The sequence below is a fragment of the Crinia signifera genome, chromosome 4, assembly GCF_055691185.1.
Source record: "Crinia signifera chromosome 4, ASM5569118v1, whole genome shotgun sequence".
NCBI classification, from domain to species: domain Eukaryota; kingdom Metazoa; phylum Chordata; class Amphibia; order Anura; family Myobatrachidae; genus Crinia; species Crinia signifera.
Window position 1 is genome coordinate 83,696,116 of NC_139220.1, and position 537,350 is coordinate 84,233,465.

General features: G+C 43.0%; 1 protein-coding gene and 1 pseudogene across 1 annotated transcript; one reads left to right on the forward strand and one right to left on the reverse strand.

The window, feature by feature from the left end:
* Window positions 1-192,392: 192,392 nt before the first annotated feature.
* On the reverse strand, window positions 192,393-486,921 carry KCTD16 (potassium channel tetramerization domain containing 16). The gene is made up of 3 exons (XM_083181915.1): window positions 486,407-486,921; window positions 484,958-486,064; window positions 192,393-193,733 (listed from the first exon to the last, which is right to left on the reverse strand). The coding sequence occupies exons 2-3, from the start codon at window positions 485,787-485,789 to the stop codon at window positions 193,282-193,284; spliced, it is 1,284 nt and encodes a 427-aa protein (XP_083038041.1). The 5' UTR covers window positions 485,790-486,064; window positions 486,407-486,921; the 3' UTR covers window positions 192,393-193,281.
* On the forward strand, window positions 324,989-325,108 carry LOC146077118 (5S ribosomal RNA; annotated as a pseudogene).
* Window positions 486,922-537,350: the final 50,429 nt, after the last annotated feature.

The window sequence follows — 537,350 nt, forward strand, 5'->3', positions numbered from 1 at the left end:
TTCTCTGCTTGAAACACTTAAACCAAGAGAGCACAGGTTCTGCTGATTATACAAGTTTGTTGCTGCTACTGCTCCATAACCTGTTCTGGTTCCTTCACATTACTCTCATGTGGAGAGATGCTCTCTGTGCCACAGAGCGTTCCACAGGTTTTGTAGTTCAGGGCACACTATCTAATATTTGTGAAAGCAGTAACTGATTTTGGTAAAGGAACATTGATTTAGATATATTTTCATTTATTTTAGGAATCTTTATTCTAGGTCACCCAACAGGTACACAGGTGCACTCATTACTCACTGACACATTTTAAAAGATCCACAGGTGGAGCTAATTATTTCACTTGTGATTCTGTGTGAAGACCTGGAAAACATGCACTGCTGGGGGTACTTGAGGACTGAGGTTGAGAACCACTGCAATAGAAGATATTGTGAAAGATATCACTTTGAAAGTGCCTTCTGAGCGATATCTTTCACAATACCATATAATGTGTACACTCAATATCATCAACACTACACCGTCCTACACTTCGTTATGAGCCTAATTGTCTTCTGAACATGCAAGTCAATTTGGCTATATAACCAATAGTCTGCATCTTCAGCAGCTCCCGCTAATATCACAGAATAATATTGTTTACCAATATCGTTCAGTGTGTATTCAGTGTGTATTCCCAATATTAGCAATAATTAACTATGTCGGCTAAGGCCAGCATGATTCTCTGACAATTCTGTACTTTGCTGAATTGCCACTATTGCTATTTGTGTGCCCAGGTCATTGATTAATTATAACAAGTGTATTCCAAAGTATCCAGGCAGCATGCTCCAATGAAACCTGTCCAGTGTGGCCACCCACACAGTTTGTGTCCTAATTAGAAGCATTTCCAGAAAATTGATTATCAGGATGAATGACTAGATAGCATGTTATCCATACGTTTCCTCTATAATAGATCTCCCATTGTGACACAAGGTGATTATCATCTCTAATTAGCTTAATATCTGTGATGCAATTGGATCTTTAAACAATGTAATAGATAGTTAAAAAGCACTAAAGCAGTTAATCAATGATGTATCTGTGCAGACCTAGAGAGGAAGTCTGTGCACAGACAGGAATTCCGCATCAGTAAACATAGAATTCTGCATAACCTTACAGACATGAAGGAATATTATATAAATGTCAAATGTAATATTTCTTCTGCAGCTCTTCCATGTTGTATCTTATTACAGCGTATAAATCATATAACAGAAAATGCCACAATTATTTTTCAAAACAACCCGGATTTTGATATTTCTGAATTGTGGTTTAAATAGATCACATAATAAATCGGGTTTTGAAGATTTCCTATCAAATATACAGTCTTGCCTTTACTTTGAATTGTGTACGCTCTCAAGTCACATCTTTGTAATGTTATTTACACAATATTATTAGATCTAAGGGTGGTTCTACCCTTGGAAGGAATATTTACTGTGGGAAAAAACAATGACATATTTATATGTGTGCTAAAACCCAAAGCAACCAATCAAACTGGAGATATGATCATCACACTTGCACTAAATTGATCAAAGCTGATTAGCTGATATAGGTTACATCAAATTTGCATTTGTTAGTAATTAAGCCCTAATGATTTGTGTTTCATTAATGAATGTCCAAGGGAGTATACCACAGACAATGACTGTCATTATTATTTGTTCCATTAGTTTTGAGTAGTTGTTATAAGCTTTGATCTCTCCATTACAAAACTCAAAAGTCAGCACTGAGCAACTAAAGTTTGCTCTACCCCACTAAAGCCCTAATGAGTTACATTAAGGGACCATCCATTTATTCACAAGCGTATCGTAAGATTGTTTTTACCATTAAGCTGGTGAATACTGACAAACTAAATATTTAAACATCATGGAACTACTTTATATTATATTTAGATATAAAATCAATATTCACTGATTAACAAAATAAACAAATGAAAGGATTATTGCATTAAACCCAGAATTTTTACATTATCTGCATGACAAAGCAATAGGAAGGAAGGTTTCTTATTCTCAGTAACAATCAATTTGGAAACCGAGCTCCTTGCTACTCCACACTGCCAGAGCTTACAGAGCTGCATGTTAAGAGCACCTGAAAGCAAAACCCAGCGGGCATGCAGTCAAATAATAATCAATTGCCTGTCTGCTCTTGCTTGCATGAATGGTCTTCCTTTTGGTCTGCCTCAAGGTTTTTATAGCACCGTAAATCTAGGACTATTATTACACCATGGATCTTTCTCTTAGAAAAGCATTTCAATATTACAAGCACATGCACATCTGTAATGTAATCGCAATAGTCCTGTTGGGAACAAAACCATTGTAGGACATTACAAAATAAAGTCTATTAAATCTGAAACATTTATGAAACTGCACTGGTTTTTTCTTAGCATGCATTCCCTTATTTCATTTAAATGTCTACTTTAAAGAATTCTCGAGCAAAAGGAAATTGGCAGAACCCAATGGTGACTGTAATGATACTCTATATATATAATGTCTATAGAAAAACTTTTATTTAATTATGGAATGATACGTCACAAAGTAAACTTGCCTGCATAGTCTTCTACACCGATCTGACTGCCGCAAAAACCCAGGTATTTGCCAGGTCAAGCAGTAATTTCCCGTGTCCTGTCACAGTGTGAAAGGTCTTTGTGAAATTCCCGGGTGTTATGCCCTGGGAATTAGATACAGGTTTGTTGCAGGGTTTTTCCTGGGTAATACACGGGTGTATGGCAGTGTGAACAGCACAGACCCGGGTTTTTCTCACAAAATGCAAAAAAGCAAGCTCATTGGGGGATGTAATCATGTGATATGTGACAGCCAGCCAATAAAAGCTGTTTTTTAAACAGCCAATCACAGCAATTTGTACAAATTTCTCAACACCCAATCAAATTCCACACACTTGTTGTAAGGCAGACCATGGAAAGCAGTGTGAAAGGGGCAGACACAGGAAATTACCGGGTCTGAGGTGCAGTATGAAGGGGGTCTGTTGAGCTGAGAAGCTCTGTGCCCCGCCAAAAATCCTGCAAGAAAAACCTGGGATTTTGTAGGGGCAGCAATGAGAACGCAACATTACATGTGCTAAACCAGGGGTCCTCAAACTATTTTGCTGTGGGACCCGATCAGACACTAAAAATAATCCATCAGACAATAAAAATAATTACAGGACCCCAGCCAGTTACTGCCTTAGGTCATCACATCACATGTGTAGTCAGCAGCACATGCATGGCAGCATTGAGGAGCCACAAAATGATGGGCGGAGTCTAAAATAACAGACCATTCAACAGATTTTTTAGTCTCCATGAATCACTGACTAAGATAGAAAAGTCATCAGCCTCATGGTCAGCAACATGGAGTCGCTGCCCCATGCTGAGGTTGGGATCCACTTTGGGGTCAGGACCCACAGTTTGAGAACCACTGTGCTAAAACAATAATGTTAAGAGAGATTTATTTACTCTGGTTGTAAAACCCAGCTTATCCTATTGTGCAGAATTTAAAATGGTAATACTAGACTTATCTACATTTATGGTCTCCTCTCTGGGAGAAACTCAGAGAGGATACACTGCAGGACACTTTGTAGGGTGGGTCCATGCATTCATGTTGCTATGCCCAGCACCCATCATGACAAAATGCAATGCTTTGTGGGTACACAGGGATGGGTTCAAATATGGAAATTTGTGTCATTTAGTTCCACCCCCTCTATGGCCCTCCAGCTGTAGTGAAACTGAAAGTCCCATCATGCCTTGCCACAGTTTTGCTACTAGGGAATGCTAAAACTATGGCAAGGCATGCTGGGATGTGTACTTTAACAACAGCTTGAGGGCCACAGTTTTGACATGCCTGGTATGTAAATATATGAGATTGCTCTCTATAACATGTATGTACTGTAATTAAGAGAAAAATAATAGAATGTGTTTACATACAGCAATATGTGTGTAATTTCTATTTGCTATTGGTAAACTTTCAGAATGTTAGAATGATTGTATTGGAACAGTCTTTTTATTGAATTATCTGCAATGAAGAACCCTGGGCAAGCACAAGGAGACTGTGCTGATTGCTGTGATATATGACATGTACCCCTTTCACACCACAGCTATAACACGGTATATTGACGATTTTTAAGTGTGACAACGCTGTTCAAGGTGCAGTGTGAAAGCTCCAAAGTCAAAATACTGTGTAAAAAAAACCCAGTAATTCAAACCGTGTTAAAAGAAGGACCCTACATGGTTCAAGGTGATAGGTTGTCTCCCTGCCTATGACACAATCCTGAATCAGGAAACAAGAGAAATAGCATTTGAATTAGTGGAGAAGCATTGCTGGCATATCTACACTACAGAGCATACAATTCTGGCAAAACGGACTGATGAGGAGGTGGGGGAGTTGCTTACAATAAGAGGGTGAGCAGACGTTGCCAGGCAAATTACTGGCACTGTAAATTCTCTAATATATATATATATATATATATATATATATATATATATATATATATATATATATACAGAAGGTAGGGCGGCACTCCGAGTTTTGCACAAGTCCCGTCAGGGAGAGGTTGGAAGCCGGCGGTGCCCTCCGTAGCGAAGCTCCGGTGAGGGAGCAGGCAAATGTAGTGTGGGGGGTGCGGTGGCACTCGCAGTAGAAAGAAATACACAAGGCAGGAATATATATTCCTGCCTTGTGTATTTCTTTCTACTGCGAGTGCCACCGCACCCCCCACGCTATATATATATATATATATATATATATACACAAATGGGGTTATCGGAGTGCGCTTTAACAAGTACCACCTAGCCAATTTGCACAGTTAGTCCATTCCACTGATACAGTGATCAGGTTTCCAGAAAAAAGTACTTTTGTCCGCTCTTCAAAATAAGTGTGAGACGCCAATCAAATGAATGATCCTTTATTCATAAAACCCAATGTTTTTCGTCACATAGGACTTCATCAGGGGTATGGCGTAGAAGTTTTTAATCTCCCAACAAGATTTGTATAGAAAAATCTCTTCAAACAATTAAATCCATCAATCCTTTCTCTTGTTCAGAGGATTATGGCTTTATCTAATAGACCTCATTGCAATTCAATAGAGATGGTTCTTCCAACAAAGAGGGTATATAAGTGGCCATGATCTTAGTAGTAACAAGGGTAAGCTCCACCCACTTGAACAGTCTTTTTATAAAACCGGTCCAATAGTACCTTCACCTCAAAGGGTAGTATACCATGATAACAAATGAGCTCCTGAAAAATTCTGCTAGCAGCTAAGATATGCTGGTGGTAAACCCCAATCAAAACATCCAGTCACTCCTGCTAGCCTTAACTTCACCTGGTTTTAAATACTGTAGACATTTATAAAGTGTATCGAGCCTGAAGTGTGGCGAGCGGACACGGAAAACGAGCCCACAGCGAGCCCTGCAAGGGGACGCGGATTACTTGACGTGTATTCCGTGTCCACTCGCCACGCTTCGGGCTCGTTTTCAGCGTCCCATTGCCACGCTTTGGAGATTATTCTGGTTGGTGCTTAAATTTCCGAATTCTTTCGGAGCGGACCGCACGCCACGCTGTGCGGACATCGTACGAAGAAACGCCCACCGGTCCTCCGCATTCGGACGGACTCACTCTTTAAGAAGAGGGCGCGTTTACGGACGACATCCAAACCTTGCGTGTGCGGTGGACACACACATATTCTGCACAGTCTTACAGCGTCTGCACGGTCTTACGGCTTCAGAACGGACGGGAACCTGCCCATACGCACCGATGCGGTGTATTTCCGCAAAACATACTACTATCATCGGAACTCATAGATCACACACACATGACACACTTATGCAATTAGGCTACCTCATTAAAAAGGGATTGTTTTTAATGGTCATCTATTATTTTTCGAATTGATCATTAAACACATTACTCCCACTTTAGATTAACCCTTACATCATGCAAACGTCCAAACATTCTTTCTTACCCCTTTACGCCCATGTGTTATGTATGCATGTATCATAAATTATTCTTCAAATGCAAACACACACATACACACCAACACACTATGTACATCTTTACATTACCCTACACTTTCAAGCACTTGTATGCAATAAACCCATCTATATACTGTATATACCTTTTGCAACTTACATAAATATACAACACTATTTATACCTATACTGTAAAATGATACAAAAACACACAGACCACTTCTAACTTTCATATAAACATTTATTGAACTACAAAACAAATAATAAAACATTTATAGCAGCAGGTCACAGAGGTCCTGCACATCCGCTGCCAGGAGGAGCAGGTGCTGGCGCATCCTTTGGAGGGCCCCTCGCACACCCTCGCCTTCTTCCCTCTGGTCATCTGTGGGAATTTTAAAGGGGGTTCAACATTAAAGTATGCTATTCAGGTTGACATTGCACATTGTGATACCTACATTCAATCCTAACTACCTACAGCATGATAAATACATATCCACAATTAAATAGCCAATAGTGTTTCAAATTCAAATAAATACTATGATGGTGACACACACACAGTGGCTTACACTACACAATATGTTACTTATAACATTGCCAATTTATGTTTCAAAAGCACAACAACACTTGAGACTCACTCACACTTGTCCTGCCTTAACACTCATCAATGTACTAGAAAGCAACATCCACTAGAACTTGTCACATTTTGCCATACATATAAACCTGCATGTCACTGCTCAATGCTAAACTGCAGGATAGATAGATAGATAGATATATAGATAGATAGATAGATAGATAGATAGATAGATTACATACATACCACATGAAAAGGCTGGGCTAGTCCCTCTACCCCTTACTCCATGAATCATTGTCACATTGTCAGATAGGTGAAGGTGCACCACTAATCCTCTCCCATGCACCAAACATTTCCTAAGTAAAATCCATCCTACATAATTGGTTTCAAAAATACATGGCAACAACACGGGCCCACTGGCTAGAGGGGGGCCCAGGGGCACTGCCCACTTGTGACTCCATTATAAATCAGGCCTGGCCATACTCCATTTATGTATTATTTGTTCTTGTATAGAAAGACCCTTCATAAATAATCAATAATCACCTACATGAGCCTCCAGATTCTACGTTTGCAGCAGGGCCCTATAACCCCAAAGTGTGTCTGTTGCTAACCACTTGGTTTTACTAGTCTTTACTATAGTAAAGCAAAATGTAATCAGCTGTGCAACATAATAAACTGTACCTAAATAAGTAAGTAATGAGGCATTACGTCTACTTACCACTGCCTGCCAGCTCCACACCCATTTCAGCCTCCACGTTGCTGGATGGTGGGTAGTTGGGTAGGGGTAGGGGTGGGTCATCATGACCAGGGTAGATGGGTGGGGAAGGAAGGGAGAATGAGGAGGTTGGTGAGTAGCTAGGGGGAGGGGTGTGTGTGGGGGGAGTGGAGTGGAAGTGTTCCGCCTCCTGGCGGCCCTCCTCCTCCTCCACCACCTCCTCCTGGATCTCCTCCTGGGCCTCCTCACGGGCCTCCTCCTGGGCCTCCTCCTGGGCCTCCTCACGGGCCTCCTCCTGGGCCTCCTCACGGGCCTGTCTGGCTCTCTCCCGCGCTGTGGGAAAAATTGACAAAATGGATGAGTGTCATTTTACAGTCAAATTTCTATTACAATTACATATGATATCCCCATTACTGCATGTGAAAGAGGAAGTATCACACATATATTGTATATGCCATTTCTCAATCATCAACACCCACTTTACCTCATGTTAATAAATTTGTTACTATTGTGAAAATGAAAGGATTCACTGTTAATCATGTATGAATAGCGAAAAAACTTACACCGTTCAATACGGCGCCTCAAACGCTGGAGGAGCTCTGGCTGGCGCCTCTGCAGGTCGGACCATCGCCTCTCCAGCTGGGCGACGGTCCTCCTCACGTGTGTGCGGGCGAGTATCCTGCGCCAGGCAGCAACGTACGCCCGGCGGTTGTCTCGATTAGGGATATATGGGCCCGCACGCCCCAGCCTCTGCTCCATTACGGCAACTAGGGCCAGCAGCTCCGCGGTGGAGAAAGGTGCTGCCCGTCCGTAAGAAGCCATTTTAACTATGGCGCTTGATAAATACTCATGTCCTGTGATTGGTTGTGAAGTGTACTATTTGGTATAAACTTTATTATTCATATTGACATGAACATTGGGCATGCGCCCAACATTCGGCAAAAACATTGCCTCGCCAAGCAACCCTTGCCATAGGTTGGCATCGCTGACCTTGCCTTCGCCACACATACAAAGCAGACAGGGTGAAAGAAGTAGGAGATCCAAAATACTCACCAACCATGGGTGAAAAAAACAGGTTAAATAGTGTGCCACAATATACAGTTGCACATATATATGTACAAGGTACTAAATTAGACAGCCTTATTGGTCTGAAAGCAATACACCACTAACATACAAAATAGTGCTATACCTTTTCCCATTAATAGGCCATGGTGCCATTTATACACTTACCTTATACCGGCCCACACTATAGATGTGGTTTTGAATGTACCTAGCAGCAAGCCAATATTTATAGGCCTATCACGTGATTGGGATGCAATCAGTGATTACTAATGCATGAGTTGTGAACTGAATTAACATATGGAATGGGTTAGTGTCATTTGTTGTACATACCAAACAAGTGCACAGTACAAAAGAACTTTCACAGATCTAATTTATGTCTGGCTAAAGGGGCAGTTGTTCATTGAGATTAAAATCTGGCATTGAGTTCAAAACCAGACTTAGAATGTACGCCTGGTTTTGTACATTTGATTTTCCTCTGGTATTGGCGTGGCCTATGCGCAGCACAAACACCACGGTGTACGTCGCCGTACGGTACGCTCCCACACAGAACGCAGGGTGTGGCTGATGTACGCCTATTACAATCAATTTGTATATATACGTGTGCACAAAATACAACTTTGTGCTGCCTGGACTCTATCACCTCCAATGTGGCCCTCACCAGAGACCAGCCATTGGGAGGTGAGCAGGCAGCTGGCCCATCTACAGCTGGCCAATCTACAGCTGCCCAACCTACAGCTGGGCCATCTTCTGCCTCAGCAGAATCATTGGGAACACAGCAGGTGGCTTCACAAGAGAGTAGCCTGGCCAGCACTTCAAGTACAGCGACTGGTAGCCGTGGCCGAAAGAGGCCAACAGAGGAACCAAGCACCAGGAACATGGCATTTGAAGCGCAGGAGCTTGCCATACTGGTACCCCGTGCACGGGATTGGATAGAGTTGACACAGGACAGGTTGACACACACAAGGAGATGGAAGATTTGGGAGGACATAACTGTGGAGAATAATGCGGTAGCTGCACAAGTTCGTGAGACGGAGCACGTGAAAAAGAGGCAAGTTCAAGTGTGTTACATTTGAGCAGAACAACACCATTAATGTTTTTATTAGATGTTAGATGGATTTGGTAAATGGTCGGTCACGTTGCTAGGAGCAACAGACATGATTGCCATGTCACTTATTCTATATTTATTGTCGGGTGAGTGTGAATGTTTCTTCAAAGTGTTGGTTTTATAGTTTAACATAATGTAAGTTATGTTGAATGAAGCACACGTTGAAATCTGTAGCAGATTTCAATGCATGCTACATCAACCGTCAGGGGTGACATTTAATAATATTTAAACTTTGGTTGCAGGTGGCATGACTTCAAAACCAACCTCAAGAAGAAAATGACCGCACGTTGGACCCACAGCCACACCTCTGGGGCTGGCCCCATGCCAGGCCACCTGAAGCTCACCCCCCTGGAGGAGTTGGCTATGCCATGCATTGCTATTGAGGAGGTCTGGGGGGTGAGCAACATGGATAGTGAGGCCCCAGTGGAAGTGTTTGCGGCTGATTTAGAAGGTAATTTGTTTGCATGGCATAAGTAGTTTGTACTAATTTTATAGGAATGTGTTGTAATTGTAAGTTTCTCTTTCAGCATCATCTCCAACGTGCGGTAGTGATACTCTTGAGGAGGCGGAGGAGTCAGTGCCACCTGCCACGCGTGCCAGCCATGTGCAGCAGCAGAAGCCAACGGCCACACAGGATTTGGACAGGTGGGTGCAGATGCTTGGGCAGATTCGCCAGCATGGAGACTTAGCATCAGAGCGGCTGCGTAGGACCGAGGAGGTCATGCAGGGTATTGCCAGCACCCAGCAGACCATCGCTGCCACCCAGCAGGCCATGGCTGCCACCCAGCAGTCCATAGCTGGCAGCCTGCAGGTGTTGGCAGAGCAAGCCCTGCACCAAAATGACCTCCTCCTCTGCCATAACGAGCTTGTGGCGGAGCTACTTACCACCAATAGGGCACTATTGTCAGACGTTTCTGGTGCATCCCCTACACCAGCACTCCCTGCTGGCAGAAGGGGAATACCATCCCCCCCTTCCACATCATCTGCTCCACCTGCCCCACCATCCCAACGTGGCCATGGCCGAGGAGCTTCTGCACGTGGCAAGGACCCTACCAGGGCCAAACGGTCCCGAAAATGAACTTGACTCCGCATTAATCTCCACCCTTATGTCTTCCCAAATCTTTCATTTTGCTGTGTGTGTCAGCTTCATGTGTGCAACCCAATCCCGTGCACAGGGTACCCACATTTGCCCTCGTTTCAAATGTTTTGTTTGGTTCCCCTGTTGCCCTCTTTCTGCTACCATTACTGTCTGCTGTACATGAAGTGTTGGTGGTATACTTTTCTTCTGAAGCCACCTGATGTGTTCCTAATGATTATGCTGAGGCTATGTATGAAAATAATACATTTGTTTACATTTTTGTTTGTTTTGTACACTCCTGTTATGGTCCCTTTATTTTTTGGCATGTGCCACATAACATGCATTATATATGTGTGTGTGTGTGTGTGTGTGTGTGTGTGTGTGTGTGTGTGTGTGTGTGTGTGTGTGTTAGTGCCACAAGTAGAATGGGACAGTACTGTATGCAATGTTTGTGTTTTCTAATATGTATTTTTAGAATGCACCTGCAGCTAAATAATTTTTAGAACACATTATAACACATAATCCCAGAAGGCATAAAATCAATGTGAATGTCATCTGTCTTTTTGGCCAGCAACCTTCACCTCCTCTTCAAAGGGCACATACTTCTAATTGTGTTATGAAAAGGTGCACAAAGCAATATGGTTGCATACAAATACATATATACTGTGCTCAAAGTGGGCCGGTATACACAGTTATGGCATACCGGCACTTTCTGATTTTTTTCTTATTAACAGCAAGCAGAACCTGGCTCCCCTGCTTACACACTAGGGAGAGCTGTTTACCCTCAACCACTCAGCACCGCAGCACCATTATGCCATGTCCCACTGTCTCCACAGTGGGAGCTTTCTCCGTTGCCCCCTGTCATCAGGGACGGACATGGGGCGATTACATTTATGCGGGAAGCGGGCTTTTACCCAACTCTGCCCTGTCACCATAGTCTCATAGCGCTGCTCACCCCCTGGCATTGCCCCCTCCCCATGCAGGCAGTGGGACTCTGTGTCCAGGACCAGAGGAGGCTGCTGTGTCAGTAGCGAGTGTGACTCTCCCCTCCCAGAACCGACCTGCCGTGGTATGTGCTGCGCTATATATAGCCCAGCTGCTTCCAGCCAGACACACAGCAGGGGAGCGGGGACTGGGAGGCTCGTCTGGTTTATGGGGACCAGAGGGCGGTGGAGATGGGGAAGAAGGCAGCAGCTGCAGGAGGTGGGCGGGGGCCAGGGTTAGAACCCAGCAGCTGTTATGGGGAACTTGGGGGGCCCATAGCAGAAAAACTGCAAAACTGTCTTTATGTGTAACTGTGCTGGCAGCACTGCAGTGGTTAACCCTCTCTGCTTCATTTCAAATCTCTAGTACAACACAAAGTCACTCCTGTCCCCTAAGCCCTATATCCCTGTCCTGGGGTCTTTACCTTTGTCCTCTCCTTGTCATTTCTGTTCCTCCTGTTTTGTACTTGTCCCTCTGTCTCTCCCTGTCAATCCTGACCCCTCTGTTCTGTCCCTGTCTCATTGACCTGTGGCCAGAGGCGGAACAAGCGAGCTGTGGGCCCAGGTGCAAAAATATGGTTTGGGCCCCCCAAACACACACACACACAAAAAAAACTGCAATGTCTTTTTGTTTTGTTTACTTTTAAATTTTAAATTAAAGCCCATTACACATTATGTCACACACTGTATTGCTCATTACACATTATGCTGCACACTATAATTCCCATTAAACATTAGGCCGCACACCGTAATGCCCATTACACTTTGGCCCTTATTTTAGTTGACTCGCTTGGATGTGAATTTGCATCCTTGCAAGTCACTCTAACACCGCCTTGCGAATGGTTAGCCAGCGTAATGCAAAAGACGCATTATACCACACACCATAATGCCCACGACATATTATGCCTCACACCGTAATGTCCATTACACATTATGCTGCACACAGTATTGCCCATTACATATTATGCTGCAAACCCTATTGCCCATTACATATTATGCTGCACACCGTATTGCTGATTACATATTATGCCGACACACCGTAATGCCCATTACACATTATGCTGCACACCGTATTGCCCATTACATGTTATACCGCACACTTAATGCCCATTATACATTATGATGCACACTGTATTGCCCATTACATATTATGCCGCACACCTTAATGCCCATTATACATTATGCTGCACCCCGTAATTCCTATCTTAAAATGTTTCTACACACACACACACACACACACACACTCAAGCACCTTATCTCCCTGCATGAGGGAAATAACTAAACCAGAACACAGGATAAAGTGAAAAAAACTTTGTATTGGTAGATTTACAGCATAATTACCACATACGAAGTACATATATACACACACACAGAAAATATATATATATATATATATATATATATATATATATATATATATATATATATATATATATACTGTGTATACATAGAGTGTACATTATTAATACGTGTCATATTAATTTACTTACTTTAGAAAAAGTTCCCCTAGCTCTGGGCTGCGCCTGCACCTCTGTCCATCCCTAAACTTTTGTCTGTATGGGACGGGAGGAGGAGGGTGTTGGCTCAATTCCTTGAGTCAGACTGACTCCGCAAAGGCCCATGGGAGGAGGAGCTGCTGCGGCTGGGCATGCACATCAGCCCTCCTCCCGGCAAGCGGCCATTTTACTTAGGGGCAGACAAACAGCCCTACAGTCTGGGGTGCGGTGCCGCATTCAAACTATATTTAGCAATCACCCGATACGGTGCTACCGTCGACGGGTGACTCAGTGGCAGCGGCGCCGCTGCACATTAAAAAAAACAACAGGTATTTCATTGTCATGCCGGGCGGGCAGTGGCACCGGGCCCCTTCAACCTCTTGGGCCCCGGTGCACTGCCCCGCCTGCACCGGTGGTTGTTCCGCCTCTGCCTGGGGCTATTACATCTGTCTTATTTTGTTACTCCTGTCTGCAAAGCCTCTGTTCTGTCCCTCTGTCCTGAGGCCATCAACACTGTCCTCTCACTTTATCGGCAGGTCCTAACACTATTGCTCAAAATGGTTACAATACACATAGCTATCACATTAATGTTTGATTCCAGGCATGCTATATGACCAGATAGCATGCCTGAAATCAAACATTAATGAGATAGCTATGTGTATTGTAACCATTTTGAGCAATAGTGTTAGGGCTGCCAAAAAGTGGGGTCCCGTGAAGGGGGCTTAAATGCTTAAATGCATTGATCAATTCATGAACTAAATCTCCACTATTTATTAATATCAGTTAATTTAGTGAGTGCAGAGCTCCTACAATTTCTATATATATATAAATAAATATATATCTGTACAAACTTCATTCTGGTGCCGGGATATATTTTTTGGATCTATTATTCGATTTTATGTAAAGTTTTATTATTTAATTGAAATTCTATGGGCAGTATTCAATGAGAATACTGACGACGTGCAGCAAATCCTGTTTAGGATTCGCTGCACATTCGCCACTGCTCGCTGCGTTCCGGAGCCTCGCCGGCTCCAGTATTCAAAGAGTCAGGGACTCACTGCCCCTGACTGGCGAATTTTAACTCCTGCGGCGATGCCGCAGGGAGCCCGAGGACGGCGGCAGGCAGGGAGATGGAAGTCTCCCTGCCTGCCCCAGAACGTTTGTGGGGGAGAGGTGGGCTCCCCGGGTGCCAGGCAGCACAGGCTGCCCCCCGGGGGTGCCAGCAGGGGACCGGGTATATTCACTACACCCGATCATGCATATGTAATGATCGGGTGCAGTGAATATATGAATATCTAATGAGCGGCTCGGCTCCGGCCCCCTGCTGGCTGGTCTGTGTAAAAAAAATATATATATATTTACAGCACATGAATAAAAATAGCATGCCCCTAGTCAGAATAAAATTCCTGATTTTTTTACACCAAATGTAAAAAACAAAAACACTTTATTTTAAAAGTTCACTTTCCACTTCACCATAAAAAGATAGCGATTGCTACTCGGTGAATCATGGCGAAAAAAACCTTGAAATGTATTCGCCATCTGGTCATTGAATAGGGTGATTCACCGTTTTAGTCAAAAATTCACCTTACAGCACAAAATCGCCATAAAAACATGGCGAATCAGCCTCATTGAATCCCGCCCTATGTATTAATAACTAATAAATACAGATTTTTAACAGTGTGTAATTTCTGTGGAGGGAGAAATTATATTGGGCGCACTCATATTCTCTTTTCTTGTTTCAATTTGTATCTGTTGTGCCTTTATTAGCAGCAGGGCACTATAGAAGTGCTGCCCCAACATTAGCGCAGAAAAAAGGTCACACCCCCTTGTTTTATATATATATATATATATATATATATATATATACAGTTCCAATAGATAGAGGCACATGGACACAGTCAAAAACTTTTGCAAATAGTGTATTGAAATGGGCATTACATAGCACTATCTAGCGCTTTCGGGGTTAACACCCCATCTTCAGGATAGCAGCCCTTAAAGTTCAAGTGATCAAACAGCAAGTGACCCAAATCACCTGTCCCAGCGTTGGGTACACAGGCATTGTTCATCGTTCATCTGTTTATATATCTAGTTATAATGACTAGACTACTGCATGGTTGATGTGGCCTTGTAATAATTGTATTTGTTTATAATTTCTGTGTATACTGTATGTATGTTTATGTGTAATTGTTGGTATCCTTGTCCGTGTGCAGGGTTACTACGGCAACCGGTCCCCCAGCACTGGCTGGACGCAGCTTCAGACTTCCTGTGGAATGCGGAAGGACATGTGTGGAGCGCACACAGTGCCTTACAGCTACAGCTTCCGGTGTTGCGGAGGAAGTGGTGTGAGCGGCAGTCCGCAGCTGGGAGAGGCGATGCCTGTGTACCCGTGCCGGGACAGGTGAGTAATCAAATGTCTTTTATTAATTTAGGTGGGGATTTGGGTCACTTGCTGTTTGATCACTTGAACGTTAAGGGCTGCTATCCTGAAGACGGGGTGTTAACCCCGATAGCGCTAGATAGTGCTATGTAATGCCCATTTGAATACACTATTTACTAAAGTTTTTGACCGTGTCCATGTGCTTCTATCCATTGGAACTGTGTTGATAACTACTGGAGTGCACCAGATCATGCTGTTTGGGTGTGCCGGCATACCCAGAGTATATATATATATATATATATATATATATATATATATATATATATATATATATATATATAAGCAGGGGGAGGCCAATCGTCCAAATACTTGCTGGGGTAGCCTTCCAATAGTGCAATAGGCTCATCTTGACGAAAAATTATTTTGTTTTAGATGGGAGGTTTTTCTTGCAAATATCGGGGTGCGCTATGGGGTCCCCAGTGGCCCCAGTATACGCAAATATATTCATGCACCAGGTAGAACAACGTTTATTTTATCACCATGGATCAATGAAAACTGAGATCATCCTTTACCATCGTTAAATCGATGATCTCTTGTTATTATGGTGTGGTGAGCCCCAGCAGCTTATGGAATTATTGAATGTACATAATTCATCTTCTGATGTGGTCAAGTTCACTATGCACATTGATGTAAGAGAGGTACAGTTTCTTGACGTGAATATCTGTGTCAATGATGGTCATATACAAACATCTCTTTACAGGAAAATAACTGACCGCAATACAGTATTACGTAATGAGAGCTTTCACCCAAGTCCCACTCGTAGGGGGTTACCCTACTCCCAAATGTTGAGAGTGCGGAGAATAACATCAGATGAGTCCAAAATAGAATTAGCTCTCGATGATATGATTTACCGTTTTCTGGAAAGAGGGTACCCACTAACGGATCTCATCAAGACCAAAGCCAGAGTAATGCAATTGTCTCGTGCTCAGTTATTACATAGCCAACGCCTGCCCATTGATAACTCTAAGGTGCGAATACCGTGGGTTAACAGATACAACACCAGGAGTAATAAGAACACATCCATGGCCAAAAGATTCTGGCCAATCCTGTCCACTGACAAAGACCTGCCACAATTAGCGAATACTACACTTCTGCCCAGCTACACTCGCGGCAAAAATATTCGCGATCATGTAGTTAAATTGGACATTAGTGGGTGGGACAAACCCAAGGGTAGAAAATTCCTGGGAAGGAAGAATGAATGTTTCCGGTGCCTAGGATGCCTCACTTGCCGCTCTATGTCTGTGGGCACTACATTCAATCACCCACATTCAGGCAGGAAAATTCGGATAAACCATCCAGTATCTTGCCACTCCACCCACGTAGTATACACCCTTACGTGCCCGTGTGGTCTGACCTATGTTGGGAAGACACAGTGTTCTTTTAAAGAGCGCATTGCCCAACATAGGTCAGCCATACACCAGGGCCTCACAAGTGGAAACAGTGACCAACTGGCTGCACGACTCGGTATCAACCAGGGACATAACGTGGCCAGCATGAGGTCAATGATTATCGACCAAGTGCCTTTATCTTTGAAGGGTGGTAACCGCAATAAAAAATTGTTACAGCTTGAGTGTAGGTGGATCTTTAGATTAAACACAATATCCCCTAGGGTTTAAATGAGACATTGGGGCTCCAATGTTTCCTTTGAATCTAGTTTCCATCACCTCTCCTCAGCTTCCATCACCACTCCCCAGCTTTCTTAATTAAACCGGGCTATGATCCTTTTCAATGACATTATGGGGTGGCATTCATCCTGCACTGTATGGTTTGTTCTAAACATGTATTTGTAAATGATGTTAGTGTTCATGATATTATAGATCTATACCACCGATTCAATATTAATTGATAGACTGAACATCATTCTGCCAGATATATGGTGCCGGATAAATAATGTATTTTCAATCTATATACAAGTGTCGACAGTGTGTCGACATCTCTCCTTTATTGTTGATTGATTATTGTTTATTGTTTTTTGAGTGTATGGCACTATATAACCATCTCCCCTGCATGTACTATGCAAATGTATGTACATATTTCTTTATCCAGATATTTTAATCATGTTTTGTATTTGTATTTTTATTTTCCAGGAACCATGTTGGTTACCTGGATACGGCGTCTTGACTACCCACCACTTGACTACTGATGACGCAGACACCCAGCAAAGAGAGCTGGCGCCGGTACACGGCGCGTCTGTTATGCATGGGGAAACCCTCAGGTTGAAAATCTTTTATGCCGGTCGGAGACCGCTGCGGTGCGCTGCGGGTGGTGAGTCCATCTGCTTTTTTTAATTGCAGGGGGCGGGGGTCAGGGGAGGGATCTGTTGTTTTAAAAAGTGTGTTTGTTCATTTGCTTATTGTATGTCCTTGAGAACGGGGAAACCCGAAACGCCGTTGGATAAAATAAAGGCTTTTTTATACATTGATCAAGTCTGGTGAGTGCCGCCACTTCAATCTATCTATCTATCTATCTATCTATCTATCTATCTATCTATCTATCTATCTATCTATATATATAAATAAATATATATATATATATATATATATATATTTATATATATATATATATATATATATATATATATATATATTGTGGCAGAATCAGCATTCCCCCATACCTCCCAACATGACCCATACCAGGAGGGACAAACTACTTTGCTTCTGGACTTTCCTCTTAATGTATGATTGCTATCACCTGCATTGAACAGGTTTACTAATAAGAAAGGTGTTTCCACACAGGTGATGGCAATCTAACAGTAAGAGGGAAGTGTAGGAGCAGAGCAAAGTGTCCCTCCTGGAGAGGGTCATGTTGGGAGGTATGTTCCCCCACATGAAAGTAATGTGGAGAATCCAGGCCAGGTTTTGTGGGCTGTAGCAGAATTCCAAGGGTAATCAGCAGCACCTGGCATGTTCTGATTTAAAGCTTTCCATGGCATTGTCTGCTTGCTCTTGATGGTGGACTATCTGCCTGAGTGATAGACTGGGGGTATGGATTAGATTAGGGACCATTGGAGCCTGTCATGTGATACACATTGCATATGAATGTCACCTGCTATGCTGTACCTGCTGATGAGAATAAACTCTTGTCAGTGATTTAAGGTAACAGCTCTACCCCCTTTTTTGACATTGTAAAATATTTAAATTTTCTGATGTTCTTTCCTAAGTTGAGTACATACGGGGCGATTTTTGCTAATATCGCGGGCAATGTGGTCACTGAGTGACCATATTGCCGGCTATGGGAGTGTGCACTGGCGGTATATCACCGGGTGCGCCCTCCTGGATTTTCCCCCATAGTGATCGCTGGTCGCAGGAACATGCTCCTGCGACCAGCTGATTTCCACTGCCGGGCTCCTGCAACAGTTTCTTTTTCATCAGCGACCATCTCTGGTCGCAGATGCAAACAGGATACTGAGCGATATATCATCGACCGATATATCGCTGCCGTGTGTACGACCTACAAGATCTACACATTTAGTACATGTTGTAGTACGATCATAACTGGAAGCAGTCATAGCACTAGTACTTGGTTGCTGCTACTGATCCATATCTAATCAATGCTTACTGTAAATGTATGTAAACACAATGGGGTGTGCTGCCTGAAAATTCAACGGATCAGTGAAATAGGTAAAACGGTACTTGTGTATTATCTGGGCACCCATCGCATCGCATCGCATACCACTAATTAAGGTTTGCGATGGGACCCGTTTTCCGGGTGCACAGACCCGCACTGTGCGATAAAAAATCGCATCGCATGCCATTACAAATGGCATACGATGCGATATTAAATTGTACAGGCACCCTGATTGGTGATTACTATGTTAAATGCACCCCCATTGTTAACGCCACCCCACTATCAACCCTCACCCGAAGCGTGGTGAGCGGCGGCTGTACGGGACCTTTTCATACCCCCACTATCCACGTCGGCGTGGAGTTGATTGTAGAAAGTGTGGCAATCGCAGCGAGCCACCGAGCCCGAAGCGTGGCGAGCGGACGCGGATTATTTCACATGTAGTCCGCGTTCCCTCGCGGGGCTCGCCACGCTTCGGGCTCGGTGGCAGTTTTTTGAGCAGACATGTGCCGACAGGCGGTATTTCATGCCTGACCATCCATTAGGGTGTGGTTGGATAGAAAAAACAGGAATAGTCTCACTTGCGCTATGAGTAAAGTCCCAATTGAAATTTTCATCCAGGTGTTAAACACCTGGATGAAAATTTCAATTGGGACTTTACTCATAGCGCAAGTGAGACTATTCCTGTTTTTCTATTTGTCTTTTGGTGGTCCGGTGACCACATTTATAGTCTTATTGCTGCTTGAGTCATTTGCAGCGCCAAAGGTGAAAAATATCTTCTTTGCTAGGGTGTGGTTGGAGAATAAAATAATGTGCCGAGCACGGCGAGTGCAGCGGTGCACTTAAAACTGCGTCCATGTCGACTGTGTCAACATTTGGGTAAAAAAAGGTGAAAAACCCAATGCCGACTTTTTAACTTACCTTATGCTTGTGTTGACCTAATGATCTGTAAACCTTATCCCATGTGGACCTAGACCCCTGTCTACCTTGCAGTATGTCAACTTAGTGGTGTCGACCTAATGACTGTCGACCATACAATCCATACCCGATTCAAAAAAGTGTGGGAACCACTGCATTAAGCGGACTGGAATGGACACTGAGATAGGTCAGCTCAGCAGCTGCAGTGGAGGATGGACAGATAGCTCAGCTCAGCATAATTAGAATGGATGGACAGATACACTAAGTTAGCTTTCTCTGGAGTGAACAGAGCACACAGCTCTCTCTGGCACCTATGTGACCGCTGCAGGCACATATATAGAATGGTGGTGAGATGGTGGTGATTGACCTCATTTTTTAATCTGAGCCTGGCAGGAAATCTTGAGCCGGGGCTCGTATTCCCTCAGATCCCTGAAGTCAGAGTGGCCTTTTTTTTTTTTAATTCTGCCCGCTCACCTCTATAAACATAGTTTGGAAAAAGTAACTGCTGTCTACAAAAAGTAAATGAAATACACTTTAGAATAAACAAAATCTATGAAAGTGGTTTGTGGCCACTATATAGAAATATATAGTTTGATTGATTGCTTTGAAAAAGGATGTACAATATATTAAAAATGATTTTCCAAATGTTAGATGACTTGGGAGTAGTAGTAGTAGTAGTAGTAGTAGTAGCAAGAAAACAAATTATGTAAGGGGGTTGGTGCAGTGTTGTTTGGTGCTGCTGCAGTCCAGGTGTAGTTTGACCTGGTGCTGCACACTCTCACCTTCAGGCCATGGTGAATCACGATCCTGGTAAGTCTCTGGCACTCAGACACGATCACCTAGCAGGAAGGAGAGGAGGTGATCATAGGCGAATCTAGAAATATGGTAATGGGTGGTCCCAGTTTAATCTACCAACAGAGAATGGATCTGCGCGCACGCCAAAAAGTGTGTGTGGCCTCGCTTGAAGGAGAAGTGGCTTAACAGGGGCAAGCCACTCCCCCATGCTTATAGCATGGGACTAATAGTGGAAAGTCCTGATTGGAATTTATAATTGGCCACAAATGTATATATGTATATGTATACATACAGTACTCGGATACGGCATTCCATTCACTTAAAATCGTAGTTTATTAATTGTTATAACAAACTACGATTTTAAGTGGATGGAGTGCCGTATCCAAGTACTGTACCGTATCTATCTATCTATCTATCTATCTATCTATCTATCTATCTATCTATCTATCTATCTATCTATCATGGCAAATAAAGCAGACCACGCTGTGGGTAGGTAACCAACGTTTCCGAGCCTACTGGCTCCTTTATCAAGGTGCAGGAAAGACACGAGCAACATAACAAAATGAGTTTAAATACCTTAAGGTATTTAAACAAATTTTGGCTTGGAAATGTTGGTTACCTACCCACAGCATGGTCTGCTTTATTTCTGAGTGCCGCCACATCTCTCTCTCTCTCTCTCTCTCTCTCTCTCTCTCTCTCTCTCTCTCTCTCTCCATACATGCATACATACATACATAGGGCCATATATATACTGTCTATACCTATATACCCAGGGCGAGAAGGGGGCAGACTGCCGGCAATTGACTTCAATAGTTTTTTTTTTATAGAGAGAGAGAGTAAAGGCAGAGCAGGGGGGAGACACTGACAAAGACACTTTGTTTTAACACTTACATTTTGTATTATAATAGCACAGGCGCCGGCACCTCAGAGTGTTCGGCTGGCAGCCTGCTAATCCCCAGCGCACGTCGCACGGACACTGCTGCGCGCTCGCCGCTGCTTGTTTAATATTGGTGGGCGGAGGGAGCTGTCACTCAAAGGACCATGGGAGGAGCTGCGTGTAGCAGCCCTCCTGTGGCCATTTTTTTTCTGGCAAAATGCCATGACAGGGTCCGCGGCTCTGGAACTGCAAGTGCAGCAAGTGGGGTGAGGCTGGCAGCCGGGTCCAGCCAAAATCTGAATACTGATCCCAGGTAAACGCGCAGATCGGCGGTCTAATGGGTGGTCCGGTGCACCCCCGGATTACCCCTTAGATACGCCTATGGAGGTGACTACTTTCCTTCCTAGACAATGGCCCTCTGTCCCATGAAAAAGGAGCTTCAGGCCTACGTAAAGGTTATCCTTGGCACTCTTGGCCTCAGAGCCCGAACTAACACCTATTGGCCCTTGTGTACCTTAGGTGAAAATGTGTCCTTAGACTGGGTTGCAAGGTTTACGATCCTCTCAGAGGATAGAAAAGAGACAAAGGCACAAAAAACAGATGGACAGGGATGATGCCCTCAATCTTGTACTTCCTCTGCTTCTCCATTTACAGGTGGGGCCAAAGGCAACATCGTCGCAAGAACTAACACTGCCTAGTGTGACATGCAATGACTATAGCTACAACACAGAGCCATTAGACAGTGAGTGTGGCGTAGCACAAACACCAACAATTCTAAAACAACCTATACCCAGGGCTATTTTTCAGAAGGCTCCAGCAGGAACTAAGGCCCTTATTCTAGTTCACTCTTTCTGACAAAATATTTCTTAGATGGGCAAAACCATGTGCACTGCAGGTGAGGCAGGTGTTACTTGTGCAGAGATAAATAGATTTGGGTGGGGTTTTACACCAGCCTCACCTGCAGTGCACATGGTTTTGTCCATCTAAGAAATATTTTGTCAGAAAGAGTGTACTAGAATAAAGGCTTCAGTTCCTGCTGGAGCCTACTGAAAAATAGCCCTGCCTATACTCTACACAGAAAACATACTCCAGATAATGGGGCATATGTATTAAGCCTTAACAAGAGATAAATGCAAGGGTGATAAGGAGAGATAAATGTCCAGCCAACAGCTCCTTACTTTTTTCAAACACAAGCTGTAACATGGCAGTTAGCAGGTGATTGGCTGGACGTTTATCTCTCTTTATCAATCTTGGATTTATCTCTTGTTAAAGCTTTATACATCTGCCCCAGTGGGCCTTTTTCTAGTTCACTCTTAAAGGCAAATTCATTCTCCGATGGACAAAACCATGTGCACTGCAGGGGGGCAGATGTAACAGGTGCAGATAGAATTAGATTTGGGTGAGTTATTTTGTTTTTTGTGCAGGGAAAATACTGATTGCTTTATTTTTACACTGCAATATAGATCTCACTTTGAAGAAAAACACCACCCAAATCTAATTTTCTCTGCACAAGTAACATCTGCCCCACCTGCAGTGCACATGGTTTTGTCCATTTGAGAAGGAATTTGCCTCTAAGAGTGAACTAGAGTAAGGCCCAATATCACAGTACAATTGTCTCTTTAAGTGCCTGCCTATCTACTCGGCTAAAGCTGGCCAGCTCTCACACACCCCTGAATATTCCCACTAAACCTACTTGGGGACCGGAGTGGTGAAAGCTGCACAGCCTGTCCACCTCTTAACCCCAGCCACCCATGGGATACTACACACTCTTCCTCTGCTGGTTATACCTGGAAAGGTGGCAGCCAGACAGCCTGTCCACCTTTCAACCAATACTCCCAGGGAACTCATTCACTGAGCACTCTGCTAGGCATAGTGCCCCTAATCGCCAACAGGCCTGGGACCTGAATCGCAGCCTCGGGCCTAGTGCCTGCCTATCATTGCCTAAATGACTTTGGTCTAGTACCCTCATGTGGACCCTGAACTCCTAACTACTGGTCAGGCCTAGTGCCTGTCAATGCCAACAGGTCTAGTACCTGTACAAATAGTTTATGGCCCTAGGGCATTTGGCCCTAATTGTCAGTCTAAAGGGGCAAGAAAATTAGGGCAACATACCTGCAGGGCCAGAATATAACGGACATGGGCTGGGAGGGACCCAATAATAATGCCTACGAGACAAAGGGGGCCTGACTACTGTTCCCAGAGGCCAAGAGGGACTGACTATGCCCGCAGGCTTAATGCCCGAACACCCAGAGGCCTAGGGAGGGGGTACAGGAAGGTAGCCCCTGGTTGCCTACCTGTAGTTGGGAAAGGGGAAAGCTTTGTCAGCTTTAATGCTTTCCACCCCCTCAGGCCTATCCAGATGCCATCTTACGTCTTTTGATGGTGGCCCATCCTGGTCCAGCATCGGGTGTTTTCCTTGTTGAGCCCGGCATATTTTATTTATTTATTAACAGTTATTTATATGGCGCTCACAGAATATTTGAACATTAACATCAGTCCCTGCCCCAAACTATATTCCCTACCACATATACATGCACACAGTCATTCTAGGATTACTTTTATTGAAAGCCAATTACCCTACCAGTATATTTTTGGATTGTGGGAGGAAACCGGAGTACCCGGAGAAAACCCAAGCAAGCATTAGGGTGAATATACAAACTCGGCACAGTTAGGGCCATGGTGGGAATTGAGCCCATGACCTTAGTGCTCTGAGTCAGTAATGCTAACCATTACACCATCTGTGCTGCCTTTTCTGCTGCCGCCGGAGCTCTGTTCGTGGGTCGCGTCACCCTCTGGAGCTGCTTCTGACTCCGCTGGCATTCTTCTGGTTCTCCAATGTTAGGAGCAGGGGAGCTGCACCATGGCACCACTACACAATGGCACTTGGAGATATTAGTAGCAACAGGGACACAGCTGATAGCTGGGGTTAGTAGCAGTAATGATGTAGATAACAGCTAGTGGTAGTAGTAGCAGGTAGTAGTAGCAAGGACACCTATTACAGGTGGGGTAATAGTACTAGCAGGATCAGGGCAGGCAACAGTGGGGTCAAATGGAGCACTCATACCGGGCCTCGACCTTGTGAGAGGCCCCAGGGCTCTGAGGGGACAGGGGCTGTAAGCAAGGCTGCATCAGTGCAGCCCTAGAAATGGGTTAAAATTGCATCAGCTGTCTACCCGCACACCTGGATACCTAGAAGGGAACTTCGAACCCAATCTAGTTACCAACCTCGGTCTGCTCACCTGTCCGGCCACCCATACATATGAGTTTAAATGCAAAATACTGTGCCCTCCCCTATTAAATTGCATAGTGAATATTAATACATTGAATATGCCACATAATTAAAATCAGTGTTTGAGATATCAGTGTACCGGGCCCCATGATTTCTGTTTCCAGCCCTGAGCAGGATACACATGACAGCTGAAGTAGTGGAAGTAACAGACATGACAATGGATGGTGGTGGTAGTATTTTTAGGTATTGGGTGGAGATACTGTAGCTACTGTATTATCTGGGGGAATCACATGTAGTGGGAGGCAGCCAATAAGGGTGTGGTATATGGTCCCGACAGTCGTGATCCTGATAGTCATTAACCCAACGTCGGGATCTCGACTGGCCGGCTCAGACAGCGGGGCAAGCACAACAAAGCCCATTGCGGGCTCGCCCCGCTACGGGCACGGTGGCTTGCTACGCTCGCCACCTAGTCTATTCTCCCTCTATGGGAGTCGTGGACCCCCATGAGGGAGAATAGCCGGGGGCCATCGGGAGCCCGAGTGTCAAGGTTTTGACTGTCAGGATTGCGACGTTGTGGTAATAACTGCTGGGATCCCGACTGTCGGGAAACTGTCCGGCACCCGCCAGTATCTGCAGTTCTGGATGAAGAGATGTTCTGTCCTCCATCAGGCTATATGAGCTCCATCTATTTTTGGTCTGCTGTAGGATGTTAGCCCACTTCACAGCCTTTTTTCACCCTAAACCACCTCACTTCCTGAATGGGAGTTCCACTCCAACCAAGTCTCAGTCTCCTCACCAGTATGTCATACTATAAGTCCTATAAGCCACAAAAACTGAATATTGCTGATCCTTCTATTCACTAAAATATGTGCTTGCTAGTCTGCGTATATTCTCTTCCTGGAGAGCAGGTCAACACTGCCCTGACAAATGCACGCTCCCTCCCTGCTGGCCAAATCCGCATTACATGGTACGAGTGGATGTGTAGACTGACATATCTGCTTGCATGCGCCTGCACAGAGAAGATATCATGTGATGGTTAATCACCATCAAATTATTTCTCATCTCCTCAGAGATAAAAGTAATGCTGCCCATACACTTGTGAGATATTGTGAACAATCATTCGATTTCAACCACATCTGGCTGATAAATCGAATGATTGTATGCATTTTTAAGGGACATTTCGATGCGATGTGTGGCCACGCTACCGCATGTCGCATTAATAGATCTTATGTGCTGCACATAATATCTATCAAATTGTAGGAGCAATCGCATGTGGTTTTTAACCACATGAAATCGCTCGAATACAATCTGTGGGTGGGGAACAGAGGGGACGCATTCAGCGGCATGGGGTTTGGGGAGAGGGGGCCAGAAGGACCGCTGGTGCCCTCTTCCAACACCTAATGTGCCATCAGAAGATGGCATGCGACATCCGGTGCTGAAGTTTTGCACCCAAAAATGCGAACGGATTCGATGGACATCGTACTTCGATGTCGCATGGAATCCCATCGTATAAGTGTATGGGCAGCATAAGCCTGGACTTGTGCGAGGTGAGCATTGATGCCATCTGCCCATCCGAAGCAGGCAGGGGCAAGCCTGCATTCTCACTTGTCCACCCAGCATTTCCATTGGCACACCTACCGTTTCTGTGGGGACACCCATGAAACACCGGCTGATCCCCAGCGACCACCCCCTACCTGTCAATCATTTTGCGAACGCCCCAGCGAGTGACTATAGAAAATTGAAAAAGGTACTCTTTACCTAGCACGGCGCCCATCGCGGCCATCGCATGCACTAAAAAACGTGTGCGACGCGATGGCCGCGATGCCCACGATTTCCCATAGGGAACAATGTTAAAAGTGTGATTGGACGCGATTTGAGTGTTCAATGCCTGCGATTTTTCCATAGGAAACAATGTTAAATGGGCCACAGAGCCCAAATAGTCCCCCTGAAGTCTGAAATGGCCCCCACAATTGTTAACTCCACCCCACGATCAACGCAAACCCGAAGCGTGGCGAGCGCAGGGGCGGCGGTACGCGTCCTCCGACCTTTTCATACCCCCACTATCCACGTCGGCGTGGAGTTGAGAATAGAATAGTGTGGCGAGCGCAGCGAGCCACCGAGCCCGAAGCGTGGCGAGCGCAGGCGGATACCTTCACAGGTAAACGCGGCCCTACGCGGGCTTCACAGGTATCCGCGTCCGCTCGCCACGCTTCGGACTCGGTGGCTCGCTGCGCTCGCCACACTATTCTATTCTCAACTCCACGCCGACGTGGATAGTGGGGGTATAAAAAGGTCGGAGGACGCGTACCGCCGCCCCTCGCGGGCTCGCTGTGCTCGCCACGCTTCGGGTTCACGTTGATTGTGGGGTGGCGTTAACAATTGTGGTGGCCATTTCAGACTATTAGGGCTCTGTGGCCCATTTAACATTGTTTCCTATGGAAAAATCGCGGGCATTGAGGCATTGAACACTCAAATCGCGTCCAATCACACTTTTAACATTGATCCCTATGGGAAATCGCGGGCATCGCGTCGCACCCGTTTTTTTAGTGCATGCGATGGCCGCGATTTTTTACCCCCGATGACCGCGATGGACATCGTGGGCGCCGTTCTAGGTAAAGAGTACCTAGAAAAATTCTGCGAATGATTACTAATAAATAATACTTGTGATATTTTAAAATCAAAAAATAGGACAGGACTGTACAATGTTAGATTAAATCTTAAAATTAACAGAAGTACGTATTTAAAAAAAATGCATCTGATAAATATTTACAAATTTAAAAAATGAGTATTATACTTTATAAGTTAAAAACTGCTTTATTGCTGGTAGTGAGCTTGTCATAGTCTTTAAAGAAAAGATGACATTTCTAAGGGAGGTAGCAGGTAATCTGCTTACAGAGGAACATTTATACATAATTGCAGCATAATGTGTTCTTTGTTAGACATACTAATCATTGTAAACAAGATTAAGAACATTGCCATACCTCTACACAATGTTTGTTTTCTATGAAAAGGTGTAGGTGCTCACCTAATGTTACAAACTGAGACAAGATTTATAGGGGTAAATTTACTAAATATGAGTTTTTAGAAGTGACGTTGCCCATAGCAACCAATTAGATTATATTTATGTATCTAGCCCCTTTTTGAAAATAATGGAATCTGATTGGTAGCTATAGAATACTTGCCTAATTATTATCACTTCTCTCCGGAAGTGTCGGGGGCAGGATGAGGCTGAGTATCTTATTTTTGTCACTTTGACAATGATTTCACTGAGTTCTTCCTGATTCTTTAAAAAATAGAGTTAAAAAATAGACCCCCTCTCCCCTTGAAATAAATAATGACAGCACTGTATACCCCGAGTTACACCACATAAGGTCCTGTCTCTACAGAACCACTGTCTGACTGCAAACTCTCACAAAGCAGGATTGGTGCAATCATGTCTGGAAGTGATTCTGCAAACATGCAACAAAAGTGATGAGGTAATGGCACCATTTATTATATTGCTATTCATTGTGGTGTATTTATACCTGTTCTGTCGTAGCTGCTACAAAAGATATATACAGTAAAGGAGGTAAATGCACATAACTGCTGCTAGGCAACAGCTGCATTTGCATGAAAGTGCTCAGAGCAAATTCACTGTATTTCTGCTATGCAACCTGATGTGCTCAACCTGATGTGCCCCTGTATAAGTCCCATTGTATGATATTTATACCATGATCTCCAATGTATAATGCAGCCTCCAATGCAGACACTTTAAGAGTAAAGGAAAGCAGTAACCATTAGAACAACAAATGCACATACCTCCCAACAGCCCCGATTTTAGCGGGACAGTCCCGATTATCAGGACCTGTCCCGCTGTCCCTCCCGCGGCCGGCAGTGTCCCGCGGTGAGGGGGGGGGGCTGTTGGGAGTCCCCCCTGTCGGCTGCTAAACAGCGGGGAATAAACGCTGTGCGCATGTGCACAGCGTCTATTCCCGGGGCCAGGGGGCTGGGGGCATGGCTAGAGGCTCACAGAGCCTCTGGGTCATGCCCCCATAGCGGCAAAATGGGGGCGTGGCCTCGCAGAAAGCTCATAGTATAGGCCACGCCCCCGTAATTAGGCCACGCCCCCAAAAATTTCAGTGTCCCGCATCCTACTCGGGCAAAGTTGGGAGGTATAATTGCATACTTACCTACTCTCCTAAAAGTGATGGGGGGCTCTTGATTTTTGGGGTATTCACCAGCATTTGTGTGTCCATGGGGAGGGGCAAACATGTCCTGAATTGTCATTTTATCCCTACCCCTTCCCATAGACCAGCAAATCATAGCAATTTCCTGAGGTGGGGGCTGGGCTTGATGATGTCAGAGCCCATCACCTGAAGTTTGCTGCAGTATCGCCTCTTAAATAGTAGTACTGTATGATCAAATGTGTGCTTTCCAAAAGTTAAGCATAGGTTTACAGTTGACATTACCCAGAATCCCTCCATGTGATTTGTGAAATTGTTGAGTTTTTGTTTTTTTTTATATCAGAAATAGACACATGCTCTGTGTACATTGCATCTTGCAGCTGTAAAAAATACTTTCTCAGTAGAATGCTGGGTTATGGGCAAAAAATACTACCGTATCTTCTTAACAGACTGGTTAACATCCAGCTTGGGTGCATGCAAATAATGTTGATCCCTCATAACAAGTGTACTGCTATTCCAGATGACACCAAGATTGCTATGGGCAGGGCTGCCATCAGAAATTGTGGGGTCCAGGAATGGCAAAATAGGTATGGCCGCCTTATCAAAATCCTCCGGTGTGCCTGGTGAAACCTCCAATGTCCGCAGCACTTTCCGCACTACTCAACCTCTACATTGTTATTATTTATTATGTCAAATTATACTTAACAGACTCCAGTCCTGGGCCCCTATTCTGTCTGGGCCCTGGACTGGAGTCACGGCAATTCTGCCTGATAGCTACACTTGCTGTGGGCCAATGGGCCATCTTAACAAATACTCTCCCTGTCTGATGAGTTCCGCTAGTGTGACCAGAATTACCACTAATGAGAGTTGATTCTGAGTTGCAAGCCAAGTACAAAAGAACAAATATAACTGCACAGTGACTAAACCATGCTGCACTGCAGGTGCAAACACAGGATTTTCATGGCGGCGGGGTTTCTGTATACAGTATGTACTGGTTGTGTGTAAATGTATATATTTACACACATGCATACATACTTTTGTATGTATACATACATAGATACACACAACATTCCTAATATACATACACAAACAGCATACTTACAAAAACATCATACATACTACAGACTCTCTCACACACACAGCATATACACACACACATAGCATGCAAATAATGAACATAAATGTATTTGCAACACTTCCACATAGAAATGTATGTGTTTTTGTTTTTTACTTTGCTCCCAACTTAGGGGTAAATTTGTTAAAGAATATAACTTCTAAACATGAAAAGAGGCGATGTTGCAGATTCTTTCTAGGCACCAAGACATTATTTCAGCTAACAGGGCAATCAGGGATGTGAATAGCCTGGTATAATCCCAGACACTGAAGATGAAGAGAAAGCATTGGGATAGGGAGTGGCAAAAGGATAATCGGTACTCTTTACCTAGAAGGGCGCCCGTCGCGGGCATCGCGGGTACATTTATGTATGGCCGCGACGCGATGCCCGCGATTTCCCATTGAAACCAATGTTAAACATGGAAATCGTGTCGGTCGCGTCGCGGCCGGCCATAAATGTACCCGCGATGCCCGCGACGCGATGCTCCCGATTTCCCATAGGAATCAATGTTAAAAGGCGCGATGGACCCGATTTTACTGTTAAATGGCTCAATCCACCCGATTTGGCCATAGGAATCAATGTTAAATGGGCCACAGAGCCCATTAACCCTTAAATGTCCCCCCAAATTTTTAACGCCACCCCACGATCCACGCCAACCCGAAGCGTGGCGAGCGCAGCGAGCCCGCGAGGGGCGGCGGTACGCGTCCTCCGACCTTTTCATGCCCTACTATCCACTAGGGCGTGGTGTGAGAATATAATAGTGTGGCGAGCGCAGCGAGCCACCGAGCCTGAAGCGTGGCGAGCGCACGCGGATACCTTCACAGTTATGCGCGTCCCCTCGCGGGCTTCACAGGTGTCCGTGGCGAGGCGGACACCTGTGAAGCCCGCGAGGGGACGCGTCTACCTGTGAAGGTATCCGCGTCCCCTCGCGGGGCTCGCTGCGCTCGCCGCGCTTCGGGCTCGGTGGCTCGCTGCGCTCGCCACACTATTATATTCTCACACCACGCCCTAGTGGATAGTAGGGCATGAAAAGGTCGGAGGACGCGTACCGCCGCCCCTCGCGGGCTCGCTGCGCTCGCCACGCTTCGGGTTGGCGTGGATCGTGGGGTGGCGTTAAACATTTGGGGGGACATTTAAGGGTTAATTTGGCCTATTTGGCCCCAAATCGGGTCCATTGAGGCATTTAACAGTAAAATCGCGGTCAATCTGCCGTTTTAACATTGTTCCCTATGGGAAAATCGCGGTCATCGCGGGCATCGCGGCCATCCCGATTTACCCGCGATGCCCGCGGTTTTTACCCCCGACGACCGCGATTTCAATCGCTGGCGCCCTTCTAGGTAAAGAGTACCGGATAATCTATGTGATACCTAATACTAGCTATTGGGGGTTGTAGAAATAAATTGGTTGCTTGTCAGTTTGAAACTGCACAATGGAATCACTTCTGCTGATGCCCCATAGCAACCTGTTGGTGTCCTATAGGTTACCCAAGGTGAGATGTACGCAGAGGCGTAACTAGATATTCGTAGGCCCCATAGCAAAAGTTTGTAAGGGCCCCCTATGTAGCAACTGATGGTGATAATGTATGCAAAACATGGGCCCCCTTCAGCTCTGGGCCCCATAGCAGCTGCACCCCTTGCACCTATGGTAGTTCCACCCGTGGATGTACGGTGGCTGAAGAGAAGATATAAAAAGGAAAATCTGGGGGGGCGTGGCCTAACACTGCAGGAGAGTGGACGCAGTTTTACGGAGCTCCGGCCTAGATCCACTAAAAACTGCCCCAACACCTGCCTTGAACCCCCTGCTGCTGGGAGGCACACCCAACTACCTGCAGAGGACCCCCCGAGCAGGGACAGAGAGCGCTGCGGAGCCGGGGGTAGGAATAAGCCTACCCTGCGGGTTGCGGCCTACGCCAGCACTAAAGCAGGGGACTCCAGTAGTTCCAGTACCCGGCGGCCGAGCTCCGGGACGCGATCGCGGGGAAAACGGGGCTCTGAGAGGTGCCGCTCGGCACTGTGAGGTGAGCAGTGTCCCCCCCTCCCTGCCCCAGTGACACCCCCCTGACCTGGAGCCCGTGGAGGGCTATAAGGAGTGAGGAGCTCCAGGCGCTTCTCCCTCATAGCTGCAGCGGCGGCCATCTTGGATCCGGCCAGCAGCACACAGGAGCTTTAGCCCACCTCACTATAAGGAGGCACAGAGCCCTATGCACTGGGCACAACAGATCTAGGTGGGAGACCACAGACCCACCCTGTTACCAACCTACCCCCAGCTTATACAGTGCATGAGCGGTGCAGAGCCAGGGAGGTGCCCAAGCAGACAGCTGGGACAGACAGGCTGTGAGACCCCTTCTGCTGCCCACAGCTACACCTAACCCCAAAACCCGCGCAACACCACCAGTATCCCCCACAGAGTACATACGACCCCACGCCTTTCCCACCAGTGTAACAGGCAGCATTTACTGGTTGGGCAGCGCCGCAGGTCGGGCTGCCACCCAGCAGAAGTTCAGGCTGATGAATAAGCCTTTGTTGCTGATGGCTCTCTGATCCACCTGCCTAAATGGGTCTCACACCATAACCAACGCCACGTATTCCATGAGCGGCTAATCTCCGACTTCTCTCCGGGTCCTCTATAACACTTCGGTTTCGCCGGCAGACCCCAGACCCCTCCCCTTCTGGGACCCACACCTCTACGATTTACCATAGCTCCATTATAATGCCATCAAAAAGAGGAAACAGGGCCTCTAAAATACCAGCGCTTATACAAGTCCCCAAAATCCCGACCCCGAATCGAAATACCTCCTCGAGTGCTCCAGCACCCCCCCCCACTCCTACAACTATGCATACATCCTCGACCTCCGCCCCATCAGCGGATATGGACGTGGATATTGACCCACAAGCTCCTCTAACGACCCACACGATGCTTAAACTGTTTTCAGCCTTCCGTACAGATATCCTTTCAGGCTTGGACTCCTCCGTCCAGTCCCTCAGAGCCGATATAGTGAGCATCACAAGTCGCACTGAAAACCTGGAGGACAAAATGCAGGAGTTGGTTACTTCCCACAATGAACTCCTTTCATCGCACTCAGAGACCCAAAGTGAAGTAGCCTCTCTACGTGAAAAGATAGCGGATATCGAGGACAGGTCAAGGAGGAACAACCTCAAGATAAGAGGAGTCCCGGACTCAGTGGCACCCTCAGAACTGAGAGGCTATGTCACCAAACTCTTCCAGAAGCTCCTCCCCTCGGCGTCCTCGCAAGATCTAATCATAGATCGTGTCCACCGCCTACCCAAACCCCGGAGTGGCTACTCTACCTCCTTTCCCCGAGACGTTCTCCTAAGAGTCCACTTTTTTCACGTGAAAGAAGATATCCTCAAGGCAGCTAGAAGTATGGATACCTCCGACACCTTGGGAGGTATACAAATATACCCCGACTTCTCTCAATACACCCTGGATAAGAGACGCTCATATCGTCCAATTACCACCGCTCTAAGGGACAATGATATCCAGTATAGGTGGGGATTCCCGGTGAAATTGATTGTTCGTTATGACTCTTCAACATTCGTAATCACTTCATTTGAGGCCGGAGTGAAACTTCTTGAAGAATGGGACATCCAGATCGCACAAACCAAAGCCACAGCTCCAGCTCAAGTGTCACCGACCTGAACGTAAGACCGTGGTAGCACCGATCACATACTAGATGTACCGGTGGTAATTGTCCCTTTATGTCGTTTGTATGTTCCTTACTGGGACCGGCTGCCTTCCCCCCGGCTAGGCAGTTTTTTGCGCCTGGGGGTGGGAGCCGCCCACCAGGACCGTTAACCGTTATACCTTTTGCAAGTTGGTTTATGTTACTGCTGTTTTTTCATAGTTAGCTGAAGTATGTTTGTGTGTACTGGAGCTTTACCATTAAACGAGGCTCCCATAGATCCACAAACTACTCCCGCTCGTTAATCACAGTTGATATATATCTATATCTGCCATTCTTGTGTATTAAGTTGTGTGAGACCCATTGGAGGTCACCCCCCCAATGGTCTTTGTTTTGTCACCACCCTTTCCTTGTGACAAACAATGTGGCCCTGGGCCCAGGGCTTATTCTTTCCTCTCCTTCTTTCTCTGTCTTTTTGTTCCCCTGCCCTCCCCCTGTATTACCCCTACCCCATGCCCCCTCCCCAGTATGGGGTACAAGCTCCTCTCACCCACCTTTAGGTCAAGACTTAGCTGGTTTCTCCTTCCCAATGGTTAAATTTCTTTCTTTAAACGTAAACGGCCTAAACTCCCCAAATAAAAGACGACAAGCCCTAGAAACCTTCCATGCTGAACAGGCCAAAATAATAGCCCTTCAGGAAACTCATTTCCTGGCCTCTGCCCCTCCCAAGTTTCACAACACTCGCTATCCCACAGGTTATTTCTCAAATGGTCCCGCTAAGCGAAACGGTGTTGCACTCCTCTTTCATAACTCTGTTCAGTTCGTAGTAGAGTCCCAACATTCAGATAAAGATGGAAGATATCTGATCCTAGTGGGGAAATTGGATGACGTGGAGATTACCCTGGTCTCACTCTATGCCCCTAATTCTAATCAAATTACCTTCCTACGAAAACTTTTTGAGACAATCCATCGAGCCCGGAAGGGCCGGGTAGTTGTTATGGGTGATTTTAACCTGGTGTTAGATGAAAAACTTGATAAATCCCAAGCCTCGTCCAGACCCCCCCCGGGTGTTCGTACATCTCTCACTTTCAGTCGCCTACTAAATGAGTTCGACCTTTATGATGTTTGGCGTACACAATCCCCCTCAACTAAGGACTACACCTTTTTCTCACATGTTCATAACACGTACTCACGTATTGACCTAATACTAGCGGATAAATGGGCACTACAACACACTGTAAAATCGCATATAGTGCCAATTACATGGTCTGACCATGCTGCAGTTTCCTGGACATGGAACCCCAACCCTGCCCAATTTTTTCCTAAACCGTGGAGACTCCCAGATTATATTTTAGACTCCCCCGAGGCCCTGGCAACTATCTCAAAAACTCTCTCCTCATATCTAGAATTTAACTCCACATCTGACACCTCAATCCCCACCCACTGGTGCGCACTAAAAGCAGTCCTTAGAGGGGTTATCATTCAAACAGGAGCCAGGTTAAAGAAACAACGATTAGAAAACCAAGAGGAGTTAGAGATGAAACTACTTCAGGCTGAGTCCCTTAACAGATCCCTCCCATCTAGGGCCTTGAAACGAGAAATAGTGTCTATCCGAAATCAACTTCAAAAACTGTTTCTACTTCGCATGAAGTATGCGTATTCCAGACTCCAACAGAAATTCTACTCCTTAGGTAACAAATCAGGCAAATTTTTAGCTCATAAACTCAGACTCCGCCAAACTAGAAACAGAATTAAATTTATCAAAACACAAGAAGGAAGGAAACTTTTAAACCCCTCTGATATTGCAGCAGCATTCGCTAAATTTTATAACAACCTATACAACCTCAACTCAGACCCTGATACTCCCCAACCCACCCCAAATCTAATATCCTCATTCCTAGAAGATCTAAATTTTCCCAAAGTCACTCCAGAAGAATTGGCAACCCTTAACGCAAAATGGTCAGAGGAAGAAATTATAAAAGTAGTCAAATCCCTCCCCCGGGCGAAGGCCCCTGGCCCAGATGGCTTTTCCAACACATTTTATAAAAAATATATTAATGAGCTTGTCCCATCCCTTTCCACCTTGTTTAACTATGCTACAGACACTGGTTCCCTCCCAGATGAAATGCTACAAGCCCGTATTATCACAATACATAAACAGGGAAAAGACCCCTCACTCTGCCAAAATTATAGACCAATAGCCTTACTTAACACTGATTTAAAAATTTTCTCTAAATTAATCGCAAACAGAATGGCCCCCCTGGTACCCAAATTGATCCATCAGGACCAAGTAGGTTTTGTTAAAGGCCGCCAGGCTACCGATAATACTAGAAGGGTTTTTGACCTAGCGGAATATGTATCTCACAAAGGAGAGGAAGCGATTTTCCTATCATTAGATGCCGAGAAGGCCTTTGACAGGCTACACTGGGGCTTTCTCACTGAGTCCTTGACAAGGTTTGGCCTTCATGGACCGATCCTCTCCTCTATATTAGCTCTATATAGTTCGCCAAATGCGGTTGTGCACAGTAACAGCTTCACATCGTCCCCCTTCAAGATCTCCAATGGAACAAGACAAGGCTGCCCCCTGTCCCCTATCATGTATGTCTTAGCAATTGAACCGCTCGCAATGAAGATCCGCCAATCCCTAGACTTCCCCGGCATAAAAGTGGGCTCCTCCAGCCATAAGATAAGTTTATTTGCAGATGACATTCTTCTGTTAGCAACAAAACCGGAAACCTCCCTACCCGCCCTCCATGACATAATTGATCGCTTTAGCTCAGCATCATATTATAAACTTAATACGACCAAAACCGAGGCCCTACCATTCAATTTGAGTGCTGATAAACTCTCCAAATTTAAACAGAATCACAAATATAATTGGAAGAAAGATTACATCGTATACCTAGGAATTAACATCCCCAACTCCTTAGCCACCACTACAGAAATCAACTATTCCCCCTTAATATCCCAGATAGATACATTATTAAAAGCTTGGTATAGCTTGGAGATATCATGGCTCGGCAGGATTGCGGCTTTTAAGATGTCGGTACTGCCAAGACTAATGTATCTCTTCCGTGCGATTCCATATCAAGTCCCCCAGAAAACCATTAATCAAATTCACTCAATAATCTTGAAATATATTTGGAAGAAAAAACCCCCCCGCATAGCATACAAGAGCTTAACTAGACCGCGCAGACAAGGGGGACTGGAAGTCCCGGATTTAAGGAAATACCAACAAGCCTGCCTTGTGGCCCAAATAAATGACTGGTCCCTCCCCACAGGCAAAAAACAATGGGTGGACCTGGAGAGCCAGATGTTCTCCCAAATATCACTAATGGACTTACTATGGACTCCCTCCCAACTAAGACCCCCCTTAATTACTAAAGTACGATCTATCTCCGATTCTCTCTCCGCATGGGACACATTAGTGATATCCCCAAAACATATCTCCCTCCCTCCCCGCACTCTTTCCCTACAGGCCCTATCGAAATTAATGTCTAATATAAACCTATCCAATTGGATTCACTGCGGCATTGACTCTATCGCTACATTGGTGGACGGTGTCTCCATAACCCCATTTAGATCGCTCCAAACTCAATTTAACATCCCGGACAGGGAACTATTCTCTTATAATCGAATTGTACATTGGATTAAGAGCGTTATAAGACTTTCAGGGCCGATATTACTCCCCCCCCCAAATATCCTAACAAAACTAGCTATGGGTAACTCCAAGGGTTCAATAAGCTTTTGGTATTCTGGGCTGCAAGTCGATACCCCTGAGGTTAAATCCTCTATACAAACAAAATGGGAAGAGAGCCTGGCGCTCTCGCTCTCCCACCAACAGTGGGAAAAAATCTATCTTACATCACATAAGATATCTAAATGCAGCAACCACATAGAAATGCATTTTAAACTCTTACATAACCTTTACTTTACCCCTGCTAAATTGCACAGAATTTGGCCATCAATCTCAAATCTATGTTGGAGAGAATGTAACAACATAGGAGACACTTTCCACATTTTCTGGGCCTGCCCGAAAATAAGATCACTCTGGAGGGGAGTCTTCGACCTTGCCTCAAAAATCCTTGGGGTCCTGGTCCAGGAGTCCCCTCTCCCGGCGCTACTTCATGTCTATACATCAGATATTCCCCACCTCAAATGTTATGTATTGGGCCACCTCTTCATAGCCACACGGGCGGCGATAGCCCAGGATTGGAAAAAACCGGAACCCCCCCCAATCTGTAAAATTGTCAGGAAAGTTCACCATTCATTCCAAATGGAAACAATGGGCCTACCCTCCTCCGCTAAACCCTCTTCTAAAATGAGGGCATGGTCTTGTTGGCAGGATTATATATCCTCAACTGAAGGGGCAAGTCTATTATTTGATATGGCCTAACCTACTGGAGAATCATTATAGTATACGTATACATATTAGAAAATGTATCATATTATTGTTATTATTTCCATTGCCGTTCCATACAATATTATTGTTCCTTATAACATTCAGTGTTGTTGTTTTTTTTCTTATATATGTCAATGTACCTTGGATTGTACCCCCCCCCCTCCCCCCATCTTTATTCTGTACCCCCCTCCCCTTCCGTTCTTAACGGAACAAAACCTTTAATAAAAACTATTTTGGAAAAAAAAAAAAAAAAGGAAAATCTGGAAGGAAAAAAGGCGTCGGCAGCCATGTGGGTTGTGCTGATGCCGAGGTGTGTTTGGTGTGTGAGGAGCCATTGTCAGGCAGCAGAGAGGTAGTGGCATGAGGCATGATTGTGTATTTTTGCGATTCTTGAGATCTGTGAAGACTAATAAGAACCCAGTCTATGAGTAGTAGCTGTTTTTCAAGTCATGCTCATATTGAACTGAGGTCAGAGTGTTTACTAGAGTACTACAGAGCCTAACAAATGTGTATGGATCAAAGGTTTACACAACTAAGGTTAACATACATTGGGTCAACCACTGAAGGTCGAGATGTGCTTAGGTCGAAATCTCAGAAGGTTGAAATGAGGTTAGATTGACATTGTCATTAGGTCAACAGTCAAAAGGTTGACAAGGATTTTCATGTTTTTTGTCCTGAATGTCTTGACATGGACACTGTATCGGTGCGCTGCTGTGCTCGCCATGCTTCGGACACACTATTTTATTCTTCCTCCACACCCTAGAGGATGGTAGGAAATGAAATACCTCCTGACAGCACACGTTGGCTCAAAAAAATGTGAAAATTCCATGTCGACCTTTTGATTGTTGACCTCGCCCATGTTGACATAATGCTTGCGTCGACGAATGAGCCTGTTGACCTAACCCCATATTGACCTTCTGATGTGTCGACCTTAGCCCACATCGACCTTCAGGGGTCGATTTAATGCAAGTTGACCTTAGGTGTGTCAACCTAATGACCGTATACCTATCCAATGTCCCAGAACAATTTTCAATGAGCTTTATTGAAAACAAGTTGCAAAAGACAAGTATTGCCGAGGGCCTGTTTTGCCACTAAGTTCCACTTTATGCCACTTTAGGTGGTTATATAGAAATTAGGAAATATCGTTAATTAAGTAAGGTACATATAATAGTCATAAATACATCATGTTATAATGAATATTTTAAATGAAATAAGCTCAATCAAGTGCTTAGTCTTACCTGTAATATATTAGATATATAAGTGACACAGGAAATAATATAGTATTTTAATTAGAAGTAGCATGATATAAATTAGTAAACTGGTAAAATGTGCAATTACTGTCACATTACTAGCCATTCCTGTGTATTATTGATATTTTATGTCAAATCCAATCTAATTTGCGCTAAAAAATCATTAGCTTTCATGGTGAAGCCCTAGTAATGAATTATGCTTTTTGACATAACTTCTGTACTGATTACTGTCTGTATCTGTAGTAGAAACCCTTACCTTTCCACTGTGGTGTGGAAAGAGGAAGTACTGTAGAGGACAGCAGAAAAAAAAAATTGGGGCAAGAGCCACTCCTTCCAGATGAAACAGAAGGTAACATAAAGGCTTGTGATAAACCACAAAATCATAAAAATTATATATTATTTGGGGTATTGTACTGGTACAAAAAGCATCCATAATCTTCCGATTACACACACACACACACACCACACACAGGATATGCAGTTAGAGATAAATCAAAGTTCTATACTTACATACTTGTTCTCTTGATCAATGATAGGACAATTAAAGTATAGTTTAAAAACAATATTAACCACATAAACATCTTTCTTGGTGGAAACTTAAACTTTACCAACCATACGCCAGTTTATTCATATGATGCATCTGGCCCCTTGAGTCTACACCAGATACTGGCTAATAGAGCTAATGATAATCTTAGATATACTATGACCAAATATTGTCTTGCAATCTTAGAAACCCTACTATTGTTCCGAAGTCTGATGGAGCCGCTATTGTCTGCTCAATGGTGCTTATTTGTGCTCATTATGATAGATTAGTGCTGCAGTCAGGGGCATTGCATTATTTAGTCCAGAATTTGAATTTTGAATTTTCCAGTAGTGCTGAGAAGAATCACAGCTATTACTGTCCAGTTCTGAATCACCCTCAATAAACCTGACATAAACCTTACATAAACCTGCATGAACAATTGGATAGTGTTAGGCCATCTTACTGTGCGGTGCACCAAAGATCTTCAGTGTAACACAAAATAAACCAATAATAAAATACTAACACACTTCTCTGTAGTTTGTAATAAATCTGCTGCTACAAACTATGCCCCTGGTAACAGTTCTAACCGAGACTACACACATTTTAATTCCATCCAAATCACATACTGTATAACTTATAAAACTTAATATTTATGAATTAATTTTTACTGTTACTAAGTATTTCATACTCCATTGTACATGTATCCATTTATTTAGCCTTTGGATTATATGTTTAATAATGTAGCTTGATTTTAAATTGAATCCTTACCCCTGTGCCGCCTTGCTAATATATATTTTGTAACTTTTTTTTTTCATATGTTCAGAATGTAACTTTATGCCTGCTGTGAATATTTATGTAACCCAGGGTTATAGTGTTTGTTGACTACTGGAAATTTTAGCAAATATAATCTAAGATATATTTTGGGTTGACATGCATCCAAAGCAATCACAAACTTATGCATTAGAGAAATACTGTAACCAGAAAAGGGAAAAGTAAATAATTCAAACAGTAATAAATAACTCAACCCATTTATGTCTAAGACAGGTTTATTGGAACACACACACACCTACAACATATATATATATATGTCTGATGAAAACCGTTTATTTCGGTTGAAACAGCTGTCAGGTGTACAGCTATCGTTGTGTGCAATCATGTTTGTACAATAAATCAACTTTTCTTCACCATCCACCCGTGTGCCGGTTCCTATCCTTCTACAACCAAGGGGGGTAAGTGCTTTTTATATATATATATATATATATATATATATTATAGTAAGTCCAGAAGACCGGCATGACACACTGCACATACGCTGGTATAACTCTGCTGGGTGCACACACTGGAAAATTCAGACAATCAAGGTTTGGTGGTTCGGCACTCCCCGCATATTAACAAGTCAGGAATCGGGTTTAAAGGCAACGTTTCAATGTCTTTAATGAGACATTTTCATCAGGCCTGATGAAAATGTCTCATTAAAGACATTGAAACAGCTTAGCCGGGACGCCATCCTCAGCCACCGTGCTGATCAATGTAGCGGGGGAACAAGGACAGTTTTAGTACAAACTCTTATAGCTATTACAAGTGTAAACATATGAAATAGACTGCGGTCTAACTGACACACAGTAAGTAACAATCAGAATGTTACTAAAACATTGCTAATAATTAGGATGTTGCTGGCAACCATCAAAAAGGTGTCATGCACAGTGATGTTAACAGGCCTACATGGTATATATATCAATACTAAATATTATTATATATTACAGGCCCATATCTCATAAAATGGCACCGGTATATGTAGGCATGCCAACAATATGCTACAAATGATCTAGATGACAGCTGGCTCACATTGGGAAATTACATTGCCCTATTGCAGTAACTAGAAGAATACATTACAGCTAAAATGTTCATTGAGTCCATTCGGTCTAGTAGTTTGTAGCCGGTAAATCCATTTGGACTCTAATTTGAGAAGAAGACCGTCTTTATCACCTCCCAGACGCATAGCCGCTACATGATCTATTAGGATGAATCTCAAGTCTGTAACTGAATGATTAGCCTCAAGAAAGTGCCGTGTCACTGGCTGGTCTGCTTTCTTGGTGCGGATGGCCAGGTTAATCTATGCAGGGCCACTCTCTCTCTGATGGTTCGCACAGTCTTCCCAACATAATGAAGATGGCACAGACAAAATAGCAGGTATATGACATGTGTTATGAGATACGTTAAGACTTGTTTGATCAATATCTCGTTGTTGATAGGATGCTTAAACGAACGGCATACCCCCAAACTTTTGCACGTGGTACATTTCAGACATCTGTAGCACCCAGGCGGTTTTTGTAAGAATGTAGATGGTTGTTCTTCATTATCAAAACCAGTAATGTCTGTGTGCATAACATAATCTTTCAAATTACGTCCCCTAGTATAACCGAGTTGAAATAAGGAAGGGATTAATCAGACTTTACTATTGGCCATAATGCTTTTGTGGCTCTTTGGACCACCAGGCTAGAAGTCGTGAATTGTTGCTTCCACGGTAAGATGTCAGTTTTGTTACGTACTGTTGGAGTTAGTAGTTGTTGGCGCGGTATTGCCAATACCTATGCTTGCGGGTTTTTTAGAGCCTGATGGTCATACCCCCGTTGACAAACCTTTGTACCACTTCCTTTGTGCTGGTAATCGCTGCTTGACTACTGCTTGAGATTAGTGCCACTCTCATAAGTTGTGATTTAGGGAGCCCTCGTTTGATATAGTGGCAGAGTCAGCATTCCCCCAATATGAAAGTAATGTGGAGGATCCAGAAAAGAATTTGTTAGCAGTAGTCGAATCCCAGGTGTAATCAGCAGCACCTGGGTGTCCAGATTTAAGGCTTCCCATGGCATTGTCTGTTTGCTCTCGATGGTGGACTATCTACCTGAGTAATAAGCTGGGGTTGTGGGTTAGACTAGGGACCAGTGTTAGGAGTCTGCTATGCCTGTATGAGGGGGGCGTTTCTAGAGGCGGACAAGCCGTGCAGCAGCCCGGGGCACCGCATGGCTTGTCCGCCTTTGTTAAACAGCCGGGGTGCCCGGCAGCTCCCCCCAATGCCGCTGCCTCCCTTCCTCCTCCTCTCCCCATCCACACAGGCAGTGGGCACAGCTGATTTCTCAGGGGAGGGGAGGGGAACGCATTGCGCATCTCTCCCTCCTCTCGCTCACTATGTCACTGGGCTGTCAGCCAATCGGAGCTCGCCGACCGGCAGCCAATCAGGAGCCAGCCCATGAGAAATGAATAGCTGACAGCTCAGGTACACAGTGAAGGGAAAGGAGAGATGGGCTCCCCTCCCCAAGGAAGCAGCAGCAGAGGCGATGGCAGCAGGGGGAGACCCAAAGACAGTGAGTTGTGCTGCTTCTGGCACTTTGGGGTCATCTGTGTGACACTGTGGGGCATATTTGGCACTGTGGGGGCATAGCTGTCACTGTGAGAGCATATATGTGTGGTGCTGTGGGGGCATATCTGGCACTGTGGGGGCATATATGTGTGGCACTGTGGGGGCATATCTGTGGAACTGGGGGCATATTTGGCACTGTGGGGGCATATGTGTGGCACTGTGGGGGCATATATGTGTGGCACTGTGGGGGCATATATGTGTGGCGCTGTGGGGGCATATCTGGCACTGTAGGGGCATATATGTGTGGCACTGGGGGGCATATATGTGTGGCACTGTGGGGGCATATCTGGCACTGTGGGGGCATATTAGTAAACGGCATCAGTTGTGCGGCAGTGGACTGTGGGGCATAATGTGTAATGGGCATTACGGTGTGGGGAGTATTGTGTAATTGGCATCACAGTGTGGGGTCTAATGGGCATCATGGTGTGCAACATAATGTGTAATTGTCATCACTGTGTGCAACATTAGGTGTAATTGTCATGATGGTGTGCGGTGTAATATGTCATTGTCATCACAGTGTGCGGCGTCATGTGTAATTGTCATCACGGATAAACATTGTATAATGATTTAAGTAGCCTGTCATTGTTTGGCCTTGATCTGTGAGACGTACTAGGTCACTGTGTGGCCTTCAGCCCACCAACTTAAGTGCGGGAGGACAATGACAATTCATGCGGTAACCAATGTCTGGTTATGCAGGTTGCAAAAGTGTGATGTAAGGTAATTGTTTACCTGCTAGACCACGCCCTTATATTAAGCCACACCCGTTTTAAAATTAAGCCACACCCCCTATTGCACCTGTGATACCAACTGTATATGTATTTCACCTGCTATGCTGTACCTGCTGTTAAAAATAAACTACAAAATTACCATCTGAGACCCTGTTTGTGATCATTGTCACAATTGGTGGAGAATGAGAGCAAGGATCCATCTCAGCAGGATACAGTGCAGCATGAGCCTGGGTGAGATATCAGTGTAAACTGCAAGTTGTTTCCTCTGGTTATGTATTGTTCTTGTAGCCTTAAAGGGCCATCGCATTATAAACAGACTGTTGCTGGTGTGTGTTAAGTAGCCAGCAAAGCACGAAGGTGTCTGCTGGGTCTGTTTGATAAATCTGGCACATTATATAAAACCATTAAGGTTTGCCCTTAAAGCATACCTCCAAACAGTCCCGATTACCACGGGAATGTCCCGGTCTTCGTGGACATTCCTGCCTCCCTCCCCTTGCCGGCAGTGTCCCACGGCGAGGGGGGCTGATGGGAGTCAGCTGCTGAGCAGCGGGGAATAAACATTGTGCTCATGCATATAGCGTCTATACCTGCAGCCAGGGGGCTGGGGGTATGGCTAGAGGCTCACAGAGCCTCTGGGTCATGCCCCCATAGCGTCAAAATGGGGCGTGGCCTTGCGGGGGGAACTGTGAGTATAGGACATGCCCCTTTAATTAGGCCATGCCCCCGAAATTTTAGACACGCCTCCAGTGCTCATCTCTGTGTCCCTCCTTCGTCTCCCTACAAGTTGGGAGGTATGCTTAAAGGGGAAGTGCATGGCGATATGGAGGAATAACTAAAACAGTTTGCTGAACTTGTAGCAGGGCAGCAGAAGATGGCTGCTGCACAACAAACCCAGGTTCAGATGATATGTGAGGGGCAGCAGAAGTTGGCTGCCAGTCAGCAGCATCTGGTGGAAAGACAGCAAGCCCAGATGCAGAGCAAGCAGACTCAAATACAAATATTGTGTGATGAGTTAAAAGCGCTTAAAAAGAGTGAGCTAGAGCGGGAAAGGCTACTGAAGCTCACCCCAGCTGATGATATAGAGGCATTCTTTTGCACATTTGATTACACGAGCACGCTGTTGGGATGGCCTGTGGAGGAATGGTCTGACAGGCTAGCCCCCTGTTTAACAGGGGGAAGCACAGAGAGCATATGTTGATATGACTGTGGCGGAGGCCTGCTCCTGTCCTAGCCTAAACAAGGCTATACTGAACAGGATTGGAGTTACGGAGCCCAGCAAGGCCCAAGGAGTTCCATGAAGGGCTCTGAACCTCCCAGAATTCAGCTGGCCAAACTAGCCCAGCTGAAAAGGGCCTGGTTGCAGCTGGATCAAAACTCTGCAGTGAGGATTGTGGAGATAGTTGCATTGGACCAGGCTATGTAGGTGTTAGACCGCTCGGTGCAGCAGTGGGACCGTCAGGTGGACCCCCAGACATTTGAGGAGTTAGTGGAGGTGAATGAGTGGCACCTGACACTGGGAAAGCTAAATAAAGCCAGGTTAGGATACATGCAAATACCAAAGCCCAGAACTCAGGTCAGTGGTTAAACCAATGGCTCCTCCTCCCTTAGCGTGCTTTGAGTGTGGAAAGCCAAGTCATGTATGGCAGGACTGCCCAAAACAAGAAGATCCAATGCATTGTAAGGTGGGGAAAATGGCTTGGCCATTGATCAGCATGTGTATCCCAAGCAGAGTCCTCCCTGTTCTGGGTGCTTGTGCAGTTGGAAGGCAGAGAGAGCTGGGCCTGTTAGATACCGGCAGTGAACTCACCATTATTGTGGCCAACGTAGTTCCTCAAGCGGCTGACAAGGTCCAGCCTCCTGTCAGGGTGCTGTGCATCCATGGAGATGTGGAGGAATGTCCATGTGTCTGCCTACCTCTGACCGTTCAAGGTCAGTCATTAAAGATGATAGTGGCAGTGACCTCCAGACCACCTTACCCATTGATCCTGGGCTGTGACTTTCCATTATTGCCAGAGCTGATTACATGGCATGACACCAACAAACCGTCAGCCACTAATGCAACTCAGAGGCCAGAGACCAGAGACTACCAGAGTTTGGCATCTGGGAGAGATGCTGCCAGTCCTGAACCACCCCAAGAGACCCAGGTTCTCTTGGGGTGGGTCCATTGGGCCTCAGAGAGACTGAGGCCCAATGGAACCTAGTTGGAAAAATAATATCACTACAGCACTTTGGGAGAAATCAATATGATTATTGCAATTTGATACACGCACTAGTAATGAGACTGTTAAAGTGGTTAATGGCAGGGTAATTGATGTTTTACCATCAGAGGGTGCACCCTACTTTGTTTTGAAAAATGATTTGCTATATCATACAAGGGAAAAGGGTAGATCAGCTCTTAGTTCCCTGAAAACTGGAGCGGTTGGTATTAGAAGCAAAACATACGCATTTGTGGGGTGGCCATCTGGGGGAGGAGGATAACACTCCAACGCATCCAGCTAAGGTTCTTTGGGCCTGGCATCTATGTTTCCGTTAAGAGGTATTGTCAGGAATGCCCAGTGTGCCAGAGGACAGCCCCACGGTCAGAGTTTAGGGCTCCACTGGTACCCGTCCCTATCATTTCCGTGTCTTTTGAGCAGATTGGTATCTGATAGGGCCATTGGAAAAATCTGCTCAAAGGCACCAATACATATTGGTGGCAGTTGAGTATGCCACCAGGTACCCAGTGGCTATACCCCTGTGCAATATGGGGTCAACCTGTACTATTTATATACAGTATGTATATATATATATATATATATATATATATATATATATATATATATATATATATATTAAAAGGGGGTGAAACATGACACTCTCACAGACTTAAACTCAGAACACGGAGACAGTAAGAATGTCATCGTTACAGATTTGACTCCTTTATCAAGACAGCAACAAAGCAGTTCAGCACATACACTGACTTAAATATCCAGTCACTGATCTCTTCTTCCAATGCCTCCCTCACAGCGGGCGTGCCTTGGTCCTCCCTACACTTCCGGGTTCGCCCTAAACTACCAGGCATACGTCACAGCATCCTGCCATCAGATGTCCTGTCCGTAGTTTCTGGATGTTGCCAATCAACAGCCCCTGGGGATGCTAAAGGGAGAGAGAGTGTACGAATAGTGAAAAACCCAAAGCACAATAAACGCGTCAACGTCACTTCCTCATCACGCCTGCTGTATCCGTGTCTCCACATCCTTTTCCTACCAGCTAAAGCAAGCAGCAGCTGTCCCGACATATGACAACTGGCAGAGCCCAGTAGAAACAGCTATGTGTATATATATATATACAGTATATATAGATATAGTTAGATTAATACAGATGGAGCCGGCCTCGCTCTTGCAGGGGATGGCGGAAGATTCGCCATCCCCAGCCAACCGCCATCTGATCTGCAAAAGGGGACGCGCGCACACGAGATGCGTGCACGTCCCCTTCCGACGGCGCTTCCCCCGAGTCCCCGCCGGCTTGCCGGCGGTCAACCGGTGTCCCCACCGCCTCCCCGCTTGCCCGCCCAACCCTGTTAACTCTATCCTTCTCCCTGAAGCGGAGACGGACAGGGTTCCCGTCGCCCGGAAACTGAGACGCGCGTGCATGTGAGATGCACGCGCGTCTCAGTCAGACGGAGCGCCTCGCCAGCGGAGACAATCTGGCGATTCGCCAGCAAAAGGGAGGCCGGCTCCATCTGTAGATAGATAGATAGATAGATATGATACCTACACTGCTCTCCCTAATCATAACTCATAACCCTAAAGCCTTAAACCACGCTGGTAAATCAACAGTAATATCCTAACTGTGCAGAGTTTGTACATTTTCCTTGTGCTTGCATGGGTTTCCTCCGGGTGCTCCGTTTCCCCCCCACAATCAAAACATATACATGCACGTTAATTAGTTCCCAAATAAACCATAGAATAAATGTGTGTACGTGTACATGTGGCAGGGTATTTCACTGAAGGTTGTAAGCTCCACTGGTGCAGGGACTGATGTGAATCTTCAAATATTCTCTGTAAAGCGTTGCAGAATATGTGTGCGCTATATAAATAACAATAAAAAAAATTATGAAAAAAATAAATTTTAACAGATGTACCCAAATTAATTTGTTGCAGAAAGAGGTAAAACTGGAGAATGCATTTTACCTTCGGTCTTTCTATATTAAGTTATGATATAACATGTACTGTATATAACTGTATTTTAATTGTATATTAATTTGAAGATACTGTCCCTTTTGTACAAAATTACACAATTTGAATATCCTGGGGCAGGGATGGGGACCCTTCCCCACTCCAGTTGTTCTTGAACTAAATATCCCAGCATGCCCTGCTGCAGTTTTGCAATCAAGCCATGCTACAACTGTTGTTGTTATTATTATTATTATCCTTTATTTATATGGCGCCACAAGGGTACCGCAGCGCCCAATTACAGAGTACACATAATCAAAACAGGAAAACAGTAACTTAGACTTGAAGACAATGCAGGACAAATACAGGGTAAATGATTATAGGAACATGAGCCGATTGCTGCAACATAAGTATCAAGGTGGCAGCAAACAGCGTGCTTTGGTGCAGTCAAAGACTACTGAAGTAAGAAAGGATAAGTACATGAGCTAAGAGGTCCCTGCTCCCGAGAGCTTACATTCTAAAGAAGAGGGGCAGACAGACAAGGGTGACAAAGGAGGGGTAGATAGGGTGAGGAACAGAAGGTAAGGAGGACAGTTTGCTGGGTTTGGTGAAGAAGTGGGTCTTAAGAGCCCTTTTGAAATTCTGTATAGAAGTGGAGAGTCTGAGGGGGAGAGGTAGAATATTCCAGAGTAAGGGAGCAGCACGTGAAACATTTTGGAGGTAGGAGTGGGAGGAGGTAATAAGTCAGCAGAAGAGCCGACGGGTGTTAGCAGAGCGAAGGGGACGAGTGGGAGTGTAAAGGGATATAAGGTCTATGTTATATAATATAACTGTTGCGGGGCATGCTGGGATATGTAGTGCAACAACAGTTGGATCAGGAGTTTTTGAGATAACAGAATATTATATAGCTGTCATCATGTTCTATCTAAAAAAAAAAAATCAGAATATAATATTTCACTGTCTAGTTCAGCATTTATGGATTCACAAATGTATTGCAGTTTATGTCCAAAACAACATACAGTGGTTGTATGTTTTATAATGCACTGGATCATATATAATTTTACATAACTGTTCATGTTCTTTTTTTTTTTTTCAAAATTCAATGTTGAGTCTTTATTATTCATATCAATCTGTCTTTCAGATCATCTTCCGCAGATACTCCAGATTAAATTCCCTTCATTATCGTCAGAGAACTAGATGAATAAGTGGCACATCTGTTCATGAAGTGGTTTATTATCTGTTCTGATGAGGTTCTGGATGAATAGAAAAAGAACTTAAATATGGAGATACAAAATGCACACAGGTTTATGCATAATCCGAGATTTATAAACAGTTGATCTAACTAACAAATCTGATTGTGCACTGAAGGGCCAATTAAAAGATGTAGCTTTGAGCCAACACATGTCTGTGCACAGAGAAGTATCAGACAAACTGGGATAAAAAAAATTGGGATCTGTTCAGATGTGGGATAAAGATGTTTTATGTTCTACTATGTGTCACAGCATTTTAGAACATCAAAAATAAGATCTGTAATGGACTTTGTAAATAACTTTGTAGGGGATTTAAGAAGGAATGTTTAATGTAGATTTAAAGGGAATGGTAATGATTCACATTTCTGCATTTGTACTGCACAAATTAATACTAGTTAAATAAGACTTAAATTCTAATTATCCATGCATCATACTTTTTTAATCCATCAAAGCTTGCATATTGATTTTATTTCACTTATATGAAAAATACCAAATATGCTGACATTACTGAGTCCCACAATCTTTCATGGCAGACAGGAAATAAAACCACAGTAAACTTTCATCTACTAATTACATCAGATATGCCATAAACAACTCTCAGGATGAGAAATGATTGCTGAAGCCTGGCGGTTAATATTTACAGAAACTTTTCTTTCAGGCTGGGAATCAAATTGCTTTTTTAGTGCTCGCCATTAGCAGTATTTTCTAAAAATTCATATTATGACAATAGATGGATAAATAAACTTACTAACACATCACCATAAATGTGAATGTTTTCTTGAGCAATGTGCATTATACAGTATTTGGGTGGATGATACAACAAACAGTACATACTGAAACTGATCTACTGCAAGCTGGAAGCAGCTTGACATGCTCTGCATGTTTTCTGAGATAACAAGCACACTTTCCAGAAATACTCAAGCATACATAGAGTACATATTGGTAAGCACCTCTGGACATACAGTGGACAATATGAACACAGTGATGTTACACACTGAGAATATATGGCCTGGGTAGTACACTTTTAGCTGCATGTCAAAATGCAAAACATGGGATAGAAATGCACCTAAAATAGAATGGTTCCAAAATCATGGCACCCTTAAGTAAAAGTTTTTTGGTAATTTAGTACACTAGCCAGCTCCCCCACCACCCCCCGCTCAGTAATCCAGTTGGTTACCACACCCCCATTCCCTCCCGCCACTGCTCTGTACACCAGCCGGCTACCGTACCCCCCCAACCCTTTCATCCCTCAGTACTCGGGCCAACTCCCACACCCCCTGCCCCCACCACTTAATAAATCGTCTGGCTCCTGCACCCTCCACCACTCAGTACACTCCATCAGAAATAGTTCAACTCACTGTAAGGCATGCCTCACTGCTTCTGAACCAGTCTCCCCACTCACCATGTGTCACGTGAAGGAGGACAGAGGGTGTGCACTGGTGCAGGCTCCCTCTAGCAGTTGTCCAATCAACATGCATTAACAGCCTGCAGGGGCTTGGCCAGCACAGTTATGAACTTTCCAGCTCTGCTCTATCCCCAGCAGCGTTTACAGCCTGGCCCCCTGGGACTCAATGGGCCCTAAGCACCTGTCTGGTTTGCATCTGAGTAGCATTGGTTTTTCATATCATTTTGATAATAAATTATTTGATTTGGTCCTTGACCATATACCGGAAGCATACTTGCAAGAGCCTCATGGCACTCACGGTGCCTAGGCATCCAGTTTGGGAACCACTGGCATAGCACAATGTATGTGTGCCCTCTACCCCTTTATTGTAAAATTAAAAGCCTGCCTATAAATTGAAATCTCATTTTGGCATTGCTGTAGGTGTAATGGTTATCAGGAAAAAACACTGAAATGTGCATCATAAAAAATTGCTGTGCTCCACAATTCAAGGTGCATGGCAATGACAAGGAAGATATTGTGCCTTCAAAAACATATATACCAATAACCAACACATTCTCTACAGGTGCACTGCCCATACACTAGTCTGGTTGGAGTGGATTTCACCTGATCCCGACAGACCGGGCTGAGAAATCAGCTGAAATTGGATATGTTTGACATCCTCCTGTGTTTGACATTTGTCTGATGCGTGGTCCCGTGCACATCGGACAGGAGCCAGAGGTCGGACTGCTGTCTGCCTGACCTTTGACTCTTTCCCCCTCTCATCAGAGGGGAACAGGTTCACATGCAATACATCATATGTGAAAGAACTGCATGCAAAGTATCACATTGTTTTGATTGTTTTTATATTTACCCCTATGTTTGTAACATTGTATCACTTAATATTTTACAGAATAAAATAAAGATATGGTGTCGGAAACATTCATGTGTGTTTTTGCTTGTCTTGTAGCTATTTCTTTATAATAATGCCACTACAAGCTCCTCTCAGGGGTAAAGCCATGTGTCTGAATGTACATCTATAGATTTTGGTGTCTCTGTAGGAGCAACATTGGAATGCACCATGTAATCCTGCACCAGCCGCGTGCAAGATGCAGAATCAGAGCATGACCTCCATTGTACGTGATTCTGCAACAACTTCAGCGAAACACCTGCAAAACTGCCATTACATGTTCATAAGATGGACCTTCTCTGTGTGTCAGAACAGCCACCATCCAGGAATGTTCATTTTCATACATTCAGAGTCTGTCGGGTGAATATACTAAGATGGTAAATCTATTGAAGATGGTATGATGTCCACAGCAACCAATCAGATTCTATTTATTATTTATTTAGCACCTTCTAGAAGATTAGATAGATAATCTGATTGGTTGCTATGGGCAACATTCCATCTTCAATAGAACTCCCATTTTAGCAAAATGACCCCGTGTGTCTCAGTTGATGCTGTAACTTGCTACGCATGCTCTGCTTGATGCATGCTCTGTGTGACTTTTTCATTAGTTTGATGAGTTTGATGCATGTGCAGTTCAAAAACATTAATTTACGTGAATAGTCATTGGAATCAGAATCAAGACCAATATTGCCATTTGCTTTGCTTATACACAGTAAGCCAATGGAATTGTTTACTTGTGCAGTATTCATTCTGAATTCCCCACTATTCCAAAAAACTTGCACAACTCACACCACTAGCGCTGATTACATCATAGAATGGGCCAGATGTACTAAGCTTTGAAAATTGAGTGATAAAATCAGCTCCTGTCGTTTTTCAATCCCAGCCTGTAACATGGTGGACAGGTGCTGACTGGTTGGTTGTTTATCACTCTCCTCTCTATCACTTTTCAAGGCTAAAGTTCAGTACATCTTGCCCTAAATGTGTTCACATAAGCCACACATAAAACACACTCACATAAAACTACAATTATTGCAGATAATTGACTTGGTCCTGGACTGGATGCTTACTTTTAATATATTTAAAGATATGTTTGAAACAATAATGACATTTTCAGCATTCACAGTTGTTAATATTTTAAAATAAACAGTTTTTAAAAGATACAAATTTTCAATACTCCCCAGCTACTCCAGCATCATCCTATGGTGCCAGGCGACATTTGGCTGGAGCTTTCTTTCTGGCTGATGCGGTTGTTGACAATTAAATCATTACAAAAAATTGCAGTCACTTATGTACAGTAACTATTGTTTCCATTTACAACATCAAACAATCAAATAAATTGCAATTACACTACACTGGCTACATTTGTTTTGTTCAAATATCTTTCAAAAATTGTTTTGATTATTTAGAGAGAAAAATAAAATTTGATCACGGTATATATTTTAAAAATGTATCTACCCCAAAAACAAATGTGTTTTATTCAATGCTGGAACTGAAAGGGTGGAAAACCTGTGCTGTCATTGTTCATGCCCAAGAACAGTAAAGGAGGACAACTGGTTCATCTCCTATGGGCAACATCACCTCTTTTCATTTTTAGAAGCTTTAGAAAATGTACCCCTTAGTAGTACAGTATATGATACATTCCGAAATTCCTTTGTCCAACACTACCTATTCAGTCAGCGGGCAAATCCGAATGTCGAATTTGGCCGCTGCTGCTCACCTGGCCGATGTCGGGACTGAGTGAGCGAAGAGGAGAGTACTGGAGGCAGGCAGGAAGACAGCGCCGGGTGAGCTGCTGTTGCTCACCTGGCACCGTCCTCCCTGCCTCGTTCCGTCATTTTTTCAAGTCAGAGTGAGATTGCTAGAAATGGGGCCTGTCGGATTTTGGCGCGTTTCTGACAAAAGCAGGTGGATTGGCGGCTATTCCGCCAATCCACCTGGTTTCTGAACATTCCAACCTGTCAGAAAAAAACAGACCTTATTGAATAGGTCAGAACTCTAACCAATTCAAGTCAGAAACTGACGTATTCCCGACAAGACGGCAGTTCCGACATGAATTGTATATACCACTACTGTATGTTTTGCGAGATTCACACTACTCACAGACGTCCTCAGTTTTAACATCATCCTCCTAAACACTCTGCTCCACTAACTCAGGGGATACTGCTATGACTTCACCCTCATAATCATATCCCTTACAACTAGGTAATACAGGTTTCCACAATAATAACATCACACTAATAGCCCAGTGTGGTGGTGGTAGTGTTGTAATGTGGGGCTGCTTTGATGCTTCAGGGCCTTGGCTACTTGCGAGAATTGCCAAATAAATAAATTCTGCTCTGTACCAGTATATTCCAAGGGAGAATGTCTATTCATCATGTGAAGCACAGCCACCTCTGAATGGATATAAATAACCAAAATTAAGGCTTTAGCGCAGGGGTCGCCAAACCGGTCCTCGAGATCTACCAACAGCCCACGTTTTCCAGGTTGCCTAGCTGGTGCACAGCTGTAGTCATTACTAACTGTCACATTCCCCAGATCACCTAGCTGGTGCACAGCTTTAGTCATTACTAACTGTCACATTTTAAAACCTGCTGCATTCATTCCTACTATAGATCCACAGGTTGCCTGGAAAACATGCACCGTTGGTAGATCTTGAGGACAGGTTTGGCCACCCCTGCTTTAGCGTGTCCCAATGAAGGTTCTGTCTTGAACCCAATTGTGAGGCATAGCAGAACGTAAATGGACAGTTAATGCTCAAAAGTCTTCAAATGTGCCTACATTCAAATAGAGGAGTGAGTCTAAATTCCTCCACAATGATCTGAGAGACTGATGTTCAGTTAACAGAAGTGTTTGGTTTCAGGAGTTTTGCTAAAAACAGCACAATAAGTTATTAAGTTCTAGGGGGGACAATTCATTCTTCACATGGATTATATAAGTCAGTGGTTCCCCCAGCAGTGCACATTTTCCAGGTCTTCTCACCAAATCACAAGTGAAATTGGTTGCGATAGGCCACTTCTCTTCTGGTTCACTTTTCCTCTCTTTTCACTGCTTCATAATCTATGCCTAAAGCTCTTGGTCCTAATATTATATTGGCTTTGTATTTGGTTACTTAATTTAGAAATTTTGTAGCAACATCAATTAATGACAGCTGGTGTTAAGACCCAGGGTGAGAACTCAACAGCACTGAGCTCTGTATAGAGAGATCCTACCCTCACTCTGTTGTGTCTCCCAAGGTACAACCAGATCCTGCGGTGCTAAGGCTTCACCTTTAAACCATGTTTGATGGGGCGAATAAGGTATCCAACTCCAGTGCCACCAGGTCTTACATGATACAAGTATCTGGAAGTCCCAGGATGCAGGCAAGAGGAGTTTTAACTAAGGAAGCTACAAACTGGAATGTTAACTAAACAAACAGTGACCTTGTTGCCAAAACAGAAAATCCTGCGACCTTGTCACAAACCAAAAGATACTGCGCCCTCGTCGCAAACCAGAAAATACCATGATCTTGTCGCAAACACAATAATAGCGAGCTTTTCACAAACCTGAGATCGTGTACCTGTTAGCAAAGTAACCTGAGCGCAGCTGACACTCCGGTTTGGTTTTTGCTGTTGCAGTGGTGACAGGCAGTGTGTTCACAGCAGGGAATCCGGCACTGGTTTTGTGCTCACAGTCTGTGATGTCTGAGTAGGGTGTGGCAGCACCTGCTATATAAACCTTCTTCTCAGGCTAGGCAGGTGCTGCAGAATCATAGTGAGATAGCCAGTGAGCCTTGTCCTGTGCCTAGTTAGTTCTAGCAATTGTATGTTGATTACAGTAATATAGGTCTTGGAGTTTGCATCTTTGCGCCTTGATCCAGACCTTGCCGTAAACAGGACTTGTGACTGTAACTGCAGGGTCCCTGTACCACCTTGTGGATCCAGCTAGGTTGCTGTTACACTCTATTTCCTGTGTTACCTCTCTCACTGTGCAGCACTCACTGGTGTCAGCTTGGTGGCAGCTAGCTGAATCTGTGTGCTGCATGTGAGCTCAGGTCCTGATATCTTACCCTTTCCCTCGGTGCAGAGCCCCTGGGTGTCAGCTTGGTGGCAGCTAGCTGAACCCGTGTACTGCAAGCGAGGGGTACGGGTTTAGGATATTTTCCTATGGTCTTCTTCATCTCTGACCTAGGAATCTATAGGCCTCCCTCTGTAGTATCCTGTTGGGACAGGGGTTGCCTATAGCAACAAGTACATTCACGTGTCGAAGCATTAAACCAAGCTCCACTATAGGTATCTCTCCTGTTACCGGAGAGATACTTATTCTCTGATACTGGGAGACGCTCTGTCCGTTGTGCTCTTATCCTCCCAGCCCCTACCTGTGCCTGTGAGTTCCCCCAGTATCCTATCTGTGTATTATTTGTATGCTCCCAGTCTGTTTTAGTGTTAGTACTTGTTCACTACTGACATTTGCACTGTTCCTATGTCTCTGTGAGTCGGCCTGTGAGTCTGCCTACCACTGCCCCTGTGTCTCCGTCCGTGGTCCGTGGTCTCCACGGTATCTAGTTTGTGCACTCCCAGCTGCATTCATACTGCCAAGTGGCATAACAATACCATACAATCTCAAGGGGGTCCTGGCCCCTAAGTACACAATGCAATACACCACGCTAAAACACAAAATTGCACCACGCAAAACATACTATATAATATGCCACACAATAATGGACGGTGATAACTCCAGGAAGAGTAGGTAGTAGAAGACGTCTGCAGGTGGCTAATTGTAGCATCCTGGCTGCTTAGTAACAACAGGATGCTAGTCTGGCCACCCGGCATCTTCCAGTTGCTAGGCAACTGGCCCGGAGGAAGATAGGCAGCGGAAGTGATACGCCTGGCCGGTTGCCTAGCAACCAGTGGGACCCAGCGCAATGCCTCAGCCACCAGAGACTGCCCACTACCACCATCCCCATACCATTCGGTACTGGACGCCATGGAACCCTAGTGGCAGTTGGACTTGCACCAGTCCGTGTAGCCACAGGTCCCCAGGTCCTGACAGTTGGTATGCTCTTCTTATGCACCTTCTGGGTGACCTGGAACATGTGCCTGCTGGGTGGTCTGGAAACTATGTAAGTTATTTGCAGACACCAAAAGGAAGGGATTTTCTGAATACTAAAAAGGGCTAAAATGTTCTGTCCAGCAAACCATTGCCCTATTAATATGGGGACATCAGCTAGTTATTTTTTAAAAAAACTTGTTTCCTAGCACGGCTCCAGTGATAAAAATTGTATCCATCGGGTCCTAAGAAATCGCGTCGATCGCATCGCATGCAACCAAATCGCACGCTTGGGGCTCGGTGGCTCGCTGCGCTCGCCACACTATATGAAATGTACTCCACGCCGACGTGGATAGTGGGGGTATGAAAAGGTCGGAGGACGCGTACCGCCACCCCTCATGGGCTCACTGCGCTCGCCACGTTTCGGGTTGGCGTTCATCGTGGGGTGGCATTAAAAATGGGGGGCATTTCACATACAAATTACCCATCAGGGTGGGTATACAATCAAAAATCGGGTCCATTGGGCCATTTAACATTGTTCCCTATGTAAAATCGAGTCCATCGCATCGGTCGCATTGTATGCCATTATAATGGCATACAATGGACCCGATTTTACATAGGAATTTAACATTGAATACAATGCATTCAATGTTAAATCGCATCAGTTGCGTCGGTCGCATCGCATACCTTAAGTTAAGGCATGCGATGGACGCGATGGACACGATTTTTTAATTGTCAGGAAAAAGGCTAAAAATAGCCCAAAAATCGCGTCGGTCGCGTCCATTGCATACCTTAACTGAAGGTATTCGATGACCCAAGACGGGCACCGTGCTAGGAAACAAGCACCTTTTTTTTTATTGTTAAAAGCCCTTTAAACAGAAGTTTCAATAAATGTATTTTCTGTAGTAGCATCCTTAAAAATATACTGCAATCTAATGTTAAAGATGTTATCAATAGATAGCAAACCAGATAAGATATTTTCATAATGACATACTGTAACTTGACACATCTCTAATCACAGGGTTGATTAAGAAATATGAATTGAATCTGGACTGCGCTTGAAGAAAGTTTAAGTACAAAATCTATTTAATGCGGATCATCTGAGAAACATTATTTATGTGTTCTGTCATAATAGCCAATATTGTATTGAACATTCTTAGCTTATTTTAAAAGAGAATATCAATCTCCTTAGTTCATGACAAGTTCTTATGGGGATACAATTACCATGCAAACAAAAGGAATTTTGAAAACAAAGTTTTGCACATTTTATACTTTGAGAATATTTGAAACTCCAAGCTACAGTACATTAGCATGTTCACCACAATGTGACTCTTGACTGCATGGGAACATACTGTATGTTCCATACAGGTTATCTAGTCACATTCATTGTTGGAGAAACCTCTTTTTCCCGTTTTATATAATGAGACTGGGGATTTTGTAACTCTGCCAAATGTAATTTGTATGCCACCAAAAAATGTGCATACATCCTGAGACAATAAAGCTGATTTGGCGTGCTGTTTTATGTGGTTGGCTGATTATAATTTGCAAAAAATGAACACCCCCGGAAACTGTAGGAGCAGTAGTGCTTGCTGGGATTGCCTCGTTGACCCAGGGAAAAGGAGGTCCCCTGAGAACTGCAGCTGGCTTCACCACCAAGGCTTGGATTGATGCCACTACAGCCGTTGCCAGCACTGCTAGGGCGGTAAGTGGCAATATGAATGGTGCTGAGGCCCAAGCCTGTTCCAGATTCTTAGCTGAATGTGAACAAAAAAAATGGTGGGGGGGAAGTGGTGGTGGTGGGGGCATCTGTGTTAGCCTAGGGTGGCTGTAACACTTATGTAGGCCATTAGCAAGTTCAAAATTCAAATAGGGAAGAAACACCAACTGCCATTGGGTCAGTCTGGAATGACAGTTGGTTGCAGTGGCCATGGCTCCCCTATTTGAATTTTGAGCTGTTCTGCAGCCGCCATCATTGGGTGTACTAGCCAAATGGCTTCTGTATCATCATTACCCATATGGGAGGGTCACCAAATTAGAAGGTTATATTAACTCTTTGTAAATATTGTTATGTGTTGCTTTATACCCTTAATGGTATCTGCATATAAATTGTGTTGTGTTTGTCATTTGCCACTCTAATTTGTTCATCACTAGACGGATAACCAGTATATCTTAAAATGCTTAAACCTGGCAAAAGGAAAATATACAAATAAAAAACTAGTAAACAGTATGTACAGTAGTTCTGTCATCAAATGCATTATTTCAAGACCAGCATTCATGTCGGAAGTCTAACTACTATATTGGGCAATAACTCATGTGCTATCTAGAGTCAGATGAGTTATACAGAGGTGTCCACATACATCTTATAGTGTGTACACACGGTCGACAGGCTGCCATGCGATGCAAGTCCCGATGCATTGGGACTCGCATCGCACGGCATGAAGGAGAGGACACCTGTCATCAAGTGCCGGGCAGGGACACAGATAGCAGCGTGAAGAGGAGAGGACAGTACAGCGTGAAGAGGACAGTACAGCGTGAAGAGGAGAGGACAGTACCTGCCACCAAGTGCCGGGCAGGGGCACAGATGGCAGCGTGCTGCGACACCCCACAGCAACAGCTTCCCCCCACCGTGCAGACATCAGAGGCCACACCCCCGACCTCCTCTTTAGGCGGACTTCCGGGTCATCAGCCCTGCAGTGCAGCCCCAGGAGAAGCCCCTCTGGCCGCCAGAGCTACAGATGGGGCGCCTCTCATTTTTGCTGGCGATGAGGCGCCCCATCTGACCGTCTTACACGCACGCGCGTCTCAGTTTCCCGTCGGTGGGGGGACGGGAACCCTGTCCGTCTCTGCTTCAGGGAGACGGACATGGTTAGGGGGGGGGTGCGGCGAGGTGGCGGGGACCCAGGGCGACCGACGGCGAGGTGGCGGGGGGAGCCCCGTTGTAAGGCATCTCGTGCGCGCACGTCCCCTTACGGCGGCTGGCGGGGGATGGCAGATGGCGAATCTTCCGCCATCCTCTGCAAGAGCGAGACCCGCTCTATCTGTATAGTGAGTATTAGGCACAAAAACTTTATAGATCTGCACTATATAGTCTTGCCTGCCCTAACTATGTCGCTGCCGATTTGCGCTCACTCAGGAGCACGCATCGGCAGCGCATCGGGCTCGCAAGCCCTGAAAAGTACACAATCGGTATGCGATATGGCTTCCGATGTGCACTATATCGGCAACATCGGAAGCCATATCGCCCCTGTGTGTACACACCATTTTTCTCAATTTGTCACAACATGTAAAACACGGCTTATAGCTGTTTTTCCAAATATAGAAAGTAGATGGATTCTAAAAAAAAAATTGCAGCAGTAGAATTTGTATAAAGTAATAGATTAGAGAAGCAAATTTTTTGAAAAAAAAAAAAAGAGTCCAAGGTGTTACATAATCATCAGCCCTGTACCCACAGCCATGGGGTACCGGGGACAGCCCCAGGCTTCAGTCTGGGCAGGTAAATTCTGGACCGGTCAGGGGGTAAATGCTTTGGCCGTGGGTCCTTATATAATAAGTGTCCCCCGGCTGTGGCATTACCCTGCTGGCTGGTTGGGCCTGGTGCTGGTTCTTAAAATACGGGGGACCCCTACTCATTTTGTCCTCATATTTTGGAAACCAGGACTGGCTCTTGGGCCCGGTGCTGGTTTAAAAAAATACAGGGAACCCCAACTTGTTTGGTTACCTGATTTTTTAAAACCAGGATTGGCTCTTTGAGCCTGGGGCTGGTTATGGCCCCAGGCTCAACACGTTACACTGCAGCCTGCATGGATCTGACTGATCCATTCAGGCTAAAGCCAAATATGCCTGGAAAATGAAGTGTATATTCCAGGCGTATTTTACCTGCTTAGTAAATTAGGAATCACCATTGGTGATTCCTATTTGTATTCTGTCGATGGCGTATGTAGGGCATAAAGTGGTATGGCAGAGGTTGGTAACTCATTTCTCTATGCCCCTTAATTACACCCCCGAATAGGCACAGACAGGGCCAGTGGTAGGGTTTTTGGCATCCCTTGCAAACTCAAATGTTTTCTTGTAAGAATGACTGTTCTGGACCAATGTGGAGGTTACAATGTTCCATCTAACCTTTAGAGGTGGTGAAACTCAGTTCCACCCCGTTCCCCCCTCACTTTATGCCCCTGGGCGTATGCATTCGTATTTGTAAAGACAAATAAGAATGTGCCATGAATACAACTGGGAATTGTTATTTCGGCATAGTAAATGCCCAAAATACAAATACGCTTAATATATTTGTATTTTCTAATACAAATACAATTTTTAGGCATATTTGCCTTAGTAAATTTCCCCCAAATTGTGCTTTTGGTCATTTATAATTCTTCTACGGATGAATCACCTTATTCATACAGTATTCCAGAAAACTTTATAGTGTTCAACTAATGCTTCTGTATTGCTGTACCATGTTATTAGTAAAAAATAAAATTGAAATGGCAAGTATTAGAATTAAAAGCCTTACATTACTTCAAGTAATAAAATTCTAATTTCCTTAATGCATTTTAAATTTTCTTCCTTTATTAAACCCATTTGTGTAGGACTGGATTGTTCAAGGTAAAGTATTAGATATTGCCCATTTTGTTCACGTAAATATGCACTTAATTCTATGAAATGTGTTTTTGAATAGTCCTATTTAATTTTGCTTATGTTTAAGCAACTGTCATAAAAGAAATTAGATATAATTGGCATCTGGAAGAAAAATAAGCTAGGCATCTCTGTTTACAGCTGGAGCTGGTGCATTTATCAAAATGTTATTATGCTACTTTTTTTGTTAATAATTTTTTCAATCATAATCCAAAAGCCTGTGAAATACATATGCAGAGTAAATGGTGTACAGAATAATCTCTAATTGGTGTTAAACAGCATATCAACATAAAATATTTACCACAATTTAGAATATTGTTGTTTTGAAGAACTCGAATCAGACACATCATAGCCAAATCTAAAAACTGTTCAATGCAAACTGAGAACAAATGTATTTCTCAGCTGTAATATACAATACAGAGAGCATTCCAGTCAATCGTTTTCAATGTGGTAAGCATCTATGGGGATACTCTGCAGACGGGTCAGGGGTACTTGAAAATGTTACTGGTAATGGCAGAGTAAGAACGTAAGAAGCACTGCAATGGCAACAGAAGAACCTTGCAGTTCCTTCGGCATCTCCTCAGTTTCTCCCGCATCTCCTTGCGTGCCAAACTACCCGTGCTGCCCTCGGATTCAGACAGAAAAACCGTGCTGTCCTCAGTGACAGCACTCATCTACCCTGTGCTGAAACAGGGCATTAATCCTACAGGTGTTAGCCTGTGTGGAAACTCCGGATATTGTACACAGCCAATAGCCAGGCCAGACTGCACACTACTCCACACACAGTTCTAAGGAATAGGGGATATTTATGACAGAAGGGGGTACTCATAAATGAAAAGCCTAATCAAGGGTTTGGGAGAGAAAGAAGGTTGGAAACCACTGATCTATCTGGTCAGTATACAACACATATTAGGTCATATTGTATGGGGTTACGATCGTATTGTCGACCCGACTTAGGTCGACAGGCAACAAGGTCGACAGAGTTTTAGGTCGACAGGTGTCTAGGTCGACATTTGACAATGTCGACATGGTTTTAAGTCGACAAATGCGTTAGGTCGACAGGTTGCGAGGTCGACATGGGTTTTTTCACTATTTTTTGAGCCGACATGTGCCGACAGGTGGTATTTCATGCCCTACCATCCACTAGGGCATAGTGGCCGAAGCACCACGAGCGAAGCGAGCGATGTGAGGGGCTGCGATTGACTTCCAACTGTGTCCATGTCAACTGTGTCGACATTCGGGTTAAAAAAAAACAGTGAAAAAACCCGTCGACCCCACAACCTGTCGACCTAACCCATGTCGCCTAACACATTTGTCGACCTAAACCCATGTGGACATTGTCCCGTGTCGACCTAGACACCTGTCGACTTTCACCCATGTCGACCTAGAACCCTGTCGACCTTGCTGCCTGTCGACCCAACGATGTCGACCTAATGATTGTACAGACACAATGTAAATGATTAAATACGGTTGTATTCTAGTTATCACTACATAATATATAGCATCTGAGAGACCAATATACAATACATCTTTGTTATACATTATATAGAGTCATTTCATTATACCCTAACTATACAATATAACATTACATAGTATCTAAGTGGCCATTATAAAACAGTATAGAAAATATACTGTGGTAAACATCTATGTCATTCAATACAAAGACCACCCTAGTGACTAATTCAATGACCATTATACAAACACAAACCATACTAGTGACCATTATACAAACACAAACCATACTAGTGACCATTATACAAACACAAACCATACTAGTGACCACTATAAAGTGCTGTCATTTTTCTGGTTGCCACTTTATAATTCAGATCCCTAAATTTCTGTTGACTTTACAATACAAATGTACATTCATTTTCACAAAACCTTAATTTTAAGGTAAAACACATGATTGTCACTTATTATATGAGGACAGAGAATTTAAAGACCTCCATATATACCATATAAAATAAATAGTCTATGGCATTTTTCTTACAAGGATTGGACTAGCATTTAAATATGCCTAACAGAGTTTAAAGAGTTTGTCAAACCATCCTTGTAATTTTAGTCAGGCCTACCACACTCATTCCCATTAAAGGGGCATGGGATCAGGGGGAATGGGTTTGTGGGAATATCAGTAAATGTGAGTACACACCCAATTTTGCCACTGTGGGGGATAGCCAGTGCTCTGAGAGACCTCTGCCTCCTGTGAATAGATGCAACAGACTACAAAATTGTGACTGCTCCTCCAGTTAGGAAGTATGCAGCTAAATATAATGTATTATTCAAATGCTCAGTCCAGAACCTGATTGCTAGAGGAGACAGAGTAGGGCCCACCAGAAGCTCCTCTCTGGGTCAGTCTGTCCCTACCACTAACCCAGGTGGGATTTTTGTGTGTCATTGGGCCTTATTCTAGTTCACTCTGACAAAAATCCTTCTTAGATGGACAAAACCATGTGCACTGCAGGTGGGTCAGATGTAAAATGTGCAGAGAGAATTAGATTTGGGTGAGTTATTTTGTTTCTGTGCAGAGAAAATAATGGCTGCTTTATTTTTACACTGCCATATAGATCTCACTTTGAAGTAAAACCCCACCCAAATCTAATTCTCTCTGCACAAGTAACATCTGCCCCACCTGCAGTGCACATGGTTTTGTCCATCTAAGAAGGATTTTGTCAGAAAGAGTGAACTAGAATAAGGCCCATTGAGAGGACAATTTAGACGTCTTAAGCTGTTGACAATGGCCTGAAAGTTTGCCCCATCTAGTGGATTCCATGCAATGGACTAATAATTGGCCCCATTTTAAGTCGGTTTGCTTGAGCAGATGGTGTTGCTGCATTGTAAAGCTGTACTGTCTATTAGAGATGTGCGCTGGACCATTTTTGCAGGTGTTGGCTCTAGAGATTAATTCAGGGTTAGTCACAGTATTGCTGAAAAAGGCAAAACTGTGACTGCTTTCTCCCGCATACTGACTGCCACCCAGCACAAGGGTAGGCTGTCCAGCATGCAGAGTCTCTCCCTGTGATGCTAATGCAATTGAATTGCAATAGCATCTTAGAAATGCAATGCATTCACATTAATATGGTGCAACCAAATTCTGTCTCACAGTGGCTATGCATGATGTCACTGCAATCTGCCCCGAAAAATGGTCCGGACAATCCTGCATTGTCCAGACCGCTCCCATTGAATGCTGTGTCACTTCTCAATTACCACGTTCCACCGTCACTCACACTGCGATCTCATGTTTTAGGGATTCAACTGTAGTTTTAGTACTGTGCAGTTGTTTGGCAATCTTTGCATAACTATGTTGAGTACTGAATTATGCCCTTGATTCATTGTTGGATTTTTTTTTTACCAAAGCTGCCTCACTGATTTTAGTTTTGTATTTTTTTTTCAGAAATTGAATAAAAAAGCTAAAATCAAAGATTTTTGGACCTTTTTTGTTCATACAGTAATTAAACCTCAATAAAGTTCACATACAGTCAGGGCATAAAGTGGTCATGCAGAGGTGGGGGAACTCATTTCTCTATGCCACCTAATTACACCCCCTCCCTCCCCCCATTAGGCAGAGACAGGGCCAGTGGTAGAGTTTTTGGCATCCCCCTGCGCACTAGAATGCTGTTCTGTGAAAATAACTGTGCAGGGCCAATGTGGAGGTTAAAATGTTCCACCTCACCATTAGAGGTGGTGGAACTCAGTTCCACCCCGTTCCCCCTCACTTTAACCCCTGCGCACAGTTACAGCTCACAATTTCATGTTCACCGACATTGGCCAAAGGCTGGCTAAACAAAGCAACAAAGCACAAACACACATATAGCAAATCTATAGTAGTGTACATTATTCACACTACACTGTACAGTAGTGTACATTATTCACAATGCACCACACAGTATTTGCCGTTATTCATATTACACAGCACAGTAGTGCCAATTATTCATAATGCAACACAAGTTAATGCCCATTATTCACATTAACTGCACTGTAGTAGTATCCATTATTCTCATTACTCTGGGCAGTAGTGTCTGTTATTTACATTACATCACACAGTAGTGCTCACTATTCACATCACAGCACACAGTAGGGTCTATTATTCAAATGACACTGCAAAGTGGTGTCCATTGTTCACAACACACTGCACATTAGTGTCTGTTATTACATTACTCTGCACAGTAGTGTTCATTGTACTTATTATAATGTTTCATATTTACCACTTATATATGTTATCCCACACATCAAAGCCTCTTATACATTTTACTCCAGAAAGCATTGCCCTGTATACAAGTTATGCCAAACAAAAGTACACCATATACAGGTTATGCCACACAGTAGTGCCCATGATACACATTTTGAGCTTTAAATCATGGCAGGTGGTGCATATATTTAAATATATGAAAAATCTAAAGGGGTTAGAATGGAGACACAGAGGGGATAATGGTGCAAAATGGGAAGGGGGGGGGGGGGAGTGGTGGATATATAGGATCACACAGAGGGGGATTTATAGCATGAGGATCAAACAGGAGGATACATTCAAAATGAGGATTGTACAGAGATAGAGGCCTAATGCAGTAAAGCCTTGCATTACCTCAGCCCAGATCAATGAGACGCTGTGTCCGGTGTGTGGTGAGTAGGATGATTTTCCCCAGCTCATTCTCAGATCTTCTTTGGACCCATAAGTTTGGGTGCATTTATTTTTTGTGAATACCAAATCACTCATCTCTACATTCTATGCCACCATATCGTCCCCTTTTTGAATAATAATAATAATAATAATAATAATAATAATAATAATAAACGCTTTCGATTAATGACATGTCCTTCAGAAACCAAGCAGAAATACAATGATGTAAAGATGATTTTTAGTTATTTTGACAACTGACAAGTAGGCACATGATTTGTCCCAAAGGGAAAACTTTATTAAAGCAAAGGTTATTATTATGTTTTAGTTGTTAGGCATTTTTTATGTCAAAGTTGAAATCAAAGCAACAGATTCAACTAAGGATTATGTAAACTGTGTGAGGTAATGTACAGTATTATAGAATATTGTAGTGGAAGTAATGTACTGTAAAGGACAACCAAGAGGCATCAAAACATTCAGTCCAGACATTCTGGACCCACATTATAAACTAAATGTACTAAAGGAAAAATGTGGTAAATTTTTCCAAGGTTTTACCACATTTATCATATGTTCTAAACCCAGGAATGGTGAGCTTCAGTGTGCTTATTGCTGAAGTTATCCTATAGAAGCTTATGGGCTTCTATCCACATTGTGCTATCAGAGAGATCCGATCGGATCCCTCCCAGGACCACCCACGGCTGCTGTGTCACTTTACACATACAGTATATAGATGAACTCATGGGTCATAAATCGCGAAGTCCAGTGTCCGCCACTGATTGCAAAGGGCAGCTATGTTAGTACATTGCGATTACCATTAGTGCCATGTGTGGTGGAATGTAACGCAAGACGTTGGTACAATCCCACCGATATCTTGTTGGTTGATCATTCAATGGGGGAAATTTACTAAAGGAAATTTGTAAAAAATAGGTGTATTTGTATCCAGAAATACACTTATTTTTGACATTTACTATCCTGAAAATACGTCAATTCGTATTCGTATTGATAGCACGTCAATACGACTATGAATTGCCGTATTTTCGGGATAGTAAATGTCAAAAATAAGTGTATTTCTGGATACAAATACACCTATTTTTTTTACAAATTTCCTTTAGTAAATTTCCCCCAATGTCTCTGTTGAACACCTAAATCACTAATAATTGGTCAATTTCCAAAATGGATTTTTCACATATGTATAGAGGCTACAAAAGTATAAAATAGGGTAAAAAGGAAACTCTGGTGGGGGCACATTTATGTTCAATGATAAACTTAACTTTTAATATGCCATTAAATAAAAATAGAGTAGCATTTACTGTATAATATCACAAAACAATTAGGCAATTGATATATATCAAACCAAAAGACATCTAATAACTTTAACTTTGAGGTGTATACATATGCCTATAGGTGACTCAGATGGTGTAATCCTGCATTGTAAAATGTACTATGCAGATATATAAAATAGTTGAACATACACAACATTCTAACTGCAACCAAAGTAGCAAATACATAAACATTCTAACAGCAGATGTGTGACCTCTAGCATGTATAGCATACCAGTTTAATCATCTTATCACAACTAAACCTGAAAAAACGGCTCAGAGACATAGGTTTGGCAGAAATTGTTAGCTGAATTTATTTGAAACATTTTAAGCTAATTTATTGATTATTAATTAATTAATGGTGGGCGAGAAAGAATGGCTATTTAACTAAGCTCCACCCCAAAACTAGCATACATAATCCAGCCTAATTTAACAAGCGGTATCCACTCCACCTACTGCATTGACTACCCACCCATCCATCCAGCGAAGGCCTAAGTCAATGAGAGGTGAGTGCCCCCGAAAACAAACCAAATACGCTGCAAACATAACTTAATGAAGGCTTAAAATCTATCAACTTGCCGTTCCTTCCCGCCAAAGCGAGGACTCTGGTCCCAGAGACCCCGCCCTGCCACCAGACTGAAGCACCGAAGCTACCACCCTAAACAGATCCTCCACAAACAGAAACAAACCTTCCTTGACTATATGAACTCCATCAGGCTGGAAAAGATGATGGCACCTAAACCTAATTCGCTCATGCAGGACCACTGCACCACCGGCAGCTAGAACCCAACATGTCACAGCCAAATTAAGCTTTTTCCTGGCCTCATCAATAGCTCGACAATCCCTCGCCCCTCTTCAGCACAAGCGGGGAACCACAAATGACCAAATCAAGGTGAACCCAGGCCACGCTGCCCTGATAGAGGCCAGATCATTTAAGATCAAGGCCCACAGCTCCAACTGGGACATTTTCCCAAGATCGTTGCCACCTAAATGAAGCACCAAGACCTCGGGCAACCCGTATTTTCGTACCTTAATCAAGAGGAAAGCCCTAAGCTGACACCAGGACATCCCCCTAACACCTAGCCAATGCACCAGGCTACAAAAGTCAAACATGGGTCCATCTCCAGAAGCCACTAGCCTAGCCGCCCAATGGACAAAGGAGTGATCCACTATCCACACCCTGAGCCTATCGGTACCCACACCTATAAAGGGAAATAAATGCTTAAAGGGAGATTAGTATGATTTTATAAGGAACAGGTATGTTGCACATATTAGGAGGATCTGCCAAAAATTATTTTTTTTGGATGGAGCACAAATTTGGTGCAGTAGAACTGCTTCAATACCAATTGAAGCCTCTCCTAGACACAAAAGGGGAGAAGACAAATGAGGGGAGGGGAATGGAGGGGAGTTCAGGGGAAAAAAGGGGATTACTCAGCCGGAGAAAAACATCTGGACCTGCTGAGGGACTTTTAATTGGAGCCGAATAAGCCAGATTGATTGTGCTGTATTCAGTCCGTCAGGTCAGTTAAGAAAGCTTGAAAACTCTGGATGCTGGTCTAACAAAAGCAGACCTATACAAGGAAACCATCCTCAATCAAAGTGCAAATACATTTTCAGACCAATAGGATAAAAGAGATGCATCACATTTAATTCAAGGTTTGAGAGTCCCTACAAAGATTGCATTTCTTGCATAAGTACATACTTTACTGTACAGTCATCGTTAAACATGGAAGGAAATGTCTGAAATATAAATTTACCTATACTTTAATTGGTGTGGATTATCGATCATCCGTGTTCAAGTGATTTATCTTTGCATTTATAAATGACTGCTATGATGAGGGTTGATGGTGCTGGGAAAGGGGAGCAGGGTCAGAGGCAGAACTAGTGGCGGTGCTAGGGGGAACCAGCCAAAATCTTGCCTAGGGTGTCGTTTAGGCTGGGGCCGGCTCTGTAACAGCAGAGCGTAGATAATCCCAGAGTAGGAAGACAATTAGGGTGGGGTTAACACTGGAATACAACCAATAAACAGGAAACCACACATGCACAGACCATCAGGGCAGGAGATATGCATGAATATACTTCTTATAGCTCGCAGAGTGCCACCTCCTCAGAGCTGTGATATCCCCGGCAGGCCAGCCCACCCCCGAAGCAGACATGGCCGCGCCTATGTGAAAGGAATGGATGCCAAAATCCCTGGGTGAAAGGCCCAACCCGACCAAACAACGGCGCAACATCCAACCAAACTGATATTTAGTCATAGGTGATCCGTCATAATGCAGCAGTCAAGATCCATCTGCCGCCGGCCTGACCTGTGCATAGTGGTTTGCTAAGGCCACCAGGCAAATAGATACTGGCACCACGGGACCCATTGGCACCCATTTTCCCTTGGCCGTCTGATCTGTTTTGGAATGCCTAATCCTGCACCAAAGCGTCCTGTCGTCTATACGAACATCCGAGGTCAGCAACATCACCTCTTGCCCATGCTTTGAAGGAGCTACCAGCTCCAGAACCCTCAATGTCCTGTGAAAAGCCAAGGAGAAAGCCAAGCTGAACAGTAGCTTCTCAAATGCGGACACTGCATAACGGTCAACCATATCTATAAGAGAAGTGAGCAGGGAAGCATCTATGGGGCGCCTACTATCGGGAGCAACGGGAAATGCCCATCACCATCCTTTCATAGCCTTCCGAACTAGAAACCCCTTAGTGAAATAAGGGTGTCCCTTGAGCTGTGCAAAAAAAGGCTATGCCCGCTAAATAACGCGCTGCTACCGCCCTGGATTTGCCTGTGTTGTACAGTTCCCAAAGAAAAGACAGCAGGAGCTTTTGTCTTCGCCTACCTGGCTGCACAGACCCTTGAGAACAACGCTCCCTTTCCGACCAAGCTTGACGATATGTAGCAATCGCCACCGACAACTCCACTAGCCCCTCCAGTCTGGCCCGATCACCTGCCAAACATAATGGGGGCATAAGACCTCGACACCATCAGCACCAGGAGCCAATTGCTGGAAGCGCTCCCATTGAAAGCGAGAAAGTGCATCAGCCACCTCGTTCTGCACGCCAGGGACATGCTGAGCCTTAAACAGGATGTTAAAGCGTAAGCACTGCAAGGATAGCTGAGTTAAAACTCGCAGCACCAGGCAGGACTTAGCCTTCTGGTTATTAATTGCTTGCACCGCGCTAAAATTGTCGCAGCAGAAGAGCAAGCTTCTGTTTGCCAGGCGGGAACCCCAAATTTCCATGGCGACCATGATAGGGAACAGCTCAAGGAGCAACATGTTCAGGCCCTCCCTGACTCAGCTCGCAGGCCAAGCCTGGGCACACCAGCTGCCCTCCAAGAAACAACCAAACCCGGTAGAGCCAGTCTCATCTGTGTAAAGCTGCAACCTAGAGTTGTCCACCACCGGAGCCAGCCAAATACGCACGCCATTGAAATCCTCCAAAAAGGAGGACCATACCAACAAGTCCCGCCTAATTTCGACAGACAGGCGCACTAAGTAATGTGACCTGGTGACCGTGGCAGTGGCGTGCTCCAGCTTGTGACAGAAAAGCCTGCCCATAGGGATCAGGATTGGAAACTACCTAGGTAGCTAGAGTAGGCGCCACCATGGGTGGATCCCCAGAAATGACAGGCAGGTCACGGGCCCCTCAGTTTTCTCCTCCGAATCGGCCCCAATAGAGAATGGACGGAGTCCGCCGGCCCAACACAGAGGAAATCATCAAGGTAATGAGCGATTCCACCCCCCCCCACCCCCACCCCCCGATGACCTCTCCACATAACAATGCAAAAAGGTGCTGAACTTATCGAAAAATGCACAAGATACCGCACACCCCATTTGCAGACATTTGTCAATTAAATATTCTTCTCCTATGTGGAAGCCCATGAACCTGAATGCATCGGGGTGCAGACTCCACGTCAATCTTAGCCATAAGGGCCCGGCGCCAAACGACCGAACCATTGCCAAGGTGTTATCAAATAACTGATATGTCACCAAACAGCACTTCATAGGAATGTCCTTGACAGAGAACCCTGCAGGATAGGACAGGTGCTGAATTAACCTGTACTTCCCCGGGACCTTTTTCTGAACCTCCACAGGCGAAATTACCAGGTTCCCCAGGGCAGGGTCCGAAAAAGACCCCCCGTACGGCCCAACTTGACCTCTTTCTCAACTTTTTTCCCTCAAAACTGATGGGAGGGAGCGAGCTGACTGCAAATTCCTAAAGGAGTCCCCCCCATACATCGCCCTGAATGGGCAGCCGAAACCCTTCACTAAAATCCCTGAACAGGAAATTGGCCAATTCCCTGTCCGGATACCGCCAGAGCCAAGATGTCATGGCCCCAACACGTACCGGGGTGTCGGCTCTAGCAAGTGAGGCCTGTGGAGGAGGACTTGAGGGCCATTGTAGCACCTGCACTGCTAGAGGGGCGGCTACCCCAAAAGAAATTCAAGGCCGGGTGATTGCCTGAGCAATAGATGCATACTGTATGTGCTTGAAGCGGCATCGCTGCCCGGGCTGGCAGGAGGAATTGTTAAATGCATAACACTTCCCATTTGCCAAGCCTGGGGTGAACAACCTACCCCCAGGTGGGAAACGCTTAGGAGTACCAACCTCTGCCCCGGGATGCTGTGGTGGATAAGCCGGAGGAGGGCGAGCACCTTCGACTACCTCCAAATGCACCCTATCCACCTCTATCCATACTTCCACATCCTTGCAGCCAAAGTCCATGATGTGCAAGCAGTCCTGCTTACGCCGGAACTGCTCATCATAAGTCCTCCATGCAACACCCCCATATTTTCTGTACATATCATGAACCATTGCGGGAGCTGCCTGGCCACTCGGTCCTGCATTCGATGGTCTGCGACCATCGAATGATGGGGGAGGTTCCCTGAGATGGAGGAGGTGTATTCATGAGAAATACACGTGCGGTCCGTTCGGACAGCTTCTTACCGCGTACGGACGGAGTTTGCGATACGTATGGAAGGCGGGGTTTAGAATGCACGGTGCTGGCCGCATATTTGGATCCGACCGCACCGATCAGAATAAGGGCCCTTGATTCAAACCAACACAGCCTTGAGTGCAGGGTAACTATTTTTAGAAAGTGCCAAAACGTTTGTACTTGTTGACCTTTTTTAGCAAACTACTGTCGTGCAAACCACTATTCAAGGTACATAAGTGTTTTCCATTATCTGCTATGCACATGTTTTCTTGGTCTGTAACTGAAAAGAAAGTTGTTTTTTTGGTTGGCATTCTCTTTGAGTGGAGATTGCTAATCATTTGAAAGGGGCAGTCAATACTAACCATAAGCAGTACATAGAAATGCTTATGACCTCTTATAACCAATCTTTTTTTCACAAACAGCAGCATTTTAATTGTCATCTCAATTGACTAAAAATGAAAAAAAAAGAAAAAGGTTTTGTCAAGAACTTGGGTTAAGACTCCGATGTCGTGATGTTTCTCTTTGTTCATACACAAGGTAAAAATGGAAGGAGAGACATTTGCAGTGTATTATAATAACAGTTATTATTGATTCTGCCATCTAAACATGTGGGAGATGAGGCATTCTTTTGTACCGTGAAAAGCACAGTAAAAGTCATTTATTCCTCTTTTTCCAATCAATCTATACCCCCAGGTCTTCGCCGGTGTTCTTATCTTTTATTGTTTATTTTCTAGCATCTTTATTTTAATCATAAAGCAGAAACAAAAAGCAGAAATGTCTTATGGTTCCAATTATTTTTCTTCCACTTTTAACTGGTACATATATCCAGATTGTTATAAACATACTGAAGCAATTACCAGCAAACCGTTTTCCTTCACACAAAGTAAAAACACTGTTAAATTAAATCATATCAAATCAATATGCCGAGTTGAAGACTAAAATTGTTGTGTTGGTGGTCTGGTTGTGGGTATGGGGGGCCAGATGCACTAAGCAAAAGTGATACAATGGAGAGTGATAAACAACCAGCCAATCAGCTCGTACCTGCTATGTCACAGACTGTGTGGGTTATTCTGGTTCACTCGCAAAGGCAAATTCCTTCTCAAATGGACAAAACCATGTGCACTGTAGGGGGGCAGATGTAACTTGTGCAGAGAGATTTAGAGTTTTACTTCAAAGTGAGATCTATATTGCAGTATAAAAATAAAGCAATCAGTATTTTCCCTGCACAGAAACAAAATAACTCACCCAATTCTAAATCTCTCTGCACATGTTACATCTGCAGTGCACATGGTTTTGTTCATTTGAGAAGGAATTTGCTTTGCGAGTGAACCAGAATAAGGGCCTGTGTTTGAAAAATGTCAAGCAGGAGCTTATTGGCTGGTTGTTTATCAATCTCCATTTTATCAGTTTTGAAGCTTACTGCATCTGGCCCAGGTAAACATACATACTAACTGTAGGACCAGGAAAATTTCACCTCCAAAAAGGACTGCACTTCTTTTGGGAGATTCCATCATTAGAGGAGTTAATCTGGGAAATGCTACTCAAGTAGAGAAACAAGTAAGGTGCTTACCTGGAGCCACAGCTCCAAGAGATAAAGAACGCATGCTAAGAATTGTAAAGGCAGCTAGAAAAGATGGGGAGGTGGATGTCATCGTCCACCTAGGCACAAATGACCTGGTTAATGCTGAAGTCATGGCCGTAAAAGATGAATTTAGAAAGTTAGGAACTGCTCTAAAACAGGTGGCAACCACTGTAACTTTTTCAGAAGTATTGCCAGAACACCAAGGGGAAGATAGAACTCTGAGAATCAGAAACTTCAATGTTTGGCTAAGGAATTGGTGCAATGAGGAGAGATTTGGATATTTAGGTCAAAGTCAAGCTACCTGGCAAGACAGAGCCTTATATAAAAGTGATGGCCTGCACCCATCTTCAAGGGGAACGAGAATATTAAGTGAGAAGTTTGGAAGCTTCATAAGCAACTATTTAAACTAGCAGAGGGGGGCAGTGAACCAAATGAAGAAATCTGCTCCCCCAACCTAGAGGTATTGTCTCAGCAGGAAAATGGAACAGGAAGCCTATCCACGGCAACAAAAGATAATACCAATCAAAACCGAATAGATATAGGCAGAAAGATGAACATAGCTAGCAGCAGGAGAAGCACAAACACAACTTTAAGAGCTATGTGTGCAAATGCTAGAAGCTTAGGAAATAAAATCCCAGAACTAATTGCAATAATGACAAGGGATGAACTGGATATTGTGGCTATTACAGAGACATTGTGCAATGAAAATCATGACTGGGACATAGCTATACCAGGATATACTTTATTTAGGAAGGACAGAATGGGAAGAATTGGGGGAGGGGTTGCAATATATGTGAAAAAAAGTATACAGACTGCCTTAATATAAAGTATTGAAGAAAAAACTGAGGCCCTTTGGGTGACCATAGAAACAGGGGAGAAGGCGATTTTTCATATAGGGGTGATCTACAGACCACCAGGTCAGGAAGAGGAACTTGACAAGAGCCTATTGCAGGACATCAATAAAATGGCATTAAAAGGAGAGGTGATAATCATGGGAGACTTTAATCTACCTGATGTAAACTGGGAGCTGCCTGTTGCAAGTTCCACCAGAAGTAGGGACATGCTGAATTCCTTGCAAGGAGCATCCCTCCAGCAATTGGTGAGGGAGCCCACTCGTAAGGACGCAATATTAGACTTAATACTTACAAATGGTGACAGAATATCTGACATAAATGTGGGTGAAAACCTGAGATCCAGTGACCATCAAGCAGTATGGTTCAAAATAAAGACAGAGACTGACTCATCGCACACAAAAACAAAGGTGTTAGATTTTAGAAAGGATGATCTTGTAGAGATGGGAAACTCTGTAAGGGATTCTTTGGCAGAGTGGAGGAACTTGGAAGGAGTGCAGGATAAGTGGGAAAAATTAAAAAGTGCAATTCTAAAAGCAACAGAACTTTGTGTCAAAAGAGTTAGGAAAAACACAAGAAAAAGGAAGCCATTGTGGTTTGCAAAAGAAGTAGCAAGTATTGTGAAAGCAAAAAAGTTGGTCTTTAAGAAATTTAAGCAGACGCAGAAGAATGAGGACAAAGAGGTGTATCTTGTTAGACAGAAGGAGGCTAAGAAGGTAATCAGATGTGCAAAAGCACAGGCTGAAGAGAAAATGGCCCAATCAGTGGGTAAAGGGGGGAAAACTTTTTATAGGTATATAAGTGAAAGGAGAAAAACAAAAAGTGGAATAATAAGACTAAAGACAGAGAGTGGAAGTTTTCTTGAGGGGGACAATGTAATAGCAGATAATATTAATAATTATTTCTGCTCAGTATTCACTGCTGAAATAGAGGGGAAGGGGCCACAATTAAGTTGCAAGTATAGTCAGAAAACTGAGGGAGAAACAAGTACATTTACAGAGGAGAAAGTCCTCACAGAACTCTCAAAACTGAAAGTGGATAAATCAATGGGGCCAGATGGGATACATCCAAGGATACTAAAAGAGCTCAAAGGGGAGCTGGTAAAACCAATAACAGAATTATTCAACCAGTCACTAGCTACTGGAGTAATCCCAGAGGACTGAAAAACAGCGAATGTAGTCCCACTGCACAAAAGTGGAAGCAAAGAAGAAGTAAGCAACTATCGACCAGTGAGCCTTACATCAGTAGTAGGGAAATTGATGGAAACACTCTTAAAAGAAAGAGTTGTAGAATATCTCAAAACCAGCAATTTACAGGATCCAAAACAGCATGGGTTTACTGGGGGAAGATCATGTCAAACAAATCTTATTGACTTTTTTGACTGGGTGACTAAAGTAATAGATCAAGGTGGGGCTGTAGATGTAGCTTTTCTAGACTTTAGTAAGGCTTTTGACACTGTCCCACATCGCAGACTGTTAAATAAACTTGAAAGCTTGGGATTGGATTCTAAGATAGTTGAATGTATAAGAGCATGGTTGCAGGACAGAAAACAGAGAGTTGTAGTAAACGGAGTACAGTCAAAGGAGGGAAAGGTTACAAGTGGAGTACCCCAGGGATCTGTACTTGGACCAGTGCTTTTTAATATCTTTATTGGTGATATTGCAAATGGAATTGAGGGTAAAATGTGCCTTTTTGCAGATGACACAAAGGTATGCAACAGGGTAGACACACCAGGAGGGGTAAAACAAATGATTGATGATCTAGGTAGATTAGAGGAATGGTCAAGAGCATGGCAACTACAGTTTAATGCCAAAAAATGCAAAATCATGCACTTGGGTTGCAAAAATCCAAAGACTAAATATAGTATAAATGGCACTATAATGGAAACTACTGAGAAAGAGAGGGATCTAGGTGTCACTATTTCAGGGGACTTAAAGGCAGGTAGGCAATGTAACAAAGCAATGAAGAAGGCAAGTCAGATGCTTGGTTGCATAGGGAGAGGTATCAGCAGTAGAAAGAAAGAAGTAATAATGCCACTGTATAGGTCATTGGTACGACCTCATCTAGAGTATTGTGTTCAGTTCTGGAGGCCATATCTCCAGAAGGATATAAATACATTAGAGACTGTACAAAGAAGGACAACTAAAATGGTGCATGGCCTACATCACAAAACGTACCAGGAAAGACTAAAAGATCTTAATATGTATACTTTAGAGCAGAGAAGGGAAAGGGGGGACATGATAGAAACTTTCAAATATATCAAGGGTTTTAACAAGGTACAGGTGGGAGACATTCTTCACAGGAAGAGGAGCAGCAGAACACGAGGACATGCACTGAAACTAGAGGGAGGAAGATTCAGGGGAAATTTGAGGAAGAATTACTTCACAGAAAGAGTAGTAGATAAGTGGAATAGCCTCCCATCAGAGGTGGTAGAGGCAAATACAGTAGTACAATTTAAACATGCTTGGGATAGGCATATTGATATCCTTACAAAAAAATAAGGATCAAATATGGTTTGAGGTAACATGTTTAAAAAAGGGGCAGACTAGATGGGCCAAGTGGTTCTTATCTGCCGTCAAATTCTATGTTTCTATAAAGAGAACAAAAAATATGCGAACTGTAGTGATGTGTAGGGTGTTATGGTATCCGGGTGTGAACCCACAGCCGGGACTGCTGTTTAGGACAGCCTTACGCTGACTCTGTTGACCCCCGAAGTAAGGTTGCTGATCCCTGCAGATGCTAGGCTTCGCCTGTAGTCGCCACATTTGAAGTTGCGAGTTAGGCCTTCTACAGCAACGGTGCAACAGTGCCAGTGACCTAGTTGCCAACCACCAGCGACCGCGTCGCATACATAAGAGAAAATACACCACACCAAAGGCACACCACAAACTGGACACACTAGACAATAAACACTAAGTATTCCGCCGCTGGGTAGCACCCAGGCAGCGACAAATACAGATTCAGCGTAACGCTGGAAAAGCCCCTAATATAAAAGGAGGGAAGGCAAATAAGGCGAATGGCCAGGAGGGCAACCAGAAATAATAAAGAACCAGGTCCCCTAATAGGGAAACTTATGGAACCAGGACAGACTGCTATGGAGGCAGTGACCACAGAGATGGACTTGCAGAAGCTGACAGGCACTGGGACAGAAGGATCAGGCAGGTGAATAGCGCTAGCACAGAAGCTATAACCGGCGGGGCTCAGCTGGGATGACTTCCTTAAAAAGGAAGTGTGCCCAATCACAATGAAGCCCCAGCCTAGCCTAATTGCTCCCAGCTGGGGAAGCGCACGCAAAACAGCATCCTGCATGCTGCCCAGCAATACCAAAGCAGGGAAGAGTACTTCCGGCGCGTGCTCCTACCGGCGTCCCCTGTTGCCGGGCAACCCAGCAGCTTCCACCAGAGGCTGTGTCCGGCCACGTCGTCCCCGGTTGCTGAGCAACCGTACCTTATGCCGGCGGAGACAGGGACGCAAGCGGCCGGGCAGCCCTTCCCACAAGACCACGCTTCATGCATGCAACATAGGGGGGATTTACTACTTGCCTGGGATTGTTAAATGGGGCCACCAGGGGCTTCGATTTGCCTGCCCTCACCAATCAGTTAAAAGAATGTTAAAATAACGCACACACACAGAAAAGTAAAACTTTATTACATACACACATCCACACACCTCACTTTTACACCGCTATACACACGGGTCCAGGATCCAGCGCTGGTCTCTCTGCAGCAGAGCCGGTCAGCCCGCACTATCAGCGGGCTGAACCGGCTGTCTCCGATGCAGCTAACAGCTCTTGCTGTCCCAGCGCGACACAGGCTGAGAGCGTGATTGGGCGATGCGTCTCCATGGAGACACATAAGCCAGAGACGCTATCAGCCTGTGTCGCGCTGGGACAGCGCGACAGAAGCTGTTAGCTGCATCGGAGACAGCCGGTTGTCCCCGCTGATAGTACGGGCTGACCAGCTCTGCAGCAGAAGGGAGACCAGCGCTGGATCCTGGATCGGTATGTATAGCGTTGTAAAAGTCAGGTGTGTGGATGTGTGTATGTAATAAAGTTTTACTTTTCTGTGTGTGTGTGCTTTATTTTAACATTCTTTTTACAGGTGGACTACAAGCCCCAGTGGGCCCATTAATGCCCCGCATGCTGGGACTTGTGGTTCTCCAAGTCCCAGCATGCGGGGGAGGTCTGCTGGCACTTGTATTTCTCCTGTATTAAGCAATGTTAGGAATGTGAATTTAACCCTATCAGGCCGGCGTCCAATGGCCAGGGACGCCGGTGACAGCCCCGGGCTTCAGCCCTGGACAGGTGAAGCCTGGGGGGGGACCCCTTTATTGGGGGGTCCCCACTCCTCCAGGAACCCCGTCCAAGGCTGACCAGCCACGGTGCTCATGGTACGGCCGGGGGACCTTGTGTAAAAAGTGTCCCCCGGCTGTGGCATGACACTGCGGGCTGTTGGAGCCCGGTGCTGGTTTCAAAATACGGGGGACCCCCAGATTTTTTGTCCCCCGTATTTTTGGAACCAGGACCGGTCCAAGAGTCCGGGGCTGGTTTCAGAAATACGGGGGACCCCTACGCTTTTTGTCCCCCGTATTTTTGGAACCAGGTCCGGCTCAATGAGCCCGGGGCTGGTTATGTACAGGAGGGGGGACCTCACGCCAATTTTTTATTTATTTTTTTTAATCACAAAAATCGCACATTTTAACAAAATCGCACCTTTTCATGACTAAAAAAATCGCACTTTTCATCCCGAAAATCGCCCTACATCGCACTTTTCATGCCGGAATACACACCTCATTAAATATGCGATTTCTGGGAAAAAATGTGATTTAAAAAAATGGCGATACAGGGCGATTTGAGCAAAAATCGCATTTTCGGAAAAACGGTCAACACAATAAATCTCGCCCATGGTGTCACGACCACCATCTCTGCCACCCATGCCTCCCACACTGAGGCACCATGATGCTGTGAACTCTGCCTGGGCCTTGCTGGACACGCTGCCTGGAGTGTACTGCACACACTTCCTGGTTCTGAAACCTGTCGCCTTCCCTGGCGGCGGCCATCTTGTTGGTTTCTCCAACCAGGCTGCACTACCAATTACCTTCAGCCAATTACAGTGCAGCTCTCCTTTTAAATACTGACCAGCTGGGCCAAACAGTCAGTCAGTACAATGATGTCCTTTCCCTAGGCATCTGACTCCCACTCCTGCTGAAAGCGCTGCTGCCTGTCAGCTATCTCCAGACTGAATCCACTCCTGCTCGCCTGCTGTGAAGACCATCCACCTGCAGAACCCGGCTGCCGCCTCTACGGTCTGGACAACGTTAGCCCCCCAAAGGAGATCACCCTTTCCTCACCTGACGGTTACTTCCACTGCAACTCTCCCTGGTCACAGCTACTCAGGCCTGCTGCACTACTTCCCGGATTCATTCTAAAAACCATCCAATCTTCCAACCATCCAATCTTCCAACCATCCAATCGTTCAACCATTTAATCATCCAATCTTTTATTCAATCATTCAATCTTCAATCAATCATCTCTTCAAGTAAATCCTTCAAATCAACTATTCAAGTTTACGTTTATTCTTCAAATCTACACTTCAAGTCATCTTCAGTTTTCAACCTCGTTGTCGATCCACTACGAACTTTACAATAAGTTTTATATATCATTGACAAACTATACCTGCTTTGGACTGGTCCAGCTGCTTCACAATGTAGTTTTGAGCGCCTACAACTTTGCATAGACTCCTCTTGCGAATACTTTGTTTACTGTACAGATGAAGCGCCTCTCAGCCAGCGCTGGAATTCGCCAGATTCCTCTAGATGGCGCAGGTTGGCGGAGAGGTGCTCCATCTGATGAGGATGTGCAATTGTCTCACATGAATATGCGTCCCCGTCAACACGGCAGCGGGGAGCACTTTTCCTGTCTGTCTCCACTTCAGGGAGATGGGCAGGGATTGGGGGATCTGATGGCAGCTGGAGGGTGGGGGCTGCAGAGGGCACCGTCAGAACAAGGTGCGTGAGTGTCTCGTGCGCATGCTCCCTTTTTGGCAGATGGTGGCGGCTGGTGGATGTCAATTCTATCACCAGGAGCAGCTCCGATTTGGAAGCTGTGCCATTTTTATATTTTACTTTTTTTGCATCTGGAAACTTAATACACACCACTTGTACAAGTATATACAGTTAGATAGGGAAATATGATTATTGTTTTTTAAGTCTAAGTCATTTACAACATCTGCAGTACAAGGACACATGTGGATAAAAGGAGGTCGAGATATTGATACCGGCATCCCGATTAATGGAATCCTAACAGCGATCAGGTAAGTATAGTTATCCTAAACCTCACAGGCATGTGCACCTGCAGTCCAAAGAGATTACATTATCTGAAGGCAGGTGTGTCTAGTCGCTTCTGCACTGTGTTCTCGTGTGTACGCATTGCGGCAAAGATGAAGAAGGGTATGTATTAGAGATCTTATTGGCTATCAGCTGTCCCATGTTTTGTGTCACGGTCGGTACTGGGGCGCGCCGCTCATCTGTTCATCTCCTAGCTGTCTGTCCGGGTTCAGGGTGGGGAGCGCGGCTTCCAGTTCTCGCGTCCGCAACCATCTTCCTGGGGTCTCCTGTGCGCTCCCGGCAGGGGAATTAGCAGTAGGTGTTTGTCTCCAGCCCGGGCGCCGATATGTTGTTGTAGCCGGCCAATAGCGCCGGTCCTCATTTCAGCCCCACCAATCAGGATCTGCACAGGGGGATAAAGCTGAGCTCTCTGGGGCATACAGACGCCAGTGCTTTGTTGTCAATCCCTTGGGAGAAAGCTTCAACCTGTGCTCCAGCTTATGCTCTTTGGTGTTCCTGTTTCCCAGCGTTTGTTACTTGGAATCCTGCACCTGAATCCTGCATTCATTACCTGCTAATTCTGCACCTGTTACCTGGAAACCTGCACTTGTATCCTGCATTCATTACCTGCTAATTCTGCACCTGTTACCCAGCACCTGTTACCTGGAATCCAGCACTTGTATTCCAAGTGCATCACAGCATTCATTACTTGACAGCCATCTGTACCTGCTGTCAGCCATCTGTACCCGCTGAGTGAAAGAACTTATCCCTGAACTTGGAAGGATTCTTTAGCCACAACCTGTCAATTGGATGCTTGTGTACATGTTTTGTCTCCCCTCCCCCTTGTATGTGTATACCGGTATTAGCCATTTTTAGATAACCTGTTTGATTTTAGCACTATTAGTGTTTACCTATATGTTATTCCTATGCCCGGTAAACAGAACCTATAGGCTCAGGATTATTAATAAAAGTTTTCCTATTTTCAATCAATCTCCAGAGTCTGAGTTTCTATATACTCCATACTATACCCTTTAGTGACTGTGAGCGCAGAGTGACACCCCTAGGGTGTACCCCCATTTATTTTACTGTCTCTAGGTATTTATAGTGTACCTATACACTCCGCAGCCCAGAACACATTTGGAGTCCACAGCGTGGCACTCTAAACTACCCCCCTCCCCATCTGTACCCGCTGCAAGCCATCAGTTCCTGCTGACAGTCATCTGCATCTGCGGCCAACCATCAGTTGCTGCAGCCAGTCCTCTGTGCCTGCCAACAGTCATCTGGTAAAGGTTCCCGGACAAGTCTTCTTCACGATCCAGCCCAGTTACCTGGTAAAGATTCCTGGACTAATCATCCTCATTGTCTATGAACTCTACCCCAATTGCCCAGTTGTCCTGCTGGGTTCCCTGCTCCGCAGCTTCCTTAGTTGGCCTTATCTTCCGGTGCTTCTTCTATGAGAAAGACTTATAACAAACCTATTCTTCAGTCTCCTCCAGACCGTGACACCCTACTCTCCAGGCCTCAGGCAGATCCACAAGGTACCCCTAGCGTGACATTTTGGCTCTAAAAGATGTGACAGCTGGATAGCCAATAAGACCCTTTATTGAGATCTGGGTAAATATAACACATCTCTAGTCTGTATGCAGTTGGTAAATGGAGCCCTTAGTGGTTGATAATGACTAGTTTGCTTTAGTTTTGAAAAGGACAATATATTTGGACATTGGCCCTGATTCTGGTTGGCTTACAATAGTGGTAGTTGGCTGCTTTGCAAGCCATGTAATGCTGCCCGCTGGGTGTGTGGATGCCAGCTCTCTGCTACACTTTGAATATCCTGCAGTGCTGGGAGGCCTGAAATCATTTGATGGTCACCCACCATTGAATGATTTCTGTAGCGCTTGCTAATCTACTGTTAGTCATTCTCTGGTGATTTAGATTAGCAGCTTTCTGGTCCAAGAACAGGGCGGACAGCTAACATCCTGTTACGTCAGCTGCTCACCCCTGGAAGGCAGGTGGCCGCCCCTATTGGCAACTGGAAGCCCAGCATTTTCCTGGGTGCACCCTGCGTTTTTGTGGGTACGCCCATGAAATGCAGGGCATTTGCGTGGAAACGCCTCCTGCCAGACTCCTGCACGCTCCCTCTTTGTGAGCACCTGGGATGCAAACCAGAATCACCTCCTTGCTGTATTAAAACATAAATACAACAGTAGCATATACATTTTTATGAGTCTTCTTAATGTGTACAAATGATGATGTTAGGGCTGGGCAGTATTTTTGTAAGTATTGAGTGTCCCTTCATGACAGCCTCTGGCATAACATATGTAGTATGAAGAACAGCTGGGACAGATGCGTTTAGAAGTGTTAACACTTTGATAAACATTCATAAATAAAAAATGCAGCTTGATAATCACAAAGACGGATTGATGCTGTAAATCAATAATAACTGTCATCGCTGATTCGATCCTTGTCTGATATGCATCTAACACGTTTACATCAAGCACCTCTAGCCTCCAAGGAGTTTGTTAAAGAGCAGTGTTATTAATTGGTGTTTGCTTGAAACATTCAGCTTTAGTTTTTCTTCCAAGATAATCTTTATCTGCTATTTATTTTGACACCATATTATTATAAAAAGATGTGATAACCATTTATAGCAAAGTATTTTTCTCAGTTGTTAATTATGTATTTGACTGTAAACTGTAACAGTTTGCTGCTGTCACAGCCTATATTAATCTCAATGTCACACAGGGTGTTGCTGACACAAACCCACACTATGTTTAAATATGTCCTTATTTCAATGAATACTGTATGTTGCATTAAAGGCCACTCTATTGTTATTTAAAATAGTAGAACATTTTGAACTTTTCTTACACATTTATGTTACATATAAAGATGGGAGGCATACCATTTGGTTCCAATTTGTTGGTTTTGCATAAACATTGTTATCCGCAGTGCACTGCAGTGCACTGTGTTAACACAAATGTACTGTATGTCTTCACCTTTAAATCCAGTCCTCCCGTCATCCTGTCCAACCACAGCATGCTGTAATTGGATCCAGCATCTGCGGCCCCTGCTGCCATTGTGGAGAGCAGAGTTGTGACTCTTTTTGCAGTGTATTGAATGCTCCTCATTTAGTGCCTGATTCAGTCCTGCTAGGCTGCGAACAGGTCAGCATCGCCCTTCCGAACGCCAACAGAGCAGCAGCCAACATTTTCATATGTAGGGTGAGGCATGGCCAAATGCCTATCCCTAAAAAATAATAATGAAAAACACTATGGAATTATTACAACATCGCTCAGTGGCGTAGCTCCAATTTTTGCGTCCTCCACCGAAAAATATTTGCGCCCCCCCCCTAAATTTAACTCTGCCTCTTACCCTGCCTCCCCCGCCACGTCTGTCTTCGTCCGGGAGTCGGGACCGCAGATCTACTAATCTGCATCCCGGCGCCTGGCTCCTTATGAGTCAAATGTCCATCACAATATGGCCGTCCCCCTTTTAGCAGACCGTTTGTAAGGATGCTAGAGGAGGCCGCCGCTGCCTCCTCTAACATCTTAAAAAACTGTCTGCTCTAAGCGAGCGACCATTTTGTGATGGACATTTGACTCATAAGGAGCCAGGCACCGGGACGCAGATTAGTAGATCTGTGGTCCCGACTCCCGGCCGAATACAGACGCGGCGGGATAAGGCAGGTAGAAGAAGCGTAACAATTGACCCCGGAGCCCACACTTACTTGGTGCCTCCCCGCCACCGTGGGGTTTTCAGCGCTATTGTTACACCACTGACATCGCTCACATTTGTTATATAAAAAATAAATGTTGTATAAAAAAGATTATGTTTCCTAAATAAGGTAAACATTACAGGTCATTATGATCAGGGGTTAAAGTGAAAGGGAACGGTGTGGAACTGAGTTCCAATACCTCTAATGGTAGGGGGAACCAGGGGTGTAGGGAGTCCAGAGCTGTGCAGCCATCTCCCCACCTGCTCCCTGCTCTGCCCGGCTGAGCTCAGCTGCCCTGTCTGCCACTATTAAGTCTCCCGCTGGACTGCTAGCCAATAGGCGCTTGCAGTCCAGTGGCCAATCAGAAGCAGCATTGATGGCTGCTGGACTGCAAGCGCCTATTGGCTAGCGGTCCAGTGGGAGACTTAATTGAAAATATCTGCTGACAGGGGCAGCTCAGGTGGATAGAGCAGGGAGCGGGTGCCCCCAGGGGAAAGGAGCAATTTTAGTCCCCCTTGGCAACGAGCAATTTTAGTCCCCCTTGGCAATGAGCAATATTACTCCCCCTTGGCAACAAGCTATTCAGTCCCCCTTGGCAACAAGCTATTTCAATCCCCCTGGCATCGAGCATGAAGCCACTTGGCATCAAGCAGGAAGCCTCTGGCATCGAGCAGGAAGTTCCTAGCAATGAGCATGTAGGTAAGTGGCACTTATGTATCAGATGTGTAATGGGCATGATGGTTTGTTATGGATTCGGTATGAAATCCCGATGGCCAAAATCCCGACAGGGTCAAAATACCGAATGGGTCATAATACCGACAAGGACAAAATTCCGACATTTAAAATCCCGACAAGGTCAAAATACCGACATATAGAATGTACAGGTGAAACAGTTAACATGACTGTCCGTCGACAGGTCGCGAGGTCGACATGGGTTTTTTCACTGTTTTTTTACCTGATTGTCGACACAGTCGACATGGACACCGTTGGAAGTGAACCGCAGCCCCTCGCATCGCTCGCTTCACTCGCAATGCTTCGGGCATGGTGCCTCGCTGCGCTCGGCACACTATTTTATTCTCCCAGCATGCCCTAGTGGATGGTAGGGCATGAAATACCGCTTGTCGGGACACATGTCGGGTCAAAAAACAGTGGAAAAACCATGTCAACCCTGCGACCTGTCGACGGACTGTCATGTTGACTGTTTCACCTGTACATTCTATATGTCCCCTGTTGGGATTTTGTCCTTGTCGGTATTATGACCCATTCGGGATTTTGACCCCGACGGAATTTTGACCGTCGTGATTTTGACTGCATCCCTTTTTTATATAGCATGTAATGGGCATCATGTGTGTACTTATGTGTAATTGGCATTGTTAGGTGAAAGGAGTTCCACCACCTCTCCAGGACCATTTTAAGCCCTATTTTGACAAAATCAATTGCACCCAAAGAGTTCTATTTAACTCCACTAGTGCAGTACTATGACAAAGAACAGGAATCCAATAAATAAGAAGAAATGTTATCAGAATTACATAATATAATAATTTCTAGCAAGGAATCAATCCTTTGATTTAAATACTCGTAGGATTACTTTTTAACATCTCATTTAACTTTCATTCCAGACAGAAAATCTCTTGTGTTATATAAAAAACGGATTAATTTCCAACAACAATATAATTATAAATCAATTCAACCCCCCCAAGAGAGAAACAAGTCCTCCTACTAGATGTACACGAAATATGAGCCTTCAACAAGTTCTGTAGTCGCTATGCCTTGAGTTTTACTTGGAGGTAGCTGGAAACAGGCATGCCATGTATTCTAGATATGGATTGATAAGGGTTTACACTCCTATTAATGCATTTCATCATTTAAAGTGTCATATTTTTTTTAACTGTGTATGTCATAAGTTACAGGTCACAGTAGAAGTGCCAGGGCAATCTACTCCAAATTATTGGGGGAGGGGGTCATGTGATTTTTTTTTGAAGGCATGCCACCCAGCTTCCTGGGCAAACCAGCCCTAGTTACAACTTGACTGGCATTGGTTAGAAGCATGATCCAGTGACCCTTCTATTGTGAGTATCCCATCTATGGCCCAGACTGACAAAACCTACCATGGTTACTCAAAAACAAGGGAGGTGGGGGCACTTTTTAATTTTTGCGAGTTGGTTGGTCCTACGAAAATGTTGGATAATATTTTGAGCCAGAAAAGCCTTTTTCTTTCTCCTTTTTTTTGTCTAGCCAAGGACACCATATTACCTGTGACCACCCCTCCCCTTCTGTCTCTCTTTCTTGTCTACCATCTTTTTTTGGGCACCTTTCTGCTTGATCCAGAGGCCGGATACTAAGGTGTAGCGGCCAGCATGGCATGGACTCTGGTAGGATTTTGTGCATTCATGCAACTGGGTTAGGTCTGGAGAGAGAAAGCTGAATTTGTTGGCTCATCTCTATTAGCTGTGGCAACTGAGTCAAAGTCCAAGACAATAAGGCCTAGCTGCCATCTATGGTGGGGCACTTCTAGGTGTCCATAAGTGGAACTGGAACTAGCGGATGCTGCGAGTCTCTGAGCTAGCACTTTCTGGTTCTGGTTGGAGTAGCTGTATGCTCTGCTGGTGTGTTGGCTAATGGGATAACCAGCCTGCCTGCAGTTGATGCATTTTTAGTGTTGTGGCACTGCAAGCATCCATGGGGAGAGTTTAGATCCAACAAGTGCCATGTGGTCATAGTGCCTGCATCTGCAACCCTCCTTGTCAAATTTAGAAGGAAGTGTTGAATATCCAATTTCTTGATGTTTTGAGCACCTTAGGTGGCCTCCACTTTCAGTGCTTATTTGCCATGAGTAGGTATAGACTGTATGATTGTGCTCTGTTCTGCCTGTCTTTCTTTGTCATCATAGGTGATTTAACTTTACTTAAATATAAATTACTACTTTAATGCTAAATCACTGTGGCATGTCTTTATTGTAGCATTAATTTTATTTATAGTATTACTGTGTGGCTCTAGCAGGTGGCATCCTTCAGCCAATAGGACGTTTAGACCACAAAGGTGATGGCTGGCGTTATTGCCATTTGCATAGTTTTAGCCAATAGGTGATTAGGGGGTGTGTTTTCATAGCCTTTTATTTTATGCCTGTGTTAGACCTAGACATCTTTTTCTGATTATCTTCCCTGCCCACTTTTCCATGTTTGCTTCATTGGTGGTTGTTTTGTTGGCCACTGCATTTGGTGGCAAAGCACAATAGAACATTAGACTGTGTGTAAGTTTAAAGTCTGCATTTATATATTTGTCTGGTTGCACTCAGGCTGAAATACATGTTTAGCAGAGGGGTAAGGATATATATGAAAAATCGCATATAGCCAGAGAGCGTCACACAATCGATTGTATTCGTAATAAAATTAATTTATTAATAAACAATTGTATATAGTATAAAACTATACCAACAATATAGACTTAAAAAAAAAAATTTAAAGAAAAGGTAACATACAGTACACATACATACACTCCTTTGAAATAATTTCAATTTACAGTTGTCCTGGTAACCAATAGTTCCAAGGTCTGGGGAACACTCCTTGCAATAAATTAAGGTGTTTTTAGAATTGAGTGTTCCTTAAGTGAAATTATATAGCTGTAGAAAGCTTTTGAAAACAGATGGAGAAAGTGGCCGATGCTGGAAGTCCACACTGTCCGCAGACAGCTCCAGCTACCCCGCCAGCGGTCACCGCCTAATGATGACATGCTGATGTCACAATCAGCAGTGAGCGAGCCGTCCGCCTTTGGCAATCAGCTGAGTTGGAATACGCTGAACTGCCGGAAGATGCTGAAGCTTGTAGGCAGTGTGTACTGACTCACCCAGGCTGTTGGTTCTTTTGTTGTTCAGCCGGAACTGGCAAGTACTGTGAGCAGAATGCTTGCAGACACTGGGGAGACTCTTGTTAGTAGGCAGCACACATAAAAGGCAAATTAATTTCAGGCAAATGCGGATGGTTACACTGGCACAACCAGGGATAATTGTAGATTGGTGTATATGGAGACTCTGCCCCTTGACGCGTTTCTCCGCTTTGGCAGTGTACAGCGGTTTCTTCATGAAATACATGTTTGTGCACAGTGCCAATGTTGAGGCAAGTTTGTGATTATAAGCAGACTGTGCATGTGGGGAGATCACATTGCACACACACTCAGTCGCCTAGTGTGTACTGGCCTTAAGGCACTGCTGAGATGCTGTTCACAGCGATAATTTCATTGCAAAATAATTGACAGGAAGTCACAGTCTAGGATTGGCAACAGGAAGTGGCAGCAACAATGCAGATGGAATGTTTTGGGGTGTGTATCTGCCAGCAGCTGCAATCATGTACAAACTCCTGCATCACTACTACTGTGTTCTGTCTGCATAGCCATAGGACTACCCTAGCAGTCAATATTCCTTCTTATTGCATATAAGCTGCATATGTGTATAAAGCTGCACATGAGTTTTATGATGGGCATCTTTCTTCTTTTCTGGCTGGCAGCTTCTTTTGTGATCATTAGCAATTTTGTAGCCTACAAATTGGCAGCAGCGTAGGCAAATACTTACATACATGAATTACGCCCACGGTTCTTACAGCAGCTGCATCTTTAGGATGCTGTACACTAAAATGCAAAAGCAGCAAGAGGCGCTTTGGGGGTTATTCTTATTCATTCGGTCCTCCGTGCGACCGATGTTGCACATCTGCGCATGTGCAGGCACGTTTCTGGGCATGTGCAGATGTAGGGTGTGTGCACCTACGGCTAACTTTCGGTTCACCGGGTGCACGCACCCTAGACAGCATGCGGGGGGTGGAAAAGTGCGGGGGCGCCGGGCTGCCCCATTACCATATGAGAAAGCCCAGCATTCCACGGGCGTTCCCATGAGAATGATGGGCGTTCTCATGGTAATGACGTGGTGACGCGGGTGCTGGGGGGCGGCGGCAGCTGACATCACTGGATGGTCGGCGACCATCGAAAGATGTGGGTGGTTACCCGCGGTATTCGAAGGAATGTTTATGCTAAACATCCATTTATAGCCTGTGCAGGTGAACCTGTGCTGCGAAGGGGGGTGGGTGGGCGGACATTCAGCGGGTGGGGTTTGGTGGAATAACCAGAATAACCCCCTTTGTACAAAGAGATGCCTCCTGCAGGCTTATGTGATCACTGTTGCATCCGAAGACACAGCATCATATTACTGTGTGACCATTTGAATAATGCTCAATACAATCCATTAAAACTAAGTGTCTCTTATTTTACTAGAACAAAGACTAATATAACATCATTTTTGGTGTCCCATCCATTACTAGTATAGCTAGCCCCTTTTCCTTGGGCCACAGAAATTGCAATTTACTCAATGGTGGAACTTGGTTGGCCCAGGTGTAATAATATAATTGGGCCCCCTCCTCCACTCCAAACCAAGTTCACAGTATGCCACACAGCAGTGGGCCCTTTAGTCTTCAGGGCCCCGGTGCAATGCACCTGCTGCACCAATGGTAGTCCCGCCTCTGAATATACTGTATGGTCCTAAGATGGTCCTGCATGACTATATGATGAACTTACAATGCATGGTGGAAAATTCAACGTAAAGAGTTAATATGGGTTTTTTCTCTGTTTTTTTAATACTTATGAAATAGTTGCCTTGTGTGGCAGACATAAAGCTGAGGATGATAAATGTTCCCCTGTGAGCCTGTTGTAAATGGCATATTTATATACTTTGATTACTCTTTGAGCTACATCTAACTTTCTTCACTTTTATTTTTTGCAAAGCATTTGATTTCTTTCTAGACTGCTGTCAGTTACAAAAACAAAACAACTTTTTTTATCTCTTATATAAGCCATATTGAGACACCATATGGTGGCACCGTGATTAATGTACAATAAATAAAATCTAGTTAATTACCTACCTTATGATTAATAAGTTGAAATCTTTTTCTGTCTTCTTTCTATAGTTAGAGTTAAATGCTACTTTAAATACAGTAAGAGAAGAGCATCCATGATCAATGCAATGGCAAAATCAATACAAAAAGAGACACCTGTGCACTACAGAGACTTCAGGAATATAAAATTAGACTTGTAATGTTGAAAAGGATAACAGGTAACAAAAACATTGATAAAAAGGCCGTGAGCCAATGATGACAAGTGTACAGTATGTAAGGAGACGGCTTTTTAACCCCTTCCCGACATTTGACGTACATTTACGTCATGGTCGGGAAGCACTTCCCGACACATGGCGTAAATGTACGTCATGGATTTAAACTGTCACCGCGTCTATAGACGCGGTGACAGTTTCAACATGTCTGCTGTCCCTGACAGCAGACATGTCCGTGCATGCCCCGGGGGGGCTGCGATGCCGCCCCCCCGTCGGCGATCGCTGTGATTGGCTGTTCAGTGTGAACAGCCATTCACAGCGTTTTCCTGTGTCACCGGCGAATAACGTTCGCCGGTGACACGGGATCAGAGGTGATTGGTGCTGTAAAGTACAGCACCAATCACCGCGGGGTGTAAGGGTGACACTGGTGTCACCCCACCTCACCCCGCCCGCCCCCAAAGGCCGTGATTGGTCCGTCGGACCGACGGACCAATCACAGCCAAGGAGGGAGATTTAAACTAACGGTGACTGCACTGCAGACGCCATTCCGGTCTGGAAAGCGTGCAGTGCGGTCACCGTACCCCCCTGCCGCCATACTGACCAGAAATACTTGCTGCAATACTTACCTGATCGCTGCTGATTGCTTCCTGGATCCTGTGCAATAATTGTGCCATACTGTGATATTGTGCTGCTGCACTGTATTAGTATTAGCTAGATAGATAGAGAGATAGATAGAGATAGATAGAGAGAGATAGATAGAGATAGATAGAGAGAGATAGAGAGAGATAGAGAGAGAGAGATAGAGAGAGATAGAGAGAGATAGAGAGAGAGATAGTGTCAGAGAGTGCTATATTTTGTGCTGCTGCAGTGTGATATAGTTATAGATAGAGAGAGAGAGATAGAGAGAGAGATAGAGAGAGAGGCCTACTGACAGAGTGCTATATTTTGTGCTGCTGCAGTGTGATAGTTATAGAGAGATAGAGAGAGATAGAGAGAGAGAGATAGAGAGAGATAGAGAGAGATAGTGACAGATTGTGCTACTATTTTTTATATAACTGACTGCTGCCCCCTCCTTTTGTGCTGATCAGTATAAATTAACTGATCAGTAACTTTTTGGGGGCGCAGGTTTTTTTTTATATATAGATATACCTGTGAGTGCTGCTGCTGCAGTGTCATAGAGTGTTAGATAGTGTTAGATAGTGAGAGATAGAGAGATAGAGAGAGATAGTGATAGAGAGTGCTAAATTTTGTGTCTGCTGTCCCCGCCTTTTGTGCTGATCACTATATCTGAGGTGATCAGCAACTTTTTTGGGGGTACAGAGGTTTTTTTTTTTATATATACCTGTCAGTTGCACCAAAGGTTGTGCACCTGCTGCACCTCACTGGTAATCAGTGTCGCATCACTGATCACCTTTTTTTTTTGTGTGTGTGCTGTGGGGTATTTTTTTAATTTTTTTTTTTACACACACTGTGATTTTGTGGGTGTCCTGTGGCCGCTGTGCGCTGATCAGTGACGTACATCACTGATCATCTCTTTCGGCACAGGGTCGATCTATTTTTTTTTTTTTTTGATCAAATTCCTGTTGCCTTTGAGCGCTGTTCAGTGACAGACGTTACTGACCAACATCTGTGCTCAATTTTTGGCGCAGGACCTTTTTTTTTTTTAACCCCTTCCTTTTTTTTTTTTTAACCCCTTCATTTTTTTTTTTTTTTAACCCCTTCATTTTTTTTTTTTTTATTGGTATAAAGCATTTTTTTTTTTTTCTGCACCACATACACACTACACACTACATACCCCCCGGATTGAAATAAAGTTTGTGCCCCCCCCTACACTATACACGTGTTGAAACATTTCACTACCGGTAACACAAAAATAAAAATGGCATCCCAAATGTCCTCCCAAATGTCCTCCCAAATGTCCTCCCAATCATCCAGGAGAATGTATTCAGTGGAGGAGGCATATGCCATGCTTGCTTCTGACTCTGACACAGGCAGTGATGCAAGCGGGGAATTTGAAGGATTTGCCTTAAGCTCCTCTTCCTCCTCTGCTGATGAGGGACCCCCTCAAAGACGCCCCCGTAGATCAGCTGAGATTCCCCCCCCAATAATTGATCTAGTATGGACCCCACCACCAGACAATTTTGAGCCCCAGGTTCCTGAGTTTTTGGGCATGCCAGGAATCCAATTTGATTCCACAGGTCTCAGAGAAATTGACTTTTTCAAATTATTTTTCTCTGATGATTTTATAAATTTAATGGTGGACCAAACTAATTTATATGCCCAGCAGTTTATTGCTCAAAACCCCACGTCATCATTTGCTAGGTGGACCCCTGTAGATGCAGTAGAGATGATGACGTTTTGGGGTCTGGTGTTTCATATGGGCATAGTAAAAAAGCCAGAAATTAGGCAATATTGGAGTACAGATGTTCTGTACAGTACTCCATTTTACCGTATGGCCATGCCCCGGACTCGATTTGAGACAATTCTTAAATTCATACATTACACCGATAATGCACAGTGCCCACCCAGAGATGATCCCACCTTTGACCGGCTATTCAAAGTCAGGCCGGTCATTGATCATTTCAGTGCCAAATTTGAAGAGGTGTACATCCCTGAAAAATTTATTTGTATCGACGAGTCCCTTATACATTTTAAAGGAAGGGTTAAATTCCGCCAGTACCTTCCCAGTAAGAGGGCAAGGTATGGCATAAAAATGTATAAGCTGTGTGAAAGCACCTCAGGGTACACCCACAGGTTTAGGGTTTATGAAGGGAAGGATTCAAGAATTCAACCGCCAGAATGCCCCCCCTCCCTCGTAGGTGTTAGTGGGAAAATTGTCTGGGATTTAGTGCACCCCTTCCTGGATAAAGGTTATCACCTCTATGTGGATAACTTTTACACTAGCATCCCCCTGTTTAAGGCCCTTGGTTCAAGAGGTACAGCAGCTTGCGGTACTGTGCGCAAGAACCAAAGAGGCCTCCCAAAAACGCACATTGCCCAAGTAATGAGAAGGGGTGAAAGCAGGGGAATATGCACCGAAAATATGTTGTTGGTCAAATATAAGGACAAGAGGGATGTCCTTATACTGACAACAATTCACGGAGACAGTACCACCTCCGTCCCTGTACGAGGTACCAGTACCCACACCTCAAAACCTAATTGTATCCTGGATTACAATAGGTACATGGGCGGAGTGGATCTTTCAGATCAGGTACTGAAGCCGTACAGTGCCCTGCGGAAAACAAAAATCTGGTACAAGAAGGTGGCCGTGTATATCATCCAGATGGCACTGTATAACGCTTACGTGCTATTCCGTTCTACCGGCCAGAGGGGGACATTTATGCACTTTCAAGAGGAAGTCATAAAGGGCCTAATATTTGGGAACCAGCAGGCAGAGGGCCCCAGTACTTCTAGTACTGGCCCCCGTATTGTACCAGGGCAGCATTTTCCTGATGAAATCCCCTCCACTGGAAAAAAGGGCAGGACACAAAAAAGGTGCAAAGTTTGCTATAAAAAGGGAATAAGAAAGCAAACTATTTTCCAGTGTGACACTTGCCCCGACAAACCCGGCCTATGTATAAAGGAGTGTTTTAAATTATACCACACATCTATGGAATATTAGGTTCATAATTTCACCGTGCTTCGGGGGTCTTGCTAATGCCACATAGCACCCACCATTCATTCCACCAGAATCTGAGCCGCAAAATCCAAAAATCACTCCTTCCCTTCTGAGTCCTGCCATGCACCCAACTGGTATTTTTTGGTCACATGTGAGGCATTGCCGTACTCGGGAGATATTGGGGCACAGATTTTGGGGTGCTTTTTCTCCTTCATACCTTCTGAAAATGAAAAATTTTGAGCCAGAACTGCATTTTTGTGTAAAAAATGTAATTTTTCTTTTTCACTGCCCACTTGTATCAAAATTGGTGAAACCCCTGGGGGTTTTAAATGTACACTATACCCCTAGATGAATTCCCTGAGGGGTGTAGTTTTCAAAATGGGGTGACTTGTGGGGGGGTTCCACTGTATTGGTGCTTGGGGGGTCTTGCTAATGCGACATAGCACCCACCAAAATTCCACCAGAATTTGTGCTGCAAACTCCAAATATCACTCCTTCCCTTCTGAGTCCTGCCACTTTTTGGTCACACATGAGGCATTGCCGTACTCGGGAGAAATTGGGGCACAGATTTTGGGGTGCTTTGTCTCCTTCATTCCTTGTGAAAATGAAATATTTTGAGCCAGAACTGCATTTTTGTGTAAAAAAATGTAATTTTTCATTTTCACTGCCCACTTGTATCAAAATTGGTGAAACCCCTGGGGGTTTGAAATGTACACTATACCCCTAGATGAATTCCCTGAGGGGTGTAGTTTGCAAAATGGGGTGACTTGTGGGGGGGTTCCACTGTATTGGTGCAACATAGCACCCACCATTCATTCCACCAGAATCTGTGCTGCAAAATCCAAAAATCACTCCTTCCCTTCTGAGTCCTGCCATGCACCCAACTGGTATTTTTTGGTCACATGTGAGGCATTGCCGTACTCGGGAGAAATTGGGGCACAGATTTTGGGGTGCTTTTTCTCCTTCATACCTTCTGAAAATGAAAAATTTTGAGCCAGAACTGCATTTTTGTGTAAAAAATGTAATTTTTCTTTTTCACTGCCCACTTGTATCAAAATTGGTGAAACCCCTGGGGGTTTTAAATGTACACTATACCCCTAGATGAATTCCCTGAGGGGTGTAGTTTGCAAAATGGGGTCACTTGTGGGGGGGTTCTACTGTATTGGTGCTTGGGGGGTCTTGCTAATGCGACATAGCACCCACCAAAATTCCACCAGAATCTGAGCTGCAAAATCCAAAAATCACTCCTTCCCTTTTGAGTCCTGCCATGCACCCAACTGGTATTTTTTGGTCACATGTGAGGCATTGCCGTACTCGGGAGAAATTGGGGCACAGATTTTGGGGTGCTTTTTCTCCTTCATATCTTCTGAAAATGAAAAATTTTGAGCCAGAACTGCATTTTTGTGTAAAAAATGTAATTTTTCATGTTCACTGCCCACTTGTATCAAAATTGGTGAAACCCCTGGGGGTTTGAAATGTACACTATACCCCTAGATGAATTCCCTGAGGGGTGTAGTTTGCAAAATGGGGTGACTTGTGGGGGGGTTCCACTGTATTGGTGCTTGGGGGGTCTTGCTAATGCGACATAGCACCCACCAAAATTCCACCAGAATCTGAGCCACAAAATCCAAAAATCACTCCTTCCGTTCTGAGTCCTGCCATGCACCCAACTGGTATTTTTTGGTCACATGTGAGGCATTGCCGTACTCGGAAGAAATTGGGGCACATATTTTGGGGTGCTTTTTCTCCTTCATACCTTCTGAAAATGAAAAATTGTGAGCCAGAACTGCATTTTTGTGTAAAAAAATGTAATTTTTCATTTTCACTGCCCACTTGTATCAAAATTGGTGAAACCCCTGGGGGTTTGAAATGTACACTATACCCCTAGATGAATTCCCTGAGGGGTGTACTTTGCAAAATGGGGTGACTTGTGGGGGGGTTCCACTGTATTGGTGCAACATAGCACCCACCATTCATTCCACCAGAATGTGTGCTGCAAAATCCAAAAATCACTCCTTCCGTTCTGAGTCCTGCCATGCACCCAACTGGTATTTTTTGGTCACATGTGAGGCATTGCCGTACTCGGGAGATATTGGGGCACAGATTTTGGGGTGCTTTTTCTCCTTCATACCTTCTGAAAATGAAAAATTTTGAGCCAGAACTGCATTTTTGTGTAAAAAAATGTAATTTTTCATTTTCACTGCCCACTTGTATCAAAATTGGTGAAACCCCTGGGGGTTTGAAATGTACACTATACCCCTAGATGAATTCCCTGAGGGGTGTAGTTTTCAAAATGGGGTGACTTGTGGGGGGGTTCCACTGTATTGGTGCTTGGGGGGTCTTGCTAATGCGACATAGCACCCACCAAAATTCCACCAGAATCTGAGCTGCAAAATCCAAAAATCACTCCTTCCCTTCTGAGTCCTGCCATGCACCCAACTGGTATTTTTTGGTCACATGTGAGGCATTGCCGTACTCGGGAGAAATTGGGGCACAGATTTTGGGGTGCTTTTTCTCCTTCATACCTTCTGAAAATGAAAAATTTTGAGCCAGAACTGCATTTTTGTGTAAAAAATGTAATTTTTCTTTTTCACTGCCCACTTGTATCAAAATTGGTGAAACCCCTGGGGGTTTTAAATGTACACTATACCCCTAGATGAATTCCCTGAGGGGTGTAGTTTTCAAAATGGGGTGACTTGTGGGGGGGTTCCACTGTATTGGTGCTTGGGGGGTCTTGCTAATGCGACATAGCACCCACCAAAATTCCACCAGAATCTGAGCCGCAAAATCCAAAAATCACTCCTTCCGTTCTGAGTCCTGCCATGCACCCAACTGGTATTTTTTGGTCACATGTGAGGCATTGCCGTACTCGGAAGAAATTGGGGCACATATTTTGGGGTGCTTTTTCTCCTTCATACCTTCTGAAAATGAAAAATTGTGAGCCAGAACTGCATTTTTGTGTAAAAAAATGTAATTTTTCATTTTCACTGCCCACTTGTATCAAAATTGGTGAAACCCCTGGGGGTTTGAAATGTACACTATACCCCTAGATGAATTCCCTGAGGGGTGTACTTTGCAAAATGGGGTGACTTGTGGGGGGGTTCCACTGTATTGGTGCAACATAGCACCCACCATTCATTCCACCAGAATCTGAGCTGCAAAATCCAAAAATCACTCCTTCCCTTCTGAGTCCTGCCATGCACCCAACTGGTATTTTTTGGTCACATGTGAGGCATTGCCGTACTCGGGAGAAATTGGGGCACAGATTTTGGGGTGCTTTTTCTCCTTCATACCTTCTGAAAATGAAAAATTTTGAGCCAGAACTGCATTTTTGTGTAAAAAAATGTAATTTTTCATTTTCACTGCCCACTTGTATCAAAATTGGTGAAACCCCTGGGGGTTTGAAATGTACACTATACCCCTAGATGAATTCCCTGAGGGGTGTAGTTTGCAAAATGGGGTGACTTGTGGGGGGGTTCCACTGTATTGGTGCTTGGGGGGTCTTGCTAATGCGACATAGCACCCACCAAAATTCCACCAGAATCTGAGCTGCAAAATCCAAAAATCACTCCTTCCCTTTTGAGTCCTGCCATGCACCCAACTGGTATTTTTTGGTCACATGTGAGGCATTGCTGTACTCGGGAGAAATTGGGGCACAGATTTTGGGGTGCTTTTTCTCCTTCATACCTTCTGAAAATGACAAATTTGGAGCCAGAACTGCATTTTTGTGTAAAAAAAATAATTTTTCATTTTCACTGCCCAGTTGTACCACAATTGGTGAAACCCCTGCGGGTTTGAAATGTACACTATACCCCTAGCTGAATTCCCTGAGGGGTGTAGTTTGCAAAATGGGGTCACTTGTGGGGGGGTTCCTAACTTTTAGCATGTTATGGTGCCTAGAAACCTACATGGTGCCTAAAAAATAATCTCATAAAAAGGAGGCTCCAAAATCAAGTAGGTGCTCCTTCTATTATGAAGCCTGTGGTTTGGTCACCGTGCACACTAGGGCCACATATAGGATATTTATGAAAACAAAAGAATTGGGGGAATCAATTTTTAGTCACATTTCTCTAGTAAAATGTACTGTGTTCCTTAGAAAAATGTATTAAAATTGCAAATCTGCAAAAAAAAAGAAATTTTGAAATTTCACCTACACTTTGTTTTAATTCCTGTGAAACACCTAAAGGGTTAACAAACTTCCAAAATGCTGTTTTGAATACTGTGAGGGGTGCAGTTTTTGAAATGGCATCATTTATGGGGGTGTCTCACATACAAGTCCCTCAAAGTCACATCAGAACTGAACTGGTCCCTAAAAAAATCAGTGTTTGAAATTTTCTTGAAAATTTGAGAATTTGCTATTCATATTGTAAGCCTCCTAGTGTCCCAAAAAATTAAAAGGAAGTTGAAATAATGATGTCAACATAAAGTAGACATATGGTCTATGTTAGTTATTCACTATTTTGAGTGGTAAGATTATTTGTCTCACAAGCAGAAAATTTAACATTTTGCAAATCGCTAAATTTTCCATTTTTTCACGATATTTTGGTATTTTTCACAAAAAAACACAGACTGTATCGACGAAAATTTACCACTAACTTGAAGTACAATGTGTCACGAAAAAACAATCTCAAAATCACTGGGATAAGTAAAAGCAAAAAAAAGTTATCCCCACTTAAGTGAGACATGTCAGAATTGAAAAAAAGGGCTCTGTCAGGAAGGCAAAAACAGGCTCTGTCAGGAAGGGGTTAATGGAAACAGATGAATCAAAATATTTTGCTTATATTAACAAATGGCATGTAATACACACCTCCTAACTATATGATAATGAGGATACTTACAACACAAAGACAGGACTGTTAGGCATCACCCCATAGTAAGACAATATGTTATCAAAAAAGCAAGACCATGTTGAAGATGAAGGAAAATACAGTTTGAACACCGATGATGCGGATAACCAAATTTGCTAGATTATCGGTGGTACCTTCTGTATGCAGAAATCCCCCTCAGCATGACCTCCACAGTACCAATTGCCCCTTTTTCACTCCCCAGGCAGCTTGTCCCGGGCTCACAGAATATCCAAGCTCCCACAGCATGTCACGGGCTAGATTTATTAAGCTCGGGGAAGTGATAAAGTATCTGTTTTTTTTTATCACTGGCCAATCAGCTCTACCTGTCATTTTTCAAATCAAGCCTGTAACTTCACAGTAAGGAGCTGGATTGGCCGGTGATAAAAACCAGACACTTTATCACTTCACCGAGCTTAATAAATCTGCCCCTAAGTCCCTGCAGTGCGACCCCCACCCAGGCAATGGCACCTGATGTATCTGGCTTAAATCTGACTGACCAATTAACATCATCTAGATGCAATCAACTAATGATTAATATCTGGATGCAACTGATGGGACGCCACAGTCTGCACCAGAAACTAACCCCCGCCCTTTACTTACTGTAAGTAATTGCTTTGATGGACACATAAACTTTTAAAATGTTATACTTTTTAAAGAGTAAGACGAATAGATGCTCATGATCAATGCTAACGAGCCGCTACCTACATGTTTGAACAGTAGCCTTTTTCACAAATCCTCAACTCTTTATATATATTTTTATTGATTTAGTTTTATAATTGAGTTCTAATTTTGCCTCAATACTGTTTAATATGTTTTATTGCATTGCATTGTATATGTGTTTACGTGTACTGTTTTTAGATACAGACCATTTTTTAAACAAGTAAATATTCTTTCAACCAGCCATCAATCTGTAGCGCTGAACATTTATCATCCCCTCCTAATCACAACAACTAGGACCTTTCACATACGGGCAACATTCATGGAATGTAACAATACACTGTTTCATTCTGAAAGTTATAGAAATAAGTAAGATAGGGTATTGATCGCTGTTTCCCACAACAGACCCTTTGTATTTAACAGATAAGGGAGAACAACCCTGAGAAACCAGCAGCACTACCCGAAGCATATATAGAAACATAATAACACACTCAGTGCGCAGGTTATACCCAAATTTCCTCTGTATCTGGATTAAAGGAGGTTTCAGACCATCAGGTGCCGGATAATCGGTGGTCGACCTGTGTATACTGTAATACAGTAGTCTGCAATGTGCAGGATGTTCTGGTTTTTCTGTGATTCTGCTCAAATTTTTTAAAGCACCAATCATTTACAAGGCAAAATCAGGTCGGTTTTGCCTTGTCCCGTATAGTATCAGGCCAGGAGCTTTCTTTTGAGTCTCACCACATCTCAGTAAACCTCCAAAATCTTGTTATGTTAGCTAATACCACGGTCGGAATTGATGGGCTGATAACTCGGTCAGGATCCTGTCTAAGCATTCCTTTGTGGCTGTAGGGCACACAGAGAGACAGGGGCTGTGCAGTTGTCTCCTGGTGCTCTGCTCTATCTCTGTATCTTCCCAGGATACAGAGATAGAGGCTGGCCTCCTAGCATATAGAGACACAGTGCATGCCCCGAGGCCTGGTCCCTGGGACTTGCAGGTAACACTCATCCCATTGTCAAGAACATGCGCATAGTAGATGGTCATGACTGATTTATAGCTCCGCAGCAGGATGTAATACAGTCCGAGATCACCGGAGGTGCAGCATGCATGCCAAACCCTATCATCTTTTTAAAGCAGCCATCATTAACAAGGCAAACCATACCTTGTAAATGATTGCCACTTTGAAAAAAACATCCGAGTTTGATTGGCATTCCGCACCTCCAGTGAGACTGGACTGTACAGTAAAACATTCTGCTGCCAGGCTCTAAATCCACCCGGGTTCTCTAGTCTGCCCATGTTCTGGACAATGGGGCATTGTCACATCTTAAAGGGGGGTGCCACGAGCCACAGGAGCCTGGCATTCTGGTTGATAATCTGCAATTATGACCACAATCTGCTCTCTTTCACCCTCTCATCCTCCCCTCTCCCCTCATTGCCCAGACCCACAGTCACCAGACGTAACCTCGGGTCTCTTGACCCCACTGTCCTGTCTTCCCTGGAGACTTTCCTCTCTCCTCTCTCAACCATGACTTGCCCCAACCAGGCTGCCTCTTTCTATTACTCTTCTCTCACCTCTGCTCTCGACTCTGTAGCCCCCCTCCACACTGTTCCCCTTCGACGCTCTAAACCACAACCCTGGCACAACAAAATAACTCGTTTCTTGCAAAAATGTGCACGCTCTGCTGAACGCCTCTGGAGGAAATCTCACTCTCTGGAAGACTTCCTCCATTTCAAGTTTATTCTCTCCTCCTACAGCGCTGCTCTCTCCTATACCAAACAATCTTTCTTCAAATCTCTCATCTCTTCCCATTCCTCCAATCCCCGACGTCTCTTTGAAACTTTCAACACTCTACTTCGCCCTGCACCACCCCTCCTCCCTTCATCCCTCACTGCCACTGACTTTGCCTCCTTCTTCCTCTCTAAAATTGAGGTAATCCGACATGATATCTCCTTCCATACCCCCTCTGCTGCCCACCCACCCCAATCATCTTCCCCTACCAACTACCCCACTCTGTCATCCTTCTGCCCTACTACAGCTGAGGAAGTCCGCTCCCTCATCTCATCCTCTCCCCCCTCTACCTGTCCCTTGGACCCTCTCCCCTCCCGTCTCCTCAGTTCCCTCTCCCCCACTGGCTGCTCCCACCTTGCTCACCTCTTTAACCTATCTCTTTCTACTGGCATCTTTCCCTCACCCTTCAAACACGCTCTGGTCTCGCCTATTCTTAAAAAACCTAACCTGGACCCTTTTTCTCCCACAAGCTACCGCCCTATCTCTCTTCTCCCATTTGCCTCTAAAATACTAGAACGGCTGGTTTACAGGCGTTTCACCAGCTACCTGTCTGACCACTCCATCCTAGATCCCCTTCAATCTGGCTTTCGCCCACTTCATTCCACTGAGACTGCCCTAGTGAAAGTCACCAATGACCTGCTGTCAGCCAAATCCAAGGGTCACTTCTCCCTGCTTATCCTTTTGGACCTATCTGCTGCCTTTGACACTGTGGATCACCCTCTCCTCCTCCACACACTCCAAAACATTGGCCTCTCTGGCACAGTCTTCAACTGGTTTTCCTCTTACCTCTTCAACCGTTCCTTCTCAGTCTCTGCCTCTGGCTCTACCTCACCACCTTCTATCCTTCCTGTCGGGGTCCCTCAGGGTTCCGTCCTTGGCCCCATTCTGTTCTCTCTGTACACCTCCTCTCTGGGTGCACTCATTAACTCCTTTGGCTTCCAATATCACCTCTATGCAGATGACACCCAAATCTACCTCTCCTCTCCTGATCTGTCCCCCACTGTTTTCTCTCAAGTTTCCAACTGCCTCGCTGCCATCTCTACCTGGATGTCTGAGCGATTTCTGAAGCTGAATATGGACAAAACCGAACTTATTATCTTTCCCCCACCCAGAGCTATGCCCCCTACTAATATCTCTATCACTGTTAACAACACCATCATCTCCCCTGTTCCCCAACTCCGCTGCCTGGGTGTCACTCTTGACTCCTCCCTCTCCTTTGCACCCCACATCCAAACGCTGGCCCATTCTTGCCGGTTCCAGTTACGCAACATTGCTCGCATCAGGCCCTTTCTCTCACAGAGTGCAACTAAGCTGATCATCCACTCATTGGTCATCTCACGGCTTGACTACTGTAATGCTCTTCTCACCGGCCTTGCTCAATCCCAACTAGCTCCTCTCCAATCTGTCCTCAATGCTGCAGCCAGGCTTATCTTCCTCTCCCGCCGCTCTAATTCTGCTACTCCCCTTCAACAAAATCTGCACTGGCTTCCATTCCCCTACAGAATCCTCTTCAAACACCTCACACTCACATACAGGGCCATCTCTAATTCCATTGCTCCATATATCTCTAACCTCATCTCCATTCATACACCCTCCCGCCCTCTACGGTCAGCTGACGACTGTCGTCTCTCCTCCACCCTGATCACTGCTTCCCATGCTAGAGTACAGGACTTTGCCCGTGCTGCACCCCTTCAGTGGAACGCACTCCCTCGCTCCATTAGACTCTCCCCGACCTTGCAAAGCTTCAAACGGGCACTGAAAACTCACCTATTCATCAAAGCGTACCCTTCCACTGCATAAACCAGCTGGTTCTCCGACCCCTTGCCTGTTTCCTGTTTACATCCTGCTATCTAACCACCACCCCCTCGCTTGCACCTCTTGTAATCTGTCTGTCTCCCCTTCCTACTAGATTGTAAGCTCCTCCGAGTAGGGCCCTCTTCCCTCCTGTTGTCAAAGCCCACTTCTCTTCACATTTCCCTCACAGCTCTCCTTTACTCCAACACTCAATGACCATCTTCATCTGCATACTCCTCTCCATCATTGGCCTCAAGCCTCTAGTTGTATGTTGATTGAGTCCTCACTACTTATATCCAAGCTGTAATGTGTATTGATCTGTGGCGCTCTTTATTTGTACTGTATTTTTGTTATTTATTCAATGTTATGCCAAGTTTTGTTTCCCTGTATTGTTCCTTTGTACGGCGCTGCGAAACACTTGTGGCGCCTTATAAATAAAATTATAATAATAATAATAATAATAATAAGAGTGATAGGCCTATTAATTTTATTATATTAATCCAATGACAAAACCTCTACCATTTTAGAGTATTTTACAGTAAAATGAGACACTCTGCCTTCATTGCACTAAACAAAGACTAATGTATACATGACCTAATGACCTAATGACTAATGTATACATGACCTAATGACCTAATGATATCATGGCCTAATGATATCAAGCAATAAAGTGGTATAGTACAATACCAGACAATTAAATCATTAACATGTTTGAGGTCCTGGGTTTGATTCCCACCATGGCCCTAACTGTGCAGAGTTTGTATATTATCCCGTACTTGCGTGGGTTTACTCCGGGTACTCCGGTTTCCTCCCACAATCCAAAAATATAGGTTAATTTTCTCCCAATAAAAATTAACCCTAGAATGAATGTGTGTGCGTGTATTAGGGAATATACTGGGGCCGGGCTGATGTGATATTGGGTGACATTCTATGCTCTGCGATTTTCTGTTTTTGGCGTTATTTAGACCACAAAATGGCGATATCGCATTTTTCAGTGAAATCGCCAATTTAACGTGATGCGTTAAGGGACCGAAATCGCATATTTTGTGCGTAAAGGTATGCGGAACAAAAGTGCGAGATTAATTCGCACTTTTATCGCATCCAGATGTTTTCCAATGCAAAACTATACAAACCGCTTATTTAATGCTATGCGCATTAGCAAATCGCACTTTTGCGGTGTCTATTTATCGCACTTTTTTCAGACCTGGTTCTGTTTGGCGCATTTGCACACACCTCATTTTGGTCAAGTGCGCACATGGTTAATTTCAACACAGGTGCCTTCATTATCAATCCCAAACCCCCCTACCTTAACCCCAACATTAGTAAGGACACCTGTGAGGGTTTCATTCATGTAGATTTGTATGACTATTTTAAAATTGCTTATCTGTGATGTGTCCCAATTGGAGGGCAAACGCATTAGGGAGGAAGGTGGGCAAAAGCTGCTGGTTGCCCCCCCACTACTGGGTACCCCACGTATGTATGGTGCTCACCTGTACCTGGACTACCTGTCGGACCATCAGGTTGTGGGTATGGTTACGCTGAACCCCATTACCCTGTCGGAGTTATATGAGCAGGTGAGAGATGCTTGTGCCCATTTTGTGGGTGCCAACTATGTAGTGTCTGTCCAGCACTAATTAATGTGTGCCCTCTACTATTTGTCCACAGCCTCCACTCAGTCTGTGACCTCATGGGCCTTGGTGCTATCACAGGCCACTTTGTCTAAGATTTGTACTGTACTGTTACTTGCTATAAAGAAGTTGTTGCAGACATACATCAGCAGGCGTAGCTTTTCTGGTAAGCACATGTGGCCTGTACTCCAAAATGTACCAGTGTTGGAAGTGTACTCATTATCAAATTAATGACCAGTACCACCGCTTTCCACCCATATTTAACCTAACACCAGTCCACAACAGATGCACATGGTGGTGCTGACCTATCCCTTGCTGATATCTACCTTCTAAGTACTCTTGGTACATGTAACAATTAAGTTTTCTGTGAAACATGGCTCACTGGTGTTGTGGAACTACATGTTCCAGCATGCCCAGACACACTACAACCATTACAGCCCAAACCATGAGTGTCAGAGCCTGCTGGAAAATGTACATCCATAACCTTTGCCAGCCAAGGAGTTATACCACACTACTTTACTGCAATCCCATAGTCATATACCATTACAATATGTTATAAATCACACATTAATTTATAGAGAGAAAAAGACACAAACACAATGGAATGCGTTTTGCAAATTTTACTTGTTTTGATGTAAACCATTCTGCAATGTAACATGTGCAAAATACAAACTGTGGGGCCATGTAGACAGATAGTTGGGCTTTTGGAATGTAGAAACACTGATGTAGCAGCTACCTTCGGCCAGCATCAGGCAGCCCTACACCACTTTTAGAGGCGGAACTAAGCCCACCACGGGTCCTCACACTACGACGGGGTGGGGAAGTGGGGGAGACACTTATTGGGGTGCTGGAGACACTGCTGAGGGTTGAGGTAGTGCCACCTCCCACATTACCTTCCTGCTGCTGCTGTATTTGTGCCTGCATAGCTAGGAGGGCATTGGTCTGTGCATGTGTGGGCTAGGGCTGTAAGAGTTTGTGCCAGGCTCCCAATATGGCTATTCTGCTCACGTATTGCAGAAGTTAGTTCTGCAAAACGGCTGTCAAGACTGTTGGCAATGCGCACTTGAGTGCCTACAGCTACCCTTACACTATGGGCCATTTTGCGCAACTGCAGGAAGGTGTCACGCATGTACCCCTGTATATTTCCCATTTGGAGGCTTTGGGAGGCCATGAATTCAAGCTGCTTGTCCTTGAAATTCACCAAGGAGTTAGCTACTTGGGAAGCAGTAGCTGGTGTATGGGGTTGCTGGGTGGTTGGGGGTGGGTTGGGAGGCACCCCACTTGGGGGAAGATCACTCTGGGACGAGCCCGGCATTTCTTCCTCTGCCGCAAAAGTGTCGACCGGATCAAGAATGATGTCCATTTCGTCTAGCACCAGTATTGAAGAATCTGTTTGGTTTGACCCTAGTTGTATAGCACCTGTGGATACAGAGAAGAGGTAAGTACTCATGCATATATAGGCCACACTGTCCTCTATACTGTTTTACGTAGGCCTATAGATGGCTGACGCCCATACCTAGGGGTGTTATGCACTTACACATGTACCCCGATACTGCATGCAACAATGACATTATTAATATGTCACATGCCTAGCTCAGATTACACTCATTTCCTTTGCAATGTAGCAGCAGGAGCAGAATGTAGTGTGAGATATTGTTGTTGTGACATGGGTGTGTGTACTGTATGTGTAATGGTGTGTTGTGTAGTCATTTACCTGCTTCCGCAGATTCGGCAGCAACGGGCCTTCTTCTCTTAGATGCTGCAGCACTTCGGGACGGACAATCTGTACAAGGAAAGATGGCCAGGCATTATGGACCTTGCAATGGATATGCATTTTCAGAAAACATGCAGTGAATTCACAATAATGGACAATACCCAATAGAAAAGGGCAGCATTATATCTGGACCACCCTTTGTTTAGTTTTCAGGCAAATCTTTCATTTCAGACTTAGTAGTAAACTAGTGTACACATGACAACTATAGGATATTCGGTGGTACAGATGGGTCTTGTCCCATCCTTGCTGGGGATGGCGCTGGCGTCGCCAGCCGCCATCCCCCGCCAGCGCCATGGCGATGGTGAGAAGGGGACGCGCGCGCACGAGCGGCGCGCGCGTCCCCTTCCGACGGCGCTTGGATCCGTTCCCCCGGGTCCCCGCCGGCTTGCCGGCGGTAACCCGGGGTCCCCGCCGCCTGCCCGCACCCCCCCCTAACCCCCCCTAACCCTGTCCGTCTCCCTGAGGCGGAGACGGACAGGGTTTCCGTCGCGCTGGAGACGGAGACGCGCGTGCGCGTGAGACGCACGCGCGTCTCAGTCTCCTCGCTGGCGAGGCTGCTGGCGGGTCGCCAGCGCGTACGTTCTGGCGACCCGCCAGCAAGGATGGGACAAGACCCATCTGTATGTAGGCATGGCAGCTAAACCTCCATTACACCACAGGGTTTTTGTACACATAGATGGTAGTCTGCTGCAAAGAATGGTACACTCATAATCAATCAGATTAGTTGTGGAACTACAAGGGCCAGCATTATCAGCAATTTCACAGCAGGAGCAGCCATTTTCTTGTGCATGACCTTGCTGGGCTATGTAGTTCCACAGCAGCACTTTACAAAGCATAACAATACAAGTGCACATTACAGGTATAATACATTGGCATGTATGTTACAGTTTGCATGGGGTCACACTTACCAGCTCGCGGTGGCGTTTGGGCCCTGTCGGTATCCGCCACATGCATCCCAGGCAGGACCTCAGGGGGGATGATGCGCTTCAGCTTCACCTCATATGCATTGTAGCTGACAGTGGTGGGGCTTCCTCCTCCAGTCCTGGTGGCCTCCTCCATCTCCAGGGCCATTTTATGCTTCAACTGGCGTTTGATATCGTTGAAGCGCTTCTTCACATTGCGCACCAGGCGCTTGTGATTACTCACAGCGTTCACCGCCTGGGTGATGTCCTTCCATATAGCGCGCTTGCGCTGGGCAGTGGTCTTGTAGTTGCTTTTGCCAAGCAGCCTCTCGTACACTGGCATGATAGCCCTCACAAGTGCCACATTTTCCTCATAGGAAAACCTGACCATGCGGCCACTTTTGGTGCGACCAGCTACCACCTCCTCCTCCTCATCATCATTTTCTGCACCAGCCATGTCACTCTCCTCCTCCTCCATGGCAGTGTCTTCCTCCTCCTCACCAGCATCTTCCTCCACCTCTGACATGTGGCCCTCCTGCAGCTGGTGTGGGGTATGGTCTAGGGCTTGGCTGTAGGATGGGGATGCCAGCGGATCCTCCACCTCCTCCTGCTGGGGCTGGACGGCCAGGGTCTGAGCTGAGGCTGGCCTTGCTGTGGCCATGCTGCCTGCCACACTGCTGCCTCTCCCACTTGTCTGGCTGCTGCCAGTGCTCCCTCTGCCAGTGCTCCCTCTGCCAGTGCTCCCTCTGCCACTGGTTCCTCTGCCAGTGCTCCCTCTGCCAGTGCTCCCTCTGCCACTGGTTCCTCTGCCACCAACTCCTCTTCCTGCACAAACGCTTCCACTGCTCCTCTCCATGCTCCTTACTTCATATCAAAGAGTGAAATGGCGCCAATGGCCCTTTATATAGGGGGTGTGATGCATAATGGAGGGGACATAGGTGGGCCAATAGGTTTGGAGGTTCTTAGTCATGCGGAGACAGGTTTGTAAATCGCACTCCGGTTGGTCCAAAACTCGCACATGACCAGCGGAAGAAATGGCGCATTTTTCGGACTAAAAATCGCACTTTTTACATACTAAAAATCGCACTTTTTTAAGACTAAAATTCGCCGCAAATCGCAACTCTTCGCACTTTTCAGCCTCAAATGCGCATCACATTAAATAATCGAATTTGGACTGAAAAGTGCGAGTTAGAAAAATGCGATTTGCGGCGATATAGTGTGCGAATTAAACATGCGCATTTAGCGCAGAGCATAGAATGTCACCCATTATCTCTAAAGTGCTGCGTAATGTGTGTGCTACGTATATAAGAAACTTAGAAAATATAATGAATTGCAACAGGAGTAAGGTATTACAGTTAGAGATGTGCGGCGGCTACTTTTTCGGGTTTTGGTTTTGGATCTGGATCTCCCTTCGTGTTTTGGATCTGGATTGGTTTTGGCAAAACCACCCTTGTGGGTTTTGGTTTTGGTTTTGGATCTGGATTTTTATGAAAAAATGCTAAAAATGGCTAAAATAACAGAATTTGGGCCTGTTTTTGCCCCTAAAGTATTATTAACCTTAATAACATTAGTTTCCACCCATTTCTAGTCAATTTTGATCACTTCACAGCTCACAAAATTGTTTTCATTTACTGTAGTTGGGCCAAAAGGGTATTCCGAGGTAGCTGGATGACTAAGCTAAGCGACAGCAGTGGGCATCACATACATGTGGACCTTACACTTCCAATATGGCACATCTTGGAAGCAGAGCGGCACTACAGGGGCAGACAGGGTGGCAGTTTAATAAACTATCCCAAAAAAAGAGAAATGGTCCAAAGAGCAAAAAATACAAAGAGGTATCGACCTTGTCATGACTGGTGGTAGCAGCTTCAGCACTTCTATCAGGTTGCTGATCTCCCACTACAGATGGGTCAGGTCCCATCCTGGCTGGCGGGTCGGCAGAACGTCCGCCTTGGCGACCCGCCAGCAGCCGCGCCAGCGAATACACTGAGACGCGCGTGCGTCGCACGCGCGTCTCAGTCTCCGTCGCCAGCGCGACGGAAACCCTGTCCGTCTCCGCCTCAGGGAGACGGACAGGGTTAGGGGGGGATGCGGGCAGGCGGCGGGGACCCCGGTTTACCGCCGGCAAGCCGGCGGGGACCCGGGGGAACGGATGGAAGCGCCGTCGGAAGGGGACGCGCGCGCCTCTCGTGCGCGCGCGTCCCCTTCTCACCATCGCCATGGCGCTGGCGGGTGATGGCGGCTGGCGACGCCAGCGCCATCCCCTGCCAAGATGGGACCAGACCCATCTGTATTTCCTCCTCCATCATCCTCCAAAAATGTGTTTTTATTTTATTTATTACTTTTATTTATTTTTCTTACTTTACACTGGACACAGTCTGTCACACTGGACACAGCCCTTGGACACTGGACACTGCCCCTGGACAGAGCCTCTGGACACTGCCCCTGGACACTGGACACAGCCCCGGGACAATGGACACAGCCTCTTGACACAGCTCCTGTACACTGGACACAGCCGTCACACTGGACACAGCCCCTGGACAATGGACACAGCCTCTGGACACAGCTCCTGTACACTGGACACAGCCGTCACACTGGACACTGCCCCTGGACACTGGACACAACCCCTGTACACAGCCCCTGTACACTGGACACAACCCTTGTACACAGCCCCTGTATACTGGACACAGCCCCTGTCACACTGGACACAGGCCCTGTCACACTGGACACAACCCCTGTACACAGCCCCTGTACACTGGACACTGCCCCTGGACACAGCCCCTGGACACTGGACACAGCTCCTGTACACTGGACACAACCCCTGTACACTGGACACAGCCCCTGTACACAGCCCCTGTACACTGGGCACAGCCCCTGTACACTGGACACAACCCCTGTACACTGGACACAACCCCTGTACACTGGACACAACCCCTGTACACTGGACACAAACCCTGTACACTGGACACAAACCCTGTACACTAGACACAGACCCTGTCACACTGTACACAGGCCCTGTCACACTGGACACTAGCCCTGTCACACTGAACACAGCCCCTGTACAGCCCCTGGTACACTGGCCACTGCAGCCCCTGTACACTGGACTTGTGTACAGCAGCCCCTGCAGACCCTAATCGAGTGAGCAGCAGCAAAATAATATATTATTATTATAGCACAGCACAGAGCACAACCACCCTCTTCCCTCTCCTATGCTGGAGTAAAGATGGCGGGGCGCGCACGCGATTTATATAGAATCCAGATCCCGCGAGAATCCGACAGCGCGATGATGGCGTTTTGCCTCGTTTTCGGTCCGGAATTTAGGCGGGAAGTCCCGAGCCGGCACGGATCCAGACTCGGATCGCGATATTCGGATCTGACGGATCCCGGAGATCCGGACCCGCTCATCTCTAATTACAGTATTGGTATATTTACCTTACTCCAATACCTTTATGTATAGGCGATAGGGGTTACATGCCTCTCCTTTAGATCTGACTACAGCTAAATAGAGTCAGTGGAACTGATACATTCATTGTCCATGAGAAAAGGAGGAACTGTATCCACTGGGAAAATCAGGAGTTTCTTTTCTTGTTATACTGTGGACAATTTTCCCATATTGAGCTGATTATACAGTAGTTCCTTATACTTTCACGTTCTGCTTTTATTGATCTCACTGTGCTTTTTGCAAACATCTATATGGATTTGCATTATACTTTTGTCTTATTATTATATTAATCACCAACCTCATCTAAGTTCATGATAGAAGCTTTGAGACGCTTTTAAAATTGAAATTGCTTATGTAAAGATGTACATTTTTGCTGGATTTGGATTTGGGTTTCTGTCATCCAGTTTAGGATTTACTTGCCAAACTACTGTGACTGGATTTGGAATTTGTTTTCAAAAATTGTAAAGATAAAAAAGCTAAAATCAGATAATTAGTAATAATGTAGTTTTCACCAATGTTGGTCAAGGTGGCAGGTTACTAAGCGACAGAGCAGTGGCAGAACACATGACAGCATTTATAGCATACAGTATCTATGAAACAATACAACAGCGTACTGGGATACAGTGCACAGAACAGTACAAACTATATATTATGTTCTATTTTGAACTCGCAGCTCAGTTCAAAAAGAGTATAGTCACATGGCTTGGAACAAAAGGCATTGGGGAAAAGTGCACCAAACAAGAAAGAACGAGGGCTGCATAGGCTCGAGTGAATTTAAGAGCCTGTGAATTTGATGGTTGTAAATAAAGATATAGAAGTGATTGCAAAGTGCCTAGGGGAAATAGGAGGTTGAGTGGCAGTTAGATCTGCCAATCAGGTAGCATAGAGAGGGGTATATTAGATAATGCTGGTAGGAAGTACTTCCTCTTTTGAGTCTGGATCCCCACCCTCCCTATCCCTTTTCATCTGTGCTACCTGGCCTCAGGGCCATTCACCAAATTGGCTTCTATATCTTCAATTATAAATCGTCGAGAAAGCGCTCTCGACCAGCCTTTGCCAGGACGGCGGGCGAGTCCCGGCTCAAATGGCGGGACGTTGGATACTTCATGGCAGTGTCCTCGCCAGGCCATAGAAGGGGTGGTATGTACGTCACAAGAAGGGGTGTTGTCAGATTGGGGTGCTTCAGTCGCTACCTTGAGCAACACCCGAGATGACTGGTGCTGGTCTCAAGTACTTTCTTTGCCATCCCTTAGAAAAATAGGGGTCATACCATTACAATAAATATTCATGACCTATTTAAACTTACGCAGTGGTTGTCTGTGTTGTTATTTATAGATTAAGGCATTTGTGTGATTTAATTCTAGGCATAAGAGTTAAGTAAGGTATAGGCCAAGCAGCATAATTCATTTGGCGTCTTATAGAACTATACAAATATTTTTTAGTTTTTCTGATTTTGAACTACTAGCTCTGTACAAACTGCATTGAGTCACAGAGCTTATAGATGCACAAACAAAGCTTATAGATGAATAAAGGGCCTGATTCATTACCACTCGCTATACAGCATTGTTCGCTTAGCAAGTGGCGTAAGGCCGCCCCATCGAATGTCCGCTGACCAGCAATTGATTTCTCTCACCTTTGGAAATAAAAGTCACTCTAAACTGATTTTTATTTCCATCGGATTTCACTAAAGAGGTGGGCGGGCGCTGATGTCATGTGGGAAGGCATCGCCCACCTAAGCTCCCAGCGTTTTCATGGGGACACGCATAAAATGCTGGGCATTCCCTGCTTCAGGTCTGTTTCCACCCCAGGCCCTCCCTCCCCACAAGCAATGTCCCAGTGAGTGTGTAACTCACCGAAGCCATTCGGTGCTGGGGTTTGCATATGTGCAGAAATGCACTTGCACAAACCCGATCATCGGGAATGGGACCGAATTCGGATCGCTACAAATAATCCTGAATTGGCCCAAAGTGCACTAGGGAAAGTATAGCAAACAGTACAAACAATACAATATTTTATTACTATATTACTGGGGGGTTTACGTTCAGCTCTGTGAAAATTACATGGGTCACAGGGTGTATGTTTTCAAAGCGCACCAAAAGCTTGTATAAGGGTAAGATGTTGTATGCTGTGCTGTACTATGCTATATTGGCTATGCTGTGTCCAGAGACTCCAGACTCACAAGTGGCTGTGTTCTGTATAGTAGCTAGAGCACAGCCACTTGTGAGTCTGGAGTCTCTAGACACAGAATAGCCAATACAGCAGAGTACAGTGCAGCACATAAAAACGTGCAGCATGCTAGAGCGAACACAGACACTTATGAGTCCAGAATCCACAGAGGGTTCAGTAGCATGCTATAAGTCAAATGGTGCCAAGTCCCGGCCATGGTGCCGAATATAGACTCCAAGTCTGGCGAGAATCCACCAGCAGGCGGATTTTGTTCAGCTTTGAAGTAGGATCCGAGTCACGAGGCTCAGATGGACTCAACTTCCCGGTGTTTGGAGAGGTTAGGATTCCTTGTAATCTGGACTGCTCATATCTACTTCAAAGATCAATTTTTTCTGATTTACAAATACAAATATATTCTAACCGTTCCTAATAATGTATATTTTACTGCACATACTCTAATATTATAGCAAATAAACTTAGTAAAACATTCATCTGTTTTCTCTAGATAAAATTCAATAAAGAGCCAAGCATTGCACATGTTACTTTAGAAAATGCCATGATCATTTAAAACTAGGTCAAACTGCACATCTCCGATAATTACAATAATAAACATCCCTTTTAGCTCACAGCGAAGCAACATGTATTGACACAAAGCAGTATGGAGCAGCACTTACCCTACACATGAAGACAGCACAATTATCCAACAGTTATATTCTGCTCCAATATCATTTAATTTTACTCCACAATTTATTAACCATGTTTTTGCTGGTTGTCCAAAGTGCAAGCTCTGTGGTGGAGTTGCTAATATAATTTAGTTTGCTCGAGGGCCTTGAATTAGTTTTCAATCCAAATTCTAGCTCCTTCCTATCTGACTTATATGGCCGGCCTTATCCAATTTGATGCCCTAGGCAAGATTTTTGTTGGCGCCCCCAGCAGATGATACCACCACCAAATGTTCAACTGACGGCGAGTGGGGCCATGAAAACTGCGAGGCACGCTACTATATGCAGTGGGCTCGCTGCATTTTCAATGAGCCTCGCCGTTCTGGGTAATCCTCGCCGCACCTCTGACGGCGGAAGTTACAGCAGCGGCTGCAGTGCCAGGGCCCAAGGCATAGGCAAATCTAGAAATATGGTAATGAATGGTCCCAGATCTAAATACTCAAGCAGGTTGGAACCTTGCGTGGCAAAAAGGGGGCGTGGTATTACACATTAGATCACACACCATAATGCATATTACACATAATATCACACACTGTAATGCCCATTACACATTATACTAAACACTGTAATGCCCATTATACATAATGACACACACCGTAATGCTTATTACATATTATGCCACACGCTGTAATGCCCATTACATATTATGCCACACACTGTAATGCCTATTACACATAATATCACACACTGTAATGCCCATTACACGTTATACCAAACACTGTAATGCCCATTATACATAATGACACACACCGTAATGCTTATTACATATTATGCTACACGCTGTAATGCCCATTACATATTATGCCACACACTGTAATGCCTATTGCACATAATATCACACACTGTAATGCCCATTACACATTTTACCAAACACTGTAATGCCCATTATACATAATGACACACACTGTAATGCTTATTACAAATTACGCCACACACCGTAATGTCCATTACACATAATATCACACACCGTAAGGCCTATGACACATAATATCACACGCCGTAATGCCCATTACAAATTATGCCACACACCGTAATGCCCATTACAAGTTATACCACACTCTGTAATGCCCATTACACATTTTTATTTGGGTACAAGGTGTCTCACACACACACACACACATAAGGGTAATAGGGGACACAGGGAAATTGGGGAAGATGGGTCACAGACACAGAGAAAAGGGGTAGCAGGGGACAAGGTTAATGAGGGTACAGGGGGGTCAAACACCAGAAATTAGGGGGGTTACACACAGGGAAAGCAGTGTACAGAAGTTCAAAGGTCAAAAGAAGGGGGGTCACACACAGAAGAGTTGATGGGTATAGCGATCCCTGGGCACTCACCAATCTGTGTGGTGGGGGGGGGCTTCAGGGTGTCATGGTGACCAGTGGATCCAGGGACAGGGTGAAGGGGAGGTCTGCTGCAGGAGGAATCCAGAGATGCTCTGGCTTGAGAAACGATTCCAGTTCCTCCATGGTGCGGCTCTGGGGGCAGGGAGGTGTTGCTTCCCCCATGGTGCCGCTGATGGGCGAAGAGACAGGGCAGGTCCTTGCTTACAGCGCTCCAGGGAGAGAGATGACAAGCTGCCTCTGCAGTTGTTGCTCTCCTCAGCTCAGCACACGGCACTGAGCAGCATGTGCTAAGTTGGGGGAGAAGCTTTGCTGTGGCGTCAGCCTTTAATCTCTCTTCACACTGCTTGGCTCAGTGTGGGTGGGAGTGTCAGGCTCATAGTTTGCCTAGTGTGCTAGGAATCCTTGCACCAGCCCTGCCCCCCCCTCCCCCCAAACTTCTGGGCCTCATAGCAGCTGCATCCCCTGCACCCTCTATAGTTATGCCACTACTACTATAGATCCACAGGTTGCCTGAAAAACATAAACTGATGGTATATAGATCTTGAGGACAGGTTTGGCCACACCTGCTCTATAGCGACGTTTAGAAAATAAAGTGACACAATGAATAGTTCTCACACATACCTACCTGTGATCCACCACTTGTCTCCTGAATCCATAGAGCACCACAAAGAACTGGTAAAGTTACTGAATATTCCTATGGGATACTGTACCTAGTCCAATCCTTAAGCACACCTGTAAGAGTGGTTCCCCATCAGGATATCTTGAGCTCTTGAAAATATAGAGCATCCACTGTACCCATCAGTGGATCATCATAGGAATGGTAATATCATTCTTTGCCCAGTAGGAAAAATTTTTTGACTTTTTAAAAACCTATTTTATTAAGAAAAATATACCACAATTTAAGCTATATATGTGATATATAATTTTTTATAAATTTTTTATAAATTATTATCATTTATATTAGGGATGTGTGCCGGGCACTTTTCGTGTTCCGTGAAACATGTGTTGGGTATGTATCTCGGGCAGTGTTTTGATCCGGATCTGTTCCAAAACAACACCATTTTTCTGTTTCGTGTTTTGGGTTCTGATTTAAAAAAAAAAAGCATAAAAACTGCTTAAATTGTAGAATTTGAGGGTTTTCTTTTTGCTCATACTCTATTATTAACCTCAATATCATTAATTTCCACTAATTTCCAGTCTATTCTGAACACGTCACACTTCAAAATATTGTTTTTAGGGCAAAAGGTTGCACCGAGGTAGCTGGATAACTATGCTAAGCCACACAAGTGGGCGGCACAAACACGTGGCTCATCTAGGAGTGGCACTGCAGCAGCAGTGTGATCGTCATGTGAAGCTGGACCACTAGTCAAGGGCATAACTACCATAGGTGCAAGGGGTGCAACTGCTATGGGGCCCAGAGCTGAAGGGGGCCCATTTTTGCTGTGTAAGTAATGTTTTACATACATTTATCACCATCAGTTGCTAAATAGGGGGCCCTTACAAACTTTTGCTATGGGGCCCACGAATGTCTAGTTACGCCTCTGCCACTAGTCATGAACATAGGCCAGGCCTTTAGCCATTCCTTGCCACTACATGTGGTAAATGGCAAGCTTACATTTCTCCTCCAAGGATTTACATATTTAATTTTTTTCTTAAACGTACTCAACTTTGCCTTTTTGGATTTCACAAGTCCTCAACAATGACATTGGGCATCGGCATTGGCAGAAGACATTGATGGCATCTCATCATCATGTTCTATGTCTTGACTAGTGGCAGCAGCTTCAGCACTTGGAGGAAGTGGTACGGCCTGCACAGGTGAGGTGAGACTTGTAGTACCCTCTCCCTGCTTACACACACACAGCAGCAGACACAGAAATTTTTTAAAGGATTATTAATAAGTCAGTATTAACCCCTTTATTGTAAAATAAAAATGATATTTTGCAATTTGCACCGACGTGTGGCCTTCACAGGTGAGGTGAGACTTGTAGTACCTTGTTCCAGCTTAGTCACACAGCAGCAGACACAGAAAAATTTAAAAGGATTATTATTAGAGACAGGATTATATGCAACATAAAAAGCTTGAAATATGCATGCAAATATGCATGAAAAATACGTAAAATATGCATGAAAAGTGTTAAAATATGCTACATTAAATAATAAAAAAAAATATTTTTTACTTATTTGTTTAAAATTCAGCATACAATTAGTTGCAAATAAACCTAAAAAATAGGCTCACAGCATCCACAGAGGTCTAGTGCCGTACACAGGATTTTTTTTCTTCCTGGCTGCTACAGCATACTGCAGCGTCCAAAGCTCTTCTTGCATCAACTACACCGACCCTCATCTCCAGCACCGATAGATCAAATGTCAGCATAGCGTGTGAGGGCGTCACAGTGGAAGGCTTCCTCCCTGCGCTGCATACTCACTGTGACATGGCATTTCCTCCGCAACACTTGATGTCACAACCCTTCAGCCCGCCTCCTCTGCTGCAGAAGTCTGTCTCTTGGTGTAAAGTCCCAGACCAGGGGCAGGCAAAGGTTCAGGAGCTTCGTAATGGCATCCGCCCGACTGACTTTTATCAACATGGATTGGCAGCCTAGAGCAGTGTCAGACATATCGTACAACCAAGGTTCCTCACACTGCGCACATATTGCCCCAGCCTGCACACTCTACCACTACCTGGCCAGCAGCAGCAGGGCAAAGCAGTGCTGTGACTCGCGGGTGGAAAGGGAGCAGAGCCTAAAATATGCACCATCACTAGATTTCAGGTGAAATATGCAATAACCAGTGAGAATGGGCAAAATATGCAAATGCATATGCAAATATGCAAATGCATATAATCATGTCTCTAATTATTATTAAGGAACTTGGTAGTAGCGACTGGAGGACAGGTACTGTAAATCAATTTATATGAGGCACAGGCACAGACTACATGGATAAATATATAATATACAGCACACATTCTGTCAGTGTACCACCACATTACACTACACTAACACAGTCAGACTCAGCAGGTTGTCACTATCAGCAGTGTAGTAGTTAAAACTACTACACCATGCAGGTTGCACAGCGCGGTGGGAGAGTGAGCACACGAGCGCCAGGGAAGACTGCCAGATACATGCACACTGTTCAATCTCCTAGACTGGAGTGAACACGGCGTCTGCCTGGCCGTCCTTATATACATATAGTGACATTGTCCAGATCTTGCGAGATCTGACAGCATGATCTCGCGAGTCTTGGTGGGAAAACCCGAACAGGCTCGTGAACGTGGGGGGAGGAAGGGTGTTCAGGGGTGTCCGGATTCCCGGAATCCAGACGCGCTCATCTCCAATTTATATTATTATTGATTTTTATATTTATCTTATTTCGGGTTATTAAAGTTTTTTCATTGTGAACCATCTTGTGTACATCATTCAGCCAGCGCTGGCATCGTTCTTTTCTAGTTGTTACACATAATTGTATACATTTAGCTAAAACTGTTATATATGCATAATATTTGTACAGACATTCTATTCTCACCACACATACATAACGAAATGTATAGGTTCACCCTATTTTTGTCCACATTCCCTACCAAATACTGTTACGGATAATTATCTGTATGAGCTAAAAGTAAAGACAACAAAGCTGAAGTCAATCAGTTCATGAGAAATGCTGTCATGCATGGCATAGCCACCTGGCACACAGATGCATTAAATGTGCTGCTGAGCTTGACCTCTGATATCGATATATCCCCATGTAAAAAATGCATCTGCTGTATTAAATCTAAAGCTACAAAAGGGCCACTATCCAGTCAAGGCAGATCAAGTCTTCATTACTGCTGATCTATAGTGATATATTCAAGGCAAACATAACATAAATCCCAGCTGGAAAGTATTTTGTGACTTTCAGAGATGATTGCTACAGGTGCAGGTAAGCATCTAGAAGCATGGATATAGAATTACAGTGAGCACAAAGCAGCGTAATTTGTCTCATTTCAGTGCAATTCTGCACTATATATAGAAGGGATAATAATTACTGATAATACTGGGAGCAGCTAATTATCGAAGAGACTATGAGCTGATGTCGATTTGGGGAGTACCAGATAACCCATCAGTTACATCGTGGACACAGAATTTTGTACAAAGATTTCTCTAGCCCACTAGATACAGTCTTTCTTCTCACTACCCAACCATCAAAACTTATATCTCTCTTTTATTCCATCATTCCTACCCCTTTATTTAAAAAAATTAAATTCAGGTATTATCACCTGGCTATCACACTTCCCACATTTAAAACATTTAGATATGTTAATACAGTATCTCTATCATACTCCCTATATACTATGCCCAACACTTCCTATAGGTAAATGACTTATACATTGTATTATCGTACTTATATCTTACCTTCTCGTGCTAGTAGAATTGGTATAACTGCCTCAGCTTCATGCCTCAAATGATATCACTCAACTGCCACACTTTTACACTGTCTTTGGGAATGTCCATTGATTCAACATTTCTGGTCCCAAATGCATAACTTCGTAAAATCATTTACTAACTTTCCATTTTAAATGTCCCCAGAATAGGCTACGCTGGGGACAATGAGCTCCCACTAGCATCTCCCAACAAAAGACAAACATTTTATGCTTATTGTGGCAGGTGTGGCCAGAGAAAGCATAAAATGACTTGGATTGAAGCCTCTTTGCAAAAATCTATTCAGACCCAACCTTTTTTCTGTATATGGGAAAAATACATCCAATCCCAACCTTATTATAAAACTCGCCAAATACATCTATACTTCTCCCGTCCATGAATAAGCCAATTTCCTTTTGCATTATATTGAATTGCGTTATCCACCCTTCCATCCTCCTTCACTGCCTTCTCTCACTCCAATTTCAGTATAAGGGTTTGTGGTTCTTCTCCCAGAGCCCTGCGCAAACCTGTATTCTTACGCTCCACTGCATTAGACCCCCCTTTCTACTCTTTTCTACGCCCTAACCCCTTCGCCTTTTTCCCTTCCTTTACTTCTTTCATGTTTTTATCATTTTCCTTATACAATTTATATCAATGTACACTTATTCAAATCATTACGCTGTACACACAATAATTAGAAATGTCTTACAGTATGCTTTGTTTATAAGCTACTCCCTCTCCCTAGGTAAAGATGCTGATTAATAACTCCTTACTCTATCTTTCTGTTTGTTTGTTTTTGGGAAGGCCAAGGGAGACACAAATTACACTTTTCATCTTGCCCTGGGTGCCTAAACCCCTAGTTATGACTTTGTGTACCAACCAGGTCTCAGTTATAGGATTATAATTTAATATGGGGTTAACACTCGATAGGTTCCTATACATATCAGAATATTTACTGTTGTTTGTTACTTACGATAAAATGCAAGTTGATTTGTTTTACTCTATTAGTCATGTGTATTATTACTCACTTGGATCAGAAGACCCACAGTAAACACCTTTGTTCACGGAGACTGATCCCATGTTGCGTCTTTGGATGCAAACACAAAGTATTAACATATTTTTGCATAAAGAAGCTGCTGCTGTGCTGACTGTACCCACCTCTAAATTGCGCCGATAGTTTTTATTTAATTCTAATGGCTTCTATTTAATATGAAGTTGTGGTCATCTAGCCAGGTTACTTTAGACTGTAGATGGTAAAATAATTGCCATTTTGATTTTTAAAGGCGAGCGCAACTAATTTTTAGTTTCATTTCTATGCTGTATTTCTGTTTTAGTTATACTTTTTATGGTAAATCCAACTTTCACATTTATTAAGAAAAGTCATGATACTAATCGTACTTGTGTATATGACAATTTACTACATTATTATTTTGTGCTCAATAAAGTATCATGTAACCTTTAAATTTACAAAAAAATTTGAGCATCATCTGAATGCTCATTTTCTCTAAACTTTTATGTATACACACTTATTAGCCCATGTATAAACCTTGGCTATATGCTAAGTAGTCAGGGGGTGAGAAAAAGCAAGTCTGCACTCTTTATGATTAATTTAGTCCCATATATTTGGTTATGTTCCACCTTATTGTTTGTATGGTGGGAGTGCTATCACGACAACCATTTAGAATACAATAGAGCAAGAGAAAGGAAGCGGTTGCAGGATTGGATGCACACCTATGATATGATTCATGTGTATTTTTAATACATTTTTATTAAAAATGACTCTTGTGTTTTTCTTTTATTGCACTGAAACTCGGGGCCATATTACATACAGTATGTTAGACAAGACGAAAATGAGAGGTTAAAATCACATATACTTATAACAAAACGACATATAATGTGTATGGGGGTAAAGTAAGAAAAAATCATGCGAGAAATAGCATTTAAAAATACAGAGTCTTTGTCATGCCGTTTATTCTTCTCACCTGAGGATTAAAGCACTGGTTATACAATGTATGTAGCTATGTTGCTAATATATAACTCTGGTTTTGGCACAGAGTCCAGGCTTTTGTTTATCTAGGATGTGACACTGTTGCAAATTTTAGTATTTCTATTGCCTTAATTGCAATATAATATGTTGCGATTTCACAGAGACCTGGTCTACTGAAAAGTCTGTGTTTATTGGTAGAAGTGATTATAGGTGTCTTATTTTCAGTGCGTACTTTATCACAATACCAATCCACTTATATCCAATGCCTTTCTTTCCAGGCTTATTAATAGTTAATTACTGTTCCAGGAAAACCACAAGACCTACACAGAGAACATACTAATGTATCAACGATTCATAGATGATATACTAATCCTGTGGGAGGGCAGTAGAAAAGATCTGGATAGGTTTATATCCCTACTAAACATCAATGATCTGAACCTCAAATTGACATATGAGGCAAATCAAACACGAATTAACTTTCTGGATTTGACAATCAGAATCCAAGAAGAAGGGAACATAACCACATACATCTACCGCAAAAGTACGGCAACGAACCATATTCTACATTCAACTAGTGCACACCAACCAGCAACCATAAAGGCCATACCGAAGGGAGAACTGATACGTGCGAAACGAAACTGTTCAGACCAAGATACATACCAAAGTCGAGAACTGAAGAAAAGATTGGCAGATCGTGGATACAGCAATAGACTTATAAAAAGATCTATAAGAAGTGTTGATCAAATACCACTGGAGACCCTACTGAAACCGAAGATACGAATGAAAAAGGAGGAACCAGTCAGGTTTATAGGCACATTCAACAAAGACTGGGAAGCAATAAAAGAAATCCTACAAAAACACTGGCCTATTTTCAACACGGTAGAGGATCTAAGGAAAATGCTACCCGAGAAAGTACAAACAAGCTGGAGAAGAGCGAAAAAAAAACATTAAAGGCCACCTAGTTCAGAGCCACTTTGCTCCACCACCTACAATTACCACTAGGCAGGGATTCACTAAATGTGAAAGATGCAAAGCATGCCAGTAAACAACTCAATTCTTTACTGACAGATATGAGAAAAAGTGGATGAATAAGGAACATATCACCTGCACAACGATCGGAGTGATATACCATCTTGAATGTCCATATAAGAAAGCACACATTGGGACAACCATCAGACCCCTAAAAGTACAAATTCTTGAACACATAGGCAGTATAACAAATGCACAAAAGGACAGAGACAAATTCAAGACATTAACTCCAATCACCAAACACTTTCTGAAATATCATGCATGCAATCCAGAAACACAGAGCATATGGTATGAAACATGTACAACTCGGTATTAGAGGGGGTGATCTTGACAAAGAATTGCTGAAAGTGGAAAATAAAATTGATTTTCCTCATGAATAGTCTACAGCCCCATGGACTAAACGAGAACTGAAAATGAAAGATTGATGAAATAGGAACACCAATTTACAAACATCAGGAGCCTCCCTTAAGAGTAGGTCCATTACAACTGCAGGAAGGAAAGTGAACAGTTCTCTCCCCTTCTCTTGACCCAGTGACAGTGGCTCCAAGAGATGGATGAGAGAAACTTAATACTCTATACTAAAAATCTAAATAATATTAACAATATACATACCCACTTACCTATGGACAAATATGGAAAACATCCCCTAAAGAAACAGGAGGGGAAGAAGAGACAAATCCAAATTAGACTTCCTATAAGAGAATATTATTGATCCCACAAAAGGATGATACTTACTCACCTGACAGATTGACAAACATAGGAAGGACCAATAGAGACCAAACAGGACATACATAAAGGCTGATAATAAATGCACAGTAAACAATCAATACACAATATTGATTAATAACTGTTTAAAGGAATACATGACAATGATACCTTATTTAACCATCACAGGATCACCCATCACAACCAAATATTCGCACTAATATCCCCCTTTCTTTATTAAAGCACCATTCTCTCACTGATCAAATCATATCTGGAATAGATACGGCCCTTAATTTATTATTCTCCAAAATCATATTTATTTTGGTTTAACATCCCCAGTTGCACCATCACTAAAAATTGGACACGAGATTGAGATTTGTTGTTTCACTTGTTATAACTCAATTTTTACCCATCACTCTTCACCGCCCCTCCCATTCATAATCCCTAATATCACAATTTTCCCGTATATACTGTAGTATTCCTTTTTTGTATGTACATCAACCCATTCATATTTAACTATTATAAGTTCATAAACATCCAATCTCAATACAATAAATTCTATAATCATTATACCCTATGAAATCATAATAGGTAACCTCAATATAATGCTCATCTGAATACACCAGCATGAGGATAAGTCAATCTGAAACTCCATTAAAAATACTTTCAGTAACCAGGACAGTACTAATTTAGTACCCTATATAAGTAGCCTCCAACAATGTAAATACTAAGCCCCGATGAAATGATTAAAGTATTAGTATACTAACCAAATAAAAATTAAAAAGTGACTGATCTCTATACACAGGTTCCGGGACCCTCCCCGAACGGGTTTAATTAATAACTAAAACCAATTTTATGGAATCTTAAGAACGCCCATCGACCCACCAATGAAGGACACAAATCACTAACAAGCGCATGATAAAAGTATTTAATATACAGCGAATGAATACTAATTAATAAACATTCTTGAGTCCTTTTTAGAGTATAGGCATACAATATACATGATACAGGGCGATTCAGTACCCTGAACAAACCGAAGAGCCTTCCGGACTTCAGTGATAACTAGCGCTGATTGGCTGGATAGAAGCACGGGGTATGCGTCTGCCGTCAGACGCAACCCACGTGACAAGAGACGCCGGACTAAGGGCAGAAGGAACCTCATAATGAGGGGAACCAGTAATGGCACCTGATAGGCACGAAAAGCACCCATGACCACCAGGAAACTACTAATTGGACCACATACAGAATAAATATGACAACATAGAAGCAGTTGGTGGAGCCTTGATAAAGCCTGCTTAGACAGGGGAAACACATGTCGGACCATTCAGAGCCAGCGTTAAATGTCTGTAAATTCAAATTATGCTTTAACATGATTAACTAATGTTTGATCTAGGATGCTATCGGAGACCTGTTAGAATTACCTGATTGAGAATGCAGATAAAGAATTCCCAATTAGGTTCCCACTCTGGGTTAAATCTAGGATACGCTTTGTCTCTGATCTAGCATACCAATACGCATGGCTCTCCCTGGCAGAAATAAATGACAAATTTCCCTCGCTGGCACCCCCTTTGTTTGAATTCTTTCAAATCCGACATTTCCTCTCATCACTTCCACAAACGGAGACACTACGTGACATGAGAGACTATGCGCAGCGAACCCTCTCTCTAAGGGCATGATATCTCAGATTTATAACCTATTAATCGACACAACTGCCCCTACACTTATCTGCTACTAATCAGAATGGGAAAGGGACCTGGGCGTCCCACCTGATGGGAAGTGTTGGGAGGACATCCGCGAGAGTATTGCAAAAAGCTTGATATCTACACATATCAAGGAGACCACATATAAACTGTATTATAGATGGTACCTTACCCCAGAAAAACTATCCAAAGTGTTCCCCATGGCCACACCGAATTGCTGGCGCAAATGCGGACAAAGAGGTTCTCTCCTCCATATATGGTGGACCTGTCCGCACTCTTATGAACTCTTTATCAGGCCTCGCCCTTCCCCTAGACCCATGGTCCTTCTTACTAGCCCGCCTTTCCAAGACATGGACCCTCCCTTGAATAAATTACTCTCGCATATCCTAGCTGCAGCAAAACTGGTCATTGCCAGACAATGGAAGTCCCCCGATACCCCCCACTGACAGTACTTATTAATTTGTATGGTACATAGCCCACATGGAGAAGCCTGTTTCCTCCACGATTGTCCCCATAAGTTTGACGTGGTTTGGAATCCTTGGACATCTATAATGTCCTCCCCTTTCACAAACATCCCTACGAATGACAACTAGGCCCCACACAATTGACCTCCCACTATAGCTCACGACGCTCTAACCCCCCCCCCCCCCCTGCCCCTCCTGTAGTTCATCTATTTCTTTTTCTTTCTTTTTCTCGCCGCATTCTCTCAAACACCCCCCCCCCCCTACTCCCCCCTCTCTTGTTCTCTCACCATTCTCCCCATCCCTCCCCTCCCTCTTTAACGGAAATCAATCTACTGTTTGATATGCATTTCTACAGTGTTTAAACTCAAAAATCTGTGAAAGCACCTTTATATCTGATTCATGTATGTTCAATCATTCGTATTGTGTACTTTCACTATGTTCAAAATAAAAAGTTAAAAAAAAAAAGAATTCCCAATTAGGGATATAAAATTTACTGCATAGGTTAATTAACTATCCATAAGCCTGGAAAGAAAGGCATTGTATATACAGTAAGTGAATTGGTATTGTGATAAAGTACGCACTGGAAATAAGACACCTATGATCACCTCTACCAATAAACACAGACTTTTCACTAGACCAGGTCTCTGTGAAATCGCAACATATTATATTGCAATTAAGGCAATAGAAATACTCAAATTTGCAACAGTGTCACATCCTAGATAAACAAAAGCCTGGGCTCTGTGCCAAAAACAGAGTTATATATTAGCAACATAGCTACATACATTGTATGACCAGTGCTTTAATCCTCAGGTGAGAAGAATACACGGCATGACAAAGGCTCTGTATTTTTAAATACTATTTCTCACACAATTTTTTCTTACTTTACCCCCATACACATTATATGTTGTTTTGTTATAAGTATATGTGATTTTATCCTCTCATTTTCGTCTTGTCTAACATATGTCATATGGCCCTGAGTTTCAGCGCAATAAAAGAAAAACACAAGGGTCATTTTTAATAAAAATGTATTAAAAATACACATGAATCATATCATAGGTGTGCATCCAATCCTTCAACCGCTTCCTTTCTCTTGCTCTATTGTATATGCTAGGTATAAATATCTAGATGCATGTTTGGATTAATATATGTATGTAAATGTGTTTTTCACACATGCCCTTTTGCTACTTATATTTCGGGACACAGATACGTCAACCTTTACATCAGCCCTTACAACTCATGCGAAAGCATTTCTACTATAATCTACATTTTTTTCTATTCTCTTAGGAGAAACAAATATCAATCGTTACCAATGATGGTTTATGGTTTTCCACCACTGACAAAGATTCAATGATTTTCTGCCATTGATGTTTATAAGGTGGTTGTAGTTTTGTTGCTCAGCCCTGTCCCCAACAACCTACTAAACCCCGCCCCTTTCTTCCGTTTCCCACAACAGTGATGTCCATTGATGTACACAAACTATTGCTGGTTCCCTAGCAATGACCAAAACTCATAGCCTTTGACTGATCTATGTTGTACTGGATGATCAACATGCTGTGGAGTTCAAGTACCTTGATTCCAAGCTATTCTACTGAGAACCTACTATACTGTAGTCGACCCTAGTTGGCCATTACAAATACTGTAACTATACAAAAGGCTAGAGCATCATCTGTAAGAAGCACAAACTGCAGCTTTTCCATTCTCACTGGGAGCCTCAAGTTAATGTAAGAATGGTTAAATAAACCTTTTCACAGTGCATAATTTACCTCTTATCAACAATTTCCAGTTTTAACACATACTTTAGTTAATAAATTCCCACCATAGAAAAACTACCGCACTAGCACAAAAAGCCCCTGGGCATAAACCCTGTTCTAGTTCATCATCAAGCTGCCACGTAGCTGAACAGCTCTTTTTACCGTTGGAGGATTGAAAATGCAACGCAAGGAAATGTCATAGATAAACCAATGCTTCAGATATGAGGAATGGTCAAAATAATCTAGCGCTTGGCACAATAAGCCGTTTACTAGGACAGCTTTATATCTAGACAGTAAAATCATTTTATTGTGTCATTTTTTAAAGGGAGGACATTTTGATTTCCAAAATTCTCTGAGTTGTGTAGAGATATTAGGAAGACTGTCTACATGACAAATTAGCCTCCGTTTGTAAGACTACACATAATCTTATATGATACATTTATTTAAAAGGCAAAGTGGCTTCTTGTTTTTTTTTTTTTTTTTTACATTTTTCTCCAAATGACATTGGTGGAATGTCACAATATTATAGTTGGGTAAATGTATTTTTATTATGATTATTATTATTATTATTATTATTATTATTATTATTATAATTTTGCTTTACAAAGATGACACAATGGAGCCACAATGACAGTGGCTACATTTATATAAAGGGTGTGCTTTATATGGCATCACTGATGCTAAGAATGTACTGTAGTATTTATAACATATTTTGTAACTGGAAGCAATTTTTACATATAAGTAAGTACTGTAGGTATTTGTGGCACACATTTTGCAGCAACGCACAAAAGCTAGTTACAGTACTATGGATTTGGAGAAAGGGGCTTATTCTTCCCCGTCCCTGATGGTGTGGGTCTGCCCACGCACATAGGCGCTATTGCTCATGTGAAAACCCCCACAGCGAGCGCCTTCGTCAAATTTTTCATTCGCTGGGGCGCTCACTTCCTGATTCAGAGGCAGGAGGCACTCCAGGGTGGACAACCGGTGGCATTACATGGGTGTGCCCACAAAAAGGATGGATGCGCTTATATTGGGAGAAGACCATTCAACTGAAAAGTGTGCCCTGGCTTAATTTCAGCAGCGAACAGAGGAAAAATGTCATTTAATGGTGAGTAAGCATCAAATGATTTTTCCTATGTGCATACGAGCAAATGTGTAAGCGTACACATCCGCCCACAGTGTAGTGAGGTGATCGTGCCAGCGGGGGGAGCGTGCGTTCACCGGGGCGGGGGAGTGGCATTGATCTGCTCTTTAGGCTCCAAATATACGCAGCTTAGCGAGCAGCTCTGAATCAGGCCCAAACTGTGTCGCAAAGCAAGGGGTGCAATCAAATTTTAACATGTAGGAAAAATACTAGCTGCTTTTGCATGTAGTCAACAGTTACTGGACAGCTCTATTTTAAATGGAATATGATAGGCCCGATTCAGGTTTACTTGCACAGGCTATGAATTTGCAGCCGATAATCGAACAACTGAGCAGGGAGAAATTAATTTGAAGGTGAATGATTTCCCCCCTGTATAAATGGCTGCAAATGCATTTGCAGTCATATACAGGGATGGGGGCGGGGATTTTGTGGGGGAGACGGGGCAGCATTTATCTGCTCGCTGGGCCCTGAAAACTCACAACCCAGTGAGCTGGTCTGAATCAGGCCTATAGAGTTGTGTTTTCTGTCCTCATTGTTTAGTAATGATGAATACGTTCCCTTTAATGAGGAGAAAGGGCAAATTAAATCACAAATTCTTTATGAAATATTTAGTTTTGTCATATTTTCCTTTTTTGCATATTTCTGAATTTATAAATGCAAAGATAAATCACTTGAACACGGATGATCGATAATCCACACCAATTAAAGTATAGGTAAATTTACATTTCAGACATTTCCTTCCATGTTTAACGATGACTGTACAGTACAGTATGTACTTATGCAAGAAATTCAATCTTTGTAGGGACTCTCAAACCTTGTATTAAATGTGATGCATCTCTTTTATCCTATTGGTCTGAAAATGTATTTGCAATTTGATTGAGGATGGTTTCCTTGTATAGGTCTGCTTTTCCCAGAGCCGGCCATAGCCTAAATGACACCCTAGGCAAGATTTTGGCTGGTGCCCCCTAGCACCACCACTAGTTCTGCCTCTGACCCTGCTCCCCTTTCCCAGCACCATCAACCCTCATCATAGCAGTCATCATTTTGGTGCTCCTACCCGCAATATTTTAAATAGAAACAGTGCATACATTTGGTGCGCAGCCCAAACAGGGGTGTGTTCTTGCTGGGAAGGGGCATGGCCACACAATAGTACCCCCAATTCAAATGATGCCACACAGTAGTGCCACTTTATTCACATTATATCATGCAATGGTGTCCCTTATTCACGTTACATCACACAGTAGTACCACTTTACCTTATGTACATTACTCCTCACATTATTCACATTATACCCTTAGAAAAAAATCCTGAAATAATTTTGTATTTTAAGCACCTCCATGGCCAGACTGCAACCCAGCACAAAGCAGTGTGTGCTGGGCAGAGGAGTAGAGCTGCAGCTGCTGCTGTCACTTAAGGGGAGGGGGCCCGGGGCCCATACTGGGCCCTTCCATCAGACTTTGGCATGGGTAATTTGTACCCCCTACCCCTTTCTCTTGGCACCCCTGATAATACCACACAGTAATGCCCCTTATACATGACACACATTATTAATGTCCTTATAACCATAATGCCCCTTACACATTATGCCAAACTTTATTAATGCCCTTCATACACATAATGACACACATAATGCTCATTACACATATGTTGCACATTATTAATGCCCTTATACACATGACACACATAATGCCTGTTACACATATGTCGGCCATTATTAATGCATTTATACATGACACACATAATGCCCCTTACACATATGCCGAACACTATTGCACAATCAACCCACCTGCAGATAGCACTCGCACAGCCGCTAACACTGTGACCTCTGCCTCTGCTTGGATACAGATGTTTGCCCATACATCTTGACTCAATAGGCCATGCAGCTCCTGGCCAGTTCTGCTAACGTTGGGTGCCTTTTTTGCTGAAAATTCGTCTTATTTGCATTGTTATGACCATCACACACATGGAGCTTCCGATGATTAAAATGATATGTGGCATACCTATATTCTGTGAGCGACTGTGGCTGTACCAGCATACGGAATGCTATGTTACAGTGATTTCCATGAATACACTATTTCATATGCAGATACAGCCTAACTCACACACAGAATATAGGCATGCTGCATATCATTTTAATCAGCAGAAGCTGCTGATGCCCCTATGCATTCCAAATGCCCTAGGCAATTGCCTAGTTTGCCTATGCCTAAGGCCGGCTCTGGCTTTTCCACATTCTCATTAGAGCTATAGATATCCATAAGAGTATTTGCCATACACTTTTTCAAATAGAAAATACTCAGTAGTTTTAGCAATACTCTCAGCATGACCACTTCCATTGTGTACAATATACTGTACTCCTGGGCTCCATCATCTGTGTTGAACTAGGTCACAAGTTCTCAAAGTCGGTCCTCAGGACCTCACACAGCGCATGTTTTGCAGGTCTCCACACAAAAAGTGAATTAATTAGCTCCACCGATTGATCTTTTAAAATATGTCAGTCAGTAATGAGTGCACCTGTCATGTGACCTGGAAAACGTGAACAGTGTGGGGACCGAGTTTGTAAAACAGGACTGGGTTTTCAATAGTTGTGCATCCAGTTGAGCATGGCGCATAGACAGGGCCTGATTTTAGATTTAATCACAAAAAGTTGTTTGCTCTGGGAAGAAAACACTGTGCAATGCAAGGCTGGCTGTACCATTAGGCAGCTGCCTAGGGGCTGCAGAATCTGTCTGGGTGCCTCTGAGTCTGACAATCAAAAAATTTAAGGATGACTCAGGGATGAATACTTCTTTAACGTAATGCAAACAGCAGGTGCTAAGACGCCACCCCCCACACTATCATCTGAGGTTCTGGTGAGCAGGTGTTGGTGTGTGTGTGTGTGTGTGTGTGTCTGTGTGTGTGTGTGTGTGTGTGTGGTGGGAGCAGTAAGGTGAAGTTTTGCCCAGGGTGCCAGAATACCATGCACTGGCACTGCTGCAAATGGTTTAAATGCAGTCAATGATTTGCGGATTTAGCATGTTGCAAACAAAAACTCTGTATTCTTACTTTCACACTTTTGGATAAAGCTAGGACCCATTTTTTCGGCCAACTTTAAATCTCTAAGAACACTGTATTATGTAGTAGTATTATTATCCAGCGAGAGAACTACATTGTTTCATTAAGATCCAAAGTGGTTATGGCAGAGGAATTTTAAGACATCGCCCCCCACCCTCTCCCTTCCCTTGCTGTGTGCGCTACCTGACCTGCACAGACTGAAACCTTTCATAGGTCAGCAACGAGACCAACACAGGCAGGTAGACGGTTTGGCAATCAGCCCAAAATACAGACTAGAACAAGAGGGATGACCTCCCTGCCGAACCCATTTGTTATTCCTAGGTAATAGGTCCAGAATCTTCACATGGAAAATGCATCTCCCTGGAATGTACCGTAATACATTTATAGTTTGAGAACCTTACACTCATATATTGTATTTCCCATTTCATATATTCTGACAATTAGATTATAGGTTATTGTTATTGTTTACTGAAACTTGCAATAGAGTAGACAGTACTTAGTGGCAGAGGAACCAAAATGTTATTTACAGTTCTGCTAAAAAAAAATGAAGATTCACAATGCATTTACTGTATTATATGATATTAATCATGATTTCCTAACATATCTTGAATATTTAAGAATAATATACATTTAAGAATTCTGATCTACACCGAAAAAAAACAACATTTGTCATTGCTGCTGAGAAAGGTTATTTCTGACATAAATAAAATCCTGCATTTCAATGTAATTCCATAAAGGAACAGTGGCTGAAAGATGCAATTATTTTTCTAAAATTGAAGCTTGGATATTAAATGAGCATTTGTATGCAGATCCCAATGAAGAAGAATGAAAAGTGTCAGAATAAAATGTTTTGGGTTTTTTTTGTTCACGAGTTAACAGTTTTAGTTGAATGCCTTGAGTGCCTTGCATGGGAAACTCTTTGGGGAAAATTTACTAAAACTTCCAAAAATGGAAAGAGGTGATGTTGCCGATATTCTCTGCAAAGCGCTGCGGAATATGTGTGCGCTATATAAGAAACTGTTAATAAATAAATATTATGTTTTTAAAATGTAATTTCTCTATACGCTGCATTAATTAATGAAGTTACCTCGTTTATGGGGTGTCATCTCACACACCTTACGGAGGTATTTGTCAAAACTTTCAGAGAGATAACATAGAGAGAGACAAAGTGCTAACCAATCATCCTCTAACTGAGAAAATAATCTCAGCTTGGAACGTCTAAATGTCACTACCCCTGTGTTATGCCTCATAACAAAACAAACACCTGGCCCTGGGGCATTGTGCCCTCAGTTACTATTATCTACTGCCCAATATAGCCTACATCTCAATCCCAAACACCTATCCAATACCCTACAGACTGAGGGGGTAATTCAGACCAGCTCACTAGGCATTGTTTCTTTAGGAGCCTAGTGAGCATGTTAACGCACGCCCCCCACCGCCCTAATTCTCTCACTAATCTGCGAGCAGATGTGTACACATACACATCCGGTCGCAAGCACCCGCACATAAGAAAAGTCCTACGATGGTCACTCACCATCAAATAACTTTCTCCTCTGCACGCAGCCAAAGGGTAGCCCGGGACTTACTTTTCGGATGGACCGTTTTATTCGAAGTGGTGGCAGGCGCTGACAACATGTGATGTCATATGCTCACCCTGAGCAAGGGTCCGCCCAGCATTTCTATGGGTGCACACACTGTCTTTACGGGCATGGCCATGAAACGGTGGGTGTTCTCCCCCGGGATGCCCCCTGCATGTCAATCTCTGTGCAATTCCCCCCATTTAAAATTTAATCAAAGGCATTCTCAGCGGGGTCTGCACATAAATATTAACGCTTATGTGCATGCGCAGACCCCCACCATTGACAGAGAGGCCCGAATTAGCTGCTCCGTTAAACAGGTATGAATCGGCCCTGGAGACCAAGGTGAAAGTTCTAGGGATAATCAGATGGAGGGGGACAGCATGCGGCAATGTGATCTAAGCTGTCACACCACCATGTCTCCAACAGTAGAATGTGCCCATGAAACTTTAACACGGCCCTCCCATCCTTCCCTAATTCAGCTGCACCCCTTGCACCCACAGTGGCTGCATCACTAGGTACAGCTGTAAGAGCCCTAAACATTCCTGCATGTATGTATGTAAGGATAACATATAAACACAATATACAGATGGAGCAGCTCTCAATGGAGCTGCTACTGGCGATAGAATCATTAATCACCGCCCGCGCCAACCGTCACCCTCCAACAGAAGGGGGCATGCATACAAGACACTCATGTGCCCCATTCTGTCTGAGCTCTCTGCTACCCTCTGCCAGTCTCCAGCAGCTCCCCCACAGCCCCCCGAAACTCCCACAATCTGCCCCACTCCCTGCCTGTCTCCCAGAAGCAGAGACGGGCAGGGAAGCTGCTACCCACCGCCTTGCTGACGGGGATGCACGAGTGTGTGAGACGCTCGCGTGTCCCCGTCAGATGGAGATGCTGTCCACCAGCCTGCACTAGGTCAGGAGATCTGGTGATCCTGCAAGCTGGCTGACAGGTGCTCCATCTGTACTTAATATCGATATTTTTCTGAATTTCTCAATAGGAAACTTGTGAAGGGTGCAATGCTGGTAACCAATCTTGCACCTTTCGTGGGATGGTTTCAGCCTAGGTTTGCACAAATTTCATTTGAGCCATATGGGGCAGTGCAGTGGTGGAACTGTGCGTGGTGAGCCCTGGTGCAAAGATATCATTTGGGCCCCCTCCTCCGCCCAAACCCAAGTTCACAATATTCCACATAGCAATGGGTGGCAGGGAGAGAGAGTGAAATGAGGGGGAGGCAGAGTGTGGCATTTATTAAAGGTCGATCAGGGGAATATGCGCTATCCCCGTGCGTTATTGCAGGCGATGGCGCTTCCCCTGATTTATGAGACCCGCTGAGCGTGTGTCTAGCATGTGGCGGTGTGGAGCAGGAGGCATAGCGCAGCTACAATATTTCGTACTGCGCGCCTGCCTCCTGCCTAATTTATGAAGGTCAGCATCGTTGAGCGTTCCATCACCTGCAGCTATCGACTTTGACAGCTGCAGGTGGCGATGCTCTATGCCCACAGCAGGGACAGCGCTGTCCCTGCTGCTGGCTCTGAGCTGCGCTGGGGATCTCGCGAGAGTAGCGAGATCCTGTGCATGCGCAGTGAGCCGGCCGGGGGGAAGGAGACAGCGCATCAGTATTAACTGATGCACTGTCTCCAGGACGGTACATCGCCGGAGGGGGGAGTTTGTGCTCATCTGCTTTGACGGACAAGATGTTGATACAGCTTGTCGGTCTCCCCTCCTGCTTCGCCTCACTAATGAGGTGAAGCAGGAACTGTTAAGGAACGCGTTAAGTGCCCCTATAATAAATCTACCCCACAGTGCTGTCATACTTGGTCCCAATTACAAAGAACTTGGCAGCACCTTTGGACTGATATGGTAGACTTAGCAGCACATTTGTATTGATACGGCAGACTTAGCAGCACCCCTGGCGTGATACAGCAGACTTAGCATCACCCCTGGAATGACATGGCAGACTTAGGCAGCTCCCCTAGAATGATACAGCACACAGAGCAGCACCCCTGGAATGACATTGCAGACTTATCAGCAACCCTGAATGATACGGCAGACTAAGCAGCACCTCTGGGATGATATGGCACACAGAGAAGAACCCCTGGAATGATAGGGCACACAGAGCAGCACCCCTGGAATGATAAGGCAGACTTAGCAGCACACCTGAAATGATATAGCACACAGAGCAGCACCACTGGACTGATACCGCAGACAGGATAGCACCCCGGGATTGATACGGCAGACTTACCAGCACCCCTGGAATGATATTCCACACAGAACATCACCCCTGTAATGATACAGCAACCTTGGAATGATATGGCAGACTTGGCAGCACCCCTGGACTGATATGGCAGACTTAGCAGCACCCCTCAAATGATATGGCACACAGAGCAACACCCCTGGCGTGATGCTGCAGACTTAGCAGCACCATTGGATTGCTACGGCAGACTTAGCAGCATCCCTGGAATGATAAGGCAGACTTAGCAGCACCCCTGGACTGATACAGCAAACAGGGCAGCACCCCTGGAATGATATGGCACACAGAGCAGCTTCCCTGGATTGATATGGCAGACTTAGCAGAACCCCTGGAATGATACGGCAGACTTAGCAGCACCCCAGGACTGATACAGCACAAAGGGCAACACCCCTGGAATGATATGGCAGACTAAACAGCCCCCCAGGACTGATATGGCAGACTTAGCAGCACCCCTGGACTGAAATGGCACACAGGGCAGCACCCATGGAATTATATGGCAGACATACCACCCCTGCAATTATACGGTAGACAGGGCAACCCTGTACTGATAGAGCAGACAGGGCACACCTGGACAGCAGACACAGTAGCAACCCCACGATGCCGCCACCTAGACAGAGAGAGGTCCATCTTCCACACTCTCCTATGCTGGAGTGAAGATGGTGCAGAGCAGTGGGAACTTAAATAAAATCCAAAACCCAGGAGAATCCAACAGCGGGATGATGATGTTTTGCCTCTATGTGGGATCCGAGTCTGGTGGGAAAAACCGAACCGGACTCGGATCCCAAGTCGATTTTCAAAGTTTGGGGGGAATTTGAGATCTGTTTACCTCTAAAACAAATAAATGTATATATAAGTTTTAGCATGAATATAAAATGACACACACACACACACACACACACACACATACACAATTAGTGATTGGGCACTGAAACATTGCCTTTAATGAAGCCACTGTATGCTAGTTATTTCTCAAGTACTTTGGAGTGCAATTCTATCTGGAGAGAGGGTGCAGCCCGAAGAAAGTTCTGTGCCAGACAGGCTTGATTTACATATGATTTAATTTATAATTGGCTCACTTGTTTCACATATCAAGTATCATGTTTTAGAAATGTATCAGATCCTGACTAATAAAAAATATAAATGAGAATGATTTTTACAACAATTTTCATTTCATCTAATGGATATCCAACAAATCAAATTTAGATGACTTCCTTTGCTTATTACCAGACTTCACACTTATTGCGGGATGTATCAAACAAAGAATGCAGTAAAAACCTCCATTTTGGGGTCTTTACTGCATCTTTGAATGTATCAATCATCGGCTGCTGCTTTTTTCCATGGAGGGTAACAGCAGATTTTTCTGCCGTTACCCTATGGAAGCCTATGGGTTTCTTTTTTCACGTCCCATTGCAACAGTCTACTCACACCGGTCACGCAGTCCGCACCATTCACAGCAGCCCATCTTACCTGCGGTCCAGACCCAGTGACCTTTTTTCTCCCTAGCAACCCTGACTAATTTTCCAGGTACAGCATGGAGGAGGGGGAGCCCGGGAGTCCCTGCAGTAGGGATGGTCATCAAATATTGATGTTCCCAAAAAATTGATGGTTGGGACCTAGTTCTCGATGTTTTGGGCATCGATAGTGGAGGGTTGATTAGTTTTATGCCGTCGATGGATGGCTTATGATGGTATAGCTTGGGGTGCATGGGGACTGCGTGCACAGTGTTGATGCATTCAGCGTTTTTTTGGCGGGAGGCGTGCCCATGCACAGAAGAAACTTAAACTGGATGGATTGCTTGTTAAAAATTCTTCTGCGCATGCACTCACATCCTGGTTGGGCAGGCCACCTGCCACCACCCTTTCCTTTGCCCTTGCATGCGCGGTGAAGCGATATCAGTAACCATCGATGGTAGGTGGTAGAATATTTTATAGCCATCGATGGTTCCTTCTTTAAAAGCAAGCAATGGCAATCATCGATGGGGTATGTGCCGATGGCCATCCCTACACTGCAGCTGTCTGCAGCAGAAGGCTCCCAAGCGCCGGAGGTAAGAGAGACACCTGCAAGGACTCTCTCAGCAGGCACCGGACACTTTGCAAAGGGCATATGCGATTTGTGTGATTACGATAAAATTGTGAAGCAATTTTGCAATGATCATAAATCCCAGCCTAAGGACTTTAGGTCCTTTTATAACAGTAAACCTATATATAGAAAAATATTTTTCAAGAATGGTGCTAAAGAACATATTTTTGGTCACAATGTAACATATTTGGGTTATACTTTAAAACATTACTGAAAAACCAGCTGAAGATTAAAGAACATGAAAAACAAAGCAAATAAAAGTAATGAGAATCAGGTAGAAAACCAACCCAAGGCATCACATCTATAGTCATGTTAATTGTCACAGATACACCCAATGCCGTAACCATAGTCATAGCCACAGCAGCTGGCATAGCCATAACCATAGCAGTAACCATAGCAAGAGCCAGGGCACTGAAAACACATTAGATCGAGGAGTAACAAAAATGAAACCTAGAGCATAAATGAACAGGATAATGGCATTACGTATTATACAAACATAAAGACACTCCTATAGTTCAAACACATTGCTGAATAATCCAGAAGCTATTTAAACAATAAATATCTGTGTGTTTTAAAAATACATTTGATGTAAAATAAGAGCATCCTTGAAAGCTGATTAGTACTGAAAGTCCAGCCAGTGCAACCAAGTGACTCTTAAAATCTCATATTTGCCATCAACAGATGTCAGTATTTCATCCATGCCCATGGAAAATCTATTTTAGAAAACCAGTCTGATACAGTCGGGTGAGAGGAAGAATGCCAGTGGGCTGGAAAAACTGACTTGGATGAGCATTATTGAAATGGCACAATAAGGATTTCTTGTATTTCAAAATAGTGATGACAAGTGAAAGCCAAAATGCAGGAACTACCTACCCAAGAGTCTTAGCAGGGAGTTGTATCACTTCACTGTTGTAAGATCTATTGACTTGACTGGACTCTGCCACCATATGTAGTAGAATGAGATAGCAGGAACATTGAAGCATCTCCAACAAATACTGGAAACACTATTATGAGATTATAAATTGTGATATCAGAAATATGCAGGGCCGGCTCTCCCATTAGGCAGCTGCCTAGGGTGCCTCCAAGTCTGCCTATCAAAAATCAAGGATGTCTGAGGATCTTTGTTGTATCTGCTGTGGAACTTCGAAGACATCACCTCCATATTTTCCCTTGAGGCATACTTCCCTACTTTGTTGCCCCCTCCCACTTGTACTCTTGCTTGCCCACTTTCACAGGGGGCTGGGTGGACCACCCCATTTTTGTGAGCCTCCCTGCCATTGCGGAATGTTAGGCAAGTATGCCTAAAGGCAGGGGTTGCCAAAGATTTTGAATCACGGCACCCTTAGACTAAAGGTTTATCATTGAGAAAGTCAGAAAACAATATTAAGTTAAATAAATTGTGTTTAGATATCATCCTTAGGTTCAGTTAGGTCATGTGTCTTCAAACTGTGGCCCTCCAGATGTTGTGGAACTACATGTCCCAGCATGCCCTGACAGTTTTGGCATGTTCTTATAGGAAAAAATGTGGCAATGCATGCTGGAACATGTAGTTTCACAACATCTGGAGGGCCACAGTTTGAAGACCCATGAGTTAGGTGGTAATGGACAGGATTTCCTTCTGTTTGTCTACAATTTCACTATTATAATGGACATAAAAATCTTGAATTGGTCCTGGACCACCAACTCAGGGCACCCCTGCAAGTCCCCCAAGGCACCCAGTTTGGGAAGCACTGCCTTAAGGGGTATTGGAGGCAGTATGGGGGGGGGGGGGGAAGTAGGTTGAAGGTGAAGTATTGCCTAGGGTGCTGAGAGGCCTTACACCGGCCCTGGATATTGGTTATATATTTCAGTGACTGCAACTGGAGAAAGGTTTTTAATAATTGTCTTACAGTATTTGAGCATATAGCAAGTCTTATTGTTACTGAATCTGAGGTGGTTCCATTTGCTATTAACCCCTTCAGTGGCAATCCCGAGAATTTTCCGGGCTGTGCCTCAGTGCCCAGTCTGGCAAGCCTGGAAAATTCTCGGGATTGCCACTGTTTACAGCCGGGCAGCGCTGCTGAGTTCAATCACTGAACTTTGCACTGCCCGGCTCCCTCCCCTTATTGAAGTCCCCGGCGCCGGTTTATGACAAGCCTGCTGCCAGGGACAGGGACACGGCGTGGGAGGTGCAGGTCCGGGCAGCCGCTGATTGACAGTGCAGAGGCGCTGCCAGGACCCAGGGAGGTAGTGGTGTTTTTTTTTTTTTTTGAGGGAGCGCTCTCCATAAAAAACTCACCCAGTGGGGAGCGCTCTCCCCCCCCAAAAAAACACCACTGTTACATGTTGAAGTGTAAAAAGATATGCTTCCAATGTGTTTGAGGGCTGTGTGTGGCTTGCAGGTAGTGAAATCAGGGTATTCACTTAATACAGAAAAAGAAAGAGAAATACACGCGCTAGAAACAATATATAACATATACATTGATTCTAGCGCGTGTATTTCTCTTTCTCTTTCTTTTTCTGTGTTTCACATTGGGAATTGGCAAATTTCCCCCGACGCGCTGCCTGAACCACATACACACGTGAGACATATTCTCTGAACAATTGAGTATTATTCTGTCTCCGTATGTATTCTGGTATACAATAAATTGGCCAATCAAAAGCACAAAAATAGAACATCTTGGGCAAACAGTACGAAGCGCCATTCCTCACCATATAGTATCTTTTCACTTAATAGCCTGCAGCATTGCTTATTACATTCAGGTGTAGTAATCAGCGTTAATTAGCAGACCCAGTCGTCCGCTCTCATACGGTATCTCTAGGGGTGGTCTGGAGCTTTCTTTGGCGTCCACCTGTTTTTGGTCCAAAATGCACGGCACGTTCGCCGATCGAGGCGGTTGTAGCACCGTACATTTTGTGTGCACACCCCCGTGTACGCCCATGTTTATGCCCAGTCTTCCGAATTATTCCGGCCGCTCCCCTGTGATGGAAAAAAAAAACGATCCGCCTGTATACGGTCCCACCGTACCAACCAGAATAACCCACTAAGACCCGGAGTGACGCCTGTTACTTCTCAGTATATATGTACATATGTGTATTTCGTCTATATATACATATGTATATATGTAATGAATATGATTATAATTTGAAACACTGCATCCTAATCAGGTGGAGGATTCTATCAGCACTCTCTATATCTTGGTGTATATATATATATATATATATATATATATATATATATATTTATTTTTTATTCTCCCCAAATTCTATTCTTTCCTTTTGTGTTCTGTTTGTGCAGCCCACAAACCCGCACTAAAGATCTACTGTATAAATGTTACAATATCAATTTTAAACTGAAAGTCTGTTACATTTATTCAATTATTAAAATGTTATTGAAATTATTATCTATTGATATATATATTTATGAAAATATTATAATAAAATGGTACTTATGTAGTATCTGGGCGTCCGATTTAGAAATCGGATCGGATCGCATCGCATCGTATCGCATCGCATGCGACCAAATCGTATGCGTGCGATGGTCAAGATTTTTCCATAGGATTCAATGTTAAAATGGTCTGAGTCCATTTTAACATAGAATTCAATGGGAAAAAGGGGTCCTTTTCCTTTCCCCACTATCCAAGTGGGCATGGAGTTGGATATAAACCTGTGGCGAGCGCAGCGAGCCACCGAGCCCGAAGCGTGGCGAGCGTAGCGAGCCCCGCGAGGGGACACAGAATACTTTTTAAGAAATATGCGTCCCCTCGCGGGGCTCGCTTCGCTCGCCACGCTTCGAGCTCGGTGGCTCGCTACGCTCGCCACGCTATATAAAATCAACTCTATGCCCACTTGGATAGTGGGGAAATGAACAGGACCTTCTTAACATTGAATCCTATGCAAAATCGCATCGAATCGCATCGCATCGCATCTAATTGTATGCCTTAAGGTAAGGCATACAATCACAAAATCGGCAGCCCAGATACTACATAAGTACCAATAAAATAATATAATTTGTTTAGAATTATTATTACAGATTTCTCCATGAGAACAGATGCAGTTATTTTAATTTAGTTATTTTTAGTTTGCTTTATGTTACACTTTTTTATTGTCACATATATGATTAATGTGTTTTGTATAAATAGAGTTTTTTTTTTTTTTAAGGTAAAAAATTATAACAAAATTCATTGCTAATATTTAATTAATTTGCTAAGGAATTAATATGTGTTCGTACTTCTGATGGAATGGTAAACAGGTGAAGAAATGCATACAGCATTTTTTTTTTACAAACATTTACAATCAGTGCTCTTAAAAAAAAGCTTGGATCAGGAAACTGGGAAGCAGCAAACAAAAAAATGATTACAGCTTTTAACTACATTACATAAAAAAAATAATTAGCAACACTTCTAGATTCTTGTAAATATAATGGTTAATAATACTAGCGGTCTGTATATAAAACATTTTAAAATTCTGTTATATACGGTAACAATCATATACTCCAGATTCACCGGTTTTTTTTTTTCAGCGAATCGGGCAGTTTTCACTCCTTGCGGTGAATGTTTTTCACTGAAAATATGATTCACCCTATTCAATGTTCACTGTTTGCCGAAAGCGAACAGTGAATGCCTGCCAGTTCTCCGTTTCATGCTCGCTGCAATTCGCTGGTGTATTTCAATGGGGTTTTCACTTGGATTCGCTGAGAGTGTATTCAATGCTAGGATGGAGAATTGCTTTCTCCCTGATTTTTGCCATGATTCACCATTTTGCATTCAACATCTTTTTCAGGTGAACTGAAAAGTGATCTTTAACCCCTTCCTGACGCAGCCAGTTTTTGCCTTCCTGACAGAGCCATTTTTTTCAAATCTGACATGTATCACTTAAGTGGGTATAACTTTTTTTTGCTTTTACTTATCCCAGTGATTTTGAGATTGTTTTCCCGTGACACATTGTACTTTAAATTAGTGGTGAAATTTGGTCGATACAGTTTTTTTTTGGGGGGGAAAAATACCAAAGTGTCGTGAAAAAATTGAACATCTTGCTATTTGCAAAATGTTCCATTTTCTGCTTGTGAGACAAATAATCATATCACTCAAAATAGTTAATAACTAACAAAGACCATATCTATTCTTTATTTTTAAATCATTATTTAAACCGCCTTTATTTTTTTTTGGACGCTAGGGGGCAGCAGAGTCTAAATTTTACACTACATGCATTTCAACGCTACTTTTGGCTATTCACTTTTTAACAGCCAATAGCAGCGATCGCCCAAGACGGGAGGCATCGCTGCCCCCCCTGGGCAATGAGGGAGGATGTCTGCTGTCAGGGACAGCAGACATTGTCCCTCTGCCACCTCGTCTCGAGACGGGGTGGCAATTTAAAGTCATGACGTATATACGTCATGTGTCGGGAAGTACTTCCCGGCCATGACGTATATATACGTCAAATGTCGGGAAGGGGTTAAAAATAAAGTTTTTTTTTGTTTTTTTTTGGTGTCAAAAAATCAGATTTTGTTCTGTGAAGGAGCATGCTATTTTTATTCATGTGCTTGAAGCACATTAATATATATATTTAATTTTTTTTTTTTTTATTTCCACTTTCACCAGCAGGGTGACTGGAGCCGAGAGCCGCTCATTAGATATTCATATATTCACTTCACTCTGGTCCTGGCTTGTTACGTGCGGGACCAGAGGAGCGGCTCCCTACCCCCCTGTCCCGTGCCAGCATTCCCAGGGGGCAGCCTCTGCTGCCTGTGCCCCGGGAGCCCTCCTTCACAAATTCTGGGGCAGGCAGGGAGGCTTACATCTCCCTGCCTGCCTCCGTCCCCAGGCATTCGCCGCAGGGGTTTAAATTCGCCAGCAGGGGCAGCGAGCCCCTGCTGCATTGAATAGGGTGATAGGGAGGGCTGGCAGAGAATGCTGCAGCCCTCCTGAACCCTGGGAATGTGCAGCGAATCCTAAACAGGATCCGCTGCACATGGGGATTAAAAACATTAAATACACCCCAAAGAGTTATCTATCTCAAAAAGTTCTAAAGCTTCCATTCAATCATCCACTAGATTTCAATCTGTAAAATCCCCTATTTTATATAATTGTTTATTGCAAGGATATAAAAGAGTGGATTACTAACACAGCTATGTTGAGATGAAACTGTTATACATGAATAAAGCAATATAGACAAGGAAATATATATGTATTACAAAGAGTTTTATATGGTCCAAAAGAGTTCTTGAAATATTGAGATGAGATGAGAAAGCTTAAAGCAAAATTTCTAAAAAATGCTGAGAGGGTGGAGAACGGGAGCAAGGTGCAAAAGAACACATACAGTACCAGTAGCACTAGGATCTGTGTTTCAGTGTAATCCACTGTACACTTTTTTCAGAAGGAATACAATAAAAAAAAACTAGCTCTGAGGTTGATGTAAATTACACTGAAACGCATTAAGTACATATCTGACTTATTCTTATCCTATTACCTTGGATAAGGTACCTGCTGCATCAAATAAACCAGTTTTACATGCTTTTTTTGTCAATGCTGACGCCTAAGCACTTTGATGTTAGTTTATTAGAATGCTTAATATTTGTAGACACTCCCTTACTAATATGTGTAAGCCTGAATCTTCGGTGATGGTCAATAGGACCAGGGGAATGCTGGGAAGTGGGTGTTGCTGAGGCAGTGGGAGAAAATTACTAAGAATACGAATACAAAAAATTGTATTCGTATTCTTGCTACGAATGAATACGACTGCATACCTCGTATGCAAAGTCGTGTTCTGGAGGGAAATTTACAAAGCAGTCAAATACGACTGCTTTGTAACCCTCCGATGTCATATTAATTCATGTTAGCTGGCCGTATATACGGCCGCTAATACGAATTAGTGGAGGCAGTCTGCACGGATCAGTCAGATCCGTGCAGGCTGCAGAGTGTAAAAAAAAATAGAAATAAATAAATAAATTAAAAACCGGCGTGGGGTCTCCCCCCACAGCCGTAACCAGCACCAGGCTGAAAGAGCCGGGGCCGGTAATAAAAAATCAGGAAACCCGACAAATAGGGGTTCCCCGATTTTTTTACAACCAGCCCCAGGTTCCGGGTCCGGGGCTGGTTCCCAAAATACGGGGGACAAAATGACTAGGGGTCCCCCGTATTTTAAGAACCAGCCCCAGGCCAAACCAGCCAGCAGGGTAATGTCACAGCCGGGGGACAGTTATTAGATAAGGTCCCGTGGCCAAAACATTCACCCTACCGACCAGTCAGCCTGGCCAGGGGCCCTGGGGGAGTGGGGACCCCCCAATAAAGGGGTCCCCCCCCTCCAGGACTTTCCTGACCAGGCTGAAGCCTGGTGCTGTCCCCGGTGGCCCTGAAACGGTGGCCACCGGGCTGATTTCAGTGTAAAAAATAGAATAAAAAACTACTGTTTTTAACTGTGGAACTATAAGTCCCAGCAAGCCTCCCCTGCAAGCTGGGACTTGGAGAACCACAAGTCCCAGCCTGCGGGGCATTAAAGGGCCCGCTGGCACTTGTAGTTCCACAGTAAAAAAAAATAGTTAAATAAACACACACTGACAACACAGAAAAATAAAACTTTAATACATACATTACACACACATACTGATACTTACCTATCTTACCTATCTTGAGCCCGTAGGTAGGTCCCGGGGCTCCAGGGCTGCTGAGTCGGGGGTCCGGGGTTCCAGGGCTTCAGAGTCCGGGGCTCCAGGGCTTCAGGATCTGATGAAATCCATTTCCTGTGGAAGGAAATCCTACTCACCAGGTCCTGTGGCGAAGATCCCGTCATCTTCTTTGTCTCCGCCGTAGTCCACTGCATCAGCCGCCGGTACCCGCTCATGGACTGAGAGGCGCAGAGATCTTTCATCCTCCACGCCTCTCCACTGAATGATTCTACTCATTTTGTCCCCCGTATTTTGGGAACCAGCCCCGGACCTGGAGCCTGGGGCTGGTTGTTAAAAATCGGGGAACCCCTATTTGTCGGGCTCCCTGATTTTTCATTACCGGCCTGGCTCTTTCAGCCTGGTGCTGGTTACAGTCAAAAGGTCAACAGTCAAAAAGTCGACAAGGTCAAAAGGTCGAAATTCAAAAGATCAACATGGTCAGTAGAATGAAAGCCAAAAGGTCAACATGGAAAAGGTCAACATGGAAAATGTTAACATGATTTTTCATGTTTTTGTTGTATATGTCGACATAGATCAACGTGGACACTGTCTAAGTGTACCGCGCCCCCTTGCTTGGCTCGCTGTGCTCGCCATGCTTCGGGCTCAGTGCCTCGCTGCGCTCAGCACACTATTTTATTCTCCCTCCACTCCGTAGTGGATGGTAGGGCATGGAATACCGCCTGTTGGCACATTTTGACTCAACATTTTGTAAAAAAACACATTTCGACCTTTTACCCATGTCGACCTTTTAGCTGTTGACCTATTGACCCTGTCGACCTATTGTCTGTTGACCTTTAAACCCTGTTGACCTTTTCACCCTATCGACCTTTTGACAGTCGACCTTTGGACCCTGCTGACCTTTTGATTGTCGACCTTTGGACCCTGTACAATACAGTACTGTACATAGAAGTTTGTGTGGAAGTTGTTGGGCTACTCTATGACGACTATTCTTCCAGCCACCAGACTGTTAAGCTGTGTGCTTTCACATTGGTAATCCAGATATCTAATTTTGGCAATATTGGCAATACCAAGGCAATACAGTAACTAGAGGTGTGAGAGCAGTACACCACACAAGGCGCAGTACATTGTACTACACTGTTATTGCCCCACAATATCTGCTGCCGGCTAGCAGGGTGCATGAAGTCTGTGGAGTTCCACCAGAGCATCCTGAGGACACCCCGGGCCTTGCTGCACTTATCAGCACTGGTGTACTACCTATCCTCTTTGTGATGCTATTGTTCAGATGACATAGGGCTCTGAGAATTTCTGTTATAGCTCTGGTAATACAGCTGATTTTTCAAGTTTAGTGTTTAGCCACATTGATTTAAATGTAGTGCTCTTGCCTATATTCCCCATGGAAATGAACTAAGTAGGCTCATTGTCCCTAAGGCAGATTCCAATTTTAGTGGCTGGTAAGCATCGTAGGCCTTAATTGTGTAGGCTGGTATACAACTAGGGCTAAATACTATGGTAGGTAGTTTACAATGCATATACCAATTTTTAATATACAATTTAAGCTAATTCCAGTGAATGGTATAAATGTAATACTGTATTTTCTGTGTACTCAACACCACGACCTGGATTTGGGCTTATCACTAGTAGTAGAGCGAACAGATGTCAATTAAAACTGAACTGGTGTCACCTAATTCTCTAATAGGCTAAGACTTCAATATTCTTGTGGTATACAACCAGCAGTGTTGCACTATTATTAGTCCATTCCCAGACATGTCTACAACACCTCCTCAGAAAAAGTGGGTCATCGGCTGTCATTACAGAACAGTGGGAAGAAAACATATGACAGCACTTTCAGTTTAAAATGTGTGGCAGGAATAAAATAGCCCTGAAATAAAATTGTCATAACTTAATGAAATAAGTAGAAGGTATAGTTATATTTACACTCTGAAAGAAATACAAAAAATATTCTAAATAAAGAGCCCACTGAATTGTTGTACATACAATCAGTGAAAGTAGACAGAGGTCTAAAAGTAAGAATTCATTGACCAAATATTATGTGTATTACATTTATGGTGCAAGACGCATTGGCGCGATGCACGCACCACACCATGGAAAGTGAGTTTTGAACTTTTACATTGTCTTTTTCACAACACAGCCACAAGCATACGGTCGGATTCAATTGGCAGTGGTAATTAACTATGCAAAATGGTGGTAGCCTCCGGCTTTCACTATAAGGCTGTTCAATGACAGTGTGGTAGGAGGATGTCTAAGGCCAGTGAAGGGCAGTTGGAAAGTGAGGAGGAGGAGGCAACATGTCTGGCTCACAATGAGGGTAAGTGTAGAGCAGACATTCTCAACCACGGTCCTCAAGGCACACCAACAGTGCAGGTTTTGTAGATATCCAGCTTGAGCACAGGTGACTTAATTAGTTTCTGAGGGATTCTGATTAAACTATCTGTGCTGAAGCCTGGATATCACTAAAACCTGCACTGTTGGTGTGCCTTGAGGACCGTGGTTGGGAATGCCTGGTGTAGAGCATCCAAGACAAAAATGGAAAACTAAGACTGGCAGGAATGTGAAGTTTTCCTCTTTGCAAATATGGCACTATAAGATGATGTTTGGTCAGCAGGCTGCCCATGTTTTCTCACACAGAAAGAATACAATATTGGATGATGTTGTTGTTGTCATCAGTTGCAGAGGGGCACAGTTGGAGACCTGCAAGAAGAGGTTTTCAAACATGGGGTGGGATGTGCACTATTAAAGATATATTGTGGCAAAACACCTGAAAACTGCCATTTTGGGGCTTTAGCTGCATTTCCCATACTGTATGTACTGAGTACCAAAATGTAATGCATGCAGTGGGTAACTCCATTTCTGCTGGCATTGCTCTATAAAAGCCTATGGTCTTCTTTGTACAATTTTCTCTGAGAGGAACCAATTTGTTTTCTCAAAGCAAACCAGCCCTGTCACCACTGAAACCCATTGCAAATGACAGCTCTGAAGGGGAGAGTTGTCCTTTGCATTACTAATTGTATATGTACTGTACATATGTGATTAGTATCTAAGCAGTAAGTGACGGGATGTACTGTACCACATCACAGAAATGATGCTTTGTACATCCCACCCACGGTGGGTCAAGGTCCGTATGGCCAAAGAAGCAGCATGACGATGGAGTCAGACTCCCCATATGAAGCAGTGTACCTGGACAATGAAGAGCCATTGAAAATCCAGATATATGCAGAGGATGTCAGGCAGATCCATGCCCAGAACATGGATAAAACCAGTCACGCTGGTGAAGTATTTTCTTTATCATATTATTCTTTTATGTGTTGTATAAGATATGCTTTTACTTAATTTAAAATGAATTATGTTTAAATATATATCACTTGATTGCACTTGAATTTAATGGTTGCTATTCTATATATGTATTAGATTGCTTTTTTAATTATTAAGTATTCAATATTTTAGACTGTGTAATAATTATTATTGTATAAAACTTCCTGGTATACTGTAGTTAAGCACCACCTGGCTTGTGTTTTTTTGTTTAGTGCATCTTGGAGGCTGGCACAACTCCTTCCAGGCGGCTGCTGATATAAATACTGTTTAGCTCATTTCCCACTTTAGACATTATTACATATTAAAAGTCCAATTTTATAAACCTACAGGTGGTATAAAAATAATCACAAATACATATAGGCCCTCATTCTGGTTTGATCGCTCCCCGGCGAGCAGGGCTGCCGATAGGGGGCTGCTGTGGGTACAGCTGTCCTGGGCCCCGGCCTCTGGAAGGGCCTGGGCAGCTCATTTTTCCCATCGCACCCCCCCCCCCCCGACTGCCTTCGCTGTGCTGCCTGTGCTGCGCTCGAACGAAGCACAGGCTTCTTCAATGCAGGATTCTGGTGTTCAATTAAAATGCTGCATCGGCTTTGAGCCACTCAGAGCACATGTAACGTTAGCCAATCAGAGCGGCTGCCGATACACAAGCTCTGAATGACTCACCAGCCGATGCTGCATTGTACTTGGCCGCAGGCATCCTGCATTGAAGAGGGGATGAGGGAGCAGGAGTCGGGCCGTAAGTGAATAAGTGAAGGGAGGGGCGGAAGACTGGGGGGGGGGGGGTGGGCTGGACTGGAAATCAGTCCTGGGCCCCAAAATTCCTAGTGGCAGCCCTGCCTGCTAGTTCACACAGGAGAGTGAGGTTTAGTGACTGCACATGTGCAGCGGGCATTGATTATTCACCGGCCACTCACACACAGCAGTGAGGGTGGGGTATGTGGTGCAGAGGGCTGTGGTCACACAGCATTCCTGGGCACTCCCATGTTACTTCACTAATGATGCAGCTGTGGGGGTGGGCAGTATGTGGGGCAGTTATGCAAAACATCCATTCGCATGCAGCTTTGCGAGTCAACCAGAATAACCCCCATAGTACATATGTAAAATACTTCTCATATAATTAGTAATATACAGTATGTATCTTTAAAATTAGGAACAGTACATATGCAGGCTTGATGATTCTAAATATTTAGCCAGTATAATCACTGTGCGAATAGAAGTTAAAAAAAGACACCCAGGTAGAACATAGTCGGCTTTGCTCATTCGTATGGTGTTAGCATGGAGCAAAATGCCCAGAATTAAAAGGATCACCACTATTTACAGCTAAGTTGATGGTGTCCAGGCGAGAGTTCTCCATACACTAGGGACAATGTAGCTGCTGGAAATAGATGTTTAAACAACCGACCAGCAGCGAACAACAGGATGCACATAACACAGCCATGAGCTCCTGTCTTAGTGCTCCCAGAGCTGGATAATGTAAAATAGCCACATAATGTAAAATAGCCACAAGCTGTGTTCTGGCAATCTACAGTAGTTGCTTCCAGAGCGTGCTGTGGTAAATGTACTGGGAAAAAAACGGAATAATTGATATGTGATGGATGATCCAAAATGCTCAGTAATACCCCTTTCACACATGCAAAAATATCCCGGGTTTTTGCACATGAACGTGCATCAACCCAGGATTTAGCTCAGTGTGAAAGGGTCTTGAAAGAGTATCCCGGGATGAATATCCCGGGATTGCTACCCAGGTCCTGACCTGGGTAGATTGCGGAATCGAGCCGGGATGCGGTCAGTATCAATGGTCCCATACCCAGGATTGGGTACACGGGACTTTAAAAAAGCTGCTGATTGGAGCTTTCTTTTCTGATTGGTGGAGCTCATCACATGTTTCTCAGGCCCATGGAGGACAGCAGCAACAGCGGCCTCATCATTGGAGGGTTTTTAATCAGAGGCAGCGCCAAGGCTGTGAGGTCTCCTACAGAGTAAGGCACAGAAGGACCCCCTCCTGCAGTTACCCATTGAACAAGTATATAATGCCATTAATCTGTGTTTTGACAGTGTAATATTCTCCCGTGCAGTTTGCGGCTAGTAATGACAAATGGGTAGGGGCACCCTTTCTAAAATGACCCGGGCCCTCTGAAGGCTTAATCTGTCCTTGCTCCAATGTAACCAAAAAAACAATATTTCATTAATGTGTGCGTGGTTAAGAAATCCTGCTCTACAAAGTACAAGGATGGTCTGCTCCAGTTTTCGATGTTGTCTATATTTATTGATTCTTCTAGTGCAATACATTATTTTGATAGATATTTTAATTACACTAGGTATTTATTTAGCTTTACTTTGTTTAAAAGTATATACATATTTTTTTCCATAAACATTAACAGAGATAAGTGGTACAGAAGAAAACAGGGGAAATGAAAGGTACTTATGTAGTATCTGGACGCCCGATTATCGCATCGCATCCGAACAAATCGCGTGCGATGCGATGGACCTGATTTTCCATAGGATTCTATGGGAAAAAGGGTCCTTTTCATTTTCCCACTATCCAACTACGCATGGAGTTGTATATAAACCTGTGGCGAGCGTAGTGAACCACCGAGCCCGAAGCGTGGTGAGGGGACGCGGATTTGTTAAAAAGTATTCCGCATCCCTTCGCAGGGCACGCTGCGCTCGCCACGCTTCGGGCTCGGTGGCACGCTACGCTCGCCACAGGTTTATATCCGACTCCATGCGTAGTTGGATAGTGGGGAAATGAAAAGGACCCTTTTCCCATAGAATCCTATGTTAAAATGGACTCAGTCCATTTTAACATTGAATCCTATGGAAAAATCGGGTCCATCGCATCGCATGCAATTTGGGCGCATGCGATGGACCCGATTTTTTAATCGTCCAGATACTACATAAGTACCAAATGAAAAAATGGAGTGCTATAAATCTTGAGTAAAACTGTATTACATCACAAACCAAATGGATAAGCATAAATTATGATATATTTTGATGACATTCATAAACTTAAAACTTATAATGTTGACATTCACTATATCGACATGTCTAGTGGTGACATACCTGGTACGGCAGCTCCCATGGTATTTCCAGAGTCTGTGTTATCCAATTGACCTGGTAGTGACTATTGCCTAACCTTCTCTTCCCATAACTTAACACGAAAGGTGCATACACAAGGAGATTTTGGCTGTGTATAATTTTGGCTATGTGATTCCCCTTGAATCCCACAGACATACAATCTTGACTATTTTACTCGATATTTTGACTATGACTGATATTGACTATACCATACATTCCAATTATCCAGATTTTACCCCAAAAATAAAAAATGTAACTGACCCACATCCCTCTTGTGGCCGGCAGAGTCCCATCGTGGGGGGTGGGGGACAGCTGGGAGTGTTGTCAGATGTTCAGATGACAGGGGCGATCGTTAATGACCTGCAGGAGCATGCATTGGTAGCGATTATAGTTGGTACACACTAAATGATATGCAAGATAATATCATCAAGGATATACTGTAGTTATCGTGCATATCATTTTCTAAATTTGCTTAGTGTTACTATAGATTAGGTGGGGTGTGTTCAAACTGCAATCTAAATTGCAGTATAAAAATAAAGCTGTCTAAAATTGGTGGATACATGTAATCAGCCAATATTTACCCTGCACAGAAAAAACTATAAATGTATTTGCTTCCCTCCAACATGGTCTGTTTTTTTTTTACCTTTACTTACAAATCTGAAGCAGGTACTTTGGGGGTTATTTTAGTTCACTCTTTCTGACAAATTATTTCTTAGATGGACAAAACCATGTGCACTGCAGGTGGGGCAGATGTAACTTGTGCAGAGAGAATTAGATTTGGGTGGGGTTTTACTTCAAAGTGAGATCTATATTGCAGTGGAAAATAATGCCGCCAGTATTTTCCCTGCACAGAAACATAATAACTCACCAAATCTAATTCTCTCTGCACAAGTTACATCTGCCCCACCCGCAGTGCACTTGGTTTTGTCCATCTAAGAAGGAATTTGTCACAAAGAGTGAACCAAAATAACCCCCTTTGTCCTTTGTCTACACCAAATGATTTTATCAATCTGCCTATAGCACTAATGAAAGGAAATCCCTGCATAGGTTTTCCATATTACGAGGCCCATCAAATATTTATTTCAAACTTGAGAAGTCATTCAGGTTGGCTCGCAAAGCACATTTGGTTTGCTGGGGAGATGTAACATATGCAGAGTTAGATTTGGAACAAGAAAAAAGAAAATTGCTAGTGGAGCGCTTAAATTTAAAAGAAAAATAAGTTATGACCAATTGGGTATTACATATAATAAACAATTTTAATATATCATTAACACATTAGTACAATATAAAATCACAACATACATATATAATAAAATATATGGTTTGCATGCAATAAGGATCAATAAAATAGCACACCAATCTCAGACCCTACTATAATTCCCTGAATATAAGATAATGGAATTAATGTGTTAATATCATTATCTTCAAATTTGCTGGTTCAATGGGAATTTTAGACTTTATTTCATTTTTTTTTTTTGCCATACATTTGCTATGAAAATAACTAGGTTTATTAGTAGGGGACGCAATATCCTACAATGGCATAACAAAATTGATAGTTATACCCATGAAGTGATAATAAGTACCAAAGAAAAAGGGGTGATATAAACTTTCTATGAAAGACAAAACCAAATCATCATGTTACCAGCAATTATAGCTGCAGAAGACCTTTTAACCGTAATTTACGTACATTTCATTTCTATCTTATTTTTCAAAAATAGATAATCAATGATAAGTAGCATTATTGTGCATTTTCTAGCTTATATAGGTTTACATAGAGATAGAACATAAAGGCAACATGCAGCTAGCAAAGGAAAATAGCAGGGCCTGATGAATCTCTAAATCATACTCATTTATTGCATTCAATGAATGAATAGAGGCATTTACATGTCTAACAAAATGTTTTAATTTCTTGTATTTAATTTCACTTAAATTTTTGAGACTGCACTTTTTTATGAATGAATATTGTGTAGCTGTATTTGTGTGATGAATGCTCTGTAATGGAGCATGTGAATGCACCCAAAATACAGAAGCTTTTGTAATTTGTGTCATATTAATTGTTTGCAGAGAATATATATATATATATATATATATATATGTATATAGTATGGATGGTGACCGGCACTCAATCCCTCTGTAATGTACAATGCCCAGGTGCCTTCCAAATAATTCCAGCAATGGAGTTATTAGATAGAGTATTGAAGAGGCGGCACTCAAAAGACTTGGTAATGTAACAATTAGGTGTACAAAACCATAAAGTTATCAACATTTCATTTTTATTTCCTGACAAAAGTTTGAAATAAAACTGAAATGTTGATAACTTTATGGTGTTGTACGCCTAATTGTTACATTACCAAATCCTTTGAGTGCCGCCTCATCAACACTCTCTTTCTCTATATATATAAATAACTTTGATACTTATGTAATATCTGGGCTCCCGTTTTTTTTCTTATGAGACCGCGGGGCTCGCTGCGCTCGCCATGCTTCGGGCACGGTGGCTCGCTGCGCTCGCCACACTATATAAAATCAACTCCATGCGTAGTTGGATATTAGGTGTATGAAAAAATGGGGTGCATTTAACATGGGAGCCCAGATAATACATAAGTACCGTAACTTTATTTTTCACTTTACCCCTAGGCTAAAAATTTCTTGTTGAGAAATTGGGTTTATATGTCATCCTGGGTGTCAGGACCCCAAAGGTCAGTATACCGACATCAGAATCCGGAATGACGGGCTATTCTCGCTATAGGGAGAGAGGTAAAGAGAGGGGCTATAGAGGTAAAATAGAGCCTGTGGCACACCCTGTCAGAGTATCTGCAGTCGGGATTTCGATGTCTGTTTACTGACCATTGGAATTCCAACTGTTGGGAAGTCATTCCACACCCGTCATCCTCAGGTTCAATTATGTGGATTTGATTCTGCTTGTCCACATATTTTATGAGTGGCAGCCACCAGCTCTGGTTTTGCCTATTGCATTGCCCATAATTAATATGAATTGATCCTGGACCACCAATCAATGGCACTAAAAAAAATATCTGTCCAATCTTTTGTTAGAAACAAAAATCTGGTAATAAATGAGAGCAAATGACAATTGACCATTTTCTCACACACAGATAAAACAGAAAACAAAAAAAAGGAGTTAAATCTATCTGATTTCGCAGACTTGTTTGAACATTTTAAGGTGCAAAATGGCTGATTGCTATTTGCTCCCATACATTGCTCCATTTTCTTTCTAACCCATCAGATTTGACAGATAATCTTTTAGTGTGTGAATGCAGCTTGAGTTGAAATTCTTTAACACACATTATTATAATAATCAGCAGCATTGGCAGAACTTGTGGGCTGTGGGCCCAGGTGTTCTAATATAATTTGGGCCCCCTTCTCCACCTCAACCCAATTTCACAATATGCAACACTGCACTGGGTGACAAGGAGAGGAAGAGGGTGACAGGGAGAGGCAGAGTGTGACAGGGAAAAACAGTGTGTGACAGGAAGAGGATGACAGGGGCTGCACTGGACCCCTTAGTCCTCAAGGTCCCCGGTGCACTGCACCTGCAGCACCAATGGTAGTTCAGCAGCCAATTACCTACAAATGCGTTGTTAAAGTGTGAGAGTACACCAGAGTGCAAGGAGAAAATCTACACAAACACCTGGAAAACATAAGACCTCTGTACAAATAGCCAGAAATTGGAATGATGAGCTGAGTTATGTGAGTCAGCAATGCTAAACAATGTGTCCCGTGCTGTCAGATATGTCAGTGTAAGATTTAGCATAGATTGTATTTTCTGTATGTCACTCACTCACTGCTACTTGCTGCCCCCCACTTCTTTGCAGCCAAATTGATGACTCAAACTGAATTAAATGTAATTGCAGTGTCAGGTCCCAACATACCTCCCATTTAACTGCACCATTTCGGAGGTGAGCTCCGATGCAACGACAGCATTTTCTACGGTAGCAAGTACAGATATAATATTACACTTACACAATCCCTTTTATTCTCCATTTCACTGATTTCTTCTAGGACGGGATACGGTCTTAATGTCGACATCATTGGGTTGACCACTGAAGGTAGACAGGCCTTAAGTCGACACAGACAAAAGGTCAACATGTCCAAGGTCGACAGGGTCAAAAGTTTGGCACAAGCATTATGTTGACATTGGGAGTTTGACAGTCAAAAGGCCAACAGGGGTTTTTCACAGGTTTTTTTAGCTGACGTGCCGACAGGTGGTATTTCTTGCCCTACCATCCACTATGGACTATGTCGGCATTCGGGACAAAAAAACCTGAAAACCCCATGTCGACCTTCCCAATGTCGTCATCATGCTCATGTCAACCTTTTGACCCTATGGACCTTAGGCATGTTGACCTTTTGACTGTGTCAGCTCATTGTATGTTGACTGTAAGTTGGTCGACCCAATGACTCCTACCCTCCAGGACAGATCAAAAAACATCCACTAATTTATTACTTCCATTCTAAAGTTTGTTTATTTGGTGAAAATAAAAAATACATGACATATCAAACATAAGCACATGGGTCTCTAGAGCTCCTTAGGAACCAAATTCCATTATTCTCCATGAAATGTTTCTACTTCTAATCTTGTGTTCCGCAAGATCAAGGGCGAAATGTAATAGGGTGTGATTTTTGGACGAGTTCCAAACTCGCCAGAAATCGCACCTTTAAAAATCGCGTTTTTTGCCGCGAATTCGCATATGTAATGAGATGCGAATTAGCGGCAAAAAATGCGATTTGCCGCGATTTCGGGCGATTTTTAGTCATGAAAATGTGCGCATTTTCAGTCATGAAAATGTGCGCATTTTCATAAATGCGATTTTGTGCAAAAAAAAAAAAGTTTAAAAAAAAACGGCGTGGGGTCCCCCCTCCTAAGCATAACCAGCCCTGGGCTCATTGAGCCGGACCTGGTTCCAAAAATACGGGGGGACAAAAAGCATAGGGGTCCCCCGTATTTCTGAAACCAGCCCCGGACCCTTGGACCGGTCCTGGTTCCAAAAATACGGGGGACAAAAAATCTGGGGGTCCCCCGTATTTTGAAACCAGCACCGGGCTCCAACAGCCCACGGTGTCATGCCACAGCCAGGGGACACTTTTTATACAAGGTCCCCCGGCCAAAACATGAGCACCGTGGCTGGTCAGCCTTGGACGGGGTACCTGGAGGAGTGGGGACCCCCCCAATAAAGGGGTCCCCCCCCCCAGGCTTCACCCGTCCAGGGCTGAAGCCCGGGGCTGTCACCGGCGTCCGTGGCCAGTGGACGCCGGCCTGATAGGGTTAAATCGATCATGCATATCATTACATTGCTTTATACCGGAGAACTACAAGTGCCAGCAGACCTCCCCCGCATGCTGGGACTTGGAGAACCACAAGTCCCAGCATGCGGGGCATTAATGGGCCCGCTGGGACTTGTAGTCCACCTGTAAAAAGAATGTTTATAAAAAACACACACACAGAGAAGTAAAAGTTTATTACACACACACACCTCACTTTTACACCAGCGTTACTTACCATTCCTGGATCCAGCGCTGGTCTGGCTGCTTTACAGCCGGCTCCCCCCGCACTGACAGGCAGCGGAGAGAACCGGCTTTCTCTGTTGCCTCTAACAGCTTCTGTAGCGCTGTCCGAGTGCTACAGAGGCTGAGAGCGCGATTGGCTGAGCTATGCGTCTCCATGGAGACGCATAGCTCAGCCAATCAGGACTGAGCTATGCGTCTCCATGGAGACGTATCGGCCAATCGCGCTCTCAGCCTCTGTAGCGCTGGAACAGCGCTACAGAAGCTGTTAGAGGCAACGGAGAAAGCCGGTTCTCCCCGCTGCCTGTCAGTGCGGGGGGAGCCGGCTGTGAAGCAGCCAGACCAGCGCTGGATCCAGGAATGGTAAGTAACGCTGGTGTAAAAGTGAGGTGTGTGTGTAATAAACTTTTACTTCTCTCTGTGTGTGTTTTTTATAAACATTCTTTTTACAGGTGGACTACAAGTCCCAGCGGGCCCATTAATGCCCCGCATGCTGGGACTTGTGGTTCTCCAAGTCCCAGCATGCGGGGGAGGTCTGCTGGCACTTGTAGTTCTCCGGTATAAAGCAATGTAATGATATGTATGATCGATTTAACCCTATCAGGCCGGCGTCCACTGGCCACGGACGCCGGTGACAGCCCCGGGCTTCAGCCCTGGACGGGTGAAGCCTGGGAGGGGGGGACCCCTTTATTGGGGGGGTCCCCACTCCTCCAGGTATCCCGTCCAAGGCTGACCAGCCACGGTGCTCATGTTTTGGCCGGGGGACCTTGTATAAAAAGTGTCCCCCGGCTGTGGCATGACACCGTGGGCTGTTGGAGCCCGGTGCTGGTTTCAAAATACGGGGGACCCCCAGATTTTTTGTCCCCCGTATTTTTGGAACCAGGACCGGTCCAAGAGTCCGGGGCTGGTTTCAGAAATACGGGGGACCCCTATGCTTTTTGTCCCCCCGTATTTTTGGAACCAGGTCCGGCTCAATGAGCCCGGGGCTGGTTATGCTTAGGAGGGGGGACCCTACGCCGTTTTTTTTTTTTATAAAAACACTTTTACACATTTTTATTAACAGGACCATGCACAGATCTCAATGATCTGTGCATGGTTCTGTCAAATTCGCCTGTCAGAACCTGGTCTATTTTTTTTGCGATTTTTGGTAACATTTACCAAAAATCACACCCTATTACATTTGCGAGTTGTATACTTTATAATGGGAAAACATCTGGATGCGAATTGAAATGTGACTAAAAATCGCACTTCTAAAAGTGCGATTTCGCGGTAAAAAGTGCGATTTTTTACCGCGATTTTCAACCTATTAAATGTGCGATTTTCGGAAAATGTGCGATTTCGGACGTTTTTGACCCAAAATCGCACATGTCCAAAAATCACACCCTATTACATTTCGCCCCAAGTGTCTCTTGTGATGTATCAGGAATATAGACACAACATTCCTTCCCAATTAGGGCATGTGTGCCACCTCTCTGGCCAGTCTATTGCCACTCTCTACTGCAGGATCACAGTTCTAATAGCAGATATTTCCCCAGTGATCTTTTGCTATGCGCTTGCAGTTTCTTTGCTAATCTTTTCTAGGACTCTGGATAATAATATAACATTCTTGATAGTCCCACTGAATCTATACATTTGATGATCGCAAAATACTTGTCAGTTTCACCAATTTCCCTTCTAACATTATAATCCCTTTAGGAAGAGAATTGACATATGCAACTGCAGGAAGTATATATGCTGCATAGCAGCTTCCTGGGATCTTATTATAAAACGTAGCTCTCATTACAGGTAAGTTACTCTAAGGGGTTTATTTACTAAGATGGGAGTTATATTTCACATGGAATGTTGTTATAGGCAACTAATCAAAATCTACTTCGGAATTATTTAGCACCTTCTAGAAGATAATAGAGAGTATCTGATTGGTTGCCCATAGCAACAACCCATCTGAAATAGAACTCCTATCTTAGTAAATAAACCCCTAACTATTTTACAATGTGAATAATTTCTACATTTCTACTTGATGAAATCCATTGTCTACAAAGTCAGTTAAGGCAGAAATGGTATTTGTTGGTTTTTGGACCTTTTCTGGCCCATGGTCACCTGCTGTTTCCCACAAGCCTAAGTAGTTGGATCACTTCTTCTAGAAGAGTACTGGCAACAATCTGTCAAGCGAGGTACTCAGGCATAATTGGTGCACCTCACTTACAAAGGTAAAGGCTCTTCAAGGGCCTTATTAAAGGTTCCAGTTGCCCTAGGCTAGTACACATGTAGATCCACTTGTATTTCTGCTAAACATACATGTATGGGCTCAGGGACTACTGCCAGTCATACTGTTCCTGTGCATGTAGCAAACGTTATACAACTGACATGTACGGTAGGATCTAATGCTTGTGGCGTGTGAAGGAGACTTTGGCATTAGGCTGCCTAGATTGCGCTGTAGCAATGTATATAAAGTAATGTTTCTATCAGTACATTACATTGGGGCAACCATCTGGCAGTCACTTTATGAACTTTACACCCTACAGTACATTGGGACAGGTGATAGCTAACACGCATGGAATAAATTAGGCCTTTGTTTTTTTCAGCCTTTTTGCATTCAGTTCATACATGCCTACTTTAAAACTCTCCTCTCCGGGAGAAGCCCGGAGAGAAGACTGACAGCATCACTTCTGGGGGCGTGGCCAGATGAAGACGTCATCAAGCCCCCCCCCCATTTGCGGGACCTCGAGGAGGAGGTGGGGCTAAATAGCACTATTTGCATATTTAGCCCCGTCCTCTCCTCGCGAAAAGGCTGCGAATCGCGTTAATTCAACAAGGCGGCCGGGCAGCTGCCAGGGATATGTGGAGAGTGTGACAGAATCCTGGAGGAGTGCCCACCTTTCCAGGGGGAACGGGAGGGGGACCCGATTTCCAGGACCCTCCCGGCCAATCCAGGAGGGTAGGCAACCCTGATTCAGTTACACTGCCAGCAGATGGGAACTCACTACCTGAGCCCCATGGGTGGCTTCCATATCTTACCACTGATGCTGGGAGGAGACTTGGCTGTATTGAGCCTGCTTGGACATTCGTGGACCATGGCCAGACTTTCCTTCCAGCATCAGCGACGTCGGAGTATTGACTGTCGGAATCCTGACTGTCGGGGAGCAGTCCGGCACCTGGTCAGGACAGGAGTTGTGTCACTCTGCAGCAGTACACTGCTAAGAAATGAAAAGTCACACATAAGGATCGGGAGGTGAGTGCTACCACCGTGCTATGAGTAGTGCACAGCAGGGGTCATGGACAACTTGCCATGGGGCACTCATAAATATAGCTACTCCCCATGTTTAAATGTTTCTGTGTGTGTTTGTGTGTGTGCAAAGAGATAAATAATTGAACAGCAGAACAGCAGAAGGTACTAGCAATGCATATCTGAATTGAGGACTGCATTGGGTAGGTTTTTGGTTTGTATTTCACCATAATAATTATGTACAGTACTACGCAAACTTAGTACCTCTGATCATTGTAATGGCTTGATTACAAGTTGGGTTAATTCTGGAAATAAGTAATTTGCAAAGGAATATTCTGTGTACAGTAAAGGCATATTTCTGAATCTACAGCTAGGTCACGGTGCAAGCCCCATCTCCACATACTGCATACTGTACCTCCTAATAGGTGCATCATTTGCAGCTCTTAAAGGCCTTATGTAAAAATAGGTTCTTTGTTTAGGAAAAATACTTGTTACCACAAAGTTATCAAAATAGAGTACCCTACCAAGAAATAATAACCAGCACCAAGCTAAGCCAGGTGCGGTAGATTCAGAGCCGGTGCAAGGTTTACTTGCACCCTAGGCAGTGGATTGAGGCTGACTGGCACCCGGCTGCCGCCGAAGTTTCCCGCTGGCTGCTGCAGCTCATGACCGGGCGGCAGCCAGGAATGGGGACTGAGTCTGACTTTCTGTCAGGGACAGCGGCAGGCAGCAAGGTACACGGGCGGGCTCCGTTGGGGGGGGGTACAGTATTAAGTATTGCAGTAATAACTCACCCAATACCTGCTTGTTGTTGCTGCAGACAGTCGATCACTGCAGCTTCTAGTTCAAAGTTCCTCTGCTCCTAGCTCTCCTCTGCGGTAGTGTAGCTTCCTGCTGCTGCTTCTTCCTCCTGCGGCTCACTACCGCCCTCCAGTGGCCGGCACCCTAGGCAAATGCCTAGACTTGCCTAGTGGTTGTTCCGGCCCTGGGTAGATTACACTATAGTAAGCAGCTCACAGTGTAGATCTAGTCTTAGCCCAAAAATAACTCCATCACTGACTTCTCCTCAAGAAAATACACCCCATTTCTCAATAGCCAATAGTACAGCGGTTCTCAAACTGTGGGTCCTGACCCCAAAGTTGGTCCCGACCTTCTCAGCATAATAGACCTGTTGAATTGTCTGTTATTTTAGACTCCTCCCATCATTCTTTGCCTCCACAATGCTGCCATGTATGTGCCATCTGCTGACTACACATGTTATGTGATGGCCTTCTGCATTCACTTGCTGGGGTCCCGTAATTATATTTATTGTCTAATGGGGTCCCGGAGCAAAATAGTTTGAATACCCCTGCAATAGTCAATTTGGATCTTTCTAACACCTATTGTATTGAACAGCGGGTGCTAGTGTGGTGACCTTTGGCAGATAATACATTTCAGGCATACACATCATCATGCACATGGTTCCACAAAAGTACCCAATACTAAAGAAACATACAATAGAAAGGTTAAGACTCATTGAGTTAAATCCCTGTTTTTATTCTACATTTTAAATAAAACAAAAACCTTAATAGGACAACAATGAAGAAATAGCCAATAGTATCTATTTTAGTTATTTGTGTTTCCATCATTGCCAGTTAAATTGTGACTGTTTTATTGATTAATTTAATCTATTTTTAAAACCGTTATTATCGTTTACAGTTGAACTCATTTGCACTGAACATGTAGCAGTAAATTAGTGGAGCGAAATGATCCAGCTGCGTGATAATTATGAGTTGCACCTATCTTATGATAATTGTGACTTGGCAAATTATATTAAATGTGTCTGCTGCATAAGGTGAGATGAAAGAATATGATACACTTTAAGCACGTCATGATGCAACAGAGATGCTGTTGTTATCATCATCATCATCATCATCATCAACAACTTAAATATGATTATGTATGGGATGCATTCGATAGGGCAAACATTATTAGACAGTCTATTCGTCCAGTACTATTGGTCGACAGGCAAAAGGTCGACCAAGTCGATATGCATTAGGTCAATAGGTCAATACAAAAAATTGGTTAGCACAGAAATGGTCGACATGAGTTTTTCTTTTTTTTTTTAGGTGGTTTTTCATGCTTATACCCCTTTCACACCAAGAAGCAAATTACTGGGTTAAAGCTTTTGGTACTTGTGTAGTTTCACAGCGGCAGGCTACATTTTCAGCGTAGGCTAAGCTACGTTGTCAGCGTAGCCCAACGGCTGCCTACCGTAGGCAGCATAGTGACTCTGCGGCAGCCCTGCTTAGTCTAGAAGCGCACATTGCACCGCAAAATAAACACGGTGTGATGTGAATTATAGGTGATGCATTTTGAACTAAAAAGTTTAAAACGCATCCGAGAATCACCATTACCCCACATTTGCTCTCTTGCATTATTTATTATTTTATTTATTTATTAAAAGTTTTTTTATATAGCGCAAACATATTCCGCAGCGCTTTACAGAGTATAGTTGCTCATTCACATCAGTCCCTGCCCCAGTGGAGTTACAATCTATATTCCCCATCACATGTACACACACACACACACACACACACACACACAGACATTCTAGGGTTAATATTTGTTGGAAGCCAATTGACCTACATTTATATTTTTGGATTGTGGGAGGAAATCGGAGTACCCGGAGTAAACCCATGCAAACACGGGGAGAATATACAAACTCTGCACAGTTAGAGCCATAGTGGGGATTGAACCCATGACCTCAGCGCTGTGAGGCAGTAATGCTAACCATTACACCATCCGTGCAACAGTAACAAAGGAATGAAGGCCCTGCTCACAAGCTTGCAAGCTACAGTATAGAGAACAGCGGCATTGATACATAAGGATAGGTGCTGTCTAATGCATAGAGTAGTTGACCACTGGATTGCAAGGGTTCTAGGTGAGCTTGATATTACATTACAGCAATGATGGAAAAGTGTCAAAAGGAAGTAAAAGTGAAGAAAGAGAACATACAGTATGTGTAGGAGATGTGTGGACTGTACAGTGGGGATATAATTGGATAGGAAAGCTTCCAAAATGGTTGAGTGAGAGGTTCTGGAATGTGATAAGCGAACCTGAAGAGATGATTTTTCAGGGAACGCTTGAAGGTTTGGAAACATCTCTCCTTATCCCTCCTAAACCCTCTAAGGCTTCAACAAACTTATTTTTCTTCATTTGTTTCCTATCATGAACTTGGCTATTGCCTACTTACACCTCCTATACAGATACCTTTTCCCATAAACACTCTTTTTCTCCGGTCCTCAGAACAGCCTGGACTCCTCTAACAGGAGGAAGAGTCCAGGCTGTTCTGAGGACCGGAGAAAAAGAGTGGTGTGAGATCAGTGACAGGAAACTACTCAGGTTCCATCTGTTCCTTCTCTGTATTATCCCCTTATTTTACATCTGGTACGAGTTCAGCCTGTTTGTTTTTATACATTCTATATGTTTCCATGTCACATTCAATTTTAATAATACACCATCGGAGCATTTCATTTATTTTATATGTGACTGGGAGAAAGTGAAAAAGCAAAGATACCCAGATGTGCTTATAATTCATCTTTTTCAAGTAAGCCAAGTGTGAGCAACATTTTATTGGATGCATGTGGATTCACACTGGTGATGGTTATCCATAAAAAAGAAACCTTGATGAGTTTCCACACAGCCTTTTACGTGTCAGACCTACGCAAGCACCTTTCTATGGTTGACACAGAGGGGTGGAAGTTGAATAATAATATATATGACTGTATATATATATATATATATATATATATATATATATATAATGTCAGTGGTAGCTGGCACTCGTTCCTAAGACAGGAATGGCCCGGTGCCTTCACAGAGAGAGCTGCTAGCGCAGGGCTTCAATGGGTACGAGAAGATATATCTTCTCGTATATATATATATATATATTTTATTTTTTTTATATATACCCAAATTGGATACCATGTTGGAGGATCTGTGAGAAGAATTTTTAAGACATCATTTTGGGATACCATTTGGATGCACGTATGATATTGTATGCGATATTGTATGCGCGAGGTTCTGTCTACCTTTCTTTTGTATCAGAGTTAGACTTTTACTTGAGTCTTTTGTGCTGATTGGATGTTGATATGTATTTAATAATTAAGTACAGTGGGATCACTATTTGGGTGTGGACCACACTGAGTGGCAACATCCAATGAGGTGCAAAAAAATGCTGGCTTCTCTGCAGTGACCAGGATACGGGTGCTGCACTGTGACACAGTGCAGGATAGTCTCTGGGGCACCTACACTTCTCTTCTAGTACTGGGTATAACTTCAGAGTGATGCCTTGAGACCATGCCTCTTCTCAGAAAGGCCACATCACATTTCAGACACGCTGGGTGCAACTTACTTTGGGGATACCGCTTATCCAATATCCATACAGAAATGTTTAAACTAGTAAACATTCACCACATAAGGAGCAGGACATTCTCCTTAGCTGGCGTTTATAGCTTTGACCAATGCAAAGGTTACACACTGTAACATCGGCAAGTGTGTATGGGGCTTTAGCCATCCTTATTACTGAGGAGTTTTCTATGGGTTCAATAAAATCTCAATCTCTTTGTTAACTACCGTACATGATTTCTTGAGGAACAAGTACAGATTTATCCTCACAGATATTCCACTTTACAATCTTCTTCTAGGATCCGTTTACTAGTCACAAATAAAAATCACATTGAATCATGAAGGCCTGGGTCATATTAATCATTGTCCGGCTCAGGAATGAGTTTTGCAGTTGTCTGACAAGCCTTTAAGCCCAGTAAAAGTATTTTATTCACATTTCATTGGTTGCATTATTTACAGGTTCCTGTAATGCTGTAAGGTTTTTATGTCGTTAGCTGGTTTGAATGGATTTAAAGTACATGATTGCTGTGCTACACAATATTAAAAAATGAATTATTAACTTCAAGTAATAACTGCACATAACTAGAAATCTCAGCACCAAATATGTTATGCAATTTGCCACACACTATACTTCATTGACAGTTGACTGTTGTACAATTTAAGATAATCGCTGTCCATTTTTTGAGATAATTGCAATTGCTCTGGGCATTTTCAAAAAAACACTTTAGGGTTTGCTATAATTAGTTCCTAGTTTTCTTGGACAAAAGGAACAAAATTCTCTCACATTTCCCAACAGCAGAATGTTTTTTTTTTCATGTTAATCAGAGCTCGGAGCAATTGTACTGGTTCTGGAAACAGAGATTTAACATTGAGTAGAAACATGTAAACAGTTTACAGTATGTGTCCAGCATAAAAAAAAAGAATTGTTTTATTTCGATTGGAAAAAAAAATGATTTGCATTTAACATTTTGCTTCAATGTATTATATGAGACATTTTGTTACAATAATACCGTTTATGACTACGTATATCAATAGGGAAAAGGATATTGAAGGAATATTAATAAAATATTGGGACATTTTACAAACCTGTAATAATTTATAAGAGCACTACTTTCTCTCTCTGTCTCTCTGTCTCTCTCTCTCTCTCTCTCTCTCTCTCTCTCTCTCTCTCTCCCTCTCTCTCTCTCTCTCCCGCTCTCTCTCTCTCTCGCCCTCTCCCTCTCTCGCCCTCTCCCTCTCTCTCCCTCTCCCTCTCTCTCTCCCTCCCTCCCAACCTTGAACTTTGTTTCTGACCCGAAAGGCTATTTTCCTTGTATGCATTGTAAAAGGTGCCAGCAGGGAGAAAAGAAAACTAAATTATAAAATAAAGAGAAGGTTCAGCTGTGCTACTCCTTTATTAAGTTATATGATTGAGTGTAGTAAAAAATATTGTATATAGGAAAAAATCAAACAACCACTATAGTAACAGTTTCTAGGAACATACAAGGAATACGCAGCGCAGCAGGTCTCCATTTTTCAATATACGAAACGGTACTGCCATTTATAGACATTACTCCAGAACTGGCCCAAGATTGATGCCGCCATCTACTCTTGCTGCATTTATAGATCAGCTCAGCTGATTATGGTAGGAGAAAAAGTAATGTACAACCTGCAACAAAACAAGGGAAGAAGTCATATGATGCTGCATATTAAAAACTGACAGTACCTGGCCGTTGAATATGTACAAATGCAAAATAAAAGGGGCTGGGAACTACTTTTAAGGGTACACCTACATTTGTTAGGGTGTATTTTATGGTGAAGGTTTAAGTTAATTCTTTATTACTACACTAGGAGGCGCCGTTCTCATCCTATTTTCCAGTAACATAAAAGGAATATTCACAACAATGTCCTTAATCGCAGGGGTTTATTTTCTAAGATGGGCGTTCTCTTGAAGATGGGATGTTGCTATGGGCAACCAAGCTTCCATATTAGAAGGTGCTAAATATATACAGTAATAAGTAGATTCTGATTGGTTGCTATGGGCAACATCCCATCTTAAATAGAACTCCCAACTTAGTAAATAAACCCCATAGTGTCCTTAGACACTTTTTTGGAGTATCAAAACGCTTGTCTGTTTTGGTTTTACTTTTAAGGGGATTGAACAAGTGTCTTTAGATGAGAGAGGTTGAGACTAGAAATTTAACTATAAGCGAGACTCTCGGGATATACACCCTAAATACCATGATGCCACGAAGGGTATGATATTATCCCCTTCCTGTTAGCTTGAGTCCTCCGAATACATTTTAGTTAGAAATTTATAATAGCGCTAGGTTACGTCCTTTATTATATTTATTCTGAAATGCTTATATATAGGTAGGAAATATTAATAAAAAATATGTACTTGTTGGAAGAAATGTTGGGAAAACAGAACGGCAATTTCGCGAACGAATGGCCATGCATAGGTCCTCAATAAAATCCGCCCTTATAAAAGGCACCAGTGAACAGCCTGTGGCCAGGCACTTTGCCGCAGCCGGCCACAATGTCTCGACCATCAGACACCGCATAATTGACCATGTCCCACCCTCCAATAGGGGTGGAGACAGAAGAAAAAAATTGCTACAAAAAGAGAGTGCCTGGATACATAGGTTGGGCACCCTGGCACCCAGGGGCCTGAACGAGTATTTGGGACTCAGTTGTTTCTTATGAAGAAAGTTTATTCATAAAACAGCACACACTGGCAGTCAGGTATCTACCTCAGTGGAATACGCCACAGTATACTTATGCCCCAATACACCCACCTCTCTTAATTCAGGAGAAAATTGTGGATAAGTTTAGTAGACCCACGAGAGAATCTACCTATATACCATAAGTCGAGGGTCACAAGTAAGGGATGTTTGGGATCACGTGACTAGATTAGCTACAAACTATTACAACCAACACAGCTAACCAGCCAATGAGGAGTGATCTTATCCAGGGCCTTTAGGAAACTGAGGCAAACTTTTGGGAGATATATTTTAGGGGGAAACATCAGGGGTATTTTTATACACAAAAAATTTTTTTACACTAAGTATCACTGTATATCACAATGTAACGAGATTCGCAGAAACAGCGAGGGAACAAATAGCGACACGTTTTTTTATGCTTGAGTACTTTTGCACAACATGGACGCTGGTCGTCCTCTTAACAGTTATTGTATGTAGTTTTGTATATGCACAATTATTTGTTATTGCAGATTCTGTAATCACGTTACCCTGTACTGTTGTTTACACAGGTTGCCAGGGAAATCGTGCGTAGCGTTGTGACGTCACTTCCGGGTGACTGAGGCTGACGCCGGGGAGGCGGAAGTTGGAGGTCCAGCGGCTCCTGCACGGCCCTGAGCGCCCATAAATATGGTGAGTGTACACTGTTATAATTGTTCTTGATAAAAGCGCTACACGCGCTGAAACGTTGCACACTGCTACTGCCGTTTGTGTGATTATTTATGTCCGAGTGCCGCCATCACCGTATATGTATAATCGTGACCGCTGCAGACTGCAGGGAGCCACAAGGGAAGGCACCGGTTCAAGTATACGTCTATCGTGAGTGCCGGGGACCAACCAGAAACACTGTATACAGGTGGATCCAGCTGACACGGGTTTGTGAGAGCTGGCCATCTGTTTTACCCAAGGCACCAGGAATTTTCCATGTTTGATATTGCCGGCTCATCCAAGGACGCCAGGCATCTTTCCAGCAACCCCTTATAACAACAGTTGGGGAGTTAACATCTACTAGACCGCAACCGGGATCACCCGGGGATAGTGGTCCGGCACATACACGGAGGTGTATAGTGCGCTACAAACTACCTTGACTGTGACCATGACATCATCAGATACTACCGGCATTATCCACCAGAGAGTGGTACTGACTCCTGGAAAAGTTTTCCTATTCTCTGAATCAGAAGCGGAGAACATTCTTTTCACTGATATACCCGGTTCCCAAGGGTTACCAGAGAGTACCCAGGACATCTACAGGGACTTGCTCAAATTAAAAAAACGGGAACAAGATTTTTTCTTCCATGGCCTCACGCTCTCTAATTATTACCGTGACAAAAAATTGCCAAGAGGATTTAGAATTAAAAACACGCCGACCATCGGGCGAAATAACACAGAGTTTTGTGTAAAATGGACATCGATCCTAAACCGCTGCTCCCTTGATTTACTACTATTAGTAATCGAGGAGGCTAAGAGAGAAATGGACCTTACCAAGGTTAAAATCCAGGAACTAGAGTCGCTACACACAAGTACTTTACAAGCTGATAAAGAAGCTGAATGGCTCACTAAATTAACCAAAGAGGTAGAAGCTTACAAACAGGAACTCATCCGCTTCAAGAAAGAAAAACGACGAAAAGTCGATGATGACTATGAGCACCAGAGGGTGTACAGCTGGCTTACGGGCGCGTACAGCCAGGATGACAGACGCCCACTATTCCGAAGGAGACTCCGCCCACCACGCAATTTGAACTCTGACTCCCAGACCACCGGAAGTGAAAGTGACCAGTATGATACCAACAGAGGCCGCGGTTCTACCCCTTTAGGAGTTCGAACCAGGGCCCAAATTGCAGCCCCAAAAGACACCGCACCAGGAGGGGGGGCCAGAGGACGAGGGAGGCCAAGAGGCTCGCAAAAAAAGCCGCCAGTGAGGCGCTAAGTCCCATCTTCAATTTGTCAGCCAGGACACTGACCCAGGAGGAGGAAAGGGTCCTAGCATGTGGATTATCGTTTGTGCCCTCTGCCCCTTTTAGTTCTTTTCAATGGACTGTAGATACATATCGGCTTAATCGCAGTCTAAAGTTAAAAGAGCACTTTAAAGATAAAGACCAAGTGAGATCCACAGCAAATACGATTCCACCGCATTTATTAAGTTTTAAAAAGAAATCTTCATTTGAACCATCCAGCAACAATCCAGCTATTGAAGTATTTACCAATATGCTAAAAAATGATATTCCCACTGGTAGGGAAAACATCAACCCCCAACAGTGGAATCTTACTAAGAGCGAGCGAACAGCATTAAGAAACCTTGAATCGTATCAGGACATTATTATTAGACAGTCTGATAAAGGCGGGTCAATAGTCGTACAGAATCTGTCAGACTATAGAGAGGAGACTTACAGACACCTCCATGACCAAGAGACCTACCGTCTTCTACCCAATGACCCCACTTTTGTCTATAAAAAGGAAGTGGACAGCTTCTTAAAGTATCTTGTGACAAATGAATATATCACAGAAGCATGCCAGGCATGCTTGACGGTGGAACACCCCATAAGACCTCTCTTATACACAATCCCAAAGGTTCATAAGAACCCCACGAGACCGCCGGGAAGGCCCATTATATCGGCCAGGGGGTCAATCTACCAACCTATTGCAGTGTTCCTGGATGGTTACCTACAACCGGTGGTCCAAGCCAAACCCACCTACCTGAAGGATACTTCTTCTTTACTCCGGTTATTAGAAAAGATTGTGGACATTCCTGAACATGCACTGCTGATATCTTTGGATGTCAGCAACCTGTATACCTGTATTCCCCATACCATGGGTCTACAGGCGGTCAGACGTGCACTGGTGAACAATAGACATTACATAGGCCCGGACATTGATGTGTTCATGCAGTTGTTGGAAATGGTGTTATCCAACAACTATTTCTTTTGTGATGGCAAGTTTTATCTGCAGGTCAGGGGCGTGGCCATGGGGTCCAATGTGGCTCCGTCGGTGGCCAATTTGTTTATGTGTGATGTGGAACAGGATATATTTTTTGGCAGTAGGGAGATAGCAGAGAATATACTGGCATACCACCGATTTATTGATGATGCCCTTCTGATATGGGCAGGCACCAGTACAGCATTTGAAGAGCTTATCTCATCCCACAATGCCACTAACCATCCAGTGAAGTTCACGTTTTCACTGGACAAGGACAGTGTGAACTTCCTGGATGTGAACATCACCAAGGCGGAGGGAAAATTGATCACTAAGGTCTATTCCAAACCAACAGACAGAAATAATCTGCTGTTGGCAACAAGTGCACACCCCCAGGCCACTAAAATGTCATTACCATACAGCCAATTCCTACGTGCCTTGAGAATTACCAGCAACAGGGAGGAGGCCCTTGTACAAGTTGATATAATGCTTAAGAAATTTCTAGAGAGGGGCTATGACCTAACGTCCCTTGAGACCATTAAAAACAAGGCTCTCAAAATGTCCCGTGACCAGTTATTAAGCATAAAACAACACCAGAATAAGTCCAACAAATCCATCATTATGTGGCCCAACACGTTTACACATATGTCCTCTAAAATCAAACAGACGGCGAAGAAGTATTGGCCGGTGATACAGGCTGATACGTCGCTAAAATTACAAAATACCAAGCTTATGCCATGCTATCGCAAAGGAAGTAGTTTGCGAGACCGTCTAGTACACACGGACATTACAGGGAGAGGAGCCATTAAAGCCCATACATTCATCCCTGCAGGCAGAAATGGGTGTTATAAATGCCCGAACTGTGTAACATGTGGATATATGCAAACTGGGCCTAGTTTTAATCACCCGTTTTCTGGCAGGAAATACAACATTAACTTTAGATTGACATGCACCAGCAGTTATGTAATATATGTCATTTCCTGTCCATGTTCGCTACAATATGTTGGGAAAACAGAACGGCAATTTCGCGAACGAATGGCCATGCATAGGTCCTCAATAAAATCCGCCCTTATAAAAGGCACCAGTGAACAGCCTGTGGCCAGGCACTTTGCCGCAGCCGGCCACAATGTCTCGACCATCAGACACCGCATAATTGACCATGTCCCACCCTCCAATAGGGGTGGAGACAGAAGAAAAAAATTGCTACAAAAAGAGAGTGCCTGGATACATAGGTTGGGCACCCTGGCACCCAGGGGCCTGAACGAGTATTTGGGACTCAGTTGTTTCTTATGAAGAAAGTTTATTCATAAAACAGCACACACTGGCAGTCAGGTATCTACCTCAGTGGAATACGCCACAGTATACTTATGCCCCAATACACCCACCTCTCTTAATTCAGGAGAAAATTGTGGATAAGTTTAGTAGACCCACGAGAGAATCTACCTATATACCATAAGTCGAGGGTCACAAGTAAGGGATGTTTGGGATCACGTGACTAGATTAGCTACAAACTATTACAACCAACACAGCTAACCAGCCAATGAGGAGTGATCTTATCCAGGGCCTTTAGGAAACTGAGGCAAACTTTTGGGAGATATATTTTAGGGGGAAACATCAGGGGTATTTTTATACACAAAAAATTTTTTTACACTAAGTATCACTGTATATCACAATGTAACGAGATTCGCAGAAACAGCGAGGGAACAAATAGCGACACGTTTTTTTATGCTTGAGTACTTTTGCACAACATGGACGCTGGTCGTCCTCTTAACAGTTATTGTATGTAGTTTTGTATATGCACAATTATTTGTTATTGCAGATTCTGTAATCACGTTACCCTGTACTGTTGTTTACACAGGTTGCCAGGGAAATCGTGCGTAGCGTTGTGACGTCACTTCCGGGTGACTGAGGCTGACGCCGGGGAGGCGGAAGTTGGAGGTCCAGCGGCTCCTGCACGGTCCTGAGCGCCCATAAATATGGTGAGTGTACACTGTTATAATTGTTCTTGATAAAAGCGCTACACGCGCTGAAACGTTGCACACTGCTACTGCCGTTTGTGTGATTATTTATGTCCGAGTGCCGCCATCACCGTATATGTATATTCGTGACCGCTGCAGACTGCAGGGAGCCACAAGGGAAGGCACCGGTTCAAGTATACGTCTATCGTGAGTGCCGGGGACCAACCAGAAACACTTGTTGGAAGAAAGAAATACTGTGTCTCCTTTTTGCCGGTCTGAATTGTAGTTTTTTATTTTATATGTTTTATAGGTTTATTGTTAACTGTTGTAATATATAAAAAATGTGCTGTAATATGTAAATGCATTGGTATTATCTTTGTATATAAAAGCCAGAAGCCAGGTTCATGAGAGGGACTCTTCGGGGACAGTGCTCTCTTCACTACCAACGTTGACCTTCAGAGATGCCAGTGGCTGATGTGTACATGCCAGACACTTATTGCAGTTAGTAACTGACCAGTCTTGTGCACAGAGAATATATAAAATACGTATTTTACGAGAAAATGCCATCTGATGGAGATTCCAAACTTAGACATGCTCAAAAATTTAGCTTGAAGGTTGATGAAGACAAAATTGAAATGTGTACTCAATGGAAACCGTGAAAGCAATAGAAAAGTCTGAAAAAAAAAAAGGTCCCCCTATATTCATGAACCAGCACCGGGTGGTATGAGTGGTGGTGGTCCACCATATTATAGGGACCAGCATCAGGCTCTTGAGCCATTCCTGGTACCCAAAATACAGGGTACGAAATGAGTAGGGGTCCCCCTATTTTGTGGACCATCACCAGGCTCCACTAGCCATGTAATGCCATAGCCAGGGGACATGCTTGACGTGGTCCCATGGCCAAAGCATTACCCACCCTAACTAGTCAGCCAAGGCTGGGAGTTTTGGTTGGAGGTGGGGACCCCCCAAATAAAGCCCCCCACACACACACACACACACTCTCCAGGGCACCCCTGGCCTGGGCTGAAGCCCGGGGCTATCCCCTGGTTTTAACAGTAATATTGTCCTTTACAGTAGGACTACAGGTTCCAGCAGGCCTGCCTACATGCTGGTACTTGGTGGAACCACAGGTGCCAGCATGTGACGCATTAAAGGCCTGCCAGTACCTATAGCCCCCCAGTGTAGGAAATATTAAAATAGAAACACAAACACAGGTGTTAAAATACACATTATTACACTGCAACTTCTCTCTTCACCCCCCCCCCCTTCCCTGCTGGGCTTCAGCAGCAATTTCACCTGGGGGGGGGGGGCTTTTAAGCTCTTTTGCATGGCCGCCGCCTCCCAGGGCTTCTGTCTCTTCATCTTTGTTCTTCACCTGGAGCAATAGCCCTTTCAGCTCTTTTGCATAGCCACCGCCTCTCACGGCTTGTTCTTCAGGAGTTCTTCTCTGCTCCTCCTCTGCTCCTCCTCCACTGTCGGACTGCCTGCCCCCTGTCTCAAGCTGGCTAATATAGCCAGCTCTTGGGGCAGGATTGGCTGTCCTTGGCCATTTTGACTTTTATTTTTCTCCGCTGCTTCTGCTGCCGATGGATGACAGCAGGACCAGACAGCTGCCCCTGGGAACCCGGACTGCTGCCACTGCAGAGAGGGTGATGGGGTCAGGGGTGCCATGGGTGGGGGGGTCGGAGGTACCATGGGTGGGTACGAGGGGAAGTCAGAGGTGATGCAGGTGGGGGAGGGGTTGTAGGTGCCGCTGGTGGGGGAGAGGGGTCGGAGATTATGTGGATGGGGGAGGGGGTGCCGGATCGTCCGCTCAGAAGCCCCTGTTCACACATGCGGGAGATGTGCAGGACCTTCTGAGCGACTGTACTTAATCATCCGACGAGGCCTTTCTGAATCGTGGGCAGATTCAGAACGGAGGGGCCACACATTTAAATAGTTGCGTGGGCTACACACACAGCGATTTAAATGAGTTTTCAGACATTTTCTGGAGGATTATTTCAGTGTTATGTCCCTGATGAAATGATGCAATGTTTATATAGCATGTACTATAAAGTTATTGTTTTCCTATTTGGCTTAATATTGTACTTTGCAAGGCCCTTGTGGTGACAAATACATTAATGTAGAAAGCTACAAAGAAAGCTTTTCATTTGTAATGAGGTGCAATGTTTAGCATTACTGCCTCACAGCGCTGAGGTCATGGGTTCGATCCCCACCATGGCTCTAACTCTGAGGAGTTTGTATATTCTCCCCATGCTTGCGTGGGTTTACTCTGTGTATTCCGGTTTCCTCCCACAATCCAAAAATATACTGGTAGGTCAATTGGCTTCCAACAAAAATTAACCCTCGAATGTCTGTGTGTATGTGTACATGTGGTAGGGAATATAGATTGTAAGCTCCACTGTGGCAGGGACTGATGTGAATTTTCAACTATACTCTATACTATACTCTATACTATACAAGTGCTGCGGAATATGTGTGCGCTATATAAGAAACTGTTAGTAAATAAATAAATAAATAAATATTAAATACATTATCACATATCTCCCACTATTTAAAAATGCACAGTAACCACATCCCATGATCTACCCAAAATGTGCCCATGTCTGTTCAAACCACTGCAAGTTCATCTTGATTCATATATATCTGTGAATCAGCACTGCCCCTAAATACAGAAGCATTTTAATGTAAGATAAACCAGTTTAACAATTCATTGTGACTTCTGCCCTATCATCTATTGCAATTTTGGTAGAACATGCGATTAGCAATTTATCCAGTAAAAATGTTTTTTTTGTCTATCAACTTGTTGCATTTGCTGTTTATAATGTGCCCCATGACATAGAATGCTGTTCACATGTGTAAGGGAAACCAAAATAAAACTGTGCAGCACATAATAGACCATAAGACGCATACTGCAAGTCTTTTTCTGATCACAGATGTGCTGGCCCTTATTTCATTCGCAGTTGACTCAGTGCCTGATTAACCAATAGGCTAAGCAGGCAGCAGCCTAGGGCCCAGGACTGGATGGAGTTTCACCTTGCAAATGACAGCCAAGGAATAAAGTGAAGGCCTAATTTATTTCATGCTTGTTAGCTATCACATGTCCCGATCTACTGTGGCGGTAAAGTTTTTAAGGTGGCTGCCAGATGAAACTTACTGATGGAACCATTACTATATGTACATTGTGCTACAGTGCCAGCTGGGCAGCCTAAAGCCAAAGCCATACCCATGCCACAAGCATTAGATCCTGCATGCCAGTAGTATAACCTTTGCTACTTGCACATGGGCAGTTTGACTGATGAGTCCCTGAGGGGATTGATATGAAATCCCAGCAGTCGGAATCCCGGCGTTCAAAATCCCGACACCGGAATCCCGACCTCCGAAATCCCGACAAGGGGGGACGTGGATGCCCCCCCCCCCCCTGGGGGCTCGCTGCGCTCGCCACGCAGCAGGCACACTAATTTATTCTCCCTCTATGGGTGTCATGGACATCCACGGAGGGAGAAAGTGTCTGGATTTCGGCGGTCGGGATTTTGAACGCCGGAATTCCGACCCTCGGGATTTGAACTGCATCCCTCCCTGAGGGCTCATACACATGTGTTTATTAGCATTACAAGGGGGGTTTCATATGTCTAAATGTAATGGTGTGCCCCGGTGCTGGGACAGCTCCCCTGCTCCCAGCACCGGAGCAGCAGCAGCAGGGACGAGGAGAGGGAGGGCTGGGTCCCCCACGGGACGCCACCTCCCCCGGCGCAGGGATCAGCTGTCTGATCCCTGTGCCAATAGGGCAGACAGCGGCGGACAGGAACAGCGCTGGGATCAATGCACCGATCCCAGCGCTGACAGTGCGGGCGGCGAAGCGCCGCTCGTGTCAGTTTGAATCTCCCACCGTTCGGGAGCCAATCATGGCTCCCGAATCGGCGGCCAATGGCAGACGGCCGCGGCGAGCCAATCAGCGCTCGCCGCGCCGTCCTAAAGGCCGCCCCCGGCGTCTGACGTCAGACGCCGCCGGGAGGCGAAGAAGGAGAAAGGTCCCACGCCGGCGGAGCGCAGGAGCGCCCCGGCTGAAGAGAGAAGACGCCGCAGAGAACAGCAGACAGCGGCGGCGGCGGAGACCAGAGTTCCGGCGGCCGCTGAAGAGGCCAGAAGACGCCGGGATCAAGAAGGGAGATCTCCGGCGGCTCCTGGAAGAACAGAAGAAGCAGCGCCGCCGCTGGCCAGGACAGGCCAGTGGCAGAAGAAAGAAGATGGCGGCCGGATCAGGAGAGGCCAGCAAGGGTGGGAAGCAAAAGAGCTGACGAAGCTCCCCCCTGCGGCCTCTCCCAACCCCAGGTAGGCGGCCCCAGGCCACCTACCCCTACCCTTGACCACCGGGAGTCGGGCACTAGGCTCGTGGGTATTTTCAGGCCCTTTCGGCCTGTGGGAATTGAAGTCGGGCCCTCTTGGCCCGTGGCCACTTGATTGTTGGGCCCTCCTGGCCCTTTTGGATTGTGCTGGGCCTCCTCCCCGTGGCCCCTGTCCAGATAGCCGGGCATTAGGCCCGTTGCACAGTAGCTGGGCGTAAGGCCCGAGGCCCCCATAGTTCATGGGGGCTAATTGAATCAGACCCCTAGGCCTGTCCCCCAGTCAGGCACTAGGCCTGTGGACCCAGACAGGCACTAGGCCTGAGCCGTCAGTTAGGAGCGATTGTGGTAGCGAACTAGTACTGTTTTGAGTGAGCATACGCTGGCCAGCTCTAGCCAGGAAGGGAGTACATCTGAATACAGGCAGAGGTTAAAAGGAGCAGTTGGTTGGTAAGGTCTTGTACTGTATTGTATGTTGTCCGTGCAGAGCAAAGTTGTTTAGATTTTCGTAGTTGTGTTGCACCACACACACTTAGTCAGTTCTAGGGCTTTGTGTTGTAGTTATGTAGTCGTGCCACGTTTAGGTTTGTTAGGCTCTGCACGGGTCTGGTGTTTGTCTCCTTACAGGGACCTGTGAGGAGAACCGTGGGTTAGAGTACAAGAGTGCGGACGCAGTACAAGAGTAAGGACGGTGAGTGTCGTCTTGTTTGTTTGTGTGTTCCTGCCTATCTCCCTTCCTTCCTCCATCCAGGGCGTACGCGGACCTTGTACCCCGTGCAAGGTCAAGGCCTCACCTAGGTGCGCAAGTGCCAATAGGTGACACTCCGGGCTCTGAGGCAGTGCGCCGATGATGATGTTTCCCGGAGCCCGGAGGGTGCCTCTGTAGAGACGTCGCGGGAAGGAGGGCGCATCGGTCTTCATCCAGGAGGAACAGCTCTCACCTACTCTCCTTCCTCCTAGGTGTTCGTGTCCCGGTGCCGGAGAATTCCAGGACCGTGATTTGGCACGGCCTGAAGGTGAGAGGGTGCGGCGCCAGGTAAGTGGTCCGACGACACCTGCACGGCAGCAGGCACCACACCGCACCGCCCCTACACCCATCTCACATTTGGCGTAGTCGGCAGGATACGCACCGCGGACACGATGTGGAACGTCCCCAGGAAGACCCCCCAGCGGATTGCGTCGGAACCGATCCACGCCCCTGTGGTCGACGACGACGGATGGGCGACTGTGACAGGAGAAGAATTTAGGATGATGGTGGAACGGTCGATACAGAGAGCCAAAGAAGAGTGCCGGGAGAAGGGGCACAAGAAGGCTGCCGTCACCCCCTGTAGGACGCGTTCCAACAGGTCGGACACTTCGTCAGTGATTGTCCCTGGAGTGAAACTGCGATAGAAGGAGCCCGCCGGACGCCTCCAAGGAAGACGACCCAGATGGTCCAGGATGTCATTCCAAGGCGTCGACAGAAGGTTCCGGTGAAGAAACAGCCCCGTTGTAAGCTCTGTGGGGAGTATGGACACAAGGAATATAGCTGCCCATGGGAGGAGCCGTATAGTGAAGACGACATTGGCCGGTGTGAGTTATGTGAAGATCCGAGACATCTGCGACCGGACTGTCCTTTTGGGGACTGGCCGCCGAAGACCAAGTGGACAGAGAGGCCACAAACTAAACCACGACGGAAATACGGGGACTCAGACCTGATGGCTGAAGAGTGGATGATCCCCGATGGCGGGGTCCAGAAACGGCAAGAAGAAGCCAGAGAAATGGAGCGGAAGAGCCTGCTTGAAGTGAGTTCGCAGGTGCCCATTTTGTCTGTGCCAGCGCCGAGCAAGAGATACCCATGTGTGGAAGAGGTGGCCGCTGTGATTCCGGAGAAGACCGCGTCAATGCCCCCCTGTTGGAAATGTCGGCGACAGGGACATTTGGCCCACGAGTGTCCCTGGGAAGACGCCATGGCAATGTTGTGCCCAGAAAAAGAGACCTCTGGAAAAGATTCTTTCCCGTTGAAGGCCGACGTGAATGACCGGGAGGTGAAGCAACCACGCATTGAGGAAGAGCGTGAAGGCCCAGTGGCAAAGAAGCCCAGAAGTTCCCGAGGTTGGCAGAGTCCTCAACCTAGACGGTTGGAACAGGAGTGCCCTGGGTATCGTGAAGTGCCAGCGGAAAAGAGGGAGTACGCTGAGGAAGAAAGTCGGCACCTGGCGCCGGAGTCTGTGGAGAAGAATCCAGACTCTGAAGTGTTAGCCATGCCTGAAGAACCAGATTTGCAGGATGTGGAGCAGTGTTCGCAGTCGATCGCCCTCGGGGAAGAGGAAGAGAAGATCCTGGCGCAAGACCCCCTGCTGAAAGGATGGACTTCGATGGAGTAAGGGGAAGGAGAGGATGGTGATGCCATGGGAGGGACCGTTCCCAGAGATATGGAACCGTTGGAAGTGCCCCATTAAGAAGCTTGTCCGATGGTGACGATTGCCCGGGAGGAAAGAGATGCCCCGGAGGAATTTGCCATAGGTTGGTGGTCAGCTCCACCCCATGGAGCCCGCGATGACAACCCAGACCAGGTGGAGGAAGAAGCATGGGTGAACGCTGCACCCATTGAAGAGGATTCTCCCTGGTGGCCTATGGTGAATGGCCATAACAAGCAGCCACTTCCCCAGAGGATCCGGAGAGTAGTGTCAGGAGGGACGGAGATTAGTCCGGAGCCAGTGGAAGAAAGTGGGGCCACAGTCGGTCCAGACTGGGCTCCCGAAGACTACTTCCCTGAGAGGACCTCAGAATGCCCTGACCCCCGGATATTGGTGAGTGAGGACTTTGTAGGGACTACAAAGGAAAAAGGGGGGGAAATGTAATGGTGTGCCCCGGTGCTGGGACAGCTCCCCTGCTCCCAGCACCGGAGCAGCAGCAGCAGGGACGAGGAGAGGGAGGGCTGGGTCCCCCACGGGACGCCACCTCCCCCGGCGCAGGGATCAGCTGTCTGATCCCTGTGCCAATAGGGCAGACAGCGGCGGACAGGAACAGCGCTGGGATCAATGCACCAATCCCAGCGCTGACAGTGCGGGCGGCGAAGCGCCGCTCGCGTCAGTTTGAATCTCCCGCCGTTCGGGAGCCAATCATGGCTCCCGAATCGGCGGCCAATGGCAGACGGCCGCGGCGAGCCAATCAGCGCTCGCCGCGCCGTCCTAAAGGCCGCCCCCGGCGTCTGACGTCAGACGCCGCCGGGAGGCGAAGAAGGAGAAAGGTCCCACGCCGGCGGAGCGCAGGAGCGCCCCGGCTGAAGAGAGAAGACGCCGCAGAGAACAGCAGACAGCGGCGGCGGCGGAGACCAGCGTTCCGGCGGCCGCTGAAGAGGCCAGAAGACGCCGGGATCAAGAAGGGAGATCTCCGGCGGCTCCTGGAAGAACAGAAGAAGCAGCGCCGCCGCTGGCCAGGACAGGCCAGTGGCAGAAGAAAGAAGATGGCGGCCGGATCAGGAGAGGCCAGCAAGGGTGGGAAGCAAAAGAGCTGACGAAGCTCCCCCCTGCGGCCTCTCCCAACCCCAGGTAGGCGGCCCCAGGCCACCTACCCCTACCCTTGACCACCGGGAGTCGGGCACTAGGCTCGTGGGTATTTTCAGGCCCTTCCGGCCTGTGGGAATTGAAGTCGGGCCCTCTTGGCCCGTGGCCACTTGATTGTTGGGCCCTCCTGGCCCTTTTGGATTGTGCTGGGCCTCCTCCCCGTGGCCCCTGTCCAGATAGCCGGGCATTAGGCCCGTTGCACAGTAGCCGGGCGTAAGGCCCGAGGCCCCCATAGTTCAGGGGGGCTAATTGAATCAGACCCCTAGGCCTGTCCCCCAGTCAGGCACTAGGCCTGTGGACCCAGACAGGCACTAGGCCTGAGCCATCAGTTAGGAGCGATTGTGGTAGCGAACTAGTACTGTTTTGAGTGAGCATACGCTGGCCAGCTCTAGCCAGGAAGGGAGTACATCTGAATACAGGCAGAGGTTAAAAGGAGCAGTTGGTTGGTAAGGTCTTGTACTGTATTGTATGTTGTCCGTGCAGAGCAAAGTTGTTTAGATTTTCGTAGTTGTGTTGCACCACACACACTTAGTCAGTTCTAGGGCTTTGTGTTGTAGTTATGTAGTCGTGCCACGTTTAGGTTTGTTAGGCTCTGCACGGGTCTGGTGTTTGTCTCCTTACAGGGACCTGTGAGGAGAACCGTGGGTTAGAGTACAAGAGTGCGGACGCAGTACAAGAGTAAGGACGGTGAGTGTCGTCTTGTTTGTTTGTGTGTTCCTGCCTATCTCCCTTCCTTCCTCCATCCAGGGCGTACGCGGACCTTGTACCCCGTGCAAGGTCAAGGCCTCACCTAGGTGCGCAAGTGCCAATAGGTGACACTCCGGGCTCTGAGGCAGTGCGCCGATGATGATGTTTCCCGGAGCCCGGAGGGTGCCTCTGTAGAGACGTCGCGGGACGGAGGGCGCATCGGTCTTCATCCAGGAGGAACAGCTCTCACCTACTCTCCTTCCTCCTAGGTGTTCGTGTCCCGGTGCCGGAGAATTCCAGGACCGTGATTTGGCACGGCCTGAAGGTGAGAGGGTGCGGCGCCAGGTAAGTGGTCCGACGACACCTGCACGGCAGCAGGCACCACACCGCACCACCCCTACACCCATCTCACATAAGCAATAGCATAGATCACCTGGAACGTTTAATTAGTCCCTGAGTGGATTTAAGAAATATGCTAATAGCTCAGTCACTGTCTTGTGAGCAGAGATGTTCACTGCTGGTGTCTCACTACCACCACTTACGCACAACAGGGGGAACATCAGATGCGCTTCAGTTGCCCCATTGAACGTCTGAGCAGCCTTACACTGTCTCAGAATGAGCATTTCACCTAATGTGTTGGGGATTCTGCTGTTGCATACACATTCTCAGTGGCTGATTAGGGTAAGTACACAAAATGGTCCATCTTCTTGAAGGTATCTGATAATACATTTTAAATATTTTACAAGAATCGCAGATTATTATATTATTCCGTGTTTGTTCATTTTGCTGCAGCTGGAATGAAAGAAGGACAAAGCAAAAACTCTTCCAAATCTTATTGTACATGTGAATAGTGAGCAAAAACCACATTATCAGGAATTCAATAAAGTTTGTGTTTTTCCCAAATTACTAATTTTCCTGTTCCTTTTAGCAGTGGCCACCCCTTTGGTTGGGATACAAATGAGTGCTCTTTGCTAAATCAGACATGGATGCTAATGCAAATGCAAGTGTGATTTTCTCCACGACTAAACTGCAGATATCAGCAATTTAAGCCGTCACCCAGAAATGGATAGAGATGCCCACTGGAGAAATTGTAGCTCCTCTGCAATTGTGATCACATTCACGGACTATACGCCACAACGTGGAACATCAGGCTTAATAGTAAACATATGTCCCTGACTAGACATGACATGAGCGAGGCAGGTGCGTGTTTTTCTATGTGTATGTTCACAGCTGACATCAGATACACTCCATAAAAAATAGCCATGGCATGCCTGCATTACTAACACCACTCCATGTCACCTCCTCCAAATGGGTCCTTCCTGTCAATCACATTGTGATTCAATCCTGATTGTGTACAGGATCACAGAACACATTCAGTCTGCCAATATTCACTCAGTAGCACTGAAGACTAGCATTGCATAGTTCTCTGAACCAGAAACATGGGGCCTTATTCTAGTTCACTCGTTCTGACAAAATCCTTCTTAGATGGGCAAAACCATGTGCACTGCAGGTGGGGCAGATATAACATGTGCAGAGAGAGTTAGATTTGGGTGGGGTTTTACTTCAAAGTGAGATCTTTATTGCAGTGTAAAAATAAAGCAGCCAGTATTTACCCTGCACGGAAACAAAATAACTCACCCAAATCTAATTCTCACTGCACATTTTACATCTGCCCCCCTGCAGTGCACATGGTTTTGTCCATCTAAGAAGGATTTTGTCAGAAAGAGTGAACTAAAATAAGGCCCATAGTCACCTACAAACAGGATTGTTGTCATTCCTTTAAAATAGCTTATTCAGCTATTACAACTATACCTACTGCATGTCTAAGGGGGGTATTCAATCTTTTTCGTGAACCCGCAGCCATCTCCCGACGGGGAGATGGCTGCAGGGCCCTATTCAATGCTGTCTTCCCCGATTGCACTGAACAGGGGTTTTGCGCAGAACGAGCCCGACATCACAAGCTGTCGGGCTCGTTCTGCCGAGAAAAGCCGGAAATAGGCGAGCTCCTCGCCGGAGCTCGTCTATTTTCGTCATCAACTCGCGGCCACGCCCCCTTCTCGCCGCTCGGCGGCCGGGACATTGAATCCCGACTGCCGAGCTCCAGACGAGCAAAACGAGACGTTCCCCTGACATTGAATACCCCCCTAAATGTCTTAAAAATACAGAAATGATGCCTTAGCTGTTATATCTACTGTATCACCTCGGCCAGGCTACACAAAATGTTGCGGGCCTAATCTCAATTTTGTTGGCACAGGTCACAGTTGGTGACATCATGTATAGTTTTTGTTTGTAGGTAACAGTTGGTGACATCATGTATAGTTTTTGAGGTATTGCCTACATGCAGCCACTTTGGGTGGAGTTGTTCAATGTTCTTTACACGGTTCTGAATCTTAACCTAACCTGCCACATCATTGACACCACAGTATCTACTGTATCCCCGGTCAGGGGCGTAACTAGATCTTTGAGGGCCCCATAGCAAAATTTTAAAAGCCCCCCCCCCAACCTTTATCACTAAAAGAAAAAGAGAGCAAGAGGAGCGAGTAAGGGAGTGTAAAAGAGAGTGTCTTCATGAAAAAAGATGGAATGAGAGAACAAGAGAAAAATACAGGAGCAAGAGAGGGAGAAAGAGCGAGCAGGGGGTAGAGGCATAGATGGACAGATAGATGAGGGAGGCATGGACAGGCATATGGATGGACAGAGTACCATATGGAGGCATAGACAGACAGACAAAAAAAGGCAGGCATAGACAGACGGACTGATGAAAGGATCATACATAGACAGATGGGAGGGGGCATGGACGGACGGATGGAAGGAGCATAGACGGATGGATGGGAGGGAGCACAGATGACCAGATTAGAGGGGGCATAGATGGACAGAAGGAGCATAGAAAGGTGGACTGGGCAAAGACGTAGGAACAGGAGGGGGACTGATGAAAGAACAATAGACAGATAGGCAGACCGGAGAGGGCATAGAAAGACAGACAGATGGAAGGAGCATGGATGGATGGGAGAGGCATAGATGGGTAGGTGGGTGGATGGGAGGGGCGTAGATGGGTGGGGACATAGATAGATGGAATGCAGGATAGGGAACAGAAAGACAGATAAATAGATAGAGCACTATAGTTTACACAGCAATTCACCATTTGGCTATAATGTGGAGCTGCTGGAGGATCCAGCAGATACTTATTATTTCAGCCTCACCAGCAGCCCTCGGCACTCCTACAGGTCGGACACCCTCCCTTCCTCCAGACTGGCCCACCTTGCTTCTGCCCCTCTCCTTCTTCTTTGGCTCCACCGGCAGCAGCATCTCTCCATTCCCCCTGCAGCGCAGTTGCCTCTCCCCCGCAGCCGCAGGAGCTTCTCTCATCTGCGCTCCTCTGGATTCCTCATGGAGCAGCCTCTATATCTCCCCTAATGCTTCACCAACAGCTTCCTCCAGGCACCTGCTGTAACGGTGCAAGTTGGGTATGCAGCTGACAAACCAGTGACATACCAGTCAGCCGCACACCGCCGACGCCACTTCCGGTTTTGGATTGTAAATCCGTCCTGTGCTTTCGGTAGTGTCTAGATCCCCTTTAGTTTCCTCCACCCTTCTCATCCGGCGTGGGGTAGCATAAATAAGTTTATAGAAATGTAATAAAACAATGTAGAGGGTGCAGGGGATTGCCTTGGGCCCCACAAGCTGCCGGGCCCCATAGCAACTGCATCCCCTGCACCCTCTATAGTTACGCCACTGTCCCCCGTCCTAGTAACAGACATCTACCATGTCAGATATTGATTGGTGCATTTAGCAGTTTACAACGCTCCACTTTACCACTTTTTGAAGCCCGAAATGACAAATATCTGTTAAATTCTTTTAAAAAAAATGAATTCAGCATAAAGAAGATATTAACAATGAGATTTATAAGATGGGTTTGTGTGTTCCTCATGCTGTTACGTTTTATATTTAGTATAAGCAAGTGTCCACTATGCATGCCCCATCTCCACCTTTACAGTTACACAAATGTGTTCCGTATAAGGTACATTATATCAGCTTCTGTGCCTATTACTATCATTGAGCCACACAACCTGCTGAAAGTCTTCTTACCATTCACCATCTCTACAGTACTGTATGTGTGAGGACCTCAAATGACTGTACCTACAAAACGAGAGCCTATTATCTGATTCTCTACATAGTATTTTATAACAATTGTATAAATGGATAAAGATAAATGGATAATGGATGCACATTACTGGTAAATCATAATTTTGTTTTTACAAATCACAATCCAAGAATGACAGAAATATTTATTCTCTGCACTCAGTAAATATTACACGAAGGTGTCTATTTTAATATGATTGTAAATCACTTTATTGCATTGACATCATTGTTCCAGCTTCTGTGTGACTCAAATAATGGATTACTGATTTTTAAAGGCTCTGTTTCATTTTTGCTACAGCGGGCTCTCCCTCAGGGTCACATGCAACCTTTATGGCCAGTAACCAAACAATGTCTATAAATCACATCTGTAATATACTGTACCATGTTGGTCACAGTCTCATAAATAGCCTACTTATTATGGAGTCATTTACAGCTTTGTACAGATTAAGTATAAGTTTGTATTTGTAAACAAATAATGTAAAAATAGTAATTAGCTAATAGCATACAAAAGTTTTGCAAAAGATGATTTTACGTACCTTGCATAGTTGGCAATCAATACTGTATCCTGATCCATGGGTTAATAATCTCAAGGTCTAATACAGGGCACACATGGGGGTTATTTTGGTTTACTCTTTCTGACAAATTCCTTCTTAGATGGACAAAACCATGTTCACTGCAGGTGGGGCAGATGTTACTTGTGCAGAGAGAATTAGATCTGGGTGGGTTTTACTTCAAAGTGAGATCTATATTGCAGTGTAGAAATAAAGCAGTCAGTATTTACCCTGCACAGAAACAAAATAAGTCACCCAAATCTAATTCTCTCTGCACATTTTACATCTGCCTCCCTACAGTGCACATGGTTTTGTCCATCTAAGAAGGATTTTGTCAGAAAGAGTGAACTAGAATAAGGCCCATTGTGAGATATGCATTATTATTCTAAATGTGAATACACATTTGAATGCACATTCGATCCCAATTCGCACTCCCGTGAAGTGTAAATAGAAGATAGAAAAATAGTCTTGTCAGGTAAGACTATATAGTACAGTTCTGTACTATATAGTCAAATTTAATGTATTTTGCGTACCATTCGATTAGACCCTGATTTGATCCCAATCGAAAAATTGCAAATTCGCATTGTGTATACCACCTATTACAATAGTTATTGGACAAGGACGGCTATTTTGAGCAATAAAATAATGCTGAAATATTTCCCTGCATTTGCGTTAAACCAAGTTAATATATATTCAATGAAGATACAGTATGTAGTACTTAAAAACAATGTGACTGTCTGCTTGCGATGAGGTTGTACTTTTGTGGGCAAATGTAATACATTTCTGTTAAATAATATGGTGCATTCAATGTCATTTTCACAGAGATAAAAAAAATAAGATATTTCTTATTAACAGAGTACACAATAATAGTTTTACATCGTTATGACTATTTTGCTCATTTTCCTTTGCACCAATTTGTAATTTTACTAAGGGATGATTCAGACCTGATGCAGGTAAACCCCACCCCACCGACACCAGACCCCTCCCTACGCGCCAAGTATTTGCATGTGAGTGGATGTGTACACAAGCGGCTATACGAAAGATGGCCGAAAATGGGGAGGCTCGGTGATGAAGCAGGCATCGACATGCCTGCATCTGCAGGGGTATGCCAAGCGTTTTTATGGGCACGCCTATAAAATGCTTGATGTTCTCTCTCTATCTCCCCATGCCCTCCGCCTTCCCACCCACCATTCAGTGAACGGCCCAGCAAGCGTAAAACTCACCAAAGCCGTTTGCTCCCGGGGTTTGCACATGTGGGATGGGGCCAAATACGGCACCCGCGAGCATGTCTGAATCGGCCACTAAGTCTGATATAGAATACAATTGTAAAGAAAGGCATATACAGCGCGTGGTGAAATGTCACAACAATGAACTACTGTAGACTGTTCCTGTAGAATGTAGAGTTGAGTTCTGTATAGTAATAGAATAATGTTTGTATTTCCTCTTCAAGGATAAACTATAAAAGCATTTGTCATGATTTTGTATTATGTAGCAGTCAAAAGGTTGATCTCTGCATTGTATGTTGGTCACTAGGGTGCTCTTTGTATTGTAGAACAATAGCATGTTAAACAATAGAATACTGCCTATAAATGATGTCGTCCCACACACATGAGGCCACTTTTATAATTGTTTAACCAAGGCTTTTTAACGTTCTCAATTCACCTTGAAACAAAAACCAGTTTGTCATGTTCTGCATTTATTTTATAATCAAAATTGCAGAATTAATTAAAAGTTACTGGTCCACAAGGCAGGGCACAATGAAACAAAATTTTACAATGTAATTAATGCTGTGTCCACTCCATCTGTGCGCCTTCCGTCATCACCATATGCTGTTACTGACCTTTATACTTACAGTGCCCACTGTCCGGCATCCTTGCTGTTGTTGTCAGCTGCACCAGTCACACTGTATGACAGGTAGCGGCCCATAATATATAAATCCCACTGCTACTGCATGCATCATGTATACTACTGTGGGCATTATGTGTAAATGGTGTTACTACTTGGGCATTATGGGCCTTATTCTAGTTCACTCTTTCTGACAAAATCCTTCTTAGATGGACAAAACCATGTGCACTGCAGGGGAGGGGGGGCAGATTTAACTTGTGCAGAGAGAATTAGATTTGGGTGAGTTATTTTGTTTCTGTGCAGGGTAATTACTGGCTGCTTATTTTTTACACTGCAATATAGATCTCACTTTGAAGTAAAACCCCACCCAGATCTAATTCTCTCTGCACAAGTTACATCTGCCCCACCTACAGTGCACATGGTTTTGTCCATCTAAGAAGAATTTTGTGAGAAAGAGTGAACTAGAATAAGGTCCTATGTGTATAAGCTGCACTGCTATTGCAGCCATTATGCGTATAAGAGGTCCTGCTACTGTGGGCATTATGTGTATGTGTCACTACTACTTCAGGCATTATGTGTATAAGCAACACTACTATTGTAATTTTTTCCCACTTATTAAACACTATTGCACCAGGAAGCACCATTGACACATTTTTTTTTTTTTTATTTCTTGGATATTTAATGTTTCCATTTCCCTCATGCCATCTTAATTTACTGTAATTTATATGCCTAATTCATGTTATATTCCTAATTTGCTAATCTCAATGCCCATGCAGGAAATAAAACAATTTATCCTCATTTTATGTGGCAAATATAAAATGAGGTTAATATTGTTTTATTTCCAAAACTAATCTTTTAAATCAGCTAACTTTGGAGTTGATTAAGACAAACTCCTAAAGTATTTCGGATTAATATTTTTTCTGACCTAATAATTAAGAAATGTAGGAATACGTAGAAGTAATACGTGTTGTAAAAGCAAAAAAAGATGGCTTTTAGGAAATAAACAGATGCAGACAAAGAGATGTATTGTATCTTGTTAGACAGAAGGAGACCTAGAAAGTAATCAGATCTGCAAAGGCACAAGCTGAAGAGAAAATGGCCCAATCAGTGAGTAACAGAGGCAAAACTATTTTTAGGTGTACAGTATAAGTGAAAACCAAAAGGCAAAATAAAAAGCCTGGATATCTTGTTGAGGGAGACAACAGGACCAGCTCTACCATAAGGCAGCTTTAGGCAGCTGCCTAGGGGTTCCAGAATCTGGGGGCACCCCTGAGTCTATCCTTATATTAAGGATAACTCTGAGAGAGGCATCCTTGATGAACTGATTGCAAATGGCAGGTGTTTAACTTCTAAGACGCCACTTCCACACTTTTACTTCAGGTTCTGTAAAGTTGGTATTGTTGTGTGGGTGGTGGTGAGAGCAGTAAGCTGAAGTTTTGCCTATGGTGCCGAAAAAGCTTGCATTGGCCCTGGGAGACAATGTAATAGCAGTTCATATTAATTAATTCCCTACTGTAAAAGAGGAGTTAAGTTAAGTTGCAGGAATATGAAATAAACACATTTACAGAGGAGAAGGTCCTAACAGAACTCTCAAATCTAAAAGTGAATAAATCAATGGGGCCAATAAATATACCAATAACCTCGATTATTGCTCAATATTAGATAGCAGAGCTTCATTTTTGGGACTGTGCACTACCTGTCATACCTGGAAACAGGAGCTTATGTTGCTCATCCACATTCCGGTAGGAAGGTACATTTTAACATGCACAAGTACATTTGTGAATTGCATTAATTGCCCATGTGGTTTGGCATTAACTGTATCTGCAAAACATCATGTACCTTCAAGACGCATGCAAAACAACATAGGTCTAAAAGCATGGCTCGTGCTGGAAAACACACAGATAAGCTGGAAGCCAGGTATTCAAGAATGCACATATTCCTTTGGCTACATTACAATATAAGCTGGTGGACCATGTCCCCCACTGAACTTACTGTAGGTGGTGATAACAATAAATGAATAAATTGATGTTACTGGTTCCTTTTTGTTTACTTCAGTATTGTGGCAACTTATGGTCTGAATGAGAATCTTTCTTTGCGAATATATTTCCAGAATATATTATTGATGTGTTTAAGTTTTGATAGGCTTGATTATTTTAGGTTTGATTATGCTGCATGTTTCTATACAGTATACTGTACATGTAGGAAGATTTCCTTACCAGCGCACTGAATTTGTTCTGGCTAGCTGCTGCACTCACGGATGACTGTCTCCGTTCAATTTGCAGAAATCTATTTTTGATAGTGCTGCGCTCTGCCTATTTGTGGTGGTATACGTTGCGTGCTTGTGTAGAGACAAATCAATTTTCCCAATAATTGTATTGGCAGTGTCTTTTAGTAAAGTACTGTGTGTTATAACCTAAGTCTAATACATGAGCAACAGTTCTTTAAAAACTATTTTACTTTACTTTTTGGTTATTGTTGGTTCAATTGATTTGTGGTTAAGTGCACGCAGAGCCCCGTTATCAATTGCAGAAGGTATTTGCATAAGACATTATTGTGCCACTACTGTATACAGTGAAACAACCAAAAAGTAATGTAAAAGTGTTTTTAAAGATGTATTCAATTTAAGTTATAACACACCAATAGGGGGCGCTGTCGGTTCAGCTGTCCTGGGCCCCGGCCTCTGGAATGGTCCCGGAAGCTCATTTTGCCCACAGCAACCCCCCAACTGCCTTCTCTGCGCTGCTCTCAGTGTGCTGAACAAAGCAGGCCCCAGAGCGCAGGCTTATTCAACCCGGGGGCCAATTAAAATGCTGTACTGGATTTTGAGCAATCAGAGTGGCTGCCGGTACGTGAGCTCTAATTGGCTCACCAGCCGGTGCTGCATTTTAACTAGCCGCCGACATCCTGAGTTGAAGAAGCCTGCGCTCCGGGACCTCCGTGCTGCAGCTCAGCAGAAGAGTAGATGGGGGAGCAGGATGCGGGTTACGGTAAGTCAAGTGAGGAGGGGGGGGGGGGGGGGCAGGGCCCAGACTGGAAATTAGTCACGGGCCCCAAAATTCCCGATGGCAGCATTGCACACAGTACTTTACTGAAAGACACTGCAAATACAATTATTGGGAAAATTGATTTGTCTCTACACAAAGGTGCAACGTAAATCCCCCACAAATACGCAGAGCGCAGCACTATCAAAAAATGTATTTCTATATGTACATGACTAATGTCAAGAATGAGTTATTGTCCACATGTACAGTATGTGATCATATTAATCCACTGTTCTGGTATTGCTTTATCTACTATATATTTTGCTGATATTTTTCATTAATATATGCTATATTGATATTGCTTTTAATTATTTATTTCTTTACAGATATGTTTTTGTATACCTTTGTGCTCATTGATGCATGTGGTTATGGTTACTAGCAATACTCTCTTCTGGTGACCGGATGCATGTGACATCATTGAGCACGCACTTGAAATTAACTTTGGACTGATCACTGAGAAGTTTGCACTTGGTGTAATGTTGGTGTAATGTTATATATTATAATCTAAGATTGTTTATTGTTATTTTATCTCTGACTAAAATTGTAATAATTTGTAATATTGTCCAGTGTTTATAGTCCATATCAATAACAATGCTTGCTCCCATGGTTCATTGATGATGTCATCTGTCATCTGTACATGTAGCTCAATTTTGACTTCATCATGAATGGTTGCATATATGGAGCAGGGACCTGATGACATCACTGAACGATAGTCTTCAACATGTACATATGCACTCTATGGTTCCCCCTGGAGAAATCATTGATGATATCATTTGTAAATTAAATCTTCTTGTGTGTATGAAGCTATAGGTTGCAATATTTATAATTCTGAATAGTGATGCCTCCACTCCATGGTATTGAGGAAAGCTATGTGGAGGACATCCAGGTGAAGGGCTCCTGCGCCGATGTTTGACAAAAGCCATAGCTCTTGGGTCAGACTCATGCCATTCAGCCATCTGCAGCATAAATCTGTGTTCCTCAATGGATCCCATCTCCTAGTCCAGCAACAGCAGCAGGTGCACCCATTGCTTGTTGTATCACAGGCTGAGTGTTACCAGATAGAAGATGTCCTGTCCCCTATTGCAGGTGTTAGCTGGGCTCCAGAGATAAAGCCACTTAGATAGGCAAAAGCAGTTGGAGCACCACAGAGCGATGTGAACCACACAGCTACCCCTTCAGGGATTGGAACCCAGAGGCAGGAGACTGCATTGCCTCTAGGAGTTACTCCCCTGGATGTGTCAACATTCATTGAGAGCCACTGTGTTTCAAATGTGGTTGCTATGCTGCAATTTATTACAAAGCAAAGTTCTAACTGGACAAATCTGTACATGTGCTCTACATAGATCTAAACAATTAAGTGTGTGCCCCACATAAAGATAAACAATACAGCAAACTGGGCCAGATGCACCAAACTTCCAAAAGTGAAGGGTGATAAGCAACCAGTCAATCGGTTCCTAGCTGTCATGTTTTTCATATTTTAACATGACAGTAAGGAGCTGATTGGCTGGTTGTTTATCACTCTCCACTTTATAACTTTTTGAAACCTGGTGCATCTGGCCCAGTATGCTGGTGAAATTAGGAATTTTCTTCAGTGGGTGTTTAACTTGTTTACACAGCTGTTCAAACTAATTAGCATATGTCTAATGTCACTACACTGGCACAATTACAACTAATATAAAAATGAGAATGATTAATTTGAGAGGAGTGTCATGGATTTTAAATCCCAACTAATATTTACATCATTAATATTTACATCATTGTATGAGTACCACAATTTCTCATTTCCAGGAAATGACTTGATCCATAAAACTACAGTATAACACCACATGCGTGTCTAAAATAGGGCAACAATCCAACAGTTAGTGCGTGAATGCACTTAAGACTTTATTAAGCACTTGCACATCAATTCATTTTTACACATTATTTGTCATCACAAAAGCCCTGTGCTTTGCAAACATTGTTCATAAAATATTTGCTAACAAGGCTGAGTGTCCATTTGAATAGGAATGTTCCCCTACTTGGAGTCCACACAGATGATAGATGTTTGTAGACTAAAATAAGGGTAGGGTTTTAATTTCTCAGTGGTAAACACCATCCACACAGCTCAGAATCCTACAAAAATAGAGATTATGAAGCAGCCACAGATTATATGACCACACAAAGCAGCCATCTAACTTGAAAGAATGAGCAGAGTAACAGATATAACAAGACCAATAATTTATGCAGTAATATATTCACTAAATTTTAAATCATGATACAGATTTACTTTTTTAAGTCATGTGACCTCCACCCTCCAGTAAGGAAACATGCATGTTGAAGTGACACTCTTCCAAAGACTTTCTTAACAAACACACTGACATTGAATTTGGAAAACTAAAAATTAAATAGAAAAAAATAAATAAAAAAGCCCCGAAGCAGTTTTTTTACCATATCTATTATGATTGTGCTATTGGTGTTTGCAGAAACCATCTTGCTTAGATGTCAACAGAACATAATACATTGTGCTTCCATGGAGGGAAAAACTTAATACCCTGTAACTATCAATGTTAACACCTTTGCTGTAGATAAGAATCAGTCAGGAATAGTGTAGATGGTGCAATACTGTACATCCATCCAGTAGGGGTTAAGGTGATTTATGTATATAGGCAGTAGTTTAAGTGGACATGGCAATCTACCATATGAACAATAGGTATCATGTACCATAGAATTGTGTTTTATCCCCCCATCCTACCCCTCCTCTTTCCTATAAGTGATACTTTCGCAAAAGGTCTGATTGCCATGAATATTTCCTCTCCGGAAACCTTTCTGGAATTTTTATCTTCATGAAATCCTGAATACACTTTTCAAGCTCTTCCTCAATGGAGAGCTTTTCCTTTACCACTTTTTTTTTAGTTATGTTGGACTCTCTGGATCCCGTTGTTAAAGTTCGTAAAAGGTCACTTTTCCGTCGGATTTCAGACTGCTGGAGAATCTGCACTGGTCCTTTCTTGGCTGGTCGATCTAGAGTTTGTATGTTGGGTTGGCGGGTCACAGGCCCACAGATGACTGTCTCTTGAGGAGAGCTGGCTTCAGACTGACTGTCACAGCTGGATGTAGAGAGTTCATTGCAAGATGTCCCACTTTCACCCTCCTTGTCCCCTTTTGTGTTTTTACAGCAGCAGTCACAATGAGATGATGGCCATCTGGACGGCCCCCCTGCAAATAATCAGAAAACAATGTAAATATCTTCTTATGTATCAATCTCCAACTTAACAGCACAACAAAAAAAACTTCAATGTTAAACAATTTAAGGGAGATTTACACTACGTAAAAAAGACACCCTTTCCCTTAGCTACAGTCGTGGAACTAAGGGGTCTCCAGTCTGTTATCTCAAAAGGGACCAAAACTAATTCCGAATCATACTAGGACAAAAGCTCCGTACACAGAGTTCGATTTTTTTTCTAACTTTCTATTTGATTTTGCTTCTACCAAAAAAGAATCGAAATTGATTCAAACTGTTTTCAGCCGTATTCGATCCCTATTTTAGCCCAATTGAATCTAAATTAAATAGAAAAATAGACTGTGCAGGCAAGACTATATAGTACAGATCTGTACTATATAGTCTACATCGAATGTGTACACTGCACCGTGCGATACAATCTCAATCAAATTAGGATTGAATAGAAAACTCATCGCACAGTGTGTACAGGGCTTTAAGGTGTCCATACACTGTACAATTGCTGGGTGCGAAGAGATGATCGCTCCCATGTACATCCCATCACACAGCTCACAAAGTATGTGCTGCTTTTGTACTCATTACTTCTCATTGCATTGCAAAACTGATGCGATGTGATCTAGTCCAAATTGCATACAATAATTGTGCCGTGTATGGGCACCTTAAGATAGGGTTTTGATTAAAGCTAATTGGAGATCTGAAGTAGTGTGTCTGACTGAGACCAGAATGAATTCAAATTCTAATGCTGATAGAATACTTGGAGTGCAGGCACCAAGTACAGGTGTATATATAATTTAAGACACAACCCCATTGCATAACCTGATGCCAAAGTCACATATTTTTTATATTATTTTAAAATACTATAAAAAAATCACAACCTCATAGGCTAAAATATTTATTTCCTAAAGGTTACACAATCACATCATAGGAAAACAGACAGTTGTAAACAGGCTGGGCTAACACCGTGGGCTCACTATTAACGTTAAGGAATTGACCGTTTCTCCACAAATAAGCGCAAAGTTCTGGAGTGTCTGACATGCATTATACTGTATCTCATTTTAAAAAATCATCTATACACTTTTCAAAGCCAGCCACTGTACCATTCTGAACCTCAGTGGTTCATTTAACAAGTGACTAATGCCAAGTAATTAGTCACTTAAATGGATAATATAAAACCAAATGTAGTAAAGTGTTATGAATGGAATTCACTGATTGACTGCTTCATTGATAAGTTGATTCAGAAGTGGATCAATGTAGTGTTCAATCACCAGTCCAGCAAGTAAAGCCAGTTAATCAGTATATGTAGCAACTCTGCAGCTCTGAAGCCTTGCTGGCAGACGAATCAGAACGTGAGTGAATGTAGCATGCTAATACCGCAAATTATTAATTAATTATAATCAACTTCATTAAATCACTTGGTCCATGATATTGTATTCATAATCTGCATATATGGACAATAGCACTTCTCATTATGATTTAGCAATAGAGCAGTATAGCTACTCACAGAGGGACAGATGTAAAAAGCTTGAAATGTAATAAAGTGGAAAGTGAAAAACAACCCGCCAACTAGGCCCTAATTGGCATGTTACAGTCTGTGTTTGAAAAATGACAGTTCAGAGCTGATTGGCTTTTGGTTTATCACTCTCCATTTTACAATTTTTCCAAGCTTAGTCCATCTCGCCGATAATACCCCTTTATTCACTTGTGCGTTCATCATCACATACTAAAGGCTTACATAGTTGGTACTGACAGTAACTACAAATGTCGTTATAGTTTACTGATTGTATAACTCTGGCAGCATTCTGACCAAGCAAGAGCAATATGTCTTTCCACTAGTAAATCATACATAAAAACTATTGTATTATATTTCACCATAAATAAAGGTTCATAAGGGCAGACAGGTAGTTTGACAATTGTACCATAGTGCTATAACACAAAATTACACAGCTGAGATTACACAATGGTTACACAATGGTCACTGGGCACTTATTTATGAACAGAAACCCATTGTGAATCCAATTAGCAATCTTGGATCCCCTGTATCCAAGATTCTATAACTCCTATATGGTGAAAACCAGCTTTCAGGGGACATGCTGTTTGTCCCATACCAATTCTAGGTCTGGTCCAGCAACTTATACTCCAACCATGACCTCTCTCCTGGCTGTACTGGGGTGTTTAAAAACATTTCCATTAGTGTTAGACAAGATCCCAAATATGTTGCAAGCACACATGACCAATCCTACAATTATCACCCAATTTTAAAATCATGGTCAATCCATCGATGATCATACAATTTTGTGACAGATGCAATTATGTTAGTACAACATCATCTGAGCCCCCTGGAGACGCAATCATGTAATGAAATGTCACCTTACGGAGTAGGGAGCCTACCAGTCTGCATACACTCAAGCCAGGAACATTTATAGACCCAATCTTACACTTGTTCTAAAAACAGACCTGAAAAATCAATATTGGTTAAATTGAAAGTTATTTAATTCTTGCCTTAGGAAAAACTATTGAGTGACACTTTGTAAAACCGGCTGTGTGAATTTGCAACAAACGTATACACGTAGAGTATTGATTTCTGCTTGCATTGGCTAGTTTCTGAAATGCTTGCCCTTTTCATGTGATTTCTGCCTGTTTACGTTTCTTATCAAATAAAAGAAACCTATTGCAGTATCTTGGTTAAAAGAGAATCTCTGCCACTTGGATAGACACATTTTATGATTTGAGATTTGCAAACACTTCAGAAGAAAGTGTTTTATCTCTAGAACAGTTCACTTAGAGTAAATGTCATTATAAGCTTGGACACTACAAGGAGTAATCAGACTATTTATTCTTAACATCCTTGTTTCAAAAAAGTTGCCTTTGGCACAATGATCTTCCTTTATCACTGGAAATAAAACTTAGTATCACACAACATATCACTATGTGTTATCAAGGACCTTGCTTCTAAAGGCCCATACATACTGGGCGACTTTGAGCTGAAAGCAACTCAGTTTACTGATTTCAGCTGCTTTCACCTTGAAAGTCGCCCAGTGTGTACGAAGCAGCGTTGAGCGTTGATGCGTGCTCCTGCATCATCGCTGGCCTCCGAGGTAATGGGTTGGATGGCTTTCCATAGTGTCCTGCTATGGATAGTAGACCACCTTTGGAAAAATTGTTTAAATGGCCGAAATACATGCTGTGTGCATGCACACGCCGGGAAAAACTGTGTGAATTGACCTTTACACTATTCAGACTGGGTCTAACCCACATTCCATTCTCAACACTGTCAATTATAGACCTCAGATAATCACAAGAGATGAAGGGGGAAATTTACTAAGAATACAAAAATTTGTGTTCATATTCTTAATACGCCTGAATACGAATGCATACGGCTGTTATAGCTGTATGCAAATTCGTATTCCGGAGGAAAATCTACTAATTAGTCGTATTTGACTGATTCGGATTTTCCGATGGCGTATGGATACGTATTTTTTAGCCGATACGAATTCGTATTTTAACTAATTTGTCTCTGACAAAAACCAGCATGCTAGAGTCCTCACATGATATTAGCAGAAAAATGCAATACTTGATACATCCTGTCCTATGTGGGAGTGCATACAGTACCACCCTAATTTTGGTGGGACTATCCTGCATTTTGGGGGGAAGAAGTGCAGAGTTAACTCTCTCATCTGCTTAGCAAGGTCAGGTAAGTGACTTACACACCTGCAGTGTTATGTGAAATAGGTATGTGATGTGTGGCCATGACACCCTTTTGATGTGTGCACCAAAGGTTTGCCCACAAGAACCTGACCTCGTCTCCCAAATGATGTTGTTTAGGGCACCCCAAAGCCTTAATCCAGCTCTGTGTGCATCTTGGGTGGTATCCGCCTACAATACATGTTGTTGGTATTTATTGTGCATTATAGATTGTGGTGCCACCATACGTTCCCTTAAATATATAGAAATAATTTTTCCAGCTTTGTTTATATAGTATTATTATTATTATTATTATTATTATTATTATTATTATTATGCTTATACTTCTTCTTAGTTGTATTTGTATTGTATTGTGTTAATAATTATTTTGCATAAATAACACATCTCAGCCAATAGAAGGTTTTAATCCGGAGCATGGGAACGCCCAACGTTTTATGGGCGTCACCATGAAACCGCTGGGCAGATGCCTGCCGGGGTGGTCGGCTGATGTCACAGGATGTCAGCACCCGCACCCTTTTTCAGCAGACAGCAACATAAAGTCAGTTTTGATGACCATCAAATGACTTCTCTCCCCGTTGGCCGAACATGAGGGGATGTGTTCATGTACATCCCCTCCCATGATGCCAAGGTGCATTTCGGTTGCGGGGGGGGGGGACTTTCAACCAGGTGGCCATTCAGGGCTCGCCAAGCAGCAAATGACCGCTGCTTAGCAAGCCTTGATGAATCAGGCCCTCAGTACAGAGAAAATCCTAAACATTTCAGACAATAAAATTTCAGACAAAATTACATAGTAGAGATCCCCTGCTAGAAAATGACAAAACTTATTTTAAAACATTTTAAAGGAAAAACTTAGATGGAAAATGGAATAAAATGTGTAAACATTGCCAATGCTTTTGACACATTAAAAAGGTGTGAGAACGCACTAGGAAAACCGTCATGATTAAGTCTCCAGGTGGTAGCAAATTTCTCTTAAGTAACTTTTACCATTCTAAGAACCCAAGCAGCGTGAAAACTGAATCCCCTCAGCATCATCATTATAAAGGCTACATCTTGCCAGCTTGATGAGTCCATTAGGGAGGCTTCCGCACACCAAGAGCATACAAAGCAATAAGCAAGGAAAACTAAATTGCCTTTAACTTTTAACAGGTATGGAAAAAAAAGAAATAATAAGTTTCTATCAAACCATTATAAGAAAGACAGTAGAAAATAAAAGGCAGATCTGTATTCCAGTAAGTGCATGTTTGGTCCACAAATACCCTTAAATTGATTGATTGACTGTCTAAATCTTTCCATTTCACACATGCAAAATACATAAACATCTACTGTGTCCGACATTCTACTTTTTAAAACTTTAAAATAACTTTACACCAAAGATAAATCTACCATGCATCAATATGGTTAATTACAATAAATAAAATGCAGACTAAATCAAAACTCCCAGTTTAGAAAAAAATTACCTAAAAGACTAAATTCATGTTTTAAAACCAATTTGTGAAAGGGAACTGCTTAAATTTTACATAACAGACATTGTGGTCAGGGCTCGTTCTACCCTTGGGCAACTGCTTAGGTGCCAGGATCTGAGGGGGCGCCACTGAGTGTGCCTATAACAAAATTAAGGTGGTCTATTAGGAAGAGATGGTCGTTGATAAAAATGAGACACTGTCAGGAGAAAAGGCAGGGGAAGTCCCTGTCGGAGGAGCATGATCCTCCGACCAGCGACCATTAGGGGTCTGAAAACGGGAGCACTCACCCGGCAATTTATCGCTGGCACGCGCACTCCAATCACTGGCAATATGGTTGCTCAGTGACCATATTGCCAGCAATTTTTGCCCGTGTGTACACAGCTTTAGATGCTACCTTCACACTTTCACTTAAGGGTCTGGAAAGAGTATATTATGTGGGGTAGGGCAGATGTTTTGACTAGGGTACCGAGAAGCCTTATGCTGGTCCTAATTGTGGTTGTGGTACACTCTTAGACACAATCCAACTGAAAAGCTGAAAATCAGGTTTACTTCTTGTTATATCATACAGTACAATGGACTAGTATTTTGGATCCATCATTTTCCAGGTTGATAGTTATTGTGTTCCCCAAATGTGTGTCCTCCTATTCCTCCCATGTGTGTCCCCATATTTTTCCATGTGTTACCCCCTATTCCTCAAATACGCATTTTCCTATTTCTTTATATTATCTCTCTGACACAGACATAGTAAGCTTTGAAGAATGATAAAGTAAGGAGTACCAACCAATCAACTGCCATCATTTTCCAAATACAGCTTGTAACAGGACCTCATTGGCTGGAACTTTCTCTCTCTCTCATGCTAACTACATATTCTCTTTTTTAATCTCTGGTTGACTGGATTTGACTGTCAGTAGAGTTGACTCATCTACAATCATGCAGGTACGGAGCACAATGGCCACTGTAAACAGCTTCCTAATTCTGTCATGGAGATGCAGAAAATCATGGTAGCTGACTACATCTATGTCGTTTATGTCATAGGGTTGGGGGCAGGATGAGGATAATCTATATTCTTATTTATGTTGCTCTGGATCCATAATACCAGTGAGAGTAGTTAAGGGCTGCACATATTGTAGATGCATGCCCTACCTCCCACTGAGCATGATGGAGACCAGACAAAATGCACAGTTATATTATAACAATATTTCCGCAATATTACAAGATATTTTGACAGGGGTGGAGAAACACAAACTCTAACACGATGATAGGAAAACATCAACAAAAAATAGAAATAAAGGGCACTTGGTAATTTTACAGAGGTGTCATATGGACTTCACCCACCTGTCATTCAGTAATCAAGAATGAACAATGAGTGACCACTGCTGACTGAATGCATCATGAATAATACAATCACATTGCCTTTCCATATCATGTATTCTCTTGTTGACTGAATCCCACCTTCCCTGACAGCCACACCAAGCCAAAAGTTGCTTAAGAAAATTGTAAATGATGTAGGCAGCATGTGTGTATGCGTTGGGGGTATTATTGGATTTGGGTGGAGAAGGATGGAGGACACCAGAGGAATCCCTGTGATGCCATTTAAATAAACATTTTTTTAGCCCTAGCACTGGTTTATATTAAACTATTTTAAGATCCAGCTCCAAAATCCATTTTTATTTTAATGCTGCTATACAGTTGCTATGGTATGCAAGCTCCTGGTCCGGCTGTCTCTGGAGTGCGCTGGTTCCAGGTCTCAGAGCTGCATCTGAACAACAGAGACAAGTCAATCAGGATCAACTTCTATTTAGCACCTTCTAGAATATACCTGAATGGTTGCCTAAAGCAACATCCCATGTGAAATAGAACTCTCATTCTTAGTAAATTTCCCCCAGCACCTCATATACCCTTTGTCAGAACCAGATTAAGAGAGGGCCGGCAAGGGCGGTCGTCCTGGGGCCCCCCACACACAGGTTAATCTAACCCTGTTATTGGGACAGCGGCTGACCACCCTCCACCAGACTGTGCTAGCCTGGTATCACTTGCCGTGGTTTCTGGCCCGGCAATTGGAACAGCAGCTATCAATGCTCACTCTGCATACAGTGCAGCATAGCTCCCAAATCCCCTCATCAGCAGCACATGACACAACCCATCCATGCCGCTGATGAAGGTACCTGAGGGCCTCACTGCGCTGCCCTGTATCGGCAGCCGCTGTTCCAATTTCCGGGCCAGAAACCACAACAGTCGGTAGTAAAAATAATGCAGCCAGTATTTACCCTGCACAGAAACAAATAACTCACACAAATCTAACTCTCTCTGCACATGTTACATCTGCCCCACCTGCAGTGCACATGGGGCCTTATTTTGGTTCATTCTTTCTGACAAAATCCTTCTTAGATGGGCAAAACCATGTGCACTGCAGGTGGGGCAGATGTAACATGAGCAGAGAGAATTAGATTTGGGTGGGGTTTTACTTCAAAGTAAGATCTATATTGCAGTGTAAAAATAAAGCAGTCAGTATTTTCCCTGCACAGAAACAAATTTACTCACCCAAATCTAATTATCTCTGCAAAGTAACACCTGCCTCACCTGCAGTGCTCATGGTTTTGTCCATCTAAGAAGGATTTTGTCAGAAAGAATGAACCAAAATAAGGCCCATGGTTTTGCCCATTTTTACAACAAATTTGTACTGCGATCAGATCTGAATAAGGGCAAAGTCCACAAGTAGGAGGAAGTTCTCAAAAGGTGAGCCACTGTGATTTTGGTTTCAAACATTACTGGACATTGCCCATGTAGGATTAAGGATACAGTGATCTGCAGACAGATGTCATGGTATCCGGATATCCGCATTTCCAAACGGGTAGCAAAGGCATAACTACCATAGGTGCAAGGGGTGCAGCTGCTATGGGGTCCAGAGCTGAAGGGGGCCCATCTCTACTGTCTAAGTAATATGTTTTACATACATTTATCACCTTAAGATGCTAAATAGGGGCCCTTTCAAACTTTTGCTATGGGGCCTAAAGTATCTAGTTACGCCCCTGACGGGTAGTGTTCTTACTGCCGCTATATAAATAAATGTTTGATAACATATAAATTATGCATAGTAAACCAAACACAGACTTTTTGCGTGGGTATAAAAGAAAACTTAAATTCCATTTTTATTTTAAATTATTGTTGAAGCATTGCCTCATACAGTAACACTTTTTCTTCCTGTAAAATGAATATACATTTTTTTTTATTGAATAGAAAACAAAATTCACATCTCTTTTAGAAGCACAATACAAGAACAAGTACAAATAAGAAGCTGTATTTGTTCCATCCATTAGCATTCATCTTCTACCTCACATCACCCACAGAGATTATCGTTAGAATAACTATATTAGTCTGTCTGAAAGCAGTGCTTCACTGATTTTATTAAGCCCTGCTCTGTGCATGCAGGCACCTGGAGTATTATTTAACAAAACTTCATTTATTTAAAAGTTTGCTGATTACTATGCTAAATGCACATTTCTCTTAATTGGAGGAGTCCTCAGCATTTCTCTTCCTTTAATATGTACTCATGTTTTCCTTTGGCAGCAATAGAAAATAAGTCAGTTAATAAAAATGCACTTCTCCGTTCACTGCAAATTGCTCTACTGTGGTTTATAGGGAACAGTAATGAGCTGCCATCTGTGTATAAATAATAATGTACAACCAATAGATATTACTGATAATGTGTTTGGAGGAAACAGGAAAGTTGAACTTTTTTGTTAAGCAACTTGACCGATGTTCTTTGCATCTCTTCCAAATATTAAAGAGACTCACTAGTAGGTATGCCAGAAGTCATATATAATGTAAGGATCCAGTATGTAACAAGGCACAAGACAAGCAGCCAAGGGTGTGCCAGCTCTATGTTCTGTAAAGGACTGGTGACTTTTGCTAGAGTGTAAAGCAGTAAATAACTCTTCAGTAGACTGTCTACCTTCATCTATGTGCTGAGAAGCACTAAAATATTCTCCATTCGGATTTAATGAGTGCTAGATGCCCTAGTTTATTAGTACAAGGTCAGAGTAGAGTTTACTGTATAACAAGGTACAGCTCCTCCAAGATCATACTTTACATAAACAACTTATACCATAAAACCCCAAAAATTGGTTGTTAAAACTTGAGCACAGCAGGGTGCTTTTATAATTGCCTGTGTTTGGAAATCTGAAGTGTAACTTTGATCATTAGACTTAAGGATGGATCTGTCTTCATAACCAAACTGCACTTACTACATCCAAATGTTTTATTTTCATTACTCTTGTTTTATGTTAACATTTCTACAATGTCTCAATGTCACAGTTCCAGTTCTCAAGTTCCCAGTGAACCATACCTCTCATAACCCTGTTTCTATTAAAAGTCCTGATTTAAAATGGACATGATAAATAGGCACATATTGGAATGGGTATCTGAAAAATGGCCCACACCAGCCAATAAGCTTCTGTCATTTATCTAGCACCGTTTTTGAAATGACAGAAGCTGATTGGTTGCTTTGAACAATTAGTCCATTTATTTGTCCCAATGCTTGATACAACCTGCCCATAGACACGTCCTCAATGCTGCAGCTCAACCCCACCACAATTGTGAATACCCAAATGTTGGGAGATAAGTTTTATACAATTTTCCAATCGAATGTTAATTTGCAGAATTAGATAAGGGAAAATGTAATAACTATAGTAGTTTTTTGTAATTGTGCAAATATTTCCAAATAAATGTCAGGTATATTCAAGCTCTTAAATGGAAGGCCTATTAGTACAAATAATGGGACATCATTATAATACTAATGAGAGTTATGTCTCACATTTTAAGGGAACTCTTTGCAAAGTGATTTGCCTATGTGCAACCCCCTCCATCTGCTGTGCATGTTATTTGCAAACAACGAGAATTATTTGCAGCTGCAGCTAAACACTGTAAGGTGAGAGGAGCAGAAAGACTGTGTAAGTCTTTTACTCCTGATAAAGACATCTGCTGTTTCCAATGTTTAGACAAAATATATAAAACTACAAGCGGATTTGGCTTTGTTTCTAAATATGGAATTTGTTTACATGACAGATAACTCAATACAAGAAGTTCTGCATGAAAAGCAAAATGGAAATCAGGAGGAAAAAAAAAAAGCCTGATGGAAATTTTGTTGGAAGCAGAACATTCATTTGCATTATTGTTTATAAATAACTATCTCAAAAGTAAAACTGCTGCAAGGTTATAGGGGATGTCTCTACTCCCTCGTTGATTGGGGAATGGACAGATGGGAATGGTTTGCCTTTATTCTTGCTTGTACTGAAGAGTGCTGTAATCTAGCTTATCGGGAGACATGACTGACATCCGCTATCTCTAGGAGAGATGCCTAACTAGAACCAATCAACAAAGAGAAACCCTTACTGCCTCCTCCCCCTGACCACTGCCATAAATGACTTACCCATACCATCCCCCCCCCCCCCCCCCTTTTTGGTTGTAATTCTCAATGGGATAAATTTACTAAAATGGGAGTTCTATTGAAGATGAGATGTTGCCATAGCAACCATTCAGATTCTATTGATTATCTTCTAGAACAGGGTGGCCAAACCGGTCCTCGAGATCTACCAACGGTCCACGTTTTCCAGGTTACCTAGCTGGTGCACAGCTGCAGTCATTAATAACTGTCACATTTTAAAACCTGCTGCATTAATTCCTACTATAGATCCACAGGTTGCCTGGAAAACATGCACCGTTGGTCGATCTTGAGGACAGGTTTGGCCACCCCTGTTCTTGAAGGTGCTAAATAAATAAGTATAATCTGATTGGTTGTTATGGGCAACATCCCATCTTCAGTAGAACTTCCATCTTAGAAAATGTACCCCAATGTGGCAATAATGTGTCCTACTCATGTGCTTACATTTAAAGGAACAACAGGCATAGCTCATTCTGCATCAGTGCCCAACACTACATGTGTACAAGAGGATAAGCAGTATAGGAAGGAGAGCAGCAGTGAAGACCATTCATAATAATATAAATTCAGATATTTGGCAAATCTGGTGTTAAGGTTCTATTTGAGTCAAATCTCTGGAGTATACTGGAGTATGACAGGTGAGTCTCTGCCTAAGCCGAGCGCACATCACTAGTGAACAGCAATAGAAGCATATAGTAAGTTTTAGAAGTAGGATTTTAGTACTGCAAAAAGGGCAATGCTTCTTTATCTAAAGGTACACCTACTGGTCTTTTTGGTGCATCCCATGGTGTCTCTGCACCTGGGAAATAAAACTGTGCTTAAGCTTTGTGCATTCACAGACCAAATATTACCATCAGGTACAAAATGCTCTGCTCCAGGTACAAAATTCTCTGCTCCTGGACATCTCTTATAATGTATAATTGCAGTCACCTGTGTTGAACTAGATGTCTCAATACTAGAGGCAGTAATCATACATTAAAAGGAAGTCTGGGTACAGAGCACTTTGTACCTGATGGAAGGGATCGGGTTAATGGGTTTACATGCACCTGAACATAGGGGGTTATTCTGGTTAACTCAATCAGATGTGAATTTGCACCCTTGCGAGTCAACCAGATCCGGCCCTGTGAATGGTGGTTTGCTCGTCCTGGTTCGCGCACCCAGCATGCAAATGGATGTTTTACATAAACATCCTTTCGCAGGCCAGGGGGAACCTTCCATATGTTTTGATGGTCACCCAGATATGCGTGCACATTTGTGAGGAAATGGGCGGGCAAATGAAATTCGTGATGTCAGGTGCCCACCCCAGCGCCCACGGCAATTATCATGGGAATGCCAAGCATCGGTCCCTGTGCGATCGAACGGCCGCTGCAAATGGACCAGAATAAGGTCCATTGGCATAGTACAGAGTATATACACATATCAAGAAACCTTGGTTTATGTATTGATAAGTTAATCATCACAGTGACATGATATTGAGGACTTTTGTTATTGCATGTGTTAGTGAGTGTTTATGTAAAAGCTTTTATTGCACGGGTTGAACTGGAAGGTCAATTTGTGGATATTTGTGTCTCCATATTTTTATTGTCTCACATTGGTCTGCACTATTTATTTACTTAGCTTTTTTCATACTGGGGAATTACAGTACAGAATACCTGGTCCACAAAGGAAAATCTGTACAAACAAGCACAAGAAAACTACTGTATCCCACTTATAAAATGTAGTTCACTTACTGTATATAGTCACAAAACTGATATTCTGTAAACAGTATACAGTACACTGAGTTTCACTTTCCATCTCTGGCTTTGTTGTACTTTGATAGGGGTTGGTGCCAGCAGTTAGTATCTTGGCAGTTCAAATCCTGACATCACAATCCTGGCAGTCACCATGTCTATGGATCTCCGTGAGTATTCTAACCCTAACCCATCCTTCCTGCAGCCTAACCGTAACCATCCCATTCAGCAGCCTATTCCTAATCATCCCTTCCTACAGCCTAATAGTCCCCATAGTGTCTAAACATAACCCTAAAACTAACACTCACCATCATGATCCATCAGCATTGTGACCTTCAGGGGACTGTAACCTTTGGGATCCTGACCAAATCCCTTATGGCAGTAGGGGATAGTATCATGTGTCACTGTTACTCTTTCTTCAATTTCTAGCTCTCCAGGGTTTCATAAATCTGCCCTCTACCAACCAATCAGCTCCTTTCATTTTTCAAACAGATCCTGTAGAAATGACAGATAGAAACTGACTGGATAGAAACTAAGGGGCAGATTTATTAAGCTCGGTGAAGTGATAAAGTGTCTGGTTTTTATCACCAGCCAATTAGCTCCTACCTGTCATTTTTCAAACCAAGCCAGTAACTTCACAGTTGGCCAGTGGTAAAAACCAGACATTTTATCACTTCACCGAGCTTAATACATCTGCCCCTAAATCTCTCTCCACTTTATGTCTCTGCAAGTTTTGATCAATCTACCCCTTATAAGTTTAAATTAAATAGGTTACTTTGCAAATTAAGCATTTATGCAATTATTATCTCTCGATAAATGAACCTAGACTGAATACCAAAAGTAGTTGCCAAATCCTATGTAATATAACATACTTGAAGTAAGATGAGTGTTTTCTCATGCATGTCAGCACTGAATACTTACTTATATCATGACACATGCTTCCTAAATAGGCTAGTACTTCAATCATCTGAATCCCTCGTTCCCGGCCTCATACTCTAATGGCCAATCTGATTCGCTAATGTCAAATTTTCTGACAATCACCAAAATCCAACATATTAGAAACCCCTGAGTTACAGGTTATGACCCCAAATTTTTCAGGATCAAGGATTTTCCAGGCAAAGCCAATGCTCCACACAATGGGACTGATTCAGAACTGATCTCCATGCAGAGGCCTGCATGGAGATCAGAAAAGCAGCACTGTGCAAGTCTACAAACGACTTACACAAATACAGTATTGCCGATTGCCAGCCAGCTGCAGATCAATACGCAACTCACTCACCATCTAATGATTTTCCTCAGTCTGTGCAAGTGTCCGGAACACTGACCCTTCCACAACTCTGTGACAGAAACAGGATGATCGAGGCCGGAGCTGACATCACACACCCTCCCTGAAAATGCTTGGGTGTTACCACCCCCAAATGTCAGCTTCCTGTCAATCAAGTTGTGGGGGGATTTAAAAAAAAAAATAATCAATGATTTTTGTCACTGTTTGGCCTCGTGCATGCGCAAGTTTAAATTCACACAGCTGCGGTCAGTTCTGAATATTCCCTATAGTCAAGAAGAGATCAGATTACATGAATCAATATGAAGCTATTGATTTGTTAAATTACTTTTCCCAACATTCAAAGTAGAACAAGTACTGTAGGGTCATGAGTGGTACCTTATAAGCTAATTGGAAGCTGGTCCCCCAAGAGATCATGCAGGGGCGGATCCAGGATAAAATGACAGGGGGGGCACCATGATAAAAAAGGGTTTGGGTGGGGGAGGGGCGGTGTTAGTGGTGCCAGTGTACATGCTAAGAGAGCGGCAGGAGAGGGTGGGAATGGAATTAAAAATAGGCCCTGGCATTTAAAGTACGCAGGCCCACCATGGCAACAAAAGTGAAGGATGTAGTTGTGCGCGCGCCAAAGGCGCGCTCCGGAAAAGGGTGTGTGGCCACTCAACAGGGGGCGTGTCAACACCATATACAACTTCTACACATTATGCAACAAACTACTAGACCCCATTATACTTGCCCCTTACACATGATGCCAAATGGAATGAGCCAAAATTGACATAATGCCACATGGATTGAGCCAAATTCAAATAATGCCACATGGATTGTGTCAAAATTCACATAATGCCACATGGATTGAGCCAAAATTTACATAATAACACACGCGGATTGAGCCAAAATTCACATAATGCCAAATGGATTGTGTCAAAATTCACATAATGCCACACGGATTGGGAAAAAATTCACATAATGCCACACGGATTGAGCCAAAATTCCCATAATGCCACATGGATTGAGCCAAAATTCACATAATGCCACATGGATTGAGCCAAAATTCACATAATGCCACACGGATTGGGAAAAAATTCACATAATGCCACATGGATTGAGCCAAAATTCACATAATGCCACACGGATTGGGAAAAAATTCACATAATGCCACATGGATTGAGCCAAAATTCACATAATGCCACACGGATTGAGACAAAATTCACATAATGCCACATGGATTGAGCCAGAATTCACATAATGCCACACAGATTAAGCCAAAATTCACAATACACTTCATAAACAGTGACATTGTCCACCAAAGGCTTGCATTAAACATTTACACCATAATGTCCATTACACGTTAAGTTACACGCCATTATGTCCATTATGTGTTATGCCAAACACCATAATGCCTATTAAAAATTATGCTACATAAGTGCTGCTTCTCTACATGCTCATTGCCAAGGGTTCCATGCTCATTGCCAGAGGTTCCATGCTCATTGCCATGTGGGATTACATGCTCATTGCCAAGGGGGAATACATGCTCAAGGTAAATGGGGGACAGCCGCCGCCAGGCAGAAGTGATAGCCACTGACAGTGGCAGAGCCTGGCTGTATTCAGAGCACTGCAGGTCCCGGCTATTTGAAATAATACCCCTTTCACATCAGAAAATGCATTCCCAGGTTGGCCCCTTTTACACCAGCCTAGTCCCTGCATTTTCTGGTGTGAGGGGAAGAGAAAACCACCCCCCCCCCTTAACCAGTTATCTCATTTAACCGGCTATATCTTCGGAACCAACTGACCCATTTACATGAGAGAAGTATTATATTGAATAACTTTTGAGTGGGCTTTGAATTATTTTGGTCCAGTGAAACTGGAACGTTTGGTTCCAGAGTAATCTGCCCTCAAAGAACATGAACAGCCAAAATAAAAAATCGGTTTACACGCAATATCTCTGGAACCGATTGACCGATTTGGACCATCCTGGTATCATATTGAAGGCCCAGCTTCTGTGATGCCAGGGCGGGAACTGACAGCTGTCGGAACCGGGTGGGGGGCGGAATTGACAGGTCCCATATTATCCTATGGGGAAAAACCGTTACAGGTTTGCCAGGCGATATCTCCGGTTCCCGGGGGGCTAGAGACACAGGGCTGGGCTCGTTGGAAAGCCCTGGTCCTCAGCTACAAAATAAATGACAGGGGGGGCACATGCCCGGGTGCCCCCCCCCTGAATCCGCCACTGAGATCATGCATGCCGAAAGAGCACAATTATTGGTAGTATAGGTTGACTGCACTATGTTCAAGGCATTCTACTTTTAAATGGATAACATAACAAACCAAAACAAAAAAGGCACGTATATTGTGTACACACGGTACAATCCAGCATGAGATTTTGACTGTATAGTCAAAATCGCATGCAGACCGCAAGCAGATCGTATGCAGATCGCACAGGTTTTTTTACCTTGCGATCCCGATGCGCGCTCCCGTGACAGCACAAATCGAAACCCAGATAGACAGGGCAGCAGGGGATGCAGTTAAGATCCCGGCGGTCGGGATCCCGGCGTTCAGAATCCTGACGCCGGAATCCCGACCGCCGAAATGCCGACACTTTCTCCCTCCTGGGGTGTCCACGACACCCCTGGAGGGAGAATAAAATAGCGTGGCGAGCGTAGCGAGGCACCGGGCCCGCTGCGTGGCGAGCGCAGCAAGCCCGCAAGGGGGGGCGATCCACGTCCCCCCCTTGTCGGCATTTCGGCTGTCGGGATTCCGGCGTCGGGATTCTGAACGCCGGGATCCCGACCGCCGGGATTCAATACTGAATCCGGCAGCAATGACTATATAGTGCAAACTGAATGTAGATAGCAAGAATTGTATGTAAAAAGTACAGAGTTAGCAAAGATTGTATAGCAGTCGAATAGCAAGGGAATCTCACCGTGTGTACACACCAAGTGTGTGCTTTATGATAAATAAGTTATGTTTACCTCCGTTGGCATGATGAAACACATCTGTTTTTCAGCTCTGAGAATCAGCCGGTGAACATTACAGTGATTTGTGTTTGCCCTGTAATTGTGAGGCCATTGATGGATTTTTGTCATAAGTCTTTGTCAACCTCATGACACTCATCCACCAATCAGCATGTAAGAGTGGCTATCAATCGGTTTAAAAGCCCATAATGGTTAATTTGGTTTTTGGCATTTAAATTATAACTAAATAATGTATCTGGGCCTTACAGAAGCATGCATGTCTTTTCCGATAGCAGAAAATATGAACTGCATGGACAACAGGTGAGTAATTTCATTACACAGCCTTAGATCATTTGATTGTCTGTCACATTGTATAGAAGCAATTAGCTGCCACTGTACCGGAAAGAACTTTGATGATTAACAGAGTTTAATGCTGCATTATAACGATTGTTAAAGTATTTTCTTCTGAAGTTACACAATAAAAAGAATGATTCAGCCCTCTCAGTTAATCCATTGTTAAAAATTTAATTTCACATAGCATATAGCAACATTTTTATTTTATTATACAGCACAGAGGATAATCAAGCTGCTTAGGTGCTATAAATATTGCAAAATACATAAAGAAAATAATATACCATATAGAACAAACTATTGATATATGATATGGGCTATTATTAAACGATTCTGTATCCGTATCAGCTGTATCCATATCAGCTGATTACTATTAATGCTGTCCAATCCGTGCTTGCCGACACATGCCCCACATTTAGAAACTGACCATGCATAATTCATTCCTTATATTATGTGCTTGGGGTTTTAAACAGGTCCAGTAGTTAGTGATGTAATAGGCCTCATAATAACTATGTTCAAGTTTATTGGCCACTGCCTCTTTGTTTCTATAAACTCACACCTGGCACCACCAACACATTACATAGGATAGTACCACAGCAGTAAGAATTAATTTAACATTATTCAGAATCTCTTCCACCTCCTAAGGCAGGCATGTCCAAACTGTGGCCCTCCAGATGTTGTGAAACTACACATCCCAGCATGCTTTGCCACAGTTTTACTATTAGGGAATGCTAAAACTATGGCAAGGCATGCTGGGATGTGCAGTTTCATAACAGCTGGAGGGCCATAGTTTGGACATGCCTGTCCTAAGGTAAATCCACCATCCATAGGGTTTGCAAATGCACACGTTGGGAACCACTAATATATCCTAATCCAGTGGTTCTCAAACTCGGTCCACAGGACCACACACAGTTCACATTTTCCATGTCACCCAATAGGTGCACTCATTACTGACTAACACATTTTAAAAGATCCAAAGGTGGAGTTAATTATTTCACTTGTTTCTGTGAGGAGACCTGCAAAACATGCACTGTGTGGGTTACTGAGGACTGAGGACCGACTTTGAGAACCTGTATCCTAATCCTTGTCAGATATAACAGTAATTACATAATCAATGTCCCCATTAAAAAAAGAATAGCAGCGGTGGAGGCGACCGACTGCCCGGAGTGTGGGACACCCTCTCTAGGAGAGAAAAGACAGGCTGCTGCTGCAACTGATTCTCTCTCCGACTCAGCACAAGGCACTGAGCAGCATGTGCTGAGCTGGGGAGAGAGGCTGTCCTGCAGCAGCAGCCTGTCCTCTACTCCCACTGCCCAGATCCCAGCAGCGGGGGAGGGGTTCACGGGATCCAGGACCCTCCATCAGATCCCAGGCAAAAAGTAACCACCCCCCTCTCGATGGTCCTGCATACAGAAAGATGCCCAGAAAGAAAAACAAAAAGGTTTCCGCATCACACTAAATGATATCAGTAACCAGAGCTTTCTGGCAATTACTGATTAATTGGGGTGCTGCACCCTTAACCTTGATATAGCAATAAGGACTCCCAATACTAGAGAACTCTTGAAATATGGCTTTTACATGTATTTTCATATGTATATGCATACCTCCCAACTGTCACGATTTTAGAGGGACAGTCCCGATTTTCGGGTACTGTCCCGCTGTCCCACCCGCGGCAGGCATTGTCCCGCTGCGGGGGGTGACAGTTGGGAGACCCCCCAAACTAGTAGAATAGACGCTGTGCGCATGCGCACAGCGTCTATTCTCGTATGAAAATGAGGTCGCGGCTAATTAGCATAAGCCGCGCCCTCATTTGCATACGCCCCACCCCTTTTTCGGGCGCTCGCACGGCTTCGCCGCGCGAGTGTCCCTATTTCGAGAGATCAAAAGTTGGGAGGTATGATATGTAACCAAGATCACTGTACCATGTGGTTTTAAAATCTAGTTACTGGTTACTGATATCATTCAGTGTGCTGGGGAAACAATTTGTTTTTATCTTCCTCAGTATTACCCCTCCCTTTCATGCTTCTGAGTGATATCACTAAATTGATTGAGCATCTGCCAGTATGTATTAATATTGTGAGAGGCATAGTGGCAGTGTCGGAACTTACGAGTGGTTGGCCCAGGTGCAAAACTACATTTTTGGGCCCTCCTATTCCACTCCAACCCAAGTTCACAATATGCCACACAGCAGTGGGTGGAAGAAGTGGGCCCCTTAGTCTTCAGGGGCCCTGGTGCACTGCACCTGCTGCACCAATGGTAGTTCCGCCTCTGCATAGTGGAGCCAGCATTAGGAGGAGGTGCTGGTCCTGCTATACTAAATTGTAGTAGAAATGAATAGGTAAAACATCACAATGCAAAAAAATTAAAAACCCTCACACATAAATAAAATCAGTGATGATTGCTTTATATAAAAAAAAATGCATTTACTGTAATGTAACATAATACAAGAAAAACAAATATCAGATACATCCATATCAAAACATTTTTAAATAAAATGTTGAATCGGAAGAGAATAATGTGTCAATCTCAAGGGGATGACAATTGCAATGAAATTGTGAGCAATTATTAATGTAATTTTTTCCCAAAATTCTGAGAATCTATGGGAGGTATCCAACTAGCTGTGGTAAATAGACTTAGCTAATGGATCGCCCCTAGGGCTATTCAATTAGCATGATAAACTGACACGTATTGGGGATTCTGCCTCATGTGCCTCAGGCATGCAAAGCAGAATCCCAATAAACAGCCCGTGAAACCCTTTTTTTCGGCCAATAACACATGGATATGAGAACTTATCCCAGGTCCCATGTGTGATCACCCAATAACAGGATATTTACCTCATTGAAAACACAGGCTGTAATTTGAAAGCCCAATAGCACTATCAGGGTAAAAGCCTGTTATCACAGTGCAGTACATTACAATATATTATAGGATACTCCCAGTGGCATATTTGGAAGGGGGCACTCACCGTCACCCACCAGACCTATCCCCACACACTCACTGTCATCCACCAGTCCTGTCTCTGCACACTCACCGTCATCCACCAGCCATGTCCCTGCACACTCACTGTCACCTATCATCCCTGTAACCACACACACTCCGCATCATCCACCAGCCCTGCTCCTGCACACACCATCACCCACCATCACTGTCCCTGCATACTCACCGACAGCCCTCTCCCTCCACACTCACTGTCACCCATCAGATCTCTCCCTGCATACTCACCATTATCCACCAGCCTATTCTCCACACACTCACTGTCATCTACCATCCCTGCCCTTGAACATTCACTGTCACCCACCAGCCTTGTCCCCGCACACGCACACTCACCGACATCCACCAGCCTTGTCCCCGCACACTCACCATCACCCACCAGAGCTTTCCCTGCACACTTACCGCCATCCACCAGATCTGTCCCCAAACACTCACCATCACGCAACGGCACCCCCTTCATTTATTGTGGTGCCCCCCATGTGATTTTTTTCTGGATCCGCCACCTGGATACACCCCTATGACTTCAAGTATTTAAATAAAAAAATAAAAAAATTATCAGAGATAGATGTGCATATGTACACATGTCCAATCTGTATAGTGAATTAACCATTGAAAAAACTATGAAAAACCAATCTGAGCAACTATGGGCTAATATAATAGAGCAGATATTACAGGCACTGAATATTTATGCAAATAGCATTTTTCTGTTTTTAATTTTAATTTTTGTTTTAAAAAACTGGAGACATTTTGAGGTAGAAAACATTTTTCCAGGACTATAATATTCATAAAGAGCACTCTAAATAACATTGATTAAGAACACTGAAAAACAGCAGGTAGATACTGTATACTGTATGGCTGGATTTTGTGCAAGCTAAAGATAAAAATGAAAAACGAATTCATATTTAGCTTTAAATATATGTTAATGTATAAGGCTCCACGATGTCAAACAGTACAAAGTACATAAACGAAATCAATTTAAAACTTAAAACTTGCTTAGTACAAAAGTGAAGAATGAGAACTTAAGCTGAAACAGTGTGATTCACAGAAAGTACATTAGATGAACTGGTGCAAATCATATTAATTTATCTTGGTATTCTAAACCCAGTGTATAAATTACTGTCAGCAAAATGTTATTTCAGTTGTAAAACAAAATGGTACATTCAGATATTATTTAAACATTGACTAATAATAATAATACTTAAATTTCTCCTGTGGTTTCCTATACAGGGCCAGATGTATGAAGCTTCAAAAAGTGATAAAATGGAGAGTGATACATAGCCAGCCAATCAGCTCCTACCTGCCAAGTTTCAGGCTGGGTTTGAATAATGACAGGTAGGAGCTGATTGGCTGGCTGTCACTCTCCACCGTATCACTTTTTAAAGATTGATACATCTTGCACACAGTATGGCAACAGGAAAAAAATATGCCAATTGTGTGCCAACCCACTCTCATGCTACTGACACCACCCTTATTTGAATTAAAATGAAATTTAAATTGCAGTTAGGACAGGGACAGATTAACAGAGAACAGAGAAGGGGGTCCGTGCACAGTCTCTGTATGGGGTCCCTCCTCTCTATGGTGCCATAGACTCTAGCATAATGGCAGAGTCTACTGAGCATGTCTCTGGAAACATGGTACCCAACTGCACATGCGCGGTGGCCATTTTTTCATGTAATTTTTGTTGCAACTCCAGCAATGGGACAGTTCTGCAGAAAGGTAAGTATTAAAAAACATGTGCTGGACCAATGGGCCCGTTTCCATTGCACACACTGCACCCATTATAGAACCATCCATGACTTGGGAGCTATTTAAAGACGGATTAAGTGGTATTTCCACATATATGGCAGATCAAGTAAGCACCACCATAGGTGCATATTCAGTATATAACCTAATACACCCATAGGTAAATTGATATGCAACTACTGAATCAATTCAGTATAGCTTTGGTGTGGGAGCAGCCACACTCATCTATCCTGTTGATCCGCCTTCCTGGCTCCGCTATTGGCCATGAGAAATGTCCCATGATGGCGCACAAGGCGTAATATGGCAAAGCATGTAATTGCACTGCTTCGCAGCTGGGTGGCGTTTGTTCCACTAATAAATAGTACAGTACAGTACTACAGATATATATATATTGTCCAGTATGTAAAGCACCATCGCCTTCTTCCGCTCAGTCCTATATCGGTACTGCGAACACGCTGGTCCCGGTGCCTGTCATTTATATAGAACGGGCCCCTGGGACCAAGATTGCTTCTATGGGCTGTTGCCCAAGCAGCCCATAGAAGCTGGCCGCATGCGCAGTACACATGTTTGTACTGCGCATGCACCAGTCCTGGTGCCTGTCATCACAGCACAGGCACCGGGGACGGGAGAGGAGGTAGCAGTGTCGGCAGCAACAGGGGGAGGGGGTGCCTGAATCTTGGCACCCCCCCGCTTGCGGCCAGTGGCATCCCCCATCCCCCAATAAGGTATGAGCCACCACTGAATAATTGGAGGTTTCTTCACCACTTTACAGTACATTTAGCTAGCAAGCTAGCTAGCAATTTAGCATCCAATCTGACCCAAGCAAAGCATAAAGTTTGAAGTCTGGGGGCAGGAGAACAGCTACAGTATGAAAAGTGAGTACACATAATTTACAGTAGAATGCACTCTGTCAGAAAATGACCATGCATCTTTTTTTCACAACACAGTATATGCAGAAGAAAATAATAACTATTAATGCATTTGAATTAAAAGTAAAAATGTACACTGGAATAAAAACAAAAAAAGAATTGTGCTCCTGGCGGGATCTGAAATCTAGGTATAGAAAGCAGTAGCCTTAACCACTAGGCCATTAGAGATAGTGTGCCTCTTGCTTTTCAGCTCATGCACACCCGTGGCATACATTTCCCACCAAGACCCAGGGGCTGCATGTGCGACTACATACAGTATGCAGCAGGGCCCTCTAACCCCCAAATCTGTCTGTTGTTACCCAGTTTGTTTTATCACCGTCTACTATTGTAAAGCGCAACAGAATCTGCTGCGCTATATAAGAAACTGTAAATAAATAAATAATAATAATAGTATGTACAAAATGGTGGCGGACAGAGAAACAATCAAACATTCCAAAACAGGAGTTGATCCTGAGTGGGATCTGAACCTACAGTAGGCAGGCACAGTACATAGAAAGCTGTGCCCTTACAGCTTATGTACCTCTCTTGTTTTAGCGTGCCCCCAAACAAAGGAGAGTACTTTTTCTCTTTTCCCCAATTCTGTACTTTTTTGCTCTCAGGGGTGCACCTCCACAAGAGTGATTCACTTAACTATATAAGAACACTTTTTTGTTATTGTGAAATATATATTACTGTATATTACATTATAAACGTTATAGTTGATTCTGTTAACATACGGGTGCAACTTGTGCAGAGGTCTTCCAAACTTCCCCATACCCCATTCCCGTACCTCTGGACTGTCAGCTCATTCACATCTGATGCAGGAACCCTGAAATCTTTACGTAATTACTATTTTAGATGAAGGTAAATTCCACTGGTGCTCGGGGTTTTGCCACAATGTACACAAATATATTGTATAAAAATAAAACAAAATATGTAAATGCTGCTGTAAGTCTGGTAGTACTGTTGTGCCGTTGCCATATCTAATTGCACATTCAGCGCCGGGGACACTGAGGGGAAATGTAGGCCAAGCTTCACTCTGTAAGGATGGGCTTCTTCGTGGCACATAGTCTCTGCCAACCACAATTATGTTAATATGCTACTTGGTCGCAAATTCAGACCTCGGGAATACAGCATGGAGATATAATGTAAGCTGAGCTTAGACCACCCTTACAGAACTAAGCTCAGCATACTGTACTGTACATTTTAGAGTTACCACCTATGGGTGGGTCAAGTGGCCCGTCCCTTGACCCACCCATAGCCCACCCATTGACCTTCCCCCAGTCTCACCTTCAAAAAAAATGTTAACCTTTGCTTCAATTCTAGTCTTGATTTTGCATACCATAATGCCACTTACAGATTATGCCACACACCGTAATGCCCATTACACATTATGTGACACCGTGATGCCCATTACATGTTACGCCACACACTGTGATGCCCATTGCATGTTATGCCACACATGGTGACGCTATTTGTGCATTACGCCACACACGGTGATGCCTATTACACATTACGCCACACACTGTGATAGCCATTACAGATTATGCCACACCGTGGTACCCATTGCATGCTATGCCACACACCATGATGCCCATTGCATGCTATGCCACACACCGTGATGCCCATTAAATGTTATGCCACACCGTGATGCTCATTGCACGTTATGCCAGGGCTCAACAATTTATTTTTAAAATCGAGAAGCCAGGATGAAAGTGTAGGAGCCAGACAAAATAAAAATAGGGACACTGCTGTGGAGGCCGTTACGCACAGGCAGAGCACACCCGGGCCGGCTCCAGGCGGCTGCGTGTCGCCGATCTCACGTGGTGTCACTGTTTATCAGAACCACCACTTGGGGGCTGGGAGAACTGCCTGCCCTTGCTGGACTTCAGTGAGAGTGCCCAGTTCCCGGATATTTAATAGTCTGGGAACAACACCCGTTTGGACTCCGGATACCTGGCTTAATTACCGGACTGTCCAGAGTAATCCCGGATGGGTGGTAACCCTACATGATCTATTTTCAGCGATATTGTAGCCCAGTGCTCATCTGTAAATCATACTGTACTTTACTGTATTTAACATCCAGTAAAGTAGAAAGTGGACTATATTTTTTACTGCATTTGACTGGAGACCTCACACATGCGCAATGCTACTTACACTCATCTGCAACGCCAAGCACCACACTAGCAAAGTTGTGCAACACCACAAAACACTGCAGTGCAGATCGAATTGCAATCAGACCTCCATAGGTAGGCTAGATGAGCGTGGCTATATCTGTACTGTGAATTAGCAGCGAATGTCGACACTGTCGGATTTTGCTGCACATGCATGAGATCACACATAGTGGTAGATGAATAAAACAATGAAAAGAGTGGAAAAGTTGTCCATCACAATCATCAGCTTTGAAGTAACAATTATCCCTCCAATTCTATAAAACTATACTGTAGACAGCTAATTGGTTGCAATAGGCCACTTCTCCTCTTGCTAATTTCTCTCATAACTGCTCCATATAAATACCCCATAGTCACAGAAGGGACAAGAAGAAGCAGAGAGACCCTAATGGGTCTCTCTTGTAAACACATACCTCCTTCCCATAGGATGGTTCAGGGCTCCAGAATCTAAGACTATCTTAATAGCATCAGTTCCCATGGTCAAACTGATCATTTTCAGTTTTTCAGAGTTTGATGAACATCAGGCAGCCATATCCAGCCACTAATGGTGAATGGAAATTTATTTTAAACTAGAGACAGGCGGTTCCGTTTTGACTCATTGGCTATCTGGAACTTGAGAGCCAATATGATTTCAGATCCAAATGTAACCAATTCCTTTCTGTCAGGATACACAAGCACATGTGCTGGGTAGCAGATCAGTACCAGCTACTCAGTATACGCACATACAGATGTTGGGATGAGGAGCCAAGTGCACTTGCAAAGATAACACAATGGAAGTCTCTGAATGTGCATGATTGAACAGAAGTACAGTCTGTAGCTGCTGCAACATGGGAGACAACAAAGCACTGGCAATTGGCAAGTGTTCCATGAGCTTCCTACTGTATATATGCCTGTCTGAACAGGGATAGACTAGGAGTATGTGACCTTAAACTGAGTCCTGACTGGCTACTGACTGGATGGCTGATTCATACTGTCATGGCATGACCAGTTTTGGAGGGAACTCCAGTGTTCTTGGTACTGGGGGGGGGGGGGGGGTAGATGTATGAAGCAGTGATGAGGGAGAAGTGAACCCGAGGAGAAGTGGCCCATGGCAACCAATCAGCTGCTCTGTATAATGTTATTGTATGCAAATTCTAGATGTTACAGAACTTCAGTGGTGATTGGTTGCCATAGGACACTTCTTCACTGGCTCATTTCCCATCCCTTATAACTGCTTCATAGATCAACCCCTGAGAGACCACAGAAAACACTGGTGAGAGAAGTCCACTGCTGCTGCAGGTTTGGATTGCAGAACATATGCCACTCTTAGCTCTGTTACTATGGTTACCTAAAATCGTCAAGACAGTGACACAGCGCTCTTCTGGGATAACCTTGATGCCTTTAACTGTGGGACAATATCTACTTATAACATGCTGATACTGGTGTGTCTATTTGTGTAATAGGCTACTTTAGCCTAATGAATAATATCCAATGTATGTGCATTGCAGTGTGTTTAGCACACATCACCAAGTGCGCTGCTTTTTATTGCTTTCACTGGAATATGGAATCAAAATGAATCTAGCCTTGAATATTAAGCAATTTTTCAGATAGCGTTTGATGCTTAAGAGATAGGTCACAAAAGGGCAGAGTCATTAACAGCGTTGTGTTTTCCCCCCTGGATCATTATCATTACTTTCCATGGGGATTCTATTGTCATTTAAATCAATGGAGTCATCACATGATATGATAAAGCTATTATAATTTTCTGAGTACTTACATTAGAGCTTAATCATAAATACACATTTGGGGTTAAACCCAGGACAAGGTTTCTATTTAACTAGTTCAATGGCAACTCTTACCACAAAAAATCAACAATTGTCACAGTATGCTGACAGGAAGAAGTTACACGCCAAGACTGGGTGCTGTAGTACAACCTTCTATTACTCCAGTAAATTGAATATTTCTGCTTATAAATTAGTTTAAGTAAAAATGTAATATTTTCAGTGCTTCATTGCAAATACTGACCATGGGGGGGGGGTTGTTCAATCATTGCCATTTTTTTCAACAGGCGAAAATACCTGTTGAATACAGTACATCACATGTGCCATTAGTGTTTTTTTATTTTTTGGTGGTGGGGGGGTGTCGAATCAGCATGGTCGTCAAAAATGGACACAAATTTGACGATGCACTAATTTGCAGAGATTGAATAGGGCGACTCTAATTTGCCATAAAAACAGGTGAAAATTTCAGTTTTTTTGCCTAGCAAAAATTCTAGCTTGGATTGAATACCCCTATATTGTAACTTTAATTCATAACCTGGTTCTACCTTCCTCCGCACGGCTGCACAAGACCCTCTCCCTAATCTACAGAGCGATCTCCATGATCAGCACTTCCTGTCACTGTCACGGCAGTGAGAACTATTATCTACTGAGCTCAAAGCTGCACACCATCAGTGACATGAATATTAATATAATAACTACTGTAAATGGACAGTTAATTCTTATGTGACCTATTATGACCAGCATTGGTGTTTAATTGATGATCATTGGGTTTTTAGACACTTATAGATGTCTCCTTATACATCTAGCCACAATATGCCATACAGCAGGAGATCCTGGCATGAATCAGCTGACAGGTCCCATGCAACTTCTCTAGCGTCTAGCCTTTTTTTTATATATGTGCAACTGAATTTGTATAGGAAGCACAGAAGAGTTTAATGTAGTAAAAAAGTCATGGCCACTGCATAGTAGCACTTTGCATGCAGATTCAGGAACTCAGCCTCTCCACTCTCAGACTCGCAATGGTACAAATTCATGCCCGAACAAGTCAACCAGAATAAGGGCCTATATGCTGTGCACTTCATACTATAATGAACAGCTAAACATACCATTTGCTTCAGCAACGCTACCATATTTACAAAAGCAAGTTGACAGTGCTCACATCTGACATAATGTTCCAAGAGATAAACCAATTACAAAATGTAGTATATTGTATGTGTGCAAATCTACTGTCTCTATCAGTAAAGCTTTGTTTTCTATTCAGAAATAACTACGTATGCTGTAACTCGGTGCCTTATGGGTTAATTGTATTACAGAATCTTCAAACCTTTCCCTGCAATCCGGTCTGGAGTAAGCTGGCTCTGAGCATTGTATTATTTATATAAAATTAATGGAATTTTGTGTAGCAAAGATGAAATCTGTAACATTTCATTTTAACAGTATAGCACATCTAAATATGCTTGAAACTCCTTAATGGTCTAATATAAATAGGTTTTTAAGTCAAATACAGTCTCTGCTGTTTATCAGCAGCCAAGCACAAGAAAACAATTAACACTGTGGGGTAAATAAGATCCAAATTGAGGTTTGTGATTTCATCCAAGAACGGACAGTTTTTTGAAGCAACAATCATTTACAAGGCAAAACCAACCTGAATTTGCCCTGTAATTATTGCCACCTTAAAAATACAACCATTCTCAGGCGAATACCTGAACCTACGGCAATTCGGCCTCTACAGTATTACATTTACTGCACCATGTTTCAGTAGATCTTACATACATACAGTACAGTTGGGACAGAATAAAGCTGAAATCAGGAACAATTTGCTATGCCTACATCCACGGAGCTTTCCATGGACCTGCAAGTGAGCCTGCCTTATTGTTTCTGACAGCCTCTGTTACTACTGTAAAGAGATAGCCAAATTAAGGCTCCCTAGTTGCAAATAGTTCCTGGAATGCAAGTGCACTTTAAGGATACGGTATATGGATTCGTTGAAATCCTGTATACATCATCAGCAAATAAAAAAAAAAAAAAGCATTAGGATATTACTGATCATTAAAAAAAAAAAAAATTGTAGTTTTGTAGTCTGAGGATTGCTTGATCTACTGTAGTAAGTTCCATTGTTTTCTATCCGTAATGGAAAACAAGAGATATTTTCACTAAGCATTGTGATGACTATGATAGTTCTGTCAAGGATATTGATGTGTTTTTATGTTTTAAATATATTAAATTCAGTAAATGATAAAGCAATATTACATTATTCTTCATCTATCTATAACCCTGTCTGGATTGTACTAGCATGATACTAGTTGAGTTTGCAGCTTACTGAGTTCCAAGGTGACGCTGCCATGTCCCCTCACAACCATGCAAGGGGATGTATTATGAAAACCTCCCCTCGCATGTCCCACAGCAGGAGAAATCAGTCAATGGTCGGCTGACTTGTTTGCAGGCTCTGGACCGAAAACTGGATGGACGTATGAGGTCATGTGATGTTAGCTGCCCGCCCCCGGCACAACATGTCATGGCTGAATTCACATGGGATTGTCCAATGTGTGCATGGGGACACCTATGTAACCATGGGTGTTCTCATGTCGGAGCGCCGCCACCAGCCCCGTCCCGCCCCTCCCTGTGTGAGCACCTCGCCAACAATGCAGGTAGGGGAGGTCGATCGCACAGAAGCTCGGCACATGCGCATAACCCATGTGAACACGTGGGAAATCAATGTAATTAGTAATATATTAGGCTTGACTCTAAAGCCCATACACACTATGTGATAAAGGTAGACAATATGCACAATAATATCGTTAATGATAATATCGTTCAGTGTTTATGAATGATAAAGATAACGATGCGCGCTTCCGTTATCTACCCTCTTTATATTCTTTAATTGCAGTCAAATTTTGCCTATGTCTATGAATAAGGGCCTAATTCAGAAGACGCAGGACAAATTTGTTTTCAAAACGCCAAAACCACGTGCGCTGCAAGTGGGGCCAATGTAACATGTGCAGAGAGAGTTAGATGTTAGTTATTTTGTTTCTGTGCAGCGTAACTACTGGCTGATTTATTTTTACACTGAAATTTTGATTTCAGTTTGAACAAACCCCACCCAACTCTAACTCTATCTGCACGTTTGCCCCACCTGCAGTGCACATAGTTTTGCCCATTTTGAGAAAATATTTGCCCTGCGATCAGGTCTGAAATATGCCCTACAGTAGGTGCATATTGTTCATTGTATATGGACAATAAAGATGATCAGTGGAAAAGCAAACTCTTTTATCTTTCTCTTTAACTTTTGAAATTGTTCCACGTGTTTGCACTAAAGCCTCCTTCTGTAGCTCTGGGGAGTTGAAAGGAAATAGTTAATGAAATAGTTACTGTAGCTGGATTCAGTATGAAATCCCGGCGGTCGGGATCCCGGCGTTCAAAATCCCGACGCTGGAATCCCGACCGCCGAAATCCCGACAAGGGGGGGAGGTGGATCGCCCCCCCTTGCGGGCTCGCTGCGCTCACCACGCAGCGGGCCCGGTGCCTCGCTACGCTCGGCATGCTAATTTATTTATGGACACCCACGGAGGGAGAAAGTGTCGAGATTTCGTCGGTCGGGATTCCGGCGTCGGGATTCTGAACGCCGGGATCCCGACCGCCGGGATTTTAACTGCATCCCAGTTAGCTGCCTTTATCACATAGTGTGTATGGGGCAGTAAGATCTGTAAACACAGTATAATATCAGCGGGGATCCAGCATTGCCAAGTAAAACACACTTGCTGATGATGGCGACGGTGGTGGAGGGGGGAGAAGGAGCCATGCTGTATTTTGCATGACCCTCAATAACAATCCACTGCCTCGTCTGTACGTGTACAGATAACAGAGGGGTCGTTAAGGAATCTTGGGAGCACATATTGGCTGTCAGGCAGGACAAACACACTGGGCGATATAATGAGCGATATCACTCAGATGGGTTAAATAGGGATTTACCTAGTGATGTCTTTGAATCCTGTCCTGCCCACCTGTTTATAAACTACTGTAATGTACAGATGTAGTGCCTCTCATTATTGCCACCAGCTCACCGTGGCGAAGGCTTTGGCTTTCTACTTTTCTTCTTGCGCTCCCATCCGCCAAGGGGCGTGGACGCACACCATGCAATAAAAACCACCACCGCTGCTCCATCAATCTAGCGTTGGAATGATATACTATACTGATGGAACTGCCCCATTCGCCGAGCGGCACACGCTTACAATACAGTATACTGTACTGAAGTATGAGACGCTTGTGCAATATGAGAGGCTCGTGCGCTATGAGATGCCCGTGAACCTCGATGCGAGCAAATGGGCTGTGTAGTGTCACGATCCTATAGGCAAACATTTACCTTCACATTCAAGTAGCCGATGCTGAATACTACACTAATACCCTCACACTGGGGTATTAGTGTAGTAAAAAAACAGAACAACCAGAGGAGGCTGGCATAATTTTCTCAGAAGCTCCCGCGATTCGAGTTCCTCCAACAGCGCTACGGTAAATAAATAATGTGACAGGATATGAGTAGGGGAAGGCAGGGCTAGTTGTTACAGAGGCAAGTTGTAAAGGCAGCTCATGTGTCTACACATGCAGGTGTGATATCAGTAAACTGGGTGTTATGCAAATGCAGCAGGTGTAGCAATGTTCAGTTTCTCTCAGAAAAACATTAGGTATCAGTTCACTTTGAATGTTAAAATAAATTATAACAGCTTATTTGTTTACAGAACAATTACATTGCTGAATAACATATCTCAACACATTAATCATTTCACAGTGTGGTCTCACTATTTACATGGTAGTAGTAACTCATTATCACATTAGTACTCTGTAGATTAAAACACTTGAATGAAGAGCAGAACATAGTTCATATAGTTCTTTTACATAGCTTTCCCAGTGCAATTCTCACACCTGCGTCTACAGATGTAGCCACATTTGTCTTTGCTGTGATGCTGCGTTCTGTGTGGCACCCTGGGTTGTGACTATACACAGCCAGAGACTTCTCCATTAATTCAAGTATGCCACATCAAAGCAAAGATGAACATGGCTACATCTATTTTGTAGTTAGAGGCGAGATAAAAATCTGTTCTAAATAAATGAAGAGCTTCTCTGAGCAAATATTCTTAATATGTGATACAGATGCTTATCATCTTGATCTTGGTCTTATCTTTCTTGAGATCTCTGTCATTCACCTGACTTTCCCATGTATATTTTCTCAGTTCTAATTGTCTCACAGGCTTGTTTGTATCCTTGCTTCTGCATCACATTCCTGACTGATTGTACACCTGTGGGAATTCCTGACTGCTAAAGAATCACAGACTGTTTGAGCGTCTTTCAGCTCAAAGCCGCCCAGTGTGTATGCCCCAACAATGAGCGGTGAGCGATGCTGCGCGCTCCCACATCATCGCCGGCAAAGTCGCTCATCTGCTGGTTATACCTGGTTATACCTCTGCGCTATGCAAAGCTGCCCCCCCCCCCCCCTCCGTCGGCGCCGGGCAGGGGGAAAGCCACTCAGTGTGTATGCACTGAGCGGCTTTCCCCGCAGCGATGATTGACATCATCGATGTCCATACATGCTGGGCATAGTCTCCCAGTGTGTATGGACCTTAACTTCTGGTTGTCTTCTTGTCTGCAACGGGGTGCCTCCATATTGAAGACCATGAGCTGCCTACGACAACCATTTTTCAGTGTATCTTCTCACTCCAGCACAGGTCATGTGTTCACGGTGAATCCAGATAGTTCCACTTCCTGGTTCTGACATTATTGCTGCCAGCAGCCAATCACCAGCTACTTTGAGGCTCCCAGAATCATCTAATACCTTAAACCATTGTTTGTTTCCTGAGTTATCTCCTGAGACTGTTTCTAGTCTCTAGGCGCACATGCCAAGCTTTCCCTGAAAATCAGATATACAGCTCTACTTCTTAAGACACATTTTAATCACTACTTATAACAATGTTAATAAATAGGAAATAATGCTGATCTGAGCACAAAGAAAATCACTTTGTGAACTAGTAAATGGACCCAGCATATTCCGAGTCACCTCAGTGTCTTCACCCCCACCCTTCTTCCCTGTGTGTGCCCCTGCTTCCACTGTGAATGCATGTATGAAACCAAATGGATCACAGCAAATTATTATGTAGCATCTTATCAGTTTGAAACTTTGGGATCATTTTTCATATTTTCATAAAGATAGTGTGATAATAATAGTAAGGGGGGTAGTTCAAAGGTTTTTGACACACAAAAGCCAGTGCTAGGGTGTTTGACCCCATTGCAGATGATACAATGTTGGAAATGTAGGTTTGCTATGGACACGATGGTCCAGTACATTGACCAATGATGTTTCAACTGATTTTTAGAACAAAAAATTGTGAAAAAGTGAGTTAAACCTTCTTTAATCCTAAATTCTGGCCAGCTTTTGGGAAATATTTCAGTGGATAATTGTGACATAGACAATTACATGTCTATCACAATTGCATTGGAGCTACAAACAACAGATCTGCAATATATCAAGATAAGACATTTATTTCTTGTATGTCAATAATTGTGATTTGATCTTTGTTTAATAACATTTGTAAAACATACCACACTTAAAGGATATTTTTACCTTTTTATGAGTTCCATTATTCAGTATGGTCATCAGGTCTTAGAAACTCTGAAGGGATGAACAAAATGGCCTAATGGCAGCTTATTTTTATCTACCTTCTGGTATGCTGAACAAATTATGCAGGTGATTCTTCGTCTGCCGAAGTTGTAGTGACATCTGTGTCTTTATGGTAATTATCCTACTGAGATGCCTATAAAACACCCATTATACACCCATAAAGCAGTGCACCTCTGTGCTCCTGAATAGCCACCTCCAGTCCCCGCCCAATATACAGTATTTCCAATGCAACTCTGAGTCATCATCATCACTTGTACCATACTACACCACCCGATTCCCATAGACCTACTCTTTTTAGTGAAACCTTCACTGAAGAATGCCTAAAAGTCCACTTTTCACCCAGAGAAGTGAATATCTATGTCACTGCCAGTTTTGATTGTCTGTTATTATGACCTGATTTGGGAATATATTTATTATTTATTCCCAGTTATTTATATAGTGCATACATATTCTGCAGTGTTTTACAGAGAATATTTGAATATTCACATCGGTCCCTGCCCCAGTGGAGCTTACAATCTATATTCCCTACCGCATGTACACGCACACACAGACATTCTAGGGTTACTTTTGTTGGAAGCCAGCTAACCTACCAGTATATTTTTGGATTGTGGGAGGAAACCGGAGTACCGGGAGGAAACCCACACAACCAAGGGGAGAGTATACAAACTCTGCACAGTAAGGGCCATGGTGGGAATCAAACCCATGACCTCTGTGCTGTAACACAGTAATGTCAAGTTACAGGCTTTGAAAAATTGACAGGAGATGCCTGACTGCTGCATATCAACAGCTACTTTATCACTTCACCAAGCTTGATACATGAGGATGCGCAAGTACAGTAACTGTGCACCAATCTAAAAACATGCTGCGCTGCAGGTGGGGCAGATTTAAAATGTGCAGAGAGATTTACATTGGAGAAGGGCATGTTTTCTAACCTGTTATCTAAATTGCAGTGCAAACATAAAGCTGTCCATCAGACTATGGGTCATAGGGACAAAAAGTTGAAGGTCAACCACTAAAGGTCGACATGCATCATGCTCGACACACCTGAAGGTTGACATGGTTTTAGGTCGACAGGGTAAATAGGTCGACACATGCATTAGGTCGACATAGGTTAGATCGACAGTCAAAAGGTCGACATGGGGTTTTTCAATTTTTCATCCCAAATGTCGACACCGTCAACATGGACAATAGAAAAGTGCACTGCGTCCCTTCACATGGATTGCTGTGCTCGCCATGCTTTGGGTTACGCTCGGCACACCACGCCCTAGTGGATGGTAGGGCATACAGTATTGGCACATGTCGACCTTTTGACTTCTAGAAGATGCTAGCTAAACAAATAAGTAGATGCTGATTGGTTGCCCATTGCAACATCACATGTGAAACAGAATATCCATCTTAGTAAATTTCCATATTTGTATTTTATATATATATATATATATATATATATGTTGCAAATTATTCTTAATGTTTTTCATGGAAATAGAAGTGTTATCATAGTGAGAAGTGCCATTTGATTAGGGCAAGGTCTGAAATGCAAATAATGTTTACATTTTCTGAGAGATATTGCAAATAATCTATGTTTTCCTTATGTGTTCCGCAGTCACTCACCACAGGCAGTGGATTCCTAATGGATAAGCAATTCCTTGAACACTGATACATTGCTACTGGGGTTTTCCTCTCTGGTGCATTCTAAACACTGTCATCACTCTGCTTGCCTGGAGGCAGGATAATGTCATTGATGCTAAATATTCCCAGTTCATGTAACCTCATTTTTCTCCTGCAGTGGAGAATACACCAGGTTATACAGTGTTATTATACTAACCCTTATCGTCTATATTTGTTGATCTAGTATGCAGAACTGTAGAACGCTTCTATAGCGCCATTTGTCCAGGCCCAATCCATATACCATAAGTACAGTCCTATTGACTTTGTTGCATGTTACTGTTCAAAGCAATTAGACATAATGAGGAAGGCAATTGAGAATAGTTTAACTGCAGATGAAGATTGTCTATAAAGGTACCAGAGGACTGTGGGAGCCAAAGCTGTCCTATATGATAACGAGGTATACATCAATTTTATCACAGCTTGCTTAAGTGGACAAGGGCAGGAGGAGTATAATGTATAACTGTCTGATATATGTATACGATGAACTATAACACTAACTTTCTATATCAAAGTACATAGGCCACGTGTCTCCATTTCAAAGATCAGCTTCATTGACTTTCCATAACCTGTCCAATTATACCCTGTACTGTGAAACAGTGGACACCTTTTCTATTATGCAGGAATTGTTATTACCTCCTATTGTAATGCACAACGGAATATGCTGTGCTATATAAGAAACCGTTACTAAATAAATAAATGATCTACGCATGGAAAACTGTGCTATCTCTATACTTATCCTGTATGCTAGATGTAAATGGCATAATGATGGATGTTAAATAACAACAAAAGGTGACTTACAAACACAAGTACACATCTGCAGAGTCTCTTTAGGAGCAAGAGTGCATCACCTACACCACTTACTATATTTCAATGTCAAGTCTACTGTACTCTTCATGAAACAACGCTTAGTACAATGAATCTATTCCTACAATTACAAGTGGCTAAGGGCCAGGTGTATTAAGCTTTAAAAAGCGATAAAATGCAGAGTGATAAACAACCAACCAATCAGCTCCTACCTATCCTATTAAATGCTGGGTTTAAATAGTAACAGTTAGTAACTGATTGGCTGGTTGTTTATCAGTCTTTATCACTTTTTACATACATCTGGCCCTAAATGTTAAACTGCACATACTGACAATGGTAACTATGGCTGATAAGCAGCATGCATGCCTAATCTTCCCTAGCATTCAGAAAGAGTAGGCAATTATACAGATGGAGACATTCTCATTGTACCCGCTTGTGCACCAGTGCCTTGGATGCTGGCATGGCCTTTGCCAGGAATGGGGCGCACGAGCGCCAGAGATGCGTGCGTGCCAGAATCCCTGGCTCTCCATGGCGATTGGCACGCCGGCTGTGGGTACAATAACAATGGGTCCATCTGTACTTCAAAATGCAGCCTAGTATCACTTAGATAACCCCATTCATGAAAAGGATGGCGATCCATTGGTCCTCCAGCTGTTGTTGCACTACACATCCCAGCATGCCCTGCTACAGGTTTGCTACTTGGCCATGCTTAAACGGTTGAAGGCTTGCTGGGATGCAGTTTTCTCTTAGAATTGCCCAGGAGAGCTGCATTTATGTCAAATATAATGATACAGTAGGAGTCAGCAAGATATTTGAGTCTGTATTAAAAGTTCCTGTGTCACACTGTCTCATCTGCAGGCAGCAGTGCCACATGGTGGAGGGTAGTTGGGAGTCCCTCTGTCACTTGCTGCTCTGTTTAAAAGGTGCACAGCATCTATACATACTCACAGAGTGACTGGGGAGGCATGCCAGCAGCTCCCAGAGCCCTGGGCATGACCCACAGTGATGGCTAATGGGGGTGTGGCTCAAGATCACAGTATTGTTGTGAAACTGTGCCCACTTTTGCTGAGGACATGCCCCCTTTTTGGTAGCATGTTAGCCCTAATGACATTATTTAAAAAATTGTGAGGAATGGTTTAGCTATAGTAACTAAATAGTGGTCCTAGAAATGCATTTTGTTATAGAATTTCAAAATGTATTCCATCATAAGACCTGATTCTACAGGTTCTGGGAAATCTAAGTCCTTTTACTAGGAGTAAAAACCTGTGACACTTCCCCAAAGCATTAAAACAAACCCTTTCTGCTAAATAAATAAATGTTGTTTCTGCATCTGAGACTCTTCCATCAGCTCGCAGAAACTCTTATTCCCCTGCAATAGCTTCCATGTTGACCTGATAATCTGTAATGTTTATCCGCTGAAGTTTTCCACTTCTGCAGCTACTAAATGATTCTTAAAGTGTATGAGGCTGATACATACCTACCAACTTTCTATGATGCTGAAGAGGGACTTTGTTTGCCTGAAATTTGGGGGCGTGGCCTTGCGGTGAGGGGGCGTGGCCTTCAAATTGTGTCACTCAGAGAATATGTAGTTAATTACATAAGTCTCTGCCCTAGTAGAACTTACAATGTACAGGGTGATTCAACAACATTATGTTTCAAAAACTGTGCAGGAATTGGGAAAACGTTATTACTCCAGTAAGGTATAGGTGAGGTGGGCGAGCTGCTGGGATTTTCTTTTACTATTCTACATTATTCTGCTTGCATAGAACGGGCCTTGCTTTGTTGCACATAGGGCCTAATACAGACCCCATTGAACAGGCTGAATTTGGCAGTGTTTCCGATGGTGGAGGTCTGCACTTGCGCAAATATTGGCATGTGTAGACCCCCTCTGTGAACGCCTATAACACTCGCCAAGTCGTTTGCATGGGCAGGGGAGGGAAGGGGGTGGGCAGGGGCTAGCAGCAGGGAATGTCCAGCATTTTATGGGTGTCCCCACGAAAACACTGGGCATTCTTACTGGGAAAATATGTGGGTCAATGCCTGTTTGGGATGGGCAGCTGAAGTCACATGACATCACCATACGTCACTGTATTAGGTCATCCCCGGCGCCAATAAAAGTCAATTCAGGTGGACTTTTATTACCAAATGGGAGAACAATCATTCGATGGTCAGCGGCTGTCAAATGATTTCTCTCTTCTAGGGTGACCAACTTTCCAATGGCCCAACCCGGGACAGGTCTGGGCGGGCTCGACACCCCCCCGCGCGCGCGCGCACCAACCGCCGCGCCCCGCCCGGAATGTCGGGTAAGACACTGTAACGGAAGCTGTTGCGCTATATATAAGACGCTGTAACGGGATATGCTGCACACTATATAAGACACTGTACCAGAATCTGCTGCTCTATATATACATTTACAGGTCACAAATAGAATTAGGCCCCAACATGTCTTTGAACAAATGAAGGTGCATTAGCCACAAGTACAAACCTAGTAGGCCCCAACATGTCTTTGAACAAATGAAGGTGCAATAGTCACAAGTACAAACCTAGTAGGCCCCAACATGTCTTTGAACAAATGAAGGTGCAATAGTCACAAGTACAAACCTAGTAGGCACCAACATGTCTTTGAACAAATTACTGGAACGTCCTCCTCGAGGCGGCCAGGCCTACTAGACTACTCTCTGACTCTCACTCTCACTGTGAGTGTGAGAGTCTCACACACAGGCTCAGGCTGAGGCGAGCCGCTCAGCACAGCAGCAGCACACTGACAGGAAGCACGACTCACGAGCGAGCAGCGAGCGAGGGTAGGCCGCAGTAGGCCAGAGTCTACTCACTCACAGTCTCCTCCGCAGCTCCGCTCCTCCTCGCTCTCCCTCCAGGAGTCCACGCACTGCACTGCGCTGTCTCATGCGGTGGACGGTGCGAGTGGTGACCCGCTGCCGCGTCTCTCCTCGGCTCGTGGCGTGGCCCGGGCGGTGGTGGTGACGGACGGTAGTCTACGCGCCGTGGTCCATCTCCGTCTTCTTGCGCGCCTGCCCCACCCCAGCATGCGCAGCACAGCTTTATATGGGGAGTGTGTGGGAGGTGTCCGGCCGGGTCACGGGTGGCTAAATAACCAATAACAAGGAAGCGGGAGGCCGGAGGGTGGGCGTAAGAGTTCCCTCCCCTCCCCCTGACCCCCTCACACTCATTTTTATGCTGCGCGGCTGCGCCGGTAATTGTTTGCACGCGGAGGGATCAAAACCCGGGACTTTCTGCGTCCCGGCATGGGTTCCCCCGGGACGCGGGATTTCACTATTGAAAACCAGGACAGTCCTGGCAAAAACGGGACGGTTGGTCACCCTACTTCTTCGGTCGCATGCGAGGGGATGCTAGGAAGGGGATGTGGGCGGCGCTGGCATTCGGCGGGCATATGCAGCTTAGCAAACAGGTCTCAATCAGGCCTATTGTAACCCTCTCCCACTGCCTGATTGACAGGCAGCAGCGTTAAGGGGTTGGGGAGAGGACAGAGGGATTCCTGGAATGGGGATGTGTAGCCAAGGGCCGTTGCATATACGGAACATGAACATTGCTGCTGTTAAATGAATGCAAATTCTATGTGTGTTTTGTAAGCACAACCCAACTCAGTATTTGATCCATGGTTTTAAACTACACATCTTTATTTGACTTTAACCGTAAGTTTCTTCTTTTACGTTTAATGAAAGATTACACCTGACTTATTTACATGCTTATTTTTTTTTTGATTTCCTTTAGCATCCAGCTATAACATCTCTGATCCCTCCAAATCCTGTGTTCAGAAATGGGACAGCAGGCGAAAAGTAGCTCTGTGTATCCGCTGATGAACCAAGAACGACATTTATGATATCAAATGCAGCCAACCGGTACCCTCTCTCTCTGGGATATGGAGAATATCTCCACGGCAACGCAACTAGCAGCTGATGACCTGATCTATGGAAACCTGAGACTGTTTTACAGGCACACATGCTCCAACCGATAAAGCTCATTGCTTTCACTGCTGGACTCCAGCTTTTCATTTTAATATTCATTTGCTGGATTTTACCTCACCTGATGACAGTTTAGCTGGTGCTAACAAGATTGAAAAAGCTAGATGTAAATAATAACATAAAATATTTATATATATATATATATATATATATATATATATATATATATATATGTATATATTTGTTTATCTATAAAGACTAACCCCAGCGTGGCCGTTTTATTTCCATCATCTAGTGCTGCCTTGATTTTCCTACAGTATTTGTGTTTCTTGAACATTTTACTTTACTTTTATGTTATAAAAAAACATATACATGAATGACACAAATTACTGCATTTCTTATCTATTTTTAGTTGTGCTATGCTTCCCCTATCTGTAGTATGGTCATTAGCTCCTGGAGCCTGGAACAGAGGCATCACCGACTAACAGGCAAATATACTATTCAGCACTTTTCAAATACTTGTTTGGGACACTAACAGTGGCAAACGCAGGATTTTCAGAAGGGGGTTTCCAGAGGGGCGGAGCAAAGCACGGAGATGGACACTTAGGTGACCCAGTATATGTCGGGTCAGTTAAAGTATTATAGATAGACCAAAAAAATAGATAGAATAAAATATATATATATATATATATATATATATATATATATATATATATATACATACATACATACATACAAACAGGGGCATCAACAGCAGTGTAGACCCCTGGGCATAGCAATGTATTGGGGCACTTACCGATCCTCCAGCGGTAGGGGTGGGGGAAGGGCCCTGATACATAACTTCCAGGGTGGTAGAGGAAGTTTAATATACAGGGATGCAGTTAATATCCCGGCGGTCGGGATCCCGACGCCGGAATCCCGACCGCCGAAATGCCGACACATTCTCCCTCCTGGGGTGTCCACGACACACCTGGAGGGAGAATAAATTAGTGTGCCGAGCGTAGCGAGGCACCGGGCCCGCTGCGTGGCGAGCGCAGCGAGCCCGCAAGGGGGGGCGATCCACGTCCAACCCTTGTCGGCATTTCGGCTGTCGGGATTCTGTACGCCGGGATCCCGACCGCCGGGATTCAATACTGAATCCAATATACAGAGGAGGGGTGTATAGTGGAGTGGGCTTATTATTCATAATTTTCTGGTGGTAAGACAGCTTGCTTGACTGCAGATATCTCCAGTTCCCAGAAATAGATTTCTTAGATTTTAATGGAATTAAAAACTAGAGAATCCCACCTACCAAATTTTATTGGGGACTAGGGGATGAGAGTTCAGGAGGCAGAGCAATCTGCCAACGAGAATATAAAACTACATACCAGGTGTGTGGAGCTGGAGCAGTAACCAGCTGCTGGAAGGCTGATATCTTTGATTTTGGGAACAGTAGAGACAAGCTACTAGTGTCCATCAAAGGGGGAGAGTCCCATCTTTTGGAATATACCCTCAAAAAAACTCTGTCAGACAGAACCTGAAATATCTGACTGGGAAGAGCAATTAATAGGCTTGGATGGGAACCACTGCTTTGAAGTCAGATATCTCCGGTTCCCAAGGGCCGATTTTTAAAATTCTTATACCCATGGAAAGAGGGGACCCTCAGCTTTCAGCCTAGGGCCTTTAGACTCCTGGGGGGGTTTCTGGGTACTCAGAAACCCCCCCTGCGTGCGCTACTGACTAATAATCCACCTCAGAACTAATGCATCACAACTATATTCTGCCTTCTTTCTCCCTATCTAGTCCCTACATTTCGGGCCTTATTTCCTCACAGTTATCCAGGTGACTGACAGAAAGGGGTGCATTTACTAAGATGGAAGTTCTATTGAAGCTGGGGTGTTGCCCACAGATTCTTATTTTTATTTATTTAGCATCTTCTAGAAAATAATAGATAGAATCTAATTGGTTGCTATTGGCAACCAATCAGAATCAGCTTTGCTGGCCAGGTATACTTTCGTATACTAGGAGTTTGTTTTCCGTTTGCTGTTCAGCAACCAGGACAGAAACAAGTAAACAGCATACAGTATAAACAATATAACCAGGTGGGGGAACATGTACAGCCATACAGAAAGTTATTCCGAGGGGACACCATGTTAGATTATGCGCAAAGGGTTATGGCGCGACTGGACAGTGAGGTGTTTATAAGTTCACATGTCAACAGGTGAACCGCTTGAGGTAAGAAACTTTTTAGGCATCTGGTGGACCTGGTGGGAATAGCCCTGTAGCGTCTGCCTGATGGCAGCAGATTAAACAAGCCATGGCCAGGATGTAGTTGGTCCTTGACTATCTTCGTTGCTCGCTTTTTTGCTCTGGACAGGTATAGGTCCTGGACAGAGGGAAGGTCTGTCCCGATTATCTTCTCAGCAGTTCTGACTACCTTTTGGAGTCTGCTTTTGTCTCTCTCACTGGCGGAGTCGTACCAGACTAGTATAGAGGAGCACAGTAGAGACTCCACAATCATGGAGTAGAAGAGGAGCAAAAGCTTCTGTGGGATGTTGAACTTTCTCAGTTGCCTAAGGAAGAATAGCCTCTGCTGCCTTTTTCAACAATAGTATCAGTGTTTGAGGGCCACTGCTGTGAGGTACCAGCCAAGCAGCTCCTAATTAGCTGATCAGTTCCTTTTTTATCTCTCCACTTTATTGGTCTCCAAGCTTTGATAAATCTGGGCAATACTCCCGTACTCCCACTGTCTGTACTCTATTGCTGATTGCTACCCATCATACACCCTTATTACATCTTCATAATTTATCCAGATAAACAATGAAGCATTTGGAACTAAAGCCCAACGGCCTCCACATACAAACAGGCCTGTAACAACACGACAGTATGAAGATTACCAACCGTGCAGTTGGTCACCTTTCTGGACATAAGAAAAATCTTAAATCCTTAAATAGTATTTCTGCTTTCCTCCTTTGAGGCATATAATGGAGGTCATCCTGTGGACGGAACCCTGTGGACCTTTACTACTATACTACATTGTCTCCCCATCACTGTGATAGCAATCACCTGGTTGAACTGTCTGAGAGTGCAGGGGTTGACAACTTTGGGCTAAGACTGATGCTCTGTACTGCCTGGGTTTGCAGTATACCAGTTGGTTAGGGTGGCAGTCATTAAGAATTTTCTTTGAGATGCATGTGGAACTATGGGTGCCAGCTATATTGTACTTATTAGTGAAGTGTCTCCTTTGCGGCTATCAGCCAGTTAACAGAGTCCAGAGCATGAGCTCCAGAGAACCACCTTCCAGTTCCCACGCTGTGCACAGAGGGTCTGTAAATACATTTTGATGTCTCTCCAACATATTGAGGATCAGTGGGAGCCTGAAGTAGTAGCAGATAGCGGGAGCGAGTTAGTGGTGATTGTCAGTGAGTCATACATTGGGGGAAAGGATGTACTCAATGATTACACACAAATAAAAACCCCTTCAGTTAGATCAGGCTTAGGCAATGTGGGAAGATGGGAGGGAATGGATGGAAAATATATACACACAAAGATGGAGTACTAATGGGCTTAGTCAGTGAAGGGTTAATCAGCCATCTTGTCTTAATGTACTTCTAAGTTTCGTTTCTCCTGTACATTCTTAATGTGTTTCTGAGTTTCGTTTCTCCTACACACTCTGTAAGTTTCTTTTCCTGCATGTCACGTGTTGCTACTTCCCCATTCTGTTTCAGTTTACTCTGTGTGGTGTATTTTCCAGATAACTGTATGTTTTGTGATTTGTTCGAAACTGCTGTATTCTACACTATGGCCCTATATGGTAACTTGTACTCACCCCTCCCTAGACACTGTACCCACCTACCTATATGCCAGCCTATTAGCTTGTCGAGCTTACATCCTATGTAATGTTATAAATATGTTGTACGCCCCCATTAAAAGCAGAGCTGTACCCTGCATTACTTGGTCTCCGATTATTGATCATCTCTATACAGGGTCCCTCTCTCACGGAATTCTAAGGAGTCATCACATTGAGGTCTATCAGGTAAAGGAGAGATAACAATATATCTCCCAACAGCTGGGGGCTCTGAGTTCGGGATTCTGGGTCTGTCCCTAGACTGACAGAGAACTAATCTTTTTGTCATTTTGGGATTGCAGACAGTCAGAATTTGAACCCGTGTATCTCTGTTCCGGGAACAGAAGAACACTTTTACGAAGTCTGGGACTTCTGAAGTCAGGGACTTCACTTCAATGTGCGCACACAGATCTGGGATCTGAACATTGACATTTGTGTCTGGGACACATAGACAGGACCTGGGGTCCGATTTAATGACCTCAATTTGATCACTCGTCTCCTTATGGCCATTCTTTTCTGTCTTCATTTATTGTATGTTTAAAACTGTCTGTTCTATTGAATATCCTTTGTGTGGTTGGTAAGTGAACACACAATTGATATCTGTATAACCATTGTAAGTGCGGTTGGTAAGTTCACGCACAATAACATCAGGAAAATATTGTTTACTGTATGCCAACAGACTAGCGGCCTTGATGCTTCCTTACCTCTAAGGATAACGCTACGTGAGGCTTCATATACAGTATTCACATAACAACAAGACTCTGTCCACCGTCACGTAGACGGTCTGTTGTTTCACTAACATTTTGTACTTTTATATTAATGGGATGTACTTAGAGGAAATATAGTTCATATAATATTCAGATAAAGACCAACCCTCACAGTCTGCTGCCACAGGTCCCGACCTGCCTGACTGAGACGGCGCCCCTGGTCTGAGTATTAAGAACTTTCCACGCTCCCATTCACAGTCAGAAATATTGATACACAATCATACCCCGACATGGGTGGAAATAATAGTAAGAATAAAACAGTCTATCCACCCCCATTACCTAGTGAAACATGTAAGGAATATGTAGCCCGTAATTCACCCACAGATTATTTTTTAATCAATCCTTGGGTAGATAATTTATCAGGTTGGACAGAAGCAGTAAGTCCAAACCCCTTCCCACGTGATGGCTCGAATTACCCTTTCTTCATGGATATGGTCAAAGGTCTTTGTCTAGAGGATAAAGAAGCCTGGCCATATTATACAGGAGATCCCAAATGGGATATGAAATATATGCGTGCAGGAGGAGAACAATGGCTTACTATTGCTCCCTTCTGGCATGACACAAACCTGTCTAAGAAACAAAGGAAAATTAAAGCCGTCACCACTAAACTCCACAATATTGAAGAAGTTAGATATAACAAATCACTAAAAATCCTGTCACCTCCACCTTACAGTCCAGTATATCCTTCCCTCACGGATGCAGAACTGATGGCCGTGGGTCACCATGTTCTACATCCTACCGCACCTCCACCCAAACCAGATCTTAGTTTAAAGGATAAAAAGGAAACTAATACGGAGGATATGCCTCTATTAGAAGGAGAAGAGAAAGAACCTTTAACAAAAGGCACCAGAGTACATGCAGACAAATCACTAGTTACTACACAACTTGGCCCGAAGACAACAAAATCTGGTGCCACCTATGATGGCACAACAACTCAATACTGTCCCTTCATGAAAATTGGTGACCAATTACTTGTTAAACCAATTGACATAGAAGACCTAAATAGGATCATTAAACACTGCCCAAAACCCTCTGTAACCGCGGCAGGAACCATTGCCTATCTGAAGAAAGCATGTGTAGGCAGAAATTACACCCATGATGACATAAAACTGATTGTTGATAATGTAATCGACCATCACCATGCATGGGATTGGAATAAGATCAAAAGTTTCGAAAACATTACAACCACGGTAGGAACAGCAAACTACCCCTTAAATAATTCAGAAGGAATAGCCACAATGTGGAAAGAAATAGAAGCAGGAATGACCAAGGTCTTCAAAATGAGGTCCTCATTGCCTGTCGCAGTGGCGTGCAAACAAAAACCCACTGAATCAGTCACTGAATTTTGGAAGAGATTTAAAAGATGCTGGACTGAGGAAGCGGGACTATTTCTTGAAATATTCCCTTTACTCATTTCCACCTTTATCAATAACCTACACCCCTCCATTTCCACGCCAGTTAAACAAAGTGTCTCTTCCTGGACTTCAGACACCCTCCAGGAATTTGAGACCCATTTGTATGAAAAGGAGGCAGCTGGATGTTTTGACATGAAAAAGACAATTGTCACAACACACAGTTATCAACAAGACAACAGGGGCCCACCAAATAGACAGAGTAGGGCACCCCAATATGGTCAAAGGAAACCCTTCAGACCATCACAAGGCCCACCACACCAACATCATCGGGCCCCTCCTTACAACAGAGATAATAACACTGGCGCAATAGCAAAACAAACAACATGTTACAATTGTGGCCAAGATACACACTGGGCTAGGGAATGCCCATTCCCACCCCAAAGACCACAACAACCATATCGACCTCCACAAGGCCCACACAGGTCCCAACAACCACCTTTCACACAAGGGCCACCCAGACCATCCCGTGGCCCCACACCGGTCCAAGACCATGTACGTTTTAGGGTTGACTGGTCCGACCCCACCCTGTGACGGGGCCCGGAGGAGGGTATCCTATCTTTTGTCCAATTTACCACCCACTGGGAAGATGCACCCCTTGTCACATTATATGTGAATGGGAAGAAACTACCTTTTCTGGTAGATAGCGGTGCCACAACCAGTGTCCTGTGTTCCTTACACTATGATGGTGAATTACAAAAGACTACTCCTTCAATGGGAATCAACGGGATACCCACTGACACTTACCTGACTGACGAACTGACCATACAATCTGTAAACGGACGTTATTTAGGTGAACATCAATTCAGGGTCATCGCAGAATGCCCTGTCAACTTATTGGGAAGGGACCTTTTCAATAAATTCCGCATCTCCATCACACCTTCACCCAAGGGAAGTGGACTTCACGTCACTTCACCACACTTCTTAATGTCCCAAGACTCACTTAACACTTCAATTTACAAAATCAATGCAGGAATCTGGGCCAACGGTCCCTATGACACAGGCTTCATACCCTGTACGCCATACAAAGCCAAACTCAAACCAGATTCAAGTCACGTGTACAGTAAACAGTACCCATTATCACCAGAGAAGATTGAAGGTCTTAGACCAATGATACAGGAGTTCTTAGAACAAGGCATACTGAGATATGTGATCTCACCATACTGCACACCCATCAACCCGGTCGCTAAGGCTGATGGAAGCATTAGATTCGTACAGGACTTGAGGAAAGTAAATGACCTCATAGTACCAATTGCACCAATAGTGCCAGACATTAACACACTCATTTCAGCCATCCCTGCAGACGCAGTATATTTTACAGTGGTGGATCTGAAGAACGCATTTTTCAGTATCCCGATTGACGCAGAGACCCAATTACTCTTTGCTTTTTCTTTTGAAGGTAAACAACTCACCTGGTGTCGTTTACCACAAGGCTATATTGACTCACCTGTAGTCTATAGCATAGTCCTCCAAGCCACATTGGCTCCATGGCACCCCCCCCATAGTTCTGTCCTGCTACAGTATGCAGACGATCTGCTACTCTGTAGTCCAACTGAGGAGGCCAGCCGGGAGGATGGTATATCACTGTTAAACTGGTTATGTGAATGTGGACACAAGGTGTCCAAAACAAAAATGCAATGGTGTCAAAAGCATGTCAATTACTTGGGTTTTGTGCTCTCTGAGGAAGAAAGGAAAATCAGCCCACAACGCATACAGTCTGTACTGGGCCTGGTCACCCCAGCTACCCAGAAGGATATGCTGTCTTTCTTGGGTATGGTAAATTACTGCAGACAGTGGATTTCTGATTGTTCCTATTACGATAATATCTTGAGACAATGCACACTCAAAGACAAACCCAAAGTCATACAATGGTCAAATGAAATGTTTTCTGCATATGAAAAGCTCAAAGCAATGTTAGTTAAAAGCCCCGCGCTTGGTCTCCCCAACTATGTTTTGCCATTTCACCTGTTTGCAAGGGACACCTGTAAAACTATGGCGGGTGTGCTCACCCAAGTTCATGGAGGCAAAATGCGACCCGTCGCATTCTTTTCAAAGGTAATGCCGGTCACTGTACAAGGAATGCCTGCTTGTCTTCGAGCACTGGCTGCCTGTGCAATGGTTGTTGAAATGGCTGCCGCACTCACTTTAGGACACAGTACCGTTCTTCATACTACACATAACGTACTGTCCATCCTCAAAGGCTTACATACACAACACATGTCAGCCCAAAGACTCAGTGGTTACGAGGTACTCCTACTAGGTAACCCATCACTCATTATCAAGTACGCAACAAATTCAGAGGGACCGGTGCCCATACTCAATGCCCTTTTAGGCTTAAAAGGACCTGACGACGAGGCACCTCCTCCACATGACTGTTCTCTGACAATTGACTCAGAAACTTCACCCAGAAGTGACATGTCGACTGTGCCCATACCTGACGCCGACATAATTTTTGTTGACGGATCTTGCAGTCGACCAAATGACAACACGTACCATTCAGGCTATGCAGTAGTTAAACTTCCTCAAACTGTTCTTGAAGCAAAAGCAGTTCCTCTACAATCAGCACAAGCTGCTGAACTAATTGCTCTCACAAGAGCATGCCACCTATACACTGCAAAGCCTGTCACTATTTACACAGACTCCAAATATGCCTATGGCGTTGTCCACGACCATGGTATGATTTGGCAGCGTCGAGGCTTCACAGGCGCTGATGGAAAAGGCATATCACATGCCCAATTAATCACTGATCTCCTACATGCAATCACACTGCCTTCACACATTGCCATCCTCCACTGCAAAGCACACACCGGAGGAAAGGACGATATTTCGCGGGGCAATGCCCTTGCTGACACTGCTGCAAAACAGGCTGCTACCACATCCACATACAATCTCACACTGGCCGTAATCTCGCCACCGTCATTAGATGACACATACTTACTTACGGAATTACAGGCGGCTGCCTCTAACTCTGATTTATCAGATTGGACATATCCAATTCTGCAGAAGAATCCACGGACTGGATTAATCTGCAAAGAGGGGAAACCGTGTATCCCCCAAACAAGTGCTTCACTGTTCATAGCACACTACCACGGAGTAGGTCACCACAGTAAAGTCACGACAACACTGCTCCTCACCAATGATTTTTACATCACAAATGCAAAAGAACTTGTAAACCAATATGTTAGCAGATGTATTGTGTGTCTTAGAAACAACCCAAACAACCCCAACAAAGCAAGACACCAGCATCTTGAATACCCAACCACCCCGTTTACTCACCTGCAGATAGATTTTACCCATATACCAGGTACAGGAAAACAAGAATACGCTTTGGTCATAGTTGATATGTTCTCGCGATGGCCAGAAGCATTTCCAACAAAGTCCGAAGACGCAAAAACAGTTGCCCGCATTCTCACGCAGGAGATCATTCCGCGATGGGGATGCCCACTACAAATCAATAGCGATAAAGGATCAGCCTTTACTGCAAAAGTCACTGAAGCTTTAGTTAAAGCCTTGCAAATCCAATGGAAATTCCACATTCCCTACCATCCCCAGAGCTCAGGTATCGTGGAACGAATGAATAGGACTTTAAAGGATAAATTGAGAAAAGCAACAGGCGGCACCTTCAGCAAATGGAAGGCAGTCCTTCCCATCATACTGGCTGAAATTAGAATGACGCCACAAAAGACTCTAGGTTACTCCCCCTTCGAAGTGCTAATGGGCAGACCCTTCCCCACGCCCTGGGCGAAGAAACCATTAGTCATAGCGGAAGGGGACTTAGAAGTAATAAGAGAAGAATACATAAGATCCCTAATACAGAAACTAGATGAGATTGAACAAAATGTTATCTTTAAAAATCCTTCTCATCCACAGATACCCACTCACCCATTCAGGGTTGGAGACAAGGTCGTTGTGAAGATCCTGCCAAGGAACAAGAACCCCGGAGACTTCGCATACGGACCAGAGACAGAAGTGGTCGCTGTCACAAGAACGGCTGTTCTTACAGACGAGGGACCAACGTGGATCCACGCATCCAGAGTAAAGAAAATCCCAACTTCAGCTGCTATCGACACAGAGGTCGACACCGATCCAGAGATTGACACAGGCCGGACCAGCGAGGTACTAACGAGGGTAGACAACCCTGACCTCCACCCTGGAGAAGAACTGCCGGTTGGAGACACCGAGGACGAGGATTTACAAACTCCTGAAGCCGAGGGGGACTTTGAGAGAAATGATTCCCCCCACTTTAGCCCTAGTGACTTTGCTAGGTCTTGCAGTATATATACCCCTTAAAGCTGAAGTAAATATAACTCGAGATGACGAACTGTTAACCCTATGGTATAATTCATCTAATACCCATGTTGCCGCATTTGTGCTTGACTATTTCCAATTCCCAAAACTAGCTAGAAAAAGAGCAAAAATCGATCTAGCCATGCGATTCGATCAAGTACCAAAGTCCAACTTAAGGCCCGAAGTTATTTATATCTGTGTAACAAGTGATTACTGGGGACACAACTGCGATTATTGGGGGGCGGCAGCTTGGAATTCAGGGAACAAGTGGAACTACCGCCCCACCGAGGCCCTGAACAGGAAAGACAAACATAACAGGGCCCTCATAGACAGAATGACTATCTCTAGGCCCACCACCAGCTGCACCTCCTCTAACGCAGACCGACCCCGCGGGTACTGGAAACCTAAGACCCTCAAGCCCTGCCAGTTTACGATAAATATAGAAAACCCCAGCCCCCAAGACAGCGGCCTGTACGTATTTGGACTTCACTTCCCCCGAGGCCTAGTCCCTAGCCCCCGGCAAACCTTCTACCTAAAGGATATGTATAATGATAAAAACTATGTCCCCAGTGCACAGAGGGGAAGGGATGACACAGGTAAGCCTCTTATGCCACACATAGTTAAGTTCAAAGACATGTTAGCTATCAACAACCCCACTTATGAAGATACTATAGCTATGGAAACTGGATTCTCAGATGTTAATTTTTGGTTAGAATGGATGAAATATAATGCCCATAAAAGTAATAATACTGATTGTTATGTATGTGCTAAATCCAGACCTCATCTAGGTACTGTCCCCCTGAATATACCAGAATCAGAGGATAAATGCTTTTTTACCTTGTACACTGATAATAAGACATTAGATAATGAATGTGAGTCATGGAAAAGGAATTATCCCATTTTGTCTAAACACACCAACCCAGATAACGCTATCACCATCTACCCAGGTAATTACACTTGTTATTACTCAAATATCACCAATGGAGCTGATTTGAAAGTATTTCCTGAAGGATTCTGTGCCACTCGCAGATTCTTCGCCCTACCCATTATGAAAAAGTCCCTTGGTGATATTTATTTTATCTGTGGTGATATGAAAATTAGAACCAGACTCGAAAACACATGGAAAGGAGAATGTGCCCTGGCTAAAGTAATTATGCCTATCCACATTCTGCCCTCCAGCATTGAAATACCCACACCTGCACCCACAACAAAACCACTAGACATTATTAGAAGTAAAAGAGAAACACCTAAGGAAAGTTTTGATCCTCATGTATACATAGATACTATTGGTGTCCCAAGAGGGGTCCCAGATGAGTTCAAAGCACGAAACGAAGTTGCTGCCGGCTTTGAATCACTGATACCCATTGTGACAATCAATAAAAATGTAGCATGGATAAATTATATGTATTATAATCAGCAGAGATTTGTTAATGATACCCGAGATGCTTTGAAAGGTATAGCTGAACAATTAGAGGCCACCTCCCAGATGACATTCCAAAATCGAATGGCTTTAGATATGATTCTTGCTGAAAAAGGAGGAACTTGTGTGTATATTAATAAAGTAACAGGATGCTGTACGTACATACCTGACAACACAGGTCCCAACGGTAAAATCACTTTAGCTATTAAAAAGTTAGAAGATCTATCCATCGAACTCAAGAAGAACTCAGGTGTCACCGACCCCTGGAGTGCTTGGTTTGGATGGATGAACAATTGGAAACATGCCTTAGCTCAGCTAGGCATTTTCCTACTTGTAGTACTGATATTATTTATGATTATTGCTTATTGTGTTTTCCCCCTGTGCAAGAAGATTGGGGCAAAATACCTAGACAATGCTACACCTGTTATGTATACTGATTTGTCTGCCAAGACCCCTTCCCCAGAAGATTACGCTGCTTATGTCACACAGCAACGCCAGAAGAGGGAAGCCGTTTATAAGAATCAGATAGTCTGAGAGACTATGATTCTAAGAGGGGATTGAAGGGTTAATCAGCCATCTTGTCTTAATGTACTTCTAAGTTTCGTTTCTCCTGTACATTCTTAATGTGTTTCTGAGTTTCGTTTCTCCTACACACTCTGTAAGTTTCTTTTCCTGCATGTCACGTGTTGCTACTTCCCCATTCTGTTTCAGTTTACTCTGTGTGGTGTATTTTCCAGATAACTGTATGTTTTGTGATTTGTTCGAAACTGCTGTATTCTACACTATGGCCCTATATGGTAACTTGTACTCACCCCTCCCTAGACACTGTACCCACCTACCTATATGCCAGCCTATTAGCTTGTCGAGCTTACATCCTATGTAATGTTATAAATATGTTGTACGCCCCCATTAAAAGCAGAGCTGTACCCTGCATTACTTGGTCTCCGATTATTGATCATCTCTATACAGGGTCCCTCTCTCACGGAATTCTAAGGAGTCATCACATTGAGGTCTATCAGGTAAAGGAGAGATAACAATATATCTCCCAACAGTCAGACAGAGCCAGCAACCGATATGTAGAAGTTCCTTATTGTTTCTATCTGACCAAGGGGGTAATTGAAAGCATACTCGCACAGTCGCAAAATCTCACGATGGCTGATTATCGATAGACTGCGTATGTGTATAGCCGTCCTGCGATTAAAGTCTGCTACTTCTTTATGATCACTGCCCTTACACAAGGTGAATGACAGGAAGTAGGTGTCTGTGGGTGGTTAGGAAAGCACTAGCTGTGCCAGAAAAAATACTGGGAGTGACAGATTAAATACAGGAGTACCCAAGTGTTTTAGGGGAGGGTGTGTGATGCCTGTATTCATTGTAGCAGCCAAGTACAGTAAGTCTCTGGCTACTCTGAGCCTGTGATGACTGGTGCCCAGTGTAAAAACCATTAGATTTGCAGACATACACATCTGTTCGCATAGCGGCCACATTAATTCGCATGGTGGGATTTCACTCTGGTGGCGTGGCATCTACCTGAATGCTGGCCGTTGTGAATTTGCAGCGTTGCGATCAGATCTGAATTACCCCTAGGTCCATGAGTGCCACATGCCACCTTTTGTATTCATCTTTCTTGTAGGGCACACAGCAAAGGGTTGCATTACTGAGTTTATTTGTCTGCCAAGCATTCGTCATAGATAAACGCTCAAAAAATTAGTGCAGGGCTGGGCAACACCGGCCCTCCAGATGTTGATGAACTACACATCCCAGCATGCTTTGCATCAGTTTCAGCATGGCAACATAGCAAAACTAATGCAAAGCATCCTGGGATGTGTAAGTCATTAACATCTGGAGGGCCGGTGTTGCCCAGCCCTGCATTAGTGGCTGCCCCCTGGCTCTGCCGCCTAGCTGCCAAAATGCAAGCCAACATGCTTGTGGTCCCAGCAGGCTCTGCTACGGTCCTCCCCAAGTGTTGTCCGGACCGCTTCCACAAAACTTTGTCGCCACCCAGCCAACAATGAATCTGTGATCTCATATGATAGCAGTTTCGGGGTGTGTGTGTGTGTGTGTGGGGGGGGGGGCAAACCCAAACCCAGAAGTCTGTAAATCGCCTACTATTAGGGAAATGTGCTATTATGCCTGCCAATATTTGGATGTCTTAATTAGCATTCTGCAGTTTGGGGACATACCAAAACCATACATAATAGTACAATTTGGTATGCTCTGCACTTTTTGTCAGCATATAATGTCAATTAAGTATTTCATTATTACTGTAACATGTCCTGCATGATGTACTGGGGGCATATCTTCATAAGATCGTACAACACTCACTATTTTACACTTCTCTCTGCTAAGTCAAGTGTAAAACATGTAATCCTACTCGGACAATATACTGTACTTCATCTTTTGAATGATCATTTATATCTGTAGTATAAAATATGTCAGACATCAGCTGGATACAAATGCCATCATGTGGCCATTTTGCAAATACATTTTTGAATTTTGTGGATATTTACTAAACAGAGTTATACTTCAGCTAACAGAAAGTGAGACAGTACATGCGATATATAGAAGTATGCATTTACATGGGGGTCGATTCAGAGAAGTTTACTTCATAGAAGAAATTAAGTGTAGAAAAACAAATATATTAAATAGATTTATTGACCCACTACAAATATAATTCACCAAAATGAAGCACAAGTGTATAGTAAGCAACAGGAGTTTATGCAAACAGAAGTGTTGGAAGCTATGGGAGAGCCTTAATGTGTAACAGTATAACGGTAGGTAAGTAATAATTGCCTGATATATTATACTTGTAAATCAGCATTTACAACTTTCAGTGCTCCATCACAAGTTAAAAAAAATGTGTTGACCATTTATTTATCAACTAGTAACACAGCAAAACAGTAATGTTACCACTGGCGTCTGTATGCGCTGAATGGAGCAACATTTGAGTAACTCTGTTGTGCTCCCTCTAGTGGCTGCCAGCGAGAAAAATACTTGAATTCCCTCATAGAGGTGAGGAGTAGCGCTATCCTTTTATGATATAGGATTTACATAATGTGTTAAGATAATTCCATCTTGGCTATTCTACCCCCTTACTGGATTCCACATTTGTAATATATTAGGCATACTTGCTTACTTTTGAAAACTAGTTTCTGGGAGATTATAGTTGCCAGTAGAAGTTTTCAGAGCGCCCCAATGAGGGGCCATGTCATGCCCACCCAAAGGGCGTGTCTAGTTCCATATATGGAGAGATTGTGAAAAGAGATTGTGAATGTGGCACCTAGAAGCGTGGGTGTGTACTGCTACAGCTGAGTGGAATCTTTTAAAATTACATACAGTATCCAAATTTAGAGGAGCCCCAGAGCAGTTAATAAGAGTTACTGTACTTGGTAAAGTGCTGGAAAATGGTGCTGATGATTCAATGTAAATGTTTCTGTCTCGCATTCCTTTTTTCCCAAAAAAATGTAACAGTGTAATGTGGGCTAGGTGAAATGAGGGAGATTGCTGAATTAATGAGGGAGAGAGGGAGATTGCTGCTATTTCAGGGAGTCTCCTGCAGAATGCAGGAGGGTAGGCAACTATGATATTATATTTTATATATTTTCTGATACGTTGGTATAATATACCGTAGATAAATGTGTCTGTTTTAAACCAAGTAATATAATAAATAATAATAAAATTACAGTAGTTAAGGAATGTGGTTACATAACACTCTGGTTCATGCGGAATGTATGTCCATAAATATAAGAAAAAACATCGACAACTTTCCTTTTTCCATCCTTTACCTTTATGTTGTATTAACACCAATAGAAAATCTCATGCAAGTCCAATGTTATTGTTTGTCTCATATGCCCTTTTCCCGGCCAAAATTGAGTTTATTTTAAAGGGTGTGGTATAGGGTTCTGACAGTCGGGATCCCGACATCGGGATCCCGACTGGCCGGACCCAGACAGCATGGTGAGCGCAACAAAGCTCCTTGTGGGCTCCCTGCGCTCACCACGCTGCGGGCACGTGGGCTTGCTACGCTCGCCACCTATTCTATTCTCCCTCTATGGGGGTCGTGGACCCCCACGAGGGAGAATAGCCGGTGGCCGTCAGGCCCCCGTGTGTCGGGGTTTTGACTGTCGGGATCCCGACGTCAGGTAAATGACTGTCAGTACCCCGTCCGGCACCTATTTTAAAGGGGTAATTATTTACACAGCATGGATTTTCCCTTTAAGTGATTCCCCTTTAAAAAAGTATGCATCCGGCATGGCCTCCGAACTTAGCCGTCATTGTATCCTGCCTTATATCTATACTGTCTAAGATAAATACAGATGAAGCATTGGGAAACATTGACAAAACCTGGTTCATAACATTGGAGGAACATGTTCAATGACGCTGATTTTTGTCTTTGTGTGAATAGGACCTAACTCAGAGGTGGACATTGATCACACAGGTGCTGCGTCTTTGCATATAGCGGCTCTGCAATATTATTTAAAAGCTGCCAGAGATGTCTTTGGTAAAAAAAATACCCATAGAAACATAGAATTTGACGGCAGATAAGAACCATTTGGCCCATCTAGTCTGCCCCTTTTTTGTCCTTCAGGTAATCTCAACCCTTTTTAATCCTTATTTCTTTGTAAGGATATTCATATGCCTATCCCAAGCATGTTTAAATTGTTCTACTGTCTTAGCCTCTACCACCTCTGATGGGAGGCTATTCCACTTATCCACTACCCTTTCTGTGAAGTACTTTTTTCTAACATTTCCCCTGAACCTACCTCCCTCCAGTCACAGTGCATGTCCTCGTGTTCTATTACTTATTTTCCTTTGAAGAAAATTTTCCTCCTGTACTATGTTAAAACACTTGATATATTTGAAGATTTCTATCATGACCCCCATTTCCCTTCTCTGCACCAAACTATACATGTTAAGATCTTTTAGTCTTTCCAGGTAAGTTTTGTGATGTATGCCATGCACAATATTAGCTTTTAGGCTATATTGAGCCTTTGGGTTTTTGAGTCCCAAGTGCATCATTTTGCATTTTTTAGCATTAAACTGTAGTTGCCATGCTCTTGACCAATTCGCAAGTTTACTTAGATCATCAGTCATTTCATTTACCCCTCCTGCTGTGTCTACTCTGTTGCATATCTTTGTGTCATCTGCAAAAAGGCATACTTTCCCTTCAATACCATTTGCAATGTCACTAACAAAGATATTAAAGAGCACTGGTCCAAGTACAGACCCCAGGGGTACTCCACTGGTAACATGTCCCTCCATAGAATGCACTCCATTTACTACAACTGTCTGTTTCCTATCCTGCAACCAGGTTCTTATCCATTTAATTGTTTTAGAATCCAATCCCATCCTTTCAAGTTTATGTAGCAGCCTGCGATATGTGGGACAGTGTCAAATGCCTTACTAAAGTCTAGATATGCCACATCTACAGCCCCCCCCCCCCTTTCATCTAGTATTTTGGTCAAAAAAGTAAATACGATTTGTTTGGCATGATCTCCCTGCAGTAAAACCATGCTGTTTTGGATCCTGTAAATTGTTTAATTTAAGATATTCCACTATTCTTTCTTTTAATAGTGTTTCCATTAATTCCCCTACTACTGATGTAAGGCTCACTGGTGTGTAGTTACTTGCTTCTTCTTTGCTTCCGCTTTTGTGCAGTGGAACTATGTTTTCTGTTCTCCAGTCCTCTGGAACTGTACCTGTATCTAGTGACTGGTTGAATAAATCTGTTAATGGCACTACCAACACATCTTTTAGTTCTTTAAGTATCCGTGGATGCACTCCATCTGGCCCCATTGATTTATGTACTTTCAGTCTTGAAAGTTCTGTTAGGACTTTCTCCCTAGTAAATGTACTTCCATCTATCTTATTTTTATGACTGTCCTTGCAACTTAACTGTGATCCCTTCCCTTCTCCTTCTATAGTGAATAAGGAGCAAAAGTAATTATTTAGATGATCTGCATCTGCTGCTGTATCCAAATAAGCAGATTACCATCAGGAAGGCAGCAACCATCTGAGTAACCCAAAATTTACACAGAATGGTCACCACAACTCCACAGCAGGGGCCACTAATTATGCATTGGAATTGCTCCAGCATCCACGTCTGCATCAGCCACAAAGAAAGAATAAGAAGATGAAAGAAACTAGAAGACATTTGCAGTTAAGTCCTGTTCACTGCAATGGGGCAAATATGGCGCAATAAGGAAACTTTATTAAACTGTCCTATTAAAACAGTTTACATTTAATACATTCAACAAACAAAACACACGAAACGGTACTTGTGTAGCTGGCGCCGTGCATCTGAGACCCCTTACGGGGCTCGCTTTGCTCGCACATGCTATCTAACATCAACTCCATCCCAACGTGGATAGTGGGGGTATGAACTACCCACGTTGGCATGGAGTTAAGTTACTTTATTTTAGATAGTTTGCCGAACGTAGAACACGGAGATAGCACGGCACCACAAGTACCCACACAACTGTCCAACCACCCACTTATTACAATAAGTTACACAGAAACATCTACAGACAGAAATAAGCATAACAGTAAACAAATGATTGACATTATTTTGTTAATTCGAATGTTAATTCAATCAAATCAACAGTATTTATACATTACATACAGATGGGACTTACTATAAATGTAGAAGCTTTAATGTAACAATGTTACACCTCATATTTTTTGCTTTTTATTTTAATTGTTTTAATTGACATATAACAGATGCACTTAGATACTGTATATTACAGTATGTTGCATTTTATGTGCATATGCTTTTTACATAGCTTGGAATTTTTATCTACACTTGCCAATCAGCGGAATATATAACATCATCAGAAATCATCATAATATTATATCTGCCTAACCAGGTTCTATCATTGAAGAACACTTTTGATCTCTGCCCAATAGAGGCATTCAATTTGTGAGTTAAACCGGTATTAAAGACCATGGTTACTGAGAAGGGCAGGGCCGGCGACAGGGGGGGTCAAGGGGGACATGTGTGACGGGCCCCGGCAATCTGAAGGGCCCCAGAGCCCGGCCGGGGCCCGTCTGTGTGTTATCCCCATTGGTGGCGTGGGTGTTTGTGCAGGTCTGTGCGCCGCTGCGCCGGCTGGGTCTCTCCCTGTCAGGCAGGCGGGCAGCCGGCGCAGCGGTGATTGACACTCACAGTGTCTCCGTTGCTCTGCGCCCTCCGCCTCAGCCAGCTCCGTCCCCGGGTCTCTCTCCGTCTCCGGCTGTGAAGTCGCCCGACTCGCCTGCGCCGGTGATTGACACTTTGTGTGTGTCTGCGGCGCCGTCCACGTCACAGACAGACGCTCAGTGCTCGGAGGCTGAGCCCGAGTCGGCTGTCTCCAGGCTGCACTGCGCAAGTAAGGATCTTACTGTGCATGTGCCTTATCTGTGTTCCGCATTGGCATTGTGGCTGCCTTTGGAGTCGTCTGGTGCCTGCTGACTGTCTGTGCCTGTGTGAACTTCCACAGTTGGAGAAGACTAAAGTGTAAAAGTCTGCCCACCTCCCCGGATCTTCAATGGTATACAGTAGGTAAGGACTGGGAGGGAAGGATTTTCTCTCTTTTTGCTATGTGGAACGGCAAGTCTCAGCAAATTAGCACCTTTTGTCGGTTTGGGATTATTACGTGGGGGTGGGGGTGGGGTGTTGAAGGGCAGGGGGCCCCGGAAATATCAATGTACAGGGCCCCGAGATTTCTGTTGCCAGCCCTGGAGAAGGGACCATGACGGGAGATATCCAGACCCAGGATTGTTTGGGGACAATGTAAGCTATGGATGCAGAGCAAGGTCACCCCCTTCCACAAGTGCCGCCAATTGACAGTGTTGCACAATATTGTCCTTGAATGGTGGTTATGGACACACACCTGCATTTATAATGTTTGCCTCTAGTACCAGGGCCGGGAGAGTGTCACAGCAGCCCTGCCTATAATACTACTATAGAAGAAACGTGTCATGAATTTAGGTCACAGCCAATGAATAATGAAGTCCCTCTGGGATGTCACTGCAACTTCAATGTTTATCCTACAAAATGAATTGTGATAACAGCCGATAGAGTAGAAACATCATGGAGATATGTAATTAAATGTGTCTCTCTCTAGTGATATTGTAAGGCAATTATTTACACTATAAATATATGTGTCTATATATATATATATATATTTATTTATTTATTAACAGTTTCTTATATAGCGCACACATATTACGCAGCGCTTTACAGAGAATATTTGAACATTCACATCAGTCCCTGCCCCAGTGGAGCTTACAATCTATATTCCCTACCACATATACACACACAGACATTCTAGGGTTAATTTTTTTGGAAGCCAATTAACCTATCTGTATATTTTTGGATTGTGGGAGGAAACCGGAGTACCCGGAGGAAACCCACACAAACACGGGGAGAATATACAAACTCCGCACAGTTAGAGCCATGGGTGGGGATCGAACCCATGACCTCAGTGCTGTGAGGCAGTAATGCTAACCATTACACCATCCGTGCTGCCATAATATATATATATATATATATATATATATATATATATATATATATATATATATATATATATATATATATATATATATATATATATATATATATAGACACAAGTACTGTATGGTATCCATAATGTTCTCTTAACAACCAAAAAGCAGCACCTCTAATATGACCCTCCTGCTAGTGAGGGACAGGGGAAAGTACAGAAGAAAAATATTAGTGTGAACTAAACCTGCACCTATAGATGTAATGCCATCCAGTGATTCTAATAACACAATAAAATATTTAAAACAATCACACTATAAGTCACTTTTCATGTGTCTGATGTCAGCATATATTCAAGTAAGATGCAGGATCCATTGTAGGATATAGCTATTTATTTAGAAAAATACCCAACGCTTTTAGTGTAGCGACTTCATCAGGGTGTGGCAATATGGATCTTAACTAGATCAGTATGTCAAAGGATATCCTTTATCATACAGACAGTGACAAATTCATGAAATGAAAATATACCAGCAAGACAAAAAATGGAACCAGATCAATAATGGCCACAGGGAGATCCCCCTTCTTTCAAAAGGGGCTCTCAGTTTGTGGATGAGAAAGTTACATCTCATTGTTACTGTGATTTATCCATTGTGATTGTTGCCCCATTTGAAATAAGGGGGATCTCCCAGTGACCACTATTGATTTGGTCCCGGTTGTTGCCTGATTGAAAACCGTTTAAAGTTTGAAGACGATTAGTGAAAGGGTTCGAGAGTTATCGTAGAACACACACACACACACACACACACACACACACACAAACATCATACAATTATAGTTATGTAGACAAGTGTAAATCTAAAGCATTGAACAACACAACACTACTGGTCTTTATAGATGGAATATATATTTTAAAGTTTTGTCGCTAGATGTGCTCCATCTTCAGAAAAGTGTGACAATGTCTTCACGATTGCCTTATTGTTAATAATAACCTGTTGTTTGTGACTAGAACAGGAGAAATATCATGGGCATACAGTACCTGTAAATCAGTAAACCAGTTTACTTAACACTGGTGGTTCATCATTTTTATATACAGTAAACTGCAGGAGAGTTTTATCCTAACAAACATGTCATTAGACTCTGACAAGTATAGATTAATTTCCTTTCACTAAGGCATGGGGCATATCCACCAGAGTGACAATAAGGTTTAGATCAATCACGCAGCACACAGTCATTTTTTGCAAATGAATTAATGTCCTTATGACTGATGAGTTCTCATTAACGCTTCTTTTAATACCGCTTGACAAGCAGATCTAGCTCACTTGATTGGCAGAAAATGATCTATTCTTAATGGGTACACCGCAAAACAAGTTGTATGCAAGTATTAAAGTATTTAATGCAAAAAAAAAGCCTGACTGTCATCTATAATACAAATGACTGTGATTTTGATGTGTGCTTGATCTCCATAGCCGAGTACATGTAGTCAGTAGAATCAGATAAATCGTTCAGTTTATTTAAAATTCCACTAATGATAACATATCTTCTTGGAGATTATAGGCAATATGTAATGAAGTCTGAGTACTGTGGCAATGCGGTATGCTGGCATGGTTTTGCCTTGTAAATGACTGCCCCTTTCCGAGTTCAGCGGCATCCCACACGGCCGCCAAACTCAGACTTCTGGCTAGGAATATTATACCTGTGGTATTGGGTGGTCATAGATATTATCTCCCCTGAAGTTCCACTTTGGCTGGTGCAGCAGACATAAATCACAGAGATAATGGTGTGACTGACATCTTCATGGAGATCCGCACACATGCAGTAGAGAAGTCTCTGGAATCATAGGAGTAAATTTACTAAGAAGGGAATTCTAGTGAAGATGGGATGTTGCCATAGCAACCAATCAGATTCCATCTATAATCTTCTAGAAGGTTCTAAATAAAAATAAAAAGTAGATCCTGAATGGTTGCCATGGGCAACATCCCATCTTCAATAGAACTCCCATCTTAGTATATTTACCCCATGGTTTCCATGATCATGGAGACACTAGGCAGGATGCACTATCATCCGAAGCCCATTACCCCCCCCCCCTCCGCCAGCTACTGCAATGATACTAATCGCATATGCTCTAACATATGTGATTAGTGTCGCAAAGGGCAACTTTTGCAATAAGAGCTGCACTTTGCGTAGCAGCCAGCGAGAGGTGAGCAGGTCCCAAGCGGCACTCCCATCCTGCTGTCCACGTATGCCGCTGTGGGGCTCCGCCTCCTCCTCCCTGCACCCAGAAGGAGCTAGGGAAAAGGGGGTCACCGTTCCAGGCAGCACAGCAGGAATCAGGGGTTTGTGTAGGGCTTTGGGGGTTGCAGTAAGAAGCCCATAGCTTTTGCTGGTGATACCCCCCCCCCCCCCCCCCATTGCGGTAACCTGGTGTGCGGGGTTTACTGCATTCGAAAATGCAGTAAAAACCCTAATAACATGTTTTTTTACGCATTCTTGCTTTAGTGCATTCTGCCCTCTGACATAAAGCCATATTGTCCTGAGATGCCAGAGATTAGGGCGCCCACCCGGAGCTCTGTATGGGTCCTCTCCTGCCCATAATGTTCCTGTTTGAAGAGAATGAGGATGAAACTACAGCTGTAACCACTCTCATCGTTGCCGTGCTACAATGCCCCGTTCAACTACCATGGCGATTGGCGCAATCCCATCATTCCTGCGGCTCATAGAAACGTGGGTGCTAATTTGGCACAACAAACAAGCATGAGCGGCCGGATCATCGCAACGGTGGGCATGGCTACATTTGTACATATTCAAATGAATTATGAACTTTCAGTCCCAAAGCTGATAGCCACAAGGAATGCCAAAATAGATCAGTCAATAAGTTAATTAAAAATGAATATTTACTCATTCATTTGTAGGGGACCATTACTGTTATATCGGCATGGTGTAAATACCAATGGTTAATATCCCAACACATACATAATACTGACTGTTGAAATGCATCCAGTCCATATACAGACATGATGATAATGCCGAACATGCTAAAATAGTGACCTAGTTATAATGTCAACATGGAGTGTAGCACATGCCCTTGCATGAAGCACTATTACTTTCTCCCTCCTTGCCCACTGGTATTTGGTATTTTTGTGTCATTATTTTGACTGTCAATAATTTACATGTCGGTATTTTGATGTTGTCAGTATTTCGATTGTCGGTGGTGTGTATACAGATGGAGCCACTGTCATCAGAGTGTATCCCGTGCGACTACGCCATTAGCTGTCCACCAGAATGTGGTTCGCCCACACCGAGACGCGCGCGCACCCCATTCTCGGCAATGGGCGTACAAAATGTCCTGTCCCCATCCACTGGATCGCCGTCCGCCAGAGAACTGCGCATGGTAGTGTGGCGGAAACAATGAGAGTGGCCCCATCTGTATGTCGGGATATTGTCCATAGGCGTTTGACTGTGGGGATTCTGTCAATCGGTATTCCATCCATTGGCAACTTACTGTAAGTACATACCGACTGAAAACCTAGTATAATGTATTTTGTGTTAGTGGACTCAAAAAATGCCACAATTGAAATTTTCTGGGTTTTTTTCTATATTGTTTTATATTGTTAAAAAATAGTGTCAATTTTAAAAAAACAGAAGAATTTCCTATTAATAATAGTTTTTCACATAGTCCGTATTCCTTACCGCAAAGGTGGTGCTAGAGGGAGGAAACATTTGTTTTATGTTTTGTTGTCACAATAAAAATCTTATAGATTTTTTATAAAAAATGTATAAAACTGGTGGCAGACAAATTGCATGCAATAAAAGGACAATAAAAAAATAATTTTGGAAGTTAAATATTTAATTGTTATGGTAATAAATCTGATAATCTTCTACCCAGGTTATCACATGTAACCAATAAAAGAACACCATCAGTATGGAGAGAAGTGCAGATATAAAAGTCTACTCTACATATCAGTATTAAATACTATACATATGTATAAGGTAGTCCAGAACATTTTGAGTTATGAAGCAGTATATGTTCCCCAATTGTCCCACACAGCTGAAATTCATCAGTATGGAAATGTGATGATTAAATATGGGGGAGACATACTAAGCCGTGGAGAGTGATAAACTGGAGTGCAATAAATTACCAGTCAATCAGCTCCTAACTGCCATCACTTTTTCAAACAGTTTTTCTTCTATAAACTGTATTGGAAAAATGTAACTGACTTTTTATAGCAAATGTATTATCTAACCACTGCTACTTTTATTTATATCTATCCTCGTGTGTACACTTATGTAGTTATTAATCTTATATTACATAAAGCACACTAATAAATGTTTATAGCAAGTGCTAAAAACAAATCCCTCATTTACCCATGTCAGACAGAAGTGGGAACTACTGTATGTGTTATGATTTGCACACTCCCAGCTGTCTTCAAAACTCCTGTTTGCTTCACCTACAGTATTATTGAACAATGTACTCTAAGATACTGCTAATCAGTCTGACCTTGCAAATTATAACATGAGAATTGTCATTTGTATGCGCAACTGATGCAACGTATGTATGTCATGTCATCCCTCTTGTATCATGCTTGAAGCTGCACTGTATCCACACAAAATACAAGCCCAATGAAGTGATTGTGATAACAGACACTTTTCCTGAGGGGATTAGGTCCACCAATTACCAGATTGCCGCCAGGTTTTAATGAGGGACAAAGTGGCTATTGGAGGCTGGCCAATGGCATATCGGTAAACAAGCTATAATAACCAGATTTACCTTTAACGGTGTACAGGGTCTAGTTCTCTGCAACCAATACTAAATGCAACAATGGATTGGGTGTTGTACAAAATAATCACACACTATATACAGGCGGATGCAACAATGCACAGAATAGTGTACTAAATAGTCACACAATATATACAGATGCATAGGGTGGTGTACTATATGATCACACACTATGGACCTTATTCTGGTTCACTCGCAAAGGTAAATTCCTTCTCAAATGGACAAAACCATATGCACTACAGGTGGTGCAGATATAACTTCTGCAGAAAGAATTACATTTGGGTGAGTTATTTTGTTTCTGTGCAGAGAAAATACTGACTGCTTTCTTTTTAAACTGCAATATAGAGCTCACTTTGCAGTAAAACCTCACCCAAATCTAATTCTCTCTGCAAAAGTTACATCTGCCCCCCCCCCCCCTACCCCCTGCAGTGCACTTGGTTTTGACCATTTGAGAAGAAAATTGCCTTTGCGAGTGAACCAGATAAAGGGCCTATATGAAGGTGGTCGCAACAATGCACAGGATGGTAAATATCAATAAAGCAGAAATATAATTCCCAGCTACTTAGTTGATGCTGGGTGCCAGGAACACAGGACAGGACTCCAACTAAGGAACCAGGACACAGTAGGAGCACAGGAACCCAGACTACTGACATAGTCCAGCAACAGGCTGCAGTACCTGGAAACATCGTAAGCGGAGAGTCAGGGATGCAGAGAAACAATACAGGCAAAGGGGCTGAAGACTCCCACGGAAGCACAGAAAACCAGAACAACAGCCCAGACCAGGACCAGGTAACAAGACTCTACTGAATAACCGGCATTGAGTCCAGAGTAGGCTGTGTAATATAGGGAGCAACTCCCAATAAGAACAACCAGAAAGGACAAGCCACCTAATCACTGCAGCTGGGCTGCCAGACACACATGTGCGGCCACACATGAGGGGGTGTAAGTGTACACATCCCCTTGCATGCAGGGATTCACGTGGTGGGGAGTGTTTAATCGGGCAGAGTTTTTCTGTTTGCTAGGCTGCAAACATACACTGCCTAGCACAAGTCTGAATCAAGCCCTACTGTATGTCTTTTTCAACAACAATTCCTTTCCTTTTGCCTCTATTTCTATTATTTATTATTAACAGGCTCTTTTTTAGCGCAGCAAATTCCACTGCATTTTAGCAGGTAATATTGATGGTAATCTTGGCCCTGCAATACTTAAGATTTCAGAACTGTACTCAGTACCCATTTCACACTACCAAAAGTACTGTTTGCTGTCCATCTGCAGTGCCTGATTAACAAATAGGCTGATTAAGCTGCAGCCTAGGGCACCAGGACGGGGGGAGGGGGGGGAGGGGGGGGGGAGGGGGGCGCTTGGAAGTGACAGCTGAAGAATGAAGAAACGGACTCATTTATTGCATGTTTGTTAGCTATCACTCACCCCGATGTACTGTGGGGGGTTAAGTTCTTAATGGTAACTGCAAGATATATGTGCCAATGTACAGATGGAACGCAGCTCATGCTTTCGGGCGATGGCGATAAAAGATAGAATTGCCAGCCGCCAGGCCCCACCAGCCTCCGGAAGGGGCACGGGGACACGAGACGCTCGATCACCCCATTCTGACGGAGCTCCCCGTTGCTGTCCGCCACCTCCCCAGTAACCATCACCGATGGCTGTCCCATCCCTGAAGCGGAGATGGGCATGGTCACGCCGCCCAGCCACCTAGTGGCTAGGACAGTCTCCACCAGTGCTCACCAGGAACATTTTGGTGAGCACTGGCCGCGAATGGGTAGTTGAAAAGCAGATACCAATCATTTGTGAATAAAACATTCTTTATAAAGCTATTACCATGCACCAATTGCATTTCAGAAGCACAGTTTCACCCGTTTCACATCCTACTAGGTACAGATAAAGACACACTCATCATGGTTCCGTTGAGTGGGTGCAATAGATATCTCACAGATATACCACATTGCGCACATATATCGGCTTGCGTGTGTGTTGTAGCTGCATCTGCGCCACATGAGGAAAGCCAGTCTGGCTAGGCACAGGAAATGGGCACTAGCGAATTCTATGTAGCCAAGTTGAGTGTAGCTAAATCTGCACATTTATCATCATACACCTAGAGAGTGATTCACAAACTTTTTGGAAACACAGCACCAGAGAGTATCAGAATATTTTTTTAGTGCACACCAAGGCCAATAGTTTCGGGACCAGGAGAATTTTGGATAACGGATTATTCCGTATTTTGGAATATTTTAATATTTCATTGACGTATTTTGAGGTATCTTGCATTTATATTGTATAAACACAGCAAACACATGAAATACACATAAATATATTTTATTTGTGCATAAAACAAGGTTTCAAAACATGAAATAAAGTTTGTGTACAGGCATTGACTTTGAATGCCAATCAATCATTTTCTTGCACATATAATGCCAGTTACTGTACATATGTCCACAGTAGTGCCAGTTACATATCATGTCCTCAGTAGTGCCAGTTACATATCATGTCCGCTGTAGTGCCAGTTACATATCATGTCCTCTGTAGTGCCTGCTACATATCATGTCCTCAGTAGTGCCAGTTACATAGCATGTCCTCAGTAGTGCCAGTTACATATCATGTCCTCTGTAGTGCTGTTACAAATGTCCCCAGTAGGTTTTTAGCAAAAAAAATATTTTTTTTTTCACTTTCTGGAATGTATGGCTTTTGGAATAATTCTGATAATGGATATTCGGATAAGGGATACTCAACCTGTATTACTAGATTTATCCAGCATGCAGGATCTTTATCACCCAGCAATAGCGATGCTCAGGCCGGGCATTGCTATTGCAATGGCCCTACACACGGAGCGATATATCGGTTATTTTCTAAGCGATCTAATCACATTGTTTAGAAAATGGGCTGAAATTGCTAGTATGTAGGCCCCATTACATTCAGTAATGTGGAAATGGACAAGAATTGGCTGCCACCCTTTTTGGATTTGCTTATTAAATTGACCATAAATAATTGGAATTGGTTCCGGATCACCAATTCAAGGCACCCCAGGGTGCTACAGCACACAGTTTTGGAACCACTGACCTAGACATAAAGCACAAGAAAGACACCTGGAATGACTGAGTGGTTACAAGACATGTAGCATTGCATCTTATTCACATTGCTGGTACAGGGAAATAACAGTAATAGGAGGTTATTCTGGTTGACCCGCAAAGCTGCAAAATTCGCAGCTTTGCTCGTCATCTAAATGCTGCCCGGCGCCTGCTAGACCATCCACCCCTCCTCTCGCGCCAACCTTCAAATGATTTCTACAGCGCTCGTAGATCTAAGACACGTCTCTCATGTCTTATATCTGCGGGTCCCTGTACGAGAAGCGGGAGTCAGCTGCCCACCCGCACACCGGCGATTTTCCTTGGGAACGTCCAGCGTTTTCATGGGAACGACCATGGCCCCCCGATCATGGGCATGACCACAGCCTGCTTGCACATGTGGCTGCACATGCACATAAATGTTTATGCACGCGCAGGGGAGCTATCAAACTAGAATAACCTCCATAGTTTACTAAATGTGCTGGGATGTGACTTTAAAAGCATACTGTATAATTTAAAACACATACAGTACAAAGTCACAAATGAGTGACAACAGAATTTGTCATAAGATAAATCCGTGACACCAGCAAAGTTGGTGCCAATTTTTTGTTAGATGAAAAATCAGCACTATTCACAGTTTTTAGGGAAAATTTTGATTTGTCCCGTTCAATAAAGAGGTGCCCCCCCAAAAAAAAAATAAAAATAAAAAAAAACAAAAGGTGCAGGTGAAACATAACTAAAAAACAGGCGGAAAGCCCACAATTTAGTACAATTGGGCAGTTGTATTAAGCCTTAACAAGTGATAAGGAGAGATAAACGTCCAGCCAATCAGCTCCTTACTGACTTTTTTCAAACACAGCCTGTAACATGGCAGTTAGCAGGTGATTGGCTGGACGTTTATCTCTCCTTATCACCCTTGCATTTATCTCTTGTTAAAGCATAAAACATCTGCCCCACTATCGGCAAAATAGTACAGATCTTCCACCAGAACTAATGAAATACACCTATTTGCACACAGCCGTACAAAATGTTGCCAATCAAATTGAACAGTGCAGGCTAAGAAAACATTCATAGTTATGTTGCTCCCAGTGAATACAGCGCACATTTTGAACGAGACAGACATATGGCATGGTTGAGTTGCCCAGGACTATTTGTGCAGGGATAGGCTGTTGCTTTGACTGAAACCATAGTGTATGAGGCAACATCTGTACATAGAAGGAAATTGTAAGTTATAAAAAGCTACAATAAGTGCAAATTATAATTTGGTACCATTTGGCTGCATGTTCTCCATCACTTACACCCTTAAGATAGGTACACATTGCACAATGGGGGTGATTCTAATTGCATCGCTCCCCTGCACATTCGCACATGGCAGTGATGTTTACAGACTGTACATGCGCATAAGTATTTATGTGCATGTGCGGCCTCTGTGTATGAGCGGGCACAGTGAATTGATTATTCACCGGCCACTTGCACACAGCAGTGCGGGTGAGGGGTGTGGGACGGCAGACTGTCATCGCGCCCATGGGAACTCCCAGCGTTTCATGGGCGTTCCCATGGAAATTCGCCAGTGACGTGGGTGCGGGGGAGGGCAGCTGATGTCATCGGATGACAGCTGCCCGCCCTCTTTCCGCACAGGGCTCTTGCAGATGTAAGTGTCTTACATTTGGGAGCTCTTGCAAAATCATTTAAAGGTCGGCGACCATCAAATGCTTTTTCCCCGGCACGCAAGGCTGCGAATGGATGCTTTTACTAAACATCCAAAAGCATGCAGGGAAATCAGCATGCAAGGGGGGACAGGCGTTCGTGTGGGTGCCGGATGGCTTTTAGAGGACCCGCAAAGCAGTACAGTACAAGTACCAAGGCTGTCACCATAGAAAGCCAAAAATGTCAATGTGGATGTGTTTGGATATATGTGGAAATTTGTGTGATGTAGATACAATGGTCAAATGCCTGGTGTAGTATGTGCACATGGGGCAGCCAGTGACACCAGTAATCAAAGTTAAAAAGACATCCCTGATCTAACTCATGGAAAAGCATGATATATTCCTTTGGGGAAAAAAGCATGTGAGACTTGACAAAACAAAAAAATAAAATGAACAAGTTAATTGTACATTTACCTTATACGCAAACTCATGTCCCTGTGATGACAAGAGTGATAATGATGCATTGCACATGTTGATTGTTGTGGGACAGAAACTGCACCTGTTGAGAATTGGGATGTTTGTAATAATTCCACTGGAAAATTACAAAGCAGACATGGCAATGGCTGCCAGCCATCACAGCTGGAAGTATTGGACAGCGGAAGAATGCACAGGAGCATGTGTCCTTGAGAATTCTAAATGTCAGATGAAGTCCTGGAGGGGACAGGGACTTTACTAGTAGGTACACACTAGTAGATATATTTACAGACGGATCCGGCAGCGTCTTCTCCATACACACTTCCCGATCCGTCGGGACTGACATCCCAAATGGACAGGCCCATTTGCATGCGCCTGCCCACTGAGTGGTCAATCACTGTAGTAAATAGTAAGAAGACTGTAGTATGTAGTAAATTCTGATTAGTTGCCCAACAGCAACATGGCCTGTAAAATGTAATACCCATCCATTGTGGTGGACCCTATGCTATGCTACATGTTAGTAGGACCCTAAGATCTCATTTCGGAAATGCTGAAATATGAACCAGAGTAGGGGCCACCAGAACAGGTACACCTTCATGGGCAGGATGTACTAAAGAAAAAATGTAGTAAAAACCCAGTTATCTGGGTTTTTACCACATTTTTAAATGTACTAAGCCCCTTCTGACTGGACTCCGCTATGCAGGGCTATGCCAGCTCTAGCTGTCATAACCCTATAGAAGCCGATGCTTCCTCTCAGCAATGCAGCTGTATGAAAGACCCAACACATATCCCTCCCAGCATGCCCCATGACCACCAGCATCACAAACCCCGAAGTCCAGGCAGTGGCGGGGATCACAAAGAGCAGCTCTTATAGGGAGAGTTGCACGTTGCTCATTATGGGCGGGATTCTCTAAAATCCGCAGCCCAGTATCGCCGGCATTCGCATTTCTAATGACCGCATATTTTCTAAAATCTGCGGTCATTAACGCAAGGGACAGCTCTTGTGTCCTCAGTAGTGCTGTTACATATGTCCCCAGTGAGTTAAAACAATTTTTTTTTCCACTTTCTGGAAAGTATGGTTTTCGGAATAATTCGGATAACGGATATTCGGATACGGGATACTCAACCTGTAATATATTGCATGCGATCCTGGCAAGTGCTACCAGAGGGCTGTCCAATCTGACAGATCTTACATACAGTACAACACTTGAGATCTAGGGGCTCCAACCCAATGTGCATGGGACCACGCATAGAATTACAGTGGTTTAAAAACACAAGTGATTTGCCCCGTTTTCCCAGCCTGGTGTGTCAAAATCAGGTAATATCATGCAAAATATCATTAGTGTACGACCAGCATTAGACCCAGAGTAAGGGCCACTTGAACAGATACACGGTCCTATGTGCTATGCTACATTTTATTGACAGAGACAGCTTCCTGTGTGTTATGCTACATGATAGTAGGACCCTAAGATCTCAATTTAGAAATGCAGATCCAGAGAAGGGGCCAACAAAACAGGGACACGTTACTTGGCCTTGTGGCTCACCACTTGCAAAATATATGTAACTGAAAACTCTGCATTTCTATTATGGGTAGTATTCAATGAAAATTTTCACTATGGGCCTTATTCTGCTTGGTGCATTCCGTTCCGAATTTTTCCGGAGGGCGCATTTTAGCTATCTGCACATGTGTAGGCAACTCAATGCGCATGTGCAACGTACTGTCTGCGCACTCGTTTTAACCAATACCGTCTAGAAATGTGCACCGAACTTCCTTGGGAAATATGGGCGTAACATGGGCGTCATGTGGGCGTACACAAGGGCGCGGTTTCCAAGTGGGCAAAACTGGGCGAAAATCTGGGCGTACACGTGGGAGTGCACGAACAGTGGTAGGTGTGCATTCAGACCGGACACCGAGTGCAAGCGAACCAACACGCCTGAAATCTGCGGAGTCCATAAGCAAGTTTCAGTTCTCGGAGAGAACTGGTTCATGCGCTAGGTATTCGGATCGCCCAATTAGTACGGCCGCACCTTAAACACTCGCAGCTGACCACAATACAATCCACTCCTCTGCTCATTAGTGATTAATTATTCTCTTTTCACATGTTCAATTGGAAGCATTGCTGGCTAAATGGTGCAAACACGACTGGATTGTTGCTATCTGACCCACATTTACACTGCAAGCAATGGACATAAGACAATAGCAGCAATAAATGCTGCAAACACGACTGGATTGTTGCTATCTGACCCACATTTACACTGCAAGCAATGGACATAAGACAATAGCAGTAAGACCGTGCAGAATCTTTGTGTTCCCACCGCACACGCACGTTTGGATGCAGTCCGAAGACACTCCCTCTTCTTAGCGAGTCCATACGAAGGGATGCGGACGACCTGTGGGCGTGTGTTCTTAGAATGTCCGCCGTGCGCGGCATTCGGTCATTTCCGAAAGAAGTCGGAACGGACCTCAGTAACTAGAATAAGGCCCTATGTGCAGGGAGTCGGGTATATGGCAGGGAGATGGAAGCCTCCCTGCCTGCGCCGGATGCTGCACACAGCAGCAGGGGGGAGAAGGAGGGCTGGCGGGGACACAGGCAGCAGAAGCTGCGGCCCTGAGGAGACAGGGCAGGCGTGAAGGTGTAGGGAGCGCTGCACTGGTCCCGCTTGTGCATATGTAATGAGCGGGACCCAGTGCAGTGAATATTAATGAGCGGCTCCCCGCCCCCCTGCTGACGTCATGTAAACAATTTTTTTAAATATATAGTCATGTGCTGCAAGTACATGAATCTAAATAGCAAGACCCTTCACATATTAAAATTAATGATTTTTTGACACACAAAAAAAAAGAGAACTTTTTTTTTTAAAAGAACACATTCCAGTTCACCGTAAAAAGATGTCGAATGCATAACGGTGAAACACGGAGAAAATCACGCTGAAAGCAGTTCTCCATCCTAGCATTGAATACAATCACGGCGAATTAGAGTCAAACCCCCATTGAAATACACCAGCGAATTGCATTGAGCATGAAAAGGAGAACTGACCGGCATTCACTGTACACCTTCGGCGAACAGTAATCATTGAATAGGGTGAATCAGATTTTCAGTGAAAAGATTCACTGCAGAGCGTGAAAACAGCCCGATTCGCTGAAAAAAAAACGGTGAATCCAGAGCATTGAATACTGGCCTATGAGGTAAGCTGTCCTTTACTGGGGAAAAAGGTGTTTGTTTTTGTCCAGATTAATTGCTCCTTTTCTTGTACCTGTAATGGATTTATAAATTGATTTCAGCAAATTCCATTGTTTTTATCACTGTTTTGTTACAAGCACGTGGTAAATTAATACAGTGCAATAATGTTTCAATTGGCACATAACATAAATAAAAATCTCTATAGCTCCTGTACAATCACCAAAGGTCTGATTTTATGAAATAATCAGAGAATTACACACTACATTGCCTAAAACAAGACTGTTTTAATAATCATATACATTAGTTAGTTAAAAGTCATATTGTGAGTTGCCAAGCAGCAGCACCATCAAATGTAATACTGTGAATAAATGTGTAGACATAATACATTCATATATAACAAAGATGATATCAAACTGCTACACTTTAAACCTAATTCCACCAATCGACAAGGTTTGATGCTAGGACAAACATGTCAGGAAATGTCAATTCTGAACCACACATTTCTATCACCATTAATGTATGGGTGTACACTGTTGGAAATTAAATTCTCCCATGTACAGTACAGTAGAAATACAAAAGCCTCAGGCACACATTTCCTACATGACTCCACTACTTCCCTTCCGTGCTAAAATCAGTCATGTCTGCTACAGTGTCATAAATCATACAGACACCCTGCCATGTGATAGATCAATGCAGTGTGAAATCCCTTTTGACATTAGTAAAGTGAAGTTAAGGAACACAAGTGTTTACATGTAATTGGTAGAGTTACGGTAATTTGGCTTCACAACAAGACCAGTTTTGCATACAAGTCATCAACCAGAATTAATTCTTACTAGATACATCTTAAAAAGTTAAATAAATAGTAAAATCTGTCATATATTGTTTTCTATAAATTATTTTTTTACAGCAATAACAGTGAATATAAATATAAACTGTAACAGATAATACCAAAGGATTATGGTCCTCATCATTGCTTAGAGTGAGTTCGAAGGACATCATTTTAGTGTTCATTAAGAAAACATGTGTAGTATGCTGTGAATACTTATAGAAATTAGAAGCAGCCTTAGACATATTTGACCTGTATAAGAGTATGTTGCCTACGGCTTTGCATGTTTAATGGTCACATACTTCCTAGATGACTTCTTAATTATAATGTAGAATAATCATATTTATAATCTACAAAAGTGGTTCACAAATGTTCCTGAATCACTGCACCCTAAAGTATCAGCATTGTTGTCATGGCACCCACAGGGCCATCTTTATATCAGTGCAGGGGCCTGAGCAAAAGCAGTATGCAGGAATCGTTGTATTGTGCTATTATTAGCATGTCATAAACAGGGAGGGTGTGTGTGTGTGGGGGGGGGGGTATGTGCATGTGTGCTATCCGACGTTGTGGCTATCATGTCCACGTGTCAGGGGATGCTATCTGATGCAGCACTTATAATATCCAGCATATAATGTCTTGTCAGACTCTTGTGTGATTGTTTGTGTTTATATGGGGGGGGTCACTATCTGACGCGAGGGCTGGAGGGAAGGGTTGGGAAGAAAGGGAGAGGGGGTTATCATGGTTTTCAGTGGCTGTGTTGTCTGGAGGGGGTGTGGGTGCTGTAATCAGATGTCCAGCAGATGGGTGGTGGGGGGGTACAGTATATCGGTCTTGGGCTCCCCCAACCATGTGGCACATGGGCAACTGCCTATGAAGCCCAATGGAAGAAACAGCCATGGGAACCTCCTAGGCCAAAAGATACTCACCAAAGATTGATACATAAAGTACCTGTTATCTGTATGATCAGCTATGGGGTTGTAGACATGGTTCTGCTTCTGTTTGTTAACCTATTTATTGCAGTCACCTGCACTGGAATTGACTATCACACTGACCAACAATAATTTCATTTGGACTATTAACCAATATGTGCCCTGCAGCACCCAATTTGGGATCCTTTGGTTTAGATCAGGCATGGCCAAACTATGGCCCTCCAGATGTTGTGAAACTACTGAACAAGTCCCATCATGCCTTGCCACAGTTTTGCTATTAGGGAATGCTAAAACTATGGCAAGGCATGCTGGGATGTGTAGTTTCACAACAGCTGGAGGGCGATAGTTTGGCCATGCCTGGTCTAGATAATGCCATGTATTATACATAATGTAGTTCATCGCTTGTGACTAACATCAGATCATTAACTGAAGGTGTGAAATTGAACTGTGCAGTTGTGAATGAGTTAATGTTACACTACAGGAAAATATATTTTCTTACATTGCAAAGCAATATTATACAAATTCATTTCCTGGTTAATTAAACAAACATTTACCATCTGTGCTAGCTGTGTATATCCCTGGGGCAGACAGCCATGCATGGGTCAGGCCTGGATACCACATTGACAGGTTACTGACTGATTGCAGGGTTTTAGCTAAAGAGCTGCGAATGGACAGTTACAGTAATGTATGGTAGTGTACAACTAGCTGGATGTATACCAGTGATGGCTAACCTTGACACTGCAGCTGTGGTTGAACTACACATCCCAGCATGCTCTGCTACAGTTTTGCTATTTGGCCATGCTAAAACATGTAATTGAGTTCAAAGACTAACTGAGGTATTCAGACATGCAGATCCCTGAACATGAAATCAGACATGCAGATCCCTCAACATGAAATCAGACATGCAGATCTCTGAACATGAAATCAGACATGCAGATCCCTCAACATGAAATCAGACATGCAGATCCCTTAAATGTACTGTTCTTAATCAGAGTTTTATGTGGGTAAATAAGTCATTGACAGTGTATCGCTATATATTTAACATGGGTTGGTAATTGGTATTGGGATCAGAGCTAGTAACTGTCAGCATATTTATTGAAAATACAGAGAATGGTGTACCAGCGCAGGCTGAAAAAAATTGTGGTGAGAACGGTATCCTTTACAAAATATTTTATTATGTTAAATAGCTGTAATTATGGAATTCCATAAAGCATTAAATAAATATTAAAATAGAAAATTAATAATGGGCATTCAATATAAAACAATGCAGCGAAACATCCCAATACAATTGTTTATTCAAAAATGGTCTACAGTGAATGTTGAATGATGTTAATATTTGAAAGTGGCTCATCAATGGATTTGCTACTAGCCCTAGGGCTGTTGAGCCTGTCTAGACGTTGGACTTGAAAGGGTTAAGAAATATTAATAGATTTGATTAAATGTGTTCTGTTATTTAACTTAAAATGTTGGAAGATATGCAAATGTTGTACAGAAACTAAACATTCTGACACTCATTAGAGGAGGTTGTGTTTTATACAATTAAAACAATGCTAACAAAAAGTAATAACAGCAATATTTCAATATCAACCTAAGGCGTGCTAATGTGAACACATACAGTATACTCACCTATGGGCCTAATTCAGACCTGTCCGCAAGGCAAATGTGTTCTAATAATGGGCAAAGCCAACTGCACTGCAGGTGGGGCAGATGTAACATGTGCAGGGAGATAGAATAACAAAAAAAACAACAACATTTCTTTCTATGGGAAAGATGTACTGTGGCTAAATGAATTCCCCCCTTTAAATCGGAACTCAGAGAATGAGTAATGGTGAAAGCAGCCATTGCTGATGAGACAGGCTGATGAAAGCATGCTGGTAAAATTTAGACTGCAAGCTAAGTTGCCCACACACTAGGAAGCTCAGTGATCTTAAGATGTGCGCATAAATTTGCCTGAAATCTTTTGTCCGTCCTGGACAAAAGATTTCAGGCAAGCGCACATTTTTACCAAAGATTTATCTTAAGATCCGATGTGCGTTCCTATTAATCTTTTGCTAAATATTCCGATCTTTTGTGCAGCATGTAACATTAGATGATTTAGTAAAAGATCCACGGGAGCGCGCATCTGAGCGAGATCGGACGATTTACGACCGATATGCAGTAAAATAAAATCAGTAAAATCGGCCGATCTGTCAAAAATAGACCGATCGGCAAATAAATCGTTTTAATGTGGACAAATATGATAGATTACACAGAGTCTCTGTAAGTACTGCATCATTTGCATTCACTATATAAAGCTTAATAATAATTTGTGCTAAAATTCCTAGTCCTCAATCAGGGATTATAACAGTACAGTAGATCCATTTGTTATAAATGTCAGATTGGCCATGCAGCACCAAGTAATCCATTATCTGGACAGTTCCTACATTAGACAAAATCTTATTTATTTAGGATTTCCACATAATTCATAATGATACATCTAACAGGCTTAAATGTTACGCTACCTTCTATCTTTAGAAGTATAATAACACTTTCAAAGCTATACTCATGAATTTCATGCCAAGGAATTGATTTCACCTTAACACATTATTGTTACAAATATGTAATTTTATATAATCAATTTTAAAACAGTGTTTGTAAATGTCTTATGTTTAAGAGGATTTCACAGAAATGAAACACAAACAGACCGATTTGAAAACAATTTTTCATTTAAATTACAGAGATCTTTATAATTGGATTTGTTACCAGGTATACTACAGTACTGTATATTTGCTAAGCGTGTCTGTACTCTATTGTCTAATTTATCATTCAAAAAGTAATCTACTGTAAATAATCTATTTGTACAGCATAAACTACAGAATTCAAAAACCAACAGATCTTATCTAGAAAATCTCCAGTGCAGAGAGACCGAAGAACTGGCAGCTCTTCGTGTAACAGGTGTTTTCTTGATGATACCAGCGTGATGCATTTTGTTATTATGAAATTACCTGAAGCATGGACTCCACATCTGGAGTAATATGTAATGGTTTGGGAAAGCAAAAATGATAGCGGCGGACAATATACTGCAAGTGGTTTGCTAAATAAAAGCATCTTGGCAGGTCAAATAATGAACTGTTGAAGGTAACCTTCTCCAGATGTTGTAGTAGCACACCTCCCAGGTCATTCTATCTAAATGACACTAAATGAAAGCTGCAATGGGTTAAGGAAGATGGATAATCTCAGATAAATTCCATTATTTGGCCTTTTCCTGACCAAGGAGAACATCTATACACATCATAATGTACCTCAATCAGTTACCGTAAGGAACATGAGAACTGTGGATTTTATTGTAAAACACATCTAGTTCATACACATTGGACCTTATTCTGGTCCACACGAAACCACTGCGAATTCAAAGCATTGCGTGTGGACGAAGGGATGCCCAAAGTGCCGGACGTCTGATGTCAGCTTCCGGCCCCCTGCACCCGCATCATCTGGGAATTTCCATGGGATTGCTCAGCATTTTCACAGGAACGTTGGTTGTTCCCATGGTCCGCTGCATCATGCCCACCCCCCCTCTGGACTTCTGTGCGTGAGCGCTGTCGAGCGAGCACACAGCGGCTGCACATGCGCAGTCGCTAAAAATCATTCCTCCGTGTCAAATTTCGGGAGACCGATTCAATCAGAATCATCCCCATTGTACAGCTTTATTAACTTCAGTATTTTCATTTTAAAATGTTACTGAAGAAAAAGTTTATATAAAAGACGCTCTGATGCTGAAACAGTGACGCCCTTCATTTCCCCAAATGTGGCTGTGTCACCACCACTGCATGGAAGATTTGCCATGCTGCAATGGCTGGCTTGTGTGGCCCCATGGATCAAGAAAGTGGTAGATAGTATATTCGATGATCAGAAAAAGTGTCCTGTCAATGGATTTGCAGCAAATCGTCATTCTGCAATTTTTTCGCAAGCCTTTCAAAGCCTTGGACAGGGCAGGATGTCACCCTGCTGGGGTGGCAGCATGGTCGTGCAGTCAGGGGAGGCAGTGCTTCCCTTGTAATTTTGTTTAAAATAATACAAAGAATATACCTATGACACATATTCTGTAATTTGTGACATTTAAACTAGTTTGGGAGGCACAGATAAGCAGTGTTTCCCACTGACAAATGAAGGTGATGAAGCGCCGGGGGGCGGGGCTAAACTGTGAGCTTAAAAAGCACATTTAAAACAAATTGTAAAAGTGGCACTTCTAGAAGTGCTTCATTGACAGGGGCTGCTGTGATTGGACAGCAGATCCAGCTGTTTTGATAAGCCACTATATAACACTGCTACTTGAGCAGTGACAGTCTTCTGTGCATAAGTGACCTGAGCGCAGGGTTGCTCACGGGCTTTCAGTGGCTACACAGGGGGTGGCTATGCACAGTGCCTGTACACAGCCACCACTGCACATCACTGGGTGGCAGCTATCTTATTGCAGGGCTCTGAAGATTAGCAGAGAAGCACTCAGGTCTGGATAACCACCTACACTTTGTCCATGTACTATTATATGTAATCTGTGAGTGATAGAATATAATACATATCATAGAAATGAAGATTGCATCTCCAAAGGATCCCCACGGAGTGCCAACTGTATGAAACACTTGGGGCTAAATATACTATACAGTTCTTTTAAAGCAGCTGCATCTTATGGACAGTGGATTTTAATGGGCAATTATTTTCAATTCAAAACAAGCCTGGTCTTGAACTGAATATAATGGTGCTTTTCAATCCATTGGCTGAAGCAGCTAAATTCATAGCAGCTTTGAAATGCGTGTATATTAAATGTAGCCTATGTCTGTTTGTTCTAAAAGAATTGTTCGATAGACAAAGCTCTAGAGATCCAACACACACACACACACTATAGTCTCCTGTCATTGTATTCCTACTACAGTCTATGGGCAATACAGGATGTCCCGGTGAATTTCCTAATAAGTATAATGAACTCAGGTTGCAATATAGATGTGACAAGGTTATATTCAAGGTTATATTCAGAACACTTTAAATAAGATTTAAAAATAAGGAAAATGGTCAGAAAATGTATCTGTATTTATATAAATGTTGTTACCCAAGGTGTGGCAAAGCTAAATCAGTCTGTTTTTGGATATTTACCTCTGTGAGGTAAAATATTTGCAAATATAAACTGTACCAATGTGTTCTTGTTAAGAGGCTTAATTATCACCAGGGGTGAGTTGCAAGAGGAGATACTTAATTACTTGAGCAATTCAGTATCTTGTGCAGGGAGAGCCGCTATGTAACACTGCTACTTGTCCGATTACATTCTTCTGCGCATAAGTGATCTGAGCTCCGGGTTGCTCACTCGGGAGGGGTTGCCAAGCAGCTATAGGACACACATGAGGCCTGATTCAGATCCTTTCGCACATTTGAGAAAAAGGCTATTCCACTTTCACACTTGTGCACATGCGCATTCACACTTGTGCGCATGTGCGGGTCCTGAACTGCGATCATAGCTGAATGCAGTTTCAGAGCTGGTGGGGAGTGGTATGGGGTGGCGATACAGCATTGCTGGGGTGGGACACGGCATTTTGTAGGAGTGGTCAGGACACATCAGGGGGAGGGCAGCAACCACCTTATGTCATCACACTCAGCTGCCTCATCCCAGGACAAACCTGGCATGCACCTGGCTTCACAACTAGGCTATGTAGCGAAGCACTCACACTTTAGTGATGTGCCCACAAATTTTTGCAGGCATATTGCGGGCCCGGTGTGTGTGGCAGACTTGCCCTGTTCTATGTGCCACCCACAGCCTAATGTCGCCAGTTGCTATTTTGTAGTTCTGAATCAGGCCCATGGTTCAGTGTATTCTTACAGCGCATTTGTCTAAGCCAAAGCGCATACACAGCAATTTGTAATTGCACCAAGGAATTAGTCACAAAGTGAGCGTCAGAAATATGTTTGTGTGTGGTGAAGGTACATGATCCCACAAACGCAGGAGTGTCATAACCCAATTTGTAACAATGGTATTGATATTTCCACAATTATTTGCTGTTGGATGATGCATTAGCAGTGGACATGCTCGGATTAGCTTCTACATGTCATATGAGTTTATAATCGCAATTGCATACACCAAAAGATAGCAAGAACAACCGCAACTGAATTAGGCCCTCAGTGTGGAGGTGCCAGAGGAGGGATCTGCTGGGATCTCTCTTCCCTATCCTACCCATAGGAAGGAGTGAGCCGATGGAAATAAATACCATCAGTTTCAGGGATGAGCTATACTGTCTAGCCGCACCATTATATTTTTCTTGCTTCATAACTTTGACATTTATATTCAAGGATATCTACAGACAAATGTTGCCAGATCAACTGTGCCCATCTATGAAAGCACAAGCATCAATCGTATCATGGTGAGCTGCTGACGAATAACAGATCTGTTCACATTTATCTCATGGAGAGCTGTAATGTAGCAAACCACAAGAGTTATTCTTTCCTGCCGGAAACAGCGGTGAAGAAGACAACAGTGGTGTATGCAGAAGAAGGATCATTTACATTGCATATTAAAACCACTTCATAATATATTCTTATGTGAAACAAAAGATCTACTCTCTGGTATAGAGACGTCATACTTCAGTGCTATACTGTCTGATGCAGGTGCATCGTGCTGTGAAAACGCCGACTTTTATTGCCGTTCCCCAGACTGACTCCACAGGATTAACAACAGTTGTTTCAAGCATTTCAGAAAACAAGGGAAACAAATATTCACTTTCCTCACATCATTTGCAACAAACACTTCATAATCCATCTGAAAAGACACAAGCATGCTGCTCTTCTTCTAATCCAGCACAAGACATTAATGCTGGCACAAGGAACACACCTTATGGTCTGCATTATCCTGAGTACTCTCTATAAATAAAGCTAATCAAGAGGGTTCGGGAAAACATGAGAACAGAGTTGCTGCTTTATTGCATCTGATTAAGAAGAAATGGATTGCTAACAGACACAAGCAGAATTATGAATGCCATTCACTTATGAAAATGATGGGCTACATTTACAAAGCCTGTGCTTCTCAGCAGGTTTGAGATGAGGATTTAAAGAGACACAAGCATTAAGTGCACAACTCCTTACTCTTTGGGGGTTATTCTGGTTCATTCGCTCGGATCCTTGCGAGTGATCCAGATCCTGCCTTGCGAATGGTGGGGCTGATGTAACATGTGCAGAGAGAATTACATTTGGGTGGGGGGGGGGGGGGGGGTGTACTTTAAACTGATATCTTTATTGCGGTGTAAAAATAAAGCAACCAGTATTTACCCTGCACAGAAACAAAATAACACCCAAATCTAACTCTCTACACATGTTGCATCAGCCCCACCTGCAGTGCTTATGGTTTTGTCCATCTGAGAGTGAATTTGCCTATGTGAGTGAAGCAGAATAACCCCCTGTGTGTATACCCATGATCCAAAGGATCGCTTGACTTCATATGCCCTTGTAAATGCAGGTACAACTAGTTGCAATACGGACGCAGGTGTGGCTCATTAGTAGGAAACACGAGGGGCCACATCTGTAGATCATTACTATGTGTGGTAGATATCAATAACAGCTCCAGCGCACTATATTTTATTGGTGGCAGGATGATCTGTATAGATTGTTTATTGGCACTTTGGATAGATGTAAATTACATGTCCATGTCTGCTGTGTCAAGGGCAGCGTATATCATGGGGGGATGTTGGGTGTGTCAATGATCATTTGAATAAAGATCTAAACTATACTCAACATACAAAATCTCTGGTTTCAACAATATTCATTAAGCTGGAGCTCTGCATTATCGAATTCACCAGATTTCTGAGATATGATTGATGGTTTGTTGCATGCACTGCATCTAACCGGTAGATGTCAGCTCTGCACAACTTGCAGTCAGCATTTTCATTAACCCTCATAACAGGCTTGGCTTTGTGTATCAATTGGCTGTTCACCATCCATTACGTAGAGTACACAGCTAAATAAGGCCCATAGTAATCTGGGCACTTCATTGCCCTGCTTACTATGTCTTCAGGGTGTCTTTTTCTGATTACAAAGGCACCTTACTCAGATGTTGCTCGCAGTCCGGCAGCCAATCAGGAGCCACCACTGCTGCCTGACCGCTAGCTCCTATTGGCTCACAAGCCAACGTGAGATTTCAAATTGTCGAGGACCTGCTCTGAATACAGCCAGGCAGACCACTACTCTCTTCACTGCTGTCACTTCTGCCAATTCTGCCCATCTGGCACCTGTTCTCATTACCGTGAGTGGTAGAATTTCACTCCCGCTTAGCAAGGAGCATTTCACTCCCCATTAGCAATGAGCATTTCAATCCCCCTTGACAATGAGCATTTCACTCCCCTTTGACAACTGGCATGAAATCCCGCTTGGCAACAAGCATTTAACTCCCTCGTGGCAATGATCATTAAACTCCCCTGTGGCAACGGGCATATAATCCAACTTGGCAACAAGCATACAAACCCTCTTGGCAAGAAGCATGAAACCCCCTTGACTACGAGCATGTACTCCCCCTTAGCAACTAGCATGAAACCGCCTTGTCAATGAGTATAAAGCCCCTGGCATCGAGCATGTACAGTAGATAAGCAACACTTAGGTGGCATAATATGGACATTACGGTGTGTGGCACAATGTGAAATAGTGCAGTGTGTCTAAGGAGTCTAGCTGGCACAGTGTGTCTAAGGGTCTCTAGCTAGCACATTGTGTCTAAGGGGCTCTAGCTGGTGCAGTGCGTCTAAGGGGCACTACTGTGTAGTGCAGGCATGTCCAAACTATGGCCCTCCAGCTGTTGTAAAACTACACATCCCAGCATGCCTTGCAATAGTTTTAGCACTCCCTAATGGCAAAACAGCTGGAGGGCCATAGTTTGGACATGCCTTGTGTGTTGGTCCTAATATGTGGCCATGCCTTACATTTTTGCTGCTTGCCGGAGGTGTGCACTGTCCCTTTTTTACTTAGCATTTGATACGCCACCCACATTGTAGCTCCACCCACAATATCCAAAGTGAGGGGCCCTAAAATTTATATTTGCTTACCAAAAAAATTAGGCTTGGACTGGCCCTGGATGGGGCCCTATGTAAATGCAAAATATTTTATATATTGTTTTACGTAAAATATTCTTTATCCTAGGTCTAAAGAATTGAATACGGTATGCTAAGCAACCCCATCAACTACACTTTAGTGTCTTAATTTTATTATACTAATAAAATTGTAGCGATAATAGGAGTAAGATGAGACACTTACTGTAAAATGATGCGCACAATTAGTCTGTAACAGCTTCTATTCTGATAAAGAAGTCTTATTGGCTATTTCTGCAATCAGTGTAGCTACAGTCTGCTTACAGCAATAACAGAATCACATTTATAATAGTAATGTCACTAATATTTCAATATATACAGTAAGTGTACTGAAAGGAGAATAGGCTAGAATAATAGGGAAACTATAAACGAAAGATCCATGTAATTTGAGAGTAAAATATTGCATCATTTATTATAAAAGGAATAGTGAAAAGTCCAATAATTTGTGGCATTTCATTGCATTGATTTATTTATGTTCCTAGCTAACCAAGCCATTTAAATGCAAGTTAATTGCCAAAATGTAATTTGTAGTCTATACAAAGGCAGTATAGATAGGGAGCAGAATTTATATGTTTGACATTTATGTCATAAGTCTGTATTCATATTACTGTATTTGTATGTTGTGCATCATATCATAAATAAAAATAATGTTGTAATCCTGACCACAAAAATGTCATATTTTATCTGTTGGTAAACAAATTAGTCCTAGTAAATCATGCAGAGATTTGTTCATTACCAATGATTGCCGAGTCATGGGACAGATACAAGCAGATGTTCGTCAGTCACACCTGGGTTTTCCAGTCTGTCCAGTTAATTCCCATATATTTAGATCATTTGCATGGAAGATGATTTCAGCATGATGACAGTCTTCATGTCAACAAAATAAGCATGATTATGTCAGTAGAACTATGGCAACAAGGTAAATGCCACTTAAAGCATACCTTTTATATATTTTATATATTTAATTCGGCATGCTTTTTCACTTACACTGCTGACACCATTAAAATACTCTACTGCACAGGTTCTCAAACGCGGTCCTCAGGACCCCACACCGTATGTGTTTTGCAGTTCTCCTCACAGAATCACAAGTGAAATAATTAGCTCCACCTGTGGATCTTTAAAAATGTGTCTGTGAGTAATGAGTGCACCTGTTGGGTGACCTGGAAACATGAACTGTGCTGGGTCCTGAGGATCGAGTTTGAGAACTCCAGTCCTCGGGAGCTACCAACAGTTAACATTTTCCATGTCTCCTCACAGAAGTAATTAGCTCCCCCTGTGGCTCTTTTAAAATGTGTTAGTCTGTAATGAGTGCATCTGTGTAACTGTGAGGTGAGCTGGAAAACGTAAACTGTTGGTAGCTCCCAAGGACTGGAGTTGGCTACCCCTGCTTTAGATGGTCAACGTGATAATTGTTGAAATAACATATGTATTCTTGCATGCTGTCAGATTTCCCATATACAGTTGACCTCAGACAAATTTGATTAAAACTTGCTGAGAACATCTACACATGTATTATCAGCTTGACAAGCCTTCTCCTCTTTATCACAATCAATCAGTCAATCAGTCAATTAATCAATCAATAACTTCATCTGTAGACATTTGTGATTGTTATGGCATACTAATTCAACTTTTGCAAAAATCCTACTCTTTCCTTTGTGAAGATTCAATTACCTGAATCAAGGCTGTGACTGGTCAATAAATGGAAGTTGCTGATTCACTCCTCATTATAACAGATTTTGGTTTCTTAAAATAAAATAAATAGCATTGAATAGTGAATCAATTGTGGAATTAAAAAAAGCAGACAATTCCAGAGTACATCAGCTTAATACAGAAGCCACTGCTAACTATGCATTCCTCCTAATAAATTCCTCAAAGGTACTGTGTATAACTATAAAACAAGAAAAGGGAAAAAACTGCCATGTCAAACTATCTATTCTAAGTCAATTAGCAAAATGTGCTTTTATTTTGAACATACAATATTCTAATTTCATATGGCAGTGGAGGGGAGGTTGATAAGAGGACCAATCAGATCTGGTTTTGGCTGTGGCTGAAGGAGGAACAGAGCAGTCCCAGGTTTTATATATATGACGACGAATGACAAAATTAAAAATTTTGAAACGTTGACCATATATTTGGCCCACTCGTGATTCCTGAGTTGCAGTTGTGAGTGCCGCACCTCCGCTAAAGAATTTGTATTGCTACTATGCTGTGAAGGCACCAACGCAGTTTCACTCGTATCTGGGAGTGCCGGACCCTTGCTTCTGTATATATATATATATATATATATATATATATATGTCGACAAGTTGGTGTCACTCCGGTCTTTGATACCGGGTTTCTGCTAAACCCGTTATCAAAGACAGGAGTGACGCCGACTTGTCGACTTTGATTACAGCACGCTCCTCGTGCTGATTTCGGAGGGCACCCGGCACATACAGCACATTCCAGGAAGGACATAATGCTCTGTTCCTGGACTTAACTTTTAATGTATGATTACCATCACCTGTCATGAAAGAGCTTTATTATCAATTAACTAGTTTAACACAGGTGTTGGTAATTACAAAGCAAGAGAAATGTCCGGGAACATGGGATGGGTCATGTTGGGAGGTATGTTATAACAAAGTGCAGCTTTACACAGTTCTGTTAAACAGTAAGTTATAATCTACAGCACTTCAGAGTATTACAGCCAGGATAAAAATTCAATAAAAATGTATTGTAATGATATAGGTAATAATAAAATAAATGGAACAAAACACTGTAGAATAAATTAAAACTACAGGGTTTTGGGACAATAGTGCATTTTTGGGATGTTCGGTAAATAGCATATCATTGCGGAAGGAACAGAAAAAAATGGTGGGTTTCATTTTCCCTTTATTTATACAATACGTTCTTAATCAAAAACATGAAAATGTAAATGTCATTTTGCTTTCAGTCTGGAATGTAACAAGCATTTCACCCACTTGCTGTTGAAAGTGAATATATCCAGTTCAGTTATGATGAGTAAATTTTTTGTGAACACTACAAAGACCTCGGAGGTCAGGCTTCATTCTACATCTCTTGAAACATGAGCATGAAATGACTTTCCATCCCGAAGCTGCCTCAGGCTGCTGCTTGAAAGAGTATACAGGAGAAAAACAATAGTAGACAGCTTTAGATATGTTTTTACAATTGTGTATTTCTTGTTTGCTTTGCAAGCAGTTTTTTTGCTGGTCAAATGTGAGTGAACTAGTCTCAGTTTTATTACAGATACCTCTTGAGATGGAAAATTCAATGCAACGTAATATTATTTAATCAATCTCAATGCTATTGCAAAAACATGGGGGGGGGGGGGATTTAATACCATGTAAGATTCAGAAAGTGAAAGATTATTTCAAGAAATCTCCAGGGTTTTTTAAAGCGGTAATCATTTATACAGGTCGAGTATCCCGTATCCGAATATCCGTTATCCGAATTATTCCGAAATACGGACATTCCAGAAAGTGAAAAAAAAATTTTTTTTTGCTAAAAACTCACTGGGGACATATGTAACAGCATCACTGGGGACATGATATGTAACTGGCACTATATATGTGCAAGACAATGATTGCTTGGCATTCAAATTCAGTGCTGAGATAGTACACACATTTTGTTTCACGTTTTGAAACCTTGTTTTTTGAACAATTAAAATATGTTTGTGTGTATTTTATGCGGTAATAAAATATATTTGTGTGTATATTATGTGTTTATACAGCATAAATGCAAGATACTTCAAAATACATCATTGAAATATTAAAATATTCCGAAATACGGAATAATCCGTTATCCAAAATTCTCCTGGTCCCGAGCATTTTGGATACGGGATACTCAACCTGTACTGCAAAACCAGTTTGATTTTGAAGTGTAAATGATTGCCGCTTTAAAAAACCTTACCAAATCTCTCACTTTCTCACTCTCTCATCCCATTACATTTCACCCATAATGCGCAGTATCCAGGCAAATAAGTTCTGAAAAAAAAATGCAAAATAACAGTTATAGCATTGGGCCTGATTCGGGTATCTGCATTAATGCAATTGCAGATATGAGTGGGTTCGCAAAAAATGTGCAAATCAGAATTTGTACATCTGCTCCCAATGCATTCACATCCAATGCATTCATTTGTATGCAGCCCCAGGGTCTGCATACAAAGATGCAGCACCAGTCGCAGATCAGATGTCAAACATCTATGGTTGCACACTATGGCCACAGGAAGTAGGATGTCATCGCAATTAATTTAGTTCTGTGGGGTCCTATCTTGTTGCCACCCCATTGGGGGTTATTCATATTCATTTGCATGGTGAGCATCTGCGCATGCACAGACGCGTTTCTGCACATGTGCAGAAGCATGGTGCGTACACCCATGGCAAACAGTCTTTTCGTCTGGTGCACACATCCAGGACAGCGGGCGGGGGGGCAGAGAGGTGTGTGGGGCACCGGGTAGCCCCTTTAGCATTTCATGGGCATGCTGGGTGTTCTCATGCCAATGAGGCAGTGATGCGGGTGCAGGGGACAGGCAGCTGACATCACCAGATGTCAGCTGCCCCCCCCCCCCATTTCCGTCCCAGCATGCATAAGTAAGTGACTTGAAAGTCACTTTTTTATGAGTGCACCTTCCACATCTTTCGATGGTTGGCAACCATCGAAAGATGTGGGTGTTCCCCGCAGCATGTGAATGGATGTTTATGTTAAACACCCATCCGCACCCTTTCCTTGGAAAACTGATGAGACAGTCTTTCTTTTATCCTCTCCTCGGATACCATCTGCTCCTCACCTTCCATCTCCTCGGATACCATCTGCTCCTCACTTTCCTTGCTATTTCCTATCTCTTGAGACCTGTTCCCTTGCCCCCCTCCCATGTCATCTTTTCCCTTCTTCTGTGTTACCATCTCCTAACAGTAATTCCAATCACCCGGCACCATGTATTCTCTTCTTATATCCCACCAGGCAACTTGCAATCAAAATAATATTTTGTCAAGTACTATTAATTGAATTTAGACTTTTGCTCATTATTTTTGTAGCAATGATTTAACCTATTTGCAGTAACTTTTTATCGTCATCCAGTTCTTCTGGGGGAAATTCTGTCTCTGGCTCAGCACATAGTACTTCTCTGAAGAGTTCTAAGAACCACTGAGGAATATGCACTGGAGAACAAAATGTCACAATAGAAGAAATAAGCAAAGACAATTCATCTACACATAATGCACAGCTACAATTACAGCAACAAAGGCTAATGCCGCTGCTGGATAAGAGAACATGAACTATCTAATGTGAAGGCACCAGAGACACAAACACATATTTGGCAAATGCCCCTTGCTGTCACTATTATACTATTAAGTTTATATTTATAAATAAAAAGCAGCATAGAAAAAGTAGCCCTTCCTTGTTTTCCTTTTAAATCCATCTTTCCACATTTATGGTGTGGCTGGGCAGATCTAGTCGGTAAAAGTCTATGAGGACGATAAATACATGAGCCCACTGCCCAGCGGTGTAACTATAGCATGTGGGGGCGCCAGGGGCTGCGGTGCTATAGTTATACCCCCCCCCCCCCCCCAATCCCCCGCAGACTTACCTATCTTGCTGGTCCCGGCGGCTCCGTTCTTCTGCTGAGGACCACCACAAAATGGCCGCCCCCATATAGCACACAGTTCTCTGAAACTGTCTGCTGTATGGGGGCGGCCATTTTGTGGTGGTCCTCAGCAGAAGAAGAACGGAGCTGCCAGGACCAGCGCGATAGGTAAGGCTGCAGGGGATTGGGGGGGGGGGGTTTGCAGGGGATTGAGGGGTGGGGGGTTTGCATGGGCGGCGGGGGATTGGGGGTGCTTGGCGGGGCGGCAGCGGGGGGGGCCCTAACGGCGGGGGGGCGCCCAAAACTTAGTTACACCACTGCCACTGCCACCTTTTGCAAAAGTAGGTGTGTGCCCTGTGTAAAAGCATGCCACATTTGCAAAGCAGTATGGGAATAGCAGAAAGAGACCTCTCACTTCCTGCTTATTTCCCTCGAGGATGTACATAATGCCATTCAAAGATGATGTTATGTGTGAGGGCCAAATGTACTAAACTAGAAAAATAATAAAATGGAGAGTGATAAACCACCAGCCAATCAGCTCATAACTGTCATGTTAGAGGTTGTGTTTGAAAAATGGCAGATGGGAGCTGATTGGCTGGTGGTTTATCACTCTCATGTATCACTCAAGGCTTAGTACATCTGGCCCTTAGAGAGAAAATTCACTTTTTTTATTTTGTTAAATTCAGTTTTTTTTTTTTTTTTCTAAATAGCTAGGTCTGACTAGATGGGACAAATGGCTATTATCTGCCGTCAAACTCCAGGTTTCTAAATGTAATTCTTTCCTCAGGAACAATGATGGAGAATAGCTTTTATTTCATTAAGCAAATAGACCCCTTCATCAGAATGGTGAAAATTATTTTCCTTCTTGGGTTAGTCATTGTCAGGCAGACGATGTCGCTGAGGAATTATTGTCATTTGCAGGTAGCTAAATGTGCTATATGAAAATAATGTGCGCAAAATTTATGGCACTAACAGATTTCTATGTTAATTGAATCTTTGCCACTAGCTAATCACTATTGATGAGATCCTAAAATGCATGGGTATCCTGCTGTGACCATTTTACCTCTTATTCCAGACAAAGCCAACAGCTGGGTGCTGCATGCTGCAGATAAGGAAGGCCCTGAAAGCAGTAATGTTGAGTTTATTGCTGTATTTCTACAATGAGTGCATGATAAATTTTCTACATAATGGGCTGATGTGGTTTTCATCACCAGTGACTGGAAGTTACATGACAAATTGTTGCAAAGGCCGTAGTGCTATAATCAAACATAAAGGTATTACTTTGCAATGTGCTTGCCTTGGTGGAGGCATATTCATTAACAATTAAAGAAAGATAAAAGTGGAGATTTTTGAAGTACCAACTAATCAGCTCCTGTTATTTCTCAAACCAAGCATGTAACATGACAGTTAGGAGCTGATTGGCTGGTAATTTTTCTCTCTTCACTTTACTTGTCCCCAAGCCTTGATGTACAGCACACACCTCATGGTGTTCTAAAATTTTCAGATAATATTCCAGAATATTGTTATTTTCCTCTTGAAATACTCTGTGCCAGGGCTTAAAGTAGTCCTGGTGAGGTGGTGGAACTCATTACCTCTCACAGCACATATGCCGTGCTGGAAAAGGAAGCCGCTTCAATAGTAAAGTATGAAAAAAAAGGTGTTTTTTTATAATTTACTATACAAGTGGGCATAGAGTGAGAATATTATAGTGTGCCGAGTGCAGCAAGGGACTGAGACACCATACCCGAAGCTGAGAGGGGATGTGGTACACTTATACAGAGGTACATGTCAACACAGGTCAACAGACACAAAAAATTTGAAAAAACTCATGTCGGCCTTATTCATGCTGACCATGTAAATGTCGACCTAAAGCTTGTGTTGACATTCTGTCAATGTCAACCTAGGGTATGTTGACCATTCTTATGTGTCGACCAAGTCACTGTCGACTATTAGTGGTTGACCTAGTGACTGTAGATCTATCATCTATACCCTAACCCGGTAATAATACCAGTTATTACCCAACTAAGCTGCTTCACCTTTTTGGATCGTGTGAATGTCTTGCTAGCAGTGTAGAATCTGCTCACTGTTTCTTTATTAAATGAGGATGTTATCAGAAATCAATGTGAATGTCTGACACCACATATTAGTAGTGAAGTTAAGTGTAGGAGAGATGCATCAACCTGAAAGAGGGAGATAAAGTTTACAACAGACTATGAAATGACAGTTAAGGGGCCCATGCAATTAACCCCTTCCCGACATTTGACGTACATGTACGTCATGGTCGGGAAGGACTTCCCGACATTTGACGTACATGTACGTCATGACTTCTAACTGTCACTGCGTCTAGAGACGCAGTGACAGTTAGGTGATGTCTGCTGTCCCTGACAGCAGACATCCCCCTCGCCGCCCAGGGGGGGCAGGGGTGCCCCCCCCGGTCGGCGATCGCTGTGATTGGCTGTTCAAATCTGAACAGCCATTCACAGCGTTTCCTGTGTTACCGGCGGCTAAGCCGCTCGGTAACACAGGGATCGGTGGTGATCGGTGCTGTCAAGTACAGCACCGATCACCTCCGATGTGCAGCCCCCCCTCCAACCCGCCGGGCACTCACCCGGCAGCAGCAGCAGCTCCCCCGGCTCCCCCGGAGCATCTGAAGCGCACGCAGCGCTGACCTCCTCCCCCCTCCCCCCCGCAGCAGCAGCAGCAGCATCAAGCTGCAGAAAAAGTAAAAAAAAAAAATATATGCACTGAAAAACTATATATATATATATATATATATATATATATATATATATACACACACATATATATATATATACTGTATATATATATATATGTGTGTGTATATATATGTATATATATATATATATATACACACATATATATATATATATGTGTGTGTGTGTGTGTATACCGCACCGATCGCCAGCCCCCCCCCCCCCCTCCCACCCGGCAGCCCCCCTCCCTCCCACCCACCCGGCTGCCGCAGCACCAGCACCCCTCCCACCCCCCCGCCAGCCGCAGCGCCAGCCCCCCTCCCAAAGCTGGTGACTAAAATGGGGTCACTTGTGGGGGGGTTCCACTGTATTGGTGCTTCGGGGGTCTTGCTAATGCGACATAGCACCCACCATTCATTCCACCACCAAAAATCACTCCTTCCCTTCTGAGTCCTGCCATGCACCCAACTGGTATTTTTTGGTCACACGTGAGGCATTGCCGTACTCAGGAGAAATTGGGGCACAGATTTTGGGGTGCTTTGTGTCCTTCATTCCTTGTGAAAATAAAAAAATTTTGAGCCAGAACTGCATTTTTCTGTAAAAAATTACATTTTTTTACACAAAAATGCAGATCTGGCTCAAAATTTTTCATTTTCACAAGGAATGAAGGAGACAAAGCACCCCAAAATCTGTGCCCCAATTTCTCCCGAGTACGGCAATGCCTCATGTGTGACCAAAAAATACCAGTTGGGTGCATGGCAGGACTCAGAAGGGAAGGAGTGATTTTTGGATTTTGCAGCACAGATTCTGGTTGAATGACCCCCGAAACACCCATACAGTGGAACCCCCCCACAAGTGACCCCATTTTGCAAACTACACCCTTCAGGGAATTCATCAAGGGGTATAGTGTACATTTCAAACCCCCCGGGGTTTCACCAATTTTGATACAACTGAGCTGTGAAAATGAAAAATTAATTTTTTTCATTTTCACTGCCCAGTTGTACCACAATTGGTGAAACCCCTGGGGGTTTGAAATGTACACTATACCCCTAGATGAATTCCCTGAAGGGTGTAGTTTGCAAAATGGGGTCACTTGTGGGGGGGTACCTAACTTTTAGCATCTTATGGTGCCTAGAAACCTACATTGTGCCTAAAAAATAATCTCATAAAAAGGAGGCTCCAAAATCAAGTAGGTGCTCCTTCTATTATGAAGCCTGTGGTTTGGTCACCGTGCACACTAGGGCCACATATAGGATATTTATGAAAACCAAAGAATTGGGGGAATCAATTTTTAGTCACATTTCTCTAGTAAAATCTACTGTGTTCCTTAGAAAAATGTATTAAAATTGCAAATCTGCAAAAAAAATGAAATTTTGAAATTTCACCTACACTTTCTTTTAATTCCTGTGAAACACCTAAAGGGTTAACAAACTTCCAAAATGCTGTTTTGAATACTGTGAGGGGTGCAGTTTTTGAAATGGCATCATTTATGGGGGTGTCTCACATACAAGTCACTCAAAGTCACATCATAACTGGTCCCTAAAAAAATCAGAGTTTGAAATTTTCTTGAAAATTTGAGAATTTGCTATTCATATTTGAAGCCTCCTAGTGTCCAAAAAAATGAAAAGGAGGTTGAAATAATGATTGCAACATAAAGTAGACATATGGTCTTTGTTAGTTATTAACTATTTTGAGTGGTATGTTTATTTGTCTCACAAGCAGAAAATGTGACATTTTGCAAATTGCAAAATTTTCCATTTTTTCACGACATTTTGGTATTTTTCACAAAAAAACACAGACTGTATCGACCCAAATTTACCACTAACTTGAAGTACAATGTGTCACGAGAAAACAATCTCAAAATCACTGGGATAAGTTAAAGCAAAAAAAAGTTATCCCCACTTAAGTGAAACATGTCAGATTTGAAAAAAATGGCTCTGTCAGGAACGCAAAAACTGGCTCTGTCAGGAAGGGGTTAAATGTTCTCCTGATGCCCAGACTTAGAGATATGGGAAATGCAACATGTTGGAAATCCTTGATTTGCCTATTCAATGTTTCTCCCCTATTCCCAGATAGATTGCTGCATTGGTATTTTTGATTGTGATTTGGATTTGCAATGGTAAATCACCTACATTGGTATGGCATGCACAGGGCCTGATTAAAGGCTTCAGGGGGCCCTAGGATAAACACACACATGTAGTGATGGGGTTCCCCAGTATTTCAGAAACCAGCACCAGGCTCTTGTACCGGTCCTGGTTCCAAAAATACGGGGGGACAAAAAGAGTGCTTTAGAACCAGAGCCAGGCTCCAACAGCCATTGGTGTCATGCCACAGCCGGGAGACACTTTTTAAACAAAGTTCCCCGCCCAAAACAAGAACACAATGGCTGGTCAGCCATGGATGGGTTACCTAGGGGAGTGTGGATCACCCCAATAAATACACACTGACACTCATAAAAATACAGCTTTATTAACATACATGCACATACCCATTAACGCCGCAAACATACATATTCTTACTTCCCCCCTCGCTTCCCTGCAGGTCTGTCCTCTTCTCCTGTAGGGCTCTAGGGGTTTAAAAAAAATTCAAACACTCGATCCCCGAACTGGGGAAGTTGCTGTGTGTATACTCACAGATGGCTCTGCCCTGCTGCTGAGAGGGAATCCCAGTGATGCCAGTCACTGAGTATACCCTCAATCAAGCAGGGCTGATCCCAGCCTTTTTTGCATGCAGGGGATGCTTTTTTATTTTGGGGTTCAGGTTTTTGCATTTTCTTAACCCCCCTGAAGCCCTGCTGGATGTGCATATGTTTGCATGTGTAAATGGGTGTGCGTATGTAAGTTAAGTCTATGTGTAAAGTAGCGATAACCTGAAGTGGTCCAGCCAGACAAGCCCAAGGGGGCCCAGCACCCAGACAATTACCCCAAGAAAACTGACATTTATCAAATATTAGGACTTACTTGAAATTATGCCTTGATCACAGTTGTGCAGTCATTGCTAGTCCCTGCTTAACCCCTTCATGACAGAGCCAGTTTGTGCCTTCATGACAGAGCCCTTTTTTTCAAATCTGACATGTCTCACTTAAGTGGGGATAACTTTTTTTTGCTTTTACTTATCCCAGTGATTTTGAGATTGTTTTCTCGTGACACATTGTACTTCAAGTTAGTGGTAAATTTGGGTCGATACAGTCTGTGTTTTTTTGTGAAAAATACCAAAATATCGTGAAAAAATGGAAAATTTAGCAATTTGCAAAATGTTAAATTTTCTGCTTGTGAGACAAATAATCATACCACTCAAAATAGTTAATAACTAACATAGACCATATGTCTACTTTATGTTTCCATCATTATTTCAACTTCCTTTTAATTTTTTTGGACACTAGGAGGCTTACAATATGAATAGCAAATTCTCAAATTTTCAAGAAAATTTCAAACACTGATTTTTTTAGGGATCAGTTCAGTTCTGATGTGACTTTGAGGGACTTGTATGTGAGACACCCCCATAAATGATGCCATTTCAAAAACTGCACCCCTCACAGTATTCAAAACAGCATTTTGGAAGTTTGTTAACCCTTTAGGTGTTTCACAGGAATTAAAACAAAGTGTAGGTGAAATTTCAAAATTTCTTTTTTTTGCAGAGTTTCAATTTTAATACATTTTTCTAACGAATACAGTAGATTTTACTAGAGAAATGTGACTAAAAATTGATTCCCCCAATTCTTTTGTTTTCAAAAATATCCTATATGTGGCCCTAGTGTGCACTTTGACCAAACCACAGGCTTCATAATAGAAGGAGCACCTACTTGATTTTGGAGCCTCCTTTTTATGAGATTTTTTTTTAGGCACCATGTAGGTTTCTAGGCACCATAAGTGCTAAAAGTTAGGAACCTCCCCCACAAGTCACCCCATTTTGCAATCTACACCCCTCAGGGAATTCATCTAGGGGTAGAGTGTACATTTCAAACCCCCAGGGGTTTCACCAATTTTGGTACAACTGGGATGTGAAAATGGAAAATTACATTTTTTTACACAAACATGCAGTTCTGGCTCAAAATTTTTCATTTTCACAAGGTATGAAAAAGAAAAAGCACCCCAAAATCTGTGCCCCAATTTCTCCCGAGTACGGCAATGCCTCACATGTGACCAAAAAATACCAGTTGGGTGCATGGCAGGACTCAGAAGGGAAGGAGTGTTTTTTGGATTTTGCAGCACAGATTTTGGTGGAATGAATGGTGGGTGCTATGTTGCACCAATACAGTGGAACCCCCCCACAAGTCACCCCATTTAGCAAAGTACACCCCTCAGGGAATTCATCTAGGGGTATAGTGTACATTTCAAACCCCCAGGGGTTTCACCAATTTTGGTACAACTGGGCTGTGAAAATGAAAAATTACATTTTTTTACACAAAAATGCAGTTCTGGCTCAAAATTTTTCATTTTCAGAAGGTATGAAGGAGAAAAAGCACCCCAAAATCTGTGCCCCAATTTCTCCCGAGTACGGCAATGCCTCACATGTGACCAAAAAATACCAGTTGGGTACATGGCAGGACTCAGAAGGGAAGGAGTGTTTTTTGGATTTTGCAGCACAGATTTTGGTGGAATGAATGGTGGGTGCTATGTCGCATTAGCAAGACCCCCCAAGCACCAATACAGTGGAACCCCCCCACAAGTCACCCCATTTTGCAAAGTACACCCCTCAGGGAATTCATCTAGGGGTATAGTGTACATTTCAAACCCCCAGGGGTTTCACCAATTTTGATACAAGTGGGCAGTGAAAATGAAAAATTACATTTTTTTACACAAAAATGCAGTTCTGGCTCAAAATTTTTCATTTTCAGAAGGTATGAAGGAGAAAAAGCACCCCAAAATCTGTGCCCCAATTTCTCCCGAGTACGGCAATGCCTCACATGTGACCAAAAAATACCAGTTGGGTGCATGGCAGGACTCAGAAGGGAAGGAGTGATTTTTGGATTTTGCAGCTCAGATTCTGGTGGAATTTTGGTGGGTGCTATGTCGCATTAGCAAGACCCCCCAAGCACCAATACAGTGGAACCCCCCCACAAGTCACCCCATTTTGCAAAGTACACCCCTCAGGGAATTCATCTAGGGGTATAGTGTACATTTCAAACCCCCAGGGGTTTCACCAATTTTGATACAAGTGGGCAGTGAAAATGAAAAATTACATTTTTTTACACAAAAATGCAGTTCTGGCTCAAAATTTTTCATTTTCAGAAGGTATGAAGGAGAAAAAGCACCCCAAAATCTGTGCCCCAATTTCTCCCGAGTACGGCAATGCCTCACATGTGACCAAAAAATACCAGTTGGGTGCATGGCAGGACTCAGAAGGGAAGGAGTGATTTTTGGATTTTGCAGCTCAGATTCTGGTGGAATTTTGGTGGGTGCTATGTCGCATTAGCAAGACCCCCCAAGCACCAATACAGTGGAACCCCCCCACAAGTCACCCCATTTTGCAAAGTACACCCCTCAGGGAATTCATCTAGGGGTATAGTGTACATTTCAAACCCCCAGGGGTTTCACCAATTTTGATACAAGTGGGCAGTGAAAATGAAAAATTACATTTTTTTACACAAAAATGCAGTTCTGGCTCAAAATTTTTCATTTTCAGAAGGTATGAAGGAGAAAAAGCGGTACTTCTTGACTTTCACGGCGCCACTCTAGATAGGACAGATAGGATACTAGATAGGATACGATTTGTATGCGATTTGACATAAGATATCGCATAAGATATAGGATAGGTCAGATAGGACAGATAGGACAGATAGGATAGATAGGATACTAGATAGGATACGATCTGTATGCGATTTGACATAAGATATCGCATAAGATATAGGATAGGATTTACTATCCATTTCATTACCCCACTATCCACTAGGGCGTGGAGTTGATTTTATATAGCGTGGCGAGCGCAGCGAGCCACCGAGCCCGAAGCGTGGCGAGCGCAGCGAGCCCGCGAGGGGCGGCGGTACGCGTCCTCCGACCTTTTCATGCCCTACTATCCACGTCGGCGTGGAGTTGAGAATAGAATAGTGTGGCGAGCGCAGCGAGCCACCGAGGCCCGAAGCGTGGCGAGCGCAGCGAGCCCCGCGAGGGGACGCGGATACCTTCACAGTTATACGCGTCCCCTCGCGGGGCTCGCTGCGCTCGCCACGCTTCGGGCCTCGGTGGCTCGCTGCGCTCGCCACACTATTCTATTCTCAACTCCACGCCGACGTGGATAGTAGGGCATGAAAAGGTCGGAGGACGCGTACCGCCGCCCCTCGCGGGCTCGCTGCGCTCGCCACGCTTCGGGCTCGGTGGCTCGCTGCGCTCGCCACGCTATATAAAATCAACTCCACGCCCTAGTGGATAGTGGGGTAATGAAATGGATAGTAAATCTTATCCTATATCTTATGCGATATCTTATGTCAAATCGCATACAAATCGGATCCTATCTAGTATCCTATCTGTCCTATCTGTCCTATCTGTCCTATCTGTCCGATCTGTCCGATCTGTCCGATCTGTCCGATCTGTCCTATCTGTCCTATCTTCCTATCTGTCCTATCTAGTGGCGCCGTGAAAGTAAAGAAGTACCGAAAAAGCACCCCAAAATCTGTGCCCCAATTTCTCCCGAGTACGGCAATGCCTCACATGTGACCAAAAAATACCAGTTGGGTGCATGGCAGGACTCAGAAGGGAAGGAGTGTTTTTTGGATTTTGCAGCACAGATTTTGGTGGAATGAATGGTGGGTGCTATGTTGCACCAATACAGTGGAACCCCCCCACAAGTCACCCCATTTAGCAAAGTACACCCCTCAGGGAATTCATCTAGGGGTATAGTGTACATTTCAAACCCCCAGGGGTTTCACCAATTTTGGTACAACTGGGCTGTGAAAATGAAAAATTACATTTTTTTACACAAAAATGTACTTCTGGCTCAAAATTTTTCATTTTCACAAGAAATGAAGGAGACAAAGCACCCCAAAATCTGTGCCCCAATTTCTCCCGAGTACGGCAATGCCTCACATGTGACCAAAAAATACCAGTTGGGTGCATGGCAGGACTCAGAAGGGAAGGAGTGTTTTTTGGATTTTGCAGCACAGATTTTGGTGGAATGAATGGTGGGTGCTATGTCGCATTAGCAAGACCCCCCAAGCACCAATACAGTGGAACCCCCCCACAAGTCACCCCATTTTGCAAAGTACACCCCTCAGGGAATTCATCTAGGGGTATAGTGTACATTTCAAACCCCCAGGGGTTTCACCAATTTTGATACAAGTGGGCAGTGAAAATGAAAAATTACATTTTTTTACACAAAAATGCAGTTCTGGCTCAAAATTTTTCATTTTCAGAAGGTATGAAGGAGAAAAAGCACCCCAAAATCTGTGCCCCAATTTCTCCCGAGGACGGCAATGCCTCACATGTGACCAAAAAATACCAGTTGGGTGCATGGCAGGACTCAGAAGGGAAGGAGTGATTTTTGGATTTTGCAGCTCAGATTCTGGTGGAATTTTGGTGGGTGCTATGTCGCATTAGCAAGACCCCCCAAGCACCAATACAGTGGAACCCCCCCACAAGTCACCCCATTTTGCAAAGTACACCCCTCAGGGAATTCATCTAGGGGTATAGTGTACATTTCAAACCCCCAGGGGTTTCACCAATTTTGATACAAGTGGGCAGTGAAAATGAAAAATTACATTTTTTTACACAAAAATGCAGTTCTGGCTCAAAATTTTTCATTTTCACAAGGAATGAAGGAGACAAAGCACCCCAAAGTCTGTGCCCCAATTTCTCCCGAGTACGGCAATGCCTCACATGTGACCAAAAAATACCAGTTGGGCGCATGGCAGGACTCAGAAGGGAAGGAGTGATTTTTGGATTTGGCAGCACAGATTTTGGTGGAATGAATGGTGGGTGCTATGTTGCATTACCAATACAGTGGAACCCCCCCACAAGTCACCCCATTTTGCAAACTACACCCCTCAGGGAATTCATCTAGGGGTATAGTGTACATTTCAAACCCCCAGGGGTTTCACCAATTTTGATACAAGTTGGCAGTGAAAATGAAAAATTACATTTTTTTACACAAAAATGCAGTTCTGGCTCAAAATTTTTCATTTTCACAAGGAATGAAGGAGACAAAGCACCCCAAAATATGTGCCCCAATTTCTCCCGAGGACGGCAATGCCTCACATGTGACCAAAAAATACCAGTTGGGCGCATGGCAGGACTCAGAAGGGAAGGAGTGATTTTTGGATTTGGCAGCACAGATTTTGGTGGAATGAATGGTGGGTGCTATGTTGCATTACCAATACAGTGGAACCCCCCCACAAGTCACCCCATTTTGCAAACTACACCCCTCAGGGAATTCATCTAGGGGTATAGTGTACATTTCAAACCCCCAGGGGTTTCACCAATTTTGGTACAACTGGGCTGTGAAAATGAAAAATTACATTTTTTTACACAAAAATGTACTTCTGGCTCAAAATTTTTCATTTTCACAAGGAATGAAGGAGACAAAGCACCCCAAAATCTGTGCCCCCATTTCTCCAGAGTACGGCAATGCCTCACATGTGACCAAAAAATACCAGTTGGGTGCATGGCAGGACTCAGAAGGGAAGGAGTGATTTTTGGATTTTGCAGCTCAGATTCTGGTGGAATGAATGGTGGGTGCTATGTGGCATTAGCAAGACCCCCGATGCACGGTGAAATGATGAACCTAATAATCCATCGATGTGTGGTATATTTTGAAACACTCCTTTATACATAGGCCGGGTTTGTCGGGGCAAGTTTCACAGTGGAAAATAGTTTCCTTTCTTATTCCCTTTTTATAGCAAACTTTGCACCTTTTTTGTGTCCTGCCCTTTCTTGCAGTGGAGGGGATTTCGTTGGGAAAATGCTGCCCTGGTACAATACGGGGCCCAGTACTAGAAGTACTGGGGCCCTCTGCCTGCTGGTTCCCAAATATTAGGCCCTTTATGACTTCCTCTTGAAAGTGCATAAATGTCCCCCTCTGGCCGGTAGAACGGAATAGCACGTAAGCGTTATACAGTGCCATCTGGATGATATACACGGCCAGCTTCTTGTACCAGATATTTGTTTTCCGCAGGGCACTGTACGGCTTCAGTACCTGATCTGAAAGATCCACTCCGCCCATGTACTTATTGTAATCTAGGATACAATTTGGTTTTGAGGTGTGGGTACTGGTACCTCGTACAGGGATGGAGGTGGTACTGTCTCCATGAATTGTTGTCAGTATAAGGACATCCCTCTTGTCCTTATATTTGACCAACAACATATTTTCGGTGCATATTCCCCTGCTTTCACCCCTTCTCATTACTTGGGCAATGTGCGTTTTGGGGAGGCCTCTTTGGTTCTTGCGCACAGTACCGCAAGCTGCTGTACCTCTTGAACCAAGGGCCTTAAACAGGGGGATGCTGGTGTAAAAGTTATCCACATAGAGGTGATAACCCTTATCCAGGAAGGGGTGCATTAAATCCCAGACAATTTTGCCACTAACACCTACGAGGGAGGGGGGGCATTCTGGCGGTTCAATTCTTGAATCCTTCCCTTCATATACCCTAAACTTGTGGGTGTACCCTGTGGTGCTTTCACACAGCTTATACATTTTTATGCCATACCTTGCCCTCTTACTGGGAAGGTACTGGCGGAATTTAACCCTTCCTTTAAAATGTATAAGGGACTCGTCAATACAAATAAATTTTTCAGGGATGTATAGCTCTGCAAATTTGGCACTGAAATGATCAATGACCGGCCTGACTTTGAATAGCCGGTCAAAGGTGGGATCATCTCTGGGTGGGCACTGTGCATTATCGGTGTAATGTATAAATTTATGGATTGCCTCAAAACGAGTCCGAGTCATGGCCATACGGTAAAATGGGGTGCTGTACAGAACATCTGTACTCCAATATTGCCTAATTTGTGGCTTTTTTACTATGCCCATATGAAACACCAGACCCCAAAACGTCATCATCTCTATTGCATCTACAGGGGTCCACCTAGCAAATGATGACGTGGGGTTTTGAGCAATAAACTGCTGGGCATATAAATTAGTTTGGTCCACCATTAAATTTATAAAATCATCAGAGAAAAATAATTTGAAAAAGTCAATTTCTCTGAGACCTGTGGAATCAAATTGGATTCCTGGCATGGCCAAAAACTCAGGAACCTGGGGCTCAAAATTGTCTGGTGGTGGGGTCCATACGAGATCAATTATTGGGGGGGGGGTCTCAGCTGCTCTACGGGGGCGTCTTTGAGGGGGTCCCTCATCACCAGAGGAGGAAGAGGAGCTTAAGACGAATCCTTCAAATTCCCCGCTTGCCTCACTGGCTGTGTCAGAATCAGAGGCAAGCATGGCATATGCCTCCTCCACTGAATACATTCTTCTGGATGACTGGGATGACATTTGGGAGGACATTTGGGAGGACATTTGGGATGCCATTTTTATTTTTGTGTTACTGGTAGTGAAATGTTTCAACACGTGTATAGTGTAGGGGGGGGTACAAACTTTATTTCAACCCGGGGGGTATGTAGTGTGTATGTAGTGCAGAACAAAAAAAATACTTTATACAAAAAAAAAAAATGAAGGGGTTAAAAAAAAAAAAAATTGAAGGGGTTAAAAAAAAAAAAAATGAAGGGGTTAAAAAAAAAAAAAAAGGTCCTGCACCAAAAATTGAGCACAGATGTTGGTCAGTAACGTCTGTCACTGAACAGCGCTCAAAGGCAACAGGAATCTGATCAAAAAAAAAAAAAAAAATTGATCAACCCTGTGCCGAAAAAGCTGATCAGTGATGTACGTCACTGATCGGCGCACAGTGGCCACAGGACACCCACAAAATCAGTGTGTGTAAAAAAAAAATTAAAAAAAGACCCCACAGCACTCACAAAAAAAAAAAAAGGTGATCAGTGATGCGACACTGATTACCAGTGAGGGACAGCAGGTGCACAACCTTTGGTGCAACTGACAGTGCAACTGGCAGCAACTGACAGGTATAATATATAAAAAAAAAAACTCTGCGCCCCCAAAAAGTTGCTGATCAGCACAGATATACTGATCAGCACAAAAGGGGGGGTAGCAGACACAAAATATACACTCTCTATCACTCTCTGTCACTATCTCTCTCTATCTCTCTATCTCTCACTATCTCTCACTATCTATCACTCTAGGACACTGCAGCAGCAGCACTGACAGTTATATGTATAAAAAAAAACTGCACCCCCAAAAAGGGGGGGTAGCAGACACAAAATATACACTCTCTATCACTCTCTGTCACTATCTCTCTCTATCTCTCTATCTCTCACTATCTATCACTATCTATCACTCTATGACACTGCAGCAGCAGCACTGACAGTTATATATATAAAATAAAACCCCTTCACCCCCAAAAAGGGGGGGTAGCAGACACAAATCTCTCTATCTCTCACTATCTATTACTATCTATCACTATCTCTCACTATCTATCACTATCTATCACTATGACACTGCAGCAGCAGCGACAGTTATTTATATATAAAAAACCCCTGCACCCCCAAAAAGGGGGGGTAGCAGACACAAAATATAGCTCTCTCTGTCACTATCTCTCTATCTCTCTCTATCTCTCTCTCTATCTCTCTATCTCTCTATCACACTGCAGCAGCAGCAGGAAGTCTCAGGAAGTCAGATCCAGGAAGCGTCCAGCACGCTACAAGCAGTGAGCAGGTGATCAGGTAAGGTATTTGCAAGGATCAGGTAAGTATTAGCAAGGATCAGGTCGGTATTCACGGCAGACAGGCACGGTGACCGTTCTGCACGCTATTCCAGACCGGAATGGCGTCTGCAGCGCAGTCACCGTTAGTTTAAATGTCGCGCCTTGGCTGTGATTGGTCCGTGGGTCCCACGGACCAATCACAGCCTTGGGGGCAGGTGGGGTGAGGGTGGGGTGAGGTGTCATCGTCACCGATGACCCCCTCATGCCCCCTGATGCCCGGCGGTGATTGACACCTGTGTTACCAAGCGTCTGATTCGCTGGTAACACAGGAAAACGCTGTGAATGGCTGTTCACACTGAACAGCCAATCACAGCGATCGCCGACGGGGGGGCGACATCGCAGCCCCCCCTGGGCATGCAGGGACATGTCTGCTGTCAGGGACAGCAGACATCGTCCCTCTGTCACTGCGTCTCGAGACGCAGTGACAGTTTAAAGTCATGACGTATATATACGTCATGTGTCGGGAAGTACTTCCCGGCCATGACGTATATATACGTCAAATGTCGTGAAGGGGTTAAAAACATTTGAGGGTGGTGGGGAAGGGGTGCTAATCTAGGAAGAAGCAATCTCAGGCTTTAGGTGTGTATGGATATACAATATAGACTATATGGGAAGAGCAGGGGTCCTAGACTGCACCCCTTGTAATGAGAGGTGCTAGCTTGCTGAGATTTTTAGCTATATGCAACACAGAGGGGGATTGCAGGTGCACTATGCAGTATGCACTCATTACTGCTAAAATATATTCCTTTTATATTTCATTTATGAGGTTGTTAGCATACATTTGGCCAAATATTGTGTAATGAGTGCATAGTGCACCTGCAAACCCCCTCTGTGTTAGCCTATAGCTAAGAATCTCAGCAAGGTAGCCCTCTCATTGCAGGGTGTGCAGTCTAGGGCCCCCCTCTTCCTATGAGGTCTTGGTAGCCCTGACCTGCAAAACAGTTCTATCACTACTAAGGTATATTACTGCAAATGTCCTGACTAAAAATACATTTTACAACACAAAAACAAAAAAACTGACATTTTAATTTTACTGTTAATTTATTTAGAAATTAATTTTGGCTATGTAAATCCCAGTATAATTTTGAACGTCTCTACAGCTAAAGCATTGTGCTTTGTAGTCTTTTAACATTTCTGTGAGTCTATCCTGAGATTTCCATGATGAACATGAAAGAATTCTTGTAATGCCATCTCCCTAGAAATATTATGTTTCTTAAGTGAAGTTAGACTAAACTAATACAATTGTAAAAAGCTAAAACCGCTGCACATTGATGTTTCCCCATCAGCTGCAGTCTGTCACAACATGACATGCATGGAAATGGATAAGATCAAAACACTAGTTCAGAAAGGAGATTTCCATAAAATAGTTGTCTTTCAGCAGTCTGACAAACAATTTATCAATTTCATGTAAATTTTAACACTTAAATGTTAGTACATTGCACTAATGGCCCATTAGCTGTTGCTGTAGACTTTACTGAGATCAGCTTTGATTCTAGGCTAATTCAGTACATTATAATTCCATCCAGTAAGTATACTAATTGGCAGAAATAGTTACAACAACAAAGGCAATCGTTGGCTTTCAAATATGAACATGAAAAGTTTTTTCTAATTATTTTGGTTACTGTTTTAGATACCACAGGAGACATCGGAGGGTATATAACGCCAAAGGTGGGAGAGGGGGGTGTGTGTGACTGTCTGGGTCTTCCCCCATACACAGAAAGCGTTAAACCACTTGAAGAAAGCTTAAGTAGGTCCATACAGGTGTCCAAATAGAGACTATTGTCTACTTAGTATCTCCTGAATTAAAGCTTTGATATATATATATATAAATGTTCTGCATGGTTTTCAGAATTAAACAGAAATGACCCACTTGGCAAATGCCCCAGGAATGGGAGCATGATGTGAGGACACACCTCCTGATCATGTGCACACCAAAGGCTTACACGAAATGATATGATTCTTGAGTCCCAAATATTCTTATTAGTGGTCGACTGATCTTTAGTGCCCGCGTTACCCCACATTTATATCCAGCTCCGGCCAGACGTCAGCTGTGCCGGACTGGGGCCTGAAGGGCTCTTTGGTTGAATGCAGTGGTAGTGGCCTATGCTTAGGGGTTGTGGTCAGCCACCAGAATGGTGTGTCTATCCACCACAGATGATTGGCTAACCATTAGCAAGTACGTGGTCTAGTTGCCTGGATATTTTGTTCATGATAAAGTACCAGATTTATAACAACAAAGCACTTTAGAGAATACAACATAAGCCTGATTCAGACCTGCTTGCTGGGCTGCAAGTGTTTGGTAGCTGCCACCCTGCCAATCGCACTCCCCTGCTGAGAACGGTTTTGCATCTGTGCACACAGGGGGAAGCACTGAGTGGGCAAGAACTCACTTGGTGCTGGAAAGGCCTTGGTGAGAAGGAGGCTGCCAATGAAGTCAGCGGACCTCCCTCCCAACGGCCGGGAAACGCCTGTGAGCTGTGCAATACAATGTATAATTCAAGTGCATATTGATCCCTAGAGGAGGGGGTGTGCCCTAAGTCGGGGGGGGGGGTGCCCATATGTACCAATCCAACTCTGTCTCTGTCTGTCATCAGCCCTAGCTAATCTCACAAACTTGGGGAACAGTAAGGAACATCAGTACTCCAACATTAAAAATAGAAGGCAATTGGATCAATACAAAATAAAAGCAGCTGTCTTCAGTGTTTGAGCTGGAAAATTATTGCAACTGGGCTTGTTAGCCCAGGCCAGAAGGATAAGACCACCTGTTCCAACAGCCCACAGGCTTAGCAGTAAGCAATGGAGCACAGAAGTCATGCTTTCAGAAGCCCAGAAGGACCAAACAGAATAATCATACTTTGTTCTAGGTATGCACTAATTATACACAAATCATATAGTTATAAATGTATCAGGTGATATATAATCATATTGGAAGATATATTAATTAACAATGCAGGTTTTTTGTGGCCAAATACATAATTGTATGAGGCAGTGGCGTAAGTTTATCCCAGTTGCCCGGAGGCAAGATAAATATTGGTGCCCCCCCAAATACTGTAGCTCAATCAGTAAGGTGTCTGTCTCTAGTAAGACAGGTAATGGGTTCTAATACAGGGTGTGACACAGAAGCAATATGGATGACGGCATTCAAATAACTGAAACTCGGAAGAGAGGTGGAGAGGTGCCTCCTTGGGAGCAGGAGCCCGGCGGCAGATGACTCCATTGTCTCCCAGAGTTACGCCTCTGGTATGAGGGGAAAAATATAAGAATTGCAATGTGTTTACATTACATTTCCAGTACAATAACACAATTTCTATCTACTTTAATGGTATGTAAAATGGTTTCATATGTTATCCAAGTTGTATCTACAATTGAAACCAATGGGTTGAAGGTCTTATTCTTTACAATTGAAAGGAACAGGTTATTTAAAGATTTCCTGACATTGCACTGAGTTTCCATGGTTCATGAGTGACAGAAAATGGATATAAGATTTCCAACTGGAGAGGTGATGCACCTAATGCTTGACTGTGTGAAATGACAGTTAGCAATAACAGCCAGAAGTCCCATTACTAAATAAGTGTCTTTCATGCTTAACATCTGTACAGCAGTGGAAGCTTTCAATCATTGTTTTCAGGGAGGAAAAAAATATATTTTTTATCTTTTAGCCTACATGCAAATACTGTTCCTGTGCATTAAAAAGCAGCAGGAAAAAGAAATCTAGCAGCCTGTGAGGGAGTATTAAACAAATGTAGGTCTCAGGAACAAGCTGTCAACAATTGGCAAGGAAAAAGGCATAAAAATGAATGTAAAATGAACGATGCATTTTATCAATAACATTCGCCAGACTGTTAACTCTCAGCTAGGATTCAGAACTGCCACGGTGTACCCAATTCTCAAGGCAGTAAGACTGCAGATATATTGCACAAACAGCTATGGAAGTAATTTTTAATCAAGTGACTGTGAGATATTCTCATTGTGTATTTATCTAAGAATTAAATAAACTAAATTCCATAATATAAGTGTTGTATTGTTTAAAAATATACTGCACTGTAAATCTAAGCAATTATATTGCCATCGGGGATATTAAAGTGTGTGTGTTGCTGCAGTCTTTGACAATATCTTTTTATCTCAATCAAAGAAGCAAAGAGGTAGCTTACATCATACTTGCCAATGCTTCCTGAATGCCGACTTGGAAGGTGCCTCTCCAGGAGAAGCCCGGAGAGGAGATCCAAATCTGCACTTTGGGGGAATGCACCTTACACCATTATATAACTGGTACAGTATATACTTGAATTATAAATAATACATTCAAATTCGATCAATTCTCTGCATTGGTTTAAAGCACAATATGGTAGATGTATTTCCAGGCACATATTGTGCTGGTATTCCTCTTCCTGTTCCACCTCTATATCAAGGTGAAGTAGAAAGCAAGAGCTACAAGATATATGAACATCGTATTAGCTGGGAATGAAAACTGGATTAGCTCTAGGGAACCCTGCCAGATTCCCCACCACCACGTATCAGCCTAGTGCTGGCTGGCTAACTGGACATGTACTGTATGTGATCTTGGTACTTTCATGAGATTTCCATTGCTGCTGTGCCTCACAGCTGCCACAACCAGGGACAGAGCTGTTCCTGCTTTAGGAGGTTATTCTGATCGGAGCGGCCAAACGTGCGTACGTTCACAATTACCGCACGCTAGCCATACGCGGTCGTTAGGGTTAAGTCCACCCACAAATCAGCCGCTTACGTACGGGCAGAAATACCGTAGAAGGGGAGTGCCGTACAAATGAGCGTACGGCAACGTACGCGGACGGGCCAGCCCTTGCACTCCGACAACAGGCGTACAACTGAGCGTACGGCGCCGTCTACGGCCGTCTTTCCTCCGTCTCCCCACCGCCTTCTTGCGGCGATCTGAGCGTACGCCAGTTTGCACGGACGGGTCCCTATTGTTTTCAATGGAAAACTCAGCTTATGTCACCGCTCGTGAGAGTGAGCGTACGTCCGTGCACGCTGGCATACCCTTCACATATATGGACCTGCAAATCTTGCCTCTCAACTACTAATCTGACAATTGATTAATTAATCTATTTGTTATTCAATTATTGTTTTCTATTAACTCAATTGTCTACCTTAATAAAGACCTAATAAAACTACATTTTAAACCACATTACATGTATATTTGTTATGTTCTAATGTGGCATTTTAATCACTATCTATGTGTCCCCATATTGCTGTTACTTTTAAATCAAGTTATGTTGGTGTTTCTGTATATGTACTAAATTATGTACGTAATTACTTTGTCCAAAATGTGTAACATGTATACCTACCCTGATGTTATGTGTGATGTTTTAATCGAACAACATTAAACATTCATGCATTTTCACTATGTGTTATTTTACTCAAAAGCACACACATTCACACATCAATCATTACCCCTCACCTCAAATTACAAGTATAACGTACAGTACACATCTGTATGTACCTACCCTTACAAGCCCTCTAACATATTTATTAGTAAAAACACAGGCAATTTATAACAGAATCGAAACTTTTATTTGTAACAAACATAATAAGGGGGGGGGGGGGGATAAAAATAAATTAAATGAGGGCCTCCAGTTGGCCAAAAAGAATACATGAATAGAGGAGGGTCAGGAACATTTCCCTCATAATTCTGGCGACCTCCTCCTGGTGCTGTTCAGTGTCTGTAGTGAAGGGATAAAAAAAATAAAATAATATATAACATACACAAATGTTTGTTGTATTTGTACATAATAAAAAGTTCAGAGTTATGTGTGAAGGCCACATACATTTAGAAACTACATTGAAGATGGGTCTGCTGTAAACACAGTACTACAAAATAATATGTTAACACGCACATACTGTACATAGTAAATAACATTAATTCAATAACTCCTTCATCAATGAATGTATGCTGTATCCCAATTGGTACTTTGTTTTTGGGGGACTGTCCTCTAACCTCACAATTAGCCTGTGCTATTTAAGGGTTATGACATTGTTGTGGCTTAAGCACTCCTTACTATTTTAAATTTAGGACATTGCTGTACAAATTATAGGCCTACAGCTATGTTTGTAAAGCATGCATCCGCATGGCCTCACACACTATTACCAAAACAATCTCTACATTTAAGTTGCACCAGTGGCAGATTAAGCCTTTGGGGGGCCCGGGGTACTTTAGAGCGGGGGGCCCCCTTGCACTTGTCATTACTGGCCGCACACTGCATGGGCGAATATTATACTGTCAAAACATAGAGTAAAGGCAGAATAAACTTGGTCAATGGTTACCTGCAGGGGATATATATATATATATATATATATATATATATATATATATAGACAGGGGGTTGGCGGCACTCGGAATAATAATAGACACCATATATATATATATACACACACCACATGAAAAGCCTGTGTTTGTCCCTCTGCCCCTTACTCTGGAGGAGACCTCACAGTCCTAGTGCTGCCTCTGATTAAAAACCCTCCTATGACTAAGCTGCTGCTGCTGTTCTCCATGGACCTGAGAAGTATGTAATGAGCTCCACCAATCAGAGCTCAGCACAAACTTCTCAGCCTCTGTCCTCTGGTGCAAAGTGTCATGGGACTTAGTCAACTCCCAGAAATGCACTGCACACTTGTGCAATCAGTGTGCCTTGCCTCCCGATGCTCAGCACCATAAATCATTGTCACATTGGCAGATAGGTGAAGCTGCAGCACTACCCCACCCATGCACAAAACATTTAGCTAAAAAAAAAAAAATAACTTAAACATTGTCTTTTTAAAAAAAAAAATGACAACCACAGGGGGCCCCTAGCTAGAGGGGGTCCCAGGGGCACTGACCCCTTGCGCCTCCATTATAATCTGGCCCTGTGTTGCACATCATGCTGGGAACTGGAGTTACCCAACACCTGGAGCCACATAACTACCACACCACTAATGTCGGATATCTCATTGGATGTACTGTTATGTCAATTATTCAAGGGGTGAGGCATGGCCACACTCAAAAAAACCACCAAGGGGACCCTTGTTCCTGGAGAAGGACAGGACACACCTCATGGTCGCCCTGCAGTGATATGTTGCAACTAATGTTGATGTTGGATACACATATGTGGTTGTTGTGATTGTTTATGTGTAGAAATGTGTAGGTCAACATTAGACACATTATTTACTTACGGCTACTTGAGCCATCCTGGGCGCCGCTGGTTGGCTGTGGAGTGGTTAGGGAAGGCAGGAGCAAGAAGGATGGTCCTGGTGTTTGGACCGAGGTACTGGGTGTTACTGGGGAGTGGAGAGGTTTGGGGGTGGGTGGTGGAGAGGTGTAGGGGGGTTGGAAATGGGGTGGGGAGGGGGGGGGTGGGGGTTGTGGAGGGGGTGGGGGTTGTGGAGGGGAAGGGGGTTGTGGAGGGGGGGGGGGTTGTGGAGGGGGTGGGGGTTGTGGAGGGGGTGGGGGATGGGGAAATTGTGTGGGTGAAAACTGCACCCTGGGTCTCCTCTTCTTCCTCCTCCTCTTCTTCCTCCTCCTCTTCTTCCTCCTCCTCCTCTTCCTCCTCCTCCTCTTCCTCCTCCTCTTTCTTCTCCTCCTCCTCCTCCTCCTCTTCCTCCTCCTCCTCTTCCTCTTCCTCTTCTTCCTCCTCCTCTTCCTCCTCCTCCTCGGCTGCCTGGTCCCGGGCTGCCTGCTCCCGGGCTTCAATGCGTGCCCTTGCCCGTGCTGAAATGTTCATGTTGATGGCATAGAAATCGAAGATTGGGTTTCATAAAAAAGGGGGAAAGAAAAATTCACATTAGTCATGCTCATAACCTTCAAAATTATCATTGCTGTGAAATTTCAGACATTTATCATGCAAACTATTTGATATCCTACACCCAAAAACTGATCAACTACTTAAACCCCCCCTATACACCCCCATATACACCCCCTATACACCCCCTATACACCCATATACACCCCCATATACACCCATATACACCCCCATATACACCCCCTATACACCCATATACACCCATATACACCCCCATATACACCCATATACACCCCCTATACACCCATATACACCCCCATATACACCCATATACACCCCCATATACACCCATATACACCCCCATATACACCCATATACACCCCCTATACACCCATATACACCCCCATATACACCCATATACACCCCCTATACACCCCTATACACCCCCATATACACCCATATACACCCCCATATACACCCATATACACCCCCTATACACCCCTATACACCCCCATATACACCCATATACACCCCCATATACACCCATATACACCCCCTATACACCCATATACACCCCCATATACACCCATATACACCCCCATTTACACCCATATACACCCCCATATACACCCACATACTCAGGGACACATTTATAAAAAGTACAGAAAACATTTGCAAAATAACGCAGGCATACTAGTAAATAAAAACTTACATCGGGCAATATGGCGGCGAAGTGTGCTGAGCAACACTGGCTGCCGCCGGCGCAGGTCCGACCAGCGCCGCTCCAGTTGAGCCAGGCTCCTGTCCACGCCGGTCCTGGCGAAAATTAGCCGGCGGGCAGCATTGTATGCCCGCCGCTTTTCCAGATTGGATACATAAGGGCCCCTGGGCCCCAGGCGGCGGTCCATGACCTCAACCAAGGCCAATAGCTCCTGGGTAGAAAACGCCCTAGCCCTGGTTGAAGTCATAGTGGCAATGGCGCAGTTATTAATTGCAGGTACATATATCACTTTTGGTGCTTGCTGATTGGTGTAAAAAATTGTTTGTTTGGTATTAACTTTATTAATCCTTCTTACATTAACAAACTGGATGCGAATAGAAACTTACGCGGACCGTTCCGATATACACACACCACAACCAACAGCATGCATTCAATGAAGAGAGAAGTACTGTATTTACAGTGTGCGGAAAATAATACACGCACCCCGTCTACTCCTAACTACGCTGCTTAAAGGGGGCTCAATACACCGATTGCCATGAAGAGAAGTACTGTATATATAGTATGCGGAAATTAATACACGCAACCGTCTACTTATAACTACGCTGCTTAAAGGGGGCACGATACAGCGATATGCATGGGGAGGAGTACTGTATATACAGTAGGCGGAAAATAATACACGCAACCCTCTACTTATAACTACGCTGCCTAAAGGGCCACAATGCAACATGTTGCTGTATGACAATTTCATACACATTACATATGTAAGGAAAGCATTATAACGTGATGTTTTGAAATGTGACTCACAAAGCATACACGAACTCCAACAGATACCAGCTGACAACACTCATCATTGGAATGACAGGTGCACACATTTCACGATGTAGCCCACAATGCTCCACAACCTGTGTATATACATATACGGGTGATTGATCAGGTGCATTGAGACCTGCGTAATTTAAGCGGCAATTATCGGCGGGAAATATCGGCGTAAATTTGCATCTACCTTGCGGGGAAAAATATACGCCCCCTTGTTCGTGGCGGGAGATTAACATATAAATATTCAGTCAGATGCAGCCCACAATTGCTGCAAACATGTCTGACTCTGACGATTCAGCAGCAGAGGACGCTCTGCAGAGAGCACAAGCCGAATCCCTGCTTCAAGCATTACAGAAGAGGGAAGAGGAGCGGAGAAGGAGGGCCCAAGAGAGGAGTCGCCTGCAAGATCAAGCGGGCCCCTCAGTAACAGGCCCTGGTGAACCTCCACCAGCTCCACAAGGGCCAAGCAACCAGCCAGAACAAAAGGTTGCATCTCTCCAAACAGGTGTGACCCAGCAGGTGCATGGTGAGAGAGCTGGGGCCACCAGAAAACGTGCTGCAACATCTAGGGTGATGACTGAGCAGGATACCACCACCAGAAGGAGAAACCCTGCATTTGTAGAGGCCGAAATGCGAATTCTCGTGCCCAGGGCACGCGAATGGATTGAATTGGCAACCAGGAAGCCAGGTGCCAGTGCAAGGAGAAACCTTTGGGACAAGATCACAGAGGAAGTGAACCAGGTGTCACCAGTGGTCAGAACTTGGGACGCGGTGAAGAAAAGGTTAGTGTGTTTGTCAGGGCAATTTTTCAGCAGTCTCCAGCAGGAACTGAGGCCCTTATTCTAGTTCACTCTTTCTGGCCAAATATTTCTTAGATGGACAAAACCATGTGCACTGCAGGTGAGGCAGGTGTTACTTGTGCAGAGATAATCAGATTTGGGTGGGGTTTTACACCTGCCTCACCTGCAGTGCACATGGTTTTGTCCATCAAAGAATTATTTGGCCACACATGGCAAAAAAACATAAGATCACCCACACTAGGAAATGTCACGTAGCTAGGAGTACCACCTAGTCCCTTTAATTCCGGACACATATTAATTACACAGGTTCTGTGGCTGGCTGACTTCAAGACTCCACTTCACCTAATTTTAAACTGCCACAGAACCTGTGTAAGTAACATGTGTCCGGAATTAAAGGGACTAGGTGGTAACCCTACACGTAGCACAGTGGTGCACATATCTCATGGTGATATTTGTATTTTTAAACTTGTAGGTGGACTGACTTCAAAAGTGCCCTGAAGAGGAAGATGACTGACCGGTACAACCACAGCATGTCCACCGGGAGCGGTCCTATGCCTGACCATTTGGAGTTTACCCCCCTGGAGCTGGACTCCTGTGATGTCATCGATGTGGGGGAGATCAGGGGGATCTCCAATATGGACAGTGAGCTCCCGGCGGAGGTCTTTGCTGCTGCTTTTGATGGTAAGTCACAGTAATGCATTGTATTTAGAAAGATATTTTTTATTGCGTATGTGATGGTGACATTGTTTTCAATTCTTATCCTAGCAGAAGCAGAAAGTCAGGATGTACCGGCAGCATCTTCCTCTGCAGAGCCACAGGTGGAGCAGGTGGTCCAGCCTCCACCAAGACGTCGCCCCCAGCCCCAGCCACAGGAGACATGGAGTGAGAGCCTGTTGGTGACGCTGGACAGGATCGAGCAGCAAGGGGTGGATGCTGCGATCCGTCAGCAGCAGGTGGGGGATTTTCTGGCGGAGTGGAAGGCCACAAACCAGCTGCAGGTTGATGCGTTGAACCGCATTAATGACACTCTGGCGGCTGGCATGCTAAGCATTGCCCAACACCTCAGCCGCCAGAATGAACTTATTGCGGAGCAGCTGTCCACCGCCAGGTCCCTAAGGGACAATCCCCCATCTGCTGCCCCACCCCAAGCTGCTCCCCAACCTTCCACCTCGGCTGACCCTCCTGTGTCGACTAGGGGAAGACGCCGAAAGCCAGCTGAGCCAAAGGCCCCTGTCCCCAAGGCCCCATCTAAAAGGGGCAAAAAAGGGCCCAAATGAGACCTGGTTCACTTCCTCTGTGATTGGAGGCCAAAGGTTTAAATTGCACTGGACATCCGCTTCCTGAGTTGCCCATGGATCCATTTGCGTGCCATGGGCATGAAAGTTCGTATTTTGACCTCTACAAATGCAGGATATTTTTTTTTGGTGGTGTGTATCTTGCTTAGTATTCACCCTGGTTGTTGCAGTACGTATTCTGGTGTCCAGATTTCTTTCACCATTGCATTTGCAGGGTAACACATGTTTGGAGATATGCAACCTCTTGTTCTGGCTGTTTTATTATTTGTGTGTCTATTTTATTTGTTTATTTGATTTCTCACATTAAAGTGTCAAGCTGTGATGCTGAACAGCAAATAAATTTATTTTACAAATTAAAACAAAATTGTGGTATGTGTAATTTCTTGTGTGAAACAAATACTAGATTTATGTGTACTTACTGACCAGGGTATTTTTGAACATTTGTGGAAGTGTGGTGGAAGTTTCCCATGTGTAACCCTCTCCATGGCCATTCCCATGTTCCTATCCAACTTTTCCCTGCTAATTAGTTTGTGTCAGCACATGTGCAGAGCAACTTAATAGGTGAGAAAGCAGTTTGTGTGCAGGTGAGGTAGCTCCTACAGTAGTAGGTAAAAGCAGGTCCAGAACAATGCTTTCCTCATGGAGTGGGTGAGGCAGACAAACAAGGGTGAAAAGGTACATTTGTGTAGGAATGCATATGTGTCCTCCCTAAAAAAAGATGTGTGAATGGGCCAAACATGATAAATTAGCTTGTGAACAAACATGCATAACTTTTAAAATATATATGATTTGACAGTGTCATAAGCAGATGTAGGAATCCTTTGTTAGAGAGATGAGAGTGCAATAATGTGATTGGTGGCATCTTACATCCAGAGTGTAGTGAAATCCAAATCATAGCAGATGAGATAGTGGTACAGGTCATAATTTTGGGTACTATACAAAGATTGTGTGGAAAATAGTGGTCATGGGCTTCAAACATTGCAGAAACATCCTTTGTAGGTGTTAGATGTGGTTTATGTTATTGTATCCTAAATACAAAACCTATGTTAGTATTAGAGTGAACACGTTGACACATGTCGACTTGTGTAGATTGAGTGTGCTACTGCGTAAAGTCTATGAAAGCAGGTAGTGAATGTGTCTGTTTATCAAATACCTACCTTAGCGTATAAAAAGATTCTTACCTTAAATTAAACAAACCTTTAAATGTGGAGAAGTATAGAAACATAAGCTTCCAATGTGTTTGCGTGCTGCATGTGTGGCTTGCAGGCAGTGAAATCATGGTTTTGGAGTTAATAGACTGCAGCATTGCTTATTACATTCAGGTGTATGTGTTTGAGTACTAATCAGCGTTAATTAGCCAACTCAGGCGCACGCTGGCAAGCGGTATCTGTAGGGGTGGTTTTAGCTGGCGGTTGGCGGCCGCCTGTTTGGTGTCCGAAACGAACGGTGCCTTAGTCGATCGTGCGGTAGTAGCACCGCTCATTTCTGGTGCACACCCCCGTGTACGCCCATATTTACGCCCATTTTCCCTCATTATTTCGGCCGCTCCCATCAACACGCCCCTATGCCGCCCCATTACCCGTACGCTCGCGTACAGGTTTTTTCGCACGTTGAGACACCGGCCGTAAGCGTTGTGGAGTGTTCGCGCCAGCGCATTAGCGTATTTGCACATGCGCAGATCGTGAAAAACCCCGGGACGTAGGCGTACGGCCCGGCCGCTCCAACCAGAATAAGGCCCTTAGTGTATGGGCAGCAATAACTGGAACTGTCCAAAATGAATAGTTACAGGTGTCAGAGCAATCAGTGCCACTTCCCATTCATACATTGCCCCCACATATTGGCATGTTATCTTTCAGATTGTAGCCCTCATATAGACAGGTGCTCATGTCATACAGTGCACACCTCCTTCTTACATGTGGTAGAAGAAGTTTCAGTGCGCGTGTGCTATGGAACCCTGACAATGTGAAGATACAGCAGCTAAAGCCACCTGCAGATGACTTTAGCTGCTAAGGCTTGGTAAATCCTCCAGCCTAGCAGCCATCATAGAAACTTATGGGAGCTGCTTATAGGGTTGGAAATTCAGGGACTGTAGTGGATCTGCTACAGACCCTTCTTGTTGCTCTCAGGGGATCCTTAATATACTATATGTGGGAACCCAGGGGTGTTTTCAGGGATAACTTGCAAATATTCTTTGACAAGTAGGGTTTTAAAGATAATAATTTAAGGGGAATGTATTGCTTATTTTGGTTTCTAATAACAAAGGAGATTCTTGGAAAATTAGCAGAATATTGTAGGAAATTAATCATGGCCATAGCAAGGGACATGCGACCAGTGCGATTGTAGTAATATACAATGGGGGTCATAGCAAGGGATGTGTGACTAGTGCTTCTACCTAGAGTGCAAGGCCAAGGGGAACGAATAATTGCCACCCCCATTGCACCTATTGGTATCTGGCAACACCCTTAGCACCTGTTTGCTCATATAATGCTAAGATAATACTAATATATGTGAGCAACCACTAAGGTCTGATAATGGTATCTTGCAAAGTTTGGTCTAAATAAAGAATTTGGTTGGCTAACAACGAGTAGAAACCAATCATTTCAATACTTTATGTATGAATTAAACAAAGTTCTATCACTGAGCATGCATTAGTATAATGGTTAGGTCCACAACACATGACATCGTTTTCTTAAAATATGCTTTGTGATATTATTCTACTAGTTCTCTGTGTGCTTAAACACAAAATAGAGCCAATGGAGTTGGCTCTGAATTGATCTCATAGGAGTATGTACAGTATGTGTGCATTATATAAATATATACTGTAACACATAAACCTGACTGCTTCTTTAAGCATATATTATTCTCAGAATCTACGCTTTATACCATTGCCTCTAAAATACTCCCTCCCCCAAACACGCACACACACATACTGTATATTCCATATCAAAACATAGTAGCCATTACTCTGCCTATAATTCCCTTGTGATATATACTTCTGCCCACAATCATGCGTGATGCAATCAGCATCCCGACTTCCGTCATAACACTGGTGCCGGAGCTGCGGAAACATAAGAATGCCGATACCAAAATACAGACATCCGGAACAAAAGTATGCCAGGACAGTTAGGGTTAGGCCGGGGAAGGGGGGAGCAGGTTTAGGTACTGGTGAGAGATATTTAGGGTAGGAGGGTAAGGTTAGGATTAGGCTGTGGGGTAGGAGGGTTGGGCACTTGCAAGGGGGAGTTAGGCTGCGGGGGAGGGATTAGGTTTAAACTGCAAGGTAGAGGGTAAGTGTTAGGCACTAGTGTGGAGGGTTAGGATTATGGGGGTAAGGGAGAGTTTTAGGGTATATACTGTACATAGCGTCTGTCAGGAATCTTTATATAATAGTGCCAGGGTTGGTCTTCTGATGTTGACCATTCTGAGCACCAGAATAGCATAGGTATTCCAAACATTCAAGTCCTTACATATTTCACAGCCAACTTTATTTTGCTTAGCTAGTATAAATTTGGGTACTTGTGTATTATCTGGGCGCCCGATTTTATCATTGCATGCCACTACTTAAGGCATGCGATGCAATGTGATGCGATATTTCATTGTAAAGACCAGATTTTTAATTGTAGTTGGATAGTGGGGGTATGAAATTACCCATGGGTACAATTAAAAATTGGGTCTTTACAATGAAAAATTGCATCGCATGAATTGTATGCCACTATATTGCATGTGATGCGATGCGATGCAATGAAAAAATCGGGCGCCCAGATATTACACAAGTACCTAAATTTGCTCAAGAATCTAAAACCCCATACACACAAGGCGATATAATATCGCTCAGAACGGGGCTTCTGGGTGATATTGATCACAATATCGTCTAGTGTGGACACTCAATATCGTTAACGATACGTGCTCTCAACAATTAGTGATATCTACTTATCATGTAGGTCAATTTAGCAATATAGCATGGTCAGCGGGTCCCAGTGATGTCACTGAATGGTATCGACAGGCGGTACAGTTCAGTGTGTACAGGCAATAGGTACTGTACAGGCAATACGTTATGGTTAACTATATTGGCTGCAGCCATGGTGGTGTAGTGTGTATGGGGCTTTATATATATATATATATATATATATATATATATATATATATATATATATATATATATATATATATATATATATAATGTTTGTTTTCTCTCCAGAGATATAGCTCACCTTGCACTGCCAGGGAGGGTTAGGGTCATGCTGTGTTGAGGGGGGGGGGGGGGTTAGGATTAGGCTGCTGAAAGGGAGGGTTAAGGTTATAGGGGTAAATGGAGAGGGTTAGTGTACATAGGGAGCCCCTATTGGTATTCTCCATATTGAGATCCCAGGTCGGTCTTTTGACTGAAAATATTCAGAGATAGTATATGTATCGCAAACATTCATGCCCTTAGATATTTTACAGACAACTTTATTTTGCTTTTATAACAAAAACTTGCTCAAGAATCTTAGACATATATCTTTAAAATGTTTGTTTTCTCTCCAGAGATGCAATTCACCTTAATGTGAGCTGCCTAAAGAAGGTCCATCAGTGAGATTAATATTAACCAATGAAAGTGATAAACGGTTGAGAGAGCTAGAAGTGTACTATACACCGCTGCTTTATGACTCTCTGGTGCTGCAAGAGATGTGCAATTGTTATCTGTTTAATTATTGATTACCTTCCTGCAACTAGAGCATAAAAGGAAACTTTCTGTGCTACAAAAACAATGTTAATGCTCTGAAGAATAGCAGCAGGATTTAGTGTTGGCAGAGAGCTGTGCGGCAGACTTGTGAAGCCAGCTCTTGAGACGGATGCATGGAAATCAATCTCAATTTCTGATTTTCTCAAGGAGATGCTGCTGGCCTTTGTTTCTTTACGTAAAGACATAGATCAAATCTGCAGAGATGATGTCAAGTTCATGAAAAAGAAACCTCTGCTTACATTTATATTGGTATTATCAGACAAATATACAGCAAGGTAGTCTCAAGTCATCATATTATCAATTGTGTTACTGTTATAGGGGCCAGTATTACGTTGAAATGCATTTTGTGTAATAAAAAAAGGAATATTATTTATACAGTAGTCAATACAAAATTATATCAACTATTTATTTATTTTTTATAGTATATTATGCAGAGATGAACAAACACCCCTTTATTGGGCCATACTCACTTCTATTGCATGTACACTTAGGGCTTGATTCTGATTGGCTCAGTAAATTGCGAAGATTACAGCTTACCGAGCTCCATATGGGCCACCCCGCTGCATACCCGGCCTCCTCCACCGCATGGGGGGAGGGTATGTGTAGGGGTAGCCCCTCACATGCCACCGCTGCAGAAGAAACCACCTTCGCAAACAAAAGTCAGTCTCAACTGACTTTTAGTTTCGGGCGTGAGGACAAAGACAGGGCAAGCTACCGACATCATGTGACGTCAGCAGCTCTCCCCGGCAGGCATCAGCCTGCCTGCACACCCATGGGAACACTCAGCATTTTCAAGGGGAAGCCAGTAAAACGCTGGCCGAACCCTTGGCCCATCGTCGCCCCACATCCCTCCCCGCTGCGAATTGCCCAGCAAGTGAGTCACAGTCGCAGTAAGTGTTTGCACATCAGTAAATCGGATTTTTTTATTTCACCAATCTCCCAAAGTGACTCTCAGGGGATCAGGAGATTGCCCTCACTTATTGGGCATCCATAAGCCGTATGTCATGAGGTGTCCACCACAATTAAAATTATCCAAGTGGGGTAGCATACTGTATTTACCTTTTGTGTGTTACTTCGCATACACAACAAAAAGTTACATACAGTGTTTGAAAAAATGTTGTGCTGTAACTGTAACAACAGGAATTTGTTTTAAACATTTGTGGCAGGGACAGGGGACAGCATAGCTCCACATGAAGTGAATGTTGAACAGGATCAGGACTAAAAACAGCAGCCGCAGCAACACTGATTAGGTCCAGTCCAGGTTTTTCTAAAATATCTGCTAGAACCATGGTTTAGCTAATTAACATCACCTGTGGTTTACTGTTAAAAGTCTGTTCAGAGCAGTGGGTTTCCAATGCCAGTAAGTAGCTGAGCAATAGGCTTGGAGTGTGGGGACTATGCTAGGGACCCTGGAGTTTTGTACCCATATTGTGAAGCCTGTATATTGCATGCTAAAATCTGCAATTCTGTGTCTTTTGCGAGTTGCCAAATTGTGATCCCTGTATTCGGTCTACCTGCTAAGAATAAATAACTTTGTTCTCATGCAGTGTATGTGATTTCTGTCACACATTGTAACATTGTTTCATTTACCCTAAAACACTGGTGGATACATTGTGCAAGATTACCATCAGGTACTCAGGCTAATGGGTCAGATGGCTTTCAAATGTGTTAATATGGACTGATAGTATCATCTTTGGACATCATTTTGGTTCATGCATGATAGATTATATTTGCAGGACAACCTTTACTAAAGGATATTGTACACATTGCTTTGTACTATGCAGCATATCTGAATTTCAGTTACAACGGAGATGCAATTATGTAGGGGGGAGGGGCTGCAATTCTCATGTAGACATATGCGCCAAGGCTAACATTGTATGTTTTAAATATTAATGTATACTTGCCTTGAATAAATGCAGTGTCATAAATGTAACGCGCTACGACTCTGCATTCGATTGAGAAAATATCTTCAGCATCATTAGTCTGACTATCTTCTAATTAGCTAAGCAATATCAGGCCTTAATTAGTATCAGTGTGGCAATCCATCTATGAAAATAATAATTGCAATGCCATTAAATCTTTGAATCTGGAAAGTTTGCAGAGTTTGAGTTAATAATTCAAGAAAAATTCCAATAAGTGAAAAAGCCTCCATCTGGTACATAGCTAATTTAACATCCAAGCACAAAAAGTAAGCCCCATGTGTTCTAATGAACAGGGAAATATTTGACACAGAACGTTATTGAAAGTGCTTACAGTCTTGTTCTCCAATTATCCTAATGCAATAGATCACTACTGGGCAATCATCCCAGCAAGCTAAGATTTGTATGCATGTATTTCTAGGCTTTATGCTTCCAGCTAATGTTGGTGACAGCTACAATAAAATGGATTTGCAAGAACATTTATTCCGCCCAGTTTTGTGTTGTTTGCCACACAAAACACTAGGGGTTCCCAGGTCCTTTTTACTACCTACCCTCAGTATAAACCAATCCTTAGCTTGAATCGAAAAATAACTTGCTAAGATTAAGCTGCAATGGAGGACATTTTGTTTTATATGCAGGAAAATTTCACAGAGGCCTTACTGTCCCAAAAATTTATCAATATCAAGGTTATTTCATTGTTGCACAGTATCATCTTTTTCATCGTCCTGGATTTTTTCATGTACTATAGATGGTTGGTAATAATTATCACAAGATTGACAGAGCAGTAATACAATACTGTAGCCAAGGACACAATTATAGGAGTCAGTAGAGTTATTTGCCTATGGCAGACAGGTGTTGAGTGGGGGGTTGGCAACAGAATTCCACAACAGAAGCTGCAGGGGGGCAGATGTAAAATGTGCAGAGAGAATTAGATTTGGGTGAGTTATTTTGTTTCTGTGGAGGGTAAATACTGGCTGCTTTATTTTTACACTAGATCTCACTTTGAAGTAAAACCCCACCCAAATCGAATTCTCTCTTCACAAGTAACATCTGCCCCACCTGCAGTGCACATGGTTTTGTCCGTCTAAGAAGGATTTTGTCAGAAAGAGTGAACTAGAATAAGGCCCATAGTCCCTATCTGCTCCTACCTTCAATCTCTGTCTTCACAGTTCCCTCTCTTTATATCCAGTAGGTTGCGGCTAGAACCCCTTTTGTCTTCTGACATTTCCCATCATGCCCTGAAGGGAGAATATAAAAGTGTGGCAAGCGAAGTGAGCCACCGTGCCTGAAGCAGGGCGAGTGAAACGTGAAATTAAACTTATTGAAACGTTGGCTTTAATTGCCTGTGGCTGTGTATTCTTTTCAATATTCCTGAGTGCTGCCGGACTTTGCTATATATATATATATATATATATATATATATATATGTATATATATATATATATATATATATATATATATATATAGCAATAGAAGGTGTCTGGCACTGCCCCTTGAATAGTTGTAAACTGGGTGCCTGCGTGAAGGATAAATACAAACGGAAATGACGCAGCACTCCAAGATTCTTGATAAAGACTATCAGCCTCACCTAAGGAGGCACAGGAGCAGCTCCACCACTGCAAGGCTCACAGCCTTGCAGAAATAAATGTTTCACCTTTTATCAAATTGATTCTGCGTCCCAGAGTGCTGCCAGCATCTACCATTGTTTACATAGTAGCTCCAACACCTCACCGGAGGGCACCAGGGCAAGACACCCCCAATTCGGGGGCAACGGAGTGCCGGGGTCAGTGACTACATATATATGGAGCCAAGAATAAATTAGCGTGTACTGTAATATGTATATAAAATAAGATTATATAGCTTGTAGGTCCGGCATTCACAACAAATGTAGAACACTCGGCTCTGGTGCCCTCACAATTAGGGACAGAATAGAGAGACAGTGGTGCGGCACTCAGAAAAAATTCAATCCACACGAAAGATAGTGCAACGTTTCAGTTTATCTTCCGTGTAGATTGATTTTTTTCCGAGTGCCGCACTACTGTCTCTCTCTCTCTCTCTCTATCTCTCTCTCTCTCTCTCTCTCTCTCTATATATATATATATATATAATCTAATTTTATATATACATATTACAGTAAATGCTCATTTATTCTTGGCTCCATTAGCTGTATTTGACCTTTAATATATTAATAAACCACAGTGATATGCCAGTAATAATAGGATATATGAACACCTACATATGTGTCCAGGTCACCTTCTATAAACCAGATTGAATAAAGAAGGCTACATGACACATCTATGTGATGCACAGTGTCTTTCTGGGGTGAAAAACACTGTGCACAGAAATGTGCTTTTTTTAATATACAACGAAGTTTCCTATCCCTTGAAAGGAGGAATATATGTCCTTTAATTCTTTAAATTCAGATGTAACGGGTAAAATAATCAATCAAACATAAATATTTCCAGTGGCAGAAAGTGTCCAGGGAAACTGAGGCGTATGATAACTGTAACCATTATCAACCTTGTGTTTCAAAGTTTACAGGTACTCACATGGGAAATGCAGGAGCTTATATTTATTCACAGTGACACTCTTATCCAAGCACAAAAGGTAATTGCTATATTTTGGATGACATGTTCCAGTTTTAATATACACAGAGGACACAACGGAGTGTACAATATACCTTCTAACAGTCGCCAGTGGGTAAATAATAATGTGACCGGTTTACTCATTTGAATCCATTTTTCAGAATGTAGAGTGTAAATGTTAAAAATATATATATATATATAGTATATATATATATATATATATATATATATATATATATTTATATTAAATAGCATTCACTTGAAAATATTGAAAATGAAGCTTACCAGTCAAATGAAAACACAAATTATTATAGTATTATTTAACAAAACACATTTAAAGGAAGAAAACTGAAGCAAGACTGATGCCTTTTTTACAATTTCCGTCGGAATGCTTTTCTTTTCCTAAATTATCACAGTGGCAGCAATACTAAATGCAAAGAGAACCAGACAATGTCAAATACTGCACTGACCACAACGCTAGAGGCTCACGGAACCAATGTCAGACACGGCAGTGACCATAACGCTACAGACTCACGGAACCAGGCAATGTCATATTTAGCAGTGACAGCAACACCAGAGGCACAAGGAACCAGGCAATGTCAGATACTGCAGTGACCACAACGCTAGAGGCTCACAGAACCAGCCAATGTCAGATACTGCAGTGACCACAACGCTAGAGGCTCACGGAACCAGCCAATGTCAGATACTGCAGTGACCACAACGCTAGAGGCTCACGGAACTAGCCAATGTCAGATACTGCAGTGACCACAATGCTAGAGGCTCACGGAACCAGCCAATGTCAGATACTGCAGTGACCACAACGCTAGAGGCTCACGGAACTAGCCAATGTCAGATACTGCAGTGACCACAATGCTAGAGGCTCACGGAACCAGCCAATGTCAGATACTGCAGTGACCACAACGCTAGAGGCTCACAGAACCAGCCAATGTCAGATACTGCAGTGACCACAATGCTAGAGGCTCACGGAACCAGCCAATGTCAGATACTGCAGTGACCACAACGCTAGAGGCTCACAGAACCAAGCAATGTCATAATAAGTAGTAAAACCAACACTAGAGGCACAAGGGACCAGGCAATGTCTTGGACTGGCCGCAACACTAGAGGCATAGGGAATCAAAACAATAGCGGACACGGAAGTGACCACAACACTAGAGGCACACATAACCAAGCAATGTTTAACATGGGACTGGCTGTTACACTAGATGCCCACAGAACCAGCCAATGTCAGACACAACACTGACAACAACACTAGAGGCACACGGAACCAGGCAATGTCCGATACGGCAGTGACAACAACACTAGAGGCACACGGAACAAGGCAATGTCCGATACGGCAGTGACAACAACAATAGAGGCACACGGAACCAGGCAATGTTTGATACAGCAGTGACAGCAACACTAGAGGCACGCAAAGCAAACAATGTGGAATATGGCAGTGATAACAACACTATAACCTATATAAAACTATAACAATAAGTACACTTAACCACAAAATGTCACACATGGCAGTGGCAGCAATATTGGCAATGCTTTTGCAGGTATAGCATGCAGAGATGTAGTTTCTAGTTAGCAATACAATTAAAAACTCAGAATATGTTTCCTTTATAATTCCCTGTGACCGGACGCCTGACCTACGCTCTGGCTACGCTCTTTGGATTCACAGATGGGGTGTTCTGGTCTCACGGGACCTGGCCAATAGGGGATTCCCTGTTACCATCAGTAACCGCCTGTTACTGACTCCACCAACTATGCAGTAGGTGGGGATATCACTGCCACCACTAGACTCCTACCACGTGGCATCTGGAACCACAGGTATCTCGTCGGGCCCAAACACTGGCACCTGAGTACTACCTGCTAGGGTGTATGTGTCGACACCAGTGCTTAAAGTGGTCCAAGGGAGGTGGTGGAACTCACCCCTCTACACCCACCCTTGTGGACCACACCCCTAGCACCTCCCACCTGGCAGAAGCCACGCCCATATCTCAGAAGACACACGTGGCGGCACTCCTGGACGGATAAGGCACACATGGCGGCACCCCTGGATTGATAAGGCACACATGGCGGCACCCCTGGACTGATACGGCACCCATGGCGGCGCCAGTGGAATTATACAGCACACATGGCAGAACCAGTCAGACACAAAGAGAAATATGATCAGGGATGCCTAAGAGCCATCATCCATACATTTATACTTACACCACCACCCTCATACATTCAGTACATACAGCACAACTCTCACCGATCTATCCATACAGTGCCACTGAGAGGATCTGGCGGGCGCCTGCGATAAACGAGTCCGGCTCCATCTGTATCATATATACTAAGCACCCCCCCCCGGTGACACGCAGCACCCCCCCCCCTACCCCCACACACACACACACAGTGAGATACAGCATGACCCACCATACCCCTCCTCAGCCCTAGTGACATACACTACCCCACCATCCCCCTCAGCAACCTACAGTAACCAACCTGAGCTACCCCCCCTCCCTCCCGGTCTCAGTGATAGACACTACTTCCAGCCTCATCTATGTAATCTCACTCCCAGCCAGCATCAGAAACATGCCAAAAAAATTGGACAAATGACAAGTTTTAGACTAGTCCCCCAGCCCAGCCCCCAACTTTTTCAGTGCTATGGAGTCCATTTTGTTAATGTAGGACGGGGTCTCCGGCCACATTACCCTACTGTTGGTTAGTGACGGGTGAATTAGGTGTGGGAGCCAGGAAGTGATAATCTTGTCTGGAATATCTGAGAAATCCAGACAAGCCTATTCAAGGTGCCCAATTTCAACTTGCTTTTCCTATTATACAGATTTGACTTTGTATAAAGTCAAATCTACATCTGCGGAAAATAGTCGGAAAATAGTCTTTCCACGTGTATTAGTCAATTAATTTGTCAATACAGTATCTTATAAAAAACAGGTTTTCTCTTTACATAAAAAGCTCTTAATTATAGTTGACATTTTTTGAACAAATAACCATTCATGTGTAGGACGTGGTGGTCTCTGGTGCAATATATTCTGTATGTTTTAGTATTTTTCATCATTTACTTTAATGATACATTTTCCTGTGATGTAGCCTGTGCAATGTTCTATACCTGAAGCTCATTCATGAAATTTGATAAAAGATCACGGTGTTACACCAAAGCAGTCAGCCAGTAAAGACTTTTCAGTTATAGTAAAAACAAAGGTGGGTGATAAATTACATTTCAACCTCCATCAGCTGGCTGAAATCAGGACAATGTACAAAATACTGTAAACTATAAATGTGAGCGATGAAAGAAAATGAAATGCACTTCTGTGTGAATAATGTACAGCACCTTTATCATGCTCAGGAGAGACTGACTATTGTATATACCAGGAAAAGTTATATTCAACTGAAAGCATAAAGCAGAGCAATAGACTGTTGGCAAGCATAAAGGGGATTACAGGTGTCCTTAACCTTTTAAGAGCCAACGTTGCTGTGAGTGATGTGCAAAATAGACACTAAAATACCATGGCTATAGTCGAGGAATATAAATCACTTTAGTACTTTAATGTACTAAAGTGAAGGGTGTGATCATTTACCTTCATATTTCATTGTATAGGGAGTGCATTTGAGTAAAATGAAGCACCTCAAGTATGTATTTGGCTTAAAGATACTGCTGGAGCAGGGTGGCACTGCATCCTGTGGTGCCACTCCATGATGATGTCATGAAGAGAGGGCAGGCCCACCAGCATTGAGAAGTACATCACTGCCTGGAGCATCCTCAGGATGCTGCAAGTAGATGTATACGCTTCCCAACTATTCATGTATTTTCAAACAAGACATTTTATAAATACCACCAGTGTACCTCCACCGTCCCCTACCAATAATCTCACCTTAATGCATATAAAATCAGTTGACTCCATTTTTAAGTACATTGTCAATAATCCATACAAACTACAAAGTACTTATATGTGTTGATCACTGAAAACAGCTATGGTAATCACCCACAATGGACACTGTTATTAAACAAATGGAAAGAAGATATACAAACTATTGAAACCCTACCTGATATCATATATATATGCACCATACCACCATGAGGTCATTGAACTCAGTATGGGGGAGATTCTCTAAACTAAAAATGCTGTAAAGGCCCCGTTATCAGGGTTTTTAGCGCATTTTGGGATGCTCTAAGTATCCCCCGCTGGGTTACCGCGGAGGGGGGCATCACCAGAAAATTCTGGCGATGCCCCATAGAAGCCTACAGGCTTCTAACGTGCCCCCCCCCCGCGCCGCTCCGAACCCCACCACCCGGCACCACCGCCCCCCCCCCCCCTCACTTGTGTCCGGGCAGCACAGAGCTGTGCTGACCCGGACCTGTGACCTCCTCCTCTCTGCACTGTAATCCTCTTTTGGGTGCAGGGAGAAGGAGAGCCCGGGTAAGGGAGGGAGACATGGGACCTGCTGACTCTCACCGCAAAGGACAGCTCTTAACGCAAGAGCTGTCCTTTGCCATAATTATCGCATATGTAAGTGCATATGGAATAATTCTGAATACGGTAGCCGGCAATAGGGGGCTGTAAGGGGGCGCGGATGTTAGAGAATCCCCCCTATACCTCTGAGATGTATACCTAAAAACCATGCACAGAGCCTACATCACACCGTATCAGCGAAGACATATGGTATCAGAAGAGAAAGGCTACTGCAGCAAATGCAGAGTTACTAAGGCAAATTTCTCACACTGCATGTGGGATTGCTATAAACTAAGAAGATTTTGGTGCAAAATTATTATCTATATTAACAATATGTTTTCTACGAAACTATGTTTTGATCCCCCAGCATGGACTCAACTTCCAAAACTGCTCAATGGATAAGATTCACAAAAATAGAATTCCTTTATTATTGACAATAATAACAGTCGCTAGAATATGCATCCTGATCTACTGGACAAAGAAATCGGCACCAAGCTGCAAAATGTCAAACACAAACTGTTACAGTATCTCTACTATGAGAGAAAATATGCAAAACTAAACCTGCGGGATGGATCCCGTTAGTTTTATCAAAAATGGACGCTGTTTATCAATACCTTAGATCATGATACTAAAATGCATGTACTGTATACCTTTGAAAATACACTTGTCTAGAATGTACTGTGTGGGGAATATTTTGTGATCTCAAAATACAAATATATGCTGTTACTAAATGGACTCCAGTATGTCTTCTGGACTTGCAGTTGCTCATAGATTTTTTTGGGGAGAAATTTTATACATGGAAATGTCAGGCTTCTATTATTAGATATTGCCTAAGTAGATTTACAGCTGTCTATATTCTAATACCTTAAGAATAAAAGTTTAAACTAATCCCTATTGATCTGTTTTACAGTCACAGAAAAACATTATTTCCTTGTGCCTAAGGCACAAAGAGATCTTTTTATATATATATATATATATATATATATATATATATATATATATATATATAACTATATAACTATATATATATATATATATATATATATATATATATATACACAGATGGTACCGCTCTCAGCATTGCCGCCAAAGTGCCATCCGGATGCAGAGCCGGTGCAAGCCGCCGGAGCGCCCCAGGCGGGGGGGCTCCCCGGCGCTCACCCGCTCAGGGGGGGTGGTAGTGTTGTGGCGCCGCTGGGGGGTGCCGGGCGATGTGATGCTCACCTCCATGCCACAGTACCCAGGCTGCTGCTGCCACTCCACGGGAGGATGTGCGATGCGGTGTCCATACCATCCGGGGGTGGGGACGGGACACCTGCTCCATCTTCCGCCCTCCAGTGGCCTGCGCCCTAGGCAAATACCTAAAGCTGCCTAGTGGTGGCGCTGGCCCTGGGCGGATGGCGATCTTGTGGACAGGGACGGGACATGGATTCCTGAGCATCTCACACCCTCGCGCATCCATTGCCGAGAATCGGGCACATGAGCGTCTTGATGGGAGAGTGCCCCGGCACGATGGGAGCCCCTATGATGACAGCGGCTGCATCTGTACAGTGCTATTTTTCAGCAGGAACCAGCACGAACCTCTAATTAAATATCACATCATCAGGAACTGGGTTCCTTAACCTGTTCTGAGCCAAAATGTACTTTCCATAAAATAAGTTTTTTTGTACAGTCCCCATGTGAGTGCCTTTGCTTCTAAATACAATATATACATCTCTCTCTTTCTCTCTCTCTCTTTAATTAATTGATCCAGTATTATTATTATTATTATTATTATTATTTATATATATATATATATATATATATATATATATATATATACACAGACCTTGAGGACAGCACTCCGTTAATTCAATAATAGGGTGCCTTCCGACCTAGAGATCCCGTGGGGACGTCCAGCATACATATGTTCCACCGGCGGCACTCCCAAATAATCGACACACGACCAAAAGCATGCTTTTAGTCGTGTGTCGATTAGGAGTGCCGCCGGTGGAACTACTTAAATTACGTGTACAAGAACACAGCCGCAACATCAAAAATAAAATAGACAGTCACGCCATCTATAGACACTTCGCCACCCATCATAATGCAAATCCAGAGGGGCTCACGTTCAAGGCTATTGAGTGGGTCAAACTGGGACCCAGAGGTGGTGACCTGGCCAACAAACTGTCGCAGAGAGAAATGTATTGGATTTTCGAACTCAACACCATGCATCCCCTGGGCTTCAATGAAAGTTATGAAATTGCTCCATTTTTATAAATATTTTACTATCACTGTATCACAGTATTCACTCATGTATCCCTTCACCAATAATAAAGGTTATTCCCTAGCATTCTTGTTTTGTCTGAATTTTATCTACAGTCATACCACACTCTGAGACGCCCAATCCCGTCCGATCTTGGAAGCTAAGCAGTGTTGGGCCAGGTCAGTACCAAGATGGGAGACCTCTTGGGAAAACCCGGTGCTGTAGGAACAGCAATTGACGTATTGTAACAAGAAACAGGGGTCATAACCTTCCTAATAGATTACCATTGGAGCATTGTAGTCACAATATAGGCACATAAGCACTTTATAAATCCACTATGGTCAGCGTTATATATGTAAATATTTATTCAATTTATACTGCGTTATTTAATTATATGATCTTAATATGTTATTTAAACACTAAGCACACTCACTAACTTATATTATAAAATTATTACTTAATGTTTATTAGTATCTAATACCCATTTCACATTTATAATTACTATCACTATTTTCTGTAATTTTGCTATCTGGATTATTTATAAAACGTACCGCTTAATAGTAATGATTACACCATCCCCGAAATTTGCATCGTAAAACCCTGATATGATCAAATATTTACATGTGTTCATTTGTTTACTTTTCTATGATGAATTATCAGCGTAAGCAACACTGACAAGATGGCCGCAGCTCCTTACGATTGGAGCAGGACCACGGAGCCTTCTAGAAAATGGCCTCCGTGAATCGTTTTTACAGACAGAAACAGACACTCCGTCAACATACACAGATTCCCTATGATGTCCAGGGAACTCCAACCACGCAGGCGCATCCCCAGACGGAAGTGTGGCACACTGAGCTAATCGCGGCTACAGACGGGCCGCGCATGCGCAATAGAAAGTCCGGGATACCGGATGTGTGGCGGAAGTGCCGCAATTAGAAACAAAACTATGGATTTCTCCTCTATGATGAGACTTTTTAGATTTCTACTATGGCGCCCTACCTAGCGCGCTTGTGGTGTTTATTATGAACTTTGTCCCGCAACGATACATGAGCTAGTTATTTATTTAGAAACTAATGACCCATTTAATGACAGGATGTGATGTCATAGTGCCTTGGCTAGTACAGAGGTATAAATATCAGTCTGGTCTTAGTTGCTCCCCACCCCTTGATGAAGTCTGACAGGACGAAACGCGTTGGGTGATCCTAGCCTCCAAATACATCCTTAAGTTAAGCGATTTTATCTTATATATTCATTCATTTTTATATTTATATTTATATACTTGTCTTAATATTGTCCATATTGTTTTATTAAGAAATTGCTCCTTTTTATCCCTTTGAAATAAATTTATTATTTTTTTTAAGAATACCTCTAAAATATTCTTTCATTCCAGATCAGTAACCTCTTTTTAAATCTGTTTTTAAACAATTAGTCGCCGTTATCTTTATCCATTGTCTACATATATATATATATATATATATATATACACATACATACCGATCTTCTAAATTAAATAAATAACAAATATTACTATAAAGGGGTGTTTGTCTGTATAATTTCTTTGCTAGGAACTTTAAAGAGGATTAACACCCTAAGGTGGCATAGATCCAGTCAGTACTCGGGTGGTTGATTTTGGTAAAATGTTTAGTGCTGGTTACACACTAAACAATGGCCCTCATTCTGGTTGACTCGGTGACCAGAAGGGTCACAAAGACACATCCCTTTGCATGTCTCGCTGGTGGAGAAATCATTCAGTGGTCGCCGACCATCAAATGATTTCTTCAGGCCATGCAAATATACGTTAGTGGAGACTAATGTATATTTGTGTGGACCTTCTCGAAGACAGGGTGAGTGGCTGATGACGTGCGAAGTCAGCCGCCCGAGCCCAGGCCGACCTCCTCCAGCCCGCTATCCCATGGAAACTACCGTAATTTTCATGGGGATGCCCATGAAACGCTTGGCATTCCCATGGGCGGCACCCTGGCCTGTTGCCCCAAGCCCCACCCCTTCACTGTCCCCTGCGAACGGATTCCATTGGCCGGGGGCCTTGCACAGAGATTAATTCAGAATGACCTCCAGTGTGTGTAACCAGCAATGGCATGATGCAACAGCTCAATACATTGGCCCGTCCGTACACACTGCAGTGATGTATTGTTGTTTTTCACTTTAAACTTGCACACTGACATTCCCTGGATTGTCCTATAGGGCATGCAACATTATTCATTTGCTGTTAATACAAAATAAATATAAGTCTTTTTCCTTTTGAGTTAAGAGTGTTATAAAAAAGAAACACACACAGTCAGATAAACACCTCATGTTTGTATTAGCACAGAATATTGTCTACAATGTCAAGAATTTGTGCATTGTGGGTAGTACATACTGTTTCTCTTCTGTCACATATGCACTTAAGTCATTACATTATTTTCTACAAAGACTGACATTTGTGCCTGTGAGTAGACATCTGGCTGCATTTATTTTAAGTGTTAATATTTTATGTTTTCAGTAACCTACTTACATTTTGCATTTACATTGACATATTTTTGCCATATCCTCTAGAAAATGTATTTAGATGTAAATAGTCGGCAGGTACAGTTTATTGCCACTAAAACTGAAATGACTTTATGTAGGGACGTTTTTCACCTCTTGGAGATCATTTTCAGATTTCATCCAGGCAAATAATTTGCATTTCTATGGTTAAGTATGTATATTTATAGACAGATGAATATCACTGATGTTATTTAACATTTCATGAAATGTCTTAATATGACAATATTCAAGTATATTCACCAATTAAATTGTGCAAGAAATCCTTCCGCCTGCCATCAATGCAAAAATATGTGCACGACATTGTAGAACTTTATGTAATGCATTGGTAGCAGAACATAATCAGACTTTCCTATACAGTACTAGTAAGCCTGCTCGAAGCAAATGCTTCGAAAACTAGCATATGTAGTTTCACTTGCTGCCAACAGGTGGCAGTATTTCGGAGATGCACGGACACAAGAGATATATATAGATGATATATATATGAGCACAATTCAGCCCGGCACTCCTAATATGGCCACAACTGCCCCGGTGCACTCTCGGTGAAGATTGTATATACTGCGTCCAAAAACAATCAGAGGCACTCGGGTCTTTTGAAAAAAGTTTTAAAGGCAGTGGAAAAAGGTTCCCAACATTTCGGGGTTCACTAACCCCTTTGTCAAGGTGTTACACCTTGACAAAGGGATTAGTGAACCCTGAAACGTTGGGAACCTTTTTCCATTGCCTTTAAAAGTTTTTTCAAAAGACCCGAGTGCCTCTGATTGTTTTTGGACGCTATATATATATATATATATATATATATATATATATATATATATATATCTCTTCAGAACACAGGAGGCGGCATTCACGGATTTTGCAAACAATAAACGTGTATTAAAAATCCGTGTGTGCCGCCTCCTGTGTTCTGAAGATATCCATTTTTTCTGTGGAAGGCACCACGGTCCATTCCAGCATCAGCCAGAGTGCCGACCGACCTGTCGCATATATATATATATATATATATGGGTAACAGGACGGCACTCCTTAGGGTATGAGTTTCGTCGGTGCCAGGTCTGTAGATAGGAAATGCAGTACACTTACCCCCCCCGCAGAAGGATGAAGACCAGCACTCAGACGTTTGTGGGTGAAAAAAATCAATGTAGTTTATTCCATGTGCAGTACAAGCAACACGGGCTGTCCCAACAGCCGTTTCAACTGGGCATCAGCCAGTTGTCATCAGGGGAACAGAAACACACAGCAGCCCCAGTTTAAATAGGGTGAAATTGCGCCAAAAGTAATGCAAATTGAGGCTCTTTGACCTCACTTGCTAAGCTCTGACATCAGCAAGTGCCCCGTCAGTTGGAGGGGGCGGGTGGCGGTGGAGTGAGTGACAGCGGGATTCCCCGTGACGCGAGCCTGTAAAGGACTCGCTACGGTGATCCCGCTATCAGCTGTGTGCGCAGCGTTGCTAAGGGGACAGGACGCTAGAACAGTGGCAGTGTCCGTGCGGGGAAGAGAACGATGTGCGTGGAAGCCAGGAGTGGAAGGACTGGCGGCTTCCGTGCAGTCTAGTAGCCGGGGCATGGTTGATGCCTGTCAGAGCAGCACAAGTGTACATATCACTTAGCGTACAGCAGCATAACAGAGATAGCAGGGAAGACGTATACATAGTGTCAAAGGAAATGACAGTAATCATTGCCGCTCTGAGCGGCATAGCATCCCGCCGCTGGAAATGGCCTGTAATGCGGCGACACACGGCGGTGTCGACCAATATAGTGTAGGGTGTTAGTACAAGTGAAACGGATGCTTGACAGACAGAGTGTAGGAACAGGGGAAAGAGAGTAAGAATGCTGACCGTACTGGAAATTCTTTAACAGTGTTGATACTAATAAACGTTATGCGTACTGGATGAATCAAGCCACTTAAACCAATTACAGTGTGTTAACGGGAAGAAATAAGCACACAGCGGTCCCCTCTCCCCCACCCTGTTCGCACTGGCTATTGAGCCTTTGGCTTGTAGACTGAGGGGAATTCTCTGCAGTGCGGATAGGTTGGGGGACGGAACGGACGGTCTTGTTTCTTTGTATGCGGATGATATTTTAGTTGGTACAACAAATTATGGTAGGGATCTCCCTAGAATACTAAGTGCTATTCATGAATTTGGAAAATATTCGGGGTTAGTGATAAATAGAGACAAATCTCATATAATAATTGGCCCCGGTAGGAGTAGGCCTAACGATACGGCCGGACCAAAATTGATCCATCAAATTCCGGTAGTAGAGCACTGTACATATTTGGGTGTGGTAATAGCCACAGACCCGAAAGGATATATTGCCCATAATTTAACACCCCTGATGGTAGAAATAAAAGATCGCTGTAATAACTGGATGAAGCTCCCCTTAACTAATATAGGCAGAGTGAACTTGATTAAGATGATTATTTTACCTAAAATTCTTTATATATTGCATCACTCCCCTATTTATATCCCTAGTTCATTCTTTAAAAAACTCAACGGTATATTGGCCTCTTTTATTTGGAAAAATAAAACTCCAAGGATTAAATGGGAGACACTTACTAGACCAAAAGATAAAGGTGGCTGGGCTTTACCTAATTTTAAGAATTACTATTTTGCTGCTCAGATGACGCATCTGAGGGAATGGGTTAGAAGCGACCACCAAACAAAAGAACTATTGAGACTGATTGAGTTTTTTTATCCTGGTCACACTCCCACTCAGGTGATTCAATGGGGACGAACCAGAAAGAAAAATCCATACATAATAAATCAAGCCATAAAAATTTGGAAGGGGTGTTCTGAGATATGTGGCTATGAGGGGATAGATCCAGAAGTTTCGATATTCTGTATGGAACCATTGAGTAGACCTGAGTTTCAGAGTACCAGAATAAAAATGAATGAATTAGGAATAAATCAGTTGGGCCAAGTAGTTTCATATAATAAGGTTAAATCCTTTAGTACACTTCAGGAAGATTATGGGGCGACGTCTAATATGCTCTTGTATTACTACCAGATTAAAGGGGTGTTAATGGAATATTTTAAACAGGAGGGGAGAATTATCCAGGATAACCCTATTAAAATTCTAATTAGGGAAAGCGGTCAAAAAAAATGTCTATCAAGATTCTATAGATATATAATGGATTTAGCCCAGCAGGACCAATTGTTGGGCCTTCTGAATAAGTGGCGAGGGGATATCCCTGATATAGCGTTAGCCGACTGGGAGAAATCTCTTAAGAATATTACAGATTCTACACACTCTATCCGAGTTCAACAGATACAGTACAATATAGCCCATCGAATTTATTATACACCAGAGACTATTAGTAAATTTTCTAAGCAGAATCCTGATAAATGTCCAAAATGTCAAGGGATGAAGTGTAACTTTTTTCATTTAATATGGCAATGTCCGGAAATACAAAAATTTTGGAGCCATGTTAATACTATAATGCATGGTCTGGGTTTACTCCCTAAGGATCCGATCCCCTCATGTTTAATCCTGGGTATACATTTCCCCAATGTATTATCAAACAGTGGTAGTCGGTTGGCCGTGATTCTTCTATCTTTGGCAAAAGTATGTATTGCTAGACTGTGGTTAGATATGAGAGCCCCAGATACGAAGGAATGGATAAGTCTGGTGAATTATATTTTTAAGAACGAAAGGGAGGTATATTTGTATAAGAAGAGTATGGAAAACTTTTATAAAATTTGGGCTATTTGGTATCACTCAAAATATTATAAATAATTGAAAAAGCATACTATTTTTGATAAAGAAAAAATTTAGCTCACAGTTAAGTTTGAAATAAATATATATAATTAATGCACAGCTATAAGTAATTTAGGTTTAAGCACGGAATATGTATTGATGAATTTATTGTTTTTTATTTATTTATTTATTTTTTCTTTTTTTTTTTGTGTGTAATTATATTTCAATATCAAAATTGTACTAATACAGAGCACTGGTTCTTTTATGTATGAAATTCTTATTTTTATCCTTTTTTTTTCCTCTCTTCATCTCCAATAGTGCTCCCTTTTTGATTGCCTTCCTCCCTTCTTCTTTTTTTTTTATATTTTGGTTTCTCTTATTCTCCTGACTCTCTCTTTCTCTCCTTTCTTCTCTCCTATCTCCTTCCCTCTTTACCCCTAATTCTTTTATGTCCCGGGTGCAGCCCTAAATCGAGCTTTGAGCTGCCCAGGAGATATTGAATAATGCAGACATGTAGTATGTGTTTTCTCTTTGTCAGTGAGTAATGTCTAGTACTTTTGTATTTATACCTGATTGTAATATTTGACCATGTTTTAATACAAGTGTTTTTTTCTGTGTAATGTAAAGAAAAAGTTTAATAAAAAAAAAAAAAAAAAAAAAAACAACAAGTGAAACGGATGCTTGACAGACAGAGTGTAGGAACAGGGGAAAGAGAGTAAGAATGCTGACCGTACTGGAAATTCTTTAACAGTGTTGATACTAATAAACGTTATGCGTACTGGATGAATCAAGCCACTTAAACCAATTACAGTGTGTTAACGGGAAGAAATAAGCACACAGCGGTGCCAGTGGGTAATAAAGCATCATGTCGTACATATCAACAGATTTAAACCCACACTGTAGGGCAAGAAGTAAATGTCAACCAAGTAGAAAAGGAAAGTACATAGGTAGTGTGGACACACGGCGGTGTCGACAGTAAATACAGACACACGGCGGTGTCAACGTAAGAGGCAGAGAAGTTGACACTCGGCGGTGTCAACATCTCCACAATCAGCACATACATGTTAAGCACTTTCAATAAGAGACCAACGCTCAGCATATAATCCAAAAGTCACGAGTAGACAGGGTAAAGTTCAACCGGCTAGCTGGACAGAGGGAAGAAATGTGTGAAATAGACATCAGATAAAACAACCCATTTTAAAGTCCTCGTTGAGTCCATTCGGGGCCATTGAGTTGAGTCTAAAAATCCATTGGAGTTCTCTTTGGAGGAGAAGCTTATCCCTATCCCCCCCTCTTCTGGGGGGTGGGATATGGTCGATGATGGCACATCTCAGTTGAGTGACTGTATGGGTCTTTGAAAGGAAGTGCCTTGCCACTGGAAGGTTCTTTAGGTCATTTATTGCATCTTTTGTTGAAAAGCTTTTTTTAATAGAGGATCGGTGTTGGCTTAACCTTTCTTTAAGCATTCTGGTAGTTTTACCGATGTAAAGCAGATTGCAGGGGCATTTGAGGGCATAGATGACATATCTGCTATTGCAATCCAGACGATATTTGATGGAGTATGATAAATTGTCCTGTGGATTGACAAATTTGTCACCCGTAATGAGGAATTGGCAGTTGGAGCAGCCTGTACATTTGAAAGTCCCCTTCTTCTTGCTGAGCCAGTGGATTTTACTGGCTGGTGCAGGTCCAGGGGCCGTTTTAACAAGAAGATCTCGGAGATTGGGTCCCCTTCTATAAGCAAATCTCGGCGGTGCGGTAAGTTCCTTGGAAAGAGTGGGATCACTGGAGATCAGGTGCCAGTGTTCAGTGAGCTTCTGTCGGATATGGTTGGATGCCACCGTGTAGGTACTGCAGAAGTTCATGGTTTTGGATGTAGTAGTTGGTGTAGGTGTCTTGGTACACAGAAGATCCTGCCTATTCAAGCCTTCCACCCTGAGGATAGCTTCATTAACCTCTTGTTGGCTGTAGCCTCTCTCAAGGAATCTGTCCCCCATGGTGAGTAGTGCTTTTTTGCATTCGGTGGGATCAGATGTGATTCGTCTTGTCCTGAGAAGTTGGGAAAAGGGGAGGCCCCTTTTCAGGGGTGCAGGATGGAAGCTGCTTGCATGCAGGAGGGTATTTTTGTCAGATTCTTTTGAGTAAATGGCAGTTTCCATGCTTGATCCCTTGATGGTAATGGTGACGTCCAGAAAGTTGATGAACTTGTCACTAAAGTTCATTGTGAACTTGATGGTGCTGGGGAGTGCATTTAGATAGTTAAAGAAGTCCATGAGTTTGGATTCACCACCAGACCAAAGGATGAATAAGTCGTCAATATACCGTACAAAGAACAGTATGCAGTCCTTGAAGGTCTCATTGCCCATGATGTGTTTGGTCTCATATACCGACATGACGATATTGGCATACGATGGGGCCATGTTAGACCCCATCGCAGTGCCCTGCTTCTGCAAATAGAAGCAATTTTCAAAAAGAAAGTAATTCTTGGTCAGTATTGTCTCAATAAGCACCAGAAAGTATTCCACAGGAGGACCAGTGTAGTCAGGATTGTTGGTTAGCATTGCCCGGCAAGAATCTAGTCCCAGGGTGTGAGGTATATTTGTGTACAAGCTAGAAACGTCCAGCGTAACTAGCAGTGTCCCTGCCGGTATTGCTTTCAATTGCTCCATTTTCCTCAGGAAGTCACTGGTGTCAGAGATAAACGTAGGGATTTGTTTCACCATGGGTTGAAGATAGAAATCCACCAGCTGGGAGATAGGCTGGCATAGAGAGCCCATTGCCGAGATGATCGGTCTACCAGGGGGGGATACAAGGGACTTATGCACTTTAGGCAACGTATAAAGAAATGGGATCTTAGGATGTGTTTGGCATAGGAAATCTGCCGTGTCCTTATTGATAAAGGCATTGTTGATTCCAATTTGGATGATTTGGTCAATTACTTTTTTGAATTGCCATGTAGGATCAAAGTCCAGTGTTTCATAGCATGCGGTGTCCGCCAGTTGTGACATGGCTTCCGCAGTGTAGTAGGTCCGATTCAGAAGGACGATGCCGCCACCTTTGTCTGCTGGTCTTATGACCAATTTGGTATCGTTTGTCAGGGATTTGATTGCCGCTCTCTCCTCTTTAGTGATGTTGTGGTATGAGATCTTTTGAGATTTAATAAAGGGATTAGTGTCCCTTTTAAACACCCTGGTGAAGGTAGTGATTGAAGGATTAGCGGTGGGGGGGTCAAATGTACTTTTGCATTTCAGTTTTGTCGGTTGAGGCACAACAGTGGTTAAGGCTGGTATTGTGGCAGGTTGTCGCAGAAAGTGGTCCCGGAGTCTGAGCTGTCTACCCAAGTGGTACATATCCACTTGCCATTTGAATAAGTCCTGGGTAAGGGTAGGAACAAACGAAAGGCCTTTATTGAGCAGAGATAATTCTGCTGGGGTAAGTTGGTGTTCGGAGAGGTTGAAGACAACTGTGCCCATGTTTACTTTGTTGTTTTCTTTTTTGTTATTTTTTCTCCCACCTCTACGGGTGGGTAAAGCGGGTTTTTTGGCGGTCTGCGAATGCGTTCTCCTCTGGCCAAATATCTGGTATCCTGTGTGTTGGATGCCGCTGCTTCTGAGTCGCTGGTGGAGGTATGCGATCTGCTCTCCACGTCCGTATACTGAGCAGGTGGACGTCGTCCCGGGCCTCGTCTTTGTTGCGGGCGAAAGCGCCTAAGCTCAATACGTGAGAACCACGGGTACACCCTGTTTTCTTTGTAGTCAAGTTTGACTGTTTTATACTTGCTTTTTTTGAATTTGAGCAAATTCTCTTTGAATTTCTCAATCTCTTTATCAAGTTTTGTGCCAAGTTCACTGGCAGGGTCACGAATAGCCTGGTATGGTTCAGTCTGCTGGAGTTCCGCGATGTCAGTTTTAATCAGGAGGAGGTCTGCAGAAGTTTGCTCAATCACCAGGAGCATAAGATCTTGGGAGCACTTGTTTAACACATTGCACCATTTGATGCAGAATTCGTTGTTGTGCCTACCAAGGGTAGGTTGGTTGTGCAGCCTGAAACCTCTCGGGATGAGGGATTCTTTGTAATATTGGGAAAGTGTCTGGCCGTGAAGTTGTAGTTCTACTTCTCTTTTTTTAAGTTTGAGTAAGTCAAAATATGTCTCCTCTGGTGTATCCCTGTCAAAGGCTAAGTCATCGGTATCTGAAAATAAGATGCGCTCTACATCAGTGGCATTAAACTGCAAAGTGGATGCAGTCTCTCTGCCACTGGTCTGAGACATGGGTGCATACAAAAAAATGACCAAAAGAAAAAAAGCGTCCCGTTTAGGTGAAAGGAAGTGAGTTTTAAAAGTCAATAGTGTTAACTCTTGCAAGCTATACGGGCTTGCTAGTTACGTATTTGTAGCAACAGTTGAGGGTGCTCTGTCCAGATAAGAAATGCAGATATATGGGTAACAGGACGGCACTCCTTAGGGTATGAGTTTCGTCGGTGCCAGGTCTGTAGATAGGAAATGCAGTACACTTACCCCCCCGCAGAAGGATGAAGACCAGCACTCAGACGTTTGTGGGTGAAAAAAATCAATGTAGTTTATTCCATGTGCAGTACAAGCAACACGGGCTGTCCCAACAGCCGTTTCAACTGGGCATCAGCCAGTTGTCATCAGGGGAACAGAAACACACAGCAGCCCCAGTTTAAATAGGGTGAAATTGCGCCAAAAGTAATGCAAATTGAGGCTCTTTGACCTCACTTGCTAAGCTCTGACATCAGCAAGTGCCCCGTCAGTTGGAGGGGGCGGGTGGCGGTGGAGTGAGTGACAGCGGGATTCCCCGTGACGCGAGCCTGTAAAGGACTCGCTACGGTGATCCCGCTATCAGCTGTGTGCGCAGCGTTGCTAAGGGGACAGGACGCTAGAACAGTGGCAGTGTCCGTGCGGGGAAGAGAACGATGTGCGTGGAAGCCAGGAGTGGAAGGACTGGCGGCTTCCGTGCAGTCTAGTAGCCGGGGCATGGTTGATGCCTGTCAGAGCAGCACAAGTGTACATATCACTTAGCATACAGCAGCATAACAGAGATAGCAGGGAAGACGTATACATAGTACATTGTACATCATGGGCAATGAGACCTTCAAGGACTGCATACTGTTCTTTGTACGGTATATTGACGACTTATTCATCCTTTGGTCTGGTGGTGAATCCAAACTCATGGACTTCTTTAACTATCTAAATGCACTCCCCAGCACCATCAAGTTCACAATGAACTTTAGTGACAAGTTCATCAACTTTCTGGACGTCACCATTACCATCAAGGGATCAAGCATGGAAACTGCCATTTACTCAAAAGAATCTGACAAAAATACCCTCCTGCATGCAAGCAGCTTCCATCCTGCACCCCTGAAAAGGGGCCTCCCCTTTTCCCAACTTCTCAGGACAAGACGAATCACATCTGATCCCACCGAATGCAAAAAAGCACTACTCACCATGGGGGACAGATTCCTTGAGAGAGGCTACAGCCAACAAGAGGTTAATGAAGCTATCCTCAGGGTGGAAGGCTTGAATAGGCAGGATCTTCTGTGTACCAAGACACCTACACCAACTACTACATCCAAAACCATGAACTTCTGCAGTACCTACACGGTGGCATCCAACCATATCCGACAGAAGCTCACTGAACACTGGCACCTGATCTCCAGTGATCCCACTCTTTCCAAGGAACTTACCGCACCGCCGAGATTTGCTTATAGAAGGGGACCCAATCTCCGAGATCTTCTTGTTAAAACGGCCCCTGGACCTGCACCAGCCAGTAAAATCCACTGGCTCAGCAAGAAGAAGGGGACTTTCAAATGTACAGGCTGCTCCAACTGCCAATTCCTCATTACGGGTGACAAATTTGTCAATCCACAGGACAATTTATCATACTCCATCAAATATCGTCTGGATTGCAATAGCAGATATGTCATCTATGCCCTCAAATGCCCCTGCAATCTGCTTTACATCGGTAAAACTACCAGAATGCTTAAAGAAAGGTTAAGCCAACACCGATCCTCTATTAAAAAAAGCTTTTCAACAAAAGATGCAATAAATGACCTAAAGAACCTTCCAGTGGCAAGGCACTTCCTTTCAAAGACCCATACAGTCACTCAACTGAGATGTGCCATCATCGACCATATCCCACCCCCCAGAAGAGGGGGGGATAGGGATAAGCTTCTCCTCCAAAGAGAACTTCAATGGATTTTTAGACTCAACTCAATGGCCCCGAATGGACTCAACGAGGACTTTAAAATGGGTTGTTTTATCTGATGTCTATTTCACACATTTCTTCCCTCTGTCCAGCTAGCCGGTTGAACTTTACCCTGTCTACTCGTGACTTTTGGATTATATGCTGAGCGTTGGTCTCTTATTGAAAGTGCTTAACATGTATGTGCTGATTGTGGAGATGTTGACACCGCCGAGTGTCAACTTCTCTGCCTCTTACGTTGACACCGCCGTGTGTCTGTATTTACTGTCGACACCGCCGTGTGTCCACACTACCTATGTACTTTCCTTTTCTACTTGGTTGACATTTACTTCTTGCCCTACAGTGTGGGTTTAAATCTGTTGATATGTACGACATGATGCTTTATTACCCACTGGCACCGCTGTGTGCTTATTTCTTCCCGTTAACACACTGTAATTGGTTTAAGTGGCTTGATTCATCCAGTACGCATAACGTTTATTAGTATCAACACTGTTAAAGAATTTCCAGTACGGTCAGCATTCTTACTCTCTTCCCCTGTTCCTACACTCTGTCTGTCAAGCATCCGTTTCACTTGTACTAACACCCTACACTATATTGGTCGACACCGCCGTGTGTCGCCGCATTACAGGCCATTTCCAGCGGCGGGATGCTATGCCGCTCAGAGCGGCAATGATTACTGTCATTTCCTTTGACACTATGTATACGTCTTCCCTGCTATCTCTGTTATGCTGCTGTACGCTAAGTGATATGTACACTTGTGCTGCTCTGACAGGCATCAACCATGCCCCGGCTACTAGACTGCACGGAAGCCGCCAGTCCTTCCACTCCTGGCTTCCACGCACATCGTTCTCTTCCCCGCACGGACACTGCCACTGTTCTAGCGTCCTGTCCCCTTAGCAACGCTGCGCACACAGCTGATAGCGGGATCACCGTAGCGAGTCCTTTACAGGCTCGCGTCACGGGGAATCCCGCTGTCACTCACTCCACCGCCACCCGCCCCCTCCAACTGACGGGGCACTTGCTGATGTCAGAGCTTAGCAAGTGAGGTCAAAGAGCCTCAATTTGCATTACTTTTGGCGCAATTTCACCCTATTTAAACTGGGGCTGCTGTGTGTTTCTGTTCCCCTGATGACAACTGGCTGATGCCCAGTTGAAACGGCTGTTGGGACAGCCCGTGTTGCTTGTACTGCACATGGAATAAACTACATTGATTTTTTTCACCCACAAACGTCTGAGTGCTGGTCTTCATCCTTCTGCGGGGGGGTAAGTGTACTGCATTTCCTATCTACAGACCTGGCACCGACGAAACTCATACCCTAAGGAGTGCCGTCCTGTTACCCATATATCTGCATTTCTTATCTGGACAGAGCACCCTCAACTGTTGCTACAAATACGTAACTAGCAAGCCCGTATAGCTTGCAAGAGTTAACACTATTGACTTTTAAAACTCACTTCCTTTCACCTAAACGGGACGCTTTTTTTCTTTTGGTCATTTTTTTGTATGCACCCATGTCTCAGACCAGTGGCAGAGAGACTGCATCCACTTTGCAGTTTAATGCCACTGATGTAGAGCGCATCTTATTTTCAGATACCGATGACTTAGCCTTTGACAGGGATACACCAGAGGAGACATATTTTGACTTACTCAAACTTAAAAAAAGAGAAGTAGAACTACAACTTCACGGCCAGACACTTTCCCAATATTACAAAGAATCCCTCATCCCGAGAGGTTTCAGGCTGCACAACCAACCTACCCTTGGTAGGCACAACAACGAATTCTGCATCAAATGGTGCAATGTGTTAAACAAGTGCTCCCAAGATCTTATGCTCCTGGTGATTGAGCAAACTTCTGCAGACCTCCTCCTGATTAAAACTGACATCGCGGAACTCCAGCAGACTGAACCATACCAGGCTATTCGTGACCCTGCCAGTGAACTTGGCACAAAACTTGATAAAGAGATTGAGAAATTCAAAGAGAATTTGCTCAAATTCAAAAAAAGCAAGTATAAAACAGTCAAACTTGACTACAAAGAAAACAGGGTGTACCCGTGGTTCTCACGTATTGAGCTTAGGCGCTTTCGCCCGCAACAAAGACGAGGCCCGGGACGACGTCCACCTGCTCAGTATACGGACGTGGAGAGCAGATCGCATACCTCCACCAGCGACTCAGAAGCAGCGGCATCCAACACACAGGATACCAGATATTTGGCCAGAGGAGAACGCATTCGCAGACCGCCAAAAAACCCGCTTTACCCACCCGTAGAGGTGGGAGAAAAAATAACAAAAAAGAAAACAACAAAGTAAACATGGGCACAGTTGTCTTCAACCTCTCCGAACACCAACTTACCCCAGCAGAATTATCTCTGCTCAATAAAGGCCTTTCGTTTGTTCCTACCCTTACCCAGGACTTATTCAAATGGCAAGTGGATATGTACCACTTGGGTAGACAGCTCAGACTCCGGGACCACTTTCTGCGACAACCTGCCACAATACCAGCCTTAACCACTGTTGTGCCTCAACCGACAAAACTGAAATGCAAAAGTACATTTGACCCCCCCACCGCTAATCCTTCAATCACTACCTTCACCAGGGTGTTTAAAAGGGACACTAATCCCTTTATTAAATCTCAAAAGATCTCATACCACAACATCACTAAAGAGGAGAGAGCGGCAATCAAATCCCTGACAAACGATACCAAATTGGTCATAAGACCAGCGGACAAAGGTGGCGGCATCGTCCTTCTGAATCGGACCTACTACACTGCGGAAGCCATGTCACAACTGGCGGACACCGCATGCTATGAAACACTGGACTTTGATCCTACATGGCAATTCAAAAAAGTAATTGACCAAATCATCCAAATTGGAATCAACAATGCCTTTATCAATAAGGACACGGCAGATTTCCTATGCCAAACACATCCTAAGATCCCATTTCTTTATACGTTGCCTAAAGTGCATAAGTCCCTTGTATCCCCCCCTGGTAGACCGATCATCTCGGCAATGGGCTCTCTATGCCAGCCTATCTCCCAGCTGGTGGATTTCTATCTTCAACCCGTGGTGAAACAAATCCCTACGTTTATCTCTGACACCAGTGACTTCCTGAGGAAAATGGAGCAATTGAAAGCAATACCGGCAGGGACACTGCTAGTTACGCTGGACGTTTCTAGCTTGTACACAAATATACCTCACACCCTGGGACTAGATTCTTGCCGGGCAATGCTAACCAACAATCCTGACAATACTGGTCCTCCTGTGGAATACTTTCTGGTGCTTATTGAGACATTACTGACCAAGAATTACTTTCTTTTTGAAAATTGCTTCTATTTGCAGAAGCAGGGCACTGCGATGGGGTCTAACATGGCCCCATCGTATGCCAATATCGTCATGTCGGTATATGAGACCAAACACATCATGGGCAATGAGACCTTCAAGGACTGCATACTGTTCTTTGTACGGTATATTGACGACTTATTCATCCTTTGGTCTGGTGGTGAATCCAAACTCATGGACTTCTTTAACTATCTAAATGCACTCCCCAGCACCATCAAGTTCACAATGAACTTTAGTGACAAGTTCATCAACTTTCTGGACGTCACCATTACCATCAAGGGATCAAGCATGGAAACTGCCATTTACTCAAAAGAATCTGACAAAAATACCCTCCTGCATGCAAGCAGCTTCCATCCTGCACCCCTGAAAAGGGGCCTCCCCTTTTCCCAACTTCTCAGGACAAGACGAATCACATCTGATCCCACCGAATGCAAAAAAGCACTACTCACCATGGGGGACAGATTCCTTGAGAGAGGCTACAGCCAACAAGAGGTTAATGAAGCTATCCTCAGGGTGGAAGGCTTGAATAGGCAGGATCTTCTGTGTACCAAGACACCTACACCAACTACTACATCCAAAACCATGAACTTCTGCAGTACCTACACGGTGGCATCCAACCATATCCGACAGAAGCTCACTGAACACTGGCACCTGATCTCCAGTGATCCCACTCTTTCCAAGGAACTTACCGCACCGCCGAGATTTGCTTATAGAAGGGGACCCAATCTCCGAGATCTTCTTGTTAAAACGGCCCCTGGACCTGCACCAGCCAGTAAAATCCACTGGCTCAGCAAGAAGAAGGGGACTTTCAAATGTACAGGCTGCTCCAACTGCCAATTCCTCATTACGGGTGACAAATTTGTCAATCCACAGGACAATTTATCATACTCCATCAAATATCGTCTGGATTGCAATAGCAGATATGTCATCTATGCCCTCAAATGCCCCTGCAATCTGCTTTACATCGGTAAAACTACCAGAATGCTTAAAGAAAGGTTAAGCCAACACCGATCCTCTATTAAAAAAAGCTTTTCAACAAAAGATGCAATAAATGACCTAAAGAACCTTCCAGTGGCAAGGCACTTCCTTTCAAAGACCCATACAGTCACTCAACTGAGATGTGCCATCATCGACCATATCCCACCCCCCAGAAGAGGGGGGGATAGGGATAAGCTTCTCCTCCAAAGAGAACTCCAATGGATTTTTAGACTCAACTCAATGGCCCCGAATGGACTCAACGAGGACTTTAAAATGGGTTGTTTTATCTGATGTCTATTTCACACATTTCTTCCCTCTGTCCAGCTAGCCGGTTGAACTTTACCCTGTCTACTCGTGACTTTTGGATTATATGCTGAGCGTTGGTCTCTTATTGAAAGTGCTTAACATGTATGTGCTGATTGTGGAGATGTTGACACCGCCGAGTGTCAACTTCTCTGCCTCTTACGTTGACACCGCCGTGTGTCTGTATTAACTGTCGACACCGCCGTGTGTCCACACTACCTATGTACTTTCCTTTTCTACTTGGTTGACATTTACTTCTTGCCCTACAGTGTGGGTTTAAATCTGTTGATATGTACGACATGATGCTTTATTACCCACTGGCACCGCTGTGTGCTTATTTCTTCCCGTTAACACACTGTAATTGGTTTAAGTGGCTTGATTCATCCAGTACGCATAACGTTTATTAGTATCAACACTGTTAAAGAATTTCCAGTACGGTCAGCATTCTTACTCTCTTTCCCCTGTTCCTACACTCTGTCTGTCAAGCATCCGTTTCACTTGTACTAACACCCTACACTATATTGGTCGACACCGCCGTGTGTCGCCGCATTACAGGCCATTTCCAGCGGCGGGATGCTATGCCGCTCAGAGCGGCAATGATTACTGTCATTTCCTTTGACACTATGTATACGTCTTCCCTGCTATCTCTGTTATGCTGCTGTACGCTAAGTGATATGTACACTTGTGCTGCTCTGACAGGCATCAACCATGCCCCGGCTACTAGACTGCACGGAAGCCGCCAGTCCTTCCACTCCTGGCTTCCACGCACATCGTTCTCTTCCCCGCACGGACACTGCCACTGTTCTAGCGTCCTGTCCCCTTAGCAACGCTGCGCACACAGCTGATAGCGGGATCACCGTAGCGAGTCCTTTACAGGCTCGCGTCACGGGGAATCCCGCTGTCACTCACTCCACCGCCACCCGCCCCCTCCAACTGACGGGGCACTTGCTGATGTCAGAGCTTAGCAAGTGAGGTCAAAGAGCCTCAATTTGCATTACTTTTGGCGCAATTTCACCCTATTTAAACTGGGGCTGCTGTGTGTTTCTGTTCCCCTGATGACAACTGGCTGATGCCCAGTTGAAACGGCTGTTGGGACAGCCCGTGTTGCTTGTACTGCACATGGAATAAACTACATTGATTTTTTTCACCCACAAACGTCTGAGTGCTGGTCTTCATCCTTCTGCGGGGGGGTAAGTGTACTATATATATATATATATATATATATTTATATATATATAAATATATATATATATATATGTGTGTACATTGATCACAAGGTGGCACTCATACGGCTTCTAAAGGAATAGAGACCACATTTGGGGACCTTCCTGCTACCCTCACTACCACTTGGTTCCAGACCAGCCACCACCGGAGCTCACTTTCTTTAAAAGTATCCGCAAACATCATGGAAACTCCACAACACTCCATCTGAAGACATCTGCAGTTACTGCTTTCCTCAATAAGGATTACAAATCTTCATTTGGACATTCCTCTGCGGTAACTATACAGCATACCTTGAGCTTTAACAGACTTTTAACTGTATCCGGTACTAGGAATGGACCATTACATTAGGTAGCCTACTAGGTGCCAGTGCCTTATTGTTTCTCTTATTGTGCTTCAGTTACAACATGTTTTATGTCTTATTAAATTCCATTTAAATTTTACATTGTTTAGAACTACTATTTTTTCTGTACTTTTTCATAGATGATACTAGCCACAACTGAATGTAGCCTTTCACAGTTAGGAACAGAAAAAGGCATACTGTAGTTTAGTTTTTATGAATAGTCATGGTTGAAGGTCAGGTAAGTTTACTTACCGTCCACCTGCCCTACACTTACTCTTTCTCCCCTTAGCCAAAGCTTCTGCCCTACAACCTAAACCTCCCTGCTAGTGCCTAACCCCTGTACCTCGCCACCTAAAGCTAACCCCTCCCTCCCTGCAGCCTACCCTAAACTTCCATCCCCCTGCCGCCCAACCCTAAGTTCACCCCCTCCCAGTGCCTAAACCTAACCCCCATTCCTGGCAGTCAGAATTCCAGTGCTGGCATCCGCCTTGATGTTGAGTTTCTGGACCAATCTCCTGGCGGTAGTCAGGATGCTAGGAACAGTATTGTGAATGCTGACTTCCCCACTGCCGGAAAGATGAACGCATCCCATTTGAGATTGCTATCTGATTTATTTTTTGAGTTTAGAAAAAAAAAACATTACTATGCCAAAAGCAATGTACAATGACTGAAGAGCATCCCTACTGTACAGGTGTATACTATATGTTACAGTGACATCTTGCTTCTACACATATACAGTATGACCGGCTTATACACCTTTGGATACTCTTTTTTTATTGCTAGATTAAAAAAACTGTTATTATTCTACAAAGTACTGTACTGCAATATACTGAATATGGTAAATGAGTACTGTATATACAGTTGTACTGTAAGTTTGCATTAAAAGCTTTTTTAGCTGATTATAACAACAAGCTATAAAATATATTGTTTACAATGTTTTGCTTCCTGTGGTTTATGTGCAGCTGAGCAAAATGTGACTATATGATGTGTAAAAACAAGTTTATTCAAGATGCAAAATGAATTAATGAGCAGTTTGTTGGATGGCACTTAAACTCCTATTGCCAAATGAATGTTCCTGGAGTCTTCAAACAAAAAACTGAGTTTGGATGGAAGTATTTGCTTGTTATACAGTAAATGCCTTCAGAGAATACAAATAAAACACTTGGTTGCTGACTTGTATACTTACCCAAGATTGAAATGGCAAAAAGAATGCTTACAAGTCTTCACAATCCACTAACGCTTTACAGTTCTGTACAGTGGGTCTGATTTAGCATTGATCACAAAAGCAAAATCTTTCTCTAATGGGCAAAACTATGCTGCACTGCAGGTGGGGCACATGTAACAGTATGCAGACAGAGCTACAGGAGCGGAACCACTTCCGGGGCCCAAGAAGTTAATGGAGATTGCTGTCATACCACATGCCACAGATTTGTTTTCAAGATCTTTAAGTGGGAGATTCTCTAAACTAAAAATGCGGTAAAAACCCTGTTATCTGAGTTTTTTACCGCATTTTGGGATGCACTAAGCATCGCCGGGTTACCGCGACGGGGGGCATCACCATAAAAATTTGTCTATGCCCCATAGAAGCCTATGAGCTTCTACTGCAACCCACCGCCGCCCCTCAGCGACCCACCGCCGCCCCACACCGACCCCCCTCTCCGATGTTCGGGCAGCACAGAACTGTGCTGCCCAGACCTGTGACCTCCTCCTTCCTGCACTATGATCCTCTTCCGTGTGCAGGGAGGAGGAGAGCCCGGCGCAGCAGCGCCAGGTAAGGGAGGGAGGGGGGAGCTGCCGGGACCCGCTGACTCACCGCAAAGGACAGCTCTTAAGGCAAGAGCTGTCCTTTGCCATAACTATCGCATATGTTAGAGCATATGTGACAATTATGAATGCGATGACAATGACAGCTACGTGGGGGGAGGGTCGGCTCTCGGCCCACTCTTACCACTTTTCTCTACCAGCAAGTTCTGTTACTGCCTCTGCAGGATGTAAACTGTGGCAACCAATCACCTTTGGCCCTTTGGATATAGGGTTCATGGTTTAGTTTGCTACATACTGTATACCATACATACTTTCTCTCCCAGAACATCCAGGTTACTCAATAACTCCAGGATGCTCTGATTGGCTCCCAGGTTCAAGCACTGCAAATGTATTTCTGCTTTGTATTCATATAGGGCATTTATATTGGGAAAGAGCTGGTGCCATCATGTATGATAGAGTAAAACAGAGTGTGGAAATATACATTTTTGTTTCAGATTCTCAGATCCTCTCACTTCTAAAGTAAATTATGGGGTCTGGGCAGGGCCACCATTAAGGGGGGTCGGTTGGGACTGGAGTCCTGGGCCCCATCAGGCAAAGTGGCCTGGGGGTCAGTGTTGTGCATAAGTAGTGATTCCATGGGTGCTCCTGGTCCCGAGCACCAATGGAAATTGTTCAGTACCCACAGGCCGTCTATGCACTGCCACTTACTGTGCTCCTGCTGCGGCACAGATCTCAGGCGCAGTGTATTCCTTCGCATCACCGGACCACCCTTGTCATGCGCGCACGCAGGGAGAGGGTTTCCGAGTAACTGGACACACCTCCTCCAGCCGATCAATCAGCGCAGTTGAACGCCGCTTTCGGAGCAGGGCCAGCCGCAGCAATAACATGACAGAGCTGCTGCTGTCTATGTAGAGTACATCAATGAGTCTCTGGGGTGCCTGTAGGGGTAGCTGCGGTGCCCAGTTCCTGTCATGGCAAGCAGCATTTCAGAGCACGGCTGGATGGGTGAGGGGTAAGACTGCCCTCATGATTGATAGGTGCTGCAGGTGTGTGTCTTTTATTGGGAGGTGCTGGCCAGGCACATGGGGGTTTGTTATGTGAACAGCCTAATACTCTGTTTTAGCGGGGGATATAAAATGTTGTGCTCTGTTTTTATTGTTATGTGAAACTGGTGTGTGTGTGTATCAGTTTTGTGTATGTATACTCTGTGTGTGCATGGGGACTGTGTATGTGAATACTACTGGTATCTCATGGTGTTATTTTTAATGACTTGACAACTGTGATAAATAGTGGCCCATTTATCAATGAGTTTATGCTATGCAACAAGCTTTAAAACTTGTTGCATGTAATAAACTATATTACAGCCACCAACAACCATTTTTCAATGATATGACAGGAGCACCTTTTATCATATATTACAAGTCTTAAAAACTCTAACGTTTGATAAAACCCATCGATAAATGGATCCTAAACTCCACCCACATGTACTTTTTCAGTTATTGATAAAGGTGACAACATGAACAATAAAGATACTGCCAATTTAGCCAATGACGCCCATGTTCAGCGGGTCTTGGTGACATCACTAAGCGATATCAATTAACAATATCGTTCATTGTGTACACTTGATAACATTTGACCAGCAGCACCGCTGATATAGTTAATTATATCATTGTGCCCGAGTGGTTTAGTATGCACAGGGCGTTTAGCTTTTCTAAAAAAAGATTTGTCAGTTGTATTCCTCCCTCAGCTGGTCTTTTATCTGTCAGCCAAAGTATATTACCCACGTATGTTATTGCCCTCAGCTCTAACCTTCCATGTGTCCTTAACAGCACCAGTGACATTCCCACATGACCAGCACAAATCAACACAGCACAACATTTAATAATTTCGACCTCTGGCAAAGCATGGTTGGTTGCAGTTCAGTACTATGGCCCTTATTCTGGTTCATTCGCAGAGGCAAATTCCTTCTCAAATGGGCAAAACCATGTGCACTGCAGGTGGGGCAGATGTAACTTGTGCAGAGAGAATTAGATTTGGGTGGGGTTTTACTTAAAAGTATATTGCTGTGTAGAAATAAAGCACTCAGTATTTTCCCTGCACAGAAACAAAATAACTCACCCAAATCTAACATCTGCCCCCCTGCAGTGCACATGGTTTTGTCCATTTCAGAAAGAATTTGCCTTTTTGAGTGAACCAGAATAAGGGCCATAGTACTGAAATGCAACCTAATAACCAAATAAGGGCCTATATACTAAGAGTGCTGATGTCACTACTGTATGAATCATATAAACTGTTACATACAATCTGATCAGTTGCTAGGGGCAATAACAGCTCTTTTTATTTTTGGAAGCTTTAGTAAATTTACCCCTATGGCTTTTGTATCAAAAACCTTGTCCAAATACAGCAGCCACTGAGGCTTCAGTTATGCGTGCAGTGGGTAATTGCTTAATCATTTCCATTCCATCTATGGTATTATGAGATGCATGATGCATAATTATACACTTGTTAAAATTGTTTTATTTAATGTTGTGTTTGCCTTTTCAGCAAAGAGTACCAAAATGGATTAGTTAACCGTCCTTGCAATGCAGTACATCATCCGTTTCCCATAAAGAATGCTGTGTTCTGCGTAATTCCAGCACGGTTCATGAACTGAATGACAAAAAATAAAATGAGAGAACAGGCTCCCCGTAGAACAGGCTTATTTTCCAAAATGTTTGCGCTATTTACTTTTCACTGCTTACATATACGGTATATAAGCAGAACTGCAATGTATCATGATAAACCTCATATTGTTTTGCTTAAATGCTACTAATATTCTGCTGTTAAGGGTTTTTGACATTTAAATGATTGGAACTAACTGGATTTAATGTGCTAATCCGAAAGTATAATTCTCCATGAAAACAGTAAAGACTAAAGGGCATCATTTAGCATTAGGAGGAAATCCAGGATAAACCATGTTGTCAATACTATATTGTTCATGCATGAAAAACAGCCTGCTGCTGTATGTCAGGGTATCGTGCGGCTTTATTTTTACACTGTGATGAAAGGCCCCCATACATCAGAGTGACTTGCCTGCAATCCCCCCTTGAGCCGCCCAGAAAAGTCCAGGGCTGCAGGATCATATGTCATATATTGGTCCTTGTTAATACAAAATATTGCATGGGATCCCATTCCCAGCCTAGGTCCTTGTTAACGCAATATATTGCATTGGATCCCAGCCTAGTCTACCTGGTTTAGAAGCAATCCAAGAGATTACTGCGGCAGCTGGGGCAACATGCGGGCTCTGGTGTGATGGAACGGGACCGCGCATTGCATCGGAAGTGCTGTAATTCACTTGCAATTTGTGCTTTTTTTTCCCTGTGATTGATCGCCTTAATTACAGGAAAAGAGCCCAAATTGCAGGTAAATTGCATAGTGTATGGGGTCCTTTAGAGTACAATTTGGATGCAAATCCCTACAATATTTGATCTACTGTATCTACATGTTTTCTATTTGACTCTCCGCCTTGCTACTAGTGCAAAATATTGGTGCAAAGATAGAATTACAACTTCTGCCAGGATCTTCTTGTCGCTGAGGCGATAAGAGCAATTTCCTGTACAGAAAATGTTAGCCTAAGGTTTTGCCTTGGGACAACTTTCCAGAAAGGAAAGAAAAAAGGGGGTGTCGGGGTGACAGAGTGGAGGGAACCTAAGGTTATTTATTTGATTTTAATTTAGGTACTTCGCCCCACGACACAAGAGACTACTGGGTGTATTTACTAAAGTTTAATTTTGGTGATTTTTACATTGGATTTGCATTAGATTTTGTATTTGGAGGTTATCTAAAGACTATAATACAGATGTTGCCACATTCAGCTATACATTTTGCATAGCTGGCGTGGCAAGTGTGTCCATGACTGAGATGCATACATACGTGTGCACATTTCATTAGCCTCTTAGGGTACAATTCCCAGCCCAGTGAGTGTGTGGCTACAATGTATATGCCCGTGTATGAGCATAATGGCATGAATGAGCGTGGCTACATCTGTAGAATATAAAACCAAATCCAACTCAAAATTTCATGTGCTCAAAACATCAGTGAGCAAATACCTTGATTTACTAACATACAAATTGAACATTTAACACTAAATCTAATACAAAATAAAACTGCAAATATCCAAAATATTAGACTAATAGCAGACAGGTGATTTTAGCTTCTAGGCAAACCTTCATTACTGTATTTATAATTAGAGATGAGAGGGTTTGGTTTTACTTGGATTTAGTCACTGCCAAATTATAGCCAATGTTTTATGCAAATGAGCGATTACTGACATGCATATGCAGAGTGATTGAGATTCAGGAACCATTTTGGGGCATTGACGGGAGAGTGTTTGTAAAAATGTGGCGTGGCATAACTGTTTCAGGGTATGTCAATGGGTGCACTTACAAACCCGTACTCAAGCAGTGTGCCTCCAGTGTCTCTGTTTGGGCTGCCATACTGCTTGGCTGTTGATTTAATTGAGCTGAGGATTATCAATGGATGTGTGTGTCTGCTCTGGGAAAGTGCACGCAGTTGCTGTGCCTTTGTGATTGCTCCGTTAGGCATCTCTATGTTTTTAAGGGTTGCTGGGTTGTTTTCACACATCTTCCAAAAGTGGTATAGTCTCCATGTAATATAGTCGCCATAGCGTCTGTCAATGTATCAGGCTAGATATGAATAATACTGTAAAGTCTCTATGTGATGTTTAAATTACATGATTTTAGATGTCTTATAAATTTTAAAAGAAATCAAGGAAACCATAAAGATTTACACACATCTACATAAGTATTATGGAATGATGTTTGTGTGTGTATATGGATGTTCAACGATAACGCTTTAACTAATCGTCTGCAAACTTTGCACACTACCTTATCATCCTAAGGGACAATCTAAGTTCGAAAATGGGTTTAAACGGATGACCCCTTAAGGGTGCTCTCATATGGCTCCATGCTATTTCTGTTGTTATCATGCACTGTGATATGCCAATGGAAAGCTTATGACTTTCTTAATGCAACCAGGGCCGCTGAGAAGTGACGCCAGGTCCATGCAAAAAAGGGGCATAGTCACTGTGATGGGTGTGGTCAACAGGAGGGGGCGTGGCCACACCCCTGAAAAGAAAACAAATTCCATGGTGTGCGGGCTGTGTGCCAGTGCACAGGCTGCTACTGCAACTGCACCCACTACCCTCCATCAGGCCCGGGTAAAAAGTACCTGCTACCGCCCCCTCTAGATGGCACTGAATACAACACAATAAACAGACTCCCTTTAGTGGACCATTAACCCCCTGAGTGGTGAGTTTTCCTGGGGCAGGACAAACCTACCAGGACAGATTTGTCCAGCCCCTAGAAATACTCACCACAGGCTGCAGCTCTTTGGGCTAAAAGTGTTTGGATGCCCGAACACATGAATGGACGTGCGTGGCCGAACTTCCCCAAGCGGGGACGGGGAGGATCAGTGATAGGGGCGGTGACAGGGAGGATCGGCAATGGGGGATCACAGACAGGGGGATGATGTAGTGCCAGTGGTTCACCACTGGAGGTGCCACTGGTGCACCCTTTCTTTACAGTGGCATGCCCGGAAATTCCTCAGGTGAGTTGGCTCGTGCAGCGCAGCCCGAGAAATTTCCGGGCATACCACCAAAGAAGTTAAAGGCCTATAAGGGTCCATTAAATGAAAAACATTTTCACTTGACAAAACTTTTGAGAATTGCATAAGCATAAACTTTTGCCCATCCATCAGACGGGCCTTAAGACTAGTCTATAACACAAAGGAATTATGTAGGCCTCATTCAGAGATGGATTTTTAAATTGAATCTTAGTCAATATGTGATTGGAAGAGTGAAAACAATTTGTTGATTTGATTCGATTCTGTAGATTTAAATTGAACACAAAATCGAACATTAGAAAATATACTGCTAGGTATTCCACTTTTTGACTGATAAATGTACTGTAAGAATGAATGAACAAATAAGTTAAAAATTCAAAATTTCAATTCAAAGCACTAGAACCATTTAAGGTACACAATTCCTGCTTCTATCCTAACCTTAGCAGGCATTATACGCAGACTATCCTTAGATATCATCTTCGGCCAATGAACATATTCTATTATGTATATTCACCAATGTCTATTATTCAATAAAGCTTTGTGAAAGAAAAACACTATGGACGACTACTACTGTGAACTTGCCATGATCTGTGTTCCACCATCAAGTAAGGGTCATAATAAAGGATGGTGGTGGTGGCGGTAAGCCTCCAGAAGTGTACAACCCCTTTAACAGTGTTATGCTATACATCCCACATAACTAATGTTTGAAGAATTCATAAACTGGGTCATTCATTAAAATAAATTGTGGCAAAAAGTTTATTCATTTACATAAACTTGAACACAGAAAAGTGTGGGATATACTAATGTGTAATAATAAGTAACTCAAAAACTGAGAAATAAAGCATAAATGAATCTCACGCTAAAGCCTCTAAAATATATTAAATTCTCTACACTTTTAAAACAATCTGTCAATCATATCCATTGAACGTGAGCATTTTCCACTTATAACATGATGACAAATGTTCGCGAAAATGGAAAAATGTGCTCTTTACGAAGTCTTTTGACACACAAAAATTGCATCATTTATGCAATGTATTAGCTGTCGACAGTGAAAATCCACCTAGGAATAAGAATGTGCTTTCAGTAGCGAGACTCATTTGTTATCTTGACAAACTCCTGCCAGAAAACTCCCTAACAATGACTACTGTATAAGCTAGGATGCCAATGTGTGACAAGTTTACCAGAGGAAAATGACTCTTTAATGAATAGGACACTTCCGTCTTCAATACAAAGGCACTAAGTGGAAAATATATAATAACACATGTGTCTTTATTGTTATTTTGTAACATGGTGTTTTTGGAGGATTAGAACAGAATATTAAAACCAAACATCAATGGGGTATATTCAATGATTTTTGTGAGCTGTGACAGAGAGTAGTGCTGACTGCTTTCTGTCACAGCTCGCAGGTCAGTATTAAAATGACCTCCTGCACACGCGGTTTCCCTGTCGCTAGGTTTTTGCAGCGATGGGGATATGGCGTGTGCGGCTGCTAAAACAGCGCAAGCGTCGCTGTTTGGGGGAATGTAGAATAGGGTGAGCAGCCGGTGCGGGGGTTAAGCGGTGAGGGTCGCTGATTTCTGGCGATCTCAACCCGTTTAACCCCTTTGCTTGCCACATTGAATACGGGCCCTTGTAGCAACTACTACAACCATTATTAGTATATCCTCTTATTCCTATGCTTAGATCATGATGATGATGATGATGATGATGAATATGATTGTCCCAATACTGGGCAAAGTTCTCCAAAATGAGGTAGTTCTATTTAGAAGTCATTATGAACAAAATTAAGCATATTATTACCCGATAAAAGTATAGTATAAATAATGTTATATATAGTAATATAAATATAGTAATTAAATACTTAGGGGGTCTATTTACTTTAGCTTTTAAAAATGAAAAGAGGTGATGGTGCCTATAGTATCACATTATGTCTATCATTTCTCTATTGCATCCTAGAAAATGATAGAGAGACTCTGATTGGTTGCTATGGTTTATTTTTAGAAGCTTTTAGCCCATATACTGTAATCAGTACTTGTTTCCTAGCACGGCGCCAGCGATTTTAATTGCATCCATCGGGACCCCAAAAATTGCGTCGATCACATCGCATGCAACCAGATCGACGCGATCAACGTGATTTTTTACATTGGAACCAATGTAAAATGGTCCCTGAGACCCGATTTTACATTGGCCCCAATGTAAAATGCCCCCCAGACCCCAATTTTAAATGTATACCCACCCTCATGGGTGAAATGCCCTCCCATTGTTAATGCCACTCCACGATCAACGCCAACCCGAAGCGTGGCAAGCACAGTGAGCCCGCAAGGGGCGGCGGTACGCGTCCTCCAACCTTTTCATACCCCCACTATCCACGTCGGCGTGGAGTTGTTTCTATATAGTGTGGCGAGCGCAACGAGCCACCGGGGCCCGAAGCGTGGCGAGCACAGCGCATTACTTCATGGGTATTACACGTCCGCTCGCCACACTTCGGACTCAGTGGCTCACTGCGCTCGCCACACTATATAAAATCAAGTCTACGCCGACGTGGATATTGGGGGTATGAAAAGGTCGTAGGACGCGTACCGCCGCCCCTCGCGGGCTCGCTACTCTCGCCACACTTCGGGTTGGTGTTAATCGTGGGTTGCCGTTAACAATGAGGGGGGCATTTAACATACACATTACCCATTAGGGTGCCTATACAATCAAAAATCGGGGCCATTGGCCCATTTAACATTGTTCCCTATGTAAAATCACTTTGATCGCGTCGGTCGCATCGCGTGCCATTATAATGGCATACGATGGATGCAATCAACGCGATTTTCTCATTGCTGGCAATAAAGGCTAAAAATAGCCAAATATTGCGTCGGTCGCGTCCATCGCATACCTTAAGTTACCTTAACTTAAGGTATGCGATCACCCACGACGGGCGCCGTGCTAGGAAACAAGTACCCTGTAATCTGTTTTAATCCACAAAATCCACCATCAAAATGGTGTTCTATCTTTGTATAACAGTAGCAACCATAATAGATGCTGCATGTGTTAATCAGCAGCATACAGTAAGAAGCTGCAGTATTTTACTCTGAGCCCAGGCTCAGTACTCAACACCTGAAACTAGATGTGCACCATCAGTTTGAGAAATGTCCTTTCCTATTGCCAAGCTCTTTAAGGAATGGTTTTATACCCCTGAGTGAGAGCCATGGTGGGAATTGAACCAATGACCTCAGCACTCTGAGGCACTAATGCTCACCATTACACCAACCTTACTGCCCATCCTCATCTGTCCCATTAATAGAATAAAGTGAGCCAGAGCTGTCAGACTTAATCCTATGCTAATCCCCTGATGTATTGTGCTATGTATTGTATTGCAGCTGAGAACAATAGATGATAATAAACCATGGTGGGTCATGGCTCACCAGAGAAGGCTAGTTGAGGAAGGCTCCATCTGTATATCCATGCATTTTTACAGCATACCTAGCAACAAACTATGCAATATATACATTCTGAAGGGGGGGGGGGGACATAACTCTGTGAACCTATTTAGCCGTTTCTGCATGAAATATACATATAGGGGGTGATTCAGGTTGGTTTGCAAAAGCAAACTCCTTCTTTAAGAAACAAAACCATGTGCACTGCTGGTGGGACAGATGTAACATGTGCAGAGAGTTTTATTTGGATGGCGTGTGTTCAAACTGAAATGTAAATTGCAGTGTAAGAATATAGCAGCCAGTATTTACCCTGCACAGAAACAAAATAACACCCAAATGTAACTCTCTCTGCACATGTTACATCTGTCCCACTTGCAGTGCTCATGGTTTTGTCCATTAAAGAAGAAGTTTGCTTTTGCAAACCATCCTGAATCACCCCATAAGACGTCATTTTCTACTCATTTGTGCATTAGATTCTTGCTGCTAGCATAGTTTCACAAGTAAACATTGTTCAAAGAACAGAAATTAGAATCACTTCCCTGTTGACTTTGCAATCCTGTTTCAAGTCAAAGCAAGACAAATTGACGTGGTATGGGCAACCTGAAAGAGTGCTGGAACCAAGCTGCGAGAGCTTTCATTTCAACCAAAGTACTCTGATGACAGCATTTGGGCGGTTGCCAAGATTAATTGCTAAGTTTGTTTGCAATTTTTATTTGTGGATTGTTGCCTAGAAATTAAATTATCCAACAAAGCTTTTTGTAGGAGTCATAGAAGATTTCAGCAAACAAGTACATTAGCACAGCAAGCCTTAACATAAGTGCGCATTGGGCAGTGAATGTTCTGTTTTATGCGTACTACTAATGTTTAACCTTTCCCTATAGTATATAATAGTTCAAACAATTGGACATAAAAAACACTGCATTCTAGATGGAGCACATCATGTGAACAATGATAAAAATATGTTCAATCCCGGGATTCCCGGGATACCCGGGATTGAGATCATCAATGTAATGATGAACTTTAATACCCCCCTCTAACCCTAAATCAATTGCCCTGCAGTGTAGTAGTGTGCTTAAAAGGAGCTGGACACAGGCAGGAGGAGGTGTGCGGCTGTTAGGAGCCGGGCCGTGTGGCGCACAGTAGAGGACCCGGGCAGCCGACTGTTAGGAGGTGGTGTGCTAATGAGGAAGATCGTGTACGCAGAGGAGAGGACCGGGTATGCAGCTGTCAGGAGGCGGCTTACAGAAGAGGAGGTCCGGAGCTGAGCGTGCGGGGGGTGCGGTGTCAGGACCCAGGCCGGAGGTGGTGAGATGTTGAGGAACCGGAGGAGGCCTTGTGGTGATTGGCTGGCAGGCTGCACAGTGTGACCTCTGACATCATGTCACGCTGCACATGGCCGGGGTCAGTAGCAGCCAGGAAGTGTCTGAGTAGATGCTCAGACGCTGCCCGGCATTAGATTTGCGCAGGCTAATCCCGGAATCACGGGATTGGACCTTCCAATCCCGGGATTCAAATCCCGGTGTTTTAAGGGCCAAATCCCGGGATCCCGATCTCAGGATTGCCCACCCTAATTGCAAGTACAGGGATAATTTATCTATGTGACAATGTATATCTACTTATTCATATAATAGACAAACAACTTAAAAGGAGCCTTGCACCTGAGGTTGACAATTATGGCCATACCCTGCCAGGCTTTGTCTTCAGTTGGTGCCATAAGTGCCGATTTAGGCATTGTTTCCCCCTGGGCAATAGTGTGGCATCTGCAGTGAGGGAGACACCAACAGGGCATATGAAGCACTGTAATGATGTACCCCTTCTTCTCAGATGATAAGGAATGTGTAATGTTCCATTCAGCTCTGAGTAGGAAGAACAGAACAGCTGGCATATCAAGTTAACTGTTAATTTCCAATTAAGACCTTGTCACAGGTGCAAAAAAGTGCAAAATGAAGCATGCTTTACATATACCCATCATATGGATGCGGGAGAACAGAGTATTGACCCTGAGGGCGGTATTCAATTGTTTTTCACCAGCATTTCAGCTCGCTACCCCCATGGGTGGTGAGCTGAAATGCACGAATGCATGGCTTAACCTGATCATAATGAGAATGATATGTGCAAAAAATAATAGATCAACTGAAAATTGCCCTATGATCTCCCGTCACTTTAGACAAGAGATCGGGCGCGATATAAAAATTGAATACCACCCTTTGAGTGCATTAGTTTCAGAGATATTCTTCTTTTGCAATCCATCCAAAATGTAGCATACGGATATTCTGATAGCGCTTGCCTGGCATCCCTGAGATTGGTTACTTACAGATAATACTCAAAGCAAATACTCATTTTGGAAACTCATTAACTTTAAGAGTGATAGTGCAAATTGCTCCTAATTAAAAAAGGCTATTTAAATTTAATTAAAATATTCTTCTCTTTTATTAGCCTACTTAAACCTTACTCTTAATTCGACGGCAGCATTATGTGGTGGACTTTATGTAAGGCTATTTATGTGGACTCTGAGTGGCTAAAATTAAAAATGCTTCATTTTCATTTATGGGGCAATTTGTTGGACACAGAAGCAATAACAAGTGAATTAGTTTGTTTCATTAATAGTCCTAAAATGGTTTGGAAAGTTACTGTTAGGCTGTAATATACAGCTCATCTTACTATTCTTCCCTCTGTGTATGTTTACTATTATACCTTACATATCAAGCTGTATTGAGATATCCTATATATTGGGAGTCATTCTGGTTGATTAGCCTTGAGAGTCTGCCGGAGCACCCACCCCCCACCCCCCCTCGCATACCATGTGCTCTCGCATGGGCTTCAAATGGATGTTTAACATAAACATCCATTCGCAGGCTGTGGGGGAGCAGCCGCATCATTCGATGGTCGTATTGATGGCATTTTTAGTGGATATTTTGCGCATCTCTCACAGATGCTGATACTCAAAGGGTTAATGACTATGAGTCATTAACACCCCCCCCCCCCCCCCATCCCCCTGCTCTTTATGGTTGGTGCTGCAGCTACTGCTGCAACCAATATAGCTAAAATACTATAGAACTGTGCCCATGTTTCTAAAACAATTGTTTTATCTATCATTCATTATCATATCAATTAAAAGTTGTAACATTTTAGAAACAGTTGCCTTTTAGTATAGTCAGCAGCTGAAAGCCTACTCTGAAGCATATGAAACCAATATAAATTCAAATGAAAAAAATGTGGTCAGCTTTTTGTAGATAAATGAGGGTTGTCATGGCCAAAGAATATGAAAATTGTCAGTGCCAAAGTCCAATTAGAATTTATACTGTGTATTGCAGATGCTCCTTATCTGTTATAGTTAAGATAGTTCTACAGTACACTCACTACTCCTAAATGGTGTAATAAATACCCCTCAAATTATTGGGGACCACCTAATTCCGCACTGCAGCTTAGAATTGACCGTGGCACTGGCTATGGTATTAATAAAGCTAACAGCTCATTATCTCGTAATGACAGAGGATTCTGGCAATATGAAACTTTTTTCCTACAGATTCACAGGGGTGCCAAGAGGAAGAGGGCGGGGGAGAGGGCACTAATTATCCTGACCCAGGACTGATGGATGGGCACAGTAGGGGCCCTGGTCCTCCCCCCATTATTTGGAAGCAGGAGCTTAACCCTAAAGAAGGATGTAGGGCTTTTTATCAGACTCTCTTCGCAGTACAAAGCAAAATCCACTAATACAGACAGTGGCGTAACTATAGTCCCGCAGCCCCTGCGGTGGCGGGGAGTCACTAAGAAGGTGGGGGCGCAGGGGGGGGGTCTGCAGGACTATAGTTACCGCCGGCGCTCCTGCCCCCCTGAAAAGTTAACACCCTCCTTACCCCGTTGCCGCCGCCTTTAACTCCGACACGCAGATCTGTCGGGTCCCCGGCTCTCCCGGTGACAGCTGCTAATAAGTGACACTCGGAAAATGGCTGCCTTCATACAGCAGTTTTTAAGGTTGCTAGAGAAGGCCGCCTGCCGCCTCACTCTAGCATCCTCAAAAACTGTCTGCATTATGGGGGCAGCCATTTTCCGAGTGTCACTTTTTATTAAGAGCTGGGAGAGCCAGGGACCTGACAGATCTGCGTGTCCGGCGGCAACGGGGTAAGGAGGGTGATAACTTTTCTGGGGTGGGGGGGGGGGAGTGTTAACTTATGGACTATAGACTCCTTGGTCTGAAACCCTTAAGTCTTGTGCTGGATCCGCATTGTAAAGGACAGATCCTATCGGAAGAGCTGTGCTTTGCATTAATAATTGCATATGTTAGTGCATATGCGATTATTAACAATGCGATAGCTGGAAAAGGGTGGCGGTAACATACCGCCAATGTAAGTGCATCACCCACTATGTATGTAGTATTCATAACACATGATAATGCTAGGTACAGGTGTAGCAGCATTCATCATCCATGAATAGTAGCAGGTGAAACTAACTTCCACAATTAGTGTGCCCGCCGGCAGGTACGGACTAATCGCCACACCTGCGATCCATAGGAATGCATTATGCAATTGTGGGTGAGATAATTCACACCTGGGTATGTGTAATCCCTGATGCGATGCATGTGCAAACGCATCACGACAATTAAGAGAGTGGCTACATCTGTAAACTGAAGTAAAAAAATAAAAATAAAATACAACAAAACATATTTCAACTCTCAACACAAAGTGAGTTAAAAATATTTGATCAAAACCTTCCTGCAGCAAAGCAAGTGCCCTATAATGAATGATGTAACTCGTGGAATGGATTTTTGGTCCGTTTACACTTAATAATGCATAGCCCAGAGTAAATAAATAAATATAAAAATGATCATTTCAGAGCATTGACCTTATTTATATAAGCCTGCTATTAAATCTAGACCCCTGCTTTAGAACATACTCATGTTACACCTGCAGCTCATAAATAATTCCTATAAGCATGAAAGAAAAGAAGTGCTTACAGTAGACTCAGCAAACATACAATATTATTATATGCTATTGCTCCTGTATAACGGCATGCAGCTGTAAATATGATCCATCTTTATTTTATGAGAATGTATTAAGGGAAATGTAAAATCCAAATATATAATGCAAGTTAAAGTTATACTAAAGTAATAAATTAAACTGATACTTTTGTAAAGACTAGTTTAACAGTGTTTTATAATTTTGTATAGGCTATTTGGGGCCTACTTTAGCAAAGAAATTCAGCGACATACATTAGTATCATATGACATCTGAGGGGTAGGACTCCTGCTCTGGGACGTACAGTTGACAGCACCACAGGCTGCAGGGAGCGTGCTAGGAGCATCCCTTGGACACGCCAGGTGGCTCCACAGTAGCGCTGCTAATTTGTCAATGGCGCAACAAGGGGGAGGCCCTGCACCAAACTAGTTTCAGGAAGATTATAAGTGGTATTAGAATTTTGCACGGCTCCCCATTGAGGGGGCTTGTCATGTGCCACATACAAGGTGTCTAGTTGCATATATGGACCGAAATCAGATTAAGTGGGTGTTAGTGCATCCTGTCCTTTGGCTGGAGTGATATTTATTTTCTAGTAACTCAGCATATTATATATGATAATAAATATAATGTCTATGCAATAACTTCCAAATGCAATTAAACCATACTTACCTATTTTGGAGAAAGTATTTCAGGGACATTGTAAATGAGACACCCAGAATTAGGTGGCACCTAGAAGCGTGGATGTGCACTATGACATCAGAGAGGCGTGTCATAAAATGACTTACAACCAAATGTAAATGAGCCCCAAAGCGGTTAGCAAGATCTACTGTACTTGTTGTAGAAAAGACACTGCTTTACAAAGACACTGTTTTACAAGTGGTTCCAAATAAATTTTGCCTTATATTAACCAATGCAGAGAAATGGTATTGATGACTCCATTAAAATGTATATACAGTATCTCATATTTCTTTTTTTCTCCCAAAAATGTAATCACTGTGAAGTGTGCGTTAGATGAACTCAGGGAGATTGCTATTATTTCAGAGAGTCTCCTGCACAATGCAGGAGGGTAGGAAACTATGCCCTGCACCCAGGGCTGGATTAACAATGGGCCTGATGGAGCTGTAGCTCCAGGCCCACTCTCCAAATAGGCCCATTTTGTAGGTGAGGACCAGGTCTTTCCAATGAGCCCAGCCCCGTGTCGCTAGCCCCCCAGAGACCGCTAATTCCGACCCGACCCAGTTCCAACAGCTGCCAGTTCCCCCTCCCTCACAGAAGCTCAAGGTTATTCTCATTCGAACCCAAATCGCTGGGCCTTCAATCTGATGCCAGGCTGGTTCATATGGGTTCATTGTGTAAGAGGCAAATACAGTATAAGGTGGTTACTATTGGCTTGCGTTATTTGTAAAAGGGGTATATGGTGTGGTAAACTTAGGTGACCACATAAACTGTGCAGAAATGTTGTCTACCAAGTTTTGGCTTTCAGTATTTTTTTTATGACTAGAGTGTCACCTCACCCTGCAAGTATTTTAGGACATCGGCATCCTACAGGAGCACCTTTAGAGGGCACCCAGCAATATATACTGTGTGTGAATATATATATATAAATATATATATATAATTAGTTGAAAGTATTTACACAAATCAAGCTACACTCATGAGCAGACCACCCAACCAGAACACTGGTTACGCCCCCCACATAATTAGGTTCTGGCTACAACCACTGGAGCATAATAGGCCCTTGAAAATTCTCAGCTCCAGGCCCATTTAGACCTTAATCTGGCACTGTCTGCACCCTGTGTGACTGCATCATTCACTTACCAATAGTAACAGCCATGTAGTAATTATTTCACAGTTAACTGATCATTTCATTGATATAAATATCACCATTGGGCTCAATGCCAGATTAACTCTTATGGGAGAACCAAGAGAACTAAAATGTGGGTTCCCCTTCAATATGTCCCTCATACTGGCCGCCGACGCCCCACAATATAGCCACTGTGCATCCCAGATACATCTCCAAACACCCTGTTGCTCACCTCCACCTTTGCTTTCTTCTGACTGCAACTGGGATGGGCTACTGCTGCTCAGGCTGCATATAGCACAGGGCAAAACAACTCACCAGTCCCCTCATCAGGGGCATGGACATGCTGTGTCATGTGCTGCTGTTGAGGCTACTCAAGAGACGCTCTGTGATGCTTGCAGCCTGAGCAGCAGCAGCCCATCCTAGATCTAGAGTCAGATTACCCTGAGGGGGCCCCTGTGTGTTCGGGCACCAAAACAACCGCCCCTGTTATCCCTCCTTTAATACAGGCCCAACATACAACTTAATAACCTAGTCCACTGATGACTTAAAACAGCAAAGGATAACAAATGATATATTATTTGGATTAATTTGAAATACTGTTTGTTGGACACATTAATTGAGTGATCAAAATAATGTGGTATGACATTTATTATTTGCTTTGATTCCGGCTGTATATTGTATGCATTTATTGTGTGATAAACACATATTTGAAACACAAGGAAAATACTAAGGGCCTTATTCTGGTTAACACACAAAGCTGTGAAATTTGCAGGATGGGCCACCCCCTCCACGCATGCCGATTTCCCTCACGCTTGCTGACATCAGCTGCCGACCCCACACCCGCATCACCAGCCAATTTACATGGGAACAACCAGTGTTCCCATGCAGTTCAACAAGTAGTTTGCCGCGCTCCCTCTCACACCAAGCGGCTGCACATGTGGATAACAGTTTAAGAGCATGCACAGTCACTCACCATCGAACACACAGGGGAGCATACAAATAAGAAGAATAAGGTCCTAAGTGTGCACAAATTAAAATGTATTCAAAAATGTATGAATCAGTTGTTCTAAGGTTAAACATATTCTTACAAATAATTAATTCTGGATCTTTTTTCCAGAATCCTTCTCTGTACCTGGAGCATTGCGTTAGCTGGACATACATCAGCAATCTGCAATCTATGATTTGAATATTTTGCAATTTCTTTCACAATACTGCACAGTTTCCCAATCATGCAATCTGTGACCATACAATACAGATATCTACTAGTGATTTTCAGATTTTTTTTATCACCACTAAACTTTAGCAATTGCAAATCCAATGTACTGCAAATTGTCCAACATGTTGGACTATCTGCAATGGCAATTTTGATAATGTTTGGATTGCAATTGTCAATTAGGGAAGCCCAGTAATTGGTTAGGCCAATCATTACACAATTGTCAGATTATCCCAATCCATCTCTGATACAGGCCAGCTTAATATGCATGAACTAATAAATAGTTTATTCAACTATAGATTCTATACAGTATGGGGCATATTTAATGCCGTGCTGCCTGCACGCTGTCACAGCTCGCCCTGTCAATATTCAACTGACACCTCCCCTGCATACACCAATTCCCCCTCACTCCATTTTTGGAGCGAGGGAGAATGGGCATATGCAGCCACAGAAACAGTGAGACTAGTGGCTAAATGCAGCGGACTACCTGTTTGCAGCGGACTGTTTGGGGGAATCCTCACCGTCCTGTGACAGCAAGGATTCCCCCGGAACGTAGAATACGGTGAGCGGCCGGAAAGGGGGTTAAACAGTGAGGATCACTTATTTTCTGCGATCCCCTCCATTTAACCCCCCTGCTGGCCGCACTAAATTCGGGCCTATGTGTTACACAAAATCTTTATAATTTTCGGTTACGCATAGTGCTTACCTCTGATACCTTTGAAATACAAATCTTTGACATACGTTTATAAAAATTGGTGAACAGCTAACTTTACATACAAAGTGCTTAAACCAAAGCTAACCAGTCAGAAAACACATTTAAGTATAGTTTAGAAATTTGAAAGCAAGCCTTTGATTGGAGATACTGGGATAGATGTAATGTGATGAGAGTCTGGCGGCCGTGCATGATGCCAGACGAGGATGGATGGAAAGGGCAAAACCATGACTGCCCCTTTAAAGCAAACCTCTAGGTCTGGTAGTCATCTTGCACGGCTGCTTTATTCTTGTCCCATTATGGGGTTTATTATAACCTGATTGCAGCCCTGCGATTTCACAAGGCAACAGATTATCAAACTGGTGCACATGCATACGGATTATAGTGCGCATGTGCAAGGCAGTTTAGTGACAAAATCTAACCGCCATTTGTGGATGTCACCTGGCTGTTTTCTGGGAATGTCAGGAAAAAACACAGGAGTTCAAAGGGGTTTTCAGAGAGGATGTGTCATGTCAGCTTCGGCCTCGACCAGCCTGTTTCTATTGCACAGGCAGCTAGGTTCTGCATCACAGAAAACTGGGAAAATCATTTGATGTTGAGTAAGTTGTGAATGGATTTTCGCAAGCAATTCGCAGTCTTGCACAGGGTTGGATTTCACTATCAGGGCTCTGCTAAATCGCCCAGCAGCGATCAAGTCTGAATAACCCCCTACATCCTGCCGACTGTATGAATTGAATACCAGCATGTTTCCTGTATGCCAGTATTTTAAAAGGTTCCCCAGTGTGTCTGAATGCAGCTTTAAAAGAAAAGCAATGCTGTCATGTTAGCCATGTTAGTCAGTGAGCCATCCTGATGTTCTCTAGAACAAGCACAATTTTTTGCCAAATGGGAGATTAATGAGTCACGAAGAGTACAATTAGCCGGAATAATCTCTGCATTTCTTCTCATCATTTCTCTGGGAATGTAGGACAGCATTAACGATTTCCAAGGACAGCTTTCCTAAATGACATATGCATTAAACAAGCCATACTTCATCCTTATGGTTCTTTAAAGTCCTTAAGGATTCAAGAAATGGTGTAAAGAAAAGACCCTTTCCTGCTACCCTACAGGGAATAGGGAATGCAAGACTGAAATGTATCCACACAATTATTGCCATAAAAGGACTTGTACAGGCTTTGCAAATTAAATAACAATGATGACTTTTAGAATAATTAAACAATTTGCATAAAATAATTACATAAAATGCATTTTAACAATGGCATAATAAAATGCGTTTACCCTAATCCTTCTCTCACATGCACTCAGTCACAATAGTTTATGATCCTTGTTTGCTAGGTGAAATATTATGAAAGGGACAAAATATTAACTAACAATAATTGCATTAACTTGTTTTATATTTGCATAGGCATAAACATGTGGGATGCTGTATCAAGTGTCGAATAGAGTGTCCATAACAAAAAATTTGCTTCTACCTATGATTTTATAGGGTGTACTTGATAAATGCTTCCTCAGACCTAACTGGTTGCCATGGGCAACTTCTGCACTGGTCCACTCTCGCTGTTTTAACCAGGACCATTTTAACATATGGGCTCATTGGGCAGCTACCCAAGGGCCTGCCAATTCTTGGGCAGACTGGGTTGTGGACAACTGCCTCCTGAGCTTCTTGGGAAAAGAGTGTCCTGCCTAGTCTTCGGAGAGGTCAGGCAGCATTCTCTTCCACCAATCAGAGTGCAACATTCTCTTCCTGCAACCCAGACAGTGAATAGCTGTCAGCATGCTCACTGGTTGATGGATAAAGCTATCCATCAATCAGAGTACTGACAGTCATTCACTGTATGCTAGCAAGTGGAAAGATGGCATGGGACCACAGAAGGGGCATGATATTATTTTTTTTCCATTTTTTTTTTCTGTGAATGCTTGTGCACTGCTTTGGCTGGGGCCTACATTGCTGTTAAGATTGCCCTTGTTTTTTCGGCTTAAAACATCAAACCTATAGTTACTGGGAACACATCAAGAATCAGTCTGTGCACCCATTGTTTTAGTGTAAAACCGGTATATTTTAAGTTTGCATGCATGCGAAAAAAAAAAAAAAATCCATCCATACTAAAAACCAACCAATCAGCTCCTACTTGTCATTTTTCAAACCCAGCCTGTGACTAGACATTCTGGAGCTGATTGGCTGGTGGTTTATCACTCTCCTTTTTATCATTTTTCAAGCTTATCTGGCCCTGTATGATTTGGTTTTTGAATTCACAGTCCTGGTAAATATCAAATTAATGTGCATGCGCACAGTTATCAGTGCGCATGTACGAGGCCATCCAGCAATGAAAGCCAGCGACAGCTTTTCATTGTTGGACCCACGCAGGCTGAGTGACTGACTGCGGTTGTTTGGAGGTGGCACCTCAACATATTCTATGGGTGATGCAGGAAAATGAAGGCCAATCCTGGCTGTTAGAAAGTAGAATCGCTGACGTCAGCACTGGCCCGGGCTTCCCCAGGATCATCGCAGCATAAAGTCTATGGCTATTCAGCCTCTGATTCGGGGGAATCCATTTCATGGTGAGTGATTGCGAATGGATTTCCCCATATTCGCACGGCTCAGGGGTGGGATTTCACTCTGACGGGGAGGCGGCTAACTGCTCGCTGGGCTACAAAAAAATAGCAGCCCAGCGATCAGGTCTGAATTACCTAGGGTTACCAACTCATCCCTTTAATCCTGGACACATATTAATTACACAGGTTCTGTGGCTTCTGAGTCTTGAGGTGTGGCAGTTTAAAAACCAGGTGAAAGCCAGCCACAGAACCTGTGTAATTAATATGTGTCCTGGATTAAATGGATGAGTTGGTCACCTTAGAATTTCCCCCATAAAAGAGGTAGGTTGTAAGAGTATCTCTGGGTGTAAGTGTACCTGGGAGTCACATAGCCTGCTCCTATGTTACTGGTGCAAGCTGGATTCGTCTGAGATGCCTCATCATAGTGGTATAAAGAAGACATTTTTATGTGTGCCATTTCAGAACTTATTGTTTCAAAGCAAACACGGTTAAATCAGAATCAGCACTATAATGTGGGCTCATATCAGCTGTACTGCATATAACTAATCGCAGAAACAGGTGCTGCAGTTGGCAACATTGGGAAATAAATTCCAGGGGCACATTTCTGCTGGAAACTTAATTACGGTAAGTTATAAAATTGTGGCCCACTGTAGCATGTTATACCTGATGGTATGGCACAGTGCCCTGGATGTGTATCAAATAGCATACACATGAATTACACAACATAACAATATAACATTTTATACCCAGCATTAAGTGCTACCTTATGAACACATCACACTCTTTACATTGGCAAAAGAGGTGACTGTTTATTTTCCATATGAGGGCCAGCACCGTGAGGTTGTCATGCCTTCCTACAAGCCCGGTCAGTCTGTATAACACATCTCACTGGAAGCAAAGCACATAAAATGTTCCAGTGAGTCCATGACATAAAACCCGATTGAAGAAATAAATCACTTTCCAGGATTTTACATCAATTCCGGCAGAGTCCACGTCAGTGCACTTACCGAATGTCCGAACAGCATGAACAGGGCCGGTGCAAGGTTTAGTGGCGCCCTAGGCAAAAGTTCAGTCTATTGCGCCCCCCCCCCATATTTCACCCCTCCCAGACAGTAAGGTGAAAGGGGCATTTTATAAGTAACCCTGTATGGAATATAATCCACAAAGGGGGGGGGAAGAGAGAGAGAGAGAGAGAGAGAGAGAGAGAGAGAGAGAGAGAGAGAGAGAGAGAGAGAGAGAGAGAGAGAGAGAGAGAGAGAGAGAGAGAGAGAGAGAGAGAGAGAGAGAGAGAGAGAGAGAGAGAGAGAGAGAGAGAGAGAGAGAGAGAGAGAGAGAGAGGAAAGGGGTATACTGGTGGGAGGAAGGAATAAGGGGATACGGGGGAGGGGAAGAAACAGAGGGAGAAGATAGAGTAAGGAATAGGCGGATACTGGTTGGAAAGAGGAAGGAATAGGGGGAGATGGGGAAGAAAAAGGAGGAGATGAGGAAGGAATTGGGGGAGATGAGATGGAGGAGGAATGTGGCGGCACTCAGGTCAAATAAATGTATTTACAGGCAGCAGTTAGCCAACGTTTTGAAAAAAAGTTACATTTTTCGTCATCAGGGTATAAAAATACACACAAACAACTCACCTTATAACTTATCCAGAACACGTGTACCCGCAACCCGTCCAGCACAGCGACTACTGGAAGAAAGTGACGCTGCATACCTCAGGTGCTGCTGCCTGGCAACCAAAACAAACAAAGTGTACAGAAAACCAAAAAAAAAAAAAAAAAAAAAAAAAAAAGAAATAATAATAATAATAACGGAAGGTTAACGGTTATGGGTCTAGGAGGCAGAACGTATTGTCGGATGGCTATACTGTGCATTCCACCCCCATCCCCCACAATGTGCATGCCACCCCCTACCTGTACATCCTAACTCCCCCACACTGTGCATACCACCCCCATCCCCCACACTGTGCATACCACCCCCATCCCAGACACTGTGCATACCACCCCCATCCCAGACACTGTGCATACCACCCCCATCCCAGACACACTGTACATCCTTACTACCATCCCCCACACAGTGCATGCCACCCCCATCCCCCCACACAGTGCATACCACCCCATCCCAGACACTGTGCATACCACCCCCATCCCCCACACTGTGCATACCACCCCCATCCCAGACACTGTGCATACCACCCCCATCCCCCACACTGTGCATACCACCCCCATCCCAGACACTGTGCATACCACCCCCATCCCAGACACTGTGCATACCACCCCCATCCCAGACACACTGTACATCCTTACTACCATCCCCACACAGTGCATGCCACCCCCATCCCCCCACACAGTGCATACCACCCCCATCCCCCACACAGTGCATACCACCCCCATCCCCCACACAGTGCATACCACCCCATCCCAGACACTGTGCATACCACCCCCATCCCCCACACTGTGCATACCACCCCCATCCCAGACACACTGTACATCCTAACTACCATCCCCCACAGTGCATACCACCCCCATCCCTCACACAGTGCATACCATCCCCCACACTGTACATCATCCTAACTACCATCCCCCACACAGTGCATACCATCCCCATCCCCCCACACAGTGCATACCATCCCCATCCCCCACACTGTACATCTTAAATACCATCCCGCACAGTGCATACCACCCCATCCCAGACACTGTGCATACCAGCCCCATCCCCCACACTGTGCATACCACCCCCATCCCAGACACACTGTACATCCTAACTACCATCCCCCACAGTGCATACCACCCCCATCCCTCACACAGTGCATACCATCCCCCACACTGTACATCCTAACTACCATCCCCCACACAGTGCATACCATCCCCATCCCCCACACAGTGCATACCATCCCCATCCCCCACACTGTACATCTTAACTACCATCCCCCACACAGTGCATACCACCCCCACCCCAGACACTGTACATCTTAACTACCATCCCCCACACAGTGCATACCACCCCATCCCCCACACAGTGCATACCACCCCCATCACACACTGTGCATTTTCCACACTTTACTACATCCTCCTAACTCCCCCCTTCCACACTGCATTTTACCCTATTCCCAATCCCACACTGTGCTCGTGCTCCTGCTCTTCTCCCCCATCCCCCCCAGCAAAGTTGCACTCACCTACAAGACAGCAGGAAAGATTATTCTGTCTGTGTACTGTGTGGCACTGTGCTGCAGGCACTGTGTGTGCTGAGCTCTGCTGCCATTCATGCTGCCAGGGCCAGGCCAGTCTTCCTGACGCCGCTGGGGCCTGGAGAGGCCGAGTTAGAGTACTGGAAAGGGGGCGGGGCTGACTGATCATTCTCAGCCAGTGAAGGCTGATATTGATATATATACTATAGACTCAGAGCCAAGAGTCATCAGCAGCAGGGAAGTGCAGCGTCGCTCCCCTGCTCACTGGGGAGGCAAGATAGGGGTGCGTGGCTGCTGGCTGCTGCCTGCTGCCTGACAGCAGCAGCAGTGAGAAGAGAAGGAAGGATCTACTCTGTCCGTGTACGGGGATCAGAGGATGGAGCAGTGAGTTGTTGTAACTCACTAGCTCCGCAAAGGAGCACTAGCTTCCTCCTGCTGCTGCTGCTGGCCAGGCCAGCTCACTACCGCCCTCCAGTGGCCGGCGCCCTAGGCAAATGCCTAACCTTGCCTAGTGGTGGCGCCGGCCCTGAGCATGAAAGCAATGTAAGAGGCGGTTTTCAGCTCAATATGCTTTGGCAAACAGAGTTTGATGCTTGTTGTCAGAAGGATTTGGCTCAGAAGCAAATAACAAGCCAGTTATCTGCAAGACAGGGAACGAAAGAACGACAGCCTCCATTGCATAAAAACACTCAAATTAATTTCAGGACATATAACTAATATTCAGTTTCCTCTCACAATAGCCTCTGTAAACTCTAAATCACTTAATCATATCCTTCTCAAAGAAGGCAATGGTGTGGTAAGCTTTGATTACTATACGCAGTGGCGGTTTTTAACCTATGGGCTGCAGCCCCCCTGGTAAAATCCGCCACTGTAGAGTCTGTGAGACTGCACTGGCTTCACTGTGACTGGCAGTGACTTCCTATTGGAAGTACAACCTGCCAGTCACCAAGGCAGTCCCATTGGGAAATGTTCCCTCCCTCCGGGACACCTTTCTGTGGGCTGCCTGGCAAAATCGGCAATTACGCATGTGCAGCACCTATATCGGTACTGCGCATGCACTGGTCCCGATGCCTGTCATTTATATTGTACAGGCGCCGGGATCAAGATTCCTTCTATGGGCTGTTGCCGAAGCAGCCCATAGAAGCTGGCCGCATGGGACCTGCAATCCAGTCCTGGCACCTGCAATCATAGGACAGGCTCCAGGGACGGGAGGAGAGCGGCGACGGGGGCGACAGGGGGAGAGGGGTGCCTGTGGCCAAAGGCAGCCCCCCTCCCCCAAAAAGGTAGGAGCAGCCGCTGACTATACCAAACTCTGTGTGCTTCCTGCCAAGACTGGGGACTACATTTACTAAGATGGGAGTTCTATTGAAATGGGATGTTGCCCATAGCAACCAATCAGATTCTATCTATTATCTTCTAGAAGGTACTAAATAAATAAGTTGTAGAAACTAATTGGTTGCTATGGGTAGCATCCTATCTTTAATAGAAATCCAGTCTTAGTAAATGTACCCATAGTGTTATCTTAACCAATGATATCTTCTAATAAATATAATCTATTTAACCACTTTGGTGGTATGCCCGGATGTGCGCCTAAAACCAATCTTAATGGGCATCAAATGTATGATAAAATTCACCATTTGAATATTGCTCCTGCCACTTTAGTCTAGGGGTGAGCGGTTTCAAATGTCCAAAAACCGAATGAACGAGAACACCCCAGATCCGAGTACGGACCCAAGCACTGTTCGGGGATTCCCGCCAGGCCTGGGTCGCACCAAAACTTCATCATTCCGCTGTCGGATCTTGTGAGATCCGGACTCTATATAAGTCCCACGCAGTCTCCGCCATCTTCACTCAGGAATTGGAAAGGGCAGTGGGTGGACGTGTTCTGGTGCTGTGGTGATCTGTGGGGGTGGCGACCTGGTGTATTATACTCCCGTTCTGTGCTGCTGAGTGATACAGCTGTAATTCCAGTCCAGTGATACTACTGCTGCATAATTTCAGTCCAGTGATACTGGTGCATAATTCCAGTCCAGTAATACAGCTGTAATTCCAGTCCAGGGATACAGCTGAATAATATATTTCCAGTCCAGTAATACAGCTGCATAATTCCAGTCCAGTGATACTGCTGCATGTGTCCAGTCCAGTGATCCTGCTGTATATAAGTCCAGTCCAGTGATAGTGCTATATATAAGTTCAGTGATACTGCTGCTGTTAATGTCCAGTCCAGTGATACTGCTACATACATTCAGTCCAGTGATCCTGCTGTATATAAGTCCAGTCCAGTGATACTGCTGCCGTTAATGTTAAGTCCAGTACAATGATACCCCTGCATACTGTACGTCCAGTGATCCTGCTGTATATAAGTCCAATTCAGTAATAGTGCTATATATAAGTCTAGTGATACCGCTGCCGTTAATGTCCAGTTTAGTGATACTGCTGTCGTTAATGTCCAGCCAGTGATACTGCTGCATATGTCCAGTCCAGGGATTCTGCTGTATACAGTATAAGTCCAGTCCAGTGATACTGCTGCATAAGTCCAGTCCAGTGATCCTGCTGTATATAAGTCCAGTCCAGTGTTTTAGTGCAGCAGGGAACCTAGTCAGCAAGTGGCGTAGAAGGTTGCTTTCACAAACTGTGGATTATCAAGTCTGCAATGAAGTCCAGTATCCAGGGACTACAGAGGGACCTGTGATTGTGGAGTGAGGAATCGGAGGATGAGGATGACATCTTGCCTGTGTAGAGCCGATTTGTACATGAAGAGAGATGAATTGCTTCTTTTTTTGTGGGGCCCAAACAAAACACAGTCGTGTGGCAGACGCTGTCGCTGAAATGATTGGTTTGGTAAAGACAGTGTGCATGTCCTACTGTATTTACGCAACATAAGGATGGGTGGGGGTCAATTGCCCAAGGAAATTCAATCTTGCACCTCTTTTTTTGGCATTATATGCTATTTGGGGCCTAGTTATTCAAACTGCTATCCTGTCTGCCGCTGCAGTGCCACTCCTAGATGGGCCAGGTGTTTGTGCCACCCACTTGTGTCGCTTAGCATAGTCATCCAGCTATCTTGGTGCAACCTTTTGGCCTAAAAACAACATTGTGAGGTTTGAGGTATTCAGCATAGACTGTAAATGAGTGGAAATTAATGTTATTGAGATTAATAATAATAGCGTAGGAGCAAAAAGAAAACAAAAACAAATTATGCTATTTTAGCTGGTTTAAAAAATAAAATAAAAAAATAGATCCAAAACACGAAACACGAAACACGAAAAAGGGTGGTGTTTTGTAACAGATCCAGACCCAAAACACAGCCGAAGATACAGACACAAAAACACGAAAAGTGCCCGTGCTCACCCCTATTTTAGAGTTTAGACGAGGCGATAAAACATTTGAATTCCCCCAATTCATAAGCAATAGGAAGCAGTTGGTTCACCTAAGAAGAGAGAACCAGGTAAAAGCTACTTATGTTCGGAACAGTTTAATTAGATAAACATACTTTTAATTACCTCAGCACTGTGTATCACAACAGGTAGCTTGTAGCACGGAAGTATGATACTGACTGAGTGCAACACTTTAGAATGCCCTGCACCCACGCCTCTTGACAAGATTGCATATCATATAATCACTTTTCTCTTCTAAATGTGAGAGCCTATTGTCATCTGTTGACAAAAGCCTGAAATCCGCCGGTGCAGATGGAGCTGCGACTTGGCAAGGTCTGCACAGAAATGTGTAATTAGTTTGCATCACACACACAAATGTTTAAACTTTTAAACGCTGTGCTCAGTCTTCCAATTAAAGCTGAGCTCTGGAAAATGACCAAATCCTAAAATATCTAGCAGTTTATTAACATCTACGTTGTGTCTTGAAATCATACACATTAGGAGGGCATTATGTGAGAACAAAACTCTCCATGTATCATCACTTTTTCAAGGCAATGAATTGGATACGAGAGTAGGACATTTTTGCAGCATGCAGATGTAAAGCCAACTGAGGCATAATGACATCATAAAAGCTGATATTGTGAAGTTTGCTGAATATTTACGGCAGTACTTTTATGGTCAAATTTCACAGAACAGTACATATAGTCGGAGCAAAATAACATCCATCCATTTCTATAAATATTCAGCTGGAAATAGAACAGTATAATCATTTTATTAGTTCTACAATCCGCCTGTATCCCAGTGCTACTGATTTCTGTGAGAATAGTTGGTTGGGATGCAGTTTATATGCCCGCAGTCAAAATAACGGCACTGAAACCCGAAGCGGCGGCCACAACACCGATGCCAGAATCCATATCGTAACTATGTGGGTGTCAAAGCATTAGGCAGCTGGGGGTGGGGGGCTTAGGGTTAGGCACTAGGGGGAACTTAAGGTTAGTGTGTGGGGGCTTAAGCAGGGTTAGGCAATAAGGCAATACAAAGCGGGTGTTATAGTTAGGCACTAAGGGGTGAAGTTCAGGCTGTGGGGGGGGGGTGATGGTCAGGAACTAACCAAGAGGGTTAGGCTGCGCGGGGGGGGGGGGGGGTGTTTGATCAGGAACTAACGGAGAGGGTTAGGCTGTGGTGAAGGGGGAGTTTAGCAGGCGAAATAGTAGGGCGAAATAGGGTTATGGGATGGAGAAAGTCCCTGTTGGTATTCTGTCGTTATGACGCAACTTACGGTCTTCTGACTGCTGACACACTTACTGATCCCGGTTGGCTATGTACTTAAGAGTTGCTGACATATCCTCTATGTACATTCTTCGGGGGGGGGGGGGGGTTCTTTTTGGTTGCCACACTGTATGTTACCGGCACACTCCCCATGACAAATGTTGATTTTGTCCCTCATTAATAACAATAAAATATAGATTTAACAATACCTGTTCCATTTAAACAAAAGAAATGTAATATTGAACAGTTGCAACTTACAAGTAGTAAGTCCAAAAAGAGGCAGAGTCTCTCAAAAGGTAACTACTGTAATAAAGTGCCTGGAAGGCAGCATGGCATTGGGGGACCATTTCCAGGGCGAGCGGCGATGGCTGCTTGACATTACATGCAGCCAATGTCACACAAAACATGGCAACCCAGCACCAAGTTTTGCAATCGCAGTGCAGGGAGGGACCTGATATGTGGGACTGCGCCGGGCATGCTTGTGAAAGCAGTTGTAGTTGTGTTTTTTTATTGCAAAACTACAACTGCTGAATTAATCTAGGTCTATTATATGCTATATAATTATCTAGCCGATCAGTGGTTCAGATATACAGTATAATTGTATAGCATATAGTATTTTCATAACATACCTCGAAACATCAGTTGCCTGGACATTCCAACCCGACCAGGATGTCCATCAAATGAGTAAATTTCTGACTTATACGACCATCAGTATATATTTGGATTGTGGGAGGAAACTGGAGTACCCGGAGTAAACTCATGAAAGTACGGGGAGAATATACAAACTCTGCACAGTTAGAGCCATGGTGGGAATCGAACCCATGACCTCAGTGCTGTGAGGCAGTAATGCTATCCATTACACCATCCGTGATGCCCCAAACACAATGGGAAACTACACATTTTACAAGTTTAAGATCTACAGCAAATCTTACATGCTATATTGACTAGAAGGGCAGCTGACAGATAATGAAGCACACTCAGGCATGACAGTGATTACAAACATGCAGAGAAGAAACTTCAGTCCTACTATGGAATATTCATTGTATTCCAATTCCTGAAACAAAATAGGCCTGTTGTGGTTGCAGGAAGCTGGAACATGTACCATGTGCACTCAGGAGGATGATGTACATAGTCCAGGGGGAACAAAACGTCAATGCAGCATTTCAAAATAATCCCTGTTGTCAAGTGGATAGTCATGCAGGGAAGCCCCACACACTGGTTTCTACATCAGAGCAGCCATTCCCCTGGGGAACTGCTGTTAACCCATTAACATACTGCTACATATACGGTCTATTAACAGACTTAGCCAGAGGCAACAATCATAGTGAAAAAATTCCAGGATTATAACTAGCTATATTTCTAGAACATTGTCTACAATGTACTGTATTTCATAACTATTCTACACATGCATTGTATTCATCTATGTTATATTGACTGCAACATTCATTAACATATGAGATGTATATGTTTTGGATAAGTGTAGTTTCCTGTGCATGAATAATGGGCAACAGTACTGTATATAATCAGGTCATGTGATAATGGGCCTGATTCAGAGAAGAACACAAAAGCCGTACACAGTGACTGTACAACAATATGCAAATGTCACAACTGCAGAAGTTTGTATTAAGGTGCCCATTTGAAGAGTCTGATATCCTCTGCTTTTGTTTTCCAGATGCAGCCATTAGATGCACATCCTATACAATTAAAGGCAAATGCTGCTCCTCACCTCTAAGGGGGGGATTCAATTGTTGTGCGTGACCGCAGCCACTTGATTGTGGATGGAGCAATTCAAGTGTTTCTCCATTCAGGCATGCACAGCCTCCCAGTGCTATCATTACTGCTATGTTGATCTCAGGGGCGGATTTAGGGGTAAGGGCACCCATTGGCACAACAATAACGGCCACCCCCCGCCCCCCCCAGCCTAAATGTATTGTTTTTATTGATTAGTTATAAGCCCATTTAATAATAGCCAATTTAATAGAATAACTAAAAAGCCACTAACTGACCCCTTTCTATCATGTATACATATTTACTACGTAGGACAGCTTACAGGAGCAGTATCTGCATGTCCTTACATGTACATGTACACTCTAGTCAAGATGGAGTATGGTACAGTGGAACTATATTGCAGTTAATGGTACATTTCATGCTGACAGTACTATCACAAGTATCCAAGTGCCGCCCCCAAACATGTGCCGCCCCTAGGGACGTGCCTTGTGTGCCTAATGGGAAATACGGTACTGGTTGATCCATCATTTTAACGGGCTAGTAACTAATTGGTAAATAATTGGCTATGCTGTTGTTTGACCATAGTAACCCATGGATGTGGTCATTTGGTTGACATTAAAAAGGTTGGCAGTCATTACAGTAGCGACAACTAGTGTTATGTCCAAGGACACGCAATGGTATATATATATATATATATATATATATATATATATATATATATATATATATATATATATATATATATATACAAACACAGGGGGCCCAGCACTCACTACAACAAACTAACTCACCTTAACATTCAAATAATCAATAAATTAATAATGGGGTTTTAGTTCATGAATTGATCAATGCATTTAAGCTTGCAGCCCATCGCCAAGGGACCCCATTTCACTGCAAGTCCTACACTAGCAACTGTTTTTCTTGAGAACCTGGCACCTGCTTACACATCATAGCTAAAATGAACATGTGTTTTTTTTCTGGGTTAATGCTCAACTGCCAAGTAACATGGCTTTTATAAGGTGAGACAATCCCAAACACAGCACCTGAATTAGAATTAAAGGGGCAGCTGTCACAGAAACCTGTTACTGAAAAGCTTTCTCATGCACCCTTGATAAGCTCATTTACCTGAAACCTGTGACAGCTGCCCCTTTAATACTAATTCAGGTGCTGTGTTTGGGATTGTCTCACCTTATAAAAGCCATAAGTTACTTGGCAGTTGAGCATTAACCCAGGAAAAAAACACATGTTCATTTTAGCTATGATGTGTAAGCAGGTGCCAGGTTCCCAAGTAAACCAGTTAGTGTAGGACTTGCAGTGAAATGGGGTCCCTTGGCGATGGGCTGCAAGCTTAAATGTATTGATCAATTCATGAACTAAAACCCCATTATTTATTTATTGATTATTTGAATGTTAAGGTGAGTTAGTTTGTTGTAGTGAGTGCTGGGCCCCCTGTGTTTGTATTTACTAGAGTGTGTGGTCACAGGCCACCGCACCCCACCCTGGGATGTGGGTGCTGTTTGCACCCCATTCCTAGGAATGGCGAGTGTGTTGGTACTTCTGTATCTATATATATATATATATATATATATATATATATATTAATATATATATATATATATATATATATATATATATATATATCTGAAAAAAAGATGAGATGGGCGCCCCCTTGTGCAATACGTTTTTTACGTCACAGTGATACCCTTCACCGTTTGTGAGATATACACCCCAATAAAGTTCAGGTGTACCGTTAACAGTGGTCTCCAAACCACTCTGACAGGCGTTTTATAATAGATTTCCAACGTCAGGGAGCTTATATTCTCCTCTCTGGTTCATCCAAGATTATTCCTCAAAAACAAGTCCCCGCACATACAAAAAAATAGGGAGTATACTAGTGAAGTATTGTTAAAACATTTATTTTCTAACAAACATGACAAATGAATTTTGCCCGTACAATGTATAAAAAAAACTTTTTGCTTATCTGGTGTAAACACGTTGTCATCAGTCATCCAACACCTCCGAAAAAGCATAGAGTCCCCTCAACGCGTTTCGTCTGTGGCCCCTAGGCTTTACTCCTGAGGAAGTCCAGCCTAGGGGCCACGGACGAAACGCGTTGAGGGGACTCTATGCTTTTTCGGAGGTGTTGGATGACTGATGACAACGTGTTTACACCAGATAAGCAAAAATTTTTTTTATACATTGTACGGGCAAAATTCATTTGTCATGTTTGTTAGAAAATAAATGTTTTAACAATACTTCACTAGTATACTCCCTATTTTTTTGTATGTGCGGGGACTTGTTTTTGAGGAATAATCTTGGATGAACCAGAGAGGAGAATATAAGCTCCCTGACGTTGGAAATCTATTATAAAACGCCTGTCAGAGTGGTTTGGAGACCACTGTTAACGGTACACCTGAACTTTATTGGGGTGTATATCTCACAAACGGTGAAGGGTATCACTGTGACGTAAAAAACGTATTGCACAAGGGGGCGCCCATCTCATCTTTTTTTCAGATCTCTACCAATACGGTTTCTTTGGACAGGAACCAATAGGAGAGGAGCTGCCACTCCGAAAAGAGGAGGAACTGTGCATCCGAGTGTGAACTATACGCACTACTAACCGCCCTTTTTTGAAAAAGGGGACTGATTCCTTGCGCTAGTACCACCATCTACATATATATATATATATATATATATATATATATATATATATATATATATATATTGGAGAACTGGACTTGTCTGGAACCCCTGAGCTGACACCCCTGCAGTTGCCACCTATTGGAGGAGAGTGTGATCCTTACCCCTGGATATATATATATATATATATATATATATATATATATATATATATAGCTTATGTTAACCATTTCCCTAGATGATTAGTGACAGGTGTGTTGGTAACTGCTCTCCTATAAAAGCACAGTCTAATGTGAGCTTTAGACCAGATAGCATGCCTGGAATCAAGCATTGATGTGATAGCTATGTGTATTGTAGCCATTTTGAGCGATAGTGTTAGGACCTGTAGAAAAGTGGGGTCCCGTGAAGGGGGCTGTAGGCTTAAATGCATTGATCAATTCATGAACCAAATCTACACTATTTATTATCAGTTAATTTAGCGTGTGCAGAGCCCCTACAATGTCTGTTTAAACAATGTGGTCACAAGCCATAGGGCACCCCAAAACTAGGAAAGGTGAGTGCCGATGTTTAGTGTATATATTGTTTATTAGATTAATTTTTTAAATTAGTCTTATTGTGGTCACATTCTCACATGCACCCTGTTTTAACCTATAGTGCATAGCTTATGTTAACCAGTTCCCTAGATGATTAGTGACAGGTGTGTTGGTAACTGCTCACCTATAAAAGCACAGTCTGCTGTGAGCTTTAGACCAGATAGCATGCCTGGAATCAAGCATTGATGTGATAGCTATGTGTATTGTAGCCATTTTGAGCGATAGTGTTAGGACCTGCTGAAAAGTGGGGTCCCGTGAAGGGGGCTGCAGGATTAAATGCATTGATCAATTCATGAACCAAATCTCCACTATTTATTATCAGTTAATTTAGTGTGTGCAGAGCCCCTACAATGTCTGTTTAAACAATGTGGTCACAAGCCATAGGGCACCCCAAAACTAGGAAAGGTGAGTGACGGTGTTTAGTGTATATATATATATATATATATATATATATATATAAATTGTTAGTAACCATGATACGTGAAAAATTAATATATTTATTAAGATAAAAATATATAAAGATAAAATTAGATAAAAATGACAATATATAGATCAAGAGAATTTTTTTTATTATTATTATTTTTTTTAATTTGTACAATGTACAGAGAGGATAAAAAAGAAGTCTTATCTATTTGATCCTGGATGGGGGCAAAGTTCCCTACGTGTTTTGTCTCTCCAGACTTTATCAAGAGCCCTTGATAAAGTCTGGAGAGACGAAACGCGTAGGGTACTGTGCAACCATCCAGGATCAAAAAGATAAGACTTCTTTTTTATCCTCTCTGTACATTGTAGAATTTTTTTTTAAATATGTTAAAACATTTTTTTTGGTCTTGATCTAAATATTGTTCTTTTTATGTAATTGTATCTATTTGCATTTTTATCTTAATGAATATATGCATTTTTTACGTATCATGGGTTACTAACAATTAATATATATATATATATATATATATATATATAGATGCAAGTCGGCAATAAGAACAATACACTGCAGTTCAGTGATCATAGTGATATATATATTACGTGTCCTTAGACATAACACTAGTTGTCCCTGAACCCTTATTCTGTGCTTACAATTTTGTATTCGTAAGTATCTTACCATTACTTTCCATATTTAAGGGATAGCTGACACCTTTGGAAGTAAGGTGGTGATAGTATATGTATATTCATATACACCACTTAAAGACTCACAAGTGGTGCCACACATCAATCCATTAACAGTCATTACAGTAGGTCAACCACTATTGGTCAATAGTCAAATGGTTGTCACATAAAAAAGGTCAACATGCTTTAGGTCAACATGTTCAAAATGGTCTACACAAATGGTCTACACAAAAAATAAACATGGGAAAAGGTTAACAAGTTTTTCATGATTTTTTTGTAAGTATATTGTTCTATTTACCATCCCAGTGGGCATAGAGGGGAAATATAGTGCCAAGCACAGCCAGGCACTGTACCTGAAGCATGACCATGCCAGGGGACACGGTACATTTATTCTGTGTCCATGTCGCCATTTGCCTGTAGACCAATAGTAGTCTACCTAATGACTTCTTTACTGTCAACAAAACGATCCACACCCATAACCCTATGGTCAAACAGCATTGCCACAGGAAGTAAGATGTGGAAGACATGTTTACTATATATACCAGATTGCTGTTGTAAGCTGTGACATGCCCCTAAACATGCCTGCATTCGCCAGCCTCGTTACCTCCCACAAGCATTCATATTGCAAATAAACCCGCACTCTGGGGCTACTTCAGCTTGTCCTGCTGAGCTACAAAAATGGGCAGGTGTTAGACTGTTAGGCGCCCTGCAGTCTACTGCCGCTGATTGTAGTTTTGCAAATCATCGCAAAACTACCACCAATACTGAATCAGGCCCTGTGACTATTGTCACAAGACCATCACATCACATGTGCATTGTGGCTTAAGATACATGTGCACTAATATATAATCACTCTATTGCATACAACATCATCAATGTACCCATCTCTGAATCAGTCCTAATGCATAATTCCAAGTGTAGTAGTGCCCTGTACTATAGAGTCCAGAAGAATTGTACATGGTCATGTCTAGTTGTTATATTCATTTTTTTATTTTATTTATTCTTACAACAATAATCAGCTTAAAAGCTGCCCAACGTGCTGCCTCGACTGAGCAGAGCACACATTATTAATTTTTGTAAGTGGATGCATGTGGTTCAATAATATGTTCTTAATGTTTTATTTTATCACAGTGTTCCCAGCTAATGTCTGCTGAAGAACATCCGATTACAGGCGTCTACTGGAAATGCTGCATCATTTGATACACCTGAGACAAATTCTATTAAATGTTTCTGTTTCTAAAGCTGAAGCCATCAAGGAATCTGCTAATATCAGCACTGGAAGATAAATAGATAAATAAAACATACAGCAAGAGATCCATGTAGCTTTCAGCTTGCAATTCTATGCTGGGGCCTGATTCAGGTACACAAACCCAATGTTTGATCAGCGCATGCACAGGTTCTGTCCTGCGGATCTGCTTATCTGTGACTGTAAGGTCGCTCGCTGTGCCCCCTAAGCCATCATGATTGACATGCTATAGTTGTTTAGGGGTAGGGAAGGGATGACAAGTGCTGTTTTACAAAATGGGCGGTGATATCCTTGTTTGTAGGAAGGTGCATATTATGTAGGTCCTTTAGATTGTAAGGTTTATCAAGCAGGGCCCTCTTCCCTCATGTGCTTTTCCTACTCTTACTTAAATTATCTTCAATGGCATCAAATCCTGCCTTTTTCTGCCAGACTGATACTTATTCCAGTGTCCTCTGCTGTTGCAGCTACGGTTATGTAGCCTGTACTTGTCCTCTATTATAATCACCTGTACCCAGTACAGTACTTGTCCTCTATTATATTCACCTGTAATGGCATCGCAAGAAAACAACTGGTTATCACCCCCCAAAAGCCTGCTTTCTGTAAATCAACCTGAATAGCTTGCAATTGAAAAAGAACCTGATTTTTATTGCAGGATGGTGTCGCGCATTTGCGCAAAGATTCGTAGGTATGCGCAGTAGAATTCACTGCCAAGAGATCAGGTCTGAATGAAATCCTGACAAGGGGGGGACGTGGATCGCCCCCCACCCCCCCTTGCGGGCTCGCTGCCCTTTGCCACGAAGCGGGACCGGTGCCTTCGCTACGCTCTGCACAATAATTTATTCTCCCTCTATAGGTGTCGTGGACACCCACAAGGGGGACAAAGTGCTGGGATTTCAGTGGTCGGGATTACGGCATTAGGATTTCGACTGCAGGGATTCCGACCGCCGGAATTTCAACTGCATCCCATCAAATATATATATATATATATGCTGTATGGAAAATAAGAGAGACTGAAGTTTTGTGCTGGACATTTTGATTATATACACTACCAGTCAAAAGTTTTAGAAATGTCTTTATTTTTTTAAATAAAAGCACAGTTTTTATTCAATGAAGATAACATTAAATTAATCAGAAATACACTCTACATTGTTGATGTGGTAAATGGCTATGCTAACTGTTTTTAAAGGAATACTGTATCTGTAGAGGTCCATTTCCAGCAACCATCATTTCAGTGTTATAATGGTATATTGTGTTTGCTAATTGCATTAGAAGACTAATGGGGGATTATAAAACCCTTGAAAACCCTCGTGCAATTATGTTAGCACAGCTGAAAACTGGTTTGCTCGTTAGAGAAGCTATAAAACTGGCCTTCCATTGAGCTAGTTGAGTATCTGGAGCATCACATTTGTGTGTTAGATTATGCTCTCAAAATGGCCAGAAAAAAGAGAACTTTCATCTGAAACTCAACAGTCTATTCTTGTTCTTTCAAAATGAAGGCTATTCCATGTGAGAAATTGCCAAGAAATTGAACATTTTCTACAATGGTGTGTACTACTTCCATCAGAGAACTGAACAAACAGGCTCTAACCAGAGTGGAAAAAAGTGGGAGGCCCCGATGCACAATTGAGCAAGAAGACAAGTACATATTTGAGAAATAGATGCCTTTCAGGTCCTTAACTGGCAGCTTCATTAAATTGTACCTGCAAAACACCAGTGTCAACATCTAGAGGCAACTCCAGGATTCTGGCCTAATAGGCAGAGTAGCAACGAAAATGTCATATCTGAGCCTGGTCAATAAAAGGAAAAGATTAATATAGGCAAAAGAACACAATTATTGGCAGAGGAAGATTGAAAACAAAGTGTTATGGACAGACCAATCAAAGTTTGAGGTGTTTGGATCACACAGAAGAACATTTGTGAGATGCAGTACAAGTGAAAAGATGCTGGAAGAGTGCCTGACGCCACCTGTCAAGCATAGTGGAGGTAATTTGATGGTCTGGGGCTGCTTTGGTTCTGGTAAAGTGGGAGATTTGTACAAGGTAAATGGGATTTTGAATAAGGAAGGCTATCACTCCATTTTGCAATGCCATGCCATACCCTGTGGACACCGCTTCATTGGAGCCAATTTCCTCCTCCAACAGGACAATGACCCAAAGCACACCTCCAAATTATGCAAGAACTATTTGGGAAAGAACAGGCAGCTGGTATTCTGTCTGTAATGGAGTGGCCAGTGCAGTTACCGGATCAAAACCCCATTGAGCTGTTATGGGAGCAGCTTGACCATATGGTACGCAAGAAGTGCCCATCAACCCAATCCAACTTGTGGGAGGTGCTTCAGTAAAGGAGGTGCTTCAGGGGTGAAATTACTTCAGATTACCTAAACAAATTAACAGCTAGAAGACCAAAGGTCTGCAAATGCGGTAATTGCTGCAAAAAGAGCATTCTTTGACAAAAGCAAAGTTTGAATGACAGAATTATTATTTCAAATAAAAATCATTATTTGTAACCTTGCAAATGTCTTGATTATATGTTCTGTTCATTTTGTAACTCGTTTGATAAATAAAAGTCAGTTTTTATGTAAAACACAAAATTGTTTGGCTGACCCCAAACTTTTGGATGGTAGTGTATGTACGATTACAGTGACAATAAAAAAATTATGAAAAACCCATGTCGACCTTTTTGACTGTTGATCTTGCCTATGTTGACAATAAGCTTGTGTCAACCTTTTGGCAGTGTCAACCTAAGGTACAGTATGATGACCATTTTTCGGTGTCCTACTCACTGTCGACCATTAGTGGTTGACATAGTGACTGTCAACCTAGACATTGTCTACCATCTATACCATAACCATTTTGAAACCTTGTTTCATGCACAAATAAAATATATTTCTGTGTTTAATGTATTTCATGTTTGATGTGTTTATACAACACTAATGCATTAAAAAAAATATATATTCAGAAATACAGAATAATCCACTATCCAAAATGTTTCTGATCTTAAGAAGGATAGTCAACCTGTTTGTGTGTGTGTGTGTGTGTGTGTGTGTGTGTGTGTGTACTGTGTATATATTTATATACTTTTTCACTCTTTGAAAAAGACCTCTGTTAGGGCGAAACGCGTTAGAGGAAGCCCAGCAAGTGTCTCCCTGACTTCCAGCACACCGGATCTGTACCTCTCAGCGCTCACCAAAGCTACACAGGAGAGAGCATCACAAACTGAGCAGACGCCTACCAGCCAAAGGGAGTAACAGCAAGCGCCAGCGGAGAACTCCAGGGTGAGAGCCGGCAGTCGGCTGTGCCGGTAAGAGAGATGCCAGCCACTGCTTATTCAAACAACAGGCTCGGGCAAGGTGGGTTGAGCAGTGACCAGCCGTAACATCCAGGGTGCAGCTCCCCACTCACCCACACCAACCGGAGGGACACTCCAGCTGTGACTCACTCCAAGTCCATCGAGCGCACAAAAGCGCAGGTGAGAGAAGCGCTAAATTTGCGCATACAGAATCTATTACTCCATCTAATACCCTAAACAGGGTATTCTTTAAGTCTTAAAGAAATATACACGCATTTAATCCCAATATTTTATCAATCCATATTTTATTGTATATGTATTCAAAGTAATGTCAATAATTGTTTTATGTATGTTTTTTTCCTAGGTGGCAACCTGGAATACATTGTATATTTTATAAATATAAAAAATATCTTTATATTATATATATTATAAATGTGATATACCATTGATCAATTCTAATTTATTTGTGTGAGTGTATTTATCCATGGTGCAATAACTAATTGGATAATAGCGCAGTAACCCTAATCTTTTATGGCATTACACATATACTGTATATAGGTGGTCTCATGCACTGGTGTCTTAGAGCTACGTTCTGAACTATATATATATATATATATATATATGTATATATATATATACATATATATATATATATATATATATATACGAGTCCACAAGCTCCGGCACTCCCCGATAGATACAGCAACTGTCCCGGTGCCCAGCCAAATAAATGATGTAGGTAGCCAAGATGCGGGTGGCACTCAGGTAAGAAATCACAATAGACTGTACTGAGGTGTCACCTCAGTACAGTCTATTGTAATTTCTTACCTGAGTGCCACCCGCATCTTGGCTACATATATATATATATATATATATATATATATATATATATATATATATATATATATATATATATATAGACTCCAAAAAGGCTTTATTGAAGACAAGCAACGTTTCAATACTTGCGTATTATCGTCAGGCTCCGAGCCTGGAGTGCTACGTCCACACCCGCCAAAGTCTACATACTCCCTGACGAGGCACCCGACCAGCAACAGCAACAGGGCAGCTGTGCTCGGCCACACCAAACAAGTATATATATATATATATATATATATATATATATACATATATATATATATATATATATATATATATATATATATCCCATAAGTGTGCTGTGTGATTTGTAAAGGAAAAATGTAAAAAGTTGTTTTAAACATTACTGAGTGATCAACTCTTGCTATGTAAATTTAGATAAGGGACAGCAGTTGGTGAAATTAGCTTAATTCATTAATTTCAAAAGGGAGCTCTTGAACCTGAAAATGTTTCACTTACTAGGCAGGTGATTAGCAGTAAAAGACAGAATAATGTGAAACACATAATAGGCAGTCACAGAAGTCCCAGAAGGCTCATGCCGACTCAGTCACCGGGAAAGCTTTCATGGCATATTCACTGGACGAGGCAACCGAGCACAAGAGAACAGTGTTCAGCTAAAAGCTTCACTTTATCAAATCACTTAAAACAGTTTGTACCTATCACAGCACTTTCAAGAAGAATTGCTTTCATTAACAGCAACAACTGGAAAGACTGTGGGTTATAATAAAAGTCAGAATCTATAGTATAATATACACGATTTGATATTCTTCATGTATTATTAGATAGTTAATATACATTTATATTGACAAGGTTAATGTAAAAGGATGAACTTCCTAGCACATGTAAAGGATGACTACCAGTGGCGGCTCTTACCAGTATGGAGGAGGGGGGCTGCCGCAATGCAGGACCCCCCTTCGCTGCTGCTGCCGCCACTGCCAGCGTCCCTGGCCACCGTGCTCCCGAGTCCCCTGCACGGGGCCGGCGCATGCGCAATAACTTCATACATACTGTGCATGCACTGGCCCAAGCCTCCGTGGGCTGCCTTTGCAGAAGCCCCCGGAGGCTTGATTGGGTTCCTGGGTCCGGAGCATGCGCAGTATGGTCTGCGGTACTGCGCATGTGCAGAACCCGTTTTGGGGGCTGCTGAGCATTTGTGCAGAGAGAGGCATCCCGGAGGGAGGGAACACCTCCCAATGAGACTGCCTTGAGTAACTGGCGGTCGGACTTCCAATAGGAAGTCACTGCCAGTCACATTGAAGGCAGAGCAGTCTCATAGACTGCATCTGGCTTCACTTTAGGTAGAGACAGTGGCAGATTTTACCTGGGGGGGCTGCAGCCCTGCAGCCCATAGGTGAAAACCGCCACTGATGACTACAAAAATAGAGAGGGATTGAGTTGGCCACAAAATGGAGGGGCAGCTGGCATTTAAAAAGTGAGCAGGCTATGCAGATTTCTTTATCTTAGGGTATAAAGTATGTCCAGTTTATGCCAAGCAAACATGAAATATGCATTTGCAAAATACATATTTTGTATACAATTTTTGCCCCTTGCATACAGGAAGAAACACTTATCTGCATCACTAGTGCTGTATATTCACAAACAACAAATTATAAGTGGTTCACTACTGGTGATTACTGTCATCGTCGTTTGCCCGTTTTTGTACTTGCCACTGACACCTTGTAATGGTGCCTTCAGTCTTGTGTGTGTGTACCATTTTTTACCATATAGAGGGCTGAAAGGCCCGCCAGTTGGGGAGAGGGTTGTTGCAGGCCGCCCAATCTGCAGCTGTTTGTTGGAAAGGGGGGTGACTACAGCTACCTACTCTGCCAGGTGGGGAGAGGGTTGCCGAGGGCCCCCTGCTCTGTAGACAACAGGTGGGGAGGGTGGTGCTGAAGGCTGCTTAAACACTGCTGGCTACGGTGATCAGGAGGAAACTCTAAAGTGCAGTGATTGAATGCCAGTATACCATACCGTTATATACCAGGGGTTAGTTATTTTAGATCTACAGGGGGAAATTTACTAAAGGAAATGTGTAAAAAATAGGTGTAAAAATAGGTGTATTTGTATCCAGAAATACACTTATTTTTGAAATTTTCTATCCCGAAAATACGGCAATTTGTATTGTTAGCACATCAATACGAATTGCCGTATTTTCGGGATAGAAAATGTCAAAAATAAGTGTATTTCTGGATACAAATACACCTATTTTTACACCTATTTTTTACACATTTCCTTTAGTAAATTTCCCCCACAGTGTCTAGTTCTACAATCAAATGATCGACAACTAATAGTCAACAGTATCAAAAGTTTGAGAATTAGAAGGTCGACGGGGTCAAAAGGTCAAGAGTCAATAGGTCATCATGTTCAAAATGGCAACAATGAAAAGGTTGTCAAAGGTCTATATTGGTTTTTCATGGCCTTTTGGTCGACATAAATTCTTCTTCTGTATTTGGAGTATGTGTCAAAATATGTTGGCATGGACATCCCCTCGCCATGCTTCGGGCACACTATTATTACCTAACTCTATACCGACATGGATGGTAAAGTATAAACATGTTGGCTTTTTACAAAAAAAATCATGAAAAACTCATGTTGTCTGTAAAAGCTCAAGTAAACCTTTTTCATGTCGACTTTTTAACCATGTTGACCCTTTGACTGTCCACCTTTTGAGCATGTCAACCTTTTGACTATAGACCAATAGTTATCAACCTTTTGATTGTCTACCTAACCCGGATACCATATACGGCACACTTTGGGCGGTATTCAATGAGAATACCTGCGAGGTGCAGCGAATCCTTTTTAGGATTCGCTGCACATTCGCCACGTTCCGGAGCCGGCGGGCTCCGGTATTCAACGTGTCAGGGGCTCGCTGCCCCTGACTGGCGAATATGAGCTCCTGCGGCGTATGCCGCAGGGAGCCTGAGGACGGTGGCAGGCAGAGAGATGGAAGTCTCTCTGCCTAGCCCAGAACGTTTGTGGGGGTTAGGTGGGCTCCCCGGGTGCCAGGCAGCACAGGCTGCCCCCCGGGGGTGCCAGCAGGGGACCTATATTCACTATACCCGATCGTAACGATCGGGTGCAGTGAATATATGAATATGTAATGAGCGGCTCGGCTCCGGCGCCCCCTGCTGGCTGCTGTGTAAAAAAATATATATATTTTTTTAAATTAAATATATATTCATGTGCTTACAGCACGTGAATAAAAGTAGCATGCCCCTCCTCAGAATAAAATTCCTGATTTTTTTACACCAAAATGTAAAAAACAAAACACTTTATTTTAAAAGTTCACATTCCACTTCACCATAAAAAGATAGCGATTGCTACTCGGTGAATCATGGCGAAAAAAACCTTCAAATGTATTCGCCATGTGGTCATTGAATAGGGTGATTCACCGTTTTAGTCAAAAATTCGCCGAACAGCACAAATTCGCCATAAAAACATGGCCAATCAGGCTCATTGAATACCGCCCTTTGAGCACGGTTAATATGGCCTCCCTAAAAAACTTAACTGATTAATAAAAATTGCAAATTTGCTTAGTTTATGCTGCCATATTTTATAAAATCTTGTTCCAAGTCCAAATGATTGGATTTAACCAACCAATAAATAATTTGAAATTTTAACAAAAATGCACTTAAAGTTATGACTATTTTTATTATTATTATTATTATTATTATTATTATTATTATTATTATTATTATAGTGGGGAAATAAAAAAATAAATAAAACATGGACATAGGAGGTAGATACAATAAATATACTTGTGAAAAAAGGAGGTAGGGCGCTTATGATTTAGTCATATGTGATATCCACTTGATACATATAAATGCTTGCTTCAATAAACCTTTTAAATGTGTGTAATAAAGGGTAAGTTAGAGCAATGTTCTTACACAATTGTCTTTGTTCTAAGTATATAAAGCATATAATTGCATACTTTGTAAAGGATCATCATGGCAACTGTTAGACATTGAAATGAGAGGCTGTAAAAGCTTCTTTAATAATGTAGAATATTTGCCCTATGCATGTTCTTCAATTCAAGCCTCGTTCCAAAGGTGTGTGTTTGTAGAAAGGTCTACAGTGTCAAGGTAAACAATCAATTAGTCAATACCAAAATGTTGACATACAAAAAAATCGACACTGACTAAAGGTTGACATGGAAAATGTTGACATATGCAAAGGTCAAATATAAAAGGTAGATACACGAAAAGGTAGACATGAGGTTTTCACTGTTTTTTATGTCAATGTCAACACCTGTCGACATGGACCCCCACTATGTACAGAGCATACCCTTGCATGACTCGCTCACAGTTGCTGCTTTACTGTTCCAAATCGGAGTGCACATGGATGTTAAAGTATGAAAAAGTCCCACCCAAAAAATTAAAAACTCATTTGGACCTTTTGACTGTTGACCCTTTGTCAATGTCAACATTTCGACCTTTTGGATGTAGACCTATTGACTGCCAATTACAAATTCTAGACCAATCAACTATATATCATACCAAAATACAGTTTGATGGTTTTTTAGTTGCGGGCATGGGAAAAGGGTATAGAATTCTACATATACCATGTGTCCTTCTAAAGCTATTTCACTAATCCAGAAACTCTGATATGTGACACTGACACTCTCACACATAACCCCCCCTCCCCCCTCCGCTGTTGTGTAAATGAATCAATGTTGGCTGTCTATTGTATTGTATCTAGTGCAAGTGATTTGTGCTTACCATTAGCTAATGTACATTTTACAAGGCTCATTTATCTATTTACGAGAGGTTGTCCATGGGACTATGGCAACATTTATGAATACAATAATATGATAATGTGAACAAATTTTACAATAGTCTTCCTTTTTCAATTTTCTTTTTATTTCTATTTCTTTTTTATTTCTCTTTTTGGTAGGAGTGGGGCGCTATAAATACATATAGATAATATGTACAGTACATTTGTACTTAGCATCTCTGTGTCTTGTGCTATCCATGTTTCAGAAGAGACTTGTTAAAGTAATTATTTTTGCATTATTATCAGTATTATAAGCTGCAATTTTTAATGCTGAAAACAATTTGACTTTTGAAATTATTTAGAGAAACAGTAGAATCCAACACTACTATGTCCCACTCTCTGTGCTTTCTGCCAGGACTGAGGGGTATATTTACTTAGAATCTGACTGGTTGCTATGGGCCACATCCCATATTCAATTGAATTTCTATCTATCTATTATCTTCTTGAAAGTGTTCAATAAATATGAAGTAGAACCTGACTGGTCGGTATCGGAAACATCCCATCTTCAATAGAAATCCCATCTTAGTAAATTTACCCCTGAGAGTAGTTGTAACACAGATTTCCTGATCTCACCTGTGAACCTGAGATGGAAATCTGAGTAACCAAACTACTGTATTGTGCACTAGAGAATAAAGAGTTAAATTAATCGAATTTGAGCAATTTGAAAAGTACTGTAGTCCAGTTTCAAACACAATTAATAGTTGTTACTCCTCTTAGAGAATCAGACCAATCAGTGTATTTATGGACATAAGCCAATCACTGAAGCTCAACAAATATCACATGTTTATAGTCTTATAAAAGGTTTATCTAAAATTATTATCTTTTATTTATTTGGTGCCACAAGGGTTCCACAGTGCCTAACAATACATACATGAGCCAAAAAAAAAGTACTAAATAACAAATTACAAGACAAGGCTATTTAGGACAAGTACATGATAAATAAAGATAGGTTATTCAGGGGACAGGATACTGAAGCAATTATTAGAGAATTAACAATGTTTAACCCTGGTTAAATGAAGCTGACAATATCCCTCCAAGCTATAAGCACTTAAATATGGCGTATATAAAACGTTTAGGCCATAATAAGGTGTGGAGAACCCCACAGTTCTATATACAAGGAAAGAAGGAATGTAAACATCAGTGTTAGTGAAGGAAATACAGTATAAGTACTGATGATTCATCCTTATTCAGCTTAATTACCATAAAATAAATGTAATAGGCGTCACACATTTGTCAGTTGTGTGCAATGCAAAACCAAGACTGTTTGTTCCAAAAACTGTATCAGAGAAACTCAACTCCTCCAATGTCATCTCCAATTAAATCATTATACTGTAAATTAAATTGTCATTTGTCACCGACTTACTGAAACTAAGACTACAGTACCAGTCAGAACTAAACCTACTACAACTACAACTTCCTACCTACAACTTTAAAAATAAGAACCAGGGAAGTTCCAAAGCGAAGAAATGGAATGCATACATTATGTAAAATGCCAGATGCCACTGAAAGCATAAAACCTGATAAAAAGTTTTGTCAGAGTGACAAAGATAACTTTGAAATGTTCCAGTGTGTAATGAAGTCACCGGGGAACAAAGCTCAGAGTCAGAACATCTAGAAAAGACATCATAGACTTTTTTGGGACAAACATGCAAAACCCTGCAAACCAGATGGCAGTTCCAAAAATAAAAATGAACATGTTTTATGTACTTTGCATCTAGCATTATTGTCCTAGCTGATGTTATGAGGGTGATAAGCTGCATCTAAAGACAATTGTTAAGTGTAAACTTAAGGGGTGTACACACAGTGCTATGTACTTTCTATTCAATCCTGAATCGATCCTGATCGAATCGGGATCAAATCGCACAATGTTGTCTGATTTGATCCCTATTGAATCGGGTTGAAATTGCATGATGTCATGTGCATATTTGTTTTAGACTATTCGATTTTGGTGCCGTACATAGGGATCGAATTGAAAGTGTTCGATTTCCGTTCGATTTTGCTTATATAAGGAAAATCAGACCGTGTGTATACCCTATACCAGCGGTTCTCAAACTGTGGGTCCTGACCACAAAGTGGGTCCCGACCTTATCAGCATGGGGTCAAGACTCCATGTTGCTGACCATCAGGCTAATGACTTTTCTAATCTCAGTTGGTGATTCAAGGAGTCTGAAACATCTGTTGAATTGTCTGTTATTTTAGACTCCTCCCATCATTTTGTGGCTCCACAATGCTGCCATGTATGTGCTGTCTGCTTACTATACATGTGATTTGATGACCTTCTGCAGTAACTTGCTGGGCTCCTGTCATTATTTTTATTGTCTGATGGGGTCCCAGAGCAAAATAGTTTGAGGACCCCTGCCCTATATGTTCCAAGCTAATACTAAGTAATTCCAGGACTATTGCTACAAAGAAATAAGTGGAAGTCTTAAGGCCCTCATACACTAGTCCAATTTGTCCACTTTTCCCCCGATTCCAATGAATCCGGCTGAGAAATCAAGTTAAAAGTGGCCAAATGGGATGCGTTTGACATCTGATCCAATGCGCATCGGATCAGAGGTCGGTCCTGCTACACGTCCGATCACCAACTCCGACCCCCTGCCAGCAGCAGGGAGTGGGGTCGCATGTCAAAGGACACATGCGATCCTTCCACCCCGAGAAGGTCCTGGGTGGTTCAAGAAGGATCGGCTGGCCATACTCTGCTGTGATTTCTCGCAGTAATATATTTCCTTCAGGGAAAGGGAAAATACAGAATACAAATTTAACAAATCCTAGAGCACTTTCCCCAAAAGTGCACATACTGTATGGTCACAAACTATAACTTACAAGCAGGGCCGCCAAGAGGCGGGGGGGGCGGGTACATTTTACCTGGGCCCAGGCCTGTCAGGGGGGCCCGGGTCTGAGGACACACACACTTTTTTAAAAAGGCAGCAGGTGTGCCGCCCGGGTCACCTGTGCAGCAGGACGGAACACGGGCGGGGGCGCAGGGAAATCATGGACTGGAGACCGGGTTAGTAGCGCAGCGTAGGCCTGTCACTGTGTGCAGGCAGTGACAGATGCTTCCACCGCTGCGGAGCTTCTGTCTGACTGTGTGACTCTCAGTAGTCTGCAGCGGCAGTCGGACCGGATGCTGCAGCCTGCACACACATGAGAGAGGATAGTGGCGTGCTGTGCAGGGTCAGGGAGCCTGAGCTCACTGCAGTGGCGGGCTGAGCCACGGGGCAGGGTGCCTAGGTGCACTGCCACATGCCCGGCTGGCGGCTGCTCTGCTCTCCGACTCTGATAAGACACTGTCCACATGTCACTGACACAGCACAGGCACAGCAGGCAGCTGCGTGCATGGGGGCGGGGCTTCGGGAGGGGCGGAGCTACACGGGTCACAGTTAAATCTCTTATGCGTTATGCCACTGCTGCTGTTGGTTAGGCAGCTGTGGCTAGTATGGGCTGCTGAATCCTGTAGCCTCTCCCTCCCCAGCGCTGCTGACACTCACAGTGTTATAGTAATCACACTGCTGAGCTTTACTGAGCTCCAGCACAGCAATTATCTAGCCCACTGCTCCCACTGGTAGGTGTGTGATTTAAAGATGAGTAACAATACATTTGTACTGGGATAAACAAAGAAAAATCATTTCAGTCGAGTTTTGCAAATTTTAACTGAAATTCAGCCAAAGCCCAGTGAACAGATTATCTTTGTCTTCATAAAATTGTTAAATTAAAATCTAAAAAGATGTACAGTACAAAATATTGAAATCTAGCTAAATTATACTCATGGCCTTTCTCTATAGACATTTTGTAAGGCAATTGTGCAAAGGTAGCAACTATCATACCTGCATCATATAAGGTGTATGTTATTGAATGATTATTTCATTTAGCTCAAAATATATAAAACCCTCTTTCTTTAATCTGTCCGTATAACCATTTATGATCCTGAGATGAATCACAGTGATGGGAAAGATTGTTTTCTAAAGTATAGGACCCAGAGCAAGTACATGATTTCTAAATGGGGGTTTCCAAATTGTTCATTTTCTTAAGTGTGATCAGCCCATGAGGTAGTCATAAATATCACTTAACAAGCAATAGGGGCACTGTCTGGGTCATGCAGGGATTACCAGTAGAATGCATTGGAGTAAGCCCATATTGAAGGAATGTAATTAATCACCAAAGGGGAATTGAACAGTCAACACCCACACTTGCCTAACCATGAATGTAGTATGAGCTAGCTCACCATATGGGGTGCATAAAAATGTCAACAATAGGTAGTATAAAATATAGACCAAAAATGTATTCATATATCCTATATAATAAAAGGCTAATGCTGCACCTCTATGGGGGGAATTCAAGTGTTTTGCATGGTGGCTGTCACTAGATGGAACCGGATGGAGAAATTCAAGTGTTGCTCCATTCCATTGGTGCTGATATTACTATTATGTTGTTCCATCATTTTTGTTGGGTTGATACCATGATGTATTTTAAACATACTTAACTTTAGAATTATTACTATTGACATTTGTCATAACCTGATATTTTACAAAAATCGCTTAAAAAATCATGCTTTTGGTCCCTCTAGAACTCTAAGGGCCAGCAGGGCCGTTTCTAGAGGCGGACAAGCCGTGCAGCAGCCCGGGGCGCCGCACGGCTTGTCCACCTCTAATAAACAGCCGGGGCGCCCGGCAGCAGCTCCCCCCAGCGCTGCCTCCCTTCCTCCCCCCTCTCAGCGCTCACCGTTCACCGCCGGCGCCGCTGATTGATTTCCATGGGGAGGGGAGGGAGCGCATCGTGCGTCTCTCCTTCCCCTCTCTCACTGGGCTGTCACTGGGCTGTCACTGGGCTGTCAGCCAATCAGGAGACAGCCCGCGATGTATGGATGGCTGACAGCTCAGTGAAGGGGAAGGAGAGACATGCGGTGCGCTCCCCTCCCCTCCCCAAGGAAGATGAACAAGAGGCAGCACTGCAGCAGAGGCGATGGCAGCAGGGGGAGGCACGCACAGTGAGTTACTGTATATGCTGCTTCCGGCACTGTGGGGCATATTGGCACTGTGGGGCATATTGGCACTGTGGGGCATATTGGCACTGTGGGGGCATATATCTGTGGCACTGTGGGGGCATATATCTGTGGCACTGTGGGGGCATATATCTGTGGCACTGTGGGGGGCATATTTGGCACTGTGGGGGCATATATCTGTGGCACTGTGGGGGCATATATCTGTGGCACTGTGGGGCATATTTGGCACTGTGGGGGCATATATCTGTGGCAAAGTGGGGGCATATATCTGTGGCACTGTGGGGGCATATTTGGCACTGTGGGGGCATATATCTGTGGCACTGTGGGGCATATTTGGCACTGTTGGGGCATAGCTGTCACTGGGGGCATATATGTGTGGCGCTGTGGGGGCATATGTGTGGCACTGTGTGGGAATAGCTGTCACTGTGGGGGCATATATGTGTGGCGCTGTGGGGGGCATATCCAGCACTGTGGGGGCATATATCTGTGGCACTGTGGGGCATATTTGGCACTGTTGGGGCATATCTGTCTCTGTGGGGGCATATATGTGTGGCGCTGTGGGGGCATATATGTGTGGCGCTGTGGGGGCATATGTGTGGCCTTTGAGGGAATAGCTGTCACTGTGGGGGCATATATGTGTGGCGCTGTGGGGGGCATATGTGTGGCACTGTGGGGGCATATGTGTGGCGCTGTGGGGGGCATATGTGTGGCACTGTGGGGGCATATGTGTGGCACTGTGGGGGCATATGTGTGGCACTGTGGGGGCATATTTGGCACTGTGGGGGCATATCTGTGGGGACATATCTGTGGGGGCATATTTGGCACTGTGGGGGCATATATGTGTGTCACTGTGGGGGCATATATGTGTGGCACTGTGGGGGCATATCTGGCACTGTGGGGGCATATTAGTAAATGGCATCAGTTGTGCGGCAGCGGTTTGTGGGGCATAATGTGTAATGGGCATTACGGTGTGGGGAGTATTGCGTAATTGCCATCCCAGTGTGGGGTGTAATGGGCATCACGGTGTGCAACAAAAATGTGTCATTTTTATCACGGTGTGCGGCGTAATATGTAATTGTCATCACAGTGTGTGACGTAATGTGTAATTGTCATCACAGTGTGCGACGTCATGTGTAATTGGCATCATGGATAAATAGTGTATAATGATCTAAGTAGCCTGTCTTTGTTTGGCCTTGATCTGTGAGGCGTACTAGGTCACTGTGTGGGCCTTTATATTTTTTATGTCACTGTGTGGCCTTCAGCCCGCCAACTTAAGTGCGGGAGGACAATGACAACTCCTGCGGTAACCAATGTCTGGTCACGCAGGTCGCAAAAGTGTGATGTAAGGTAATTGTTTTCCGGCTAGGCCACGCCCTTATATTAAGCCACACCCCTTTTAAATTAAGCCACACCCCTATTTCGGCGCGCGCCTCCGGCGCGCTCAATTTCTTCTATACCATGTTATGTATTTGGGGGGGGGGGGCGCAATTTTTTTTTTTCGCCCTGGGAGCTAAATTGTCTAGAAACGGCCCTGAGGGCCAGATGTATCAAAATTCAAAAATTTATAAAGTGAACAGTGATAAACAACTAGCCAATCAGCTCCTAAATGTCCTGTTACAGACTGGGTTTGAAAATGAGAGTTAGGAACTGCCTGGCTGGTTGTTTATCACTCTCCACTTTATCACTTTGTGAAGCTTGATACACAGTATCTTATGTGGTAGCACCACAATTACACTTAATGTGGATTATACATGAAATACACTCAGTTCATTTGTTTCTAGGTCATGTGTATCAACTATAGATTAACCCCTTCACTGGTAATTCTGAGAATTTTCCGGGCTATGCCTTAATGCCCAGACTGGGAAGCCCGGAAAATTCTCGGAATTCCCAGTGTTTAGCACCAGGCAGCGCTGCTGAGTTCATAGCTGAACTCAGTTTGTTTCAGTGCTGCCCCGCTCCCTCTCCCCCGCTGTATCTCCGGCTCACCCCACTCCCTCCCCCCCCCCCCGGCAGTTCTATTACAGCCTGTGGCGCCGGGTTGCCGTAGGCAGGGATGGGGTGCCAGGGTGCAGGGTCGGGCAGCGACTGATTGGCGGTTCAGCTGCGTTGCCCGGACCCGGGAATTTAGCGGTGGGGTTTTTTAGCGAGCGCTCCCCAGAAAAAACTCTGTTCTCTGTTTCTAACATTTAACTGCAATGAGACAGACAATGTACTGTAATTTACAAAATTCTGTACCTGTGCACTATATTGGAAAAGTGTATGGTAACAACATGGGCACCAAGTTCACCTCTAGTTTTAGGAATTTATGCAGTTGTGTCCTTTTTTGTCTTGGCTACCAGCATGGAATGCCACGCCATGCATAATGTAGTATAATCCCTTTGGTGGCTGCATGCGTGTGCTTGCAACCATGATCCACTGCAAAATAACTGCCATGATATGTGGGCATGTACATCACACTGCCGGCAAAGACGCAAAAGGACACATGTGTATATGGACCTCTATAAAGAGGAGTACATTTGGGGAAGCTCGTATGGTGCAATCCTGGTGCTATATGGGTAGTATTGATCTGTTTATTATCTGTTTTTTTTTATTATTATGGGCCTAAATTCCCTCACTTCTTTCACACCTCTGAGATGAGGTTTTTGAATATAGATTCTCGGTTATGGAATAATAAATTAGTACAAGGGCATTTTGGAAAAAAAATGGACTGTAACAACTGTCTTGAGTATTACAGCTGCCATTGCTATAAATCAGTGGTTCCCAACCTTTTTTGTCTCCCGTACCCCTTGATTAGGCTTTTCATTTAGGAGTACCCCCTCGTGAAATTTTCAGGGGGCGTGGCCTAAAAAGGGGTGTGGCTTAACAGGGGCAAGTCATACTGGCAATGACGGGAAAAAAAAAGTGCAACCACTTGGCCACAATATAAGCTCAGCCCATTCTGCGGAGGGCATATAAAATAACAGAACCTTGTCAAATCTCTATTACTGAAGCAACAGACATTCCAACGGATCACGTTAGCCTTCCAATAGTGCCAGATACACATATGCCCCCAAAAGTGCCAGATACACATATGCTCCAATGGTGCCAGGTATGCCCGCACAGTGCCAGAAACGGGAATGCCACCACGGTGCCAGGTATGACCCCATGGTACTGGGTATGTGCCCACAGTGCCAACAATGCCCCTACAGTGCCAGCAACAAGTATACCCCCATAGTGCCAGCAACAAGTATGCCCCACAGTGCCAGCATTGCCCCACAGTGCCAGTAACAAGTATGCCCCACAGTGCCAGCAATGCCCCACAGTGCCAGCAATGCCCCACAGTGCCAGCAACGCCCCACAGTGCCAGCAACGCCCCACAGTGTCAGCAACAAGTATGCCCCACAGTGCCAGCAATGCCCCACAGTGCCAGCAATGCCCCACAGTGCCAGTAACAAGTATGCCCCACAGTGCCAACAATGCCTCACAGTGCCAACAATGCCCCACAGTGCCAGCAATGCCCCACAGTGCCAGTAACGCCCCACAGTGCCACTAACAAGTATGCCCCACAGTGCCAGCAATGCCCCACAGTGCCAGCAATGCCCCACAGTGCCAGTAACAAGTATGCCCCACAGTGCCAACAATGCCTCACAGTGCCAACAATGCCCCACAGTGCCAGCAATGCCCCACAGTGCCAGTAACGCCCCACAGTGCCAGTAACAAGTATGCCCCACAGTGCCAGCAATGCCCCACAGTGCCAGCAATGCCCCACAGTGCCAGTAACAAGTATGCCCCACAGTGCCAACAATGCCTCACAGTGCCAACAATGCCCCACAGTGCCAGTAACAAGTATGCCCCACAGTGCCAACAATGCCTCACAGTGCCAGCAATGCCCCACAGTGCCAGTAACGCCCCACAGTGCCACTAACAAGTATGCCCCACAGTGCCAGCAATGCCCCACAGTGCCAGCAATGCCCCACAGTGCCAGTAACAAGTATGCCCCACAGTGCCAACAATGCCTCACAGTGCCAACAATGCCCCACAGTGCCAGTAACAAGTATGCCCCCACAGTTTATATCTGGTTATTTTTAATTCACGTCCAGCATAGTCAATAAGGGAGGGAGAAGGCACCCCTACCCGACACCCCCCCTGCCATGATTAAAGATGAATACTCACCTGGCATAAATCCTCACATCCAGCGATGGCGATGGCGTCCTTCCTTCCAGGCGCGGCGGCAGGGCGGTGTCCTTCTCCAAGTCTGCGCTGCTCCGGGGGTCCTTCCAGGCGCGGCGTCTTTAGTCCAGGCGCGGCGGTCTCCTTCCAGCGCGAGTGCGCATGCTCCGGGGGTCCTTCCCGCTGCGGCGAATGGAATACAGGCGCGAGGGTCTCCTCACAGCGCGTCTGCGCATGACCATGGGGTTCTTCCAGCCGCGGCGGCGTGACCCGGCGTATGTGACGGGTCACGCCGCCGCCATTACCACCATCGGCGTCGCGTACCCCCTGGGAGATCAGCGCGTACCCCCCGTGGTACGCGTACCACGGGTTGGGAACCGCTGCTATAAATGAAAGAAAAATATCTAAAAAGGGCAGTATTTATGTATAAATTAAAACTGCTCTGATGAAAACATATACCATATATACTCGAGTATAAGCCTACTTTTTCAGAACATTTTTTATGCTGAAAAAGCCCCCCTCGGCTTATACTCGAGTGAGGGTCCCACTTGAGTCAATAAGTTTTCCCAGTTTTTTGTTGTAAAATTAGTTGCCTCGGCTTATATTCGGGTCGGCTTATACTCGAGTATATACGGTATTTTTAAAGCAACCAGGCTCTAAAAGTTCAAGGATCTCCTGAAATTATTCTGGTGGATGCCATTACCAAAGTATTGAGGCAATTTAGGAGTTCCTTTGCTGGATAAAAAGTATTTCTTAGAAATTGTAGTTAAATAAAAGGCATACATTTGGACTGAACACACACAAATCTTTGTACCTTACTTTTGAAATTCAAAATGGACAAGCTTCTTATGCATTCAACATTTGGCAAACACATGGTGTTGATTTTGTGGGCAAACTGACAAGCGGATCTGCACAGAGGCCTCTTACGTTCCAGAAATTCATGGAGCAATACCCTCCCTTGGCAGCCTCCCCCTTGCTATTTTTCAGGTCCAACACTATGTTAGTTCTGTTCTTAGACTCTCCAATTTGGACTGGAATAATCCAGTACATTTGGTTACAAAATTTGACCTTAACAGGAAGAGCTATTTCAACAATTTATAACTGCGAGAGGTATTTATTCCAGATAAGTCTTCTACAGATTTGGCTCCTTGGCTCTCTCAATGTCATCTCCAAAAGACCTACTTTGTTCTCATTCTAAGGCTTGTACACATGTTTTTAAATATACTACACATAGCTTATTTATCTCCACATAGAAGAGTCTTTATAGGAGATTTGGGTAATTCGAATTTCTACAAATCTGGCACTCAGTCTGTTGATTTGCATTATTGTCTTTGGGCTTGCCCAATCATTCGTAGATTGGGCAAGCCGGGTTAATGACTATGCCACAACTAGCTTGGTTAACTATATCCCTATAACACCAGAACGGGCCTTATTTGGGATACTTCCTCCAAAGTTTTTGATAACACAAGGTGGTATACTTCTCCTGTTGGCCGTTGCGGCCTGTAAAGCTATCCTACAGACTTGGTTGCCACTTCTTCCACCCCCACTCTCATTTTTCAAAGCTAAATTATATTATCTATTTAGAATGTAATGGAATGAGGTTGTTTTAGATAAAAATTTCAAATTAGAGAATTTTTGTCTTATGTGGGAAACCCATATAGCCACACTATCAACTCCTTTGAAAACACTAATAAATAAAAGTTTCAACAATTCATCATGGTACGTCATGTAAATGTCTGCAAATGATCCTCCAATCCATTTGTAACTAGAGGGAGAATAGAGTTTGGTCTTAAATATTCCATGGAAATCTTTAATAGGTGGGGGTTGCGACGGGCGATATTTTTTGACTATCAGGGCAATCATTAGCCTTATATAATTCTACTATTTTGTTGTCCTGATGTCCTCATGTTAATGTTTGTGTAATTGCTTACTTTCAACTATTGTACTATTTGAATTGTATGTTGCACCTGATACTTTAATAATAATAATAAGAATAATAATAGTATAACAAAAAATAAATTGCCTTTTATATCAGCCTATAATGTTTGTTCTATCCAAATAATGAAGATACACTTATGTCACACTGTCCAAATGAAAAACATTAATTTTCTGAAAAGCCAGAAAGCTTATTTCTAAGTCTGTTGCTAATAAAAAAAGATAAAGACAGAGATACCATTAGCTGACTATTTATCAAACCTAATGGTTGCTTTAAATGTGGAAGAACTTCTTGCATCACATGAGGTTTTATGCTACATAGAGGTACAGTATTAACTATACTGTGTAAGTTCATCTATTTTAGGTACAGTCTATAAACTGTCATCTTACAGTATGTTATCTAATTGATTATATGTGTATGCAGCTAGCAGTATGTGGGAGCATAGAAGGAATGTGCAAAAGTATAGATATAATCATAGTCTGCCTCAACACATCGCTGCTAATCATGAGGGTAATGTAGACTTGATACAGATCCAGCTAATTAAACACATCATTCTGACATTGAGAGGAAGGGATAGATATACCCAGTTTTTCTGGATCATTTACCTAAGTACTTTTGCACCGAATGGCTTTCGTGAGAATACAGAAATAAATAGCTTTTAGTAGATTCATGGTATATGAGAAGGTACCATACATAAATGAATTCCATTCTATATATAGCTGAAGCCAGCACTTACAGTAGGTCAGTGTGAATGTGGAACTTTCATGCAGAAGATGCTCGTTGTTGTATTACTAAGATTCAGTATACTATATACTATTGGAGAAAGAAAAAGAGAAAATAAATACATGGATTGGAACCTGTGACGGTAGAGGTGCCTCGGTCCACTAAGTTATAGAGAAGCACACATTTAATATATAAAGCTTAGCGCTCTTATTGACTATGAAGTACATTGCAATATATTATGATCTGTCAATACATATTTAGTCAATATTTTATACTGTATCTGTGGTTGACATTTTTAGGATATTGTGGTGAACACTTCAGCCATATACAGGGCCAATGATCACAGTAAGTTATTAGATGTAGCAGTATTTAGTATTTCACCTTTAAACCAAGTGGCTGAAGACATTCGGCTTTGGAAAATGCTACTTACTATAGTACATGTAGCGATTCAGGCCTCATTGCACAGCTGCGAAATCACATGGCGGTGATTATCGATACACTGCACATCCGTACAGTTCACGGTACGCATGCACAAGGCCATTTTGGAATTAAATCCTGCAACTATTCCTATCCACACTCAATTTGCAAGATGATTGACAGGAAGTTGGCGCCTGGGGGTGGAAACCGGATGTTTAGTGGAAGTGCTAAGAAAAATGCAGACGTGCCATAAAATATGCTGGGAGTAAGTATAGGGCTATGTGGCGCAAGCAATGACTTGTGCCCAGTGTAAAAATCATTAGATGGCATGTTATCCATTTGACAGACCTAAGCTGTCGTCTGATCAAGTTTTATAATAACAAACCAACACATAAACCAGGAGAGTTCCTATCGTGTAAACAAAAAGTGTGAGGTGAATTTGGCAAAATGTGGCCAGCTTATTGCTGTCATCACCAAATCCTTTCCCATTTTGCTCTACCTCTTAAGTAAAATAACACCAGCAGACTGTTCTCCTTTAGCATTTGGCATTTAATTGCACATGGATCAAATTTAACATTGATCACTGCGGCAATGTCACATTTATATTCCAACAAATTCTAAAAAGAAATGCTGTGCTTATCCCTACGAGACATTGCTTAAAATACACTTCAGTTCCATAGCATCAGAACCAGATTTCCACTGACAAGTGGGATAGAAATGTTTCTTGTTGAACTCGCTTTAATCTGCAGGGAAATTCAAGTAAGCAAAGCTGATTATCATGCATATGATATGAAGCCTAAGTACACATTGCAATCAGAGGAGAAAGTACATTTTGAGCAGCACTCTATACAAACCTTGACTGTTGATGGCATACACCTGGGAACAACAAATGATCCTTAAGGGACCTTACTGGTACTCGTATGTTTACAAATAATTAAGTATATGAATAATAAAGCATCATACTACATAATTACTAGTAGTTCTACTTAAAATTGCCCTAATATCCATGAATGCTTTGGTAATTGAGTAATGGATTTCTTCAGTCTAAGAGAAAGATGTTAATCTTATAATTTGGATATTTGAGACACTGTAATCAGGCTTCCACGGGAGAGTACTTGTTGCTCACACAGGACCTTGTAGGGCCTTCAGATGCAGTTGTAGCCATATAGTCTAGGTTGAATGTGTAAACAGTGCCCTGTGCTTTGATTGGGATTGAATAGAAAGTACATTGCACCATGTGTACACCCCTTTTGAGTCATCCTTACTCAGATTTGATGGTTAAACATATTGTACAAACCATCTGGAATGGTGGGCAGGAGACCGTACTCGCCATAGTGTACAAACCAGATGTTTTGGAGTCTGTGCATGCCCAAAATCCAGTTCTGCCTTAGTCACAGCATGATTGACATGCTACAGTATTTAGAAAGCAGAGCAGGGGTGGTGCATTGGACCATTCTTACAAAACAGGGGCATTAACACTTTCACGGCAAATGGATTAGATGTTGTGTCTTCAGATACTGCATTCAGATGACAGATGCAGGCAGGAGTTGTCTATTTCCTACAGATGCCTCCTGCTGCATTACAATATTGCACAATGGCTCAGAATTAAGCCCAGTATCACAAACATCCCATCTTCAATGTATCTTTTCAAGAATTGGCTTGAAAAGTGATAAAATCGAAAGTGATAAGCCAACAGCCAATCCGCTTCTGATATGTCAGAGGCTGTGTACAGTTTTGAGCCAATTGGCTGTTGTTTATCACTCTCCATTTTATCAATTTTTAAGGCTTAGTACATCTATCCCTTTGTGAGATGTGACCTAAGCAGGAAGAAGTACTGGAAGAACACCTCCATAGAAGAACACTATGGGCTGTATTCAATGAGGCCGGCGAGGGGTTTAAATGGCAAGCATCCCCCCAAACAAGTGATCCTCGCCGTTTAATCCCTGCACCAGTCGCTCACCATATTCAACGCGCTGGGAAAGTCCTCGCTGTCAGAGGTCAAGAAGGATTCCCCCAAACAGCGAGGCTTGCTGGTAATACAGGAATACTTAGAAGGAAGAGAGACGGTAGTCCACAAAGAGTGGGCAACCGTTCGCAGACAGAGATTCTTTTTGGAGGCACACTTTTAATTTGTTGAGAATAATGTATAATGAATGAGTTAAAACTTAACTTTTAATTCCAATATGTCTAAAATAGTGATAACTCTATTAAGTCATATGAGGCAAAATTGGCCATGTAGAGTTAAACTGTAGATAAATATTTAGCATATTTTCATGTGAACAAAAAAGATGGCCACTGATATATTTCCACATATAATCTTGTCCAAGTCAGTGGCAGTTGGTGGTGTTGTTTTAAATAAACATATAGCATAAATTATGCAAGTTTTTTGGAACCTATAATAGGTCAGCTGATGACAGATCCAGAGTATGTGATTTATCTATAAGTATTTGAAAATTATTACATTGAGAATATAATATGGAGAGTCACATATAGTATACCCCTAGATGATGGTTAGCCGTATGTTGTAGAGACTATCACAGTATGGTAACTGGCGCAGGTATCCTTTCAAGATTGGGAAAAGCGCAGTACAGTGAGTTAGAATCTAATCTTTCTGCTGCCCACCTTCTTCATGGAGATGAGCGGAAGGGGGGTGAGAGAAGAGTTAGATGCACTGATGAAAAAAATAGCAGGTGAAAAGAGGACACTCCTGTAAGTGGTGTTAGGTCAGTCCTGATACTGAAGCATTGCAGGGTAATGCAGGAAGTCCACTGCATTTAGCCGCGAGTCTCGCTGTTTTAGCGACCGCACACGCCGTTTCCCCTTTGCTACAAAAACCTAGCGAGGGGGAAACAGTGTGTGGTGGGGGTCAGTTGAATACTGACCCTGTGAGCTGTGACAGCTTGCAAAAAGCATTGAATACACCCCTATGCTGAACATGCCTTGAAGATGCTCTGTGAGATAAGAATGTGTGAAAGCTGTGTTGACAGAGATCTATAAAGCTGAGTGAGTTTATTTGAGGCTGATTTTGAGCAGGAATAGGCCTGAGAAAAGAAAACTTTCATTCCAGAAGGTATTGCTGGGACTTGCATCACCACACTGAAGTTGAGAGTGCACAGATAAAGAGACTATCCATATGGATGCCAGTCACAAAAAACCTTATTACAGGTGCTGCATACTGTAACAAGCTGCTTTACCCTTGAGAGTAAGACACCCTTAGACGGTATTTATGTACTACATATTGCAGGACTAGCTTAATGTATGGGCATACTGGGCAGCTATCCAGGGCCCTATGATTCTAGTTGCCTTCTGAGCTTCTTGGGAAACAGGTAGAGAATGTTGCCTGTACACTCTGATTATGAATGATATGCAATCATAATGGCCAGACAGCATTCTCTACCTGCTTCCCAGACTACAGCCAGACAATTACTGAGTCAGCATGCTGATTGGTGGATTGCTGGAGCTGTCCACTAATAAGTAGTGCTGACAGCTATTCATTATATGGATGCATATGGAGAGATGATACAGGATCATGCCATGATATTTTAATTTGTTGATTCCCGTGAATGAGTGTGTAGGGGCCCTAAAGCATTTCTTTTCCCAGGGCCGATAGTTTATATGTAATTGCTGACAAATCATATCAGTTAATCATTGTCTGCACAAGTAAAGTAACAGTGCTGTGACATTGCGTTCCCTACATTCGTAAAAAGCCCTAACAGTGCACTGAACAGAATTATATCTAAATGTACAGCAGCTGGGGATGCCAAACACCTAATAAAATGAATCTGAGTTACCTATAGAAATGTCAGAACTGCTACATTATAGGACACAGCATCACTGGATATGGTTGTAGGCTTAAAATCCTATTAAGTACATTTGTTTAATTATACAGTAGGTCTTAAGAGCCACCTATTTGTGGCACATTGGGTGGGATTCAATTGTTATATCACACTTGATCTCACGTCTATAATAACTGGAGATTTCAGGGCATTATTTTACTGATCTGTTGTTGGTGCACATCGCTGTCATTGTGGTCAGGTTTAGCCACACATTTGTGCATTTCAGCTCAAAATCCCCAGGGGCTAGCAAGCTGAAGCGGTTTCTTACACTTTAGTAGCTCATTCAGATGTTTTTCTGTATACATTTTTTTTAGTAGCAATAGCACAATTTACTGATACAGTTTTAATCAAATCAATATGATTTGGGACATAAAGAGAAAGGAACTGACATTTTTAAGGGGGTAGAGAGGGTGCAAAAGGATGCTGTGTCATTATGCCCGGAGAATAAAAGTAGAAAATTGATACATACAGTACATACTGTATCAAGAAAACATCCTATTGCATTTATTTCATTACGTATGTTCTAACTTAGTGATTGGTGAACTACAGATCCTAGATTTCCTATGACATGATAACATTCCGAATCTTGGCCTCTCTACATGTTCAACACACTGTGGCATGGACTCCTTTTGCGTCAACACATCTAATATGATTAGAACTTCTCTTCATTCAGTGTCTTGATTTCCTAGTACAGTAATCACCAGTTTAACTTCTTCAATCTTTAATTATTATGTTATGCCATATAGCTGGCTTGTGCTTAAAACATTTTACCACTGTATTACCCGAGCAGGATTTCTCTGTAGATGTGAGGACAGCTGGTAGCATGGTTGGAAACATGAGGACTCTTGCATAAAGCTGCCAGACAGACAGTTTATGGCATGTGGGCAGTGGAAGTGAAAGCTGGCAGTACTGAGAACATCAGATGTATCTAGATAAAATGTATTTAGATAAAATGTGAAATGACCAAACTTGTTAATGAATTTTGATACTGTTTCTGGAACCCTGGCAACAAATTAGTTTGATTTCAATTAATTATTATGGAAAATCTATATCCATGTAGTGCCTTTTTTGGCTGTTTTCCAGAACTTATTAAGAGTAATTGCTGTATACAATGATATATACTGTATACTCATTATGTACTAACATGTCATCTATTTTGTCCAAACAATTATTACCATGGCTTTTCTTTATATATTATCATGTTATGATATGGATTATTCTTATACTGTTACTTGGTCTGGAGGATGGACTCTAATAATTCTTATTTTCTAACTGACTATTACATAATGTACAGTATGCTGTCTTATTATTTATGTTATGGTATACATACCGTATACATATATCAATCTGTGCCAACTTCAGATTTAATGTATACTGTAGATTAGTATGCAGTAGATTCGATTGTCTACAAAATATTTCTAACATTTATCTGGTGTATTATTACATATTTCAGTGCGATATATCTATATATTGTAAGACGGTCAGGGGAACAGGTACCATTTCCTGGGGCAGATGGTAAGATGCACCAGCTGAGAGGTCACAAACAAGTCCAAAACTTTGATGTACTGTAACTGGCCTCAACCATTTTTATTAGTGAATCAAACAAAAACAGGAACATAAAAAAATAAAGGTACTGCTTTCCTAGCGCCCATCGCATTAATCATGTATATTTTTATAAGGCATACAATCTGTGCGATACGTACGATTTCTGTTATTAAATCGCATGTATCGTATGAAAAACAGTAGTATAGTAAGGTACGATGCGTGCGATTCGATGACTGCGATGTATGCGTTTAAATCGCATGCATCGCATTCATCGTTTACTTACTCATCGTCGAGGGGACGTGGATACCTGTGAAGCCCGCGAGGGGACGCGGATACCTGTGAAGGTATCCGCGTCCCCTTGCGGGGCTCTCTGCGCTCGCCACGCTTAGGGCTCGGTGGCTCGATGCGCTCGCCACACTTTATAAAATCAACTCCACGCCGACGTGGATAGTGGGGGTATGAAAAGGTCAGAGGACACGTACCGCCACCCCTCGCCACGCTTTGGATTGCCATTGATAGTTTGGGGAGGCATTAACAATGGAAGTGGAGATGACATTATAAGCACCCAATTTGATACATCAACACTTAAAAATCACATATCATCTCATTATAAACCACTAAATACAGTGTCATTTTAAATGCACCCCATTCTTAACACCACCCCCACTATGAACGCCAACCCATAGCGTGGCAAGGGGCGACGTGGATAGTGGGGGTATGAAAAGGTCGGAGGACGCGTACCACCGCCCCTCGAGGGGTTGCATCAATCGAATGCATCGCATGCATCTTATGACATTAAAACAGTACGACCGATGCTATACATGTGATAAAAATGGATACGATGAAAAATCACTGTAGTCGCATAAATCGTATACATTGCATGCATCTTATGGTGCAGAAACACATAAGATGCATGCGATGCTTGCGATTAAGGACCGATACATGCAATGCTTATCGTGGGCGCCGTGCTAGGAAAGCAGTACCAAAATAAATCCTTGCCGTCTGGCTCGAACTAAACACAGGATAATCTCCTAACTCACTTGAAACAATAGCAGATTCATACCAGTCAGAGTTTGTAGTTTCTAAAGGTAGCAGGTTATCTCCCACAAATAGAAATGCACGCCATGATATTTTTAATTTGTTGATTCCCGTGAATGAGTGTGTAGGGGCCCTAATGCATTTCTTTGCCCAGGGCCGATAGTTTATTCGTAATTGCTGACAAATCATATCAGTTAATCATTGCCTGCATAAGTAAAGTAACAGTGCTGTCTCTTTCCCCAGGCAGAGACCCCTAACTCCCAGTCTGGCAGCCTTGTCACAAAACCCCCATAGCTGGAGGTACAAATTATCCTTCTGTGAGGCTAACAGTCCAAACACCTGAACTTGGCCTAATGGATGGTGAACCCTCCCTCTCTTCCACCATCCAACCCCAGTCAACTATACCGGTTCTTTCAAAGAGCCCAATGGCTCACAGCAGAACCAGCAATACTCCTGGGGTTTGTAAAACACATATGTCAGAATCCTGCAATAAATATACCTGCCTTCCATCACTATACCATTGGCCCTGTTCCTGTCATATGTATGGTAGCTTAATATTATTTGGTCATTAAAATGAGAGAAAGTTATTGGCATGGGAACTCACTTTATTTGTAAATACAAGTTACAGAAAGTCAGCATAAAGAAATATGAGCTAGTTTATAGTTTCACACAAGTCTATTTGTGCAACAGAAAACTGCCTTTGTGTGTAGAGTACAGAAATGTCATGCAGGTGAAAGTTTACAATATTTGATCCTATAAGTAATATATATGAGGATATATGTACTATGAATATAGCTAACAATGCATGCTCCCACGCATCATTAATGACTCCTTTCCTCATCCTGCATGTAATGATGAGGGAGGTCCTTGGTAACGACGGCCATGCTGCAACTCCTACCATCTCTCCCTTCCCTACCAATGCTGGCACCCCGCCGCGCTGTTATAGGCATCCACAGGGATCCCCTAGTATGTATGGGCATTGTTACATTTCCCCCACAATGTGTAAGAACATTTTTTATACATACTGTACATAAACAAGGCACATTCATCTCTTCCTAGTCTTTTGTTGGTAAAGTAGAGTGCACACCTTTTTGGAGTTATAAAATATTAGCCTGTGTTCAGTCTACCTCTACTCCCTGCCCTGTCCCACTCCACGCTCCCCCTCTCTATAAGCTACCCCAACTGCTTTTCTTACTGGTGGCATATCCCACTTGCTCTATGCTGTTGTATACTCCTCACCCCCTTGTCTTCTGTCCATGTAATGATCCCATTCCTGGTGACTGGTCCTTTTCCTCTCTGGCTCTCCAGCTCCCACTGCACACACATGTTAGAGATGGAGCATTTGTTGCTCCCAGCTGAAATTTATGTTGTGCAAGTGATATAAATTCATAAGTGAAACACGTGATTAAAGTAATTTTGTTAAAAAAAAATTAAATATATGCAAATAAAAAAAATGGCGAAATATTTACATATATTGGTGATCACTGATGGGGTACCCGCAGTATTAGATTGTAGGACCCTTTAATAATGTTAGATTTCCTAATACACGGACATGGATAGAGATTCTTAAAGAGAATGAGTAAAACTCACTTATAGCTCACTTATTAATTAATACTAAGTGAGCTTTACTTGACAAAGGGACATTACCAGCCCCGAAACGTTGGATTTGGTATTTGTAATTACACGCTGAAAAAACCTTGTGAGTGCCGCTGCTGTGATTCTTCTTCTTCTATCCACTGCGTCCAGAGGGCACCAGAGGTAGCTGTACCCTGCTGGGAGAGTGCCGGGACGCTACACAAATGAAAAAAAATATTATAATATAAAAGCAGCGCCCCAAGAAAACGAGTCATCCTTCTCTCTTCCTTTGTCTATATGTTCATATCTATGACTCAAGGGAGCACCACCAACTAGGATATTCATGCAACATTTATGTCTAACAAATTTTCTCATATGTTGGTTTATCTATGAAAATTGTGCGAGAATTTACCCATTTCCCTTTTCCCTTTTTTTGTGAAATGTTAGAGATGGAATCAATAGACCTGGTATTTCCCAACTCGAGTCCTCAGAGATCAGTAGCAGTGCATGTTTTCCAGGTCTTCCCACATTAGCACAAGTGGCACTTGTAAGCCACTTGTAAGCCACTTATGTTATTACTATGAGCCAAATGTTTGCCCCGATATGCACTATACACAACAGATTATGCAAAGGTTTTCTTCCATGTAACATAAAAGCTACTTATTGATATAAAATATGCTTCTTGTTATATGACAAATGCATTGAATATAAAATAGCAGCAGTCAGTGCAGTTTGACTACTATATTGTCCTGTAGTCTTGGAAACCATTCTTCAATCCATAGGAGGCAGCTGAGAACATTTGTATGTTATTCTTTATTTAAATATTAACATTTGACCCACATATAGCAATGACATCCAGAGAGGGACTACAAGGAATTTCCTTGATCTTACTGCAGTCGTTACGTACTCTTGGGGCACCACGGCAATGTTTTATTTCTGAACATTTACACCTTAAATTCTTTCCTTTTGAAACCAATATGCAGAATCAGGGAAGATAAAGAATCCTGACATGTACAAACCTATATGTAAAATAAAGCATACTAATATAATGCTCTAGTTCAGTGTACTTACTGTAGCATAGTTTTTTTTCCACTATAATCATGTATCTGTTCTATAATATATCTATATAACAATCTGCTAAGGCAGTATTTCTCAATGACAGTCCTTAAGGAACCATAACAGTATATGTCTGCCATCTCTCCATTTCTGGAGCACAGGAGTATTTACTGTATTACTAGTTGACGACTTCTAAAAAGTGATGGTTTTGTGATCTCGGTGCTTAGGATGCCAGCAATCAGAAAACCAAAAATGGCATCCCAATGGCCAGGATCCCCACCTTTTAGGTCAGAATGCAAACCCTCCTGCTTACCCCTTAAACCCCTACTTGTAGTCTAACCAACCTACCTGCAGCATAACCTCCCCCAGCAGTTTATCCCTAACCCTCCCCCTAGAGGTTGGCGGAAGGGTTGTACCCAATGATGACAGTGTCAGCGGTGTACACAATCACAGGAGGCATATGCAGATACACATGTAAATGCATTAGTTGAACAGCATCTTGCCTTAACAATCTCACTTTTGTGGCTTCCCACATCTACTGCAACTTTATAATCAGCTCATATACCTCCATTCTGTTACTGACAATAGTCCTAGGTACTTGTGTAGTTTCACGTCGCCAGCATGGCACCGTGCGTCTGAGTCCCCTTGCGGGGCTTGCTTCGCTCGCCCACGCTGCAGGCTCGGTGGCTTGCTACACTCGCCACGCTATCTAAAATCAACTCCATGCCAACATGGATAGTGGGGGTATGAACTATCCATGTTGGCATGGAGTTAAGTTAGTTTATTTTAGATAGTTTATGGCTGGCGCCATGAAACTACACAAGTACCTAGTCCTGTTTTTACGTAGTCAGTCCTTGGCCCTTATTCTGATCGGTGCGGATATATCCGCATGCGTTCGGGCCGCCGATGTTTTGTGTCTGCGCATGTGCAGAGGTGTCTCTGCGCATGTGCGAGCGGGGCGTACGGCCAAATCCCGCATGATATGTGAACACTCCGAACAGGGGGTGGAGAGGGGCGTGAAGGGCTATTTGGGCTCATTACCATATGCATACGCCCCACGTTTCATGGGAGTTCCCATGAAAACGCTGGGCGTACGTATGGTAATGCGGCCGTGATGCACGTGTAGGGGGCGGATATATGACATCGCCGGTTGTCAGCTGCCCACCCAGATCCCTGCTTTTGCACGGAAAAATGCCCGTGTGGTCTGAGGTTGCGGGAGCTGGTGGAGCACTCTGCGACCATCGAATGATGGGGGAGGTTCCCTTAGATGGAGGAGGCGTATTCCGTGAAAAGTACACGTGCGGTCCGTTCGGCCAGCTTCTTACCGCATACGGACGGAGTTGACGATCCGTATGGAAGGCGGGGTTTCGCACGCACGGTCCTGGCCGCATAATCGGCTCTGGCCGCACCGATCAGAATAAGGGCCCTTGTTTTTTCTGTACCCCAAAGGTGCAAGGTAATTCTCAAAATGTGTGTGGTCTTGCAATATGCTTTAGGTAACATTTTAGGGTTAAGTTGCTTTTGATATACTGTACGGTACTCAGTTTGTGTGCCAGTGTTAGACCCTTTTACTAAGCCTCCAAAATCCAAATGTATGATTCAGTAAAAGCTTTTGGATGTTGATAATGGAAATAAACTGTACAAAGTAAACGTAAATTGCACTTAATATGATTCCCAAAAGGATTTAGTCCTCATCAACATATGGGGTTTCTTTTAAAGAATTGTACAGCATACTAAGAAATACTGGATAAAAGCACATTGGGGAAAAGCAAACTGTGAAGTATGGAAATGATTGACAGATTGTTATAAGATCCAATGTAACTTGTAATATGCTGTTAATATGGGATGCAGTCAGCATCCCAGTGTTCAGTGTGCCGACACCAACATCCTGACTGCCATCAAAACACTGGCATTGGAATATCAAATGGGATCAGGATGCCGATGCCAGAATACCAACTGTCAGCATCCAGATCGGTGAGTATGCAGGGATTTAGGGGATTTAGGCACTGGTGGATTAGGCTGCAAGGAGGGGAAGGTTAGAGTTAGGCTGTGAAGAGGGGGGTAGAGTCTGAAGGGGCTTAATGTACTAGGCTCCAGGGCAGGGGGTATGGGGGTTAGGTTTAGTCACTAGCAGGGAGGGTTAGGGTCAGTCAGTGGGGGTTAGGCTGCTATAAGGGAGAGTTAGAGGTGGGCAGGGGGAGAGTGAGTATAGTTGACTGACCCCTGTCAGGACTCCCTCCTTCAGGATGCCAGCACTGGTATTCTGATCACTGGCATCCTGTCCGCTGGTTATACATACGTATGCCCTTAATATGTACACACCAATTGTATTTATATGTAAAGTTACTGAGGAGAAGGAAATTTGGGCTAGTTATTAGTTTCCAATATATTATGTCCTGAGTTTTTGCTTTTGTTTGATCTGACAGTAACTCGACAGTTGGAATTCAATGTTCCAACTGTCTGAAAGTCCAGGGATAGGCTGTGGAGTGTTGAAAACCTTATAAATGTAGACATTTAAAAAAAAAAAAATTGAGTTGCTTTTGCCATGTAATGCCATCTTTATTGTTTTTACATCCTTTCAGAATTATACCTTTACATATATTATATTGCAGTATATTAAATGTAATACAGTAATGTCCTATAAAAATCCATCATTTGTATCAGGAGACGTTGATCCCTGATAGCCATAGAGATGAAGATGTAGCAAAATATTTTGTTAAAATAAAGTATCAAACACTTTGTGCATAATCAGATTTTATTTAATAAATATAGTACAAAAGTTTGACCTACAGTATATTGACCTTACTTTTATAGCCTCAGGGGGGTATTCAATCTCGGTTAATATTTTCCTCAGCTGAAAATATCTGCCATTAGTATTCAATCCCAGCTGTTTTCAGCTGGCACTTGCCTGTGCAGATTCAACTTTTTGAAAATGGCCACTGAATTTTTGAATCCGTGGCTGCTTTCAACTATCAGCAGCCTTTTTGTAGATCCACAGACTTTCTGTCGGAAAAGATTAACACAAAAGCAGTCCCGACACTGAATAGGTTGAATCTAATCTCGTCGGAAATGGACGATATTTATGCCCATCGATTCAATACCCCCATAAACTCTCACTGTATGTACCAAATCTAAGGTAACAAATATAATGGCAGTCAAGCTTACAACAATTATATATACAAACCAACTCACTTTCATTTTGATTGCTCACATATTTCTACATTTCACCTTAATAAGCAAATATTATGGCTGGGCTCCAGCACTGCCAGTAATGAGCGTAATTAAGCCCTCTCAATAATCACTAAATATGAGAACGAGATGCACATAATTATATGTAGTAATCATTTTTTTTTTTTTTTACTTGATGGAACATTGTATACCTTATAATTATATGTTGTCACTGGGGATACCTAGCACAAATAATGATTCAAATTTGTTCTAATAAGATATATACCGGCACCTCTTCCAAAATACAATAACCTTAACAAACCTCTACAACTTCTACCGCATCTGTTGTTATTCAAAGTATAAAGGTTAAACACCCAAGAGAGGATGGAGCGCAAGAGTGAGAAAATGAATGATTCACAAGTTTTGCAAGTAAACTTACTGATGTAGTTTAAAGCTAAGATGTTAATATTTTATAAATGCTTAATCCACTCATTCAGAAATAGCAGCCCAAACGCTTAAATATTCATACACTATTTCAGGCAAAACAAGGCTGGTGAGCTCTGTGCATTGTGCTTTTTCCTCTGTCACATCCGTGCGATTCACACTAGATCAGGCAGGCAGAAAATAATTGAATGTTACAGGAGAGAGGTGGTGGAGGTAAATGGAAATGTTAGTTTGTTTACAATGTACCAAAATAGCCAGGTTACTTCAGCTCTGCATCTACATTGATGGCAGTTAAAAAATGACAAATTATGAGAAAAAGTGGACGAAAATACGTGTACAGTATTTCCATTATATGTATTAGGCCTATTAGGAAGAAGCTCGTATTGTACAGTGCACCGGTATATGCATTGCCTTCGGAGCATTCCAAGCAAGTTGACACTACAAACTAGCGCTACCTGTTCTGCAATGAATTGCTCTGAAAGTCTGCTAGGGAATGTTTGTGTTAAAAAACTGACAATATAAAATCACAATTTTAAAAAATTGTTTACATATGTACGGCGAACTATTAAAATTGTATGCCTTATGGCAAGAAACTACACAACAAACTGCATTTCTACGAAAGGCATAAGTATTGAAACTCTCGGAGAACCATAGAGTTTCATTTTTGGAGAGGTGTACTAAGACCATAACCTAGAGCTTAAGCACATATTAAAAGCTTTTGCAATCACATTTTAGGGCATGCCATAAATATAATCACGGTCCAGCAGCTAATTGTTGATCAACAAAAGTAGAATAATGGGTACTAATGAGAGCTTACAGCTCTTATCATAATCACCATTGATTCATTCGTGTGTGTCAGGACCTGGGACTAGACTTAATGCGTGGATAAGTTTTGTGTTCCATTTGCTAAATAATTAAGGGAGTTTTATGTTTGTAATTGAGAAGGTAAAGAAGAAGTTGAGTTGATGTATGTGCTGGACAATTAGGGAATACATATAGTATTAAATTGGGGGTCTTGAAATGTATATGGAGGTTTCAAATGGTAGACAATTGGGGTTTTAAATGTGAAAAATTGAGGTGCCCTATATGATGGAAATTATAATCAGGGGAGGAATGGAAAGCTGCCTAGGTGTCTTCCTTGACTATGAACTGTCCTTTGTTCCCTACTTTCAATATGTCTTAAAACCATGTTACATACAGCAAAAAAAAAACCATCCAAAATATAGCCTTACCTTACACAAGATACTGCTAAAACTCTAATCCATGCTCTCATCATCTCCCGAAATTATTATTGCAATAGTCTCCTTACTGGTCTTCCCCAAAACAGACTCTCACCACTACATTCTAACATGAATGCAACTCCGAGGCTAATCTTCCTCGCTAGATGTTCATCGTATGCAAAACTACTATGTCAATTCTACCGCATTCAATGTAATATAATTTTACTTACACATAAGGCCATAAACCAAACTACATCAACATACATCTCTTATCTCAAAATATATCCCAACTCATCCTCTTCGCTCTTCACAAGGTCTACGTCTCTCATCAACACTCATTCATGATTGCTCCTATTCACAATTGCAGGACTTTCTTCAGACTGCACCTACTCTGTGGAATGCAATCCCACACACAATAAGACTCTCAGCCTGTCTCCAAACCTTTAAGCATTCTCTGAAAACGCACCTTTCCAGATCAGATTCCAGAACTGCCCACATAACTTACGTAAACCTTTCCTAACCATTTAAATACCCACTGTACAGTAAAAACTTGCTCACTTATTTTCTTTCTCCTCTTTCCAGCCTTCTGAACACAGGCCTGCATTGCTGTGTCACCGTATCTTTCATCCCACCAAGAACCTTTGCAATCTGGTGGATAACTATTCAATATATAACAGCTATCCTTGTGTAACTCACCCAAATCTAATTCTATCTGCACATGTTATATCTGCCCCACCTAGAGTGCACATGGTTTTGTCCATTTGAGAAGGAATTTGCCTCTAAGAGTGAACCAGAATAAGGCCCATTGTGACTGTCTGTAAAGATGGCCATACATCAGTAAGACCGGTCTTACAATCATGATTGTGTCCAATTTCCCTTTAACTCCCCTGCAGTCCTTGGTAGTTTTTGGACACACAACATACTCACAACCTGTCATACAATCCATCATACAATCCATCTGCTGCATAATTGTATAATTGAAGCTTCATTTGAATAGGGGCCTGGCCTACAAATCTCACCAAATCTCTGGCTTTAGTGTAGATTATTATGTGGGTAGAAAGTGTTATAATAAATTGTTGCATAAAAACATTTAAAGGACATAATGGATCAAGGGGAATTTACTGCTACATCTGATGTATTTATTCCAAATTTTACCAATAAGGGTCCCTTCCTATGTTTATAAATACTTGCATCACCAATTTCCTAATTTATATGGTCCAAAAAATGTCCAAGGGTCCAACGTAATCTCTTACAGAAACACACATCTAGTGGCAGTCTAGGTCTTCTGAACTTCAAACTTTACTACATGGCAGATAGACTTGCTCAATGTACCTTGTGGAATCAACCAAAAGCAGATAGAATATGGGTCACGATTGAAGCAAATGGTCTACGCCTTTTCTCACCATCCACGTTTCTATGGCTACCTCGATTGTCCAGACCTAGATTAGTGTCCATCTTCCCAGTCATATCACTCTTCTTAGAAATATGGGATCTTGCAAATCAAAGATTTTGTATAGCTCTATATCCAAGCCCCATAATCACTCTGTTTGATAACCCTAACTTTTAACCAGGTTATCGCTCCACTTCTTTTAAGATCTGGCAAAATGCAGGGATTAGAGTCCTGAATTACATAATTAATGAGCCTCTCTTCCACTACATTTGCAGACATACAAACTAAACTTAATATTCCAAATAAATAGTTTTATCAATTCCTCCAACTTAGACATTTCCATTCCACTATGAAACACACTCACAGATCTCTTCCTGTTTATCAATCACTATCCCTCAGCAATACTGGTACCAAATGCCTTATCTGAACATTGTTTTCAGAGTTATTACAGATTCCCAGTGACTCTAGATGACGAAGATTGAACAGAAATCTTCATAGCCTCTAGCTCCATTTGTGTGCATATAAAGGAAAATGCATATAAACCTCTGTATAGATGGTAATATGTACCTTCACAACTTGCCCTAATGTTCCCTAACGTATGAAGTTTGTGCTGGAGATTTGGCAATGATACTGGAACTTTCTGACACGTTTGGTGGACATGTCAAAAACTTGTCTCTTTTTGGACAGAACTTGGATCATTCCTCCACACTTTGACAAATTTAAACATTCCTTTCAACCTGAATAATATCTTTTGCCATTGAATACTATCTTTTGTGTGCCCCACATGCCAACCATCCCCAACACAAACTTATTAGTCATGTTCTTTCTGCAATTAAATCTGCAATTGCTGCTGCTTGGAATACATCTAAGATCCCTACAATGAGTGAGATTATCTCAAAAGTTTGGCATGTGTACTCTATGGAGTATATGACCAGTATCTTGCGCAACTCTTCTAAAAGTTTTATAAATACTTTGGACCCATGGACATAATATTTTCAGATACCTCCATTATTTCATTGAGGCATGGTTCTGGATGAGGTAGATAGAGCTTTGGGAAGATCCAGTTGGGCACTATCACTGTTTATCCCTGTTTATCCCTCACTGTTTATCCTCTTCTTTCCTTTCTCCATTCTCCTACATGGATTGCCACACCACACGTCTCTCTCTCTCTGCACTACTTTAATCTGTCCTTTTTTTCTCTTCTCTGTTTACACAACTTAAAAGAAAAAACTACTTATTTAGATGATAAATACTTTATACAGTGTATATTTTATGTACGTCAAGCAAATTTATGTGTCTTCTGTTGATATCTGAAATTTATTTTTTATCTGTTTTTTTTCTGCATGTCTTTTTCATCTATTGAATAAAAATTGTACAGACTGGATGCCACATTGAGAAATGTAATATAATGTTCCAAAACTTTGCTTACTTGATATTTTAATTCTATGGCAGAACAGTAGCCAGGGGAGTGCAGGGGAAGAACTTTTGAAAACAGCACCTATCAGAGATAAGCACTCTGGAATATATTGCAGTGTGGTGATTGGCTGTGCTCCCATGTTGCTATTCTCTCTTCCTGGAGGAGAATGATGATGCAGCAATCTCATTATTATTTATTTATTGACAGTTTCTTATATAGTGCAAACATATTCTGCAGCACTTTACAGAGAATATTTGAACATCAGTCCCTGTCACAGTGGAGCTTACAATTTATGTTCCCTAATACATGTATACAAACACACAGACATTCTAGGGTTAAATTTGTTGGGAGCCAAGAAGCCTACCAGTATATTTTTGGATTGTGGGAGGAAACCAGAGTACCTGGAGGAAACCCACACAAGTACGGGGAGAATATACAAACTCTGCACAGTTAGAGCCATGGTGGGAATCAAACTCATGACCTCAGTGCTGTGAGGCATACCATTACACCATCCATACTGCCGTCATTTAGTGAAGGCCTCTTTTGTCCCTGTAATAGGTACTTGTGAGAGGACGAGGGACTCTGGTAATAGGGTGCACTGCTAAGAAATAAGGTACTTGTGAGAAGAGGGGTATGCTGTGAGAGGATTCTACTAATAAGATAAGGTACTGATGGAATGTGGGGTGCTAACAAGAGATAACTGGTGAGAAAGAGGTTGCTGGTATGAGGGGGTGGATGCTGGTTAGAGCATAAGTTTTCATGAGAGAGGATTAATGAGAAGAGCGGGTTGATGGTGAGAGTGCTGATGATAGGCTGTTGCTAGGGAAAGGAGGTGATTTCTAATGAGAAGAATAGGTGATGGTTAGAGGCAATAGGACTGGTGAAAGGAGGGTACATCTGGTGCAGGTGGTGCTGGTGAGAGGGGGTGACTATAGTGAGAGGATGGGGGAGCTGGTAAAAGCTTATTAAGCTGAAAAAGGGACTCTGGTGAGGAGGGGATGCTGGTAAGTGGAGGACGACAAATAAAAAGAAGGGAGCGCTGGTGATAGGAGTGATTTTTCTGTGTAAAGAGGAGGATTCTGGTTGCAAGGAAGTGGAGGTACTGGGGAGAAAGGGTTTGCTGTTAAAATGGAGAAGGAACATGTAATAGAAGTGCTGGTGTTTGGAACGGTGTGCTGTGATTAATAATTACCTTTTAGTGTGCTCATTTTGTACAATGTCCCCGGCATTATTCACTGCAGTGCAAGGATATCCGTGTCCAGAGGCTATATTATATTTTTTGTGCTGGTCAGAGAACTCTGGAAAGAAGGGGTTATCCTGTAGGAGCAATCATTTGTACAGTTTATGGAAATTAATTAGTATTAAGGGGGTAAGTTTTAAGCGTGTTTTTATATGAGAATGTAGGAATTAATGGGATCACTTTTTACTGGAGTTAAGATAAAGGTGTGAATGCTTTTATCCTGGTTAATTGGGAAGGTTTTTTTTTATATTAGACTGAATCAGGTTCTAAGACAATTAATACATATTAAAATGATTCAGGGAGGAATTTATGACAATAATGAGGGAGTTAACTATGTAAGAGTCCAATTATGCTGTATGGGTTTTTACAATGATTCTGAGAAAACTAAAAACTATTTAGAGGAAGAGTTAGTGATTAGGGAATGGTTTGTGGGGAGGTCTGGGAATGCTTTCCATATTGGATGGCAGTCTCAAAACTGCTTTTTGTATTGCATAATGGTCTAAAAACTATTATATGTAGTATATGGTAGTCTCAATTGCTATCTGTATTGTGAGGTGGTCACTGAAATTAGTTTTGTGTTGTATGACAGATACTGCAACGGTGTGTGTACTGTATGGCAGCCACAATTAAATCAAATCTACTAGGCAAACTACTCCTCACCTCTATGAGGTAAAGTACCGCCAGTGACCACTATAGGCTACTCAATGGACCAAATTACTCCTTAACAGAAAGTGAAAGCAAAACAATCTGTTCTAAACTTGCTGGATATAGAGAGAAGGAGCTGTGAAGACACAGATTGGAGGTAGGAGCATTCATTTTGACTGGCTTTTAACTAGTTTATGCATATTTACGCTATGCTGTTATTTTTATATACTCCAGACAAGAGATTTCATTCATATTATGCCTCTTTTTATTTATTTATTTATTCATTCATTCAGTCAATCTATGTGGCCTTTGTAATGTCAATGTTGCATTTCCAATGCCAGATTCTATCTGTTTTATTCCTGACAAGACTTTTGCTGCATAACATAATACTTGTGTTTTGTAGTTATCATGCTCCCCTGTCCACAAAGAGAAAATTCCACTTCCGAGAACACTATGCTTATTTTAATGTGGCCCCAGGGGCGATATAATGATAACAGCACGAAGAATGACTTGCAGCTCCATTTCAAGTCCTCACTCTCAGCACTATCCTTTTATGGTTTTCAAAGTCTCTCTTCGGGATTCAGTATCCGGAATAGGGTTACAAAGTGCCTGAATATCTCTTGGCAGCCTGGGAGTTACCATTTAGGTGATACGAAGGAAACCTTTCTCAGATTTGATTTGTTAATAGCTAAGCATATTGTCAGTAGACCGTACAGTCCCTGGTGAAATTATAAAAGGCAACTACAGTACACCATTTCTGAGGCCTCCATAAGGACAACTTTCTGTTTCTCCAATGCGTGAGGTTTCATTCTATAAAAATCAAAAGAAAAAATGAAATAGGCTAAGTACACTGTTACTGCAAATGCAGATCAAGTAATCTAAGAAAATTCACCAGACATGGACAGATCAATATGTGTGGGTTAAAGTTCTAAAAGCAACTGTCATTACCAAACTTCATGTTTAACCTGTTTGCTCCCATGTGTGCCAGCAATAATTACATCTTTCAGTTTTAACAAGAATACTGTGATAAGGTAGCACATATACTGGATAAGATGAAGTCTTGGTCTTTATTTTGTAGCAGGTGAACAGCATACCAGCTAAATAGCATAGTCAAGCGCGGTTACAGCATTGCAGCATACAGGTGCCACAGCATAGTTCAAATGCCTCGCAATGTTCCAGTGGTCCCTACCATAGCCCACATCCTCGGCCTATCAACCGGGCTATTCCATCATCAGGAACATGCCCTAAAAAAACACTTATATCAGGAAAGAGCAGGTGATGCTAATCAGCCCAAAACTTATCACATCAGTTTTCCTGCTGCTGTTGCTGATGCTCTAAAACCTGGACTGGATCCTCCACATTACCTTCATGCAGAAGTACAGATGGGGCCGGTTTTATCTTTGCTGGCGAACCGCCAGCAGCATGCTGCTGGCGATCCGCCAGCAACACGGCGCTCCATCTGACTGAGACGCGCGTGCGTCCCCCACGCACGCGCGTCTCAGTATCCGGGCGGCGGGGCGGTGAGGCGGACGCAATACTGTCCGCCTCCCGCTTGATAGTGCTGGGGGGGACCCGAGGAGGCTACGGGGGGGTGCGGTCGCCCGGTGTGGGCACCGGGCAACCGAGGGCAGCACCGTCGGAAGAGGACGCGCGCGCACCTCGTGCATCCCAATCCGGCATACAGATGGCGGGGATGCAGGTGATGGCGATGGCGACGCCATCGCCATCACCTGCAAAGATGAATCCCGATGTATGCTGTCCCTGCCACAATACAGTACAGTACCTATCATAATATTTACCATACTAATTCAAATACAGATGTGTTTTTATATATGGTTGCTCAAGGTTTGGAAAATGGCCCCTTTCAGCACACCAAAACCAATAAATAAATACATAAATAACTAAATATAATAATGATATTAATAATATATACCTGCACTAAACTTGCAATCGAACTGTATGGTTATGTATTATTGATAGTTTCTACCTGTTATTTTGTGCTTTGTTTACTTTCAATAAATAGATTTTCAAAGAAAAATTTAATAACTGAAATATATATGTTTGCGACTATTGGGTGCAGGTACTAAAGCTTCTAAAAATGAAATGAGGTGATGTTGCCTATAGCAACCAATCAGATTCTGTCTATTATGTTTCTATTGTTTCCTAGAAAAATGGAACACAGAATCTGATTTGCTATAGGCCACATTTTGAACTTTGCATCCACTATTGTTTAGTTTTAGCTAAGATAGGCCTTAAAGAGAGACTTTATCTCTCCATAACTTTGCCTCTCTCTACATTCACACATGTAAATGCATGTGCATATATATATATATATATATATATATATATATATATATATATATGACAAGAGGGGTACCCTTTCAATGCGCTATATAGATTCAGTTGAGGCAGCAGTTGGTTTATTGTTAGCCTGCTGTGTTCCTGGCTGAGGAGTCCTTTTTGGAAAAGCTTAGGACCCACATACATATGGATACGGATGGAATTTGATGCAGTCGTGCATTAATATTAGGATCTTCAAGGGATCCATTCTTTTTATTCAATAAGAAGGTTGCATACTGGGAGTGAATATTTTCACTACCCACTAACATACGGAAATTTACCCCTGAGGAAGTCGTATCGACGAAACGCGTTGGGTGTTTTTCCTTGCTTTAACGAACCATACTGCATACAGATGAAAAGTGTTTTACTGGTTTTAAATTTGTATTAAATTGTAAACTGAATATTTGTCTGGAATTTCCATTGTTTGGATATTTTCTGGTGGTGGAATTTCATGATAGGGGCACACTCTGTTTCCTTTTCCATATGTATGTATATATATATATATATATATATATATATATATATATATATATATATATATTTGCACTGAATCCGCACTCACATCCAGATGATATTCATAAACTGGGGTGCTCCACTAAGGAAAGTCACTTCCACATACAAGTAGAATAGTTCCAATGTAGGTCACCAGAGAGGGCACTCACCACCAATTGCAGGTAAAATTCTTATTTATTTGAAAAAAGTCAGCATAGAGTGTCGACGTTTCAACCCCGGAGGGCCGTTTTCAAGACAAGGTACAGCAATGAAGTGTGTCACCACGACAAGACCAGGTCCTGGTTTAGTAGTAGTAGTACTTAGTAGTTATTTAGTAGTAGTAGTATGCATGTGTGCATTGGTGATTGCAAGCCCAAGGCCGAAAAAAGTTTTAAGAGTAAATTATTGCTTACTTAACAGGTACTGAATCTCCACTGACATGATTAAATATAGTTGAAAAAAATAAGAATGATATATTTCTTTATACTGCATAAATGATTGTAAAAATTATACGTATAAAATAAGCAGTGCCGCGCTATTACAATGGAACATGCAGTACATATTGGCTCTAATTCATGTTTGTATGCAATGGCTGATGTTCTAACAACTTTTTATTATCAGAATACTTATGTACTGCAATGGCACTGTGTATGCATTGATGGTGCCTCCACTTATAATGACTAATAATAAGGAATTTATAGATTCATGGATAAGTGATTGACAGTAAGTGGTCAATTGGAGATGTTAATGGAGAGTGGTGGCATAAATGCAGGTGCCTCATTGCCTTTTTCTGGGTGTGTATCTGCTGTCAGCTGTGGGCTCCTACTTTACTCCTATAATTACTATTATTTTTTATAGCAGACAACATTTGGCAAAACAGGAATTCAAGTCCAACCACAGTCCTATTCAGTTAAAGTTTGTAAGGCTTTGTATGTTCTTCCCTTGCATGGGTTACTTACTGCCACAGTACAGATACATACTGGTAGTCTGGCCCTCATTCTGGTTGAGTCGCGAAGCTGCAGATTTCACAGCTTTGCGAGTCAATTAAATGCCGCCCACACAAAAGTCCGCCTACCCTATGCACGCCGAATTCCTTCGCTTGCATGTGAATAGATGGTTTGCATAAACATCCATACAGGAAAGAAATGACGTCAGCTGCCTGCTTCCGGCACCAGCATTAATAGCAAATCACCATGGAAATTCCCAGTGTTTTTTTAACACCCATGAAACTTTGGATGCTCCCATGAGCACAACCCATGTCCACCACACCCCCCCCCCCATCAGCACTGCTGCATGCGAACAGGCCTGTGAATATGCGCATAAATGTTTATGTGCATGCGCAGTTGCACAACATCACTCCCCTGTGTGAACGCACAAGGGAGCGAATCGATTAGAATGACAGTATGTTCATTGGTATCTGATAAAATTAACGGTGTATGTTGTATAGAATGTAGAAGTGTATTTATTATCCTTCAATAAGCCAGAACGCTAGAGAATGGTTATTATAGGACTTTAAGTAATTTATTAGAGGTAAGGGCTTTAACTATGCTTATCGTTATCATGAGGTCCCCTATGAGATGGATTTATTCAATTAATAAAAAACTAAAAATTTAAGTAACTCATGACTTGCTTAGATGGATCTGTTAATGTGGACCAGCTAAACTGGAGATGATTGCTGGATCTCTTATTGGTCAAATAAATATTCAATTGGCCGCCTGAGAGCACCAGGTAACGGATTTTACCGGGGACAAAGCCTGGGTATGATGAATTGTAATATGCAGCAAAGCATAATAATATTCAGTGCTTGCTCACTGCACCAATACGATAGTAAGCTCTATTGGGGAATGAATAAATATTCTCTGCAAACTGCTCTGTAATATGAAGGTGGTACAGGTTGAGTATCCGGGTATCCGGGTATCCGTTATCCGAAATATTCCAAAAAACGTGTTTTCTTTGGAATAGTTCTAATTTTAATTTTTTTTTCCCCCTGACCCTTTTTCTTATACTTACCTAGTCCCCCGGCATCCACGGCAGGCCTTCAGCTTCATCTCCGGCGTCTCCAGCGGCCCCAGGAGTGCATTGCGCGAGTTCCCAGGCGGGCCGGTGGTGCCACCGGCCCACCAGGGAACCCTGGAGACAACAGAGATGAAGCTGAAGGCCTGCCGTGGACGCCGTAGGACTCCATGGACGCCGAGGGACCATCGGGGACCCACCAGGGCAGGTAAGTATGTAAAAATTAAATATTCCAAAAACCGGAAAAATCCCTTATTTGGAATGCTCGTGGTCCCGAGCATTTCGGATAAGGGATACTTAACCTGTATATCAAAAAAATAAAAATCAATATGTATTTTAATATTAAATATAAAAATGAATCTGAAATTAAGGCCAACATAGCAAACATTTATTACAAAACAGCATCAGCTGCAAACTGATAGAAGCATAATATAACTAGAGAAATTTGAGGTTTGGCCACCTGCATGTCATGATCATAAGCTGAAACCCTGACACCATCTGTTCATTTTAAATTTTAGTGTTAAATCAATATGCCAGATCACTATTTTGTTATAGAGTACATTAATCATTTACATATTTTTAAATAATGTGATGACAAACACACTGGGAACCAAAGCCTACAGCAGTTTTCTAAGGTAACTCTTAATTCATTTTCCAGTATAAAAAAAAAAGAGAAAAGTATTTTTAGAAACTCTTGTGATACGGAGATATTGTACTGGATGAACTTTTCCATGACTACTATGCTAATTAATGAGGAGTAAGCATATAAGGCGGATGTTTCAGGCAATATGTTTGAGGGACAGAAAAATAAAAAAATGCATGAATTAGAGAGGAGCAAGTCTTTCGGATCTGTGCATTACCTAATTGGCTTGGCATGTTAGGCTGAGAGTGATATCTGCAGAATGTGCGAAATCATGCATATTCCCTAGTATGCCCAGTTGCATACTTGCATATTTTGGTCTGTCGTGTTGTGAGACAAGCAGAAGATATTGAGTGCAACCTGATGCATTCTAAAGAAGGTCGGAACAAAATTGCATTTCATTAAACAGTGTGTCCAGGCAATGTAGCATGGTCCAAGATGGAGGAAATTCATCCCAAACATCGGAAAAGATTGCCGGTCAGCCTGATGTACCTGAATGTGAACCTGAATGTGTACCTGAATGCAAACAACACAAAGAAGAATCATGCACCTCTTTGAGAAGAACTACCCACTATTTAAATAAAGACCTTAAACACCCAACAAGAAAAGTAAGTATTTTGAGAGTACACAAAAGGATCAGATAATTCATAAAATATAATTTTTATTAGATTGGAATTAAAAACCTAAATAACTATTTGTGAATAAATGAAAATCAAAGTGTTTTAAAATATATAAGGCCATTGCCTGTACTATTTTTCTGTGTACGTATGTACCTGGCCTTGGTTTCAACAGGTTAGAAAAGAGAACTTTTTATCGGACAAAAAGGTTGCAAATTTTAGATTCCTGCAAAGTTTACATTCATGTCAGGCACCTAAGTAGACAACCAGAACCCACAAGATGGCCGCCGTCATCCCAAATCAGCAGCACTGCAATCAGGGACATGCAAGCAATGGCCAAATGGTTTTAGTTCGCTCAGATCACTGCTCCCCTTTACATAGACTGGCACCCCCATGCCACACAAGCACTGTGCGAGTGTGAGTCCATGCAATCTACTTAGCATCACAGAAAAAAAAATCACTCAGTAAAGATGGTTAGGCACTAGTGGCATATGTCCCTGCGACTTGTTAATTATAATAGTGAAGATGAAGCTTATAGGAAACTACAGGTGCTCAAATTAAAAAGAAAACTTGTTTTGGATAAGGGGTATACATTGTATAAACACAGTCTTACCCACACCAGATCCCATTAGAGACTCTGCCTAAATACGGTTCTACTGCAAAGCAGGCACTTTAAGTCATGTTACTTTCAGCTAATTGCCTTAGTCTAGATTGCTTGTCTTTGCTGGAAATCTTGGACAGATTCAGACTCTTTCAATATAAGAAGCCAATAATGCGGTTATCTATTAATCATGCAAACCAAATAATCCATTTTAAGGGACAATCAAACTCACAGTCTAATGGAATAGACACACTGGGTGATATTTTAAATGCTATCATTTTGGCTCTCCTGAGTGATACATTTTAAAATATTGGCCATGTGTATGCTACGATCTATGAACCCCATTATTGACCCCCCATTCTTATGTACATGCAGCTCAGTTTGAAATATCATGGACTACTGCATAATCAAGTTTGTATGTACATTTACTTTACTTTAGTCAAATAATATCTTTAGATCACAGATAAGTTGCTACTTAACCTACAGTTATACTGAAAGGTTGCAAGTAACATAACCAGCTACTCTATGATATGTAGTATTTCTTTGGGCGGGCGCCATCTACTGGATTCACAATTATATTGCAACTTCATTAATCAAGATAAGCTGCCTAAATATAAGATAATTGTCAAGATGCACCAAGCTTTAACCCCTTCCCGACATTTGACGTACATTTACGTCATGGCCGGGATGTACTTCCCGACACATGGCATAAATGTACGTCATGCCATTAAACTGTCACCGCGTCTATAGACGCGGTGACAGTTTAAACATGTCTGCTGTCCCTGACAGCAGACATGTCCCTGCATGCCCAGGGGGGGTGGCGATGCCTCCCCCCCGTCGGCGATCGCTGTGATTGGCCAATTACAGCGTTTTCTGTGTACCGGCGAATAACGTTCGCCGGTGACACAGGGATCGGTGGTGATTGGTGCTGTAAAGTACAGCACCAATCACCACGGGGTGTAAGGGTGACACTGGTGTCACCCCACCTCACCCCACCCGCCCCCAAAGGCCGTGATTGGTTCGTCGGACCGACGAACCAATCACAGCCATGGAGGGTGATTTAAACTAACGGTGACTGCACTGCAGACGCCATTCCGGTCTGGAATTGCGTGCAGTGCGGTCACCGTGCCTATCTGCCGTGATACTGACCTGATCCTTGCAAATACTTACCTGATCCTTGCAAATACCTTACCTGATCACCTGATCACTGCTTGTAGCGTGCTGGATGCTTCCTGGATCTGACTTCTTGTGACTTCCTGCTGCTGCTGCAGTGTGATAGAGTTATAGATAGAGAGATAGAGAGAGATAGAGAGATAGTGACAGAGAGTGCTATATTTTGTGTCTGCTACCCCCCCTTTTTGGGGGTGCAGGTTTTTTTTTATATATATAACTGTCAGTGCTGCTGCTGCAGTGTCATAGATTGATAGATAGTGATAGATAGTGAGAGATAGAGAGAGATAGTGACAGAGAGTGATAGAGAGTGCTATATTTTGTGTCTGCTACCCCCCCTTTTTGGGGGTGCAGGTTTTTTTTTTATATATATAACTGTCAGTGCTGCTGCTGCAGTGTCATAGAGTGATAGATAGTGATAGATAGTGAGAGATAGAGAGAGATAGTGACAGAGAGTGATAGAGAGTGCTATATTTTGTGTCTGCTACCCCCCTTTTTGGGGGTGCAGGTTTTTTTTTTATATATATAACTGTCAGTTGCTGCCAGTTGCACTGTCAGTTGCACCAAAGGTTGTGCACCTGCTGCCCCTCACTGGTAATCAGTGTCGCATCAGTGATCACCTTTTTTTTTTTTTGAGGGTGCTGTGGGGTCTTTTTTTAATTTTTTTTTTACACACACTGTGATTTTGTGGGTGTCCTGTGGCCACTGTGCGCTGATCAGTGACGTACATCACTGATCAGCTTTTTCGGCACAGGGTTGATCTTTTTTTTTTTGATCAAATTCCTGTTGCCTTTGAGCGCTGTTCAGTGACGGACGTTACTGACCAACATCTGTGCTCAATTTTTGGCGCAGGACCTTTTTTTTTTTTTTTTCTGCACTACATACACACTACACACTACACACTACATACCCCCCCGGATTGAAATAAAGGGTACTTATGTATTATCTGGGCTCCCATGTTAAATGCACCCCATTTTTTCATACCCCTACTATCCAACTACGCATGGAGTTGATTTTATATAGTGTGGCGAGCGCAGCGAGCCACCGTGCCCGAAGCGTGGCGAGCGCAGCGAGCCCCGCGAGGGGACGCGGTCTCATAAGAAAAATGGGAGCCCAGATATTACATAAGTACCAAATAAAGTTTATACCCCCCCTACACTATACACGTGTTGAAACATTTCACTACCAGAAACACAAAAATAAAAATGGCATCCCAAATGTCATCCCAAATGTCATCCCAGTCATCCAGAAGAATGTATTCAGCGGAGGAGGCATTTGCCATGCTTGCCTCTGACTCTGACACAGCCAGTGAGGCAAGCGGGGAATTTGAAGGATTCATCTTAAGCTCCTCTTCCTCCTCTAGTGATGAGGGACCCCCTCAAAGACGCCCCCGTAGAGCAGCTGAGACCCCCCCCCCAATAATTGATCTCGTATGGACCCCACCACCAGACAATTTTGAGCCCCAGGTTCCTGAGTTTTTGGCCATCCCAGGAATCCAATTTGATTCCACAGGTCTCAGAGAAATTGACTTTTTCAAATTATTTTTCTCTGATGATTTTATAAATTTAATGGTGGACCAAACTAATTTATATGCCCAGCAGTTTATTGCTCAAAACCCCACGTCATCATTTGCTAGGTGGACCCCTGTAGATGCAGTAGAGATGATGACGTTTTGGGGTCTGGTGTTTCATATGGGCATAGTAAAAAAGCCAGAAATTAGGCAATATTGGAGTACAGATGTTCTGTACAGCACCCCATTTTACCGTATGGCCATGACTCGGGCTCGTTTTGAGATAATCCTTAAATTTTTGCATTACAACGATAATGCACAGTGCCCACCCAGAGATGATCCCACCTTTGACCGGCTATTCAAAGTCAGGCCGGTCATTGATCATTTCAGTGGCAAATTTGCAGAGATGTACATCCCTGAAAAATTTATTTGTATTGACGAGTCCCTTATACATTTTAAAGGAAGGGTTAAATTCCGCCAGTACCTTCCCAGTAAGAGGGCAAGGTATGGCATAAAAATGTATAAGCTGTGTGAAAGCACCTCAGGGTACACCCACATGTTTAGGGTATATGAAGGGAAGGATTCAATAATTGAACCGCCAGAATGCCCCCCCTCCCTCGTAGGTGTTAGTGGAAAAATTGTCTGGGATTTAGTGCACCCCTTCCTGGATAAAGGTTATCACCTCTATGTGGATAACTTTTACACTAGCATCCCCCTGTTTAAGGCCCTTGGTTCAAGAGGTACAGCAGCTTGCGGTACTGTGCGCAAGAACCAAAGAGGCCTCCCAAAAACGCACATTGCCCAAGTACTGAGAAGGGGTGAAAGCAGGGGAATATGCACCGAAAATATGTTGTTGGTCAAATATAAGGACAAGAGGGATGTCCTTATACTGACAACAATTCATGGAGACAGTACCACCTCCATCCCTGTACGAGGTACCAGTACCCACACCTCAAAACCTAATTGTATCCTGGATTACAATAGATACATGGGCGGAATGGATCTTTCAGATCAGGTACTGAAGCCGTACAGTGCCCTGCGGAAAACAAAAATCTGGTACAAGAAGCTGGCCGTGTATATCATCCAGATGGCACTGTATAACGCTTACGTGCTATTCCGTTCTACCAGCCAGAGGGGGACATTTATGCACTTTCAAGAGGAAGTCATAAAGGGCCTAATATTTGGGAACCAGCAGGCAGAGGGCCCCAGTACTTCTAGCACTGGCCCCCGTATTGTACCAGGGCAGCATTTTCCTGATGAAATCCCCTCCACTGGAAAAAAGGGCAGGACACAAAAAAGGTGCAAAGTTTGCTATAAAAAGGGAATAAGAAAGCAAACTATTTTCCAGTGTGACACTTGCCCCGACAAACCCGGCCTATGTATAAAGGAGTGTTTTAAAATATACCACACATCTATGGATTATTAGGTTCATAATTTCACCGTGCTTCGGGGGTCTTGCTAATGCCACATAGCACCCACCATTCATTCCACCAGAATCTGAGCCGCAAAATCCAAAAATCACTCCTTCCCTTCTGAGTCCTGCCATGCACCCAAATGGTATTTTTTGGTCATATGTGAGGCATTGCCGTACTCGGGAGAAATTGGGGCACAGATTTTGCGGTGCTTTGTCTCCTTCATTCCTTGTGAAAATGAAAAATTTTGAGCCAGAACTGCATTTTTGTGTAAAAAATGTAATTTTTAATTTGCACAGCCCAGTTGTATCAAAATTGGTGAAACCCCTGGGGGTTTGAAATGTACACTATACCCCTTGATGAATTCCCTGAGGGGTGTAGTTTGCAAAATGGGGTCACTTGTGGGGGGGTTCCACTGTATTGGTGCTTGGGGGTCTTGCTAATGCGACATAGCACCCACCAACATTCCACCAGAATCTGAGCTGCAAAATCCAAAAATCACTCCTTCCCTTCTGAGTCCTGCCATGCACCCAAATGGTATTTTTTGGTCACATGTGAGGCATTGCCGTACTCGGGAGAAATTGGGGCACAGATTTTGGGGTGCTTTGTCTCCTTCATTCCTTGTGAAAATGAAAAATTTTGAGCCAGAACTGCATTTTTGTGTAAAAAATTTAATTTTTCATTTTCACTGCCCAGTTGTATCAAAATTGGTGAAACCCCTGGGGGTTTGAAATGTACACTATACCCCTAGATGAATTCCCTGAGGGGTGTAGTTTGCAAAATGGGGTCACTTGTGGGGGGGTTCCTAAATTTTAGCATCTTATGGTGCCTAGAAACCTACATGGTGCCTAAAAAATAATCTCATAAAAAGGAGGCTCCAAAATCAAGTAGGTGCTCCTTCTATTATGAAGCCTGTGGTTTGGTCAACGTGCACACTAGGGCCACATATAGGATATTTATGAAAACAAAAGAATTGGGGGAATCAATTTTTAGTCACATTTCTCAGTAAAATCTACTGTGTTCCTTAGAAAAATGTATTAAATTTGCAAATCTGCAAAAAAAAATGAAATTTTGAAATTTCACCTACACTTTGTTTTAATTCCTGTGAAACACCTAAAGGGTTAACAAACTTCCAAAATGCTGTTTTGAATACTGTGAGGGGTGCAGTTTTTGAAATGGCATCATTTATGGGGGTGTCTCACATACAAGTCCCTCAAAGTCACATCAGAACTGAACTGGTCCCTAAAAAAATCAGTGTTTGAAATTTTCTTGAAAATTTGAGAATTTGCTATTCATATTGTAAGCCTCCTAGTGTCCAAAAAAATTAAAAGGAAGTTGAAATAATGATGGAAACATAAAGTAGACATATGGTCTATGTTAGTTATTAACTATTTTGAGTGGTATGATTATTTGTCTCACAAGCAGAAAATGTAACATTTTGCAAATTGCTAAATTTTCCATTTTTTTACGACATTTTGGTATTTTTCACAAAAAAACACAGACTGTATCGACCCAAATTTACCACTAATTTGAAGTACAATGTGTCACGAGAAAAGAATCTCAAAATCACTGGGATAAGTAAAAGCAAAAAAAAGTTATCCCCACTTAAGTGATACATGTCAGATTTGAAAAAAAGGGCTCTGTCAGGAAGGCAAAAACATGCTGTGTCAGGAAGGGGTTAATAGTGATAAAAAAACATCCAATCAGCTTCTAACTGATAAACAACTAGCCAATAAGCTCCTAATGTCATGATGCAGGCTGTGTTTTAAAAATTACACTCCCTACTTTATAAATTTTTAAAGCTTGGTGCATTTAGCCCAATATATAACTCCTTTTCTTTTATTGCCTTTTATTTCTATTTTATTTAACATTCATTTTTTTTACAAACGAATTGTGATCATTAAAAAACAATTGATCACAGACTTAAACAGTGCTGTCTTTTCTCTCTATTTTATTCAATGAGGAGGTAATACTCCACAGCAGGTACCCACAATAAACAGAAATGTGTATAGTGAAGTACAGTTATTAATACACACAAAACATTGTATTTAATATCTCATAAAAACAAATCATGATCCATAAAATCTTCAGGACACAGGAAAACACCCCTAAGAGCCCTAATTTTAGGGCTATGGAAGTGCGGCAATATAAAACAACTCGCACATGCATTCAATAGCATATATCACATCGTACGCTTCGCAAGTTTAGCTTTGGCAGGACATGATGAAGCTAAACTTGCGAAGCATACGCTGACCATACACAGTGTGTGAATCCCACTACCCCTTCCTTGCATACCAATGTATTTTTGATCTGTAATAGGCTAGTGACACGATTTTGGGTCTCCGCTGTACACGGATTCCTGCATATATTGGGCCGGTATCTGGCATCAGATTCAGCGTCAAGTCTGCCCCAACTGTCTACATTGACTGAGGTGGTGCACACCTACACACCTCAAACTCTGCCCCACAGCAGGAAGATCACTGTTCGGTTAACAAGAGAGGCTTCAGTAGCTGACGGCTGTGCTGGGACGGGATCATCACACGTACTTGGCACAGACTGCCTATGCACTGACAGCCCCGGTAATCATTCCTCCTCACTCCAATAAACGGAAGACACTAATTTGATATAAATTGATGACATGCACCACTAATAGACGTTACTTGTTACTGTGATTAACAGTGTATTATCTTCATAAATTAGCAGACTGTAAGGGTATTTTTCCCAAATAGGTAGAAATCATTGATATTTCACCTCTCTTAGGTTCTTCGATACACCATAATACTGTGTCACAACATATGAATTACAAATAAAATGCAGGGATTTTGGGTCGTGGGGTCCCACTAGGTGAGGATTTCATCCTTTTTAATTCACTATATGTGTGGTTACATGTTTGTTTGTATGGTTTTATTTCGCAACAATTTTATCATGAATTCATTAAATGTTACATTTTATTAGTTCAATTCCTTTGGTTTACCAATAGAAGACACTCTTTTCTATCTCTAAAAAACTACATTACCCAGTGTCTTTGGTAGCACACTCTCCTTTGCCTGATACCAATTCCAAAACATGCTATAAAGAGGGTCCATTTGAAACATATGAAACTATATTTTTCAGTGCGACCGGCAAAAACTCCTCTCTTACATTTACATTGAAAACCATATGCATTTGAACTGCCCTTAGTGTTAGTTCCATGCCTGCTGGTAACTGCTTTCCACTGGGGGTGTTTTTTTTGTATCCTGAAGATTTTATTGATCATGATTTGTTTTTATTAGATTTTAATACGATGTTTTGTGTGTATTAAAAACTGTACTTCACTATATATAGTACACATTTCTCTTTTATTGTGGGTATCTGCTGTGGCGTATTCCCCCCTCATTGGAAAAAACGACTGATAAAGAGACATAGCGCTGGTTATGTCTGTGACCAATTGTTTTGTTTTTGGTGGAGGAAGAAGAAACCTTCACAGGTAATTAGACAAACCTGGCTGCTGTATTCACGCACAATTGATAACTCCTGTTCAAACTTTTGAATTGTGATCATTATTAGATATTTTATATTGTTATAAATGAATGTTAATTTTATATGGTATATGTTTATCTTAGAGTGACTACACTAGTAATTTAATCCATATTGTATGATACCTGTGGATGATATATATATATATATATATATATATATATATATAAATATATATATATATAGCATGCTTTCCCTGATGACGTGATGTAGGATTGCAATAAAGGGCTCATATTACATTTACTCATATTGACTGGTGAGTGCTGCCGTTTGCTCTAGACATACAGATGGAGCAACTTTTATACATCCCCAGCCCTCGTCAGATCCCCTCCACTGTCGAGAGCTGGCGGAGAGGAGCTCCATCAGATAGAAATGAGCAAGTGTCTCACATGCGCGCGCGACCCCGTCGCTCGGCACTGGGTGGCGGAATCTCTGCCTGTCTCCGCTTCAGGGAGATGGGCATGGTTAGGGGGACTGGCGGCGAGGCAGCTCTGTCGGAACAGGGCGCACAAGCGTCTTGTGCGTCCGCGCCCCCTTCCGGCAGATGGTGGGGGCTAGCGGCTGAATGAATGGTGCTACATCTGTGTGTGTGTGTATATATATATATATATATATATATATATATATACATACATACACACAAACACATATATATATATGTATATATATATATATATATATATATATATATATATATATATTATAATTATATATTATTTTAGATTTTTTATTATAGCTTAACCAGCAGTTAATGCTAAAAGTTCATGCCAATTAAAGTGCTGATTGGCAGTTTCATATAAGAAAGGGTAGAAGTTTAATCACCTTGAAAATTCTGTATTTCGCTTGAAAGATGATGTACTGTAAAGGGTATAAAAAAAGACTGACTTCATATGTTCAGCTAAATAACACATAGTGATGTCCATGAATATTTTGCCATTTCCGAATAAAAAACCTGTTTAAAAACACTTACTTTATTTCACAGTATTATTTCATTTCTACATAAAGGCTATCTCTCTACCTCAGCTAGTGTTTTTCCATTACTGAATGTTTTCATCTTTTTCTAAACAGCCACAGAATACAGCACATATTTAAATTTACCTGTCATAGTGACATTCCCAAGGAAGGTTCTTGCTGCGAAATCCAAATACCTACAGTATTTATATTATTACATAACTGATAAAATAAAGATGAGATAGGATAATTGGAATATACATGACTGTTTTCGATGGATTATTACGAAATAAGTAATTTTGGGATCTGTATGTAGTATTCTGAAAACAATCTAGTTCTCAGTGAGCAATATGTAGATGCCCAGGATTGGAATATGTGACACAACAGTGATAGATTGAGGAGTTATAGGCAAAGGCAATCTACTGTAACCACTGATATTGCAAGCACAAGGTGGAATTAAATTATACTTCAGATTTAGTTATACTTAAGTGATATTTTATATTTTTGTATGTGTTGGATGTTTTGGTTTTATTTTTTGTTTGTATTTGGAAATTATTTACAATTTAGAATTTTTTTTACTATTGCTCATGAAACATTAAGCACCAATAAATAATAATGAAGATGATGATGATGATGATGATGATAAAACTAATTTTAGTCACTTAAAAGTGCAGCTTATGTGTACCAAAAAACACTTTGGAATTACTCCACTCCAGGTGGTCTAAGCAATGTAAATCTACAACATGTATAAATGTATCCAATTTCCACCTGCTGGCACTGCAGTACAATATAATTTCATCAAAAACGTTTCTTTTTTATTAAATACTGCACTTCACATCACAATGTAATGTAAAAAGTGTTTATGAAGCTTTTTAAAATTTTTCGGCATGTGCCTAAAAATACACTTCTACAGTATGTCAAAATGTAAAATTATAGTATGATCCTAAAAAATATCAGATCTTAGCTAGGCGTCTACTCTTTGGTGCAGTGAAAAATTAACCTGGAGGGAAATTTAATAGGATGAGAGATTCAGAAAATGAGAAATTTGGTAAGAAATATCCAGTTTTTTATAGCGGCAATCATTTACACTGCAAAACCAGTTTGATATTGAAGTGTAAATGATTGCTGCTTCAAAAAGCATTGCTGTCTCACTGCACTGAGGTCATAGGTTCGATTCCCACCATGGCCCTAACTGTGCAGAGTTTGTATATTCTCCCTGTGCTTGCGTGGGTTTCCTCCGGGTACTCCGGTTTTCTCCCACAATCCAAATATATACTTGTAGGTTATTTGGCTCCTAACAAAATTAACCCTAGAATGTCTGTGTGTGTGTGTGTGTGTGTGTGTACATGTGGAAGGGAACATCGATTGAAAGCTCCACTGGGGCAGGGACTGATAAAGCGCTGCGTAATATGTGTGCGCTATATAAGTAACTGTTAATAAATAAATAAAACATTGTCTGAATACAATATTATTGAAAACATCAGGCAAAATTAAAATAATTTAGATGTTTTCAACATCTGGCATGTACAGAACATTATTGATAGTGCTGAGAATGGCTCCTGTGGGTGTGATTCATTGGTATAAACAACTAGAAGCTGACCTTAGCGGTAACATGCTGAGAAAAAGACTAGTTCCCAAACTGTAAAAAATAGCATAATTAGGAAAACTAGGAAAATTACTGAGAGTATACTATGCCACACCTAGCCGCTTAATTCAGTTTTCATCTGAATAGTTCATTAATCAATTATTCAAAGATATTTTGTCCTTGAAATACTACATATTTACATGTCATTATTTAACTATCATACAAAATGTTTTTCTTGATGTTGTTTAGACAGGATAAATAGGAACATCAATGATGTGTCTAGTCATTTTAGTATGCAATATTGGGTCTAGATTTAGTGCCTCTGATATAATAAAAAATATAAACATTAATAAAATTAAAGATTAAAATTTAATAAAGCAACAAAAAAGGGTCATTATATAAAAACTAATATAAGAATAGAAAAGTAATAAAAATAGGAAAAAGAAAGTGGTGCTATACAATTGAAATTTAAAAAATATATATTTTGTATATACGTACAATATGTATATATATAAATATATAGGGGGCCAATGGGCCCCTATAAGAATATTAATTGTATAAGCACCGTAATGGGTGCTTACAATGTTAAAAGCACCCCCACTATCAATGCCAACCCGAAGCGTGGCGAGCGCAGCAAGCCCGCGAGGTTCAACGGTACGCGTCCTCCGACGTTTTCATACCCCTACTATCTACGTCGGCATGGAGTTTATTTTAGATATTGTGGTGAGCGCAGTGAGCCACCGAGCCCGAAGCATGGCGAGCGGACGTTGAATACATGTAAAGTAATACGCGTCCCCTCGTTGGGCTCGCTGCGCTTGCCACACTATATGAAATCAACTACACGCCGACGTGGATAGTGGGGGTATGAAAAGGTCGGAGGACGCATACCGCTGCGCTCGCCACGCTTCGGGTTGTCATTGATAGTGGGGGTGGCGTGGGGGTGCATTTAACATTGTAAGCACCCATTAGGGTGCTTATACAATTGTATAAGGGGGCCATTTACCATTGAAAAAACCCATTAGGGTGCTTATACAATTTAAAATCGCATCGCATGCGAGCATATGGCATGCAATGCGATACAATGCGTAAGATGTCATAGGACTGAATATTGTGGGCGCCGTGCTAGGAAACAAGTACCAAAAGATGTCCAAGTTAGATATTTATCAAAGCTTAGAGAGGTACAGGGGGATATTAAATACCGGATTCTGACTGTTGGGACATCCTGGCAGTCAGAATACCAGCCGTTTCTGATGGCTTCAGACAGTACATCGACAGACGGTATTCAGTGTACTGGCTGTCGAGTGTCGGAAGGTCTGTGAATTTTTAGAAACCGGTCATGAATTCGACAATCTGCGTTTTCGACAAAACAGATCCAACTTTTGCTAAAGTCGGATCTGACAGCCTTCAATGTTGTCGGTAACGGTGATTGACGACATTTCCCCTGTATTGGCACAGATTGAATACCCCCATAAATTGAAGAGAGATAAAGTATGAACTGATTATTTTTTTCAAATATAGACAGAAGCTGCTTAGGTAATACTTGAGCTAGGCCCACATTATCTCTCTCCAAGCTAAGATAAATCATACTTGCCTACTTTTTAAATGGATTTCAGGGAGATTCCATACCTCTCAACTGGTGACCTGCCGCGACCCAGAATGGGGGGGGGGTTGTTCCACAGCAAAGTGGGCGTGGCCTATTAGGCATGATCATGTCCCCATTGCGGACAGACTCGCACTGTGCGGTCTGGATTTTTAGCTGGGAATTGAGTATTCAGGGGTATTGGGAGGGCTTTGCAGGGAATCGGGGGACTGGCCCCTAAAATGGGAGCCTCCTGCAAAATCCGGGAGTGTCAGCAACCTACTATCAGCCTAAACAAACACAGGGGTCACTACCTGCCTACACACACACACATACACACACACACACACGGGTCACTACCAGCCTACACACACAGGGGTCACTGCCAGCCTACACACACACAGGGGTCACTACCGCCCCCCCCCACACGCCCACACACACACACTGAGGGGTCACTAGCGGGCAACACACACAGGGGTCACTACCTAACCACCCCCCCCCCCCCACACACACACAGGGATCCTACCTACACATATGAACAAATGCTCAGTGCCATCCTAAAATTCACAGGGATCGCTGCCAGTAAATGCACACACACACACACACACAGAACAGTGTTAGGCTATACACACACAGTGCATTCACACACAATGACACACACATACACACACAGTGCCAGGTTTAATAGATACATCCATAGGTCACCTACATATACACATTAAAGTCAGTGCCAAGCTAAAAAAAAAACACAAAAAACAAACAGATCACATGACATAGCTGCCTACACACAGGACCAGCCAGCATGGAGCTTATGTGGTAGAACAACATCATGTACTACTACTAACCTGGGAACGGAGCACTCCAGCTCCTCCCCCAGCCTCTCCTCCGAGCTCCCAGCTGGCAGGTCTGTCAGTTTCCACACCAGCTGCTTTCTATGCCGGGTCCCCGTCTCTCCCCCTCCTCTGTGTCTCCAGCATGCAGCAGCAGCAGCTCTCAGATGAGGCAGAGGGGAAGAGGTCAGAGGGGCAGGCTTCACTCACTGCTGCTCCTAGTCTCCCTGCTTGTGACTGCTAGCAGGGTCTCACCGTCACGTGCGGCTCTCACACTGATGTTGCGATGCGTACTACTTCCAAGCCTTGCCCACATCGCGCCAGACTAGCGCATGCGCAGTCCGTTTTTTTAGCTCAGCTTTGAAATTCCGGGGGATTGGGGGGGCTTTGCGGGGGACCGGGAGAATGGTGTCTAAAGCGGGAGCCTCCCACAAATTGCGGGAGAGTCGGCAAGTATGAAAATCTCCCTCCAAAGAAGAACTGTCCCATCCAGCGGCGTAGCTATGTTTTGGGTGCCCCTCTGCTATTAGGGGGAGGGCACCCCCCGTCGCCCATTCAAACCCCCCCAATCCCCCGCAGCCTTACCTTTCGCGCTGGTCCCGGCGGCTCCGTTCTTCTGCTGAGGACCACCACAAAATGGCCGCCCCCATACAGGAGACAGTTTCAGAGAACTGTGTGCTATATGGGGGCAGCCATTTTGTGGTGGTCCTCAGCAGAAGAACGGAGCCGCCGGGACCAGTGAAATAGGTAGGCCTGCGGGGGATTGGGGGGAGGTGTAACTATAGCACCGCAGCCCCCGGCGTCCCCATATGCACAGCGCCCCCCCGTGGTGGCGGGTGCTGCGGTGCTATAGTTACGCCAGTGGTCCCATCAAAAATATGTCCAGCTTCTCAAATCATCCACTCAATCTCTAATACAAATAAATAAAAAACGCAGTTCGCTGTATGAAGAGTCAGATATAGTATATGAAGAAGTTATTTATATTATGACATTTTTAGCAGCTACTAATCTGCCACCTGCTTGGCACTAGCACTTGGAAGGTTTGAAGCTTCTCTGGGGAAATGCAACCAAGCAGAGAATAAAATCACATCCCTTTAGGCATATTGACACTGCCAATATTTAACTTTTATTTACTGGGTTGAAAAGGTTACATACTTCCCTTCTAACAAGAACAGTTTGATTTTCACTAAAGGAAATAATAAATGAATCTCTCAGGTGTTTTGCTTTCATTTTAAAGATTAACAGAGAGACAAAAGTAAAGCCTCTCTGACATTTATATTTCTCAAGCAGCAATTCCATGTGTAAGTGTATTGGGATTTAATGTATCTTCATTTGCCGCTGAGATGGGACAATGCACCTTTCAATGAGCCATGCAGGACTACACAAACTATTTCGGCACTGTATAAATCATTACCAGTGCTAGGTTAGGGAATTACAGACCCGAGACGCATCATGAGCCTCTTATTTTCATTAATCATTTCATCATTGGGGATCTTCGTGCTTTCAGCATTCCTGCTATGTACTTGTTAAACAGAGATTAACAAATGTTAGTGTATCCATTTATTTGTAAGATAAATACACACTTTTCCATCAATATGTTCCTGTTTTCATTGAAATAATGTAATTCTGTTGTTCATCAATTGACATATCACAGGCAAATAGAAAATGAAAGGGAAAATAAAGCTTAAATACTGAAGCTCTATTTATTTTGTGTACACACTGAGCAATCTGGCAGCTGCTGCAATATCCGCTGCTGCCGTAAACTGGCGGGGTCCCAACATAAGCTGGCAGGGAGGGGCCATGTTGCACCGAGCATCATGGCCCTCATTCTGAGATAGAAGCAATAGACTGTGCTGCACAGTCTATTTCTACTTTCGATTTCGATGCCACGGGGCCATCGAATCGGGATTGGATGCAGCCAAACGCGGTGGGATTTTGACTACTTGCTTTCGATTGACTATATAGCCACTTTGTGTCCACACCACTAGAATTCTAGCAGCATAACATTACAGTAACAGTCTAAAGAACTGCCAGTCACAGGGTTTGTTACAGAATCGGTAAAAAGGAGGAGGAGCTAAACCTTGGGGATGTCCTAGGTGGCGTTTATTTTAGGAATTATAGTATGGTGGTATGGTGTTATCACAATGCAGGATGTAATTATTGTTATTGACGGGAGGAAAAGTATTTATTGGAAAAAGTTATAAGTATATTGTAAAACAGGGGATCTCAAACTATATTTCTCTGGGCCCCTTCAGACAATAAAAATGATTACAGGACCCCAGGAAGTTACTTCAGAAAGTACGCCACATATGTGGACAGCACAGTAGCTTTGCAGAGGCACAAAATGATGTGAGGAGTCTGAAGTAACAGACAACTACAGTGGTTTTCAGACTTCTTGGATCACTGAATAAGATATTAGAGAAGTCAGACATACTGGCAGATGCTTAATCAGTTTAGTGATATCACTCAGGTGCGTAAAAGGGTTAGATTAGAGAATTCATCAGCCTCATGGTATGCAACATGGATCTGCGACCAAATGCTGAAATGGATTAAAAAACATGGATCTAGAAGTAAGAAACTATCAACTAGATATTCAAGACAGACGGTTATTACTGCTTCATGTTAAACATTAGTAATCTTTTAGCAAAGTAAAGATGTGTCCTCTTGTGTTGTGTTGTTGCCGTGCGGTATACAACATGTGACATAGTGTAGCATTCACATAGCATATTCAATGCTATACACTGAAATGAATGGGAGCCAAAAGTGCATGTGAACATGATTCCCATTTACTGTAATGAGTGTGGCATACTGTGCTGCACTCCTATAGCAATCCTACTATGTTCATTTGCTTTATGCAGCAACAATGGAGCAGGATACATCTGTGGGGTTATGTGTGTAGGATACCAAGTTAGCCTTAGTTCCTCTGGCTGAAATGCAGGGCTGTACCAAGGGGCATAAGCCCAATGGGCAGCACTGTTGCAGTTGGCTTTCGGTGTACCTAAAACAGTATCCTGTAGCCTGTACAGCTGCCTGGAGCATCTTCTGGACACTTCAGACATGCGCAATGCAATGCACCCTACATCAACTGATATGTGTGCAAGTTACTCTTAGCCATGAGTAAGTGCAGCTATATGTAGTGTAAGGCTGCATACAAATATAAATGACTGCATGGGACATGAGGGAGGAGAGTTCAGCTACTGTTGCCAGCATTTCTATGCCATTGCAATTTTCCCTCCATGGCTCGCAAGCATCGGGCACGGTGCTGAGCACACTTTACTCTTCCCATTCATAGCCCACATGGATGATAAGCATGAGAAAATACAAAAAATAAAAAAAACCTTAAGAAACTCATGTCAACCTTTACCATGTATTGATCATTGCAATGTCAACCTTTAAATTGTGTCAACCTTTTGACAGTGCCAATCTAGTGCATGTTGTCCTTTTGACTGAATTGGGGAATTTAAAAACATGTCTGGCTTGGTGAAGGAAAAGCAGATCTTGAACATTGCATAAGTGAAACTTCTCTGTATGTGCAGATCCAGGGGCGGGAATATCAGGGCAATCGCCCTCCCTAACATTGTGGGGCTGTGATCCCTATCCCTCACTGTTTGTATTCTCTGATATGCAGCTTTACCAGGTTCAAAGATCTTATATTAATTATGCTGTCTGCCCACAGTCTACATTTATTGAGTGCTAAGCTGTTGATAAACCTGGATGCTCTGAAAATCCTGGGCAGTGGTCATGAGTCATGAGTAATTTTTAAACTGTACCCCCCCCTCCCCCCCAAAAGAAAAGTCTAGATCCACCACTGCAATATGCTGAACTTCAAACATATTCTTATATCTGATTATATATTGTGGCGGCTGTTTCATTATCTATAAAGAAACTAACATTCCAGGTTCAGTGGTGCTATGTTAGGTGCACTACTCACTGCCCAATGCTGCTACATATTTGCCAAGCCCATAGAGCAGTGATAATGATATTCACAGAGATTCTGAGGAAGCCGCTGACCCTTCGCAAGAAGAGGCGGAGAAACGCGTCATTCATTTCCGAATACTGGCCAGTTACACACCCTGCTGCCCGTGGTCCTACACTCCAGAAAAGGCTGCATTCTTGGAAGCACCAGCGGCCGGGAGGGAACCCGTGAACGCTGACCACAGGGACGGACATCCTCTTCTAAAAGTGAAGCTCCACTCACAAGTATTTTAAAAACCTTTTTCCTTTTTTTCATGCTGCATGATTTCTAACCAAATAAATCAGGAACATTCGACCCCTCTTAGCACAAAGGTTGATTGGGCGCTAATATACCAAATTATATATAGATAAATATGTATATATTTTTTATTATTATTTTTTGTAAAAAATAGGTGATCAGCAGCAGTCTTCAATGCTTGTACTTGTGCCCGTACAAAAAGTATAATGCCTGGCCCAGAATTCACGCAGTGAGAATACTTAATTCCCAAGGGGAATAGAAGATTGCGCTAATAGCTGGAAGTTACTTTTTTTTTCACCATGGATGGATACACAAGCTCACAGTAAATGGTCAGAAGCCGCCGGCAGTGGGGGTGACAGTTTCGCAGCTGGGTCCATTGCATGGTCAGACGCACCATTCCCCTCCCAGCGGGACAGTCCAACAACCAACCTTCTACAAGGACCAGCACGGGTGAGATCTATGTACTAAATGCACACAATTATTATGCACACCCAGCAATAGACTGTCCTTCTATAAGTTCCTCAAATCTTTGAAAAAAGACTCTGTTTGTGAGCACTGATATTCAACATCACAGTGGGCAAAAGCCGGCTTCATATATTTAAACCAAGGACATATAAGCGTGTGGATGTCCATTTAATTCAACCAAAAGTCTTGTGGCTGCTATAAGTAATTTAAGTGTTACAGCTGCCTCGTATATAACGATATTATATTTATGCTCTACATTGTACAATTGATATAAGTTTTAAATGTGCTATTTAATGTAATATATTTGTTTATTATTTAATGGGTACTGTACTTGTTTCCTAGAACGGCCACACCGATTTTGATCGATGCGACTAACGCGATGGACCCAATTTTTACATTGAATCAAATGTGAATAGGGTCCCTTGGACCCTATTTTACATTGGATTCAATGTAAAATTGTCCCCAGACCCCAAATGGCCCAATTGTGAATGGCACCCCATGATTGACGCCAACCCGAAACGTAGCGAGACTGCGAGGGGCGGCGGTACGCATCCTCCGACCTTTTTATACCCCTACTATCCACGTCAGCGTGGAGTTGAGAATATAAAGTGTGGCGAGCGGACGCGCATTACTTCACAGGTATACGCTGCGCTCGCCACGCTTCGGGCTCGGTGGCTCGCTGCGCTCGCCACACTTTATATTCTCAACTCCATGCCGACGTGGATAGTAGGGGTAGGTCGGAGGACGCGTACCGCCGCCCCTCAGGGGCTCGCTAAACTCGCCACGCTTCGGGTTGGCGTCAATCGTGGGGTGCCGCTCACAAAGGGGGGGGGGGCATTAATTTATAGCCATGACGGGGGCATATACAATGAGAATGAGCCCATTTCCCATTGTTAGCTATGTAAAATGTGCTTAATCGCGTCCATCGCATCTTGTGCCATTATAATGGCACAAGACCGACGCGATGAACGCGATTACAATGTAAAAAATATTTTAACATTGAACCCTATGGCAAAATCGTGTCCATCGCGTCGGTCATGTCGGGTGCCATGTTAATGCACGCGACCGACGCGATGGACCCGATTTTGCCTTTGCCGGCAAAATGGACCTGATTTCAAAGGAAATCGAGTCCATCGCGTTAATCGTGTACCTTAAGTTAAGGTACACGATTACTACCGTGGTAGGAAACAAGTACCATTTAATGTATTTTTTTATAGGTGGCCGCCTATGTTTGTTTACTTTTATAAAATAAATTGCTAACATTGCATTCTAAAATTAAAACAGTCTCCATTTACTGTGAGCTTGTGTATCCATCCATGGTGAAAAAAAAAGGTAACTTCCAGCTATTAGCGCAATCTTCTATTCCCTTTGGGAATTAAGTAAATCGGGAACATGATTGCCATTTAAACAACTACTGAGAAACCTGTTGATACTATTAACATCTAATAAATATTGACAATTAACACCCAGAACTGTGAGACAGTTCGTTTAAAGGGACATATCATCCATTACTGTTCATAAACTGTTCATAAAGGCTGCAGACGTAACCAGGACTCTGAAATTATGCCATGTTTTGCACTTTAATTAATTATTAACTATTATTATTATTTTACTTATTATCTCAAGCTGTGAGAGTGCTCATTACTATATTCTATGTTGTGGTTTTAAAATCATATTAACACGGCCGGTATTATGAATTTATTGTTTGAATGTGTACAAAACTGTTATTATAATACATTTCACACATTTCTTTTCTAATTTTTTGTTTATTTTTAATTAAATAGTTACTTTCAAAAGCGCTGCTCTCTTTTTTTTTTTATATTAGCGGAGACTGGAAGGAGATAATGTGGCGTCCCTATGCCTAAATCCATGATGCACAAATTCCTAATCTGTGGTTATTCCTGTTTTCCTGGGCTCTTATTACAATTTGGGAGGGATTTTCATATAAAAGGTGCATATAAGGTTCTACGGGTGTATTCTTTAGATATTTTTAGTTTTCTATTTTTGTTCCCTTTTTGTATATTCAGTGTAAATTGTTATTTCATGGCTTGTATCTAACTCCTAGCATAGGAATAGCATAATTATAGGAGGTATTCAGATCATTAGGGCAGATGTTCTGTAATTTAGAGTTGTAGTACTTTAATTTGGTTCTTGCGAATCTTGTGTACACTTTAATTATGCACTGTACTGTATATTGCTATTTGTATAAGTAAGGCAATTATGTCCTAGTAATGAGGATAATTACCTTGAATCATGTCATTAGGACTTTGATTTGGATTTCATACATTTTCTATGAACTGACAAAGGTCATGTGTGGACTGTTACGAAGCCCTTGTGATGAGATCCGGTGGAGTGGTTGCCATTGAGTAGCTCAACCATCACTTCGCATTGTAACGTTATGCTTTAAATCCTATTACCTGTATCTAGAAGTACTGTATGATTTCTTTTATATTAGGTTAATGCAGCATAACACATTCTTAGGAATTAAAAGCAATGGCAGCTAATGCCCCTGTGCTGCAGCTCAGAAGACACATTGCATGGGGAGGGCCAGTTAACACAAACATACATATAGGGCCAGATGTACTAAGCTTCAAAAGTGAATGGAGAGTGATAAACAGCCAGCCAATTAGCTCCTACCTGCCATGTCACAGTTTGTGTTTGAAAAATGTCAGGCAGGAGCTGATTGGCTGGTTGTTTATCACTCTCCATTTTATCACTTTTGAAGCTTAGTAGATCTGGCCCATAGTGTTGTATGCACTGTAATACATGTGCTGCCTGCCTTACCTTGGGGATCGGCAGCACAGTGAATTTCACAGCTTCGCTGCACCCAGGATGCAGACAATCTTCTTCCTAAACCAGCCCCCACACTCCCATTGGCTAGTTTTACAGGAGTCTGGGGATGGACTCCTGGAATAAAGATATACTGAGAGATATGTCCTCGGTGCAGCAGTGGCTCAGTGTCAGTGAAACACAGTGCTGTTGATCCCCGAGGTAAGGCAGTTATCACATATATTACATACAGCATTATATATGTTAATACGTGTTAACCCCCCCCCCCCTTTTTTTTTTGCAGCCAAGGCCATCTTAATGTAGTGTTAAAATCTAAGAACCGTTGAGCAGATGCAGGCTATGTCGGAGGCATTTGCCCTCCCAGGCCAGTGCCTCCATAGCTTCTTGGGACGTAGATAGTGAATTCTGCCTGGCTGCTCTCATTATGTGTTACACAGCGTGACAGGGCAGTGTTATTGACCTGCCTCCCGGCCTGCAGCTGCACTGTAAATAGCTTTCAGAATACAGATTGGTGGTTGGCTAGAGCTATCCAGCAATCAAAGTGCAGCATTCTCTACCTTCCTCCTAGCTTACAGCCAGACAGTGAATGGCTGTAGTCATGCTGATTGGTGGATGGCTGGAGTTATCCACTAATCAGATTGCTCACAGCCATTCCCTGTATAGAAGCATGCAGAGAGACAGTGTGGGACAGCATGAGTGGTACATTATTAATATTATTAGTTTCATTTATTCCCATGAATGGTTGGCTAGGGGCCCAGTGCATTGTTTTGCCCAGTGCCTGCAATGATGTTAAGACAGCCCTGGCTGCAGCCCATAGGCTGTAGGCTTATACAAGGCAACTGTATTAAGAGAATATTAATGTATTGCTTAACCCTTATATGGCATACTGCATGTGTGTAAAGAAAAAGGTTATATTAAATGTGTGCAAACCTCTGCTTAAACATGCAGTTGCTTAGAAACCAATTGTAGATACTCTTTAATAAGCACTGTTAAATACAGGTGATAGTTAATCAGTTGGATGTATGTATTATCCCAGATTTGTATCCATTAGCTGATGTGTGCATTCATTTGTACAAGATTTATACATTAACACTTCGGCTAGTGGTATTAGAAAGGTGATTTTCTTTATCTTGTAGTGGAAATCCATAACAAGCTGGGAGGTTTAAATATTGTTTCTTCTCTGTACAAGACATGGCTATCAGGCCCAGCGTCAGCACCACCGGACCCCGGGGAAAAAATTACAGTGGCCAACGGAAGGGGGCATAACCAGCAGGAGAGGGCATGGCCACGTCCAGTAAAAATAAATGGCAGGGGTGCAGGGCGACAACCCGCAAAATTGTCCGGCGGGTGGGTCACCGGCTCTGGGAGACAGAAGACAGGCTGGTGCTGCTTCTCTCCTCCGCTCAGCACTGAGCAGCATATGCTGAGAGGGGGAGAGAGGCTGTGCTGCATCAGCAGCCTCTACTCCCGTTGCCTGGATCCTTGCAGCAGGGGAGGGGGGCACAGGCCCTGGGCCCCTCCATCATACCCAGGTGAAAAGTACCCGCTCCCCCCCCCCACCTCGACAGCACTGATGGCAATAGATTTTTCTCAACTTACATTTATACAAACAGACTAAAAAATACAAATGAGTATCCACATAATGATTGTCAATAACCCACGTACTTCATCTCTGTTATGCATACAGTACTATTGGACTGGTGTTGAGTTTGGAGAAAATGTCAGAAATCTGATGTATTGACAGTGGGGGGATTGTACAACTTGTAGCAAAGGCCACCATTAACATTTGGAGATTTAACTGTGGAAAGATAGAGCAGCTCTCATTTGAGCTGCTCCTGGTGATAGAATCTCTATCCGCCACCGTTCGCCATCCTACAGAAGAATCTCTATCGCCGCCCTCTGCCGGCTCCCCGCTGCTCCCCCGGTGCGGCCCACAGCCCCTACTAACCCTGTCCATCTCCCTGAAGCAGAGATAAGCAGGGAATCCGCTCTCCACCACCGTGCCGACAGGGACGCACAAGAGTGTTAGACGCTCGTGGATCCCCATCAGATGTATGTGTTAGTACATGTGTTTTAATTAGAAATGTTCAAGTTGGTTCTTATGAAATCCAAAACCACATGAATTTTGGGGGTCCGAAACAAAACCTGGTCCAGATCTGATTTGTACCGAGTCCCAGATAACATTATATAATTCTAGTACAACCAAAAGGAAAACATGGGGCACCACTGAGTATATCTTTGCTATGTGTATTAAATGGAACACGTTACCTACTACAGTAAATTACAATTCCATTACCGTAAAAAAGATAAGTTGTAGGAAACTGTTTCTGTATATTCTTATTGGTTTTAGAAGGCAATACATTATCTCTTACATAACGCTAAGCGAAAAAGATGCTTAGCATTAGTCAAGTGAAAGAGGAACTAGCGTGCTGAGATGTTGCTGTTTGGCATGACTGTGGTATTAACATACACTATGGACACATCTGTAGATGTTGATTTGATTGTGCACAAAGTGCATCTACAATGGTCGCAAAGAGAAGATATGGCGATAGATATAATTTTTGTTAATATTACATTTATATATTTTGTTAAATAATTCTAAAATAAACTAATATAAACACAGTTACAGTCTACTATGACTGTACTAAAGTGTTCTGAATGATACTAAAATAAACACGCTACATAAAATATTGGTGAAAGAGGAGAAAGTATTTCTGACAAACAGTAATACAAAACATATATACACAGTATATATTTCATTTTATCAGTATATCCTCTTTCATTTTCCTGTAGGCTATGAATTCATGAAATTACAAACCAGTTATGCAGTTTAATCATTGATATATATACAGTATCTCCATCTCCCAGGAATTGCTATGATGCTTCCTAGAAAAATTATTATTCTAAGCCAAAGACCAAAAAAGAGAGCATTTTAAATGACTTATAATTAATAAATGACCTATTCATTGGAAGAATGGGGGGCATTAGTCAATTAAAATCTTATACTAATTTAAGTCATGCACTATATTTGGTATATGGTGATTTGGTTCCAAAATCCATGTTAATGAGAGTGTATATTGATGTATTATGCATATATTGCCGTTACAGTATATTTTACATTGATTCATGGTCACTGCAATTTGAATGCTACTAGACACCATTCAGATGAAAGACATCTCAGTCTTTATAGTATAATTGGACTGTCTTCTGGGTGACATTTTTAAGGCTGTAATAATCATGTTAGAAATTGAAGTTCATGCAGTTTCATACACCAGTGATTCCACCCTTTTCTGAAAGTGCACAAGGATGGATCACACCTGCCTAGAGGATGTATTGTAGTAATTATGCACTGATGAAACCAACCCTATGTGACACAGCCTGTTGGCCAGTATGTAGGAGTATGCAGTATGTTGGCCAGTACGTAGGACATTCCTAGACGTAGTAGTAAAACGGTACACACAATGGTGTATCTACAGAAGGTGCTGCGCTTATCCAGCCGACCTGTCCAGGGGCGTCATTATCCGAAGCTCACCGGGAATGGGACATGCGTGCATGCGTGTGAGACCCTCGGCCAACCCCATTTGCAGCAATGTGAGTATTTGAGATGCTTGCGTGTCCCCGTCTCGGCGAATGGTGCACCGAATCGTGTTGCTGTGGAGGGCCAGCAGGCTGGATAAGTGTGGCTCCATCTGCACAATGGGTACAGTACCGGATTAAACCCTATGGAGGCTCATAGGCAGTGGAGATCTTGCGCCCCCCCACATACAAATTTTTTCCTAATACATTTTTTTATTTTACCTCCACGATATGGAAACTGTCATGTAATCCAAATGTCTATGGTTTATGTACTTTGATTTGTTATGGGTACATTACAATAATACATTCCATTTTTTCTATTTTCTAGAAACAAACAAAAAAAAACTTGATTATAATTTTCTTTGATCAAATCAATATTTTTTTTTATCCATTGTCATAGGTTTCCTAAAAGTCATGTGGCCCAGAGGCTTGTGGCTACTCTGCCATTTGGTAATCTGGCACTGGCAATGTATGTGGTGCACATGGGCACACACTGCATCCATATAATTACACTTAGCACTTAGACAGTACAGACGTCAGGTTTACAGAGACCTGTGCATGTGCAGTAGACTCTGTATAAAGCCTGAGTCTACTGCACTGTCAAAGAGGAAGAGGACCACACGGAGTCTGCACATGGACCCTCTTCTTTCTTAAATGCCCCTGCGCGTGCACACACACACAAAAATATTCCTATTCATTATTTTTTGTATACTTTATGGTACAGTTGTGTACATGCTTCCCAAAAAGAAAATGGTATTATAGTATTTTAAGGTAACATAGTAACATAGTAATTTAAGTTGAAAAAAGACGTTAGTCCATCGAGTTAGATCTATTTGACTTGTAACTATTGACTTGAGTAAGGCATATATATAGGATTCCCTTAGTGGCAAAAAATGTATCCAGTTTTGAATTAAATTCATTAACAGTAGTTGCTGTAACCACCCCCACCGGCAATGAGTTCCCGAATTTTACTACTCTAATGGTGAAGATTCTCCTTCGTACGGAATTATATTTATTCACAAGAGATTATTCAAAGAAGGGCAAATAAAATGGTACATGGCCTACATTAGAAAACTTACCTGGAAATACTAAAAGATCTTAACATGTATAGTTTGGAGCACAGAAAAGAAAGGTGGGGTAAGATTAAAAACTTTCATATACAGTATACCAAAGGTTAACAATGTACAATTTGTAAGTGAGACATGCTTAAGAGGAAGAGAAGAATTGGAACACGAGGTCATGCACTGAAACTGGAGGGAGGTCATTTCGGAGGTACTCTAAGGGCAGTGAAAGACTCCTGTCAGAGGTTAATGGGGTTATTAAATATGTAAGTCCCGTTTTTCACCTAAGCAAAATATTGGACTATATACAGGTCGAGTATCCCGTATCCGAATATCCGTTATCCGAATTATTCCGAAATACGGACATTTAAGAAAGTGAAAAAAATTTTTTTTTTTTGCTAAAAACTCACTGGGGACATTTGTAACAGCATCACTGGGGACATGATATGTAACTGGCACTATATATGTGCAAGACAATGATTGCTTGGCATTCAAATTCAGTGCTGAGATAGTACACACATTTTGTTTCAAGTTTTGAAACCTTGTTTTTTTGAACAATTAAAATATATTTGTGTGTATTTTATGTGGTAATAAAATATATTTGTGTGTATATTATGTGTTTATACAGCATAAATGCAAGATACTTCAAAATACATCATTGAAATATTAAAATATTCCGAAATACGGAATAATCCGTTATCCAAAATTCTCCTGGTCCCGAGCATTTTGGATACGGGATACTCAACCTGTACCTGCTATTGTATACAATTGTGGTCATTTTATCCTACTTTTTAGTAATTTTTCACCCATACTTTTATGAGGGGTGAAAAGTGACTAAAACAATGGATGAACACACAGTTTCACCCAAAAATGGCTGAAAATAGGTGGATTTGAAGATCCATATGTTTTCCTTAATTGAATAGGGGGTGATCGAAAATTGCCCTGAAAATTGGTGAAAAGAAAGTAGAGCAACTAAAGAACAAATAGGGTTCAGGTTGCCAAAAGGACAAATAAAAAGGGCAGACAATATGGGCCAAGAAGTTCATATCAGCCAAGGAAGCACAAAGTGTGCCCACGCTGCTATATTAGCTTCGGGGACCACATTTCTCCAGAACACATAGCAGCTGGTAGGACTTCTATGTCACACATTTGGAACGTTTCACTTTTACTCTGAGCTCTCCTAGGGGCAGATTTATTAAGCTTGCAGAAGAGATAAACTGGAGATAAAGCGGAGAAAAGGTAAAAGGAGATAAAGCACCAGCCAATCAGCTGTGTTTGAAAAAGACAGTTGGGAGTTGATTGGCTGGTGCTTTATCTCCTTTTACCTTTTCTCCGCTTTTCTCCAGTTTATCTCTTCTCCAAGCTTAATAAATCTGCCCCCTATTTCCTTAGTTAGTATTCCCATCAGAGGCATAACTCTGGGAGGCAATAGAGTCATCTGCTGCCGGGCTTCTGCTCCCAAGGGGGCACCTCTCCTCCCCTGCCAATTTGAATTAGTTAATTGAAAGCCGTCAATATCAGGCTGACTCCCCCACCTAACATAATCTTTGCAAGTGTCACACCCTGTATTATAATCCATGACCTATGTTTTTGGAGACAGACACTTACCTAATTGAGCTACAGTATTTGGGGGGGCACCAATATTTATTGGGACGAATTTACGCCACTGATTCCCACGTTGGCATGTTGCAGTAAGGGTAAATTTTCTGAATGTCAATAAAACCTGCATGTAGTTGACGTGTTGCTGTTATAGCGCCTTGGTCATTAAGATAACTTTATTTGTATTAATAATTCATAGAGAGGGATAAAGGACAATGAATATTGAGTGCTGTACAGATTAATGATGAATTACTGCCTTGTACTGATGCTGAGCTCTGCAAAGATTCCAGCTATTCACACTCCAGCAGGCACTTGGCTTTATGTTGAAAGCCAAAAGGCACATTACAGATTATTTCTTTCTTCACAGGAGCAATCGTCTGTAATATATAAATATCTAAACCTCTAGCAAAAAAATGCTGAGCAAGCGCCTTGCATCCCTGAGCATAACAACAGCCTTTCAGGCAGAGGAGCAAAGAAAAAAAAACACCTTTATTTGTTTGAAAAAAAACGGGGTCTTTTTCTTTCATCTCCCTGAAAATACAGCTAAAGTAACTCCTCTTCCTATATCTTTAGGCCACTGTCCAAATGTGTATGAACACAGCACTCTTCAGCCGGAACAGAGCATCTGTTATAGTGGAGGCTTGAAGGAGAACCTCGATAGATATAGTATGACAGTCTTTTCTAAAGACCACAGCAATAAATACATCTACACAGTATGGTAATGTTAAGTTATCTTTGATTATTTATATGACACCACCATTATATGCACTGCTGAGCAGACACTATTTGTCATTCACATAAGTCCCTGACTCAGTGGGGGAGGTGCATCAAGTCTTGGATAGCAATAACGATGGAAGCGATAAAGCACAAACGGTACTTGTGTAGTTTCACGGCGGCAGCTCTACGCTACGTTTTCAACGTAGCCTAAGCTACATTGTCAGCATAGCCGGTACTGTGAAACCACACTGGGAGCAGGGGGAGCAGGGTGGTGGGTGGCAGAGGGAGCAGGGTGGTGGGTGCTTTGTTTTATACTTCCTGTCCTCTGATCAGCAATCCCCGCAGGCGACGGTCACTCCCTGGCGGCAGCTTTCAGGCCCCCTCCTCCGGCAGTCACTCCCGGCGCCAGCAATGTACGTAATTCAGCGTATTGCCACTGGGGAAGCATCACATGGTTTCCCTGCTCCCCCAGTGGCACTACACTAATTGCGTACATTGTCCCCTGCCAATGCCGGAGGAGGAGGACTGAATGCTGGCATCGGGGAGTGACTGCCGGAGGAGGGGGACTGAACGCTACCCATCGGTGGACTTGATGGACGCAGTGGCTGGGCCGGAGGAGGGTAAGTATAAAGCACAACACACACATTTCCCCCACTATCCACGTCATATCCCCAGTATCCACGTCGGCATGGAGTTGATTTTATAAAGTGTGGCGAGCCACCAAGCCCGAAGCATGGCGAGCGGACGCGTATCCTAGTTTCAGGGCTCCAGAAGCACTTACGTAGTTTACGTAGGCAGCATCGTGCTGTATTGGTATACTAAATACAGCACTACGTAAACTACGTAACTGCCGTCGTGAAAGTACAGCACAAACAAATCAGCTTGTCATTTTTCAAGCATGCCAGTTACAAGGTGGTTGGATGGTACATTATCTCTCTCCAAGGTTTAACAAATTACCATTTTTAATTTGTAAACTAAATTCCTAACACACACGTGTACACACCCACATATAAATATATTAGTCAAAGTCCAATTCACCTTCAGGTATATTTTATAAGGTTGAGGAAATTGGAGCTCCTGAAGGACACCCACACAAACACCATTAGAATGTACAATCCAGGGGGGTGGCCAAACTGGTCCTTGAAATCTACAAACAGTTCACCAGACCACCTATCTGATTCACAGGAGGAGTAATCATTTGGGTAGAAGAGAAGCCTATTGGACTTTTGTGTTGAATACATTACATTCGGCTGGATTGAACGAATGTATTGAACTCAACAACATCTAGAGATCTATTGTTTACTTTGCCCCCATTAGGAGGCCCTTTAGATAACCAACTCTATACTATAGCATGCTGTTATTATGTTAATGTATCATACTATTTGATTAATTATCCATACTGGGCACATAAGCATAGTGGAAGTATGCTTATGTGCCCAGTATGGATAATTAGTAACAGGAAGTGATGTCAGTCTGCCATAGCATAAGTACCTGCTCCCACCAGTTTGTCTCCACCCCCTGAGGAAGTCCTTTTGTGACAAAACATGTCGGGCAACTTCTGAAATCCTATTCTCTGCACTAAATTAAGCTATTCCATCCATTTTTAGCCATATTATTGTATTTTTGTATACCTAGTAGTCGCTCATATTGTGTGTTTTTATATTCCCATCCACATATATATTTTTATTTATCCTCATCTACTTCACTTTTTTACCCGTATTTATGTAAAAATAAATTTTGTCTATATTTTATAACATATCTATTCTTAGATATATATATACATTTATATATATATATATATATATATATATATATATATATATATATATATATATATATATATACACAATTTTTTATTTAAATTGTCCTTTTTATGTGTATGTGTGTGTGGCTAGCATCAATTATATTGAACATATTGGAGTCTTGATAGAAATAAAATTTATATACTGTAATTCTAAAATTTGACACATGCTGCCAAGACACACATACAACGTACTGTATATACAAAATGGGTATACAATTTAATATGCATATAATATGTTTAGTACCAAGTTTATATAGGAGGTTCCTTTTGAGCAATGTCCACTATATCAAGTCACTATTCTAATGTTCCAGAATTTAGGTATATAGTATAAATACTGGTAATGTCCTAAATCCTAAACCATTTAACAATTAATTCCTCCAAAATAAAAATAAAAATAAAATTGGAGATAAAAATAAGAATAAGGATCATATAAAAATATAAAACAATATATACAAAAAATTAAAAAGGAACAAAATTTTTGACTGCGGGGTCTCGAACCCCCACGGGTATGCGCCTAGTTTGCCTTGAGAGACGGGAACTCTGCTGACTGAGCGATCACCGTCCTCCATATGAATCTGATTCTGTTATATTTGATTTCTAATTGTGTATTTTATTTATATAAAAAGATGCCATTCCTGTTGCTAGTTCTTATTGAATATGTCTTTTTATTCTGTTGTTGTACATTAAGATGGTGATACAATATAGAATTCACTTTTACTTAATATACGTTCCACCCAATCCAGTTCATTATGGGTTAATACACACCTGTGGGTGTAATCTGGCCCATTGTGGGTTAATACACACCTGCTCTTACTGACTGACTTTGAATTGACCAGACACCAGAAACCACATTCTCCAATGCCTTATTTTCCTCCTGTAATTTAACTATTGTACCTGCTTCATTTTTAATGTGAGATGGTAAAATGGTAAACGTATACTTTTTTAAAAAATATATTGTTAGAAGTATTTTCGCTATTAAGCATAAAAATGGTAATAAAAAGTAGCCCACAATGAATACACATGCAGTTAGGATATAGCAACCTACGTATTTCAAAACACCATTGAGATATTCTTTATTATTCTGTAGCACAATGATGCGTACAGTAACTGAACTCATTTGCACAGTACATACTGTATGTGTCCGCAAACACCTAACCTCCTTGAGCCATGTGCCAATGAGGCACAGGTACAAGTGAGCCACACCAAGCAGTGTAGAGCAACTGGAAAAAAAATACTCAGTATTGAGTCCATCATCCCCTTGCTCTGCAAACACAAAACATCTTCAGATCTAGAAGCTTGTTGAGACAAAAAGTTATATTTGTACAGTGCAGTAAAACATTTCTACTTCAAAACTGACCTTCAGATTGTCTACAGTGCTTGTATTAAGGTTTTATCATAGGTGTATTTCAGTAGAACAAAATTTCATAGCATATAGTACAGTGCTTTGAGAATACAATGTGCCAACATAATACAAAGGCATGGCATGATCTCTACTGCTTTTTCTCCAAGAAGGTTTTTCGTGCTTTTGAAGTATAAGGTCCCTGGTGTATGCACCTTCCGGTCTTTATTCCACTAAGTGCAGGAAAGATTCTGCAGAATAGAATTTTATGACTAGAGAATGTTCACACATTCATTAACCCCTTCCCGACATTTGACGTACATTTACGTCATGGCCGGGAAGCACTTCCCGACACATGGCGTAAATGTACGTCATGGCTTTAAACTGTCACCGCGTCTATAGACGCGGTGACAGTTTCAACATGTCTGCTGTCCCTGACAGCAGACATGTCCGTGCATGCCCCGGGGGGGCTGCGATGCCGCCCCCCCGTCGGCGATCGCTGTGATTGGCTGTTCAGTGTGAACAGCCATTCACAGCGTTTTCCTGTGTCACCGGCGAATAACGTTCGCCGGTGACACGGGATCAGAGGTGATTGGTGCTGTAAAGTACAGCACCAATCACCGCGGGGTGTAAGGGTGACACTGGTGTCACCCCACCTCACCCCGCCCGCCCCCAAAGGCCGTGATTGGTCCGTCGGACCGACGGACCAATCACAGCCAAGGAGGGGGATTTAAACTAACGGTGACTGCACTGCAGACGCCATTCCGGTCTGGAAAGCGTGCAGTGCGGTCACCGTACCCCCCTGCCGCCATACTGACCAGAACCTTGCTGCCTGCAATACTTACTTGATCGCTGCTGATTGATTACTGGATCCTGTTCAATAATTGTGCCTGTGAAATTGTGCTGCTGCACTGTATTAGCTAGATAGATAGAGAGATAGAGAGATAGATAGAGAGATAGATAGAGAGATAGATAGAGAGATAGATAGAGAGAGATAGAGAGAGATAGAGAGAGATAGAGAGAGATAGAGAGAGATAGAGAGAGAGATAGTGTCAGAGAGTGCTATATTTTGTGCTGCTGCAGTGTGATATAGTTATAGATAGAGAGAGAGAGATAGAGAGAGAGAGATAGAGAGAGAGGCCTACTGACAGAGTGCTATATTTTGTGCTGCTGCAGTGTGATAGTTATAGAGAGATAGAGAGAGAGAGATAGAGAGAGATAGTGACAGATTGTGCTATATATTTTTTATATAACTGACTGCTGCCCCCTCCTTTTGTGCTGATCAGTATAAATTAACTGATCAGTAACTTTTTGGGGGCGCAGGGTTTTTTTTATATATAGATATACCTGTGAGTGCTGCTGCTGCAGTGTCATAGAGTGTTAGATAGTGTTAGATAGTGAGAGATAGAGAGATAGAGAGAGATAGTGATAGAGAGTGCTAAATTTTGTGTCTGCTGTCCCCGCCTTTTGTGCTGATCACTATATCTGAGGTGATCAGCAACTTTTTTGGGGGTACAGAGGTTTTTTTTTTTTTATATATACCTGTCAGTTGCACCAAAGGTTGTGCACCTGCTGCACCTCACTGGTAATCAGTGTCGCATCACTGATCACCTTTTTTTTTTGTGTGTGTGCTGTGGGGTATTTTTTTAATTTTTTTTTTTACACACACTGTGATTTTGTGGGTGTCCTGTGGCCGCTGTGCGCTGATCAGTGACGTACATCACTGATCATCTCTTTCGGCACAGGGTTGATCTATTTTTTTTTTTTTTTTGATCAAATTCCTGTTGCCTTTGAGCGCTGTTCAGTGACAGACGTTACTGACCAACATCTGTGCTCAATTTTTGGCGCAGGACCTTTTTTTTTTTTAACCCCTTTTTTTTTTTTTTAACCCCTTTTTTTTTTTTTAACCCCTTCATTTTTTTTTTTTTTATTGGTATAAAGCATTTTTTTTTTTTTCTGCACCACATACACAATACACACTACATACCCCCCGGATTGAAATAAAGTTTGTGCCCCCCCCTACACTATACACGTGTTGAAACATTTCACTACCGGTAACACAAAAAATAAAAATGGCATCCCAAATGTCCTCCCAAATGTCCTCCCAAATGTCCTCCCAATCATCCAGGAGAATGTATTCAGTGGAGGAGGCATATGCCATGCTTGCTTCAGACTCTGACACAGGCAGTGATGCAAGCGGGGAATTTGAAGGATTTGCCTTAAGCTCCTCTTCCTCCTCTGCTGATGAGGGACCCCCTCAAAGACGCCCCCGTAGATCAGCTGAGATTCCCCCCCCAATAATTGATCTAGTATGGACCCCACCACCAGACAATTTTGAGCCCCAGGTTCCTGAGTTTTTGGGCATGCCAGGAATCCAATTTGATTCCACAGGTCTCAGAGAAATTGACTTTTTCAAATTATTTTTCTCTGATGATTTTATAAATTTAATGGTGGACCAAACTAATTTATATGCCCAGCAGTTTATTGCTCAAAACCCCACGTCATCATTTGCTAGGTGGACCCCTGTAGATGCAGTAGAGATGATGACGTTTTGGGGTCTGGTGTTTCATATGGGCATAGTAAAAAAGCCAGAAATTAGGCAATATTGGAGTACAGATGTTCTGTACAGTACTCCATTTTACCGTATGGCCATGCCCCGGACTCGATTTGAGACAATTCTTAAATTCATACATTACACCGATAATGCACAGTGCCCACCCAGAGATGATCCCACCTTTGACCGGCTATTCAAAGTCAGGCCGGTCATTGATCATTTCAGTGCCAAATTTGAAGAGGTGTACATCCCTGAAAAATTTATTTGTATCGACGAGTCCCTTATACATTTTAAAGGAAGGGTTAAATTCCGCCAGTACCTTCCCAGTAAGAGGGCAAGGTATGGCATAAAAATGTATAAGCTGTGTGAAAGCACCTCAGGGTACACCCACAGGTTTAGGGTTTATGAAGGGAAGGATTCAAGAATTCAACCGCCAGAATGCCCCCCCTCCCTCGTAGGTGTTAGTGGGAAAATTGTCTGGGATTTAGTGCACCCCTTCCTGGATAAAGGTTATCACCTCTATGTGGATAACTTTTACACTAGCATCCCCCTGTTTAAGGCCCTTGGTTCAAGAGGTACAGCAGCTTGCGGTACTGTGCGCAAGAACCAAAGAGGCCTCCCAAAAACGCACATTGCCCAAGTAATGAGAAGGGGTGAAAGCAGGGGAATATGCACCGAAAATATGTTGTTGGTCAAATATAAGGACAAGAGGGATGTCCTTATACTGACAACAATTCACGGAGACAGTACCACCTCCGTCCCTGTACGAGGTACCAGTACCCACACCTCAAAACCTATTTGTATCCTAGATTACAATAAGTACATGGGCGGAGTGGATCTTTCAGATCAGGTACTGAAGCCGTACAGTGCCCTGCGGAAAACAAAAATCTGGTACAAGAAGGTGGCCGTGTATATCATCCAGATGGCACTGTATAACGCTTACGTGCTATTCCGTTCTACCGGCCAGAGGGGGACATTTATGCACTTTCAAGAGGAAGTCATAAAGGGCCTAATATTTGGGAACCAGCAGGCAGAGGGCCCCAGTACTTCTAGTACTGGCCCCCGTATTGTACCAGGGCAGCATTTTCCTGATGAAATCCCCTCCACTGGAAAAAAGGGCAGGACACAAAAAAGGTGCAAAGTTTGCTATAAAAAGGGAATAAGAAAGCAAACTATTTTCCAGTGTGACACTTGCCCCGACAAACCCGGCCTATGTATAAAGGAGTGTTTTAAATTATACCACACATCTATGGAATATTAGGTTCATAATTTCACCGTGCTTCGGGGGTCTTGCTAATGCCATATAGCACCCACCATTCATTCCACCAGAATCTGAGCCGCAAAATCCAAAAATCACTCCTTCCCTTCTGAGTCCTGCCATGCACCCAACTGGTATTTTTTGGTCACATGTGAGGCATTGCCGTACTCGGGAGATATTGGGGCACAGATTTTGGGGTGCTTTTTCTCCTTCATACCTTCTGAAAATGAAAAATTTTGAGCCAGAACTGCATTTTTGTGTAAAAAATGTAATTTTTCTTTTTCACTGCCCACTTGTATCAAAATTGGTGAAACCCCTGGGGGTTTTAAATGTACACTATACCCCTAGATGAATTCCCTGAGGGGTGTAGTTTTCAAAATGGGGTGACTTGTGGGGGGGTTCCACTGTATTGGTGCTTGGGGGGTCTTGCTAATGCGACATAGCACCCACCAAAATTCCACCAGAATTTGTGCTGCAAACTCCAAATATCACTCCTTCCCTTCTGAGTCCTGCCACTTTTTGGTCACACATGAGGCATTGCCGTACTCGGGAGAAATTGGGGCACAGATTTTGGGGTGCTTTGTCTCCTTCATTCCTTGTGAAAATGAAATATTTTGAGCCAGAACTGCATTTTTGTGTAAAAAATGTAATTTTTCATTTTCACTGCCCACTTGTATCAAAATTGGTGAAACCCCTGGGGGTTTGAAATGTACACTATACCCCTAGATGAATTCCCTGAGGGGTGTAGTTTGCAAAATGGGGTGACTTGTGGGGGGGTTCCACTGTATTGGTGCAACATAGCACCCACCATTCATTCCACCAGAATCTGTGCTGCAAAATCCAAAAATCACTCCTTCCCTTCTGAGTCCTGCCATGCACCCAACTGGTATTTTTTGGTCACATGTGAGGCATTGCCGTACTCGGGAGAAATTGGGGCACAGATTTTGGGGTGCTTTTTCTCCTTCATACCTTCTGAAAATGAAAAATTTTGAGCCAGAACTGCATTTTTGTGTAAAAAATGTAATTTTTCTTTTTCACTGCCCACTTGTATCAAAATTGGTGAAACCCCTGGGGGTTTTAAATGTACACTATACCCCTAGATGAATTCCCTGAGGGGTGTAGTTTGCAAAATGGGGTCACTTGTGGGGGGGTTCTACTGTATTGGTGCTTGGGGGGTCTTGCTAATGCGACATAGCACCCACCAAAATTCCACCAGAATCTGAGCTGCAAAATCCAAAAATCACTCCTTCCCTTTTGAGTCCTGCCATGCACCCAACTGGTATTTTTTGGTCACATGTGAGGCATTGCCGTACTCGGGAGAAATTGGGGCACAGATTTTGGGGTGCTTTTTCTCCTTCATATCTTCTGAAAATGAAAAATTTTGAGCCAGAACTGCATTTTTGTGTAAAAAATGTAATTTTTCATGTTCACTGCCCACTTGTATCAAAATTGGTGAAACCCCTGGGGGTTTGAAATGTACACTATACCCCTAGATGAATTCCCTGAGGGGTGTAGTTTGCAAAATGGGGTGACTTGTGGGGGGGTTCCACTGTATTGGTGCTTGGGGGGTCTTGCTAATGCGACATAGCACCCACCAAAATTCCACCAGAATCTGAGCCACAAAATCCAAAAATCACTCCTTCCGTTCTGAGTCCTGCCATGCACCCAACTGGTATTTTTTGGTCACATGTGAGGCATTGCCGTACTCGGAAGAAATTGGGGCACATATTTTGGGGTGCTTTTTCTCCTTCATACCTTCTGAAAATGAAAAATTGTGAGCCAGAACTGCATTTTTGTGTAAAAAAATGTAATTTTTCATTTTCACTGCCCACTTGTATCAAAATTGGTGAAACCCCTGGGGGTTTGAAATGTACACTATACCCCTAGATGAATTCCCTGAGGGGTGTACTTTGCAAAATGGGGTGACTTGTGGGGGGGTTCCACTGTATTGGTGCAACATAGCACCCACCATTCATTCCACCAGAATGTGTGCTGCAAAATCCAAAAATCACTCCTTCCGTTCTGAGTCCTGCCATGCACCCAACTGGTATTTTTTGGTCACATGTGAGGCATTGCCGTACTCGGGAGATATTGGGGCACAGATTTTGGGGTGCTTTTTCTCCTTCATACCTTCTGAAAATGAAAAATTTTGAGCCAGAACTGCATTTTTGTGTAAAAAAATGTAATTTTTCATTTTCACTGCCCACTTGTATCAAAATTGGTGAAACCCCTGGGGGTTTTAAATGTACACTATACCCCTAGATGAATTCCCTGAGGGGTGTAGTTTGCAAAATGGGGTCACTTGTGGGGGGGTTCCACTGTATTGGTGCTTGGGGGGTCTTGCTAATGCGACATAGCACCCACCAAAATTCCACCAGAATCTGAGCTGCAAAATCCAAAAATCACTCCTTCCCTTCTGAGTCCTGCCATGCACCCAACTGGTATTTTTTGGTCACATGTGAGGCATTGCCGTACTCGGGAGAAATTGGGGCACAGATTTTGGGGTGCTTTTTCTCCTTCATACCTTCTGAAAATGAAAAATTTTGAGCCAGAACTGCATTTTTGTGTAAAAAATGTAATTTTTCTTTTTCACTGCCCACTTGTATCAAAATTGGTGAAACCCCTGGGGGTTTGAAATGTACACTATACCCCTAGATGAATTCCCTGAGGGGTGTAGTTTGCAAAATGGGGTGACTTGTGGGGGGGTTCCACTGTATTGGTGCTTGGGGGGTCTTGCTAATGCGACATAGCACCCACCAAAATTCCACCAGAATCTGAGCTGCAAAATCCAAAAATCACTCCTTCCCTTCTGAGTCCTGCCATGCACCCAACTGGTATTTTTTGGTCACATGTGAGGCATTGCCGTACTCGGGAGAAATTGGGGCACATATTTTGGGGTGCTTTTTCTCCTTCATACCTTCTGAAAATGAAAAATTGTGAGCCAGAACTGCATTTTTGTGTAAAAAAATGTAATTTTTCATTTTCACTGCCCACTTGTATCAAAATTGGTGAAACCCCTGGGGGTTTGAAATGTACACTATACCCCTAGATGAATTCCCTGAGGGGTGTACTTTGCAAAATGGGGTGACTTGTGGGGGGGTTCCACTGTATTGGTGGAACATAGCACCCACCATTCATTCCACCAGAATCTGTGCTGCAAAATCCAAAAATCACTCCTTCCCTTCTGAGTCCTGCCATGCACCCAACTGGTATTTTTTGGTCACATGTGAGGCATTGCCGTACTCGGGAGAAATTGGGGCACAGATTTTGGGGTGATTTTTCTCCTTCATACCTTCTGAAAATGAAAAATTTTGAGCCAGAACTGCATTTTTGTGTAAAAAAATGTAATTTTTCATTTTCACTGCCCACTTGTATCAAAATTGGTGAAACCCCTGGGGGTTTGAAATGTACACTATACCCCTAGATGAATTCCCTGAGGGGTGTAGTTTGCAAAATGGGGTGACTTGTGGGGGGGTTCCACTGTATTGGTGCTTGGGGGGTCTTGCTAATGCGACATAGCACCCACCAAAATTCCACCAGAATCTGAGCTGCAAAATCCAAAAATCACTCCTTCCCTTTTGAGTCCTGCCATGCACCCAACTGGTATTTTTTGGTCACATGTGAGGCATTGCTGTACTCGGGAGAAATTGGGGCACAGATTTTGGGGTGCTTTTTCTCCTTCATACCTTCTGAAAATGTCAAATTTGGAGCCAGAACTGCATTTTTGTGTAAAAAAAATAATTTTTCATTTTCACTGCCCAGTTGTACCACAATTGGTGAAACCCCTGCGGGTTTGAAATGTACACTATACCCCTAGCTGAATTCCCTGAGGGGTGTAGTTTGCAAAATGGGGTCACTTGTGGGGGGGTTCCTAACTTTTAGCATGTTATGGTGCCTAGAAACCTACATGGTGCCTAAAAATAATCTCATAAAAAGGAGGCTCCAAAATCAAGTAGGTGCTCCTTCTATTATGAAGCCTGTGGTTTGGTCACCGTGCACACTAGGGCCACATATAGGATATTTATGAAAACAAAAGAATTGGGGGAATCAATTTTTAGTCACATTTCTCTAGTAAAATGTACTGTGTTCCTTAGAAAAATGTATTAAAATTGCAAATCTGCAAAAAAAAAGAAATTTTGAAATTTCACCTACACTTTGTTTTAATTCCTGTGAAACACCTAAAGGGTTAACAAACTTCCAAAATGCTGTTTTGAATACTGTGAGGGGTGCAGTTTTTGAAATGGCATCATTTATGGGGGTGTCTCACATACAAGTCCCTCAAAGTCACATCAGAACTGAACTGGTCCCTAAAAAAATCAGTGTTTGAAATTTTCTTGAAAATTTGAGAATTTGCTATTCATATTGTAAGCCTCCTAGTGTCCCGAAAAATTAAAAGGAAGTTGAAATAATGATGTCAACATAAAGTAGACATATGGTCTATGTTAGTTATTCACTATTTTTGAGTGGTAAGATTATTTGTCTCACAAGCAGAAAATTTAACATTTTGCAAATCGCTAAATTTTCCATTTTTTCACGATATTTTGGTATTTTTCACAAAAAAACACAGACTGTATCGACGAAAATTTACCACTAACTTGAAGTACAATGTGTCACGAAAAAACAATCTCAAAATCACTGGGATAAGTAAAAGCAAAAAAAAGTTATCCCCACTTAAGTGAGACATGTCAGAATTGAAAAAAAGGGCTCTGTCAGGAAGGCAAAAACAGGCTCTGTCAGGAAGGGGTTAAAAGTAAGTATTATGCCTAAATTTGCAAGCTATAAAATGTACCATTAATGTAAGAATAGGATAACATTCATTTCTATAGCCATACAGTATACGAATTCTGTTTAAAATCTGTAAGGACAAGAGCCCCAATCATAACTTTAAACCCAATTACTTACATTGACACTGCTTTCCATTTGGCAGATGCACCCATTTGAGGGGGAAAGTGTATCTATTGTAGCAAATAAGCATGGGTAGCAATACTCCTATTACACAAAAACATTTCTGCATGCAAACCTGGATTTAAGTCTAATGTAAGTCTACATTTTCCTACACTGAATTGCTACTCTTTTTAATGTTTATACGATAAGGATTCACACTTACCCTCCTGTAGACAGAATAGTGAAAGAACCGGCACTCCAGGTATAAAGATCCAATGTAATTTTATTAAGGCATGAGAGAAATGTACACACACAGCCAAACAGCCGTTTCAAGTGCACACAGCAGTCTTCCTCAGGGGCTACTATAAAGAACTAATTGTCATATAAGTTTAAATAAACCTTGGGGGAAATGTAATAAAATGAGAGACTCAGAAAGTGAGAGATTTGGTAAGAAATCTCCCTTTTTTTTAAAGCTGCAATCATTTACACTGCAAAACCAGTTTGATTTTGGAGCAGTGCTCGAAGTGGGCCGGTATACGCCGGTATGGTATACCAGCACTTTCTTCAAGCACTGCTTTTTTTCCCCCTTCTCATCCACAAGGGGAAGCTATAACCCCTCACCCATTCAGTGGCTTCCAGCTCCATCCCCTACCCTCCGCTCTCCCTCCCCTACCCTCCGCTCCTCTCCCCCTACAATCCGCTCTCCCTCAGGTCTGCTTCCCAGAGCCGGCTTCAAAGTTCCCAGTGAAGCAGTGCGCGAGTGGCGTCATGACGTCAACCGTGCACCGCAATTGAAGAGCAGAAAGAAGAGAAGTGACCGGGAGATCAGCAGCGGTGGGACTCGGGCACCCGCAGTGTTTGTGACTATTCTCAGCACCAGGGAGGAGGCTCAGCCGGCAGCAGGGATCCATACAACAAGTACAATAAAAGGGGGGACATGCATTACATGTGGGGTGGGGGGTTTCTCCAGTCCACAGCATTATCTGCTATGCTTTTAAATGGGGGGGGGGGGCAGGGAAGTGAGCATCTTCACAAGTATAATGTCGTCCCAGTTGCTGCTTGTGACTGAAGTTTTGTGCTGCTGCTAATTGCAGTACCACACACTGCAAAGGGGGATGTTTGTCCTAAAATGAGGTTTTTTAACATCTACAATAAAAAATATAACTTGTTTATTTTTTGACCATAGCAGTAATATAACTCGATCAAGGGTGCAAAAGGAACAATAGAGCAGATATATATTAAGCCTGGTAAAGTGAAAAGGCACTGATAAAGTCGAAGTGATAACGCACCAGCCAATCACCTCATAACTGCCATTTTCAAACACAGCTGATTGGCTAGTGCATTATCACCTTCCCTTTTACCACTGCTTTATCACCACTTTATCACTTTACCAGGATTAATATATCTTCCTTAATATTACATACAGTGTGTCAAAATGGAGAAAAAGTATAGCAGGAACATGATTGAAATGCTAGTCCTGTAACTGTCCTCTGTCATTCAAAATATTATAATAACAGGATGTTGAGCTGTCTTTTGGATTACTGATGTATTCTCTGAGTAATTCTCATACTTCAGTCAGTTAGAGGTCAAGCACGCCTTTTAATAACCGGCCATCCGAATGAACGCTAGTCTTGTCCAGAAGATACTATTGTAGGCCTCATTAACAGGCTGCAGTAAGATCTCCTGACAGTGTTTCATTACTGTGACCCAATTTATAAAATCTTCTAACAATAACAATACATTGCGCTGCTCTTATGTATACGGGGGCAAGACAACATAGGCCAACTATTAGACTGATGTAAAACATTTCTGGTCATCAATCTATACTATTGAATGTTCTGCTAATGACTGAACTACATATATCTCTGGAGGATTCTGTGATTGTTAGAAGAAATTTTTTTTACAAATCCCACTACCAACTGTACCTTTAGAAAAATAATCTATTTGCTGAACAATTCTTGGCACCCTATATTTAGGGTTAATAAATTGTAAAACAATGAATAAGAACCTGTGCACTATGCACAGAGATAAAGTGCCAACCAACAAGCTCTTGTCATTTTTCAAATGCAGCCTGTAACATGGCAGTTACACGTGTGTTGCAGCATGTGTCTCCCAAGATTCCTTGGTGCATGCAAATGAGCGATGCATTACACAGTATAAAATTGCTGAGCTGCATACGCGGCAACAGCTGCAACAAAGGCAGGTATTCAATGCTGTGGGTGAGCCGCTACAATGAGCAGGGCTTCCTGCTCGGTGTCACCACTCACCCTGTCAGTATTCAATGCACCCCCCTTCATATGCCAATTCCCCCTCGCTCCATTCGGCTCCAGAAGCAGTGAGACTCGTGGCTAAATACAGCAGGTTCGCTGCATTAGCCGCGGGTCTTGCTGTTTGGGGGAATCCTCGCCATCCTGTGACGGCGAGGATTTCCCCAGAACGTTGAATAAGGCGAGCGGCTGGTGAGGGGGTTAAACAGCGAGGATCGCTGGTTTTTTGCAATCCTCGCTGTTTAACCCCCTTGCCGGCCGCATTGAATACCTGCCAAAAACAGAAGGGGACAAATCTTTAGAAGCTGATTTGCTGGTACTTTGCTCCATTCACTTTATATTTTCCAAGGCTTGGAACCCATCAATTCAAATTATTTACAGTATGTGCAATTTTACTGGCCAAACCAGTGCTTGTGGCTTCTGAAATACAAAAAGAAAAACCCTCACCACATATGTGCAAAATTATAATGACATACAAAAACAATCAATTTTATTTGAATGTTTTTTTCTCTAAATTTATGAATAATAATCTATTGGCTGAGGGTGCTTTGAAAAAAAAATTGGATACTGTAGGGCACCGAGATTTATAAAAGTTTGGGAACCACTGCTCTAATGCATGCTTGCCAAATTGTAGCCAGGTCATCTCAGCTTGGGGTATGGTGTCACGAGAAAGTGGGTCGGCTGGTGGCATGATGCCCCAATTGTGTCACTATGACCACACCATCACTATAAAATACTGTATCAGTATTATAAAGCAGAGGGTGCTACCAGAATGATACAGTTCAGTACAGATCTTGTCATTAGCTGTCTGAACTGCCCACTTTTTTTCGATCTATATATTTTGAGAGCCTCATGCCCATTCCAGTAGAGTAGGCAAATATGATTTAATGTACTTTTCAATAAATTAGAATATAATTTAAACTTGCCAGTCAGAGGCGTAACTAGAACGATGTGGGCCCCATAGCAAAATCTTGGACGGGCCCCCCCGTATGCCTAGGAGAGAGAGGGAGGGAGAGAGAGAGAGAGGGGGGAGAGAGAGAGGGGGGAGAGAGGTAGAGAGGTAGGAGAGAGGTAGAGAGGGGGAAGAGAGAAAGGGGGGGGAGAGAGAGGAGAGAGAGAGAGAGAGAGAGGGGGGAAGAGAGAGAGAGGGGGGAAGAGAGAGAGAGAGAGGGGGGGGAGAGAGAGGGGGGAGAGAGAGAGGGGAGGAAGAGAGAGAGAGGGGGGAAGAGAGAGAGAGGGGGAAGAGAGAGAGAGGGGGAAGAGAGAGAGGGGGAAGAGAGAGAGAGAAACGGTTCAGTCCTGGTGCAACCCTGCATGTGCTGTCTGTTCAGATCGCCTCTGTGAACCAGCAATATTGCCTGTTCACTGACATCATGTGGGGGCGTGGTGGAGCATCGGCGTGTCATCGGGGGAGGAGGCAGCGCTTAGAGCTGCTGCTGCTCCAAGCACTGCCTCCTCCATGATGTTAATAGGAAATGGGTGGCTAAACCTGTTTGACCCGTTCACACTGCAGAGCAACACGGCAACAAACCGGTAAGAACCCTGCTTTTTACCTGGTTCATATTGCCGTGTTGCTACCAGTTAGCTATAACCAATAACCCCTTTCACATCGCTCTAATTACCGGCGAGAAACTGGCTTGTACCCGGTAACTAGGTTTGATGTGAAAGGGGTATATGTGAATTAGTTCTGCTCCAGGACATACATTCAATCTGAATTGTGACAAATGCCTTCAGCAGCCCATGATGTTAGCACAAACTGTAACATTTAGCACAGAACCATTATGGATCCACATTATATAATTCATACTGTAGACTGCATTCCTCCTTATCAAAGATTTGAAATCAAATCTACAGCATTTGTGAACCAGACCATTAATGACTGTCACTACTGTTTTTTATTGAGTGTTGCTGTCAGATGTAGTTATCATCCCTGTACTTGCGTGGGTTTCCTCGGGTACTCCGGTTTCCTCCCACATTCCAAAAATATACTGGTAGGTCAATTGGCTTCCAACAAAATTAACCCTAGAATGTCTGTGTGTGCCTGTACACGTGGTAGTGAATATAGATTGTAAATCATCATCAAATCTCATTTAATGTCATTATCTGTGAGAGGGCATCGGGAGGCGGCCTGTGCTGTGGAGGGGATGGATGAGGCTTACCTCCATCCCCCTCCTGCTGGTTCCTCTTCGGGGCGGCGCACGCGGCGTGCATGGCGTAGTCCTGGCCAGGAGAGACTTGAATCCGGAAGGATACAAGATTCTCCAATCAGTGTCCGGCCTTTTGAATGGCTCGCCTCGCGGCGGGGCAGCCAATCAGAAGGAGATGCAGTGAACCAATCTGGGTTTGCCGCATCATAGCTTTCTTCTGTATGTTCATAGAGGGAAAAGGGGTGGTATTTTGGTAACCCCATCTCACAGGTCCTGACACTGGGATAGACGGCTGTCTAATAGGTACCTGTGACTGCCAAGGGTGCCCTGTACACGGCCGGTCACACCCTACATCCCGAGGGTTCAGTACCACCCACACATCCACACACGTCCTGGTGTAATTTGATAATGTTGTTCTTGTCATTGAATGATTGTTTCCTTGCATGTCCTGTTGCTAGTTAGAGTACTGTAAGCACTGATTGTTATTGTAAGGTCAGCCTAGTTTGTTATTGTGTTATAGCAGGGACCGGTTAGTCCTAGTTACGCTAGTGTAGATTTGTAGAGAGGCTGTGGTTTCTTCCCTTTCCCCAGGTGCAGGGATACCCTAGCAAGGTGACAAGTATCGTTCAAGTAAGTTTTATCACTGTGTGTCTTGCCCCTGAGCGCCTGTCTGTGGCTCTCCCCTGTGAGAGTCACACATACCACCTACGTGCGAGAGTGCAAATAGGTGAAGTTAGGGTGGCTGAGGCCTTGTGCCCCCGTTCCGCTGTGTGGGCTGATTGAGGGCTGATTGAGGTTTACAGGTGTCTTATTCTTCTAGCTACACCCTGTGTCTCGCTGGGTCCCCAGAGGCAGTCTGTTCTGTGTCGGCCGGCTCACCTGAAAGTGTAAGTTAATTTACTGCGGTTTCACATTATCCAATGCATGTTTGTCAACAGTAATATTGTTTTTGTATGCACTTTATTTCATAGTTATATTGATCTCAACTACTAAATGTGTTATATTTTACCCAATCATTATGTGAGCACACATCTTTAAAATACAGACTTATAAAAAATTAAATAAATGACTAATTCCTATTTCCTATTTCCAAGTGTGAATGTAATACCCTTTCACACCGCACAAATAACCTGGGTCCAACCTGGGTTGTTGCTGGATCGACTTGGGTCTCTGTGTGGTGTGAAAACGCCAAAAGGTAAAACCTTGGTCCAGCGACCCGACTTTCTGACCCGGGTTAAAAGAAAGGCTTTACCTGGGTAGGGCTCGCTTGACCTGGGTAAACTATTTACACTATAGGGAGGAGGCAGTGTCTGCTCGAAGAGCTGCCGCCTCCCCCCAATGATGCGCCGCAACTCTGCCCCATCCTTGTGTGATGTCAGCGATCTGGCTTATTGCCGGGTCAATAAGGGGAGCTTCACTTCGCAAATGCCAGGTCGCTCCCGGTAAGGACCCGTGTCCAAATCCCGGATGCAACCTGGCATTTGCGATGTAAAAGGGTTATGAATAAGAAATATATGTGTGTATATATATATATATATATATATATATATATATATATATATAAATATATAGCCAGGAGGTGCGGCACTCAGTTTTTGAACTAAATCATGCTGTCCCAACAGATAGTTTCAATGTTTCAATCTTGTATATTGATAGACTTGTGAAGGCACCAGGATCTAAAACTATCTGTAAGCAGAGTGCCAGTCTCCCAGCGATGTATATATATATACAGATACAAAACTGTTAATAAATAATAATAAATAAATGAATGGGTTGACACTGGTCACTTATGCCAAACACTTGTTTCCTGTGCCAACTTCTGTTCCACTTTGCCACTCTGCCAAGATCTTCAATGCCAAACAAGTAATACAGGTACAATCATTGTAAAGAAATTGAGAAAGAAGAGACATTACACTTCATTTCCACTGAGTTACTCTATAATGCTACAGTATATATGTTAAAGAACATTCCAAATAAAATATTTTGTGTACATTATATTTTTGATAGTGTCAACTCTTTCTTCATTTCAGTGCATAAAATGTGTTCCTGATCCAGTTTGAACTATCATCTGTATGAATATGTGCAGATGGTTTTATAATGCATCATGGACGGTGTAATGGTTAGCATTACTGCCTCACCATGGCCCTAACTATGCAATGTTTGTATATTCTCCCCGTGCTTGCGTGAATTTCCTCCAGTTTCCCACAATCCAAAAATATACTGCTAGGTCAAAGGGCTGCCAACAAAATGAACACTAGAATGTCTGTGTGTGTGTGTGTGGTAGGGAATATAGTTTGCAAGCTCCACTGGGCCAGGGACTGATGTGAATGTTCAACTATACTCTGTAAAGCGTTGCAGAATATGTGTACACTATATAAGAAACTGATAATAAATAAATAATATTCCATTTTAGGAATACTACTACAGTACCTACAAGAAGGTTAAAAAAAATAGTACACAAACTTAAACAGATAACTACCACTTTAGTGGTCTAAAAATAGTATTTGCCCTACAGTATCCACTAAAGGTACCCAATAAAGAAAATGATTGTAATTAAGGGGCAGATTTATTAAGCTCAATGAAGTGATAAAGTGTATGTTTTTTTATCACTGGCCAATCAACTGCTAACTGTGAAGTTACAGGCTTGGTTTGAAAAATGACAGGTAGGTGCTGATTTGCCCGTGATAAAAACCAGACACTGTATCACTTCACCAAGCTTAATAAATCTACCCCTAAGAGTGGTATCTTTTTCCATGACTCTAGTGCCAATTCTGCTAAGGACATGTTAGTATTCAGATAAAATTGAAACCAGTATACTCCACCCCAAGTATATCAGGTGCAAAAATAATTAAAAAAAAATACTTAATCACCAAATAATCATTAATAATTACAGCTACAGATAATTGATATGCTGCTCTCAAAAGAGTCGAAAATTCAGCCTGAAAAAATTACATAAATTAAGAGAGCGCACTGTGTTGATCTATCAATTATTTAATAAGTATAAAAAAAATACAAAAACTTAATCAGATAACTACCACTTTATTGGTCTGAAAATAGTATTTGCCCTACAGTATCCACTAATACCCAATAAAGAGAATGATTGTAATTAAGAGTGGTGTCTTTTTCCATGACTCTAGTGCCAATTCTGCTAAGGACATGTTAGTATTCACATAACTGGTTGCTTTGAGAACCTCCCTTGGTTGTAATTCATTAACACAGATGCAACAGCTTGATGAATTACTGCTTGTATAAACACAGTTGGCAGTTACTAATTAAATAATTATAATAGCATATAAGATATAATATCCCACCAGAAACCTAATAAAGATCAAGCTGTCAGTGGAATAGAGTCAAAGATAATGCAGAAGGTATGCAAGTCATAGAGGCAAAGCTTATACTTGTAATACTGTACATACAGTTATTTCCCTGACTGCCGCAACAGCAAGCAACATGTAAACTTTCAAACAAAACAAAAATCTAAACTTGTAGGATGAATAATAAATGTGGATACAGTATTATAAGGTGATCATTATCCATTTTGCTAATTAGTCAAGGTGCCCGCACACAGAAAGATGTGGCCCATAGGTTTTGGACTATATAGCATTGCATCTAGTTCAAAATGCCTGCAATACGCTAAAGCAGCGTTCATTTTGAACTAGTAGTCCAAAAAAGCGAGTGCAGCCATCAAAATGGTGGGGCTCACTACAAAATTCAGCGAGCTCCCTGCATTTGCCGTTTAAGGGAATCCTCGCCGTCATCTGCTGCACATTGGAATGTGTAATATAGATTTTTCTTATTATTTATCTAAAATTGTATGCAATACTGTAGAAATGAGATAGCAATCAGTATAAAATATGCAGTAATACGACTGTATATCCCTGCAGACTCATATTACAGGTGGTGTTTATTCTATAAATTCTCAGTGGTATAAATATATAAAAACATAAAACAGTTATTTGAACCAGTACAGATACAGATCGTCTTGTCCTGTGGATATACTGTAGACTACTGTATGTAACTGAAAAGATTAGAGTGAAGTTACAGTGATTGAAACAAATGTATTGCAAAGTAAAGGCCCCCAAACACTACTGTAATATTGCTTTCACAATGCAAAAACCTGCTTTCAACCCGATTTTCTAAACGTGTCTTATAACTGGTCAAAAGCCAGTTAAACCCCTTTCATATTGCATGATGTAAAGGTATATTGCAGTTTAAATACCGTTTTGTACCTTTCAGATTCAACCCGTTTCACCCATAGAAAGCCATACAATGTAATTTTAAATGTTTTTTTCCTGCTTGTGGGCGGGGATCAAGTGTGGTTATCATTTGTAGCAAATACCGTTTCTGAGCTGTTCAGACTGCAGGGAAAACGGCTCAGAAACGTGTAGGATCCTGCTTTTAACACATGTCAAAATACCGGTTTTCTGTAACCGGTAAATTGACAATGTAGCTTTCACATTGCAGCTGGAACCGTTTTAAAGCACTAAAAAAACGGCAATATACCGTGTTACAGCTGCAATGTGAAAGGGGTATAACTTATCTGAGCCTCAAGTCACATTTGATTTCCCTTGAACCATCCCGGCAGCTCCCTGGGAGTCCTTCCTTTCGATTTATATGCGATTTATCTGATGGGCTGTACTACAGGGGCTGGAAAATATGGCTATATAAAGCAAATTGCATGCGATATATCGAAGGTGCTAAAGACAGCCACCATGTGTAAATGACGCCTGGGATTCCTTTTAATCCTATGTGCAGCAGGTCCAATATTCATCTCCAATCCGATGTACACAGGACTGTACATCGGACCAGATAAGAATTGAAACACATGCAAGTGTCCAAATTTTGCACTAGTGTATGGCCAGCGTTAGTGGTTGTGACCAATTCCTAGCATTTACAAAGAGGGATCCCGCAGAGTTATTGCTTTTTCCTTTCATTACCATGTTTGCAATGAAAAGGTTTGCTTTCTGACACCTTGAGATATGTTACCCAATTATCTACAATGTGGGAGCTTGAACAACTAGTAATGGGAGAATGACAGTAAGTAATTTAGAAAAAAAAGAGGGGGGGTGAACAATCGCACTGGCAGTGTTTATAAGGTAACCCCTTGTTTCAATCAATATTCATAGACTTTATTATGTGGGGTGTGCTGTCACTTCAACAGTAATTTGAGCAATAACAAGGGAAGAGAAGAAAGACTGTTATGTACGTGACGCACTGTTAGGACAAGAAAAATTAATAAAATGTAACCTTTAATTGTTTATTTTAAGATTTGCGACATATAAAAACAATTGCCAAGGAGGCAAAGAGGAAGAAACAAAGTGTTTTTAAAAAAGGGGATATAGATCCTCTCAAATTGAACCCCAATGTCCTGTTCCCAGTGTAATTGCTAGATTAGGTGCGTGTTGCTGTATATCTTACAGTGTGTACCCACTCATGAAATGAACAAATCTGTTACAATTTTCACTTAATTAAGTTACTTTTGTTTAATATTAGTTTATAACACAGATTGCTCCCAAGGACTGTGCAGATAAATTAGGACAGCAAAGTAAATATGTCTGTTTGGTCCTTTTAAACATCAAAAAAAGGGGTTGCCGCCTAGTATCTGCACAGATATTGCGCAGTGTGTAGCACAGTCTTAAATAATAACAGACTACGGGGCCGGCTGGTAGTATACATGCCGTATTTCACATCTAAAGTGTACCCGTTAGATCTGATATTGGGAACACAAATCGGCTGTTAGTGTTCTCCGCCGTTTGTTTGGTTCCTCTCCGCAGGGAAAGTGGCTTGTACGTATGCCACTGTTCCCGGCTGTGCTGGTAGTGCATCGGTGTCTGTGGGGAGATCACAGTCAGTGGTGAGGCTGTGATTCTCCAACTCGCAGACCCGCGTCGCGCTCCGTCACTTGACACTGCGCCTAACAGAGGGACGCACCGGCCGGGTGCTGTATCTGCACTGGCGTGCTGTAATCACATCTGAGTCTTGGGAGACCGTGGTCAGGTTCTGACCCCACAGAACCTATCAGATGCGCCCTCTGTGAGTGGATACTGTAACGCCCTATACATCAATCAAAATACATTTCATGGGGGTACCAGCCGGCCCCGTAGTCTGTTATTATTTAAGACTGTGCTACACACTGTGCAATATCTGTGCAGATACTAGGCGGCAACCCTTTTTTTGATGTTTAAAAGGACCAAACAGACATATTTACTTTGCTGTCCTAATTTATCTGCACAGTCCTTGGGAGCAATCTGTGTTATAAACTAATATTAAACAAAAGTAACTTAATTAAGTGAAAATTGTAACAGATTTTTTCATTTCATGAGTGGGTACACACTGTAAGATATACAGCAACACGCACCTAATCTAGCAATTACACTGGGAACAGGACATTGGGGTTCAATTTGAGAGGATCTATATCCCCTTTTTTAAAAACACTTTGTTTCTTCCTCTTTGCCTCCTTGGCAATTGTTTTTATATGTCGCAAATCTTAAAATAAACAATTAAAGGTTACATTTTATTAATTTTTCTTGTCCTAACAGTGCGTCACTTACATAACAGTCTTTCTTCTCTTCCCTTGTTATTAATTTAGAAAAAAACAAGCATTCAAAGTAGACATTGATTGGTTAGAACTGAAGAGGATGCAGTAAATCGTAAATCAGAATAGTAAGGGGTTTATTTAAAAAGGTTGGAGTTCTATTGAAGATGGATGTTGCTCATAGCAACCAATCAGAATCTACTCTCGTATTTATTTAGCACCTTCTAGAAGATAATAGATAGAATCTGATTGGTTGCGCATAGCAACATCCCAAGAGGGAAAAAGGACATAAAAAGAAGTGAGAATATAAGGTGAATAAAAGGCACAGTTCTATAGATAGTAAATAAATATTTGGAGATGGGCTCAATGTGTTTGTCAACAGCTATATAAATGTATTAAGTAAAGCAATAAAGCTCTGGAATTGAAGATCCTGCAGTAACAAAAAATGTACAAAAACAGTGGTTGTGCTGCATAAAATCAATCTCAGACATCATTTGAGAGATGTCTCCAATTAGGCTTCTCAACGTGATGTATAAACAATGATCAATAATGAATAACCTCCTTTCTACAGTCTGCCATTATGGTCACACGTTGTCTGTCAAAAACTGCTAAAAGTTCACTGTGATCTTTAAAGCCGACAATGAATGAAATTCAACATAGTACAGGATAACATTTAGTTTTTCTCTTCTCTCCTTTGCCATTGTAGCTACAGTATATGTGGTACATACTGTATATGCATTCAGGGAGCACCAGAATATAACTGATCTTTACTGTAGCATTGCCCATGTTTACTAAGCTGTGACAGCTTAAACAGCCCGTCTTCAGCTAGCCAGTTCTAATTCTGATGTTATTATAGTTCCAGTTGTGGTTTTTATACATTTTATCAGTAGTTATGAAAAGAATATTAATGGGGCAGATAAGCTCAGCTACCCTGGCACATTAGATTCTAAATTACTAAGATCAGAGATCTAATCAAAATGGGATGTTGCCCATAGCAACCAATTAGATTCTACTTGTTATTTATTTAGCACCTTCTAAAAAATAATTGCTAGACTCTGACTCCTATTCAATGTTCACTGTTCGCCGAAAGCGACCAGTGAATGCCGGCCAGTTCTCAGTTTCATGCAACTCGCTGGTGTATTTCAATAGGGTTTTCACTGTGATTCGCCGAGAGTGTATTCAATGCTAGGATGGAGAACTGCTTTTACCGTGATTTTCGCCATGATTCGCCGTTTTGCATTCGACATTTAAGGTGAACTGGAATGTGATCTTTTAAAATAAAGGATTTTTTTGGTGTCAAAAAATCAGTCATTTAATTATGTGAAGGGACATGCTATTTGGATTCAAATATCTATTTAATTTTTTTTTTTTACACATGACATCAGCAGGGGGAGACGCTCATTACATATTCACTGCACACTGGTCCCACTCATTACATATGCACGAGGGGGACCAGCGCAGCGGCTCTCTCCACTGCATCCTTGTCAGCTCCTCCAAGGGGGCAGCTGCTGCCTGTGTCCCCAGGAGCCCTCCTTCTCCCCCACACATGCCAGCGCAGGCAGGTAGGCTTCCATCTCCTTGCCTTGCACCGTCCCCCCGGCTCCCTGCTGCATTTGCCAGGGGGGTTAAAAATCACCATCAGGGGCAGTGAGCCCCTGAGGCGTTGAATAGGGGAGATGGAGGGCTGGCAGGGAATGCTCCATCCCTCCAGAACCCGGCGACTGTGCAGCGAATCCGAAACTAGATTCACTGCACAGTGAATACCTGCCATAGTCGACACGGACACTGTATGGGTGCACCGCTGCACTCGCCATGCTTGGGGTGCAATATTCTACCCCCCTTCAGACCCTAGTGGATTGTAGGGCATGAAATACCACCTGTCGGCACATGTCGGCTCAAAAAAAAGTGAAAAACCCATGTCGACCTAGCCACAGTCGAACTTAAGTATGTCGACCTATTGCAGATGTCGACCTAAGACACGTCGACCTTCAGTGGTAACCCAATGCTTGACGACTCAATGACCGTGTTCCAATTGTATGGGGGCCTTTACAATTTGAAGGGTGTGTTACAAAAATGGCAGTTTGGGGCTTATTTGTTGGTACTTTATCTCTAACATTTGTATCTCTCTACAAGCTTTGATAAATACAATCCCTAGTATCATTAAAATATATCAGTTGCACTTTAGATAGGTATAAAAATTGCTATTTGTGATGTATTCCTTTAACTCAGTTAATATATTGCTGGGTTTGAAACTAACTTTTAGACATAAGTTACATTATTCCTCTTAAGAGTTCTTCTACTCTGCTAATGGTGAGATCACTGCTGTTACAGTTGTCAATATGCACCCGTGGTAACTAAAACCTCCTTCCTATATCCATCTCAAGAGCAGTACAGTACATTAGAAATGCAATAACGTGGAAGCACTCAGCCAGTTTCACTGTCACTGACACGTTAATGTTTATTTCATGATATAAGACCCATTTCACTGTTCAGTGCTCAAAAGTCAAACTGTACTCTTCTTAAAACAGTACAGAGCTGCCGACTGGCAACACTCCTCCAACAGAAATGGAAAAAGAAATACAAAAACACAGCATCTGCTCATAACACAGTGTACTGCTACTACTGGGAAGATGTGGCAGGCTCAGATCTGAATTTAGGCATTCTGCTAATAGAGAAAATGAACCATTATGACCCATAAAAGTAAAGTAGGTCAAAGCATATGTTTACAGAAATAATGTATTAAAGAGCTGTTCTAGTTTAAAATATCATGTAATTATGCTAATATTTGCACAGAAAAGCGCCTGCTTTGTATTTCTTTAGTAGAACATGAAGTCATAATTACCAACCTTCCCGGGTTGCCCGGGAGACTCCCGAAAATCGGGTCCACATCCTTGCCCCCGGGAATGGCGGCAGCCTCTTGCAGTCCCCTCTCTGCAGGGGGTTTGCGCATACCAGATGATGCAAATGCGTCATCGTGGCCCCACTCCACGCTGTGTAATGCCTGTAATACCGGCAATACAGAGTGGGAGGGTGTGGCCATGATGATGCACTAGCAATGGCCATGCCCACATGTTAATATATTTGATAGTCCCACTCTGTCTCCGCCCCCTTTCACAGCCCATCCTCCGGCCCCACTCCCTTACTATTGAAGCTGACTGTGCTCTCCCGGAGAGTTCAGCCTCAAAGTCGTCAACCCTGCATTAAATTAATTTACAGGTTTCAACAATCTCAGAAATGTAATCCTGATTGGATGCAGTCAATATGCTGGCGGTCGGAATCACGGTGGACGAATACAGACGCCGGAATCCTGACCGCCGCAATGCCAGCACTTTGCCAAGCGCAGCGAGGCACCAGACTCACTGCGTGACGAGCGTAGCGAACCCGCAAGGGGGGGCATCCACGGCCCCCCTTGTCAGCATTGTGGCGGTCGGGATTCCAGCGTCGGTATTTTGACCAGCAGGATTCCGACCGCCGGCATATCATACCGGACCCATCCTGATATGTAGAAAGCATTTTCCACTAACAACATACTATAAGCTCTGAACAGGTTCTGTGGCTGGCTGACTTCAAGTCTGTATTTCACCTGGCTTTAATCAGCCACATAACGTGTAATCCATGAGCGTCCCAGTTTAATGGGATAGTATGGTAAACCTAGCTCTGTATGAAATGACATTGCACCACAAATACATCATTACTAAAGACTCTCAAATCACTCTTATGGACACGCTGCTTGGGGGAGCCTACATGCTTAAGCACAGATTGCTCAGCACACCCACGATGCACCTGAGATGTGTGCTGAGCGATCCGTGCGGACCAGTGTTCTCTGGTGAGAAAACACTGGCGATGACTAGATTTTGACTGCATGCAGTCATGATCTAGTCAGGCGATATTGACACGCGAGGCCGTGCATCGCCGTTGCTGAGGGGCATACACACGGAGCGACCCATGCTTAATTTCTAAGTGATCTAGTAAGATCGCTTAGAAATAGCCCTCACATTGCCCTGTGTGTATGCCCCTTTAGTTTCAATTATGTGACTTGAAATATGTTTACCATAAAGTCGTCATTTCCCCACAACCATCCTTGCTAACATATAATGCTTTTCCTGGATGTGCTCTCAATATTTAATGAATGTTTGGCAGTGCCACAATGATCCAACAATTCAAGTTCCTGTATTTCTCCATTCACTGGGGAAGTGGACATTATCCAGAAGGCTTGTCTCCTCTGCCTGGTGTCTCTGGGGTAAAGTTACTAAAATGGGAGTTCTAATGAAGATGGGATTTTGCCCATAGCAACCAATCAGATTCTAACTATTATCTTCTAGAAGATTGTAAATAAATAAGTAGAATCTGGCTGGTTGCTATGGGCAACATCCCATCTTCAACAGAATTACCATCTTAGAAAATGTACCCCTATAAGTGCTGCATGAAATTCACAAATGTCTACTTCATTCTTGGATAGTAGGCCAGTATGCTCTCAACAGTATACATTATTGGATAGCATGCTCTATAAATATAAGTGGTATAGCTTGTGGAAAGATAAGGATGGGTATCCGATTGATAGGTCGACAGTCAATAGGTCAACCAATATTGGTACACAAGCAGTTTTTTTAATCTCTTCAGTGGTGTACCCGTAAAGTTTCTGGGTTCAGATGCGTTGCCGCGCATACTACCAATACGAAGGTGTGCGATAGTGGTGCCTGCAGCTGAGCCCCCCCCCCCACAGTGGTCTCTCACCCCTCTTCCCCTGTCGCTACCCCTCGCCCCTCCACTCCGGTGATCATAAGCTGGAGCTCCCCTGCTGCTGCCCCCACCGCCATTAGTTGCAGTGAGCAGGCAGAAAGCTAGGGGACATTCGGCGTGGCTCGGGGGGAATCGGGAGTGTTAGGGAGTTCAGGCACCCGAGTCCTCCCGGGCCACCCCGAACATCCCAATTATGCCGCCTGTTGTGAATGGTGGCTGGGGCAGCCGCAAGGGGAGCTCCAGTGTACGTTTGCCAGAACGGAGATGAGGGGAGGGGGGGGGGAGCGACAGGAGGGGGGAGCAACAGGGGGTGTTGTCCTATGTTCTGTGGTGGGTTTTGCTGGGGCAGGACAAACCTGCCCTGGTAGGTTTGTCCTGCCCCAGCAAAACTCACCACTCAGGGGTTAAACTGACTTGCTCCTACTTCACCACCCATGTAGGCATGGAGAGAAATAATAATAGTTACATGGCAAGCGAAGTGAGCCATGCAAGTGGACGTGTCCACGTCGACACACAATTGTAAAAAACTCATGTCCACCTTTTCCTGTGTCGAGCATATTCATGTCATCATTTTGTTCACGTCAACCTTTTGATCACGTCAACCTAGTGCATGTCGACCTTTCGCCTAATGGTGGTCGACCTATTGACTGTCAAACTTGACACTGTCGTACTAATAATGCACACCCATAAGGATTGCATAAGCTGACTATCATATATTGTGGTATGAGTAAATTCTTGGGTGTGGATTAATAGTTCTTAATATTCAGTCAGTTGGCACATTTATCCGGAGTCACTAGTAACTAATGCATACAACAATTCTAGAGGGGTTTCAGGCGACAGAGGTTAGGAAACAGCCGAGAACTTTTGAAATGCCTAGCATGCCCCTTGATGATGTGGCACACTCTCATGTGGTGGCTCCATATCCCTAGGGCAGAATCATCAGAGCCACTTTTTGTGAGTACAAATGATGCCACTCCACAGATAATATCATATAGTCCTAAAAACAGCACAGACCTAAAACAAGTTAGTGTGCAGATGCGGGAATGGACACCGTACATTATGAGTAAGAAAAGATGGTGTATATGAAGAAGAATGACAGGACATACTGTACTTCAGACCACCTGTGCAAAAATATTATACAGTACAACCAAACCACCAAGATACACAGTGTTAAATAAAAAAGGGGAAAATAACTCTAGTACTGTATATAAAAGATTATATATATATATATATATATATATATATCGTCTATATATATATGACTATTGTCCGTGAGTCTCTGAAACACTGCCATCTGCTGGCAGAGAGTGAGACTACATCTCTTTCTCACATGCACAAACACAGAAGGTAGCAGACTAGCTTTTGAAGCTTTTGCTTCGAGCGGCCTTACATATACATAAATATATATATATATATATATATATATATATATATATATATATAGCGGGGTGGGGCGGACCGGCACTCAGTCCCAGGCGTGTATACTGCTCTGGTGCCTTCCAATACAAGAGGTAGCATAAAGGAACACAGCGGCGGCACTCGGAGACTTGTGCAAAAAACAACTTTATAAATCCATCAAATACGTGCAAACAGAGACCGACGTTTCGGGGTGAAGCCCCGTTTTCAAGGTGCAGAAGTGCAGAAGTCACTTCTGCACCTTGAAAACGGGGCTTCACCCCGAAACGTCGGTCTCTGTTTGCACGTATTTGATGGATTTATAAAGTTGTTTTTTGCACAAGTTCCTTTATGCTATATATATATATATATATATATATATATATATATATATATATATATATATATATTTATATTCTGTAGGATCTGGATTTGTCATGCTTGAAAGGAGGGTCCAAGCAGGACGCAATGTGTTAAACAGCAGTCCAAAATGTATTTTGCCCTATCATCACGGTTTTTTGCATTTACCATGGATAAACACATCACCATTGTCTAAAACTATAGCTCTATTGGTAGTAAAACAATCAATGAATATATAGCTTTATGCAGCAGGAAGCAGCTGTACAATCAGTGTGCATTATAAGGTGTAATGACAATATTACAGCAGCTGTACATTCAATAGAGATTCTGCTACAGATGGGTGAAATTCCTAAGACACATACAGTATGTTGGTTCCCTTCATAAATAACGACATATAAAACCTGTATTTGAATAGTCTTTTACTATCTTTTGTAAAACTGGTGCCACATTGCCAACTTGCATGGCTCCCATGACTACTAACCCTAGCTGCAGATAATGACACACTTTTTTCTTACATGAGTTTAGTCTTTATAATAAAGATAACAGCCTAAGCTATTAGCAATGTACAATGGTTTACTTTATCATTGCCTTGAGGATGAAACCAATTTAGTTACGTTCCCAAGAGGCTTATCCATCTGACCTTGGGCAGGATGCTCGCCTAGAAAAAATAGACTAAAACTCTCCATAGACTTCTCGCGCCTCTTTTGACAAATTCTATCTCCAGCACTTGTACAGTTTCTTTCTAAAACAAGATGAGCCTTCGAGTACACACCAAATAATCAGATCTACTGTATCTCATGTAACATATATTGTCCAAATACGATATGTTATTTATAATATAAACAATATCAGGTACATGTCCATACCAGCTTGCTGGTAAATTTAGGGGTGTGAAATAGTGATGATTTGGGTGTTATGTATATGGCTACACAATGTGAACAGGCGCAATGAACTTTGCTACAAATTGGCTTCGAACATCAAACTAATCCAACAAACCATAGTTCAGTCAACAGTATCTGGAACCACGCACTGAACAAGTGCACTACAAATGTTAAAGTATAACAGCGTGTACAGAAAATTAATTTCTAAATTTCCTGCATGAAAGGAGAGAAAAAAGATTTACAGCATGTACTAATCCTATCCCATCTTCTCCCTTCTTTCAGCTGTAAATGCTTAGCTACTGTGAGAGAATGACATCCTGTTGATTTATAAAGTAAGACACAGTCAGTTCCATTCCAAGCAAACTTGTACTGGCCTCTAGTGCCATCTAGCCAAAGTAATTCCAGCTTCTTATCATTACCAGTATCAGAAGCTATAAACTATGGTTCAATCACAGCAATCTTGGTGTTAAATAAAAAGAGCCGCGTGATATACTGAATTTGTCAGGACATAATTATGTTTTCCAAAAAAGTGATCTTGACGCTTACAATCTTATTTTTTTTTTCCTGGATTGAATTTAAATCAATGATAAAAATAAATAGCAAATGTATAGCAAGTATAATGTAATGCTAAGCAACATCAAAGTGAAATTGATAACTTTTTGGTTCTTTGGTACTTACTGTAGAAGACATATTCTGTGTAACTGGACCAGATCTTGTCATCGGTGTATTGATTGACGAAAGATGCTGTCACTGAAGAGTTACAGGCTACCATATGGAATCCACACTCTGACAGCATGTCAAATGCTCTCTCTAGATGTTTAAACTTAAGATAAAACCTGGAGGTGTATTTTTCTGGGGCTCTGTCCGGATCCCTGCTTTCATTTAGTGTTTCTCCAAAGACTTCTTTGGCTAGAGAAATACGCCCACAAACCAGAATTCTTGGAACTCTCCGAAATTTTGCATCCGCTTGACTTTCTCTACCCATTGTGCATGAACCCCGGTACCCAACTGTGATGAAGCCCCATTTTCTATCTGATGGTATCAATGATGAAGATGGGCATATTCTGGTTTCACTTCCTTGGGAGACATCTTCAAAGTCACTGTGGCAGTAGTCATCTGGGCTCTGTTTAACTTCATCAGGTGCTAAGAGTTTCACTAGTTCTGGAAGTAGAAAGTATTCCGCTTCTCTTTTCAATCTCCCTTTTTCTGGAAAATGATCCGGCAAGACAACCTGCCTGTCCCTGAGATAGTCCAGAACATAACGGAAGAGAAACCCATCTCGATCAATAAAGAATCGTCCTTTGGCATCTTTTGCCAGGTCATTTATAGAGTCCCGTTTGGAGGTGAACATTTTCCATAGCAGAGAATGGGGTATACTGGTTAATGTTGTATGGCGTGTAAAGTAAACTTGCCCACCAACATTTAATTCAACCACCTCTGGGAAAGATTGCAGGAGAGTTACTTGGTCTCTGGGTGGGGCATAAGTTCTGCAGTTTCCACTCAATGCCATGGTGCTATTAAACAGGAGCCACTAACTAGTACAAATTGTTCATAAATGTTAAATCAGGAATTAAAAACTGCTGTGCAGTCCCCCAAAATTGAATAATTCTCTTCTTATTCTGAATTTTGTAATCATGAAGTTAATTCCAGTTGTACATGAACATAACAGTCTATCTAGACCAATTCCACTTTAGAAAGAACTTGCTAAAATAGCATAAAAAGCACATAGATCACACTGAATCCACTAGATGCAGGATCATACAGAACGAACACACACATTAGAATCTGTCAGGGAAAGAGAAAACATTTGTAAAGTTCTGAAAATGGTAATGAAAGCACACATTACATAATGCATAATATGTGTGTGTGTGTGTGTGTGTGTGTGTGTGTGTGTGTGTGTGTGTGTGTGTGTGTGTGTGTGTGTGTGTGTGTGTGTGTGTGTGTGTGTGTGTGTGACACTAATGCTTACATACTATTATCAATTTATCTACTGTTAAGCAGGATTCAGTCAGGAAAAAAAATGGGTGAGTACATTAAGTCATATGTTCTGATTACTGCAAACAGTAATATAAATGTGATTCTTGTTATGTTGGGTAGTGGTATATCACACAAAAAAAAATACTATACCTGAGTTGCATAATCCTTTCAAATGGAAAAAGAGGTCAGTTTATAAAAACACAAATAAAAACCAATATAAAAATCATAATAAAAAAGTATCAGAAAGGTGATTCTCTTATCAAGTGTAGAAAGTTATCAGCTCCCAGGTACAGTAGCAGGGGCTTGGTGTAGCAGTCAGCAAATAAAATGTACTCAGAATAAGACTGGCTCGTTATTTGGGGGAAAGCTTCCTCCAGATGGGATGATGATTCTTAGATACCTGGCAAAAAAAACTCAATCACAGCAGCCAGCCTGCGTGGAGCAGGATGCTCATTTGACAATCCAAGTACTAGCCGGAACACAAAGGCTAACATAGTTCCAGGTACTGTAAGCTGAAAGGAAAAGAAGGGACAGGAGCAGTCGGAAGAGCAAGCAGCAGCAGCAGCTGATGTACAGCTCTGGGTGCTTTGCTGCTTGGTTGCTGAGCCTGCTCTGGATGCTGAGCTGGGTGGATCCACAGTTCCCAGGGCTGTTCTGAGATGGTGCTATTTCAGCAGTGCAGGGAAGAAACCAACCAGGGAAATAACTATTACATCATCTTAAAGGGATATAGCTCTAAAGAAAAGCAAATAAAATAAAAGCTGGAGATGTATTTATGGGTCATTATATGTATAGAGGTATAGATTTAAATAGATAAACATCAATTCGTAGAAAATGGTAAAGTGTGAACTGCTGCTTCAGCTGTACTTTCCCCCTGGGTGGTTTAACCTATTAACCCCCATTTATATTGTCACATCAAGCATTGATTCTAATTGGTTATGTTGTTTCAGATTACAGCAATTAGGGACAAAGCTTTCGCTTGCAATTATAGTGTTATCTCTACAGCTGCAAATACATGCATGCATTAATCTTACAGATTTTTGGTGCTTTCCTAGGTACATCTATTTCTTTTAACTATGCAGTGTATGTTCTTTTCTCTTCACATCCTTTACATTTGTGATCCAAAACAGCTTGATGTGCTGAATGGAACTACAGGCTAGTTTCTGTGAGGCTATCACATTCAGCACACAGAGAACAGTATAGATAATTTGTTTGAGGATCACATTGTTTTTCTGCAAGTTCAAATAGGGACATGTCACAATGAGGTACAGCAGAAAGAGGCGGCCATGAGCACTCCAGACTTATACATTGACCAGGGCCGTTGCTACTGTGTTCTGTGCCCTCCTACAAAATCTATATTTGCGCGCTCCCTCTGCTAATAGCACACAATTAAAGGGTGAGGTATCATAAGGAATAGGTATAGCCCAATTTAATTACACCTTACTGTAGCACAATCTTATTTACATTACACTGCACATTGTGCCCCTGATTCACACTACACAACATAGTAGTGTCCCTTGTACACAAAGTCCACAGAAGTAGTGACTCTTAAACACAACACTCACAGTTCCACTAAAAACACCCACAATAGTAGTGTCCCTTAGTAGGGGAGAGATAATGGGCAGGGAGAGGGGGGACAGATGCTGGGCAGGGAGAGGGGGGACAGATGCTGGGCAGGGAGAGAGGGAGATATGCTGGGCAGAGAAAGGGGGGAGAGATGATGGACGGGGGGACAGATGCTGGGCAGGAAGAGGGGGGAACAGATATTGGGCAGGGAGAGGGGGGACAAATACTGGGCAGGGAGAGGGGGGACAGATGCTGGGCAGGGAGAGGGGGGACAAATACTGGGCAGGTAGAGGGGGGACAGATGCTGGGCAGGGAGAGGGGGGACAGATGCTGGGCAGGGAGAGAGGGAGATATGCTGGGCAGAGAAAGGGGGGAGAGATGATGGGCGGGGGGACAGATGCTGGGCAGGGAGAGGGGGGAACAGATATTGGGCAGGGAGAGGGGGGACAAATACTGGGCAGGGAGAGGGGGGACAGATGCTGGGCAGGGAGAGAGGGAGATATGCTGGGCAGAGAAAGGGGGGAGAGATGATGGGGGGGCAGATGCTGGGCAGGAAGAGGGGGACAGATGTTGGGCATGGAGTGCGGGGGGACAAATACTGGGCAGGGAGAGGGGGGACAGATGCTGGGGAAGGAGTGGGGGGGGGGGACATATACTGGGCAGGGAGAGGGAGGCAGATGCTGGGCAGAGAAAGGGGGAGAGATGATGAGCAGGGAGGGGGGGACAGATGATGGGCAGGAAGAGGGGAGGACAAATACTGGTCAGGGAGAGGGGGGACAGATGCTGGGCAGGGAGAGTAGGGACAGATGCTGGGCAGGGAGAGGGGGACAGATAATGAGCAGGGAGAGGGGAGGGAGGGTTTGGGGCAGACAGATACAGAGAGAGAAAAATCTGCAGGGAGGGGCAAGAGCTACAGTGGAGGCAGGGGGCATTCTCACAAGCAGGTCCACACTGTGAGATCCTCCATGTTCTATGGATCAGAGGAACTCCTCCAATAAGGGGCTCCTCTATTCAGCATGTGTCGAACACCTCCAATCAGAGCTCGGCACATGCTGTCCTGGCCCTGTGCTGAGATGAAGGGGTGGGGCTGGGCACCACAGAGAGGAAGGTGCAGGGACTTCCCATGCTGCTGCACTCACCACTTGACGGAATCTCTCTCCCCCTGCTGCCGGTGCCACTGCTGTTCTACACTGACAGGCGAAGGAGCAGCTGGTAGCAGCGGAGTTGCAGAGCAGGGAGAGTGTCTTTACAACCCAGTGCCTCCCTGCTTCGCAGGTTCTGTTGAGTGGGTAGTGCCGGCCCTGACATTGACTTGAATACTGTAGGAGATGTAATCTAGAACTGTAATGGGGCAGATGGGGATACATACAGTTGATCGCCGTTGGGGATGAGCAGCAGTCAGAATAACTACAGTATGTTTTCATTCTGATGGAAGGAATCGTGACAGGGGTCTGGTAAGTATAGTTAAGCACCATACAAACTACAGGATTTTGGCCATGGCCAATATAGTTATCAATAACCTCCACGGATCACTGATATTAAGTGTACACACAACAATATCGTTCAGTGACATCACGGGACCTGCTGATTATACGGGTCATTGGCTATATAGCCAAAATGACGTGCATGTTCAACTGATGGCAGGGGTTTGTTCAGGATGCGCAGGAGTCTACATCTTTAACAATAGTGAGTGTTCGCACAGAGGATATTTGAAAAGCTATCGCTCAGAAGCCCCTCTAGTGTATTTGGGAATTAACCTTCCCCTTGCCCCCCTAATCCTCCACAGCAGCAGCCTAACCCTAAATTCCACCCTAGTGTCTAATCCTAACCCCCCCAAGCCTAACACCGTTCCCCGCATACTTACATTCAGAAATCCAGCACCAGCTTCTGGCAGTAGTCAGGATGCCGGCATTGGTATTGTGACTACTGGCATCCTGTAGATCAGGGGTGGGGAACCTCAGGCCCAGGGGCCGTATGCGGCCCCCGTAGCCGGTCTGAGTGGCCCACCCACCCGCCGGGAGTCAAGTACAGGGGAATTCCTCTTAATCAACAGCAGCCGGAGACTGTCAGTCCTATTCAGCAGCAGCCGGCGGAGCATGGGACGGCTGCAGCAGGACAATTTGTAAGAGAAATTTTTACATATGGCCCGAAGGATTTTTCCCTATACAAATGGCCCTTGGCACAAAAAAGGTTCCCCATCCCTGCTGTAGATGTACTAAGTTTACTAGAGTGCTCAGGTGAAGAGAGACAAAGTAGGAACCAATTACTCAATAACTGTAATTGTTCAAACACACACTGAATGATGACAGTTAGGAGCTAAGTGGTGAGTAGTTTATATCTCTCTACATTATCATTATCTGAAACAATATCACCCATATACTGAAATATGCACATACAGTTACTACTAGATTTTTACTTTTGTAAAAGCAACATACAATAATTGCAAGTCTGTTATGACCACCACTAAAACCAGTGGCCATAGTTATGTATTATGCAGAGCCTTTATAAGATATAACATTCTGCAAAAATAAAATGTTCCTAACTATAGTTTTTTATGAGTTAAAAATAAAATGCTTTAGTTTAAAAATCTTTGAAATATCAGGATCAGTATGTTTTCTGTGTGTTGATCATAAGTGCAATCACTGTAGTTTGACACTCTGGGCTCAGGCACTAGAGCAATCAGATAATGCACAGAGTTAAAGCTTCCATGAACCAAGTTTCATGGGTGCAGAAACATCTTCATTCCCAATGAAGCACCTGCTGAATTTAAGCAACATGTGCTCATTGCAATTCTCAGCAACAGGATATAAACAATTATCATCATGAACTAATAAGAAGGAAATTAAAAAAAAATGACTGATATATTAAGATTGTATTTAGAGATAATTAGAATTGCTCAGTATGTCTCTGCCCTTTTTTTACTATTCCTAAATGACATCTGTACGTATAATAAAGGAAAGTGACGGATTAAATATATATTTTAGCCTATAAAATGACATTTGCAACAAATATGAGTAGTAAGGTAACCATATCATTTTGGTTGCTAACACATAACAATAAAGCCACAACGGTCTCCATATTAAAGCTGCAAGGAAATGATGGGGCTGCTTCCATCTCTTTCTGTCATTAGCTGTAAACTGCTATATAGTTTCCTTCCCATACCTAATCTCATAAAAGGAACCTTTTGGACAACCAAAAGAAAAAATGCAGTTGCTCAGATAGATAAGGCCATAGCTAAATCAGTTATTGCCAGTCACTGCCAGAGAGTTAGGACATGCATGTTGCCTAGAACCTTGTCAGGAATTGACATAGGGATAGGTTGAGGGATCAGCTATAAGAATTTAGGTATACTGCTTAGCGGGGCTGTAAATAGCAGCTCCAGGCCTTGGTACTGCATGTGGTGTGTAGCCAAAACACGGGGCGTATCAAATACGCTGGGTGACTGGGTGGGCCATGTGGGAAGAGAAAATTGGGTACTTCCTCATCTTTGTGGCCACCGTTACACCAGTTACGTTAGCCGCTACAGGAATAGCAGCACCATTGTCCCTTGCAGGCTCGCTTTATTTGCCATGCATTGGGTTTGGTGGCTCGCTCCGCTTCGCTCAACACAACTTATAGATGGTGGCGTGGACACAAGAGGGTGGTGTGGACCCAGAGTGGTGGTGTGGAGAGTTATGTAAGTTCCGTAGAGTAAAGCGGTGGTCGCAAATATGAGGAAGTACTGAAAATTGCACAGCAGCATTATACCTTAATACCTCACCAGTCTTCGGCTAGTGCCATCACTATTCCGGATTATATTGAGAGGGGGCAACAGATCATTGACCCATCCAGCAAGCCTTGGCCTAATTCATTAGAACCTGATCACCCTCCTTCTGGGCGCCAGTACCATTTAAGTAGTAATGTTTCTTAATGAAAATGTAAGATAACTCATAGTAATTGTTCAAGACCGACATTAAAATTGTAGTGTTATAGATCTCCCAATCATTCTTTCCCATTATCCCAATTCTATCCAATCCAGAAATGATTTTTTTTTTTATTTTATATTCATCTTTATTGAAAAAAAATTTTCTTTCCTTTTTCTTTTCTACATACAAAAAAAAGACATCAAAGACAAAGTACAAAGACATGGAAATGAAAAATAGAGAATAAATAAATAAATAAAAAAAAATAAATAAAAAACCACAAAGGACAACATAACACATTAGCATGTCATACATACACTTCTTCATCTAGTATCATATTTACCATTTACAGATCTTAACAGGGGCATGGGAACATTTAAAGTCTATATAACTTTCAATATTCAGGGGACACAAGAACCTTGGATCAAATGGTATACTCCTACTACTCACAACATGTAAATTAATGTTGATAGATATACTCATCAAACATTTATATACCTAGGACATCCCACTGTCAGGGGAGAACACTGTCATAACTTTAGTTCCTCAACTCTTTTGTGGCGCTGCTTTATATTTGGTAGAGAATCAGATTTACCAGCCCATTTAACCACCCTTCAAAATGTAAAAAAAAAAAAAAAAAAAAAAAAAAAAATTCATGTCATATACTTCTTAATGTGCTCTTTACAATGATTACTGTAACAGAGTAAATCTTGTGAATAAATATCATGTTTATATAACCACTCCATCCAATTGTATTTATCAATAAGTGAACGGTGCAAAAATGACCATATTACTAACGTGCCTCTTACACAACAAATATTACTCCTCTCTTTTTTTTTTTTTTTTTCCCTAAAAGTGCTTATTATAACTAAAAGAATTAATGTGTAGATAATTAATTTGATCTTAGTGCGTTATACCAATTTGAATAATACCATCCTCCCCATATCTCAATAAATCTACTACTCTGATTCCTTTGAAAGAGTAAAAATCTTTCATGATCGATGGTATAATTAACCAACGAGATCCATTCCCTGAGGGTCGGACTCTTTGACGCCATCCAAGAGCGAGCAATGATCACTTTAGCTAACGCACAAAGGTTTACTGCTAGCTGTTTTTTCTCATCTGATAGTTCATCAGGCCATACCCCCATAATAGGACCCAAGGGTTGCAAATTCGTTTCATGTATACCAATTTTTCTCATAACCTCCCCAACTCCCCGCCAGTATTCCTGCAACTCTCTACACTCCCAAAGGAGATGCCAAAATCCACAGCCAAGTTGTTTACATTTTGGACATATATCCATTTTATTAGAGAACTTACTCAACCTCTCAGGAGTTAGATATGTACGGTGAAATATATTCAATTGAATTTGTTGTGTCCTGATGGAATTGGTAGCTTTGCTCGGAATAGACATCGCCACTCTCCAGTTTTCCTCATTGATTTGTGGTATATTAATAGCCCATTTAGCATAAAGTGCCCTCAGCTCCTCACCTTGTTTAATCTCCATCAAAAATTTGTAACACTTTGAGATATACTTCCCTGTACCCAATTTACTAATTACTTTTTTTAAAGGAGCTTCCAAGATACATCTGGAATTAATCCCATTTGTACTACATAGTGCACTTCTTAATTGTAGAAATCTATAAAACATGCTCCGTGGGAGTACGAATTCCTCCTGAATTTGGGTATAAGATTTCATATGCCCGTACTCGTAGATCTGACCCACTGAGCGAATGTTATATTGGCCCCAGATTTTACCGCCCTGATTATTCTTTAGATGTTTAAGAGATTTAAAGGAGAACAGGTGCGTGTCCGGATCGACTCCATTGAAATCCAGATTCCTATTGACCCAATTCCAAACCACTCTGGCCTGTTTCAGGATTGGAGGCACTCTCAAACCAATATCCTCTGCCAGAATTGCCTGGATTGGGGTAAGGCCTGAACAGATCTTATCAATAAACCACCAGAGTTCCCCAGAATATTCCCCTTCCCTAATCCAATCTCTCAGGTGCACTATTTGGGCTGCAAAATAGTATAGCTTAAGATCTGGCATCGCCATACCACCTTTTTCGCGATCTCTAGTTAATACATTAAACTTAATTCTTGGAAGCTTATTTTTCCATATAAATGAAGAAAGTATATTGTTAATTTTTCGAAAAACCTTATTGGGAATAACAGAGGGAGCGTGCTGGAGTACATATAGAAAGCCTGGCAAAACTGCCATTTTGATTAAATTTACCCTGCCCAGTACCGTTAATGGCAACTTCAACCAACATTTACATTTAATTTTTAATTTAGATATTAAAGGGTCTATATTTTCCAAAATAAAATTACTAGGGTCCATTGATACTGTAATACCCAGATACTTAAATCTATCTACCTGTGGAAGGCATATACTAGGACACAATTCTTCCAAACCCTCATCCCGTTTTACCAACAGCTGTGACTTATTACAGTTAATAGTTAGGCCTGAGTATCCCCCAAACTCTTGAATACACTTCACTATTCCCGAGAGTGAATTTTCATGATCCATCATGCCGACTAACAGATCAATCCAGAAATGATTTAGTACTCCAGGGACTTGTGGTAGTGGTTAGAATAAATGTTAAGGTGCTATTTGCACACGAACTGCGTGGTCATATCTTTCCCTTTGCAGTTTGTTATTAGCGAGAGAAACATGGCCACTTGTGAATAACAGTTGAGCTTTTAAGCTGAACTCTCTCCTTTCATGCATTCAGTGATGGAAGCTTAGACAAACAGAGCTTGGAGCCATTTATTTTATCAAGTACACAGAAGGGGAGAAACCACTCGTGCTCCAATGCCTTAATATGACATGGGCTATGCAGGCATCCTGTTTTGTGGCTTGAGGTTTAGTAGGCTACCAGTAATTCTCTTATCGACCCAAGCTTTATGATTATTAGTAATGAAGTTACATATAACACTAGACACATAGTGAAGCTCACATAACAACTCCGGTATTGTTTAGAATGGCATTAAAAAATCAATTCATCATGTGTTATAGCTGCTTAAGTTTTACTACCTATATGAAACATTACTGTGGTTTCTTCATGAATTTACTATACATTGCTAGGTGACACCAGATACTGCAGATAACCCATCATGTGACCCTTATATGTTGCCGTCATTAATACTGTATATGCATAATGCATGTCACATACTGTATTTCCAAAAATAAAGCAGGCAGAGAATTACTGTCAGGAAGAGAAGGTAACATTATGAGAATCAAACATGAACAGATGGAAAGTCTATTAAATAATACAGTAGAGATGTGGGCATAGCCTTGTGTTTTGGTTGTAATCATCATGTTTTTGATTTTTCAACACCACCCTCAAGTGTTTGGAATTCGGATTCAAAAAAGTCTTTGGTTCTGGATTACTTGGAAATGGATGAAAACATCTAAAATCATGTCATTTGGATATAAAGTCGGAATACTGAACTGCAAGTAGTAGGGTGGTTTTCGGATATCTAAATTACCGAATCGGTACTTATGTACTATCTGGGCGCCCGATTTTTTGATTGCATGCCTTAACTTAAGGCATACAATCAACGCGATGCAACGCGATTATCGCATCGCATGCGACCAAATCGTGTGCGATGCGATGGACCCGATTTTTCACCTATTGCACCCAATTTTTAATCCACTCTTTGGCACAGCTGGCAAAAATTGTGAAAAAGGGTATTTAAGGAGGTTACAAAAGAAAGGAGATATACAGCGCTGGGTTTGACTGAATGAAAGGCTAATACAGTTTAACCAGTAAAATACATTTATTATACATCAATTAAAAATAATAAAAAATTAGTATCTATAGAGAATTCTCTAGTAACAACAAATCAACGGGGAATATAAAAAACAATGTCGGACAGGTATTGCTCCCGTGAGTGGGTTAGAGCAGCAGTTCAAATGCACCAATATTATGAAATAGTTACCAAGTGGGGGTAGAACAGTCACTCTCCGTAGTTTTTTAGGAGAGGCATTAGTGAAAGTCCCGGAGAATTATACAGCGTATTATGGATCCGGATTAACTAGGTAACACCGCAGAGTTTTTCGGGTTAGAAGAATTCAATGTACCCAAGTGCGTCTTGTATTGAGGAAAGCTGAGGCTGTGGAATCCTGTTTGTTATTGAAGCCGGTCCAGGTGGTCTGGTAACAGGTGCAGATGAGTGGGTGGCGGGTGGTGGCTCAACGCGTTTCAACGTGTTAACACGTCTTCATCAGGAGCAGTAAAGTGTGGCTCATATTTCTTTGTATTTAAGGAGGTTAGGAAGGTGTGAAATCTGAGGGTGTTTTGAGAGGAGAAAGCGACTGCTTGTGAGAGGTGTTTCTGGAGTAAAATTGGATTGTGAGATGGCTACGGTTTCAACATCATAAGCTTCATCGTCTGTGACACTATTTACTCTTCTGCAAACTGAAGAGGCTGCTGTTGTTTTTTTGCAAGAGCGTGGGCTTCTTCCCACAACAGCCACATGTGACAACGGCCATCCCATGAGACTGAACATGACAGATCAGAAGTGGTGGTGCTACGTCAAGGCATGTGGTAAAAAGAAAAGTTTGCGTGCTGCACTGTTTAATCCTGGTTGCCGGCTCCCTTTTGTGACCATTATACGCTTCATTTACTGCTGGAGCCAGGAGATAACATCTGTCAGTTTCTGTGAAAAGGAGCTGAAATTATCCATTAAGACAGCAGTGGTGTATAATTGATTTATGCGTGAGGCCTGTGAGTGTGATCTGCTGTCTCAGCCACAACGGCAGATTGGAGGCCCAGGGAAAGTAGTCGAAGTTGATGAGACTGTGTTTGTTCGTCGCCAGGCCAATGTGGGCCGACTGCTTCCCCAACAGTGGGTCTTTGGTGGAGTCTGCAGGGAAACTGGGCAATATTTTATGTTGCCAGTTGCCCAAAGAGATGCTGGGACACTGATGGCAGCAATTAAAGCCAATGTGGAGCCTGGAACAACCATTATATCTGACTGTTGGCGGGCGTACAGAACCAGTGATTTGGAGGCAGCTGGGTATACTCATGCCAGAGTTAACCATAGATTCAACTTTGTCGATCCAGAGAGCGGGGCACACACCCAGAATATCGAAAGATTGTGGGGGGGTGCCAAATGGAGGAATAAATGTCACCGGGGAACAGCTCGCCACAATCTTGCCAGTTACATGCAAGAGTTTTGTAGGGTACACACCAGGACGACCTGCTCACGATGCACATCGTGAGCGGGTCGTCAGTGTCTCGTCCGACCCGCTCACGATGACGCGGGAGGGCACGACCCGCTCACGATGTGCACCGTGAGCGGGTCCGATCCGATGGCGACCCGCACCCGGTTGTATGGTCGTCATTGAGATCCTACCTGCAGCAGGTAGGATCTCAATAACGACCGACCGACCCGCGGGACCGCGCATCGGATCGGAATCGCTCCACACCAGCTCAGAAAAGGGCCCAATCAGCACACAATCTGCATCCAATTGATCGGAATCGGATCTAGATTGTGCTGATCGGGCCCTAGTCGTCCTGGTGTGTACCCAGCATTAGTCTGGCGCAAATGCCTAGGAGGTGACAATGTATTTGGCCGTATTCTGCACGCTCTATCATTGCTGAATAAGCCTGAGTAATTTTTTGGTGTCTTTTTGTTATATTTCTTATTTAATTTTCATTATTATCTTCTATGTAATGTCATTATTTTTTGGATTGATTGATTTTTGGATTAAAATATACACTTAATCTTTAACTCCAGTTGTCATTAATGTGTCAGATGCAAGTGATATTAAGTGAGATATGACTTTTTCATACCCCTACTATCCAAGTGGACATGGAGTTGGATATAAACCTGTGGCGAGCGTAGCGAGCAACCGAGCCCGAAGCTTGGCGAGCAAAGCGAGCCCCGCGAGGGGACGCAGATTTCATAAAAAGTATTCTGTGTCCCCTCACAGGGCTCGCTACGCTCGCCACGCTTCGGGCTCGGTGGCTCGCTACGCTCGCCACAGGTTTATTTCCAACTCCATGCCCACTTGGATAGTGGGGAAAGGAAAAGGACCCATTTTTCCCATTGAATTCTATGTTAAAATGGACTCAGACCATTTTAACATAGAATCCTATGGAAAAATCGGGACCATCGCATCGCATACGATTTGGTCGCATGCAATGCGATGCGACCGATCCGACCCGATTTCTAAATTGGACGCCCAGATACTACATAAGTACCACTGAATCATACTAGTGACGTGCGGTGAGGTTAGGGGATGGTGAGGCACTAGCTTGTTGGAGCTAGCACGGACAAGCTCTGTGGGCAGCGCTGGGTCCGCGTTGCTTCTGCGCTGACAGTCAAGTGTGGGAGCAGCCGCCTGCATAAGCAGCAGAGACCGGCAGAGCAGCTCCTACCCAGACCCAGCGCTCCCCACATAACCTGTCTGTACTGGCTCCACCAAGCCACCATGGAGTATGCCCATTGTTCTACCACCCCAGCTGATGGAGGGGGGGCACTGTGCTGTTGGATGGATGGTTATATAGGGCAGGCACTGCGCTAGGGAAGGGGAATGGCTGCTTAGGGGGTACTGGGCTGGGGATAGGGATGGCTTATTAGATAGTGGGGTACTGGGCTAGGGAAGGGGAATGGCTGCTTAAGGGGGTACTGGGCTGGGGACCGGGATGGCTGATTAGATAGTGGGGTACTGGGCTAGGGAAGAGGAATGGCTGCTTAGGGGGGTACTGGGCTGGGGACAGGGATGGCTTATTAGATAGTGGAGTACTGGGCTAGGGAAGGGGATGGCTTGTTAAATAGGGGACCCTGGGTTAGGGAAGGGGGTGGATGGTTAGATAGGGGGGTTACTGGGCTAGGAAAGGGGATTGGTGGTTAGATAGGGGGCACTGGGCTGGGGACAGGGATGGCTGGTTAAGGGGGCACTGGTCTAGGGAAGGGGGATGGCTGGTTAAATAGGGGGCACTGGGCTGGGGATGGGGGTCGGAAGCACTGACCTTCGGATTGCAGTTCTGCTGAGCAGTGCTGGCATCACACGAGGGGGGAGCCGTGATGTCCCGCTGATCTCCTCATAAGAAATGAAGCCTGGGCTGGGGCCAGGCGGCAGCCACCAAGTCACTTCCCCTGCTGGTCTCATCTGGAGGCTCTAGAGCTGGGGCCAGCGCCGGGGGAGAGGGGGAGCCGCTGCTGTCCCATTCAGCTGCTCGTCAGTGCTGGAGCTGGGACCAGCGCCGGGGGAGCATCTGCAATCAACTGGAGACTCTGGAGTGCTGGGGGAGAGGGGGAGACGCTAGTGTCACATTCAGCGCTCGGGACGGCGCTGGCCAGTAGCAAACTATTTATTCCCCCCACTGGTCTTACGTTCAGCGCTGGAGCTGGGGCTAGCGCTGTGGGAGAGGGGGATCAGTCAATCTCCCACTAGTTTCTTGATTAGCGCCGGGGCTGGGGCTTTAGGGGGGGGGAGGGGGAGACAACGACACCTATAGAAGTGCCTTAGTGACAGTCAGGGACGTGCTTTCTGTTTCTGGCTATATGAAAGCACGCCCCTGTCACTGAGGCAGCGCCACTGTGCCCAATCACATCTGCCTCAGTGACAGGGGCGTGCTTTCATATAGCCAGAAACAGAAAGCATGTCACTGAGGCACCGCTATAGGTGCCACCTGTAATGCTTTTTCTAATGGGCATTGACAACAGCTAGTTGTCCCTGCCTCCTACCCGCCCCATAGTTCAGAACTTTAACATTGACACTCGGAGGCACCGCTCTTGGTGCCTCTGTAACCAATTCTAATAATCATTTTATCACTTTTTTTCTAAAATAAAGCATATGCTTATGACACATATGTGTCATAAGTATTTTCTTTGTATTATTTTAGTAATCATTAATGACATTAATGACATTAATGCCTCCCCTTCCTCCCCTGACTGCACGTCCCTGAATCATACATCTATATATTACACACACATTTTTGCTTAAAATGTGTCTGTCTTTTTAAAGCTTCCCTAGAGAATTGTTTTTCTTGTATTTAACATAAATATTGCTTAGAAATGTTTTCCAATTCACTGTATTATGCATGCTAAAGAGGAAAAACACGTGCTAAGCAAATTGACAGTATTTGTTTATGTTAATATGAAATATAATAGAGATGACAAGTGTGACATAAGCTTTACTGTTTTTGTTGTATTGCGTATCTTCCTTGTATATCTATTTTTCAATTGCAGTACATGCATTTAGGTTAATCTAGTGAACCCACAAAAATGCATGCTGGTTCATATTTGCATACAGTACAGTAGCTGTGGACGTCTCATCTGGAAATTTTGTAAAAGGTCTTTGTAAAAGGTCTTTCAGGTGTAACATATTGGATGTACATTCAAGAAGCATGACCTTTTTTTCCACCATTACAATACAAATCCTTGAACTAGACAAGACCTGCTGAGTTAGGATTGCATCAGTGTCACTAGCCAGCTTATCACCATCTGCAGAGTGTCTCTGCTGGCAAGGTCTGCACATAACTCTGAGCCAATGCAGATATATGCCATACATCTCTAAATGCCAAAAAATTCAAAATCATGCACTTGGATCTCCAAAATCCAAAAACTAAATATATATTAATGGCACTATATTGGAAAATAGAGGAAATAAGGGATCAGATAACTTGAAGGCAGGTAAGAAATGCAACAAAACAATGAGGAAAGCAAGTCAGATGCTTATTTGCGCAGGGAGAGGAATCAGAAGCAGGAAGAAGTAATAATGCCACTGTATAGGTCATTGGTACGGCCTCATATAGAATACTGTGTCCATGTCTGGAGGCCATATTTTCAGAAGGATACAATAGAGGCTGTATAAAGAAGGGTATCTAATATTGTGCATCTCCATACCTCCCAACTTTTAGGAGGGATGTCCAAAATTTTGAGGGTGTGACCTAGTGGGAAGGGGCATGGCCTATACTTGCAATGCTCTTGTGAGACCATCGAAAGATGTGGGAGGTTCCCCCGCAGGCTGCAGGGCCTACATGCTAATCGCACTTGCGAATGGGTGGCGTCAGCCAACCATTCGCAATGCAGGGTTTGGTGGACTCGCAAGGCTGTCCTGTGTGAAATCGCTGTGGGCAATTAACTACAATTTACCGAATATATGTGCCAGTCTAATATATTCAATGAGATTATCCCTTCAGTAGACTTTGCTTATAATTATTCAGTAATACAATATTTCAGAGTGAAATATTCATAAGTAACTTTAATAGATTTTTTTTAATACACATTAAGACATGCTGCGAAGAAAGCATCCAAAATGTTAATTCTTACAAATGAAGGGCAAAAAGCTAATCTCTAACTTTGTAGTAATAATATAATATGTTTTTTTTTTATCAGTTTAAGAAATACTTACTGTTTTGTAAGGTGATACTGAAATGATTTGTTCGGTAAATAAATAGTATAAAGACTGCATATCAAACTGATAAATGATTTATTTATTTATTCCTACAGGTATTTATGGCAAAACCTTGTAATCTTCAAGGGTATAGTAAAAGACTTTTTAAGGAAAATATCATCAATTGTATGGAAAAATACTGTATTAATTTAATATACGTGTATGGTTCAGGCAAGAGATAAAATGTATTACAGCCTAATTTCTTGTCCATGATTTATTGATCTCTGAATAATGATCCAAAACTTGGATTGGCAAGCCGTTTATGGATGGTAGCCATAAATCTTTGATAAGATGGATCATGTACTACCAAGATATGATGATTACTAGAATGCTAAATTTATTGGCAGTAAATTAAAAAACCATCAGGTGCACATCAAGGCATGTGCTTATGGTGATCTGATTGCATAATATACTGCCATGATAAACAGTTGGCTAAATCATTACTTATAATAAGTAAGAGTGACTGGAGAAATTGGACTTCTTCTTTGCGAGTTTGCGAGCCTACAATTGGGCAGATGTATTAAGCCTGGAGAAGAGATAAACTGGAGATAAAGTGAAAGAAGATAAAGCAGCAGCCCATGAACTGTGTTTGAAAATGACAGTTGGGAGTTGATTGGCTGGTGCTTTATCTCTCACTTTATCTCCACTTTATCTCTTCTCAAGGTTTAATACATCTGCAGCTAAGTTTTATAATGTGGAGGCCAAACCATGTCACTCATTTAAACAATATATGATACTGGGAGGGGGTGGGTCCTATTGGCCTGTGATTACCCCCCCCCCCCCCCCCCCAAAAAAAAAAATTGTTTTATTGTATTGCTATTTTTATCCAGTGGTTATTATCGGGCAAAGGAATGAGATAATGGGCCTTATTCAGATCTGAGCTCAGTACAAATTTGTTTGGAAAATGGGCAACACAATATGCACTGCAGGTGGGGCAGATGCAGAGGCGTAACTAGAACGATGTGGGCCCCATAGCAAAATCTTGGACGGGGCCCCCCCCCATTGTCACAACAATGCCCATGGGGGTGGGGAGGTGCCGAGGGGGGGGGGGGGGGGGAGAGAGAGAGAGAGAGAGAGAGAGAGAGAGAGAAAGAGAGAAGACTAAGACTAGAGACAGAAAGACAGGTGGAGTGAGAGTTTGGGCTCTGCTACTTTACCCCCATTACTAATACTTACAGGTGCCACTGTGTACCTTTTAATACCCACCCCGATACCCAGTAAATGTGCCGCTGTGTACAACACACACACACACACATTATGCACAGTCCCCACTACCCCAGGACACACAACACTCACTGGCTAGAAGGGGACTAAGTAAAAACCGGACCCGGATAAGACACCGGAATGCCGGACCAGACATCAAACTCTGCATTCCGGAGCTTATAGTGTCTGGTCTGAGGGGTGTCCCATGCGGGGGGTGTCTTGTCCGGGGGGATGCCTGTGATTGCTCACACCAGGGACATGGGGAAGGGGTGATTACAGCCTCCCCGTGTGGTCTGGAACGTTCCAGTTTTTATTACACCCCCGGACCATGCGGTGAGGCTGTATTCTCCCCCCTCTCCTCTCCCAGGTGACAGGTGCGAGAGCAGCCTCATCAGATGGAGCACCCCCGGACAGGACACCCCCGGACCGGATACTACAAGCTCCGGAATGCAGAGTTTGATGTCCAGTCCGGCATTCCGGTGTCTTATCCGATTCCGGATTTTACCCATACCCGGCTAGAAGTTCAGGGACCGAGCACAGCAGTGTAATAGGGGGAAGCAGGCAGCTCACCGCAGGCAGAAGAGAGGATCAGCCTGGCCTGGTGCATGTGGTGGGCAGAGCCAACTTCAGTAGCAGAGTGCCTGGCTGCTGGCTCTCCTGCTTCTCATGACCTGATGTGCTGACTTCCTGTCAGCATGCACTGCAGCTCAAACACCGTCCGGTACCCACAACCCCGCGGTGTCTTCCCCGCTGGCCCCGTCCCCGGACGTTCCAGGTGTGCATGCACAGTACGTACATTAAAGTAAGCGTCCCAGAAATCGGGGGGAATGCAGAGCTTTGGGCCTGGTGGGTGCTTAACATTTTCCGTGGGTGCTCAGGCCCGGGAGCACCCACGGAATCGGCGCCTATGCCTGGGGCTCGCTAATACCAGCAGCAGGAGCTGCTGCTGCAGACCTGCGAGAAGGATGATCACGTCGGCGGCGTCGTCCTCCCCCGCCAGCCCAGCATAATATACTGTGCAGTGACTGACTCACTGCACAGACAGACAACCAGCCCAAGCCTCTTATTAGCGGTCACGGTGCAGGGGGTGCTTGCTTGCTGTCCATGGGGCCCGGGCCCCCCCAGCCGCCGGGCCCCATAGCAGCTGCACCCCCTGCAGCCACGGTAGTTCCGCCACTGGGCAGATGTAACCTGTGCAAAGAGAATTCAATTTGGGTGGGGCATGCTGAAACTGAAATCTAAATTGCAGTGTAAAAATAATGCAGCCGGTATTTACCCTGCACAGTAACAAAATAACTAGTTACAAGTAACATCTGCTCCTCCTGCAGTGCATATGGTTTTGCCCATTTTCCAAACAAATTTGTACTGAGCTCAGATCTGAATAAAGGTGCCTATACACTATTAAGATTTATCTTCAGATCTAGCTGGTTGGAACAAAAACATGGGCCCTTATTCTGGTTGGTGCGGTAATATCCGCGTGCGTTCGTGCCGCCGATGTTTTGTGTCTGCGCATGTGCAGAGGCGTCTCTGCGCATGTGCGAGCGGGGCGTACGGCCAAATCCCGCATGAAATGTGAACACTCCGAACAGGGGGTGGAGAGGGGCGTGAAGGGCTATTTGGGCTCATTACCATATGCATACGCCCCGCTTTTCATGGACGTTCCCATGCAAACGCTGGGCGTACGTATGGTAATGCGGCCGTGACTCACGTGTAGGGGGCGGACATATGACATTGCCGGATGTCAGCTGCCTGCCCAGATCCCTGCTTTTGCACGGAAAAATGTCCGTGTGGTCTGAGGTTGCGGGAGCTGGTGGAGCACTCGGTCCTGCGACCATCGAATGATGGGGGAGGTTCCCTGAGATGGAGGAGGCGTATTCCGTGAAAATACACATGCGGTCCGTTCGGCCAGCTTCTTACCGCGTACGGACGGAGTTGGCGATCCGTATGGAAGGCGGGGTTTCGCACGCACGGTCCTGGCCGCATATTCGGATCCGGCCGCACCGATCAGAATAAGGGCCATGGTTATGGATGAGTGACAGTTTGTCAGTTTTCCAGCATTTCCAAGCAAATGGTCAACTGTCATTTGTTCTCATCCATGACCATGTTTTTGTTCCAACCAGCCAGTTCTGAAGATACATATGCATGTGTATGGCCACATTTAGGCCCATTGTGCAGTCTTTCACCAGATTGTGTGTTATAGGGCCAATTCAGACCTGATCGCATGGCTGCAAATTTAGACAGCGGACGATTATCGATACACTGTGCATTATGCCACGCAACGCGGCCCATACATATGCCACGAAAACCTACTACTTTTTTTCCGCTAATCGTATGCAAGGTGCTTGTGGTGGTAACCAGCTGTTTCGTGGGAGTTTCAGGAGTGTCAGGGGAAATGCAGCCATGCCAAAGTCTGCAGGGTTTGTGCCATTAGCTCCAGCCTACATCAGGTTAGTCCTTGGCTACTCTGAGACTACGATGACTTTTTCGCATGTCTTTGAAGTCTTTGCTAGTCATACACATCCATAAGCATTAGCCCAGCGTACACATTAATTACTCATCGAGGATACCATGTACAGAAAACAGGATGTGAATTGTTGCTGATAAATGTATCATTCTATTTAGTTAATGGTAACAATATAAGCCCTTCAATAATGACATTCTGTGTGTGCACAGTACCTGTTTGCATGGCAGGATTGGACATCTTTCAAATGCTAGAAGGGTAGTTGGCCTCTTGGGCTGGTCTAGTGGCACAAAAAGCCAACTTGGCAGAGCAGCACATCCCACTGGCTCTGTCTTTGCCTGTCCATGGCCAATATGCTAATAGATAGAGGCATGCTACGATGCCAGTCCCCCCCCCCCCCCCAAATACGTGGCACACCCCTGTGATCCATGGCTGCATGTGCACACTGAAGTGCTGGGTCTGGGTAGCAACACCAGGCCGTCTCTGCTCTCTGAGACCAGAACTCTTATCTCATAGCCATTATTAAAGGTTTATTTACTAACCAGTGCTTTTAGAAGCACCGTTATTGCAGTGTCTAATGTCTTAAAGAAAAAGGCCACTTTATATCCTGGCAGTGAAATTACTTAAAAAAATTAGAAAATCAGCAGTTTGTGTATAAAGTGTCAGCAATTAATTGGAAGTAGTTTCTGTTAAAAAAACAATATAAATCTTTTTATGAGCAATTACGGTTATAAAGGTTCATTTTAATTGCTGTAGTTTGCTCATAATGAACATGTCATATAGCTAAAACACATTCTATTAGATATAATTGATGACTTTCCCATTTGGATTACAATGTTGGCAAATGTTTACAAAAACATAACCCCTTTATATTTTTATTGCATCACCCCTGTTTACCATCTATGCACCAATATCTCTTTTGACAATTAACCTTTGTATTTAATTTAATAAATTACCCCTCTGTATTCAATAAATGTACAGTTAACCTATACTGTAGCTAGGCAATAAATGCAAACGACAAAGCCTGATAAAGTAAGTTGTCATCAGCTTCTAGTCTTGCATATATTAAATCCTTAAAAATGCAAATAAAAGTAGCATCTCTGTTGCATCACAATTGTTAAAAACCTTGTTCTAAACCTTGAACTAAACCAAACTGTTCAATCCTCTTTTTATGTTCTTTTACCGCCATCTACTGGTCATAAGAAAAGATGCAGTCACAGCTTTGGATAACAAACACATACTGTATGTAGGGTGAAATTTAATAGGATGAGAGATTCAGAAAGTGAGAGATTTGGTAAGAAATCTCTAGTTTTTTTAAAGCGGCAATCATTAACAATTCAAACTCAAACTGGTTTTGCAGGTTCAATGATTGCCGCTTTAAAAAAACCTGGAGATTTCTTAATAAAATCTCTCACTTTCTGAATATCTCATCCTATTAAATTTACCCATATTGTACTACCAGTTAAAAGTAAGTTAGGTGAGTAATTAAAATACTATTTCCCGGCAAGTTATATATATGCAGCTGTGAAATCCCTTCAGGGCACTGATGTTTAAATTTAAAAAGCAGAATTTTTAAGAGAACAGTACAGTAGTTAATGGCACTGACTTTGATAGTATATTTCGAGGCTAATGAATGCTCCATTTATATTCTGCATATGCAATGAACAAGACTAGTACTGGTCACATGATACAGAGCATCAACAGTTAAAACAATATATGCTTTAGATTTCAAAACACACACACACACACACACACACATACACACACAAATGCTGCAATCATTAGTATGGAAAATAAGTCAGCCCTCAATTTCCATTTCTGACGTGTTTAAAAAAAGAGATTACTGTTATTGTTTAGCATTTTCTAGTAATATATATTTAGAATGTGAAGAACAAGTATAATGAAGCATTGTCTCAGAACAGCTCCTTGCAGTTTAGCATGAAGGTATTCTATAGAATTGTCTGAATCATGAAAATATGGTCAAAATCCTTAGTATAGATTCTATTGCCATGCTATATCTATTGGTGTTAGACAAATGTTGTAGAGCATGTTGGACTGGTCAATTTTTTTTAAATGAGTTTTGCTGGTCTAAGCATCCAATGACATATCTATTACAGTTGTATTAGAACCACAATGGGGATGTGACAAATTATGATGCCTGCAATGTAAAGAAGTAGAAGACTTAAAAAAGGTCCCATAAATTATTGGCAGGTAACTGCAGGCGATCTGACATTTTTAAGACAAATGCAGTTACCTATTACAATAGGAAGATCTAACTGACAGTGCTTAAACACGTTTCATTGACAAAAGCAAAACCATAAAGAGTGGAAAAAGACCATAGGCCAAATGTCATAGTGTGTGAGAATCAGAAAGTGAGAGATTTGAGGAGTTTTCACATTTTTTTTAAAGCAGCAATCATTTACACTGAAAACAGGTTGTCTGCCATGTAATTAATTGCCGCTTTAAAAAAATGTGAAAACTCTCCCAAAATATCTCGTGTTCTGATTCTCGCACCCTATTACAGGGGTTCTCAAACTCAGTCCACAGTTCATGTTTTCCAGGTTACCTCGCAGTGGCGGACTGGGCCGGGGAGCAGGGTGCCATGTGACCCCCCGGCCACTACCAGGTACAGCTGCGGGCCGCCTGCTTGTTCACCTCCTTCTGTTGTAGCCAGGGCTTTCAGAACATGGCAAACCTCTCATTTTAAGGTGATGGTGAGGATGGCTTTTCCTTAATGAAAATAAGCCATCCTTGCCTTACAAGCCCCTCTGGCTCTGGCATTGAATACACCTCTTTGGAGCAGCTTTCTACCTGAGTTTTACAGCATACATGAATTTACATTTTGCCTCAACTTCCCCCTTGACCCTCTTTTTTCTTATATTGCTGATTTTTCATTACTTTATTTGATTGCAATGTACCCATGGTTCTTTTTACAATAATCCTCTTATTTGCTTCCAATGTATTCAATATGTTTTTTTTTATTTTATGATTCTATGATGTCATGTTTAGGTATATCTGTAAGCCTTATTCTTTCTGTATTGGAAAGCATCTTTCAAATATGCATGTCTTCTATTACCCATGAACCCTTATTCTCCTTTTATGCTATTATATTACAAATACTTTGACATCTTTCTATAATTTTCTTGTCTTTATTACAATTTCAATATTTATTTTACAGCAACTGGCACTAAATATTGTCTGATGGAAATTGATATTTGAATGTAAAAGTTTATTTTATGACAAGCATCTATATTTAAGAGTTATACTGATTGCAAATGCAAAAACACATAAACATTGGATGCAGTACAAAATAATTTTAAAAAGAAATGGAAAAGTAGAAAAACATTTACAAAGTCTTACTCACCACAAAGAGACTGTAGAGGAATCATTGAATAGAATTGTGGTGTATTCGTGAGCACTTTGGCACTCATAAGTCATTTACAGTCAACAAAACATGTACAGTGCTACATTTCAAATGTATTAAAAATTAAATTATTGAGGTACAAGGAAAGGAAATGCACAATACAATTCTAAATAAAACTACAGCAGCAAAATATTTTCCATTTTACTGGATTGTACAGCAATTCGCTCACATGGTACAAAAAAGTGAAATAACAATGCTAGTGGCTTCTCAGATCTTATTTGTAAAATAGAATGAAGTTTCATTGACTTTGTCAGTGCTCATCAAAAAATGGACATGGGCCATTGGACAAAATGAAATGATCAAACTTTAGGCTATTGGATTAAATATTTAGAAATGCAAAGACGAGAATTTGATAATAGCTCAAGCTCAACTATCTCCTATATATTTGGCTACATCTGTCACTCAAAGTGGGTGTCTGTGTCTATAACGCTCTGTTCCTGGACTTTCCTCTTAATGTGTGATTGCCTTCATCTGTGCTGAACACCTTTCTGAGAAATTAACCTGTAAAACAGGTGATGGCAATCATACATTAAGGGGAAGTCTAGAAACAGAGCATTGTGTCCCTCCTGGAGAGGGTCATGTTGGGAGGTATGTGACAGAGAACCAGTCCAGTGAGCCCACAGACAGTGCCAGACACCCACTGCCTTCCCATGTTGCCCAGCACTGCTACTCCACAGCCACCAGGTGAGCGCCCCCCTCCCGCGATTTGCGGCAAAACCTCCCCCCCCCGCGCCCCCCCCCCTCCCGCGATTCGCGGCAAAAACACCCGCTCCCCCGTGACCCCCCCTACCGCGATTCACAGCAAAAACACCCCCCGCGACCCCCCCTCCCGCGATTCGCTGCAAAAAGAACCCCCCCACGACCCCTCCCGCAATTCGCGGCATAACCACCACCCCGCGACCCCCCCCCTCCCACGAATCGCGGCAAACCCTCCCCTGTGACCCCCCCTTGCACGATTGGCGGCACCCCCCCTGCCACCCCCCTCCCGCGATTCACGGCACACCCCCCCCCCCGCAATTCGCAGCAGCCCCAGGATTAAATGGCACATGCAAAACACTGACATGGCTATGGTCGACAATGAAAAAGGTTGACATGAGTTTTTGAAGATTTATTTTTAATTTTTTTTTTTTTCATATTCATTGTCATGTGTCGACATGGACACCAATGAAGTGGCACACTTATGTCAACATTTACATGTGTTGACCTTTCTGTGTTGATTTTTTCTTGTGGCGATTCGCGTCACACCCCCCGCAACCCCCCCTCCCGCGATTGGCGGCACCCCCCGTGACCCCCCACCTCCCGCAATTCGCGGCAACCCCCCACCGGAACCCCTGTGAACCCCGCCCTCCCGCGATTCGCGGCACCCTTCCCCACGACCCCCCATCCCGCAATTCGCGGCACCCCCCCGTGATTCGCGGCAGCTCCAGAATTAAATTGCACATGGAAAACACTGACATGGCTATGGTCGACAATGAAAAAGGTTGACATGAGTTTTTGAAGTTTTTATTTTTCATTTTTTGAATATTTTCATATTCATTCTCATGTGTCGACATGGACACCAATGAAGTGCCACACTTATGTCAACATTTACATGTGTTGACCTTTCTGTGTTGATTTTTTCTTGTGGCGATTTGCGTCACACCCCCCCACCCCCCCCCCACAACCCCCACTCCCGCGATTCACGGCACACACACACACACCTCCCCCGCGATTCTCGGCACCCCACCCCGTGACCCCCCCTCCCGTGATTCACGGCACACCCCTGCGACCCCCCCTCCCATGATTCGCCGCAACCCCCGCCCCGTAACCCCCCCTCCCGCGATTCGCGGCACCCACCCCCGCGACCCTCCCTCCCGCAATTCGCGGCACCCCCCCCCCCCCGCGATTCGCGTCAGCTCCAGAATTAAATTGCACATGGAAAACACTGACATGGCTATGGTCGACAATGAAAAAGGTTGACATGAGTTTTTGAAGTTTTTTTTTTTCATTTTTTGAATGTTTTCATATTCATTCTCATGGAATGAATTCGACATGGACACCAATGAAGTGCCACACTTATGTCAACATTTACATGTGTTGACCTTTCTGTGTTGATTTTTTCTTGTGGCGATTCGCGTCACACCCCCCCCCGGAACCCACACTCCCGCGATTCACGGCACACACACACCCCCCCGCGATTCTCGGCACCCCACCCCGTGACCCCCCCTCCCGTGATTCACGGCACACCCCCGCGACCCCCCCTACCATGATTCGCCGCAACCCCCGCCCCCGTAACCCCCCTCCCGCGACCCCCCTCCCGCGATTCTCTGCAATCCCTCCCCTCCCGCGATTCGCAGCATCCACCCCCCCACAACCCCCCCTCCTGCAATTCGCGGCACCCCCTGCGACCCCCCCTCCTGCAATTCGCGGCACCCTCCGCGACCCCCCCTCCCGCGATTCGCGGACACCTAAGTTGCAATACAGGGCATCTTTCATACAATTCTAACCATATTTCTCATATACAAACGTTCACAAATTAAGGGGGCGCAGCCCCTTACGACGGTGTGAAGAGCGCCCGTAGGGCGCGATGAATCACCTAGTATTATGTATATTTGTAATTATGAACTGACTATATTTATTTCAAGTGCTTAGAAACTTCATTTTCCAAATTTGAAAATGGCGAGAAGTTTAAGAAGGATGTTAATGATTTACAATATAAATTAGAAATTCTTGAATAATGATATTGTCATTAGGAAACAGAAAAAAAGTTGCCCATGACAAATATGTTCATGTTACTTCTTAAGGTGCCCATACACGGTCCGTTTAACGGATCCGTTCGGGACTTAAATAGTACACGATTGCATGCCTTGTGCATGCATTATGCATGCACTGCGATCCGTTATGATGTGTAGCTAGTACAAAAAGTATGTGCAGCACATAATTTTTGTACTGTACTATGTGATGCGCTGGAGCGCGCATTGCATTGTACAGAACGGAGCCAGACACAACGGAGCGTGTATGGGCTCCTTAAGTCTCTGCTGCCTTTCTAATTAACAGGAATCATGGGTGGGGGTATATAAAAAAAGGTGCTGAGAGATTGGAATGATGATGATGGTGTATACTTATCTTACCCACGACAAAAAACTGCACTGTAAAAAACATCTTGAGCACCGCTTGCAGGGTGGTGCTGTTGACCCAGGTTTCATGTACATTGAAATTTGAGGATATACAGGGAGAAATGTTTAATTTTATTATTGATGGTATTACTTTTATTTTACAAAACAACTATTTTGATTTTGAATGTACATTCTACATCCAGCTGGTCGGTACCACTATGGCCACCAGGTTTGTGCCCAGCTATGCTAATTTGATCATGTCCAGATGGGAGGATTCCCATGTCTGTGCTCGCCACGCTTCGGGCTTGGTGGCTCGCTGTGCTCGCCACACTATCTAAAATCAACTCCACACCGACGTGGATAGTGGGGGTATGAAAAGGTCAGAGGACGCGTACCGCCGCCCCTTGCGGGCTCGCCACGCTTCGGGTTGGCGTTGATCGTGGGGGTGGCGTTGAGTATGGGGGGCCATTTAACATTATAAGGACCCATCAGGGTGGTTGTACAATAAAAAATCATATCCAATCGCATCCTATGCCATTGTATGCGATATTTTATTGTACAACCTCGCGTCGCATCGCACCGCATATCATCGTATACGGAATTTAGTGTTATGATACGCGATGTGATGGGTGCCGTGCTAGGAAACAAGTACCTCACACATATTATCTAGAATAATTCTTGCTAGAAATAAATAGGTGTGACACAGTGCTAAGTTTTGCAGGATTTATTAACATACAGTCATTATAGGAGACAAGAAGCACATATAGGGAATATGTTACCCATAATATACTGAACACAGGCAGTGGCTACTTATATTTGAACACATTTTTTCATTCCTTTTTTTCACTAAAGTTTCATACACACTGGGCGACTATGCCCAGCGTGTATGGACAGCGATGATCGCGTTCATCACTGGGGGGGAAATCCGCTCAGTGCATAAAACACTAAATGGCTTTCCCCCTGCCCAGCGCCATTACCGGGGAGAGGACGGCTTTGCATAGCGCAGCACTATGCAAAGCCATCCTCAAAGCCCCTCATCTTCTGGTAATACCAGCAGATGAACAGCTTTCCCGGCGATGATGCGGGAGCACGCAACATATCTATTAACGACACAAAAATCTATCATGACTTACAATATCAAGCTGGACTAGAAGTAGTTTACTGACATTAGGTATAGTTATACCCATGGAAGCACATTCCAATGTGGGGGTAAGCTCAGTATGCCATGAACAGCTATCAATGAGATTTAGGATCATTCAAGGGTGAGTGGCTGGAATATTCAACTGAACTCGGCTGTGGATCATTCAAGGGTGAGTGGCTGGAATATTCAACTGAGTGGCTGGAATATTCAATTTAGGATCATTCAAGGTTGAGTGGCTGGAATATTTAACTGAATATGGCTGTGCTGGGACCTTCTTGATGGGGAGAAGGTCCCAGCACAGCCAGGAAATCGACTTCAGATGATCCTCTGAAGCAATACACCAGTGTAGAGTCATGTCTTGGGTCTACAGTCCATTGAGTGGAATGGCTCATGGGAGACAGAAATGTCCCAGTCTAATAGCAGCTTCATTCTAGTTTCTTTTGAGATCAGATAAGTTGAGGAGTTATAGTGAACAATAATCTTGACGAGAAGCCCCACCTGTATGCAGGGCCGGTGCAAGCCCCGGGGGGGGTGCCGCATGAGGATTTCCTTTCCTTTCACTAGCTGGGGGGAGCACTAGATTGCTGCTGATGACCACCAGGGGGAGGGGGGTCATATCACTCACTCACCTGCTCCACACTCCCTGACCCTGCACCCTGCTGGGACGAGTTCTGGTACAGCTACCATCCTTGGCAGCTTCTGCAGATTTCTATGGCATCTGGCGGCTCACTACCACCCCCTCCCCCCCCAGTGGCCAGCCCTGCCTGTATGGAATGTCATTGTCCCTCAGTGTAGATGTTATGGCATGAAATTAGCATCTCTTTGCCAGGGTACAGTATATGGCGACAGATCAGGAAAGATCTGTAAACCACCAAGGAGGTCTAAGCCCTCTGCTTGACAAGCGCCGCTTTAAGGATGTCCTTCTTCATATGAAAAAAGTGGATCTTAATCAGCATTTGCTTAGGGTGAGTAGTTGCACCGCCATGGGGTCTCTGTAATTGAAGTACATGATCTATCAGCAGATCTTGAGGAGTTGCAGAAGGGAGGAGTTTTTGGAGTAATTTAGTGGCATAGCTCAGGGGAGTAGCTGAATGTTGTTGTGTCATAATTTATCCTTATGGTCTGCTAACTAGTCTCAAACTGCAGACATTCCAGTATGAATCTCTGCGTGTGCCATGAGCAAATCATTGTGTGATGTCACAAGTTCCTGCATCTGTTCTCTATCCTATCCCATATAAGACAGGAAAGACTGCTTGGGTGGCGGTGCACCCTGAGAAAAATGAGAAAATGAATATTTTTAAAACATAACTTTTATTAAAGCTGTGATTAAAATATATAAGCAGCGAATATATTCGACATGTAATTTAAAATCAAACCATATAAGTGAAGATGTAATAACAGAAAGGAAACTAATGTATCCTAATCAGCTCACGGGGGGGGGGAGGGGGGGGAAGTGAAGCAGATGTTTCAAGTGTTGTAACTTATCGGTGTTTTAACACATAACGTACTAACCATGCCCACTGTTATTGTGATCCTTTAATGAGGTATGGATACAGTGGGTACAGTTAAAGTGTTAGCTAAAAATTACAGCTGCTGATAAGTTGTGCCAATCATAAGTACCAGTCCAGGAATAATGTCCCGGATTGCCTAGCAATTATAGCCCTATCACTCCTGTAATATTGTAGGTATATTATCCAGGAATAACACAGTGTGTATCATGGGGTTAGCAGGTCCCCCTGATGTATCACTATCCTAATGACACCTGGTGGATCACCTAAATCCTGAGGACGCCGTGGCATAAATTAGAAGCGCCGTGGAGCCACTTCAATATATGGACAAAAACGTCCTAATGGTTCCACGTCACTAGTTAAACACTGTGCTTATTGCAAGGGGTTGTGATTAATCCCCCAACATCAGTGGCACCACATAGAGATAATAATGTCCAATGTTGAACTATTACTGTCTCACTCTATGTTAATAACGAGGTCCCTAGGGTGCTCTATTGGAGGAACTCCCCTATATGGGAGCCCTGCGTGAATGGCACAACCTAACAGCATAAACAACAATACAGATAAATTCCCCTTGTAACAAGCCCCCCCGCGGTATAACAGAACGCCGACGCGCGTTTCGCTGTCACCGCTTTATCAAGACTCTATCCTATCCCCATGATCTCCGTATTCAGGGACTGAACAGACCAAAGAGTTTATTTTCTATATTATCTCTTTTGTGCCTTGTTTAAGGGAGCACCGCCAGAGACTATTGGACTCAACCTACTGTACATATTTTGATGGGTGGGGTTTCCAAAACGTGAGTATACAAATTTATTTTCACTTCATATTGTGGCCTATGTATATTGTTTTAGAACTTGTGCAGAGTAACATAACCACTTTGTTTCAAGCTACAGTATGTAATTTGATTGAAAATCTGCTTTGTCTACTTATAATTTTGGCATAACTGCATTCTATAAAAATGGGCTATATATATTTGTTCTTTTGACCAACATACTTAAGACTCCATTTTGCTATGTTTGATAGTTCAGAATGGTCGAATCATAATCATATTGTACAACATCCCACGTAGATTATACCATCTAATACTTTCTTATAATGCGTGGTTACTTAATGGTGCTCTTAATATGCTCTCCCTCTTTGGTGACTCCCCCCCTTCCAGAGGCGTAACTAGAGATTTTGCTCCCCCCTGCCAAAAAGATCCTGGCGCCCCTTCCACATGTCATTTTGTTCAAACAAACATGACTGTTTCTAAGCAATATGGCTCCCAGTGTGAACAGTAAAAATGGTGCCCCCATAGATATTATTAAAATAAACCATTTGCGCATATCTATAGGGCCCACTTTCTGAAAAACAGGTTTGTGGCCTTGCTGCAAGGGGTGTGGACTTGCAAGAAAAGATTATCTTTTACCCGTTTAACAACCTACACATTCAAACTTTGGCCACCATAGGAAAAATAAATGCCTGACTTATGGCCCTTTTTTGTCATTTTTGCTCCATCTTTTTCTACACATTACGCCACACACCTTTATGCCCATAACATATTATGCCAGACAATGTTATGCCCATTATACATTATGTCACACACCATAATGCCATTACACATTGACATACACTGTAATGCCCATTACACATTATACCACACAACGTAATGCCCATAACACATTATTTCGCACACTGTATTGTCCATAACACATTATGCCACACAACGCAATGCCCATTACACGTTATGCCACACACCGTAATTCCCATAACACATTATGCCACACAACATAATGCCCATTACACATTGACATACACCGTAATGCCCATTACACATTATACCACACAACATAAAGCCCATAACACATTATTTCACACACTGTAATGCCCATAACACATTTTGTCACATAAAGCAATGCCCATTACACATTATGCCACAATGTAATGCCCATAACACATTATACCACACAATGTAATGCCCATTTTACACACACCACAGCGGTAAATGCAGTAAGGGAACAGGATCTCTAAATGTATTCTGACTTTTTATTGAGTGCCCACTTCTCTCTCTATATTGTGGACTTTGTGCCTTGGGGTTGAGCACCATTGTGATGTCCCTAATTGGATATATGTTGGCATTATTCCAGGTATCCGGCTGTTCACCATGCAATCACCTTTGCTATATGGATTATTATATATCACCCTGTGCTTGATGTGGCTAACACCCCAGCAGTCGGGATGCCAGAATTCAGTATACCAATGTTGGCATTCAGCCTGCCCCATCAATACCGGCATCAAAACTCTGAATAGATCAGGATCCTGATGCCAGAATAATGACAGCCGGGATCCCAATCAGTAAGTATGTGGGGCAAGATAGCCCGTGCTTATGGTGGCGGGGTCAGGTTTAGGCTCTAGTTAGTTTAGGGATAGGCTGCAGGGAGGGGAAGGTTAGGGTTAGGCTGTGAGGAGGGGAAGTTAAGTTTAGGCTTCTACACGGAACATAGCGTTAGGCTGTGGGGCGGGGGAATTAGGTTTAGGTGGCTGGGTGCAGAGGTTAGGGTTAATCACTAGTGGGAAGAGGCTGCTAGGAAGGATGGGTTAGGGGCTAGAAGAGATGGGTAGGTTGCCCTTGTTAGAATTTTCACCATTGGGATACTGGGGTTGGTATTATGACCGTCCGCATCCTAAATGCTGGGATAGCATATGTATTCCCATTGCACCATGCCTGTGGGTGCTGGGACTGGCATGCCTAAGTACAGTGCTGTGCACCTTATCTGCCTGCTGTTGCACACAGCACAGTACCGTTTGCTTCACCATTTCCATTGCACATACATTAAAATAATGTAAATACAAACATGACTGAAACAAAGGCATCCAAATAATGTATTGTTTTGCTTTTGATATGATACAGTTGTATGCCAAGGTACCTCTCTAATGATTAATCTCACTGCAGAGGGAGTGTATTGTATATGAATCCTGCCATCTATCTACAGCTACTGTTGGGAAGCTATAGGTCCAGTCAGCTTCTAGGATGTGGCCAGACCATGGTGTGTGTAATAGCTTGCAGCAGCAAGATGTAACAGATTGGGGGGCAGATCACCTTTCTCTGGACCATTGTTACGCCACTGTTCAGGGGCATAACTATAGCACCGCAGCCCCCGCGACCGCGGGGGGGCGCTGTGCATGTGCGGGCGCCGGGGGCTGCAGTGCTATAGTTACACCCCGCTGCCCCGCCGCCATCCCCCGCAGTCGTTACCTGTCAGTGTCTTCTTCAGTACGCGCTGGTCCCGGCTCCCTTCTTCTGCTGTGAGGACCACAACAAAATGTCCGCCCAAATGTAGCAGACAGTTCTCTGAAACTGTCTGCTGCATGGGGGCGGACATTTTGTGGTGGTCCTCATAGCAGAAGAAGGGAGCCAGGACCAGCGCGTACTGAGCGTAGGTAAGACTGCGGGTTTTGGGGGGGATTGCATGGGCGGTGAGGCGGGGGTTGGTGCGGCGGGGCGGGCGAGGGTTGGTGCGGCGGTGCGGGCGGGGGTTGGTGCGGCGGGGCGGGCGAGGGTTGGTGCGGCGGTGTGGGCGGGGGTTGGTGCGGCGGGGTGCGTAGGTGGGCGCCCTCCCTTTAACGGCGGGGGTGCACCCAAAAGCTAGTTACGCCACTGCCACTGTTGCTGACTCTCCTCCTGTATCAGCTCAGCCTAATGTCAGTGCACTGGGCAGTTGCCGGTGCTCACACAGACCCCGCTGACTCTGGCTCCCCCAAGCTGCAGCGGGATCTGCCTAATAGTAGCTATGCCAGTGCCCCCTCCCCTCCTTCATATACTCCTCTATGTGTTCCCCTTACTCATTTGTCATCTACAGTAGGTGTTCATGTTCTTTTACTTGTTCAATTATTTGTACATTTAGTATTTCAGATATTGATGAATAATGGTGCCCACACACGCACCGATCCCGGTGGTGCGATGCTATGCGATGGGGTGCGCGCTCCCGCGGCACCTCATCGCACAGTACAAAAAGTATGTGCTGCACATACTCTTTGTACTAGCTTTTTATCGCATAGCATCGCATCGCATGCACATCGCATGCACAAGGCATACGATGCAATGCTATGTGTGCTGGTTAAGCACAGAACGCACGCCGGGATCAATGCGTCTGTGGGCACCTTTAACCCCTTCCTGACAGAGCCAGTTTTTGCCTTCCTGACAGAGCCATTTTTTTCAAATCTGACATGTATCACTTAAGTGGGTATAACTTTTTTTTGCTTTTACTTATCCCAGTGATTTTGAGATTGTTTTCCCGTGACACATTGTACTTTAAATTAGTGGTGAAATTTGGTCGATACAGTTTTTTTTTGGGGGGGAAAAATACCAAAGTGTCGTGAAAAAATGGAACATTTAGCTATTTGCAAAATGTTCCATTTTCTGCTTGTGAGACAAATAATCATATCACTCAAAATAGTTAATAACTAACAAAGACCATATCTATTTTTTATTTTTAAATCATTATTTAAACCGCCTTTATTTTTTTTGGCAGCTAGGAGGCAGCAGAGTCTAAATTTTAGACTCAATGCATTTCAACGGTGCTTTTGGCTATTAACTTTTTAACGGCCAATAGCAGCGATCGCCCAAGACGGGAGGCATCGCTGCCCCCCCTGGGCAATGAGGGAGGATGTCTGCTGTCAGGGACAGCAGACATTGTCCCTCTGCCACCTCGTCTCGAGACGGGGTGGCAATTTGAACTCATGACGTACATTTATGCCATGTGTCGGGAAGTACTTCCCGACCATGACGTAAATGTACGTCAAATGTCGGGAAGGGGTTAAATAGTAACAAATCATTTACAATTTTTGGGATTGTTTCTGTCGAGCAGTATTCTATTTTATTATTATTATTCTTATCCATAATCAAAACAGGAAAACAGTGACTTACAGTTGAAGACAATACAGGACAAGTACAGGGTAAATGATTATAGGAACATCAGCTGATTACTAGTCTGCAAGATAAGTATCCAGGTGGCAGAAAACAGCATGCTGTGGTGCAGTCGAAGACTGCTGAAGTAAGAAAGGATAAGCAAATGAGGTAAGAGGTCTCTCATGCTCCTGAGAGCTTAGTCCTGATTTAGACTTACCCACTTGTCACTTTATATATCAGATTTACACTTGCATTTATTTATTTATCTTGTCTGGTGTTCAGTGCCTCATTTCTTGTATCAAGTTTGTTGGCAAAAATTTCTCAGCATTCCATGCTGGTGAGAAGTGTTAGATAAGTTAAAAATGGAATGTTCTGCCCACACTGGGTTGTGCATTATTAAGGTCTGCCCACCCCCATCCCCCATCTGGTAGGTTTCTTGCTGTGCCAGCCCATCTTGGCCTGGTGTCCATGCCTAAACAGATCTAACTCCATGCATGAAAAGAAAACCTAGCTGCGTTTCAGAGTCCGACACCACACAGCTTGATGGATCAGATCAATAAATGTACTTTTCCTATTAAGCATGTAAAAATGCATATCGTTAGAAGATCACATCATATTAAATAATGGTGCAACCATTAAATCATACACACACTTCACATAGAGATAGTTAAGATAACCTTTTGAGTGCCATCATCTCTGTGAGAGATGTTCAAAATATCCACTAAAAATACCAGCGCCGTTCTTATTTGTTATATAAATTCAAAGAAAAAAAACATTGTGTAAAAAAAGATTATATTTCCTATATAACGTGAACATTACAGGTCATTATGAGGAATACATATGTTTGCTTTGCAAATTTTTACACCTATTTAGACAAATTCACTTGGCTCTGAAAGGGTTAAGGACGTGGTTGTGTACTTGCAAGCAAGGCAGACTGCTATATACATATACACTAGCTGTTAAAACATAAGGTGATGATGATGCACTAAGCAATCAACTTTGACTTTAAATTTAGCTGTGGTGCTTTCTGTGTTGCTCTGCCATACAGTAACATTTTGTTTGGATGGTGTAGGTTTTTTCATTTTTTAACGAAAGCGGCCAAATGTAATAACCTCGGAGTTTAGTGACTATGCAGGATAGCAGCTAAGCTCCATCAAAACCATGACTTGTAGGTGATATCCTCTTTAAAAAATGTTCAGCCGGCATCCCACACTGCAGTCGAACTCGAAGTCTATTACACTTGGACGTTGATGTAGAGATGTAAATATAGTTTTAGTTTTCTTTTGAAAGTTTTATTCTAACCTAGTAGAGAATATTGCAAGAAAAATTATAGGTTAAAATATGGGTGTAAGTTTATGTGATGTAGAAAATTAGGAGTAACTGCTATTGGTACCATCCTACAAACATTGTGCAATGCATAAGCCTCAGAGCACTATTTTTACAGATTTATTTGTATTCAAATATACTGTACATCAAAGTCAGTATTAGCACCTCAATGTCTAGTGCAGGGGTAGCCAACTCCAGTCCTCGAGAGCAACCAACAGGTAATGTTTTCCAGGTCTCCTCATAGAATCACAAGTGAAGTAATTAGCTCCACCTGTGGACCATTTATAATGTGTCAGTGAGTAATAAATACACCTGTGCCCCAACTAGGTGATCTAGAAAACGTGAACTGTTGGTAGCTCTCAAGGACTGGAGTTGGCTACCACTGGTCTAGTGTGTCTACAAATACACAGAATATGCATAATTTAACTGGAGTAGTACAGGTAGCACAGAAACTATCATCATGTAAAAATTGTTTTGACACAACATTTCAGACGATTTGTTCCCAGCACAATATCAGTGGTGATAGGGCGCCAGCATTGGTAAGTGCATATACACTTGACGATGCTGGCAGTGATGAATGACAGCATGGGGGGGCATGCTGCATTCCGAAGCTTGGCTCTCGCTAGAAATACAGATAGAGCTATCCTCATCTAGCCCTTTAATAGGATTAAGTGAGCCAGAGCTGTCAAACTCACCATGGCTCTCCAGAGAAGGATAGTTGACGAAGGCTCCATCTGTACCCTCCATCAGCCTGCATTTACAGACTCGAGAAGACATCGCTAACAAACCTTCGGAGCACGTTACTGATATTGTGCATAAGGTCATATGAAGGACTATTTTTAGCGATGGTCTTTATCGTGCACATTGTTAACGCAATCGCCTAGTGTTTACTCACCTTTCAAGCAAAGATATTTCGTTTTTTTCTACAATATTATCGAAAGTAAATTCTATTTGGACTATGTTGATTTGAAACATTAAATGCAGTGTTATGGGAATGATGAGCGAAATGAATAATACGAGGCACATGTAGCTAATCTCTGTTTAAATTGAGATGACAGCATAACTGGCTTCATATGCTGATTAGTTTGAAGGGTATTATTATTTCTCACATTGGTGGTGTTCTGTGAAATACATTTATCAGACTCCACTGATTTTGCTGCAGGCTGGTAATTGCATAGTGATGATTTTCTGATGACTGGTTGATTTTGCATTGACATGAGTGATCACCACCTCATTAGGCCCTTATGTATAAATCTATTTTGTTGATTGTTGTATCAATGATGGTTTTGCTAATTGTTGTTTTTTTCCCATTGGAGTTATATTTATTCATATTATTATAAAACTGTAGGTCCCATCTCTATCTCCATGTTGTACATATTCAATCTTAATCGTGTATGACTAATTTGCTAAAATGTTTATGCATTTGGGGAGAGTTACACATGCAGTGGGATTCAGAACAGTTACAGGATGGAGTGAATGATGGTTATGGAATTATAAACAAAAATAGCAGTGGCTTGTGTGAGAAATGGCGCCTTCAGAGTGGATTCCACACTGCAGACAGTTGAGACTGACTGACTGAAAATTATTTATGATGACAGCAAAGACAGATGGCCCACAGAAGGAAGCCATTGAATGGTTTACACTCTTACCATCGGAGGAACAAAAAAGTGGTCTAGAACAGGCATGGCCAAACTATCGCCCACCAGCTATTGTGAAACTACAAGTCCCATCATGCCTTGCTACAGTTTTGCTATTAGGGAATGCTAAAACTATGGCAAGGCATTCTGGGATGTGTAGTTTCACGACAACTGGAGGGCCATAGTTTGGCCATGCTTGTTCTAGAAGATGCAAAGGATACGTGGAAAAATAAGCCAATCACTGAGGAAAAGACCCTTGGTAGTCTGATGCGAGAAGCCCTAGAATAGCTACTCCATTAACAGGAAGCAGGGTTGATAAGCAACTAGTTGCTCTAAACTTCAATGTTAAAAGCATACAATATAAAGATGTGTCCATATAAATACAGTATAACCTCCTTGAGCATTAAACAGCCCTTCTGGTTGCACCATGCCTTGGTGCAACTCGGTAGCACCAAACATCTTTTCATTTGACCATTTCTCCAATAAAATGCATATTTTGGCAAAGCAATGAAAATAGGATGCACACGCAGCTTATGCTAATTAAAAATGATATGTGGCATGCCTATATTCTGTGTACAACTGCAGCTGTATCTGCATTTTAAATGCTACTGTAACTTTGGATGGTAAAAACTCCTGTTGGCACTCACAGAGCAGCAAGTCAGAAAACAATACTGCATGGCTAGTTAGCTAACACATCTCCACAACTCTCCTTGTTTTTCTGACTAAATTAAACTTAATATTCAAGAAGGATTGGATGTACTCACTTTAAAAAAAAAAGAAGAGTGAACCGCTTTTTTTCACTATGGGAACCATATATTTACACCCTCTTTTTTTTTACCATGGCTTTAAAAAACACATGGTACCTTACCATAACAGTGACTATAATGACCAGCCGATTACCGTGTATTAGCATATATTCCACATAAAGTTGGATGTAGAATTTCCTGGCCCTGGAGCTTTTTTCTTATTACAGGTATGTAGCTTATTTTGCATTCATTTTTTGATTAATGCTTTTATGATAAATGACATGCCCACATACAAAAGTTATAAAAATAATCTTTATTTTTATCACTTAAATTGTTGATTGAAAAATAGCAAGTGATTCATGTTATGATACTCAACTCTATCTTGAAGTAAATTGTTATGCTGCTGATTGAACTTTTATTAGGCATCGGTGCATTAGTTGACAGTAGGGAAAGTGTGGTTCAGTTGTGACTGGAACTTCAGTAAAGTTTAAAAAAAGAAAGATATTTTAAGTACAGTGTTAGAACAAACAGTTGCAGTTTTTCACGCAATGTACAGAAAGATTTTACTGACTTTTTAATGTCTGAGGAAGATGAAGGTTGTGAGATATCAGAATTATTTAAGGTGAGTTATGGCAGTTGTCCAACATGTAAAAATTGTTCTCACAGAATCTATTTTCAGCAAAATGGTATCTAATTTTATATCCTCCCTGTTGACCAATTTTGTTTTCTGAATCTATTGTATTAGAATTGTAAAATAAGTTTTGTGAAATTTGTAGAAGGCTTTGTTGGAGGACATTCATCATTGAAATGGCACATATATATTGGTTTGTATGAAATTCACCTTATGGTGATCACATAATGCACAAAAGCGTAATGGAAATAAATTCTGTTCTTCAAAATGTTTTAAAAAGTATAATAAATATAGAAGTTCATTTATATAAAGGTATATGAAAATTGTAAAATATGACACAATAGGGCAGATGTATTAACCCTGGAGAAGAGATAAATTGGGGATAAAGTGGAGATAAAGTGAAATGAGATAAAACACCAGCCAATGAACTCCCAACTGTCATTTTCAAACACATTTAATTGGCTGGTGCTTTATCTCATTTTACTTTATCTCCACTTTATCTCCAGTGTATCTCTTCTCTAGGTTTAATACATCTGCCCCATTATTTTGAATGACACTATTTTATCACTTGAGATCCTACTCAATAGATAGAATTACTAGATGCCAGCCTCTGCCAGCCCTCACTATCTCTGACAGATGGGGGTGCACATGCACAAGATGCACATTCCCTCTTTTGTCAGATAGCGGGGGCTGGCAATGGTTGGTGGCTGGTGATTCTATCACCAGCTGCCAGCTGAATGAGTACAGCTTCATCTGTATAGTGCTATGCTAGGCAAATATAAAGGTTAAGTATCCCTTATCCGAAATGCTCGGGACCACGAACATTCCGGATAAGGGAATATTCCGTTTTTTGGAATAATTTTTTTTTAGTCATACTTACCTGCCCCTGGTGGGTCCCCGATGGTCCCTCGGCGTCCATGGAGTCCTCCGGCGTCCACGGCAGGCCACCAGCACCGTCTCCGGCGCGCGCACTCGCGCAAAGCATTCCTGGGACCGCTGGAGACGCCGGAGAGGATGCTGAAGGCCTGCCGTGGACGCCGGAGGACTTGGTAAGTATTAAAAGAGGGTTAGGGGGGGGGGGGGAAACAAAAACATTTTTAATTATTCCAAAAAAACACGGTTTTTGGAATAATTCGGATACGGGATGCCCGGATACGGGATACCCGACCTGTATGAGTATATATTAACGTTTATATAAATGCTTTCTGAGGTAAATGCCAATGGTTTATTTCTTAATGAATTGCTGTTACTTTAAAGCCTACAAGCATTTGTTACCTGCTCACATGAATGTTGCTTATCAAGGGTATATTTGCTAAAATCTGGATAACAGGATTGTTATTTCAAAGCCCGGCAGTATTTGTTACCAGCTTGCTCAAGTGCTAAGGGTCATTTGCTAAAGATGGGTGTGCCTGGTAAATTTAAAACAAACCAGGGGGAAAAATGGTGCACAGAAACTGGGCGCTCCTAATTTGGACAAACAGAGATCAATGAAGTAAATCGGAAAAAACTTCCCTTCTTGTTGTGTATAAGTTTCTTTGTTCCTAATTCTGACAATTTCTTTCTTGGAATTGCTCTTATTTTCTGGATTTTCTCATATGTGTGTAAAATAGAAACAATACAATGTGTAGTACAGCGTTAGTTTGAAGTTGATTATATGGTGAGTGGATAAGGGGGTACCCAACTCACCAAATATACTGTTCAGACAGGTGTATACAGGTATCTTTAAACTTCTGGGTGGCATACCAGTACTCACGATATATCGCGATAAATGGCGTTCATCATGGTATCCTTTCCTTATTGGTACACTATTGAAGCGTAAATGTGTTAAAACCTAAATATATTAAACCATGGGATAAGAGGTAAAAGCAGCTGAGGATTTAAATGTGGGCTGTTTTAAGTGCAGCATCCAGATATTGTCCCGTAGTAACTAGCCACAGATGTACTTACCCACTTTTCAAGTTTTCTGCTGCTAAAGGGCACACTAGGCCGGGATCAACATGTTTTGAGATGTATTCTCTTCCTTGGGATCCCACACTATTGTGGCTTGGTTGGCATTTTCATACTGTTACCCTGCCACTTACTTCTGGTTTATTGACCCAGGAAGCAATCAATGGCATAAAACATAACTGTCATAATATCTCAAATACTCGTTTATGCTGGAATAAAAGAGATTATACAGCTGCTTCATTTAGAGGAAATCATGCCAAATTGAAGTCACTCTTTCATAGTGCTCTCAGGAAGAGCTGAAGGCATGTCTCATTCACTGATTTGTTACTGCCACCAGTGTACTATGTTACAAAAATTTGGCTCCTGCCTCAGCAATTGATCAGGTGTGGAGTCATGCAGATCCATGAATGCTGTTGTTCTCTGTAGGCTGGTGTTTTTTGCAAATGTTTTGACAAATTTAATTTTCCCATCTCAAAAATGCAGATATGCTGCCACAACCACCACACCCATACACCCATGCCTCATCGAATACGTATTATTTTTGTGTTGTGAAGTCCACAATGAATTTTGTAAGTAATTAGACTGACATTTGACCGGTTTCCAAAGTCAGAGTTGCGAAATAAGCTGAATTTTCTAAAAAAAAAAACCACAAAAACCACAATGGTCCAATTTGCCCATTTTTGACGTTCCATTATGATCATAATACTTGCTCGAATTTCAAAGTGTTGGGACTCATTCAATGCAGAATTGAATAGAAACATAGAAACATAGAATTCGACGGCAGATAAGAACCACTTGGCCGATCTAGTCTGCCCCTTTTTTTAAACATGTTACCTCAAACCATATTTGATCCTTATTTTTTTGTAAGGATATCAATATCCTTATCCCAAGCATGTTTAACCCCTTCCCGACATTTGACGTATATATACGTCATGGCCGGGATGTACTTCCCGACACATGACGTATATATACGTCATGACTTTAAACTGTCCCCGCGTCTATAGACACGGTGACAGTTTAAACATGTCTGCTGTCCCTGACAGCAGACATGTCCCTGCATGCCCAGGGGGGGTGGCGATGCCTCCCCCCCGTCGGCGATCGCTGTGATTGGCTGTTCAATGTGAACAGCCAGTCGCAGCGTTTTCCTGTGTTACCGGCGAATCAGACGCTCGGTAACACAGGTGTCAATCACCGCCGGGTGTGAGGGGGCATGAGGGGGTCACCGGTGATGACCACACCTCACCCCACCTCACCCCACCTGCCCCCAAGGCTGTGATTGGTCCGTCGGACCGACGGACCAATCACAGCCAAGGCGCGTCATTTAAACTAACGGTGACTGCGCTGCAGACGCCATTCCGGTCTGGAATTGCGTGCAGAGCGGTCACCGGCCACTCTGTCGTGCTATACATACCTGAACCTTGCCTGATACTTACCTGATCACCGCTGGTAGCGTGCTGCCAGCAGCTGGATGCTTCCTGGATCTTGTGACTTCCTGTGTGCTGCTGCTGCAGTGTCATAGAGTCACAGATAGTGGGAGATAGTGACAGATAGTGACAGAGAGTGACAGAGAGTGATAGAGAGTGATAGAGAGTGCTATATTTTGTGTCTGCTGCACTCCTTTTGTGCTGATCAGTATATCTGTGCTGATCAGCAACTTTTTTTTTTTTTTTTTTTTATATATATACCTGTCAGTTGCACCAAAGGTTGTGCTGCCTGTGCAACTGACTGCTGCCCCCCCTGCTGCCCCCCCTTTTGTGCTGATCAGTTTAAATTAATTAACTGATCAGCAACTTTTTGGGGGTCCAGGTTTTTTTTTTTTATATATACCCTGTCAGGTTGCACCCACAGTTGTCTGCCTGCTGCCCCTCACTGCTAATCAGTGTTGCATCACTGCATCACTGATCTGCAGTTTTTTTTTTTTTTTTGGAGAGTGCAGTGGGGTTTTGTTTTTACACCCACGTTGCTTTTGTGGGTGCTTTTGTGGGTGTCCTGTGGCCGCTGATCAGTGACGTACATCACTGAACAGCATTTTTGGCACAGGGTTGATATAATTTTTTTTCTGCAGTTTTTTTAAATTGTTTTTTTTTTTTGGAGAGTGCTGTGGTTTATTACTCCCACGTTGCTTTTGTGGGTGTCCTGTGGGCGCTGATCAGTGACGTACATCACTGAACAGCATTTTTGGCACAGGGTTGATATAATTTTTTTTAATGCAGTTTTTTTAAATTGTTTTTTTTTTTTTGGAGAGTACTGTGGTTTATTACACCCACGTTGCTTTTGTGGGTGTCCTGTGGCCGCTGATCAGTGACGTACATCACTGAACAGCATTTTTGGCACAGGGTTGATAAAATTTTTTTTCTGCAGTTTTTTTAAATTGTTTTTTTTTTTGGAGAGTGCTGTGGTATTTTTTTTTTTTTTAAATTGTTTTTACACCCACGTTGCTTTTGTGGGTGTCCTGTTGCCTTTGAGCGCTGTTCAGTGACGGACGTTACTGACCAACATCTGTGCTCAATTTTTGGCGCAGGACCTTTTTTTTTTTTTTTAAACCCCTTCAATTTTTTTTTTTTTTTTATTGGGATCAAATTCCTGTATAAAGTATTTTTTTTCTGCACTACATACACACTACACACTACATACCCCCCGTGTTGAAATAAAGTTTGTACCCCCCCTACACTATACACGTGTTGAAACATTACACTTACAGAAACACAAAAATAAAAATGTCATCCCAAATGTCATCCCAAATGTCATCCCAGTCATCCAGAAGAATGTATTCAGCGGAGGAGGCATATGCCATGCTTGCCTCTGACTCTGACACAGCCAGTGATGCAAGCGGGGAATTTGAAGGATTCGTCTTAAGCTCCTCTTCCTCCTCTAGTGATGAGGGACCCCCTCAAAGACGCCCCCGTAGAGCAGCTGAGACCCCCCCCCCAAATGATTGATCCCGTATGGACCCCACCACCAGACAATTTTGAGCCCCAGGTTCCTGAGTTTTTGGCCATCCCAGGAATCCAATTTGATTCAACAGGTCTCAGAGAAATTGACTTTTTCAAATTATTTTTCTAAATTTAATGGTGGACCAAAGTAATTTATATGCCCAGCAGTTTATTGCTCAAAACCCCACGTCATCATTTGGTAGGTGGACCCCTGTAGATGCAGTAGAGATGATGATGTTTTGGGGTCTGGTGTTACATATGGGCATAGTAAAAAAGCCAGAAATTAGGCAATATTGGAGTACAGATGTTCTGTACAGCACCCCATTTTACCGTATGGCCATGACTCGGACTCGTTTTGAGACAATCCTTAAATTTTTACATTACACCGATAATGCACAGTGCCCACCCAGAGATGATCCCACCTTTGACCGGCTATTCAAAGTCAGGCCGGTCATTGATCATTTCAGTGCCAAATTTGCAGAGATGTACATCCCTGAAAAATGTATTTGTATCGACGAGTCCCTTATACATTTTAAAGGAAGGGTTAAATTCCGCCAGTACCTTCCCAGTAAGAGGGCAAGGTATGGCATAAAAATGTATAAACTGTGTGAAAGCACCTCAGGGTACACCCACAGGTTTAGGGTATATGAAGGGAAGGATTCAATAATTGAACCGCCAGAATGCCCCCCCTCCCTCGTAGGTGTTAGTGGAAAAATTGTCTGGGATTTAGTGCACCCCTTCCTGGATAAAGGTTATCACCTCTATGTGGATAACTTTTACACTAGCATCCCCCTGTTTAAGGCCCTTGGTTCAAGAGGTACAGCAGCTTGCGGTACTGTGCGCAAGAACCAAAGAGGCCTCCCAAAAATGCACATTGCCCAAGTACTGAGAAGGGGTGAAAGCAGGGCACAATCCACCGAAAATATGTTGTTGGTCAAATATAAGGACAAGAGGGATGTCCTTATACTGACAACAATTCATGGAGACAGTACCACCTCCATCCCTGTACGAGGTACCAGTACCCACACCTCAAAACCTAATTGTATCCTAGATTACAATAAGTACATGGGCGGAGTGGATCTTTCAGATCAGGTACTGAAGCCGTACAGTCCCCTGCGGAAAACAAAAATCTGGTACAAGAAGCTGGCCGTGTATATCATCCAGATGGCACTGTATAACGCTTACGTGCTATTCCGTTCTTCCAGCCAGAGGGGGACATTTATGCACTTTCAAGAGGAAGTCATAAAGGGCCTAATATTTGGGAACCAGCAGGCAGAGGGCCCCAGTACTTCTAGTACTGGCCCCCGTATTGTACCAGGGCAGCATTTTCCTAACGAAATCCCCTCCACTGCAAGAAAGGGCAGGACACAAAAAAGGTGCAAAGTTTGCTATAAAAAGGGAATAAGAAAGGATACTATTTTCCACTGTGAAACTTGCCCCGACAAACCCGGCCTATGTATAAAGGAGTGTTTTAAAATATACCACACATCTATGGATTATTAGGTTCATCATTTCACCGTGCTTCGGGGGTCTTGCTAATGCCACATAGAAATGTACACTATACCCCTAGTTGAATTCCCTGAGGGGTGTAGTTTGCAAAATGGGGTCACTTGTGGGGGGGTTCCACTGTATTGGTGCTTCGGGGGTCTTGCTAATGCGACATAGCACCCACCATTCATTCCACCAGAATCTGTGCGGCAAAATCCAAAAATCACTCCTTCCCTTCTGAGTCCTGCCATGCACCCAAATGGTATTTTTTGGTCACATGTGAGGCATTGCCGTACTTGGGAGAAATTGGGGCACAGATTTTGGGGTGCTTTGTCTCCTTCATTCCTTGTGAAAATGAAACATTTTGAGCCAGAACTGCATTTTTGTGTAAAAAATGTAATTTTTCATTTGCACAGCACAGTTGTATCAAAATTGGTGAAACCCCTGGGGGTTTGAAATGTACACTATACCCCTAGATGAATTCCCTGAGGGGTGTAGTTTGCAAAATGGGGTCACTTGTGGGGGGTTTCCACTGTATTGGTGCTTCGGGGGTCTTGCTAATGCGACATAGCACCCACCAACATTCCACCAGAATCTGAGCTGCAAAATCCAAAAATCACTCCTTCCCTTCTGAGTCCTGCCATGCACCCAAATGGTATTTTTTGGTCACATGTGAGGCATTGCCATACTCGGGAGAAATTGGGGCACAGATTTTGGGGTGCTTTGTCTCCTTCATTCCTTGTGAAAATGAAAAATCTTGAGCCAGAACTGCATTTTTGTGTAAAAAATTTAATTTTTCATTTGCACAGCCCAGTTGTATCAAAATTGGTGAAACCCCTGGGGGTTTGAAATGTACACTATACCCCTAGATGAATTCCCTGAGGGGTGTAGTTTGCAAAATGGGGTCACTTGTGGGGGGGTTCCACTGTATTGGTGCTTCGGGGGTCTTGCTAATGCGACATAGCACCCACCAACATTCCACCAGAATCTGAGCTGCAAAATCCAAAAATCACTCCTTCCCTTCTGAGTCCTGCCATGCACCCAAATGGTATTTTTTGGTCACATGTGAGGCATTGCCGTACTCGGGAGAAATTGGGGCACAGATTTTGGGGTGCTTTGTCTCCTTCATTCCTTGTGAAAATGAAAAATTTTGAGCCAGAACTGCATTTTTGTGTAAAAAATGTAATTTTTCATTTGCACAGCCCAGTTGTATCAAAATTGGTGAAACCCCTGGGGGTTTGAAATGTACACTATACCCCTAGATGAATTCCCTGAGGGGTGTAGTTTGCAAAATGGGGTCACTTGTGGGGGGGTTCCTAAATTTTAGCATCTTATGGTGCCTAGAAACCTACATGGTGCCTAAAAAATAATCTCATAAAAAGGAGGCTCCAAAATCAAGTAGGTGCTCCTTCTATTATGAAGCCTGTGGTTTGGTCAACGTGCACACTAGGACCACATATAGGATATTTATGAAAACAAAAGAATTGGGGGAATCAATTTTTAGTCACATTTCTCTAGTAAAATTTACTGTGTTCCTTAGAAAAATGTATTAAAATTGCAAATCTGCAAAAAAAATGAAATTTTGAAATTTCACCTACACTTTGTTTTAATTCCTGTGAAACACCTAAAGGGTTAACAAACTTCCAAAATGCTGTTTTGAATACTGTGTGGGGTGCATTTTTTGAAATGGCATCATTTATGGGGGTGTCTCACATACAAGTCCCTCAAAGTCACATCAGAACTGAACTGGTCCCTAAAAAAATCAGTGTTTGAAATTTTCTTGAAAATTTGAGAATTTGCTATTCATATTTTAAGCCTCCTAGTGTCCAAAAAAATTAAAAGGAGGCTGAAATAATGATGGAAACATAAAGTAGACATATGGTCTATGTTAGTTATTAACTATTTTGAGTGGTATGATTATTTGTCTCACAAGCAGAAAATTTAACATTTTGAAAATTGCTAAATTTTCAATTTTTTTACTACATTTTGGTATTTTTCACAAAAAAACACAGACTGTATCGACCCAAATTTACCACTAACTTGAAGTACAATGTGTCACGAGAAAACAATCTCAAAATCACTGGGATAAGTAAAAGCAAAAAAAAGGTATCCCCACTTAAGTGATACATGTCAGATTTGAAAAAAAAGGGCTCTGTCAGGAAGGCAAAAACATGCTGCGTCAGGAAGGGGTTAAATTGTACTACTGTATTTGCGTCTACCACCTCTGATGGGAGGCTATTCCACTTATCTACTACTCTTTCTGTGAAAAAATTCTTCCTCACATTTCCCCTGAATCTTCCTCCCTCTAGTTTCAGTGCATGTCCTCGTGTTCTGTTGCTCCTCTTCCTGTGAAGAATGTCTCCCACCTGTACCTTGTTAAAACCCTTGATATATTTGAAAGTTTCTATCATGTCCCCCCTTTCCCTTCTCTGCTCTAAAGTATACATATTAAGATTTTTTAGTCTTTCCTGGTACGTTTTGTGATGTAGGCCATGCACCAATTTAGTTGCTCTTCTTTGTACAGTCTCTAATGTATTTATATCCTTCTGGAGATATGGTCTCCAGAACTGATCACAATACTCTAGGTGAGGTCGTACCAATGATCTATACAGTGGCATTATTACTTCTTTCTTTCTACTGCTGATACCTCTCCCTATGCAACCAAGCATCTGACTTGCCTTCTTCATTGCTTTGTTACATTGCCTACCTGCTTTTAAGTCCCCTGAAATAGTGACACCTAGATCCCTCTCTTCCTCAGTAGTTTCCATTATAGTGCAATTTATACTATATTGAGTCTTTGGATTTCTGAGACCCAAGTGCATGATTTTGCATTTTTGGGCATTAAACTGTAGTTGCCATTTTCTTGACCATTTCTCTAATCTACCTAGATCCTCAATCATTTGTTTTACCCCTCCTGGTGTGTCTACCCTGTTGCATACCTTTGTGTCATCTGCAATCTGTGGGGCAGTGTCAAAAGCTTTACTAAAGTCTAGATAAGCTACATCTACAGCCCCACCTTGATCTATTACTTTAGTCACCCAGTCAAAAAAGTCAATAAGATTTGTTTGACATGATCTTCCCCCAGTAAACCCATGCTGTTTTGGATCCTGTAAATTGCTGGTTTTGAGATATTCTACAACTCTTTGTTTTAAGAGTGTTTCCATGAATTTCCCTACTACTGATGTAAGGCTCACTGGTCGATAGTTGCTTACCTCTTCCTTGCTTCCACTTTTGTGCAGTGGGACTACATTCGCTGTTTTCCAGTCCTCTGGGATTACTCCAGTAGCTAGTGACTGGTTGAATAATTCTGTTATTGGTTTTACCAGCTCCCCTTTAAGCTCTTTTAGTATCCTTGGATGTTTCCCATCTGGCCCCATTGATTTATCCACTTTCAGTTTTGAGAATTCTGGGAGGACTTTCTCCTCTGTAAATGTACTTTTCTCTCCCTCAGTTTTCTGACTATACTTGCAACTTAACTGTGGCCCCTTCCCCTCTCTTTCAGCAGTGAATACTGAGCAGAAATAATTATTAATATTATCTGCTATTACATTGTCCCCCTCAAGAAAACTTCCACTCTCTGTCTTCAGCCTAATTATTCCACTTTTTGTTTGCTCTGCAACCTTTAATATACTGTAATATATTAATGCTGCCCCCAAATGCTTTGTTTTAAAGGTATTTTTAAAAAACTGGAAAAAAAAACCCAGCAAGAGCCACTTTTTTTGGCCATAGAGTCTTGAGCTCCACCCAGAAAATGGTGCGGAACAAAACAATGAATATCCCACTTAATCATCAACTCTATCACTAACCCTGAGCTTTGATACATTAAGTCTATTTTATTTGCTGCCCCCACTATGGGGAAAAAAGAGAAGTCTTCTGATTGTAGAAATGTATCTATCATATACTGTAACTGCACACACATTAACCAATAGATATGTTTTACTGTGGTGACATGCTCATTCTCTATTTATGTACTTTTATACTTTCATACAAACCCAAAGATTCCAGGATTTGTCCACAAAAACTATTTATTTTCTTTCAGATGAAGAAACACTTTTAGATGCAACCCAGAAAAATTCTGATTTTGAAAAGATGCTCAAATCTTGTGCAGTAGACCTACAAATTGGTATGCTGAATAGACAATACACAGTACAAGTCCATGCCAGTTTTCATTGAGCAATGGCTGGGTCCAAACTAAGACTTCTGAAATGTCAGTATTAATTTTCCTGCTATTGCTGCAATGTTCGAAAAAGAAAACTGTTTAGAGTGGTACTGGTTTAAGAGAAATGCCATGGTAACCACCTTTTTTGAATTATTTATGTTCTCCAGACTCAGAGGTAGATTTATTAAGCTTGGTAAAGTGATAAAGTTTCTGATCTTTATCATCGTCCAATCAGCTCCTACCTGTCATCTTTCAAACCAAGCCTGTAACTTCACAGTTAGGAGCTGATTGGCTGGTGATAAGGGGGGAAATTTACTAAGATGGGAAATAGACTTCACATGTGATGTTGCTATGGGCAACCAATCAGATCCTGTCTACTGTCTTCTAGAGGATGCTAAATAAATAAGAAGTATCTTCTGATTGGTTGCTAATAGCAATATGACATGTGAAGTCTTATTCCCATCTTAGTAAATTTTCCCAAAAGTACCAGCCACATTATCACTTCACCAAGCTTAATAATTCTACCCCATAGTAAAATAACATAGTAAATTTCTTAAAGAATTCCTACATTTTGCTAATTATTAGGTTGAAGATGACTATCCCAATCCCAAAATCTGGAAAATATAGCCTGTTTATTCATACTTATACATTCATACTTATACATACAAGTGTTTCTCAGAAATATTCCACTTAAAATGAGACATCTCCCTTGACAAATCTGTTTATGTACAAAGGCAGCGGTTGAAGCAGTATATGCCAACCAAAAGAAACAGGTTTTAAAAATAAAATGTATATTCTGAGTGAAGCCAAATCAGACTATACATGGTCCAGCATTATACAATCAGGCAAAGGGATTAGACTGTACACAGTCTTGAATTATACTAATATCCATACAAATAGACATGATGCTGATGAAATCCTTATGTAATAGGCAATTTCTATACATCCCTCACCTGACTGATATATTGCAGACCCTATTTGACTCTAAAGAAAACTAAGTACCAAAATCCTGTTATTATTGCTAGATTCTACTGGCTTGCGAGGGGAAAGGACCGATATGACTCTTTTTTGCTCGAGCGATTATGTTGAGCCTTGGAGGGGGAGATACAGTAAGCACAGGAAAATTCCGGAGCATAAATGCCCAAGGGGAAGAGGGAACATTAGGGCCCGCTGGAGGTAACCTGACATGTTTAGAGTGTGATGGCTTTATGCTATAGGGAGGGGTATTGAAGTATTAACCTAGTCAAACCAGTAATAGGACCTGGCTATGCCGTTCGATACAGGTACTATTTGGAAACTTTGTTGCAGAAGATAAAGAGTGTGAGTCTGAAATTTATTGTAAATAAGTCGGGAGATAGAAGTGAAAAGATAAATCGATAAAGAAAAAACTAGAAAAGTGTAGCGGTGATAGTGCATATCAAAAAACAAAAGTGCATAAAATAATAACTACTAAAATGCTAATTATTCAAATGTGAAACTAAAGGCCCATACACACTTGACGATTTTCAGCTGAAAATCGGTCAAAACAGCCGTTTTGAGCGATTTTCGGCTCAAAATCGCCTAGTGTGTATGGCCCAGAGATTGCCCACTAGCGATGATGCGCGCTCCCGCATCATCGCTAGGAAAGTGGTTCATCTGCTGGTTTTACCAGCAGATGAGGCGATGATGGATGGTTTTTCATCCATCATCGCCATGTGTGTACGCCTGCCGGGCTGAAAGATTATCCACTTTCAGCCCGGCGGACCGCCCCCTCGCCCCCCCGCCCTGCCCCGCCCCCCCCCGCCCCCTCGCCCCCTCGCCTGTCATACTCACGGCACCCTGCGCTCTCCCTCTGGCCGCCCGGCTGGCGCTGCTGCTGCTGCTGCTCCCCGGCCAGGTTAAACACCCGGCTGGCCCCGCCCCCCGCCCTGCACAACACGGAGCAGACAGCACAGAAGTGCTGTCTGCCCAGCTAAACACACTGACCACCAATGTTTATATATTTTTGCCCACTGCCACCAATGTATTAATTTAAAGGCAGCAAATATTATATATAATATATATATAGTATAATATATATATATATATATTATATATATTTATATATTATAATATATACATATATATAATTATATATATATATATATATATTATAATATATATATATATTAATATATATATATATATATATATATATATATTATAATATATATATATATATTATAATATATATATATATATATATTATAATATATATATATATATATATATATATATATATTATAAATATATTATAATATATATTATAATATATATATATATATATATATTATAATATATATATATATATATATTATAATATATATATTTATATTATTATATTATATGGCCAGGTAGTGCCCCAGGCGGGGGGGGGGGGGGGGGGGGGGGCGCTCCGGCACTACTCGCTCCACTGGGGGAAGGGGGGTGTGATGCGGGTGCCGCATTGCTCCACGGGGTATCGCTCCGAGGGAGGGAAGGGGCTGCGGGTGATGCGGCTGGCGCTGCATGGCTCCACGGGGGGAGGCTGGCGGGTGATGCGGTGAGGGCTGCCACGTCGGAACCCTTGGAATTCAAACCCAGCCCATTTATAATGAAAGATTTTCAGCAAAGTCTTTCGCCCTTCTGAAAATCTCTTGCTCTTTGGGGACAATAGCTCAGTGTGTACGCACTACTTTGGTGAAAGATATATCTATCAAAGATTTTGGCAAAGTCTTTTGAAATGAAAATCTTCAAGTGTGTATGGGCCTTAAGGCCCTGTCACCAAAATAGTGCGTACACACTGATCTATTTTCTCCAAAGAGCAAGAGATGTTCAGGAGGTGGAAGACTTTGCTGAAAATCTTTCATGTAAAAGGCTATTTACATAATGGGCGGGGTTGAATTCCAAGGGTGGGAGCAGGGGCCAATTTATTTCAGTGCATTTCGGTTTTTGGGGCCTGATTCAGAATTGATCGCTGGGCGGAGTATATTCGGAGAAATGCGATTTTGCATGCGATATCAAACGCAATTTAATACCTCTTTATTTCCCGACCATCCACTATGGCGTGGAGTCGAATTTATACAGTGTGGCGAGCGCAGCGAGCCACTGAGCCCGAAGCGTGGCGAGCGGACACGGATTATGGTACTTGTGTCGTTTGACGGCGACACCTGATATCGCATTCCGTGTCCCCTTGCGGCGCTCGCTACGCTCGCCACGCTTCGGGCTCGGTGTCTCGCTGCGCTCGCCACACTATATAAAGTCAACTCCACTCCACAGCGGATAGTGGGGATATGAACAGGTATTAAATCGCATGCGATATCGCATGCGATATCGCATGCGATTTAGTGGCGCCGTGAAACTACACAAGTACCCACCGGTCTATTGGATTATGTGTGTACGCAGCACGGGCTGAAAGATTAGCCACTTTCAGCCCGCGTGCCGCCCCGCCGCCTCCCCCTGCAACCTCCCCCCTCCCCCAGCATGCACCTAAATTCCGGCTACAGTACCCCTCCGAATGGCCGCAATTTCGTCAGGCTGCTGGGCACCCCTCCGCCTGCAGGTCCTTCCGTCCACACGCCCACCTGACATGTCCGCCTGGCTGCCCCTGCACCAGATTCC

What these genes read in the sequence shown, in the direction of transcription:
- KCTD16 (XM_083181915.1), bottom strand. Translation starts at nt 485,789, where the DNA reads ATGGCATTGAGTGGAAACTGCAGAACTTATGCCCCACCCAGAGACCAA. An exon ending in CACAGAATATGTCTTCTACA is followed by an intron (nt 193,734 to 484,957) that starts GTAAGTACCAAA and finishes GATTATTTGCAG; the next exon opens with GGGGGCCGTCCAGATGGCCA.